At 43.6% G+C, this 521084-nt stretch overlaps 7 protein-coding genes, 4 long non-coding RNA genes, 3 other non-coding genes and 2 pseudogenes across 42 annotated transcripts in view; 8 read left to right on the forward strand and 8 right to left on the reverse strand.

Annotated features, from left to right (window-relative positions):
- Positions 1-7272: 7272 nt before the first annotated feature.
- On the forward strand, positions 7273-21649 carry Akirin1 (akirin 1). Its single transcript, XM_034503288.2, has 5 exons — positions 7273-7629; positions 13669-13809; positions 17802-17936; positions 19309-19380; positions 20151-21649. The coding sequence occupies exons 1-5, from the start codon at positions 7413-7415 to the stop codon at positions 20159-20161; spliced, it is 576 nt and encodes a 191-aa protein (XP_034359179.1). The 5' UTR covers positions 7273-7412; the 3' UTR covers positions 20162-21649.
- An 11112-nt stretch (positions 21650-32761) lies between these two features.
- On the reverse strand, positions 32762-34635 carry LOC143442356 (uncharacterized). Its single transcript, XR_013110466.1, has 2 exons — positions 34363-34635; positions 32762-34040 (listed from the first exon to the last, which is right to left on the reverse strand). It is a non-coding gene; the product is annotated as an uncharacterized LOC143442356 (long non-coding RNA).
- Positions 33947-38206, forward strand: Ndufs5 (NADH:ubiquinone oxidoreductase subunit S5). 3 transcript variants are annotated; one of them, XM_034502863.2, is made up of 3 exons: positions 33947-34065; positions 36052-36269; positions 37996-38206. In XM_034502863.2, the coding sequence occupies exons 2-3, from the start codon at positions 36054-36056 to the stop codon at positions 38098-38100; spliced, it is 321 nt and encodes a 106-aa protein (XP_034358754.1). In that variant the 5' UTR covers positions 33947-34065; positions 36052-36053; the 3' UTR covers positions 38101-38206. The 3 variants fall into 3 exon arrangements, with proteins under 3 accessions (XP_034358754.1, XP_034358753.1, XP_034358755.1); XM_034502862.2 differs by having other exon boundaries at positions 33965-34103; XM_034502864.2 differs by having other exon boundaries at positions 34001-34141.
- A 12419-nt stretch (positions 38207-50625) lies between these two features.
- On the forward strand, positions 50626-60053 carry LOC143442357 (uncharacterized). Its single transcript, XR_013110467.1, has 2 exons — positions 50626-54668; positions 55168-60053. It is a non-coding gene; the product is annotated as an uncharacterized LOC143442357 (long non-coding RNA).
- Positions 60054-67091: 7038 nt separating this feature from the next.
- On the forward strand, positions 67092-403300 carry Macf1 (microtubule actin crosslinking factor 1). Of its 21 annotated transcripts, XM_076934252.1 has the most exons (101): positions 67346-67504; positions 70549-70821; positions 197955-198016; positions 207323-207412; positions 211573-211650; positions 215882-215974; positions 238279-238445; positions 239101-239213; positions 239305-239411; positions 240020-240139; positions 240283-240378; positions 240910-241037; positions 241116-241209; positions 241362-241516; positions 242111-242387; positions 243637-243765; positions 244770-244847; positions 245990-246151; positions 247897-248001; positions 248798-248893; positions 249948-250073; positions 252193-252345; positions 254196-254350; positions 257277-257403; positions 258165-258348; positions 258635-258804; positions 259066-259244; positions 262439-262577; positions 263229-263422; positions 264655-264817; positions 265617-265700; positions 267218-267325; positions 267565-267663; positions 269592-269744; positions 270043-270131; positions 273072-273207; positions 276993-282320; positions 283642-283791; positions 287002-287217; positions 287599-287748; positions 289319-289552; positions 291844-291993; positions 293952-294185; positions 295439-295663; positions 297243-297761; positions 298465-298641; positions 298824-298947; positions 300843-301051; positions 301529-301846; positions 303830-303996; positions 305670-305826; positions 308026-308143; positions 311224-311286; positions 312066-312307; positions 313476-313605; positions 314879-315078; positions 317780-318275; positions 319521-320992; positions 351153-351314; positions 351523-351693; positions 353785-353951; positions 355345-355504; positions 355829-356155; positions 357123-357207; positions 357899-358140; positions 358907-359113; positions 362176-362295; positions 362898-363005; positions 364384-364602; positions 366152-366355; positions 367875-368106; positions 368789-369015; positions 370163-370285; positions 370414-370515; positions 370848-370949; positions 371039-371212; positions 371303-371458; positions 371597-371794; positions 372205-372333; positions 372940-373113; positions 374856-375011; positions 375119-375325; positions 375475-375594; positions 376339-376508; positions 377003-377162; positions 378587-378781; positions 379058-379186; positions 381378-381521; positions 381906-382094; positions 383063-383183; positions 383833-383996; positions 384863-384877; positions 385655-385817; positions 386991-387145; positions 387948-388022; positions 389209-389226; positions 392178-392295; positions 397793-398004; positions 398520-398630; positions 401058-401187; positions 401870-403300. In XM_076934252.1, the coding sequence occupies exons 2-101, from the start codon at positions 70602-70604 to the stop codon at positions 402124-402126; spliced, it is 22506 nt and encodes a 7501-aa protein (XP_076790367.1). In that variant the 5' UTR covers positions 67346-67504; positions 70549-70601; the 3' UTR covers positions 402127-403300. The 21 variants fall into 21 exon arrangements, with proteins under 21 accessions (XP_076790366.1, XP_076790369.1, XP_076790371.1 ...); XM_076934251.1 differs by lacking the exons at positions 67346-67504; positions 384863-384877 and adding an exon at positions 67092-67185; XM_076934253.1 differs by lacking the exons at positions 67346-67504; positions 70549-70821 and adding an exon at positions 89138-89450.
- Positions 74734-74836, reverse strand: LOC117709778 (U6 spliceosomal RNA). Its single transcript, XR_004606995.1, has one exon. It is a non-coding gene; the product is annotated as a U6 spliceosomal RNA (small nuclear RNA).
- On the reverse strand, positions 76525-88945 carry LOC143442358 (uncharacterized). 2 transcript variants are annotated; one of them, XR_013110469.1, is made up of 3 exons: positions 87848-88945; positions 86162-86297; positions 76525-78450 (listed from the first exon to the last, which is right to left on the reverse strand). It is a non-coding gene; the product is annotated as an uncharacterized LOC143442358 (long non-coding RNA). The 2 variants fall into 2 exon arrangements; XR_013110468.1 differs by having other exon boundaries at positions 76525-85260.
- Positions 107633-108255, forward strand: LOC117708345 (large ribosomal subunit protein uL29m pseudogene; annotated as a pseudogene).
- Positions 403301-407907: 4607 nt separating the features above from the next.
- On the forward strand, positions 407908-408940 carry LOC117708657 (small ribosomal subunit protein uS11 pseudogene; annotated as a pseudogene).
- A 732-nt stretch (positions 408941-409672) lies between these two features.
- Bmp8a (bone morphogenetic protein 8a) lies at positions 409673-439362 on the forward strand. Its single transcript, XM_034503116.2, has 7 exons — positions 409673-410239; positions 425473-425662; positions 426130-426278; positions 432674-432868; positions 433309-433388; positions 433786-433896; positions 436886-439362. The coding sequence occupies exons 1-7, from the start codon at positions 409915-409917 to the stop codon at positions 437033-437035; spliced, it is 1200 nt and encodes a 399-aa protein (XP_034359007.1). The 5' UTR covers positions 409673-409914; the 3' UTR covers positions 437036-439362.
- Positions 426374-429006, forward strand: LOC117709040 (succinyl-CoA:3-ketoacid coenzyme A transferase 2A, mitochondrial). Its single transcript, XM_034503115.2, has one exon. It carries the CDS (start codon positions 427294-427296, stop codon positions 428857-428859), a length of 1566 nt encoding a protein of 521 aa, XP_034359006.1. The 5' UTR covers positions 426374-427293; the 3' UTR covers positions 428860-429006.
- Positions 439363-449034: 9672 nt separating the features above from the next.
- Pabpc4 (poly(A) binding protein cytoplasmic 4) lies at positions 449035-465001 on the reverse strand. Of its 4 annotated transcripts, none has more exons than XM_034502208.2 (16): positions 463969-464997; positions 460700-460893; positions 458700-458815; positions 457420-457559; positions 456985-457079; positions 456128-456265; positions 455178-455273; positions 453552-453824; positions 453246-453333; positions 453055-453126; positions 452515-452601; positions 452294-452421; positions 450466-450559; positions 450250-450380; positions 449992-450092; positions 449035-449331 (listed from the first exon to the last, which is right to left on the reverse strand). In XM_034502208.2, the coding sequence occupies exons 1-15, from the start codon at positions 464159-464161 to the stop codon at positions 450003-450005; spliced, it is 1935 nt and encodes a 644-aa protein (XP_034358099.1). In that variant the 5' UTR covers positions 464162-464997; the 3' UTR covers positions 449035-449331; positions 449992-450002. The 4 variants fall into 4 exon arrangements, with proteins under 4 accessions (XP_034358099.1, XP_034358098.1, XP_034358101.1 ...); XM_034502207.2 differs by having other exon boundaries at positions 453007-453126; positions 463969-464995; XM_034502210.2 differs by lacking the exon at positions 452515-452601 and having other exon boundaries at positions 463969-465001.
- On the reverse strand, positions 454853-454984 carry LOC117709690 (small nucleolar RNA SNORA55). The gene has a single exon (XR_004606935.1). It is a non-coding gene; the product is annotated as a small nucleolar RNA SNORA55 (small nucleolar RNA).
- On the reverse strand, positions 456525-456655 carry LOC117709689 (small nucleolar RNA SNORA55). The gene has a single exon (XR_004606934.1). It is a non-coding gene; the product is annotated as a small nucleolar RNA SNORA55 (small nucleolar RNA).
- Positions 465002-497072: 32071 nt separating the features above from the next.
- Positions 497073-512796, reverse strand: Heyl (hes related family bHLH transcription factor with YRPW motif like). 3 transcript variants are annotated; one of them, XM_034501588.2, is made up of 5 exons: positions 512598-512796; positions 506028-506094; positions 504594-504677; positions 502799-502880; positions 497073-499797 (listed from the first exon to the last, which is right to left on the reverse strand). In XM_034501588.2, the coding sequence occupies exons 1-5, from the start codon at positions 512675-512677 to the stop codon at positions 499130-499132; spliced, it is 981 nt and encodes a 326-aa protein (XP_034357479.1). In that variant the 5' UTR covers positions 512678-512796; the 3' UTR covers positions 497073-499129. The 3 variants fall into 3 exon arrangements, with proteins under 3 accessions (XP_034357479.1, XP_076790378.1, XP_076790377.1); XM_076934263.1 differs by lacking the exon at positions 512598-512796 and adding an exon at positions 507322-509716; XM_076934262.1 differs by lacking the exon at positions 512598-512796 and adding an exon at positions 507191-507323.
- Positions 512797-519087: 6291 nt separating this feature from the next.
- The window catches only part of LOC143442359 (uncharacterized), a 6991-nt gene continuing 4994 nt past the window's right edge, over positions 519088-521084 (reverse strand). Inside the window, exons 2-3 of the long non-coding RNA XR_013110470.1 lie at positions 520671-520786; positions 519088-520389 (exon numbers count right to left, since the gene is read on the reverse strand). This is a non-coding gene — a long non-coding RNA (uncharacterized LOC143442359). The remainder of the gene's footprint in view (positions 520390-520670; positions 520787-521084) is intronic.

Genomic DNA, 521084 nt, shown 5'->3' on the forward strand with positions numbered 1-521084 from the left:
CAAATTTGTTAAATAAAGGCTACAGCCAGTGATTGGGCAGTAGAAGAGGAGTGGGAGGAGCCAGAGGCAGGAAAAAGGAGAAGACGAGGAGAGAGAAGAAGGAGGGCAGCACGGAGTTGGGAGTTGGTCGAAGCTAGAGGGCAGTTGGAGAGAGAGAAGACGAAGAAGACCTTGACCTAGGAAACCGCAAGTTGTTAAGAGCTCTCATAGCCGGGGAATAGTGTAGTTTAATGGTAAATCTGCCCAATCTAGGCATGCAACATTCATTTGATACTTATTGACTTGTGTCGTTATTCTATGGACTCCCTATGGGCAAGAGATTTACCACAACAATTCCTGTTACTTTTTTTTGTTTTATATTGTTACTTTCTTTGTATCTATGCATGTGTTCATGTGTGCATGTGTGTGTAAGGTGTGCCTGTGAGTGATGATGCATTGCATACCACAGTCACATGCAGAAGTCAGAGGACAAACTTTAGGAATCTATTCTCTCCCTCCTCTATGGATTCCAGAAATCAAATTCAAACCATCAGGCCTGCACAGTAAGCAATCTCACTCACTGAGCCATCTTACATATTTATAAAATGTTTTAATGCATGGAGATGTCATTTGCTTAGTGTGTAGTTATTAAAAGTTCCTAAGTTATGCCATTTATTTTTACATCATTGGTCAATTTTTTTAGTCTTTTTGTTTTGTTTTGTTTTTTGTTTTTTTGTTTTTGGTTTTTCAAGACAGGGTTTCTCTGTGTAGCCCTGGCTGTCCTGGAACTCATTCTGTAGACCAGACTGGCCTAACTCAGAAATCTGCCTGCCTCTGCCCCCCAAGTGCTGGAATTAAAGGTGTGCGCCACCACTGCCTGGCTAAAAAATAATGTTTTAAATGTTAAATAAAGGTGTAAGCAGGGACTACATGGTAATGAAATGCAGGGAGAGTCAGAGAGGCAACACTGATTTCAAGAGGAATCTAAAGTATTAAGACTAAATTGACCAGGTGATGGTGGCACAGGCCTTTAATCCCAGCACTTGAGAGGCAGAGGTAGGTGGATCTCTGTGTTCAAGACCAGCTTAGTCTACAGAGTGAGTTCCTGAACATCTAGGACTACACAGAGAAAGTCTGTCTTGGAAAAAAAAAAGTGTGTGTGTGTGTGTGTGTGTGTGTGTGTGTGTGTGTGTGTGTGTGTGTTCATGCACACACACCTTGAACTTGCAGCTAGGCTAGTGGCCAGCAAACATCAGCCATATTCCTGTTTCTACCAACCCTGCGCTTTCAAACACTGGGATTACAGGCTCATGGGTGGCCACGTCAGGCTTTATTTGTGGGGACAAGAATCCACATTTAGAGCCTCATGTTTGTACAGTATTTTTTTTTTTTTTTTACCAGCTGAGCCATCTCCTCCACTCTCACAGTCTATTGTTTTGTTGTGTTTGAAGCAAGGTCTCATGTAGCCCAGGCTGGCTTCAGGCTCATTATGTAGCTGAGAATGAACTAGAACTTTTGATCCACCTGGCTCCAACTCCCACGTCCTGGGATTACAAGTTTGTGCTGCCACATCCAGTTTGGTTTGAGACTGGGTCTATCTGTGTATTCTTATCTGTGTATTCTCAAACTTATGGTCCTTCTGACTCAAGTGCTGGGGTTATAGGCGGAAGCTACCACCTCTTGATCATAGTCAAGTGTATTTTATCATATTCACTTAAAAGCACTCATAGATGGGAACTGGAGAGATGGCACGGAGCTAAGGACACCCAGGTTCCTCTTCTAGCCTCCATAAGTACCTACACAAACATGCCAGGTATACAGACACATATGATACATTTTTATAAATAAATCTTATTGTTTTTGTTTTGTATAGCCCTGGCTGTCCTGGAACTCACTCTGTAGACCAGGCTGGCCTCTAACACAGAAATCTGCCTGTCTCTGCCTCCCAAGTGCTGGGATTAAAGGCGTGTGCCACCATTGCCTGGCCATAAATAAATCTTAAAAGAAAGAAAGAGCCTTCAAAAAACTGGGCATGGTGTGACTCCACTACTCAAGAAGCTGAAGCTGTAAAATTGCCTCAAGTCCAAAGCTAGCCACACCTAGTTAGTGAGTTCTAGGCCAGCATTGGGTATACAACAAAACCTAATCTCAAAAGAAAAGGCAAACAGCGTTGGTAACATAAACTTCAGTCTTAGTGAGGGTTTCTATCACTTCGACAAAAATACCAAGACCAACATGCAGGTTGGGGAGGAAAAGGTTTATTCATCTTACACTTCCAGATCATAGCCCATTATTGGTGAAGTCAAGAGCTGAACACAGAGGCCATGGAGGAGTTCTGCTTACTGGCTTACTCAGCGTGCTATTTCATAGAAGCCAGGACCACCAGCCAAGGGATGGCCCCACCTACCCCTAGGCTGGGTCCTCCCCCATTGATCACTGAAAAAATGCCTTACAGCTAGATGTCATGGAGGCATTTCCTCAACTGATTCTAAATTATGTCAAGTTGACACCAAACCAGACAGTACATATAGCTTCTAACCCCAGCTACTCAGGAGACAGAGATAGAAGCATTATATGCTCAAGCCCTACCTAGACTGCAGAGTGGGTTTAGGGCCAGCCTGGACAAGGTTTGTTTTTGTTTAGATTCAGAGTCTCTGTAGTGAAGACTGACACCAAACTAGCTATGTAACCGAGGCTGATCTTGATCTCCTGATCCTCCTACCTGTCTCAGCATTCTAAGTGCTGGGATTACAAATGAGAGTCACCATGCTTGGCACTTCAGGCAACTCAATGAGACCCTATCTCAAGAAAAAGGGGGTTGGTGAGATATTTTAGTGGGCATAGGCACCTGTCACCAAACCTGACAAAAAACAACAACAACAACAACAACAAAAACCCTGAGACTCAGGTGGTAGAAGAGAAATGACTTCCACAAGCTATCCTCTGACTCCACATGTGTATTGTGGCTGTCATGTGCACACACATAAGTATATGCACACTCATGCATGCGTCCATATATAAAACTTTCTCATGAAATAGCTCTGAGAAAATCAAAAACCAAGCAATAACATGTAAACCCTGCCACTCCTCACCTCCATGCCAAGATTCACTGTCACCTCCACCCTGGGACTCACTGGCACCTCCACACTGGGACTCACTGGCACCTCCACACTGGGACTCACTGGCACCTCCACACTGGGACTCACTGGCACCTCCACCCTGGGACTCACTGGCACCTCCACCCTGGGACTCACTGGCACCTCCACCCTGGGACTCACTGGCACCTCCACCCTGGGACTCACTGGCACCTCCACCCTGGGACTCACTGGCACCTCCACCCTGGGACTCACTGGCACCTCCACCCTGGGACTCACTGGCACCTCCACACTGGGACTCACTGGCACCTCCACCCTGGGACTCACTGTCACCTCCACACTGGGACTCACTGGCACCTCCACACTGGGACTCACTGGCACCTCCACACTGGGACTCACTGGCACCTCCACCCTGGGATTCACTGGCACCTCCACCCTGGGATTCACTGGCACCTCCACCCTGGGATTCACTGGCACCTCCACACTGGGACTCACTGGCACCTCCACACTGGGACTCACTGGCACCTCCACCCTGGGACTCACTGGCACCTCCACCCTGGGATTCACTGTCACCTCCACACTGGGACTCACTGGCACCTCCACACTGGGACTCACTGGCACCTCCACACTGGGACTCACTGGCACCTCCACCCTGGGACTCACTGGCACCTCCACCCTGGGACTCACTGGCACCTCCACACTGGGACTCACTGGCACCTCCACACTGGGACTCACTGGCACCTCCACACTGGGACTCACTGGCACCTCCACACTGGGACTCACTGGCACCTCCACACTGGGACTCACTGGCACCTCCACACTGGGACTCACTGGCACCTCCACACTGGGACTCACTGGCACCTCCACACTGGGACTCACTGGCACCTCCACACTGGGACTCACTGGCACCTCCACACTGGATGCACTGAGATTCACTAGGATCTGTTGATTCTATCTCCTGATCTCCCTTCATTATCTACAGCTACTTTCCTCCACAGCTTGCAAAGCATTATCTGGTTTAGTGGAAAGGCAGAGACAAGTAGAGGTATAAGAAGATCTGGTTTCAGCTGGGCGGTGGTGGCAGAGGCAGGCAGATTTCTGAGTTCGAGGCCAGCCTGTTCCAGCGTGAGTTCCAGAACAGCCAGGACTACACAGAGAAACCCTGTCTCGAAAAACAAAACAACAACAACAAAAAAAAAAAGATTTGGTTTTGTTTTCTGAAACAAAGTCTTATTTATAGTCCAGGTTGGCCTCCAGCTTGCCACATAGCAGAGGGTAGCCCTGATCTTCCTCCACCTACCGAGTAATAGAATTACAGGCCACCACATCTGGCTTCAATACCCTCCTTTAAACATTTTTTATCTCCTTCACGTGGTTTTCATCCCCTCCAACCTGATCTCTATAGTATAGCCAGGAATTTTTTCAAATGTAAACCTAACCACAAACTTCTAGATTTTATCCCTCCAAATTCACTCATGCTCTGGACCATGTTTTTGTTTTTTTTGTTTTTGTTTTTGTTTTTTTTTTCAAGACAGGGTTTCTCTGTATAGCCTTGGCTGTCCTGGAACTCACTCAGTAGACCAGGCTGGCCTCGAACTCAGAAATCCGCCTGCCTCTGCCTCCCAGGTACTGGGATTAAAGGCGTGCGCCACCACCGCCCGGCTCCATTGCCAGCTCTTAAAGTCTGCTTCTTCAGTTGTCATCCCTTCCAGCACAGGTTAAGACTTCCAGTTGTATGCTCACCTTACTTCCTGTCCTTTTCCTTCCCAGTACTTGTCACAGATAGATATTTGTTGTTGTGACTGTTTCATTAGTATCTATCATCTCTAGCAGACTAGAGACCCTTGGAGGACAGGAAGCAAGCCTCTTTTTATACCAAAGTATCTGCAGCTACAAAGCTGGATGTTATAATGCCTTACACATGGAGATGCTCAATTACATGTGTTGGGTGCATGTATGCACATGTCGAGTGACTGTATAACTTACAACAAAGTTGACCTGGAGTATGGTGACCTCATAGGGACTGCGTTTCCATCCTGTCAGAGCAGCCCATCCACCTCCCTCAAAGGCATCTCTCTGGGCCACTGTCATTTGCAACATATCATAGGCTGTATCACCTACTTGTTTGTCTTCTGAATCATCTGAAAACCACCTCATTCAACAATGTGGTCTATCAACTTTCAGAGATAGAATAATAATCGACACTTACTCGTTGACTAATATTTATTCCATGTCTATTCCTGCTGCATTCAAACACTGTCATGGGGAAATTCAGATGAATAAAGGCTTCCTTGTTATTCTCAAGGAATGTATGGTTTTGAAGCACAGTTAGACATATATTCAAATTATAGCTTCCTCCTTTAAAACACTAATCTTCCGAGGTACACTCAAAGTTTTAAAGGATCACAGAGTGACTATCAAAGCACATAGCAAAACCCTAGCTAAGAGAGGTGTGTTTAGAGTGACTACCCAAGGGACATGCTTTTCAATTCTTCTAATCTCTCACTTTGGATCTGTTTATACCACAAGAAAACAATTTACTTGGTGCTCTTAGGTCCCCTTAGAAAATAACCATCATTAAGTGGCTTTTCATGTCCTTGGCTTTTATTGAACATAGAAACAGCCATGCAAGCTGTCTTAAAGGCTTTATTACATCACTGTTTCCTAATAAAGTCATGTGAGTCTACCTTTGGAATTAAAGTGATACACGAAATGATGGTCTGCGTCCTCTGGTGCACTGATTCCTTTCAGATAACATCTGTTCATCATGACTATGGTTTCCTTTTTCTTTAGCATCCAAGAAGCTCAGAATTAAAATTTAAATCCAGTTATAGTCATTTACCACCAATATAATTGTGAGATATTTAAAAGCTCTAATGTTTTATTTCTAGATTTTAGTTTAAACCACCTCTATATAGACACTAAATGTACTAAAATAAACTTAACATGGGCAATGTGCCTACCTGAGGCATGAGGCTTGAAACCCAGTATGGCAAAAAACCAGATATTTGGTATGCTGTGCTGTCTTATATTTTACAGAAATAAATGTGAACGTATATGACCTATGTTATGATCTTTAAAGAGTTTGTAGGAATGGAAGAGAACTCAGAGAAAGGCAACTCAAAAGAACAGGCAGAGGAGGAGAAGGAGGAAGAGGACTGGAGATAGTATGTCTTTATTGTCTAATCTCAAGTGTTGAAGTACTTTGACACCCATCTTGGCAATTAGAAATGAGTATCTGAAATTTGTACTGTTCTGGGAAAATCTGTTACAAAGAGAATGTTAAAGCCAGATTACAGGAGTCACAGTCGCTAATATATGAATAATTACAGAAAGGCTTTGAATGGGGAGGGGACGTTCTGATCACTCTATTGGTGTATGTGAAAGCACTGGAGTTACTCCCCAGGAAAATAACAACCACACAGAGTTTCCTGAAGCAGAACCTCCCTGTTTTCTATTCATTTGCATAATAGCAAAAGCATTTTCCAGCCAACAGTACGGCAGAGAATCTCGATGGACCCGAGGAAGAACCAGCCTGAGTTGCCAAGTCAGATGAGGAAGCCAACTGCCAAATCAGCTATCAGGGGAAGTTCCTAACACCCTGGTACCACTTGGATAGACAGTTTAAGCCAGTGAGTTTTCTCATAGTTTTTTTTTTTTTTTCTTCTTCTTCTTCTTTTAATCCTTTTTGGGTAACATATATCCATTTAGTGAGTCGATTAATGGCCGGGTCATCTATTCCCAAAATATTCATTTGTAACGCAACCCTGTTCCAATTTTTTGCCCAGGATTGCACAGGGTTCTTGGATTAAATAAAGCCTATCCTTAGATAACCCGGCTATGTTTGTGAAGATTTCCTGGGACTCAGAGAAAATCCCTTGATAACACTTTAGAATCACCTCTTTTATCGATCTCGCGGCCACGGGAACCCGGGTCTCCCTAGGTCTCTCCCATCCCCCGCCCAGGCCCCTGCCGCGCAGGTGCGAAAGACCTCCTAGGCCACCCGGGCAGAGAGGGTGAAAGGGGGCCCTGGGGGGGCGGGGGCGGGGGTGTTGCTAGGCGACCACGCTCTCCGCCCAGACCGGCCCACTCCTTCCGCAGGGGGCACCAAAGGCCGAGCTCAGGCTTGCGGGCCTCCTGGAGCGGCCCTTTTCCGGCTTACTCCCCTCCGCCGGGCGGTGGCTCAGCCCGTGACATCACGGAAGGCGGGGCCAGCGCGGCTGCCGGGTGCCGGAGGCGCCATTGGAGCCGGCTTGGCTTGGGATCCGTAGCTGAAGAGTTGGATTCAGCGCCGCCCTTGCTGCCTCGTCTGCGTCTGGTCTCTGGCCCTTCCGCGGAATGGCGTGCGGGGCGACATTGAAGCGGCCCATGGAGTTCGAGGCGGCGCTGCTGAGCCCGGGTTCCCCGAAACGGCGACGCTGTGCCCCTCTACCCGGCCCCACTCCGGGCCTTAGGCCCCCGGACGCGGAGCCGCCGCCGCTTCAGATGCAGACGCCGCCGGCGAGCCTCCAGCAGCCTGCCCCGCCCGGCAGCGAGCGTCGCCTTCCAACTCCTGGTAACCTGCGCTGCTGCTGCGGACTTGGCAGGAAGCCAGGCCGGGGCGTGGGGGGCGGGGAGGGTGCGGGGGTCGTGGACGCCAGCCGAGATCACCTCAGCACCCCATATCGGCCTGGGGAGAAAAAGGAACTGGGGTGCTGCTGGGCCCGGTTGCTTCCGGGGACGAGAGACATCCGGGAAGGGCAGCGGCCCCATAGTGTCGGTTTTCGGGTTTCCTGAAGTCTGGGGGGTGGGCACCAAGATGAGGTAGGGATACTCCAAGCCACCGAAGGCTCTTGGTGTCCCTGAAGCCCCTCCTGCCTCCGCTTGTGCGGAACCTCCCAGGAGATCCAGTGGGCCATGGAAAATTGGATTCTGCTCACGAACCAGCCATGAGTGGGGCGGGAGACGGATTGGAGGGGAAGGGGCGTGAGTGTATGTAACGCCGCACGGTGCTGGAGCTTTTAGGGAGACTTGATTTCTAGAATTCTTTAGGGACCCTAAACCATCCCAATAGTCCTGGAATACGATTTCAACCAGACTGTTTCTTAGAGGGACTGACCTTGTTTTATTGCGTGGCTATTGTCTTGTTTCGGGTATGGCTTGAAGTGGGTAGTTGGTTGGCTAGTATTTGAGAATCCTTAAGTATACAGAGATTCTGTACTCAAAATTCAAATATCTAATACAGTGACTTGACTTGAGTAAGGCACTTCATTTTAGCCAAGGCAAAAGGAACGACTCATGTGACAGTAAAGATGCCTATCATATTGCAGGAGGAGGGAGAGTGCTCCAGCATTCATATTCAGCAATTTTAAAGGGATCCCAGAAAGAATCCCTCAAAAGTGGATTTGGGCAAGTTCTTTGTGTTTTTTTCTTCTCCTTGTTCCTCAAGCATTAGGAAAACCTGCAATCTCTTTAAATCATTTTTTCCTTTACATCTTAAAGTCTCTTCTGCCTCTAGTTTTCATTCCCTCCTTCCCCTGCCTAGCCACTCAAGGGTACTGTTGCCACCAGTAGACTCTGGAGCTTTGTCTTCAGACCTGTGTTCACTTCCTAATCATAACGTGTCCTTTAAACTGTGGCTCTGCTCTTTCCACTAGAATCTTTTCCTTGAGTTTGTTAATCTCAGTAATCACTCTCTAGACTGGCCTGGAACCCACAGTGTGGCCCAGGCCTGTCCTGAACTCAGCAATCTTCCTGCACCAGAATTACAGACTTGTAACCCATCATGGCTGATTCCAAGAATCCTTTCTAAACAGTCTTGCATCCATTACCGGGTCTGACCCACAATGCAGTCTTTTCGATTTAAATTCCCTGATGGCTTAATGTTATATATAGTCTTACACACAGAATGACTGAAGACTTGGAAGGGTTTTTTTGTTTGTTTGTTTTTATGAAGGGCTCCAAAAGCAGGGGCAGGCAGGGCTGAGACAGGAAGATGGGGTGAGCCTAAAAATTCCACACCAGCCAGGGCAGTATAGGAAGACCCCATTTCAAAAAGGCAGAGGCATAGATGTCTGTCTGTTTAAACAAAAATTTTATTTCTCTAGTGCTTCACTTTCTATACCGTTTGTATTGTGGTCCAGCTGAGCTCAATTGTTTAATGATCATTTTAAATGTGTTGGAAGACTGAATATGGCAGAGTCCTGTAATGAGGTCGTCTTCTTGTTGGGGATGCTGGCTTTGAAAACCAGAGCCTCAGTTTGCTCTGGGGAAACTAAATGCCCAAAACTCAGTTGCATTTTTTAACTTTTTAATTTGTTAAATACACCCCAAAACCTTGTTTCTTAATGCTCATTGGATTTTGGTTCTGTCAGTCATGAAAGAAACATGAAGTATGAGGTATTAATGCATTACTTAATGCCTTAACTTAAGTAGAACATGTCATCTGGCTTCAAGGCTAAAAAAATAGAGATGTTGCTAGTTGCTCTACAAATAGATTGAGCAGGTTTGGCATCCCATTCTGTAGTCTCAGCACTTGAGAAGCGGAAGCAGGAGTGCTCCCAGCTCAGGGCCAGCCTGGTCTATATAATGAAGTCCAAGCTACCCAGGGCTTATCCAGATGCTATCTCAGAACACCAAATAACAATGATGTCGTCTAAGGGGAAATGAATTAACAATGGGATTCTGTTTTCCTTCTTCTCTTCCCTTTTTTTGTGAGTGGGTGGGGGAAAGACCTGTAACCCAAGCTGGACTTGAAGAAATTCACTAGACAGCTAAGGATGACCTTGAACTCTGAACCTCCTGAGCTCTGGTGTTCAGTAGTGTTGCCTGATTTAGAGTCCATCTGACTTCGAGTAGCATCCCACTTGTTATTGCTATGTAGCCAAGCCTGAGTTTGAACTTCTGTTCTTCCTACCTCTACCTCCTGTGTACGGAGTGGGATTACAGGCTCTGTTACCATGCTTGCTTTAGGGCTGAGCTGGAGGAAGGCATTGAGACAGACTTTCTTTCTTTTTTCTTTTCTTTTTTTTTTTTTTTTTTTTTTTTTTTTTTTTTTTTTTGGTTTTTCAAGACAGGGTTTCTCTGTGTAGCCCTGGCTGTCCTGGAACTCACTCTGTAGACCAGGCTGGCCTCGAACTCAGAAATCCGCCTGCCTCTGCCTCCCAGGTGCTGGGATTAAAGGCGTGCGCCACCACCGCCAGGCTGAGACAGACTTTCTTGAGGTAGTCTAGTTGGTGAAGAACTCACAAAGCTCCACCTGCCTCTGCCTCCTGATATGCGCTCTACCATCCCCCACATAAGGCTGAGTCTTGAAAGGTATTTAGTTTTATCTTATAGTAGCTCAGAAACATTAGTTTTAAGGAGGGATTTAGCCTGATAAATAACCTGGAAACTAAAAGCTAAATAATAATGAGAATCGAGGGTTAGGGGCATTATAAGTGCTAGAAAGAAGCTTGCATTGTTAAAAATCAGCGGTTTCCTTTTTTAGGTGGTCTTCAGAAGAAAATCACAACTGTTTTCCTCCTGTGTTAGAGAGGAATCCTAGAATCTGTGGAAGTGTGTATTTCCATTGTTCCTTAGCTGCTCAGGAGGCGGGTGGAGGTGATCAGGGCCTTCTGCCCTCATACTTGTCCTTTCTTGTTTCCTGGCAGTTGCTTACATCCTTGTATTGAATGAATCTGGCAGGTATGCGCTCGAGGAGTAGGACTTAAAAAAATCCTGTATGCAGTCATCTAGACCCTGCATTTCATGATCTTGTTAAAGGAAAATGTTACTGTGTTCTAGCATGTAGGCAGAGTTGGTTTACCTAGATGTATAACCACTGGACCATACCATCACTGGCACTATTACCAGTTCTGTGATTTTGATTCTCATTACCTGTTCAAATGACTTCCTAAAATTGCTCATAGCAAACAAAGCGACATTATCACCACCTCCCACCCCTGACAACTATGGTTACAAAGCAAAGTATACACTGGGACAGTTTGAGTTGGGGAATATGATTTCCTGGTTTTTAGATAGGCCTATGTAGCTGGTCGAACTTGTCACATAGGCCAGGATGGCCTTGAACTTTGCAGTGATCCTCCCAGCCCCACCCCCGCCTCCCTGTATTAGAATCCTAGGCATTCATCACCATGGATGCAGTCTCTGCTTTTGTTACTAGGGTGCTTTACATTATCTGGAAAAGGAACGCAGTATTATGTCACTGTATATAAAAACTTGAAACCCACATCCTTCTAGACGCTTGTCTCCAGGAATAGAGTTTTATAGTTAGTTGCTAATTGGTGTTTCCTGCTTGTTAGCAGATTCAGTTTGTGATGACTGACTCAGGATAATCATTTGACTCCTAGCAAACACTGCCTGTTGTAATACCACCTGTCTTTGTTTTTTCCTGTCTTGAATATTGAACATAGATTGCATGTGAAGCCAGTGGCTTATCACTGAGCTGTATCTTCAGCCTTAACTTTTCTTTGTTTGGTTTGGTTTTTTGAGTCAGGGTTTCTCTGTGTAACAGCATAGCAGCTCTGGTTGCCCTGGAGCTCACTTTGTAGACAAGGCTGGCTTTGAACTAGAGACCCACCAGCCCCTGCCTCCCAAATGTGAATCACCTCTTGTCTGGCTGCTTAGGCTGGCCTTCAGTTTACTCTCAGGTGCGGTGGGCTTGCCTTGGCCTCCGGAGAAGCTGGGGTTATGGGCTGGCATCACTAGGCTAGGCTCAGAAATGTTTTGGTTTTGAGACCGTGCCTCCAGAATGTCTGCTTGTTTTGAGACGGGGTCTCACTCAGCCCAGGCTGTATTAGAACATACTGAGTAGCCCAGGCTGACCTTGACCTACCAGTGACCTTCCTGTTTCTATCTCCCAATCCCTGAGATTACCAGCTACCAAGCCCAGCTTGTGTTTTTAAGATGGTGTCTCTTGTATCCCAGACTGTTCTCAAATTCTCTGTAATCGAAAATGACTTAGGGTTCCTGATTCTTTTGCCTCCCACCTTACAAGTGCTGGAAGTGCTGGGAAAGTGTGTGTGTGTGTGTGTGTGTGTCTGCGTGTCTGCATGTGCAGGTGCCTGCAGAGGCACTGGGGTCCTCTGGAACTAGAGTTACAGGTGGTTGTGATCTGCCTAGAATGTGTGTCCTGGGAACTGAACTCCGGTCCTCTGGGGAAAATGTTTCTTAACCTCAAAGCCATCTCTGACCCTGTCAGAGTCACTTTTTTACCTCTATGACCGTCTCAGAATTACTTGCTTTGTTTTGTTTTTTAGCTTGGTTTGGTTTGGTTTGGTTTGGTTTTTAAGACAGGGTTTTTCTGTATAACAGCCCTGGCTGCCCTTAACTCTTTTGTAGACTAAGCTGAACTCACAGAGATCTACCTGCCTCTGTCTCTTCTGGAATTAAAGATTCGTGGTACCATACCTGGCTCAGAAATACTTTTTTTGTTTGTTTTTGTTTTTGTTTTCTCTGTATAGCCCTGGCTGTCCTGGAACTCACTCTGTAGAGTAGGCTGGCCTCGAACTCAGAAATCCGCCTGCCTCTGCCTCCCAAGTGCTGGGATTAAAGGCGTGCGCCACCACTCCCAGCTTCAGCAATGCTTTTAATGAGCCTTGATAATCAGTCCCAAACACTAGCCTAGCCCTCAGCTCCCTCCCAGAGCCCAGGATGTACATAAGCTTTTCTCTGTCTACCGTCCTCCCCAAAGACCTGTGAAGTCTCATGGAACAGAATCTTATTGTTAAAAGACCTTTAGTGATAAGCCTAATATGAACCATAATACTGTGCTTTGTAGAAATGTAAAACTTAACTAAGCTAAGGCAGGGGGATTGCTGTGAGTTAAAAGCTAATATAGACCACAGTCTAAACCATTTCTCAAAACAGAAAAAAAAAAAAAAAAAAGATTCAGACATGGTAACAAACACCTTTAATCTGAGTGTTTGGGAAATAAAAAGGGGCTGGAGGAGGAGTCCATGGTCATCTCAGCTATACAGCAAGATCAAGACCAGAACAGGCTACATGAGACTCTGTCTCTTAAAAACAAAATAAATTAAAAATAACAACATAGTTTATTTTACTTTAAATTGTACTGGTGTACCCAGCGAAATGCAGGTCTGCCTTGTGTACTTTCCACAGGAAAAGGCAAAGGAAACTAGATGATAGACGTGACCAGAATAGCTATTTTAGGAATTAAACTTGTTTTGAGATTTTTATATTTTTATTTATTTATATGAGTGTTTGCCTATGTGCATGTGAACCACTTGCACAGCAAACATTTTTATACACTGGGCTGTCTCACCAGCTCCAGAGTCAGAATAAGAACTGTCTTGAGCTATGTGGCTGATTTATACACTGGAACATTTACCTGTTAAATAAGGGTAAGGACAAGATTATGGATGGCCTGTATGATAAAGGGAATATTTAGTCAGAATGTCTCCTTTGGGCTGAGGATGTATCTAATTGGTAGATTGCTTGCTTATCATTTAAGACTCTGGGTTTGAGCCCCAGCATCTTGTAGAATAAAATAATAAGACCTTTCTTGCCTATCTTCTCAAGAAAGTTTATAGGTGGGAAGTTTGAAGAAATGACCATAAAATGAATATTCAAGTTTATTTTCTTTTTTTTCTAGAGCAAATTTTTCAGAACATAAAACAAGAATATAATCGTTACCAGAGGTGGAAACATTTAGAAGTTGTTCTCAGTCAGAGTGAAGCCTGTACTTCAGAAAGCCAACCTCCCTCCTCGGCACTTACTGCACCGAGTTCTCCAAGTAAGCATACTTCTGTTCGCAGAGTTGGTGAGCTGGGTTTGGTGGTCCATGCCTGGAGTCCTAGCACATTTTGTTGAGACAGCTAGTGAAGCCTAGCAAGACCCTGTCGGAAAACAGTTGGTTTCCCTTTAACCACAGTGTGTCCTTTGGCCACTTGTGCTGTGTTGCTCTTCATTCCTGTGACAGTGTTCCCGACAGGAGCAACTTCAGGCAGGAAGGCTTTATTTTGTTTGGCTCATGGTTTCAGGTGGTATTGTCCTTTGTGGCAGCAGAGGCATGGTGAAGTGGCTCCGTTGCTGCTCTGAGCCTGTGGCTTCTTCTTCATATGGTATAGACCAGAAAATAAGGGTCACATGGGACCAGATGCAGATATAAACTACAGATGCCTGTCTCAGTGACCTATTTGCACCTGCCAGGCCTCATCTTTCAAAGACATGGCAGCTTTCAAAATAATGCCACAAGCTAGAAAACAGGCACTTAAAAACATTGGCTGTGGAGATGTTCTAGATTCAAACCAAAACATGGAACTAGGTTATTTCTTAGTTTAACCTACTAATTAAGTTTTAGGGAAAAAATTTGCACTTTGATTTTTTTTTTTTTTTTGCTTTTGGCTTGGACAAGTTGTTGATAAGATAGAGTCTCACATACAGCCCTGGCTAGCCTAGAACTCCCAGGGATCCTCTTACCTTTGTCTCCTGAGTGTTGGAATTAGAGTTGTGTGTCACCATGCCTGGTCCTGTTCTGTTGTCTAGACAAAGTCTCAGTATATGTCCTTGGCTGCTCTGAAGACTGAGCTGTCCTTCAGCGTGTGGCAGTCTTCTTGCATGCTGACTACACTCTGGAGCCATCACTCCCAGCAAGGTTTCAGATCCGTTGCTTATACGCATTGACTTTAGTGACATCAGGTGCATAAGTAGTAGTTACATGTGGCTGTTCCACTGGCATGCAATTGTAGGAAATTTGTTCTAGAAAGTTCTCTTGGACATTCCTGCTTTGTAGCTTTAACATGTGATTTGTAGGGGGACTATGCTCAAAAATCTCAGGATTTGAGGTTGTCTTTGTCACTTAGTGAATGAGACTTGCCTGCTGTGTCCCTATAAATGATCAGGAGACCAGTATTGCCAACCTCTAGAAAAGTTTGTTTCCTCAGTATTTAATTTCTTAACGGTTTTAAAGTTTAAAATTATCTTGCTTAAAAGTTATTGACTGGGACCTGGCTATCTCAGCACTCAGGAAGCAGTGTCAAGCAGATCAGGCAGATCTTGCTGAGTTCAAGACCAGCCTGATTTACATAGTTCCAAACAGCCAGGGCTATGCAGAGAGACACCGGTTTGTTTGTTTGTTTGTTTGTTTGTTTGTTTGTTTTTGGTTTTTTGTTGTTGTTGTTTTCTGGGTTTTGGTTTTTGGTTTTTTATTTTTTGATTTTCAAGGAGGGGGTGGTAGAAAGAGGAGAGAGAGAAGATTGTCTCCTGATAAATTAGTGATTTTGAGAAGCTTGGTGGGGAGGAAGCATAAGGAGTGGGTAAAGGTTTTTTACTTTGAGGATGGTGGGAATGGTTTAGGACTCAGTTGCACAGTGTGATGACCTCACAGAATGCCACTGAAATCCCATGTTTGCTGAATGACTCTAATGCTGAGGTTCAACCAGATGTGCAAACATGTTGTACTGTTAGCTAAACTGCCAGCTCCCCTCCCTCCAAATATTATTTTAATTTTTGTTCATTTTCTTTGTGTGTGGGTTTTTTGCCTGCATATATGTCCGGATACTATGTGAGTACCTAGTTCTAGCAGAGGCTAGAAGAGGGCATCAGATCCCCTGGAGCTGGAATTAGATGGTTGTGAGCAACCATGTGGGTATTGGGAATTGAACCAGGGTCTTCTAGAATTGTAGTCTTCTTAATTGCTGAGTCATCACTTCAAAGTGCCGCTTAAATATTGTTGCTATTTATTTATTTATTTATTTATTTATTTATTTATCAAAAAAGGCTTTCTCCGTGTAGCCCTGGCTGTCCTAGAACTCCTTTGTAGACAAAGCTAACCTCTAAATCACAGAAATCCACCTTCCTTGAGTGCTGGGATTAAAGGTGTGCACCACACCCATCTATGGAAATATTTTAAATGAGACAGGAATCTTAAGACTTTAGAGAGCAAGGGTGAAGTTTGTTGTTTTGTTTTTTAATTTGGGGACAGAATCTTACTAAATTGTCAAATTTGTTTTGGTAAATTCTTAGCTCATACTCCATAGAATCTGGAAATAAATATTTTAAAAGTATGTAAATGTAAACAGATAAGAATTTTTATTAACATTTATTTATGTTGGGAGGCAGATGTGCTTATGCCATGGCATGCATGTGGTGATCAGAGGACAACTTGTAGGAGTTGGTTCTCTCTGTACACAGTCTGGGTTCACTCAGACTCAGGTCTTCGGCCTTTACCTACTGAGCCATCTCACTGGCCCAATAATTTTAAAGTAGTAGAGAATGTGAATAGAGAAATGGTTGCAGATGATGGGTGGCCTAGTGTTTGGTCATGTTTCATTTGTAAAGGAAAAAAATACTTTGTTTAGTTTTTTTAAGTTTTATTTATTTGTTTTTTTTATGTATATGAGTACATCATTTCAGACACACCAGAAGAGGGACTCAGACCTCACTGCAGATGGTTATGAGCCACCATGTGGTTGCTGGGAATTGAACTCAGGACCTCTGGAAGAGCAGTCAGTGCTCTGAACCGCTGAGCCATCTCTCCAGCCCTTTGTTTAGTTTAAGAGAAAAGAAAACACAGGGTTTGTTGTTTCGGGGTGGGGAGTAGCTTAAATACTGACAGGAATGAAGAGGAACGCGTGAAGATAGGCTGGGTTATGGCTTGATCTCTATGTGATTTATACGGCTGCCACGTCATCAGCAGCAGGACGTCCTGTGGGATGTGTTACTCCAGTCGCTAGCTCCAGAGTCAGGCTGGAATCCTGCTGTTGCTTGCTGCGTTGGCCTTGCTTCCAGAGTAGAAGCTTGCTGTATATCCTCTATACCTCCCATGTTTGCCGAATACTCTGAACATGATTGATAAAACCAGTTCACATCTGAAATCATAGCTCCCAAGAAGCTGAAAATTACAGTTTTGATGTTCATGGCTTCTGCTGGTAAAGTGACTAGGAAAACTGAGAAAGTCATTTAGGAAGGAGATTCATTAAGTAGCAGAGAATGCCTCTGACTTTATTTTGGCAGCTGGTTTATAGGAGTCTGCATGGGTTACTAAAGGTACGATGACTGGCTTGAGATGGGCTCAGTTGGTAGAGAGCTTGTTAGCATGAATTATCAGAGAGTGTAGTTTTGATGTTTGTTTTACAGTCAGACACTTCAAATCTGATGTCCATAGGGGTCACAGTACAAATCTGATGTCCATAGGGGTCACAGTACTCCAGGATAGCAGTGCATAAAGTCCAAAACAAAGTCATGAACTTAAAATAGGAGAGGCAGGGTGTGGTGACACACGCCATTAATCCCAGTACTGGGATGGTGGAGGCAGGCAGATCTCTGAGTTTGAGGGCAGCCTGGTCTACAGAGTGAGTTCCATGACAGCCAGAGAAACTGTCTCAAAACAAAACAAAAGAAAACAAAAGCCAGAGGTAAGCTCACACTTGCAATCTTATCACACAGAGAAGTAGAGATAGGCAAGATCCCCTGCGCTCCTTGAGAAGCCAGGCTAGCCCATCTAAAGCTAAGAGTGTTTATATGAAGGTTGTTCATTCTGAAACCTCAGAACTGGAATACGTCTTGTAAAGAAGATTTCTCTTTTGGGGGCTATAGGCAATCTGGGGCTAGGCAAACACTACCCAGCTTTTATTTTATTTAGAGATAGGGTCTTGTTAAGTTTCCCATGTGTGCCTTAAACTCTGTTGTTGTTGCATTGAGAATTGCTGGGGTTATAGGCATGTGCTTATGTTTATGTTTTCTATTTATATATTAGTACCCAGCTTATATTTATGTCTTTGCCAGGTGCTTTCTGGATGAAGAAGGACCAGCCCACCTTTACCCTTCGACAAGTGGGGATAATATGTGAGCGCCTCTTAAAAGACTATGAAGATAAAGTCCGGGAGGAGTATGAGCAGATCCTCAGTACCAAACTCGCAGGTAGGCTGAGACATGGGGTGCTACTGTTATTGGCACAACTCAGAAAAGAAGGCTTCGTGCAGGAGATGTTATGGATTGGGAGCACTGAAACCACTCTTTGGTGCTGTCATGGTGCTATTTTTACATCATATGAAAGAACTCATTTGCATTTCTGAAAGTAGATAAGCAGAGCTCTTTGTGTAAGAATTTTCCATAAGTATAGGCATTGAGTAGGCCACCAGCTGGCGAACAGGTGGTTGGCCTATGGTACTGACTTCCTAACAGGTGTTGGGATTGGTACAGTGCAGTGTCACCAGTCACCAGCATGTTTAAATTTCTGCACAAGAGTCACTTTGTTGGTGTCTAAGTTGGGCACTCTGTTTGGGAGTTACGATAGAGAAAAGCAAGTCCAGGTCAGGCGAGGCTAGAGAGCAGGCGGTTAATAATGACAAGAGGAGCCCTGTGTGATAAAGAACAGTAATCGAGCCTAGAGAGCGCCTCAGCACCTAGGGCTTTCTGCTCTCCCAGAGGACCCATGTTGGATGGCGCCAGACTACCTGTAACTACAGCTCCAGCTGATCCAGCACTCTCTGGACTCAGGGGCACCTGCACTGTACCAACACATGCCCCTATATATAGATACATTTAACTTAAAAAATAATGATAAACCTGGAGCTTACAATGTGGACCAGGTGCCGGGCGGTGGTGGCGCACGCCTTTAATCCCAGCACTTAAGAGGCAGAGGCAGGCGGATTTCTGAGTTCAAGGCCAGCCTGGTCTACAGAGTGAGTTCCAGGACAGCCAGGGCTATACAGAGAAACCCTGTCTCGAAAAACAAAAATAAAACAATGTGGACCAGGCTAGCCTCAAACTCACAGAGATCCTTCCCCCCAAAAAATGGGATTCCAAGCACGAGCCACCATGCTCAGCGCTCGCCTGCACGCTCGCGCGCGCTCTCCCGATCGCTCTCGCTCTCGCTCTCTCTCTCTCTCTCTCTCTCTCTCTCTCTCTCTCTCTCTCTCTCTCTCTCTCGCTCTCTCTCTCGCTCTCTCTCGCTCTCTCTCTCTCTCTCTCCTCCCTCTCTCCCTCCCCCCTCCCTGCCTGCCTGCCTCTCTGCCGGCTTTGTTGGGAATCTGCCATACCCATTTGCTTCCGAAAGTTTTGTTACTGACCTCATTGTAATCCCACCTGCTCATGTTTTCATCTTATAATGAAATCCAAGCTCCTAGATCTCTATGATGCAAAGCATTGGTAGAGGATAGAATTACAGGAGAGGAAAAGGAATGTTTGAGTAGAGAATGCAAACAGGGAATACAGATGCTGCTTCCAAAATTGTGAGGGGTTAGGGATGGGTTTCTGGGATAAGAATATGGTCTTTCTTATATCTTCACAGAACAGTATGAATCGTTTGTGAAATTCACACATGATCAGATCATGCGGCGATATGGGACAAGGCCAACAAGCTGTAAGTGTGCCATGTTTTTCTTTAAAATTTCTAGTTCTAAGAACACAATTTTGCTTGGGAATATTTTGTGTCCTGAGAGCAAAAGGCCCTTGATTGTTGGAGCTCTTACAGAAGGCCCAGACTCTTCATGTGGGTTCCAGCACATGGTGGCTCACAACCACCTATAATTTCAGTTTCAGGAGCTCTGGTGCTTCCTCCTAACCTCCAAGAGCACCTGGCACACATGCTCACACAAACATGTGCAAGCAAAACATTCATGCACATAAAATCAATCTAAAAAAACCTTTTTTTAAAGACCCTGTAAAGTGAAATGGCTGATACTTTGGTGTCCAGCACAATGTCAAACCAACAAACCTTAATTTTACATAATCCTCACAATATCCTATCAAGGTGCAACTTGTACTATTAACCTCATTTTATTGGTAAGGACAATACTTAGAAATGTTAGATAATTTGCTCAAGTTTCTGTAGTTAGCCAAGATTGATGCCTACAGTCATCTGTCTCTAACACCCGTCTCTCTGTTGATATTTTATCCCCAGAAAGGCAGTTCCAGTTAGTTGATGGATATTGATTTATCCAATGAGTGGTCAAGATTTCTAAATTCTAAATATTTGAAGTAGTTGAAACACGTTTCTTAAATTCTTGCAGTTTAGTACTTTTGAAGTGGTAGCCGCCCCTGCCGTTTGATCATTTACTACTAGTGTATGTTTTAAAAAGTGTGACGCTGCATCTTCATTGTTCCTATCTGTCTTTTAATCCTAATTTGCAGATGTATCCTGAAGCCTTCTTGCCTATCTGGGTACCAGGTGTGACCTCAAGAGATGGCTGCTGTACACTTTTTGCAACTGGTTTGATATCACATTTCAGCTCCAACTTTGCATCCTGAGAACACTTAAATGTTTCTGCAGGTCCATTTTATACAACTTGAAAGACCTTAAAACTTTCTGGTTGCCACAAGCATATCTTTCTTTTCTGCTCATCCACTAAACAGCTGTGCCCTACTGTGATAGGTTTTCCAGAGAACGTACCTGGAACAGCAGTTTAGCAAAGAATGCCTTCAGTGGCACTCAACACATGGAGTCTCCCCAAGCACAGCTCTGTGAGAAGTGTGGGTGTGCGCGTGTATGTGTCTGTGTTTTAAGTTATTATTTGTATTGTGCAAAATTTTTTTGATCTTGGGGATTCTGGCTGTGAATTTGATGCACGACAATTATGGTTAAAAACATTTTCTTGGTCTACAGAAGATCAATAATGTTTGGTGACCATATAAGTTCTAACAGTGGGTTGTTTATTGTAGGTATTATCGTTAAATACAGGGACTGTTTCCAGGCACAGATGTGAATCGTAAGTTAGGATGGACAGTAGACATGATTATGATGCTGTAGGGAAGATCTGCAGTCCTGATCTGCAAATAACCTGGTGAGAAATCAGAACAGCCTGGAGACGGGCTGTCAGTACACAGACTCTGCCTCGCTGTGCTGGAAAATACTTTGACTCCAAGCCTTAAAATACCCTGTGGAGTCTGAGCTCACCTCATTCATGCAGTCACGAGCTCCCTGGACGCCGACCTTCTACAGGGAGAAGATCTGCCCTGGAGCGGAGCATCAGGCTCGGAGTGTGCAACAGGAGTGCGCGGCTGGGCCGACTCGCAGCACTGCTACTCGGGAGGAGCCACTCACCTTCGCATCATTTTCAACATAAAGTCTGGATCCTTTGTCCAGGTTCCCCCAAACTCTCCTACGGTGTCCGTGTTCAACCCTCAGAGCTTGGTTTTGGCAATACCCTGCCTGAGTTGCTTATTGGCTGCTCTTTGCCTTGGTCCCGAGGCTGTGAGCAGAAAGCAACCTCTGTTTTGAGGAGGTGGGAGTTAAGTATACATTTATTTTTACTGTGACTTGTTCAGGACCACATTTTACAAAATGCCTTGTTTCCTTTACTGTTGTTTTGGAAAGGAAAGTTTTATGAAAACTGTTTTAGTTTGAATATAGAATAGTTTTATTAATTATGGCTTTATTTTGGAAAAAAATCTTGAGTTTTAATTCAAATGTTTGCCAATACCTTCCAAAGTAAGGTGATATTCAGAGACAGTTGCTGTGATCAGCTGGCCTGCGGAAATTTCTGGGGTATTCACATTTGAAGATTCCTTATTAATGAATGTCTTTGACTTAAATCTAACCAAAAACTGCAACATTATTCTTTGTACATTTTCATTATATAGTGTTAACAAGCTTAGTTGCAAACAAATAAAATACTTAAGCTATTTGTTTACCTTGCCTTCTTGATACTGTGATGATGTGTATTTTAGTTCAGATAACTCTATAAGGCTGCTATAACCATTTCCACAATTCAACAACCTGTTGGAGATTTACAGACTCAGAGCCCACCAGTGCTTTTTTAATAATTAAAGAATGACTTAAAGGATGGTTTGTTTCATCTCTTCTTTTTCTAGTGTAGTTCCTTGTTCACTTAGAGGACAGTTTGTTTCATCTCTTCTTTTCTTGGGTAGTTCCTTGTTCCCCGTCAAGAGGAGCCATAGTAATGGCTGTGGTGTGGTGGGTGAAGGCACGTGGGGCTTCCAGAACCTGAAAGCTGCTGGCCCCAAGGCCTATTAGACACCAGGTGCTGTGCTTCCTTACAAAGCATTCCGTTGAGTGGCTTCTGGCTAGAAGTGGCTTTCATGATTAACAGTCCACCCTCTCAACTGCTAGCAGTGCCTGCAGGCTGTTTTTAGGTTATCCTGTGGGACCACTGAGTATGATACCATTGTGGGTGGCATTAGGAAAGTGAGGCTACACATTTGGGGACCTGGAAGCCTGTGGGTCTTTGAAGTTCAAGGTCATCCTTGGCTACAAAGCATTCAAGGCCAGCCTGAACTGTTTGAGTACATGAGACCTTGTATGTGTATGTATACATGTGTGTATGTGCATATATAATATATATGTATATATAAATATATACTTTTTATTTTTTAGCTTCACTTTGATTTCTAGAGCTAAAACTTACGGGTACTTTCCAGGTAGGGAAATTCCATTGTCCCATGGAAATCCTGACTTAGTAAAACCTACAAAAGCTACAAGGATACATTGGAATGTATGATTTTAGAAAAACCTGTGTGGGGGCTAGTTACGTAGCTGGCTGTGCAGACTAATACCTGTGTTTAATATGTTCTGTCTTTTGGGCAGCACTGGGGATTATACCTAGGGCTTCACAGCTAGGCAGTGGTACTCTCTACTACACGACCGAGCTGTATTTCTCTCTTCCTTTTCTAACGTCACGAGCTGAAGGGGCAGGGGTAAAAATAAATGTCCCTGCCTTTCCTCCATCAGGAGGAAGGGTTAGAGCAGACCTGTGATGCAGTGCAGGCGGGAAAGTGCCTGTCTGGCATGCACGAAGCCCTGGGTTTGGTCTCTGGCACTGTGTAAAAACAAACGTGGTACATGTCTCTTTAGGATGGGGGACGAAAGAAGCTCAAGGCCCTTAGCTACATCATGAAGTTAGAAGCTAGCTTATACTATGTGAGAGCTGGTCTGACAAGTGATGAAGGGCTACAAATGACTTGGTTAAGAGTATGTACTACCCTTGCAGAGGGACCCAGGTTTTATTCCCAGAAACCACTTGGGTAACAAAAAGAAGAGTTTTGAGACATACCTGTCTTTTTTTTACTTGATTCTTTGTGAGTTTTACATCATGTTCTCCAGTCCTCTGCTCATTTCCCTGTCCCCTCATATTCCCCCTTGCTACCTCCCCCTCCCCCAAAAATCACAACAGAAAACAGACAATGTACTTGGAAGCCATAGTATGTCAGTGTGTCACATAGTATAGCCCTCTGCCTGCATATATTCTATTCATTTGTTCATTGCAGTGAGCTGTTGAATCTGGTTCAAGATCTCTAACACCATCAGTATTGGATCATGGAGACTCCTCCCAGTTACCCTGATGTTGCCCTGTGTCATGGAGATTCTGAAGCTTTGGAGCAAAAGGACTGGCCCTTTCACCTGTCCCAGCTGTTCGAAGATGATATAGATTCTGGGGGGGTGGGCCAATTCAGAGCCCTGGATCTGAGCCTGGGTGGTAGCTGAGCTTGTCAGCTCGCTAGCTCTCCCTTAGCAGCACCATCATGGCAAGCTCTTGAGCACTGCTCTGGCCAGGCCACCCAATGCCACCATTAGCAGGAGGCAGGATCAGCTCTCCTCTCATACCCATGGGATGGCTCACCCACACCTCCAGAGCCAGCTCTACTGTGCTACCCAGTCAAGGTTTAGGGTCCACTCTCCCAAGTGCTGCAGCCTGTGACGGGCTGGGCCATCCCTCCCTCTCACACCCAGGGCTGGCTGACCTGTGCCTTCACCATCAGGGCCAGCTCCACTGTACTGCCCAGATGAGATACAGGGTCTTCCAGTGGCAGGGCAGGGATAGTTTTCCCAATCTCAGCTCTCCCAGCTACTTCAGGTAGGAATGGGAGGAGGGGAAGGACATCACCCCCGTGCACCCACGCCACCTCATGGCAGATGAGTGGTGGGGTGAGCTCTCCTACACTCTGTCCTGGGACTGGCTTCTCCTGGTCCCCCTCAGTTGTCAGCCTGTAAGGTGTAGAGCTAGCTCACCTGTTCTGACTCCAGGGTTCAGCTCCTGACTGCCTCATGTGGTGGGGTGGGGCATCAACCCTGCACTCAAGCCACCTCTTGCCAGATGGGTGTGGGTCAGCTCCCCTTCGCTGTACTCAGGGCTACTTCACCCACTCCCCCTTGACCAGGGCCAGCACTAACTGTACTACCCAGGCGAAACACAAGGCCTGCTCTCCCAGTGAGAGGCAGGGCCAGTTCTCCCAAGCTTATGAGCCTATGGGCAGCTTTCCTGACTGCTAGAGGTGGCGAGGGACAATGGGAGGCATCATCTCTATGCCTGTGCCATCCCACAGCAAAGTATTGACCCTCAACGCCCTCAGGGCTGGCTTATCCACACCCTAGCCACCAGGACTAGCTCCACTGTGCTGCCTGGGTGAGGCACAGAGCCTGCTCTCCAGAGGCCACATCCAGTGAGGGGTGGGGCCAGTTGTGCACAGCCCCTGGACATCCAAGTGGTCCCGGTGCCAGCCCCCACCAGGGTCATCCCCATGTTCTCTAGTGGTACCAACCTCTGTGGCTGGCTGTGTGGCCATGAACTCTGACATGGCCCTCAGTGGCAGCTCCGGCTGGGACCTCACCATGTCCCCAGGTGGCAGGACTAGCCCCTCATAAGAGGCTATTCCTTTCCTCCTTCAAATCTCCAGTTCCATCATCTTAATTCTTAAGCTGCTCCACTTCTTTTTCTCTCCCGTCTGACCACCACATACTTGCACACTGCGGTGGCTCCCCTCTTGCTGCAGGCTGGTAGGCCCCTGGGCAACAGCATCCATCCATCCATGCTGCATGGTGTGGCATTAAGCAGGTGTCTAGGTCACACCTGTGCCATGCACTGGTGGCCAGGTCTGAAGTCTGACTCCTGCCCAGCCCTGCCTGAATTTGATTTGATCTTTGAGTCCTAAGCGTAAGACAGCTTTGGCCACCAAGCCAGGCATCAAGCTAGCATGAACAGAGGACTGTCATCTGCTCTGCCCCTAACATAAGAACATCACCAACAAGGTGCCTCTTTGCCCATTGACAGGGGGACACCTGGCTTTTAAATTTTGGGCTCTGGGTACTTGACAGACTGAGGTATCTCCCTGACCTGTGCTCCGTAAGCAAAGGTAAAGGTAAACTGAAAAGCAGGGGAACTAAATATGTACCAGTGTACTAGCTGAGATGTATACAGAGCAATTCTGATTCCCAACTGTTATGATCTGACACCCTCCCCTCCCCCAAATAACTAGCCATTTTGTTCCATACCTGCCAGCTATTTCATATTGTTGCTGTAATGTGCCTGCCAGTCACTGACACAGAGAAGTGACTTGGCTCAAGGACATGTGACCACATACCCTGACACAGAGAAGTGACTTGGCTCAAGGACATGTGACCACATACCCTTTGTTCTGGTCTGTTCTGAATGTTCTGAGGTTCGCTAATCTTGAGAAATTTCACAAAGCTTTGCATAGGACCCATCCAATCAAAGGCCAGCATGAACTGTTCTGTCTAAAATAGCTCGAGTCCTACACTTACTTATGGGCTCACTACGGTTTTTTTTGTGGCTGATACTGAAGAATGCTACTGATAAGCCAAAAAGTTATGATTATAATATTCATGCTCTGTTATCTCAATGTTCTGAAATTCCCCTGTTTACCACCCATCCACTTTACTCAGGACCAGTCAGCTTAAAGGTTAGCTGATAATACTTTGCCTAGTAAGCCAACTGTTCCTCTCCTTGCCCTTTAACTTGTGAACCTGGTTTTCCTATAAAAAGTCTACTCTGAGACAGATTAGTACTGCAGTTAGACTCCTGAAGTCCTTTTTATGGTCCTGGACATCCAGTATTACGGTGTGGTTCAATAAACTATTCTTGCTTAACTGAGATGGTGTACTATGGTTTGAGTGGCAATTCCTGAACCCCAACACCAACAATCTGGGCTCATACTCACCCCATAAAGGACCAGAATCAATAGTTGAAGGCTGAAGCCTCCAGTCTGAATTAGGAAAGGTACATGCAGAACATAAGGTCTTTTGAAATCACCTACTTGTGTCCAATCTTATGACAATGGGACACACAACATTGTCATCTACAGACACAGCATCTACAAAGCCCATGCCTGAGAACCTGAGAACTGCAATGAAGACACAAAGATTTGTTTTGTTTTGTTTTGTTGGGTTTTTTATTTGTTTGTTTGTTTTTTGAGACAGGGTTTCTCTGTGTATCTCTGGCTGTCCTGGAACTCATTCTGTAGACCAGGATGGCCTCGAACTCAGAAATCCACCTGCCTCTGCCTCCCAATTTGCTGAAATTTAAAGGTGTGGTCTACCATGTCCCTCTTTCAAGGATTTTTTGTTTTTGTTTTGAGGTGTCTCATGTACCCTTCTTGGCTGGCCTTGAAGCTTGTTATATCAACCAGGCTGACCTAAAGTCACACAGATCCACCTCACTCTGCCTCTGAGATTAAAGGTGTTCCCCACCACACCCTGTCCCTCATTACTTTTTTTTTCTTTCTTTTTTTATTCTTTTTTTTTGGTTTTTCGAGACAGGGTTTTTCTGTGTAAGCCTGGCTGCCCTGGAACTCACTCTGTAGACCAGACTGGCCTTGAACTCAAAAATCCACCTGCCTCTGCCTCCCAAGTGCTGGGATTAAAGGCATGTGTCACCACTGCCCGGCTCATTACTTTTTTTTTTTTTAAGTTCATGATTTTGTATTAGACTTCATTCACAACTACTCTAGGACACGTGTAATTCCAGTTCCAGGGGATCTGATGCCTCAGGAACCCAGACAACATGCACATACCTACACCTAAGACACACATAATTAAAATAACAGACAACCCAGCCTCTAGGATTACTATTTTTAATGGAAGAAATGGTTAACATACATTGGGCAAGTTTGCTTGCATCTGTGAATCCAACATTTGAGAAGTAAAAAAATTCAGGACCCTAACTACAATTCAAGGCCTGACAAAGTTATCTAAAGCTCTCAAAAACACTGGTAAGGGAGGGATTGGAGAGATGGTTCGGGGGTTAGGGGAACTGCCTTATAGTGGAGAATGGTAGAGGGAAGACCCTGACATTCTCAGGCCTCAAGGTGTGTGCATACCTGAACATGTGTGGGTACACACAGATTTCAAGGGACATAGATCAAGTGATAATGATAGCAGCTGGGTGATTAGATTGTGAGGACTTCTGAGGTATACTGCACCTGCAGTGTGTCGTCATGCCCCTTCATTTTGTCTTCATAACATCCTGTCAGGCACTTGTCTTGGTGACTCTTCCACTACTGCACTGAGCTCTTTTATTACCTGTTATCTCACCTCCTAACTGATGAGTGAAGGACGAGTCTATGTGTCTATTTAGCACTGACCTAGGACTCCCCTCAACCCCCAGGTCAAATGTGTTAAGCCTTCTCCAGACTATCTCACAGTCTAGTGGACGGAAGAGCAACAGTTCCCTGCTTTGTTAGGCATTGTGTGCCTCTGGGAAAGAGCAGAGTGTATGCTAGGGAAGGCTTCCGGCCCAGGCAGCATCCCTGCAGGAGTTTAATTACCTTCTGTTAGGGATACCGACTCAGTAATAAAGCTATTTGGTTTATGAAACTCCAGTGAGTTAATTTATGGTGAGAATGTATGGTGGGTATAGTAAACTGCCTGGTGCTTTGTGTAATCATACCACTCAGGAAGCCCAATGTTTGGGTCAAGAGGCAGCTCCATATATCAACATAAGAGAAAGTCTTGAGTAGAGACAGGATCTTCTGTAGTCCAGGCCGGCTGCCTCCTGATGAGGCTGAAGTGATCCTTGACTTTACTTCCTAGCTCCACCTCCCAAGAGCTGAGATTACAGGTTTGCATCACCACAATACCTGGTTTCTTATGGCTCTGGGGATCCAGCACTCTACCAACCAAGGTACATTCCCAGCCCTAGGGGAATTGAAGTGGAAACTTAAGGGGTTTTTTTTGGAAAGTCGGTTGGATGGTCTTTTGCTGGGGCTGTTTAGCTGAAGCAGACACAGGTGAAAGGATGCTCTTCTAAAGCAAGCACATGAAAGGACATGTGATGAAAGATTCTTTGTTAACAACACACATGTATTGGTCTGCCTTACATTGCGTAATTGAGCTGCATTTGTTGGGACTCCATAGAGAGAAATACAACAGAAAACTGGTGGCATGCTGCAGATTCTTGCTGCTTTCTTGAACTTGGGTTGATTGGCAGAGTGATGTCAGCTGAGACAGACACATGCTAAGGCAAGACCGGTGGAGGGCACATGATGTTTGGAGGGTATACATAGGACTCACGGACAATGACAGAGGCTGAACTTGGCTTACTTATAGAGCAAGCCTTACAACACTTGTGGCTCTCCCGTCTTCATTCTTTGATTCGCTGAGAAAGGCACAACTAGGAACTTCTGACAATCCTCCCTGGTCCTTCCTACTGACCTGTGCTGAGGCTGAAGCCTGGCTGTCTCTGCTAGGTTGTGTCACCCCTGTTGCTAATCCGACTCTACCAAACTGAACTGCTGGTGTATCTGAGAGGTGTTTGTGAGTGAATGGAGCTGCCGCTGCCTGCTAACCTGTGAACTGAACTGCTGATTTCCAAACAACACAGACGGGAGTTGCTCCAAAGAACTTTTCTAAACAGGTCCACTACTTCTGTTGGGTGGTGGGCTACAAGGGAAGTTAAAATGTTTAAGAACCATCATTAAAAATAAGGTTTGAGCCGGGCGGTGGTGGCGCACGCCTTTAATCCCAGCACTTGGGAGGCCGAGGCAGGCGGATTTCTGAGTTCGAGGCCAGCCTGGTCTACCGAGTGAGTTCCAGGACAGCCAAAGGCTATACAGAGAAACCCTGTCTCGAAAAAAAACAAAAACAAAAACAAAAAAAAAAAAAAAAAAAAAAAATAAGGTTTGAAAAAATTTAAAGTTACAGGGAGTTCTTTTGTTTGGTTTGTGTGTGTGTATGTGTGTGTGTTTGCCCCAATCTTGCTATATAGCTCTGACTGTTTTGGAATTCACTATGTAGACAGGATGGCCTTGCATTCACAGAGAACCACCTGTCTCTGCCTCCCAAGGGGAGCTCTAAGGATAGACTATCTTCTGCCCTCCAGTTGTCTCTGGCATCTTGAGCCTGACAGCCTTGTTTCTGACTCACTTTGCTTACGGGATTCCTGGTTGGGTTTATTCAGCTTGGTATTTCCTCCATCTCCAAATGGAATTCTCAGGGTCTGTGTTCTGTCCTACAGCTTGGTAAGTGGCCTGAGAGTTTCCAGCATCAAGGGCTTCCCTTGTGTTGGGCTTCACAGACTACCAGTTTGTTCAGATCTTCCTAACAACAGTGTAAGACATTTAAAGTTTCCACTATGGGAATGGTCCCAGGACAGAGCCCTGTAAGTGGATATTGAGGGTACTTGAGATAACCCTGCAGCACCAGTGAGGTCCAGACACCTGGTCCTCCGGCAGCCACTGAATTTTTTTTAGAGAGGTTGTGCTGAGGCTTTTCATTTCAAGGGTCTTGGAGTCTCCATGTCTGGGAGGTGAAGACAGGTATAAAGTCTTTTGCTTCATTATACAATCCTTAAGAACCATTGAGGAGGGAAGGTGTGGAAGGTAAGGGACACAGTGATGGGGGACCCACAAACATATATATATCTGTCTTGGGACCCAACATAGAGAATTTCCAAAGCCTGGGCACCATAGCAACAACTCAGGTGCAGTTCTTGCTTGGTCTTGAAGTTGTAGTTCTCCAGCATTTGCTTGGGAGGACCCTGTTGTCTGAGATGTCCAATGGTGGATATCTGTTCACATTCAAATCTACAATGGATATAAGGCTGGCGGGGCCAGAGAAAGGGCTTAGTAAAATGTCTGAAGGATTGGAATTTCCATCAGAAGCTGGCGAGACAAACAGTGGATGAATAGATTTGAGGAGGGGAGATAGTGGTAGCATGTCAGGCATAAGAGAGTCAAACTTAAGATCAAGAGGGGAAGGGCACCTGCCACCCAGCCTGACGCCCTGAATTCATCCTGCCTGAGCCCCTAGAGTTCAATCCCCTGGATTTAGGTGGTAGAAGGATGGAACCAACACATACACACAAATGCATGCACACACACATACACGCACATACATACACAATGTAATTTTTACTTCTAGATAACTGAAGATACAAGTTTGGGAAAGAGTATATCTCAAGATTTGGAAATAGAGCATCAAGCCTAAGAATTTGGGCATTTTGAAACACTGACTCCACAGTTCAGCCAGAGTGAATGGCTCCCTCCTTTGAGTTCTGTGTGTGCTTCAGGGCATCATCCATGCTGAGGAGGGTTCTCTTGGCATGCTATGCCCCAGGTTCCACTTCATCTTTTTATAACAGATCATTCATCACACAAACTGACTGTATCTTAGTGTCAGCAACCCAACAAGGACCATGGCATGTGGCAAGGTGACCCAGCTTGGGTGACATTGTGTCCCAAAAAGCCAGGGTTCAGCACTCATTATCAATAAAAGAGTCAAATTAGTAGCAAAAGGAGAAAAAAGATTTATTCAATGAAGTTACACTGAAAAGAAGGACAAAAAGATCCAGTGATTGCTCCAAGTTTCTCCTCTGGGTCCTGACATGAAGATAGGGTTTAAATAGAAGGCAAGAGCTCTGCATAACTAACCAATCTGGCCAAGGTGCAGTTCCCCTGCCCACTACCACCTCAGTTCCAACCTCTCCTACATCTGGTAAGTTGGTAAAGCTAGAAGTTGGTTGTTTGGCAACCAACGATGGCTAACCCACTTGAGGAGGGACTTCTTGCCTACAGGAATCCTGTCATCAAACCTGTCATCAAAGATAAGATTGGGACAAAGTAGAAATTCAGTTGACTAGGCAATATTTGGGGTTACAGTAGATTTCTAGCTTCTCTTGAAATTTTGCATAGACAGGAGTGGTGGCACACACTTTTAATCCCAGCACTGTGAAAGGCAGAGGCAGGTGGATCTCTATGAGTTCAAAGCTAGCATGGTCTACAAAGCTGTTCCAGGGAGCCAGGGAAGTTATACAGAGAAAACTCTGTCAAAAAAGAAAAAAAAAAAAGCAAATAAAACAAAAGAGCAAGATTTGAAGATTTGATACCTTAATTCTCTTATAACAAAAAGATGGCCGGGCGGTGGTGGCCCACGCCTTTAATCCCAGCACTTGGGAGGCAGAGGCTGGTGGATTTCTGAGTTCGAGGCCAGCCTGGTCTACAGAGTGAGTTCCAGGACAGCCAGAACTACACAGAGAAACCCTGTCTCAAAAAAACAAAAACAAAAAACAAAACAAAACAAAACAAAACCCAATAAGATGGAGCTATGGAGGGCTGGTGAGATGGCTCAGTGGTTAAGAGCACTGGCTGCTCTTCCAGAAGTCATGAGTTCAATTCCCAGCAACCACAGGATAGCTCACAACAATCTATAGGGGAATGTGATGCCCTCTTCAGGCAGGTGGATGCATATGCAGCAGAACACTCATACATTAAATAAAGTTTAAAAAAGAAAAAAAGGATGAAGCTATGGAGTTGTTTTAGTTGTTTCTGCCTTTTAGACAGAGGACAGGGCTCCAGTTACATTTCCCACTGCTATTATTAGTCCGGAGGCCAAGGATCATTTGTCATTGATCACATGCCTTCATAGTCATTTTCTTATAATGGTCCTGTTCTCACCAGAAGTGAGAAATACATTGAAAACTTGTGGAAAGAATTTGACTTTACCTGCCTAAGAGACTGGAAAGATGGTACCCACTGAGAAACAAGAAAGCAAGGTGGCTGGAGGTGTAGATCAGTGATAAACCATGAGCTAGCATATGGTGTCCTGGGTTCTAGCCCCAGGTAACTAGCAAGGGGCTAGTTACCTGATGGCCCTTGAGCATATGAGATGCCAAAGCAGGCCTTCACAGTGGCACAGGGAGAGGGGTGGGTTGGAAAGAGTGCCCATCAGTTCCTTGCCATTAGAACTTTGTGAGCATGGTTCACTAGTTCCATAATGAGCCAATATTTGGCTGGATACAGACTGAGTGCTCAGAAAACTCTAACTGAATTGAAACTGATGTCATGTAGAACATCCAGCTGTTGGAAGAGGGTGGGTAGAGCAAGTTGGAGTGATTGAATGAAATTAATAAATCGTGGACTCTCTTACTAGGGTTTCTATTGCTGTGAAATGACTCCGTGACTACAGCAACCATTTGATTGGGGCCGCCTTACAGTTTCAGAGCTTTAGTCCACTATCATCAGGGCAGGAAGCATGGCAGCACACGGGCAGACATGGTGCTGGAGAAGCAGCTGAGAGTTCTACATCTTGATCAACAGGCAGCAAAAGGAGACTAATCCATATTAGGCTTAGCTTGAGCATATGAGACCTCAAATCCCTCCCCCACAGTGACAGACTTCCTTCCACACACACTCTAACAAGGCCATACTTCCTAACAGTGCCACTCCCTATGAGGCAAGCATTCACACATGTGAGTCTATGGGGGCCATTCCTATTCAACCCATCACGTGGACGTAGGGAATTTTCTCCAGAAACTGTTTATTTGCAGGCACAGAATCTGCCTTATAGCTCACAGGCCAGCCTTAAATTCAAAGGGATCCACCCTCCTGTTTCAGCTTTCTGATTGCTTTGATGCAAATGTCAGCTAATACATCAAAGAACGTTTTTTCTTCAAAGAACTTTTTTCATCATAATGAAGACCCCCATACTCGGGAGACCCTTCCTCAAGCCTCTGGAAATCTCGACCACCCAAAAATCACAAGAAACCATACCTGGATGCAATCAGCAGAGGTTTATTAGGGGAGGAGCCGGAGGTCAAAAACGACAAGCTCTTTAGCTTCAAGAGCAGGGTTTTTGGCCCCGTGTGGTGGGTTAAAGGGTCTTTTATAGCATGGGGTGGGGGGAGGAAGGCATTTTCGCGAGATTACACATGACTGGTTGTTTTACAAATTTTGAACATAGCACTGGGAAGACCAAGGGAGGGGTAACCAAGAACAGTGGAACATTTTAGAGAATCTAGCCCAAATGATCTAGAGTCATGTGAGATCACTCTGCACACTCATTCTTCTCAAAAATGTGGTTTTCACCATGCTATTGTGTCCTATCCTGCCATTTAAGATTACTATCTTTACTTTTTCCGGCTATAGGGCTATGGCCCCACCTAGGTGGTAGCATCTTTATCTGTAGTCAGGAATGCCTTCCTGCCTTGGGTGAGGCTTGAGGAATGTAATCCAGCAAGTGTCCTTCACCTGGAATGTGAAGGCCTGAAATCTTATTTTCAGTTCCGAGTTCTGTAAGGCGAAAAATCTACACATATTTCATAAAATGGCCTTTATAATTTTTCACTCTACAATGTCACAGTATAAAGAAGTCTCTGTAGCAACTCTATAGCTGTCTGGTTGTTTGTTTGAAACCAAGATCTCACTATGTAGCCCCAACTAGCCTTGAACTCATAGAGATCCATCTGCTTCTGTCTCTTAAATTCTGAGATTTAAAGGCATGACCCACCACTTAGGCGCTATTATCTTTCTTTTAAGATGTACTTTATGTGCGAATGTTTTGTCTTCATGTATGTGCACCCACGTAACGTGTGTGCTCCTGGTGTTGCGGAGGTTAGAAGAGTATGTTGGGTCCTCTGAATCCAGAGTTAAACCAGGGGCCTCTCCCAGAGCCACAAACGCTCTTAACCTCTGAGCTGTCTCTCCGGCCAGCCATTATGCGGCCCAGGAGTTTTAACCACTACATATTCTTGGGGTGAGGGAAGCAATACTCTTTCTCGTGTGTGACCTTGCTCAAGAAGCACAACAACTAACTGTCATGACTGCTGAAAGGGGAACTCACTACCAGCAGAGTAGTAGTAGTGAGGAGAGGTCAGTTTATCGGCTGTCAGAGGCTGGAGGCGGGTTGCTGGCCACGCTTGGTTTCTACGGTTCCCGCAGGCACACGACCAATGGTCGATTTACGGCGTCGCTCTGTAGATGTCGCGCTGCGGGCCTCCTTTACGGCAGGCGTCTGCGTCCTCCGGAAGCCGGCTGTCGTGAACTTCACCCAGGGACCTGACAAGGACACTGCTGAAGTGCGGTAGGCGCTGCTGTATCCCTCACGGCCAAGAAGCTTTGGTAGAGATTGCTCCTTGACAATTTTCCTCTCGCTGTGGGTGGGTCTGGGCGTGTCTTTCTGCCTTTCCTTCACCCCACAACTAAGTCCCCTCCAGCCCTCCAGAGTAATTCCGCCCTCTGCCGGACTCCTGCCTTGGCCTCCTTCCTACCCTGGCATCCCGCTCCTTTTTTGTTGTTGTTTGTTTTGTTTTGAGACATGGTATCTTTGTGTAGCCCTGGCTGGAATTCACGCTGTAGACTAAGCTGGCCTTGAACTCACCGAGAAGCATCTGCCTCCGTCTCCCAGGTGTTGAGATTAAAGGCGTGCGCTACGTCCTGATTTGGTTCGCACTCTCCTGAGCCCTTTGCCTTCTTCCTGTTGTGCACTCGGCTCAGCAGCCGCTCCAGAGCCTCTGTCCGTACTCTTTGTCGTAGCTTCTGGTGCCATTGCCATATTGGAACACAATGCTTACTGCTCGTGTGTGTGTGTGTGTGTGTGTGTGTGTGTGCGTGTGCGCGTGCGCGTGCGCGTGTGTGTTTTATGTGGATCCGCCTCTGGAACTAGGCAGTTGCGCGTGCGCGTGTGTGTTTTATGTGGATCCGCCTCTGGAACTAGGCAGTTGTAAATTGTGTGGGTACTGGGACTTTTTCTGTTCTCCCAAGGGCTTCCTCCCCTGAATTCTTACTCAGGTTTCCGGTGTGGGTCTCCAGTGCTTATGTTGAGCTGTTTCCCCTAGTTTCCTGTAACAGACATAGTAAATGACTAAGAATGGGAGAGAACTTTATAAATTAAATTCGCCCCTGAATTTCTGCGACAAAAATGATATCGATGTGTGTGCTGTGTTTGCTTTCCAGTGTTAAGCACTTTTGTCGTTTGGAATTATTTTGTTCTATGTCAACTTTATTATGTTTTTTTTCATATATATATATATATATATAAAATGTTTTTTCATATATATATATTTATATTTTTTGCTTAATGTTTGTCATATATTCTACTGAGCACCAGAGTCTATCCATCTCTTTATAGCTGTCCGTGTAAGTTATTTGGAATTCCCTGATTTTTAAAATTTTAATTTGACTTGTTGATTTATTTTTAGCAGCTAACTGGCATCTGCTTGATTTTGCTCTCCTAGCAAAAACCAGTAGGAAAAACATAGAAGTAAATAGTCTGTTACAGTAATGGACACAGTCCTTTTTAAATGTTTTAAGTTATAATTATGTGTGGATGTACGACTATGGGCCCATGATAGTAACTGCTCCATGAAGCCAGAGCCATCATATTTCCCAGAAGCTGGAGCTACAGTTAGTTGGAAACCACCCAAAGCGGTTGCTGAGAACCCACCTTGAGTTCCCTGTTAGAGTGGCATGCACTTTTAGCCTCTGAGCCATCTCTCCAGCCTAGGACAGACTACTTCTCTGAAGAGAGAGCCCGTAAAGAGCATCCAAAGAGATGTGTCATCTAGATTAGGATGGAAAGAATGTATAGAACAATGTAAATAAACTATTTGTGTTTATATTACACAAATATTTTTTTTTGGTGGTGGTTGTTTTGAGGTTTTTTTTTTTTTTTTTTTTTTTTTTGGTTTTTGATTTTTGTTTATTTGAGTCAAAACAATTTTTTACCCTTGACAAAAATATTCTTATATATGGAAAAAAATAATTTTAGTTTTCTATTCCATGAGTTTTGTGAAAGCCTCCAAATTACTCTGGGAGAACCTGTCTAATAAAAGAGTTTGGTAATCCCGGCACTTGGAAGATGGGGCCAGGAGGATGAGGAAATCAAGGCCATTTTTCACTACAGTGTGACTTAAAGGTAGCCTGGGCTAAATGAGATGCTATCTCAAAAAAAACAAAAAGTTTGGTGAGGAGAAGTTTGGGGCCTCGGACTTCACAGATGAACTATCTCATCTCTTCTCAGAAGTGTATCGTTTTATCACACTCTTGTCTCCTTTATGTTCTCTTACAGCCATGCCTTTCCTTGATATTCAGAAAAAGCTGGGCATCAGCCTAGACCGTCACTTTATGTTCCTAAGTGTTGAACAGCCCTACAAGAATGCTGCTCGGTGCCACGCTTTTGAAAAAGAGTGGATAGAGTGTGCACATGGGATCGGTGCTACCCGGGCGAAGAAAGAGTGCAAGATAGAGTATGATGACTTTGAGGAATGCTTTCTGCGGTACAAAACGGTGAGAGAATAATGGGTGCAGAAGCTGAATTACTTCCACCCCCTCCCCTTACTCTGTCTTCTGTCCCTGGTAGGGATTGAATCCAGGGCTTTGCATACATTAGGTAAATTCTGTCACTGTACTAAGTCCCTAGTCCCCAGGACCAACTGCAGTGTGTCCAGTTGGTCTTTGGGCAGTGGCTGCTCACTTGTAGTTGGGAAGACCCTGGCACGTAGGCAGTTAGGACCCTTTGGATCTGAGGAGGACCTGTTCTTCCTCTTCTTAGCCTGTCTTCTGCTATAACCAGAATTGTGTGTGTATTTAGGCCTTGTCTTTTTGGTAGTTTGTAAAGCAAGATTTCACACTGGCTTTGGTTGGTCATTCTTGAAAAGTTTTGCACTAGGCTGGAAAGATGGCTCATGACTCATCAGTTAACAGCATTGGCTGCTCTTCCAGTCTCAGTGCCCACAGGGCAGCTCACAACTATCTGTAAGTCCGTTCCCAGTGGATCTGACACCATCTTCTAGCCTCCACAAGCACCTGGCACACTTGTAGTGCACAGACATATATGCATTCAAAACACCCATATATGTAACATAAAATAATTTTTACAAAATTAAAAAGGAAACTTTGGGGTGGGGCTGTTTCACAGTCATTGAGCCCTCATTGGAGAAGCAGTCAAAGCCTGCATATCTAGCACAGTAAACATGGTGTGACCAACTGGATGTGTTTCAGAAGAATTAATGACCAAAGGGTCAGGGAGGAAAAGGTCTTGGCTGAGTGAATTGTATAGCATGTGGGCCCGAACGTTTTGTCTGTTTCCGTGTTGCAGCTGTACCTGCAAACGTATTTTTGTGTGTGATTGATTGGGTTTTGTTTGTTTGTTTGCTTGCTTGAGACAGTCTCATTATGTAGCTTTGGCTGTCCTAGAGCTCAGCTCACTCTATAGACCAGGCTGGCCTTGAACTCAGAGATTTGCCTGCCTCACGGTCCAGAGTGCTGGGATTTATGGTGTACACCACTGTACCTAGATGAATTTATTTATCTCTTGAGTTCAGGGGGAAAATCCATACTTTTTTTTTTTTTTTTTTTTTGAATTTATAGCCAAGTTACCCGGATCAAGAAGTTTTAGCAGGTGAATGGTCTGGTGGTGTCTTTAGGCCAACAGGGATACAGAGTGAGACCTGTCTCCAAAAAAAGTTGGTTTTGTTTTTGTTGTTTTTGCTTGTTTGTTTGATTTTTCAGTAGAGAAACCAAACTTGGAAGGAATAAGACTCAGACTCAAAATATATTTACAAATACCTTGACTCTCTAGATATTTTGTTATATCTAGTCATATATCTAGTCAGAGAGCTCTCCGACTATATATAACAAAATATCCCATTTATTCTAGCATACATTCTGCAGCGTGGCTGGTTGCCTGTGCTCCAGGTCTGAGGCAGCATTTACCTAGCATGTTCAAAGCCTTGGCTTAAGGCTCCAGCACAGGAATTTTATTTTACTTTTGATTTTTGAGTTCTCTTTGGAACTGGCTATGTAAACCAGGCTGAACTCAGACTCACGGAGATCTTCCTGCCTCTGTCTCTGCCTCCCAAGTGCTGGGACTAAAGGCATGCACCACCACTGCCCAGTGGAATTTTTTAAAAAACAAACAAAACAAAAGATAGCAGTAGACTCTAACTCTCATTTTCTGGGTCCTGTGTCCCTTTGCCTTAATGTTTTTTTTTTTTTTTTTCATCCTCAACAGATAAGGCGGATGCATGAAATCAAGAAACAGCGGGCAAAGCTAATAAAAGAGGGGAAATACACCCTTCCTCCTCAGCATTCGGGCAAGGGGGAGCCCAGGCCCTAAGCACAGCAGCTGGAGGCCACTTTTCATGCTCTGTTTTCCACTGGAGAGAATGTTTAAGGAAAGCTCCTTCATCAAGTATGTAAAAATAAAGAATTACTTAATCTTAGTCTGTTTTCTTTTTGGCCATGTTTTTCAGTGATGAAAGGTTGTCCTAGTTGCCTCTCCTGAAGAATGCCTGCCGAACTGAAGCCAGAAACCCAGTAGGGGGACGCTACTCTAGGCAGCCAGCTTTCGAGTCCATTTGCATAACAAGGCTCGTTTTTATTATAGCTCCTTTGACAACAACCTTAGGAGTTTGCCATTTGGTGAAGGCTGTTCCATAGGGCAATCTGTTCAAGGTTATTTAAATGCACAAAACTGCTACTTGTCTTCTGGGAACCATCTGAGGTGCGGGAGCACCCTCTGAGGAAGGTCGCAGCTAGTCCTGTGTTCTTTCTACAAAGTCCCTTCTTGAGAAGTAGCAACCTGGGATGTTCCCAAGCCTATGTCACAAGTGCAACATATCCTCATGTAAGCTTACTTCAAACCCCAGAGCAGAGAGCAGCCTGTATTGATTAGTTCTCTCCTTCCACTCTGTGGGTCCCAGGGATCAAACTTGGGTCTTCATGCTTGATGTTAGGCATCTTTTACCCACTGGGCCATTTCAATGCCCACAGTTATTTTGTGCATTTAGAAATGCCTGACTCTGCTGGGCAGTGGTGGCACACGCCTTTAATCCCAGCACTTGGGAGGCAGAGGCAGGCGGATTTCTGAGTTCGAGGCCAGCCTGGTCTACAAAGTAAGTTCCAGGACAGCCAGGCTTACTCAGAGAAACCCTGTCTCGAAAGAGAGACAGAGAGAGAGAGAGAGAGAGAGAGAGAGAGAGAGAGAGAGAGAGAGAGAGAGAGAGAGAGAGAGAGAGAAGAGAGAAATGCCTGGCCCTATCGGTTAAAATTAATATTAAGAATAATTAATATAGCCAGGCAGTGATGGTGCACGCCTTTAGTCCCAGCACTTGGGAGGCAGGCAGATTTCTGAGTTTGAGGCCAGCCTGGTCTACAGAGTGAGTTCCAGGACAGCCAGGGCTAAACAGAGAAACCCTGTCTCAAAAAAAACAAGGAAAAAAAAGAATAATTAATATTTTCTGAAGGATTGCTGTATATGAACTACTTCAAACACGTTAGCTTATTTAAGAGAGCAGAGTGTTCTTTTAGAGACTGTCTCCAAAAAAGGTCTCAAATTCCTGTACAGGAATTTTACTTTATTTTTATTTAAAACAGTTTCTCCATTTAGCCCTGGTTGTACTGAACTTTTCTGTGTAGACCATACTAACCTAAAACTCACAGGTCTGCAAACCTGTGCCCTCAGAGTACTGGGATTAAAACCTTGTCCAGCACATACTGGTTCATTTTCCAGCAGCCATGCAATGACTCACTGCCATCTGTAATGCCAAGGGATCCAATGCTCTGTTCTAGAGTCAGCACTGAGCACACATGAAGTACAAACAAACAAAACATACATACAAGCAAAACACTCATACACATGAAATAAGTCATTTAAGAAATGAGAGAGATTCAGACTAGGGGTGTGTTTTGAGGGTTGTGTGGTTTGTTTTTTGTTTTCCTTACATGTAGGGAATCGTGTGCATCAGCTGAGTGTGGGGTGTGTATGTCTCTGTGTGTATGTGTATCATGTGACCTGCCTGGTGCCCCAGGGGTCAGAAGAGGGCATTAGATCCCCTAACACTAGAGTTATGGATGGTTGTGAACCACCATGTAGGTGCTAAGAATTGATCTCAAGTTCTGTACAAAAGCAGCAGCTGCTCCTTACCATGGAGCCATCTCCCCAACCCCCAAACCCAGCATCGGCATGTTAGGCAGGCAACTGAACCCTGCTTTCTTATTTTATCTTGAGGTAACATCGCTAGACCAGGTTGACTTTGAATTCATGGTGACCCTTCTTCCTGATCATACTAAATGCTGGGATTATAAGAGTAAACCACCATTAGCTATCTTTCTGCCTTTTTAAAAAAATTATAGTTGTGAGGCTGGAGGGATGGCTCAGCAGTAAAGATATTTGCTGCTTTTACAGGGGACCTTGCAACCCTTGTGGTTTGTTTCTTTGTACCCACATCAAGCTGTTTAGAACTTCCTGTAACTCCAATTCCACAAGAGTCCTCACCTTCTTACATGGTACACACAGACTCACACAGTCAAAGCTCAGATATTAAAAAAATATATCTGGAAAAGATGGGTCAGCAGTTGAGAGCACTAGTTAGTTGCTCTTCCAGAGGACCCAGGTTTGAATTCCAGCACCAATATGGTGGCTCACAACTGTAGCTCCAGTTCCAGACCTGATGTCCTCTCCTAGCTTCCCAGAGCCCCAGACACACAGTGGTACATAGGCATCCGTATAGGCCACACCCATACATATAAAAGTTGTAGTTGTACATTAATTTGCTAACATGGTCTAGGGATGTGGTTCACTGGCACAGCACTTGCTTAGTATGTGTAAGGCACTGGGTCCAATCCCCAGCCTTCTCCCTTCCCAGTTCTTCCCTTGAATGGCAGTTGGGTGGTATCAAGGACATTCATATTGCTACGCAGCCATTGCCACAGCAACAGCATCAATTTGTAGGACTCTTATTTCTAAAATGGAAACTTTCCTCATTAGCAGACTGTTCCCATTCTCTCCCCTGAGCCCCTGGCAACCACCATTCTGTCTTTCTGTGGTTTTGATTTCTTTTAAGCACCTCCCATAGTAAAAATACCTATATTTGTTTTCTTGCTTGTTTTCATGGTGCTAGGATGATGTTTCCTCTGGATTTAATGCTGAAAAGGTTTAAGGTCTTAGATATTTTAGGCATTTTAAAATAGGGCCTGAGGCTGTTTCAGTTGTAAAAGCCTTGTCTCACAAGCACAAGGATGTGAACTCAGATTCCCAGAACTCACATACAAAGCCATAGTGGATGGTTCTGGCAGTGTATGCTTTTAGTCTCAGCACTTGTGAGGCGAAGGCAGGTGAACAACCTGGCTGCAGAGAGAGACCCTGTCTCAAAAAAAAAAAGGGGGGGGGCTAGTTCTTTAGGAAGACACCTGATGTTCACCCATGACCCCTAAGGTGTGAGTAAGGGCTGGAGATAAGGCTCAGTGGTTAAAAATCTTGCTGTTCTTCCAGAGGACACAAGTTCGGTTCTCAGCACCAACACCACTGAGCAACTGGAAATGAATTGTAACTCCAGCTCTAGGGGATTATGATGCCCTCTCTGACCTCTGTAGGCATTTGTACCTGTGCATATACATAGATACACATACTCGTAAATAAAGTTTTATTTTATTTTATTTTATTTTATTTATTTAGGTTTCTCGAGACAGGGTTTCTCTGTATAGCTCGGGCTGTCCTGGAACTCACTCTGTAGACCAGGCTGGCCTCGAACTCAGAAATCCACCTGCCTCTGCCTCCCAAGTGCTGGGATTAAAGGCGTGTGCCACCACCACCCGGCAGATCAAGTTTTAAATAGTAGACTAGAAATCATGGAGCACATACTTGATTCTGGTACTCGGGAAGCTAAGGCAGAAGGGTGGAGATTTCCAAGTCAGTCTGCGAGAATACAGAGCAAAGTGCTGTTCAGCAGTGGGAGGGCCATGTGCGTGCCTTTATCACAGTACTTCTGAGGCAGAAGTAGGATCTCTATGAATCTATGAGTTCCAGGCCAGCCTGATCTACATAGAGACTTGCAGGCCATCTAGGGCTACATAGTGAGATCCTGTCTCAAAATAAGTAAATTTAAGAACAAAACAAACAACCTGTAAACTGGGGCAAGAGGATCTGGAATTCAACCCAACCTGAGCTATGTATTAAGATTCTTTCAAAAAACAAACAAAACCAAAAGAAACTGCAAAATGGCCACTTGAAAACTACAAAACCACAGTGAAAGCAATTAAAGAAGATCAAAACCAGTGGCAAGTTGTTTGTGGAACCAAAAAAAAAAAAAAAAAAAAAAAAAAAAAAATCCCAAAGGGAAAAAAAAATAGTAGTGCCCACCTAGTACTTGAGAGGCAGAGGCAGGTGGATGTCTATGAGTTCCAGGCCAGCGTGGTCTATGGTCTACAGCGTGAGTTCCGGGACAACCAGGGATGCACAGCGTAACCTTGTCTCAAAAACAAGAGGAAGAAAGAGAAGAAGTAAGGAAAATTGTATTAAAAGGACAGTATTCCAAAGACTGTCTATATTGAGTCTCTATCAGAGTACAGTATACTCTCTCACACAAAATCCAAGTTAATAAAGACCGCAGATGGCATAAGGAAGGATAGACTAAGAGCAAAAGAGAAGAGTCCACCTGCCAATATAGCTATGTTTAGTTGGATTTTGGCAAGTATACCCAAGACCATTTAATGAGGATAGAATGGGCTTTCAGTGGGTTCTGGGAATTCAAACTTGGGTTCTCATGTTTTCCTGGTGAGAATTTTTATCTATTGAGCCATCTTCCCAGCCCCCAGCTCAGACACTCTTTACCCAGGTAGATAGAGGCAAGAGTGCCTTGCCTGCTCCCACATCTCTGACCTCATTGTCATTTAAGACAGAGCACTAGGCACTCAACCAAGTTGTGTTGGGGGTTTATCTGGTGCTGCTATGTATTCAAATACTAAATTCTGTACCCCAAGATCTGCTTGCCCTCATACAAGTGAATTCCCATGTACACTGTACACCAGTCTTTGTTGCATAACCCTTGCTCCCAAATTTAAAGCTATTGGTTACATAAAAGTGGCTACATCCAATTACTGGGGAGATACAGGTAGGTGAGATTTCAATTACTGGGCTGGGGGTTGCAGATAGGGACCACCTGAAGGAGAAGAGGAGGAGGCAGAAGAAAGAGGAGGAGGAGGAAGAGGAGAAAGAGGAGGCAGAAGAAAGAGGAGGAGGAGGAAGAGGAGAAGGAGGAAGCAGAAGAAGGAGGAAGAAGAGAGGGAGGAGGAGGAAGAAGGAATAGATCATGAGCACATGGACAGAAGTGGACTCTAAGGACAGGCAGAAATCGCCCTGGTGACACTCAAACAGCAAATATTTGGGGAGCATAGCTGGGGAAGTAGACAGTCTAACATATAGAAAGATAGATTTAGGGTTAATTTGCCCAGTAATTGTGCTGAAGCTGATTTAAAAATTTATAGGACTCTGCTTCAATTATTGGGAGGCTAGCCTGGCCATAGTAATAACTAATAGAGTTATTAAATAACATCTAAAAATACCATTTACAAAGTTTAATACGCAGCTGTACTTTCTGGAAGAACCAAGATGTCGCATGGAGCAGCGGTCCTTGTCATGGTACTCGGAGTGCAGTGAGGGTGAAATACAGTTACAAATAATCATTTCAGGCAGGCGGCTCACTCAGCCCTACCAGAGAAACAAATCCTGTTTGATGACCCTTAAGAGGGAGAAAGCCTTAAAGTACCGTTTCTTAACCTGTGGGTCATGACTCTTTTATAGAGGTCATATACCAGATATCCTGTATATCAGATATTTTATGTTATGATTCATAGCTTAGAAAACTACAGTTATGAAGTGGCAACAGAAATAATGTTTTTGGTTGGGGGTCACCACAACATGAGGAACTATATTAAAGGGTTGCAACATTAGAAGGCTGAGAACCGCCGGGCAGTAGTGGCACATGCCTTTTATTCCAGCACTTGGGAGGCAGAGGCAGGCAGATTTCTGAGTTTGAGGCCAGTCTGGTCTACAGAGTGAGTTCCAGGACAGCAAGGGCTACACAGAGAAACCCTGTCTCGAAAAACCAAAAAAAAAAAAAAAAAAAAAAGGGTTAGCACACATACCTTGTATCTGGGTCTGGAGTCTTAACTCCTTTAACGGAAATAGGCTAGCTCTTTCCTTAGGAGGGAGAAGGGAACTTCCTTCTTCTTCTTCTTCTTCTTCTTCTTCTTCTTCTTCTTCTTCTTCTTCTTCTTCTTCTTCTTCTTCTTCTTCTTCTTCTTCTTCTTCTTCTTTTTAATTGTAACTGCTCAAAACATTTTGTGATTAGTTTCTACACTGGGAGACAGGGAACATTTTTGCAGTGATGTAGCAGAATTCTTTAAAGATCCTGCCAGGAACTCCCTTCCTGACAGGCACTCTGTTTACTGTGGCCATCGCTTCCTGGGAATGATACAGGTTTTTGATACAGAGGCATCAAGCTCTAGCTGCAGGACCTTGAGAAGATGCATGAGGTCATTTTGTAAACTGGCATAGATGGTATCCCCATCCACAGGGAGGGGTGCCTGGCTTTGGCCAACTGTTTCCAGACAGTAGCAAGGCACTAAGGTGACATCCCCCAATGTTTCATGAGAGATCAGAAGCCTACATTTTTATCAAAAATCTGTGTTGTTTGATACTGAGTTTAATTTTTGTTTTGTTTTGAGACAAAGTCTCACTATGTATCCTAGGCTGGCCTTCAACTCCAAATTCTCCCTCCACTTCTGGGATTCCAGCCCTGTGCCACTATGCCTGGATAAAATTTTTCCAGTATTCAGGACAGTTTCTGCCTCTGGAAAGACAGAGTAGATCAGCTTTTCTGGAGTTCTCTTGCTAAGTACAGCTAAATGCTGGACGCTGTGTAAATGAAACAGGCAGAATGAACAAGAAAACAGACCTGGTAGGGACCTTGGGATCAAAGAAACTTGGTGTTATTTCCTGAGTGTTCTTTTTACCTCACATATGACAGAATGAATACAGGAGACACCAAGCAACCCAAATCTGCCAATAATGGTGACAACTGAAAATCCTGAGGAAAGCCTGCTTCCTTTAGTTAAAAGACCAGGAAAGGTACTAGAAAGACAGATAATTGTTTGGACAGCAATGTCTTGACTCCAGCCTGGTTCTCACAGTTCTCACTCCATCAATGGGCCAAGAAGGAAGCCTAGAGTAGGCTACTCTAACCATGATGTAGCCCCTCCCCTCCAGGTGATCAGAGATCCACTCAGGACATCCACCAACAAAGAGGCTATCCATGCCATTCCACAATAGTAGTGGAGACCACTTGGAGTCAGAAGGAGGTAGTATCCCACACCCAGCCAGGGTGCAGTCAGTAAATGCATAATGCAGAAACTACATATTATCTAGATGGGCTCCCTCCCCCATCCAGCTCTGGCTGCCAGTGGAGACCAAAGGGAGATCCTAAACTTTCACACCCTCCTGGCATTAGAAGACAACATCCTTGCTCTTCCCGAGGAGGAGTAAACACAAATATAAATGAGACCCAGAGTCTGGTTGTACTCAGAACATCCTGGTCTCAAGCCAAAATCACTCTGCATACCAAGAACCTGACAAATCTAACTTGAGGGAAAAGGGAAGGGGGAAAACTCCATAGGTAAAGGTGCTGCCCCCAGGACTGACAACCTGAGTTGTATGGAATGGCCTCCATACACTCATGTTTGAATGTTTGGCCATAAGAAGTGCCACTGTTAGGAGGTATGGCCTTGTTGGAGTAGGTGTGGCCTTGTTGTAGGAAGTATATCACTGTAAAGGTGAGAGTTGAGGTCTTATATGCTCAAGCTATGCCCAGTGTGGCTCACAGTCTCCTTCTGTTGCCTTCAGGTCAAGGTGTAGAACTCTAAGCTCCTTCCCTGGCACCATGTCTGCCTGCATGCCACCATATGAAGCTATTAGCCAGCCCCAGTGAAATGTTTTTTTTTTTTTTTTGGTTTTTTTTTTTTTGTTTGTTTGTTTTGTAAAAAACAAGAGTTGTCATGGTCATGGTATCTCTTCACGGCAATAAAACTAAGATACCTGAGATCTACATGGTAAAATGAAAGGCAAACTCTCCCATGTTGTCCTCCATGTGTGCATATGCACACACATACATCATATCCTAATGTAATAAAAAAATGTTAAAGGAAGCTTGAGGCTGAAGAGATGGGTCTGTGGTTAGCAGTACGAGTTGTGCTAAAGGTTCTTAGTTCAATTCCCAGCACCCACATGATGGCTCACAACCCTCTGTAACTTCAGTCACAGGGGATCCAATGCCCTCTTCTAGTCTCATGTGGCACCAACCTCACATGTAGTGCATAAATGTACATGCAGGTAAAACACCTGTTGACATATATTTTTAAATATTTTAAATAAATAAATAAATAAGAAGGGGCCAGTAAGATGGCTCATCAAGTAAATATGCTTGCTGTAGAAACATGGCAACCCGAGTTCGATCCTTAGAACACATGTTCAGGGTAAAGGAGAGAACCAGCTCTAAAAAATCATCTTCTGACCTCCACAAGCTCACCTTGTCTCACACATGTATGCATGCACACGCGTGCTCGTGCACACACACACACACACACAAGGCATACACACAGGCACACACATGAACATATGCACACACACAATTGATAATTCAGTTTCAAAAAACTCCATGGGTGGGGCTAGAGAGATGGCTCAAGAATTGAGAGCACAAACTGCTCTGAAGAGGACTCCAGTTCAGTTCCTACCACCCATGTCAGGCAGCTTGTGAACAACTGGACTCCGACTCAGGTGCACGCTACGGCTCTGGCCTCCTCAAGGACCCATCTACAGATCCATACCTAGACACATGAGTAATTAAACATGATAAAACATTAGAAAAAAACTAGGCTGGATGTGATGACACATGTTTGTAATCACTTGGAAAGATGAGACACAAGGACAAAGAGTTTAAGGACATCCTTGGCCTCATAGCAAGTTCAAGGCCAGCCTAGGCTACCTGAGACATTAACTAAAAAGGAAAAAAAAATCATCTATAATCTGGGTGGCAGCACACACCTTTAGTCCCAGCATTCAGGAGGGGCAAGTAGATCTCTGAGGCTTGAGGTTAGTGAACTCCACACAATGGGTTCTAGGACAACCAGGGCTACACAGAGAAACCCTGTCTTGAAAACACAAAAACAAAACACAAAAAGCAGACCACATTCTTCCAATGTATAATGACATAGAATATCCATTACCATTCCAAAAGGGAGTGAAGGGAATGGGGTGAGGAAATACTGAACCAAAGCAAGACCAAAAACCAACCGCGCAAACTCCAAACTCTGCATCTCCAATGCCTGATGTCAAAGCACTCTTCTCTGTTGATTACAACACATTTCTTTCTCTTGGGCAGGTTCTACTCCCTGTTAGCAGCTTTCTTCAGAGCAGCTTTCCTCAGCCGGTATCCCACAGCCCTGGCATCTCCAACATCTTGGGGTCTCCAAGGCAATCCCAGCTTCACTTTCTCAGCTTCAGGAAGTAGCCTCTCTAGGCCTCCATGCAGGGACACCACTGACACATACCTGACCTCAGCAACTTTCCTTAGATGAGGAGGGAGAGTCCATAACCCATTTTTGTATCCTTGACTTTAAAGCCAGAACCACATGGCTGAGGCTGCCAAGTTCTGCTGCTTGCTAGGGCTGAAACATCCTATTACATCTTCATCAGCTTTCTGTTTTCCATGGTTTCCTTCACTGCCTAAGCTTGGCTGTCCTAGAACTAGCTTTGTAGACGGAGCTAGCTCAAACTCAGAGGCCAGTCTGCCTCTGCCTCCTGAGTGCTGGGATTAAACATTCATACTACACTAGGCTGTAAGAGTTTCTGTAATTCCTTTTCACTTTTTTTTAAAATTCCTTTTCACAAGTTGTAAGCCTAGCTGGGTGGATTCTTGCCCTGAGGTTACCATTCTCTTTATTCCATTTAGTATCCATTTAGGTTTTTCTGTAAACTTTTCACCTATTTTGTATTTATGTTTATTTTTCTTTGCTCAGCTTGCTCCTTTTCATTTTAGATCTATGTAAGTGTGGTCACTAATAATAACCTAACAACACAGTCAACACTAGACTGTCTAGAAGTTTCCTCTGCCAAAGTTATTATCCATAACTGTTCAATTTAGCCTCAGGCAGATTTTTGTTTTTGTTTGTTTGTTGGTCAAGGGCAGAAAGCAGCTACATTCTTTGGGTCTCTAGGCCACATACTAATATTCTCCTCTGAAACATCTGGAGCTGGGTCCCGGCAGTTCAAATCACTCTCAATATCACTGTCTTTCATCCTCCTGCTAGTATGGACCATTAAGCCCAGCTTAAAGTATTCTACTTCTGGGCTGGAGAGATGGCTAGGCAGTTAGGAGCACTGACTGCTCTTCTAGAGGTCCTGAGTTCAATTCCCAGCAACCACATGGTGGCTCACAACCATCTGTAATGAGATCTGATGTCCTCTTCTGGTGTGTCTGAAAACAATGACAGTGGATTCACATACATAAATTAAATAAGTAAATCAAAAAAAAAAAAAAGAAAAAGAAAAAGAAAAAAAAAGAAAGGAAGAAAGAAAGAAAGAAAGAAAGAAAGAAAGAAAGAAAGAAAAATTTAAAAAGTATTCTACTGTTTTCCTAATCCAAAAATCCCAGAGGCCACATTTCTCCAAACAAAAGCACGGTTGTCCCTATCATACCAATACCACCGTCTCTGTTACCAACTCCATCTTAGTTGGGATAAATGAAAAAAAAAAAAATGTGACAAGGAAAAGAAGTATTTCCCAGTATTCAGGAGGCAAATGAAGACAGATCTCTGTAATTTGAGGCCAGCCTGGTCTATATAGCAAATTCTAGGACAGCCAGGGATACACAGAGAGACCTTGTTTAAAAAAAAAAAAAAAAAAAAAAAAAGCACGAGCGAAAGTGTCTCCACCTAAGGATGATCCACATATATCATATATCATATAGCATAAAATTATAAAGGGGCTGACAATTTCTTATCCCTTCATGACATCCTAACTGTCATAATGTAAGAATCTCTCCAGAGTTCATTGTGACATTTGGGTAAATAAGTATCTTACACTGCCATCAAGTGAGTGACCAGTACACAGTACCAAACACAGTGTAAGCTTAACTGCTTACATATTTACCGTACCATATTTGCTTTTCTTTTTAATTTTTGTTGTATTTCGTTTGTTTGTTTCATTTTGTTTTCAAGACAGGGTTTCTCTGTGTTGCCCTGGCTATCCTGGAACTCACTCTGTAGATCTCTTGAAGAGCAGCCAGTGCTCTTAACTGTCGAACCATCTCTCCAGTCTTCATTTTTTTTATTTGTTTGTTTGTTTATATTTTATTTTGTGTGTATGAGTGTTTCACCTGAATGTATGTCTGTGTACCAGATGCATGCAGTGCCCTAGTAACAACAAGGAGCTGGATCCTTTTGGACTGAAGTTACAGAAGGTTGTAAGTTGCCCTGTGGGTACTGGGAACAGGATCCCAGTCCTTTGTAATACCAACCAATACCTGTAAAAGTATTTTAATTCTTCTGATGTAATTGTCATCTCTGATGCTTACTGCCTTTGTCTGCTAACCTAGGCCTAGTCCTGGAAGCTTCCAGCCTCCTCCTTACAGTCTAATCTAGGCCTAGAATTTTTTCAGCCTCTGAGACTTGCTGCTGAATAAGCTCATCCTTTCTAGTTCTTTCTGATCGATGGCTGGCTTGTTTAAGTCAGTTGTGCTGGCTTAAATTCCTCTCTAAGCCGACAGATTCAATCTGGCTTCTCTCTCTCTCTCTCTCTCTCTCTCTCTCTCTCTCTCTCTCTCTCTCTCTCTCTCTCTCTCTCCTGGCCTCTCCTGAATTGCTCTGCTTGGTCTCAAACTAACTCTGACAATCTGTTCTAATCCTCTGGCTCCATCTCATTCTCTGGCTCATTCTGTCTTCATTTGTGTTTAGCTTGTTCTTTCTTCAATCTGTCTCTGTATAACTGTCCCAGGAAAACTGCTTCCCCCTCCCCTTTCTCTCTCTCCACTGTCTCACAAGTAGCCTCCTTTTCCTCTCTTCTCCCGTGAGACTTGGACGTATCATCCTATTCTGTCAGATATTTTTCTGGTTCATCACTTTTCCGGCTGCTCCATTAGACATCACTTTCAAACATGGGTACTTTCTACTCCAAACTAACTTTACCTTTATTGTTTGTGATGAAAGGTGTGCACTAAGGATGTGTGTGTATTCCATCCAGAGGTGTTATAGGTGTGCACTAAGGGCTGAGCCATACCACAACTAGAAACAGATTTTTTTCAGTAAATAGCACAATTTCAGAGTTCATAGTGTGATCAAATATCCTGCAACAAATACTCTGAACAGCCATTACTCCGGCCCTACAGTTGAAAGGGGAGATGGCCTAGGACCCATTCTTTAATCTTAACACTCTAGAAAGCAGGAGTAGGCAGATCTCTGTCTGACTTGGTTTACATAGAATTTCAGAGAGCACTACACTAGCTACCTAGGGAAATATAGACCCTGCCTCAAATTAAAAAGAGAGAAAGGAGCCAGGCAGTGGTGGCACACGCCTTTAATCCCAGCACTTGGGAGGCAGAGGCAGGTGTATTTCTGAGTTCAGGCCAGCCTGGTCTACAGAGTGAGTTCCAGGACAGCCAGGACGACACAGAGAAACCCTGTCTTGAAAACAAAGAGAGAGAGAGAGAAAGGAAGGAAGGGAGGAAGGAAGGAAGGAAGGAAGGAAGGAAGGAAGGAAGGAAAGAAGGGAGGGAGGGAGGGAGGGAGGGAGGGAGGAAGGAAGGAAGGAAGGTGAGAAAAGAAAAAGGAAGGAAGAGAGTGAGGGAGCTGAGGAAAAGAGGAAGGAAACAAACGTATTTGAGAAGGTCTGTGTCAGATATAGAGAGCCTTTAATGGGCTCCAGGAATAGTTCAGTAGGTAAAGGTTGCACAAAACTGACAACCCAAGTTCAATCCATGGAATCCACACTTTAAAAGCTGGATTGAAGCTGGGCAGTGGTGGTGGCACACATTTGATCCCAGCACTCCAGAGGCAGAGGCAGGCAAACATCTGAGAGTTCGAGGTCAGCCTGTCTACAGAGCAAGTTCCTAGACAACCAGGTATGCACAGAGAAACCCTGTCTCAAAAAATACAAAAAGAGAGAGAGAGAGAGAGAGAGAGAGAGAGAGAGAGACACAGAGACAGAGAGAGACAGAGAGACAGAGACAGAGAGACAGAGACAGAGAGACAGAGACAGACAGAGACAGACAGACAGACAGACAGACAGACAGACAGACAGAGACTGTCTCAATGAAGTGGAAGGCAAGAGCCAACTTCCTAAAGCTGTCCTCTGACTTTGATAGCATGCCACATCGTGTGCCTGCTGCCCCAATCTGTCTCTCACACATACGTAACCGACTAAAACAAAAACTCCTACTGAGCTGGACTGACCAGACAGAGCACATCCCTTCCAACACTAAGATGGCCAGAACCAAAGCCAAAAGTTTTCAGAGTTGAAAGAAAATACTGGATCTGACTGTGCCTTGGAGTCTATTGCTGGCCCCGAGTTCAGTAGGCCTCTGAGGAATCTTTATCTATCACACAGTGTAGACGAGCCAATGAGAGGACTGCTGAGGAATGTTTGGAAATTCTAGATAAACTAGTTGAGCAAGAAAAGTAGTTGCCAGAGCAAACCCTGAATATGGGTGAGAATTCTCTGTTCTGGAAATGAGACTAAAAGGACTTGCTTCCGTAAGGAGGTGAAGGCAATGCCAAGTTCCCAGGGTGTTTAAGGTCACTTCGACTGTCTTGCTTGCGGGTAGGGCTATAGGCTACAAGCTGAGATCCTTTGAGACACAGTAAGAACCCCAGGGACTTTGCTGTGCATACTCTGCCAGTGGACTACAGAGTATGTAGTCCCCCCGCCCCAACGTCAACACTTTGGAGGCAGAGGCAGGTTCAAGGCCAACCTGGTCTATTCCAGCTGAGGCTACATAATAAGACCCTGCCTCAAAACAAACAACCAAAAATAATAACACACACACACACACACACACACACACACACACACGAGAAGAAAAGGCAAAGATGACCCAATTTCTCTCCTAAGATGACCTTCTGAAGCACTTTTGGAGGTATGCTAGTTGGTTTCTGTCCACTTGACTCAAACCTAGAAATGAGGTATCTGGAATGAGAGATTCTTAGTTGAGAAAAAATGCCTCAGTAGGATTTGTTGTTCTGATAGCACTGGTGGCACACGCCTTTAATCCCAGCATTTGGGAGGCAGAGGCAGGCAGATCTCTGGGACTTTGAGGCCAGCCTGGTCTAGAGAGTGAGTAAGTTCCAGGACACCAAGAACATAGTGAGACCCTGATTCCAAAAACAATAACAATAAGAAAGGAAGGAAGGGAAGAAAGAAAGAAACAGTGGGAAGGAAGAAAGCAAGACAGCTGAACAAGGCATGGGGATCTAGCCAGTAAGCAGCACTCCTCCATGGCTTCTGCTTCAGTTCCTGCCTCCAAGATCCTGCCTTGAGTTCCTGCCCAGACTTCCCTCCCAATAGTCCACTATACACATACATGCACAATCTAAACTTCGTGCTTTATATAAAAATTAACTCAGCAGGGAACACAGGTTTGAATGTAAAAGATATAAAGTGCTTAGAAAATAACATAGGATGACTTCAAGAGGACCTGGGTCTCAGAAGAGTTCTCACACATGACACCAAAAGACATGATCTAAGAAAGAGTCAGGGCAGGATGTGATGCACACTCTCACTCAAAAGGCAGAGGATCACAAGTTTGTAGACAGTTGTGGGTTATGGGGGGGGGGTGTCTTTCTTAGAACAGCAACAACAAAAAAAAAAGATGTAAAAAAGAAAAAGAAGATAAATTGGGCTGAGTCAGAAGAAAGACCCCACTTAAAAGAATGGAAAAGGCCGGGCAGTGGTGGTGCATGCCTTTAATCCCAGCACTTGGGAGGCAGAGGCAGGCAGATTTCTGAGTTCGAGGCTAGCCTGGTCTACAGAGTGAGTTCCAGGACAGCCAGGGCTACACAGAGAAACCCTGTCTCGAAAATCCAAAAAAAAAAAAAAAAAAAAGGAAAAATACATACAATAGACTAGTGGACAATATTTAGCAAAGGACTTATAATTCAATTAGAAAATGGGCAAAAGGACTGGAGAGATGGCTCAGCTCTTAAGAGCACTGACTGCTCTTCCAGAGGTCCTGAGTTCAATTCCCAGCAACCACAAGGTGGCTCACAACCATCTGTAATGGGATCCAATGGCCTCTTCTGGTGTGTCTGAAAATAGCTACAGTGTACTCATATACATAAAATAAATAAATCTTTAAAAAAAAAAAGGAAAGAAAATGGGCAAAAACTGTGAAAGAGACATTTCTCTAAATTAAAAAAACACAGAGGGCAAATAAGCAGGTGAAATAACAGAAAATATCATTATTAGCCTTGAAAAACACAAATTAAGAGTTTGAAATTTTCTTGCTCATTTGTGAGAAGCACTCAAATTAAAGAACCGTGGCCAGTAAGGATGTGAAAACACCAAATCTCTCCTATGCAACTGCTGGGGAATAAATGGAGCAGCCTCTCAGAACCTGTAAAATATTCTCTTTAAAATGAAATATACCATGACCATATGACTTGGGAGTTGCACTCCTTGGTGTCTGTCCCAGATAAAGGAAAGATGTCCACACAAACATGCACATAGAGGTTTTATTTATGACAGCTCAGACAGGAAAACAAGTGTCTCACAAATAGGTGAGATAAATGGATAAACAAACTGTGGCAGTCAGTATGTTCATATCAGGTTCAAGACTTAAGCTTGAGCCCTTTTCCCCAAAACACATGTGCACATGTTGACTTCCTAGACTGGGTAATGTGGCCTTATTTGAACAAAAGGTCTTTTCAGAGGTAATTATGTTAAATGTCTTTTTGAAAAAAAAAATAGTGTGTGTGTACAAAAGCCAGGAGAGGGGGTCAGAACCCCTCAAGCCAGAGTTACAGGAGGCTGGGAGCTGCTTGCTTCAGCTATCAGCTATGTAGTGACTTCATCCTGGGCTATATGAAAAGCTGTCAAATAAATAAATAAATAAATAAATAAATAAATAAATAAATAAATAAATGAAAAACCTCAAAGTGTACCTGGAGTGTTATATGCCTATAGTCCCAGTAGGCAGAAGAATTGCTGGAATCTAGGAAGCTCTAAGCTTGTCTGGGCAGCACAGTGTAAGCTGGAAGGTCCCAGGGAACAGTCTGCCCTACAGACTTCAGGGGAAAGAGCAGCCATTGGCTATGTTGACACCTCAGTTTTTAAACTTCTGCCCTCCAGAACTGGATGAGAATAAATATTTATTAATTTAAGCTGTAAAGTCTGGGAAGATTTATTGGAACAGTTCTGAAAAACAAATACACTTTGGGAGACTTATTCAGCCATAAAAAGGAAGAGATAAAATAGCTGTAATGTGGATCTGAAGGGATGAAAAAAAAAACTCAAAAGGCAGGAGGCAACAAGGTACATGTGCAATCTCAGAGCTTTGAGAGGTGGGAGCAGGATCAGTTTGAGGCCAACATGAGATACTTATAGTGAGACCTTGTCTCAAGACAGAGCTACAGAGACACACGACTTTAATCCCTGCACTCGTGATGTAGAAGGCAAATCTTTGTAAATTCAAGACCAACCTGGTCTACATCACTACATAGTGAGTTTCAGGCTGGCCTTGAACTCACAGAGATCTTTCTGTTTTGTCCTCCAGAGTCCTGGTATTAAAGGCATACTTCACTATGCCCGGTCTCCTGTCAAGCTTTAACTGTCTAGAAATCCTTAGGGAAGGACGGCACCTGGTGAGCTCCCCCCCACTTATGTGTGCTATTGTGCTTATTGTTATGGTGGTAAAAGTCCAAATGTGGTAGATACAGTGACATAGAAACACATCTTACACCAGGCAGTGGTGGCGCACGTCTTTAATCCCAGCACTTGGAAGGCAGAGACAGGCAGATTTCTGAGTTCAAGGTCAGCCTGGTCTACAGAGTTGTTAGGAGCTGCAGTGAGCGTGACAACATTCGCCATTACAAGATGGCACGGGCATCCTGTGCTCCCACAAGTAAACAACTAACTGCGCAGGTGCAAAAGGCAAAAGCGCACCAAAGTCACTGCCCATCCCCGGGGCGTAATATGGGGTGATGAGTGAACAGCCAATCAGAAGTGAACACGCCACTCTAGGGTACATATAGCAGTGCCTTTCCTGGGCTTTGGGTCTTTCCGCTTCTGCTGATACAAGAATAAAGCCTCGCTGTAGTAACCACCCGAACACTGCCTCACATGTCTCTTTTGCGGGCGAAGGGGACTCAAAAAGGGGAGTGGAACAATTTGGTGCCAAAACCCGGGTTCTTCAAAGCGCCTCGGAAGACCCCCGAGACTCGGGGCGGGTTAAAAGACTACAGGAACGAGGTACGTCTCTGAGAGATATGCCTGGGGTGGAAGCCTTCGTTGCGAGCGGACTTTCACTCACCACTGCCGCTCCACTAGCTAGCCTCTTGTTTGAGTTGCTTTTGCTTTCAGCTATTAGTGCAAGTCAAGAGGTTTCAGGAGAGGGTCACCCTAGCATATCAGAAACAGAGCGTGTTAGCCGGCATCAGGCCAAGGAGCCTGGAGATCAGGCCATGGAGCCTGGGGATCAGGCTAAAGAGCCTGGAGAAACAGATAAGGCCAAGGAGCCTGGTCAAAGAAAAGAGTACTCAAAAGAAACAAGGCTACTGCAAAGCCTGTTAAGGTTAAGGACCCTCCACCGGCTGGTGGAGAGAGAGTGGAGGACAAAAGGACCCCCACCCCTTTATGGAAGAATCTTTGGGGAACCAAAGCAAGCAATGCCAGTGATAGAACAGATGATCTTTGAAAATGCCACAGCTGAATGCCGTGCAGCCATTGTCCCTCGTAGGAACAAGGGGCTACAAGACTGGCTGAGTGCCTGTTGCAGCCTGGGAGGCCTCCTCACTAAGGCAGGACTTGCAGCAGCAAACTTAGAAATGGCTGCGGCCCTTCTCCAAAGTCTGGGATGCAATAAGCCCCTGCCATGGCCGGGGAGGGGAGCTGTTTGTGTTTACTCCACAGGTGAAGACAATCCAATTTGGGTCCCTACATAGCTGGTGCAGATTGTGAAGAATGAAGCTAGAATACAAGATGACGGCTCTGATTCTCCTGATACTGATGTTCGATTTGGGGATAAGTATACCACTATGGGCCATAGTTAGATCTTGGCCTGTTCCCGTGCCAGTACATTCAAATTCTGCAGTGCTGCCGTTGTTTACAGCTATTGAGTGTTATTTGGTTGCCCCGTCCTCACGGCGCACCCGCCAGCAGCCTGAGTTATATAATGCTACAAGTTTTCCATTAAATTTTACACTTTGTTTTGTGGCAGCAAAACTTTATAGCATAAAGGTAATCTACTTGGTGTTGATTTTAGAGAAAATAGATTGCTCACATCGTTAAAGATTGGTTTTGTTTCTCAAAAATATGGTTATACTCTAATATTACAAAAGAGGCTTAAAAACATAGTTAAACTGCCAATATTCCATTGGCTACAGTTGGTAGTTCAACCGAGAGTTTGAAATTTTTTGATTTGCCTATGTTTATAGAGAAAAGATACAACACGTGTCTTTTAAGGTTTACAGTTTAAATTTAAGGTTTAAAGTTAAAGTTAAAGTCAAAATCGCACAGTTCAGGCCTAGCCAAGCCTCAGAGAACAGGCTGGAGGGAGGTTAAGCGCATTTACATTTGAATTAAGACAATGCAGACTGAGCTCTGCAGCTCAGGTGCCAAAAGTTCCTTTTGTCCTGGGTCTTCACAACCAGGTCCTAGAAATGTGTTTACCGGAATTCGTCTTTTGTCTTCATTGTTTCTTGTGAAAAGAGGGATAAATCTAAGACCCTAAGACTTTACAACAGTCTGTGGGCTAAAAGTTATGATTATGCTGGAGACATTAAAATTATGCCTACTTCCCTCCATGAGTATAACTGTACCTGCTGATAAAATATTGTTCAAATTGTTTTAATTCCTTTATATTCAAAGTTGTTAAAAATGAGATGCTTTGGATTCCTCTAATATATGTAACAATTGTTAGAGAATAAGGTTGGCTTTTATCCAATATATTCATTGGACTAAAAAAGATTGGTTATTAAATTAATCCAAAATAAAGTTCAAATTTAAGATTTATACAGCCTAACTTGCCTACTCCAGCTGCCATTTCAGTAAATGCTTATAGAATTATTATAGATATAAAAGATGTTTTTATACCATCCCTTTACATTTCTGGTAAAGGTGAGAGGTTTACAGTCAGTAAATTTATTCATAATTTTTAAGAGCCCATGAAGCGATATTTGTTAGAAATAATTGCTTCAGAAAATGGTTAATTGTTTTACATTATATATATATATAAATATTGTTGTTGCTTTAATACAAAAAATTAAGAGGTTAAATCTTTTAGTGTATATTATTCATTGTATGATACTTTATTAGTGGATTTCTCTAAAGAAGTTTTTTCCGCAAGCCTTTGCTTCAATATAACGAGCTTTAAAAAAATTTTTTTAGAGTACTTGTTGCTCCAAAAAGATTCAAAGACAGTGTCTTTCAATATTTGAGACCTCAGTTATATCCTAATCAGATTGTGACACAGAAAATTCTAATAGAAATAGATAGTTGGGGCTAGAGAGATGGCTCAGCCGTTAAAGGCTAGACTTATAATTTAAAATATAAAAGCTGAACTCCCAGCAACCACATGGTGGCTCACAACCATTTGTGGTGGGGATCTAACGCCATCTTCTGGCTTGTGAGTGTACATGCAAAAAGAAAATGGTTTACTTTTAATCTTGATTTGCTCTTAGTGATTTTTAAAAGTTGTTTAGAGATATCAATTGGCTAAAACCTCATCTTAAGCTTACCATAGGAGGATTTAAACCTCTTTTTGATATTTTCAAAGGGATGCAAGTCCTAATTCCCCTTGACAAGTAACTATAAAGGAGAGATAGCTTTGCTGAAAATAAAGTAAGCTGTTAGTTATCAACAGATAAATTATATAGACTATAATAAATTGTTGGCTGTTTGTGTTATTACTACTCATATGTCCACAACAGCCCTTTGACAAAAGAAACCATTAATATGGATTTGTCTTTCTTCATTTACAAATAAAGTTTATATGATAAAATCCTAAAAACATTTTAGATAAAAGGTTTATTCTTTATTCCACATAACAATTAAATTGGTTATTGAATTATTAAATTTGGCCTATTACATGACAAACATTTTAGACAAATTTGATAATCATATGTTACAGTTTTTCTCTATACATGCTTTTATATTTCCTAAAATTTACTATGCATGCAGACCATAGAAAAGATGTTTGCTATATTTACTATATTTACAGATGCCTCATCTATTGAGAAGACAGTATATGTAATTAAATCATATGTGTATTTTCTTGAGTTTACCCTGCTCCAACACAATTAAATTATGTGTTGTAGCTACTGTTTAGAATGTTTAAAAAGGTGTATCTGCCTTTGTCTTGTTGAATGGTATATTTCATGAAGTACAAAATGTTTCAGCTACATGATCTAATATCTCTAGTCATTGGAATAACATTAAAATTAATAAGGTGTTTAGGAATGCATCTGCACAACCGGTGTCGGTGTGTGTGGACCCCCCATTTTTCTTTATGTTATCCAACTTTCAAAATAATTCTGATATCTTGGATTGTAAGAATGTTACATGCTTTTTGGCACAATGCTGGAATGGATCACTAGACCTAGCCTTGGTTGTGCACGTGCCTACCTTTGTGCCCATCCCAGTAGAAGCTGATCATGAAACTTTCCCTACTACATCATTATTGAGACATAAAAGAGACTTTGGCATTACTGCAGCCATTATCACTGCTATTACCATCTCTGCAGCTGCAGCTGTGACAGCCGGCACAGGCATGGTTAATAAAGTTACAGCAGCTACTGTTGTTAATCAAATCTCAGAAAAGACCTCTGAGGCTTTGACCATTCTACAGAAAGTAGATGCATACCTGGCATCAGGCATCCTGTTGGTCAATCAGAGAGTTGATTTGCTCCAAGCCCATGTGGAGCAGCTCACGGATGTGGTTCAAATGAGCTGCGTGTCAGCAACCCCACATCTATGTGTTACACCTCTGAGATTTATGAATGATACATTTATTCAAAGCCATAATCTTTCTGCTTATTTACAAGGGAATTGGACTGGGGAGCTGGACCAGATGCAGCAGCAAGTGCAGATCCGGATTTCGAGCCTTAATGGAACACGAGTGGACCCCATCACCCCTGGCGATTTTACTTCTTGGCTTACCTCTGCCTTTTCTTTCTTTCTTAAAGGGTGGGGATAGGTCTGTTTGGTGCAGCCCTATGTTGTGGATTAGTGTTCATGTTATGGTTGGTCTGTAAGCTCAGAGCCCAACAAAAACGTGACAAGGCTGCTATCGCCCAAGCACTCGTAGCCTTGAACAAGCATCTCCCCCTGAAATTTGACTATTTATGCTAAGAAAGTAACTGATGACTGAGACCCTCAGTCAGTGCACCCCAAGGGTTCAGCCCATTGCACTGGGTCGATGAGAGGTCTAAGTCTAGCCAGCCCTTGCCTGAATAACTGTGGTACCTGAATATTTAGAGGTGTTGCGAGTGGGTACTCGACAGGGAATGTTCCACGAGTGTGGAAAGTATGCCTGATTGCACAAAGGTTTGATGCCAAGAAACCTCCTCCCTTAGTGGCGCCCCAGGGCGGAGGCTCCCTTTCCCCATCAAAAGGCATCGAGATGGGTATGGGAAGTAAACCATTACAATATCTCATTTTGCACAGGGGATCAGACCTCTGCTTTCCCTCACTGAGTTGGTGCTGCGCTTGATAGGCAATAGGCTGTTCCATCTTAAATATATAGATAGGGGGAGATGTTAGGAGTCGCAGTGAGCGTGACAACATTCGCCATTACAAGATGGCGCGGGCATCCTGTACTCCCACAAGTAAACAACTAACTGTGCAGGTGCAAAAGGCAAAAGCGCACCAAAGTCACTGCCCATCCCCAGGGCGTAATATGGGGTGATGAGTGAACAGCCAATCAGAAGTGAACATGCCACTCTAGGGTACATATAGCAGTGCCTTTTCCGGGCTTTGGGTCTTTCCGATTCTGCTGATACAAGAATAAAGCCTCGTAGTAACCACCCGAACACTGCCTCACGTGTCTCTTTCACAGGCGAAGGGGACTCGAAAAGGGGCGCGGAACACAGAGTGAGCTCTAGGACAGCCAGGGCTACACAGAGAAACCCTGTCTCGAAAACAAAAAAACAAACAAACAAACAAAACCCCACATCTTACTCTGTACTGCAACAATCGCTTGCTTTTAGTTCTGATTATAGGTATGCCAGATGTAAGCACTGGAGGAAGGGTCCTTGGGATCCCAATGCTCATTGTAACTTGCTATAAATTTAAAATGACCTTGAATTACAAAGGTAAAAATAAGTCACCATTATGGGGCAACCTTTATGCGTGGCTAATGTTTTGGCTGGAGTAGTGATTTTGCTGTGACTACTGTTCTCAAGATTCATCTAACCAGACCCTTCACTTGGGCACACGTTTAGATGGTTTTGTTTTCAATTAAAACAAAACCAAAAAACTGATATTTTCCTGTGTAAGTGTTGTGTCTGTGTACTACTTGTGTGCTTGGAACCTGCAGAGGTCAGAAGAGGGTATTGGATCTCTTTGAACTGGAGTTAAAGATAGTTGTGAGCCTATGGGTGCTGGGAACTGAACCCAGGTCCTCTGGAAGAGCAACAAGTGCTCTCAACTACCGACCATCTCTCCAGCCCCAGGATGGATGGGTGTCTTTGCATATTAGAGGCAGGGCCTCACTATATAACCCAGGCTAGCCTTGAACTTGTGATTCTCCTATGTTGGACTCCTACATGCTAGGATTGTAGATGTACATAACCTTGTCCATTCCAATTTATCTCAATAAAGTTGAATTTTTAAGTTAAAAACAACAACATGGCGCACACCTTTAATCCCAGCACTTGGGAGGCAGAGGCAGGTGGATTTCTGAGTTTGAGGCCAGCCTGGTCTACAGAGTGAGTTCCAGGACAGCCAGGGCTACACAGAGAAACCCTGTCTCGAAAAAACAACAAAACAAAACAAAACAAAACAAAAAAAACCAAAAAAAAAACCAAAAAAACAAAAAACAACAAACAAAAAAAAACCACCACCACCACCACCACCACCACCATGGTTTGTGGAGAAATAACACAGCGTTTTCACCCTGAGTTTTCCTGGCACAAGACTGGACTATGCTATCCTTTGCTACTCACCATTTTAGAAACACCATAGCATATATCACTGAGTGCTTTCATGCAAGGCTTGCAATTGCCTCACCAACATCACATATGGAACGGATGGATAAAAATGTGTGTCACATGAAGGTGTTCCGAGGCCTGCAGCAGAGGGCATGGAGACTGACCTGCAGCCTATTGGAATAATCTAGATAGTATCTTGCTGACATATCTCAGGCCACTATGTGTGGCTGTAGACTGGAGTAAGCACATAAAATCAGCCAATCATAGGCTGCAGCCTCACCATCCAGGAGGGAAATCAGTGCAAGACACCAGTGTTGGAAGTCTGGACCAAAGGCAGTAACGGCTTTGCATGATGTGGATCTTTCTCTAATATCCAGTTTGCTGATGAGACTGTGAGCTTGTCAACAGCTCTTTTTATGCCATTCGAACCCTCCTCCTCCAAAGAGTATACAACTCGAAGCCAGCCAACCATTCTTTGCTCTATTGCTCAAGGGAACACATGGATAATGAAAATATGAAGGAGGGTCTGGAGACATGGCTCATCAGTTAAGAGCACTGGCTACTCTTTTCAAGGCTCCATGGTCTAGTCCCAGTACCCACATGGCAGCTCACAACAGTTATAGACAATTATTATAGACAAAACAAACTCCAATCCCAGGGGATCTGATGCCCTCTTCTGGCTCTGAGGACACTGCATGCACATGGTGCACACATGCAGACAAAACATCCATTTACATAAAAAATAAATAAATAAAATGCTCCCCCCCCCTTTTTTTTTTTTTTTTTTTTTGAGACAGGGTTTCTCTGTATAGCCTTGGTTGTTCTGGAACTCACTCTGTAGACCAGGATGGCCTCGAACTCAGAAATCCACTTGCCTCTGCCTCCCAAGTGCTGGGATTAAAGGCATGCACCACCACTACCCGGGTAAATAAAGTGTTTTTTAAAACTAAATAATAATAAGCTGGGCAGTAGTGGTACACCTTTAATCTCAGGACTTGGGAGGCAGAAGCATGCAAACATCTGTGAGTTTGAGGCCAGCCTGGTCTATAGAGGGAGTTCCAGGACAGCCAGGGCTACACAGAGAAACCCTGCCTCAAAAAGCCAAACTACTACTACTGATAATAATAATAATAATAATAATAATAATAATAATAATAATAATAAATGTAAATTAGGAAGGAGAAGCTTGTTTACACGTTAGTAAATGTTTAACTGGGAACCTTTCCCATTCCAAGTGTTGAGACTGCAGATCCATACCCAATTTAGAAATTCATAGAGGTTGGGCCTGATGAGGCACATGGGTAATTCTAGCATTAGGAGCTTGAGGCAAAACTGTGAGTTTGGGTTTAGCCTGGACAGTGTAACCAGACCCTGTCTCAGATGCCAGAAGGGAAAATGGAAGGGAGGGAGGAAAGGAGGGAGGGAGGCAGGGAAGGAGGGAGGGAGGGAAGGAGGGAGGGAGGGAGGGAGGAATCTTGAATAGGCTGGTGCCTGATTCCTAAATTACTTCATGGAGTGTGGCAGGCTTAAAAGAGAACCCGGGATCTGGGATGTGTTAGTTACTTCCCTCCTTTCTGCAACAAAGTATCTGACAAAAGCAACTTAAGGAACAAAGGGTTTATTTTAGCTCTCAGTTTTAACTATCTTCCATAAGGGCCAGGAGGCGTGGGCCAGAGAGTCAGCTAGTCACATTGTATCTGGTTGTTCTCTCCTTTTTTATTCAGTCTAGGGCTACAGTACATGGAACTGTGCCTCCCTCATTTAGGGTGAATCCTCCTGCTCAGCGAACTCCTCCCCCAACCTCAATATCTGATAGATTCTATTCAACCTTTTCCCCTCAGATATGCCCAGAGGTTTGTCCATCAGGCTAGGCGACTCTAGAGTCTGTCAGGTTCACAGGTTTGCCATTGCTGGGTACCTGGGTGGTTCTGTCTATTTCATACAATCAAGCCTAACTATGGGCTAGTGCCACACATTTGGTCCCTTCTTTTATTGTGCCTGATTCCACAGCTTTCACTGTCATGCCTCTGACCTAGTGATGACCACAGTCTCAGGGGTTATAATTAACTCATTCGTTTGTTCATTCATTTATTCATTCATCTAATTAAGGACTATTTATTTAACACATTCTTGGAAATGGGAGATAAAACAGAGACAAAGTAAGTACAGGTCCTTCCTCCACAGGCTTTTGTTCTTGACCTTGTTGTGGGAGTGCTTTTTGAAATAAGTTTCCTAGGCTGGCCTCAAATGTGCTATGTAGCCCAAGCTAGCCTTGAACTCTTGATTCTCCTGCTCCCAGAGGACTAAGATGACAACATTTACTACCATGCCTGGCTCTCAAGCAACACTCATGTAGCACAGCAACCCAGATGACAAAAGGCCTGGAACAGGCTAGCAAATCCTGCCTCGGCCATGTCTCCATGTCTGCCACTTTAATATCCTGCTTTCTTCCCTTTCAAACCAGAGCCTCTTCAGGTACCCCATCACTGTAATACAGTTATTCCAACATTTCTCTCTATTATGTCTTTCAGATCAGTCATTCAAGAGGGATTAGGGATGTCACACAGGCAGCTGAGTAGGCACATCTAGTGCCAGGAGGAAAAGGTGACATCTAGAGATACAGATGTGACCCAAATCTATGTCATCATTATATAGGGCAAGAATCGGAATAGTGGGGTAGCTGTGGCAGAAGACTTGCCTAGTCTAAGCAAGGCTCTGGGTTTGACTCCTAAGTACCAACAACTACCACACCCATCATCAAGAACAATAACAAAAGCTGTGTCCTGGCACACGTCTTTAATCCCAGCAATCAGAAGTCTGAGACAGGAGGATCTCTGTGAGTTCAAATTCAATGTTATCTACATATGGAGTTCCAGGACAGCTAAGCTACACAAAGAGACCCTGTTTTGAAACAGCAGCAGCAACAACAACAACAATAACAACAAAAAGTCCACAACAGCCGGGCGGTGGTGGTGCACACCTTTAAACCCAGCACTTGGGAGGCAGAGGCAGGTGGATTTCTGAGTTCGAGGCTAGCCTGGTCTACAGAGTGAGTTTCTGAACAGCCAGGGCTACACAGAGAAACCCTGTCTCGAAAAACAAAAACAAAAACAAAACAAAACAAAACACCAAACAAACAAACAAACAAACAAAAAAGTCCACAACAGCAAAAGCAAGAAACAGTAACAAAAGAAATCTGGGCACAGAGGCACAGAGGCACATGCCTTCCATCCTAGCCTTTAGAAGAGAAGACCAGGCTGGCCTCGAACTCAGAGATCTATCTGGCTTTGCCTCCTAAGTGCTGGGATTAAAGGTCTATTTCACCATCATGTGGCTCCAGCTTCTGATCCTTTTACAAGCTATAGGTACAAAACTCAGCGGCTAGCTCCTGGGAGTGTTTGACTACTTCTGTCTGTGAACACCATTCTCCAAGTGGAGATGAAACAGTGTGGCGCAAGTTTCAGGACTAAGTCAGGACTCCCAATAGTCATGTTGGTGAGAAGCTGTTCTGGGCTCCTTCCAAACCCATCGTCTAGGCTATGAGATTCAAAGTCCACTTGAGAGAATCAGTAACGGCCTGCTTGGATCTGGCGGAGGGGCACAATGGAGGGCGCCTCTGGAAGGCAATCATTCCGAAGTGTCTGCCATCTCTATTGTCCTGTGACAGAGTACAAGGACCTGACTAGATTCATTCTGTGTTCCCGTGCACATGGTATTCCTCAACAAAAGATTGCTGAAGTGAATTGAAGCCCAGTAGCCCAAGGTCATCGGCCCACAGCCAGCTACAAAAATCTTGGCACATTTTACCAGTAGCTCAATCCCAGGGTAGTACAACTGGAGCTAGAGACATAGCCCTGGGGATTTACATTTGAATGTCTTGAATCCAGAAGGTTCTGGAAGCTCCACCTTCTGGCAGTTTGCAGCATGAATAATTCAGGATTAGGCTAGTGGTCAGAATTGGGAAGGTCATTGAGGGATGGAAGGAGGAAAACCTTTAGATGTCCTCTAGGCAGATACGCTGGGCCTTAAGGGTTTTAGCAATTGTCTTCCTGAGCCTTACAGTGGGCCTTGTCTATAGAGAACACACCCCACCACTCCCTGCCCCTAGGGATTGTTTCCCCATGCTCTTCCTACCTCTTCAGCCTGCTTCCCAAACCCTGGTGCCCACAGTCATGTCTCACTGGACAAGCACTATGGCACTCATTTCTAAATCGAAAGATGACTTTTAAGCTTGATGTTTCTGTGCCTCACAGAACCTTTATTTTATTATTATTTTATTATCTAAGTATAATCTGATGTTTATTTGGGGTATCATTGACCTTAGTAACAACTAAATTTCACCAAACATTTTAAGTTAAAGAATTTCATACATGCATAGCATCATGATGTAGCTTGATCAAATCCACCCCCATTCTCTCCCTTCCACTTCCTCCCCCCACCCACTTTCCTCTCTCAACTTAATGTACTTTTTTCTTTTTAGATCTATTTATTTTATTTTTATGAGTGTTTTTCCTGTTGGTATGAATGTTCACCACATGCATGCCTGGCACTCAGTGAGGTTAGAAGAGGTTATCAGATTCTCTGGAAGCAGAGTTTGCTATGATCGGAAGCCACCATGTGGATGCTAAGAACTGAATTCAACTACTCTTTACCCCTGAAGTGCTCTGTTTGAAACCTACTGAGTCTACCTGGTGTTGCTTGTATACAAGGGGGTGAAGAGGAGAGGAAGTGGAAGGGAGGGAACGGGGGTGGGGGTGGATTTGACCAAAATACATGATGCTATGCATGTATGAAATTCTTTAAAAAGAAAATGTTTGGTAAAATTTAGTTGTTACTATGGTCAGTAATATCCCAAATAAACATCAGATTATACTTAGATAATAAAATAATCAGGAGAGAACCAACTTACATAAATTGTTCCTGGACCTCCACACTGTGAGTCATGGCACATATATGCACGCACACACAATGTAATAAAAATTAAAACGTATTTGGGATTTATAAACTATATCTATCTATCTATCTATCTATCTATCTATCTATCTATCTATCTATCTAGTGGCTTCTTTTAGAGGGTTGGCTTTTCTTTGAGTCAGGATCTCAAGTATGTAGGCCTTGAACCCAATAATCCTTGACTTTTCTCACTTCACCTCTATGTCCTCCATGGTTTGAGTTTTCTGGCAAGGTCTCTCTGCTGGCTTTGAACTTGTGATCCTTTGCCTCTGCCTCCCTGGAGGACCTTTGAGTAAATCATCTGGTTTTAGTTTTGCATTCGCAAGTGAAAGATCATAATGCTGTCTCTTGGGATGCCGTAATGATCCTTCGACTTGCCTGCTGGACTGTAAATGCTGTGAGGCCGGTGGGCAGGAATCAGATGCATTCTGCTCAGCTATGTATCTTCAGTAACTAGTGTGTCGACGTTCAGAACATATTTGTTGATTGAATGAACCAGAAGAGATCTACCCCTGATATCAACCAGGTAAAGCACGTTGCACAGTAACCGGAAGGCATCCCTGTATGGTGGCTGTTTCTATGCAGAAACATTCTAGGGACATTCATTAATCTGCACCACAGAGGATAGAAGACATGCCTACATCACTAGCTCACACTTAATAAAGGTCTTATCAGTGGAAGAAGCTTCTTCCAAGCAAGGTGCTGCCTTATAAGTGTCTCTAACTATTAAGAGACTGGATTCTTTTCATGAGGCCTGGTTCCCCTCTTCTCTTTACCCCTTGAGGAAATGGAGCCTCCTAGTCTCTCCTGGGCTCAGTTTTCCTAGGGCCTTCTCCAAGAGGTGCCCCAGGAGGGGTGACAGAATGTGGTTTTAGAGTAAGTGTGCAGGAGGGCAGGCTGGGGTTATTCCAGAACCCCGGCTGCGCTGGGCAGGGAGCCCGAGCCTGGGAGAGTCACCCTGGGACTGGCGGAGAAGAGCTCCCAGAGGCGGGTCAGGGTCAGAGAGCAGCCCCGGGCCCGGGGCGGAGAGGTCGGTCGCTCAGAGGGCGGGGAATGAAGGGTGAGAATTGACCCTGGGAGCCCCGGGGCGCTGCGAGGGGAGGGACCGCGAGAGGACACGAGGTCAGTGAGGCTGGGCGCGGGGCCGCGGACCCGTAGGGCACAGCGGGCGGGGTGCAGGGCGGAGAGCGCGGCGGGCGGGGGGCGGCGCCGGCGCCGGGGGTGGGGAGCGGGTTGGGCGGCTGCGCGGGCTCCGCTTCAGCCGCCGCCGCTAGGGCGCGGGGGGCGGGGGGCTCGGCGCCGCGAGCTCGGCCATTGTGGGAGCCGCTCCCCTCCGCCGCACCGCAGCCGCCCGCTGGCCTCCTTCTCGCGCTCACAGGGTAAGGCGTGGGGCGGGCTCCGGGTCCCGGTTCCTCCGTCGGCTGCGCGGCGAGCCTTGGAGCGGGGCGGCCGCGCCCCAGCCCCGGGGCTGCTGGCGGGCGGGTTGACAGGCAACCGGCACCGCGGCCGTGCGGGCCTCGCACCTGCAGCACGGGGAGTGCGGGGAACGCAGGGCGCGCGGAGCCCGGGTTCCCTCGGGCGGCCGCTGCCCCGGCCAAAGGGAGGCGTGTTTCCTGGGGGGAAAAAATGGGGCACAGGAGAGGGACCTGCAGGAACGGGCAGGGCTGGGCAGGGAAAGTCGCCTCCGGCTTCCCAGAGATCCGCCGGTGGCACCGACGCCCTGCCGATCCTCGGTCACGCGTCCCCGCTCTTTGTCAGCCACGCGCGGCGGGCACGCGGACCCACCCGCGCCGCCACCGGCTCCCGGGAGCGCCCCTCCCCCACCGTGGGGGTGGAGGCGAAGTGGGGAGGGCCGCAGCCTGTCAGTACCGGGTCAGATGCTTGTGGCGGACCCAGGTGACCTGGGGACCGTCCCGATGCATTGGGGCTGTAGGCGCCTGTTCCTTCCAACCGGGGCAGGATGGAGTGACCCGAGTGATCATTGAGGAGTAGGGCGGAAGCCCGGAGGTCACACAGGTGTGAGTGTGCGTGAACGGTCGGGGACTGTCTGCGAGCCGGATAGAGCGGTGGAGGGCCGGGCCTCTCACGGAAGAGGCCTTGCTTTTGCGGGGGCCTTTGTAGTAAAAATGGGCGTCTAGGAGGGGAATGGGCGGCTCTAGAATGAAGCAGGTGGTCTGAGAGGAGGGGCAGTTTCCTGCCCAGCGCTGAGGGTAGGACGGTTGCACAGCCTGAGTTTCCTGGAGGTTGGGGCTGTCACTTCAGCACCTGAACGGACAAAAAAGGTGCGAGGTAGGTGCTCGATGGTAATGGTGAGACTGGGGACAAGTGCTGCGATAAAGGGCAAAGCTGAGCCAGTCCTTGGGTCTTTTAGACTCTTTCCAGTGGTAAGACAGGGTCTTAGCGTTCCATGAGAAGATCCACACACGGCAGAGCTGTTCTGTTTGCCCCGGGTTTCACAGAGCCTCCCCGCACCGTTGGATGCTTCCTTTGTCTGAGTTTTGTGCTTCTGGGGGAGATGTCAGTGACCCAGGAGGCAGTCTCTGCCTCTTGCTGCTTATAAACGGAGATTCCCAGAATCCAGGAGGAGCCGTGCCAAAGATCTGGCCATTTAGGCTACTTTCCTGCTCTGCACAGCCCAGTGTGCAGATATTCCCCTGTAATGAAAAGTTGACAGACAGCTCTTGCCTTCCCTGGACTCTAAAGCTCCAACAGAACTGTGTACCTGAACAAGATCTGGGGCCTTGGGGGAAGGCTGACAGCTGAAGGCATGCACCAGCTTGGCTCTGAGAGCCCTTGGGGTGGTGGGCCATGTGTAGCAGATGGTTCTGGGCAGTGAGCTGAGCCTGGCTGAGGGAAGGCTGCCCAGTCTGGCTGGTGAAGCCCAGCTGGCTTGGAATGATTGTGTTTCCGCTTTTCTCCCTCCACTAGCTAAACTGACCAGAAAAACTGCGGGTCCTTACCATCACCCCTGCCCCCATGCTGTGTGATCTATTCCCACACAGCCCTTGGAATGAGCCAATGAATGTTTTATCTAATGCCTGCTGGGTGACATACATGGCACCAGCTAAGTTTACATGCACATTTCACGGTGTCCTTAAAATATCCTCTAAGGAGAAGTATTGTCTCTCCCCCACCGTGCAGATGATGAAACTGAGTCCCCAAGAGGTGAGTGACTTGACCCTGATCTTACCAACTGTAAGTGAGTGCACCAGGTCTATCTTGCTTCAGGTTCAGTGCTGTGTCTAACCTGTGTGCTGGAGGAATTGGGAATTTCCACCTATTCTAGCTTCTCCCCATTCCTACCGATGAGATCCTGTGTTAGCTTTTGAAAATCCTCCCCATCTGTTGTCCCATTTTATTCCTATAGCATTCCTGGGAGGTAAGAGGAAGGGAGAGGTAATCATAGATTCTGTATTGAGTGCTTACTAGGTACCTGGCATCCAATGGCAGGAGCTGATTTAGTTCTTGCAAACAACCCTGTGAGACTGGATGCCAACCATCATCATCTCCATTTTATAGGTGAGAATGTCGAGGTAACAAGATTAAATGGCTTCTCTGTGGACATATAGCTAATGGATAATGGAGTAGAATTTAAGCTCCTATTTTTCTGCCTGGCTGTCAGTAATGGAAGCTAACATTCACACTGTATTTTTGTTTGTTCTTTAGACAGAATTTTGCTATGTAGCCATGGCTAGCCTGGAACTTGCCATGTAGACCAGGCTGGCCTTGAACTCACAGAGATCTGCCTGCCTCTGCTTCCGATCAGGAAGAATGTTTTTGAATATGTATCTTATTTATATGAGTAGTCTGTAGCTGTCTTCAGACAGAGGGCATCAGATTCCATCTGTGAGCCACCATGTGGATGCTGGGAATTGAACTGAGGACCACTGGAAGAACAGTCAGTGCTCTTAACAGCTGAGCCATCTCTCCAGCCCACTGCCTCTGCTTCCTTTTGAGTGCTGGGATTATAGGCATGCTTCTTCCATGCCTAGCTACAACCTTATTTTATTGTTAATTCTGTGTGTATGTGTTGTTTGTGTATGGATATGTGCACATGAGCACTGGAACCTAAAGAGACTAGAGGAGGGCCTCAGCTCCCTGGAGTTAGCTCAGGTAGTTGTGATCTGCCTGGGTGTTGGGAACCAAAGTCAGGCCTCCTACAAGAACAGTATACTCTCTTAACCATATCTTCCCCAACTCCATGTATGTGCATGCATGTGTGCACGTATGCATGTTACCTGATATAACTTTCCCTTAAGCCCCATAGATTAGTCTTGGCATTTTGTAAATGAAAAAACCTGAGGTTGAGGTAGGTAAAGACGTCAAGTCAAGTTAGTAGCAGAGCCAGGAGTCCTCAGGACCCAAGTGTCAGTGTTCCTTGTGTGACCCTTCATTCTGTTCACATTCTTCCTCTCTCTTCCAGATCCCTTCTCTCAGGACATCGAGGTCCTTCCTGCAGCCACTCCTGCTTGGACCATGTCTTCCTCTGATGAAGAAACGCTCAGTGAGCGATCCTGTCGGAGTGAGAGGTCATGTCGGAGTGAGAGATCTTACCGGAGTGAGCGGTCAGGGAGCCTGTCTCCCTGTCCCCCCGGGGACACCTTGCCCTGGAACCTGCCACTGCACGAGCAGAAGAAGCGGAAAAGCCAGGATTCTGTGCTGGACCCTGCAGAACGCGCCGTGGTCAGAGTCGCTGGTAAGAATGATCTCCAGTGTTTGCTACCTGAATGCTGTGGGGTTGAGGGAGAGTTTGGGCCAGTGTCTGCACCAGCATTGTGAGGAGCTGAGAGGCTCTCAGAGCCAAGTCAGCTGGAATCTGACTTGTTATGATGATTGTTATTGTAGCAAATATGATGAAAGAACATTCAAGAGAATCCTAAAAAAAAGAAAGAGATAAAGAAAAAGAAAAGCTACTACCCCATGCTGAGTGAGGCCTATTCTCATATCTGCACCTCTCCCCTGTTTTTCCCACTTAGCTATAGTTTACATACATAATAGTTACCTTGGTGGTCTGTGTTCCAGTGTGGATCTGTTTCTTCATTTACTCTTCAACAGATCTTCAGATTTACACCTCAGATTTTATGGGTTATTTTAAATTTTATTTTTGTATTTTTCCAGATATGCTCTCACTATGTAGCCCTGGCTGTCCTGGAACTTACTTTGTAGGCCAGGCTAGCCTCAAAATCACAGAGATCCACCTGCCTCTGCCTCCTGGGTGCTGGGATAGGAGGTATGTGCCACCACACCTGGCTCAGACTTTATTCTTGTTTTTAAAGGCTGTGTGTATTTCTAGGTTTTTAAAACTCCTATTCCTTCCTCCAATGTTCTGCTGTAGTCGACAATTCTGTAATGATCATGTCTAGGAATAAAAACTTTTTATTTCTGTTGTGTTATTTCCTTATAAGGAAGTCTTTGGAGAAGCTGCTTTTAGTCATATCGCCTTTCAAAGGTTGTTTGTAGGTTCTCCAGTAACTCAGTGTAAGGGCTAGGGGCTGCCTCCCCTTGTCAGGAGGTGCCTGTCTGTCCTTTCCAAGCAGCTGTGCTTAGGAGTGTAGGCTTTGGTCTCAAAAGAGGCAAGGAGACACAGGTGGTGATGAGCCATCGGTATGGGTGCTTGCAACTGAATCTGGGTCCTCTGGAAGAGTAGCTGAGGCTCTTAACCACACGTATTTCTCTAGTCCTCAGCATTGTTTTTTGTCTTAATGGAAGAGCTGCCTTACTGAGGTCATAAACAGCTATCTCCCCGAGTGTGCTTAGTATCACAGCAGATGTTGGTGTCACCGTGCAGGTAGAGAGATAGAGAAGCACCACAGCTTGTGCAGTGAAGTCTCCAGGTCTCAGTCCATTGCCAAGGTCTGTCCCATTGTCTGCTTTGTGTCAGGCAGATAACATACCTTCACTTTATGTTACCAGACCCTCTGATCAACCTAATGGTTCCAGTTCCCTCAGTTTTTCTTTCTTCCATGTGACTGTCAGAGTGTTTTATTGTAAAGACAAACCTGCTCCTGTTACCCTGTTGCTTAGAAACCATCTTTGTTTCCAAATTGCCCGTGAAATGAAGGCTTCAACATAAAGACCCACCCCAGGCCAGGCCCCATCCTATCTCTTCTGTGTCACTGGCTGGCCGGCACCTCCACCCTGCAGCACTGTGCAGTAGCTTGCTTGCCTGTCAAGGTATGCAGCTTATGGGATCCAAACTCTACGCTTTAATTTTCTTCTCTGCAAGATGTTGGCAGGTCCTTCTCCTCCTCCTCCTTAAGTATCAGCCCTTCTAGCCCTGAGGCCTCCAGTGGTACCCAAAGCCTCCTCCTCCACTCTTACATTCATGCTTCTCCTCCTGTTCCCTTGAACAGCAGAGCAGTTAACCCACAGGGAGCCCATTACCCCCTCACGACTGTGAGCAGTTCAGTGCTGTGTCTTATTTTATATTTGAGCTTCAGTGACTTACCCAGGACCTTGGGCATGCTAGAGGTCATGAAATAAGGAATGGCGACCAAATGAGTGCAAGAAGTATTTGGAGGCTAATATGTGGGCGACTGTGAGAAGGAACAGGCTGTGGGCTGTAACGGGAAATTAGAATTGAGAGGGTTATGTAGACTTGTGGGCCAAGAAAGATGCAGGAAGGAGCTCGGGAAGAGCAGATAGCAGAGAGCCTTGGCAGGTAGGCTGCAGTTTGAACTGCTGGTGAGCCAAAGAGAGAGCTGAGAAGGAAGGCCTTCTCAGGTGTTTTGCCCCTGAAACATCATCTAGTAACAAAGTTTGGAGCAGGCGTTTTCCTGAAGTCAGAGGGGATGCCTCATTTTCCCTTCCTTATATTCGAATTCATTCTCCATCACCCACACGTAGTTCTAGATGGCTTTGCGACAGTTTCTCCTAAGTGTTTTCAGAGAAGGCCCTGGTGTTTAAGATTCTGGTCTAGGCAGTAAGTCAAAGGGATTCAAGGGAGCTTAATCCTCAGGCAAAGGCCCTCAGGACCCTGCCCGCTCAGCAGAGCAAAGGGTAGGTGCTGGGCTGGGCTGTTGTGCTTTGTTTCTGGCACCATGCTGGTCTTTGCAGGCTGACACCACCAATGACTATCTTGGGGAGGGGGCTGGACCAATGAGGCTGGAGATGGGGAAACTGCCTTTTTAAAAATAGCCGAATGCAGTCAGATGAGTTTCTTTAGCAGGAGAGAGGAAAGGCAGCAGAGACAGGCGAGACTGCTACTTTAGCGTCTCCATATGGTTTTATAGAATGTTGTGGGGGCTCTGGGGGCTCCACCAGAGTAAAGAAGCAGGCAGCCTTGCCTCTGGGGAGACTCCCACATGTAGATGCAGAGGTGCTGAGAGACCCCGAATGCTCTGAAGCTCCCTAAGGCAGAACTTGCCTTCTGGGAGGAAGTGAAGTCAGGCTCACGCTGGAAGCAGCTGTGTCCTGTGTAATATTCTCCTCCCTCAGGTTTTGGGTTATGAAGCAAAGTGGGAGGTGTCAGAATCAGTGTCATCAAATGTAGAGACTTTCCAGTACCTAGCCCCTTCCAGTGTCTCTTCCCACCCCCGGTCATCATTATTATATTGTTATTATTATTATTTTATTTGTTTAGTCTCTAATGTTGCCCTCCCCCCCCCCCGTCCCACCTCTCCTTCCCCTCTGAGAGTGTGGGTATTCCCCCTACCCTGGGACATAAAGCAAGATTAGGTGCATCCTTTCCCACTGAGGCCAGGCCAGGCAGCCCTCTGCTACATATGTGCCTCTGACAAGCCCGTGTAATGCTCTTTGGTTGGTGGCTCAGTCTCTGGGAGCTCCCAGGGGTCTGGGTTAGTTGACACTGTTGGTCTTCTTGTGGGGTTGCCAGCCCCTTCAGTTTGTTTCTTCAGTCCTTGCCCTCACTCTTCTATAGGGGTGCCCGACCTTCCCAAGCTTGGTTCTGGGTATCTACATTTGTCTCAGTCACTGCTAGGTGGAGCCTCCCAGAGGACAGCCATGCTAGGCTCCTGTCTACAAGCACAACGTAGCATCAGTAATAGTATCAGGGTTTGGTGCTTGCCCATGAGATGGATCCCAAGTTGGGCCCATCACTGGTCATTCCTCAGTCTCTGCTCTACTCCATTTTTGTCTCTCCACTTCTTTTACACAGGAACAATTTTGGGTTGACAATTTTGTAGGTGGGTTGGTGTCCCCATTTCTCCACTGGGGGTCCTGTCTGGCTACTGGAGGTAGTCTCTTCAGGTTCCATATCCCAACTGTTGGGCATTTCAGCTAAGGTCACCCACATTGAGCTCCGGGAGCCTCTGCCATCCTGCCTCTGGAACTTCTTAGAGATTCCCTCCCCACCCCCCACCTCTACCCTGGCAGCTGCATATTTCCATCATTCTCCTGGTCCTCTGGGTCTCTCTCTTGTCTCTGCCCATATCTGATCCTGCCCTCTATCCCCTCCCCATCCCCTCTCCCACCCAAGTCCCTCCTTCCCTCTACTTCCCATAACTTTTTAGTCCCCCCATCTAAGTGGAATTTAAGCATCCTCACGTGGACTGGCCTTCTTGTTTATCTTCTTTGGGTCTATGGGATATGTCATGGGCATTTTGTACTTTTTGGCTAATATCCACTTATCAGTGAGTACATACCATGTGAAAATATGGAACGCTTCATGAATTTGCATGTCATCCTTGCACAAGAGCCATGCTAATCTTCCCTATGTTGTTCAAATTGTAATATATGTGCTTTGGAAGCAAACATCCTTCTGGTGTCTTGAACAGGTCTTTTTTTAAACAAATATTTATTTTAACACACACACACACACACACACACACACACACACACACGTATATAAAATGCTCTGTCTTCACACACACCAGAAGAGGGAATCAGATCCCATTACAGATAGTTGTGAGCCACATATGGATCCCGGGAACTGAACTCGGGACCTCTTAATCTCTAATCCATCTCTCCAGCCCCAAAATGCTGTATTCTTTGAGATCTGTGGAGAACAGGTAAAGAAAATGGTCTGACAGGTACTGTGTGCTTTTACAACCACACAGCTGGAGGGGGCGCCATTCTCATCCGTTGCATTATGGATGTGTATAGTGGCTATGACTAGTTTTTTGTAGATATGGGTCAAGTGTCTTGTTTAGACTAGGGCAGGGCTAGTGCAAAGGTACTCACATTCAACCCATCAATGAGGTATTCATCCATCCATCCTACATCGGGTATGTAGGCCCTTCTTGGCTTTTGTTTTGTTTTGTTCAGGGTCTCATACAACCCAGGCTGGCCTTGAACAATCTATGTAGCAGAGGCTGATTTGAATTCTGATCTTTCTGCCTCTACCTACCAAGAGATGGATTTGAGGTGTGTTTCACCAAGCCTACCTTTTTTTTCTGTTTGTTTTGTTTCATTTTGTTTTGTTTTGTTTTTTGAAGGTTGATGACATTTTTATTAGAATCTACAAGAAAATTCCTAGGGCAAGCAAACTGTAAATCTTAGCAGCTTCCTGGAGGAGGAGGCCGGAGAAGGGAGGGAAAGCACTATGCTGTTTGAATTAAGTGGGCCTAGAAGTCAGCCATGGGAGGCAGGGAGCCACATGCAGGGGAGGTTTAGAGAAAGAGCAAGGAAGCCCAAGGTGTCAGGGAAAGCATCCTTCAACAGCAGGGAGAAAGAAGGAAAGCAAGCTGCCTTTTCTGATTAATAAGCCAAGTGAGCTGACGTAAGAAGGCAAAGCTGCAGTCTGTGGCCCTGCAGGAGACTGCCCATGGTTCTGGTTTTAAGACCCCTTCTCCCTGTGGTGTCCTTCCCCCATGACGGCTCACTCTCAATCTTTCTGCAGCCACTTCCCATGCTGCCCTCCTTTTTTGTTTTTGTCATTGATATTGAAAGGGGCTGCGGTGGTGCACACCTTTAATCCCAGCACTTGGGAGGCAGAGGCCAGCCTGGTCTACAGAGTGAGTTCCAGGACAGCCAGGGCTACACAGAGAAACCCTGTCTCAAAAAAGAAAACAAAACAAAACAAAACAAACAAACAAACAAAAGAATGCACACAGCCTGGCTAACCAGCTGGGCGGCATTGTCACAGATTCGTTCATTTTCCCCATTCCCAACATCTACTCCATTAGAATCTCCTCTAGGGCGCTGCCTCTGATCCCTCCTATCAGTGTATCTCTTCCTAACCCTTGTGCATTTTACACCCAAGCTCTTCGTTCCAAAGTTTCTTGTCCACACCAGACATGGACTTGTCATATTCAGGAGTCCCTTCTTGCTTTTCTGTCTCTGGGTGGACAATCCTGAGAATTCTATCATGCTCTTCATAGAAGGGCACCTGCTTCTCCTTTTCCTTCATGCAACTCTCTTACAGGACAGCAGATTCATCCATCCATCCATCCATCCATCCATCCATCCATCCACCCACCCACCCACCCACCATAAAAAGACTGAGTTCCAGCTATGCACCAGGACCACAGTGACAGTTTTATACCAAGTCAGGACATCTAGCCAAATGACTTTACCCTGTAGTGCTTCGGTTTCATCTGTAAAAGGGTAGCCATTGATACCTGCTTTCAGGGACCATTGAATGAGGTTTTCATACCTGTGACTGCACTTAGAGCTGTCTTTCCTATTACTTGGATACTGACCGAAAGAGGCAGGGAAGGCTGCTGGAGGCCAGTGGTTTCCTAGGCCAGCAAGGAATAGTCCTGAGCTTGCCACTTCTGTTGCTGTCTTTTATTCATTCCAAGGCCTTGTCAGAGAGCAGATAGAAGGGATTTGTTCTGTCCAAGCCACAGATGGAATCTAGGCTGTATGGGGTAGGAAGTGGGACCCTAAGAAATAAGTCCTCTGGAAACCCATATTCCTGGGCAAGCAATCTTTCTCATCCTGCGCATTTTGCAGCTTTGTACCCAAGGAGGCTCAGTCTCTTCTCAGCTTCTCTGGCTCCTTCTGACTGTGTGTTGTGAGTGCCTGGCTCTGTCCTGGAGCTTGGTTTCAATAGCAGAAGAGGCCTGGGAAAGTGGGGCAGAGTGAAGGGTAGTTACACACCACCAGCTCAGCTGCAGTGCTTTGAAAGCAAATCTGGGTCACATTCGCTGGAGGGATAGAAAATGACCACGTGGGCAGAATTCTGTGCAAGTGACAAAAGAGCCAAGCTGTCTTTTCTCTGAGGCTCAGGGTCCCTTTGGGACCCCCAGCTGGTCAGGGAAGTGGTTGCTGCATCTCAATGTACAATCCTGTCTTTACCATTGGTTTTCCATCATGCTTTTTGAGTGAGTTCCAGGTAATCCAGAGCAATGGCAGTCTGGCAATTGACTGTCTGTTCTGAAGGTTAGGCATGCAGAAGAAGGACTGGATGCTTTGGGGACTGTGGAAGGCTGTCATTTCTTAGAGATGAGATGCCACTAGAAGAAATGTAGAACTGAGTGTATTAGACTCTTGGACTGCACAAAGCCTCTACTCATGCAGTACTCCACCTCAGAAAGGCCTGTGACCACACCTGGGTGTGAGGATTAATTATCCACCATCTCCAAGTGTCAACCTGAGGCTGTCTGGAATCTTTTTTCATAGTGTGGCTGTAGCTGAGACCTGCTGTGGTCTGGCTTTATAGACTTCCTGTAGCAGTCAGGGGAGAAGCAAGCCAGATTCCTGGCTCTGCCTGGACTCTTCTGTAGGAACAGAAAGGGGCTTCCAAGCTGGGATCTCTCTTTGTTAAGAGATGTGAAACCCCTGTAATCTGCAGAATGATGAATGGGCTGCGCTCTGCTCAAACCCCAGAAGTTTTCACTTGGTGGAAACTCCCAGGAGGATTCTGCTTAGAGCCTCTGCTGTGAGTGAGTGTCTTGGGGGATGCTGACCTCAGACCTTCCCTTGCTCATTTCCACAGTTATTTTCTCTTCCATTCATTCATGCAAGGGAATGGCTTTACATATCTCAGTTGGGGACCCTGAAAAGTTACTTACCTGACTGGGCCCCATATTTTCATTGTTAAAACTGGGGAGTAAGAAAGCTGCTTCAGAGTCTTACAAAGTGGGCCAACTAAGGTCACAGGAGTAAGCTGCCTGGCCATGTCTGCTCCACAGGTAACCCCTCCTCTACAGCGGCTATTCCCCTGGGTATCTTTGATTCATGCACACAGTTTCTCATTGGTCTATGAATGTACTGACTTACTCCCTTGCTCTTTCGTTGGCCATGTATTTGCTGACTCCATAAACATTCTTTTAGCTACTTTGTTCACGGCTTCATGGTCCAGCTCCTGCCCACGAAAGCAGTGGGGATGCTGCTCGAGCTGTGCTGAACTGAAGTTGAGGAAAATCCTGTGGAAGTTCTTTGGGGAGAGGGCCTCCTCTTGCATCTGTCCATCTGGGACCTGGAGCAAAGAAAGCCTTTGATCTGGGACTTGGAAAAGGACTAGGCGCTTGCTAGAGCACAGAGAAGAAAGGGCACACTTATTATGTGTTTTTTTTTTTTTTTTTTTTCTTCTTTCTTTGCCCTCAGTAGGAAGGGAAGAAAATGAAAGAGAAGGGCTGGGTGAGAGTTAGGAATTAAAGAACACAGAGGGTGGGCCAGGGCTGAATTCTGGACCCAGCTGGGGAGCTCCTGAGAGCTCATGTCACCGCTGGTAGTTCTGCTGCTGAGCTCCTGGATGTAAACCAGGACTTTACACATGACATTTCACCACCACAGAACCCTGGGAAATCACGGCTGTTTGCAATAGTAAAGCTAAGCAACTTGTCTGGAGTCGTCCAGGAAGCCAGGGAAAGCCAGAGTTCAGCACTGTCAGTGTGCATGGTGTCTCCCGAAGCCCCACAGGCATGGTGTTCCCTTGGAGTAACTCAGTATTGTGCTTCAGGTTTAACTGATGCCAACGCCCTCTCTTTCCAGAAAGTTTGAGACAAATGCAAGAGTAGAAAGGATGGTATTCTGAATACCCATCACCCAGAAACAAGAATTTCCAATCATAACTGGACTTGTGGCACACGCTTTTAATTTGTAGTGCTCATGAGTCAGATGCAGATAGAGCTCTGTGAATTCAAGCCAGCCTGGTCTACAGTGAGTTCTAAGGCAGCCAGAGCTACATGGTAAGACACTGCTTCATAAACAAACAGACAAACAAACAAACAAACAAACAATCTTATTCGAATGAGTTCTAGGCCAGCCAGAGCTACATAGTGAGATGCTGTCTCATAACTCAATCAATCAATCAATCAATCAATCAATCAATCAATCATCTTATTTATTCCACTCCTGGCTCCACAATTATGTAAAAGAGGTGGGTTTGGTTTTATAGGCTATTCAAAAGGCTGCGGCAGGAGGATTGATGGTTCAATTTGAGGAACTTTAGTAAGACTCTGTCTTAGAGTAAATATATAGAAGGTAGTTGGGGACATAGCTCAGGGGCAGACTGCTTGCCTAGCCTGTAGAGGGCCTTAGGCTTAGTTCCTAATACCAAAAGGAAACTTTGTGCAGTGGTGTACTTTTTCCTACCTCCCCCTTACATCCCCCCAGAGTTACTCACTTTTGTTAGCTTATATCTGTTGTATAAAATAATGAATTTTTTTTTTTTTTTTTTTTTTTTTTTTTTGGTTTGTTAAGACAGGGTTTTTCTGTGTAGCCTTGGCTGTCCTGAACCAGGCTGGCAGTGAATTCAGTGATTTGCTTCTCTGCTTCCCAAGCACTGAGATGAAAGGTGTGACATCCGGCCCCCTATAATGGATTTAAAAAAGTTTTTTTTTGGCTTGAACTTGTAACAATCCTCCTTCCTTTGTCTCCTGAGTGCTAAATTATAGGCATGTACTACCATGTTTGGCAATGCAAGATCTCTCTCTCTTTCTCTCCATATACTATATATATTATATATATTAAATATATTGAAAATATTATATATTAAAATATTATTTATTTATTTATTTATTTCTGTTTTTTTTTGAGACAGAGTTTCTCTGTGTAGGCCTGACTGTCGTGGAACTCACTCTGTAGAGCAGACTGACTTCAGAGATTTGCCTGCTTCTGACTTCTAATTGTTGAGATTAAAGGCATGTACCACCACTACCTGGCCTATATCATTTTTTATCACAACTATTAGAGGCACAGTCTCTCTATGTTGTCCTGGCTGCCCTGGAACTCTCAATGTAGACCAATCTGACCTTGAACTCCCAAGATATCTGCCTGCCTTTGCTGAGTGTTGGGATTTAATGCATGTGCCACCATACCTGGCTTTATAGATTTTTAAAATTCTTGTATTTTTATAGTACTGGAGATCAAACACAGGGCCTCTTATGTGTTAGAAAATTTTGCCTTTAAGAAATATCTTTAATTTACTTTTATGTGTCTGAGTGCTTTGCCAGCATGTCTGGTGCCTGAGGTGACCAGAAGAGGATATTGAATTCACTGCAGCTGGAGTCACACATGGCTGTGAGCTACCATGTGAATGCTGGGAACAGAACCTGGGATCTTCTCTGTGTAGCCCTGGCTGTCCTGGAACTCACTCTGTAGACTAGGCTGGCCTCAAACTCAGAAACCTGCCTGCCTCTGCCTCCCAAGTGCTGGGATTAAAGGCGTGCGCCATCACCGCCAGGCTACCTGGGTTCTTCTCAAGATCAGCAAGCACTTGTGACTTCAAGCCATCTCTTGGCCCCTCTGTCACTGTTTTGTGAGACAAGGTCTTGCTGTGTAGCTCAGGTTGACCTGGTACATGAGATTCTTCTGCCACAGCCTCCTGAGTTTACAGGATTACAGATTACCACCATCCCTGTGCCTACCTTACTGGCTTGTTTCGAGACAGTCTCATGCGGCACAGGCTGGTCTTGATGGCTATCTAACTAAAGATGACTTTGATTTCTAACTCCTGTCATTGTCTTGATTTCTGAGATTTTATTTATTTATTTATATTTTTATTTTTGGGGGCTTTTGAGACAGGGTCTCATTATGGAGTTCTGGCTGTCCCAGACTCACTATGTAGACAGCCTGGCCTTGAACCCAGAGACCCCTCTTTCTCTGCCTCCCAAGTGCCACACTGAGTTTATGTAGTGCTAGAAACTGAAGGCAGGACTTTATGCACACCAGGGAAGCAATCTATGAACTGAGCTGTATGCCAGTCTCTGCCTCACTTTTCAGCCATCTCACTGCACCGCCGCCCATCTCTAGTTTTGAATGTTTATCTACTCCAGAGTCCACTTCTGAAGAAGAGAGCTAGTGCCCCAGCCCAGAGGTCTCCAGAGGTGCCGAGTCCCGGGGACTCTGTGTCTCCTGCTTGGGGTTCCTGATCCTTCCAGACAAGATTCATGTTCTTCTCCAAGAACGTCCAGAGTGGGGCTGGGTTTGGCAGTGGCACTGTTGTACCTGAAACACTTCAGACCCATGGACCCTGGCTCTAATCTGAACTCTGCCAAGGTAATGGAGGGGAGCAGCCAAAGAATGAATTTTTGAAAATTCAAAAAGTTAGAAGTCAAGCTGGATGTGTTGGCACATGACTTTAATCCCAGAACTCAGGAGGCAGAGGGAGTGGATCTCTGTAAATTCAAGGTCCTCAAGGTCAACCTGATCTATAGAGCAAGTTCTAGGCTAGGCAGAGGTACACAGTGAGACTATCCCTTGCTCTTACCACCAAAACCAAACCAAAACCAAAAACCAAAACCAAAACAAACCAAGAAAAGAAAAGAAAAGAAAAGAAAAGAAAAGAAAAGAAAAGAAAAGAAAAGAAAAGAAACACAGTAAGCCCAGGAGTGATGATTCAATCCTATAATCCAGGCTCCTGGAAGGCACAGGACAGTCAGGACTGTGTAAAGAAACCTCCTCTCAAAAAGTGAAACAAAATAAAATAAGAAGTTGAGACTGAATCTTAGTCTTTCATTTGTGAAAGACTTTTAAGGCCCCAGAGGGAAGGAATCTGCCTTGTCAGAAGAGCCTGTATCTAACTAAGGCTTGGTCAGTCAGATGCTTGGGGCAATATTCCACAATGCTGTTCTCACCTAAAAACAGAGGCCACCACACTGTAGAACCTGTTAAGGCCCTGGGGATTAATGGTAGCTTCTATCCTTCACAGGCTCCAATCTCAGAGCAGGGTGGGAAGGCCAAGTCTCAGGTGGAGGGAAACTTTGAAGGTAAGTTGCTGTGTCTTTCGGTTTCAGAAACCTTCCAATTGTCTAGTAAGAACCCCAGGTGCCCATGAGGATGAGACCCTCTTCTGTGGAAGGGAGATACGGTGTGAATGAGGCTTGAATCCTTGTTTGTTTCAAGATAGTTTTTCACTGTGTAGCCCTGGTTGCCCTGGAACTTGCTCTGTAGACCAGGCTGACCTCAAACTCAGAGATTCACCTGCCTCTGCCTTCCTAGTGCAGGGATTAAAGATGAGCGTCACCACTGCCCAGTGAGGTTTGATTCCATTTCAAGAGGAAAAAGAGTCCAGTTTTATTCACACAGTTGGGAGATGGTGGAGGGCAAGGGCCCTCTATAACTACTACTAATCCGTTCTGAATGCTAGGTTAATGTTCACTGTATATTACATGCTGTTCTGGACTACAATGGTTAAACTGATTTTAGGAAGCAGATGTTCTATAGTAAAGAGACAGACACCTGGAGAGTTCAGTACCTTGCCTGAGGTCCCTCAACAAGTAAGGGGCCAAATTGGGAAGGACTCTAGCTCTGCCTAAGGCAACCTCTGCCTTTACAGTGCTAGTAAGATAATGACCAGAAACATCTGTGTAGCACTTCATGGTTCATGAGTGTCTTCACATCCTTTCTATGCACTGTGTCATGACAGGCCCAGGCAGGTGAGGCATTCCACACTTTAGGACAGCTTCTTGTTAAGGGTCCTTCTGCTCATTCTCTGGAGTGAGGATGGGAGAGTCTTTGGCAGTGGCTCTGAGAAGTCAGAGAAGAAGGCCTAGGGAGAGGCTAAGGTGGTGAGACTTGGCCAGTTGCTATGGTTACCCAGCCATCTGGGTAACCATTCTGAGGGTTGCTATGGTGATGGACTGCTGGGTGGCAGGGAACTTTCTTCCTGGGTGGCTAGCACCATCCAGGCTTTTGAGATGAGGGACGCTGCACTTTTATAGCAGAAGAGGGCAGCATAAGTGCAGGCAAAGTCTAGCTGCCCTAGCGGACTAAGGGACTTAGGGCAAAACTAGGTTTCCAAGGCAGAAAGCAACTTTGTCTGGGACTGGCCGAAGGGAGAGGGGCTAGACCTGGAGGCAGGACTCCTAAGACTGAGACTAGAACCTGGCCATTTGCTTCCTACCAAATGATCAATCTGAGCAGCCCCTGCCGTGCCTGCTACCAACTTCTACAGGGAAATGTAAAAGACACATCATGTAAAAAACCACAGCAGATAGTGCCATAAAGAGGAATAAAGTGTGTGTGCGCGCACACACTCTCTCTCTCTCTCTCTCTCTCTCTCTCTCTCTCTCTCTCTCTCTCACACACACACACACTCACACCTTACTAGCAAATGTATTTATAGAGCATCAATTCACACATAGAAAATAGAGCTGCTTAAGCCAAGCTGAACTGTTGCAATGAGTCTCCTAGAGGTTGGGGAGGGAAGGAAACAGGATCTCGCATCTCCCTCTTTCCAATCCAAATATGAAGTGGCTTCAGTTCTTGACCACTGAGTAAATACTGTTTATTTGTTTGTTTTGTTTTCTGAGATATCATCTAACTATGTAGCTCTGGCTGTCCTGGAACTGTGTAGACCAGGCTGACCTCAAACTCACAGCGAGTGCCTTAGGAGTGCTGATATTAAAGGCATGCACCATGACACCCAGCTCCTGAATTTTGTTTGTTTGTTTTTAGAGACAAGGTTCTCTGTGTAACAGCCTTGGCTGTCCTGGAACTCGATTTGTATACCAGGCTGGTCTCAAACTCACAAAGATCCCCCTGCTTCTGAAGTGTTGTGATTAAAGACCTGCTCTACTACCACTCACTCAGGGATTATTAAGAAGAACTGTCTGGGCCAATTGAAAATAGCTTCATGTGTTGACAGTGAGCTTCCATAGGATTTCAGGAGTTGGAGATGAAAGGAGTGGACTTTTTAGGCAAAGGGTTATAGTTTGGTTCTGGGGAAAATGCTGCCCACAAAGTATGAGACCATGAGAAATAAACATACTATTTGTGTGTGTGATGTGTGTGTCTGCTTGAGCTGGGATTGAGCTAAGGTCTCTGCATGCTAAGGATGTACTCTACCACTGAGCTACAATCACAGCCCAAGTTCTTAAACACTGTAGCCTAGTCAGAAGCCACAGACAGCTCAGTATTTTGAGATCATCTCATTCACTCATTTATTTTGTAGTTGATCAAATTTTTAAACATTCAAGAGTGTCCTAAATATACAATGTTGTTTGCCATATGCTGAGGATGTCAGGTATCCTCACACAAAAGCCCCAGGCCTTACAGAGCTAATGCTATAGGAAGGCTGAAAGACAAGTGGGCCAGGGTTAGAGAGATGGGTCAGTGGCTAAGAGTACCAGGTGCTCTTGCAAAGGACCTGTATTCAGTTTCCAGCATGCACATGGTGGCTCACAGTCATCGGCACTGCCAGTTTCAGGGAATTCAAAGTTCTCTTCAGATTTCTGTAGGCACTGTTCTGTACACATATATACATGTGGGCAAACATTCTTGTATGTAAGATTAAAACAAAAAGCCCACTTAAAAACAAAGAAATAAGTTGGCAGTGCAAGCCTGTAACTGAGGCTGAGGCAAAAGGCTCTCAGGGTCAAGGGCAGCCTTGTAGGAACTTTCAAAGGAAGAAGTGAGAAAGACCTTGCCTCAAAGAAACAAGAATAAGGGTTGAGGATGAGAACCAATGCTCACACCTTATCATCTGACTTCCATGCCTATGCCTTGGCATGCATACATCCCCATGCATGAAAAAGAAATAAAAATGTAATAAGAAAGAAATAAAGAAAAGGGGGCAGTGTGATGGCACAGGCTTATAGTCTCAGCTACTCAGGAGGCTTTAAATGAATTGTCCTTAATATAAAAGTAAACAGAGAGGATAACATAGGAGAATTTCAAGTTCAAAGCTTTCCTGGGCAATTTAGAGAGATATTGTCCAACAATAAAAGGAGACCGGGTGTGGTATCAAATGCCTTTTATACCAGTACCTAGGAGTCAGAGGCAGGCGATCTCTGTCAGTTCCAGGCCAGCCTGAACTACATTGAGAGTTCCAGGACAGCCAGTGCTGCAAAACAAACAAACAAAGCAAAAAAATTTAAAACAAATGTAAAAGGAGGGGATACAGAAATGGCTCAGCAGTTAAGAGCACTTGCTGCTCTTCCAGAGGTCCTGAGTTAAATTCCCAGCAACCGCATGGTGGCTCACAACCATCTGTAATGGGATTCAATGACCTCTTCTGGTGTGTCTGCAGATAGCTACAGTGCACTCATATACATAAAATAAATAAATCTTTTGTTGTTGTTGTTTTTGGTTTTTCGAGGCAGGGTTTCTCTGTGTAGCCCTGGCAGTCCTGGAACTCACTCTGTAGACCAGACTGGCCTCGAACTCAGAAATCCGCCTGCCTCTGCCTCCCAAGTGCTGGGATTAAAGGCTTGCGCCACCACTGCCAGGCCATAAGTTAATCTTAAAAAAACAAAAACAAAAACAACAACAACAAAAACAAAGGACATGAGAGAGGTTTCTAGCTCACAAGAGGGGCTCCTGAAAACTGCCTGTAATTCTATCTCCAGGGAATCTGGCACCCTCTTGTGGCCTCTGCAGGCATCACACTGATGTCTCTCTCTCTCTCTCTCTCTCTCTCTCTCTCTCTCTCTCTCTCTCTCTCTCTCTCTCTCTCTCTCTCTCTCTCTCTCTCTCTCTCTCTCTCTCTCACACACACACACCCTTAGACATATATAAAAGAGAGCTGGAGACAGTGCTTACCACTGAACACAGGGAATGGAGGAAGGCTTTAGAATTTCCAAGAGTAGACGTGAGTCATACTAAAGGAAAGAAACAACGGAAGGCATAGTTTTGGAGAAAACAGGTGGGAAGGCTCTAAGATAAGAGAGGATATTTGAGGATTGAAAAATGTATTGCGGCTTTTGGGGGAGGATTCTGAAGGATTATTTTCTTGCATTGCCTACCTCTGCCACTAGATGTCCTCCTAAGTTCGTCCTGCTGTCTGATTCTTCCAAGGCAACCTCTAGAAATTCAACAGCAGGCCCATGAAAGCCTCAGAGCTTCTGGATTGTATGGTTTGGCAATAAACTTAGATTCTTGCTTGAAAAGAAAAAAAGTAAAACAAAACAAAAATTGCACTTTGGTAGGCTTTCTTCCCTCCCGCCAAGATGCTTTGTCCCCTCTAGCCTAGTAAAATTTCTCTGTATAAAACAGGAACACCAGCCAAACATGTGGACTTCCCCTTTTCCATTCAATAGAAGAATGCTTCACTTCAAACTCTCAGGAGAGTATTTAAATGCAAATTTCATCAAGAAAGCAACTTGGGTTGGAGGCACTCTAGCCTCCTCCTAATTACCAGGTTTCTTTTCTTTTCTTCCTTTTGAGGCTGGGTGTCACCATATATAAATATAGTTTAGGCTGCCCTCAAATTTACAATTCTCTTGCCTCAGCCTTCCGAATGCCTGGTTACCGGTTTTTCTCGTGGCTTTCCTGTGTTTTTTTTCTCTTTGCCCAGGGTGGTGGGAGGACAGAGTCTCATTATGTAGCCTTGTCACAGTGTAGACCAGGTTAGCCTCTAACTCACTGTGATGCTCCCACCTTTGCTTCCTTAGTGCGAGGATCAAAGGCATGCACCACCATGCTTGGCTTCTTACTGTTTCTTAATAGGAATCTCAACCTTTTGCTTTATCTTCCCTAGCGTCCCAGTTTTCCACAGAACCTGTTTAGCACCGTAGACTGTACCCTCTGTTATTTCCCAAGCTCTGGCAAGTATCAGTCATAGTTCTTGAGGAACCTGCTCTCAAACCGGTGCATGTAGCCTAGGAGGGGATGGGGATACTTTTCTATTTGCTGCAGAGAACTGAGGGAGGAGGGAGGTGTTTGTAAAAGGGGTCAGGGGGGAGGCCTCCTCAGCCCTACTGGTATAAAATAGTATAGGAAGTGCAGTGACTCAGCACTTATACCGCCAAGAGCTCCAGAATTAGTAATTCTCTATTATCATCTGCTGTTTTGAAAAAAAAAAAAAAAAAAAAAAAAAAAAAAAAAAGAAAGTGCTTGCTGTCAACTACCACACCAACTCCTTCTTCTCTGGTAAATGCCTTTACGTTAAGAGCTAAAAACTCTTTAAGAAAAAAAAGTCCGCTAAGACTTAGTCTCTTTGTGTTTCTAGGCTGAGCTTATTAGCATCTGACCTCAATCAGTGAACTATGATATGTGTGTGTGTGTGCGCGCGCGCGCACACACACACACACACACACACACACACACACACACAAACTAGAAAGCAATGAGCATTTGCCCCCAAGGATTTTTCCATGCCCTCTTTCAGGCCTTCTCTGTACAGAGCTTGGGAAGCTCAGCAAAAATTGATGGGAAGAGATATGATTAATTATTTGCTCACCTGCTTTGTGATGTGGAAAGCTATGATTGCACCCATTAGTGAAAAGCATCATTTCATGTAATTAATGTGCTGAGCAATGACTGACCAAATACTTGACGTTACTTAAAAGGTACAGAGCTACAATTCTTGCTCTAGGGTAAGAGGCTCCTACTTCAAACTCTTAAGAATGAGAACTGAAATGGAATTTTGGTTGCTCAATGTCACATGAAACCTTTTCTACCTGCTCATGTGCCTTTACTGTGATACTTACTAGTGTAAGTTATTACCACAGCCGCTTCCCTGTTCCCTGAAAAACAAGTCAGCGACGGTTGAACGGGCCAAAAGTGGGCTAAAAGTATCGTTTTGTTTGTTTGAAACAGTCTTACTGTGAGGCCCAGACAGATCCAGAACTTGTAGCAATTCTCCTGCTTCAGCCTCCTGAGAGCTAGGATTACAGGTGTGAGCTATCGTCTTGGAATTCCTCATTCGTTGCTTTTGGTTCCAGTCAACCCATGACTATTGGGATCGAATGATATACGACTGAATAGAGAACCTGATGGCCGGGAACCCCTTTACAAAATGGTCCTAAATAAATCCCTGCTCATATTTACGTTTCCTTTCTTTCTCTAGGGCTGAGAATAATTGGCTACTGGCTTCCCTCGCGTTGCCCTAACCAGTTTTGCTCCAGAATCCTTTCTTTGTTCCCTGACAGTCCTGGTGCAGCCTCAGGTTCCCACATTTCTCCCTTTTGATCCAAGTCGCTCTGTTGAGAGGGCTGTCACAGTTCAGTAATCCTATCGGGTCTCTCCCCACTGGATTTATGCCCTCCCCCCATGTGCAGTCAGAATCCTGTTTTCATCGCTCTCTCAGTTGTCATTTCTCAGGCTCTGCTCCTTGGCCTGGTTTACTTTATGGTGATGGCTCTGTCCCCCTCGCTTCCACTTCAGTTTCGTCTGTTTCTGGACAACCCTTTGTTCCCGGGCTTCTTTGTGGTCGTACTGTTCCCCTCGGCCTCACATATCAGTCCTGGCTGGGTCTTGCCCTTGACTTGGTTCTGGAGCTGCGTGGCCTTGGATGTGAGGCATCTTGGTCTTTCGCTCTCCGCCTGCCTTCAAGGTTTCCTCTAGGACTTTCTCCCGCAGCCGCACAGGCCCAGCCCATGGCTCCCTCCTTTGTCCCGGCTGCCCGTGTAGGGCAGCGCTGAGTGGGGCTGCGGCCCTGCCTGGGTCGGCCCGGGGGTGTCCGGGCCGCTGCCGCCCGCCCGGCCTCCAGTTCTGACGTGCAGGGGGCCTCCTGGCGGCGGGCCTCAGGCGTCCGCCGGCCTCTTCGGTGCCCCGCTCGGGCCCGCGGCCCGCCCGGGCGGTGGTCGGCGGCCCGCCCGGCCCAGCAGGCTGCAGCCGCGGGGCTGAGGACGCGCCCGGCGGCGGAGGCGGCGGGCTGAGGGGCGGGGAACCGGCCCGGCCTGGCGCTCCTGACAGGAGGCGCCGCCGCCGTCGCGCCGGGGCGGGCTGAGGGAGGAGCGGAGCCGAGGGGTGGGGAGGCGGAAACGCGAGCCGGGACCGGCGGAGCGCGAGCGGGCCGAGTGAGAGCGGGCTGAGGGAGCCGAGCGCCACTGCGGGGCCGGGTGAGACGGACACAGAGCCGAGAGCGAGAGAGCGAAGGCGCCGCCACCGCCGAACCGCACAAAGGCCGAGACTGGGGCCGCCGCCACCGCCGCCTCAGCGCGCGGGCCTGGAGCCGGCGCCCCCCGGGGCCCGGGCAGAGCGCGGCGCGGGCAGCCATGGCCGGCTACGTGCCGGGTCAGCAGCCGGCCAACCGCAGCCAGGAGAAGGAGTTCGTGCAGGCGTACGAGGATGTGCTGGAGCGCTACAAAGGTGAGGCTGCGGCCGGGCCGGCGCTGGCCGGAGCCGGAGGCCCGCGGCTCCGCCGGCTGCAGGTGGGGAGGCGGGCGGGGGGCGCGCCCACCCGCGCGGGGCTGGGCCGGGAGCTGCGGCCGCCACTCGGGGCCGGCTTCTGTAGAGTTGAGATAAGCCTGGGGAGCCCGGCTCCCCGGCCGGCGCTCGGCGCTCTCCTATCTCCAGTCACACTGTTTGCTTTATTATCTGGCCGGATCCGAAGGAGGAGAGACGTGGAGCTGGCTCGGGAGACCGCCTGCTATGGGACTCTGGTGGAGGAGGAGTTGGGCTCGAGGGAGACGCTCTCAGTCGGTTTCCCGGGGCGAGCTTCCCGGCGGTGGCTCTCCGGGGGTCGCCCGCCCGCTTTTGTCTCCCTGACTCTCGGAGTTGTCGCGCGGGAGCCTAGGATGCCGAGCACCCAGGGGGTCGTGGGGGTCGGGGGGCGGCGTGGCCGGTGAGTGTGCAGATTTCCGCGGCGAGGCCACCCCACCCCCACGCCACCCCCCTTAATGTCTGGGCCTGCCTGGTTGAGGCAGGGGTCTAGTTATTATTATTTTTTTTTCTTCCTCTCAGAAATAAAGATTGGTCTCGGAGCTCGGATTTCAGCCCCTGGAGGCTGTCTTTCGAAGCAGTTCAGCGAGTTAATGCCTAATCTCCGCCGAGTGCACGCAGAGAAAGTTTTGACAGGCCAGTAGGGCTGCGGTCTGCCTTTCCCTAACCGCCCCGACTGGAAGGCAGGGGTGCGTGGCTCTGGAGCCCCAGCTTTGATTTATCTTCAGTGTGCTCTGGAGTGCGCTTTCTTTGGAGATGTTGATTTTCCCAGAAACTTCACAGGCAGGCAGCCCCCTCCCCCCTCTTTAAAAGCTGGTCTCTTGTGACTAGCCTTGCCTTTCTTTCCATGTGAAGGACAGAAATCTTCAACCCTTATGACTGAGGCCAGCATACTTGTTTACAACACCTACCCAGTGAAGGGAAACTAAAGACAAAGCTGTAAGACCCCCCCCCCCCAACTCTCCACCTCCCGAAACCCCCCCGGACATTAGAGCTGTACTTGGGAGTGCAGCATGGGAGAAATCAGATGAAATGGTAGAGGACCCACTAGGGCTTCTATTTGTTTTTGCTGTATCAGCTCCTGTAAATTGTCCAGTTTTCCTGCCTGCAGGGAGTTTTCTGTCAGCCTCCCCCCCCCCCCCCCCCCCAAGAAATGAGGATTATTGCAGAGCACAAAGAGGTTAGGTTGTGAGGCTGAACTTCATTGAAAAACTGCTGCTCGCTGAATGGTTCCATTAACTTTCCTTTGCAGGCTTTTGCTTTGGACTCCTCAGAGGGAGGATACGCTGGGGCTGTCACTGGCTTTGGCTGCTTTCAACCAGCAGAATTAAAACACAAATAGGAAGAAATCTCAGTACCTCCCAGGGTCAAGTTGCTGACGGCTTCTAGCTGAAAGGAAGTTGGGCTCTCCTGTTATGGCAAAAAGGAAGTAGGGCTTGTTCCTGGATGGGTTACCGACGGGCGTTCAGACTTCTCAGACATCTCACGCAGTTTGGCTTTACTCTGATGGACTTTGTTCCAGTGTATAGGAATTCGAGTCTTCTCAGACACAAGCCTCTTTCTTTCTTGAAGGCACTTTATTTTTATTTATTTTTAATTTAATTAATTTATTTTTGTATATGAGTTTTTTTGCTTGCATGTATGGCTGTGTACCACATGTGTACCTGGTGTTGGAGGAGGTCAGAAGAGGGTATTGGATCCCCTGTTGGAACTGCAGTTCTGGATAGTTGGGAGTTTCCATATGGTTGCTGGGAAATGAACCTAGGACCTTTGCAAGAGCAACAGGTGCTCTTCTTAACTGCTGAGGAATCTCTCCAGGTCCATCCTATCAATCTTTTTTTTTTTTTAAACAAAACCAAAAAAAAAAAAAAAAACCAAAACAAAAAACAAAAAACAAAAAACAAAAAACAAAACCCTCTGAGGTTGGAGAGATGGTTCAGCAGATAAGAGCTTGTGCTTGTCTTGCAGAGGACCAGGATTCAGTGTGGCAGCTTACAATCTCTTGTAACTTCTGTTCCAGGGGATCTGACAAACCTCTTCGGGTGTCCTTGTGTACCAGGCACAAATATGGTACACATGATTCATGGAGGCACACACATACACTTAAACAAATAATCTTGAAAACATTTAGCATGCATACCTGCCTTTAGTTCCAGCACCTGGGAGGCAGAGGCAGATAGCTCTTTGAGTTGGAGACCAGCCAAGTGAGACCATGTCTCAAAATAAAAAAAAGTGACCAGGTGGTGGCGAATGCCTTAAATCTCAGTACTTGGGAGGCAGAGGTAGGGGGGATCCACAAATTGAGTTTTAGAACAGCCAGGGCTACACAGAGAAACCCTGTCTGACACACACACACAGTTTTGGAAAGATATGGGGGAAATTTACATTACTGTTGGCTTCATTGGCAGGCCTCTGAGTTAGTTGCATCCTTACTGTAATAATTTAAAGAATTATTATGTAAAATCAAGTGGAATTTCCATGTCGAGGGGGAGGACTGAAGTTCTCAGCTATATAAGTTACTCCTAGAAGAGACTAAAATGACAAATAATGCATTGCAGTATGAACTGAGCAGAGCTGTGTATAAAGCACCTTTATTAGGAATGGCTGTTAGGATTTTCCAGAACTGCTTGGCAGCTATTACCCTGTGTGTTGGTAGTGAGCATGGTTTTGGCAGGGCTAGAAGATTCAGCTTGGACATAAATGCTCCCCTTCATTTCCCAAGTATCCCAAAGACTGTTTCAGATAGTGGTTGGATAAACAAGAAGCATTAGATAATCAGATGTTAACATTTCAGAGTGGGCAGCAACCAGGAGAACCCCCCTCCATCCCTCAACAAATCACTATTAAATCTCATTGCTGGTGATAGTGTTGGGCTTATGAATGAGGTCTGGTTCCTGCCCTGGTTATTCACATCTAGCAAGGCGAAGATATACACAAACAAACAATTATGGGACTTGAGTGCCGTGGAAGCACGAGGACAAAGACAGTCTGTGTGAGCTCACTGGGAGTTCAGGCTTTGTCCTTATGTTTGTTCAGATCTTATTGTATAACCCTGGTACCACCATACAAGCTTTTAATTTTAAGACAGGTTCTCAGCTTAGACTGGGGATGTAGCTGAAGCTGGCTTTCAACTCCCAATTCTCCTGTCTGTTTTCAAGCGCTAGGATTACAGGCTAGTACTAATGCCAATTCAGAATTAGATTTTGTCTTTTCATAAAAATGTGAAGACTAAAGTCGTCATATGCCAACCTGGGCTAGGAATAAAAGAACATTCACACTTCAGCATGATTTTACATGCCAGCTGTATGGTATTTACAGACTTCAGGGTTGACTTGGAGATCTTGTTAGATGTATTCACCAGGTGCAGGAGGTGACTGCATCCAGTTAGGATTGATGTTCAGCATACCACAGAAAGTAGCTGCAAAGAGAGCTACACCTAAGAGATATATATACACAGTAAACATACATACACATATGTACACACATGTGTACGCACATGCACACATACAAACACATGCTCCTGACAAGACAATTTGATAGTAGTAAAAAACCTTTGATTCCAGATTTGGGCTCCACTTCTGCTGTACCCCTTAGAAACTGACTCCCTTTTATCTTTAGGTTTTCATCTGTTAAAATCAATCTGATTTTTTTGTATTCATGAGAATACAGACAAGCTGCCAGCATTATGCTATCACTGTCTTTAACAGTTTTCGTGGACATAACTTACATTTTCAAAGCCATGTCACGTTCATCTTATCTGAGCTTTATAACAGTATTCTATATGTTCAGTATTACTAAGACTGGGACATTTAGACGCAGGGGCCAAGCGCAGGTTGCAGAGCTCTGGATGAAGGTTTTACATCTGCATGGAGGAAGCTGCACAATCAGAGCATTGACTTGGGTTAGTTGAGATGATTGTGAAAATGTTAGTAAAATGGAGCTGTTGGTGTCATTGCTGGCTTTTAGCTTCTGAACGAAAGACACACTAGTGCCTTACAACTGGATAGTTCTGAACTGTGGAAAATTTCTTTTCCTTTTGCTTGATTGAGACAGAGTTTTGCTATGTAGCTCTCGCTGTCCTAGAACTCATATATAGACCAGGCTGGGCTTAGAGTTACAGAAATCTAACTACCTTTGCCTCCCAAATGTTGGGATTAAAGATATCTCCCAACCCCCCCCCCCCCACCGACCCTCAGTTATGGGGAAGTTTGTGGTATGTAAGTCTCTGAGAATTTTATACAAAACAATGTATTGGAAAATATATGACTTGGCTAACACAGTATAAAAGATTTGGAATTTCTTACTCAAGTAATGCTCCTTGGTGAGAAGTAAACTCAGTTTGGCCTGGTGTGGTGGAACAGGAGTTTAGTTCTAGCATTTGGGAGACAGAAGCAGGTGGATCTCTGAGTTCAAGGCCTGCCTGGTCTACAAAGCTAGTCTAGGACAGCCTGGGCTACATACAAGAAAGAAAACCCTGTCTCAAACCAACCAACCAACCAACCAAACAAACAAACAAAAAGTAGACCCAGTTCTTAAGTTCCCTTTTAGAACAAAGTCCTGAGGTTGGAGTGGATTGCTTCTAGACAGAACAATGGAGTAATTGCTGCTTCTGGACACTGTTAGTTCAGAAAGTGAGTCAAATCTATCTGCTGGGAAATCATAAGCGCCAGCCACACTGTACTATTGAAATAATAAAATGCGTGCGGGTGCTAGCAGTGCTCACAGGAACTGCTGCCTTGGTCTTGAGCTAGCTTGACCAGGGATGCAGCACAGGCCGGGTTGCTCCACTAGCCGTGGTCTGTTAGCTTGTTAGTTAGTTTTCAGTGCCTGTTTCAGGTCTTAGAGGTCTTGGTGGAAAGAACACTTAATTAAGAATGTGCACCAGGGAAAAGAAATGTCCAGGGATTGAACCCAGGACCTCTGTACCAAGCAAGTCTTGTACTCGTGAGCTACATCTCCAGCCTGTTAACATTTTATTTATTTATTTATTTATTTATTTATTTATTTATTTATTTATTTCAGGTATAGTCTCAGCCTGGCCTTTAGTGCTCTGTCTTTCTACCTCAGCCACAGGTAGAGACAGGAGATTCTTGGAGCAAGCTGGCTAGCTAGATTAGCCTTATTGGTGAGCTCTGGGTTCAACTGAGAGACCCTGCCTCAGTGAGTACCCTGGAGAGTGATTAGAGAGGATTCCCAGTGTCAGCCTTAGTTCTCTACATGCCACATGCACACAGGTTTGTCCACATTTACATGTATACACACACACACACACACACACATATGAAAAAAGCTCATTTTACAGAAGCAATATATCTAATATTTAATGAAGAAAATTATAACATGGGAACATGTATCTATAGAGGGTTTTTGCACGTGTGTGTGTGTGTGTGTGTGTACCAACAGATAGAGAGAGCTCAAGGACAAAGTTTTGTGGTCAGTTCCTTTCACTTGATCTGGTTGTATAAAATTTTGTTACAGTGTAAATCTCTCAGTATATAAGCATGCATATTTTTTTCTCTTTTCAAAATTGCTTTGTTTTGTATGACTGTGTCAATCATCAGTGATGTTCCAATTATCAGGGATAATTTGGCAAATAACCTAAGACAAGTTAATGAATTGGTCAGTCATCATCTTTTGGACAGGGCTTTGCCAGCTGTACTACTGGGTTCTGTCTTGCTATAATACTTTTCTGCAGTAATTTTTGCTCAGAAAGATAAATACTGTTGCTTTGTGTTGATGCAAAGAATAAGCTTGTTTGAATTGCCTTTTGGAATTCAGACAGTTTTCAGTCCAAAAGAGAAGGTTGATTGAGACATAGGAAGTAATTTTCTTTGGCTGTACTTTTTAGTCAATCAACAGCAATGAATAAGCCCACTGTACGTGATGCTTTATGAGTGCCTACAAGAGAGACTGTGTTGGAACAAGTGGTATTGGGGGATGGTGGAACGCTTAGAGGCGTGGAAAGAATGAGATTAAGATTAGGAGTAGTCTGGGGCTTGGTGGTGGGTAAGAAGGAAGGGCTTGGAGGCTAGCCTGGGCTGCTTAGTAAGACTTTTTGTGTTTTTAATGTACATTGCTGTTTTGACTGCATGCATATCTGTTGAGGGTGTTGAGTCCCCAGGAACAGAATTTACATGCAGTTGTGAGCTGCTGTGTGGGTGCTGGAAATTGAACCCAGGTCCTCTGGAAGGGTGGGCAGCCAGTGTTCTTAAGTTCTGAGCCATCTCGACAGCCCCTAAAACTCTGTCTAAAGGAGGAGGAGGAGGAGGAAGAGGAGGAAGAAGAGGAGGAGGAGGCGGGAAAGAAAAAAATACAGAAAGAAAGAAAGAAAGAAAGAAAGAAAGAAAGAAAGAAAGAAAAAGAAATTTTGGTGTGGTAGTTCAAGTTTATAAAATCAGCATTAGAGGGCTGAGGCAGGAGTCACTCTAGTTTGAGGACAAGCTGAACTAAATAACTGAGTCCATATCATCCTAGGTCAGATGAAAAGAGTCTGTGTCAACATAACAAAATAAGTCATGGCTCAGTTGTACTTCCTAGCACTCAGGAAGTCCTGGGTTTGCTTCCTAGTCCTTCATATACTGAGTGATGTGTTGAATGTCTGTAATTTCAGCACTCAGAAGTTGTAAGAAGAGGATCAGAAATTTAAGCCATCCTTAACTACTTAGTGCGTTCCAGGCCAGCCTTGGGTACATGATACCCTGTCCTCAAAACAAATCAGATCAGACTAAACCAATATGGAACCAACAAAATAGAAAACCCCAAACAAACAACAAACATACTAACAAATAAACGTAACCATCAAACAACTAGACAGAGAAGTAAAAACAAAAGTCTCTGTGGATACAGTTCTTGATATGTATATATATGCTACAGTTCCATAGCGCAGGGAAATGTATATGGGTTTCCTCTTGTTCAGAGATGGTATCACTGATGAGTAGACTAGCCTGATTGGTGGCTCAGTGAAAGAAAGACCCTGTCTCAATGAGTAAGGTGGAGAGTAGTTGAAGAAGACACCAGCTATCAGGCTTCCTCAAGCACATGTGCGTATGTACACATGTACATATACATTTTGAATACATAAACATGAACACATAATGTTCTTGCGTATGTGCTCATGCACACAGAAGCATGCAGAGAGAGAGGAAAAGAAAAAAGGTAAAACTTTAAATGTGAATTCGAATGCCTGTGTTTCATATGCTGGGCAGGAGTGATGAGGGTGAGACACTGCTCTAGGAGCCAGGCACTCTAGATCCTAAAGTCTAGAGGTTGACATTGCAGTTGAATCATGAAACTAGATTAAGAGGTGATAGAGCCTGGGGAGATTGTGAGATTGTTCCCAACCACCTGTAATTCCAGTTCCATGAGACCTGAAACAAAGGCACCAGGTTTGCATGTGGTGTACATACACACACTTACATATTCACATAAAATAAAAATAAATCTTGAGAGTGGGGGGGGGGGAGGGGAACTAGACCATGCCTTGAACCCCAGTTTTAGAGAGCCAAAGACGGGTGGATTTCTGAGTTCTCTATGAATTCAAGGTCAGCCTGGTCTGCATAGTGAGTTCTAGGCCAGCTAAGGTTACAAAGAGAAACTGTCTCACACAAATCTCTGGGGGGAGGGGGGGGAGGAGGAATACAGCAGGGGTGGGGGGAGAGACTACAAGAGACAGAGACAGAGAGACGGAAAAAACAGACATATCAGAGAACTTTGGGGGCAGGTATACTGACTACATTTAAGGATTTAAAAACAAATTTAATTTTTATTTTTAATTATGTGTATGTGTCTATGCTGTGGGTGTGGGTACATTTGGGTTCTCATGGAGATCAGAACTTTGCATCACTTGGAGCTGGATTTATAGGGATTTGTGAGCAGTCTGACATAGATGCTGGGAACTGAACTCTGGTCCTGTGCAAGAGTAGCAGGCACTGTTAGCCAGTGTGCCATATCTCCATCCCCGACTTTAAATTTAGATACTAATGTTGCTAATGGTTTCCTATAAAGTTTTGCCTTCAAAACTAAGAATTAGGTGCTGGAGAGATAGATGGTTTAGCATTAAGAGCACTATGTTAAGACCCATGTTCTATACTCACGTGATGGCTCACAACCATCTGTAACTCCAGTTCCAGTGGATCTGACACTCTTCTGGACACAAGTGTCACAGACAAACATTCACATGCAGGCAAAATACCCAAACAAACCTTTAAAAAAAAAAAAAGAAAAAAAGGAAGGAAAAAAGAAAGAAATTAAGTAAGAATTAATCCTCACCCTAGTACTTCTTTAGGAAGAACCTCCCATTTTTCTTTAAGCATCATGCTTTCAAAGGATTTGACTTCTGAATTTGTAAAACAGGTCTGTGGATTTGAACCTGCCACTCAAAGTCAGATTTCACCTCTTCTTCATTTAAATTATCAAATGCTTGTGTCCCATGATTCCTAGTTGTTTTGGTTCTTTTCCCTTTTTTATTTTTCCTTCTTCTTCCTCCTCCCCTCCCCCTTCCTTCTTCCTTCCCCCTTCTCTCTCTCTCTCTCTCTCTCTCTCTCTTTCTTTTTGCTTGACTGAAGGTAGAGCCTCCTGGGAACAACAAACCCAGGTGAGGAAATGCCTCCATTAAATTGGCCTATAGGCATGCTTGTGGGCTATTTCTTTATTATTGGTTGATATGGGAGGGCTCAGTCCACTGAAGGGGAGGCCACCTGAGCTGATGGTCCGGTTTTGTATAGGAAAGCAAGCTGAGCAAGCCAATAAGCAGAGTTCTTCCATGGCCTCTGCTTCAGTTTCTGCCTCCAGGTTTCTGCCTTGGCTTCCCTTGATGATGGACTGTATTTGTGTATTGATAGACTATATTTATTTGACTGGAACTTGTCAGCCAAATCTTTCCTCCTCAAAGTTGCTTTTGGTCATGATTTTTTTTTTATCATAGCAATAAAAAACTAGAATTCTAGTCTACCTATTCTCTGAACAACCTTTTTTTTTTTTTTTTTTCAAATGATTTTTTTTTTTTTTTTGGTTTTTCGAGACTGGGTTTCTCTGTGTAGTCCTGGCTGTCCTGAACTCACTCTGTAGACCAGGCTGGCCTCAAACTCAGAAATCCGCCTGCCTCTGCCTCCCAAGTGCTGGGATTACAGGCGTGCGACACCACTGCCCGGCTTTCAAATGATTTTAACAATAAATAACTGGCAAGAATTATATAAGAATCTACTAAATTTCCAGTGAAGCCTTTTATTTTGCTGTTTTTGTTTGCTTTGAGAGTGTGTTTCACACTGTAGCTGTGTGGCTCATACTGGCCTGCCATTCACTGTGCTGTTAGGTTGGCCTGGAACTTATGTATGGCTATTTTCTTGCTTCAGCTGTCCGAGTGCATGAGTTACTGTGGCAGCTCTCAGTTCTAGGCTGATTTGGAGGACTTATGTGTTACATCTGTTGACCTTGTATTCTGAAGCAGGGAGTAGGTGAAGTGCTGAGGAAATACAAGTTCTTTTCCTTGCACCTTTGTGACCTTACAGTTGAATGGGGGTGGGGGGGTGGGGGCATTGGTAAGAGGACAGCACCTGTTACAGGGAGTGTTGTCATGTAAATAAATGCTGATGCATGGTATTGTGGTACCCTGTGTAGCCAAGGTAAGAAAGCAGTAAAGGCATCTGAGGGTCAGTAAGCTAGGTATTGTCTCTTCAGGCAAAAAGGCTGGGGAAAGGACATTTTGGGCAGCATGCATAGCAAGGGGGATGAGAGAGCTTAGTGGGAGAAGAGAATATGGATGGGATTGGAGTGTAGGATGTGGGGGAAGAATGAGATGAGCAGGGTAGGCCTGGTTTTTTAAAGGCTTGTGGGAGCATTGAGGATTTTAGGCAAGGATTCTGATTAGGTCCACGTTTTTGGAACCCTGTCTTCTGGCAGCAGTGTGAAGGTAGATTGGAGTAGGGCAGCAGTAGGGATAAGCCAGGAACACTCAGGGTCAGGTCCATGTGTTTGATGACTAACTGGATGTGGTATATAATGGAGAAAGAGCAGAACCTAAGCTGACTTGCGGGTTTCTGACTTGGATATCTGGGTGGGTGTTGTCACAAACTAAAGTAGGGAGTATAAGGGGAGGGGTTAGTTGTGGTTAAATGGTGGCTGTAAAGGTGCAGAAGGTTCTGAGTTCAAGGCTTGTGAGAGACGGTGGCCTTGATGCAGCCAGAAAGCAAGTGGTGGTCTAGAATGTGGAATATCGAACTGTAGGTGAGGCAGGTACTGAATCAGCTTAATCAAAGCTACTGGCATAGTGAGGGAGATTACCTAAGGTTACAGTGGAAGAGCTGGAGACAGAAACACCCTCTATAAGGAGGATGTTTTCTGGAGCAGAGGTAGATGATTCTTGGGAAGAAATTGTCTTCGAAAAGGGAGAGGCCAGAGAATTAGGAGTAACCGAAGAGAAGTTTCTAGGAGGATGTGGTATGGAGGGCGTGTCTCAGTGTCAGATTATGTAGAGATTAAAGCCAGAAGTGAACTGTAGGTGTGTAATATTCAGGTCACTCTTACTCAGGCATTTTAAAAACTGGGATTTGAAGGAACTAGAGGAAAGTGGCCTTTAAAAGAGGTGGATGTAAGATAGAGATCTATTTGTTTATTTCTTTTTTTTTTTTAAGTTTTTTTTTTTTTTTTCTTTTTTCGAGACAGGGTTTCTCTGTGTAGCCCTGGCTGTCCTGGAACTCACTCTGTAGACCAGGATGGCCTCTACTTTCTTTTTTAAGATGTACTTATTTTATTTTATATGTGAGTACCCTGTCGCTGTCTTCAGACACTCCAGAAGAGGGCATCAGATCCCATTACAGATGGTTGTGAGCTATCTGTAATGTAGTTGCTGGGAATTGAACTCAGGACCCCTGGAAGAGCAGTCAGTGCTCTTAACCACTGAGCCATCTCTCCAGCCCGTTTTACTTTCTAATAAGGGTTTCTGTAGCCCAGGCTGGCCTTGATCTTGTGGTTTTCTTGCTTCAGAATACTGGGATTACAAACATGAGCCACAGTCATCCACCCAACCCTCACCCCATGAAGCAGGGTTTCTCTGTAGCCCTGGCTGTTCTGGAACTCACTCTGTAGATCAGACTGGCCTCTAACTCAAGAGATCCACTTGCTTCTGCTTCCCAACTGCTGAGATCAAAGGATTTTGCCACCATGTCTAGCTTTACTTTAATTTGGTCTATTGTAATGTTGTCTGTCGTCAGTGAGACTTGAGAATGCCCACGTGCTAAAGAGGAGAGACATACAACTGAAAGAAAGGAGACATAGATCTAGTGAACAAAACAAATAAACCTGATGGGTGTGTGTGCACACATATATACACACATTTAGAAAATTACATGGAAGTAAGAATGCAGGTGATTGAATTGGTTGGAAAGAGGGGTAAAACTTTAGGGAAATTCTATTGCTTTCTGAGAAAGCAGTATATAAAAAAAAGAAGCCATCTATACCAAGAAACAGGAAGAGAGAGGGGTATTGGGAGGATATACATATTCTCTCTGTCTCTGTTTCTCTCTCTTTGTCCTTCCCTCCTTCCACCCCTCAGCCCCCCTCCCACCTTTTCTCTAGTTGCAGAAGCATTTGGTAACCTGTCCAAGAGTCCAAGATACTGAGGGAGACAGGTAGACTGATCTAGGATCAGAGAGATTTCTAGCATAGTTTATTTTATTTTATTTTTAAATTATGTGTAGGTATGTGCACAGGAATGCATGTGTCCACCAAATCCAGAAGAGGGAGGGATCAGATTTCTTAGAACGGGAGTTAAGGAGTATATATACTCTTAACTGCTGAACCATCTCTTCTACCCTCTAGTATATGTTTGGTGCATGAATAATTAATAAAGAGATCTTGTCTAAAAAAAAAATACCTGAGCACCAGCTTTCTGGTTGGCTTGTATGTTGTACCTTAAGCAAAATGGTTTGCTCTCTCTGGAAAGAAGCTATATATGTAATTTTTGTATTTTGTATCAACAGAGTGCTGAGAAGAAACCATTTCTTTTCTGTATGAATTAATTTTGTTTATCTTTTTGAGGTGCTGGGGGTTCAACCCACAGGCTGTGTAAGTGCTGAGTGAACCCTTATCACTGAAGCAATGTCACTGAACTGTATTCTCAGCCCTGGACAAAGACATCTTACTCTTGGCACAGAGAGGAACAGCCCTTCTCACCTTCGATCTTTAATCCCTCTCACTTCTAGTACAGAAAGTCCAGGTTTGGAAGGCTCAGGGCCTAGCTTCTATGTACCCTCATTAGCTAACCTCACTACCTATGCTGTTGAGCACTCTAGGAAGATTAGTATACCCCATTCCATTTGTACCAGGCTTTTGAAGACCTGGATTCTTTGCAAGACTGGACAGAAGGCTATTGTGGAAGATACAGCTTCTTTCTTGTTTGTTTTGGCAGACTGGCAGTGAGTGTGATTCAGAGCTCTCTGTTGCACCTTAACAAGGTCAGTAGAATTGCTGCCTTTCAGGTACTGACGATGTCCTTCAGTCGTCTACCCGACCTTTATATCCAAAAGAAGTATCAGGTTCCCTGTCCCCTACTTGTATTTTTTTCACCTTTAATCTGGTATAGAGGGTATTTCCTGGTATTTTATTTTAGGCCTACTTCAGAATTCATTTAGGTTTCAACCCCTTTTGGCACATCTTGTGGCTTTCCGGCTGTTCATTGGCATGTTCTTCATGGCGTTGCTTATTTTCTGCACCTTAATTTATAAATTTGGACTCTGTATCAGATAGAGTTGATGTGAGTCACTCCTGGGTGTGGAAGGTAATGTCTCCACTAATTTAGAGAATCTTTAATCTTGTTTCAGTCCCTAGTTTGCTTTATCCTGTTGATTTTTCTGCCCCAGAGGAGGTGTGTGTGCACCTATGTGTCTTTTGTCTCTGGTTTCATGTGTTGTGGTCTACACTCAGAGATACTACTTAACATAGATTCCCTCTAGATGTCTTGTTATCATAATCAGCAAATAAAACTCCATTAAGAGCTTCTTAGATGTAATTTAGTATATGACACTGTAAGTAAGGTTCATAAACCCTTTATCTGCTTTCCAGGGGTTTATAGTATACAGTTGATACATGTGACAGCAGTAACCATGTAAGTAGATAAATATATGATGGTCACCTCTCATTTATTATAGTAGGTGTCTTAAAAACAGATAATAGGGATTTAGGGTGATGTTCCAGTCAGCAAAGAGTGAGCCCACAGCATCTCAAAAAGACAAATGAGAGGACTAAGTTTACTCTCCACAGTGTATGTAAAAAGCCAGGTTCTGGGTGGTACTTCTGTAATTCAACACTGGGAGGAGAGAAAAGAGGACTCCTAGTGCTTGTTGGCTAGCCAGTCTAGCTGAGTCAGAGAACTCCTGGCTAAGTAAGAGACCTTGTCTCAGAAAGTAAGGTGGGATGTGATTGAAGCAGACACATGATGACAGTCTCTTCATGTACACAAACATATGCTCACATGCATATGCACATTTATATATGAGTAGATACACATAGACACTAAGACAACAAAACCCCAGAATTAATTAATTTAATTAATTAAAGAGACAAGAGCATCTTCTATCCAGCCCATGATCCTCTCTAATGTCTTTTTAGGTTTAGCTGTATTTCTATAGTGCTAGGACAGGATCCCAGTGAGGCTCTTACTCTACAGTGACCTGTGTCTGAAGAGGTAGGATCTAGTTTCCAGCAGGGAGAACACCTGGAGTGCTTGGCTTCTTTGGTATAATTGTGTTTGTAATATGAGGACGATCATCCTAAACCTAGTGCAAACACTTGTGTGCTCACAAACACCCCTAGCTGAGGATCACTGAAGGCTGACTTCTCGTGAGTATGGATGTCAGTGTTGGTTCAGAAGAAGGTGACCTGACTCATGCCACCCCTCCAAGAAAAGAGCAGATTCAGCCTTTTTATTTTTACAAGTAGTAAACAAGATTCAGTGGTAAAGGCACTTGTCACCAAGCCTGATGCCCTGAGTTTGATCCAAGAACCCCCATGGTTGAAGGAGGAAGCTGACTGTTACCGGTTGTACTCTGCCTCTCACATGTGTGCTCTGACTTCTGCCTCCATATAAATAAATACGAGCTAAGACTAAAGGACACAGGGACTAGACCAGGTTAGTTGGGGGTAATTTGAGATCTATCCTTGTATGTGTCAGAAGATGATTTACTATTTTTTATTGGAACTATTATTATTATGTAATGATAAAATTCATGCAATACTGCCTTTATTAGGAAGAATAGGGAAATCCCAGGGGCAGGAATTTCCCTTCATTTCTCCAGCTTTCTTTTGGAAGAATTAAACAGAGGGAGAGCAAGCTCCCATCTCTCTTGGATTATTCTATAGACTTCTAAGAAAGGATAGGAGATAGAAGAAACAGTCTGGGCCCAGGCATGAATTGGTTGTGGTGAAGGGATATGAGGCCAGTTCTGGTATAGCTGAGCTCAGGTTGTGTATTAGAGAAGATAGACATAGGTACAGAACTAAGGGGACTGACAAAGGCAGAAATTACTATGAGTTGTTGCCTTTGCTTACATATGATAAGAGCAAAACTGAAGTGCCAGCATTCTTTTTTGTCTCCCCTCTCCCCGCACCGACACCCCCCACAAAGTTTTTCTGTGTAGCTCTGGCTGTCTTGGAAATTACTCTGTAGACCAGGCTGATCTCAAACTCACAGAAATCTGCCTGCCTCTGCCTCCCGAGCGCTAGAATCAAAGGTATGTTCTACCACTACTTGGCTTCTTTTTCTTAAGTACATCTTGTTTGTTTTCTGACTTTAAAGATGCTATGGTACCAGGGGATGGAGAGCTAGTTCAGTGGTTGAGCCCTGACTATTCTTCCAGAGATTTCCAGCACCCATGTGGCAGCACACAATCATCTGTCTGGTCTCAATCAATCCCAGGGGAATCTGATGACCTTTGTGGGCACTGTATGTAATTGGTACATATACATATATGCAGGCAAAACAGCCATGCATACATAAACATCAAATCAAAACAAACCAGAATGAGATGGTATAGTACCTTCAACAAATGGGCTGATGATGATTAAGAAAGTTCAATAAAAGTTCCAGAGATTGGGAAGTAAGTAATGATTTGATTATGGTCTTAATATGTAACAGTGGTTTTCTGCCATTCATTCCTGCAGCAGGAACTTAGCCTTCCTTACCCCAGTTCTTGTATTTTTGTTACTTAGCTCTGTATATGTTTGTCTGACCTTTCCAGCCTAATTGTCGTGGCTTTGAAGGCCTTTAAATCATATAGCTCATGAATTGAACCACTCTGTAAATTAGGATGGTTCTTATGTTTCTTAGTATTTCTGGCAACTTTTAGCAACGTTCACATTTCTCCTGTGGTTGTTCTTCAGACTCTGTATGCTCTCTATAAGAACTCTAGACATTCTCCTAAACTCTATGTGTCTAAATGTTGCCTTCATTCTACTCCCAGAGCCCCTGCTTCTGTGTCCTCCACCCCAGTGAATGCCTTTGCTCTCCATCGAGCAGTCCATGCTGAAACCTAGGCTTCACCACCTTGGTCTGCAGCTGCCCAGCTTTGTTGGATCCATTTCCTATGCTTCTTTCCGCCTGTCATCTCCTCAGCTCTCCTGTTACACAGGAGTCCAAAGCCTGTTACCTCTTCCTCGGACTGCTACATAGTTGCTATTAACTGGTCTGACTTAACTATTTCTCAGCAAGCTATTTTTCACATTCATAAAAGAGAAGTAAACCTCAGAAGTATGCTGCTCCATGCCCCCCCCACCTCCCTCCCCCCCCAGCATTTGGAAGGTTGAAGCAGAGGGATTATATCCAGTTTGAGGCCAGCCTTACCTATAGAGTGAGATTTCTATTTTCTTTTCTTCTTCTCCTTCTTCTTCAGAATTATTTATTTTATGTATATGAGTACACTGTCTCTGTCTTCAGACACACCAGAAGAGGGCATCAGATTCCATTACAGATGGTTGTGAGATACCCTGTTAGTGCTTAACCACTGAGCCATCTGTCCAGCCCAAGACTTCCATTTTCAACAACAACAAACAATACAAAATTAGCTAGATTGAAAATTTTTTTCTTAAAAAGTCCTACAGTGGACCCAGGGAGATGGTATAGTCTAAATCTTAGTTACTTAAGAGGTTGATTTAGAAAGATCTCAAGTTTAAGGCCTGCCTAAGATACAGAATGAGTCTAGGCTGGGCAACTTTTAGTGAGATCTATCACAAAATTTATAAAGGAGAAGAAACGTAAAAGGCTGGATGTAGTTTAATGGCAGAGAGTGCGTACCTAGATATGTGAGGCTCAGGATTCAGTGCCCAGTACAAAACAGAAGCAAAAGCTTCCTTAGCAAGTTCCCATTGCCTATATGATAATGACTCAGTCCACAACTGCTGTGGTAGTCTAACCTCTGCCTCTTGGCCTTTTCCTTGCCTTTTTCTCTTTATCACTGTGGAGCCATGTTCAGCTTCCTTAGCTTGCAGGGTTGGAGAGTGTTGCTGTGGTTTGCTTTGCTTCTATTTTCTCTCTCTTGAAATTCCTTTGTACCTGTTAAGCTAACTGTCAACAAGATGTTAAACGCAATTCAAACTAGCACTAGGTAGTACGGGTTGTATTCTCAGCCACTGGGGTGAACTGGGCTAGGAGGAATGATGGGTCAAGGCCTGCCTAGCCAGGCAACTTCATGAAACCTGCTTTGAAATAAAGAGTCTAAAAGTTCATTGGTAGGGCACTTGTTTAGCACACATGAGACTCTGGGATCAATGTCCAGTACTGCCAAAGCCAAAGTAAAAGAGCCCAGTAATCAGTCATTGTTAGGAAATGTTTCTCTCTTCTCTTGACTATAGGTTGTGTATGATTTGATTTTTTTTTGTTTGTTTGTTTTCGAGACAGGGTTTCTCTGTGTAGCTCTGGCTGTCCTGGAACTCACTCCGTAGACCAGGCTGGCCTCGAACTCAGATATCCACCTGCCTCTGCCTCCCAAGTGCTGGGATTAAAGGTATGCGCCACCACCGCCCTGCACCACCACCGTCCGGCGATTTGATTACTTATATGCTTGCCTTTCTACACTAGGCTCTCTGTTTCCTAGCTATGCTTAGCATTGTATTTAGGATGTACAGGTACAGCGGACATGTTGATGAATGAGCACTGTACACAGATTTCTTACAAATATTTCAGCACTAAGTAAAATCCTGTCTAAATGAGAATATACTATAGCTTGACAACTGTGCTTACTCTAAATGCTTGGAACCAGAAGTGTTTTGATATACTTTTAGAAATAATTTACTTTTATTTTATGTACATTGGTGTTCTGCCTGTATGTATATCTGTGTGAGGGTGTTGGTTCTCCTGGAACTGCAATTACAGACAGTTGTGAGCTTCCATGAGCTGGGAATTGAACCTGGGTCCTTTAGAAGAGCAGCCAGAGCTCTCTTAACTACCGAGTCATTCCTCTAGCAATCATTGCCCCCCTCTGTGTTTCAGAATTTTTGAGTTTTAGGATTTCTTTTATTTTGATGGTGGAGATTGAAGGCAGGCTCCAGGCATGTAAAGCATGTACTCTGCCTCTGAACTACACTCTTATCTCTAGAGTAGTTTTAGTGAACCCTGTTTGTGTACTTTCTCATCTGAGGTCAAGTGTAGAATTTTCACTTATGATATCATGTGGATTTTTAGAGAGTTTTGGATTTGGAATCATTTTGGACTTCAGTTTTTAATTAGAGCTGTTCTGTTCAACCTGTGTTTAGATAATAGAAGAAATTTTTGTTAGCCTATGGATAATGACATGAGATTGTGAGGGTTGTGTATTATCTTTGTACTGTAAGAGTTTCAATTCAGGGTCTAGTCTTGGTAATTTCAATATTTTGGAGGCAGAGGTGGGAAGATTGCCACAAATTTGAAACCAGCTTGGTCTACTTTTCAGTAAACCTATAGTTTACTATAGGTTAAAACTGTGGAGTTCCAGGTCAGTTAGGATTACAGAAAGCCCTAGCATCAAAACATAATAAATGGATGGATGGATGGATGGATGGATGGATGGATGGATAGATAGATAGACAGACAGTACAAGAATTTCAGTTTGGGAATAACAAACAAAATTAGCGTTAGAAACACAGCTATGGCCAGGCCAGTGGGTATTTGTAGAAGCATCTCTGGTTCCTAAAGGCTGCCAGCTTCCTAATAAATCCCAAGGCCCATGTTCATGTTGGTTTTCTTTTAGTTTGTTGCTTAAGAAAACATCAAATGTCACATCTTTTCTTCAGTGTAAATTACTTCATACAATATTGTCAAGAAAAGGGCTAGAATTTTTTTGATGACAAAGATTTGGTGTGTGTGTGGGGGGGAGGTGTCAAATCTGCAGCTTCGTGGACCTACTAGCAGCTAAGGAACAAAAGTGATGAAAACCCACACAAGCTTTGCTGAGCTTATGCCTTCTTCAGACTGGTCAAGACAAACTGAGACCTGGTGCTGGGAGAAGAGACATTTTTTGAATGACTCATCTGGCACAACTTCAAGCCATGGCCTCTACCTTGGTACCTAAATAAAAGATACAACAGGAAAGGATTCTTTGGGTTGCCTTGTGTGGATTATTTTGTCAGACTAAGAGTTGAGCAACAAGCCCACATTGAAGCAAGAAAGAAAGGTTTATAGAAGGCCAGAAGTCAGGTTTTATCTCAGATGACGTCCAGGAGTATAGTTTTGTTGTTCTTGCAGCACAGTCTGAGTTCTCATGTCTGGTGAGCAGTTTAAAAAGAAATGTTCCAGCCGGTTGTAGTGGCACAGGCTTCTAATTCCAGCACCTGGGAAGCAGTGACAGGCGGGTCTACAGAGCAACTGTCCTAGGACAGCCAGGTTTACACAGAGAAACCCTATATGGTGATGGGGGTGTCAGGTGGGGTGTTCTTGTTAAAAAATAAGCAAAACAAAACCAAAATTAACCATTCTCCCTTAAAAAAAAAAGTAGAGATATTTGCTTACTAGCTCTAATAGTCTCTTAGTTCTTAGAAGAGTACCTGTCTGTAATAACAGGTGTAAATTCTCACTCTTGTTACTGATAAGAGATGTGTAAGGGCATAGTAACTCGTTCAAGCTCAGGTGGCCATTAGTATTAAAACCAGCTCTCTTCCCCATGTAACTTGTTGAGGCAGAGTCTACCTATGTAGCCCAGCCTGGTCTTAAACTCATGGTCCTCTAGGCCTAACCTTTTTAAGAGTCTGGGATCACAGATGTGTGCTGTCACACTCAGTTGGTGTTCTTTTTAAACAATATTTACACACTTTGGGAGCTGGAGAGATTGCTCAGTAGTTAAGAGCACTAGCTACTATTGCAGAGAACCCAGGTTCTCAGCACCTACATACTGCCTTACAACTATGAAAAACTTCAGTTTCTGGGGATCCAGCACCCTCTTCTGGCCTCTATGGGCATCAGGCATGCATGCAATGTATTTACATACTTGCAGACAAAACACTCACACACATTTAAATAAACCTTTAAAAACAAGTTTGTAAAAACCAAAAATAAAAAAAAAACTAAATACAAGGGGACTGCTCTTTCAGAGGTCCTGAGTTCAATTCCCAGCAACTACATGGTGACTCACAACCATCTGTAATGGGATTCGATGCCCTTTTCTGAAGGCAGCTACAGTGTACTCCTATACATAAAATAAAATAAATAATACTTTAGAAAAAAACTTAAAGAAAAAGAATATTTACTTATTTCTCCACACACATACCTCCCCCCGTGCCGTGTGTGTGTGTGTGTGTGTGTGTGTGTACATTCTGTAGCTGGTGTGTGGAGTTCAGAGGACAACTTTCAGGACTGTTTTGCAGTCCATTTTGTTGAGGCAAGGTTTCTTTTTTGTTTTCTGTTTATTGCATACTGCAGGCTGGCAGGTCTGCTAGCTTCAGGATGATTATCTTGTTTTTATCTCTCATCTGGCTTTAGGAGTGCTGTGATTCTAGTTGTGTGACACCACATCTGGCTTTTTACACGGGTTCTGGATATTGGACTCGTGTCAGGCTTGTGCAGCTAATGCTTTTTTACCTGCTGACCCATATTTCTGGTCTAGTGGTTTTGTTTTATTTTTAAATGAAGTTGTGTTTAATCAGTTTCTTTTGTGACTTGGTATTAATGTGTATTATGACTATATATCCCTATGAGCAGGAAAGGATGAAGAAAAAGGTAGGAAGCCATTATGTGTTAAATTCTGACAGAGGACAGATATTCTATCATTTAACCATCACTAACCACATTCTGTGACAACCCAATGACATAGTAGGTTTTTACAGCTGAGGAAACAAGTTTAAGAACCTAAATAACTTCCTTGAGGGAGGGTCTCACAGCTAGTTAGTGGTTGAACTGGGTTTTCTGTCCAATCTGATTAACTCCACTTGGCAGTGGATCCTTTTACTGTAAATTCCAGCATACATTTTGGATTTGTGGTCTGAGTTGCTTTTAGATTTTCATGTCAAACAACTGGAAAGTAGTCTGACCTGAAAACTACTGAAGTAGACCTGCAGAAATTATTTACTTTAAGAGAGTCCTACAGAATAGTAGGTCTGTAGAGAGGAGACTCCAGGACTCTGCTGTACACACCTGCACCCAGTTATAGCATGCATAATTTAAAAACTGTATGCTTTCTTTTAGACCAGTACCCAGAACAGCTATAGAAATCACATTCTTGTGCACAGACCCAGTTCTGAATGTGTGTGGTAGTACTCTTCATCACTGAGAGCACAACAAAAACTGTCAGAGACGTGGAACAGGTAGAGTGGGAAAGGATGAGCCCAGCTGAAACTAGCAGTTTCATTAGTAAGTAGGCAGATTCTAATTACCTGTGTTGCTCAGAGACCTGAGTTGAGTGTTGGGGTGGGGTTAGGTCATTTTCATTATCTTTGTGGAGATTTTCATTAGCTGATCACAGAGATCAGGGTGTGGGGAGAGATTCAGGAAGAGGAGGAGAGGTCATAGAAACAGAATAGTTTGGCTTTGCTGGTGGTCAGGTAGTAGTCTGCCAGGGGCCAGCAGCACTGTGACACCTGGCAACTTGTTAAAGATGCAGAGTCTTCTTCAGTCTCGATGCAGATTGTTGAATTTGTCTTCATTTTTGTCAAGATTCTCTAGAGATTGATTCTGTGCACATTAAAGTTGGAGAGAGACCAAGTTTATGATTATGGTTCAGTGCAAGAGTTTTGAGAATCTGGCAGACCTAGTATTGAAATTTGGTTTTACTAGTTACTAACTTTGTTCCCTTGATTATAAGGATAGAATCCAGGGCTTTGTGCATGCTAGGCAAGTGCCATGCCACTCTGCGGCCTATTGAAGAGAGTAAATGAAATATGGGTAAATTTAGAAATTGATATGCCTTAGATTTAATGGAATTTGTAATGAAAATATCTAGCGCTAATAGAGTAAAATACTTAGTAAATGCTAACGCTAGTAACAGAACTGTATAAACTTACCGGAAGAGCATCTTCCTGTCTCCTCTCCTATAGAGCTGTGCTACTACTGTAGCCACACCCAGTGTTGGTAGTTTTAAAATATTTTTATTTATTTATTTTGAGAAAGGTTTTCTTTGTGCAGCCATGGCTGTCCTGGAACTTGCTCTGTAGACCAGGCTGGCCTGGAACTCAGAGATCTACCTGCCTCTGCCTTCTGAGTGCTGGGATTAAAAGCATGCACCACCACCGCCCAGCTTTAAATATTTATTTTACTTTATGTGTATGGATGTTTTGCCCTCATGTATGTCCAATGCATGAGGTAGTCAGAAGAGGATATTAAATCCCCTGGAACTAGTGTTACAAATGGCTGTGAGCAGCCATGTAGGCTGGTGCTGGGAATTGAATCTGAATCCTGGCCCTCCTGAAGAGCAATCATTGCTCTTAACCTATGAGCCATCTCTTTAGCCTTTCCCTAGTGTTATTTAATGCTGGTTGTTACAGCTGCTGCAGTCGAAACACACAACAGTTATTAATGTGCTCAGCACTTTATCTATTTATTAATTCAGTCCATGGAGCAACCATGTAAACTAAGAATTGTGTCCTTTTTCACAAGTGAAAACAGCAAAGAGGTTAAATGAACATGCTCACATAGCCATGAAGTAAGAGAGCCAAGAAGTAAATTGTTCATCTCTATTCTATTTTCATGTATTTTGATTGTTTTCAAATTTATGTAGTATACTAGAAAGCAGAAAATATTGGTTCCAACTTTTCTTCTTGGTGATTGTTTTGTTATTGAAAAAACTTGTGTAATATGAGAATTATAAGATCTTTTCTCTTTTTCTTTCTTTTGTTATTGTGACAATCTTATTATGTAGTCATGGTCATCCTGGAACTCAGAGATCCACCTGCCTCTGCCATTGAGTGCTGGGATTAAAGGTTTTTGCCACTACACCCAGCCTGCTTTATCTTATAAAGTCTTTTTAACTTTTTAAATCTGATATTTAAAACTTTTAATGTTACACAGGTAACATACAGATATATAGCTAAAAAGAAAAATAATTAGAAATCTTTTTGAGACAGGGTCTCACTATGTAGCCCTGGCTGGCCTGAACTTCACTGTGTTGATCATACTAGTCTCAAACACACAGAGTCACCTACCTTTTCTTCCCTGAGTACTAGGATCAAAGGTGAGCTTATAATGCTGGCTCAAATTTTAATATAGTATTTTTATTAATTCTTCAAAAATTTTATACGGGGCTGGAGAGATGGCTCAGTGATTAAGAGTACTGTCTGCTCTTCCAGAGGTCCTGAGTTCAATCCCCAGCAACCACATGGTGGCTCACAACCATCTGTGATGAGATCTGATGACCTCTTCTGGTGTAGCTGAAGATATCGATGGTGTACTCATATAAATAAATAAAATTAAAAAAAAATTTTTATACAATGTATTTTGATCATACTGACCTCCAAGATCCACCCCATCTCCCTATGTTTCCCAACTTTGATTTCCACCCTTTTTTTTTTTTTTAAATAAATAATCTGCCAAATCCAATTTATGTTGTCCACATGGATGTGGGCCTATCCACTGGTGCATGGTCCACTTCTCTCTCTCTCCAGAAGCCATCAATGGGCCATAGCCCCTAAGTCAGGCTCTTGAGTCCCTCCCCACTTACATGCTAGTATGTTGACTGGCTTGATCTTGTACAGGGCTTGTGCAGAAAACCATAGCTGCTATAAGTTTGTGAGCACAAAAGTCGTATCAGTATACGACATTTCTCTGGTTTTCTGTATTCTCTGGTTCTCTGTGTTCACTGGTTCTTACAGTCTTCCCACTTCTTCTGAGATGGTTCCAGAGCTTTGAGGGTAGGGATTTATGTTAGATGTCCTGTTTGTGGCTGAGTACTCTACTGACAGTCTCAAGAATCATCATCCACTGCACAAAGAAGTTTCTGATGCGGACTGAGTGCTGCATCAATCTGGGGCACAGATAAAAGAATTTAGAAGGCAGGTTGGTAATACTTAGGTCTCTTAGGTGAGTCATTTAACACCTAGTGGTTTCAGTCAGTTTGGAAGAAAATTATATCTAGGGAGTTGGTTCAAAATTACTTGTTCAAGCAGGTTGGTAGAATTAAGAACAAGGTGTTTGAACCTTGGCTCAGCTACTTCCTATGTACATAACCTTGGGCAACTTATTTAGCCTTTCTAAACATTGATTTCCTCATTAGGAGTGGGAAGAATAGTTCATCCCTTGCAGGGATGCTGTAAGATTTAAATTCGATAATGTGTTACTATCACCCAGCCAGCATACATGAGACAAACAGTGGATAGTCAATATACTTGGGTTCTCTTTTCTGCCTTTCCATTCATCTATGGGAGGGATTAGAAGCAGATAGAAGAAACTCAAAAACATTTTGAATCTCTAGAGATCCTACAGTCCTTATGTCATAGATTCTCATTGTTGGGAGGTGAGTTAGCATCTGTCTGCTATTTAAATTATTTACCTTTTGATTTTAGATTACAATTTATTTTTAAAATACATTTTATAATTGGACAAATGTTAATGTTTATTTGATGTTTTGTGTATGTGTGTGTTTTAATTTATTTTTATTTTTCAAGACAGGGTTTCTCTGTGTAGCCTTGGCTGTCCTGCAACTCATTCTGTCGACCAGGCTGGTCTTGAATTCAGAGATCCCCCTGCCTCTGTTTCTGAGTGCTGGCATTAGTTTTGTGTAAAGTAGTTTTGGCTTTTCTAAGCCCACTCTAGCTTCCAATAAAGACATGGACTTTTTTTCATTTATTATATAAGCTAAAAGCACAAAGCTGAGCAGATACTCATCTATTCTAACTCTATTCTAACGCATCTATGGCTGCCTACTACCCAGCCATGTGTTGCGTTACTTACCAACCTAGTCTTGCACTGGTTGTTTCTGCTCTATCCGAGGGGCAGCTACCCTGGTGACCACCAGCTTGTGGTGAATCCTAGTGAATCTTCCTCTCTGCTCCCTACCAGAGTCCCTTTCACTGGGATTGGAAGTCCCGCCTCCTCTTCTGCCCAGCTGTTGGCTGATCAGCTCTTTATTAACCAATCAGAGGTGATGGAAAACAATTGTTACACAACATTGAGACAGGAGATGCTTGACAATGCCAATGTGGGACTGCAACCACTCTGGGCACAGTAATCAGCATCTGAATACACAGCATACAAGTCAGCCCCCAGCAGTTTTGTTTGTGTTTAAAGACCCCTTCCCTTTTAAGTTTTACTTAAAAAAAAAAACAAAAAAACAAATACCCCCCAAATTAAAAAACCTGGACATAGAATTTAAGGCCTCAAAGATGCTAGGTAAGGGTTCTACCAACTGAGCTATATCTCCAACTCCACTGTCTTTTTAGTTCTGTGGTTATTGAGAGAGTTGGCAGGAAGAATCTGCTCGGTGCCTTGTTTCTAGGGAAGCCTCAGGTGTTTTGTAGCCTCTATAGAGGATATATGTTTTATGTCTTCATATCAGCTCTTGGCTACTATTTTAAAATATCCACTATTAACATATAACCTAGCTAGGACAGTCCCCATCTCAAAAACACACAGAAAACCCCCAAATCACATTCATAGTTGTAGGGGGTTGGACTTCAACAGTTTTGCTTGAAGTGAGTAGGGGTGTGGACCCAGCACCACCTATGCTTGCACCTTGTCATGTGTTAGGACGTAATTGGAGCTGACTGGCAGCTTAGGTGGGAGATGCTTCCCCTTTCTGGGATGATTAGATCAATAATTTTAATAGTTCATATTAAGTTTTTACTTTGTACCAGAGATTTACTTAAGATATTTATGGAAAAAAGAGAAATTTATGAATTTCCTATTTACTTCTCATAACAACCCTGTAGATTAATTAAACATTTTTGTTGTTGTTGTTTTCCGAGAGAGGGTTTCTCTGTGTAGCCCTGGATATCCTGGAACCAACTTTGTAGACCAGGCTGGCCTTGAAATCACAGAGATCCACTTGCCTCTGCCTTCCCAGTGCTAAAGGTGCCACCACACCAAGCAATTAAATAAATAAATTAAATGAAAGAAATTGTATGTGTATCATATATGTGCACACATACATATATGCCTGTGCACATGGGTTACAGGGCTTATAGAGGTATCAGATCCCCAGGGGTTGGAATTACCAGTGATGTGGATACTGGGAATTGAACCACAGTTATATAGAAGAAGTATGGGTTCTTAACCATCTCTCCAGTCCACACTCCCCATAGGTTCTATTATCACCATTATACAGAAGAGAAAGTGAGACTCAGCCGGTGAAACAGCTTGTTCAAGGTTATACCTTGCTAATGGTAGGGTGGACAGTTGGATCTTACTAAGCTTTTGCTTCACTCCCTAGGCTACAACTGTCTGGCCTGAGTCTCTTTTTAAAAAACAAAACAAAACAAAACAAAACAAAGCACCCCTTCCTAGTTTTTGAAAGGGTCAGGGGAGTGACATTTATGTGCATATTTGTGAGTGCTTATTGAGTGTAAGTGGGAAAAGGAGTGTGGCCTCAGTTGGCACTTTTTATTACCTACTGGTTTAAATTTTGCCAGCAAGTCTTAGTCAGGTATGAGGGAGATTGTGATCTACTTTAAAAGAGAATGACTTAAAATATTACAGGAAAAAAACACAAGGGTATAGGGTTTTATTATTTAAAAAAAAAAAAAAACTACTGTAATACATTTATGTAGAACAGGTAAAGTAAAAAAAAAAAATGCAAGTTTTATGTTTTACTTTCCTTTTCTCCACCTAGTCCACTGGTCAAGATTGGCCAGGATTACCAATGCCCTTTCTTTTCTTTGTCTTGTTCTCGTGTTCTCTCTCTCTCTCTCTCTCTCTCTCTCTCTCTCTCTCTCTCTCTCTCCTTGCAAGGCTTATGTTGGAACAGAGCCAGTATTTAATAATTTTTTTTTCCCTTTTAAAACATATGGTTGCTTGTAGCTTGGCAGTGGTGGCACACACCTTTAATCCCAGTTCTCGGAGGCAGAGGCTGGTGGATCTCTGTGAGTTCAAGACCAGTCTGGTCTACAGATCAAGTTCCAGAAAAGCCAGGAAAGAAACCCTATCTCAAAAAACAAAACCTATATATGTCTAGGATTTAAACTATGAACTTCAAGCTTGTACAGCCGGCACCTAGCCCACTAGGCTGTCTCTTCAGCCAATATTCCTCTTATTGATTGTTTCTTCTCTTGCTCAAGAGGCTTGCCCACCTGCCTGTCTATCTGTAGATCTGTCTACGTGGTTTTTGGAGATAGTCTCACTCTGTAGCCAGGATTGATCCAGAACTCACTGTGTAGCTGAGGTTAGTCTCATATTCATGGTAATCCTCCTGCTTCAGCCTTGTAAGTGTTAGAATTACAAATATAAGCTACCATAATTTGCCCTGCCTTGGTTTCCTAAGTAGCTGGATTTCACCTCCTGTGTATGTGGCTTATTCTGAGTAGCCTTTTGATATGTAAAATATGTCTTAAAATCTTTTGTTAATTTTTTTTGTGTGTGTGTGTATGTATGCTTATGTCTCACTTTTCTATTTCTGTGAAGAGACATTATGGACAAAGCAACTTATAGTAGAAAGTTACAGCAGGATTATAATTTCAGAGGGTTAGAGTCCATGGACATCATGGTGGGGAGCAGAGTGGTAGGCAGGCATGGCGCTGAAACAGTAGCTGGTAGCTTAGATCCCATCCGCAAGCACAAGGCCCAGAGAATGCTAACAGGGAATGGCATGGGTTTCTGAAACCTCAAAGTTCATCCCCCAGTGACATACCGCCTCCAATCCTTCCCAAAAAGTTCCACCAACTGGGTATTCAGACATATGAGCCTATAGGGGCCTTTCTGATTCAAACCATCATAGCTCATATTTTCAGGAACATGCCACAGTGGAGGCTTGGAGGTCAGAAGACAACTTGGGAGCGTGAATTCTCTTCACATTGTGAGGATTGAACTCATGAAGTCAAGCTCTTCGACAGACACCTTTTTCTGCTGATGCTGAGCTAGTCTAATCCTGCCTATATGAAGCTCAGGTCAAATCCTCCCTTCTCTTCTAATTCTTTACAAACAGTTCTAACCTAGGCTCCCAGTGAGTAACAGTAGTCACTCACTGGGTTTCTGATTGTCTGCCACCCATTTGCCAATTGTGAAATGTGTGTATTGTCATCACACCATTAGTCCCCTTTTTAAGGTTGTTTTTGAACTTGAGAGTGACCTTGAATTTCTGTTTCTCTTGCCTCCATTTCCCTTGAGTGTTGGAATTACTGTAGGAATATTGTATTGCATCTGATTTTGGTGATATTGGGAATTGAACCCACAGCTTTCTTCAGTCTCTGCATACTGTACCGATAGAGCCATATGCTAGCTGTTTGTCCTTTTGTTATTTAATGATTCTACATATTTGTCCAGTTAGATGGTGCTGCTGGGACTCATGGGTTATGATTTGTTCTGTTTCCATTTTGCCTAGCCTAGTGCCCTATATTCAGCAAGTATTCTTCCAAATGTTGATGTGATAAGATTTCGTTAGTACTTCACACCCTTTTAAAGAAAGGTGCCTAGAACTGGAAGCCTAAAGGAGCACTGAGCTGGCTGACATCATCTTGGCTGTCTGACAGGACTGGGTGTGTGTGTGCTCGAGAGGGGTGTTGGCAGAGGAAATACCCGTGCTTCAGGTTGTGCTTCCTCCTCTGCTGTAGGGACTCAGGCTAGAGTCAGGGGAGAGAGACAGTGTAGGAGGAGGCCTGGAAAGGGAATGGATGGGAGGGTACCACATTGTTAGACCTGGGGATTTGGCTTTATTAAAACCATAAATAAAGGGATGGTGTAATGCAGAGAAGAGCTTCTTAGAACCAGTAGGCTAATTTGACAAACTGGCTTCTCTGGTGTAAACCAGTTATTAATTGCCATTTATTATTACTATTTGCAATAAAGCTGTACCACCCAGCCATTTACTTTCTTTCTCATTAGAGTGAGTCCAGAGAAAAAGCTTCAGTTTGAATTAAGAAATATAAGAGAAGCAACATAGTCAATGTGTGCAGGGAATAGTGGTACTCCTTTCACGTTTCCTAACCTGCCCTAGACCTTGGGGTCGGCCAAGACCTTTAGCATCTAGTAGTATGATTTGGTAATGGCAGTTCTTGGTTTTAGTCTGCTATTTCCATTTGCCCCATCTGTCTTCTCAGAACCCTCCTACCATGCACACTAAATGGGCCAATACTTGTATCCCTGAGAACCAAGTGTTCAGTGGACACCTGGGTTTATCTGTAGCTATATAATATTTATTAGACTGAGTCTATTCCACCTTTCCACTTTCTCTTCCTCAGATGGTAGGAAGGTAGAGAAAATAGCCTGTGATGATTGTAACACCTATACTGGGCCTTCTCATAAGATGCTCTTCTCTTTTGTTATTAGAGAGATCTCACTGGTTTTCATTCTTTTACTAGTGCTGACCCAGAGAAGGTAGTGTGTTAGGTTTGGTTCCCCACTGCTCATTAGTGGATACCTAATTATCAGAAGATAACACTTAGTGATGCTTTTTGAAAAGTATAAATATAATCAAGACCCTTATAACATTTCTAATGACTGGGTTTTGTTTTTAAAAACATGTTTTAAAAAATAAGTTATTTTAGGTCAGATGCCTGCCTGCATGATTAAGCTGCAAGTTTAACCTAGTGGGCAGAACAAAATTAAATGACAGTTACTGAGTCTGTCATGGAGAGAAGTTTGGTCCCTGGGAATAATGTGGGTTTTAATGTCTGCTCCTTTCTCTTCAAATAAACCCTCCTACACGTCCAGTCTCTGGCCCTGGGAGAGGCGGACAATAGGGATTGTTCAAGTCAGGCTTTCTGGGTGTGGGCTTGTGGAACTTCCTCTGAAGGCTGACTCAAGAGTTTTCTTCCCTTGTGGAGCTGTTCCTGTTCTTACATGCCATGCTAATTGACAGCCTTGGAATTGTAGGCAGCATCATTTGGATGTGTTAAGTTGGGAATGAGGAAGGTAGAATATTTTCAGAGATCCTTGATTGAAACGTTCCTTTCACTGGGTAAAACCGGTGTCCCTAGAACCCATATTCTTCCTTTTTGATGCTACCCATCCTACTGAATAACAATTATTTACTTTTTGGTCCTCCACTAGAGTCTGTACATGTTGGGAGCTGGGATGGCATGTCATTCATCTTTGTGATCATGATTTAGCACAGGGCCCATTTCTAGTAAGGAGTCATAAATGTATGCCAAAAAACTGTGTGTTGTATCCCACATTTTTAATTACAACACTTGGGTGGTAGACTCAAGTGGATCTCTGAGTTCCAAGCCAGCCAGAGTTATATGGTCACTTGTCATAAAAAAACAAACAAGTGAGCTGGATGGTGGTGGTGCATGCCTTTAATTCCAGCACTGAGAGGCATAGACAGATTGATCTTTGAGTTTGAGATCTGGTTTATAGAGCGAGTTCCTGGTCTGCCTGTAATCCTGAACTTTGGAGGTGGAGGCAGAAAGATTAGGAGTTCAAGGTTATCCTCAGTTATATAATAAGTTTGAGGCCAGTCTGAGATACAGTGAGACCTTGTTTCAAAAAACAAAAATCAATCGAATGACCAAATAAGTTGAATAGTGAAGGAATGCTTTCAGTGTGTGGACAGCAGACAGGAACATGGTTATACCAAATTGAGAGATATTAGGAGAAAGTGGAGGTATAGGCATTGGAGGGAGAAGGCATTTTGTTTGTTTATTAGATGGGATGAGTTTTTGTTGAGTTTTCTGAGAATCTATTGTGCAGGTCTGTTTTTGTGGAAGATCAGTAGTTGAAGAACGCACCCCCTCTGTAGTTTGGATAAGACTTCTAGTGACTGTGGCTTTCTTTGTAGTGTAGCTGATAACCTTGGATAAGGCTTCTTGTGACTGTGATCTTTGTAGCATGGACAAAACATAATTCCTCTCAACAAAGAATAGCCTTTAGGAGAGGGAGGGGCCAGGAATATGTCAGGTTGGGGGAAAGCCAGCACTGAGCCCTTGGTAGCTAGGCACTTGGGAAAGACAGCTATCATTACAATGATTGCTCTTGGCAGGTAAGACATTTTCAGTCAGCTTCTCCAGCTTGTACCACACACCCAGTTACAGCGAGACAATTATTGGGGTCACCTTAGCTGTTGGCAAATGTTCTTTGTGTCTCTGTATGTATTTTGCAAGCATTACCTTTGAGTTATTTTCCTTCTGTTCATCAGCAAAAACTAGGATATGTGTGCAACGTGGCTCTGAATGGCATTAGAGCACAGGGAGCTGTCTCTTGTCCATAACAAGACGCCTTGATTCGAGAGCATCTAGGTTTTTGTCCCTGTGTTCCAGATGGGTGTAGTCCACAGGACAGTAGTTCTCTGAGCTTGGTTTGAATCCTGATGAGCAGATTTCCTGTCTTTATAGGGATGTAATGTGATGTGATTCTTCCCCTTCCTTCGGAAAGAAATGGATTTTTTCCGTTTCCTGTTTGGTATCGTATTTTGTTGTATTCCAGGAGACACTTGGTGACTGTAAATCAGTTGGGCGTTGGGTGGGAAGGAAGAGGCTGCCTTTGTTTTCAGCATAAGTTTTCATTTGAGGAATAAAAAAAAAAATAAGTCTGAGCTTCCTTGTCCTCTTTGAAGAGTTACAGACATAAGAGGATTGTTTGAAATCCCTTTCCTGGGCTGTGCCTGCTTGACCTGTGGTGTTAGATCTCTTCATTCTCTGACTTAGGCTATAACAGCTCAGTTCCTTGCAGCGGCCTTCATTCCACAGGCTCCATGCTTGGCTCATTCCTTGGGCAGTCCTTTCTGTATTCCAACCCACTGGGAAGCAACGGGTAAACCTTGTTGGAAGTGACACCACCTTTGGAATGGACCCTGGCAGGATGTCCCTTGCCTTGACAGAGGGACACAAACTCCTTTGGAATCTGGTTGTCCAGATTTCCTGTCCTCTCTTCACCAGCTGACCTTGCAGCTTCAGTCCCTGAGGGGATGTGAGTCGCTTGTTAACAAGCAGCGCCACCTGTGGGCCTGCAGGACCACTTTTGTTCTCCGTACCAAGAGCCATCTATCCAGTCTGGCCTGTTCCTGCTCCATCTGGATAGAAAGCAGAGGCCTAAAAAAGAGACCTGGGAAGAAGGCACCAGGTGTAATCCCTTTGTTTCAAATGGAACTTTGTTTCCTGTTTAGGGGCTCAGGGTTTCATTTTGCAACATTCTAGCTCATTTAAAAAAAATTGTGCTTAGATTTTGTTTTTAAATTAACTCATTTTTATTTTCTTCTGGACCATAGAGAAGTCCTTGTAAATTCTTACATACAAAAAAGAAAAAGAGATCACCAGAGAGGTTAGGAAAAATTTATTTTTAGATTTTGTGGGTATTAAACAGCTTTTCCTAGTTTGTTGGGATCTTTCCTAGCTAGGTATTGGCTAGTTTTAAAGGTTTGTAGATATCGTTAGAAGGGGAACAATTTTATCTGGGAATTAAGGATGGAATTCATTCCCCTCCCCCTCCATTTTGAGACAGGGTCTTACCTTCACACTAGCAGAGAATTCTTCCTGCCTGTCCGGTGCCTTTCCCCCTCTCCCCAGGGGCTTTCTTGTTTGTAACTGTCTCAGTATCAGATAAATTTCCCCTCTGGGTGGAAAGCATCCATCTTATAGTGAATTGGAATTCTGGTCTGGTACTGGTTCCATGGCCTTGGACAGTCAGCTACATGCCACTTAAACCATCCTAGTATGTGGACTCTGCCAAATTTCAGAGTTGGCAATAATAATCATTTTGTAGAATTTTAGAGTAGCTCCGAGCACTTGTCCAGCAGGCACAAGGTCTCTTTTGATTCTCACTCAGCACTAAGGCTGTGGGAGGCAGGCAGACACACTGTACCAATAATCCCAACGTCTGGGAAGCTGAGGCAAGAGGACTAGGAGTTTGAGGCAGTCTGGACTACAGGTTTTTGTTTTGTTTTTTTTTTTTTTTTTTTTTTTTTTTTTTTTTCTGTTTCTTAAAAAAAAGAGGAAGAGGAGGTTGTAGAGGAAGAGGAAATTCTGATGTGTAACATGGATGAACCTTGACGACACATTGTTTTTAGTGGAATAAAGCAGTTATAAAAGGACAAATACTGTGTGATTCTATTTATGTAAAACAACCAGAATTTTCAGCTTCATAGAAACAGAAAATAGAACTGGCAGACTAATGAGATAGCTCAGCAGTTAGGAGCCCTTGGTCTGCAAGCATCAGGACCAGAGTTTGGGTCCCAGTACCCAGGTAACAAGCTAGACGTGGTCCCACACAGGACAACAATCCTAGCACTGAGGAGGGTGGAGACAGGAAGATTGCTGCCACTTCCTGACTGCTGGAAAGCTGAGGCTTCAGGTCAATGAGAGATCCTGCGTCAAAGAAATAATGAGAGAGCAACAGAGGAGAATGTTCTACTCTGGCTTGACACACACGCATACACTTTTGCACACGCATGTATCACACTCAGACACAAACACAATGGCTGGGACTCATCTGTTGTGTTCGAATCCTGAGTGCCAGGATGAAGGTCAGTAGCTGTGCCTGCAGCAGTCTGAGTCCTGTACAAATACTCTATGCTCAGGATAATTCAGGGTTTTTGACTTCACAGAAGAATTTCAGCACAAGCCAGCATGAAACAGAGTTGGAGTTAAAACTTAAAAATTTTGGGCTGGAGAAATGGCTCAGTGGTTAAGAGAACCCTCTGCTCTTCCAGAGGTTCTGAGTTCAATTCCCAGCAACCACATGGTGGCTCACAACCATCTGTAATGGGATTTGATGCCCTCTTCTGGTGGCTCTGAAGACAGCTAAAGTGTACTCATATAAATAAAATAAATAAATCTTTTTAAAAAATTTAATACAGATCAGACCAAAGGGCTCAAGGAAAGGAGAGTACACGCTTGAGTGTAATTCTCAAGGACAAAGTCATCTATGTCTTTATAATAGTCACATATATGCTCTTTAAACTTTTCTGAACTTACTGTATTCATTTTGTGCATGTAAGTAAGTGCATTGCATGTGTGGAGGTCAGAGGACAACTTGTGAAGACTGGTTCTCTCTTTCCTTTATATGGGTTCCAGGGATCAATTTTGGGTTGTCAGACGTGGTGGCAAGTGCTTTATCCTGCAGTGATTTTGGTGGCTTCTGAAGTTACTGCTAAGGCACTTAAATGGGATCACAAGGTAGCCCCTGAGGTGCACTGGATGCATTACATTGCATGCATTGCAGATGGTAAGATAAAGCCTGAGTTCTCAAGGATTGTACAGGAGTTTAAAAGGTCTTGTTGTAAAAGTTTATAGTTTTATTTGTGGGATTCTCAGAAATTATAGGCTTACATATAGAGGAGTAAAATCACGTCACATAGTAAATTAATAAAGGTCATTTTTTTTTGTTTGTTTGTCTGTTTGAGACAGAGGTCTCAGTTTCTATTCTTTGCCAGTCTACAACTTGTTCTGTAGGCCAGGCTAGCAGTGAACTCACAAGAGATCTGCCTGCCTCTGCCTCCCCAGTGCTGAGATTAAAGGTGGGTATCACCAGGCAAGGTGGTGGCTCACACCTTTAATCTCAGTACTCTGGAGGCAGAGGCAGGTAGATAGATCTCTGTGAATTTGAGGCCAGTCAGGTCTATAGATGAGTTTCAGGATATAGCTAGGGCTACACAGAGAAACCCTGTCTCTGAAACAAAACAAACAAAAAATAAATAATTAAAAAACAAACAACAAAATTAACAACAACAAAAAGGGTGTCATCACAACTGGTGGCATTTACTGTCAGTCTCTGCTTTAGCCAGGTGTGGTGGTCCATGCCTGTAATTCTAACATTTGAAAGGAGAGGCTGAGGCCAAAGGATCATAAATTCAAAGGCAGCCTGGGCTACACAATGGGGAAAAGAAAGGTGTTTTTAATGCCACTGTAGGAGAGGATCTAAAATTGAATCTTGAAGAAATGTATTGTTGCATGTATATGTGTATGCGTGGGTGTGGGCTCATACAGAGGGCTGACGATAACTTTCAGGAGTCGGTTCTCCCTGTTCTGAAGACTGAGCTTGGGTTATCAGGCTGGCTTGGCAGAGGTTTTTCTTTCAGAGCCATGTTGTTTTGCCTCCTCTTTCTTTTCTTTTCTTTTCTTTTCTTTCTTTCTTTCTTTCTTTCTTTCTTTCTTTCTTTCTTTCTTTCTTTCTTTCTTTTTATTTTTTTGAATAAGAGGGCTGGGGAGATGGCCTAGTTTGCCACGTAAGCATAGGACCTGAATCTGATCCTCAGTATCTATATGAAAAGCTGGGTGTGGTAATGCATGCTTTTAATCCCATGCACACAGGCATGAACATGATGCTTGTGGGGAGAGGGAAGGAGGGATTCACTTTAGGGAAGCATAGATTAACTAGGACGACAGTAGGGGGCACTTGTATGACAGTGGAGTGAAGACAAGCGCGCGGGAGTCTCAAGCTTAAAGGTCTCTCCAGTTGTTCTTTGGGAAATGTACTTTCTTGTTTATGTAACTTAATTTATGTAAAATTGCAAGTTATATAAAATATTTGACCTGATTAGATTACTTATTTTTCCTTAAGTATTCTTTCTTCAGAATATGTTGAATTTATATTTTTCCTTTCCGATGTTCTTTGGCAAGTAAACATTACTAGTTAAATGTATATTGTTCTAGGGGTATAGCTCAGTGGTAGAATTTTTGCCTCATGTTTGAGGTTCTGTGTTTAAACCCCAGTTCCGGGACCAGGGGTGGGGTGTGCTGGGGAGTATATTTTTTCATTCAACTGCTTCTACGTATAAAACAAAAATTTGTCTACAGTGTTTATAGGAAGACTTAGTTTCCTGTGTGTGTGCCTGCAAATGAACCCAGGGCCTTGTACATGCTAGGTGAGTGCCGTGCCAATTAGTTACAGCCCAATCTATTTTAATTTTTCTATCAGCAATTTATATTTCTCCAGTATGTATGCCAAGGATTTGTTGAAGCTTTTTTTTCTGTACAAAACAGTGAAAGAAAGCAAACTGCTAGGACTGGTGGCACACACCTTTATTTCCAGTGCTGTGAGGCAGAAGCAGGCAAATCCATGATCAAGGCTAGCATGATCTACATAGTGAGCTCCAGACCAGTCTAGGCTACATAGTAAGAACCTATCTTAGAAAGGAAGAAAAGAAGACAGGCAAGGCAAGGCAGGACACAGCAAACATCTCACACGCTGAATAGTTAGGGTACTTCTTATTGAATTTTGTTGAATAGAAGCCTCATAAGCTTGAAATAGCTGAGAGAGTTGAACTCAGCTAATATAGGAGGATTGTAAGTTTTCAGGCAGCTTAAGTAAAATAACAAATTTATGGCTATCTTGAATAATGATATTGAAAAGTTCTAAAGGTCAAAACAGTTATTAGGAGCTATCTTTTTCATCACAGTGAGAGCATTGATGAGGAATAATGGAATAATTTTCAAGGTGTCCTATACACAAACGACATAATTATAGGTATTTTATGTTCTATGCATGTAACATAACTGGCCAAACTGGGCAACACTGTGAGACCCCTTCCCTCCCTCCCTCCCTCCCTCCCTCCCTCCCTCCCTCCCTCCCTGTTAAGACAGGGTTTCTCTGTGTAGCTGTGACTGTCCTGGAACTCACTCTGTAGACCAGGCTGGCCTGGGACTCAGAGACCCACTCTCTGCCTCACAGCACTGGGATTAAAGGTATGCACCACCACTATCTGTTGAGACCCTCTTTCAAAAACAAGTAAAACAACAAAAATATGCCATGTTTTTTCCAGCCAAATACTTTCTTCTTTTTTTTTGGACAGAATCTCTCTGTGTATCCCCAGCTGTCCTGGGACTCTATTAGACTAGGCTGGCCTCAAACTTGGAGATCCTTCTGCCTCTGCCTTCCCAGTGCTGCAATTAAAGGTGCTTGCCACCATTCCCAGACTTTTTATGATTCTTATCATTTGCTACTGTGTGCAGTTACTACTATTTACTATTTACTACTGTGTGCCATGCCTGACCTACTACTTTTCAGTGCCCTTAAAGAAGGGTATAATGCCTTAATCTTGTGTTATTTGTATAACACAATAATATGTCAGTAAGCATTTGTGAAAGGTTTGGATGTCAGATAGTGAATGCCTGTGCCTAGTACAGTGTCTGGCACACATACATGTAGTATTTAGACTTTCTGTGCCATTTATGTTTCAAGCATGGCTGATCAAATGCTTTATATTACTTATTTTTCCTTTAGTGGCTAGCATCTAGGCAAACTGTCTGTTACTAAACATCATCCCCAGTTCTGACTTTTGATTTTTTTCATTATTAGTGATTATTGAACCTAGGGTCATACAATGCTGGGCAAGTACTCTGTCACTGAGCCATATTCCTATATCCCCCCCCCCCCCCAATTAAACTATCTGTCTGTCTGTCTGTCTGTCTGTCTGTCTGTCTGTCTATCTGACAGAATCTCATCATGTGCTCCTGGCTGGCCTGGAACTTGCTGTGTGACCAGGGCAGGCCTTGACTTTGTAATCTTCCTGTGTCAGCCTCCTAAGTAGTTGATTACAGGCCAGGCCACTAGGCAGCTGATGATAGTGATGTTTTTAGTTTCCATTTTTAGCTCCATTTCACACTTGATGAAATGGATCGAAAAGACATAGTGACATGCCCAAAGATACACAGCTGATCGGCAGCAGAGCTACATAGCATTTACATGGATTCTTAACCAGTGTGCTGTGGTCAGTTGTCCAGGAGGCTTTTGCATTATTAAGTTCTTCCTAGACTCTTCTTTGGTATTAGGTGTGGCTCAAATACAGACAAGCCAAAGCCGCATAGTTTGTGACTACGCTCTTGTGGCTCTTCACCTTGAACCAGCATCAGAACTACCTGGAGGGCTTGTTAAAACAGATTACTGAGTCCCACCCTGGTTCTGGCTCAGTGTGCACCAAATCATGGGTGGGGCTTGAGAATTTGTGTTTGTTTTGAGTTCCCAGGAGCTGCTGGTGCTGCTAATTGGGTACCACTGCTGTAGAGGGGCACTGAGGTTAAGATGGGGACCACTGCTGTAGAGGGGCACTGAGGTTAAGATGGGGACCACTGCTGTAGAGGGGCACTGAGGTTAAGATGGGGACCACTGCTGTAGAGCACTGAGGTTAAGATGGGGACCACTGCTGTAGAGGGGCACTGAGGTTAAGATGGGGACCACTGCTGTAGAGGGGCACTGAGGTTAAGATGGGGACCACTGCTGTAGAGCACTGAGGTTAAGATGGGGACCACTGCTGTAGAGCACTGAGGTTAAGATGGGGACCACTGCTGTAGAGGGGCACTGAGGTTAAGATGGGGACCACTGCTGTAGAGGGGCACTGAGGTTAAGATGGGGACCACTGCTGTAGAGGGGCACTGAGGTTAAGATGGGGACCACTGCTGTAGAGGGGCACTGAGGTTAAGATGGGGACCACTGCTGTAGAGCACTGAGGTAAGTTAGGATGGGGAGTCAGGCTATTCAGGTTGGAGCCTCAGCCTTGCCACTTACTAAGTGCACTTGGGCAAGTACTTGAGCATTCATGTCCTTTGGTGTTCATCTGTAGAATGCTTTGCTGATAGTATCTACATTGTAGGATTATTAAGATTGAATAAAATAGTATGTGTAAAGTGCTTGAAGCATGGGCCTTTCCTACAATGACGTGAGATATGTTCTTTGTTTTATAAACTTTAGGGTCTAGTTCTTATGCTAATAAGGAGTAAAAATGTGAATCCAGGTGTCAGATGCTACAGTTCTGACAGGTCAAGTGTGCATGTATAGGAGCACCAGAAAGGCAGTGAGAGGACCAGGAGGAGGAGAGGTGAGTGGGGCCAGAGGTGCCCTGTGTTGGAGCTGTGTGAAAGGTGGAGTGTCAGTGATTTGGATTTCACTGTCAGGAAGCAATCCCAAGGAGGGAGGGGAAGAGCAAGGTGCCTGCACAGTTTGTCAGAGATAACCTTTCCTTCCTTTCAGCAGATTTAGATCTGGTATCTGGTTTTCTTTTGGAGAACAATGGCTAAGGAAAGGGTTTGCCGATAACTTCTAGAGCTGGCTCAGCAGCCTTTATCCTCACAGCTGCTGCACATACTTTTGATTCTTGCTGAGAAAGGCGGTTGTTAGGTTTGGAAGTTTTCAGATTCCAGAGCCAGCTGGACAGCTGACCTTCTGGTAGCTGTTTCCCAGACTGCCAGCTCCCTGTCGCCTCATCTCCTCGGGTCCCCCTTTTGCGACTTTGAAACGATGATCTATATTTAGTGAGCTAGACAGTTAGAAGGTTAGGGGAGACCATGGATGGGTATTTGAGCCTAGGACTAGATGTATCCTGTACCCAGCCTTTAACCCTTTCATCCTCAAATGACCACTTAAAGTGCTAGGAATGTACCTCTAGCTCATGGGTGAGAGGCAGTGTTTATTTTTGGGTGTCCTGAATAAAATATTTGGGGGGAAGGAATGGGGAGATGTTCATGTCACTCCATTTATGGCTAAGCAATGCTTGGTATTCTACAGAAGGAGCCATAGGAACAGGAGGGGAAAGAGCTCTGCATTCTGATTGTTCACCTTTCACTCCGAGATGATTAGGGATAACTTGTGAGGCTCCAGAGCAGAACAAGCATTTCTTAGACTCACATGAACACCAGCTGCTTTTTCTGGGCATCTTCTACTCTCCCAGGCTGCTGAGTCACCACCTAGGAATGGCTAGGAATGGCAGTAGCCAGGTTGCCACCTGGAGCACCTGGAGGGTTCTTGGCATACTGTGCTGTTGGTATTGGTCTCCTAGACACAGATTGGGCCTATTCAGGCTCTTCGAATCATGGACTGAGACTTAGCTCTTCCTCCAGCTTGTTCCAGGAGGCACTGACCTACTTTTCAGGGACAATTAGGTGTTTGTGAGCATTGGAAGGCGGTGGCCAAAGTGAAGGTTGAACTAGAGTTACATTAAGCAAACACTGGGAGTTTCTTTTTCCTCTGCACACATCAGGGCCTGTCTATTTCAGATGGAATGGCAGACCAGGGGGATGGGGGCCAAATTCCAGGTGCTTATCTAGATGGCCACCCAACTCTTGAATTCTTGTCTTGTCAGTACACTTTAATATTAGACATTTCCTTTTGAAATCACACACTCATTGTCTTTTTAGAACAAGGTTTGGAAGGTAGTGAATTGGCTATTAAGAGGCAGGAGTACCTTTAGGTGACAATGTCTGGTTTATTTGTAGCATCTCTGAGATGATTCAAGTCTCTTTTTGTACAGGACTGGAGTAATAAGCTATCTAGAAACATGGATCTTCAGGAATAAGTAAATAATTTCTGTAGGCTTTCCTTTCCTTATAAGTTAAGAACTAATGAATGTATAAGCAAGCTTTAGAAAACTCAGCAAGAATTAGTATTAAAAAAAATTAGATTCAACTATCAAAAGCAACTTATTTTTGCTTGTGCTGGGGATGAAACCCAGGGCTTTCCTCTTGCCCAGGCTAGGCAAACAATAAGGTATACATACCCTCAACTTTCAGCTCACAGTGAAAGAAAGTAAGCTCGCTTTCTCAGTTTGATCCTGGTCCTCACTTAGCTTGTTACCTGGCTCTAACCCCTGCTTCTGTGTTGAGTGTAATTGCTTTGCTTGGGTTGTTCTTACTGTTGTACCTTAGCAATGGGCATAGATCCAAGGCCTATGGACAGCGACTCTCGTCCTGCCTTAGTTGGGTGTAAAGCCCAGAGAGAGTTGGATGGCACTAAGGCATTTCATAGACTTTTATTTTCAGCAGCAACATAGGCACAAGAACCCACGATTTCTCATAGCTAAAGAAAACTTATTTTAAAAGTTATTGCTGGTTACCCAATACTGGGTAACCAGAGACAGTCAGATCTCTGTGAGTCTGAGGCCAGCCTGGTCTAGTGAGTTCTAGGCCAATCACAACCATACAATGAGCCGCTGTCTCAAAACAAAGCCAAACAAGTTATTGCTATATGGCTGGAGGACTGCTGTGCACTCAGTGATGGGATGCTTGCTTGCATGTTAGAGGCCTTGGGTTTGATGCCAACCAAGCACAGCAAAAGGGAAAGAAGGAATGAAACACTGGGACTACATCATGCAGTGCAGGTCACATCCCAGAGTTAAGCTTAGAGTAGACTCCGTCTCCATCAAGTTAGTGTCAGTCTCTTCTAGGGAGCAGCTCCCACCAGAGCAAAGGTTGGAAGTAAGCCTGGTATGTCTCTGAGTCTTCTTTTTGGGGAATAGGTTTTAGGTGACCTGATCCCAGAGCTTTGGTACACCTTCCTTTCTTCTACTTCTCTTCCTTTTTGCCCAAGAAACCTGGCCTCTGTGTTGTCCAGTCTGCCATCTTGCTTATGGTGTCTACCTCCCTGGTCTAGCCTTGCCAGCCCTGGAACAGGCCACTGCTGGTCTTTCTTCTGCCCTCTCCTTCCTATTCTCCAGGGTTGGGCCCTGAGTCATTTTCTCTGCTGAGCTTCTGAGTGATTGACTTCTTCACAGATTCCTGAATGCCACCCTGCCCTGAGATCTTTTAATTCCAGCAGGCTAATTGCAGTTCCTTTTCCCTGCAGCAACTATTCCAGACTTGTTTCACAGTCCTTAGCTCAACTCCACCCAACCATGTCTACTCCCTTCCAGCCATTCAGCTTTTACTTCTTACACCTTATCTGTCATTTCATCTGTAATCCTTGCCAGCCTCCTCCTCCTTCCCTGATTTCAGAAGCTTGTTGATATATATATATATATATATATATATATATATATATATTCTTAATTTGTCTTTCCTAGTGAACCTATAAATCCCTTTCCATCCTAAGTTTTCTATAAGTTTATCCCCGTCTCTCCTTTCTCCCTCCCTGTCTCCTTCCTCTCTCCATATTTCTTTAGTCTTCTTGATAAACATTGCCTGTCTGTCAGTACAACTGGAATCGCTCTCACTTGGATGACCTGCTTGAAGAACTCAGTAGCCCCTTTTTCATTCTGGTGATGTTTGATCTTGTCATTGCTTTTGATAGTTTTTTTTTTTCTTCTTCTTCTTCTTTCTTTTGGTTTTTCGAGACAGGGTTTCTCTGTGTATCTCTGGCTGTCCTGGAACTCACTCTGTAGACCAGGCTGCCCTCGAACTCAGAAATCCACCTGCCTCTGCCTTCCAAGTGCTGGGATTAAAGGCGTGCGCCACCACTGCCTGGTGCTTTTGATAGTTTTTAGACTTTATTTTTTTTTTCTTCATTTTGCTTTTCTTTATCAATTTACCTGTTCTGGTTATTTTATTTATTAATTTCATTTGTGTATGTAATGATGGTTTTTAAATCAGATTCTTTGAAATGAGTCCCTTCCCCCAGATTCATACTTGATTTTAGCCAGAAAGTCGAGAAGTGATGCATACTTATGTGTAATATGTGTGCAGAAGTCTCATTGCCACCCTCCTCCTTCCCCTTGCCTAAACCCACTTCTCTTCTGAACATTCGTCTTAACAACTATCTTTGACTGGGTTGGACCCACTGTTCTATTTCAGGTCCTTATCGGCTCTGAAATCTTTCCATATTCATGTCACAAATCTGAAAAGGATTCTCAGTTTTATCCTTTGTTGATGATACTTGAATTTACTTTTCTATTTTACCTACATCATAAACACAGTTTCTACAGTGATCTTTTATCCCAGATAAGAAGTAAATATATGTGTTCGTATTGTCTACCCTGGCGGGGATGTAGCTTCTTACAGAGTTCTTGTGGCACTCTGCATGTTCCTTTGCTTTTGGACTTGTACTCTTATCAGCAGTTACCTCTTTAATTGTTTGGCTCTCCAAGATGGAGAGAGTTCAGTGAGAGCAGGCTGGACCATCTTCATCTGTTTCTTTGGTGGCATAACATTTGGTTGCATTGTTGGATTATCTGTTATGTCCCAGCTAGCTCCAGATAAAGGATGCTTGGAAAAAATCTGGAAAAGCTGTGCTACTACTGGATGTTTAGTTAAGCTGTAGCACAATTATCTCCATTTTTTTTTTCACAAAATAACCATGTTTATTTTAGAAAAAGTATAAACTGAGGAACGAAAGTGTAGACTGCCAGCAGCCTATGATTTGCAGAGTAGGATTCTGAGCTTGGGACCTTGTGTACATTAGGTAAGCACTTTATCACTTAACCAGAACCAGCCCTACCAGGAACAAATCCACCCTCCTTTCCCTCTTCCCTAATTTCTTCCGTATTTTCCCCACCCTGCTTTGCTTTTATGTATTTGTCTTTTAAACACACCTAGTGTGCATGTGTAGGACAGTCTCCTGAAGCCTGGGCAGCCTCTCAGAGTGCACCCCCTTACCAAGCAGCCACCAATGACAAGTAACTCCTCAGCTAGGGCGGGTCTTCTTGAGCTCTTCCCTTATCTGTGTTGGGATTTGATAAATTTTCTTTCAGACATTTACTTATGTAAATATCTACTGTAATTACCTATTTTTCAAAAGGCAAATGCTGTTTGTAGCATGCTTATTTATTGGATGCTGAAATCTTTCAGTATCAAAAATTATAAACTGGTGCCCAGTGTGATAGTGCACACCTTTAATCCCAGCACCCAAGAGGCAGCCTGGTCTATGTGGTGAGTTCCAGGATAGCCAGAGCTATGTAGAGAAACCATGTCTCAAAAGACAAACAGATAAAAAAAAGTTTTGTTATCAATTTAAATGGGCTTTTAATATTCCCTTATTTGGATATATTGTTCCTTTTTTAATTAAAAAAACCCTACTATTTTATCTATATGGATATTTTCCCTGCATGTATGTCTTTATAGCATGTGCTCATGCTTGGTGTCCTTGGGGGCTAGATGAAAGTGTAGCAGTGGTGTTACAGATGGTTGTGAACCGCCATGTGGGTGCTGGGAATTGAACCCAGATTCGTGCTCTTAAACACTGAGCCACCTCTCGAGCCCCAAGATGTGTTACTCTTGTGCTAGTCTTCTATTACTGTATTTTAAAAAAGAAGTCTGGTGTTATTTTTATAAGTAATGAGATGGATTAGCTTATATTATAAAAATATATTCATACTAGGCTGGTGCTTCATGCCTTTATTAATCCCAGCCATTAGAGGGAGACTGATATCTGTAAGTTCAAGGCCAGCCAGGATATATGATGAGAAATAAAACAAAACTGAGCTTGGTGGCGCAAGCCTTTGATCCCGGCACTCTGGAGGCAGAGGCAGGTGAATTTCTGAGTTTGAGGATAGCCAAGGCTACACAGAGAAACCCAGTCTCTAAAAACCAAACCAAACCCAAACCAAACCCAAACCAACACCCTCCACTCCCCAAGAACCAGAAGCTCAGCAGTTAAGAGCACTGGGGTTTGTTCAGGTGGCCACAATTATCTGTAACCAGTTCCAGATGATCTGATACCCTCTTTTGGCTTCTACAAGCACATGGTGCACATACACATTTGAAGGTAAACCATTTATACACATAAAATAAATAGGCCTTAAAAGCCATAACAAGAAGATAACAAACCCTCTGTATTATTAGTTCTCTTTTTTGGAGATGGGGGTCTTGCTATACAATCCAAATTGGCCTCAAACTTTTGACTTTCCTACTTCAGCCTTTGGATTGATAGGATTATAGATAGGCTCCATTATACTGGTTCACGCATAAATTTTATACATCTTTAAGAACAGCTTTTAGATTTGGAACTGTGGGATCAAAGGAACAGTCTGATCCTTTGCTAAATGTGAAACTTTTTGTTACAATATTTGAGTTTTACAGCCAGAGATGATACCATAAAAGATGCAAATGCTCCCAGTATTTGTTAAACAGATGCAGACATTCTCATTGAAATTCTATAAGGTACTTTCTTTCCCTTGATTTGTGATGTTTTCCCTCAGATTTTTCAGAACTTGTGCTCTGTTGTGCTGAAGTCACCGCCATATACTGTGTCCTGGGATTTCTTTTTAAAAGTAACCTCATTGTTCCAAGGGAAAATATCAGTATACTATATTTAGTGTCTGGGATCTAACTTCTTAAAGATGTTTATTTTGCCTCTTTCCTCTTCTTAAAGGTAACAAAAGAGTGCTACTGAGATTGGCAGCTAGTGTTTTTTGTAGTCTTGTTTGCTTTTTCTGGCAGACCCACCCAGGTGAATTGAGCCAGTAAACACCTTTCTTCTAGTATTTTTAGAAAAACCAATTGTGGTTTTCCTAAGCTGTGGCCTACTGTAAGCTGATTGAGTGCTAGTGTTCACTATACCTCGATAGTCAGAAACTATTTCTAGAGGAAGTGACTTCTCCTACTCCTGAATGGTTGGGATTCTGTCAGGATACTGTTATTGAAATAGCTTTTCTTCCCTCCCATCCCTGATTTTAGTGGTAAGTGAATCTTGTTTCTGGTCTTTTTCTTAGGTTCTTATAGTGCTTGACAGTGAAGCTTTCTTTCGATTCGTTTGTGATTTTATAAACTGATATAGCAATCTCAATTTCAGGTGTGGTTTGCATCTGCAGTTGGGTAGGAGCACCATAGGATAGGTATTTTTGCCTTCCTTCCCAGTTGCTTAGAGTTTCTTACCTTGTTGGTTTTTGTAGTATTATATAACCAGTGTGGGAAGGGAAAGACTCAGGATCCAACCATTTGTTTCTTCATGGCAAAAAGAAAGGGAATGTAATGGTTTGAATAAGAATAGCTCCTATAGGCTCATATATTGAAGCTTGGTCATAAGTCAGTAGAACTGTTTAAAAGGATTAGAAGGATTAGGAGGTGTGGCCTTGAGGAGTGAGTATGCCCTTGGAGGGAGTGTGTTACTGGAGGTAGGCTTTGAGGTTTCAAAAGCCCAGGACAGGCCCAGTCTCTCTCTCTCTCTCTCTCTCTCTCTCTCTCTCTCTCTCTCTCTCTCTCTCTCCCCCTCTCCCATACAGCTGAGAGGACATAAACCTCTCAGCTACTTCTCCAGTGCCGTCCATTTCATTGTGCCTGTGCTCCCTCCATGATAATATTGGACTAATTCTCTGAAACTGTAAGCAAGCCCCCAATTAAATGCTTTCTTTCATCAGAGTTGCCTTGGTCATGATGTTTCTTCAGAGCTAAAGAACAATGGCTAAGACAAAGACTAAGGAGTATTAACCGATTTGAAGGTCTTGTGGCCTTCCAGGATCTTTTTCCACATCACTCTCAGGCCCTGTAGTGTATGTCTAAGGCACACCAATACCTCCTTAGGCCTGGGCTGGGCACATAGTAGGCTAAGTTCCTATTACTCTCTTGGCAAGACCTGCACTTCGTTCTCTTTGAAACCTCCCTTGGCTTACTCAGTCAGTCTTCTCTGTCTAGGCTGAGGCCTGACTTTTTGTTTTCTCTTCCTCATCCCTAGAGAGGCAACTTTGGCCTTTGGGCAATCATTTTCTCAGAGGACAAACTAATTTTCTCTCCAGCAAGCCAGAGGACAAGGTGTAATTCAACCCTTCTCACTCTCAAACCTGCTGCTTGGAGAGACAATGAAGAAAGTGACCTTTGCTGCTCTCTGATTAAGACCCTAAACCCAGCACCTGTTTTCATTACTGGGCCCTGAAGTCACTGGAGACATTTTTGCTCTTCCTGGGCCAACAGCTGCTTTGGGATAGAGGTGGCAACTGGCTGTCATAGTATCGCTTCTGCTGCAAAGCAAATCCATGGAATTGCACAAGGGGATGTATTGTCTGTGTCCCTCAACTTCTTGTTTTCACAGTTTGTGTGGAGAGTGAGCAGTCATCTGTACCCTCATTTTTCACAAGGGACACTGCCTTTGCTTTGTCCTCCTCTCTGTGTCCTCAGCCCCTAGTCAGTGCCTGGCATTTAAATGGTGAGCATTTATAGAGTGCATGTGGAATGAAAGCTGGGACAGACTCCCTAATACAGCATCCTTATTTAGTGCTACTGACCTGATAGTCTGTACCCTGTGGGATGAGGATCTCTGTTTTTAGGAGAATTGCTTCACCGAGAGGTATAGAGATGACTGTTTGCAGAGGAGCCTTAGGAAGCTGTGTGAAGGCCAGGAGGACGCGCTCTCTCTTCTTAAGTTTCCTTTTCAGTCCCACTTCTGCTGGCACGCTCACTCTCCTTTCTCAGGAGCAGTATCCTCAGTTTGACTCAGGGCTTGTGTGTCTCCTGGCTTCTGTCTCCAGCCCACTTGAAGGTAGAGCAAGACATTCCCTTTTAATAGTCACCCCATTACTGAGAGTCAGAAGTCAGAGACCATGAGGACCATGCCTCGGACTTTGTATTCTGCACTTCCTGATCTGACTGCATCTAGTCAAGCTCCACTCAGCTGTTAGGTGTTTGTGCCTTTGTAAGGTCTGTGGGAGACAGCAGGGCCTTTTTCCCCTTTGTCAGCAGCTGGCTAGTGAGTGCCTTTGGATTGCCAGATCTGAAGCCATCCACATTTGTCTGTCTGTGTCTGAAACTTGGGGCAGAATCTCCCTTGCCACCTGAGCTAGCATCTCACTGTACACCTTTGTGAGACTTAGTGGAGGACAGAACAGCCATAGAGTGTGCAGAGGTATTTGGACTGTGTTACTTGAAATACTCGGTTTCTGGGGAGAAAGGTTCCTGTCTCCAAGATTGCAACTGGAGTCCAGAGCATTTTTCACCCTGACCCCCAAAGAGCCTCCAAATGGAACCACTTCTTATTCACTTATTCCAAACATCCTTGTTTTTGTTTAAATTTTATCTGATAAAATTTTGTTAAATAATTTTATGATGCAACACATAGAGGAAATGACAAAGTACCATGTGTTGTCTTTTAAATGCACTCAGTTGAGAGGCTATTTTAAATCAGCTGTGTCTGCAGTCAGATTGCTGTCTGCTCTCCTGGAGGTGGGAGGAGTCTCTGAGTAGACTTAGGCTGGTTGATCCATTTTATACCTCATTCCCTTTAGTATTTATATTCATATCTCATTCTGCCAGTAGCTTGACCAGATCACCTCAGGACATATTTACCTGAGGTTTATTGACCCCACTCCACTCATAAACAAAAATTGAAATAGAAGTGAATATGTGTCCTCCCACCCCCAGGAAAGACTATTGTTAGTTTTTGTTAGATTTTTCAGTGGAGTTTTCAATTAAAAAAAAATAAGAATTAGTCTTTTATAAGCCTTTTGGACTCTTGTCCAGGTAGTTAGTTGGTGCCAAAAATTGAATCTTGAGGTAACTCTATGAATTTAAATTTTGACTCTGCATCTAAAGTTTTTTTCCACTCAATGCTGTTGCCTAGTCTTTGTGTGGAAAAGCAAGTAGAGCAGCCCTCGGAAGGCCAGTGTGGTCTGTACTCAGTCACAGCTGCCTCTGCTGCCATAGGTGAAGAATCCAGTTGTCATGAGGTGAAGCAGGTAGCTTGCCTGTTAGACTGTAGTGTGTGTGTGTGTGTGTGTGTGTGTATGTATTTTCTTTCAGTGGTCGAGATGGTTTAGTGCATAATAAAATCTATACTTGTGGGGTTTTTTTTTGTTTGTTTGTTTGTTTGTTTTTTGTTTTTCGAGACAGGGTTTCTCTTTGTAGCCCTGGCTGTCCTGGAACTCACTCTGTAGACCAGGCTGGCCTTGAACTCAGAAATCCGCCTGCCTCTGCCTCCCAAGTGCTGGGATTAAAGGCGTGCGCCACCACAGCCCGGCGTCTTTTTTTTTTCTTTTTTTCTTCTTTTTGTAACACTGTATCTTACTATTTGACTTCTGGCCTTAAAGCATTAAATTCCTATTTATTTTCTTCATTAAGTTGCTTTGTGAGAAAAAGAAAAAGTATTCATGTTTCCCTATGTGAATCCTAATGCTTAGGTTTCTAAAAAGTGGTTGGCTACCTTGTTAAGACATGAAAAAAAGATTAAAGTATATTTGCTTGTTTGTGTGTTGAGAGAGGAGGAGAGCCCGAGCCCATATGTGTCCATTGCAGAGGTAGAGGACAACTCTTGGGGTTAAACTCGAGTCCACAGGCGTGGTAGCAAACACCTTCTTTACCCACTGAGCCATCTTATCCCCTAAGTCCCTTTTTTAAGACAGGGTCTCTCTGTGTAGACCAGGCTGGCCTTGAAGTTACAGAGATCTACCTGCCTCTGCCTGCTGAGTATTAGGATTAAAGGCATGGGCCAACCAGGACCCTCCCATCCCGCCCCCCCCCCTTTGTTTTTTGAGACTAGGTCTTACTCCAAGAAGGCCTCTAACTCTCTGTAGAGCCCAACCATCTTCTTTCCACTGCTTCCTGAATTCAGGAATTACAGGTAGGAGTTTTCAAATCTGGATTCCATTAGTACTATTAGCCAACAAGTAGCATTTGAAAGCATGAAAGCTTGGGTTGGCTGGGCAGTGGTGGTGCGCGCCTTTAATCCCAGCACTTGGGAGGCAGAGGCAGGTGGATTTCTGAGTTCAAGGCCAGCCTGGTCTACAGAGTGAGTTCCAGGACAGCCAGAAAAAAACAAAACAAAACAAAACAAAAAGCAAGCAAGCAAGCTTGGGTTGGTTATTTATTTATTTATTTTTAATGTATCTTCCCCCTGTTTACATTATTTTAGCAGCTATTACAATTATTCTGTTTGGCTCTTCCTCTTTTCTTTCTTTCCTTTTTAAAATCTACTTTTATTACCTTTAATTGTATATATGTGCACATGCTCTTAGAGGTCAGAGGCATCAGATCCTGTGGTTATAGGTGTTTGGGAGCTGCTTAATGTGGTCCTGGGACTGGGGCTCAGGTCTTCGGAAGGAACGGCAAGAGCTCCAAGTCATCTCAGCCCATGTTTCCAAAGTGCCACCTATAAAGTTCCTCTGCTTGTACTCCAGTTTGTGTAAGTGGGAGCTTTGCAGATGATTATGTTCAGCAAACGGTGGGTTCTACTTTAGATGAGCGAAAGGCAGTTAGTGAGCTGGGTTATCTGGAAAACTTTATGCCTTAGGGTGGGTGGGTGGAGCAGATTTGTCTCTGATGTGGGTTGTCACTGAGGCCTTACCCATTAGTTTTTCCTGAGTTTCTAGGATACCAAGGTTTTCATGTTAGCTGAGCAGGAGTAAATCCAGTGTCAGGTCCGGGAAGCATAAGCTCTTTTTATGCTGTCTCATTGGCCCATGTGTACCTTTGGAGCAGGTTAGTTAACCTGTTTGCTTTGAATGTGTAAATGAAAACTTAGGGCTGTTTAACAAAAGTGTTTTCAGAGATGAGTCTAATGCTACAGACCAGCCACTCTGAGTTCCTGGCGATAGAGTAGAAATGTGAGGGCTTACCAGGTACTTGTAATAGTGTGTGTATGTAATGCTAAGAGCCTGTGACAGTTAGGGTGGTCCTCTTTTTAGGCCAGTGAAGTAGAAAGAATTTTATATAACTATTGACACATTATATCAACTTTAAAACAGATCCATTGAGTAAATTAGTGCCACAGTTTGGAGTGGGCTCTGCATCCTTGATTGTGCTTCTAGAAGCATTTAGTAAATAGGCTTGCCATTTTCTGCTGCCTGTCTCCTGCCTTGGATGGTTGATAAGCAGTCTCCTATGTTGTATTGATGTGTGTTTCCAATCTGTAAACATGGCTTCTATGAGGAGAGGCTAGCTGTTAGTGTTTTATGAAACCTGTTCTTTTATAGTGAATGTGGCCCTTTAAAAGTTTTGTTCTCAAATGTTAAATGGACCCCTGAACTGGTGTCATGGAGAGTGTCTAGAATTCAAGCAGACTCTAGCAGGGCCAGGGCTGGGGTCTAGAGGGAAGGAGGCAGATGAGGTGGCAAATGATAGACTAGTGTTGTTATGGTCTCCTGACTGTTTTGCACAAAGGAGGGGCTAGCTTCTCCTGGGAGGTATTTCCGCTCACTGCAACAAATGAGGGTTCACAAAGGACTGTAATCTAATGAGGCTTCTCTGGTGATGTCACTTGTACTCGTGGTCAAAGTCCAGTTCTTGGGAGCTAGAAGTCCGGGAATAGAGTTCAGTTGGTTTGTTCATTCTCCAGTTCTCAGCTGTCACTGCACTATGGTGCCTCCTTCCAGCCACTGAACCAACACCTCCTGGGCTGGGACATGAACACCTACAAGTACCAGAAGTTCCTGGAGGGACTCAACAACCTTAGAGGTATTACAAGACTTCAGGCTGCCCTCAGTGTGTGAACACTAGTGGAGTGAGTGTGCTTGTGGGTAGGATGGGGATGAGGTGTCTTTATTTTCTGCCTAACCTCTTACAGACTTAGGAAGCCCTCATAGCCAGAGCTGTGTTTAGGTAATTATGTAGAAGGAATGATTTATAAGTGCACTCCCAAGTTCAGTTAGGAGAGAATGCCATGAGGCATTTTAGAAGCAGCCTGTTTGTTCTCTTGCTTGAGTGGGTATCTAATAACTGTCTTCTTGAGATCAGCAGGACTCAGGTCACTCCCTGTTTTCTCTGAGATGCTGGCCAGTGTTCTGGAGGGCACTTGCTACCTGGTGCTGCAGCCTCACTTAGGTGTAGCTAGGTTTCTTGGGACAGGTTTCTAGCTCAGGTAGAGGAAACAGGGAGTGGGAAGAGTGGCCAAGGGAGGAATATGGGCTGATGGTCTGCAGTGTTTTTGAAAAGTATAAATCAATGATTTGGAAGTGGGCAGCTTTTTATTAAAATAATATTTTAAAGAAATGCTTTCTTTGCATAATTGATAAACTCTTCCCTGACCATAGGTAAAAAGATCATGGAGCCAGCATGATAGTGCATGTATTCAATCCTAGCACTGAGACAGACAGAGGCAGGTGGATCTCTGTGAGTGAGGCTAACCTAGAGTTCTAGGCCATCTAGGACTACATAGTAAATCCCCTGTCCTATTTCCTCCCCACCTCCCACCCTAGAGCCCCTCAGATGTGACAATGAAGGATTCTTTTGGCTACTAAGAAGGAAACTGAAATGCGTTACTTTCCCTTTTCCAGTTACCAGAGATTTTATTTCCTTGCTCAAGGCATCCTTTCCTCAGTCAGGATTCTGGACTCAGAAGTATGTGTGTGCAGGAAGGAGGAGGGGGATTAGAGGGAGGAAAATCAGAGGGTCCTTTTCAGGAACTGGAGGAGCTATAGGCAGGGTGTGGGCAGAAGAACTAAATTCTTTTCCTGCCAGGATTGGTAGACATTTTACCTTCTTTTATGGGCTGTCTAGAAAACATGTGAGAGGTGCTGCATGCTCTAAAGGGATAGGTAGATTGAGATCTCTCATCTGAAGTGCTCTGAAATCTGAGGCTTTAATTATATCAACACTCAACACGTTTATTTTAGAGTGGGCTGGATCATTGGATTAGAAATGCTTGGCTCATAAAGTATGTGTAAATATTTTTAAATAATCAAATCTGGAGTACTGTCCCAAGCATTTCAATGCAAAAGATAATTAACCTCTGAAACTATAACATAGTATAGTGGTATTATCTTCTCTTAGTCTCTCCTTGTATCTCATGTAACCATTTCTTTCCTCCTTCAAAATTTCAATAGCTTGAGCCAATTCCTTTTAGGTTTAGATCAGACAGGTCTTAGCAAGAATGAGTAACATTAATTATTCTCACTTCCCTGTTCAAGGAAGTCTTTTTGGTTCATTTTTGAGATAGTATCTTATTGCATACTCCAGACCGGCATCAAACTTTCTCCCTCAGCTTTTCCAAGTATAGTACATGCCAGCTACCATGGCTGCTTCAAAGGAAGTTTTTTTTTTTTTTTTTTTTTTTTTTTTTCCCCAAGACAAAGGAAGATTTTAAGAGTGTAGAAAGAGTGGATTCTTAACCCAATTTCACTGAGAACAGGGGACAGAAATCTGAGTGCTTTTCAGCAGGTCTCCCAGTTTTTGGATTTTATCAGTGTCTTCTTAAAGAAAGGTATGAGAATATACCCTTGTCCATACAAAACCCCACTTCTTGCCCTACCATCAGTCTTAGAGGACTTTGTCTTAGGCATGAAACCTGCCTGACAGAGTAGGACCCTCACCCCCACCCTGTACCCTTTCCTACAAAACTCAGGTAGAATTATCAAACTTCACATGGACATTCACTGATGGAAGAGACTTGGAGTAGAAATTCCAGGCCTTTCTTGGGCCCTGGGCTTTTTAGCATAGCTGTTCAGCTCTTGATCATTGGTGTAATTCCAATTCCAAGACATCCTGAAGATGCACCTTTGGTGGCATGGTTGGAAACTATAGGGAATTTACTTGTCCATAAAATTAGAGAAGATAACTTAACTTTTTTTGAGACAGTTTTACTGTTTAATTCTGGCTGGCCTCAAACTCACTGCCTGCCTCTGTTAACTTAATGTTAACCACATTAGGGCGCCTCTGATTCAGGGTTGGCAATAACCTCAAGAGTATTTATTAGTGTGCTGGCTAGTGTTTGTCAACATGACACAAGCTGGAGTCATTTTGGAAAAAGAAACTTCAATTGAGAAAATGTCCCCAGATTATCTTGTGGGCAAACTTGTGTTTCATTTTCATGACTGATGATTGATGTGGGAGGGCCTAGCTCATTTTGGGTAGTGCCACCCCTGGGCTGATATTCCTGGGTGTTGGAAGACAAGGAAGCCCTGAAAAACAAGCCAGTAAGCTTCCGCTTTCCATAGCTTCTGCTTCAGTTCCTGCCTCCTGGTGTCTGCCCTAAGATCTGGCTCTAACTTTCTTGGATGATGGACTACAGACTGTAAGATAAAATCCTTTCCTTCCCAAGTTCCTTATGGTCATAATGTTTATCACAACAGTTGAAACCCTAACTTATAAGAGAGGGGCTCTCAGCAGAAGCTTGGCAATCATATGTTTTCTCAGCCCACTGATACAAGCCCCCACCCTTTTTTTTTTTTTAAAGCCCATTTGTATGAAGAATGAGTAACACTGCCAGGAATGAATGAGCAAGGGATGAATTGTACCTGTTATAGGGAGTGTCCTGTATGAGACTGAAGCTGGAGAAAGGAAAAGACCACAGCAGCAACAACCTCTTGTACTCTCGCTGTTCCAGATACTGAGCTCTCTACTCCAAAATGGACTCAGAAGCACTGATTGCTGTGGGCATTAAACACATACACCCACCCACCCACCCACACACACACACACACATGAGAGAGAGAGAGAGAGAGAGAGAGAGAGAGAGAGAGAGAGAGAGAGAGAGAGATTCATTTATGTATACTTATTGTCTGAAGGGAGGTTAGGACACTTCTGCACTTCTGTATCTTTTTCCTCTCTTCTCTCAGGGCTGGCTGGCTGGATAGATGGCTGCCTCTCACCCTCCCTCCCTCCCTCCCTCCTTCGCTCCCTCTCTTCTTCCATATAGACAAGTAGATTGGCTTTAAATTCTCTATATAGTTGAGAATGACCTTACATTTCTGATTTTCCTGCCTCTACCTCCTGAGTGCTGAGATTATCACATGTTATCACATGTATTAGGCAGAGCTGGGAGCCAAACTCAGGGCTTCCTGTATGGAAGGTAAGTATTCCACCAACTGAACTAGCCTTTAAGGATTTCTGTAAACAGTCTATGGCTAGTTTGTGGGCTCTTCTTTCTTCCACCCTTCTCCACCCTTATTCCACCCTTTCAACCCACTAATAGGAAGGAAAAAAGAGATCCCTGAATCTAATTTCTTTTTGTTTCTTTTTTCAACCACAACTACTATCAACTACCAAATAGCAACCAACCCTCCCAACCAACCAACAACGATCAACCTCGCCTTTGGGACCCTAGCCTTCTTCATATACTCTCTGAAAAGTTCCTAGAGTTCCAAATGTCACATCATGGCAGAAACTATCTTCAGATGGCAAAACCACACCTCTGCCTGAGCACAAGACAAATCATAGTCAGCTGCTGGGGACAGTCTAAAGCGGCCTCATATCCCACACCTGGGAATTAAATGAAAACCTATTCTTATTTCTGTGTTTCTTAAAGAAATCATAATTCTCGCTACAGATTTCCTTGGATTACAGAATATTGTGCCTGCTTGGGTCCAGGATGAACTAGACCAGATCAAATCATAGGTTACAAGCTCTAACCTGCCACCTATCCAAATGTTTGGCTCTAGGTTTTGTTGATCTCACCATGAGAGCATTAGGATGGTTGAGGTAAGATGGCTGCAGCACTAGAGGTATGCACTCAGTAAACGTCAGGTTGCTGACCGAGCTTTCATCTGAGTGCTTTACGTAAATTAATTTATTCTGGGCAGGTTGGCGGTGCATACCTTTAATCCCAGCACTCAGGAGACAGAGGCAGGCAGATCTCTGTGAGTTCAAGGCCAGCCTAGTCTATGGAGCAAGTTCTAGGACAGTCAAGGCTACACAGAGTATCTATCCTATCTGTGACTTAGCTGACCTCAGGATAGTGATCATTGAATCTACTAAGATGGTAACAGTTGATCTGGGAGTATGCCAGCCAAAAAGATGGCTGTTATTATTGTGTTGCACCACATGAAGTAGGCAAGAACGGCCACTGCTGAACAAGTACATGCATAAAATGTGGGCACCTTTCTCACCAAGAGAATAGTAGTAGGGGGGCTTTGAAGGGGAGATAATAAAACTTTTCTTTCAATATTACCTCTCTTGAACTCTGTTTCAACTCTTATTCACTGGTATTTGCTAAACAGCCCCCCTCACACACACAGCCCATGTATGTGGTGTAACAGTCTTTATAGCATAGTGTAAAATATGTAGTATAATATAAAGCAGTTTCGGTGCCAGGTAGAGTAAGATGCAAAAACACTGCCGTTGTCAAACTGCTGTGGGTTGAGCTGCCCTACTGTGTCCCTTGAGCATGGAACACAGTTGCCTCCCTTTATGTCATCTGTATCTTTGTGTATTCCTGAAGGGCTGACCAAAAGAATAAATTGGCCCCTCTTCTTTCAGTTGCTGCCTTTTGCTTTTCTGGACAGATTTTATCCCATCTAAACTATAGAAAGAACAGTATGGGAGTAGAGACACTGGAGGAGGTTTGTTGTTTTTTAAGTTCCAGTCCCCTATTTCCTATGCCTTTGGTGGGTGCGTGGGTGGGTGCTTTCCCAAGCATTGGAGTGAAGGTATACTGTTTAAAGGATTTTAACTTATAGTTTTCAAGTTTGCCACAGTCTATGTACTGAGGTGGTTTCTGGGAAGAAAAACTCTACTCTCATAGGCATAAGCTGAATTATTGGCCCAAGTCCTGTTCATTAGCTCAGCCCAGGCCTGTGACTTGTCTGTAATTGGTGATTAAGTAAAGAATCAGAGAGGTGGTTGAGATGGAGTGATGAGAAAATGCTCTCTCTAGACCTTGCTAAAGCACATTGGGACTATGGACGAGGGATGAGGCTTGTTTGCAGCGTGTTCCAGCACAGTGCTTGCTTGCTGCACTTCTGTTCTTGTTTGATTTGAGACAAGGTCTCGCCGTATACACCACCATACCTGGCACCCTCCTCTCTACCCTCGACACAGCCACATTACAACCTTCATAGAACTCCTTAGTCATTTAGTGTAGTCTTAAATAATTTTGGTCAAAAAAAGGTATTCTTGCGTGACCTGGCTGTGCACACATTTAATTCCAACATCTGGGAGGCAAAGGCAGGTGAATCTCTATGAGTTTGAGGCCATCTTGGCCTAAATAGAGGGTACCAGGTATACATAGTGAGACCTTGTCTTAAGCAAAACAAAACGAAAATGGTATTACTCAAGACAGAATAAAATACAATTTCAGAGTAGGAGAATACACTGCTATTAAATGCATTGGGAAATGTGGTCCTGCTCATCTGTAGGTACCTATATATACAAGGGGTCTTGTATATATAGCAGCAGCAATACTGTTGACTAAGTGGAATGAGTGGGCTGGAGATGTAGTGTAGTATAGAAGGTTTTTCTGGTATGAGCCCCTGCATTCAAACATAGCACTGGGGTTTAAAAAAACAGTGACTACTGAGAAGTCACAGACTTTCCTCAGTGTTATTCCTTTGGTATAAGTTGTCAAATGACCTTTCTTATTAATTTACAACTTTTATTTTGCATATCTATTTAGTTTGCCAATCAAGATCATTTGAGCAATAAAGATAATCCTTAGCACTACTACATGCACTGAAGTCTCCCTCTTCTTTAACAGTTACTAAGGGAGCACTGGATAAAAGTATTTGCTGGCTCCAGCAGAACCTGGGTTCCTTTCCAGCACCCACATGCTCACTTTCAACTGTCTTTTAACTACAGTTCTTGGGGGAACTGGTGCCCCCTTCTGGCCTCCTCAGACATTTGCACACAATATACATACAAACAGGTAAAACATAGACCTAAAATAAAACTTAAAGATAAAAACTTTTAAAAATTTAAAAATAAAAAGTAATATTAATATTAAATTTTTAAAAGTAAAGAAAGCATGGTTAATAAAAAAAAAACTCAGAACAAACTTAGATCATGATGATAGATACATTACACTGAGGGGAAAAAATCACCAAGATTCTACTCCTCTGGTTACTATCTTCATATTTTGTCATGTTTCCATCTAGTCTTTTTCTCTATCCACATGCATACATACATAGGATGTTATACTTTGTATATTCCTTGTTATAATATAACATTTCTATGCCTTTATTTTCTGCAGCGTACCCCTATCTCCCTCAGACAGTGCTTCACTGTGATGCTCCAGCTGTCCTGGAACTCAGTATTGTAGCAAGCTGGCCTTGAATTCACAGAGATCTGTTTACCTCTGCCTTCCCAAGTGTTAGAATTAAAGGCATATGCACCATACATACCTGGCCTTACAGTATCATTTTTATTACTAAGTGACAAGGTGATTTTTATTTAATATTTCTCAATTGTGGGAACAAACATAATATATGTCAAAACATATATATCTTTTATCCTATAGCAGGACAGTGAACATCCTTGTAAATGATTTTTTAATATTTCTTTTTTTCATTCTTTTGGACAGATTTGTAGAATGGAATTATTGGGCTTTAACACATCTATTCAAAGCTCTGGATGCTGGCTTTTAGTTTTATTTTTACCTCTACAAACCATTGAGAGGTTAAGAACAGGATACCTACCTGTAACACTGAGTACCCTTGTGGTGGGATTCCAGTCTCTTGCCCAGTGGGGAAGAGTCCTGTCTTCAGGCTTAGGGGCCAGCTAGCTCAGATGTTTTATTATCCAGTTAATTTCAGAGTGGGACAAGGGCCAAGTCTCTCAAGTAGTCAGCATCTCCCACATGTCATCATCATATCACTGTGCTGGTTTACCCTGATGTCTGCTCTCAGCAGCTCCCAGCATTTATCAAGCTTCAGTGATCTTTCCAATTCTATTACTCCTTTGTCTTGTGCTGGGGAATGATCCACTGATGTTGCATAGGGAGCTGCAGTGCCAAGAATGACTTAGGCAGTGCTGTATGGAGATCCCCACTAGGACCTAGAGTGCTACCTACCAGTTGAGATTTTCTTTGTATGTCCACAGAACATACATCTAGCAAAGCTGGGAAGATTGGCCAGCTTGGCTGATATAATAGGTGGAAAAATGACTGTGTCAACACCATGGTTTTTGATAGGTGACTTCTGCAAGCAAAGGAGTGGGTTTTGTGTTTACATCAACATAGTATAGGTCAAGTAAAATTAACTTATGACCAGATTTTAATGTAAAATTAGACACTAGATAAACATATAGACATTTTTGGTGTTTTTGCCTTAGAGATGACCTCCTGTAGCAGATAATAGGTTGGGGGTGTGTGCTGATGACAAATTAGGTTTTTAGTTGTTGGGAATTAGCATGAGATTGGCCTGAAAGAAGATATAGACATATGTGTTGGACTCTCATATGTGTTGATCTGGGAACAAGAACCTCCACAGCAGCCAGGGTAGTGGAAGATGGCTTGAGTCACTGACAGGATTGCATCCTTCCCAGTGAGAACTGTCTGTCCCTCCCATTCCCAGAGCCCTTAAGCAAACCTGTCACAATGGCTTGATTCTTTCCACTGCAGGGACTCTGGAGTCTGCGTGCTTCTGGGGTGAGGCTTGTCAACACCTTTTACTGTACTAGACACCTACAAGACCCTGTACTTGTTTCAATGGCTGGCAGTTTTATAGTGCTAAGGTTTACTCTGTCCTTAATTACATATTTTTTTTTTAGGTTTACTGCATGATCATGGTTGGTGTTGGTTTGAATTATGTGGGTTACAGTCTTGTTTTTTGTTTTTTGTTTTTTTTTTTGGTTTTTTTTTTTTTTTTTTTTGTTACAACTGGAGATGGTTGTAACATTGTGTGTTATCAAAGAGTTAGAGTCCCCTCCCCTCCCCCTCCCCCTCCCCCTCCCCCTCCCCCTCCCCCTCCCCCCTCCCTTCCCTTTTCTTTCTTCTTTTTTCTTTTTAGTTTTTCAAGACAGTTTCTCTGAATAGTCCTGGCTGGCCTGGAATTCACTCTGCAGCCTAGACTAGCCTTGAAGTTACAGAGATCCACCTGCCTCTGCTTGTGCCACCACACTGGGTCTTGAAAGTTATGATTCTTGTTCTCAGTGTTTTGACACAGTACTATATAGGTCGTTCTATGTAGAAACTCCAACCTAGTAATCCTAATTGTTTATTATTAAGTCATCAATCCCAACAGAAGGGATGAACCTTCTGAACGAATACCAGATGTTAAATAGCAGCTTTTGTCCATTGTAGAATGACAGGACCCTTTTAGATTTTTCTAGTCTCATGTTCCCCAATCTTGTTACCTCCCTACCCCAAGACATGGTTTCTCTGTGTAGCCCTGGCTGTCTTGGAATTCACTCTGTAGAACAGAGCTGGTCTTCAACTCATAGAGATCTGCCTATCTCTGCTTCCCCAGTGCTCGAGTTAGTGCCTCATGTATCTTGATATCTTTTGATTTGGATCATCTTATAATTTGGTACTAACTAGCTACCTTACCTCTGACATTGTTCCATGTCTCCTGTTTTGTTTTTCTGGAAGTCATCATGTCTTTTTTAAATTGAGAACTTTGGTTTGCTAGACACTGTATGTGAAATGAAGATTGATGGCAGTCTCTATCCTTTCGGGATTGTTAGTCTCATGTCGAGTATAGTAGGGATATTTCTACATCCAAAGCAGATGCACTCAGAAATAAGAACAAAATGCAGTGAAAACAAAGGTATCTTGATCACTGTCAGCTGCATGGCAGTGAGTGCAAATACATTGCAGAAGAATTGGTATTTGAGGCAAATCCTGAGTTGTGTATAAGTTTGCTCCTGAGGAAAGAAGACAATAGATCATGCCCAGGAATAGAGTCCCAAAGCTGTTGTCTGTGAAGAAGAATGAGGAGTATTATAAATGTAGGAATCCTCCAGAATGAATTGTTGAGGACTGAGACTTGGAGGCTGAGCTGTCAGTGGTAAAAGGTGAGGTTGAGGATAGGTTTTCCTCTGTGTTCAAAGGCCTAAGGTGCAATGTAGGCAATAGAGGAAACTAGATCAGATGTTTTTTTTTTTTTTTTGGTTTTTCGAGACAGGGTTTCTCTGTGTAGCCCTGGCTGTCCTGGAACTCACTCTGTAGACCAGGCTGGCCTCGAACTCAGAAATCCGCCTGCCTCTGCCTCCCAAGTGCTGGGATTAAAGGTGTGCGCCACCACCGCCCGGCTTAGATCAGATGTTTTTAAGGCATAAACAATATGAGCCTTTCTTGCTTGTTTTATTTTGTCGTGTTGAGGAGTATAACACTTAACTGTCATTTATAGGGACATAGAGCTACAGCTAAACCAATAAATTTGCACCTAATTTTAGTTTGTTTAGAGTGAAAAGAGGTGAGAGAAGCAGCAGAGCAGGCATATGAAGTCCTTCTAAAAGTCTGCTTTTTAGGGGCAGGAGATGTAGCTTAGTTTTAGAGCACTTGCTCAGCATACACAAAGCCCTGGATCTGATTCCCAGCACCATGTAAACTGAGTGTGATGGCACACCCCTCTAATCCCAACACCTTGAAAGGGGGGGGGGGCAGAAAAATCAGAAGTTCAAAGTCATCCTCCTGTATATAGCAAATCTGATGCCCAGTTTCAGACCCTGGCTCAAAACCAACCAACCAACAAACAACACAACAACAACAACAACAAAAACAACCAAATAAAAACCCACTAGCAAAAGATTTTATGTTGAACTGCAGCTGGAAGTAGAGAGCCACTTAACTGGCAGTTCAATTTGAATATGACTCTTGGGTTGTGCAATGCTTCCTGAGGGTCAGGTGAGTGGATACCAGCAGCACAACAGGCCTGTCAGCTATAAATGGGATTGGGGTGGGGATGTCCCTTTACCTCTAGGTATACATCTTTTCTAGAAATTCTGACCTAAAGAGGATTTGTTGTTGTTGTTTTGTTTGTTATTTTTAAATATGGGCTCTCACTATGTAGTTCTGGCCACCCTAGCGTTGATTATGTAAAGACCTTGAACTCAGAGAGATCTGCCTATCTTACTCTGCAGGTCTGGCCTGGAACTCACAGAGATCTGCCTGTCTCTATTTCCATTGCTAGTACTAAAACTACATACCGTTGCACTGCTGAACCTCATTGTGTGTTGAGTGTTGACATTGAGCAGTATTAATTATATCCCTGCTCTTAAGCTATTCTCTTCCTTTAACAGTATTGAGGGCATTGCTTAGTTTCCCTTTACCTAATGTGTTGAGTATTTTTCTTTCTTTAGTTAAAAAGGTATATTTATTATTGTGCTCACTTGTATATCTGTGTCCCGTGTGTGTGCCTGGTGCCTATAGAGGTCAGAAGGCATCAGATCCCCTGGGACTGGGGCTGGGAATGCTGGGAATCAAACCTTGGTTCTCTGAAAGAATAATAAGTGCTCTTCACCACTCAGCAGTCTCTCCAGCTCTATCTTCCTTGTTTCTTTGTGACTGAACCTAGGACTCAGCACATCTAAGCAGTACCATACAATTGAGCTGCATCCCTCTAATGGAGCTTTCTTGTGATTTTAACTGTGACAGTGTCCTAAGGGTTAAGACATTTTGATATTGGCAGGTCTGTGATTATGTCTCGGTTTCTAGGTTTAGTGGCTGAGTGACCTGGGCTAGTTGTTTAAATTTCTTTCTCATGTGTATACCATGAGGACTGAGTGAATGGCGCAGCCTCTGCCGTGGGGCTGCCATATAAACTCTAATCTGTATTAACCATGATATTGGTGCTGTTCCTGATCATCCTTTCTTTCTCTAACTAGGATTTTTTTTTTGCCTTAGCTCTCCTCCCTGCCTTATTTTGGATTTGTTTTAGATAGGGTCAACTGTATGTAACCCACGGTGGGCTAGAACTCAAGGAAGTCTTCCTTCTTCAACCTCCTGAGTGCTTGGATTATAGATATGATACATCTACTCATCTCTCCCTCCCTCCCTTTCCACCCTTCACCCCTGCTCAGTGCTAGGGATTCTACTCAGGATGCTGTACATAGCATCTTACTGTTGAAGTAACTCACTGCCCCTTGAACTGAGTATTTTCAAAACTGAGTTTGGATTTGGCTTTCTCTAGACCCCATTTTTGAAGTTTGTATCCACATTCTTCTAGCCTGTGAGAGCAGAAACCCTGGAGACAGTGTTGACTCTTCCACCAACAGCCGTTCTTTTCAGTCTGTCACTGAGTTCTTTTGTAGCTTCAGAATGTTTGTTAAGTTTGCCCTTTCCTCTTTGGTCCCTTTGCCATGATTCTAGTCATCTCAAGTCTGAATTACAGCAACTGCCTGAATTTTGTTTCTTGTATTCTGTCTCTCCCTTCCAACTAACTATAGGAACCACTTTCTTAGTATTCCCTTTTGAGGAAAGTCCGGTTTTGTTCTTAAAGACTTCTTGTGTTCTGGTCTCTTCCCACTTGTCTCACAAAATTTCCTGCAATACACCTGCATCCCATATAAATCCACCGTTATGTACGTGTCCCTTATCCATCTCCCCTCTTATCTTTTTCTGGGTAGTTCTTTGTTTATTTGTTTGTTTAAAAATAATTATTTTAGATTCATTTTACGACTATTTTTGTGCACTTGAGTGTTTTGTACCACATTCACATTTGGTGCTTGAGCAGGTGACGAGCCTTCATGTGGTGCTGGAGATCCAACCCTGGTCCTTTGCAAGAGTGAGTACTCTTAACCACTGAGCCAGCTTTCCAGCTCAGGTTCTCTTCTTCCTCCTCCTGTCTCCTCCTCTTCCTTCTTTAATTACACTTATTTATTTATTACATGTGTGCACACAGGCCTGGGTGCACAGGTGGAGGGAAGAGTCAGTTTACTTTTTTCACAGGGCAGGCTCCAGTTATGTTCCTACTCCCCGTACCTTTCTCACATGTGGCTCAGTTTAAGTGCTCATACATGAGATGTTCTAGGACAGAGTGGCCAAAGTCAATAATTTTGTTTCATTCAACAGGTATGTAGAAGCACCTACCATGAGGCTTCTGCTGGGTAATGGGATCCTTCTAGCAATAATCAGCACAGTAACAAGGGTACCGCATAACTAGACACTAGTCAAGGATTCAATTTGAGGAAGCTAGGTAGGACTTTTATGTTAGGGTAAGTGACAAGAAGAGGAAGATTTTAGAAGGCAAGGCACAAATAAAACGATTATTATAGGAAAGGGAGAGTTAGTAGACCCACCTAGTAGTATTTTGTCAGATAACCTTGATAATTTGTTATATTTATTATAAGTATTAGAGATGTACTAGCAACTACAATAAAAAATATTTTCCCTTGTAGAACTTTGTTTTTTTATTAATCTTTTAACGTTATTTTAAAGGTTTATTTTTAATCATTTTTAAATTTCATTTCACTTTATGTGTATGTTTGTGTATGTGTCTGTGAGTGAATGCCATGTGTGTTCAGGTGACCACAGAGGCCAGAAAAGGTTGTTAGATTGGAGTTACAGGCAGTTGTGAGCTTCCTGATATACGATCTGGGAACTAATACAGTTCATCTGGAGGAGCAAAAAGTTCCCTTTGGTCACCCAAGCTGCCTCTCCATCCCAAAAGCCATCTATGAAAAGGGAAAGCATTAATGTTGGATGAATTGTGTCCCAGGGCAGCAGTGAAGGAGTTCATTCGAGGCTTGGCCTCAAGGTTCTGCTAAAACAGGTGCTCTCCTTGCCCTTGGGAGTACATCTGAGGGAGGATAGAGGACAGAGCTGAGGAGGGCGCAGGCAGGGCTCACTCACTCCTCTGTCTGCACATACCTGTTGTTCTGGTGCTTGATAAACTATGTAACTTGCTTCCCCTTGGTAATTTGTTTGCAGGCTTGTGATTGTAGCTGGAGTACTGACTGATTTGGGCATTTCTGTTCTTGATACTAATTTACTCTCCAGCATTATTCAACAATCCCGTTTGATTTATTCATTAAATATTTTATTTTGTGTGTGTGCCTGAATGTATATGTGTACATGTAGGGGCCTGCAGAGGTCAGAAGAAGTGTCAAGTCCCTTGGAACTGGAGTTACAGATATTTGTGAGCTATCTGAGGTCTGGGAATTGAACCTAGGTCGACAGAAGGGGCAGCCAATGTTTTTTACTGCTGAGCCATCTGTCCAGCCTCTGACAAAGTATCATTTTAATTTAACAGATATTAGGACTTGACTGTGTTCCTTCCTGATCCATAGTTACTTTTATATAATTGTAATTCATGTGTGTGTGTTTTCTGGTCTTATTAAAAATGTTTAGATTTATTTATTTTTATTTGCATGCATGTATATGTACCATGTATGTGCTTTGTGCCCTCTGAGGCCAGAAGAGGGTGTCAGATAGTCTAGAACTGATGTTCCAGATGGTTGCCATGTGAGTGCTGGAATTGGAACCTGAGTCCTTTGCAAAAGAACCAAGTGCTCTTAACCACAGAGCCATCTATATAGCCCTCCTGATTTTTGTTTGGGTTTTTTGTTTTGTTTTTGATTTTTTTTTTCAAGACAGGGTTTCTCTATATAGCTGTCCTGGAATTTGATCATCTATAGACCAAGCTGACCTCAGACTCATAGATCTGCCTGCCTGTGTCTTCTCAGTGCATAAGCAACCACCTCCCCAGTTTCCATTTTTTTTTTTTTAATCATAAATACACATAAAATTTACATTGTAACTATTTCAACTATATAATTCATTGACCTTAACGATATTATGCAGCCACCATGCTTATCCAGTTCAAAGACTGTTTTTCAACTCTAAATGGAAATCCTTTAGGTAATTACCACCTCCAGCCAATCCTCTAGCAAGCACTAATCTGTTTTCTGATTTCCTATTCTGGGTACTTTATATAATAGACTTGTGGCTTTTTGCAACTAGTTTACTGTCTTAGAGTTTCTATTGTGATGAGACACCATGACCAATAGTAGCTTGAGGAGGGTAGGGTTTATTTCTCTTACAATTCCAGGTAGTAGTCCATCACTGAGGGAAGTCAGGGCAGAAACTCAAGCAGGGCAGGAACCTGGAGTTAGGAGTTGATGAAGAGGCCATGCAGGGGTGCCGGCTTGCTCCCAATGGCTTGTTCAGCCTGCTTGCTTATAGACCCCAGGACTACCAGCCTAGTAGTGGTACTGCCCACAATGGGCTGGGTCCTCCCACATCAATCATTATTTTAAAGAAATGTTCTATAATTAAGAAAGTGTCCTAGTGGCTTACCTATAGCTGGATCTGATAGAGACATTTTCTCAGTTGAAGTTTCCTCCTCTGAGATGACTAATTTGTATCATGTTAACATAACTAATTAACCACACTTAGCATATACAAACCCCTTCTTGTAAGAAGGGGTTTTAACTTCTTACAAGGAGTTATTTTAATGTTAAGTTGTAACCATTATGAATTTGATTTATCTTGGTAATAACTGGACATCTTTCTGACTACACATTGCCTTCTTTCATGGCATGGTGCCACTTACAGAAAAATCATGGTCTCTAACTTAAGATGGCACGGAGAAAAGTGTTGTAATGAGCCTTATATGGAAGGTTCGTCATTCCTTTCATTACAAGAGCTTGATCATCAGGAAATGACAGGAGTGTTCGTTTGTTTTCTTCTTGTGGTCTAGCATTCTCCAACACCCCCTCTGTGGTCTTAAGAATACAAAATAATTGATGAAATCAGTTGAAGATGAAATGTTTTATTTATTTTTTCACTCCTTCTGTAAATATTTGAGAGCCTACTATATGCCAGATCCATGACACTTGGGGCTGAGTTGTGCTTGACTTAACTGTGCCTTTCACACCACTGACTTTTGATACTGCTAAGGACCTATTTCCAGACAAGGACAAGGACCTATTTCCAGAGTTATCAGACAGGATCCGGAGGCTTGAGCCAAAGGGGCCATATTACCTCATGGCTTAACACCTCAAGGTTTGGTAGCATTGGAGATATTAATCACATTTTAGTTTAGGCTGTGCTCTCCTGGGTTTTCAAGGCCAGGCTGAGACTTCTCATATATGGCTGTTCTGTTCGCCACAGAAAGTCTTCGTTGCTACTCTTCCCCTTGCTCTTATAACCACCCCAAAGTTTTGTTCATCATTTCCTGGGCAAAGCAGCAAAGGGGATGCTGTTTGGCTAGGTATATATAGGCTTTTGGAACTTTTTAATAGTAATGCTACAGTGTTCACTAGGGTGGGGTTCGAGTGTCACAGATTGTAAATTTAGCATCATTGTTTTGTGACCTTCTGGTCTTGAAGTTGTTTCTTTTCTCCCTTCTCTTATTGTCCTATTTAATAAAATAACTACCCTCTGCCTCTCTAGTGGGGATTGAATTTAGAGCCTATTTATCACTGAACTGAGTTGTATTCCCCAGCCCTATCTAATCTAATCTTATCTATCTATCTATCTATCTATCTATCTATCTATCTATCCATCCATCCATCCAAGGGTCTCACTATATAGCCCTACGTGGCCTGGAACTCATGTTATATACCACCCTGGGCTTGAACTTTCAGAGATTCTCCTGCCTCTGCCTCTTGAGTGCTGGGATTATACCATTATGCCTGGCCCCACCCTCTTTTTACCTTTTTTTTTTTTTTTTTTTTTTTTTTTTAAGAATTTTGAGATGGGCTCTCAGGCAGACCTTGAAATTGAGGTCCTCTTAAACCTTCATCTGAATAGTCCCTGGCCTGTAGATCAGGCCTGGCCTAAAAATTTCAATGTATTTTGTACTTATGGGAAAATATACACCACCAAAGGCCATTAAGAAGCATTGGAACAACTGACATTGTTTTAACTGTTTACTTAGGAATTTCATGCTACAGCGGGGAATAGTTGATTTGGGATGAAAAGCTAGAGGGAACACCAGGAGCTAGTCTTGATAGTTGCCCTTCCCCACCTGCCACTTGCTGATTTTTTTTTCCCTTCTTCTGGTGTCAGCATTTGATTGTTATCACTGTGTTCTTGAAAGCTGTTGCAAGTGCTGTTACAATGTAACAGTTGCAGAAGGTATGGAAGAAAAAGAATAGACAGCCAGGAGTAGGGTCTAGAAATTCAGTTTCTGGAACGTGGAGTTAACTAAAGGCCTAGGGTCACTGACAGAAGGCTGTGTTTGTTTTCTAGTGGGCTGGCTTTACTGAGAAGGTCACAAAGGCGCATAACACAGACCATTCCCACAAACCTAACATTTTCATATTTCTTTCTGTGCCAAAGAATCTTTGGTTGGTGTTAAGAATAACTAGTCTGTCTGTGGAACTACCAAGGCCTTTTGTCTGCCAAAAGAAAAGGGCTTTTGATTAGGGCCCTCTTTCAGTTACTTTTTTTCTTTTTTCTTCTCCTTAAACTGCAGTGGGAAGATTTCTGAGCATCTGTAGGTGCTGTGTTTGAAGGGAGCGGGGCAAAGACAGGAGAGCACCACAGAGTCTTCACTGGGCTCTGCTGCTCATTCATGCAGATGAGGAGCAGCAGGCTCTTGATGTTGGATTCTTCTAGCCCTTCTGTGTGCTCATGAAGTCTATCCCAGACAGTAGTTCTCTTGGGTTCTGCAATACTGATATGTGTACCAAATTACATAGCACCAAAACTTAGTGACTTTGGGCAAATATTTAATCTTTAGATCAGAGTTTCCTGGATATAGTGTGATAATTCTAATAATACCATTTTAATAGGATTATATTGAATAAATTCATATGTGGAGAACTGAGAAATTGTATAACATATGTTAAGTACTCATAGCAGCAAAAATCACTGCTACTATCTATGGCAAATACTGATTATACAATCAATCAATTAATTAATCAGTAAGTTAATTAAGCACTACTGGGGATCCAGCCCAGGTCCTCATGCATGCTAGGCAAACATGCTATCAGATAGGTGCTCCTCTCTGCCAATGTTATTTTATTTTCTTGATTGCTAATTCTAAAGTTAACAAAATCAGGTTTTTATCTTTAGAATGAAAAGGAGGCAAATGATCTCATTAGGTACATATCAATATATCAGACCCCAAAAGGGAATATCTGCCTGCCTGCCTATCTGTCTCGTGTGTGTGTGTGTGTGTGTGTGTGTGTGTGTAATGTTGTTTTGTTTTGAGCTTGGAGAGTTTATTCTTTGGCAAAAATAGTTTCTGAGAACTGTAGAATGTGAGTGGTTGTTACTACAGTTCATTTATTTTTTCTCTCTAGACTGAAGACAGCGATGGAAAGTGTGTTATAGCGTAGATACATTTAAAGTGTTTATGCCAGTATGATGCTCTTTTATTTGAAAGCTGTTGTTCATGGTAAATCAATTTCTACAACTATAATCTACTTGTCACCTTGTTTCCTCCCCATCCCCTCTTTTTTTGTTTGTTATTTGTTTTTTGGGACAGGGTTTCTGTATGTAGTCCTGGCTGTCTTGAAGCTTTCTATGTAGACAAGGCTGGCCTTGAATTCAGAGATCTGCCTGCCTCTGTCTCTGGAATCCAGGGGAGCCACCATGCTTTCTTGTTTTGGGGGGCTTTTGTTTGTTTCTTGTTTTGTTTTTTTTTTTTGTCTGAAGGTTAATGATGGTTCTTTTGCCCCAGAAAAGCCTGAGCCAAATTAATGAGGGGGGCTTCTGTTAGTATTCTATCTAAACTCCACCTCCACAGTTACCTGGCAACAGCCAGGTATGTTCCTCCCCACAGTTACCTGGCAACAGCTAGGTAGGCCTGGCCCACTATAAAAGGAGCTGCTTGCCCCCTCCTCTCTCTTACTCTCGTATTCTCTTAATCTCTTGCTCTCTTGCCTCTAGCTTTTCTGTACTCTTCCCCCTCCCCCTTCTCTTCCTTTCTCTCCATGTGGTCATGGCCCGCCTCTTCTTCTTCCTCTCTCTTCTTCTGTCTTCTTCCATCTTCTTCCCCCCACCTTTGCCCTATCTCCTGAATAAACTTTCCCCCTTCCCCTGGAACCGTTTGGTCTGGAGTGGTCTGTTCTGAGCTACGCCCAGACGTCTAACAGCTCTTCCCCCCCCCCCCCCCCCCCCCCCCCGCCTTTTACCTTCTGATGAAGTTTCTCAGAAGGTAAAGTAGGAGGCATCCTTGGGTCCTGGGATATTGAGCCCAGTGATTGCCACCAGATTTAGGGATTGTCATTAGTGGAGATGAAAGTAAATGCTAGGTCATTGGATTTCCCCTGGCCACATAAGTAAGAGAGTGTTGGATTGACTTGCACCATGTCTCCAGGCTGTTTGATGAGCTGTCCTTTCTTTTCCCAAATGGCTGGGAGTGGCTTGAAAGTGATACAAATTTAGGGGTTTTACTTCTTTCTAATCCTTTTTTTTTTTTTTTTAAGAATTTATTTATTTTATGTAAGTACACTGTAGCTGTCTTCAGACACCCATATGAGGGCATCAGATCTCATTATGGATGGTTGATGAGCCACCATGTTGTTGCTGGGATTTGAACTCATGACCTCTGGAAGGAGCAGTCAGTGCTCTTAACCACTGAGCCATCTCACCAGCCCTTTCTAATCCTTTCTGTATTGTCCTTAGCATCTGTTTGTTTGTTTGTTGTGTGCATATATGCACATCTGGAGGTCAGAGAACTTGTAGGAGTCAGTTTGTTCTTTCCACCATACAGATCTAGGAACTCTAACTCAGGTGGTTAAGCTTGTGGCAAGTGCCTTTACTTGAGCTATCTTTCTGGCTGTCTTTAAGCTCTCAGAAGGATTTCTTGGTTAGCTTTTGGCCTTCTTCTCCACTTTCTTGGGGGTTAAAAAAAAAATTATTATTGCTGGGGAAAATTCAGTTATAAAAGGGGGGTGGTTGAGTGCTTGCTGGCAGGCCAGGAGCCCTAGGTTGTATTCTCAGCACTGGATGTAGTGCTACATACCTTGTAAAGGCACAGGGATCAGAAGTTCAAGGTCATCCTCAGCTACATTAGGAGGTTGAGGCCAGCCTTAGCTTCTTTAGATCTAATCTCAAACAAAACAAAACAAAACAAAACAAAACAAAACAAAACAAAATGATATGTGTAAAGTAAAAATCCTAGTCAATCAAGTTATCCCTGAGAAGTATGACTGAGAAAGCAAAGTATATGAGCGTGGACTTGAGGGGCCAGGGAGACCTCAGTGGCTGATAGCACTTACTGCTTACAGCTGTGTGCAGCTCTGATTCCAGGGAATCCAATGCTCTCTTCTGACCCTGCAGGCACCAAGGCACCACCATACACATACATACTCATAAGGTAAAAATACACCAAGACAAAACACACATACTCAAGGTAAAAATAAATCTTAAAAAACAAACAAACCTGGTTTTGCCTATATGTCAGGGCAGAACTGAAACATCATGTAAAGTAAGGGACATTTTATATTTAAACATTGATCTTATGCTGTAAAGATCACATGGGAGCTGACATCTGAAGATGGTTCCCAGTGACCCTGGCAGCACAGCTTCACCTTGTGTGGATCCTCACTGAGTGGAATTGCGTGGACTACATCTCAGCACCACTTAAATTAAATGCTTTCTTGCCAGACTTGCAAAATGTGTGCTATGATTCTACTTTATCTTTCCTGCTGTTTTTATTTCTTTAATTTTTTTGATTACACTCATTTATTGTGGGCACACATGAGCTGCAGCTCAGGTGGAAATCAAAAGACAGCTTGGGGGTCTGTTCTTTCATTCTATGGGCTTAGGCTTCTCAGGCCGAGTGGCAGGTACATTTGTTGACTGAGCCATCTCACAGATCGCAGTTTCTTGACGTTCTTCTTTGTTTTTCAAGACAGAGTTTCTCTGTGTGGTCCTGGCTTTCCTGGAACTCGTTTTTGTACATCAGGCTGACCTCAAACTCAGAGATTCACTTGCCTCTGCCTCCTTGGTGCTGGGATTAAAGGTGTAGGGCACCACCTCTGCCCTGTGTTCAGCAATCTTTGAAGAAGTCTTGGGACCTGTATAGTCTTTTCCAGTTTACACTTTTAGTCATAGCAGCCATTCTACCTTCCAGGCTCTCTGCTCAGCTGCAGAAAAGGGCTTACAAAGGGTTGCCTCTATGTAAGGCTTTGATGACAAGCAAGTAGCATGCTCTGGAGGAAAGGCTGTATGCTGCCAGTTTTCTAGGTGGCTTTAGAGTCTTCTGTCAGCAGTCAGCTCATGTGTCTCTGGGAGCTTTCCAGATGGATGATGATTTGCAGAGAACTGCCTTAGTCACTAGCTGCTGCTGTTTAAAGAGAGCATCATCAGAGAGCGTTCCAGGAGCCATCCACCTGTCGCTCCTAACAGTTCACATTCTATTGTGGAAGAAGAAATAGTGGTGGAGGCAGAGGTATCTGTGTTCATAGGGGAATTCAGGACTCTAATACGCATCGCTCCCTCTTGCTGGCATTGGATCCTGGGCTTACACATGCTGTGGAGATTCTACCACTGAGTCACACACACTGTTTCTTGGCGTTGGTGATACAGTCAGCTCCAACAGATAACTTTGGGGAAGTGTCTCAGTTGCTCTGCTGTAGTAAATGGGAGAGCCACTGCCCTTTAAAGTGCCTGTCAGCAGCTCTCAGTGACCCTCAAGCTTCAAGAAGCCTTTGAATGAACATAATGCTGGAGTCCTGTAGTCAGCTGGCTCCAAAGAAAAGCTGTCCTGCCATGGCAATAAAGCTCCCACTGAATAAGTAAATGGCAATTTCCAAGAAGCTGTGTGCTAGTTATTTCAGTCAGGTTGAGAAATGGGGAATGGTGGGGAATGTGGAGGCGGGGGTTTCCACAGAATGGAGGCTGTCAGGGAAACAGTTATTTCCTACAGGCTTTTATTTACAAATTCCTGTGGAGAAAGGTTCTGGAAGAGTATAGAGCTGACCAGTGAACTGTTTGACAGTTTGATTGTTAGCTTTCCTCTAAGAGACATTCTAACACAGTGAACACAATCTTAACACTTTAGAGGATTCCTGTGTTAAATTCATCCTAAAATCTGAAGACTAAGAAACAGATATGTGTTATATTGTGCTTCTGGCAAAGTCAGTTGGGCTTCTCCTTGTCTTTTTGTCTGGCATACTCCTTGAATGGGTATTCAGCATTTTCTTCTTTTTCCTTTTCTGTACTTCACCCCACGAGAGCAAATAGTTGCTGCATTTGGCAACATTCTTTGCCCAAAAAATTCTTAATACATGAGGGTCACTGAGGTTTATTTTTAAATTCTGCTCCTGATTGAGGGAAAGCAGCTGGCCTCGCTGAATTCCCCTGTGGAGGCTTCCAGCTGCCCAGATTTCCCTCATCTTTACCAGGCACATTCCATCAGTCTTAAGGCCTGACCCTCAAGAGTGAAATGTTCTTTTGGAATCTCTTCTTGCAGCAAGGCCATGGCATGAATTAGGAGTCTGGTTGAGAAGCTGGAGGAACAGGTGGCCTGCGACTTTAGCATAAAACTTCTAACTGGAAAGGTGCTTTTGTAATCCACACTTCTCAGAAGTTAACTCACTGTTCCTGTCCTCTTACCCTCCTCTGCCTTTGAGATAGGGTCTTATGTGCAGTCCTGTCTGGCCTGGAACCCACTGTGGACCTTGAGCTCACAGAGGTCTTCCTGCTTCTTGCCTTCGCAGTGCTGGCATTAAAAGTGCGCGCCACTGTCCTCAGCACTAGCTATCCCTTGGCTCTCTATTTCCTTTCTAGGGTGTCCTAGGCATCTGTTGGAGATAGGAATATAAGGACTTAAACCACAGTGAACTTATAGAGAACGATTAAACAGTGCTTAAGGAATAATTTAACTTCTTTATGGGGGACAATTGGAAACCACCAGGGGACAAGGTGTAATGTTTTGACTGACATCTTTGCTGACCAGGACTGACTTCTCTCCTTCTGTTTCATCTTTAGCCGCCAGGCCAACAACCACTTACGTCTTTCCTGCTGTCCACCAGTCGTCTTTCCTCATGTTCCTCCTGCTCTCCTGCCACCTCCATGCTGCTTAGATTGTTCTAAGAAAACCAGTTATACTCACAGCAGTTTGGGTGCGACTCAGTTGTCCTGTGTGTGTGGTTTCTTGAAGGCCCTAGGGTGAAGGGATAGATGGGGTTTGTACATTGGAAAGCTATGGAGTTGGGAGGAGAAGCATCAAAGTGGGAGCTGAAGAAAGCTGGGTTTGCATTTCGTTGTACTCCGAAGAATTGTTTGATTCTGGGCAGGTTACTCAACCTCCGGAAGCCTTGGTTTTCTGCTTATATAAGGTGGGAGTAAAGACACCTGCCTTTACGACTGGAAGTAGAAATGATTTAAGTTATATATTAAAGGGCATCGCCTGGCACACATATTGGGCACTTGAGCTTGTTAGCTTTGCTGTGATTGGCAATTCAGAATCTATGGTTTAGATTGATTATGGTTAGTTAGGTGTTTTTGTTTTTGTTTTTCTTTTCCTGTCTCCTCACAGTGTTAGTTGTTCAGTTTATATGCCGTAGTTCAAAGCTGTGCTTTTTTGGTCTTTGTTAGAGTTAAGTAGCTGTAGTACACCCAAGGGTCTGGGGGCTTTTAGTTTCGTTATTTCCAGCACCTCCCTGAAGCTGCTCCAGATACACCAAGTGAAGAAAGCCTTGCGCTGTACAAACGCAGTACGAAGTGTTGCTGTGATTCACTCTCCATATTGTCACACACAAGCCTATCTTGACACTTGTCATTGTGCTCTACAAAGATCTCTTTCTCTTTGGAAGGATTTGTAGACATTTATCTACAGAAATACATACTTCCCGGGAGGGGCCGTGGGTCATCGAAAACTAAGTAATGCATAAAACAGCCATAAAGAAACGTGCCACTTTGTGAACTAAAACATAACATTTAAAAGTTATAATTCCTGAGGAAGTTTTGGTAGAGAAGCAGGGCACACTTAGTCTGTTCTTTATTGAGATGAAATGAGCCAAGTCCCACGGGGCCTGGCACATCTCGGGCTGTTTGCATTCCTCTCAGCTCCAGCAGTGCTTGGCTGAGTCTGTGTGTCTGAAGTCTTAGACCTGTGGTGCTGGGCTATTTGGGAAATGTGTTTAAAAACATTGCTGTTAACTTCAGGTGTCAACTTGACACAAACCTAGGGTATCTTGAGAAGAGGGAAATCTCAACTGAAGAATTGCCTCACTTAAGATTGGACTGTGCCCCGTTTGTGACACATTTTTAAAATTGATGCAGGAGGACACAGCCCCCTGTGGTCAGTATCATCTCTAAAGGCATAGGACTGGGTTATATAAGAAAACAAAATGATCAAGCCAGAGGGAGAGAAATGATCTTTTCAACAAACTGTACTGGCCAGCCTGGGTTACATAGTAAGTTCCAGAGTAGTCTGTATTCTAGCTGAGATCTGATCTCAGGTAGGTAGGTAGGTAGGTAGGTAGGTAGGTAGGTAGATAGATTGGGAAGAAGTTGAAAATGCTTGTGGTATATGGTAGTATTTAGAAAATGAGAAAACATGGGCTGGAGAGATGGTTCAGCGGTTAAGGGTACTGACTGCTCTTCTAAAAGTCCTGAGTTCAATTCCCAGCAACCACATGGTGGCTCACAACTATGTGTAATGGAATCTGATGCCCTCTTCTGGTGTGTCTGAAGATAGTTATAGTTACTCATATAAATAAATAAATAAATAAATAAATAAATAATAATAATAATAATAGAAAACGAGAAAACATAACTTAAATGAAAATGTCCTAATGTAACAGTACCCTGTACAATGAATATAGACAAATGGGTTTATGCTGGTTGGTTTTGAGGTAATGCCTCCATGAGATTCAGCTGTAAGGCATTTTCTCAATTAGTAATCAAGCGTGGAAGACCCAGCCCATTGTGGGTGGTGCCATCCCTGGGCTGGTGATTGTGGTTTCTATATGAAAACAGGCTGAGCAGACCATGGGGAACAAGCCAGTAAGCAGCATACTCCATGGTCTCTGCATCAGCTCCTGCTTTCAGGTTCCTGCCCTGTGAGTTCCTGTCCTGACTTCTTTCAGTTATAAACAGCAATGTAAAAGTATAAGCTGAATAAACCCCTTTCCTCCCCAACTTGGTTTTTGGTCATGGTGTTTCATAATAGCAATAGAAGCCCTAAGACAATTTTCTGTTTGTTTTTTTTCCCCAAGGCAGGTTTTCTCTGTGTATCCCTAGCTGTCCCAAAGCTCATTCTGTAAACCAGGATGGCCTCAAACTTAGAGATCCACCAGCCTCTGCCTCCTGAGTTTCTCCTGAGCTGGGAAGTGTGTGTGTGCCATCACCACCCAACTGAAATTGTTTTAAAAGTGAAAAACACTTCACATAATGGGAAAGTATTTGAAAATTATGTATTTAATAATGTGCCTATAATGAACACATATGAAGAAAACTTGGAATTCAGTAGAAGAAGACAATTCAATAAAAAACAGGACTGAGGTGAAGGACTGAGTAGCTATTCTCCAAAGCAAATATACAAATGGTAAGCATAAAGTAAGCCTATGAAAAATATACACATTACTGGGCCTTAAAGAAATGCAGATTAAGCCATGATGAGACACACCAACTTCATATTCAGAGTTGCTGTAGCAAGACTGTGAGCCTGGGTGTGTTTGGGTTTTTTTGTTTTTTAAAAAGAGATTTATTTATTTGTTTGTATGTATGTATGTATGTGTGTACATGAGTAAGAGGTGGTTGTAGGGGGCCAGCAAATAGATTTGAAAATGAGGTATCAGATCCCTCTGGACCTGCAGTTACCAGTAGCTATGAGCCCCTGATGCGGGTGCTGTGAACCAGACTCAGTCCTCTGGCAGAGCAGCAATGCTCTATCTCTCCAGCACCAGGTTTATTTACTTTTGTTTTCTGTGTATATGCTTTGCCTGCATGTATGTATGTGCACCATGGGCATGCCTAGTACCCAAGGAAGCCAGAGAGGGAATTGGGTCCCCATGACCTGAAGTTACAGATAGCGTGGGCAGCCATGTGAGCACTGGGAATTCAAACTCAGACCATTAAACTGCTGTGCCAGAACGTGGAGTCTTAAATCTATAATCCTAGCACCCAGAAGTCAGAGGCAGGAAACTCATTGGAAATTTCAGGTCAGGCAAGGTTACAGAGATCCCTTCTACAAAAACAAAAACATGCACACAGCGAAGAGCTAGAGAAACTAGAACCCTTATTTTGCTGTTAGGAATATGAAATATTGCATCTGCTTTAGCAACATAGCAGTTCTCCTAAAAATATGTCCAGGAGAATTAAAAACATACTCTCACAGAAAGGCTGTATAAAGATGTTAATGGCTCAACATGTGTAACAGTGTACACAACTGATTATCCGCCAGCTGGTGAGTAGCCATACACTAGAATATATCTTGTCCATTGGACAGAATCGATCAGTGAGAGCATGGGTCTACCTTGAGAAGTACGTGGTGGATTTACCCGAGATAGCCGACTTCATAATGTTGGAGTTTATTTATGCAGATCCTCAGCGACAGTAAGTAGATCCTCAGCTGATAGAAGCCAGAGGGGAGAAACTCGAAAGTGACTGCTGATAAGATGCATGGTTTCTTTTTAGGGATAATGAAATCTCCTAAAACCAGATGGTTGCACTATTTTGTAAATACACTAAAATCCACTGAATTGTAGACTATAAAAATGGTCACTGGTACAGTATGTTAATTCTCAACGAAGTTACTGTTAAAAATATTCGAGCTGGCATTGAGTGGCTCAGCTGGTTCAAGTGCCTGCTGCCAAGTCTGATGACCAGAGTTTGATCTCTGGGACCCACATACTGGAAGGAGAAAACTGACCTCCAAACATCTGACCACCACATCCCTCCCCCCACCACACAGGGAATAAATACATGTAAATTAAGTAAATTAAAAAGACACCCTGAGGGTGATTTGTATGTCTGAATAGCATTCTGTCAGTTTTCACCTTGCCCGTTAAGCTACCATTGTGAATCCTGTAGCAGGAGTACGGCTGTTTTGAGCACTGGGCAACTGCTCTTACCTCAAACAGGTTTGCAACCATTTACTAAGAGTAGCTGATGGCTTTTTGTGGGGCTGACGTTTTCCTGTCTCCAAGGAACAGTGCCCCATTGTACGTCTTACTTCATTCTTTCAACAGTATGTCCCACTGGAGTAACCAGCTTGTGTACTGGTTCCCAGCCACATTCCTGGCCCCAGCAAGAACTGCTTCATCTTCGAGCCTTCTCTGAAGCATTTTTTCCTGGGTAGTGTGTAAATAAGGTCTGGAAGGGCCGCTGGGTGGCGCCTTCTCCCAGAACACCACCCTAAAAGAATGGTGGGCCACAGGCTCCAGCCTGTATTGGCAGGAAAAAGTGACTCATTTTTTCATCAAAGGAATTTCAAAGAAAATATAATGACAGGATGAATGTCAGAGGAACAGGTGGAGACAGGAACTGTGATTGTTGGATAGAATGGTTGCCTGGGCAGTGAGAATGATTGACTGGCTTAGATCACAGGAAACATCATCACCTGTCTTTTAGTTACCTTCTCAGAAACTCTTGTGTGGGCAGTGGTGTTCATGTGCCCTCAGAGCATGTGGTCGAGTCTGTGCTTGTCTTGGGTGTATCTGTGATTGGCTCACAACATCCTGTGTTAGTCATGTACTTTAACTGCTGTAATATCATGTGGTTTCTTTCAGTCTGTATCATTCTCTGGGTCTGTGTCTTGGAATTGAGTCTCACATACTTTTTTGGCTGCTGACCTAGAGGTGTGGCACTTTCTTTGACATAAACACAGGGCTTGATATGACATCAGAAACCAGGGGTGCTACCTTATTGCCCAAAGTACTGTGGTTCCCTCCACTGGTTTGAAGAGTTTGATCTTTAGGCTCCCTAACTTAAGTCTCCCCATCCTCACCGCTTTTTTGAGTAGAGCGCCCTCCAGTGGTTAACACTGGTAAAGCTATTAAGGATATATGAGTTTTGATACTTTTCATATTGCCAAAGCAGTAAAGTTGGTTAAGTACTCAGACTCTTTCTTTTATTAGGATTATACTAGTATGTTCCTAGTCACCACTATGTCTATATGATTGTACAGTTAGCGGTTAAATCAGTTTACAGGACAGGAAAACTATTTATTAGCTTGTTTAAGTTTCAGGCCTCCTAAGGTCCTGGGGAGAAGGCTCAGCAGCATCCCTGCTGTTCTTCTTCACCAGAAGGTGCATGGACAGAGAGTTAGGCTGCATGGGCCGCCCCAAACTAGAAGACAGTACTTCTCCTGAGGGTATGTCATAAGCAAGAGAAAATGTTGAAAAATGCAGTCTGAAAGCAGGAGGAGAAAACGTTGCTTGTTACTGATAATGTCTTCACCTGATGCCTCTTGGCTGGTCAGTCATGAGCTTTACTTTTAGACAGGACTAGTAGGTGCGCCATGTGTTGAAAATTGACTGCTGGAGTTGAAGGAAGTGAGTCAGAAGGCTCTGTCTGCATCAGGTAACTGATAGAGAAGGGTGCTGACTTCCTGGCTCTAGCAATAGTCTCCTCCTTGCCAGCAGCACTCTCCCTCCTCTCTCCATGAAAGAAACAGATCATTAACAGAGCTTTAACCTAAAGTGCCAAAGGTCTCAGGGAGAAGTGCTCCCTAGGGTAAGTTTAGTTTGAGAGCTCCCCGAAGGTAATCTTTGTGATGAAGTTTTACACATCATCCTTTGACTAGCTCAGATGCATCTGAGCAGAAGTAGTTTGGAACCTCACATGTTCTTGTACCTGGCATCCTCCCCACTACAGGTCTTCAGTGCAGAGGTGGAACACTGGCTGGTAATGGAGAACATTCTGAAACCACAGTTAGCTAGAGCATTAAAGATCTCTCTTTCCCCCTCCCTGACTCAGAAAGAGTCTATGGGCTATAGGATAAATGCCAAACTTTTCAGTTAAGATCTTTAATAATCCAGCCTAATCTTGCTTTTAACTTTTTTTAAAAAGTGAGGTCTCACTGTATCCAAAGCTGTCCTGGAACTTCATTATAGCCCAGCCTCACAATCCTCTTTTGTATCTTTCCAGTACTAGGAATGAGACCTAGGACACCAAGAGTGCCCTCCTCCATGGTTTTATTTTTTAGTTTATAGAGGTTATTTTTATTTTATGTCATGAGTGTTTGGTCTGAAAGTATGCATGCATGTATGAGTATGTGTTTATCATGTACATGCCCGACCTGGTGGAGGTCAGAAAGGGCCCCTCAAGATCTAGTTCGGATCCCTCAGAACTAGAGTTAGAGCTGGTTGTGAGCCACCATGTAGGTGTAACTGAACCGGGGTCCTGAAGAAGACTGCCCAGAGTGCTGACCCATCCTCTCTCCTGCACTCAGGATAGTTCTTTTAAACAACCCAAGTGGGTCAACTCCTAAGTGCCATGCCTTGCCCCAACGTCCTCATTCTGCAGTTGGGGAGCTTCTTCTGAGGCTGCTTATCTGGGGATGTTCCCTATGAAACTCAGGCTGCCAAGCTTATACAGCAGTTGCCTTTGCCTGCCGAGCCATCTTGCTGGCTTGTGAGTTATAGTCTGTCTCTTCTCTCCCCAGCTCCTCCTGGTTTTGTTTGTTTGTGTGTTTTAAATTTAATTTGTCTCATTTTATTTCCACTGTTGCTTGTTTTTCACGTAAGTTCCTTCTGGTTGTTCAGTTTTGTTGCTGTCAATAATCGTAGAATCTCTTTTAAAAAGATCAGTGTCAGGGTAAGACAGGACAATCACCTGGGCTGCACTCCACGCGCCCCACCCCCCACTGGTTAGGTTAATGTTTTATGTTCTTGTATCAGGTCTTAAGAAGCTGACTGGTAATTAACCAGGGGCTGGAGAGATAACTAGTTTGGCGAAGAGCTTCCCTTGGAAGCACAAAGACCTGAATTTGAGTTCTAGCATGCATGTAAAAAAGATTGCTTGTAATCCCAGCACTGGTGAGGCAGAGACAGGCAGTCCCTGGGGACTACTGCTCAACCTAGTCTGCTTGGTGAGCAGTTTCCAAAAAACATAGTACAATCAAGATTGTTCTCTATCTTCTACTCATACATAGTTCATACACACACGACAAAATAATACATGTACAATTTTTTTTCTTTCAAAATCTGAAATTAAGAGGATTTTTTAAAAAAAGCAATGCCAGGTATCAAACCCAAGAAATTTAGATTTGTGACTTGTTTGGGGCTGGAGAGATGTCTCTGTGCATAAGAGCAGTACTATTCTAGCCCAGGACAACCAACCAGCACTCATTTGCTGTACCTCCTACTCCAAGGGATCCAGCATCTCTCCTCTGAGAGCTCCTGCACTCACATGCACACACCTACACACAGACAGGTAATTAAAAGAAAAAAACTTAAGAAGTATTTGTTCATCTACTCTCCAGCTTACCACTTTTGTTGATATTTTTCATTTCTGTAGGCTTGTGGGATTTCTTTATTTCTACAGTCACTTCTGAAGTTTTCAGGAGTGTAGATAACCAAAATTAGGAAGAAGTTGATTCTCTCTTTTCCCCTAGCACCCATTCAGAGGCTTTATTCTAAAATACGTGTACATTCTTCTCTTTCCACTCTTTCTCAATTAGCTTCTCTCTCTCTCTCTCTCTCTCTCTCTCTCTCTCTCTCTCTCTGTCGAATGTTGGCTCTTGCTTCAGATACTTAAAAATCTTCAATAATCTTCCAGGCCTAGCCTCACATACAAAGATTTTTCTGACTTTTCCAACAGGCAAATGCTATTGATTGAATTTCCTTCTTTAAGAAATTGAACAAATTATTTATTCATTTTATTATGTGTATGTGTGTGTACCTGAGAATACCTATGTGTGCATGCATTATGTGTATTCGGGACAACAGAGGTCAGAAGAGGGCATCATACCCTGAAATTGAAGTTACAGGCAATTGTCAGCCACTGTATGGGAGTTAGGAGCCAAACTCTGGTCTTTTGCAAGAGCATTAAGTGCTCTTAACCCAGGAGCCACCCTTTCAGCCCTTCACTGAGTTTCCAAAAATCCCTTCCAGAGTTCTTGTAGTCTTGCTATCCTCAGGATAGAGTTCATACTGCTTTGTGTTAGAATAACTTTATATACATGTTATTTCCCTCTGGATTTCCACTATAGGACTGTCTTTATAAGTGTATTTTTTTTTTAACCAGTAATAGTTAACATAGTACCTAAAAAGTAAATATTTCATGAAACTGAAGAGCTTTTGAGCTAGAAAGAATTTAGATAATATCTAAAGTGTTAACTCACCCTATGATCCAGTAAACAGAAGCAGTGTGGCTGAACGTCGTGAATAAGCTAGGTGTAGAACCAGAGCTATAAACTCATTCTTGAGTTCTCTATTTGCTAAATATATTCATCCAATCTGATATATGTTTAATTAGATGTTTTGATTATTCCAAGATTAGCCAGAGGGCACTTTTTGTTTAATTCTTAGTGAAATAGTTTGGCTTTAGTACATAGGTACACTATAAATAAGAATCCCCACCCCCTACCCCACAACTGGGAGCTTGATTATTTTGGGTTTGTGTTAAAAAAAAAAAAAAGTCTAGATTATTAGCCTTTTTATTGCAAGACACAGCAGCACCTAAGACTCAGGGATTGTATGGGAGAGAAAAAGTTCGAGTACATGTCATGAAATGGCTAGATTTCAAGAAAACAAAAACTCTGTGATATATAACATATTTGAGGTGATTAATTTTATATGTAATAATAAAGTGTTACTTTATTGAATCCTAGTTAAAAGCTTTTGCCTATTCATTCATTAGAGACTACACTTATAGACGGCTGTGAGCCACCATGTGGTTGCTGGGAATTGAACTCAAGATCTCTGAAAGAGCAGTCAGTGCTCTTAACCACTGAGCCATCTCTCCAGCCCCAGGAAGTATTTTTGAAGTAAACTGTCTGACAAAGATTAGCTACAGATTTTCTCACCTGCCTGACAGCTCTTTGAGATTGTTGGAGTAAGTAAGCTTTATGATTTAATGTTTTAGGGAGTCAGAACTCCAAATATATCAGTTGGAAGAATAAATCGGAGATGTTGAGTGTCAAGGTGCCAGTTGTTCACTGATCAATAAACGGAGATGCTTTTCTTTTTCTTAACTCTCCTGTAGGCATTTGAGGGTGGCAGGTACACAAAAGGTTTTCCTCCCTCTGAGGTGAGGGGATCAGGGCCTTGCCCCTCACTCTGTGATGGCAGACAGTGAGGGTGGTAACAGGACTAGTTTGTTGTTTCTCCTGGATGAAGCAGTTGAATGACCTATAACCAGTCTCTCTAGGTCAGGTTGCTTTGCCTCATGCCCATCGATTTTGGTTTTATGCAAATTAGAAGCTGTGGCCTCCAGTTTTCAGAGAAGGGAGAGAAGGGCTTGTTTTACTCCTTAACATTTTTACATTCGCCTGTTTCTGCATTGCCACCAGCTGCCGTTACAATGAATTCACAGCAGTTCTAAGAACTACAGTGTTTGAAAGAACTATTTAGAGACCTGTCTCTGTTCTCAGGATGGGCTATGTGTTTTCTTTAAAATTTAAGTTGTTACCCAGATTTCCTTTTTTGACTTGCTCAGTCATCACAGCTGGGAGGATGAGCTGGGGAAGCATAGCTCACCAGGCATGCAGAGTATACCCTAACTGCAGCAAGTCTTCTGAGCTCCCCAGGAGTTGAAGGGGGGTCTCAGGGGTCAAAGACAGTGTCAGTGCACTCTGGTTGTTCTTGTTTCTGGGAGGACTCATCACAAAGACCAAGCACTGGCTTCCAGTGAGGGCAGCCCATAGATCAGACAGCTCACGGCAATACTGTTTCCCGTGAAAGGACAGATCTGACTGGACCAGCATTGTTTCCTCCTATGTCATGGGTGTATATTTTGAGATAAGCTTTGAATTTGCATTTTTGAGGTTCTATATTCATTTTACTAGAATAAATGCAGCACAGGGTATCTTTGTCCTAGCTATACAATTTAGTCCTCTGTGTCTGTGTTTGTCCAGTAGGGGTCACTGGGAGTTTAGGCTCCAGCTGAAGCTCACTAAGCCTCTAGCAGACCAAATCTCCCCGTCTTTGTAGGTCTCTTTATGTATTGAGCACAATCTCAGTATATATCTCACTATTCTCAGGAACAACGTACATGTCACACACTCACAGTAGAACATTCGCAGAGGATGGGAACTTGTATTAAGAGCTCTGCAGATTTAGTGAGTGGTTGAAGAATATTTATTCCAGATGTTCGATGTTTTGTTTTAAGATGAAATTTCTGCTTTGTGGCTCAAGCTGGCCTCAAACTCCAGGACTCAAGTGAGCCTCCTGTGTTTTTGCCTTCTGGGTGCTAGGTTACAGGCATGTCCTAACCATGCCTAGCCAGATTCTTGATAAAGAACGAAACCAAAGCTGTGGTAAAATTGCTTTTGTTTAATTTCAATTTTTTTGTTGTTATTTTGTTTGTTTGTTTGAGACAGGGTCTCATGTGTAGCTCTGGCTTCCCTGGTTCACTAAGTAGCTGAAGCTGGCCTTGAACTCTTACTCTCCTAATTTTACCTACTAAGTGCTTACATTAAAGGCATGCCACTGTGCCTTGCTTTGAGAAGCAGCTGTTTTAAGAAACGAAGGAGCCCATAGTGGTACATGCCTTTAATCCCAGCACATCCACCTTAAATTCCAGGCAGATGCAGGTAGATCTCGGTGAGTTTGAGGCCAGCTGGTCTACAGAGTTTCAGGACAGCCAGGGCTACACGGAGAAACTATGTCTTGAAAAACAAAAACAAAACAACAACAAAATCCAAAACCCAACAACAACAAAAGGGAAACGGATCTGATAGGTATCCAGGTACTTTACAACTGAAGCCATTTTTATAAGTTGGTCTTTGCTACTTTGTAGTTTCTTCTTGGCATTTTGTTTGGGAAAGCACTTTTAAAAATGCATTTAGTCTGGGTAGGAGTAAGATGCAGGCTCCCCCTCAATGGGCATTCAAGGAAATGAGAAATGTTTCTAGGGGGAAAAAAGGCAATTTATGGCAAGATTTGAGGTCAGTCCCCATAGATGAATCTTCTTTTCCTTGTATCTTTTCTCGTTTATGATGTTGACTACCAGAGTTCCCCAGAAAAAGATAGCTAGATTGTATTATTTTGCTGAGGGAAATGGTCAAAATTCCCCAGGGACATTACTTAAAATGGCCTTGTGGCTACTGACTAGGTTTTTCTTTTTTCTCTATGAAGAAATGCTGTGGAAACGTACTTTGATTTATTGAGATGTAGCTTGGGGCTGTTAAATACGTAGTTTATCTTACCATTTCTCCTAGCATTAGTCGCTGAATGCTTGATGGCTGTTAGTCCTTAAGAGCTCTTGTGTTTTCATGATAGTAGTTAATATTAATAAGCTAATATTTAATGCATGTCAATTATGCAGTGTATGCAAAATTAGTGTTTCATCATCGATTTCTAACACTTGCGATGTAAGTTTATTATTCCCATTGTACAGTAGAGAAAACTTGATGTTGGGAGAGCAATGGCAGTCTTGTGGAAGGAGGTTGCCCTCTAACTCAGTGTGTAGCTAAGCTCTTGGAATGCTGTCTCCCCTTCACAGCGCCTGATTACATGCCACCTCACCTGGTATGAAGCCAGAATTTGAATATAGATTTGGTTAACAGATATTAAATTTAAAGCCTTGGTCAGAGAGAGACAGAAACAGATTGTTTTTCCAGAGCATCTCCCACTTCCTTTTCTATTTTATTCCTTTATCTTTGCTTTAAAAAAAAAAATTATAGCCTTTTTTTTTTTTTTTTTAAAGGTTTGTTTTTGTTTTTTGAGACAGGGTTTCTTTGTGAGGCCCTGGCTGTCCTGGAACTCATTCTGTAAATCAGGCTGGCATCAAACTCGGAGATTCACTTGCCTTCTGCCTCCTAAGCGCTGAGATTAAAGGCATTTGCCACCACTGACTCACTTCTTTGCCTTTCTTAAGAGCCTCAGTTCCTGAGCTGGGCAAGGTGACAAGAGTTTGGATGCCAGATATAATCCATATCTGTAAAGAATTCCAGAAGTAGAATTTTTAAATTAATAAACCAGCTCTTTCCTTCCTTCCTTTCTTTTCCTTCCTTCTTCCCTCCTTCCCTCCCTCCCTCCCTTCCTTTCTTCCTTCAAGACAAGGTCTGTTTATATAGCTCTGGCTATCCTGGAACTCACTATGCAGATCAGGCTGGCCTTGAACTCACAGAAATCTGCCTGGGATAAATGTATCTGGGTTCTTTATAGTTCCAATAAAAAGAAAAAATTGCATATATATTCATTTTTCTTTAAAAACTCCCAGGTAGATTTGGTGGTTCATCAATAAAGATAGCTTGACTCTTTTCTTTGTGTCTATTATCTGCAGGGACTAGACTACCTAGGACATTCTGAGTTATCTCTGTGCCAAGGTGAATGGTTTTCTAGGCACTCATTCTCTACTCTATGGTTTGGAAATACCACAATTTGTTGAACTCAGTTTTGCTTTTGTGGCTACTTATTTCTTTCCTCCTTCCCTCCCTCCCTTTCTTCCTCCCTCCTCTCTTTTTTCTTTTTTTTTTTTTTTTTTTTTTTTTTTTTTTTTTTTTCCTTTTTTTTGATTCAGGGTTTCTCTGTATAGCCTTGGCTGTCCTGGAACTCACTCAGTAGACCAGGCTGGCCTGGAACTCAGAAATCCGCCTGCCTCTGCCTCCCAAGTGCTGGGATTAAAGGCGTGCGCCACCACTGCCCGGCCTCCCTCCTCTCATGGTACTGAGTCAAACTCAGGGATTTGAGCATGCTAGGTAAGTTTTGCCACTGAGCTATCTATGCCCAGTTCTTACATAATACTTTTTAGACCCTTATCTTCAATATCTATTTGCTACTCTACAAATATTCAGTCAGTGAGATTTTATGAAAAACATGCAGGCATTCTTCTAGCTTCAATACAGTCAAGGGCTCAATGGTTAGGAGTACTTGCTGTTCCTGCAGAGAACCCAGCACCTACCTGATAACTCACAGCTGTCTGTTGCTGTAGTTCCAGGGGATCTATCTGATACCCTATTCTGGCTTCCTTGGGCATTGAACATGTGAGGTACACAAGCACACGCGTACACATTCAGGAAAACATTCATACACAGTTAAAAACTTTAAAAATAATCTAGTGAGGGATTAATACATTAAAGCTGTATTATAAAGTACTAAACATCATGAAAGACAGATAAATATAGTAAAATAAGAAAGGAAGGATCAGGGAAAATTGTGTAGAAGTATTGGCCTTTAGATGGCTAATAGAAATTTGAGTGGTTAAGAGCACTGGCTGCTCTTCCAGAGGTCCTGAGTTCAATTCTCAGCAACCACATAGTGTCTTACTACTATGTATAATAAGAAGCCTTCTTTTTGCCTACAGGCATTCATGCAGAGAGAGTCCTCATATACATTAAATAAATAAATCTTTTAAAAAGTCAAAAAGAAATCAGAGTTTCATGTGCAGTAGTTAAGAACACTGACTGCTCCTGCAAAGGATTGAGTCTGTACACATGTGATGACTGACACCCCTCTTGTAATTTCATTCCAGGGAATCCAGTGCCCCTTTCTGGCCTCCACAGGCATTGCAGACAAAAACAAAACACTCATAACACATAAAATCAAAATAAATAAATCCTTTAAAAATTACAAATAAGGATGCATGGAACACTTAAAATATACTAGTCATTTTTTATGTACCAAAGAGATTAATCTTGTGGTGAATGAGGGCAGGATTGGTGAGTGAGAGTCAGGGATTAGATAGGTTAGGTTAGGTTATCAAGGTGATGAGATCAGCTACCAGTTTGCCAAGGTGTTATACAGTCTGAGGTATGACAGCAATAGCCACTAATTATTGGGTATGTATTAAGCATTTAAGTGAATTAAATCATTTACTCCCTCATATAACTTTAGTAAGACATGCTCTGTTATCATTTACAAATAAGGACATGGAGGTTTCCTTAAATTGAATACATTGCTCATAGGCACTGAGTGTTTTCTAGATGATATTCTAGATGCGAACACATGCCCATTTGACTATGATAATGCTAATGCCTCAGGGTTGCTGATAAGAAACAAGAACATTTTACTTATTATATTCAGTGAATACTTGAGTATGTGGAATACTCATAGACAGTCTAGGACTTTGCATGTTTATTATTGTCTCAGTATCACAGAGGCAGTCTCAAATGTCTCATAATTCACTTACATGAAGATCACATCCTCTGCCTTTTGGCAGATGCCAAGTACTCATGGGAGAATGCAGGTCAAGAGTGTTTCAGGGCCAAGCTTTGATGTCTGGATCCTGACAGTTCCAGCAACTTAACATTTCCCTTCTACTAAATTTATAATTGCAGGAATGTTTGAGTATAGATGTGTGGGTGTGAATTTGATGTTTTAGTTTAGGTCTTAAAGCTTTAGTCTTTGTCTGCTGATGTTGGATGCTTTGAGACCATGTAAAACACAGAGCATAGTTTCTTACTAGCTTGCTTTGACCCTGTTTGCATACATGAAAGAGATTCTGGGGTATTGAGTAGTGTTGAGATTTCTTGTGGGTAACGGTTGTGGGAAACCATCTTAAATTCCTGTGAGTGAAGTAATTGCAAAGAGGTAGGTCTGCAGTATTAATGGAGTTCTGGTCTTTCTTCTACAAGGTAGCTTTGGTGGTTTAGGGTTGTGTCCATTTGCTGTTAGCAAAGAATATTCTGGGTGTAAATGTCTGTGACTTTAAGTAGCCTGTTCTGTGTATAATAAGTAATCTCTAAAAAGAAAACTAGCTTCTCCCTTCTGCCAGCCTCTAACCACTTCCTGTGACAGAACACAGATCTCTGTTTCACCAAGTGAAACATCGATTTTTATTTTCACTAAGACAACTCCCTTCTCATTCTTTTTGTCTTCTCTCTCTCTCTCTCTCTCTCTCTCTCACACACACACACACACACACACACACACACACACACACATACAGTCACACTCAGATACACTCACACACACACTTGAAAAGGCTGCAGATAAGGCTTTCTACCTGGGGTATGTAGGGAAGTGATGTCTCTAAGGATAATCATATCCTTTCAGGATATTTATACAGATTAAATGAATAACATGAGGATATTTTTGTTGTTATTGTTTTGAGATAGAGTCTCATTGTATAGCCTTGGCTGGCCTGACACTCACTGTGTTGACCAGGTTAGTCTTCATCTCACAGAGATCTGCCTGCCTGTGCTGGGATTAAAGGTGTGTGCCACCATACCTGATCCTGAAGCTGCTTTATAGTAGTTGTGTAAAGATTGTTGTTTTTCTTCCAAGCAATTCCATCTTTGGACACTATAGCCCAGGAGCTTCTCTGCTTGTTTCTCCACTGTGAGGAGTGTCACAGTTATCTTTGTACCCAGGGCATCTTTCATAAGACTGTGGGGTTTTTTTGTTGTTGTTGTTTTGTTTTTTAATTGAGTGAGTGAAGCACTATTTCATAAGGGAATCTCCATTTTTTAATTGAATGAGTGAACTGTTCTGTTTTATATAAAGTTTCACTGAACTGTGCCATTGATTTCTTTTCTTTTCTTTTCTTTTCTTTTTTTTTGTTTTGTTTTGTTTTGTTTTTTTGAGACAGGGTTTCTCTGTGTAGTCTTGGCTGTCCTGGAACTCACTTTGTAGACCAGGCTGGCCTCGAACTCAGAAATCCACCTGCTTCTGCCTCCTGTGCGCCACCACTGCCCGGCATGCCATTGATTTCTATTCTCCAGTGTTTATCCCATTAACAAACACTTTTACATTTCATTACTTCCCTCCCCTCCCCTCCCTTCCCCTCCCATCAATGTTTGCTGGTTTTCTTCTTCCACATCTCATGCTGGAGGATTTCCAAGGCTTAGACCTTGAACTTGATCTTTTCCTTCTCTGTGTTTACTTTTCAAATGACATCATACAGTCTCTTGGCTTTCAAAACCAAGCATGAGCATTTCTGAACTCTAGATTAGTATGTCCATCTGTCTATTCAATTTTCCACTTTAATGTCTAGTAGCCATTTCAAACCTAATATTCAAAGGAGCATATTTAACACACTTGCTTCCCATACAGTGAACAACCAACCACAGCTACCTCTCAATGCCATACATAGCTCATAGCTTCTGCTTCACCGACAGTTGCCACCTCAGGAAGTGACAGCTCTGCCTGAAGCTTCTCAGGCCAAGACCTTGCTCTGTTTTTTTATTTTTTGTTTTTGTTTTTTTTTTTTTTCCTTTTTCTTTTGTTTTCTTTCCTTCTTTATATCAACAAATCCAGGCAACTTTTTAAAAGGTTTATAGGGCTGGAGAGATGGCTCAGTAGTTAGGAGTACTGACTGCACTTCCATAGGACCAGGGTTCGATTCCCAGCACCCACATGGCAGCTCACAACCATCTGTAACTCCAAGATCTCACACCTTCACACAGACATACATGCAGGCAAAACACCAATGCACATTAAATTTTTAAAAGTTTTTTTTATTATTTATTCATATGTGTGCGTGTGTGACACATGCACACAGTAACCATAGAAGCTATCTGATTCCCTTGGAGCTAGAGTTCTAGTTGTTTTTGAACCACTTGATAGGGATATTGGGAACCAAACTTGCAAGAACAGTACACCCTCAGAACCACTGAGCCATCTCTCCAGCCCTCCCACAGCCTGCATCCCGACCCCTATTCTTTCTTACAGGCACGAAGCACTGGCCACACCAGGTGAAGAAATACAGAAGAACACACAATTATGGATGATGTTGAATTAAAAGCCCCTGTTGTATTTGTCCCTCCATCAAAGCACATCAGGCAGTAGATTAAAGTCTTTCCTTTTCACTTAGGAAATAATAGGGCAACAGATGTGTAAAGCAGCCCTCCCCTCCCCCTTTAAGTATATGGGATCTTATGCTGTAGCCCAGGCTAACTGCAAACTCCTGATTCTCCAGCCTTAGTGTTATGTATCCTGAGAGTGCAGGTGTGGACCATCACACTTGACTGATTTGCATTTTTAAATATTCATGAGAACTCCATGTAGTAGCTAAAGTCGTGGTGACTGTTACCCTTCCTGAGTGAAGGATGGTGAGTGCTACAGAGGACAGTAGGTGTATTCTCAGCTGTGGGGAGCAAGTGTTACTGTGTATGTCCACACTGCACTTTGTAAAATACCATTTTGAGAGAGGTAGTGGTTAGCTCATTTAATTTAGATTGTGTAACCACACCCCCCCCCCCCCCCCCCAAGGTTTCTCTGTATAGCCCTGGCTGTCCTGGAACTCACTCTATAGACCAGGCTGGCCTGAAATCTGAACCCAGAAATCCGCCTGCCTCTGCCTTCCAAGTGCTGAGATTAAAGGCGTGCGCCACCACCGCCCGTCAGATTGTGTAACTTCTTACTAGCCTTTAACTGTATTTTATTAGGGTTGTCAAATGACAACATGTGCCACATAACTCACGCTCTCTGATGTGCATTTTACTGTATTTGGACAGATGAGAGCAGAACCTCTATTATGTAGAACACTGGCAGCACCCCACAGCTTTCTTGAGCCAGCTCTTGTACTGTGCCCCATCTCTTTTGCCTTTATTTCTATTCTTTTCTATTGTATGTAGCCTTTTGTGTTTGATTTCTCTCACATGTAGACATACAACACTTGACTCTATCCCTAGCTTTCTTTTTATTGCAGAGCAGTGGTTCTGTGTATGGACACACTACACTTTGATTAAAAGTTCACCAATTAATAAAAATTTGAGTTTGTATAATGTTGGTAATTTTACATTCATATACAGGTCTCTGTGTGGACCTTTGTTTTCATTTTGTGAGATTGTTCTCAGCAAGTTTGCTTGTATTTGTATGGTTAACTTCACAAAAATTTGTTTAACTCTTTTCTGAAGTGGTTGTTGTAGTTTATACCTCCCCAGTCCTTGCCAGAACTTGTAATCATTGAGTTTTTTATTTGAGCCAATCTGGCTGGTGAGTAGTGGAGTAGTGGTAAAGATTCAGTGGCTGCTACAGTACCCACATCAGGTCTGTAAAGAGGACCTGGTTTTGTAGACAGTTTGGTTTTCTGCTATCTTTTAGTTCCTGATGCCCATCTGATGCCCCCCCCCCCCCCGCCCAAGCTAATGGAAGGTTTTACTTTGTTTTGTTTTGTTTTTCCCCCTCCTTAACCCCTGAAAAGTGCTGGCTGTGCTTGTAGAGCAGCTTGTTCTCCTGATACCCAGTGCTCAGGTCTGTGAACCGGGGTCTGTGTGCAGCCTCCTTTCCATACTCTCCGCTAGGGTTGTGGCTGTGGAAGGGTTGCTCTCTGGCTGTGCCAAGGCTCCTGTATACTTTGCCTTCTCCCTGCTTGAGTTTCTCCAGTGTTTCTGTGACTCTTCTGGCTACATCCTGAAGTTGGCATTCCAACCGGGCGGAAAATGGAAAGTTCAGAGTGTGACGTCCCCTGGTCCTCTGACACCCTCTTCTCTTGTAGAAAGGTCTGAAGTTTGTTTAAGCGGACCAGAGGATGCCAAAGATAGAGGTTTGAGTCAGCTCAGACACTGACTTAGGCCTCCTTTTCACTCTTCTTCCTCCTTCCCTTCCCCTCCCCCACCAACCAGTTGTTTTCTGGGCTTTGTCTGAGACACACTGTAGTTTTAGTCCTAGTAGTTTGCTGAAAAAAGCGCAGAGGCGAGATGGAAGAAGCTGCCAGGAAGTTTCTGACCACATTAAGCCTGGGCATCTGCCTCTGTCGCTGAGCTGATAGTAAGGGGCAGCATAAGCTCAGGAGAAAGGCATCCAGAGGCAGCACTGGGCTCCGCCTGTGGCTCACTCAAAGAAGGAGAAAAGACAGGCCTGGAAATGCCTCTTTTAGATTCATCTTATTTACCGCCAACCATCTTTATTTTGACTCACATTCTTGGAATCGCTGGTATTCTGTACTGGAAGAGATGTGCCAGAGACAGAGCAGGTAACTAAGTGGTGTCTCCCTTCTTTAATCTTCTGTGGGGCTCCTAGGGTGGGGTAAAGCAGGGAGATCTTCCCACTTGCATGTTTCCCTTAAAGGGCCAGTGCACCCTTCAGTTGTTGGGCTGTCAGGGGATGGAGTGGGGGGGTGGGGGATGATACAAGGAGAGGGGAGGGAGGGAGGAGAGAGAGAGACAGAAAGAAAGACAGAGAGAGAGAGAGACAGAGGGAGCGCCAGACTTCTTCCTGTTCTGTGACACTGGCTGAGGGGCTGGGTAGATGAGGTGATGACTGGTTTTGCAGTTGAAGGGAAGTACTCATTGTTCTAAGTGTGTCCTGGCTCAGAGGAATAAGGCCTTCTTTACTTTGCTTTCTCAATCCCCAAGTAGAGTTTTGGACCATGTCACCATTTTCAGAAGTATGGGATTGGTGTAGGTAAAAGAGGGGGGTAATTACAAGGAAAGCATTGTGTGGCCTCCTTTCTGAGGTACATTCTCTGTTCTCTGATGCAGTTGATACTGTTCCTTCCTGGGGCATTTCTTTCACAGTCTAGCTATATACCTAAGCCACTAGTGTTAGGAAGCTGATGGTTGTTTTATCCCTAGGAAATCAGACTCTGATTGTTATGGCACTGGAACTTTGGAGATATCGCTGTTAGATATGCTATACTCTTTCTGACTGCACTATCAGGATCAGCCGCAAGCACAGCTGGCTCTGAGTTGCTGTGTGTGAGGACTGTAAGGTGTGCTTGTTCTGGAGTATACCCTTGGATACTTTTAATATTATCCCTGTTAACCCGCTCGCTACCTTCATCTAGACTACTTAGGTACTTGTTGCTGGTCTCTTTAAGCTATGATGGGCTTGATGACCTATTACTTCTATTTCTATGAAAATGCATGAATGCTTGACATTTTCCAACTAAGTCCCAGAAAAGCTTTTGGCTAAGTATTCAGGTTCATTGTGTGGCTCAATCAGCATAAACAGAGGCAGACATTTACAATTATGTGTGTTTGTATGGTGCTATGTTTAAGGGGCACCCCAAAGTGACATGCTTGTATTTGCGCTTAAAAAGAAATGGGTGTCTGGGCCCAGTGACATGCATCTGCAGTACTAGAGCTAAGAAAGCAAAAGCTGGAGATTTTGAGGTCAAAGCCAGCCTATATAGTGAGTCTTTGTCTCAAAATAACCACAGAGGCAGGATTTACCCTAGTATAAGCCTCTGGTTCAGTCTCTTAACACAGAAAAAAAGAAAAGAAAAGTGTAGGCAATGTTTGGGCCTATGATTTATCATTTATAAAAAGAAAATAACATTTAGATGGAGTCCGCAGTTTTCCTTTCTAGTGCATTATGGGAATGAGATTGGTTAATGGCTTTAAATTTTATCTTTAGTGTAGGATGTTCTATGGAATTTAAGAGCCATTGACTCCTTTTTAAGTACTTTTGTTTTTATGTTTTAAAATATTAACTTTACAAACAACAATGAAATACATTGAAATTAAAAGAATATAAATTCCTTTTAAGCCTTTATTAAGTGAAATGGCTTTGATTGAGTTTGTATTGAGAATGTACTGTGTTTGATTTATCCTTAGAATTAGATGGTAATGGCTTTTAGTTGGAAACAGTGGATATCAAATTATCCACGTACATACTTAGAGCGTTTTTGAACCAATTTTATTATCATTTCAATTTCAATGTGTATTTTGTCTGTTGAGATGTTTTTTGAAAATAATGTGTATATTCTAATTACTGCTTGCCAAATGGAGATGGACCAGAATAAAATTTCTTCACTATTTCTGTATATGTGTATTTCTCATAAAAATATACATAATGAAAATATAAAAATTCTCATTTTCTGTCTCTGTCTCTGGTTGAAAATTTAGAACCCTCCTGTTTCAGTCTCCTAAGTGCTGGATTGTAGGCATGTGCCACACGTTTGATGGAATATTGTCTTTTTTATCTGGTCTATTTTTGTTATTTAATTATAACATTTGGAATGTAGGTCTTGTTCCTAATAAATTTCAGACAAGGCTCAGTTGCATGAGTCAGATGCCCATGATTGCATGGGTGACACATACTGTATGATGGTGTAAAACTGGTAATAGTGTATATGGAAGGGTTTGGTCTTGTATCTCTTTTGTATTCATATTTACACAGTATAAATAATGGTCATAATTTTAGCTACTAAAGCTTTTCAGTTTTGAAATGTATTCAATTCTTTCAAGATTATATTTTGGTTTATTTCAGATAAATGATGATAATGTTTATTGCTATTTTACTTATTTGTGTGTGTATATTGCCTGCCTGCATGTGTGTACAACTCCTTGGTACCCTTGAAGGTCAGGATAGAGCATGGGATCTTCTGGAACTGGAGTATAGATGCTATGTGTGTTGGGAATGAAGCCCAGGCCCTTTGCAATAGCAGCAAGTGCCCTTAACCACCGACCCATCTCTTGGGCCTCATGTTTGCTTATGTTTATTTATATGCATCTGTCTTAAAAACTGAAGCTTTTCAATAAAACAGAACAGAAATGTGTCAGTGACTGAGTCTGATATGACTGTAATTAACCCCCAACAATCAAAATTATCTAATTGGTGTCATCATTTTGCTTTTAAATAAGTAAGGTAAATTTGAACACATAAATTGATTTATGTTGCTTTTTTTAAATGTCTTGTATAGTGAAGTCAATATGCTTTTTTCCCTCCTGTTAGTTTTTTTTTAGGATAGAGTCTCATTGTCTAGCCAAGTGTGCTCTGAAATTATGATCCTCCCAAATTCTGGGATTACAGTCATGTACCACCAGGGTACAAAAGTGTTATGAGCCATGCTTGTATGATGGTGCAGGTAGATCTCTGTGAATTCAGGACCAGCCTGGTTTTCATAGAGAGTTCCTGGATAGCCAGGGCTACATAGAGAGACCCTGTTTCTTAAAACCAAAAACCACAAACAAATGTATTATGTCAGAAGTGAATACTGCTGAACTAGCTTGTCTGTAAAGTTCCTTTTAGCACTGCAATTCTGGGATCCCATGTTCTGATAAATCCTATTTGTATAGATATTTTACGTCACAGACTCTGTCTTAGTTAGGGTTTTACTGCTGTGAATAGATACCAAAGCAACTCTTAGAAGAACAACATTTAATTGGGGCTGGCTTACAGGTTCAGAGATTCAGTCAAGTATCATCAAGGTGGGAGCATGGCAGCATCCAGGCAGGCATGGTGCAGTTGGAGCTGAGAGTTTTATATCTTCATCTGAAGGCTGCTAGTGGAAGACTGGCTTCTAGGCAGCTAGGATGAAGGTCTTGTGAGAGCTTGTTTGGAGGTTCTAGCAGGGGAGCGCAGCTACTCGTATACCCTTGACCAAAGACCGGTCCTCCTCTATTCGGGGAAGGTCGTCCTCTTCAACCGACCGAGCGCGCAGCTTCGGGAGGGACACACATGGAGCGGTGAGGGAGGAAGGGGACACCTGCCTAGCCAGCCAGATCAGCCAAATCAACCCTGGCGATCAGTGGATCAATGGGGTGACAGATGTCGCAGCCAGATCGCCCTCACATCCTAGGATGAAGGTCTTAAAGCCCACACCCACAGTGACACACCTAGTCCAATAAGGCCACATCTCCAAATAGTGCCAATCCCTGGGCCAAGCATATTCAAACTATGACAGACCCAGTTGATAAGAGTATTACATTTTGCTTAATGTATATGGAAGAGTCCATATATATTAATAGATGCAATGTTCTAGTTAGTTTTATATTTGTCTTGAGGCATTTGTAGTGGTTTGAATGAGAATGGTCCCCAGTTAGTAGAGGTGTTTAGGAAGGATTAGGAGGTGTGGCCTTGTTGGGGAAAGTATGTCACTGTGGGTAGGCCTTGAAGTTTCAGAAGTTCACACTAGAGTCTTGCTACCTCTCTTCTGCCTGCAATTTACAGGTCAGTTCCCCGCTACCGCTCCAGCTATGCCTGCCTGCCTGCCATCATGTTCCACATGATGGCAATGGACTGGCCTGATGAAACTGTAAGCAAGCCCCCATTAAATGCTTTTTTTTAAAAGCTGCCTTGGTTGTGGTGTTTCCTCACAGCAGTGGACTATTAAGTGAACTAAGACAACATTCATACTTTGCTTGAAGATATATAATTGTAGAACATAGAAGCTATGGACTGTTGTTGGCAACAGTTGACAGTTGTCCCTCTAACGTAAACCTCTCAGTTCAAGTTCTTCCTTGCAAAGATCATCTGCCTCCCTCTTTCACGTACCAGGCTAGCTTATATTTGATAACCACTACCTTCCCTCGGCCACACCCCCTTCCACTATAATGTTACTTCCTAATTCTTTGCTATTCTAGTACTCTCTTTAGACAATTAAATTTATTACTCTTTTTACCTTGAAAATGTGATACCTTTCTCTCTTTTCTCTCTCCTTCCTCTCTCCCTCCCCCACTCTGTGTGTGTGTGTGTGTGTGTGTGTGTGTGTGTTGGAGTACAGCTGAAAAGTGTTGATCTGGTTATAGGACATAAGTGGACAGCCATGTTCTCAAGTCACCATGTCTTTAACAGACATAGACAAGATATAAGAAGGCACTGACAGTCTGTAAACACTCAAATTAGTATTTAGAATTTTAAGTATTTTCAGATATTCACATTTTAAGTATTTTAATACATACTGTCAACACTCATTCACATATTGAGAATATTCTTAGTCTCAAATTTTATTGATGTCTTGAGTCTTCTGTTATTTCTCTAGTTCTGTTGAATGCTCCCTTCCCCAGCTCCTACCCCTGCCAATTCCATTCCATTCTGTGTCTTAATGATAGTCCTTAAGACCTTTCTAAAATACAGAGTTGGGCTGAAGATGGCTCAGCAACTGAAGGTGCTTGCCATGCAAACCTCATGACTCCGGGGGTCCTCAGAGCTCATGTAAAGGTGGAAGGCAGAGGCAGGTGGTTCTCTATGAGCTCAAGGCCAGCCTGGTCTACATAGTGAGTTCCAGGCCATTAGGACTACATAGTAAGAAACTGTATCTAAAAATAAGCAAGCATAATGGAAGACTATAAGGTATTATACAAAAAGTTAGTGATTATGAGCCATTGTCTTAATATTGGGTCATTTTAGTGTTTTAGAAGATAATTATGTTGGCTCAGTTTTCTGTACTGTTGTAAGAAAGCCAGCAGCTGTAAATCACATGACCTCTACCCGCATATAGAGGTATTGCTCTGAATGCGCCTTTGTGAAATCTACTAGTAGCAGTTAAACATGGAAAGATGAAAATGGTCAGATTTCCACACCAGCTCTGATCTTCTGATGACTAAGCTGACTGACCTAACAAAGCCCCCCTCTGCTGTCTATAGCATCTTCCAGCCGGGCGGTGGTGGCACACGCCTTTAATCCCAGCACTTGGGAGGCAGAGGCAGGCGGATTTCTGAGTTCGAGGCCAGCCTGGTCTACAGAGTGAGTTCCAGGACAGCCAAGGGCTACACAGAGAAACCCTGCCTCAAAAACAAAAACAAAAAAAAAAACAAAAAAAAAAACAAAAAAAAAAACCAAACAAACAAACAAAACAAAACAAAACAAAAAAACAAAACAAAGCATCTTCCCCTTGGAAGCTCAAGATGGGTTAGAAAGGAAGGCTATCTCAGTCTTAAATGCCTTAGGTCCTTCAGGATGCCAGGAGAATGAGGAGATGGCAAGTTTTGTTTCTCAGACGTAACCAGTAATTAATGTTTATGTTATTTTTTTTGGAGACTGCAAAATTATTTGTGATGTGCTCTAAATCTTCTGTCATCCATAGTTTTTTTTTTGTTGTTGTTGTTGTCAGGGTTTGAGACACTTTGTTGCCCAGGCTGGTCTTGAGCTTGAAGCAATTGCTCTGCTCTGCTGCAGCTTCCTTGGTGTTGGGATTATAAGTATGTGCTACCACATTTATCTGGTTTTAGGAGTTGTTAGTTCTTAATTTTCTGAGAAATATTCTACTTCCTTAGTTCTGGTTTGGTTCCTCTCAGAGACAGCAAGTATAATAAAAGGCACAGCTTTGCAGGTGAGCAAATAACTTGTTTGCTTTTTAACCTCATATGTCATAGTATATGTCATCTCTAAGATGGAAAGGATACTTTTAGAGAATTGTTGATGTGATTAGATGAAGTTACAGCTCTTAGCCTATTTATGATCTGTGATTAGTTTCAGTAGATGCCAGCTTAGTGTAGCTTAAATAACTGAATACTTTCTAGCTGCTGGAGACTGGGGTTTGAAGACAAAGGATAGTCCTTTGAGTTCAGAGAATTTGTATTTGGTAAAGGAAAAGATTACTAAAAATTACTCAAAAATATTCCTTTTTTCTTCTCTTTCCTATATCTTACAGATTCCCTTTCCCAAGACAAGATAACTTCTTGGAGGATTCATCCTCTCCTAGGCTAGGAAGTATAGATGGGGCACACACTGAGTACCCTTGTCACAGGCTGTGAAGGTGGCCTACAGCTTAGGGGGAATAGAGCTAGCTGAGGCACTTCCTTAGTAAGCAATAACAGGATTATTAGCAGTTTGCAAGTGGGAGTGAAGGCACTTGTCAGATGACTGAGGAGGTAAGGGACTGTGTAAGCTGCTTGTAGGGAGCTCCTGTTACTTTTTCATCTGTGGTCTTTTGGGAGACTCTTTAGAACCTTGCTGTTCTGGGTGCCAACCCCTCCCCCACACCTGTCTTCAGGAACAGGATTGAAAGCAGCATTAGTCTAAAGAAGTTGTTCTATTTAGGGAGCTGGAGCTGAGGGCAGTGATTAGGTCCTTATCAGAAGCTGGCCTCAGCGAGGTGAGGGCAGAATTGGAGTCTTTTCCTGACAGCCACTGCAGGGATAGGGTCAGAATCATGAAGAAGCAAAGATGGGCTGGGCTATCTGAATGAAAAAGCCATTCATTGTGTTTTTTCAACATTCCGGTGTCTGGTACAATTAGTCAGGACTTGGAAAACAAGTTGGACAAACAAGCAAGCGGCCTTCCGCTGATGGTTAGAGGGATTTCTGGCCCGGCTGAGTTAGGTGCACTGACTGAAGAAAAAGTGAGAGGATATAGGAAAGGGGCCGGAGCTTTGTGAGGTCACTTCTGGCTGGATGAGGGAAGGAATGGAGCAGCAAGCAAATTGTCTGATGCTGATGGAGTCTGCTAAGCTGATTGCCACTGGCTTGGGCTGGGCTGGTTTATAAAGAAGGTGGAATCAGAAGTTTTGGGCAACTGTAAGTTGGGGGAATGAATCTCCCTTTGGAACCTAGGAATCCCTTGACAGTGAACAGTGTCGGGGCTTGCCCATATGGCTTGAGACTGTCTCAGTTGTCTCAGTTGTTTTAGATGTGCTTCTGCCTGAGAAGAGGCAAGCCCAAGGAACAAGTCGTTGGGCAATGAATTCACTGTTCCTGACAATAGTAAGCCATTTAGCTCACTAGCTCATCTGCAACTGTCTAAGATGCCCCAGATCACAAGCTTCTGCTCTGCAAATTCAAAGGCCAGCTTCTTTCTCCTTAGGCTTATTTAATACCTTGATTGGAGTTCTGCATACAAAGCTCCCACTCCTTCATGCTACATTGATCTGGAAATAGTGAATTGGTGCCACTTTCAATTAGCATGTTCTCTACCTGGACCCAGCCTTTGGAAATGATCTGGGGAGGAGCTTCCTCTCTGACCTCAAGGGAAGAAGGAGGTCAGTAGGAAGTTGTGGGTGGAGTCACTTCTCTGTTCTTTTCTGTCCTGTGTGTACCGTCACACAGCCCTTTGGCTATCTGTCTCTGTTCACCTTTAAGCCCACTTTGAGCAGCTGCAGAGGGTGCAGAGGCCACTAGCTGGAAGTCCTTTAGGACCCGATTTTCTAAGGTGGTGCCAGTGGAGCCATGTGGCCCAGTTTCCAAGATGAGCATGAGTTCAACGCCCACCTGGTGTGCCGCATGTGCTGCATGGGTTAGTATGTGAAGGGTTTTCTTGTCTTACAGCCTTGTGCTCTTTGACTCACTGGAATTCACCTCCTTTGAAGCCTTGCAGGCATTACACAACCTTTGGGCTTTTGAAATGTGGCGTAAAATGGACCTGGGTTCCCCACTTCCTGGGTACATCTTTGGCATGTAGGGCAATTAAGAGCCCAAGCTTTGGGTGTGGGGCTGTTTTATAGAGTGTGAATTCATGCTCATGCATCTGTCTGTGTCAGGAAGCCACTTTTAGTTATGCTGCACAGAACTGAAAGACGGGGTATTTTTAGCAGAAGTTGGTTGGTTAGGGAGTTCACCTCTGGGGGAGGGAGGAGTCATGGCCTAAGTTTCCTCTTTGGGGCCTATTGCTAGTTGTTTTACATTTTCCTTTCTAGCTAAGCTAGAGAAACACACAGTAGGATGATTTGGGAAAAGAATCTGTTGGAGGTCAAGGGCGGGGCCTGTTTGCTGTTGCTTAGGTCCCTAGGCTAGGGAGGGGAGTTCCTTAGATAATGTTGAGACCTTGACCCGGTGGTCTAGGTTTTTTGGTTATGTTTCTTGTGGAGTAGAGACTGGTGTTGGCCTGAGAGCAATCCCTGAGTTCTCAGTGAAATGAAAAAGCTGAAATTAATGTATCTCATAGAGCTAAACTAAGTCTTCTTTCCAAACCAAAACTGTCTTTTACTCTGAAATTTTCTCCTACTTTTTATACCACCAACCAGGTGAGATCTAATTAATTTGGGGAGTTTACTGGTCAATAAGATAGTGTGTCTTTTGATTTTATTCTTTTGGTTTTCTTAAAACAGAACAAAAGTGTGATCCAGATTGGGCCAATTTTCCTAAGGTGGTTTGATCCAGAGGAATTCTGGGAAGAAATCTAGATAGGAACAGGGTCAAGATTCTAATCTCTCCTGCCTTCAGGGTCGGTGTTCCCAGACAGTGAGGTGTTTTTGAGGTGAATACTGTACCATGTATGGCACAGGAGGGCAGCATCAGGCAGTTATTGCCTAGGTGTTTAGCTTTTTTTGTCTTTCAGAGAATTCCTTCCTGGGACCCGAAAAGAATGGAAGTGCTTAGAGATAAGCTCGGAGCCTAAAGGTCCCTTTTAGTAACTAATCAGGGAATGTAAGGAAGTCCAGAACCTCCACCGATTTAAGGCAAAACCTTCTACGCCTTCACCCCTTCATTCCCCGAACAGTGCTTCTCAGCCTTCCTAATGCTGCAGCGCTTTTATAATAGAGTTCATGTTGTGGTGACCCACCCCCAACCGTAAAATATTTTTTGTTGATACTTTATAACTGTAATTTTGCTACTGTTATGAATCATAAATATCTGTGTTTTCTGATGGGCTTAGATGACCCCTGCAAAAGGGTCATTAACCCCCAAAGGGGTCGTGGCTCACAAGATGAGAACCACTGTTCTAGAGGCCTAATAGTTAGGAAAGGGAGCCACAATCACAACAGGAACTTGCTGCTCTACCGCTTAATGGTTACACAGACTAAGACAGTTGCCTAATTTTCCTGTGCCCTGATTTCCTCATTGTTAAGATTGTTCATGGAGTAGTTAGGAGTGTATGATATTAAAGTGTCTTCCTTACACATTCATAAATACTAGCTGGTAGTTGTGGTAATATGTGAAATGCATATAAGTCTGTGCTTCTCACTGTTCCTCTCATACAAGTTGAACTTGTGGCTGCATGCCTGGGCACTGCAGGGAGAATTTGGAAGCTCTTTGTTCCTTTGGGTAGATTATCTGGTAGCTAGAGAAGATAGCTTTCCCCTAAGCTGGGCCTAACTCTACTCACAGACCTGTGACTCTCTCCTGAGAAGGGAAGCCAGATTTACAGCACTTGGGATTTCTTAGAGGTGCAGCTATGGCTCTTAGTCAGTTTGCTTCAATTTAAGCTTTCCAGATATTTTTTTTTTTTCAAGACAGGGTTTCTCTGTGTAGCCCCTGCCTGTCCTGGAACTCACTCTACTCACAGTAGACCAGGCTGGCTTCAAACTCAGAAATCCACCTGCCTCTGCCTCCCAAGTGCTGGGATTAAAGGCGTGCGCCACCACTGCCCAGCTGTAGATAATTTTGGTATGGCTGGTTCACAGACCAGTATTAGTAACCATTGGCCTAGTCTAAACTCCACATTTTATAGATTATCCTCAAACTTAAGTGGGGGTATCTTTAAAAAGGAGACTGAGAATACAAATTACAAACTTGCTCCTATGTAATCTTGTCTACTTTTCTACCTCAATTGTCTGTCCATCCATCCTATCCATCCACCCAAGTATGTATACATGTGTTTGTTTGTTTATGCATATGGATGTTTTGCCTGAATGTATATATGTATTCCATGTATGTGCCTTCTTCCTGCAAAGGCCAAAGTAAGGCATCAGATTTCCTGAAGCTGGAGTTACAGATGGTTGTAAGCCATCATGTGGGTGCTAGGAATTGAACCTGCAAGAGCAACAGATATTCTAAACCACTGAGCCATCTCTCCAGCATCATCCTTCCTCAGTTTAAGGTATTTTTTGAGGATTCTTAAAACAGTGTGTCAGTATTTATAAAATATTTAGCCTTCATGAATGTAATACTTCAGTGAATATTCTTTTTAAAAAAAGCCATTTTCTTCTGTTTTCTGTTTTACTCCCTCCAACTTTGGCTTTTCTTTTTCTTTTCGCCATTACACCTACCTTAGTTCCTTGACCTTTCTTGTTCCTTTTTTCTCTTCTACCATCTCCTATTTTTTGGGTGATACGGATTAAAGCCTGGGTCTCATGCATGCTAATCACAAATTCTATATATACTATATTCTATACACAAATTCTCTGAACTGTATATGTTTATCCTGGTGTGTGTGTGTGTGTGTGTGTGTGTTGTCGGTGCTGCTGGTATATGTGCATGTGGGTGTGCTCACCTCACACATAAAGGCATCCATAGGCTAGAGGATGGTAGATGTTTTCTTTTATTGCTTTCCACCTTCTTTTTGAAACAGGATCTCTTCCTGAGCCCGGCGCTCTGCATTTTGGCTAGGGTGGCTAACTAAGGAGCTCTGGGATCCACCTGTCTCTGCATCCCAATGCTGGGATTGTAGGTGTGCATCCATGCCTAGCTTTCATGTGGGTGCTGAGGATTTAAACTCAGGTCTTCATGGTTGCACAGGTTAGTGTTTTCACCCACATAGCCATTTCTGCAGCCATCTGGTGTTTTTCTTTAATTAACTTTGATCCTGTACTTTCTGATTTTCAGTAGTCCAGACAACTCTTACTAATACACATAAAGATATTTCTTTCTTAAGAAATAAGGACATTTTAATTTTGCATTGAAGATTCTAGAGTTGTCGTTTCCCTAAAATCCTAAGTAACTCTCATTGAAGCCTTCTCAGCATCACTGATCCTTGAGTAGATGTTCTTTGTGAATCTCCGACGTGACAGTTCACATTAGTCCTTTCCCCTTGATTACACGGGACATTAGTGTGCTGGCTTGTACTAATTCCATGGAGGCAATATGTGTAGTGGCTACAAATCTATGATTTAGAATATAACAAACATGAATTTGTATTCTACTACTTACTATGTGACTTTGGAAAAAACAATAAGCCTGCTGAGCATTACCGGAATATAAGTGAGAACAAATAGGGGCTGGAAACTTTATGGAGAGTGAGAAGCAATGGATAGCAGGCAGAGATGGTGTACACGTGGATCTTTTAGATCCTAAGCTAACAGTTTGACTTCTGTCCTGAATGGGAATATCAGGCTATGGCATTATGTAGAGTTGGGTTCAAATGTGACTCATGTGATCTTGGGCATGTTGCTTGTCTTTGTTGGGCTTTATTGCTCTATAAATCAGCATAGTAGCTACTTTATAGAGCTGTTGAACATCAGAAAGAGTATGTGGGGTGCTAAGCATATGCAAGTAGATATTCAGTATGTGCTAACTACTAATTTTTGTTTTGTTTTTTAGTCTTACTTTGTCACCCCCCAAACAGCCTTGACCATGCTATAGTCCTACTGCCAGTCTGAGTGCTAGGATTATAGTGTGACCCATGATACCCAACTTCTGCTGAGTGAGGATTACAGGTGTAAACCATCACACTCAACTTGTGAGTCTCCTAAATCAAAACTGAGACCACTAAATCAGAACCCACTGGAAGACCCAGTCTGAGTGCTAGGATTATAGGTGTGACCCATCACACCTAACTTCTGAGTCTACTAAATCAGAACTGAGACCACTAAATCAGAACCCACTGGAAGATTTTAAGGCAGACAGACAGCAACAAGATGAGTTTTGGTAGAAATACGCAAGCAGCTTGACAAGGATGGCTTAGAGCAGGGAAACCTGTTAAGAATAAGGAGAAGGAGAAGGAGGGGCTGGAGTGATGGCTCAGCAGTTAAGAGCACTTCTAGAGGTCCTGAGTTCAGTTTCCAGCAACCACATGGTGGCTCACATCTGTTAATGGGATTTGATGCCCTCTTCTGGTGTATCTGAAGACAGCCACAGTATACTCATATACATAAAATAAATACATAATTCTTTATTTTAAAAAAAAAAAAAGAAGAAGGAGAAGGAAAGCATTTAGGGGCCTGGAGAAATGGCTCAGTGGTTAAGGACCTAAGTTCTGTTTTACAGCACCCATGTTAAGTGGCTCACAACTGCCTATAACTCTAGGTTCAAGAGTTACACCTCTTTTCTTTTAGCCTCTGTGGGTACTTGCACTTATACAAGCACATATCCACAAAATTAGAATATTAAATAGATCTTTAAAAAAAGAGTAGCAGTCTTTCACTGTGCCTCTCTTTTTTCCTCTTGCCTGCCTGTCTCCTTTCCTCCTCTTCTTCCCTTTCTCTCTCCTTCCTTTCCTCTCTACCTCCTTCCCTTTCTTCCTTTCTTCCTTAAACACACACACACACACACACACACACACACACACACACACACACTGAGGGTTGAACTTAGAGCCTCACACGTGACAAACAAGGCACTCAGCTGTATCCCTAGCTTGAGAATTTAATTCTAGTCAGCTAGAATTTCAGATGAGCATGACATGAATGAAATGTTAAGAAGCAAGTTAAATATATGAGAGTAGTGCTTGGGTTAAAGGCCTGAAGTGAAGATAGAGATGTGGAAATTATCACTGTAGAGGTTATAGATAAAACCAATGGAAATAGTTGTAAATGACAAGTATTTGTAACAGTTTTGAAAAGTAGCGTATACCCCCCCTTCACATAACACCAACATTTTTGCATGTAATTTTGAGTAGTTTATGAACACACTCTCTAAATCAATGGTCTTTGGTACATAGATACTTTAAGAAAGTATAATGTAGAATAAAAAGGACTAAACATGAGGAAACATTTTTTTGTTTTGTTTTTTGGTTTTTTTGAGACAGGGTTTCTCTGTGTAGCCCTGGCTGTCCTGGAACTCACTAGGTAGACCAGACTGGCCTTGAACTCAGAAATTTGCCTGCCTCTGCCTCCCAAGTGCTGGGATTAAAGGCATGCACCACCACTGCCCAGCGAGGAAACATTTAAAGAGTGAGCAGAAAAGAAGGAACAGCCAGAGAAGGAGGAGGAAAACCGGGGTAGAGTGGATTTTCAGATTGAAGGTGTAAATTGTTCAGATTGAAGGGGAAAGAAACCAGGTGTGTGTGTACACCAATGATGCTGAAGCAGGATTGTCAGTTCAAGACCAGCCTGAGCTATATAGTAATTTGATGGAAGGTAAAGGAATGCTTGATCATGTCTTTTACCACAAAAAATTTAAGAAATAAGCTGAATATGTTGGTGCATTCTTGCATTCCCAGCACTTAGGAGATGGGGGCAGGGGAATTAGGAGTTTAAGGCCAGCCAGGGCTCTATGAGACCCCCTCCTTTTAAAAAAGAAATCCCGCTGGGCATTTGGGACATAGAGGCAGGTGGATTTCTGAGTTTGAGGCCAGCCTGGTCTACATAGTGAGTTCTAGGGCAGCCAGGGCTACACAGAGAAACCCTGTCTCGAAACCCCCCTGCCCCCCAAAAAATCCCACTCCTTAAAAATATTGATTAGGTTAAAAGGAATTCTGTTTACGTTTTTTCTTTTCTCTCTATGAATTGGCTAACCTGTGATAGTAACACAGTAAATATTTTGTTGTGTTTATGTGTATACGCTCTGTTTTCAGATAGTCTTACTGTATAGTCCAGGCAGGCCTTGAACTCAAAAATTGTCGTCCTGCCTCACTTTCTTAGTGCTAGGGTTTCGGTGTGTGACACTACACCCTGCTCTAAATGTATAATTTTTATAAAAGAAATTCTCAAAAGCAAACAACAGAAAACATGTATCTTATTTTGCAATTAGAATCAAACTGTTTTTGGGGCAGTTGATATAGTACAGCACAATGAGTCTAGTGTGAGGGAAAGTGCAGTTCAGAAGTTTGCCAGCTCTAACGTTTCCATTGTGGTTATGTGTCCCAGCATACATGTAGTACTTATTGAAGTTTGAGGAAGTTTGTGTATAAAATTAGCTTCTTACATAGAACTCAGTTCAGAATGAATGGTTATAAGTCACCATGTAGCACCCAGTGCTCTTAACTACTGAGACATCTCTCCAGCCCCAGTTATTAGCATTTTTACTACCAGAGTCTGAAGGACCTTGGAATTAGGTCTTTAATGAAGCTTTTATGCAGACAGTAAGAGAATAAACAAATACGTTGTATTTTAAGGAATAACTGTTACTTGGAGTGGTGGGAAGAGAAAATAGCATATTACAAAGGGAATAAATAGCATGAGTGTCATGATGAGAGGAGACTGGCTTGAAGCTGATTCTAATTCAGTCTTCAGATGGTAGGACCAAAAAGGATGATGATGTTGGACAAAAGCAGCATCCCCCCCCCCCCCAAAAAAAAAAAAACTAGAAATGGTGGCATACAATGAGCAAGTCTAATAAGAATCCTGGCTCCAAATATCTACATGACTTTATTAAGTTAAAACCAGATTAGATCTAAAATAAATAAATTTCCAATGCTTCTAAGTAAGAGTCAATAGGTAGAATTTACACAGAAGCAGACCCAAGTGCTTTATTTACAGGCTGTAGGTTGTTATGTTGCTTTGTGACATGACGGGTACCCTTATCAGCTCCAGAGTGTCATGTGTGATCTGGACAGACCTTTCAACCCCAATAGAAGGTTACAAGGGAGTTAGAATGAGTAACCTGGGAGGTATGTTAATTCTAAGGTGTATAATAGGGAGAGACTTAATTCCATGCAAAGCAGGTATCTTAAACATCATGACTAAGAAGCAAGTTGGGGAAGAAAGGGTTTATTCAGCTTACACTTCCACATTGCTGTTCATCACCAAAGGAAGTCAGGACTGGAACTCAAGCAGGTCAGGAAGCAGGAGCTGATGCAGAGGCCATGGAAGGATGTTTCTTACTGGCTTGCTTCCCCTGCCTTGCTCAGCTTGCTTTTTTTTTTTTTTTTTTTTTTTTTTTTTTTTTTTTTTTTTTTTTTTTGGTTTTTTGAGACAGGGTTTCTCTGTGTAGTCCTGGCTTCAGCTTGCTTTCTTATAGAACTACCAGCCCAGAGATGGCACCACCATGGGCCCTCTCCCCCTGATCACTAATTGAGAAAATGCCTCACAGCTGGATCATACAAAGGCAACTCCTCAACTGAAGCTCCTTTCTCTGTGATAACTCCAGCTTGAGTCAAGTTGACACAAGACCAACCAGTACAGCAGGAAAAGATTTCATCTAAAAACTATGTGAATACAAAGTTTTGGGGAAAGAGAGAGTACTTCCTGAGTGGAAGCAATACAAATCCCCAAATAAGAAGGCAGAGGTGTGAAGACAGCAGATGAGGGTAGGACTGGAGTTATCTCAGTCATCTGGGCCAGTGGCTGGAGATGGGTTCCTGATGAAGTTCAGTGGAGCCAAGTAGGCTCACATACATGGCCAACATTCAAGCTGACATCTGTCTATCTGTCTATCTGTCTGTCTGTCTGTCTGTCTGTCTGTCTGTCTGATGTGAATCTAGTCTCTAGAAAATACTTGTGAGATTTGCTATGTGTCCATGGGGGCGGCAGGGAATGGTCAGTAACAGTGAGGGTGATTTGCTTTATGGTTTTATTTTTCCTTTTAAAAATTATTATTAGGAGATGGCAAAATGATTCAATGGAAAAGGTGTCTGTCTCTATCTTTGTCTTTTGTTTCCCTCTACCCCCCCAATAAAATGCAATATAAATTTAAAGTAATTATTAACATATTTATTGTACAAAAGATGGGTTTCATTATGTTTTTCCCCATGTATATGATGTATTTTTGCCCAGAGAGGATAACTGAAATAGAGTACTGTATGGATGCTGTAGGCCTCAGATAAATAGGAAAGAATCAGGCCTGTCACTCAGTTCCTGACTTGGCTCTGGGGAATTGCTCAAGTGAATCTTCCATAGGATTGGTTGTCTGTGAGGCAGTCATTGTCAAGTACTAACAGAACTAATGTTTCTGTCAAAGAGGTTTTGCCAGGGGGTGCTGTGTGAGAAAGAGGAAGAGTTTGGTATTTAGGAGAAGGGAGAGATGCTCAGGGGAGCTCTAGGTGGCTTTTGGGGATGGCTGGCTGCTGAGGAGATGAGAATGGAGTACTGGGCACGAGAGGAGGAGCACTGTTACATGGGCAAAGGGATGCAGAAGGAGAGAGAGAGGATTGTAGTGTTTGTACTATGCCCGAGCCTTCCCACACCTCTCTTGATGTAGGCGGTCAGTCACTGTGCTCTCTGATCCACTCAAATTATTGTGCTGAGGAGACTTTGCAATGACAAGGTTTGGATTCATGTGATTCTTTCCAATCTGTAAAGTGTTCATAATCAAAAAAGAACAAAAGATGTTTCAATGAGCTAGATCTTTGTAACAAGAAGTCATTGTCCCATGGCTCTGTACCTAAAGTCAACCTTTTATCTTGGTTCTCAAGTGGGATGTGGACATGGCCCAGGTTTGGGAACTTGCTGCCTCAAGGCACTAAGTCAGAACCTCTTCTGTTTTTCTTTTACAGATGAGCGGGATCGGGTGCAAAAGAAAACATTCACCAAGTGGGTCAACAAGCACTTGATGAAGGTAGGATTCTTTCCCGAGCTTTTCATGTGTGTGTGTTCTTGTAAATGCGGAAGCCAAAGCTTGATGTCCATTGAGTTTTCCATTTTATTCATTGAGGCAGAGCTCACTGATAAAGTTAGTCTTGCTAACCAGCCTGCTTTGAGGATCCCCTGTGTCTGCCTTCTGAGGCTGTAATTGCAGGAAGGCACCATACCTACCCAGCATTTATGTGGGTATCTGAAATCCAGGCTTCATGCTTTCCTTAACCCCATCCCGCCTCCAGTCTTCATGTTTATGTGACAAACACTATCTGCTGAGCTATCTCCCCGTCTCCTCATCAGCAGTGTTGCATGTACTACCTCACCACAGTGGGGTTACTGACACCAGGTGAAGGCTCCTAAGATTCTGAGAACACTACTTCTAACTTTGAATAAAAGTTATTTTATAGGGCTAGAGAGTTGGTCCAGAGGTCCATATTCAGATGGTAAAGCACATATGAGAGTCACATGGCTCTAAAGGCACAAACAAAAAGTTTGATTTTTCTTTTTCTCAGTTGGGTTATTTGTTCAGGAAACCTGACCAAAGGTGGTTACATAATCAGACATAGCTCCTTAGGACCGCTGGTTCAGTGGCAACTACAGTGAGGGTGGTTTTCAAAGCACAAGACCGATAAAAAGCCTTTCCCACACTTTACCTCAAGCCCCAGATGTATCTTTTCCAGGTGTCCTTGATGGACTCATCTGGATGTTGCCCAGGCATTTTCTATATTTGACACATCTTAAATTGCTAAATACCTTGTTTGTTGTCCAGGTCAGGAACCTAGATTAATATAGTAATAGTAATCTGTCTGTCCCTTGTTACCTAACCCAATAATTCAGCTCAGAAAGGTGGCTTGCTTCTGTGTTCTCTACACTTGTCACTTCTGTCCCTGCCCAGGGCTTTTTCATTTCTTGCTTTGACCACTGTAATAGTTTTCTAACAAATGCTCTATGATAGCACTGATTGTGCTATTAGTATTAGTTCATTGATGATTTCCGATAATTCAGCTGTTTTATAATAAGTCTTTCTCATGGATTAGCTCACAGTCCTTCAGTGACTGTGTGGAGTGTTCTATTAATAACCGTATTTTATCAGTGAGGAAAATGAGGTTTAGAAGGTGTGCAGCTTGTTCAAAGTCACACTACTAAAAATAAGCAAACTGAAAATTTAAACCTCAGCCAATTAAAGTTTGCAACACATATTCTTAACCTGTAAAACTGGCTCTGGCTTCTGCCTTTTGTGTGTGTTTGTGTTGGAGGGTGCATCAGTGAGTTTAATTAGGGTTTTCTCAACATATCAGTGGCTGCTGCTAAGAAAGGGTCTTTTTCTCAAAAACCATTAACTGCCTGTCAGCCTGAGGAGAGCTGGGACCACTGCATACTTTCCTACCCCCCACCAGGCCTCCACCCCTTAGTGACAAATTCCTCTCCTATCTAAAGCTCTTGCTGGACTGTGAGGCATGCTATTTTATTTCTCTTATCTTTGCTCTCCTTCAGGCTGTTTTTCGTATCAACTTACTATCTTTAAATAAATATTTTCCTGACTCTCCCTTGTAGAATCAGTTATCCCTTCCTTTGTGCACTTCCTTGTCTCTTATATACTTCTGTTACACTATTCTGATGCCTTGTCTGGAGTCTTTCTGCTAGATTGATATTTGTTTTTTTGTTGTTGTTGTTTTTAGATTGTATCTTTATTTCCATTGCTGTTAGAATGTACTCTGATAAAACAACTTTAGAGGAGAAAGGGTTTATCTGGCTACAATTCCAGTTCACAGCCCATCATTATGGGAAGCTACAGCAGGGACTTGAAGCAGTAAGTCACATTGCATCCATAGTCAAAAGCAGAGGAATAAATGCACACATGCTTGCTCTTAACCAGTCCAGGGCCCAGCCCACAGTCTACCCACATTTAGGGTGGGTCTCCACATCTCAATTAACCCAATTAAGAAAAGTCTCCACAGGCATGCCTAGAGGCCAACCTGTTCTAGGCAGCCCTTCATTGAGACTCTTTCCAGGTGAATCTAGGTTGTGTCAAACTGAGAATTAAATCTAACCATAATGTGTCTTGTGTACTGTCAGGACAGAAAAAGACAGGTGAGAGAGGGTGGAGGAAAGATAGCAATCAAAAGGTTATTTACTGCTGTAAATTCCAAGAGTGGCTACCCGTTATCTCTAACTGATGATACAAATGGTATGCCTCTCTGTGATTCAGAGTCCTTCTCAACCTGACCAGCTTCATTTCCAGTCTCTTCTATGGGTTGTATGCTGTAGTCACACCAAGAACTTACTGCCCCCTAAAGTCTTTGTACTTGTATGCTGCTCTCTTTGTTCCTCTTCCTAGAAAGCACACCCCAGTCTCCTAGGCCCAGCCACTGCCTGGTAACCATTTTTGGCTGAGGATATAATCCTTCTGATCTTCTGACCTGCATTCCTTAGACTAAGTTACTTGCAATGTTATCTCTATTGTGTGTCACTTGGAGTAGATGCCTGTGTGTTTGCATACTGTCTCACTTTAGATACCATGATAGTACAATATTACTTTTCTGCAAGCACTGGGACATGAGAGATATCCAATAAATATTTGTTACCTTGAGTAAATAATAATAGTAGTGCTTTATAGCTTATGGAGTGCATTTTATCTGATTTTCTTTTTACAATAACCTCCCAAAAAACCCACCTGCCTAAATAGTGAAGCTATCTTTTGTGGATTTTAGAATATAATCCTCTCAGTTTTCACTACAAAAGAGGGTGCAAATTAGGGAGGTGAGATGACTTCCCTGAGATCATGCAGTTAGTGAGAGGCTGAGGTAAAGGACATTCTTAAGTTGAGTGACCAAAACTACTAGGCCTTTCTACTTAACATGCCCTCCATACCTCATACCTGTCTTAACAGTTGGATGAACCAAATGTCCTGACTCAAGCTGGACTACTAAACTTTTTGTTTGGATTCAAATGCTCTGGCTCACTGATGCTCCTTTGTGCTGATAGGCCTCTGCCTCAGTGCTGTGTGATGGCAGGAGGCCTGGGAAAGGGACCCAGAGGAACACATCACAGCATCATTAGACATTGGAGGCCAGCCAGAGCTTTGCTTAAACCCTTGCCTGTTTTTTTGTTTTGTTTTGTTTATCATTTTCCAGGCTGTCAGATTTAAAGTTCCAACAGCATTTTTTCATCTTGTAATATTGAGGGAGGGAGGGAAGAAGGGGGGAGGGGAGAGGAGAGAGAGAAAGAGAGAGAGAGAGAGAGAGAGAGAGAGAGAGAGAGAGAGAGAGAGAGAAAGAGAAGAGAAGAGAAGAGAAGAGAAGAGAAGAGAAGAGAAGAGAAGAGAAGAGAAGAGAAGAGAAGAGAAGAGAAGAGAAGAGATCCACTGGTAACCAAAATCATTGTATTAAGATTTGAACTTTGTGGGTTGAAAGTTAGGGAGCAAAATTTTGTGAAACTCAGGCAACTTTTGGTTGGCTATGCAAGTACGCTCAGATTAATTCTTTGGCCAATAGGTCAGTGTAAGAACAAAACCAAATAAGCTTCTCTTTTTAGATTTAGTTGATCTAGAATCTCTTGTGTTCTAGAGTAAGAAAACTAACTTTTTTATTGATTGTAAGCAGAACTGATCCAATCTTAGAAGATATTTGTTAGGAATATAAGCATCTGAAATATATAAACAACCTAATTGAAAATGCAAGCCCACAAATCTAAAAGTTGTTCTTTGTGCAAAAATCACCATAAAAGGAAAGCCAGGCCGTGGTTAAATTTTATCTATATTGATAATACAGAGATTGTGTCAAAATTGTGGTAGCTTATAAAATAGATCTTCCCAAAGAGACTCCCAAGGAAAAAAAAATGGGATGCTGGGAATGGTGTGCCGTGTCTACAAATCTAGCACTTGGGTAGGGAGGATTGCTGTGAGTTCAAAACTAGCCTGGTCTATAAAGAAGTCAGTGTCAAAACAAAAAGGATGTGATTATCTTTCCTCAGATAAGTTTTTTCTCTACCAGTAAAATGAGCCAATTCAAGCCAAAATTTATATATATCAATTTGTATACACATACTCAAACATACACACACTCAGGTTTATTGGGAAGCTGCTCTCAGGTGGGTGGCCACAAGGAAGGAAGCAAGGGAAATCAGCAGGGGAGGGAGAAGAGGAAGAGAGAAGGAAAGGGGAGAGAAGAAGAAGAGGAGGGGAGGAGGAGGAAGAGGAGGAGGAGGAGGAAGTGGAAATGGAGGTAATGATGGTAGTTGTGGTGGTAGTGGTGGTGGTGGTGGAAAAAGATGATGGCAGAGAAGGGAGGGGACCAAATGTCAGGATTATACAGGGTAGTGCACCTGGGGGAAGGGCAGGCAGCTCAGCCCTGGGCTGGAAAGTTCAGTGTTGAGGGTGGGGTATGTCAGGTAGACTGAGGGATGCTGGGAAAACTTGGATAGCAGGTCTGCTTCGGTATGTGAAATATGTGCCTTGACCCTTTGGCTCACATCTCACCCAACAGGTAGAATGATTCTTTTCATTTTTATTCAAGTGTGCAGTCTAGAGGCCACAGACCTTGGTGTTTTAGTAAGAATTGTAGTAATACCAGTGTACATTTCCAAATGCTCACTGCCATTCCCAGCCCTTCCCTTTCCTTCTTCTTTTCTTCCCTCTCCCTCCGATCCCCTCTTTTTTCCTTTGTGTTGTATGGATTTTGAGACAGAGTCTCACTCAAGCCCAGGTGGCCTCAAACTTACCTGCTTGCTATTTCAGTCTTTCAAGTGCTGAGACTCTGAGGTGTGTGACACCACATCCGACCTCCCTGTGGACCCATTTGAATATAGGGTAGCTAAGGAGTCTCAGCACTGCTTGAAATGCAGCTCCTGCTCAGGCTACCTGAGAAGAGGATTCGCTACGCTCCAAATGTCCTATGGAATTTTACACTCTTCCCTTCTTCCCATCTGACTTGGCCTTAACTATAGATTCCCCACTTCTATGCTTAAAGCTTGTCTGTTAAAAGTGGTAAAGCAACCTTTTGTGGATTTACATCACCGTCATCGAACCTCCATCAGTCAAAGTTGACTAGTATTATTATCATTTAGAGTCCTCAGTATTGGAGCAATTATTTTTTTTTTTTTTTTAAGATTAAAAAAAAAAAAAAATTCTCTTCTCCAGCCACCTGAGTAGCTGAGACTACAAGATACATTCCTCTGAGTCCAGAGACAGATCGGTCACTCTCCTTCTCACTTTCTTGGCTTTGGTGGGCATTCCTGGGCTACTTTATGCCTTCTATTGAGCACAAGTCTTTTTGAGTAAAAGTTAACTGTCATCTACTTTTTAGTATGTTAGACTTTGTCTTAAAGAGAAATGTACCTATTACTCACTATGGACTTCCCTCTTGCACTTTAGAAACCCACTAATTCAGAAATCCATCTAGGTTACCAGGTTGGCTCACTCATACTTCTCTTATATTTTTATGTAAGTGTAGGTTCCCTTGACCTTGTGTTTTTATTGTACTGGGAATTAAACCCCAGGACTTGCACACGATACACAGGCACTAAACACCACATCCTTTACCCATCTTTTCAGAAACAGACATGAGAATATTAAACACATTTTCCTGTTTTAAAACTTCTGTGATGGTAGTTGTTCTATAAGTTTTGAATGGAGGACGCTAAGCTCTTGTGCTTCCTTTTAATACATTATCTTAGGGGATCAAGTTTTTCACTATCAAAGAATGCCACATGAAAACTCTTGTTTGTTGTTGCTGTAGAGACCATAGAAACCTTTAAATAGAAAGAACACAGCTAAAAATAAGGGCTCTGTGGTCTGGACCCAGCTCTGACACTTTCCAACAGTGGTGCATGTCTGTAGCCCAGGTGCTTGGGAAGCAGGGGTAGAAAGATCATGTGGGTCAAGTATTCAAAGTGGCCTGGACAATGTAATAGGACCCATTTCAAAGACAAAACAAGCCCCAACGAAGAATCATATATATCAAGTTTAAGGTGTGAGAATTTTTTTTTTTTTTAATGGAAAGGCAATACCAGAAGAAGACATTGGATCCCTGGGAGCTGGAGCCTAGGTAGTTGCAAGCCATCTTACATTAAACTCAGGTCTTCTGGAAGAGCAGAGAGTATTCTTAAACTCTTAAAAAATACCAGAGAGTGAACCGAGGGGTTTGTTCATGTCAGACTAGCTCTTCACCACTGAGCTATGTCACCAGGCCCAGACATATTTTTTTTAACTTTCCATTTATTAATTTATGGTATGGTTTTAATTATATCCTTTCCTTGAAAATGTCTTCCCTCTGCCCACTTGTAGCTTGCATGTACTCACAAACAAGCAACTTATACTAATTTATACAGGCATAAAACAGTTTTTTAAAGGGTCAGCAAGATGAGTTAGTTAGTAAATGCACTTGCTGTGGTTGCCTGATGACCTGAGTTTAATTCTGGGATCTCACTGTGGACAGAGAAAACTGTCTCCTGAAGTTGTCCTGATCTCCATAGACATGAGCCATACTCAGACAGGGGCATGCACGCACGCACACGCACATGCACAACCAGAACACACATAAAATGGTGAGGATGATAATAACGAATCTCTTTATAAGAACAGCTGTGGGCGTCGCCCTCTCCGAGCCTTGCAGCACTTTGTGCTACAGCCCCTTCCTGGACTCCTTTCTTGTTTCATCTTTTCTCTGCTTCTCTTATTGCTTCTGCCTTTTCTTTGCTTTGCTCAGTTTCTCCCTGCCTGGCTTTTATTTTATTGATTGCTTTTCCATATGCTGCCTGCCAACTGGCTTCTCCCTGAGGCTCCACCTCAACACTGTTCTTTCCTACCCCTATCTTGGAAAGCCCAGTAGTTCCCATGTCTTTAATGCATGTGACTTCTCAGCTGACCCAGGTTGAGTGCTGATAGTTCCGCCTGCTTTAACAACATTTGGAGGTCTTTTCTCTGCATTTTAAACTTGCTATATTTAAATTTTAATTCCTCTAGAGCTTTTCCCTTCTAACTTTCATGATCTGTTCATTTGTTGGTAGTGAACTACAATTTTTCTACAACAAAATCTTGAAACATTGAGTCATTTGAGAGAAGAATGTTGAGCTGCTGGTTTGGTATGGCTCTGTAGACTCATGAGAGCCAAATGCTAAATTTTCAGTAATTTTGTAAGTTGATTGTGAAATATAATCATTATTAAAATTATGTTAAAAATTTATAATTAAAATTATATATAAAATAAAGGCCATACATACATGAAGTTTTTCACATATGGCACCTTGAAGTTGGTTTTGGTGGAAGTGTTTTTACCATGAAAATCAGCAGTGCTACTAAGTCTGAACCACATGTCTGGCTTGTTCATTGTCTAGAATGAAGACAGCGATGGAGAAAGTATTGTGTTGTACATAAATTTTAAAGTGTTTAGGTCTAGATCTAGTACAATATTCTATTACTTGAAAGTTATTCATAGTAAATCAGTTTCGAAAACTGTGATCTACTGTCACTTAAGCCCCCACCCCACCCCATTTTTTTTTTTTCTTGAAAGGTCTCACATAGCTCAGACTGGCCTCAGGCTCACTAAATAGTTGAGAATGACTTCAAGCTTTTACTTGTTTTTTTGTTGTTTGTTTGTTGATAACAGGGTTTTTGTACATAGCCCTGGTTGGCCTGGCTGGCCTCCAACTCAGAGATTTGCCTGACTCCGCCTCTTGAATGCTGGGATTAAAGGTGTGCACTACCTCTTGTGTGTTCTTCCCAAGTGCTAGGATTATAGGTATATGTCATTAGCCTTGGTTATGTGCTGCTAGGGATTGAACCCAGGGCTTTCTGCATGCTAGGCAAGCACTATATCAACTGAGCTAGATCACCAGTCCAGCCCCGCACCCCCACTCCCCACTCCTACTTCTCTCTGTCACACACACATATATACATATATGTAGCAGCTTCCATCCACCTTATTTTTAAGACAGGAGTTGTCACTAGGGTCTGAGATTTTCCAGTTATCTAAGTTGGTTGGTCAACAAGAATGTTTAATCTCTTGTACTGTGATTATAAGTGCTTGTCATTGTATCCAGCATTTTTTATGAGTGCCGGGGATCAAACTCACTTTTTCATACTTATAAGGTAAATGCATTGTAGACTGAGCTGTCTCTCTAACTTTAAGCTTACTTTTTATTTTGAGACAGGGTCTCACTCTAGCCCAGGATAGTGCAGCCTCCGCCTCGCAATGCTAGGGTTACAAGTATCTACCACCATGCTGAGCGTAAACTCCTTACTTCTGAAAATAGACTTTGTTTTGCTACCTAGAAAACTATTTATGTAGAAATTGTTTCTAACTATTTTTACAGTCTTCTTCTGGTGTCACTTAGTGAAATTGTTGCTAAACAGAAGACCCATGGTAGCTAAGCCCCAACAAGACTTGCCCTTCTCCACTCTTCTGTGAAGTGGGAATAGTAACTTAGCCAAACAGACCAGGCTGAAGTCAAGACTTCTTTGTGAGCTTTAGCAGTACTAAATCCTCATGTCCAAAATAGAAACGAGCAATTTTCATAGATATGAGTGATATGAGATAAAATATAAAGCATTTAGTACCTACCATGTTTGACGTCAACCACATTTGCCCAAGTGAGATTTGTATTTATTATAGTGTAATTATAGAATTTAATTTATTTCAATTAGTCCAGTTTAAAAATTAAAGATAACTCTCATTCATTAGAAATACATGGAAGAGAAGGGTCAAATTGAAGTGCTCTGAAATGTTGGCTGCCTTACCCTTGGATCTTTCTTAGTGCCCTGGAAGGATTTTCTGACACTGACTGGACTTTTCTGGCCATCCTAGCCCTCCACCAACCACATTTTACTCCATAGTCATCCTTGAAATAGTTTCAGGACAGATGAGTTCCCATTTCCTTTTTCAGACTTTCTAGAATATTGTCCAGTGTTGTTTAGTATATGATCAATCTGGCTTTAGCTTAGAAAGCGGCGCGCTAAAAACACTGTTATTCCATATGGATTTTACTCAAACTTGGAAATTCCTGAGTTTTATTATTGGTTTTTTTTTTTCTTTTTTTTTTTTTTTTTGGTTTTTCAAGACAGGGTTTCTCTGTGTAGCCCTGGCTGTCCTGGCACTCACTCTGTAGACCAGGCTGGCCTCGAACTTAGAAATCCACCTGCCTCTGCCCACAAGTGCTGGGATTAAAGGCGTGCGCCACCACCGCCCGGCTTATTATTGTTTCTTGATTCACATTTTTTAATTCATAGATTTATCTAGAACTATACATTCTCTGGAGGATGATCAAATGGCTTGTCATACTCTTCTTACAGGTTCGCAAGCACATCAATGATCTCTATGAAGACCTTCGGGATGGACACAACCTGATCTCCCTGTTAGAGGTCCTCTCGGGCATCAAACTGGTGAGCTTCTTTCTTCTAATGAGAGCCCTGAAAGCAATGCTGCCTGTAGCAGCAGCCTTTAGTGCTCGCTCCATTGGGTGGGAGGGAGAAGTAGAAGAGTTATTGATACACTTTATTTCTAACTCAGTCATATAGTTTACAGGTGACATCATCTCAATTTATGCATTATGTATTGTCATGTGAGGCCTCTGTACCCTGAGCCCTAAGGATTTAGCCTGAGACCTCACACCTGTTAGAAGGCACTGTCTAATTAAATTATGTCTCCAGCCTTAGGTCTCATGCCTTGATAAAATCAGAAATAGTTTTATTTTGTACTGTCTGACACCTTCTTAGTCATTCCTCATCTCTCTCTAGATACTAATCTTTCAGGAACATTATATTCATGTTTAAATGTTTTTTGAATAAATTTCATTTTTCTTCCTATAAGTTTTTCCTAGTTTGTATAGACTCCCCTTTTCTCTATTATGTTTTTGTCTTTTTCTTCTAATTTTCTGTGTTTAGCTAAGCAGTTGAAGTTCAAGAACCCAGGTATTTGGGGTTTCTCCTACTTTTCTCCATTATTTGTTGAGTCTAACAGATGTAGAAAAGTGGGCCTGAGCATGTCTTCATAAAGCAGTACTTATAGGCTCCTTAGATAATTAAATATGCTGCCTTGTCCGCATGCTCGTGGGAAACCCTTTCCTATAGAGAATCCTGGCTGAGCCTCCTGCCCTGTCAAAGAATAATAGCTCTTACACTTGCTTTGATAAAGGGATTAAAATAACATTCCTTTGGCCATTGTTTCAAATATCTTAGTGCAGTGGAAGCAAGTGTGCTTTGTGCTTCAGTGTCTTTCTCTCAGATGCTATAGGCAATGCAGTTTTCATCGAAAATGTCCACACTTGAGCATTGGAAACATCTGTGGGGGGAAAGAGATCTGAAGACGCACACAGTGCAAGCACTCTAAATCTCAGCCCACTCAATGCTTCTGGTGGATTCTTAGTCACGGTTTGTTGTGTTAAGAGAATAGTATTTGGCTCACTAGATTTTATTGTTTATGTGATGTTCAACTCCTAGGATTGGGGCTTGGCTTCCTGAGCTCTATGTTTTGGGTTTATTTTAAAAACAAAAAAACCCTTGGTAGTACAATTATTCATATGTATTGTTAGTGGTCAGAACTGCCCTAAGCTTTTGTTAGCATAGCGAGCATGTGTGATTCCTGTTTCTCAGATGGCCTTCATTTATTTTATTATTTTTTAAGATTATTTTTAAGATTTATTTATATATTTTATGAATGCTTTATGTGTGTGTGCACCAGCATGTCAGAAGAGAGCATCAGATCCTTAAAATGGTTGTAAGCCATCATATGGGTGCTGGGAATTGAACTCAGGACCTCTGGAAGATCAGCCAGTGCTCTAAACCATTGACTGTCCTTCATTTATTAATCTAGTTAGATAGCAGAATTCCATTCTTCTCTGCTGGACATTATTCTTCAGCACTCAGTCAGTATATCTCATACAGTTGGTAGGTGCATCAACAGTAGCTTTTATATTGTAAAGTCATTCTTTCTGATGATACTGAGTACCAAACAGGGCAAAAGCACTCCCATTTAACTTCTCTTCTTAACCTTTGAAGACATGTGGGTGTTTATGGAGATACTCATATCATCTTCTCACCAGAAAACATCTGATGTCTTTCAGAGTTGTTCTTGTCATCACTTCTAATCATAGCAGAATCACAACTATAGGGTGGGTGGACATGAAGAATTGAAGATGTGCTCAAAATAAGAGCATTCAGTGTCCTCTGCTCTGCTGTTGATCTGATTTTTTTCCTTTAAATCCTTGGGGGATTTTTTTCACTTTTAGATAAAAATTATTTATTCATTTCTCTTTTGTGTGCGTGTGTGTGTGTGTGTTTTCTGTTCCTCTATTGTATTTTCTTTGTTTGGTGACCAAAGGAGCCAGCAGGGCTGAAGACCCTTCGTCTCGTGAGCATGCCCTCCTGGCGCCATACAAACAGCGAGGATCAGGAGGAGGAAGATGATGATGATGTAGTAGGTCTTTTGGGGGTGCCAGCACCCCAGCTGGCACTTCAGGGCCATCAGAGAGGCCACACTTCCCAGGGTCTCCAAGTAGCTTGGTCACCATTTGCTTTCTCTTTCCACCAGGGAATATGGGTCCCAAAGAAAGTGGTTAAAATTAATTGTGTCTATTACTACTGTTAGATGATCCTGAAGCAGCAATTCTGCTTATCTGAGAATGGTTGGCACAAAAATAATCATAGTACATGGAAGTATCAAGTCCTTGTGACCTGGAGACCTATGGCTTTCTGCTGGCCTTGTTGTGTTGTCTGAATCTGACTGCTGAACTGTGGAAGGTTTAGCTGACAGCATGAAAATTAATTGCTCACAATTCCACAATATAGACTAATGATATTCTCTCCACTTCTAGCCTCTGGGTTCTCACCAAGCACGTGTCAATTGTTTTCAAAATTGAGTGTTGTTTGCAAACTCACCGCATGAGATACTCTGGCATTGGTCAGTAATCTCACTAGTTACTGTAAGGAACAGAGAATTAATTTGCATGTTTTTGGGCTATTAACTATTGGTGGAGGATACATTAGAACTAGAGATTAATGTTTGTAAGAGAAGACTTTTCTGCTGATAGATCCTAAATTAGAACTCATAGGCTTTCTCCAGAAAAGGGACAACACCCCAACCTTGCCCTCTTAAAGTTTTCTCTGCATTTCCCTTCCCATTGTCTTACAATTGCATTTAGAGTGCCATTCTCTAAGCTGTATTCTCCATTGATCTGAAGTAACTGAGAAAAGATTCTTGCTGAAAAAAATGTCCCTAAAGCTCACAGAAGAATTTATCTCGTTACACAGAGAGGCCTTGGTATCTCTGCAAAGTATCCCATTTGGAGAAATGTTGTTTAGAAATGCTGGAGTGAACCCAGAGGGGCACTCTCATCCCTCTCCATGTGTTGGGCTACTTTTTGGCTCTTATAGGATTTCCTTATTGCAGATCCTACCTTACATTTGTTCGACCTTTAATTAGCAGTGCCAATTTAACATTTACAAATGAATTGGGTGTAATCTGATGAGGGTGATATTTCAGTCTCAGCTTTAGAAAAATCAAGCAGTACTGCAGGAAATGTGAGATCAGATGCCTGTTCGTACAGCACTTGCTGTACAGTTGTATTTTACTCAACTCCCCATAGGCACGGCTGAGCCTTGGGCCGGCTGACAGTTACCAGATGGAGGTGGTTTGCTTTGCTTTGCTTTGCTTTGTAGTATGACCCAAGGATTAAATAGCAGAAACAGTTTTATTTGTGATTCTTAAATAGCTGTCACCATTATGATTTTATTGCTCTGAGAATTTCATTTGTGGTTCAGCAGCTTTCCTATGGTGACAGTCACTCCTTGAGAGATGGTTACTTCCTAGATTTTGTCATCCTTTTTGGAATTTTTTCACTTTTCTTGAGCACCTGCAACTCCATTCTGTATTTACATTTTCCTTCCTAGAGTTACTCTGGCCAGGTTTATGCTGAGGTTGGTTCTACACATTACTAATTATGCAGTTAGACTTTCTGCCTTTCCCCTGCAGTGTAGATAATTATGATTTTAAGAATCATAGAGCTAAAGCTAGGCAGTGGTGGCTCACGCCTTTAATCCCAGCACTTGGGAGGCAGAGGCAGGCGGATTTCTGAGTTCGAGGCCAGCCTGGTCTACGGAGTGAGTTCCAGGACAGCCTGGCTTACACAGAGAAACCTTGTCTTGAAAAAAACAAAAATAAAACAAACAACAACAACAAAAAAGAATCATAGAACTATACTCTGTGTTCCTGTTAACCTAACACCCCAAATCAACCTGAGCTACCCACAGAAGAGCCTGTGCAGAGGTGACTGATGCAACATTAGACTCAGAGAAGCTTGTGGGTTTGTGTGATGAAGAGTGGTATGCAGGCATTGTCAGCTCTGAGAGCCTGCTGGGCACATGCAGGCTCTGCTCTTCTGTGCACATGCAGGCTTGCTCTTCAAGGCGCTTCATTTAATGCTCCCATGCTTGGCTTCAGCCATGAGCAGTTCTGTGTACTCCTTCAGTCCTTGATGTCAAAGAGGAAAGGCTGTGTAGAGGTAGATTACCATAGCTAAAATTAACATCCTCTTTATTCCTTGCAGCCCAGAGAGAAGGGCAGGATGCGTTTTCACAGGCTGCAGAACGTGCAGATTGCGCTGGACTTCCTAAAGCAGCGGCAGGTAAGAACGTCTGATGGATTCTGGTTCTGACTCTTCGTCCTTACAAAGAACTTGTACTTTTTTTTTTGTTTTTTGTTTTTTGAGAGGATCAGTGTTCATGAATAACAATTAAACTAAAAGATAGATCCTGAGGGTTGTGGCAGGGCACAAAATGTGTAAGAAACCTGTGAAGAATATGGGAAAAAAATCACACCATATAACAAAATGTTGCACATTCATAAAATGGGACAAGGGAAGTCTGATATATTTCTCAGACATGTCACATCCGAGAGAAATGTCTAACTCATGCTATGATTACTTCCATGGTTCTGAGGATTGAACCCAAGGCCATATGCTCACTAGGCAAGGACTCTCACTTAGCCAACCCCTTTGTAGTGACTTAAGGGAATGATTATTTATGAATTTATTTATTCATTCTCTTTCTTCTCCTCCTCTTCTTAAAAGAAGATCTCACTATGTAGCTTTAGCTGGCCTGAAACTTATGTCGACCGGGCTAGTTTCAAGTGTTTGCATATGCCCCCGAGTGCTGAGACTAAAGATGTATGCCAATACACTAGCTCTATTAATAAGCCACACCAATTGCATGATTGGTTCATATCCCTTGGTCTATTTGAGGCAAGGTCTAGCCTTATAGTTCAGTCTGGTCTCAAACTCTAGGTGTTTCTGTCTCAGATTTCTAAGTACTGGGGTTATAGAAGTGCACTACCAAGTCTGGGCCAAGAGAATGTTTTTCAGAGAGTAGAAAAGTATTTGGAGTATAGTAGATCTAGACACCAAAGGGGAAAAAAAACCATTGTTTTCTTTCTATATAAGATAAACAGCAAGAGGTTTTCAGGCAAAGGAGAAGCCAATAAAAGGAAAAAGACTGAAAATTATCAGGAGTATTGAGTTCCCGAGCTGTGTGCAACGGTTGGGAGGCTGAGACAGGATAGTCAGTCATGAGGTTGAGCCTAGGCTAGACTACCTAACAAGACAAAACAAAAGAAGCAAGGACTGAAAACAAATGAACAAACAAAAACCACCCAAGTAAACCACAAAGAGCTAGAAGAGTCCTAAAAGATTCATTTTAGAAAACTCCATAGAGCCCCAAGAATCCATTGTCCCTAGTGATCTGAACAGAAGAGAAGTAGAATTAGGGCAGGCTATCTGAAGTGACCTGGTGCAGATTGTAAAGGTTAGAACAGAGCTAGGACTTGAACTCCAGTCTCCTGTCATGTGGATTAGTGCCCTTCTTCAGTTAGTGATGGTCTCTATACCTTCTGCTTTCTCAGGACTCCTAATCAGTGGGACCAACAACCAGGGACCAAGGGATATGAACCAATCATGCAATTGGTGTGGCTTATTAATCTAGAGAGAGGGTCTTACTGTGTAGCTCTAGCTGGCCTGCAACTCTCTAGGTAGACAGGGCCAACCTTGAGCTCGTGGATCTGCCTGCCTCTGCCTTTTGGATGCTGAGACTTTAAGCATGTACCACTAAGGTTGGCCAGTGAAAGGAAAAAGACCTGCCTCTTGATCTGAGTTACAGGGAAAAGGAGAGAAAGAGGGGTGAAGATGTTGCTGACTTGTGATAGGGAAGAAGGTAGATGAGGGGCTCGGAGGGCCCAGCTCCCCAGTGTAAACTGTGTGGAAATAATTTGATATAGCTTGGATTGCTCAGCAACACTAAGAGTCAACATGAGATTATATGGTATGTGTATATTTTAGTCTAATTAACTTGGGAAAATGTCCTTAGTGCTTCCACAATGATATATGAATGTAACATTTATTACTGTATTGCTAATCCCCCATTAGTCCCATTAACCTGTACTCAGGCTCCTTAAGGACAGGGAACATGTTCCTGACATTTTTAGCATCAGTACTCATCATATCAAGTGGTCTAATTGATGAAGATATATTTGTTTAAAGAATTTAATAATGAATGGCAAGAGAAATGGAGGCTCTTGGGATACTTGTGAGAATGTCTGTATGCCGAGTTAGGAAAACCTGAGAGGAGTCTAGTCAGACAAGAATTGATTAGCTAGAAGTGCAAATGGAGACAGAGATTGATTACTATAATAGAAGCTAAGTGTGGGCAAGTGATAACCATAATAGACTTAGAAGGACAGGGACCATTAGAACAGAGAGGCCTAAGCTATAGTTGTACAGGTTACCAAAGGATCTTCAGAATTGAGAAGTCAAGCAAGCTACAAATAGGGTGACACTTGAGTCATGGATACAAAGGCTAAGATTTTAAGAAGGATGGCAGACAATATGGTAGGAACAGATAGTTAAGGGTCAAGTGCTAAGGCCATTGAGAGAATTATTAGAAGGTAATCTGCCCAAGGCAGCTGCCATCTCAGGAAAAGGGGTGGGACTGTGGAATATGAACTCAACTGGTTCTGCCCTCATGGCAGCTCCAGGTCAGTGAGTAAGTGACTGGTGACTAGGGAATCGGAACTCCCAGACTGGAGGAAAGGCAGGCTCTCCCATTTCCACACCACCCCCAGAGATTAGAACCTAGATACAGAGAAGGGAAGAACTTTCCCAGCTGAGTTTTAGTGTAACCTTTGAGTGGAGGTAGCAGAGGTCCTTTAAGATAGTTCAATGGAAGAGACAGAGCATAGACCTCCCCTTCCAGCTTGTTGCAAGTAACAGAAACTCTGCCAGAGAATGACAGAAAAGACCAATGGACTGAATTAAATGGCTTGCTCAGCACACTCTGTCTTAAAAGCCTACAGTTTAATTAAGAATCCTCAGTTTGGAGAGATGGCTCAGTGGTTAAGAGCACTGACTGCTCTTCTAGAGGTGTAAGTTCAGTTCCCTGCAACCATATGGTGGCTCACAACCATCTGTAATGGAGTCTGATGCCCTCTTATGGTGTGTGTCTGAAGACAGCTACAGTGTACTCATAAAAGTAAATAAATCTTTTAAAAGAAAAAAAAGAATCATCAGTTTTAGATCTGAAAGATGGCTCAGTGGTTAAGAGTATGTGTTGCTCTTTCAGAGGATGTATGTTATGTTTCTAGCACCCACATGCTACCTTATAACTCCAGTTTCTAGAGGATATGATACCCCTCTTCTGGCCTCCATGGATAACGGACATACATGATATAGGCAAAACACTCATGAATGAATGAATGAATGAATGTTTGAACAAACAAACAAATAACACACACTTTTAATCCCAGCACTTCAGCATTTGGAAGGCAGAGGCAGGATCTTGCTCCAAGGCCAGCCTAGTCTACATTTTGACCAGGACAACTAGGGCTACACAGAGAAACCCTGTTTCAAAGAACCAGCAAAACAAAACCTCTCAGTTTCCTGCAAAATAGGACAGCTGATCATTGAAGAGGAGGGGGGGATTTATGGGTCTGTGCAGATTGTGTTTTTGGAATGGGATTTTACACTGTGGTCTTGGAATGGGCCTTAGGAGTAAAGCTGAGATGAGTGTTGTATCAAGAGAGATCTTTGACCGAGACAGAGAAATGGAGAGAGCAGCAGGGAGCGGTGATGGAGAAGGGGCATCTCTCTTAACCCTCCAAAGAACAGAGCAAGTCAGGGTTCTGACTAATGAAGCAACTTGCAATGCCGTAAGCTCACAAGGTTGCTTTGCTGATGAAAGTGCAAAATAGTTCATCTACACTGAAAATAATGTGACAGTTTATATGATACGCACTCGTGCACACACACACACACACACACACACACACACACACACACACAGAATTTACCCTAGAGAAATGAAAACATATGTCCATACAACAATCTGAACAAAAATGTTGGAGCTTTACTCAGAAATGCCCCAAACTGGATATAATCCATAAACTCTTCAGTGGATGAGTGGGTGAGCTCAGGGCAGGATATCTGTACAATAATATTCCTTGGCAATGAAAAGGAACAAGCCATTCATATAGCAGCTTGGATGGGAGTTTCAAGAACTTTATGCTCAGTAGATGGGGAAAAGCAATCTAGGACCAAAAGTTACATGCCATTTATATGATATTCTAGAAAAAGTGAAATGAGCTGGTTGTCAGGACCTTGGGGTGAGACGGGTTCAACTGTTTGAAAGTAGGCATCATGGGGCCTGTTTCAGAATAATGAGAGTTGTTTTATGTGGTACTGTAAAAGTATTAGAATTCATAGACTCTTAAGCCAAAAATTAGTTGAACTGTATTTAGTAGTGAAAATAAGTAAAAATCAGTCCAGAAGAGAAACTTCTTGGGCTCTGAGACCACCTTGCTTTCCTTTTCAGGTGAAACTAGTGAATATCCGCAATGATGACATCACAGATGGCAATCCCAAGCTAACCCTGGGCCTGATCTGGACCATTATCTTGCACTTCCAGGTACAGTCTGGGGTTCTTGTTGCTCAGTTTGTGCATGGCCTATCAGCCTGTGCTGCCTTCTCCAGGCAGAACTTGAGTTACTTCTCTGTGTTTGTCAGTTATCAACAATGGGTTGGAGTTGGAAAGAAAAAGTAAGATGTGTCTGGAGATAAAGTATTGTATCCTAAATCCCCATTGCATTATGAAAATGCAAGGAGATTTTCTCTTTTGAGGTTTCATCTTGTTCCTGGAAGTCTGGAATTAGAAGTCTGTTTTCTCTAGTGAAGTCAAACTTGTGCTTATTATCAGAGGTAGGGAGATACTGGGCCTGATCCGTTAGGGTGCATGAAGAGTCTAACCCAATCTGATAAGACTCTTCTCATCTGGTCTTTAAGTACTTTAATTCATGGCCCCTTAGTTGCTGTTTGTATGTGTGCTGGGAGCACAGCTTGTAGCAGCTTTCAGAGCCTGTGGTGTCCTGAAGTGTTTACATGGTCTTGAGCCTTCCTGGTACTGTTTGTCTGTTTAAATTGGCACAAATTCTTTTAAAGTCTGGACTGCTATTAGAAAAGAACAACTCTCTTTTGGTAAAAAGAATGTTCTTTTTAAGTTAGTTTTAGTCCAGCCTAACAAGCTGTTCTCAGGCTATCCAGTTGCTGCATGGAGGGTGACTGAGGGGAGCCTCCTCAGCAGGTGTGAAGAAGCACAGGAGGGAGGCTTGTGAGACATCCTAGTTGGAGAGATTGCACCACCTCCTGGTTGAAAACAGAGCACCAGGTATCTTAGAATCCTTAGACCCTGAGAACATTTTCAGCGATCACAGGCTTGTTTCTTGGAACTTTGGTTTAGAGCCAGTGCTGGCATTCTGCAGCATGAGTAAGGTTTGGAATGTGTGGAATTAGCTTGTATTTTTGTACGAATAGCTGGGAACCTGAGCTAAGTGACTATACCCTTCAGAGTATGAGCAAAAATTTTGTTGAGCCTTTTTACAGGACTGTAGTTATCTCCTGAGACCCTTATAAACAGAGGTAGTTTTGAGGGTATGAGAAGGTTGTTGCTGTTTCATTTTGATGTGATCACCTAATAGTATACTCACAGGTATAAGGTAATACTTGCTATGTCTCTGTTTAGCTTGACAGCAACTAAATCTCCTTTAAAGGCGGGAAACTTAGAAGCCAAAGAGTAAAAATCCGTGCCTCTCAGTTAAAGACGTGGCAATAGAGGAGATGGGCATAATGGAGTGGTTGCTTTCCTGAGCAGCCCCACTAGGAAGCTTTCTTTTCCCCTGTTTCCAAATGTTCTGTGCTGAGGGCGTGGTTGTCTGGCAAGTTGCTTGGGGTGCAGGCAGGAGATGCCATACCTAAGACTGCAAACATACCTTCTTTAATTTTAAAGTTGTATTTATTTTATGTATATGGGTGTTTTGTCTGCATATATATCTGTACATGCCCACCCAGAAGAGAGTGTTGGATTCCCTGGGACCAGAGTTACAGATGGTTGTGAGCCATGGTGCGGGTGCTGGGAATTAAACCTGGCTCTACAAGTGCAGTCAGCTCTCTCAACAGCTGAGCAATCTTTTCAGCTTTACAAACAATTTTTTTGTTATGAAAAATGCATGTTTATGGAAGTAAAAAAATATAGTAAAGAATTACTATATATCCAACATCTAGTTTAAGAATTAACTCATAATAATCATAATTTCATTTATAGCATAATTCACTCCTCAGCTCAGACCTTGTATAATTTTGTCTGTAAATATTTTGGTGTATATTTCTGAAAGATTGGGTCCTTTTAAGAAAGCCACAATAAGTTCATGTTGTAAATTTTAATATTTCATAAAACCATCACATGTCTGATCAATGTTATGATGTGCCCAGTGCTTGTTAAAAATAAGTTTTATTTGGCTTAGAATCCAAAATAGGTATACATATATGTTGTATCAAATCTGTCTTTTCCCCTGTACAATTGTTGAAGAATTCAGGACATTTATCTTATAAAGTTTATTAAGATGCTGATAGTATCCCTTGGGGCTCTTCTAACAATGTCTTGTGTTCCTGTATTGCCTGTAAACTGCTAGCTTCACTTGGGGATTTAAACTTGAGGGCCAGTGACATCAGCTTTAGAACATTCTTACACTTCCCTCTTTCTCTCCCTTTGTCCCCTCTCCTCTCTCTGTCCCTTCTCCTTTCTCTCTTTCCCCTCTTTGCCTCTCTACTGAGACAGAGTCTCTCTTTGTAGCTTTGCCTGCTTGTCCTGGAGCTCTCTATGCAGACCAGGCTGGTCTTGATCTCACAGAGATCTCCCTGCTTCTTCCTCCTGAGTGCTAAAATTAAAGGAGTGCACCACTATGCCCAGCAATAGTGATTTAATTAGTCCCCTCTCCACACACATACATGTTATATGTTGTATGTAATATACATACATAAAAACAGTTACCACAAGTATGTGCCTAAACACTAGGATTCTTTGATTTAACAGGGTGTTTAGTGGCAGCTGTGTTGCAGCATGGATTAGCTTCACTGTTACTTAGTATTTTTAGGGCAAACTGTAGATGCCATCCGTTTTCTTCATAAGTAGATGGGCGTTTGGGTTCCCCGCACTTTGGGTGTGGGACTATAATAAATAACGATGTGATTTAATTTTTTTACTTTTAAGTGCATGTATGTGCATCCACACTCAGGCTGCAGTGTGCATATGGAGGTCTGACCGCTTTCCGGAGACAATTCTCTCCTGTCCTGTGGTCTCCAGGTCCTGGCCTGGCAGTACTCACCTTTAACCACTGAGTAGCCTCACACTGTGGAGATAATGCTTTCATCTCTTTTTAAAAACAAAACAAAACAAAACAAAAAAACTTTATTGACGTTTTTATACAATGTATTTTGATTGTATTATTTTTCCTCCCCCAACTTCTTCCAGATTCCCCTCACTTCCCTGTCCATGAAACTTCATGTTCTTCTCTCTCAGTGGAAAGAACATACAAGCAAAACAAATGAAAAAGACACAATAAAACCTCAATACACATAACAAACCTGGATTCCATTTGTGCTGGCCAGCTGCTCCTGAGCAGCAGGGAAGTGTGGTTGTTGTACACGCCCCCAAAACAGATCTTCCCCCTCTCTCGAAGGCAGAGTTGCAGATCGCTTCTTGGTTAAGGGTGGAACTTTGTGTTTGCTTCCTCTTCTCCGTGCTAGGGTTCTGTCTGGCTTGAGCTTTGAAGATCTATTTATCTTGTCTATATACTCAATAGATGTCCTCATCAAGGTTACAACATGTACATACATATTGTTTTTTTTTTTAAAGATTTATTTTTATTATTTACATGAGTACAAGGTAGCTGTCTTCAGACACACCAGAAGAGGGCATCAGATCCAATTACAGATGGTTGTGAGCCAACATGTGGTTGTTGGGAATTGAACTCAGGGCCTTTGGAAGAGTAATCATTGCTCTTAACTGCTGAGCCATCTCTCCAGCTCCCTTCTTCTTCTTCTTCTTTTTTTTTTTTTCTTTTTTTCTTTTTTTCCCTCATGAGACGCGGGCAGAGTCACACAGGGAAAGTGGGATTTGAACTGGGAGAGAGAGAGCAAAGGGTACAGGTTCGCCTTCTGCAGGCTGGCGCCTAAGCCGCTGTGCCACCACTGGCTTGCTTACATATTGTAATATATTGTAACTGTACATAATTACGTAGTTGTATCCATATAAATACACAAAGTAGAGCTGTTAGATATTAGCAGATCAGCAAAATAGTCATTCTAGCCAGTCTTTTCAATTGGTGTTGATGAACTAGAACACTGATGTTTGTGTACATGTAGATGATAGATGGTGGTTTTAATCTCAAGAAATATTTTGTTGAATATATTTTGATTTATATATATTTAATCTGGTTGGCTCCAGATGAAAACTTTACTAGTACTGATGAGATTGGTAGTACCAATATCTTAATAGAGAGACTATGGTTTCTAATATTTTAAGATATATGTTAAATGGTTGGAGTTTTAACATGTTTTTAGTTATAAAAATTCCAACGACTCCGAGGCATATCCAGTCCTTATGTGTATAGTCACATTACAATGACACAGAAGTTAATATTTTTCTCTTATTCTTCTGAGGCATTTTCTTCTTTTTCTTTAAGGAAGCAGAGCATTTCAGGCACGTTTGTGCATTAACAGCAGATTTGGGATCATAAGAGTATGTGCTAGCATCCGTATGTTTTATATCTCCACTGTGCCCATCCCAGCCTTGTTCATGTAAGGCCCGAGCTCTGCTGCTCAGCTAAATGTCCAGCCCTAAGGTTTGTGGGGTTTGTCAGTGATGCCGAAGAGTGGCTTGGCTTCTTCATCTTGGCATGCATAGAGTGTGATGTGAGTGGTACATCTCACAGCTGTGCCACACTTTGACTTGTGTGAATAAGTGCCATTGTTGCAGTGAACATCTGCGTGTATGCCACCATTGAAGAAAGGGGTTTGGGGTTAGAATTTCTCCTGGCCTGGAATTCTAGGCTGGATAAGTCAGAGGACAAGTTTATGGAGTTGCTTCTCTCCTATCCCCTTTATGTGGGAAGGGTTACAGTGATTGCACTTGGGCTGATAGCTAACCCAGAACATCTCTGAAACTATCTCACCAGCCCTCCTTCCCTTTTCTTGCCCAAAGCTTGTTTACAAATTGCTCTGGAAACTCCAGTATGACTTATGATACTTGTCAGGTATTATTATTTTTGGCATGTATGTTTGTTTGTTTGCACTTGATCCCTGCACTAAGAGTAAGCTTAGCAAAGCCAAGGCCTTGTTGCCTTCACTGTCTTTGCTTGTCGTAAAATGAGCAGTCAACAAATATTCATTAAGTGGACGGATATTCCATGAATTTGGTCATCTAAAAGCTGTGACAGTGGATTGAAGATAAATGGGCGATGATGGCTTACTTTATTATTATTATTTAGCATTGTCCGAGTGAAGAAACTGAACCAGAGCAATCAACTGGACTCTTTGGGCCACATGTCTTTATAGCAATAACAGAATGTCTTTTCTCTAGGTTTGGCTTAAGCCCATTTTGAGGTGTTGAGGACTTTTAGTTTGTGTGCCCACACCTCCATCCCAGAGCAGGTCTCTTGTGGCCCAGGCTATCCTTGAACTTGTGATCCTCCTGCCTCCACCTCACTACCATGCCAGTTGGTTCCTTTTTCTTCTCCTCTTCTTCTTCTTCTTCTTCCTCCTTGTGCTTCATGGTACTTAGTACTTGGGGTGTGATTAAGTACCATTCATGTTCACAGAGTGAACAAGTGACTGAAATTTAACCTTTGTTTTCTCTTGAGGAAAACTGTGGGTAATAAACGGTTAACTACCAAAAAAAAAAAAAAAATCAGGAAAAGACTTGAATAAGTAGATCCCAAAAGTTTGCTTTTTGAGAAGGCATAGCCATATGTTCATAGGCTATACTATGTGACGGTCCGTGCACAGACAGGTTAGTCCTGTGGTCAGTTAACTCAGCAAAGTAGTGGAAGCATCCCCATCTAAGAAGAAAATCTTGGAGTTTACTTTCCTCAGAATACAGCCAAGAAAAAGAAGGTGTACTGGGATCCCTGTGGGAGCTAGGGATGGATCCTAATGTTTAGCTCCAGGCATAAATTGGAATAAAAGAGATTTACTATAGGTTAGGCACTGAGTCAAGTGCTTTACAGACATTATATCATTAGCCTTGTCTTTCAACCCCATTATGTGGGTGGTAGTGTCCATATCTTATAGGTAAGAAATCTGAATCACTTAGTAAATTAGTTAAGCCACTTAGCAATTTGAACCTAGTTCCACCCTATTGAAATTTCTGTTCATGTCTTGACCAATTTTTCTCTGTAGTAGGAAATGATGCAAGTGACATATAGACATTTTGAAAAGAATAGACTCATAGAAATAAACATGCTTAGTTCTATAAGGTTCTTAGCGAGACCCCTCAGCAGTAATAGTTATACTATTAGTAGTTGGCTCTCTTGTCCCAGGTTGCTGTGTTTTGTGGATTTTTAAAAATTTTTATTTTATTTTATGTATGCAAGTACACTGCCACTCTCTTCAGACACAGAAGATGGCATTGGATCCAATTACAAATGGTTGTGAGCCACCATGTGGCTGGGAATTGAACTCAGGACCTCTGGAAGAACAGTCAGTGCTCTTAACCGCTGAGTCATCTCTCCAGTCCTGGGGAATTTTTCTTTTTAATCTTATATTTCATTAATGAAAGTCAAACTTGTACCTTCCTGCATGAAGCTTAAGAGTTTCCTTATTTCTGTTTTCTTCATTGGATTTGTGAAAGTTTGGTGCTTGCATGAACAACTTGGTGGTAATGTCATGAGTTTTTCTGGTGAGCTGAATCTGAGTTCCCATGCTCTGATTTGCTGTGTTTTGTGATGTCCATAAGATGGCACTGCAGTTTTGCTGTTGCTTTAGCAACAGACTTAGGGGAGAAGCACCTGATGTAGTTGTAGATAGATGGGGCTACACAGGAGCTGGGGCTTTAGGGTTTCTAGTAGCTTTCCCTCCGGGAAGTCTCATTTACGTCTTAGGAAAGGTGATTGGGCTGTGCTGGTATACAGTTTTTGAGCTTACATAGAGCTGGCATGACAGAGTTCCTTGAGCCCAGGGGTTCAAAGCTAGCCAGGACAACTTAGCAAAATCCCATTATATTCATGCCCATACACATATATACAGTATATATGTGGCTTAGTGGTAGTACAGATGCCTCTAGCATGTACAAGGCCCTCTATTTGATTCCTGGCACTGCAGGAACATGAAAGATAAACTGCAACAACAGAGAAGAGAAGAAACATGTGTACCTCTTTTCTTCCATTCCATTCAGAGAGCCTTTAGATTGTAGTGTGTTCTCATTTGTTAGGCAGTATGCTAGAAAGGGTGAGGGAATCCTGCTGCTAGTACAGGGTGTGGTCTATGAGTCTCACTTAAAATATAATTCAGACTTCTTGCTGTCAGTTTGAGTGAAAATCACCTGGGTTTTAGCTCAGCCGCTGCCCTCCCCCACTCAGCAGCAAGTGTTATTTCTTTGTTGCTTCGCTGCAAAGTCTAGTTGCTAGTTTAGAACTGTGGGAATGTCTTCTTCTTTTATGGCAGCAGAGAGCAGATTTTCCTCCCTCTAGTAATTAATGGAGCTGAAATGAAAAGTCTCTCTTATTCTACAGGTATTTTTGAGACAGGCTAGCTTCGGACTTGTTTCGAAATTCTTCCTTCTTAGCCTCCCAGTAGCTGAGATTACACACATCAACCATTTGCCTGATTAAAATGAAGCCTAAATGGAGTGGGCTCCCCCACCCCAGTTATTTAAACTTGGGCAAGTTAATCAGCTTTCTTAAATCTGAGTTTGACTGCTGTTGAGAATGTAACATATATATTCATTCCTGTTTTGTGTGTGTGTATGTATACATATATATATTATATATATATATCTTCACATAGTACTTGGTACATAGCAAAAATATGATAGGTAACTGTGGCAAAGGCAGTATTGATGATTACTATTGAATATTTATGTCAAATGTTGTTGCCTGACTTTTATATTGTATTGACAAGTGATCTTCTGTCCATGAGCTTAACATACTATACTCAAAACCAATTTTCAGGTTTTTTGTCAGTGTGTTACTGGCCATCAGAATTAGCAGATGTTTTCTTTGGAGGTGGCCATATATGCCACAGGAGGCTATTTTGTTCATGCCCCTATTCCTTTTCTTAATGGAAGGAGTGGGCTCTAGTCTCTCTTAGGTTAAAATTTGATTATGTATATCTTGTTTCCTATTTTCCTTTGAGCATCTTGGAGCAATGATTAAAACATATTTCATTTCGTAGGTCGGGAGCCATCATTGCGGCTTCTCTGGTCCTGTCTACCTGGCCCTCCCCTTCCCCTGCTAGTTAGCACCAGCTGAGCTGTTCCCCCACCCCCTCTTTGATATTGTTCTCCTCCTCTCTCCACTGTACCTCTCTTCCTTTCCCCTCCCCTTTCCATTTACTCTTACGGTCTCCCTTCCTCCTCCCTCTCCCTGGTTTCTAGCTCCTTTTTGCGTTCTGTTTGTGTTACCGAGGGCAGTGCTCCAATTACCTCATATTTGGAGAGAGGAAGCAGCAGCCAATCCGGTTTCTGTCTGCTTTTAGGTCAAGTGATTTCTGAACTGCAGTGAGATGCTTTGAAATTTGTCTTGTTGCAGCTCTGAGCCTGTAAGATGGCTGTCTGAATCGAGCGGCTGGAAGAGACAGAGAGAGGCGGGGAGGGAGAAAGGATTGGAGGGATTGCAGGCGTAGTGCATGCTTTTTGTTTTTTGGGGGTTTTTTTGTTTTGTTTTGTTTTTTTGAATGTGCATCGAGTCCGATGAAGCCGACATTGGAATTTCTCTGGAATCTGAGGACTGATTTAACTGCTTTATTTTCTGAGATTGAGAGAGGAAAGAAATGGGAAATTCACTGGGCTGTGTAAAGGAGCCGAAAGAGTCTATAGCTGTTCCTGAGAAGGCTCCCATATCTCCTAAGAAGAGGGTTCGGTTCAAAAGGAAGTGGAGAGGGAAGAAAACCCTTACTCCAGAAGCATCTCACAGGAAGGAAGCTTTGGAAGGCACTGGAGCCATTGAAGAGACTGAAACCCTAACCAAGTTAACTGCGAGTCTCCCAAAGGAGCACGGAGTGGGAGGGGCAGAGCACCCCCCATCAGACATTTTGCTGCCTGGAGACTCTGCTCCCAACTCAGGGGTGGGCGATCAAGGGATGATTGTGCAGGTAAAGGAGAGATTCCAAGCAGAGATCCAGACTGCTCACCTTTTGTTGGAGAATGAGTCATCAGTTGTTGGAGGGGCCTGGGATTCCCTGGGAGAGGGTATGACAGTCATTGCTCACCTGCTTGATAACCCAGCAGAAAGGAACTGTGAGAAGTCTGTGAGCCAACTGGTGGAATTTCCGAGGACAGCATCCTGCAGCAGCAGGGCAGTGCTGCTGCCTTTGCAGGGAGAGACTGCAGTGGAGCAGGGAGGCACTCTGCTCCGATTTCGGAGCAGCACTTTGCCTGGGACAGATTACCCCTCTGACGCGGGAGATCAAGACCAACCTTCAGAGGGCTGGAGTGTGGGGGGTAGAACCAAGAGTGCTCCAAGTGCCCCTCCCACAGGTTCTTGGATTGCTAAATGTTCTGTTGCTTCATCAATACCAAAACAGTCAGGAGACCCTATTCACCTAGAGCCTACCCATGTGGGTCTCGTGTCCTGCAAGGGTCACATAATGCCTGCTTCTCAGAGTGATTTATCTGTCAGTGGTATCACTGTGAGCATTTTGCCATCCTCCTCTGGCTATGGCAGTGATGGGTTGCGCCTACATGGGATCCAGCCTGAAGATACAGAACCTGAAAAGACCTCCACACCCTTCTCAGAAGAGGATGGTACCCTCTCTTTGGAGGCAAGCCATACTGATCGTGGGGTCTGGAGGAGGTGGGTGGTGTATTTGGGGTAATCAAACTGTCTTTTTGATTTCTGGATCTCAGGCATATTGAAGTGGAGTGCAGTAAGCAGTAAGGATCTTGGAGTATTTCAAACTTACCCCTATACGGGGAGTGTGAGTTACTGATGGCTAAGGGTTGGCAAGCATAATCTATTTCAAGTCTGTCCCTTGAGACTTAAAACCACATCTTGTTGGCTCTGGGGGAAATCTCAGGTTTTGAGTATCCATGTAGCATAATTGCTGAAGCTATCTGGTAGGATTATCTTTCAAGGTGCAGTGCTGGGTCTTCCTCATACTCAGTCAGGGCTGTTCGTTTGTCTCCTTCAAGAAGTTGTGATGCAGCACAAAGGGTAAATTTCTAACATTAACACGGGGGCGTGAGGGATCTTGAAGGCTTGGGGATCATGGCAGTTGTCTACAGGGTGCTTGCTCTTTTCTCTGGAGAATGGTGTTCTTAGCAGAGCTGATGCAATCGTTCCCTGTGAGGATGCATCTAATGACAGCACTCACTGAGTGTTTGTATTTTGAAGGAGAGGGCTCTTCCTCTTGGCTTCTAATGCTAAGATTAAAGGAGATCAGGGGATGTGGAGGAGGGGGCGATGGGAGAGGAGGAGGGGAGAGAGAGGGGGAGAATGAGTAGATGAGATGGGGCAGTTTGAAAGTTCAAAACTACAAAGTTTATCTAGTGATCGAACTTGTTTAGGGTTTAACATGTTTTGTCAGGCAAAAGTAACTGCTATGAATATTTCTAGGATTCAAAACTGAGAATCCAGAAATCTGGACATCAAACTAAAGTCACAGGAAGATACTGGGTAACACACTATGTAGCTGTAGGTCGTTCACAGTTGAACTTTTATTGGCGTATTGGCCTCTTCTGCATATGAAATACAAACTTTAGAGATGCAAAACATTTGGATTTTTTTGTTTGTTTGTTTGTTTGTTTGTTTGTTTGGTTGGTTGGCTGGCTAAGCTGTGGACAAATGATAACTAATTACAAAGCTGCCCTGATATATAAAGGTAACCTATAAAGGTAATCTACCTGTTTGACACCAGCACAATGAGGCTAAGGATAAACTCAAAATTTAAGGTGACCTTTGTTTGCATTTCTACTTTGGTGATAAATTCACTCTCTGATAGGCCCATCTCAGTACCATTTGTTACTACAATTTAGAGACACCGTTGAAAATCTCTCTTGGGCTGGATGTGTAGCTCAGCTGTGAGAATGCCTGCCTAGCATACACAAAGCTCTAGGTTAGTCCTTACCACCACTAAACTGGGCTTGGTGGGACATGCCTGTAATCACATCATTCATGCAATGCATATGGAAGGTTCAGAAGTTCAAGGTTCTTCTTTTCTACATAGTGAGTTATGGGTTAAAGGCTAGTCTTAAGATATGTGAGAGCTTGTCTTATGGAGGAAAAAAAAAAAAACAAAAGGACTGGCAAGATGGTTTAGTAGGTAAAAGTACTTGCTGCTTACTGATTTGAATCTGACCCCAGAACTGATGTAAAGGTAGAAGACTGACTCTACAAAGTTGTATTCTGACTTCCCCACAGGCTCTGTGACATGTGTGCCCACACACAGTAATAAGCTAACTTAAAAAACATAAATAAAGTCAGAGGCTTTGCTGGCCTGGAATAAAATAAGAGTGTGCATTGTGGAAGGAAGGAAGGCAGGGGAGCTGCAGGTGCCAGTATTTGGGACTTATTGGGTAAGAGAATGTCAGAGGCAATATTGATTAATTGATTGATTGATTGATTGATTGATTGAATGGCTTAGATGTTGAATAGTTGAAGTCTAGTGCTGAGGTAGTTTATAGTTTAAACAAATACCATTAAAGTTAATATTGTGGAGTCATAACATTATATAAGATTCATATAAGATGGTTATAATCAAAGTGAGAACTTCCTCCCTACCTCCACCCCACCCCCATTTTTGGTTTTTCGAGACAGGGTTTCTCTGTATATCCCTGGCTATCCTGGATCTTGCTTTGTAGACCAGGCTGGCTTCTAGCTCACAGAGGTCTACCTGACTTTGCCTCCCCAGTGCTGGAATTATAGGTGTGAGGCACCATGCACATACTAAGTGTAAGATTTTCAGAAAGGATGAAGTGAAAATGTTTTGGAACTCGTGGTGCATACAGTCCTAGATACCGAGCCATGCGTAGAAATGACACATTTCCATTGACTGTCTTCTGGGAGGTAAGGTTCTTTGCAATTTTCTGAGAAATCTTAAAAGATTGATGGGAGAATCTTTTGAGCAGTGAGTGATCTGTAGCTTGGTATTATTAATAGTAGGGTTTTTTTGCTGTTTGGTCTGTGAGTCAAGGTGGTATGTGATGTTTTCTGAGCAGCCATCCATTACTTTTACCTCTTGGCCAAGTTCAGTCAGACTACTCTGGAAGAGCCAAATATAGCAAACTAAATGATTGAGTCTCTGTGTAGACATCTGACATGCTTCTGAGGCTTTGTGTTCATACTGGGGCTATGGACCAACATATATTTCCTAAGAAATAATTTCTTAGATTATATGTGAAATTTCTTCAGAATGGAAATTCTTAAAGCCACAGGGCATGAAACCTTCATAGTCTCTGTGTGATATGTGTCTTCAGGGCGCTTTTCCCTTACTTGCCAACTAGTCACAGCAGCAGCCTGGAAGGGAGGGAGCAACATGTTCTGACCCGTAGGCATTTGTAGATGTGAGTGGGACTCCTAGCAAGCATCTGCTTAGAGTGCGAGCTCCCTCTGTAGAGAGTGGGAGTGTGAGGAGCAGCTGTGGCCGGCTTGTTGTTTGCTTTTACTGTGTTTTGTTTCTAATGTGTTAGAGTAGTAATACATCTCAGAGAATAATGTGAGTTAGCGTGGCATCTGTCCTAGCAAAACTTGTTCTGTCTCCTGCTGACTGGCTCAGGGTGTGCTCCTGTGGCTTTGGCGACACAACCGTACCTAAGAGAATTTGCTGCTTCTCATACATGGTAGCTGATGCCTATTCCTACCAGATGCATATTTTAGATAATAGATGGTAACTGTGGCCTGATTTCTTGGCCAGTGGTACAGTTGAAATTTCCTTTGTCAAGAAATAGTTAATGTAGAAGCAGGATGATAAAGGGCAGCTGACAGGCATGGTTTTCAGAGTGCTAAGTAGACGGCTTTACAGCTCAGTGGAACAGGCTCATGGTGGTGTGCTTTGATGCCAGACAAAGGCCTTTTTGGCCCCTTCCTTTCTCAAGACTCTGCTCTTTTCTGCCATCAATACCTAGAATATTTGATTTCATTTAAACAAGGAAGTTGTTGAAACCCCTTTCATCTTCCCATCTTGGCTCCTACCACCAATCTCCTGCCCATACAGTTAGTAAGGAAGCGAACTTCATTCAGTGTCCTTCCTCAAACCTTCGAGCCCCTTAAGCTCCAAGTTTCAGGAGAGTAGTTATATAAGGCTGGGGCCAGAATGAGGGCAGCTGGTATACTGGTTTTTGAGCCTAATTAGCTTTTTCAGTTTATAGTTATTTTTTTCCTCATTTCTCAGCTTTGATGATAGGGAATTGCTTAACTTACATTTGTTTTGTATTGTAAGAAAAAAGCAAAACTAAACATGATATTACTGGAAGAATGTAGAAGAGAGTTTTGATTAGGACTTTGATTTTTAGAAAAGACTTTGTTTCTTTTTAAATATGTACTTAATTAGAAGCTGGGCATGGTGGCTCAGACCTATCCAGCACTTGGGGGATAAAGACAGGAGCAGCAGGACTTTGTGGTTCTCAACTACATTGCGAATTCCATCCCTGCCAGGGCTATGTGAGACCCCATCTCAGAAAAACAGATCGAACAAAAACTGTATGTAATTAAAAACATTACTGTAAGAGTTAATTATTTTAGGTCAACTATGCAACTTAGTACAACTGTGTTAAGGTTACTGAAATGAGACAGTTACTGAAATGTTTATGAAGAAGATAATATTTGTGGGTGTTTTTTTTTAATATATAGTAATAGGGGAGGAGTGAAATAAAGTTGGAGTGTAGATAAAGCGAGGTAGCTTTGAGTTGATAGTAGTGGGTGCTGGGTACATAACGGCTTTTACTGTTAGCTCTTGGTATGTTTTTGAATTTTTACATTTCAAATGGTAGATTAAGAAAAATGAGTTATAAAAATAGTGATAAGATTATTATATAATACATATACATATAATCTAGATATGTATAGCTGACGGGTTATGAGTAGAACACATCGGCTGGATTTGAATCCTGTTCTGTCGCTTACAGTATACCAGTATACCTTGTACATTTGTATATTGTGGATAATAATAGCATGTACTTGATAGGGCTACTGTAATTGTTAAATAAGTTGAAAGGGAATACAATACATGGTAACAATATTGTTTAAACAACTTTACAAATGCCATGAAAGGACAATTCTTTTAGAAATAGAGAAACTCTCAGGAACAAGCATTCACATGCATGTGTATACACACACACACAAGACCTACAGATGCCACATACACATGAGAAGACTCTCACTGCTGGTGAGAACAAGATGCCATTTTATACTATTTATGGCAGAAAAGCCTGGAAAATGCCCATTGCAGGAGGATTTGGTCTCAGGGGCAAATATAAATTGGTACTGTGCTCTAGAATAAAAATGCCCACACCCTATGACCTTGGCCTTTCATTCTGCTTACCTTCCTTATGGGATTCGGAATTAGAACTTCTGACTTCTCATGCTGGTATAAATGCCTTTCTCTTTATTCCCTAGATACACAGCAGCTAGTAGATCACCCTGGCTGGATATCTCTAATGAGCTATGCACTGACCCTTATCTATCTCTTGAATGAAAGTTTTCAAGGTGTGATGCCTGCTGTTGAGTGGTTTGAGGTCAGCTGGAAATGTAAGGACACCGTAATCCGCTCTGTATTCGCTCAGAGCATTGAGTCATTTCATTCCTTGAGGCTTATAGAGTTGCAGGTCTAGCTCTTCAGCCTAGCATTCCAATGCCTCCATAGTCTAATTTCTCTCCAACCTTTGCTCCTTTTCTATTCTATCTCAACTTTCCCAGCAATCCCTTATTTACCCCCACCCCCAGAATGTGTGTCACTACATAGCCTAGGTTGGCCTCAGATGACAATTCTATCTCAGTGTCCAGTTTGGAATTATTTTTCCTTTCTGTTTTTCAATTTTGTAACATCCTTTAAGGATGAATCTAAACCATGCTCTTTGAGAAATCTTGATTGTTTCAGAGCACAGTATATTTCTGTCCTCCTGAGACTCTCTTTGGAGTGTTACTATGATTATTACTTATACATTGAGTTACATACAACATTCATGTAACTGTTAGGTATGACAAAAGATAAGATGATTCTTTGTTTGTTTGTTTGTTTTGAGACAGGGTTTCTCTGTGTATCCCTGGCTGTCCTGGAACTCACTCTGTAGACCAGGCTGGCCTCCAACTCAGAAATCCGCCTGCCTCTGCCTCCCAAGTGCTGAGATTAAAGTCGTGCGCCACCACTGCCCGCTATAAGATGAATTTTTAAGCTCCAGATACCAATTTAGTAAACAGAAATGATTGTGTTTGGATTTTTATACAGTTTTGTTATTAGCCTCCCAATGAAGTTATAGCCAGATCATGGCCAAAACACAAAAACAAACAAAATAACTGAATAAATGTATGTCATCATGTACTTGTTCAGTTTCTACTAATTTGGTTAGGGATCAGGTGACATCCATTTAAAGAAAAGAAAAATAAAAAAAGGGAAGAAGGTTAGTTATTTTCATTTGGAATATTACTTGAAGTGTTGAATGTAATTATATATAAACCTTAATATTAAAAATGGTTTTTAAGGTGGATCTCTGTAAGTTCAAGGCCAGCCTAGTCTACAACAGAGAGAGTTCCAGGACAGCCAAGGCTATACCAAGAAACCCTGTCTCAAAAAACAAACCAAACCAAACAAAAACAAAGTTTTTCTTTTTTTTTTTTTTTTTTTTTTTTTTTTAAGGGACAGAGAGAAATGCCTCAGTGAATAAAGGCACTTGCTGCCCAGCTGAGTTCCATCTCTAGAACCTACATGGTGAAAGCAGAGACCCAGCTCTTCCAAGCTACCCCTCGTCTTCCACATATGTTGTAGAGCAAGCATAGGTGCCGCCCCCCACCCCCCAACACTCGATAGTTAGATAAGTAGGTAGGTAGGTAGGTAGGTAGGTAGGTAGGTAGGTAGATAAGTAGATAGGCGGATGGATGGATGGATGGATGGATGGATGATAGATATTGAACTGTTTTTAAGAGGTTGGATGGATGACTTGGTGAGTAAAGGGTTTCCTATGTGAGCATGAGGACCATAGTTCAGATCCCCAGCAGCCATGTAAAAAGCCAGACATAGTGTCTATTTAGCTTAACTGGAGAGTTCTACATTCAGCAAGAGACCCTGTTTAAAAAAAAAAAAAAAAAAAAAAAAAAAAGTGAGCAATGATAGAGGAAGAAGATACCCAGCATTGACCTTTCTCTGCCTGTATGTACACACATGTGTGACTGCATGCCCACACAAGCCCTTGTGAATTTTTGGGTTTTTTGTTTGTTTGTTTGTTTGTTTTTGTTTTTTGAGACAGGGTTTGTCTGTGTAGCCCTGGCTGTCCTGGAACTCACTCTGTAGACCAGGCTGGCCTCTGCCTCCCAAGTGCTAGGATTAAAGGTGTGCGCCACCACCGCCCTTTGTGAATTTTAAGGGGCGATAAATAACTCAGTAAAGTGCTGTCTGCTAGACAGGACCAGAGTTTGATCCCCAGAACACACATATAAAAAGCCAGGCATGATAACTTGGGAAATGGTGACCAGCCAATTCTCTTATATTCCATGGTTCCTGAGAGAATTTAACTCAGATTGTTGGGCTTGGTGACAAGTGCTCTTTGTCCACTGAGTCATTTTTCCAGCCCTATGTTAATGCTTTTTACATTATGTATGTTAGTTATAAAGTACCCATAGCCTGGTGGTCACTAATCCACTGTTATGCAACTAGATTCCTATGTTTTGGAATCAAATTTCAGGAGACCCAGACTCAGAAAGTGTGGCTGTACTACAAAATTCTTAAAAAGAGATGTAGGTGGTATTTCTAAAAAATTACTCATGAGAGACCCACAGCCTAACAGTTTTGTGGAAGAGTTAGGGGAAGGATTGAGGGAACCAGAGGAGTCAAGGACACCACAAAAAGAGCCATCTAACCTGAGCCCACGGGGGCTCAAAGAGCCTGAACTAAAAACCAAAGAGCATGCATGCACTGGACCTAGACCCGCTACACATAAGTAGCAGATGTACAGCTTGGTCTTCCTGTGGGTCTCCCAACAATTGGACTAAGGGATTTCTCTGACTGGGAATCTGTGGCCTGCCTTTTGAGCCCTTTCCACTAGCAGGAATGCCTTGTCTGGGATCAGTGGGAGAGGATGCACTTAGTCCTGCTGAGACTGTTGGTAACCAGTGGGGTGCGGATGCCTCTTCTCTGAGGAGAGGGGGGAGGGGGAAAAGGGGAATGGGAGAGGGAGGGCTAGGGTGTACAGTGAATAAATAAATAAGAATAAAATTGTTCATGAAGTAGCTTTACTAATTTAAAAAAGGATTTGATATCAAAGATGACATTTAGATAGCATTTTTAATATAATCAAAAAAGTTCTAAATCAATTACATACATAGTTTAACTTCAACATTGCTTTCTTTGTGGAGGGGATATAGATGTATATGGAAGTGCATGAATGTGTGCAGGTGTGCAGAGATTTGCAACATGGAACACATTTTTAGTTTCTTACTGAACCTGCAGCTTCCCAATTGCCTAGTCTAGCTGGCCAGTGCGCTCCAAGGCTCTAGCTATCTGCACTTTCACAGCACACTACCACACCTGGCTTTTCTTCAGATACTGGGATGCTTGAATGTTCTTATATGTTACACCAACTGAGCCATTCTCCCCAGCCCACTGCTTTTTTGTTTCTCTACCCCTGTTATATTTCCACTCATATGACATCATTTGTGAAGTGATTGGGATAGCATTAATATATTGAGATATAGTGTATCTTCACTAAATTCTTGAGGACAAATGCCTCATTTTGAGTTTTCTCTTTTTTTCACTCACTTGTCTTCTGCTTATGAAACCATTCCAAGTATCTCTGAGTGGTCTGTTAGCATTGCTGGTCAGGCAATTACTTGCTTACCTCTGTCTCAACACTACTTTCTCTGTAAACTGTTTCCCTAACTGAATTGCTTAAACCCAAGGCCTGAAACTATGCTTTTATTTTGAGCTTTTAAAACATAGTGTTTTCTTGGGAACTGATAATGGGATGAATAGATAAACATGTAACTTCTTTTCTTTCCTATACTACCTGGTGTAGGGTTAAGATACTTAGATAATGCTTATGGCATTATTAGGAAACATTGTGCTTGTTAGAATGCTTCAGAGAAGGAATTAACTGAGCCCTGGGTAGTATATAATGGGAGGAGAGTTGTGGAGTCTCTGGCATGGCATTGAGGCTATCCTCTTACTACTTAGATAGGGGAGGAAACTCCCTGAAATGGAAGCTTGATCTCTACATTTGAGTGCTCAGGTAAATTCTCTGCAGACCCCAGCAGACTGCGAACATGCCACATGAGAGTATCACAAGAAGAGATGGACTAAAGCCAGGGTTAGTTACTGAGATGCTTGTGTTGGTAACCATATTTTTCACAATCAGTTTATAGTCTAGAAATGGTTGTAATCCAAGCATAGTATTGTTTTCTTTCCCAAGGAAGCCAAACATTTCCTTGTCTCATTAAGGCTGTGTTGAAAATCTGAAGTAAAGTTGTTCACTGAAGTAGTTTTAATGCAAGGCCTGGAGAAATTGCCTAAGTAGTTAAGAGCCTTCTGGGGGCCCAAGTTCAGTTTCAGGGGTTCCAGCGTCCTCTTCAGGCCCTGTATCCATGTGGTATGCAATACATGTGAGCAAAACTTAAGTACTGATAACAATTTTTTAAAAGTAATTTCAGTTGGCAGGTAGGAGATGTCATTAGTGGAACAGATGTGGTTATATTGGTTAAATAATTAAAATTTATTTTTTGGTAAAGAACTCAAATGCTCACTAATTCTTTGCCTGTTACATTTCACCAATTCTATTTCCTGATCCTTAATGTGTACATGAAGCAACTGCAGGGAAAATGATGAGTGCACATCAGTGTCTGGTGGTTTAAAGCAGGCATGAAGAAATGTTAAGGGACGGGAACTGAGTTGAGTGTAGAGAGTGACTGTTTATCCTGAGCCTGTAGGATGGTGGCTTTTGGGCACAGGGTACCATTATTGAGTCCTTGCTTTGCAGCTTCATAGTTCTCTTCATCAAAGCAGTATACTTGGAATTGATTGAATTTTATTACATAGTTTCACATGGTTTATATTTGTAAGAGATTGATAGATCCAAACTAATTTACAAAATGATTTTTAACTGTCAAATTGTTGAGTAGCTGCAGAAACCATTTAGCTTTATGCTATGTATGGGAAACAAATAATAATCTGAAAGTTGTCAGGTGAACTTGAGTCAGAGCAGAGAGGTGGTGAATGCTGAAAAGATTTGTAACCTCATCTTATCATTAGGCATTTTCAAAGTGCAATAACTGGACTGTCCTTTGTATAAATATGTCTGCAGGGCAGAACTCTGCACCTTCCAGCCTGCTGCCCTTTCTTTTCACCTAGACACACATGTGACTTCCTGGCCCCCTTTTTGAGGCTCCATGGAAGCTCTCAGGACTCTTCTGTTCTTGCAGTCTGCCTTCAGACAGTGGCAACACTGAAAGTCTGCAGGGTTTGTTTGTGTTTGTCTGGTTTTTACCCTCCATAAAGTATTAAAGTTTCTGGCCCTGATTTTCTTGATTTTAAAATATAGAAGCACATTGACTCACAATGGGGTCATATTCCAATTTAATTTATTTAATTTGAAATTGTACCAACACTGTTAATTTAAAAATGTATTTAAGCCAGGCATACTTTAAGCCCAGCACTTGGGAGGCAGAGGCAAGTGGATCTCTGAGTTTAAGATCAGCCTGGCCTCCAGTGAGTCCAGGGCTACACAGAGAAACCCTGTCTGGAGAAACAAAAACAAACAAACAAATAAGAAGGTAAAGATAAAGGAAATGGTAATCTGAGAAATCGAATATTTAATGCATGTAACCTACCAAGCCTCATAGCTTAACCTGGACCACTGTAAACTCAAACACTTATTTGAGTCCACAGTTGAGCAAAGTTATCTAACATAATACAAAAAGCCTCTCATAATAATAAAATATTATAAATAAAATAAATAAAGTATTATTATATGTAACTGGTATAATTTATTGAATGCTATTCTACTGAGCATATGGAACAGTAGTTGACTGTAGCCCCTTCATTCATCAATGGGGAGCTGGCTGCTTTGAGGCAGTGCACTTGATAAAGGTGCCCATTTTTTCTTTGCCCCAAATGCTCGGGCCTAAAATTATTCTTGGCATACTGGGCTATCTGTCTGTCTGTCTGTCTGTGAGACAGGGTTACATTATATATTGCTGGCTAGCCTGCAACTCTCTGTGTAGTTCAGGCCAGCCTTGAATTTGTGGCATGCCTCCTGTCTCTGTGTCTCAAGTGCATTGATTCTAGGTGTGCGTCACAGAAATGCATGCTGTTCTGTTGTTACAAAGCACATGTTTTCTAGATGATACCTATACCACCTTATTTCATCTGTTTCAGTACTCCAAGAGGAAGTTACTCTTTTTTGTTACATGTGGGGAAAAACAGTATTACAGACATAAATCATTTGTCTGAGGTCACAGTCTTCTTAAATGTCTTCTTTCATGACTAGTCTGAGAACAAATTCTTGTACTTTTTCTTGTTAATCCAGATTGTTTTATACTTTTCAGTATGAAGTAAAGTGTGCTCGTTATCATTGGGGGCACTGCTGGTACCATTAGCCTGCTGTTTGACTTTATATGCCACTCTGAATTTGCTGTTTGCTAGATTCTTGGTAGACTTTACCCTCAGATACTCTCCTTTGTTTATTTCTACTATTTCATTGTAAGTTGGATAATTATTAATTAAAAATGTCCTCACTATTTGGTCAGTGCATGAGGCAAGTGTGTGCAATATTCAGAAGCCCAGAGCTAGAAGTTACTTCTTCACAGCATCTAAGCTGCTGCCTGATGATGCATCCAGTGGCCAGGAGCTTTCCCTCATTTTCAGATAGTTTTGGTGTTAACTTGTGGGTCCAACCCCTGAAGAAACCTACAGCTTTAAGAGATAAGATTAAATATTTAGTTATACAAAATAGCATCCAGTTAAATGATGATTCTGGCTGCCAGGGCTGTAGGAATTAAACAAGAACTGGAAGAAGACCATCATTCAGTGAAGAGAGAAAGGAAACCTTTTTATTATAGCCCTGAGCTTGGGATACATTAGTATGTAATCATCTCATTTATCACAACACCCCTGAAAAGAAGATGGTTATCATTCCCATTTGACAGATATGATAACTAACCTTACAGTTGAGAGTATAGGATTCAAACTTGGGTCTGTGTGGAATTAGAGGGATGCATGTTTATGCTGCATTACCATTTCTCTAAAATAGATCTTATGTTACACTTTAAGAGATGTGTTTAAATCCCTTTTTTTTTTCTTATAATAAAAAATGAAGAGAGCTGAAGATATGGTTTAGCACACTCACTGTTCTTCTACAGGACCCAAGTTCAGTTGCCAGCACCCACAGCAGGCAGCTCATGACCATGAGCGGTAGTGGCACATGCCTTTTATTCCAGCACTAGGGAGACAAAAAGGCAGGTCTGAATTTGAAGCCAGGGTAGTCTACAAAGCAAGTTCCAGGACAGCCAAGGTTACACAGAGAAACCCTTTCCCAACACTTTTATTCCCTCCCCAAATTAAAAATATACATGCTAAAAAGAATGAAGATAGAAAAATCACATATAATGTTACCATTTGGAGATAAGTGTGATTACAAGTTTGCTATGTTTGTCCCCAGGATTATGTTTCTATAGAGTACATGACATCTGTATCACATATGTGTATGTGCACCATGCTTGCATGACTATATTCTTAAAGGATATAGTTTTAACCTTTTTATAAAATCAGAGTAGCTATGTATATTATTTTGTTTGTTTTACTTTCATAAAACTTAATGACTTTTCTAAAGTGTACCTTTTTAAATTCAACAAAGACTTTTGTTCTGTTTATTGCTATAATTTATAATCAGTAATTTCTCATGAGAGTTTAAGCTCTTTCTAACTAATGTTTTACTGTCTCATGCTTATTTTTTCTCAGTAAATTATTTTTTATTTTATTTGTTTGTTTGTTTTTTGAGACAGGGTTTCTGTGTGTAGACCTGGCTGTCCTGGAACTCACTCTGTAGACCAGGCTGGCCTCGAACTCAGAAATTTGCCTGCCTCTACCTCCCAAGTGCTGGAACTAAAGGCGTGCGCCACCACTGCCCGGCAACCCAGTAAGAATTTTATGTAAAATATTTTGTACATACCCTTGATCGTTTCCTAACAACTTTTCTGTCTCCTTTAAGACTAGATTAAAAACTGACGTCAGCATATTTGTGCTGTTTATATCCTGCATAGTATGTTCTCACATGGTAATGTCTAATAATGAATATTCTCTCATGTCTAATTCTCATTAGTAGAGACTAACCAACACATTCTGGTTTCATAGGTTTAATTTGTGTTTCTCTGACTACCAGAGAGGCTGAGTGTTTGCTGGAGTTGTCATCAACAGGGCTGCCAGCCAACCTTGGATCTCTCTCTTCCTTTATACATCCAAACATAAGAAAGAGAAGGACAAAAGGCTTCATCTTATCTGAATGTTATTTCATGTTCTGTCTGTTTGCAGATCTCTGACATCTACATTAGTGGGGAATCAGGGGATATGTCAGCCAAAGAGAAACTACTCTTATGGACTCAGAAAGTAACAGCTGGTTACACAGGAATCAAATGCACCAACTTTTCTTCCTGCTGGAGCGATGGGAAAATGTTCAATGCATTGATTCACCGATACAGGTTCGTACAAGTACCAAGTCACCTGCTGCTAGTGCTCCTAGAAGCACATCTTCTCATCTGTTTGGAATTAACTGCCACACCATCTTCCCCTTCCACCAAGAATTAGACTCTGAGTCACTGAATTGTTTGAAAAGCAGTCTGTAATAAGCCCACTGTTTTAGGCACTGGCCAAAGAAGTGAGCCAGTCAGAGTTCTTACTTTCAGGGAACAACCTTCCACTCACTGAAAAGAATAGGCAGCAAGCAGACAGCTGCACGTAGTCATATAGTGGCAGGTACAGTAAAAGGACACAATTACAGGGTTGTGGTAATTTGGACAAAGGTGGCCATTGATTAGATGAGGATGTCAGAAGTGACCCATGCAGTGTTTGTGGTCAGAGCATCCGGAGCAGGTAGAAGAGCAAGGGCATAGGACCTAAAGAGGGACTGGCTCAAAGTAAAGAGCAGCAGGTGACTTTTAATTCCTGTAAGCTTGGAATTAGGTGCATTAGGTTCCTGGTGTACAATTAGAAATGGGATCAGGGTTAGTAACTTCCTACCTGTTGAGTTCTCTCTAACTCAGTGTCTTCAGTTCTGGGAGTTGTTAAGAGCTTCTTGTGTGAACTCATGTGCAATGTAGACAGTGCTTTTTCATGTCCCTCAATGGACTTTTACAGACCGGATCTAGTAGATATGGAGAGAGTACAAATCCAGAGTAACCGAGAGAATCTGGAACAGGCTTTTGAAGTAGCTGAGAGACTTGGGGTCACCCGACTACTGGATGCAGAAGGTGAGAGTATTTTAAGTATATTTGGCATGTTTTGAAAATTCCTTCTGGCAGGATCCCTTGTTCTGATCAAGAAATCTTATTGTACTCTCAGATGTGGATGTGCCATCTCCAGATGAAAAGTCTGTAATCACTTACGTGTCTTCAATTTATGATGCCTTTCCCAAAGTTCCTGAGGGAGGAGAAGGAATCAGTGCCACGGTAAAAGAACATTTTCCTAAAATACCAATTCTTTGAGGTAGAAAGCCTCCATTAGATAGTGTTTTTTAGTTTCTTATGCATAGAGCACTTTCACAAAGACCATCTGAATCTACACAATCTCTGTCATAATGGACACTGTCTCTGAGAATGGGTCTAGGTATTCCTAATTTTGTGCCATCTAACATAGAGCATTTGGTGTTAAATGCCAGCAAAAAAAAAAAAAAAAAAAAAGTTCCTTTTATCAGGGTTAGGTTATAATTCAAGATGAAGCATTTTCTTCTCAGCTTCTGATAGAAGATTGATTAGGCACCATGGCTGTGTGCTCTAGGATAGCCTGCTGCCTCAGCCTTGCCATGTTGTAATTGCAGTGTGAAGAATTACCATGCCTGGAAAAATACCCTAGTTCATAATCCTAGTAGCTTGGTGTATAGTCTTTCTACCTGTCAGGATATTGAATGCCAGCCAGAGATTCTTGGGGAGCTTTGAGACTGAGTCTTTGAGCATTAAAGAGAGACTTTTACGTGGTGTGGGGTGATCTTGGCTACTTTATCCTGTGCTGCTGCTGAACAGTGCAAATCAGGTCTGTGATGTTTGCCTTCTGACTGTAGGAAGTGGACTCCAGATGGCAAGAATACCAAAGCCGAGTGGACTCACTCATTCCCTGGATCAGGCAGCATACAATCTTGATGTCAGATAAATCTTTTCCCCAGAACCCTGTTGAACTAAAGGTAAAAGCATGGACTTCAGTTGCTTTTTATAAATCCTCTTTGGGATTGAGCCTCAGAGCTTGATGCAGCTGTGAGGTGGTGTGAAAAATTGGTTCCTGTTGCTTTAGCCTATTAATTCATTCATCAAATATTAATCTTTGTAGGCACTTTATAACCAATATATACACTTCAAAGAAACAGAAATACTGGCCAAGGAGAGAGAAAAAGGAAGAATCAAAGAGTTATATAAGTTATTAGAGGTAAGGAAGTGTATCTCTGGCTACAATAAGGTTTGCAGTTTGTACTGTTGTGCCCTAGTGGCTTTCACATGTTCTCTTTTACCCTGTGTTAGTAATAATACCTTTAGTGGGTCTTCAACATTTGTAGTAAAGGAACAGTATCAACAAACTGTAATTATTAAAGGAGTTATTGAGAAACAGCATCTTTATTCAGAAATTTTTTTCCTTGCTTTTTAGAGGGAAAGTAAGTCTTTCCCTCAGTTGACAAGAAAGGAAATATTCATTCATCTTTTGATTTCTATTGGATTTGAAGCTATAAGAGTTGGGTGTGTTTAACCTTGTCAGAATCAGGTTCATCTCTCCACATGTTAGGCCTTAGATACAAAAGGCTTGTAAGTTGTTAAGGGGGGGGGGGGGTCAGGGAGGAGATGCTGATTGACTAAGACACTCCACAAACAAACAAACAAAACCAAGAAGCAAAGTACAAATAGATGAAAACAGACCAAAGGGCAGGGCTGTGTGTGGTTTGGGATTGAAAAGTATCTCTTTCAGGTGTGGATTGAATTTGGCAGAATTAAACTGCCTCAAGGCTACCACCCTAATCATGTAGAAGAAGAGTGGGGAAAACTCATTGTTGAAATGCTAGAGCGAGAGAAATCCCTACGGCCGGCTGTGGAGAGGTGGGTCCAGAAGGTGGTCTGACATTCCTCAGGGCTACTTTGAGTCTTGTACTTCATTAGGGTTTTTATGTTTTTCAGGCTAGAATTGCTGCTGCAGATTGCAAACAAAATACAGAATGGTGCTTTGAACTGTGAAGAAAAACTGACACTAGCTAAGAATACACTGCAGGCTGTAAGTGTTTTTATGTCACATGCTTTCTGCTTTTCACCCAGCTGTTCTGGCAGTGAAAGATCCAACTGTGTTACTTGCTTTTTCTTGGTTTTCCCCATCTTAGTGGGTGAGAGCAATGGAGGTTTCTCACTCATATTCTTTTTCTGTCACAGGATGCTGCACACCTGGAATCAGGACAGCCAGTGCAGTGTGAGTCAGATGTCATCATGTACATTCAAGAGTGTGAGGGTCTTATCAGGCAGCTGCAGGTGGATCTCCAGATTCTACGGGATGAAAAGTACTACCAGTTAGAAGAGCTGGCCTTTAGGTGAGGATGAAAGGGCCCATAGGCTTGCTTCCTGTGAGGTAATTCGCCAAGACTTAGACAAGAACCAGACACTGAATCTTTACCTTGATTCTCACACTTCTATGGCTCTGGTATGCACGCACATAGTATTAGCAGGAAATGTCCTGTGGTGAGCTTCAGCTTTTAAACACCTCTCCCTCCCACTAAGTGCCTGGAGTATATTTCTCAACCACTGTGCCATCTTACTGTATTCCTTTCTGTTTCAGAATGACCTGCAAAGGTACGCTAGCAAATGTGACTTTGAAACACTGGTGATCTACTGAACTCATTTAGGATGCAGAGTGTCTAAAGTCACGTGCAATCCAGTATTTATTCTGTTGTGACCTTCAGGAGTCACATAAACACTATGTTACTTCCTTCTAATTAACACTTTAATTTGACATTTGCCTTGAAAAATACCAAACTAGATGTTAAAATACCACTTTGCATTTCTGTAATAGTTTTTCAAAACACTTTTCCTGATATGGGTCTCATTTTTATTTTTATCATGTGCTTGTTAAATAGATAATGAAGATTTTATTTTAAGCATGTGTTAAGTCTCCTCTTGTACTTCAGGGTCATGCGTCTGCAGGATGAGCTGGTTACCTTGCGCTTAGAGTGTACAAATCTATACCGGAAAGGCCACTTCACACCACTTGAATTGGTTCCGCCCTCTACTTTAACCACTACTCATCTAAAAGCAGAACCCATGAACAAGACGACTCATTCTTCTTCTACCTCCTGGTTTCGAAAACCTATGACCCGGACTGAACTTGTATCTATCTCATCCTCTGAAGATGAAGGCAATCTCCGATTTGTATATGAACTACTCTCTTGGGTAGAAGAGATGCAGGTGGGTATAATCCAGAAAGCTGTCTTAAGAGAACCAGGTTGCTTTGTGTTCCTGGTAGAGAAAACCTTAATTGCTGATCCTGTCTGCATCTAAGATTTCTTCTTCTTAAATGTCACTTTGCCTCTCCACTATTTAGTCCAGCAGGCCAGTGTAGCCCAGACTGTCCTTGAACTCATGATCTTCCTGCATCAGCCTCCTGAATGCTGAGACTACATATGCCACCATGCCTGATTCCTTCCTTTCTCCTTATATTCTAAATGAACAGAGTCAGTCAATATAGATTATCACAATCCCACACTGTATAGCATCTGTTACTTTCTGCTAACTGTACCCTAAGTGGTAGCTTGTGGGACACTTGCATATCTAAATATTTCAGTTATCTGTTCTGATGTTTCCTTTTTGGAAGAAGAGTTTATTCTTCGGTTTTGGTCATATTTCTTAAGATTAAGCAAGACTAATATATTTACTCCACATGTCCAATGGTACTACTTAATTATATTCTAGTTCAAAACCTCAAATTTGACATTGTTCTCTACCAGGCTTTGTAAGCCCAGGACTCAGGAGATGATAAGTTCCAGGCCAGCCTGGACTATATAATTGGACCCCTATCTCAAGAAAAGAAAAGAAAAAAGAAAAAGCAGGGTGGTGGGGTAGGGGACAAAGATGATGTGGGGAAGAAATCTTCTATTGGCTAGATGCTGATTCTGTGAATAAACTAAATATTTTTAGATGTCCTTTCCCCCTTTTTAACTCTATGAAATTTAGAGACTCATAATGATTTGTTGTTGTTTTGTTTAAGACAGAGACTCACTATGTATCCCTGGCTGGCCTGAAACTCACAGTTTTGCCTGCTTCTGTCTACTGAGTGTTGGGGTTGAAGGCATGGGCCACCATGTCCTGTGACCCTATAAAGAGGAATGTTTGAGCATCCAGCTTGTTAAGACCGTTTCTGACTGAAAAACTCAGGACTGTTCTCTCATATGCCAACATTGCTGAAGTTAAACAAGAGAGCTTTCTCTCTTGCTCTTGAGGCTTATAAGAAGCCATGGAATGATAGAGATTGTTCAGATGCCCAATTCTTACCCCTAGCTATTTTGTTTATTTAAGTCAAGGTCTTCTGTAGTCCATGCTGAGATTAAAAACATGTGCTGCCACACCTGGCTGTTACCCTAGTCATCTCCTTCAGATGTTGACTTTGACAACTTTTCTTTCTTCTGTAAGTTATAACACATCCGTGCTTCCTTTTCAGATGAAACTGGAGCGAGCAGAGTGGGGTAACGATTTGCCTAGTGTGGAGTTGCAGTTGGAAACACAACAACATATCCATACCAGTGTGGAAGAACTGGGCTCAAGCGTCAAAGAGGCTAGGTTGTACGAGGTACGTGCAGAATCTACATTACGAGAGCTCTGGGGAGGAGCAGGTATTGGGAAGTGTATCAACACTGCTGCTTCTGAGAAGGAAGAAGCTTTGAAAACCAAAGTGTATAATGAATACCACTTTACAACAAATTCCCACTTTATACAAAGTGTCTCTATTAACCTTTAACTTTGTAAGAAAAGTATTTTAAATAATAGATATCTATATACTAAAAAACAAAACATGCTCTTATTGGCTGGAGAGATGGCTCTGTGGTTAAGACTACATATTGCTCTTATAGATGATCTGAATTCAGTTCCCAGCACCCACATCACATGGCTCACAACTGCCTGTAACTCCAGCTCTAGGACCTATACAGGCACCTGCACTCAAATGCATATACTATAACACACACGCACGCACGCACGCACACGCACAATTTTTAAAACTAAAAGAAAAACTTAAAAAAAGTGATACTGAAAGCTGGAGTAAGAATTTAGTAAATAGAAGTATCTAATCTCAGGTCTTTTGTCCCCAAAGTTCATACTCAGTTTCTTTTGCTGTGAGCCTGCAGTAGAGAGCTGGTCACTCCATCCATCCTCTAGCACGCCATTTTGTCTTCATCATTGAGGGCTTCAATTGGTTTGGTTTCTGGGGCTCAGTGCCTTCTAGGCAAGTGCTGTATCACTGAGCAGCACCCATGCTCTTTCTGTTTTTTTCTGTATTCCTCTCCCTGTCCTGTTCAAAGCAGCAAGTGAGTAGTCTGGCAGTCATCAGGTACAGGATTTTCTGAATTGCTAGAAACGCAGGAACCAGGAACGTGAGTGTGGGTTTAATTACCCTGCTGAATTGTTGGCCACTCAGTGCTGCCTCAGGCTATGAAGTCTGATCTAGAGCCTTGTTGTCCAGGCCTGTGTTTTCCAGAGCAGGGAGCCCCCACCAGTGGCTATCCTGTTTACATGGCTGAAACCATAGTTCACTCACTGTTTCTCTAATGACTTTTGCTTTCATTCCTTTCGTGTCAGGGAAAGATGTCCCAGAATTTCCATACCAGCTATGTCGAGACTCTTGGAAAGTTGGAGACACAGTATTGTAAATTGAAGGTGAGATTTGACTGGTTGACTTAGCTTGTGCTCATGGAGAATTGGCTCCCTCTGAACAACACTTTCCTAATTTAGAAAGCACATGGTTTGGGTCTGTCTTAGTTTTCTTCTTATTAGATTATAACTACTGTATAATTATTCATATGGGTTATAACACTTTTTTTGAGGCATTATCTCCCCACATAGCTCATGCTACCCTTTAAACTCCTCTTACCTCTTAGCCCTGTAAATGCCAATATTTTATATATATATATATATATATATGTGTGTGTGTGTGTGTGTGTGTGTATACATATATATTTGATTTTTTTATTATCATAATATATTTTTTTATTATGTGGTGAAATATTATAGATGTATTTTACCACAACAAGCTTCTAGATTTCTTTCTTTCTTTCTTTCTTTCTTTCTTTCTTTCTTTCTTTCTTTGTTTTGTTTTGTTTTGTTTTGTTTTGTTTTGTTTTTTTGAGACAGAGTTTCTCTGTGTAGTCCTGGCTGTCCTGGAACTCACTCTGTAGACCAGGCTGGCCTTGAACTCAGAAATCCGCCTGCCTCTGCCTCCCAAGTGCTGGGATTAAAGGCGTGCGCCACCACCGCCTGGCATGCTTCTGCATGCTTCTAGATTTCTTAAAGGGTCAGAAAACACTGCTCTGGAAAATTATGAACAAGTAAAACCAATCTTAGCTATTTTCTTCACCAATGGCCATACGTATTTTAAGATACCATGACTAAAAACTTTAGCCTGATGGAGACCTTTCCTCTCCTGTTTATTGCTTTTCATTCCCTTCTAGAGGTTGTTTGTGGTAGGATGAGCCAAGATCCTATGCAGGAACCCTCACAACAGCCTGTGAGTCATATCTTCAGCATAAGATTGACAGTGACCATGGAAGTTTTGTATCAAACTGTGTAAAACTTGAGTCCATGGAGAAGAACTCAGATATTAAAAGAAACCTTAGTAGGCGTGTGTGGCTTAGTGGTAGAGTATTTCTTAGCATGTCTAAGGCCTTAGTTTTAAATACCACTTTAACACAAAAGCATTAGGCTTAGTACATTTCCTGTGCTGTTTCTTCCTGATGTCACTGTGTTGTTTTCTCCAGGTTCAAAGACAAGCAGTCTAATCTTTTAACCCATGCTTTATCCAGGAGACTTCTAGCTTCCGAATGAGGCACCTTCAGAGCCTGCACAAATTTGTCTCCAGAGCCACAGCTGAACTGATCTGGCTGAATGGGAAGGAGGAAGAAGAGCTGGCATGTGATTGGAGTGACAGTAATCCCAATATCTCAGCCAAGAAAACCTACTTCTCTGTGAGTCTCACACAGCAAGACTGTCATGTTTAATAATAGTTGCGGGAGACAGAGAAGTAGTCTTCGAAGACTCTGCTTCTAGAGCAGCTGCTCTCAACCTGTGTGCAGAGACCCCTTTGGCAAACCTCTATCTCAATATTTACATTACGATTCATAACAGTAGCAAAACGACAGTCATGGAGTAGCAACACAGATAATTCTATGGTTGGGGTCACCACAGCATAAGGAACTGTGTTAAAGGATTGCAGTGTCAGGAAGGGTGAGAACCACTGCTGTAGACTTACGTGATGATAGATAGAAACAGGGGCTCTGCTCATTGCATCTGTTCTGTGAGAAATGTGTATGGAGGAGTGAGAGTCCTTGAGTGGATTTATTTAGAAAGGTATGTTGTGAGTAGATAGAGCTGCAGTCTGCAAGTTGAGTCATTTCAGAAATTAATACAGCTTTGTTGTTAAGATTACAGGGTATGATGAATCTGAATTCAAGTTTTTATTTGTCCACTAGCTAGGTCTATGTCCTTGGGCAAGGTTCTTAGTCTCTCCCAGCCCTTGTAAAAATGGGATAAGAACTATTTGAAAGGGTTGTATAAAAAGTTGAGTAAGACTTAATAAGCTAACCTAAGCAAAGTATCTTATTATACAAGAGTTAATATTTAAGTAAGTTGTACCTTTAGATTTCTATATTTTGAATTCTTATTAACATTTTGGTCTTTATCTCATGTAAAATGGTTGGGAATATCCATCATTAATAGGGCAATGCCTTCTACTCTCTGCTCTCTCCTTCCCTCCACCCCCTCTTCTCTGTCTCTGTGTCTCTCTTCCCTGCTCCTTTCTAAGTGTTAAAAAAAAAAAAAACCCACTTATTTTAGGTGTATGGATATTTTGCTTGCATATATGTCTGTGTACCACATATGTGAGTTACAGACAGTTGTGAACTACCCTGTGGGTGCTGGGAATTAAACCTGGGTTCTCTGGAAGAGCAGCCAGTGCACTTAACCACCAAATTATCTCTCCTGCTCTGCCTTCTATTCTTTATAATGAAAAAGTAGACAAGTGGGAATATTTTTTGCTACTTTCAGTATTTCTATACACAGGGTCTTAAAGCATTTTATAATCCTTTATGAAAACAGACCTCTCTTCTACTAGCACCTACTTTGGTTGGTTTAGTTCCATTTATCTACAGTTACTAAAATGTGTAAGTGTTGCCTGATTAGAGAAGCACATAGGAGCCCTCTGAAGAGAAGAGGAGAGACTAGATGTTCTGATGCTGTAAATAGTGAGTGTGGAAACTGTGAGGCCATGAGACATACATAGAATGTGCTCTGAAGCATAAAGGAGAAGACATTAAATTTGATAGTAAGAGTTCATGGAAAAGCCAGCATTTAGGTTGTGGTTTGTATTAATGGTGAAGCAAAGCCTGCCCATCAGTGGTCTGTCTGCCAGTGAGAGTACCTGTGTGGTGCTGGCCAGCTAGCCCTTCTAACTGTGTTTGCTCTTTGCTGTGCCTCCTGACTTCTCCAGTCTACCCAGGGCTAGCTCAGGTCCTATTGTGCTTTGTAAGTTCCTTTCCCTTCATTCCATCAGTTTTGCCCTTTTCTGAGATCCCTGGGCACTTGCAGTTTATATATCATATTTTGGCACCAATCCTATTATAGGCTCCTTACAGTTGGGCAGGGAACACTGTTTTCTTTATTGCCTCTTCTTCCATAATAGCATTTGTTCTATAAAATTAAATTCAATTTGCAGGAGCTGACAATGGAACTGGAAGGGAAACAAGATGTATTTCGTTCTCTACAAGATACAGCAGAGCTGTTGTCACTTGAGAACCACCCAGCTAAGCAGACAGTGGAGGTGTGTGATTGTAAACTTTGATCAGGAGCTTTGTCCTTCCAAGGCCTGGAGGGAATGCCACTTCATTTGCTTCAGATTGGCTTCCTTTTTTTTATTTTATTTTATTGACTTTTGACTTATTAGGAAAAGGGCTTGTCTTTTTTTTTAAAAGACAACTCTTTCTCATTTAAAAATAACTGATTCATTTTCCCTTTTTAAAAAGATTTTTATTTATTTTTATTTTATGCATATGAGTGTTTTGCTTCCATGTATGTCTGTGTACCACATGCATGCCTGGTATCTGTGGACTCCTGAAAATGGTGTTGGATGCTCTGAGAACTGGGAGCCACCATGTGGGTGCTGGAAACCAAACCCAGCTCCTCTGCAAGAGCACTAATGCATGTAACCACTGAGCTACCTCTTGTCCCACATCCTACTTCTTGTTGGTCTAGTGCTATTACCCAGAGAAGAGAAACAGTATAAGAACTAAGAAGGATTTACTTATTGATTGATTTATGCTATGTTTCTGGCTTGGTCATTTAATTATACCTGAGTATAAAAATGTTTCTGGCTTGGTCATTTAATTATACCTGAGTATAAAAGAGGCTTTTTCTGGGTAACCCCTTTTAACAGATCTGTGTTGGATGAAAGGCAAGCCTTTTTCTCTTGAGATGGATTGCTCGGTTGTCAGTCAGCTGTCTTGTGCCTCTCTAATTTCTCCTCTGCCAGTAGCAGAATTGTACTTAGAAAGAGCCTCACACATATATTTTGAGCCTGGTAAACTGATGCCCTCTGCACATGTGCTTGGCTGTTACAGGCATACAGTGCTGCTGTCCAGTCACAGTTGCAGTGGATGAAGCAGCTGTGCTTATGTGTTGAACAACATGTAAAAGAGAATGCAGCTTACTTCCAGGTATGGTCCTGGTGTTGGTGTTGGTGGTGGTGGTGTTGGTGGTGGTGGTGGTGGTGGTGGTGGTGGTGGTGGTGGTGGTGGTGGTGATGGTGGTGGTGGAGGACATACTTATTCCAAACATTAGGTTAACAATATATCCATATGGTAAAACTGGACGCTACACACTGTAATTCTAGCACTCAGGAGATAAGAGTTAGGAAGATCAGAAGTTTAAGGTGAGCTTTGAGGTATATGAGATTCTGTTTCAACAAACAAGGTAACATTCATATCACTCATCTTTTACAGTACAAATGGACCCTAAAATCTTAGTTGTTTCAACTATTTGTACTGGGCTCACATGAGTGGTTTTTCTCTTCTCTGTTCTCTTCATCTTGCTGTCATACACCTGGATGCCGGTTGCTCTAGTTAGCAAGGGGGCTGTTTAAGCCCAAATGGCATTAGACACACATCTAAGAGTTGGCTAGGAGACAGCATGTGAAGAAAACCCTGGGTCTAGGATGTGCTACAAGCGACAAGAGAGAACAGTCCTCGTGTACTTTTACTGTTTCTGCCATTTGTGTGACATTGGTGAAAGCAAACCGCATGGTTGTGCCCAGTTTCAAGGGGAGGAGGCATGTACTACCCCTTAAAGAGATCTGTAAAATACTAAGATTCTCCCTGCCCCCAACTTATCACATCATTTTGCTTCAGGTGAGGATGAAGGAGGAAATAAGTTACTTTCTCTTTAAGTTTATCTCCTTGGTCAAATAATTACATTAGTGAGGTAAACATTAGTTTACTTAGCTTCTAGGTTATTTCATGAAGTACTCAGGCCAAGTGCTGCCATTAGACAGAAATCAAGAAAGGTGAGACAGGCTAGTGTTCATATAGGATCTAGTGAGTTTTACTTGAAAGCGTCACTTATGTTTTACTGAGGTGGCTTTTTTAAGCCCCCTGGTTTGTCCAGGAGAGTGTAATTAGCTTCACAGAGCTTGGCAGATAAGATTCCTTCTGTGTGAGCTTCCTGCTGTGCTGAGGGCTGAGCACTAGGCACACTTTCCTTGTGTTTCCATAGTTCTTCAGTGATGCCCGAGACCTGGAGTCATTTCTGAGAAACCTCCAAGACTCCATCAAACGAAAATATACCTGCGACCACAACACCAGTCTGTCCCGCCTTGAAGATCTGCTTCAGGACTCCATGGTGGGTGTTGCCTTGTGGGGACTTTTGCTTCTGAGAAACAGAGTAAATTGTGTCAGCTGCTGCTGACGTTCATAGCCTTGAAAGCTCAGGGCAGTGGCCGTTCTTACAGTGAAGTATGGCTCGCGTCCAGTTGTCTAGTGAGTTTTGTCATCTCTTCATTTTCCTTCTCTGAAGAAGTTGCTAATGGGATTTCTTTGGATTTACCTCTGAGGTAAACTGCTCCCTGAGCCACTTGCTGCCCTGTGCTTTCTTTGTGTCATCCCTGCTTTATTGCAGTCAGTGGAGCTGAGGCTCAAGTTGAAGAGGATTGAGTGACATCAGATTTGTTTTTTCTCTTTTGAGATACAGAAAGAGAAATCTGAGCCGGATTTTTCTTCCTTGACTGTTTTCTTTTGGTAATGAGGAGATATTAGTTCTTTATTACTAAGGCCAAGATTAACATCTTACTTATAGGTAGTACACTGTTTGCCCCGTTTTTAATGTAATAGTATGTATTACACAGAATCGGCAAGACAGGGCCCAGCTGCATGTCAGGTGTATGCAGCAGGGGTGTTACTTGTGCATCTCAGGAGATGAGATAAGAACCAGAATAACCCAAAGCATTTTTATTTTGCTTCACTTTAGGTTTATTTACTTACTAGTTTGTTTATTTTGTGGGTGAAACTAGGACATTTTCGTGGAATTGAGTTCATACTTAAGAGTCTTGTGCATGACACGCAAGCCTGTACCACTGTTAGCATTAGCCTAAGTTTCTTTTCATTTTTTTCTCTTGTTTTTCTTTTTTCCTTCTTTTTTAATAACTATTTCAGATATAGTGAACCCATGAGTAGGTTTACATTCAGTGCTTCACTTAGGCAAATGGAGTGTTAACTTGGAACGAAGGATAAAATCTGACTTTACAGTTTCTGTCTTTAAAATGTCTCTCTGGGAGGTACTGCAAGTGTGAAGGGGGAATGTCATCCTTGGCTCTGCTCTCCTCCCTCCCACAGAGTACCTTCCGGTCATAGGGTAACTCCCCTGCAATTGCCATATCTTCTCTTCTCCAGGAGGGTGGTCGCCGCTCTGTTACCTCTTCTCCAGGTCAGGGGCATCGGGTTGGCGGCATCATCGGGCATGGAGTCACACCTGGGTCTGCTCCTCAGCTTGTTCACCAGGTTTCAGAGCACCTGTCCTGGCCTCTGGTTCTTTTCAGAGCTTTTACCACGATGAGCACTTGGTCTCTAGAGCTAGAGATATTTGGCTTGTGGGTTAGACATCTTTATTGCAAGGAAACTGAAATGGGTAGACCAGCTCTCAAATACAGAAGTGTGGCTTGCTCCCTGAATTATTCCATTCCTCTTTCTTAACTAATAAGTTAAAGTTGTATTTCTTCCAATCATGCTCCCCGGGACAGGCACAGGTAGTTTGTTTAAGAATTTCTTTTCCTTTACCTGCATATTCTTAATCCTTTAATGGTATTTCTTAACATTATTAACTCTTTACTCTTATTGCACCCCTGTCCATCCTAAGAAAGTTCTCTTCCTGGGGACTTTCATGCCTCACCATGGGTTGGAACATTCTGGCCAGTAGATAACAAGTTATCATTTACTCTCCAATAGAATTGGTAGTATACTGCTACCAATTTTGTTGACAAGTTTATTCGCTTTTAAGGTAATTGTGTTTACAGAGATTTTAGAATTTTGACTTTGCATGTTACTTCATTCAACCCAATTAAAGATACATAAACACAGCACGACGAGGTTAATCCTAAATCATTTGTCATGACACTTTCACCAACAGCATTTGTTCTGAGCTATACTTGAGGCAGTCCTTAGTTCCATAGCTGTATTTGACAGCTAGACATCTGTTTTGTTTATTTCTTGCATGTGGCTTTATTCGTCATTGTTTAAAGTACAAGGAGAAGGCTGAAAAGTTAGAGTACAAAAGCCTTGGAAGCAAGACAGATGGTCTCTGCTTTTTTCTTTATCCTTGTTTATATCATTACATAAGATAGCTCTGCTAAGTATCCCTACATAACTGAGAAATAATTCTCTTAGGGAGTGAAGCACTGCATTTTCATTATTGGCTTAGTGACTCAGAATACCACCATTAATGTCTTTTTGGTTTTCTTATTTTATAGGATGAAAAGGAGCAGCTTATACAGTCCAAGAGTTCTGTTGCCAGTCTTGTTGGGAGATCAAAAACCATTGTTCAGCTAAAGCCACGAAATCCAGACCATGTGCTGAAGAGCACATTATCTGTGAAGGCCATCTGTGACTACAGGCAGATTGAGGTGAGAGTGGAGAGGGTTCCTGGGCTCAGAGGGAAGGAGCTGAGAAGGGAAGCCTTCAGTTAGTGTTACACTGATAGGGAGAAACCAAGCCTGTAAACCCTGTACTTAGGAAGGCAAGAGGATAAAAGCCAGCCTGTTTGGGACCATGCGTTTGGGAAGGAGAGTGAGAGACACGTACACAAAGACCGAGCCAGGGGAAAAAGAAGGAAGAGGAGGAGGGGAAGTCCTATTTACGAGTGTTTGAAAATGGGAATTTAAGCATAAAAATATCTCTTTTATCAATAAAAACACAAAACAAAATAAAACCCAAACCCTTACCCCCTTACCTTAGTGATTGGCATTTCATTCATTCATTCATTGCCTAAGTGTTGATGGAGTAGCACTTTGTTACACTTTGCAGATACACACAGCATGCACTGAGTAAAACTTCACTGTACAAGAGAAGGAGTGAAGTGGGCATGGTGATATATACTTATAATCCCAGCACTAGGGAGGCTGAGGCAGAGGATCACTCCAAGTTCAGGCCTGCCTAGACTACATAGTGTAAAACTCAAAGAAAGAATTAGGTTTTTGTTTCTAAACAGATCGCATTTATTATTTGTCTGTTAAGATAAAGAACTGGTGATTCAAAATGATCAAGCGTTTTCAGGAGCCTGGAGGAAGATCATAGGGTAACCCTACTCTATGGTGCTGGCACAGGATCTGCTCTTGACGTCTTAGGGTCTCCTTGGAACTCACATGTTAGTCACTCCACATGCAATGGGCTTGATCAATACCCCTTTCCTTGACTTATTTGATGGGACATGAATTTATAAATTTCAGGGGCCCTCACTACGTGGTAGTGAACCAGTCCTTCCTCCTACTCCCTCCATCTCTTTTCTTTTTCTTTCTTAAAGAATAAAACAGATTTATTGAGCATACTTGCAAAGGACAGTGAACAAAATAGTCTTGATACAACTTTTATGTTTTGCATATGTAAGCATGTATGGTGTGTATGCATGAATATGTATGTGTTTATATGACAGGATATGTGTGCACAGAGGACAGAGGCTCTTCTTTCATTACTAAGATTGGGAGTCTGGGTAATTGGAGCTTGCTGATTGAGCTAGTCTAGCTAGCCAGCTTGCCCTGGGATCTCTTCCTCTGCTTCCCAATCAGATAACAGGTGGTCTGCCTGAGGAAAACGTTTAGTTATTTTATGCTTAGGTGTATACTTGTATAAATGTAAGGGACACGTGAATTCCCTGGTGCACATGTGCTCCTATGTGAGTGTAAGTCAGAAGGGAACCTTCAGGAGTTGATTTTACTTTCCACCAAGTAGGTTTCAGGAATCAAGTTCAGATTATCAGGCCTGCCTGGCAACTAAGGACCTTTACCCATTGAGTATCTTTGGGTTTTACTTCTGTGAATAGACACCATGAACAAGGCAATTCTTATAAGACAACATTTAATTGGGGCAGGCTTACAGGTTCAGAGGTTCAGTCAGTATCATCAAGGCAGGAGCATGGCAGAGTCCAGATATGCATGGTACAGGAAGAGCTGAGAGTTCCTCATCTGAAGGCTGCTAGGAAAAGACTGGCTTCCAAGCAGCTAGGATGAGGGTCTTAAAGCCCATGCCCACAGTGACTCACCTACTCCAACAAGACCACACCTCCTAATAGTGCCACTCCCTGGGCTAAGCATATACAAGCCATTACAGTGAAAGGAGACTTTTTTTTTTTTTTTTTTTTTTTTTTTTTTTTTTTTTTTTTTTTTTTTTTTTTAGCTATGTTGTAGCCTTAGGATCAGACACCAGGTAATAGTGGTTGTTGGTTTCTCTGTAGCAATAATTTGTGACTTTATCTTTTCAGATCACTATTTGCAAAAATGATGAATGTGTGCTGGAAGATAATTCTCAGAGGACCAAATGGAAGGTGATCAGCCCTACAGGGAACGAGGCAATGGTGCCATCAGTCTGCTTCCTCATTCCCCCACCGAATAAGGAGGCTATTGAAATGGCCAGCAGGTAACTGTGGAACTGTGCTGTTTGGTACAGACCTCCCATTAGGTGTATCAAGTGTCCCACTGCCAGCCAGGTAGATCTTTAATAAATCTGTTCTTCAGGTGAAATAATCCAGTGTAAAAGTATTTTTCATTCTTCTGTAGTAATTGTTGTCTCCCAATTATTGTCTTCATCTGCTAACCTAGGCCTAGTCCTGGAAACTTCTAGCCTCCGTACAATCTAATCTAGGCCTTGAATGTTTTCAACCTCTGAGACTTCATGCTGAACAACCTCACACCCTTTCTTGTTCTTTCTGAACTCAGGCTGGCTGACTTAACTCACCTGTTCTGGCTCAAACTTCTCTCCAAGCTGACTGATTCAATCTGGCTTCTCTCAGTTTTTCCTGAATTGCTCTGCTTGGTCTCATACTAACTTTGGCAGTTTGTTCTAATTTCCTGGCTTCTTCTCATTCTCTGGCTTGTTCTGTCTTCACTTGTGACTAGCTGTCTCTGTAAAAAAAATTCCAGTAAAACTATCTCTTTCTCTTTTTTCTCTTCACTGCCTTTGTAAGTAGTTCAGAGTTAGTAGCTTGGGTTAGTTAAGTAGCTCAGGGTTACTGCTCTTTTAAGTAGCTTGGGCATAGCCTATTCTGTCACATCTTTCTCTGATTTGTCACTTTGTCTGCCACTCAATTAGACATCACTTTCAAACAAAGGTGCTTCCTTCTACAATCTAAGTGCCTTCATTGTTTGGGATTAAAGGTATGTACTAATGGTGTGTCTGGATTCCAGCCAGAGGGATTAAGGTGTGTGACACAACTATCACTGATTTTTATTTTCAGTAAATAAAACAATCTTAAGGTTCACACTGTGATCAAAAATCCTGCAACAATTCAATAATAATTCTAGACCCATTCTTGGCACCTAGTAGGTTCTCAGTACATGGTTGTTGAATTACAAGAATGAAGGAATAGGTGAGCAGACCAGTGGATTAGTAATTGTTTCCTTAGAGTAACAGTTTCCACTTGGGTTTGCTATTTTTCTATCTGCATATTAAAGACATATTTCCAAGTTTTCCTCTCTCTCTCTCTCTCTCTCTCTCTCTCTCTCTCTCTCTCTCTCCCTCTCTCTCTCTGTTTCTCCAATTGCCACAGATGACTTCTCTTGGAACCCTTTCTTGGCTCATTTTGCTCTCCTCTCCCCATGTGATCTGTTCTGTAGGCCTGATTCTAGCTTGATTCCAACATTCATTTCACCTTCACCTTAGGGTTCTCTTTATGTCTCCCTGGAGTTGTAACCACTGATTCCTAGGTTCCAAGTCTTCTCTGTTGATTTATTGCCTGGTCGGTAGAACATGTTCTCTGTAAACTTAGTGACAAAGATAGCATCTTTGTTTCTTTTTTTAAAAGTATATAGCAGTAAAAAGTCACCATTTCTAGTAAGCAATTGTAATAAGTTTACAGAACTTACATATAGCAAATAATAAATAATATATTTTTCCATCTTCATGATGCCTCTGAGTAGAATCTTTTTTTCTACCAGCATAATAATGTAGAATAGTTAAGAACTTCTGCCTTCTAGAAGCAAGCATTGCTTCTCTGGTATAGCTCCTTTAGACTTTTCTTTCTGATCTCTGTCTTTGGATGAGTCTCTTTCTATTCAGTGGACAAGAACAAAATCTGAGAACTCTTTCAGATCTCATAAAATTTTTTCCTGAGTTATTGCTTTTTTTTTTTTTTTAAAGAAGGCATGTATTATACAACGCAAGATGCTTCATAGAGTGTACTTGGTCACCTTCATTACCTTCTTATCTTTCCACGCCCAGGAATCCAGGTTCAACTTACTGTCTTACATCCTCCCTCCCACCTCACCCCCCCAACCTCAGTTTCCACTTGTGATCGAGTACACATGGAATACTGGTTTCTCTGGGACTGGATTATTTCATCTAATATGATATTCAGTTATATCTGTATTGTCCCTCTGGGTTTTGGTTGAATGGTTGGTTGATTTGTTTTGTTCTCAGGAATCCCCATTTATCACATATTGGGGCTCCAAGACTCATTCTCTAACACCTTGTTTTCTACTTTTTTGTGTTGTGTTTTTATTCTTCTTTTGAGATTACCACTTAAATGAACTTCCTATGGAATTCTCAGATAGAGGAAAATAAACTGATGGATTTTTTTTTTTAAGTAACTGAGATCCTGATGCCTAATTTCCTGTTTTATATTTTATATCTCACATTTCTCTTCATCTTGGAGCATTTGAGATAACCTAATGGTTTGAGTATATGTTTGTTTATCTGCAGGCCCTCTAGGATTCAGACTGAAATAGGCATAGAATACTTGCCTTGTTTCCCAAGTGAACTTAAGTTGCCATTGTTTTTACTATTTCAGCATGTTTTGACGATGTAGAGTACAATAAATCACTTTTAAGAAGTATTGGTATAGCTGGTTAGATGGCTCAGCAGATAAGACACTGACTGCCCTAAGTTCAAATCCCAGCAACCACATGGTGGCTCATGACCATCTGTAATGAGATCCAATGCCCTCTTATGGGGTGTCTGAAGACAGATACAGTATACTTGCATGTAGCAAGCAAATAAATAAATAAATAGATAGATAAATAAATAAATAAATAAATAAGGCCGGAGCAAGGGGGGGGCTGTTGGTACAGTTTTCCAACAGTTCTAAAGGGAATATTTTTATCTATATCCTTTGTATTCATACTTTCCCTTGTCATATTTTCTGTCTGGCTTCTTGTAATCATCTTACACTCAGGTAACTTTTATTCTACTGGAAGTATGTTCTGACATAATTCCATAGACAATCCAAATCAAATATCATAGTAAATTCCAAAATTATCTGTTCGATCAGAACTAATTCTCTTTTCCTTCTTAGCACACAACTCTACTCTGCAGTCACATCTCTGACATGTAGTTCTTTTATTTCTAGGGTGGAACAATCTTACCAGAAGGTGATGGCCCTTTGGCACCAGCTACATGTTAACACCAAAAGCCTTATCTCCTGGAACTACTTGCGGAAGGACCTTGATGCTGTACAAACCTGGAACTTAGAAAAGGTAATTGGTAACCGATACCTGGTTGGTATCTCTGAAGTAGTACTTTCATTTCTGAAACTTTTCCCACAGACCAATGAGGTACAGTTGAGTCCAGGATGCTATTTTAGGATTAGATACCTGAGAGCCTTAGCAACTTAACCTTTCAACTTAGCAGTTTGAGAGGTAAAGAAATGACAGATGAAAGTAAGAGAGTACAGTTTTCTCACTGTATGGAGAAGGTGCCACCCTTGTGTAAGAGTATACAGAGTAAAGAGTGGGTGACCACTAGTCTACTTTTTTTAGCTTGCATCCAGGTGGCAACCAGTGGCATACCTGTGTGATCCTAGTACCTGGAGTTGAGACTGGAGGATTATAAGTTCAAGGCCAACATAGATTATACAGTAAGGCTGTGAATGTGGGAAGGACAAGGAACATTGTGATGTGGAGTTTGAAGGATAGTATAGGGTGGGATTGCTACTAATATTGTTTAGATTGGAATGTTGATTATATAGATGAATTTCATTATTGAAAATCAACATGTTTAGAACAGTGATCATTCATTCATTCAAGACAAGGTCTCACTGTGTAACTGTGGCTGGCCTGGCACTCGCTCTGTCTGCTTTTGTTTGTCTAGTGGTGGGAGTAAACATGTGTGCCATTATGCCCAGCTGATTTGCACATTTTTGAATATATATTTATAGAATCAACAGAATCAATAAAAAAGGAAGGAGAGTGAAAGTGTTATTTTTCTGTTCTAAAGAAATTTATTCTGTTGTCTTTAGCTTCGTTCCTTAGCACCAGGAGAGTGCCACCAAGTTATGAAGAACCTCCAGGCCCACTATGAAGACTTTCTACAGGACAGTCATGACTCTGCCCTCTTCTCTGTGGCCGATCGATTGCGAATAGAGGAGGAGGTGGAAGCTTGTAAAGCCCACTTCCAGCACCTGATGAAATCAATGGAGACTGGTGTGTGCGAGAGGCAGAGGGAGGGAGAGTGGGAAGGAAAGCCCTGAAGGGCACTGACAGACTCCAGACACAAGACAGTCTTGGATACTTTGTGTTACTGATAATCAGCCTGTCACATTTCTTCAGAACCTTAATGCTAATGTGTAATGCAGGGACTTGAAGGTCAAGCAGGATATTTCCTGCTTTCATCAATGAGATTTCTGATCTGCTGGAGCCAGTGCTGCCCTTTGTCTTAGCTCTGTTGTCTTCAGGTGGAGCTTAGTGATCTGTGCTTGTGTGTTCACAGAGGACAAAGAAGAGACTTTGGCTAAGGTATACATCTCAGAGCTGAAGAATATCCGACTACGCCTGGAGGAGTGTGAGCAGAGACTGCTCAAACAAATTCAGTCTCCAGCCAGCTCTAAGACTGACAGAGATGCCAGGCAGGACATCGCATTGAGGATTGCAGAGCAGGAGGTGAGCTGCAGGAGGAAGAGTAACTACTTTTAGATTGAAGTAAACATGTGTTGCTTCTAAGAAGTGAGGCAATAGGCTTCAGCCAGCCCTGCTCAGGAATTCACCCATCCCTGCAGCCTGTAGAAGTGCCATTTACTGTGGAAGAATGGGATTGAAGCTAAACATATAATTGAACTGATTCATTTCCAATTGAAAATAGGACTACTTTCTAACATTGTTCATTTGTGTCTCCATCTTTGTTGTGCATTTTGTTCCTGATAGCACACACAGGAGGATTTACAGCATTTGAAATCTGACCTGGATGCTATTTCTATGAAATGCAACGTCTTTCTCCAGCAGTCTCCATCAGGCTCAAGTGCCACAACTCTTCGCTCAGAGCTGAACCTCATGGTAGAGAAGATGGACCACGTCTATGGTCTGTCTACTGTCTATCTGAATAAGTGAGTACCATGTCTATGATCTCTCTACTATCAGTCTGAATAAGCTGAAGTCTTAGATCCAAAGGGCAGTCATTTTCTATTGAGATCATTCAATGAATAATATAGAAAGACTGTGGATCTTTAAGAGTAGTTGTCTAGGCTGGAAATTTTGCCTTTAGTTCCTAAGTAACATGGAATAAAATTATTTGGACTACAATAACAAATGTCAGTGTTATGGGTGATGAATAAACTTGACTTGTTAGGTCTGTTTCTTACCTCGTTTTTATTTGATTGGACACCTCTGGAAACAACACTATAGACTTCTGGCCTCCCTCCTTCTTGCCACCACAGGCGGCCTATCCCAGTGCCACTTAAAATCTCACTCTGAATTAGCTTAAACCAACAGAATGCATGATCAGGCTTCCTCATTTTTACAAAAACTTGTTATCATTTAATGTGGTAAAATTGATTTGGGCAATTATAGTTTGTGAGCTTAAGTAATTCACATCTTAAAACTCAAATGCTTGTCCCTCAGGGAACCCAGAAATATATTTTTAACTTTTATTTATATTCCCTTGCAGTGCTTAGCCTCACAGCCTAAGCAAGAATTCATATCGCCAGACAGAGGGGGTTCTGGGTGGCCCCTCTCTGCTTGGTCTAGGGAGGGAAGTCTCCTCTTTTAGGTTGGGTGGAGATGGGACTTGGAAGTACCTTGGATAAAGTAACATCCTCATCTAGAGTCTCGTGGTCCTCCATAGCTAACTTATGATAATGTATCTGAATAGATTTTGCTATCAGATTATCTGTTGTTTCACAAAGTTAGTCAGCCTATTTAAGGCCCAGGGACCAAAGGAAATAAGCAAAACTAATCTAATTAATGGTCCCAAGATGGAAGGAAGTAGGGTTAACAATCATGGAGAGGTTGAAGACCAATTCTTGTACAAGCTCTCATTTTTCTCTTTCTCTCTCTGTCTTTTCTCAAGACCTTTTCTGACCTTTTTCATGCTCTCTTTAATCATCCCTGTTTTGTCTATGTAAATGCAGCATTCTTCTTTAAGGGCTGTACACAGTCTAGAGCTGTACACAGTCTTTTCTATTGTAAAAGAGAAAATCGAGTCCAATAAAGTCCTTTGCAATTTTGGGGGATCGCATCAGACAGTGAAACGAGGGATTTCTTCAGATTAGTGATGTCAGTCTATAGCTGTTTGACGTCCTTGTCAAAGGCCCATTGGAGGTCTGAGTAGTATAAGTCCGGTGGCCAGCATCAGGATTAGAACTCCTAACAGCAGACATCACGGGTGATTAATTTTTACCTGGAAAGGAAAAAAGAAGGGAATTCTCAGGGAAATTTCTCTTCCCTGGATGTCAATTGTTATTCATCTTATTTATAATTGGGCCTGGTTTTGTGGGGGTATCTATTTAATCATTTAATTCATTTGGCGACCATTTAGCTGTGCCTTCTGTGGTATCAAACAGGCATATCAATCCTCGGCCCCATATAGGAACTGGGTCCTGGCCATTCCATTTAAGGGTAAAAGGGTCCTTCCACATAATTGTGGCATAGTTTTTATTGGTCTCAGCGATGCCAGAGGCAATCAGCAGCAGATTTGGTGTGAGCTTTCAGTTTTAGAAAGAGTAAACAAGGCATGCTCCTTCCGCCCTCAGAGAGTCATGAAGACACTATTTAAGTAAATATAATTCTTTATTAATAGTTTTCTTTTAATTTTTAAGCCTGACTGCATAGGGGTTGATGTCAAAAGTATCCCCTATCCAGGAAAAAGACATCAGGATGAGTATGGCCCTCATGCCTCACTGGACAACAACAGGAGGACTGGAGCCATTACAAGGTCCCCTTTAATTACTGGAGGTCAGGCCTCTATCCCTGCCTTGGCAAGATTAGAATCGCCACAGCCCTTCTATACTTGAAGGGAGGAGATGTCAGGGGTAGCCCTGCTTATACACTGAAGGCCTAAAATCAGCCATAAGCCTAAAATCAGCAATAGGCCTGACATACATGCCTGCTAACACAAAGTCTTGGGTCTCTATGGACAAACACTGAAACAGATGTCTATAAACTGTTGTAAACAGGCAGCTTTTGTGGAAATCTACCAGCCTGAGTAGTCATAGACCTTGTAAATAGGCAACTTTGGAGGATAGTACCAAATTAGATAAGGACAAGTGAATTGTAGGCAGAGTCATAGTGACCTGACCCCTGAACCTTCACCCAGCTGATATCCTGTTCTGAAAGATATCTGTACTCCCCCTGAACACCTATGCTCCTGCACATCCTGCATTTTCGCGTTTATAGCCCCTGTGTTAAAAAGTAAAAATTATGATTTGATAATAATAATAATAAAAAAGAAATAACACACAGTGTCCCCCTGGCTCTGTTGACTTAGCTTCTGATAATCCATTTTCTTGTTCTCAGAAATACTTTGAATTATAAAACGTTATTGTGGTTTTTGTTAGTATGATGGGTAAAATAATTTTTATTGATTTCATTTTAAACTTCAAAGTTTATAGTGAGTTAAAGTGTCCTTCAACATAATTATAGGTCATATTTATTTTCATATTGTAAAATGCTAGTTAATCTGTTGAATATTTTAAAAAACTGGATTCCTTTTTGAGAATTTAATATATGAGCACTGTATTTACATAATTTTTTCCTTTCGCTTCTTCCCACTCTTCCCAACCCCCATACTTTTCAAATATATCTTATTATTTAATTATTGTTCATATATGTATGTATATATGTATACATGTATAAGTATATATGTATATACAAATACTGATAAATAAAGTGTTTTGAGTTAAAAAAAACTCAAGTGCTGGGTTGGAGAGATGGCTCAGCCGTTAAGAGCACTGACTGCTTTTCCAGAGGTCCTGAGTTCAATTCCCAGCAACCACATGGTGGCTCCCAACCATCTGTAACAAGATCTAATGCCCGCTTCTAGTGTGTTTGAAGAAAGTGACAGTGTAGTCATATAAATAAAATAAATAAATACATCTTTTAAAAAAATAAATAAAGCTCAAGTACTAAGCTGGTCATGCTGTGTGGTCCAGCACTTGGTAGGAAGAGACAAGTGGACCACTGAGTTCAAAGCTAACCTGGTCCACTGAGTGAGCTGCAGGATAGCCAGGTCTACATAGAGAAATCCTGTCTCAGAGGGAAAAAAGTAAAGTGCTAATGAAGGAGTTGATTTTTATCCCCACAGGCTAAAGACAATTGATGTTATAGTACGTAGCATACAGGATGCTGAACTGTTGGTCAAAGGTTATGAAATCAAGCTGAGTCAAGAAGAAGCAGTGCCAGCAGACCTCTCAGCTCTGGAGTCCCATCGTACCACGTTACAGGTTGGTTCTCTAGTTTCTTAAGAAGTTGAGTCACCATTGCTTTGGGTTAACAGAGGATTCAGGCTGGGATGACTTGACACTGATTCATGTTTGCACTTGAATTAGGCATGCTGTTGTTTTAATGTATTTTAATAATATGTAGTAAAAAGGGGGAAGAGAAAAGGCCAAACGGGAAGAGTAAGAAAGCCTTTTCTCCTGTCCAATCATGGCTTAATTAAACATATCCAACATTTCTATCAAAGAAATGTTGTAAAGCACTTTACTGTGACTTCACTGGACTCTCACGAGCTGCTGTGAGAAGTGAATAGGGGAGGGATTTTTATCTCTTGACAGAGGAGAAAACCAAGACCTAGTCACCTATATAACTTTGCTTTGTCTCATAGCTTAATATAGTAAAGTCATGTTTCAAACACAAAAAACTATCTGCACATTTTCCTTTATGGTGTCCCTGTTCTCCCATTTGACATTCTTGCCCCTCCCTTCCCAGTGTGCATCAGGAAAGCTGAGCCTATCCTCAGCAAAGGTCTTTCCTGGGCCTGGTTTCTGGGTCACAGGTAACAGTGGCGATTTCACTGCGGACCCTGTCCTTTTGCTTGCCTTAGACTTCTTTTAGCAAGGAAAATGTTTAACCTGTTTCTTGTGTTTTTTTAGCACTGGCTTAGTGATGCGAAGGATAAGAAGTCGGTGCTCTCAGTTCTGGATGAGGAAATCACTAAGGCCAAGGGAGTTGCAGAACAGCTCCAGCACCCAGCATCAGAGCCAAACTTGGATTTGGAACGTTATCAGGAGAAAGGTTCTCAGCTACAGGAGCGGTGGCACCGTGTCATCGTCCAGCTGGAGACCCGGTAAGGGATTCAGGATTAAACAAGATGAGCTATCAAGTATTTTATCATTCATGTTTTTAAAAAGTAGGAATTTATACAGAGGTGTGGGATTCTAAAACAGCATGGATCCTGAACATGACAAGATCCCAGAAAAAAATTGGAATCATCAATTTTAAAGCAGACCTAAAGCCCAACACATATGTTCCACCATTAGGCTACAATCCTAGCCCAAAGCTTGTTTTTGAAAGCTTTTTTTGGAAGGAAACACAGCTTTGGAAGGGACACACATGAAGATGAAGCAGTAAGGGAAGAAAGAGATATCTATTTAGCCAACTAGATCAGTTAAATCAACCCTGACAATTATTAGGGTGATAGGTACCTCAGCCAGATCATCCTACATCCCCAGGCTTGCTTTCAGATAGCGGGAATACTCTTAGCAGTGCCATTCCTTATCTAGTTAAGCCATTTATGACAATGCCCACCCAGTGCTTGGGATTAAATTAGGTTCTTGTATGTCTTAGACACTTAGCCACATCTCGAGTGCTATGTGTTCTTTTTAATATGGACTTGAATGGTTATATGATAACCTTTTCCTGAGAAGAGAACCTAGATTTTTGTTCTTGTTTTATTAGGCTCAAATCTAATTTGATCCATTTTCAGAATGAGGCTTTATAGATTTTATGACTTCTGTTACAGTTATTGATTTTAGTGGGTTCAGTTCACTTCTGTCATTTGATGCCTTGCTTATGATGTAAGGTATGACTAGTAGAGATTGAAAATTGATCTTTCTTAGGCTAAGAAGGGAAGGAAAATATGCAGGGACAGGAGTTTAATCAACTCATATAAGTCTGTATTGTCTCTATTTACATTACTACCCTAAAGCTAATGAGATTGACAGATATCTAAAGATAGTAACCTCTATCTTTCTTCACTTCCTGCTATGAGAAATTACAGTGCTTTATAAATCTTAGTCCTGGTACCCTGACAGATACTCTGTAAAATAAAGATAAAAATGAAAAATTTGACAGGAATTATCTTGAGATGCTTGGCTCCATAGGGCTTTTCAGAGCTCTTAGGACTAGTTTTACAAACTTTTAGGGTCCTGGGTAGTTTCATAGACATCACTCAGCCTTGCACCACTTATCCCCAAGTGAAATCACGCTCCTCCATGGTTGAGCCCACTTGGAGGCCTGAGCAACAGTGCTCTATGTTAACATTAGGATGTTTGACAGTGCTTTCGTTTGTTCCTCCAGGCAATCTGAGGTAGAAAGTATCCAGGAAGTTCTGAGAGATTACCGAGCCTGCCATGGAACTCTCATCAAGTGGATTGAGGAAACCACTGCCCAGCAGGAAATGATGAAGCCCGGCCAGGCAGAAGATAGCAGAGTGCTGTCAGAGCAGCTTAGTCAGCAGACGGTGAGTGTGGCTGCAGGACAAGGGGAAACATAGAAGCTAGCGCATCTTAAAGATGACAGTGCTGCAGCAGCTAAACTCCTCCAGATGCTGAGACAGTAAAGCACCCTCTGTTTGTGCTTCTCAAAAAGATACTGATTTTATATTTTGACCAGAGAGAGACCCATTAGGTCCTCCAATCCTGAGTTTCTAGGGCTATTTTTTGAAACTATTAAACATCACCATTTTGTTTCTTGATATTATATTTTATTAACTAGGCCTGGACTGTAGGGGTTTGGAAAACTAAGAGTAGAAGAAAATTATTTAAAGCATTTTTGGTTGGTGTTTTCTTTTACTTTGTTTAATACCATGTCATTAAGTATATGAAGTCTGAGTTTAATTGTCTTGATTACAGTCCTGGCTTATGTATTATTTACTAGCTAGAAAACATTGAAGAAATTAACCACCTTTCAGTATTCTATTTCCTTATCCTTAAAACAGACACAGTTCATTATTCCTTTAAACTGCCTGATGAAGTTATTGCTAAAACTACATGAAGCTCTACATGTAAAATATTAAAGGAATGTAGTTCTCAAAGTGTAGCTCCAAGACCAGCAGTATCAGTATCACCTTAGCCATGTTAGAAATCCAGGTTCCTGGGTCCAACTGAAAACCTGTAGGACTAGCCCTTCAGTCTGTGGTTTGACTAGTCTTTCTGACTATGATAATTCTAGGGTTTGAGATTCACTGCCTTAGAATATAGTAAGTTCTCACTGCTGAGTGATGATAATCAATGATAATGTTGTGATACTTTGGTTTCTAGGAACTGTTTGCTGAAATTGAGAGAAATCAGACAAAACTGGACCAATGTCAAAAATTTTCCCAGCAGTACTCCACTCTTGTGAAGGTAATTGTACCTTATCCCAGAAGGAATACATGATCTCCAGCTTAGGAAAGTTACATTATCACTGTAAGTCCTGCTCTGGACAGATTATGCAGAGCTCTTCTAGAGGCTCCCACCCCTTAGAGGTAGTCTCTGAGCCAGACATGCCATTATTACTTGAGGTACTGCTTGAAATGCCCTCAACCTATTGAATCTGGTTCCACATTCTCATAAGGTTCCCCCGATGATTTCTGCACATGTTGATGTTTGAGAAACTGAGCCTAGATCCTTGAAAGATTTTGGTCAGAGAAACAAGATGATCATATTTGTTTTTTAGAAAAGGTATCGCCAGGTGGTGGTGGCGCACGCCTTTAATCCCAGCACTTGGGAGGCAGAGACAGGCGGATTTCTGAGTTGGAGGCCAGCCTGGTCTACAGAGGGAGTTCCAGGACAGCCAGGGATACACAGAGAAACCCTGTCTTGAAAAACCAAAAAAAAAAAAAAAAAGAAAAAAAGAAAAAGAAAAAAAGAAAAGAAAAGGTATCAGGAGCCAGGCAGTGATAATGCAGGCCTTTTATCCTAGCTCTCAGGAGGCAGAGGCAGGCAGATCTCTGAGTTCAAGGCCAGCCTGGTTTATAGAGTGAATTCCAGTATGACCAAGGGTACACAGAGAAACATGTCTTTAGGGGGAAAAAATGGTATCAGGAGCATGAGAGAGTAGAAGTAGTAAGATAAATAAGTAAATAAGGTACTATTTAAATGAAGAAAGTTTGGAAGGTGGGGAGCAAAACACTGCAGGTTGCAGGGGAAGCACAGGATACGTAGTAAAATGAGAAAAGGATTTGAAAAGTTTCTAAACTGTACTGAATTAGGAAAATCCGCTTTCCCTATTTGGATTTCAGTTTTTCCAAGAGTGAGATCAAAGAATTGGACTTCAAATCACAGATTAGAAACTCATGATTCAGCAAGGTATGGCCCATAAGCTGAGTCTAGGCCACATGGTCTTTTTTATTTGGCCAATGAAAAAGTTTAAAAGAATCATATCTTATGATACATTTTTTATAAAAGAATAAGAACTGGGCAATGGGTATTGTTCATATGACAGACACCTTGGCTAGTGTGAGGCTCTGGCTTCAATTTCTAGTATCACATAAAACTGAATGTGGCAATACATACCTAATGCCAGCATTTGGAAGGGTTAGGCAGTATGATCAGAAGTTCAAGGTCTTCTTTTTTTTTTTTTTTTTTATTTTAATCTACACTAAGAGTTTGAGACCACCCTAGGCTACATAAGACCCAGGCCAATAAATAAATAGATAAGAAATTAATTTTCAGTGTAAGTAAAATTATATTATAAATAATCACATTCATTTATAGAGACAGAATTAGTATTTCTGACAGGCAGAATAACTCAATATTTGCCAACCTGTAGTCTGAACAAACACTAAATGTAGTCCAGCAAGAAAATACTGTGTTTGTGTTGTGTGATATGTTAGCTATGCCGTCTTAAGTAAAGGTTGTCAAATTTCTCCTGTTCTTAGGACTATGAGTTGCAGCTAATGACGTACAAGGCCTTTGTGGAATCACAGCAAAAATCTCCAGGCAAACGCCGTCGCATGATTTCCTCTTCAGATGCCATCACACAGGAGGTGAGTGAATGGGAGGAAACCCCCATGTCTTGAGTAGGGAGTAGGGGAGGGGCTGTGCAAGGTGGGTTGGGAGGAGAGGAGTCTGTAGTTGGGATGTGAAGTGAATGAATGAATGAATGAATGAATGAATAGAGGAAAAAAAGAAAAGCTCTCATTTGTCTCATTTTTCTGTTGTCTTCCTTATTCAGCTGTTGAATTTTACTTTTCTGGATAATAACTAAATTGTTTTTGCACTATAGTTCATGGACTTGAGGACTCGTTACACAGCTTTGGTGACATTAACAACTCAGCATGTAAAATATATCAGTGATGCTCTCCGGCGGTTGGAAGAGGAAGAGGTGAGAATAGTTTGGCTCCCCATCCTTGTTGAAAGAATGATTTAAAATGCTGTGTCTCACCAGGCATGGTGGTGCACACCTTTAATCCCAGCACTTAGGAGGCAGAAGCATGTGTAGCCCAGCCTGATCTACGGGGAAGTTCCAAGACAGTCAGGACCACACAGAGAAACCCTGTCTTGATAAACTAACAACAACAAAAGGCTATGCCTCAAGCAGAGGGTGTAGCTCATTAGTATTCCTTGTAGCTAACATGTATTATTCAAGTTGATCCTATCACTATATACTAAAATTCCCATGCCTCATCTTTTAAAAGATAAGTAAAATTCATGCTTTTTTTTTTTTTTTTTTTATAGCGATTCTGTTCTAGAAATTTGGTTCTTGGTTAATACTAAACTCGTGCTCCTAGAGGAAATAGTTACTTTCTACAAGCCCCAGGTCACATATACAGCCTGGTTTCTGTGTATTTTTGTTTTAAGGCACTTTATTTAATGTATATTATTGTTTCTTGGAAGCACTATAACTTTTTTTTCTGCAAAATGTTTATCAAATATATAAGATTTACTCCCATCATATTTATGCCCATCAGTGTGACAGGTGCAGGAAGCTGTGTGATCACATTTTTATCTACACATAGGAAACATAGGGAATGCAAAGTGAGGAGGGGTTAAAACTCCCAAGTCCACCCCCAGTGACACACTCCTCCAGCAAGGCTCTACTTGCTAAAGATGGTATAAACTACCCAAACCACACCCACCAACAGGGACTGATTCTCATTCAAAACACTGTACAATGTAACAACAGAACCTCAGATAGTATACTATAGGCACCGGGCAACTAGTTTCTTGTCATTCACTGCATCATTTTTGAGTGACCTTTGGATTTTCAAATAAATTTTAGTGGGTGAAAATTTCCAAATATAGAATATATAAATATGCCCGTCACTCCCACCTTTAAGTATTTTCATTAGAGAAAGAGGTATGTCTCAGTTACTTTTCTGTTGTTATGGTATAATAACATGGCCCAGTCAGCTTATAGAGAGTTTATTTGGAGCCTACAGTTTCAGATGGTTAATGTCTGTGATCACCAATGGAGAAAGCATGGCAGCAGACAGGCAGACATGACACTGGAACAGTGTCTGAGAGTCCATCTGAATTTACAAACAGAAAGAATCAGAGTACACACTGTTGAAATTACAAGAGTCTTTTGACACCTCAAATCTTTCCCCACTGAGTCTCCTCCCCCAACAAAGCCACACCTTCTAGTCCTTCCCAGCAATTTGGGACCAAGTAATCAAAACATGAGTCTATGGATGCTGTTCTCAATCAAACCACCACATGGTATAAGTGGAAATCTTCAGTAAAACATAATTTGTTGGAGGAAAATATTAGAAATCTCCATAGTGTGAACAGAAAATGCTATGGCACTATTAAAAATAATGTAATGGATTTAAACAAATTGGCATAGAAAGTTACTTATAGTATATTAGCTTATTATACTAGATATAATGATTTTAGTAAGAACTATGTATTGACAAAGGTACAACACTGCATAGAAACAATTTTAGAAGTGTGTTTATGTGTGAACTTCTGGGGAAATAGACTCTAGTGTATGTAATATACATTCCCATTCCTGCTTTGGTCCTATATAATACGTATGTAATCTTTTTGTAATTACAAAAATTCTTGTAAGCTAAGTTTTCAGATACTCATAGACATGCCATGGAAATTAGATAGCAATATATATCTTTTGTCCATTATGTCAGTGCTTACATGTAATCTCTCTGCTCACTCATGTTTCTGAAAATTATTAAATTAACAAGATTCTGAACATAAAGGACAATGTATTTCCTATCTGGCTTTGGAAACATAATACCAGGCCAGCCTAGTGAGACTTTGATCACAGCACTGACTTTCTATTTTTTGTTACAGAAAGTGGTAGAAGAGGAAAAGCAAGAACATGTGGAGAAGGTTAAAGACCTTTTGGGTTGGGTGTCTACTCTGGCAAGAAATACACAAGGAACAACTACCTCATCTCGCACTAGTGCATCTGCAGACATTGAGAAGGCCATTTTGGAGCAGCAGGTGAGTAGAAAGCTCATCTCTCTCTCTCTCTGCACAGGTAGAATCATGCATGGAACAGTTCCCCTGGCTGCTCCAAAGACAGTTCTCACTTTGGAAAAGGCTAACTTCCAAGACTTATAACAACTTCAGCTGCCTATGTGTTCACTTACCTTTTTAGACATCTGAAGCTCATTTATAATGCCTGACCTAGATTGTATTTTCTCCTTGGTTTTTGAAATTTTATTTGAAATCATGTTTGACACTTAAATCTTAAGTTTGAGAAAAAAAAAAAAAGTTACTTTTTTATTTCAACTACTAGGTTCTGGCCGAAGAGCTGACAACCAAGAAAGAACAAGTTTCTGAGGCCATTAAAACTTCACAGATCTTCTTAGCCAAGCATGGTCATAAGTGAGTCTGACCTTTTCTTTCTGTTTGTTTCTTTTTTAAAAAGATTTATTTATATGAATATGCTATAACTGTCTTCAGACATACCAGAACAAGGTATTGGATCCCTATTACAGATGGTTGTGAGCTACTGTGTGGTTGCTGGGACTTGAACTCAGGATCTCTGGAAGAACAGTCAGTGCTCTTAACCACTGAGCCATCTTTCCAGCCTGAGTCTGACCTTTGCAACTGGCTGAATCTTAAGAGTCATGATGAGACTGGAGAATTCCTGCAACAAGAGCCTTGTATTTTGTACTGAGGAGTTTTTGTTTTGTTTGCTTTGTTTTGTTTTGTTTTTTAACCTTCTCAGCTATGGGGAGGAGTCTTAAATATGATTGACATGGGGGGATTATAGAGGATGAGAGGCAAGTGTAAAATAATGAATGCAATAAATTCAGTAGAGTACAGAGGTGACAAAGATTCAAGATGTATTAAGGGGCTAGCAAGATGATTTAGTACATAAGTCAAAACAACCTGAATTCAATCCCCAGGATCCACAGGGAGAAGTAGAGAACAACTCCCCAGGTTTTCTTCTGACCTCCATATGTATTTGCATCCGCCTGTGCAAATACACATACAATAAATACATGTATACATTTTTAAAGCGATATTAAGGATGGTGAATCTATGGGTTTGGTCACATGGAAAATCATTAGAAAAACTGTTAGACTAGTGGTCTGTGCCTTAATCCCAGCAGTGGCAGGGAGATCTCTGAATTCAAGGCCAGCTTGGACTACATAGTGAACTGTAGGCCAGCCAAGGCTATAGAGAGAGAAACACTGTCTCCAAACAAAACAAACAAAAACTGGTAGGCTTCTAGCACAGGCTATTGACTGTATGATGGTGTCACTCACACAGATAAGAAACACAGACTAAGGACTGAGTTGCAGAATAATGTAGTTTAGACATTGTTGAATATTAGAGCCTATAGAACCTCAGAGTAGAAATACCTGGTATGTAGTAAGATTCATGTATTACTTTATTCATGCCTTAGATAGCTACACTCACCAAAGATGGGCAGCTATGTAGGAAGTTTGGAAATAATGACAGAAATCTCAAGAGACAAAGCTTTAATTCACTGATGTAGTAGAAATCATAAGGGCCAATTAACCTAAGTGGACTTTCAGGTCTTCCCCGTGAAGGAACTCAAGAGAAGGAATGTGAAATGTTGGCGAGTAATACCTCAGCACCCAACAAAGTTCAAAAGAGGAGGGAGGGCTCAAAGTCAAGAAACATTGATGAATATCTAATATATTTGGCCGTTGGAACTTTTTGGTGGTATTGATGAACAGTTGTTGGGTGAAGTCAGAGTCAATATGATGAACAGTAAGTAAATGAGAGGCCAAGAGGCCAAGGAACTGAAATTCAACTCCTTTCTAAAGTATGATTGTAGGAAAAGAAGGCATTAATACAAGTAATGAGAAACAGAATGCAATCTCACAAAGCTTTTACTTAGAAGATGGAAGACCTGTGTTTATGAACTGCCTTAAGTACAGCAAAGAACTAATAGTAGGAAGGAGGGGAGTGGGAGAAGTTGGAAGTAATTGGTAGGTAGAAAGTACAGTCTTAATCAGTAGTCAAGACAGCTTTTGCCCTGCAGTATAAGGATATAAGCTCAGGAAAGGGGTATGTCAAGGTAATTTTGTTAAGAGTGAGGTCCAAGAATAAGAGAAGTAATAGCTAGTGGTCTATCTGTATCTAACTTTTAAGTAGGGGGTTTATTGAAGATTAGAGTAGTGTCCATGCAAAATGATAAGGGATTAATTGAGGACTCCCACTTGGATTTTCTAAGGAACATACCTAGGACCAGTTAAAATTACAAACGTAGGATTTCTATATGTCTATGGGATATCCCCTACCTCGCAGGATGCATTTGGCATCATATGGGATCTTAGAGATCTGGTTTTTGTCTAATTAATGAGAGGACAGGCAAGAATAATATTAAGGACCTGATTAAGAATCCATTGCAGGGTTTACATGCCAGAGGTAAACTAAAGATAACTGACAGAGAAAATGATAGACTCAGAGCAATTTGAAGAGTCAAGGAAGGCTTGGGGGAATATCAATTAGTTGGTAGGTAATTCTAACATAAATAAGTATAGTTGATTCTCAGAATTAATATGGAGGAGGCAACCAACTTTTAGGTTTCACCAGATTCAAGATGTGAACCTCTAGGAAGACAGGAAATGAATGGCTGTGGTGACAAACACATGGTAACATTAGGTCACAGTATCTTGTTTTCTACCTAAAGCAAATGTGGTTGAATAGTAAAACTTGGAGTTAAGCATTGTATGGTAGTAATTCCATCGTAGGAAGCTAACCCAGAAGGGTCACCAGCTTTAGCTCACCCAACCTGGGCTACACAAGAGGCCTGACCTCTTAAAAACAAAACCCAAACCAAACAAAAATGGCTAAGATTGGGAGAGGAGACAAGGGAAAATGGGTGTGATGAGGAATGTGCTCAACAGATACATCCACATACAAAGGCTTTAAAAATAAGAAAAGTTAAAGATGACTATATAGTCAATAGGTAAGTGAGATTTATAAATTTTTTTGAATGAGGATAACTGAAAGGAGTAAAGACATAAAATAAGACTATATCATACATTTTGGGGTCTAATAATTTAAATCACAATGATTTTATATTATTTCAGCATCCAGATTTGCTGTATATGAGTAAGACTAAGAAAGCAGGGAGGTCATTTTGATTACAGTTGCAGAACTATAAACATAGAGTTATATAGCATTAACATCACTAAGAATCATAGGATATATGTGAGATGCCAAAGTTAAGTATAGGAGACTTGTTATATTCAGATAATCCATTCATGGCAACAATATAGCAGTTTTGAATATAGTTTGAAGAATTTTCCCCTGAGAGAAATATAATGCTTCATCCTTCAGGCTTTCAGAAAGAGAGAAGGACCAGATCTCTGAGCAGTTGAGCGCCCTGAACAAGACTTACCATGACCTTTGTGATGGTTCCGCAAGTCAGCTCCAGCAGCTCCAAAGCCAGTTGGCTCAGCAGACAGAACAAAAGGTAGTTTTAGTTTTGGGTTCCATATATTATGGAAGTCTTTTAAATGGTATGAAAGTGGCTTTGCTGATTGAGAGTCATGTTCACTAGCTTGCCATGACCAATGTGACTTAATATTTAACCTCACCTTAGCAGTCATTTGTCATGTGTTTCTTTACTGGGGTTCCATGATGTGTTGGTCAGTCAAAAATATCAGAGGGCACTTAGAGCAAACCCTCTGTATCGGTCCACTCCCACCTCCACCCACATTTTACCATTGCATATTGGAAAACAGTTAATGAGAATTTAAATCCTGTATTTTATCTGATCACAGGTCAATAAGATTATACTCCTTAAAGACCTTGTCACCCAAGAGTTGATAGCCAAGAGTTGTGGATATTGGCAAGAACATGCTTATAACCCTCTTCCTTCTGTAGAGTGACCAGGGAGAGTGAGCTTCACTGACTGAGACGCTGGTTCCCCTCACCATCCATGCTCATCCTATCACATAGCACGTTACCAGTTCTCACCTCACCTTCATTTTTGTACCACATGGAAGTCATTATAGTTGCTGTTGATCGTCTGAAGTTCTTTCTGGATACTTGTGTGTGTGTACATTTAACCAAATTATATACATGTGTCTCTGGGATATACAGTGTGTTTGCCATGCTTATTTCCTATGTTGTGAAGCAATGGCCAGTTTATGTGGGGAAAGCTAATGTGGTAAATCACATTTGGTCTACATGATTCAAAAAATGATTGTTCAAATAAAATATACTTGATTCTGAAACAAGAATATAAATTTATAAATTCATAAAGGCTACAGGATTTTCTGTGTAAAGCAGCCCACTCTGATGGCTGTTGCTTCACCATATAAGGGAGTATGTGAAAAGTTTTAACAATTGCTTGCTGAGAACATCCAGTTCTCATTTTGAAAAGTTAAAGAGGGGTGGGAGGGGGAAGAAAGAAGGAAGGGACAAGCTGCTGAGCACCGCCACATTGAGCATGATGTGCCCTGTACTGTGTGTGTCATGTAAAGTACTGTTCTGATTAACTGACATCCTTGCTTACAAGTCTCACTAACCCTTTGGAGTTTAAGCACAAATGCACAAAGGGAAAAGAGGACGACCTGTTTGGGGTTCTTTTTTGCAAAAAAACAAACAGTCGCATGCTGGACGCTAACCCCAAGCTTACACTGTGTATGCGATACGGCTGAGCTGCTCCATAAGGCTCTGTTTCCTATCTGCCCGAGGCGTGCTCTGCACTGTGGGTAAGTAGATGCCTTTTGTTTTCTTTCCTTTTCTCCCTGTCTCTTACTGCTCATCTAGGTCAGAATGTCCATGTTTGCTAGACTGGATTTCTCTGGATTACTTCCCAGCGCAGTGCTGCCTGCCTAGCCTCCAGCTATGAGGGTGTTGGAAAGAATTATGAAGGCTTTTCTCTTTGGCTCAATTCCAGGGTTTTCTTTTTGTTTGTTTTGTTTTTTTCAATGTCAGCATTTTGGAGATATAACTCTTACAGAAGAAATTGAACAATTTCAATAGTCTTCCCTTTTGTTATAACATCTCTTTCTCAACAGGCTTTATATAGTTTTTTTGTTTTGTTTTGTTTTTTGTTTTTTCTTTTCCCCCTTTTTGGTTTTTTGAGGTAGGTCCTGGAACTTGCTCTATAAACCAGGTTGGCCTTGAATTTAGAGATCCTCCTGGCTCTGCATCCCAAGTGCTTGCTTGGATTAAAGGTGTGTGCAAACACCTGGCTTATGGATTTTCAAAAAGGATTTACATATATCCCAATGAGCATTTTTTTTCAATCTCTATAAAATAGACACATAGTAGATCTGTATGGTATGTGTGTTTCATTTATATAAATTGAACCCTGCAATACAAAAATTAAAGATTAAGGAGAATAGTAAATAATATACTTTGTAGCATGGGGAATTATGCCATTAATTGAGCATATACAATGAACTGGAGAAATGAGACGTCTCTCTTTGCTATCCAGTCTTCATTCTGATGTGCAGCCCTCATGCTTCAAATCCTTGTTCAGTCTTCAAAGTGGAAGCTATGGCCTAATAGTGTTAAAGGCTTTCTTACATGTTATCTATTTATTCATTTACTGTTCATTGTATTGCAGATACTCTTTCTGTACGCATAGAGAAAAACTATGCTTTTAATATAGTTTACCTCTCACTGAGAATAGAGACGAGGTGCACTTGTTAGTAGACAGGGAAGTGGTTGACAATTAAGTCTAGATTATGTAGGAATACGTTATGAGTTTTTAAAAATCCAAAAATAATACTGCTCTAAGAGAGACAATGAATGAAGGGCATGGTGGTGTATGCCCTTAATCCTATCACTCTGGAGGCAGAGGCAGGAGTCTGCTGCAGGGCCAGCCTGCTGTACATAATTTATACTGGGGAAAGTCAGAGTTTCATAGTGAGTCCCTGACTCAGAAAACAAACAAAAGGAAAAAGAGCTGTAAACGGAGGCCAGTGCAAGCGATCATTCAGTCAAGTGGCTAAACTCTAAATGGTTTGGAATCTGAAATAAAAGGCTGTAAATTGAGAAGTCTTCAGCAGGCGATTCTAGAATTTACAAAGGTAATTTTATCAATGTATATGGTTTACCTTATTCCCTGAATTTAGGGACTAACTACTGTTTAAGGTGTGACTTTACTGTTTCATACTTCCAAGAACTATCCAGAGAGACAATATAATAGCAAAAGATTTGAGACCAGGTTGGTTTCTGGAACTCACTTGTTTTGTTACCTTGGGCAAGTTACCTAGTGTGTGTTTCATGTTCTTACATGAAAAGTAAGATTACTCTTTTAAAGAACCACTATGAAGACTATATGTCATTCTTCATACATCTGAGTGGTAGTTGTCATCATAGTTGTTGTATTACCTATTTTAGCCCAGACTGGAAGCAGTGGTTCTAGTGGTTCACAATCTGTTTCTTCCTTGACTTGCCCCTTCCAGGTCTTCCTAGCACTGTCTCCTAGAGAGTTAACTCTCAAGCACACACTGCTTGACTGATAGACCTTTGGGCTCCTAGGACACCTGCACTCATGTGTACCCATACACACAATTTTAAAAAGTAAAAAATAAAATATTTAAAAATTGCCACCCAAGGCAAGCAGTGTGATTCAGTAAAGTAAAGATGCCTGTCATCAGGTCCACATGCTGGAAGGACGGAACCAATTCCCACTAGTTGTTCTCTGACTTACACATGAGTGCTGTGGCTCTTGAATGCCTACATGCATGCATACACATGCACACACCCTATACACCAAGTACATAGTAAATCATAAATAAGATGAGTTTTTAAAAGCTAGTCTCTTTTCTTTCCACTGAGTGCTACTTTGTAAATAAAGCTTGTTACTCCCATATGCTTAATGCTGTCTATCATCCTTTGAGCAATCTGTGAACTTCTGGCTCTATTAAACATTTGGCAGTTTAGAAGAATGACTTCCACTGGGCGGTGGTGGTGCACGCCTTTAATCCCAGCACTTGGGAGGCAGAGACAGGCGGATTTCTGAGTTCGAGGCCAGCCTGGTCTACAGAGTGAGTTCCAGGACAGCCGGGGCTACACAAAAAAACCCTGTCTCAAAAAACAAAAAAACAAAACAAAGAAGAATGACTTCCTAGCATGAATGGCCTGGCTTCCATTTTGGTATTTTGTACAGGTTGGGACTTACTCGGAGTAGGTTTTTCTTGTGATCAGAATTTCATCTACTGTGGTTCTCTTTCAACATATGTGCTTTTTACCATTGGTTCTGATTCAAATTTTCATTTTAATTCTTTCTTTTAGGGTTGCCAAGCAGTTGCTGGTGTGATTGACCTAGGCACAGTGGAGATATTTCCCATCTTCAGAGCCATGCAAAATGGCCTCATTGACCAAGACACAGGCCTTGTCCTCCTGGAATCCCAGGTTATCATGTCTGGCCTCATTGCTCCTCAGAACAGTGAAAAGCTCTCCTTGGAAGAGGGTCTCACCAGAAATCTCATTAACCTTCCAATATATCAGCAGCTCCTGGGACTAAGGGATTCTCTGTCTTTAATAAGCAGGCTTACAGGCACCCAAGGCTCCCTTTCTGTGGTGGAAGCAATTGAAAAGAAAATAATAAGTGAGAGACTTGGATTGAAAGTCTTAGAAGTTCACCTGGCAACTGGAGGTTTCAGTCTCTCCCCTAGTGAGAACTGTATTAATCTGGAGGGAGCTTTTCATCAAGGCTTCATTGCATCATGGCTTCATTCAGAATTGCAGTCTCACCTGAGATCATCCAAGAATTTAATAGACCCCAATACAGCTGAAAAAGTTGGCTTGCTGGAACTGATGCAGAGATGTATCATCCATCAAGAGTCAGGGTTGAAATTGTTGCCTGTCAAGCAGTTGGCAAGGGGAATGGTGAGCTTGAAATCAGGTCGGAAAGTTAGCATTTTCCGTGCTGTCCAGGAAGGGCTGATAGATAAGCAGGTCACTGTCCGGCTGTTGGAAGCTCAGCTATTTGCTGGTGGCATAGTAGATCCAAGAACAGGACACAGACTTACTGTGGAAGAGGCTATGAGACATAATTTGATTGACCAAGATATGGCCTGCGCTATTCTCATAAGGCAGCTTCGGACAGGAGGCATCATTGACACTGTCACAGGGGATAGGATGACTATTGATGAAGCAGTGACCAATAATCTAGTAGCTGCTAAGATTGCTCTTGTAATTCTAGAATCCCTCTGGTCATTTATGGGGTTCCTATTGCCTGAATCTGGAGAGATCCTCCCAATTACAGATGCGCTAGAACAAGGTATTGTGTCTACTGAATTAGCACATAAAATCCTCCATAACCGACAGCAAATTGAGGCTCTTTTTCTACCAACACTCACAGAGATTTGGTCCTGGGAAAAAGCAGCAGAGAGTGGTATCCTAGATAAAGATCTTGTCAATAACTTAAGGTCAGTTCGTATCCCTGACATGATGCCCCACATACAACTAGCAGACTCTGCAGAACAAAGCAAGGTAGGCGTTGCTGCTGGTAAACCACCTGTGTCACACCAAAGAGAGGAAAAATGTAGCTCTGGAGAGAAGCTGCTGTTTCAGCTGATGACTCACGGCGTCATTAATGCACACACTGGACACAGGCTGCTTTTGCTGGATCAAGAGATGGTGGAGATGCTAACATCCAGAGATGACTGTCAAATCATTCTTCCAGAAGTATTTGAAATTCAGCATCAAAGACTGGACACTTCTGAGGAATTACAAGAATTGGATACTGGGATCATTTCCCAAATTTCCAGTGCTAAGCATCCTAGGAAGCCCTGTGAATCCCAGTGTCCTCCTCAGAACAAAGACCATCCCAGTCAGGAAAACTGTACTGAAGCAAAAGGTGAAAGGTCTATGGTAGGAATAAAGCGCTCTTCTGCAGAGAGCCCTGAAAGAGAGCTGTTTGTGGGAGAACAAGAAGCCATTACTGAAAATGTTGGCAGTTTGAAGGTCATCAATAAAATCAAGTTAGAGCTACAAAGACCATTATTAGGAAGTAAAAAGGAAGAGCAAACAGAAATGTTTAGCGAGGAAAGTATCAGTGGAGACCCCCTCCTTGTAGAATGTCCTGGGGAATCTGAAGGGATGGCCTTGGTGTTTGACAAAGACCTTTCTACTGAGAAGTCAAAACACCAAGCTCCCACAAAGTCTTTGTTTGCATGTCGTAAAGAACAAATGAAGCCTGTCAAAGCTGGCCATATTCCAGGTGAAACTGGAATACCACTCATAAAGTCTCATAATAAAATGTCACAATTTCAGGTAGATACTTCTATAAGTTTGAAATCAGAATTTAAGTCAGAACATGATATGAATGTTAATTCTTTAAAGAAAGAATTAAATGAAGTACTTTTGGTTAAGGATCACCACAAACAAAGCCAAGAAGGACAGAGTGTTGCAGATGGTCAGATGGTGATATTAGAAAAGGCTGATACAGAAGATAGTGGTAGTGAGCCTTCCTTGTTGTGTAGCTCTCCTTTTGAAGACACTACCTTGAGTACACTATCTGCACAGCTACAGGATGGTGGTATCTTTTATGAAGAAACAGGTCAGAAACTCTTACTAAATGAAGCAATAGCCCAAGGCCTTGTGTCCAGCCACACAGCTGTGAAACTTATGGGGAAATTGAACATGTTTCGGGGCTTCTTTGACTCCCAGACCTGTGAGTCTTTGACAACTGAAGAAGTTATTGATGAAGGTCTAATGGATGAGAAATTATTGTATAATGTCCTTATGTCAGACAAAGCTATAAGTGGTATCTTAGACCCCAGGACCCACTCACTGTGCTCTGTAAAGGAGGCTGTGGCAGCTGGACTGATTGACAAGGAGACAGCCACAAGGATTTTAGAGGGACAGGTGATAACTGGTGGAATTGTTGACCTGAAACGAGGCAAAAAGCTTTCAGTAACTTTGGCCTCAAATCTTGGTTTGGTAGACATTGCTGACCAGACAGAACTTATCAATCTGGAAAAAGCTACCAAAGGCAGAGGTGCTGAAAAGGCAGTTAAAGAGAGATTAATCAGGCTACAAATGGAAACAACAGGACTTATGGACCCTGAAAGTAAAGCACCATTAACAGTTTTGCAGTCCATTGATAGAGGTCTTCTAGAGAGAGAAGAAGCTGTTTATCTGTTGACTAATCAAGTGCTTGATGGTGGTATCATTCATCATATATCTGGCTTGAGACTTTCTGTTGATGATGCCTTTAAACATGGCTTGATTGGTGAAGATGTAGCCAGGCAGCTCAGAAAAGTTGAGAACTTTAACCACCATCAATTTTTTCATCCTCAAACAAAGGAAGCTCTTTCCTTCTCGGAAGCCATAAAATTAGATCTTGTTTCTCCAGACTTGAAAAGAGAAATCCAAGAGATTCAGGACTTTAGTGGGAACTTAGAGGATTTCATTTATGGCCAGAAATTGACCTTGGCAAAAGCTAACAAAGGAGAATCCTTAGCTAATAAAACAGAATTGCCTTCAGGAATGATGCATGGAGTTATAGATCCTGAAAACTGCACAATTATTCCCTACTCAGAATTGGTAAAGAAATGTAGGATTGACATTGAATCTGGATGGAGATATCTTGAAGTAATTCCATTCTCTGATATTAAAGATGAGACAAGCAACAAAGTGCTAACACTGTCTGAAGCAATCCAGCATGGAAAAGTAGACTTTGCATCTACATTGAAGGTTTTGGAAGCTCAGGCGAACACTGGTGGAATCATAGATATGACCACAGGAAAAAGAGTGACATTGGCATCAGCTCTGGAAAAGAAACAGTTAGATGAAAACATGGCCAGGATTATTGCATCTCATCAGGTGTTAACTGGAGGAATTATTGATATACATAATGATCAAAGAGTGACTTTAAATGATGCTGTTGAGAAAAGATTGATTAGCCCTGAACTGGCAACTATGATCCAAGTAGATACCTTAGGAAAGCAAGGTGGGACTGGAGTATGTGAATTGAAGGGTGAATTTCTAAGAAAGGAGTTACTATTTGAGTTTAGTAAGACTACCGGGGAGAGTTATGATAAAGAGAAACATGAGGGAGTGTTACAAGTTGGCAGTCAGTGTACTCAAGGAAAGCCTGATGGAAAGGTTTCTAATGGGGAAAAGGCAGAAAATGGCAAGAAGATTTCATTTGAAATGGAAGGCCAACGTCAAGAGGAGGAGAAAGCTTCTACAGACAATAAAGTATCTGCCAGCATCATAAGTCCTTTTGGTCTTAAGGGTAAATCTTCATATCAAGTTTTGGTGACACATTCCTGCCCAGAATCTTCTGATTTGAAACTCAGAGAGGAAGCTAGCAGTCCTGTGAGAAAATGTGCAGATGTAGAGCGGGAGAAAGCGGGAACACAAGTAAAAGTGATCTCTCACGTAAAGCAGTCAGCCTCAGGCCTGGATGCTGAAGAAGCAAGAGGGTGTCAGGGGAGAATGATTTCAAAAGGACAAGAATCTCATTATGAAACAGCAGGCAAACTGTGGAGTGAGCAGTCAGTGAATGTGAAGGTTGGACGGAGAGTGAGGAGAGAGATGGGTGGAGAGCGAAGTATCCAAATGAGCAGAGTAGCAGCAGTTCTTTCTGAGGAAGACTTGGCCCAGAAAGTTACAACTGATGATGAACATGACCCCTCTGTGAAGAGCCAGGCTATGAGAATGACTGGGGATGACAAGGAAAAAGAAGCTGGTAGAGAAAAGGAAGGCTTTCCTTCCCAGATGACATCCAAAGATGTTTCCCTAAAAAATAGAGATGCTTTAACATTCTTCAGTGAAGGGGAAATGAGAACTGTAAACCTCTGTTCGATTTTAAAACCAGGAGAAAAATTATCTCAAGAAACTGCTAGTACTGTCCAGAAAGAGCCATTCTCTTCTGAAATCTCAAGACCTGAAAGACTAAACTCCCAGGAATCAGATGGAGAATCCCAAATTTCAGATGTACCCCACGTTTCCAAAGGAGACATGGCTGCCCAAATTACCTCAAGACAGGAGACTACTGATGAGCAAGACCTGTGTATTACATCTAAGACTGTAGAGACCAAAGATAAGATTTTCCCACCCAAGAATTATAAAGAAAATTTACATCAAGGAATACCTATGGACTCAACAAGAGCTAATAAATTGAAAGAAACCCCATTTTCTACTCTAGATACGGAAGGTATCAGTTATCTAGATTCCTCCGATATAAAGGGTCTTCATGAGGATAGCAAAGCGGATTATAGGTTTTGTGGACATCAGAAATCTAAAATAACAATAACCCAGGAAACAAAATATCTACAAGTAGTAAATCCTCTAGTTAGAGACACAGAAGAAGGGTCCTCTGAAGATAGAGTAGGTCAAAGAGGGCCCAGGATCTTGGCATCTCTTCCTCCAGAGAAACTGCCCAAAAGGACAGTGCAGAGTGAGAATATAAAGCATCATGATGCTGTCATTCCCACTGTTTCCGAACTCAGAGAGGAAATGCCACCGTCCCTGCCATGTTCTATAGTGAAGATACCCAAGGAAAAGCACAAAGAGTGCCTTGGGGATGAACGAGCCCCCTTCATGGCTATACCTATTGGGAAGGGGAGTGAAGGTGTAAATTCAGCGCCTTGCAGAGCAACTCAGGCAAGTATCCCAATGTGTTGGGTTCTGTTTTATTAGAGTTTGGGAGTATTTTTGTTTGGTTAGTTTTGATTTGGTTTTGAAACAGGGTTTAACTATGTGACTCTAGCGGGTCTGGTGCTCATTATGTATCCTGAGGGAGGTCTCCAACTTGTGGCAATCCTCTTGCCTCCCTTTCTAGGATTAAAGACACACCGTCATTTTTAGCTTTTAGTTAGTTTTTTACATACACATGTGCACACACACAAATTGATAACAAGAAATAAATTCTTCTTTAAAAGAAAAAAAAATAAGGTCTGTTTTCAGTTTACCAGAGAATACTAGTTCCCAAACTATAAGTAGTGTTAGCACTTATGAGGCAGAGGCAGATGGATCCCTGAATTTGAGGCCAGCCTGATCTATAGGTGAATTCTAGGTCACCCAGGGATACAGAGAGAAACCCTGTTTTAAAACAAGCAAACAAACAAAAAGATATAAATAGCTTTAATGCTATGATAATTCTTTTTTTTTTTAATGCTTCCTAGGCAAGTGCTGTATTACTACTTAGCTATTTATCCTCTCAGCCCTAGCTTACCATTATAATTCTTTTTTTTTAAAGATATATTTTATTTATTTCATGTATGTAAGTGAGTTCACTGTAGCTGTCTTCAGGCATACCAGAAAAGTGCACCAGATCCTGTTACAGGTGGTTGTGAGCCATCATGTGGTTGCTGGGAATTGAACTCAGGACCTCTGGAGGAGCAGTCAGCGCTCTTAACCGCTGAGCCATCTCACCAGCCCCCATCATTATAATTCTTAATTGGATACAAAAGTCACACATATGTACATAGTTATTTATTTTGTGTGTTAGCTAAATCTTTTAAGTTATTAATTCACTTATCATCCATAATATAGTTGTTGGAAAATTGGGCTTTGCCCGTGAATGTCTCTCTAAAAATTGTAAGAGTTTTCCTTCACTGTTTTTATTTTTGTGACTCTAGCAGTGAACTCAGGGCTTCCTGTATAACTTATGTACTGCCAATATCTATCTCCAGCCTGAGAGTTCTAAAATTAAAAACACTGAAGCTAATTTGAAATATTAGAGTGATGTTACTTGAAATCAGAATGGCTTTTAGAAGTGTTTTTAAATGATGCTTATTTATTTATAATTATGAGCTTCTGCTTTCTGAGAAAGTCAATAAAATGATTTTTGTCTATTGCTTAGAAATGGTTCTGGCAGAATAACATTTCATTCTGTCTTATGTATAGTAAAAATTGCTTCTATTTTAAAAGCTGACTTTAAGGAAAACAACAGGACTTCATGAGTTTTACTTTGGTTTGACAGAATGTGTTTACCCGGAGACTTTGTTTAGAACATGATGAGAAATTGGTCTCCTATCTGTCTCTGTTACGGGACATTGAAATGAGAACCAAACAGATTCAACCTTTGGAGCTTAATGTGGCAGAGCTTCAAGATCTACTGGGTCAGGCCAAGGTACGTACCCAAACATTCCTCCATTCCCACTGGCTTCCAGATGGTAGCTTCTAGCTAGCTATCCTGAAGACTTCAAGGTTTGCAAGAACCTGCCTTTCACTCTTTCCCATTGAAAGAAAATCTTAGACTCCTTGTTAGGTATTTGTACGATATGCTGGGTTAGAACAAGTAAGATTTTTAAGAATCATATTTGAATATACTTTGGATAGACATGTACTACCTATATGATCTTTGATTTAATGAAGTTAAGTTCAAAAGCAGTGCGATTGGTTAAGAAATTTGAAGTAAGTTGTGCATGGTGATACATCCTTTTAATCCCAGCACTGGAAGGCCTCCATACACACACACACACACACACACACACACACACACACACACACACACACACCTAAGAATACTACTTCTCAAGCTTCAGTAGGTGAAGTCACATTGCATAAGTCCCTGAGGCCCTTTATAGTTACACCAGAGAGCAGATGCATATGCAAACAGGGTTGTAAGTTGCTTAAAGTGTAAGAAGCAAGTAAGCCTACAGGTTGCCAACTTGTTTCAGTAGCATAGCAGTTACATATGTCTTTTCCCCCTTCTAGAAGACTAAAGATTGTCTTCTGAAGAAAGCATCTACGTAGACCCTATAGGAAGACACAGTTGAAGGCAAGGGTTCTTTTGTGAAGTCATAGGATTAGATGAAGGTGATTAACCCATGAGCTTCATTTGACCCACACACCCATGGAAATCGAAGACCTAATGGTGACAATGGGAATGATTTCCCAAGTGTAGGGCTCAACCCTATCCCATCAGTGACGCCTATATTTATCAGACCCATCTCTGCATATAGGGTTTGTAGGCAACTTTTTAGGCAATTCAGAAATCACCACCATTTGTGTCCGTGAAATATCTTAATAGCTAAAGGCACTTGCTGTCCAGCCTATAGATCTGAGTTCAACAATCTCCAGGACCTGCATAATAGATGAAAAGGAATTCCTGCATGTTTTTCTCTGACTTCCACACTGTGTTTGCACTGTAGCACATGCAAACTCAATAAAATAAATGAATGAATGGATGCAATTTTAACACCATTTAAAAGACTATAACATTAATAATAACATTGGAAAAGTATAGCTGAAACTCTTTAGGACAGAGATCTAAGGACATTCTTTCCATCAGTATGAGGTAAATAAATTTTGCTATTATGTATGTGTGTGTATCTCAGTATGTGAGTATGTGCACATGAGTACAGGTACCTATGGAGGCCATAACTAGAGTTTACAGGTAAGTTGCCCAGCATTGGTGCAAGGAACAGTAGGTGCTCTTGACTACTAAGCCATTTCTTCAGTCCCAGAATGCTTGTGTTTCCCTGCTGGGAAAACCAGCAGTGTTTTACTCAAATTATATGGGAATATATTTGCCTGTAATCCTTCTACTACAAGAAAGAGGCAGAAGGATCACCACAAGGTTGAGGCCAGCCTGGTCTACCTAGTTAGTTCCAGGCCAGCCAGGCCTACACAGTGACACTGTGTCTTACCAAAACAAAAGCCAGGCACACTGGCTGTTATCCTAGCACTGGGGAGGCGGAAATAAGAGGATTCCTGTAGCAGCTCACTAGGGAGTTACTCTATCCTAAATGGTGGGTTCCAGACCAATGAAAGATCTTGATTCAAAGGAAGTAGATGGAACTCCTGAAGATGACACTCCAGGTTGTCTATAGAGTGTACATGCTGTGTGTGTGTGTGTGTTAAACCAAAAAACTGATTCACAGTTTCAGAAGTAAAACCCTCTATTAGCTGGTGAGTTGGTTGGTTTTGATGGTTGGTTGGTTTTTTCCTTTTTTTTTTTTTTTTTGTATATGTGTAGATGCACATGTGTGGTTGTATACACCTTACTACACTTACAAGTGGGCCACAGAGATTTATTTTATTGTCCTGCTCCATCACCCTTCATCTTACACCCTTCGGAAAGGTGAACTGAATCCGGAACTAGGATGCGGAGCAACAAACCCTCTTCTTGTTCTTTATCTCTCTCTGCCACACTAGGGTTGCATGTGTTCATGGTCATGCCCAGCTTTTTATGTGGGACTATAGGATTTGAACTCAGTTCTTTGTGCTTCCTCAAGCAAGTGCTCTTACCTACTGAGGCATATCCACAGTCCTATTTCATTTGTTCAAAGAACACCAAGAAATACTGGCCTTATAGAAACTGAAGGAAAATACCTCTAGGAAGATCAGAGGGCAGAGATACTGAGTCCAGTGAAGACTAATTCATATAAAAAACAGTTTCCATGGAGTGTGAGATTTAAATGAGATGGCAGATGATTACTGAATGTCATTCGTTCCTGAAGTGTTTTTGTTGCAGGCAAGTAAAGAGGTAGGCCATAGCATGACAAAGAAATGTTTTCAGTGGATTTTGGAGAAACTAAGGGAGGAGAAATTGGTAAAGATAGTAGCTAGCTCTTAAGAACATTAGAATGGATCAAAAGGCAGCCTTGAAAGGGAAACCAAGTCACTCATTGAGATTGAAGATGAAGACAATCGAGCCTGCAGAAGTTTGCCCCGTTTCTCAATATCCAGTATGCAGTATAAATAGATGTGTTAGATGGCTATCAGGGAAGTGAGGCTATGCCTCCCCAACACACTGTTACACTCTTCCACCACCCACTGTTGGCTTCTCTATTGAAAAGTAAGAATATTATAGAACAGCTGAGTGGGAAGACTGCTTTCAGGTATTTTTATATTCTTTGGTTCTTTCTCTTTAGAATTTAGATGGAAAGAGTCGTCTTTTTGGTTGTTTTCTCTTGAAGCCCATTAATTCTACATGTCATCTGCCTGGGAAAAGGAAAACTGATGGTTTTAGAGAGGAGTCAAGGTGTAGTGGACAGAGTATTACACTGAGTCAGAAACCTGAATCCAAGTCCTAACTACTCTCCTATTTCTCTTGGGTGGCCTCAGACAAAACAATCCATGTTGTTCAGTACTGAGGAATGTTAGTTGATTAGTGATTAAACTAAGGAGCCTACATAAAACACCATCTTTTAAGTCCTATGTAGATGTGAGGTGATCTAGCACATGTACACAGCTGATTCCCAGATGGTAAAATTGCTACTCTGTACTGGGCATTGAGTTTAGGCCTCAAAAAAGGTAGGCACATGCTCTTCTACTGATCCCCGGGCACGGTACTGCTTCTGACTTTGGGGGTAACTTTACTCTGTCCCCTCAGGTATTAGACAAGGAATTAAAAGATCTGTCCACCGTGGTGAGTCAGGAATTGGAGCGTGTGGATCGGATTGTTACCAGTCAGCCACAAGAAGTTCCTGCTCAGCTGTTGAAGGCATTAGAGAAAGATGCCAAGACTCTTCAGAAGTCTCTAGGCTCCGTTAGTGACTCCTGGAGTTCCAGATTCTTCCACCTCCAGAATGCTGTGGAGGTAAAAAAGGTAGTGTCTTGGTTTGGGCATGTTTTTTTTTTTTTTTTTTTTTTTTTTTTTTTTTTTTTTTTTTTTGTGAGCATTTTCTTTTTTTTTTTAAGATTTATTTTTAATTATGCATATTGAAGGCTATATGCACGTGAGTGGAGGTGTCAGCAGAGGATAGAAGGAAGGTACTGGATCCCCTGGTACTTGAGTTACAGTGTGTTTGTGAGCTGCTTGGTGTAGGTGCTAGGAACTGAATTCAGGCACTTTGTAGGAGCAGCAAATGCTCTTAACCACCCAGGCATCTCTCCAGCCCTAGTACCTTGCTCATTTTTATTCCTAAGTGCTCTCACAAAGCCGGGTAGATCTGGAGAGGGATAGTCTGACTTGCTATTTATTTCCTAGACCACAGTATTAAATCAGCACAAGGAACTGGAAAGCAAGCTTCAAGATCTGAGAGCCTGGGTTGGCAGAGCCAGTCTTACTCTGAACAGCAAGGGATATGGCACTGAAGCTGGTGCTGACAGCCTGAGTCACACTCTCCAACAATATGAGGTGAGCTCCCCACCCATTCCCACCACGTCCCTTGACTTATAATACTTTTATTCTCCTTATTGCCAAATATGTCTTTATACTTAACCTTTCTTAGAAAGTACAAGTCTTCTTTTCAGAAATTGGATGAGTTATGTTTAATATTTAAGATTATTATACTCCTAGAGGTCCAGAGCCTTTGACTGTTTCTCCTTGAAATTATTCTCTGAGAGCCCAATTTTATATCTATTTTATACTGAGAGGCTAGGGTCTGTTCTTGTTTCTCTTTTGCCTGGTATTCAATCTTGCACAATTTGGGGGGAGCTTTTCATTGGTGACCTAAAGTGTAAGTAGGCAAGGTTTTCTGTAGGCTAGAAGTAAATAAATCACCAAGTGGTGGTAGCCCATGCCCTTAATTCCAGCACTCGGGAGGCAGGGCAGGTAGATCTTTATGAGTCTGAGGCCATCCTAGTCTACAAAGTAAGTTCCAGAATAGCCAGAGAAATCTTGTCTTGAAAAACAACAACAATAACAAAAGGGAAAAAGAATCATTTTACAAAGATTTTTGTTTGAAGTTTTATACATATTTATGGGGACCTGAGTGTATGTATGTGTGCCACATACATGCATGTCCCCACTGAGACCAGAATAAGGAGTCAGATCCCCAGGAACTAGAGTTACAGATTATCTTGAGCTGCTCAGTATCCTCTGGAAGAATAATAAGTGCTCTGAACCACTGATCCATCTCTCCAGCCACCTAAAAATAAAAAGTTGCTTTTTAGTGAATCAAATAAGTTTTCTGTTGTCTCAGTATTCCCCTACAGATTACTTACTGGACAATAAAACAGATGCTTAAGCCTATCTGCATGTTGTTTAACCTGCACATATATCTGTCACCATGTGCTTGTTGTGCTCACTAAGGCCAGAAGAGGCCTCTTAAAACTAGAGTTTCTACCATGTGGGTGCTGGCATTGACCCTGGGTCTTCTGGAAAAGCATCCTGTGCTTTTAACTGCTAAACCATCTCAGAAATTAATGTTGCATTTTTCCAAAACTTTTTTTAAAAAATTATGCCAGGGTTGGTGGTATGGGCCTCTAATGTCAGCTACTTGGGAGGTTGAGCTGAAAGAATCACAAATTCAAGGCCTTTCTAGGCTATAAAATGAGTTCAAGGCCAATCTGAACAGCATAGTAAAAGTGTCTTAAACAATATGAAAGGCGCTAGGGAGGCAGCTCCGTGGAAAAGTGGCTGCCCAGTGTACACAAGGACTTAGTCCCCCCCCCCCCCGCTCCACCAAAATACATAAGTATGAAAAAAATTAAGCCTTAAAATTTGAGTTAGGATAAAAAATTGAAAGTTTACTGCATTGTAAAGCTAGGTCCAGTAATGGAAGCTACTTGGAATTAATGCTTTGTTTTGGGAATTTGCAAAGAACAAGAGAGAGAGAGAGAGAGAGAGAGAGAGACTTGGTAGTGCTCCTTTTTGTAACCAATGATAAAATATAGAATATTAACCTTTAACTCTCAAAACCAGTAGCTTTTCTATGACTAGAGAAATAAAAAGTGTTTGTTTTTTCTCACCCCATTTGCCTTAGGATATGAAACAATCTATGGCTGAAAGGAAGTCTCAGCTGGATGCACTTGCTTTGGATATTCAGCTCTTTATATCTGAGCACCCACAGGATCTGTCTCTTCAGCAGAATAAGCAGATGCTGCAGTTTCTGAGTGAATTACAGAGGTCCTTCCAGGGCCTTGTGGAACACAGTGCAGCTCAGAAGGATGTGGTGCAAGGCCATCCTCAGCAAGTCCAGCAAGAAGTTCAGGTCAAGGTCAGACTGACCCAGTAACTGAACTTAGTTTGTCTTTTGGGGGTATCTTCTAGGGGTTTCCTGGCCTGCCTCCAACTATCATGATTCCAGGAACCTGGCTTTACCAACTTCAAAATTTCATGTCATACAGGCCAATGTGGTTTGGTCTGAGAGAACTGTTTGAGCTCTTTTTCTTGTTTTATGTGTATGAGAGAATATATGTTTGTGTGTGATTGCATGTACAAGTGTTTTTATTTTAGTGAGACTCTATTCTTACTATGTCCCATTGTCTCAACTTTTCATGTAAAATTATAGCTGGTCCTTTCTTCCTATTGCTTTCCCAGCGTTCATTTGAGCCTGTGAGGAGCACCTAGATCCTCTGAACACTGATAAGTGTGGCTCTGAGAAATCAGTTTTATTAAAGGGCTTTTAAAGTAACTAATAATAATATTTCCTGACAGTCTACAAACAGCTAACAAAAAATCCAATCAGAATAATACTGTTCTAGTTATTTTTTGCTGTTTTGTTTTTCAGACAGTGTCTCACTGTGCAGTGCAGGCTGACTCTGTGTAGACCAGGTTGGCCTTGAGCTTACAGCCTCTGCCCACCTGCTGTAATTAAAGGCATAAGCTACTATGTCCTACCCTTGTTTTGGGGACACTTAAGTTATTATTTTCTTGCACTTTTTTACCTGTTGAAGTGCTCAGTTTTTCACAGTGAACACAATATACAAAAGCAGGGTTGATGTTTCTTTTCTCTTATATATTTCTTATATATTTGACTATCATACCAATTCTTACCATAAGTCTCCTGTTGCAAATTTAAATTCAACACAATTCAGTGTCTAGTAACATCATAGACATAGGCCATCTTGAGTGATGGTTTTGTTATCTGTGCCATTGGATACATTGGTGTATAGCAAGTGACAGCATTGTCATGATCCCCAGGAAATTTGTCTCAAGAGCTTCTGTATTATACAAAGTATAGTTGAGCTTTTAAGTGAAACTTAAAGAAAACTAGGTTAGTCCATGCCTTCCGTCCCCTGCTACTATCTAATTATTTCAACTATGCTGAAATTGAAATGAATCCTGATGAAATATTTCAGGTCTCTCTCCATACCTGAACTTTGTGCAATGAACCCTTTATGTAGTGTAGTGTATCATGTGGATAATTAATAAAGCAGATTGGTCTGAGCCACCTTAAGCTTATTTGCAGCAGGTAATAGAATTGCATGTGAACATTCTGAACATGGGATTAATTCCACAGTGTGCATTAACATTGTCAGGAATGCTCTGCCTCTCTCTGTATGCTCTGAGTGTGTGTGTGCTTTAACATGTTTGCTTTGCTTTTTTCAGATTCAGTTTGCACTCATCCTAACCCATGAAGATCCTGTTGTACAGCTGAAGAGCTCTTAGGAGCTCTCTTCCAGTGCCCTTCTGTTTTTTCATAAAAAGGGACAGTGAGGGCCAGCAGTTTGTAAGTGCAGGTGACTATGAGATCAGAATGCCATCAGAAGGCAATCTGGTTGAAACTGTTTTTAGAAGGATGATCAGGAGAACACATCATGCTCAATTGTTGCTCAGTAAGGTGCTTTAGTGTTATGGAACTGACATGACAGATGGGAAAAGGATCAGGCATGGAAACATATCCTCCAGCCCCCTCTGGCCCTGACTTTTCTAGTGGTATTAGTGTAGACGCCCAAAAGATTGAGACAGTTGCTATTCTTGGGCAGTTTTTTCCTTAAAATAGCCAATTCCCTCTTTCTCAAGCCTGCCATGTAATTGTTCTGTTTAATGGTTCTTCTGTAGTTATGAGGCATTTGATTTATAATGTCAGTTATAAATTATTAAGAACATCATTTGGCTAATCAACTATTCAGATTCTTGGGGTTTTTTATTCTAATTCTTCTACTTTTCCACATTTCTGACTTAATGTGTATAGCAAATCCTCTTGTTTTAAAGAAAGAACTTTTCAGAGAGACAAATTTATCATCATCACCACTGTCATGTGGTTTCAATGTTGTCCATTTTAAAGATGGTAACAGCTGCCTTCACAGGAGCTTCCAAACTCAAACCTGAACTAGGAACACCTCGCTACCACTATCTGACTGTTACTCCTACTGCACACCCACATAGCAGACTGCCCAGATGAGGGAGCTTCTGGAATATGATTTCTGTGCCTTTTTCTATTCCAATTTTCCACCAATGTTTTCATCTTTGATATATAATTGTCATGTTTTGCATTTCAGGAAATTAACTTGTATTTGTAAAATGAGAGTTAATTATTTCTTGACTCCTCTACATTTTAATTAGACTCTGCAGAAACAACAAGACACTTGCCATAAGAAGCTGGAGGATCTTTGCAACTGGGTGGGACAGGCAGAAAGAGCACTGGTGAGGCACCGGTGTGGAGCCTCTCAGCAAGAGCTTTCTGCTCTGCAGCAGAACCAAAGTGACTTGAAGGTCAGTATGAATTAATCCATCTTGTCATTCCTCCAGTGTTTGCTAAGGCTCCATTACAGTGCTTAGTGGCGATATTAGTGGTAAACAGACATTACTGCCCTCATGAAGTTTACAGCTTGGTGGAAGAGATAGACAAGTAGACAGATTATAACTATTACATGCAGGAAGGTAAAGTTATGTGAAAACATCTGCCAGAAAGTTGACTTCAAAGAGTGTCAGGTAAACAGAAAAGTGGTGTATAAAACAGAGTTAGTACACCATGGTGTAGCAGGTAGAAAATGTACCAGGCAGAAACTCTGAGCATAGCATAGTCAAGAATTGAACGGAGGCCCCTTTTCCTGGCTACAAAGAACAAGAGGAAGATTAGTGAAAGTGGAGATCAGAGACATGGATGTTGTTCTTATCCTGGATTTGTAGGCCACGTTAGGGAGCAAAGATGATAACCCGGAGAATAGTCTCTCTGTCCACTAAACCCTAAAGAAAGGAGTAGGTACTTTCAAACCTCCCAGTCAGTCCCCGAAAGCAGACGTGAGTGAACACTATATACTCATATAGATAATACAGTTTAATTTATAAATTAGGCACAATGAAAGATAGATATATAACTCAAATTAGAACAATTATTACAATATACTGTAATAAAATCATCACTACTCTTGCCCTTTGGTGCCATTGTTATATGAGGATTCTTGGCATATAAGTGCCATAATATCACGACAGACGACCCTATATGTGACTAGTATGCAAGTAACATGTACAGCTTGGATGCACTAGACAAAGGAGTTCTTCACATCTCAGACTGAGGAGAGCAAGATGAAGTGATTTTTAAAAAAATTTTTACTGTGTATGGGTGTATTATATATGTTGTCTATATGTGTGTACATATATGACCACATGTTTGCAGTGCCCTTAGAGGTGTCAGGTCCTCTGGAACTACAGTTATGTATGTACAGCATGGTTGTGAACTGCCATGTGCATACTAGGAACTGAGTCCAGGTCCTCACCAAGAAAAAATTCTCCTAACTGCCTAGTCTCCCTCCACCCCACCCTACCCCTCTCCTTTTAGACAGGATCCTTGCCTGGCTGAGAATTTGCTATGTAGACCTAACTAGCCTTGAACTCGTGAAGACTGAGCACCTCTGCCACCTGAGTGCTAGGTTACCATCATGCCTACTATGAATGAGTTTCAATCACTTAATTCAGAATGGTGCACTTAAGAAATGTGAAAAACTTATGAAATTTTTGTTTAATAATTTTAGATCATAATTGATCTTAAGAACTCAAACCTTGCCAAGTACAAGTATGGAGACTGGCTGGTCTACTATCCAAGACTGGCAGTATGGAGACTGGCTGGCCTACTATCCAAGACTGGCAGTATGGAGACTGGCTGGCCTACTATCCAAGACTGGCAGGCTTCACTCTGCTAGAATTTCTTCTACTTTCCAGTCTCAGCATTTTTTAATTTTAAATTTATTTTTTATATATCATTATTGGAAATGCATCTCTCTCCATATTGCCCCTTTATCCCCTTGTGTGTTTCCCATATCATGCTTTTGGAGGTCAGTGGCAGCTGTACAGAGTCAGTTTTCTCCTTCCAGCTTGAATCCCAGGACTCAGAGGCAGAGGCAGGTATATCTCAGTGAGTTCCAGGCCAGCCTGGTCTACAGACCTAGTTTCAGCGTAGCCAAAGCTACACAGAGAAACCCTGTTTTGAAAATAACAAAAAGCAAAAACAAAGAAAAGAAAGAAAAAAAATTCTCTTTGAAGACAAGTTATTGCCAAATTAAAAATTATGCTATTTAACACTGAATGCTTGGTTTTGTTTTGTTTTTTTGGTTTTGATATAAGTCATAAGTAAATTATCATCAAAATGTCAGTGGTTATATACATATATGTCATCCTTAGAGAAGACTGAAAGGACTAAAGATAAAGGCAGTCATCTTTGTCTCTTTGTTAAGGATTTGCAGGGTGACATTCAGAATCATTCCACCTCGTTTGCCACTGCTGTCAAAGATATTGAAGGCTTCCTGGAAGAGAACCAGACCAAGCTGAGCCCCCAGGAGCTGACAGCTCTTCGAGAAAAACTTCATCAGGCAAAGGAGCAATATGAGGTTCTCCAGGAACGGACACGGGTGGCTCAGAAGGAGCTGGAGGAAGCAGTGACGTCAGCCTTACAGCAGGAGACGGAGAAGGTAACTGGCCTGCTACCGGTTTTCCAAAGCCACGTCGGGTCATTCTTTAGAGTCACAGAAGAGGTCTTCAGGAGCAAGTCTGGGAGTCAGTATTTTTATTTCTAAAAATATCCAGGAGTTCAGGTCAGGAGTGGTTGGTAAAAAGTGTATTTTACCAAAGACAAAATTAAAACTTGCTAGCTCTACCTATAGTTTCTACTTTGGCTTTGATAAGGTATTAGAAGGAAAAAGCAGATAATATGGTTTTTTTGTCTGAATATTGATTGGTGACCTATGAGTATTAGAAAAATATCTATGGGGCTGGAAAGATGGCTCAGCAATTAAGAGCACTAGCTGTTTTCTTCCAATAGTCCTGAGTTCAGTTCTCAGCAATCACATGGTAGCTCACAACAATCTGTAATAGAATCCGAGTCCCACTTTTGGTGTGCATAAAAATGTACTCATATAAATAAATCTTAAAAAAATATATCCTATGGAGTCATTTGGGGGTCACAGGCTTTGTTTCCAGGCAGCTGTATAGTTAGAGTGTGGAGAGTGGGACTAAGAGAAACTTAAACAAAACTGAAGTGTGAAGTTTTAAGTGATTTTTTTTTCAGCACTGCTGGTTGAATCGACTCCTTCCTTCAGCCTAGGACCCCTGTACTAATGAGAGAGTAGGCATCATGGGAAAGGGAAGTAAGCCACCTGAAGATGAATATTAAAATAAGTGAATAGACAACTTAACACAACTTGTTTAAGTAAATGAAAAACTAGTGGGAGACAAATTTAAGAGATGAATTCTTTTGGCTGAGATAAAGATGACAGAAGTCAGTTGTTTCTTCAGGGAAGAGCTGCCAGATAAGGACTGTGCCTATGGTGTATCTTACTTGTCTAGTGTATCACCTCTACATAGTTAGGAAACCTGGCAGGGTTGGCAGGGCCTTTCTAAATCCTGACATTCTCTCATTTTGTTTGTTTTGGTTGGCAGGGCCTTTCTAAATCCTGACATTCTCTCATTGTGTTTGTTTTGTTGAGGTGTTTTTGGTTATTTTTCTTTAAGCAGTAACCTATTGAAGAAATCTGGAATTTATTTTAAGTAACTATTTTCACAGATTCTAGTGGGTCGTAATTCTTTTTTGTATGAAAAGATTTTACACCCAGACTAGAGCATTGGTTTTTCTTTAGCACAGAGCTCCTCTCTCACTTTGACTTTGAACCAGTGCTCTCATGGTGGAGTGCCTAAGAGTTCTCACTGGCATTCCTCTGGATTTCAGAGTAAAGCGGCAACGGAGCTGGCAGAGAACAGGAGGAAGATCGATGCTCTCTTGGACTGGGTGACTTCTGTGGGGTCATCTGATAGACAGCCACAGACTAACCTTCCAAGAATGGAGCAGTTCTCTGGAGCTTGCCTAGAAAAACAAGCCTTGGATGCCACTGATGGTTTTGTGGATGTGAACCAAGTACCAGAGAAACTGGACAGGCAGTATGAGTTAATGAAGGTAAGGCTGTTAGCTTGTCTTTGCCATGGTTGTAGGAAGCAACCTATCTCACTCTAGAAATCGGATCATAGCTTTAGTGTGTCTTTGGTATATCAGCAGCTTGGACACCATTGACTGTTCTTAAAATGCATTCTCCTCTGGCTTCATGAGCACTATTTCACCCTAATCATCCTTCTTTTCCTTTGGCCAGCCTTTGAGATATTGTTATGCTTCCAGTAGGTCCCAGCCCTCTTCTCATCTGTCATAATATGCTTTCCTGGGCCTGGGAAGATAGTTCAGTTGATAAACTATTTCCAACACAAGTGTGAGAACCCATGTTTGATCATCAGAACCCGTGATAAAATGTTAGGCATGGTGGTGCAGGCTAGTAATCCTAGTATGTGGGAGATAAGGAAGGGGACTCCTTGAGGGATGAGGGTTCCAGCCAGCTTAGCCTAGCTCCAGGTAGAAAGGAAAGAGTAACTCAAAAAAAAAAAAAAAAAAAAAATCAGATAGACAACTTATGAGAAACAGTGCCCAAAATTGATCTCTGGCTGCACCTGAGTCACATATACAAACACACACCCTTAAAAACAATATTGCTTTTCTTGGGTACCCTTGTCCATATGTAGTACTTCAATTACCAATATTGACAAATTCCATGTAACTATCTATTTATCTTCAGTTGATATATATCTGCCTCTTTGAGGCAACCTGTAACCACATATATTTCAACCTGAAAACAATTCTTCTGTAATCTACAATCTGACCTGCCTGTCTGTCCAACCTGTTCTTTGTACATTCTTACATAATTGTTCAAACTAGTAATAATTCCAGATTTCTCTCTGCCCATCACTCTTCCATATTAAGTCATTATATTTCTAAGAAGTTGTGTCCCTGCTAACTTTCTTTTACCTTCATATTAAGTCCATATTTTTCTTATGGTTCCCTGTCCTCACTACCTCCCTCTGAAGATTGGTTCCTACTTACTTGACCTCATCACTCATTTTCCTTCACTTCACTCTCCTGAAGTGTTGATTACTCTTAAAACTTTGCTGTCCTCTTAAATGTCAAAAATAAAGGAAGACGTGGCTCTTGGTTAATTTTTATTTGTTTATTCTTCAGATCCCAATTTAGAGTTTACTTCCTCTGAAAAGCACCTTTTCACTGCTCTTCCATTGAGGATATTCCTTCCACCCTGTACTGTCACTCATTCTATTTGTATGTTCTTATGGACCTCAATGTAGACTTTAGTCTACATCTGACTCTTAACTCATTACATAACTTCAGTGGGGACCTGTAACATCTTTTTGGTATTCACATATCTCATCTTAAGTATGGTATTGTCTACCTACTTGGTAGGGGTTTTAGAATTTGTTTTGTTTTTGTTTTTTGAGATAGGGTCTCACTAGGTAGCTTTTGCTCACCTTGAACTCACAGAGATTAAAAGCATGTGCCACCACACCCGGTCCTACAAGAGAGTGGCATTTTGAAAGAGGTAGAGACCATTCTACCTCCAGTATCCCTACCTCTAGCTGTAGATATTGCCAAATTGTTCCCATTTTCCTGCTGATGGTCTGTGGGGTTGTTTATTCACCAGGCACGTCACCAAGAATTGCTATCTCAGCAGCAGAATTTCATTGTGGCCACACAATCAGCTCAGTCCTTTCTGGACCAACACAGTCACAATCTTACACCTGAGGAGCAACAGATGCTTCAAGAGAAGCTAGTTGAGCTTAAGGAGCAATATGCAGCTTCCCTGGCCCAGTCAGAGGCAGAGCTGAAGCAGACACAGACTCTAAGAGATGAACTTCAGAAGTTCCTGCAAGACCACAGAGAATTTGAAAACTGGCTGGAACGATCTGAGAATGAATTGGATAGTATGCATAAGGGAGGCAGCAGCCCTGAAGCTCTGAATTCCTTGCGAAAGAGGCAAGGAAGCTTCTCAGAGGATGTCATTTCTCACAAAGGAGACTTGAGATTTGTGACTATCTCAGGACAGAAAGTCTTAGAAACAGAAAACAATTTTGAGGAAGGCCAGGAGCCATCAGCCACCAGAATCTTAGTGAATGAAAAACTGAAGAATGCAACAGAAAGATACACCACTCTCCACACTAAGGTAAGGAAAGACACCCCACCCCACCCCACCCCCCCACCCCCCCCGCCAGCAACCTTCAGGGAAAACAATTATGTATGAGTCATAAGACACAGTGTATGTGAACCAAAGGAAAATGGGTTTCATCAACTATAAAAAAATTCAGACTCTGTAGGTCCATGGTCTAACACCTAGTCCTGTTAATGTTGGGAATATGTATCATATCATTGGTGAAGATAAAGGTGCTCATCTTCCTGTATCCTGTATCCAATATCTTAGGCTTATACGACATAGCACAGCAAAATTTAAGCCAACTACAGTCTTTTTTCTTAGACAATTTGTTCTAGGATGAATCCTTATTTTCTTAAAAATCAAAAAAAAAAAAATGTATTTCTCCTAAAGTTTAGAATTTACTACACACTACTCTTTATCTTTCTGTCAATATCTCTAATCTCCCAAAAGGAACTTTTTTTTTTTCACTTTTAAGTCCTTACTTTTGCCTTTAGTATGATGTATATTTCTTTGGTGTTGTGTCATCCAACTCATTAAGTCTTCCTGGGGTTTTAAAAGGTGAAATGAAGTATACAGTACAAGCAATGGTGATCCTGCTTGTAGACAGTTAATTCATTTTGTAAAGTTGTAGTCAGTTCTCTGTAGCCAGGAAAGACTTTCTTTGGACTCTATTCTGGAAGCTGCTACCTTTGACTTCTTTATTTCTTTGGCATAGTGTATTCGATTGGGCTCTCATCTGAACATGCTGCTAGGCCAATATCAGCAATTCCAGAGCAGTGCTGACAGCCTGCAGGCCTGGATGTTGACTTGTGAGGCCAGTGTGGAGAAGCTCCTCTCAGACACTGTTGCCTCTGACCCTGGAATCCTGCAACAGCAGCTTGCAACAACAAAGGTAGGCAGATTCAGACCATGTTTGTGTGTCAAGGTCTTATATTTCATGGCGTAAAGGGAACTAATAAAAGTAAATACTACTAAAAATATGTTAGTTGAGACATCTTAGGCAAGATGAGATTCATAAATTCTTTGGTTTTGTTTGTTTTGTTTTGTTTTTTTGCTATTGTTTTGGGCAAGCAGCAGTTACAGGAAGAATTGGCTGAACACCAAGTACCTGTAGAAAAGCTTCAAAAAGCAGCTCATGACCTAATGGACATTGAAGGAGAGCCAGCCCTGGACCGTAGGCCTATTCAAGAAACTACAGGTATGAAGCAGCACAGTACTCCTCCCCCTTAGGTCTACTGTAATCTTTGTTTTGTGGTAGGTAGCAAACTGTGTAAATAGGTATCCAGAGCACTAAGCTAAGGGCAGGGGACATACAAGTGTAGGGTGCAGTTCTGAATCTTTGATTTAATCTGGAATCTGCAAGTACTGATGCTGAAGGTCTTGTTCACCAATTGGTTCTTGATCCATCAATAAAGATGTTAGCCAATGGCTGGGGTAGTAGGGGACAAATTAGGTATTCCCTAATTAGTCGTTGCTAGCCAAGGCATTTTGAGAATAACTGATGTGTGTGTGTGTGTGTGTGTGTGTGTGTGTGTGTGTGTGTGTGTGTATGTATGTTTCTTCAGTCCACAATGGATCTGGGATAACTCCTAAGTGGGTGCAACCATGTAACCCACCAGGAACACAAGGTGGGTAGCAAAAGCTACACGCAACATACATGTGTAAGGTGTCATGAAATAGCTCACTTTCCAGTGAACTCTATTACTACACTTTCAATGGCTTTCACTCTATGGCTTCAACCCTTTTAGTATCATCTGCTGTCAGTGAACCCTGTTTGTTTCATTTTCTAAGGAAACTCACCATTCCCAAGTTTTACTGCCTTTGATACTTCTCCTGTTTCTAATTATGTGAGGTAAATATATTACTAATATGATGTAGTCATCCCATAATATGTGTGCATCTTAAAATATAATTTGTATACCAAAAATATCTTATCAGATTTACTTACAACAGGTGGGTGAGGGAAGAAAGGAGACAGGACTGAGAGCTTATAGCCTAACCAGTAATCCTGTGTCTTAGTTACTTTACTATGATAAAACACCATGACCAAGGCAACTTATAAAGGAGAATATTTAACTTTGGCTTACTATTCTAGAGGGATAGAGTTCATGATGGCAGAGCAAAGGCATGTTGGCAGGAACAGCTGAGAGCTCACATCTTGAACCATAAGCTATATACACAGAGAGAGTACACTGGGCATGGGAGGAGGTTTTGGAACTGTAACTAAAACCACCCTCAGTAGCACACTTCCTCCAACAAGGCCACACGTCTTCATCCTGCCAGCTGGGGACCAAGTATTTAAATGGTCATGACTTATGAGGGGGCATCTCATCAAATGACTACACACTGTCATTTAAAAGAAACAAAGAAAGAAAGAATTATCTTGACTTTCTCTAGGACATGCTTTTAGTACTAATATAGTACTCAGGGCTTTTTACAGTTAGTTATGTTATGTTTTTCTCTGCTTATGCTGATTTGCAACCTTAATTTTGTTAAGACCAGAGACTTTATCTTAATTTTCTTTAGTCTTTAGCATATTGCATAATTTCTGGTTCTTATTAAATGCCAAATTACTAATTAATTGAATTTGGCTGCTTTGCTAATATTCTTCAAAAATATTCCATTTGTTTTAATGTTAATTACTTTCTGAGTATTTGTTTGAGTTTTGTTTTGTTTTTATTTGAGGCAGGGTCTCACTATGTAGCGCTGTCTGTCTTGGAACTCACTACATAGACCTGGGGACCGCCTTTTTACAGAGACCTCTTGCTTTTTAATCTCTAGTGCTGGGGTTAAAGGTGTAGACTATTGGGCTACTATCTATCATCTAGCTACCTATCTATCTATTTATCTATCTATTTATCTCTATATTTCTTTATTTCTTTATTTGGGGGGGGGTTTCCAGAAACTTGCTATGTATGTGAGCTAGCCTTGAGCTCACTATGTAGATCAGGCTGACCTCAAAGTCCATCTGCCTCAGCCTCCTGAATACCAGGATTATAGGCATATCCTACCACACTCACCTTTTAATCTTTCTAAAAATACCTTATAAAAATAGGATCTACTATTTTTTTTCTCATGGCCTCTGTTTTCCAGATTCCATATTCAACCGCTTCCAGAGCCTCTCTTGTAGCTTGGCTGAGCGGTCTGCTTTGCTGCAGAAGGCAATTGCTCAGTCTCAGAGTGTTCAGGAAAGTATGGAGAGCCTGCTGCAGTCCATGAGGGAAGTTGAACAAAACCTGGAAGGCGAGCAGGTGGCAACACTCTCATCAGGAGTCATCCAAGAAGCCTTGGCCAACAACATGGTAAGAAAGCCTTTCTCCTGAGAGTTATATACTAGGAGATGTTTTTTGCCATTTCTGTAATAATATAACTTTGAGAAAGTAACAGGAAATAATTCCTGTCCAAGAATCTTGTAATAAGACTTGAAGATGATGACTAAATCCGTGTAGACATTTCTGCTACTGGGGCTGAAAATGTAACTCAGTGATAAAATGCATGCTTATTAACATAGGGAAGATACTGAGTTCAATCTTCAACACCATAAAAAAGACAGAAAAATTTTCTTCCTAATTTCCAAACCACTGTTGAACCCAAGGAAAAGTGGTAGGAGCAAAATAATTTGATGAAGTGGATGGAGAAATAAAGGATGTACCATTCTTGAGGCTCAATTACAGTCCTCCAGTCTCCTTGAGCATGGCGCTATTACAAAGTTAGCAATTGATGGCTCAGATATACTAGCATAAGTAAGCCCCAACTGACAGACTTGCTCTTGATGACAGAAACTGAAGCAAGACATTGCTAGACAAAAGAGCAGCTTGGAAGCCACCCGTGAGATGGTCACTCAATTCATGGAAACAGCTGACAGCAGCTCAGCCTCAGTGCTGCAGGGCAAACTGGCAGAGCTGAACCAGCGCTTCCAACAGCTCCAGCTCCAGCAGCAAGAGAAGGAGAGCAACCTAAAGAAGCTCCTGCCCCAGGCTGAGATGTTTGAGCAGCTCTCCAACAAGCTGCAGCAGTTCATGGAAAACAAAAGTCGACTGCTGGCCTCTGGGAACCAGCCAGATCAAGATATTGCACATTTCTCCCAGCAGATCCAGGTGAGGAGACTTACCTGTCATCTTAGAATAAAAGCAAGGGCAAGATGAAAAGTAGTATTTACCAAGCACACACAGTGTTGGGAATGCTGGAAACTCTACCTGCATTATCTTGTAAACAAAACAGTGTGGATTTCTTCTTCACTTTTCATATACAAGGCTAATCTGAGATGAGTAAGTCCATTCCACTCAGTGTAGCCACATGCAGGCTGATAGAGACTTCATCCTGACATGTGCTCTGATGGTTTCTTCTGTAAGACGGGGAGTGTATGGCATAGCCATTTGCATTTCATTAGTCAAAGCCAGGTTTAAATACCCATACCCAACTTTGAAAGATACTGCGAAATAGTCTTATATCTAGAGGAGAAAGAACTAGTAGGTAGTTGACAAAAGCATTGTCAACTTTACTAATAAGAACCGAGGAGGACAATTACTGAGTCATGGTGTTATGTACATACTTAACTTGAGTAAGTAGTGGCCAGTTTGAATTCCAGAATGTCTAGATAGCCCACATTCCTGTCTGTAGTACCTCACATACATTCTTACATTATTGCCATAAGTTTATTCAACTTACTTGTTTTATTTTTTACATCTCTTCATGGGAAAGTGGTTATAAGTGGAGGGGTGCTCAGAGGAGCCCTCTTTTTTCTACCATGTGGCCTCAGGGGCTCAAACAGATTATCAGGTTTTTAAACTTTTTCTGTTGCTTTGATAAAATACCATGACACAGAAGGAAGAGTTTGTTTTGTCCTATGTGTGAGGTTACAGGGAGATGGGCACGTGTTGTGCAGGGATGAATGGCAGCAAGCAATAGTCATGATGACTAGATCAAGTAGCAGAAGCTTCCATCCTCAATCACAAGCATGATGCAGAGAGACAGAACTGGAAGCTGGGTGAGGCCATAAGCTCTCAAAGATGACGCTCAATGATGTGTCTCCTCGAAAAAAGCCATACCTCCTAAACCTACCAAACAATGTCACCAACTGGCAACCAAGTGTTCAAATGCCTGAACTATGAGGGACATTTTCCATTGAAATCACCTCAGCAGGCTTGAGAGAAAGTCTCTATGCTGGCTCAGCCATTTCACCAGACCTACTCAAGTTTCTTTTTTCTGTTTTCTAAGTAGGATCTTACTGTTTTGTTTTGGTTCCAAAATGCTTTTGTTTGTTTTGGTTCCTAAATGCTTTTGTTTGTTTTGAGTAATTTTAGACTTTGTAGTAAAGTAGGAATGGCCCAACAAATAACAACATAGTCTTTCCTAGATTCACCAGTTGCTAATTATTTTATCTCTTTATAAAAATAGCAGAGACAGCTTAATTATGAGCAAGATTCATTATTCTTTGTGATATGTGAAAGTTTCACCAAATTCAGTCAGTAGGATCCCCTTTAAGCTGTGTTCTTATGTCCTTTTGACATATCTCTATCAATATAGGAGTGCCTTCTTCCCATACTGAAGTCAGTTTCTTGTTTGCTTGTCTTTGTTTTTTTCTCCAAGAATTCCGGTTTTGGTAGGGAATGACAGTTAGAAGCCAAATTCTGGACACTAGATAAAGTAAATAAACTGCCAGGATGTCACTGTTCTGTCACAGATGTAAGGATTATGAATCTGTGCTGCTGTTTCTGCCATAACACACATTAAATAGAATTGAGGTTTTATTGTTTATTTTTGTATGTAAAGCTGAACACAAGTTTGCTTCTGCAACCTCAGTGCTCCTGTGGGGCTATAGGAGGCAGAGACAAGAGGATCCTTGCAGGTTCATGGGCCAGCTAGCCTGGCATGTACAGGAAGGAACAACAAAAAGAGTCTCTATCTCAAACAGTGTGGAAAGCGAGGACCTACAATAGAGGTTGTCCCATAACCTCCACACACATACACCACCGCCATCACTACCACACCATATACACACATGTGCACAGAAAGATTAAAAAAGTAAGATAATGGGTCGGATCATTTAGTATATTGCTTTTAATATGTTTAATAAACAGGAACTCACTTTGGAAATGGAAGACCAAAAGGAGAACCTAGACACTCTTGAGCACCTTGTTACTGCTCTGGGCTCTTGTGGCTTTGCACTGGACCTGTCTCAGCATCAAGACAAGATACAGAACCTTAAGACGGATTTTACAGAGCTGCAGAAGACAGTTCAAGAGAGGTGAGTGCTCACCTGCACTGGTCACTGATGAAGAGCTACTACCATCTGTCTGTCATTGACTCCCATCTCTCTGTCATTGATGACGAGCTATTCCCATCTCTATGTCATTGATAACGAAGTAGAGTGAGACACTCTTTACTTCCTTACTATAAAAAGCTGTGTCTAGAACTCTGCTACTGACCCAGAAGACTGCCTCTTTAGGCAAGTCACCTAATGTGGTTGATGTTTATTGCTTTCCATTACTGATTGATGTGTCTCAGTATCAGGTCTGAGTAACCAAAAGCCCAGGTTACCTGAAGCAAACAGAACAAATCTGGGATTATAAGTAAGATTATAGCTGAATTTAAAATAAAGACAAAATCTAGAGACTTCCCAGGTATGATCATGAGTTATATTTGTGGGCCAGAGAGATGACTCAGCAGTGAAGAGCACTTTGGGAAGAGCTGTGTTTGGTTGCCTGCACCCACACTGTGATTGCAGGAGATCCAGTGCTCTCTTTGGCCTCCTAGGTCACCTAGTGCACAGATATACAAGCAGGCACATACATGTACACATGAATATCTTTTGGATAACATTAAGAAATGTCTGGATTCTTTTAGCACATACAAGAATGTATGACAAATGCTTGCAGATTTTAATTTACTATTGCAAACTCATTATTTTCCATTAGAAGCCTCACATGGGTTTAAGACCATGAATAAGACTTCTTATCTTGGTTTAGAAACAATTGCAATATTGATTTAGCAGGCGGTCACCTTGATGACTAAAAGAAAACTGCTACTCAAACCAATACTTGCCATGTGTGGTGGCACACACTTGTAATCCCAGCATTCAGAGTGGGAACGGAAGTATTAAACGTTCTAAGCCAGACTTGGTTGCATATGTAACAAGTGAGTTTAAAGCCAGCGGCCTAGAGGGCTTTTTTCCTCCTTACTGTTGAAGCTACAGGAAGAACCAGGATCTCTGAATTGATCCCTGGAAGATACAATCATTCCTTGATTTATTTTCTTTATGAGCATGTGTAGCTCATAGCCAATCATCTAACTTTTTTAAGCCTTCAATTCAGCACTCAAGTCAGATTTTTTGTAAGTTCTGTGTGTGTGCACCTGCCTGAGTTTATATGCAACACATACATACATATATATGTACATACATACATACGTATGTACACACACACACGCCCCCAAAGGCCAGAGGAAGGCTTCTGAAATGAGAATCAGTTGATTGTGAGCCACCATATAAATACTGGGAACCAAATCCAGTTCCTTTACTAAAGCAGTAAGTGCTGTTAACTATTGGCCCACCTCTCAGACCCTTGAGTTGAGTCTGGAAAGAGTCAAATACCTTCAATATAACAGTTTGCTGTGTTGAAGAGCCAAAGCCAGCATTCTTTCTGTTGTATCATAGTATCTAAATAGCAGGCTTCCTTTAGTTTTCTCACTTTCACTTTAGCCTAGAGTAAGATTAAAGACTTCTTTCCCTAAAAATATCCAAAGAAGGTCAACGATTCTTGAGTTTGATGCTTTTCTACCTTGTGTATACAGCCAAACTTACTATGGAAAGGAAGGGCCCTGTTAGAAATTAGTGCCTAGAGTCCCAGAATGAACCTACTTTTTAGTTCAAGTCCATTTTACAAACCTACTCTGATGAGTTAAAGAAATCTTTGTTCACAGAGAGAAAGATGCATCAACTTGCCAGGAGCAGTTGGATGAATTCCGGAAACTGATTAGAACCTTCCAGAAATGGCTGAAAGAAACTGAAGGGAATCTTCCACCTGCAGAGGCTTTTGTGAGTGCTAAGGAATTAGAAAAGCAGATTGAGCACTTGAAGGTAGGTAAACAATAGGGTCCCCAGCAATCTGGCTAGACAGTGGTTTGAAAGTTTATACACACTGAACTCCAGATATGATAGGGGGGTGGCATAGAAAATCCAGTTTATCTGTCCACATGGGAATTCCTTCCCTGATGTGAGTCCATATGCCCTACCTAGAACTGAGCACAGTGACGTCTCCTTCAAAACCAGAGTCAGGCGTGGTGGTACATACCTATAAATCTCAAAACGTGGAAAGGAGAAGGAGAAAGTTATGCCTCAGCTGAGCATTAAGTTTGAGCCAGCCTTGGCTACTTGAAACATAGTTTCCAAAAAACCAGCACAGACTATTCTTAGATACCTGTCATGATGTCATAGGAAATTTAAAATACATCATAAAAAGGATTGGTTAAGTCCATTTCTTGAGAAGCTTGCATTTTCGTCTTCTGGCTAAGAATTATTACTACTCACGCTTGGGAATTAAACAGCTGCACAAGAGCTGACATTGAGTCTGAGGCTGTGGGGGAGGAACTAAAGCTCTGGCTTGTCATGAGAAACGCAGGCTTGAAAACCAGCTTCATGGCAAGCCCCAGGCTTCTGCTCACACAGCACCTCACTCCAAATAATTCATGTCTCTCTCAAAAAACCAAGCTGAAGCTGGAGCAGATGAAAGAGAAGAATTTGGTTACTTTTGCTGAGAATAATTGAGGGAAGAAGAGATTCTTCAACTTTATTAGTTCATAGGGCCCTTAGTGTTTTAAGTCTGAAACCTTAAACAATGAAGAGTGATTAATGACTGATTTGACAAGCAGTGACTGCCTACCTGTCAATTTGAAGTGTGGTGCATGTGAGCTTGCTAGACATTAATGCTTCTTTGTCTTGCTGTGCTGCTGCTCTATAGGGCAGAGGTAAAATCAAGCTAAAGCAGACCTCAGTGGTCTCACAGAGCAAGTTGCTAAAGGCTGAGACACATCCCTGCTCTAGAATGATTAGTGCCCCATTTCTCTGGCAGGCTGTCATATCCTGGGGACTTAACATTGCCTGCTCCTTTTCTTTTAGCCTGCTGCTGTTCTTTCCTAATGCCTTTCTGTGTGTGGTTGCTTGAGCTCTGTCTATAACCCAACATAAGGTTCCCCTAATAACTATACAGTGTAGTCACTGTCTATAACCCAACATAAGGTTCCCTTAATAACTGTACAGTGTAGTCACTGTATAACCCAACATAAGGTTCCCTTAATAACTGTACAGTGTAGTCACTGTATAACCCAACATAAGGTTCCCTTAACTGTACAGTGTAGTCTCCATATCTATACATTTCAGATAACTGATTTCTCTTTTGTTTTCTGGTTATTTTCTGTCTTCTTTTTCACACTTGCAAACCACTGCTTTAACTCAATGTTTTCCTCTCTCCTTGTCTCCTCTTGTGCTCTTAGAGTTCTAAGAGCTGACTAAACAAGTATCTTGTAATGGCTGACTTATGAGCACAGTCTGTCTTCCTTTCTTCCTCCCTTTCTTCCTCCCTCCCTCTCTTTCTTTCTTTCTTTCTTTCTTTCTTTCTTTCTTTCTTTCTTTCTTTCTTTCTTTCTTTCTTTGATGAGACAAAGTCTTACCATGTAGCTCTGGTTGGTCCAAGAATCAATCTGTCTACAGAACTCACAGAATGCCTCCAAAGTACTAGAATTAAAGGCTTCTGCCACTGTATCTAGGATGGGGATAGTTTCTTGTCAAAATGGTAAGAGGGTTGCTGGAGAGATGGTTCAGGAGTTCGGAGCTCTTCTTGTTCTTCAGGTGACCCAGGTTTGGTTTGTAGCACGTATGTGGTGTTTTACAACTGTCTATAACTCCAGTCCCGGGGAATCCAATCCCTTCTTCTGACCTCTGCAGGCATCTGGCATGCACATGGAACATATGTATACATACACACAGAACACTCATACACATAAAATAAAATGGCAGGAACTATGTCTATAACAGTTGTCTCAGGCTGGAGAGACGGCTCAGCGGTTAAGAGCACTGACTGCTCTTCCAGAGGTCCTGAGTTCAATTCCCTGAACCCACATGGTGGCTCACAAATGTCTGTAATAGGATCTGATGCCCTCTTCTGGTCTGAAGAGAGCAATGGTGAATAAATAAAATTTAAAACAAAAACAAAAAAACAGTTGTCTCTGCTGATGTGGGAAGGCCCAGATGTTTCATTTGCCAATCTGGTTCTTTTAACAGGGTCTTCTAGATGATTGGGCAAGTAAAGGAGTCCTAGTGGAAGAAATCAACTCCAAAGGCACTTCCTTAGAAAGTCTCATCATGGACATCACAGCACCTGATTCCCAAGCTAAGACAGGTGAGTATAGGATCTTCAAAATGTAATGAATGAGCCGGGCAGTGGTGGTGCACGCCTTTAATCCCAGCACTTGGGAGGCAGAGGCAGCCAGATTTCTGAGTTTGAGACCAGCTTGGTCTACAGAGTGAGTTCCAGGACAGCCAGGGCTACACAGAGAAACCCTGTCTCGGGAAAAAAAAAAAAAAAAATGTAATGAATGCATGCACCACTCTTTGCTTGTGGCCTTTGGAGATGCTTTTTTGTTTAATTAAAATAAAAATGAAAGCTGAGTATGGGAAGAAAGAAGATCCACAAAGCTGTATTTGCTTTCATTCTGATCTGTTTCTTACCATGCTGAACAATGCTGCTCCATTTCGAAAAATTCTTCTTGTAAGTAAGTGAATTAGAGGGCCCACTTAGGGATAACAGTGAATGAATGTACAGTTAAATTTTTTATCTTGGGGAGTTTTTCTGTTTTGAGCATGTAAACGATACAGGTATGATACCATTTTTTAGCCGTGGGTGGGTGTAAGTGTCTAGAGAGAATCTAGGTACTGGTACATCAAAGGCTGGCAAACTCCTTCAAAGGGAACATAAATGTTGTGCCCAGTTGCATGAATAATCTTTGGCCATAACCAAATCTTTTAAGCAAAATCAGCATGAGTTCATAGTCCTTTATGTATTGTTAGTTGGAATCTAATATTTATTTTATTTATTATTTATGTTTATTACCAGACTGACTATACTACTAAAGACATTTAAATACCTAAGGAAAAGATTATTCTCTCTCTCTCTCTCTCTCTCTCTCTCTCTCTCTCTCTCTCTCTCTGTGTGTGTGTGTGTGTGTGTGTGTGTTTAGCACAAGAAAAACTTCTTTTCTTCAGTACTTTAAAGTTGGTTTTATTTATTTATTTGTTGGTAGGTGGGTTTTCTGTTTGTGTATATGTATGTACTTTTTTGTTTCATTGATTGATTGATTGATTGATTGATTGACTGATTGATTTTCAAGACAGAGTTTCTCTGCTGTTCTGGAACTCACTTTATAGACCAGTCTGGCCTCAAGTTCACAGAGATGCACCTACCTCTGCTTCCCACATGCTGGGATCAGAGGTGTGCATCCTAACACACAGCACAGCACCCCTGTGACCTTTGTATACACACATACGCCAGAACAAAACAAAAGAAGAAATTCATTGAATGATTTTTTTTTTTTTTTTTTTTTTTTTTGAGACAAGATCTTACTATGTAGCTCTGGCTGTTCTGGAGCTCACTATGCAGACCAAACATACTGGCCATGAACCCACAGAGAACCTCCTGCCCTGCCCTTGCCTCCAGAGTGCATGTGCTACCACACCCAGCTAATTGAATAGTTTTAGTTTAAGAAACCTAAATCAGCCTGACAGTGGTGTCACACATCTTTAATCCCAGCAGAGACAGATAAATCTCTGAATTCAAAGCCATCCTGGTATACAGAGCAAGTTCTAGGACAGCTAGGGCTATATAGAGAAACCCTAATATCAATAAACTGGCCATAGTGGCCCATGTCTATAATACAAACTTTTGGGGGGATTTGGAGGATTAGAAGAAGGCCATCTTTTGCTACATATTGAATTTACCTAGTATGAGTCTTGTCAGAAGGGGTGGGGAGGGAGAGATTGATTCAAGTCAAGAATTTAAAAAGCTGGACGGAGAAATGGTTCATTGGTTAAAAGCATTTAGGGCTCTTTCAGAGGACCAAGGCTAGATTCCCAGCAATACATAATGGTTTATAACTGTATGTGTATTTATAGTTCCAGGGGATATGACATCTTCTGGCCTATAAAGGCATTATACACATATGATACACATGTGAATGCAGGCAAAACACCCATATACATAAAATTAAATTAAAAAAAAAAAAAGAATTTCAGGGGCTGGAGAGGTAAGCTCAGTGGTTAAGAGCACTGACTACTCTTCCAGAGGTCCTGAGTTCAAATCCTAGCAACCACATGATGGCTCACAACCATCTGTGATGGGATCTGATGCCCTCTTCTGATGTGTCTGAAGAGAGCGACAGTGTACTTACATATATAAATAAATAAATAATCAACAAAAACGGAAGCGATAGTGTACTCACATAAATAAAAGTAAATAAATAATGATTTCAAATAGTTAAACTCTAACATTCAGGGCAACAACATGGCTTAGCAGGTGAAGGCACTTGCTGCTAACTGTGATGATCTGAGTTCAGTACCTGGGATACATAATGAGAGAAGCAACTCCAAGTTGTCTTCTAAGTAAGTTATATACACACACATACATACACACACAAAACGCCCAAATAAATGTGATGCTGGAGAGTTATGATTCTGTCCTTTCATCTCAGCATTGTGTCATGAATATTTCTCTGACTTTTATATAATCTTAGTAACTTCATACCCTGATTTATATTTAACTTAGAAACTCCTCCAAAATAAAAGGAAGTCACTTGGAAAGAATGGAGGTGAAACTTTGACTATTAGAAAGAGGATTAGGCACCCAATGGCAGACTTGTAGAATGCTTATGAGCTGTGTCTTCAGTGCTTATATCTGTTTTCTGGTAGAGGATGTAGAGCAAAAAGAGGTCATGAAGGAAAAAAAGCTGCCTCCTATAGAAGCAACATAAGAAGGGCTTTTAGTAACCAACCTTTATACTAACTGTGCTTCATATTCTCTGCCTTTACAATGACAGACTCTGATATTAAAGGTAATGTTTTAACTTGATTACAAATCCTCATTCTAAAATATGGCAGATACCATTCTAAAGACTTAATTGTTTTAATAATTCTTGCTTCATGCAAATCAGAAAAGGTTTCACTGAACCCAACTGAAAATTTAAGGTGAATTGTTATTTCTATAGAAAGAGTTGCTGATCATTACTGTGGAGGAACTGAAACATAAATGACACTTTGCTGTCTGACAACTGAAGTGACCTGTCTCTTCCCATGAGTATGTTGTCTTGTGCTGTGTTAACTTTCCAATACCCAAGCTTAAGATGAGAGCCAGAGAAGAAAAATGCTGTGCCTATATGTATTCCTAACACGTTGGTCTTGCCCTGTTTGTCTCCCTGTCCTTCTGCTCAGGTTCCGTACTACCCCCTGTAGGAAGCTCTGTAGGCAGTGTAAACGGATACCACACCTGCAAAGGTGAGAACTGCATTTCAACAGTGCCGTCTTGTTGGCTGTGTTGAACCAATGTTCATGTTTGCTATGTATGTGTTTTAATATGTGTGAAATAACAGCTGCCAGAGGGACATGAGGGTATAAATCTAGAGAGGAGCAACTACAATATCTCCCTGTTAGCTGGCTATAGGCTAAACAGGTTGCTCTCCTAGAACTGAAGGTTCCAAGCAAGCATACTGGGTCACCAAATTAGGTCAATAAGGAAAGACCTACAAGAAAGTACATGTGGATCTGTAAGTTAGAAAGAAACTATTCTAAAGCCAGATGTGGTGTTTTGGGTCTATAAGCCCAGCATGTGGAAGGTAGAGGCAAAAAGATTAGAAGTCCAGGCTTTGCTGGCCTTTGCTATATCAGACTATCTCAAAACAAACAAAAAGCTAGTCTAGCAGTAATCTTTCTCTGTCTCCTGGCCAAAATAGTCTCCAAACTATCTGTCAGTAATTTGAAGAGGGACCAGAAGAATGTTCAAAGTTGATTAATCCCAACAGGATGCTAAAGTTGACATCTAACTTCACCTCCTCACTTCTGTTAATGCCATATTTACTCAGCATTTCATGGTATTCATCTGTGTATAAAATTCCAAAGCCAGAAAACAGATTAGTGTTATGTTTTTTTCACTTTGTTTATTTAAACAGGAACTTTGGAGGAAGGTAATCACTAGTTGACTAGAAGAGTTAGGAGGGATGCTTGATCCTGATAGATGAGAGGGATTACCAATCTCACTGTTTCTTCCATGCCACTAGACCTTACAGAGATTCAGTGTGACATGTCTGATGTAAACTCAAAGTACGAGAAACTGGGAGGATCGCTTCGGGAACGCCAGGAAAGCCTTCAGAGTGTCCTCAGCAGAATGGAGGAAGTTCAGAAGGAAGCGAGCTCTGTACTACAATGGTTAGAATCAAAAGAAGAAGTTCTGAAAGCCATGGATGCCTCTTTGTCTCCAACCAAGACAGAAACAGTAAAAGCCCAAGCAGAATCTAACAAGGTACCACATGTGTTTCCATGGTGAGCTGTACCCGAGCAAGATGGGAGGAGGTTCCTACAGGTTCTCATGCCCTAGGCTAGGGCCTACGCCTGAATGGAATCTATTCTTGATTGAAATTGGTGGTATGTTTGTCCTCCAAAATTTTAACATACCTCATTCCAGTCTCCTTGAGAATTTTTGTTACCTATAAAATAAGAAATTGTTATAATTCAGATTCAGGGGAAGGGGCATGTTTTCACAAAGAGGCTAGCTCCCTCCTTTCCCCCCACATTATTAGCCCATTGAGAATTGAGTCTTATTTTCCATGTGATACAACAAGATAGCTAAACTTTTCTTGTCCAGGCATTTTTGCAACTCTTAGGGGAACCTAAAAATTGTGGATATGCCGGGTGGTGGTGGTGCAGGCTTTTAATCCCAGCACTTGGGAGGCAGAGGCAGAGGCAGGCGGATTTCTGAGTTCAAGGCCAGCCTGGTCTACAGAGTTCCAGGACAGCCAGGGCTACACAGAGAAACCCTGTCTCAAAAAAAAAAAAAAAAAGTGGATATGTATTTATTCTTAAAATGGAAATGTCTTGGGCAGGAGAGAAGCCTTAATGGTTAAGAGCACTTGATTCTCTTACAAAAGACCCAGGTTTAGTTCACAGCACCCACACCATATATAACTCTGGCTCCATGGGATCAAACTCAGAAGGCTTCCTCCAGCACAAGGCATTCATGTGGTGCACACAAAAACAGCAGACAAATACTCATATGCATAATAATTTTAATGTTTAAAGTTCAATGTAGACTAGAGAAATTGTCAGAAAATACAAGAACATAGAAATTTTCTTCAAAAATTTTAATGTCCCAATTGATCATGGCATGTCAGCTCTTTTAACTACCAAAATACTGCCACCATCTTATCTTGGCACTTCTGATTAGTAAGAAGTGGTGGTCCCTACTCAGTTTAGTTTCATTGGTCTGTTGTACTTAAAAGAGCTCAGATCCCACCATTTTCATTTTAAAGTAAATTCTGAAGCAAAGAACTTAAATGCATTGAGTTTATGGAACAAGCCACAGAACAGTTGAGACCTCCAGCTCAGTCAGTCTTCCAAACTTCTACCACACACAAAGCTGTGCCTCCTGCCCAGAATCTCATGGCATATATGTTATACTTTTTTCTCCCTAGGCTTTCCTGGCTGAATTGGAACAGAATTCCCCTAAAATCCAGAAAGTAAAGGAAGCCCTGGCCGGATTACTGGAGACATATCCCAACTCACAAGAAGCAGAAAACTGGAAGAAAATGCAAGAGGACCTCAGTAAGTCATCACAGGGATATTTTATTCCTAAAATATCCAGTCTCAGGAGATGGCTCAGCAGTTAAGAACACTGGCTGCTCTTTAAAAGGACCTGAGTTCCAATTCCAAGCACCCACATGGCAGCTCACAACTGTCAGTAACTCCAGTTTTAGCATATAAAACACTCCCACACAGACACATATGCAGGCAAAACACCAATGCACATAAAATTAAAATAAATAATTTTAAAAAATCTTGTCTCCAAAGCAAATTGAAAATGTTAGTACACCCTAAAAAGCTAGAATTATTTTCAATTAACTTTTTTAAGGAAGCAAAAGGCCTATCTGTCTAGGACTAGGTAATGACTTGAACAGGGGAAATTTTAGAAATTCAAGTCAAGAGAAATCTGGCTTTCTAGGACAAGTCAAGCTGATAGTCTACTCTGGTCAGAAGCTAAAGGGATTATTGGGGATAAAAATGAAAGTGGGAAGTAGTGACCTAAACCTTGAATCCCAGCACTCAGGAGGGAAAGGTGTGTGGATCTCTGTGAGTACAAGGTGAAAGAAAGGAAGGAGGGAAGAAGGAAGGAAGGAAGGAAAGAGGGAAGTATCTTTAATCCAGCACTTAGTGATGGAAGCAGGTAGTTCTCTGTAAAGCTGAGCCAGCCTGGTCTACATAGTGAGCTCCGTCCAGTCAGGGGTACATGGTGAGACCCTGTCTCAAAAACAAAACAACAACACCTGGACTTAGAAAGCTGGCTCAGTGGTTACAGGCGCACACTGTTCTTGTAGCAGACTGGGGTCACGACACCCACATTGGTCAGCTCCCAACCTTCTGTAGCTCAGGCTCCATCACATCTGGCCTCTGAAGAGCACTGCACTCTTGTGCCAATATCCACACACACACACATGCATAAAGTTAAAAGGAAAATGAGAGATAATCTGATAAAGAGATTTACTAATTTATATGTTCATGGTATTTAATATAAATGAATATTTGTAACAAATTTCTTGGAAAATGTTTATAATAACACTATAATATATGTAATCCATCTTATGCAGAGCATGTTGGGGACAGGGAGGCTGCCATACAGTTTCAGCGGGTGTGGCTTCTTGCCACTACCAGTCTAATGAACACACAGAACTATTTGTATTGCTTTAGTTTTTAAATGTTTTTAAGGTTGTTTTTAATTTTTTAAAATGTTAAATAATGGCTCTTGTCTCATTTCCTGTAGTATGTTAGGAGTACATCTTAGGGACCAAGCCCACTGCATTCTCTCATTTCCTCTCAACAGATTCTCGATGGGAAAAGGCCACAGAGGTTACTGTGGCTCGCCAAAAGCAGCTAGAGGAATCTGCAAGCCATCTGGCCTGCTTCCAGGCTGCAGAGTCCCAGCTCCGCCCTTGGCTGATGGAGAAGGAGCTGATGATGGGAGTTCTTGGTCCCCTGTCTATTGACCCCAACATGTTGAATGCCCAGAAGCAGCAGGTCCAGGTAAGTGAAGTTGATTTAATGCCTAGAGCAAAGAAAGATGGGTTTCAATGCTACTTCCAGTAAGTAAATTTTATCATGACCCCCCAGACAAAGTTTACTTTTCTCAGTTTGGTAAGATTGTATTTGTGAGATTTTATCAAGATGCCCATCAAGTAACAAATAGAACTCTTAACTCAATATCTTTAACAGGCAGTAAGGTCAATGAATTTTAAAATGGGGGAATGTTTCCTGAGTAAATTAAATTCATACCTTATTTTTAATTCCCAGTAGTACGTGAGCACATTACTTAATATATTTTGTATCTATCTGCGGCTGATTGAGTAGAAAAGTCATGTCCAGTGCAAGCTTGCCTAGAGCCCTGGCTCTGCTCCGCCCCCTTCTCTGTACCTGTCCCGTTGCTCCCTTCTGCCTTGTTCTTCAAGATCAGGTCTAAGAACAGTTTTTAAAGAAACCTTTTCTTTCAGCCTTACATGTGTCTTAGTCTACCTACAAATACTGTTCTAATCCAATGTTTGCCTGTGGTTTTTTTGTTTAATTTTATTATTTTATGTGTATGGATGTTTTGCCTGCATTCATGTCTGTTCACCATATGTGTGCATATGTGTGCCTAGTATCTGTGGAGTGCTGAAGAGGATATCTGATTCCCTGAAACTGTAGTTACAGGTTGTGAGCCACCATATGGCTGCTGGGAATTGAACTCAGGATCTCTGGAAGAGCAGTCAGTGCTCTTAACCTCTGAACCATCTCTCCAGCCCCTTGGTTGTTTTGTTTGTTTGTTTGTTGTTTTTAACTCTTAAAAACTCTGAGAATCTTAACCACTTCAGGCCCCAAAATTATTGAGAATCTTACAAGGCTGTCTTGTATTGATCTATTGGTATTTACCGATACTCTATCAAGTCAGGAATTTAATATGTATTCATTATTTAATTTCTAAATAATGCTAAAACCACCACTTTAATGTTAGTCCCACATTCTATCTGTTGTAATCATTGGGTAAACTCTGTAAATCCACACCAGATGTCCATGAGGGAATAAGAACTTGTTTTGTTGAGACAGGGTCTCACTCTGTAGCATACGTTGACCTTGAATTTACTATGTTGCCTAAGCAGGCCTCAGGCTTGCAGGGAATCCTTCTCCTTTAGCTTCCTGGATAATAGACTGACTATAAGAATGTACTACAATGCCATGCCCGGATATGAAAACAAGAACTTTAAAAAACAAAAAACATCCTACTATTATGAAAATAGTTTTGACTCCCTGGACTCTGAAAGGGCCTAGGCACTCTAACATATCCGTGAACCATCCTTTGAGAACTATAGCTTCTCCATTCTCTGTGAAAATTTAATCTATAGACTATGACATCAAAACAGCCTCCCAGTTGCTGACACAATTACATGCAGTTTTCATACCTGTGTATATTCAAAAGCTCAGTGTTTCTTGGCTACCTGTTGAACAATCTAAGCTCTTGTTCAGTGTGGTGTGTCAGGCCTTTACAGTCTGGTCCTCTCCTGTTTTGCCAGTTTCATTTATTAGACACCTTTGCTAATCCCAGGCCCTCCCTGAGGCACCCTTCACTAGTCCTGCTCCCTGCTGTTTGAGGTATTCCTAGTCATTCTTTTTTAAGTGAAACAGGGACATGTGTGCCACCTACACACACGTGCAGGTCAAAGGACACCTTCAGAAGTTGGTTCTCATTTCCAAAATTTCTTGGATTCCAAGGATGGAGCTCAAGTCATAGTCCTAGTGGCAAGCAGCTCTACCTGCTGAGCTCTCTCACGGGCCGTTGATTCACTCTTCCTTGTGACAGCTTGGGTAGCTCTTCTGAGTCTGCTCTTTGGCCTGTTGTTTCTAGCCCACACTTAATCATTCCTCCCAGGCTTTCATGGCAGCAGGTTTCACACTCATGCAGTGATTGATAATCTTCACCCTCATTATATTTTATTATGGTTCGCTTTTTCACACCTGTTATTTCTTGAGGTTGTGTCATATTTTGTGAAAATGTTGGTTATTGTCCATGAATTGCCTTGTTTGATTTTACAGCAGCTGAGACATGAACTTTACTGTCTTCCTCATCTTTCTGAGGGTGCTAGGTTTGAAGCTGTCCTGGAAGCTTTTTAAGGATGAACAGCTAGAGTAATAGAGCCAGGATTGGGGCCCAGGGCTGCAGCACTTGTAATTCTAATGTCTTTGGTGAGAGCAGCAGAGGTCAGTAATATTCATTAAAGGCATGGTGCTTGCTTTAATGATGGTCTTTCTCTAGCTGTATTGTATTACCGTGTTCAGATGGTATATGATCATAGAATTCCAGTAAAGAAAGATGATCAGAGGCCTGGAGAGCCTAAGTGACAAGCTTAGTACTCTGATGAACACAGGGAGCAGTGTGTAAACTGTTTCAGAGGACCGATGTGAAGTGCCTGCTGAAGTTTAGCCCATTTTCTCAGTCTACGATGACCATAGTAACCAATACTAAAATGAAAGTAGAAAAACTACAGGAGAAAAATAGAATCAGTGATTCTTTCAAAATAAAGTTGTATTAAGCAATTCTTAAAGATAGTGCTACATTATCTTAGTAATCTGGTCCCTAGAGTTTTCTGGCTTATTTTCAAAATGGGCTGGCACAGTCCAAACTCAGTTTTTGTTTTGACACTGCTTTTAGATGTCTTTTCTCTGTCTAAACATCTCTGTGTTATTTCTGTTCCAGTTTATGCTGAAGGAATTTGAAGCACGAAGGCAGCAGCATGAGCAGCTGAACGAGGCAGCTCAGGGTATCCTAACGGGTCCTGGAGATGTGTCTCCATCTGCCAACCAAGTACACAAAGATCTGCAAAGCATCAGTCAGAAGTGGGTTGAGCTCACTGACAAGCTTAACTCCCGTTCCAGCCAAATTGACCAAGCTATTGTTAAAAGTACCCAATATCAAGACCTGCTCCAGGACTTGTCAGAAAAGGTGAAGGCGGTCGGACAGCGACTGAGTGGCCAGTCAGCCATCAGCACCCAACCTGATGCTGTAAAGCAGCAGCTCGAGGAGACCAGTGAGATTCGGTCTGACTTGGGACAATTAGACAACGAGATTAAGGAGGCTCAGACACTGTGCCAAGAACTCTCACTGCTCATTGGTGAGCAGTACCTCAAGGATGAGCTGAAGAAGCGTTTGGAGACAGTCGCCCTGCCGCTCCAAGGCTTAGAAGACCTTGCAGGTGAGCTGAAGTGAGGATAACAACAAAAGGAATGGCTAGGCAGGCCAAGCATCTAGAATGACCATTCCAGAGCTTCTTGGGGCTAGCATAAGGTTCACTTATCCTTCCTTCCAGTGACACTGGGAATTAAGTGGTTATTACACAGTAAACGTTGGAGTGTATGGGGCTTCACAGCTAGCCTGCAGACATGCACCTCTGGACATATCGATGGGGTGCAGTTACAGGCACTGTGAACCATAGCCCTTGCTTTTTCTATGTTGCCAATGCGCATGCATATCCCCAACCCCATGATTGCAAAATTAGAGTGTATTTTGGAAATTTTAAGATTGTTAAAAATTTTTATCATTTGCTTACATGTAGTATCTTCAGAGGCCAAGGAGAGGGTATCTAATCCCTTGGGAAGAGAGTTACAAAGACTTGGGAGGTGCCATGTTGGTGCTAGAAAGCAAACATGGGTTGGTTCTCTCTCTCTAAGAGTAGTAGTACTCAGTGCTCCTAACTGCTCAGCCATCTCTCTGGTTTTGTTTTGTTTTGGGTTTTGTTGTTGTTTTGATTTTTTGAGATAGGGTTTTTTTGTGTGTGTGTAACAGCCCTGGTTTTCCTAGAACTTAATTTGTAGATCAGGCTGGCCTTGAACTCACAGAGATCAGCCTGCCTCTACCTCTGGAGTTCTGGGATTAAAGGCATGTGCCATCATACCTACCCCCCTCCCCCCGCACCCCCACCTTTTTTTTTAACAAAAAAAATTTGTAATAAATTTGTTCCTCTTCTGGAAATGATATGGCTTTCAGGGTTTTTTGTTTATTTGTTTGGTAGGTTTGATTATTTTTTTATTTTTATTTCCTATGCATTGGTGTTTTACCTGCATGTATGTCTGTGTGAGGAGAGGGTGGAACTGGAACTCCCCTGAAGCTGGAGTTACAGATAGTCTTGAGTTGTCATATGGTCACTGGGTAACCTGAGTCCTCTGGAAGAGCAGCCACTGCTTTTAACCACTGAGCCATCTCTCTAGCCCCACTTTCAGTTTTTATTGACTTAAATGTGTCAGGTCATGTTACATGGTTGATCAAAGGATTGAGTCAGATACAATGTATATAGTATGAACCTGGTTTTGTTCTTATTTTTATGGCAGATTCTCAAGTATTACTTGTTTCTTATTCTTAAGATTAGACCAGACACTATTAGCAAACATTTTAAATCCCATGTTCAGGCTTGATTGATTTTAATTTCATTTTCTTATGTCAGCTGATCGCATGAATAGACTCCAGGCAGCTCTTGCCAGCACCCAGCAATTCCAGCAAATGTTTGATGAGCTGAGGACCTGGTTAGATGAAAAACAAAGCCAGCAAGCAAAAAACTGCCCGATTTCTGCAAAATTGGAACGGCTCCAATCTCAGCTACAAGAAAATGAAGAGTTTCAGAAGAACCTTAATCAACACAGTGGTTCCTATGAAGTGATTGTGGCTGAGGGAGAGTCTCTGCTGCTTTCTGTGCCTCCTGGAGAAGAGAAAAAGACTTTACAAAACCAACTGGTTGAACTCAAAAGCCACTGGGAAGATCTTAGTAAAAAAACTGCAGACAGACAGTCTAGGCTCAAGGACTGTCTGCAGAAAGCTCAGAAGTATCAGTGGCATGTGGAAGACCTTGTTCCCTGGATAGAAGATTGCAAGTCCAAGATGTCTGAGTTGCAGGTTACCCTGGATCCAGTGCAACTGGAGTCCAGCCTCTTAAGGTCAAAGGCTATGCTTAGTGAGGCAGAGAAGCGCCGCTCCCTGCTGGAAATACTGAATAGTGCTGCTGACATTCTGATCAATTCTTCAGAAATAGATGAAGATGAGATCCGAGATGAGAAGGCTGGACTCAACCAGAACATGGATGCCATTACCGAGGAGCTACAGGCTAAAACGGGCTCTCTAGAAGAAATGACTCAGAGGCTCAAGGAGTTCCAGGAAAGCTTTAAGAATATTGAAAAGAAAGTTGAAGGAGCCAAACACCAGCTTGAAATCTTTGATGCCCTGGGCTCTCAAGCCTGTAGTAACAAGAATCTGGAGAAGCTAAAGGCTCAGCAAGAAGTACTGCAGGCCTTGGAACCTCAGGTTGACTACCTGAGGAACTTCACTCAGGGACTTGTAGAAGACGCTCCAGATGGATCTGATGCTTCCCCACTTGTGCATCAAGCAGAAGTTGCACAGCAGGAGTTTTTTGAAGTGAAGCAAAGAGTGAATAGTAGCTGCTTGACCATGGAAAACAAGCTAGAGGGGATTGGGCAGTTCCACTGTCGAGTCCGAGAAATGTTTTCTCAATTGGCTGACTTGGATGATGAGCTAGATGGCATGGGAGCCATTGGTAGAGACACAGATAGCCTCCAGTCACAAATTGAGGATGTACGATTATTCCTTAACAAAATCCAAGCCCTCAGGTTTGACATAGAGGACTCTGAAGCAGAGTGTCGAAAAATGTTGGAGGAAGAGGGTACTTTAGACTTACTGGGTCTCAAGAGGGAGCTAGAAGCCCTTAACAAGCAGTGTGGTAAACTGACAGAGCGAGGGAAAGCTCGCCAGGAGCAGCTAGAGCTGACACTGGACCGGGTAGAGGACTTCTATAGGAAACTGAAAGCACTCAATGATGCCGCCACAGCTGCAGAGGAGGGAGAAGCACTTCAGTGGATTGTGGGGACTGAAGTGGATGTCATCAACCAGCAGCTAGCAGATTTTAAAGTAAGTTTTGCCCTCCTTTTTTTAATTTCCTTTCTCTCGATAATGCTTAAATTTTAGATATCAATTGAGAGTTCGTCTTTTTCACTTGGGTCTGGTTTCTAACTCTTCCTTCCATTACCACCAAAACACAGTGCATAGAGTCTAAGAGTCTCTTAGAGTTCTGGGAATTGAACTCAGGACCTCTGGAAGAGTAGTCCGTACTAAGCCATCTCTCCAATGAGTCTTTTTAGATTTCTAAGACGATGGTTTTGAACATTTTTTTATTGTGATTTCCTTCTGTCTTTATAGCCAATTAAGGATATGATAGAAAGCCTTGTCTCTTAGTCTAAGAATCTCTTCATGATTTCTTAAACTTTCAAATGAACGGATTTGGTAACTGCAGTGAAAGTGTTCATGGTCCTTTTTCTGAGACTGAGCTGTAAGCCTTCTCCTAAAATGTTAATTCTGTGCACATTTCAGAGAAACTTTATTGATATATAATGAAACAATGTAAGATTTTCATAAATTATTAAGTGAAACATTGACTCAAAGAAATTTCTGATTTGCAAGGAGCAGGCTTTTGACTCCTAAGACCCCCCTCAAGTACAAATTCCTTGCCTATAGGAATTTGGGAAGTCTTAATTGCAAAATGTTTAGTCCTTTACCATAGTTACATTTTCTGGTTTTTGTGAATCTAAATCAAAACAATAGGAAGTGATCAAATGGCTAGACTTCAAAGTATTGGTTTGCTGGTCAAGTGCTTATGTATTGGGTCTTGTCTCCCACTGTGAGCCTGTGCTCAAGAGTTGCTGTAGTTGCAAATGCCCCAAATGCCTCCTCACTCTGCTGGTATACCCTTCGTGGCACATGGAGTAGGTTTGCTATAATATATGTTGTACTACATTCTATCACCAATGCTAATTATTTCCACAGATAATACTCCTTATGAGACTATAAAGTGAGGGCATGGTAGCTCACACCTATAGTCTCAGGTCTTAGCACTGCAAGTTCTCATACAGCCTATATAGTAAGACCTTATTGCAAAAAGGAGTAAGGGGTTACTGGCACTAAAGCAGAGGTACACTAATCCTGGGAGGTTATAACATTATAGACCAGATTCCAGTGTGATATGGCAAAAGCCACATTTGGAGATAGTGTAATTTGTAGCTACAAAAGATCATCATATTTGAGTGTCTTGGTAGTTAGAGAAAATTCATGACATATATACCTCTGTTTCATTGGCAATGTTACCTGTCCTGTGTTAGCTTATATGTTTATGTTTCCTTTTTTTTTTTCCCCAAAGGTCTTGCAGGCAGAAACTTGTATAAGTATGCATCCATTTTTTCCAGTTTACCAAGATCTGAGTTACTTAAAATTATCCATCTAACTAGATAAATGATTTTTGTTTAGAAAACTCAGGTTTATTCCTATAGGCTCCAAAACAGTTTTATCTCAACAGGTCCTAGTTTGTGAAGGAATTATTTTAAATTTTTTTACATAGATATATATTGGGCTTCCCACTTGCTAGGCAAGTATTCTGCTGGGCTGTAACCCCAACCTGCCTCATTTTTTCAACAATGTATTATGTGTACATTTTTCCTAAAGGGTGCAAGTTAACATTAGAAAGAAGATACTGTTCTCTTACAGTGGTATTTTTGAGGATTCAAGAGACAGGACTATTTTATAGTAAATGTTCCTGAATCACTGTAGTTTGAGTACCTGTTAAGGTGCTTATTTGTGGAGCCATGCTATAAAAAGCATCAATGAATCCAGACAAGGTTCTCTGCTTGGTAGAGTTACTGAGGTTCTACTGTGTTAACAAATAGCCAGTCCCAATCAAAGAGAGGAAAACCCAGACTTGGTTGAGGTCTCCAATCAGAAGGTTCTCTGCAAAGGTACTATTGATATCCGTAGAGGATCTAGTCCAAGAACATCTATTCTGGAACAGGATTGGGTTTTTGTTGTTGTTGTTGTTGTTGTTGTTGTTGTTGTTGTTGTTGTTTTGGTTTTTGGTTTTTTTGTTTGTTTGGTTTTTGGTTTTTCGAGACAGGGTTTCTCTGTGTAGTCCTGGCTGTCCTAGAACTCACTCTGTAGACCAGGCTGGAACAGGGTTGTTGAGCAACCTTGCCAGGCAGGCAAGGAGAATTACTTATACTGATCACAAACAACCGATGATGAGTCGTTCAACCACAAGTTGATATTTCTCAACTCGGATCCTTAGTGTTGAATTTGGCCACATCAGTTGATAGCCTCAGCCTGTAGGTCTTCAACCTTACTAAGACCATAAACACTTTAACAAGTCTTATTTCATCCAAATCACAAGAGATCACTGACATCAAGAAACAAATGGCCGATGTACTCTGTATACTCACCGAGCTAGCTGATAAGGTTGACCCTGTCCATGCTAGATCTGCAATAGGAAGCCATTATGTGCAGAAGCCATTATGTGCAGCGGTCCCTTAGCTGCACCTCAGTCTACAGTGTTATATCCCTTTGATAAGACTCAACCTTCAGTAGAGGACTAATCATAGAATAGGCAAAAAAGTGCTTTTTTGTAGTTTCTATAGTGTTATACCAGTTAGATTGGCTATTTATATAGATACATAGTAAGGAGATAATTTTTGAGTTTTTCCCCACTACCATTATGTTAGGAATTACATTTTTATCTCTGTATAGATGGGTTCAATTAACTACATGTTGAAAATTATTTTAGAAAAAACCCAGAGTAGAAAATCACAATATAACAATTAAAAATAATAAAAATTTCAAAACAACATAGCTTAACAAGTATCTATATTGCATTAGGTATTATGAGTGACCTAGATATGATTTAAAGTAGATGAGAAGATGCAATTACTATGTGACTTTTTAAAGTGGACTTGAGAATGTGTGAATCTGGGTAAGCATGAGGTTCTGAAACCATTCCCCAAAGGTCACCAGTGCACTTCTGCTGTCCCCTTAATAGCAGTGCTGGGTCTACCTGTAGCAGTCCAATCTTCAGTGAGTTAGAAAATGAGGTAAACAAGCCTGTGAAAATTGTGTTAGTCAGGCTCGGTGGCACATGACTGTAATCATAGCACATAGGAGCTATGGTTGGGAGATCATGAGTTCAAGGCCAGTCTGGCCTATATAAGTCAGACCTTTTTTCAAAAGCAAGCAAAAAGCATTAAACACGCGTTTAATGTCAAAAGGAGCCCATAGAGGGGATAAGCTATGTTTGGATTTGATAAGTCTTTTTTCTCTTGGTTTAGAACACTGATTCTCAACCTTCTTAATGCTGCAACCTCTTAATAAAGTTCTTCATATGTGGTGACGCCCCCCCCTGCCAACCATAAAATTATTTTTGTTGCTACTTTGTAACTGTAATTTTGTCACTGTTACGAATTATGAGGTAAATATCTGATATGTAGATGGTCCTAGGCAACCCCTGTAAAAGGGTCATTTGGACACCCCAAGGAGTTCACAGAGTGAGAACTGCTGGTTTAGAGAGATGTTCTGGATTTTGATGAAGCTGGAAGAATCACTGGGTGAGCTTTATGTCTAGAGTGTTAGTTCCCTCAGAATGCTCGGAGTTCGGTAGCTACTTAGCTGTCACCAGCTAGCTTCGTTGTGTTCTAAGAATAAGCTCCTACCACCCAATAGTATGGTTATAAAGGCTGAAATCAGTCAGCTGGGTTCTGGCAGGTGTTTATCTACAGGCTGTGGATGTTGACAAGGCAAGCCCAGAAGTGAAGGGGAAGTCAATATGTACTTACTATAAAATGGTCATACCTCCTACGCTTTCTCAAGGTTGATGGTTAAGTCAGAATCCTGTTCACTAAATTTCCTAATAGGGAGGCTTTTTTTTTTTTTTTTTTTTTTTTTTTTTTTTTTTTTTTTTTTTTTTTTTCCTTTTTTTGGCCTCCTCCCAGCAGAGGACTTGGGTCAGGAGGGAGGGACAGTCTCTTGGCTGCAGTCTTGGGAAATGAAAACAATGAGAGGCAAACTTTCAGTCAGTTGCCCAGCCCTCTAGGAGTTGCATAAAGGTCTTCTGGCAGCGAACGCGTAAGGCGCTGGCCTGCAGAGGGTGCGGGCCCTCTGTGCTCTCTCTACCCGCGCGTTCGAATCCCGTTTGTCTCCTCCCGTGTCTCATGGGTCGGGGGGGTGGGGGGGGTGGGGGGGGGGTGGGGGGGGGTGGGGGGGTGTGGAGATCTTCTGGACCCATTCTAAGAACCGAGTCATGTTCATGATGGGAGTAAGTGTTGAGTGTCTGGATTGATGTGCTGTAGGTCAACAATCAACTAACCTTCCCTTGCTCCAGCATCAGACCAGAGTGATAAAGCATGACTCAGCTTTCAGATGCAAAGCATTTTTATTAAGAAAAATCAAATGAACATAAATATTAAGGGGCATTTTAGCTTAAAGTTTTCTGTTTTTAATAGGATCACACTTTAGCACAGAATCTAAGAAAAGATAAGAATTTGTGAAGCAGCCACAGACCATGCTTTGACCTGACTAACTCTGAGGAAGGGGCAGATTGTCCACTCTATGGAGCTCCTCCAGGCTGACTTAGGACTGCAGTACTGATAAACCATAGAGTTACAGTTAGTCTGTGGGGAAACTAAAAGTTACTCTTCCTAGGGAAGGTTTTCCTTTCACCACCTCCACAGAATTTGTAGAATCTGATTGGCTAGTGAGTATCAGTTATACACCTAGAGAAGAGGCCGTTCCATTCTAAGCAGGTAAAGTCCTTAGCCATTTTGCATTGGGACGGACGTTCACCAGGGCTCCTTCTCTGTGTTACTTTCTGTGGGAAATAGGAAGGAAGAGGCTTTTCCAGAAATCATGACTGTGGAGCATGTTTTCAGAAAATATGAGGAGAAGATATTAGCTAATCTTTTCAGGAAATTCTGTTTCTGAGGAAAAGGAATTGTGTATGTCTAATAAAAAAGGAGGGACCTTTGTTTGTAGCAGTGAAACTTGAGCCAAAGAATTCCCCTAGTGTGACCTTCCTGAGAAGAGTAAGCTGGGGGGGGGGGGGGGTGTCTGTAGATTTTGTCAAACATTGAGATCATTTCTTAATTCCACCTCTCTTTTGCACTCCTGTTCCCCCAACAACAGTCATGCTTGACTCCTGGCCCTATCTCAAGTGCTGGGATTACAGGCTTCCATGCCTCCCTTTATGGAGTGCTAGAGAATGGGACCAGGGCTTTGGGTAGGCTTTGGGACCAAGCCTTTGGGACCAAGGCTTTTGGCAAGTAGTTCACCTAATAAACTACATCACCAGCCCCCAGACTCTTTCTTTCTTCTTCTTTTAGAGTCTGGCTAATGGGATGGAGGTACAGCAGCAGACTTCCTAGCACTGTTCTCCTAACTCAGTGGTTCTTAACCTTCCTAATGCTGCGACCCTTTAATACAACTCCTCATGCTGTGGTGACCCCCAACCCTAAAATTATTTTCTTTCTACTTCATAACTATAATGTTGTCACTGTTGTGAATCATAATGTAGATATCTGCTATGTGGCCCTTGTGAAAGGGTCCTTTGACCCCCACAAAGGAGTTGCAACCCACAGGTTGAGAACTACTGTCCTGACACAAGCTGAGCAGAGTTTAGGGTCAGTGATACTTGCAGCTTCTCTGACAGAGTTGGGTAGCCTTCTAGCAAAGCAGAGCAAGAGCTCTTTACAGTCTTTTGGTTCCTGCCCCCTCGGGTAACCAAGGTCTTAAGTGCACAGATGAAAACCCTTGGGTGATGGATCCAGTGTGGTGCTGAAAGACTGCCAATTTGCACAGATACTTCTTCATTCCTTTCACCATAGTACAAAGGCATTATCAGCCCATCCAAGGTTTGGCAGTTATTACACCTGCCTGTGAATGAGTCACTAGTGATAAGGCAAATGAGGTCAGAATTCTCTACCTGCCTTAGGAGAGAAGGCAGGAAAAACCTGTCTGTTGATGGAGTTGTAGATACCCCTTTTAAAGCAACCAGCAGGAGGTATACTCCACCCTCATGCATCCTCCCTGGCCTAGTGATAACTGAACCTTGACCTATTTTGATTTTTGGGTTTGTTTTTGTTTTTATTTTTATTTTTCTCAACAGGCTACTCCAGTGGCAGCTGGGGTCCAAAGGAAAATACCTTAAATTGGCTTTCTCACCTTCAGCTTGTTAACATTTTAAGCTCAGTTGTTTCTTATTGTGGGGAGCTGTCTTGTTAATTGGAGGGTGTTGAGCAGCATCACGGACCTGTGTGTACTAGCAGGAGTAACTTCCCAGTTGTAAGAACCAGTATCTCCTGATATTCCCAGAGGTCTCCTGGAGGCAGCGGTGGCCTCTTGTAAAACTTCTGCTCTGGGAGAACATTGCCACGTTTGGGATAGGTACAAGCTGTTTGAGTTAAGTGTTGTATTACAGGCAGTGTCCTGCTAATCTGAGTATGACTGTGTGTGTGTGTGTGTGTATTAGCAGCACTGCTTTTAAATGAGCCTGTCTTTAGACCATCTCTGGAGCCTTTGTTTCTCTGGTGATAATCTATATCTTGTTGAAGAATGTCCTGGACACTTTCCCTGGCATAGGAGACTTGTATACAAACAGTGGTTGATGCAGGTGTTTAGCTGATGATGCATTTCCAAAGAGAAGAGAAACTTCCTGTGTAGAAATACTTCAGGGAGCTTCCTTGTCCTGTGCCTTTAAGGGGAGATTACAGAATGTCAGTTGTTCTCTGGAGCCAACCCAAAATTTGGCTGCTGGTATTTGTAACCCTTATGTGTCTACCCTCCACTGCCTCACCCCCTAGAATTCCAATGCACTGTGATAATCCTCTCCACCCCCACTACCAACTGAATGGGGAGGAGGCAAAGAAACTTTTTGCATTATGTCAAACTTTTTCTAGTTCTCTTTTTAAAGTATTGCCCCCAGACAAAGAACTACAGACAACTAAGGAATACTGAGAGAAAGAGAAATAGTCTTCCCTAATTGGTGACCCAATATTAAATGGTCAGCCCTGAAAACACATACACAAGTAACATTTTAAAGACTGAGGCAGGTTGTATTTATATATTTAACAATGAATGTGTATGTGTGTTTCTGTATGTATGCCTATGTATCTGCGTGTGTGTGTGTGTGTGTGTGTGTGTGTGTGTGTGTGTGTAGCCACACACATATACAAGTAAAAACTACTAAAGATAAAGAGGCCATGAATTTGAAAGAGCAAAGCTAACATGGGAGGGGTTGGAGATAGGAAATGATCTAATTATATTATAATCTTAAGAATTAAAAGCTAATAAAAATCACTTAAAAAGTATTGCCGATTAGTATTTTAAGTGTAAGCATCCTTGACAGAATCTGAGGCTTCTACCCATTACATTTTCCTAAGAAGCCTAGTGCCTCAGGAAATGTTGAATAGAATGTCATCAAGAAATGCCTGCTGGCCAGGCAGTGGTGGCTCATGCCTTTAATCCTAGCACTTGGGAGGCAGAGGCAGGCAGATTTCTGAGTTTGAGGCCAGCCTGGTGTACAAAGTGAGTTCCAGGACAGCCAGGGCTATACAGAGAAACCCTGTCTTGAAAAACCAAAAAATAAATAAATAAATGCTTATAGATCTCACTTTTGATAGCAAAAAGATTTTTAAGCAACAAATATATCATCAACCAAAGAAAAGGACTGAGCACTTTGATTTGAGCTTATTCTTTACATACAATATCAATACCTAGCATTCTCAACTACAAGTCATCATACACTTTTGTATAAAAAGAAAGAAAAATCTATTTCCCAAAAAAAAAAAAAAAACCCAGAATACAACCTATGCAAAAATTGTGTTTATTGTTAAATGAGTTTTATTATTGAACATGGATGATGGAGCTCATCACATCCATGCAGCATTAGACAGTTCATTGCTATGTGTTAGAGTGAGTACAAGTGGTCTCAGACTTAGTTTGGACCCTTAAAAATTACACTGGAGCCCGGTGCAGTGGTGTGTGCCTATATCCTGGCTGCTGAGGAGGCTGAAGCAGGTGGGCTCCTTTTTTTTTTTTTTTTTTAAGATTTATTTATTTTATGTATATGAGTACACTGTCATTGTCTTTAGACATCAGAAGAGGGCATCAGATCCCATTGCAGATGGTTGTGAGCCTCCATGTAATTGCTGGGAATTGAACTCAGGACCTCTGGAAGAGCAGTCAGTGCTCTTAACCAATAAGCCATCTTTACAGCCCGCAGGTGGGCTCCTTGAAGGCAGGAGTTCAAGGCCAGCCTGGACAACATGGGAAGACCTGGGCAATTTGAAGCTAGGTGACTATGCATTTGTAGTAAGTCATGAACTTGTGGGGACATAGAGCAGCTCTGACCTGGCAGGTAGTACAGTTGACCTCTTTGCCAAGAAAAAAGTTAGCCCTGCAGGCAATCCAGTCAGGGCACTGCCCAAAGGCAGAACTGCCAAAAAGGACTGTCTCCTGCCAAACGGATATTTTCCAAGTCTCAGTTGTCCTAAGTTGGAAAACCTAGCCATGAGAAGAATATGCTTCCTCTTACCTTCCTTAAGACTTCAACACAATCTGTCCTTCTCAAGGATGGTACAAGATTCATGGGAAACACACCAGAGGCCCTCACAAGATTTTCCTGCCACCATTGTTGTACCTGAACATAAGAATAATGTTACTTAGCTGGGCATAGTGTCACAAACCTTTAATCCTAGCACTTGGGAGTCAGAGGCAGGTAGATCTCTGGGAGTTGGAGGACAGCCTGGTCTACAGAATGAGTTTTTAGGCCAGCCAGGGCTACATAGAGAAACCCTCTGGCAGGTTGAGTTTAGGAGAAAAAACAAACCAAAACAAATTTTCTCAATGGAGTTGGAGAGAGACTCAGTAGTTAGGAGCTTTCTGTCTTTCAGAGAACATAAGTTCAATTCCCAGCACCCCCAGTGCTCAACACCACTGGTAACCAACTGCTGACCCAGGAGAGCCTCTGGCTTCTGAGAGGCTGTATATAAGTCCCTGTGTGAGTTTGTACATCTGAGTACAAACTCACACAGGGACTTATAGAAAAAATTTTAAAATACTTAAAAATAACCTACCCAAGCAACATACAAATAAACTTTTATATGGAACTAAAAGGTGAGTTTGATGTAAAATTCATACTATGCCCTGGTTCTTACACAGAGCATTTTTGCTTTTTGGAGACAGTTAGCAGTGTCCAAAGACATTGTTCTGTTCCGTTCCATTCTGTTCTGTTCTGTTCTGTTCTGTTCTTTTTTTCCTTGTCTTTTCTTTTTATAGATAGGATCTGACTGAGTAGCCCTGCCTAGCCTCAAACTCGCAGATATTTGTATACCTATCTCTTGTGTTCTGAATGTTGTCATTGATAGGGGCACTGCTAATAGTAACTAGTGGTTGCTACTGACTATGCTAAAATACACAGAAAAATCCCTTACAATGAAAGTTACACAACCCTCTTTTAGAAAGATAGCAATTGGGTTTTCTTTACCTTCCTTCAGATTCCACATTATGTTTGAATTAGCTGATGAAACCATTTGGGGACACTGCATAGAGAAGTTCATGTGGCTCCTCTCAGCATTTTTGAAAAAATAGTTATGAAATAGGGTTGTTTCCTTGAGGATTTCGAAGGTCAGAAACTTTGGGACTTATCTGACTCAGTGGCTAAAGAATTTTCTTGTGCTTCACCAGTCCCTGCCCCACCCTGCCACAAAGTTACTGCTGTGGACATCAATCAGCTGTGTATCTCAAGCTACTTCCTGTAGGGTGTGTTGTGGAATGGCATCAGCCCCTGCACCAGATGGGAGTGCTGGCCTCTGTGTCATTTTATCAAACTGGATCGTTGGAACAAAGGATTCTCTGTTAGGAGAATCTGTTAGGAGAACAGGAGCTGGTGCAGTTGGACAGTCTGAGTATGCACAAGGTTCCCACAGAGAAGGGAGACATAAATTGTTCTGTAGCCTTCTAAAACAAGGGTTTCCAAGGTCAGTTTCCTGAGCATCTGTCTTCAGCCTGGTTTTGGCAGTGCTTCTTATTCTTCCAAATTAATGCATGAGCCAGCTGACCTGATGAATTAAGTGGTGGCATCCTTCAAAACTGATCTATTTATTTGTCCCAGTCTTGAGTCTTTTTCTTCAGTCTTTGACTAAGTACTTGAGACCTCCACTGTTTTTCTAGCCCTGCACTCCAATTATTTACCTGAGTCATACCTAATACATCTGAACTATTATATTTCTACTCTTCATTTGAAGGCATAGCTCAAGTCCCATCTTATTATAAAGTATTCCTGGCCTCTCCAACTTACTCCTCTTGATCATTTAAATCACTTAACTCACTGTAACTCATTTGGTCTTATTAACTAATACCAAATTTAGATACCTTGTGATTATATTATTTTTCCAACAAAGCTTTTTAGGCCTTTCACTTGAATAGAAGTGAATATTTAACTGATTAGGTGGATGTTCTTTATTCTCATAAGCCACGTGAGTCTCTAGGATTTAAAATGGTGTCTGGGGATGGTGGCATGCACCTGTAATTCTTGTATTCAGGATGCTGAGGAAAGAGAACTGTGAATTTGTGGCCAGTGTGGGCTGTATATGAGACCATATCTCAAAACACACACAACCAATATGCTGTCTACTCTGCAAGACTCGAGTCTTTTAAGTCTTACACTTGTTTCCTTTCTTTTCTGTTGGTTAGCTTGTGATCTCATTTCAGTACTAACAAAACAGCAAAAAGAAGGGGGAAAAATTGCTATTCCATATACACTTTAAGAAAGCCAGGTTCTCAAAGTCTTGTGTAGTTACTGATCACTTTATAGTTGTTATTATTTGTATAATTAATTGCCAATTAATGAGAGTCTTCAGAGTTAATTTAGTCCTATGTAGTGGGGGGGGGGGTGTCGTATCCACATTGAAGTCAGAGATATGCAACTTTAAATCCTGTTATCATTTACAAGGTGAGTGACCTTGAAGAAAATTACTTTGGCAATAAAATGTGAACAACAAAACATTCTTTTGAAGATCTGATGAGAATTAATGAAATTTTATAGAAAAAATAGGCTAATATTAATATCGTTTTTTAAAAGCAGTTTTTCTACACATGGTAGTACAGGTCTTTAATCTCAGTACTTGAGAGGCAGAGGCAGGTGACTGTCTGTAACTTCAAGGCCAAGCTTGGTCTACATAGAGAGTTTTAAGACACCCAGAACTATAGAGAGTGATCCTGTTTCCAAAAAAAAAAAAAAAAAAAAAAAAAAGGAAGGAAGGAAGAACCTAAAGGGAGAAAAAGGTTTACCCAGAAATACATATTGGAATATTGTGAAATCTTTTAGAGAGGGTCTTATTAGGTAATACTGGCTGTCCTGGAACTCACTTAGTAAACTAGGCTGCCTTCAAACCAAGATCTGCCTGTCTCTGCCTCATTGGTACTAGGAAGAAATATGGATACTACCACACCTGCAGCTGCTGCCAGCTCCTCCTCATTTTAGATTCTGTTTCTTTTATGTGGCTATGTGTGGATTCACATGTGCCACAGTATTCTTGTGAGGGACAACTTGCAGTAATTAGTTCTCTCTTTCATGTTGGTCTTGGGATTTATTTGAGCCAGCTTCCATCCTCCATTTTTTTTCTTTTTTTTGAAAGAGGTTCTGTATACCCTCTTTATCTTGTGGGGACTGGAATTGCAGGTATGAGCCACCATGTCAAGCAGACTATTGTAAATCTTTTTACTAAGAAGTTGTTCAGTAACTGGGAGTTTTTGTTTACTTACTTGCCTAGCATGCATAAAACCTTATGTTCAACGCCCAACACTGCCTAAACTGGGCCTGGTGACACATACTTGTAATCGTAACACTTGGGAGGTGGAGAGGCATCATAGGAAGCTGAGGTCAAGGTGAGCCTGAGCTACATTGAATTTAAAAACAAACAGCTTTGCTTCTTTGTGTCTAGAAATGGTCATTTTCTAGATTTGGCATAAAGCCAAGCATTAGATGTCATTAGCTCTTCTTTTTTATTTTTAAGATTTATCTGTTTATTATACAGTATTCTGCCTACATATATGCCTACACACCAGAAGAGGGCACCAGATCTCATTATAGATGGTCATAAGTCACCATGTAGTTTCTGAGAACTGAACTCAGGACCTCTGAAAGAGCAGTCAATGCTCTCAACCTTTGAGCCATCTCCAGCCCAGCCCTTTATCTCGAGAGGGAGAGGGATGAGAAAGAAAGAAAGATTGAAAAGAAAAATTAGTTTATGGTGCTAATAAAACTAACTGATGAACAGGCAGACTTCATGAACAGTTTTTGTAGGGACTGTGTATAGGGCTTATTTGTAGCCATAGAGTAGCAATACCTAGGCAAATTAAAGATTTAGGCCATGGTACCTTAATACAACTTAATACAACACATACTTGTACACATACTTTATTTTTGTACAAGCTCATAGCCAGCAAGTTTCCTAAGACCATTTTGACTTTAGCTTTTGTGCTCTATAAGTTGATATTATTTTCAAATCATTAATCAGAATTAGCCAGAACACATCACCAGCTCAGTGACTTCCCTAGCCACTCAGTTGCTCATCAGATCAGCTTTAAGGATCTCAGAGTCCTTGGCCTAATTAACTTTAGCTTTCATCATACACCACATTATCTTCCTCAGTTGCCATATAGTGAATGACAACTACTGAGTCAGCATCTTTAAGAGAGACAAGTCTTAATTTTAATTAGCCTTTAATTAAAACATCAAAGTGTAAAAGGAAAAACCACCAGCTTTGTTTTAGAGACAACTATTTTTTTAAAAAAATATATAATTCAACTCTCTTCTTTCTCATCCTAGACTGAGATGTTTTTATAAGAAATCTTCATTTATTAGAAACAGAAGCTTCTAATATGGTCTAATGTGTGCATATATGATCCAAAGGAAGAAGGTATGACTTTAAGGAAGGTTGATCCTACTTGAATTCATGTGTCATTCAAGCAAACCATCTAAGATCTGACATTTTACAGTTAATTCCCAAAAGATGAGCTCTTCCTTCCTTCCTCCCTTCCTTCCTTCCTTCCTTCCTCCCTTCCTTCCTTCCTTCTTCCTTAGCTTCCTCCTTCCCTCCCTCCCTCCCTCCTTCTTTCCAAAGAGAGAAGATGCAGGAGAGGAGGGGCAGCCTAGTACTTGTAGAGGTCAGACAACCTGTAAGGGTCAATTCTTTCCTTCTACCATTTGGGTTCCAGAAATTGTTCTCAAGTCATTGCCCTTGGTGACAAGCACCTTTATCCACTGAGCCATGTGGCAGGCCCCTAGGTCTAGTTCTTGAACCTCAAACCTGAGTTGTGTATTTGTTCATTTGAGATCAGTGATGAGGATTACTTGAGTAAGGACTAGGGATGGAACTCAATGGTATCACACTTACAGGTGTGCACATGGCTCTATGTGTGATTCCCCACAGACACCAGGTAACAAAATCAAAGAAATTATTTACAAAAATCTCAGAATTGTTCTACCTGATTTTCTCATATTTGAGAGGGGACACCTGCAGTAAGGTTGTTTAGTGATTTGGCCCATAAAAGCAACTTTGTGATAGTCATGCCACCTTGAAACCAAAAACCAATTTTCAGTCCCTAAGCCATTGTATGATGTTCTCAGCAAAGCTTCCCCTAAACTTGCAGGCTAGGTCAGAACCCCCTGACTCATGTGTTTATAGCTTGGTTTGCTTTTTTTTTGTTCAGAGTCCTTATATAGCTGAAGTGAATGTCTCTCTCAGCTACTAGGATATAAGTGCCTGACCATGTCTCATTAAGATATCTCAGTTTCTAGCTAGTCTGGGGCAAAGTAGGTCCCAATAAATATTTATTTAACAAATAAAAAGAATTAAAAATACAACTTTGAGCAAGAGGTATAGCTCAGTTATAAGACATGAGCCTAGTTATATGTAAGGTCCTGCTTCAACAGCATTGTTTAAAAAAGAAAAGAAAATCAATACAACCTCAGGGGACTAAAGAGATGTCTCAGTACTTAAGATCATTTCTTATTTATGCAAAGGACCCAGGTTCAGTTCCAGAATCCATGTAGTAACTCGTGTTCATGATCAATTCTAGGTGATCTGGTACCTTCTGACTTCCACAGGCACCAGGCATGCACACATACAGACAAAACAGTTATACACATACAATGCTTTGTTTTGTGTCTGAGACGGGGTTTCTCTGTAATACTGGCTGTCCTGGAACTCAGAGATCCCCCTGCCTCTGCTTCCTGAGTGCTGGGATTACAGGCATGCGCTACCACACCCAGCTAATAATTTTTTATTTTATTTTATTTTTTTTTATTTTTTTTTTTTGAGATAGAGTTTTTCTGTATAGCCCTGGCTATCCCAGTACTCACTCTGTAGACCTGGCTAGCCTCCAACTCAGCCATCTACCTGCCTCTGTCTCTGCCTCTCTCTGCCTCTCTCTGCCTCTCTCTGCCTCTCTCTGCCTCTCTCTGCCTCTCTCTGCCTCTCCTGCCTCTCCTGCCTCTCTGCCTCTGCCAAGTGCTGCTGTTAAAGGTGTGAACCACCACTGCCTGTCCCATAAATAATTTTTTAAGAATATGACTTTAGTAGTACAGGTGTAGGGCAGGGAGCTCAAGGAAACAAAAGAAGACTGCCTGAAAAAGAGACATCATGATAATCCTGTGCTGTGGAGCCCAAAGAAGAGAATCTTGAAGGATAGCAGATCCTTCCACACACCCGTTATCCTTAACCTCTCCTGTCTAACATAGCAACCGTCACTGCTGAGACTGTTCCCCTAGAAGTATTCATTGACTTCCTACTAGACTAATCTGGTGACATTATCTAATTCATTATCTGTAACCCCAGAGATGATGGTGTGAGTGAAGAGCAGTTAGAGACAAGTAGGTCCCTAGAGCTCACTGGCCTGCCAGACTACTATAGTGCATGAACTCCAGGCTTAGTGAGAAATTATTAAAAAATAATTTTTAATAATAGTTTAATTGAAATAATTTTTATTATATTATTATTTTTTTTAACATTAAAAATTATTTTAAATTCTTAAGATATAATAAAATAGAAGAAGGCATTGATCTCTGGCTTCTGGGTGCCTGTGTGCGTGCATATCTCCATGCACATACCTCCACAAACAGGAGACACCAGGATGAGGCTAGCCTTAAGCTCTTGGTTCTCTTGCCTCACCCTTCCAGGTTCTAAGATTGCAGGTGTCTGCTCCCATGCCTAGCACCTGCTGACTTTCTTGGCATTGTTCTCTCCCCATCCATTTCCTTCTGGATTTGCCTTCCCACCTCCTATAAGTGGCTTTTGAAGTTCTGTCATCTGTCCTTTTCTCCCTCTACATTCAACCATGCTGAGATAGCCAGCTGTCTCCACACTGTTCCATGGTGCAAGGCTTTTATATCTCTACCCCAAAGTGGAATCTCTTGTTTGAGGGGCCATTCTAAACAGCCCCACATGAGTTGTCTTTGAATACTCTAAATGGAATGAATCAAATATCTTCTTCCCCCTACTGTTTTGTAAGTTCTACCATGCCCTTGGTAACCCCAGAGTAATAGTATAGTATTATCTTTATTTTCTCTCTAGCCTCTACTTTCTACCCAATTAGTGAGTCCAAATCTGACTCTCCAGTTTTTTTCACCATCCTTTACCTCATTTGTCCTCATTTGTACTAACTTTGTTTCTTTTCTTTTTTTAACACAAGTATATTTACCACTTCTAGGTTCAAAAGTTAAGGATTTAGATTTTCAAGTGACACGGAAGGAGGTAGATGTCAGCAAAGCAAGCACTGACTGGCCTCCACACAGTGTCTAATAACTAACTAACTTGCCTTCCTTCTTTCAACAAGGTCTTATTCTATAGCCCAGCCTAGTCTCAGGTTATCTTAATCCTCCTGTCTCAACTTCTTGAATGTTAGTATTGCAGCCATGAGCCACTCTACCTGACTTACAGTTAACAAATCCTGTAGCAACACTTTTGTAAATAAACCGTGCATGTCCTTGGCTTGTGGTTCTTACCATTCTATTATTTCTTTCCTTCCACAAAACTTTTGTTTAAGCATGTTGAATTAAAATTTGCTTCTTTGGGAACTTTGTTTTTGCTGGACATGGTAAAGCATACTGTAATCTCAGCACTTAAAGATGAGGCAGGAAGATTGTCAATAGATAGGAGCAGCCTAGGGCTAACATAGCAAACACTTTCTCAAGAGCAGAATGTCCTGTCTCTAGCTCCTTACTTGAAATAACTTGTTTTTACCATTCTGTGTCTCTAGATCCCATGAGCTGGGAATGTAACTCAGTTGGTTAAATGCTTGTATAGCATGCACAAGGTTCTGGGTTTTATCCCTAGCACCACATACACCAGGTAAAGTGATATATACATTTAAGTCCATACTCTCAAGAAGTGAAGGCAAGAGGAACAGAAATTGAAGGTTATCCTTAGCTATGTAGCTAGTCAAGCCTGGACATGAGACCCTGCCTAAAAATAAATAATAAATATCCTAATGAGTAAATGCCCCTCCATGAAGCCGTCTCTGATTTCTCTTACCTTCCTTTCTCCTGCCTCCTGCCAGGTCTTTTCTAACCTGTAAAACATCCCTGCTTTTGTTGTCATCTCTGTCTTGGTAACTAATCATTAATCTAAATAAGGAATCAAACACTGTCTTTTGGAAAGTCTACAAGCAGCAAGGGGTTTTCAATGGTTATGAGAGTTCCTCTCTAACATGTGGAAAGTTTTCCTTTGAGTTCAAGAATACACAAGAACTCAAATACCTTCAAAACCCTTTGTTTCCCATTAAGATAAATTTCACACTGTTCTCTGCTGGTCTGTGTGCCACTCTGTAGCTACCTTTATAGTAACAAAACCACAAAGCATTATGGTCACTGATGCCCAACAGGCTCAGACTTCATACTGTGGAGTTTCCACTTGTCTCTGAATAAGGATTGTGAAGTCTAGATATGCTAAGATGAAAGGCATTTTGTAGATTTAAAATTCACAAGATCCAACTAGTCCCCTGTATCCACTTCTTTTTAGTGAATCCTCTGAGATAGAGAGAGCAAGCACCTGTCAGGTGGATGAAAAGGCATTTTACTCACTGAGTTGTGGTAAAGGGGGGTGAGGTAGCATGTCTCTAAATTGTCCTAGGCTGGCAGTTCAATTCTTGGGCAGACAAAAGCAGTACTATATCCAAAACTCGAAAGGGACTGGTATGAACATGAACGACTCCACCCAGCTCACTCTAGCTAGGAAGACAGTAGGAAGGAACTATACAGGTTAGCAATGCTTTCTTCTAGGTTCACTGAAGGAAAATCTGACACCAAATTCTGTTCTTAGGAATGTCAAAATGTATAGGGAATTCTTTGAGCTCTATAATCAACTAACTGAAAGCTAATTTGAAATGTGGTTTCAGAGTGGAGAAAGCATCAGAAGAGGTACTCTGAAGCTCCCTGTGTTTCTCCCTTAAAAAGTCTAGTGGGCCATGTGAGATGTACAGATGCTTTTTTTGTTATAGTTATAAGGGCAGCAAGACAAAACCAAATCAGGTATTTACTTCAGTCACTGAGATGGCTACTGGCAGAATTCCAAAACTAAAACTAAAGAGAAACTCATGAACAGATAAAAAAGAAGACATAAAGAAAAGAGACCTTGTGCTTTCTCTCCTTGCTTCTATTCAACACACGCCAATTAAAAAAGAAAAAGAATAAAACTAGAAGTTTCTTGCTTGCTGTTTTTGTTTTTGAAGGGGTAGTTAGGTTGTATGAGTCTATGGTGTGTGTCTGTCTGTCTGGAATGGGGAGGTCCTCACTGTAGACCAGGATGGCCTCAAACTCAAAGATTTCTGCTTCTTGCATGAGAGAACTGAGGCCATCATGCCCTGTGGAATCTTTTCTAGAGGCTCTGGTTAGACTTTGAGGAAGTTTCTATGTAGTATCTTAGCACTTTAATTAAACAGAGTGTGACCAAAAGTGATAAGTAGGTTGAGTCTGTACCTCAGTTGCTAGACTGTTTTATTTATCTGACATTGATGAGAAGAGTAAACCAGGGTGGATAAGTGTGGGGAGGGGTTAATTAGGAAAAGACTGACCTGTTTGGCGCCTGACTTGGTGAGGAAACAGGAAAAGAATTTTTGTCTGTGAAGGTTGTGATTCCACATCGAGACCATTCTTTATAATAGAATAACCACCCACCCTTAACTCCAGAGCCAGAATTCCTCAGATTCTTCTAACCAGAGGGGCCCTGCCATGTAAAGAGTCTGTTATGATATCTAAACACATGGTGATTGTATTTGGCCAGGAAAACTTGCAAGTGAAATTAATCCTGTCCTCTGTGGGGTTTTCCAGTTGCACTGAATAATTACAACAAACTTAAAACCTGGATTCCATGAATTGTGAAGTATCCGGTCTGTAAACTCTTAGGGTCACAGTGTGTCAGGGGTTGAAGGGACTTTAAAACATATCCTGAATAAACTTCAAGATTTGTGAATCTGTTTCCTGAGATTGCTATGCCACGTGGCTGCCTAAATTTCTACTCACATTCCTTTGGGATCAGGAAAAGTCACCCTTTTAGGGGACACCTTATTCTTTGAATAGCTGTGAGAAAACTGATGGTTTGAAATCTGCCCTTGGATCTTGGTGTGCCAGTTTAAGGAGACATTCAGCACAAATTTCCTTCCTCCCACGTTCCAGCTCCTCAGATACTTAATGTTGATCATATCACTCTGGAACTTGCTCTCAATCAAGTCTTATTCTTGATTCTTTTCACTGTGTTCATAGAAGAGTCTTGCGCTATTGCACCAGGAGGTCACAGGATTCTAGACAGCTTTTTGGAGTTTTAACTTTAAAGAACAGGGTATCTAGAATAAAACAATACAAAGTACAATGTTTCAGTATTCTCTTCTGTTTACAGATGGAAAATTTTTGTACTTGAGTGGGTAGAATTTATCAGCTTCTTTAGGAGTGAGAAATGAAGTGTAAAACATTTTGCCAAGCAAAGTTGTCTTTTACTTGACTAATCTGATCATGGGCTTCAGCCTGTACCTCATTTTTGCCAAGGAGTTTCTGGCTCCTCAAGTAAGTCTAAGGCTTAGCTCTAAGCTTCACTGCCAAATCTCTACACACCAGTGACTGGTTTTATTTACTGTTTGTGTGGAGAGTAGAAATAACTTCTTCATAAGTTTTACCATCTATATTAATCATTTGGGCCAACTTGACTTTGTACATTTTAACTGACCTTTTTCAGCTTCATAAAATCCGAGGGACCATCGTAAAGGAAGTCAAGTATTATACCTCAAAGATATGCAAGCTACCTCTGGCAGGCAGTCTTCTGGGCTGCTCTTTGTACTTTTCTTAACAATTACAGGACCTCTAGATAGCTTTTCTAAAATCCAGAACTTAGTGTTGCAGGATTGTGTAACACGTTTCTCCAATATTTTCTTTTTTGAAACTTGAAATACGGACTCATGCTTTTCATCTAGCCCCTTAGAGGCTCAAGTTTTCTTGGGCGTGCGCAGCAGTTATAACCAATCCAGGTGTTAGGCATGGGCTGTTCCTGCTAGTGTCCCCACTGCCCTGCAACCCGCACCCCATCTTCCGGTCATCAAGACCGCTGAAGTCTGAGCAGAGAAGTCCAGGTGGCGTAATGGGCCAAGATCTGACGTACTTGAGAAGGGAAACTGTGCCTAGAGTTTATCCAATAACTTGGTTCCTGAGTCGAACTTAATTCCTCGGCATACCAAGAAAAGACTGTGTTTAAGTCTAGCCTGTGCTTTGGTCAGCGCCAGAGGTGACATTGGAAAAACACAGGGACAGTCGTTGGAGCCTAGGATAGTGCAGACCGCCCACCCTAGCCGGTACGCCTTTACCGGCAGATGGGGCCTCGAGTGGCCCTAGTCACAACCGGCTGGTAGTGGGGGAGGCGGGGGGCGCCCCTTCTGGGTTCGCCCTTGGGCTGGGCTCGCATCCCGCGGGTTGGAAAGAAGCAGGGGCGGAGGGGCCGGGCCAGCGCTATGAGGGCGGGGCTTTCCTTTGTCAGGGGATTTGCCCGGCGTGACCGGCACTGCTCCTCTCACCCTCCCGCGAGTGTGGAGGGAGTGAGCTAGAGGGGGTGCGGGATGAGCTGGAGTCCCTCGCCCCAACCCCGAGAAGCCCCTCCCTCGCCGCCTTGGCCTCCAATCCTTGCCTCCGCCCCCTCCCCTCCCGGCGGGGCTCCCTATAGGCCCCGCCCCCGTCCTCCTCCCTAGCAGTCCGCGCAGCGCGCTCCCGGGCTTCCAAGGGGGCTGCCCGGGCGGGGCAGCGGCTGTGGCGGGGCTGGAAGGGGGAGGAGATCCGCCCGCCACCAGAGCACTTCCAGCCAGCGGCGTGTGAGCGGGCCGCGCGGCGTGAGAGAGGCGGGCTTGCCCCCCTCGTGCGGCCGGAGCGGAGCCTTTTGTTCCCGGCCAGAAGTTTGCATGCCGGGACCGTGACAGCTGCGGGCGGGAGGACGGCTGCAGGGCCGGCGGCGAGGTGGAGAAAAGAGGAGACTGCTTGTCATGCAGCCCACGACGCGGCGGCTGGGGGCCGGGGACCTGCAGTGGCCGGGGAGGCGGCGCCCACAGGACACGGGACTTTCTGCTGCTGGAGGGACAAACTAACTTCCAGAGCGCTAGACCCAAGGCCAGCCCGCCGGGAGCCACCTGCAAGGTTGTGGTGAGGCGACCCTGGCCCTCCGGGGCGCGAGGCATGGCGCGGGTTTGCGGGCGGTACTAAGTGAGTCCTTCAGACTGCCTCTTGGCCTCTGCCGCAGCCTGCCCGCCTTCTGAAAGGCCCAGCGTGGGCCTCCACTCGCCTTGCTTTGCGGCCACGATACAGTGTTGGCTTGGAAGCCACAACAATGCCATGATGTTTTGGAGACAGGAAGCCCCAAGCTGGCCCCGAATGAAGGACTTCCTGTGTTTAAAGTTGCAGGAATATCCGCTGACCAGCCCTGTTCAAATGCAAACACCCCAACTAGAGAGGACGAATGGCTAATTCAGACCAGCTGGACTCTTCAGGGCTGAACACGGGATAAAATGAAAGGAATTCTTAGGAGCTTGGACCATACTTGAAAGCTAGAGAGGGTGTGCCATTGTTATTAAAGGACATAGTTGGTATAAATTTTCTGCTTGCAACTCAGCTTCGGTGAAAATCGAGTGAAATTAGGTATTGAATAGACTTGTTAATATCAGATGATTTTTTTACTGACTGAATTTGAAAGGGCAGTACTCTTTAGAAAAGTAAAACCAGAAGCCATACAAGTAATTGTTTTATGCTCGTTGATTAAATAATTTCATTTGTCTGTCTGCAGTCATGATGCTACTAGCCTGTGAGGGAAAACGTGTTTGTCTTATTAGAGTTTCTCCCAAAATGGTTTCAAATTGGAACTTCCAGATCTTTCTGGAAGGCAGATGCAATTGGTGGTTTGGAGTATAAACATGTAAGAGGACTTACAATTAATGTAGAATGTATTTTAAAAGAACCTGTGGGAAAAAAACTTTTGAACGATTGATGGTTCATCTTTATTGAAAAAGTATGGGTAAGCCACTTAGCAGGCCAGACTGTTTAAGGCGGAACCCCACCTGCCTGGGTAAAGGGGAAGATGAGGATGGCTATATAGAAGATTGCTATGTTCCACAGCGGTCTATATACGATACAATGAGGATAAATGAACAGATTGACCAGGGGTCAAAACTTAATCAGACGTCAAAAAGCACCATGGAAAAGATGGAAGGAAGTACCATATCCAGCAATGGTACATTAGGAGCATCATCTAATGTTTTTGAATCTAGAGTGCCAGAAGGCAAGAAGCTGGATGAGAGGATAATATTTGATGCATTAAAGCTAAGCAGTGATGTACAGAAGTCAGCACCTGTGCCACCCAGACGGCGGCCAAATGCAGAGCGCAAAGATAATGTTAATAGGAGATCGTGGAAGTCCTTCATGCCACCCAACTTCCCAGAGTTTGCAGAAAGGATGGAGGCTTCTCTCAGTGAAGTCTCAGAAGCCGGTGCTTCAAATCCTTCCTTGCAAGAGAAAAAAGAATCCAGTTCTGCATTGACAGAAAGTTCTGCTCACTATGACCACAGGGAACCTCAGTCTGAGTCCGTTACTTTGGAACACATGTCCAAATCTATAGATATTCCAGAAGTGCAAAATGTAAAAAATTTGAGAGACTGCCAGGACTTCAAATTCCAACAGCACAGTGAGAGCTCTCCTCATGAATTCCAGCCTCTAGACTCAGGAGCTGCAGCGGCAAGTGGTAACACAGATGAAGTGCAGGAGCACAGATTCTCAAGTGCAACCTGGCCCAGGGCCATGAAAAGTTCCTCCAAGGGAGGCTTCAGTGAGAAGCAGCACCCCCTTGGGGACACTGCCTGTACTGTGGAACTACCACCTCTCTCTCCTTGCCTGAGTGAAGAGCTGTTGGATCCAGAATTACATATGCTTATGATACCTAGCCTGAGAGAAAAAACAGAGTCTGAATTAAAATTTGAGGAGGATGAACGATGGATCATGATGGAGGCAGAGGAGGAGTGGGAGGAAGAGAAATTGTCAGAGAAAAGAAAGAGTCTTGTGGTTACAAATGAGGAGACTAGCATGGCAGATCCTCTTGAAGAAAGTGACCAAGCAAACTCAGTAGCAGCAATAGAGGGTGGATCTGAATGTGCGGCTGTCTTTGGAACTTCTGACCACCTAGCTCTTGATCAGCTGTGCTGCTCTGTTGACCTGCAGTCAACTAGGGATCAGTCAGCTTATGTTCCCAATGGTACTCCTCCTGACTGCACCTGTGTGCCTGCAGGTGACTATGTTATCAGTGAGATGAAAAACAGACCTACTCAGGGCCTAGAGGATCTGACTTCAGGGCTCCCGTGCCCTGTTGAAGCAGAGCAGCTCTCTGACACAGATTCTGTGCAAATGTTTCTTGAACTTGAGAAGGAATGTTTATGTGAAGAAGGAGTAACTTCTTCAGCTGAGCTGCTGAGTCAGGCCTCTTCTGAAGGGCTGGCCCCAACCCAGGATGCAGAAGATTCACTTTTAATTAGTCATTTTCCAGGAGCTGCCTTAGAACAAGAACAGCATGTGGGTTTTCTAAGTGTGAGGATAAAGGACCCTGATACTGGATTAGATGGTGAATATTGCAATGCCCTGGATTCGTCTCAGGTGCCTAAAGCTGTTGAACTTAGTGCTCACCCTGATAGCAGGAGGGATACCTCCACTATTAGCAAGGAGTGCGAAAAAGTGCCTTTTAGCCCCAAGATTGGTGGAGAATGTGAGTCTCTGGCTGATCTGGAGCCACTTGGAGAGCTGGACACAGGAGGATTGCTGAACTCTAATCTCAGAGCCTCTTGTGAAGAAAACCTGCCAGTCTTTATTGCCTCTGAGCTAGCCAAAGAAAATGGCAATTTGTCCCAGGTAGATTGCAGTCAAACTGAGGGGAATGTAGAGGAGGATATGGAAAGGATCCCTCTCAGCTTTGCTTTTAACTATGAACAAGATGTTCCCTCAGGACCTGAAGTAGAGGTGTTATCATCTGATTCAAATTTATTAACCAATGAGATTCAGTTAGAAAGTGGAAAAGGAGCTCTAATTAGTCAAGAAGATAACAAGCTGGCATCATTGGGAAATGTAGACCCTTGTGAATTGTCCATGGAGAAAGTTTGTGATAAGGATGGTGAAACAAGAGAGCCGGATTGTCGAGGGAAGCTTTTAGGTAGTGGAGCTCCAGCACAGTTTCTTACAGACTTCCAGAAGCGGTCTTCTGAGTCAGAGGTTCTGAGTCTGCACCTGAGACCCAATAAAACTGGAGCAGAAACCATGAGTGATAGAGAACCTCAACTGAGTATGACTTTATCACAGGAAAGGGAGCTAGAAATGAGAGATTTAGATTCAACCCTGAACATCTTTTCAGAGGAACAAATCACCAAAGCCAATAACACTATACCAGGTTTAGAAGAATGGATATTCAGCCAACAGAGGCCTGACCCAGCTGCTGTAGTACCCATGGTAGAAGATGCCCAGGATGCTGTAGCACCCATGCCAGGAGAGGACATCCCAGCTGTAGCATTGTCTGCCTTGGAGGGGCCTGCTGCCAAAGCCTCTGCCTCAGAGGGAACTGCTGTAGCTACTCCAATAGTAACCATCCCAGAGGAGGATATCCCAGTAGCTTCAGTGGTTATCTTAATGGAGGATGTTACAGCTGCTGCAATATCAGCCCCAGAACAGGCTGCAGCCTCATCTGGTGCAGTGCCTCCAGTGGAGAATGTTACAGTGCCCAGCATAGACCAGGATGTTACCTCAGAGGAGCATGACACTCAAGCTGCTCAAGTGTTCCTCCCAGAGGAACCTGCCATACCAACTCCTGCAGGGCCCACCTCGGAGGAGCCAGATACTCCAACAGTTTTGATATCTACTGCAGAGGAGCCTAACACGCCTCCTCCTGCAGGGCCTACATCAGAGGAGTCTACTGACCGAGCCCTTGAAGAACCTACCCCAGAGAAGCCTGATACTCAAGTGGTTAGTATGTCCATCCCAGAATGGTCTGCCACTTCAGCTACTGCAGTGCCTGCTAAGGAAATTTTCTCTCCTGATGGACCCTTCCTGGAAGGAACTACCCATACTGATTCAGTGACCATTTCAGAAGAAACTCCTGTTCTTGAGAATGTTTCCTCTCCTGGAATGTGGATCAAAGAAGGCCTTGATTCTCCAGCATTTGGAATAAAAGAGGTGCCTGGCACAATGCAACATGGAAAAGTGCCTCTGGCTGCAACTGGTGGATTAAATTCACATGAGGTAATTGTTGCTCATTTCATTGGCAAGAAAGGCCTAGAGCGTAAAGTGAGAATTGCAAGTTCTCTCACTTGGTGTTAACGAGTGGTGGCATAGGTCATTCTATCTTTTGTTAATACTGTGCCCCTGGGCTTCTTATTTCTAGATTTTCTGTTGCGTTTAGAGGGGAATGTGTCTTAATTTTCTCTGATGTAAAATCTTGTTCATTTTTAACTTACACATATTAGAAGCCAAAGTAACACATTTGTAAATAGATGTTGGCTTACATTTTAAAAAGCTTATTATTAGGAAAGTATTATTCCTCTTCTGAAAAAAGAAAGAAAGAAACAAACAAACAAAAATATAGTAAGCCTGTTTCCTAAAATCTAGAGAGTTCATGTTTTTAGTGATGTGCAGTTAGGTCAAGTTACCCTGAGCTTTGAGTGAGACCTGAGTACTTCAAACCACTCTAGGAAGATTAGGTGTCCTGAGTCTTCTCTCTCAGATTCCTCACTGGGTAAGGCAGAACCCTGAAAGGATTGTAAAAGATAAAGTGACAGTGCATTTATGGTATCACAGACACAAGATTTCAGCCACTGACATTTCTCCCTTCATCCTGTAAATAGATCTGCAGATACCACAGAAGTAGCTTAGGCAAAAGCAATGTGAACATATAAATGTGTGGGGGTGGGGGTGGGGAATGTTGGCTGGGTTTTTTGTTTTTTCAAGACTGGGTTTCACTGTGTAGCTCTGGCTGTCCTGGCACTTACCTCTGTAGACCAGGCTGGCCTCAAACTTATAGAGATCTTTCTGCTTCTACCTCCTGAGTGCCAGGATTAAAGGCGTTTGCAGCCACTGCCATCAACACCTGGCCTAAAAGTATGTGTTTCTTAAAGCCATAGGCATACTCAGGGAAAACTCAGTTGCATTTATAGTCATCTTGCAAAATTGCTTTTATGTTCTTAAGTCACTTTCCTTTTCTAGACTTTGTTTCTGATTCTATAAAATGAGAGCATGTACAAGGATATCCTCTCGGATCTTTAGCTGGGAGGTATTTGTTTTGTTTTGTTTTGTTTTGTTTTGTTTTGCTACAGAGTCTTACTGTACAGTCCAGGCTACCTCTCAAGCTCTAAATTCTCTTGACTCTACCACCTAAGTGCTGAGATTACAGGCCTGACTACACCCAGCTCTCTAAAATCCTTAGACAACAGAATGTGGAAGTGAATAATTGAAGCAGTGTTCCACTTCCTAGAGTCCATCTGCTTTAAGTAGTTGAGTGAGGAGGTTGTTTGGGTTTTCCCAACCCCCAAGTCACAGAACAGTTCTTCCTCACAGTAGCCACTAGTAATGGAATAGTGAAGATCAATTTTCTGTAGTATCAGTGGGAACTACATAAGATGGGTCCTCTCATCTACCTCATTGCAGAATCTTCCAGAGCAACCTTAACCTGTTAGAATACCAATTAGCAACAAATTATTTTGATTGTGTCCCTTAAGCTGCCAGCTTTGCTGCAAATCCTCCTGCTTAGCTGAGTGATGGTGGTTCCCTCTTGAGCTCAACAGTTATCTTGTTATGTAGCTTCCTGCCAGGTTAGAATTTGTTACCTGTCAGATTAGTGGATCTTGATTTTGGATTTTATGGACTATGGAATTGATAACTGAGATTACAGTCACCCCTCAAGTTAGAACAGTGGGCCAGTGACAGAACAATTCCTTGTGCGGCCATTCTTGAAATATGAAATACTTCTAGTATTCAGCCAACAGCAGCAGTCAGTAAAAAATGATTAAATGTAAAAAAGAACTAATCTGATCTGCATATAGAGGAATTTAGAGAAATCCTCAATACTGGTCTCTCTCTGGGACGTGTAATCCTCCAAGGATCCCTCCAGGTATAGGAGATCCTTATTTTATGAAGTACTGTCTGATGAAATGCCAGGGGAAGGAAATGTGCCATCCAACCTTCGAAAAGTTGTCATTCTTTGAAGTGGGGGTTATTTTAGGTAGTGTGTCACTGCATAGTCCTGATTGGCCTAGAACTCTATGTAGACCAGGCTAGTCACAGAGATCTCCTTGCCTCTGGCTTTGGGATTAAAGTTCTGGGATTAAAGGTATACACCACCACACCCTGCTATTTTGGAAATATTTATTGAGCCCAGGAGTAGTAATGAATATCTACAATTTGAGCACTTGGGTCACTAGGGTGAGCTGGAGGATACTTGGTCAGCCTGAGCTATATAAAATGGGGTAGCCTAAGCTATAAGTGAGGATGGGGAGGGGAGAGGGAGAGACACACTACTGAAATAATTATTAGTTGGGTTTTTAAAAGAAGTTTTTCAGAGGTGGAAATGTTGCCTGGTGTGCACAAAGTCCAGGGTCCATTTGTAGCACTGCAGGAAAAGGAAAAGTGTTTTTTCCAAGGTTATATAAATTCCAGTTTTTATGTATTTAAAGAGTATTTTTGGCATATGTGGATCTTGAGACAGGGTCCTATTCTGGCTGGCCTGGAATTCACTATGTAAGTCCAGGCTGGCCTCAGACTTATAGCAGTCCTGCATCAGCTCCTGAGTGGTGACACTGTAGGTGTGAATTACCATACCTGGCTTTTAAGGAGGGTTTAGAGGCAAAGGAACTTATTGTTTCTATGCAGAGATACTTTGGACTCAACAAGTGATCATAATCTGGCATTTAATTTAGAGTAAAATGCTTCAGAGATTATGTGCTGTGTATGTACAAATGTGCGTGTGTATACATGGCTAAATATATAATCTTTCTGTTCTTAAAATATAAACTTCATAATAGGTACTAACAAGAGCTTGGTTAGAAGAAGCTAAATGTCACTTTATTTGTTGTTTCTGTATTGTGATCTCAGGCTACTGAGAGCCGTCCCCAGTTACTTAAACCCCTGCCTATAAGTTCCCTCGATCTTACTTACAGTCAAAAGTTCCGAGGAAGAGGGGGCAGCCTTTTATACAAAGTAGAGTTTCCATAAAATTAAAATTAGCCAAGGAACTCTTTTTAAGCAAAAATCGGGGAGCATCACAACAATTCAGTGTTTGAGTGTCCAGCTGATAGGCAGGTCTGTCATGAGTTGGTTTGCTTTCCCCTAAGCAATTGCTATACAAGAAGTCATTCATTCAAGAAATAAATAATTAGTGAGTATCAACTTTGTGCCAGCTCCTAGCCTCTTGCAGTGAATAGAACTGGCATGGTGCCTGCCCTTGTGGGCCTTATAGTAGCATGTGGGAGGCAGACGTGAAGCACAAAAATGACTCTTGTAAATATATCATTATAAACTGACAAAGTAGGTTTGGAGACAAATTGACTAGAGGCAAGAAATACTTCGGAAGTAAAATTAAGACTCATTGATGGCTTTTGTGGTGAAGGTGTGTCAGCCAGGATAACATGGATTCTCGTTTATATAGTTAAGTACAAACTGGACAGTAAATTATTGATTTCAAGAACAGATGTTAGTATTTGATTTAGGAAGAAATAAATTTGAAGGAATGAGAAAGTGAGAGGTACTGTTTATTTGAAACCATTAGGTTCAAGGTAAGTGGTTGATATATAGATAGTAAGAAAGCAGTTGGATGTGTAGATTTGAAGCTTAGAAGAGAAAATTAAGTCATAAACATTTATCAATTAATAATTAAAGTGATAGATTAGGTTGCCCAGAAAGGATATTAAAAGAGAAGAAAGAGAACAGACCATCAGAAAAGATCAGCCAGGATTCAAATGGAAAACACACTACCACCAAAAAGTAAATACAGCCATTAAGAGTATCCACAAACACGCAAATAAAAACAAACCTTTAAAAGATAGCTTGGGTTATTTGATTGGATTGAGTTCCCCTTTGTCCCTCCATTCCCAATCCCCACCATTATCAATCCTTTACCTGTCCCTATCCTCACTCCTGTCGGTTTTTCTTCAAACTGATGTCTGTAGTATTTCAGAATAGAGCTCTGTATTTTTTCCCTGTATTTCACTGAAGCTGAATTCTTTATATGTTGCTCAATGAAATACAATATGATCAAGTTGTAATATAAAGTGGAGTGTCCTGATGATTTCCTTCACGACCTTTTTGAGTTTTTGCTGGGCCTTTCCCTCTCTATTATCCATTCATAGGCATTCCTTTGAATTTAGATTCCTAACCATAGTGTGATCTGTGATCTGATAAAGAACAAAATTAGTCTTCCTTCAACATTCAATTCTCTTTTAGGTTTATTTTGTCCCCTTTTGTTTTCTGTCATCCTCTGACTTTAATAGACACACTCATCTTACTGAAACTGAAAAAACTTTATATAGAAGAAGGGGTGGGGAATATAGCCAAGCTGGTAAAAAATGTGGCTAATTTTATGTTCTAGTAATTGAGAGAAACCAATTCTTTAGGATAAATGTTTGTATCATTCTTTCCCTTTGAATTTGGCAAATGTGTGTGAAGACTAAAGTTTTAGTATTTCTTTGTTCTGTTTTTGAGCTAAGGTCTCATGTACTCCAGAGAGGCCAGAGATTGTATGTGTCATTGATGATATGAACCTCCACCTGAGCGCTGAGATTATATATAGGCTTGGTGACTTACACCAGTTTTCCAAAGTACCATTTATTCGTTCTAACTTTTGAATTTAGAAATGTCTATGTTGTGCTGTAGTAGATAAAAATAGACATTGCTTACAACACTTATTCTGTTTTTAATTTTTAAATTATTTTTGTTTGTTTCATTATGGACATGATCCATGGTCTCATATTTTTAGAGTATTTTATATACCTGTGGCTTACTTGGTACATATGTCAGAGTTGTAGGCGCATTTTTTTCTTGTAGACAGGGGAGTACTATTTCAAGATGATTGGTTGTATGTGGTCTGTGGCCCTGAAAAAGAATGAAATTAAATGGCCACAGGGGTATTAAGCTATGACTTTTAATTTTTTTTTCACACTGTTGATTTGTTTTGACTGATTGAGTTACCCATCCTAGCCAGGAAAGTGTGCTGCCTGTTGTCAGTGGTCAAATGGCTATTCTCAATGGTATTTTCCCAAGAACATAAGTACTTGTAATTTGATAGCATCCTTCCCTTTCAGGATTCAAGTACATTGCATTTATTTTATAACATGTTAATGCTAATACTTCACTGATCCCTGTAGCTTTTAGCATTAAAAATTAAGCAATTGATCTGAAAGAAGAAACCGAGTCACTAGATTACAGACCTAAATAGTGCTATAACTGCCCCTTGGCATATGTCACATACGAGGGCACATAAGAAGCTATGTAACTAAAATATAATGTGTCTGTCTCCTTGGTCCCCCACGGTTCTGCTGCTTACATGTCCCCTTTGTTCTTGTCCTCGACTTCATTAAGTCATAAACCTCTCAAGAGTGACCACATACTATATGTGGTATAGACAATTTAATGTCCTTCATAGTAAATGTGCTTGTTTTTGCAATTCTCCAGATGTTTCAGAAAGAACAAGTGGATCCTCTTCAGGTGAAATTGCAGCAGGTGAATGGACTTGGCCAGGGATTAATTCAGAGTGCAGGAAAAAACTGTGACGTGCAGGGTTTAGAACATGACATGGATGAAATCAATACTAGATGGAATACACTGAATAAAAAGGTGAGCTGGTGAGCAAGTGACACTTGTGCTGGGGTGGGACTGGAAGGGGCAAAAAAGAGACATTTAGACCTAGTGAAATTGCCCTTGAGACTAAATACAAACTAAATTAATTGTTGCCATCTATAATTACTAAGTGGGTTAGTGGTACTTTAAATACAATACTGTTTTCTCCTTCCTTGAATTTGAGCTCTCCATGTCTGTGACACAGGTTGCACAAAGAATTGCACAACTGCAGGAGGCTTTGTTACATTGTGGGAAGTTTCAAGATGCCTTAGAGCCATTGCTCAGCTGGTTGACAGACACTGAGGAGCTCATAGCCAATCAGAAGCCTCCATCAGCCGAGTATAAAGTAGTGAAAGCACAGATCCAAGAACAGAAGGTGAGTGGGAACGCGGAGACAGCGAACTGAAGCTGACAGTGACAGACAACAAGCACATTGTTTATAGCTTACGGAGCAAGTCTGGAGTTTCAGTAGAACTTAACCTACATGTGTTCTCCTGAGAAGAAAAGTGGAAATTGATTTTCACTGGTTTACTCTGGCATTTCTTAGACTGAGAAAGTTACACACTTGTTCATGTGTCATATTGTAAGATCAGTAATATTTAGAATAATGTTGAATGTCCTATATGAATTGTCTATATTTTTGTCTATTTGATTAATGTTAGCATGTTAATTATACATAATAATGGGTTTCATTATGACACTTTCATCCATGTACGTAATATACTTTGATCACATTCACACTCCATTACCCTCTCTTGTCTCTCTTCCTTCTACTCATCCTCACATCTTCTTCTTACCTAGTACTACTTCTACTTTGTGAGAGAAACCTAGTGAGTGTCACTAAAATTGTTCACATGGGTATGAATACCCTGCCGGGGCTGTACTACTGAAAAAAATGTCTTTCTCTCTCCCATCTACTGTTAACTGTATCAGATCCTCTGTGTCACAGATGCTGTGCATGTAGTCACAGCTGCTGAGAATGCTTAGTGAAACAGCATATCTGGTCTGCAGGTCAGCATTAGGCACACATATGCTGCCTCACGGGAAGAGGAGGACAGATAAATGTTGTTATGGCTTGGAATTCAACAGTCTTTTACTTTTTTGAGTCAGGGTCTCAAGTAGCTCAGGCTGGTCTGGAACATTATGTTGCTGAGGATGGCACTGAATTTCTGATCCTCCTGCCTCCACCTCTCAAGTGCTGGGATCACAAGTGTAAACCTCACTTTGTTTATGTAGTGCTGGGGATGAGGCCCAGGCTTTATGCATGCTGAGTAAGCATTGTACCAGCTGAGCTCTGTCTCCCCAGTCCTCTACCTACTGTGTCACTTTAATTTCTGTTTCAATTTCAGTGTAGTTTTGTTTTTAATTTTTCTTATTTTGTGCCGAGCATGGTGACACATGTCTTCAATACCAACCCTTGGGAGGCTGAGGTAGCCGAGTTTTTGTAATAGAGTTTCAGGCTAACCTACATAAGATCTTGTTTCAAAAATAACCAGGTACAATGAATGTACACCAGTGGATAAAAACTTTTTTAAAAGCCGTGATTATCTTTTCTTTTCCTTTCTTTCTTTCTTTCTTTCTTTCTTTCTTTCTTTCTTTCTTTCTTTCTTTCTTTTTTGGTTTTTCAAGACAGGGTTTCTCTGTATAGCCCTGGCTGTCCTGGAACTCACTCTGTAGACCAGGCTGGCCTTGAACTCAGAAATCCTCCTGCCTCTGCCTCCCAAGTGCTGGGATTAAAGGCATGCGCCACCACTGCCCGGCAAGCCATGCTTATCTTAAAAGAAGTTTTGTCTTTTTTTTCTTTTTTTAAGTTTTAGGGAGATATAACAAATGAAATTGTATATCATTTACAGCATACAAGATGATATTTTGATATATGTATATAGTACAGTGTGAAATGACTGCCTTCAGCTGATCAAAATATCTGACATTTCAGCTCCTACTGATTTTTCTGTGGCTTTTATCTTTTGCTTGTTGTTTTCTGAGATTTATGGCTGACCTGGAATTCACTATGTAGCCCATGCTGGCCTTGAACTCAGAGATCTTTCTGCCTCTGCCTCCTAAGTATTGAAACTACTAATGTTGTACACCACCATTCCTGGCAAATAAATACTTGTCTCTTAATTCAAAGGAAGTTACCTGTCAATAATAGAGTGACAGCCATGGTACTACTTAAAAACTGAAGTGAGTGGGCATGGAAGGAACTGTACTATATCACATTCTTTGGGGGTCAAGAATGCATTGTTCAGTTAAGTTTCAGATTCATCATGATGATTGTTTGTTTGTGTTTTCTTCAAGATAGGGTCTCAACTATGTAGACCAGGTTGGCCTCAAGATTCATAGAGATCCACCTGCCTCTGCTTCCCCAGTGCTGGGATTAAAGGCCTGCACCACTAACCCTCTCTGGGTTTATTCTTAAATGACCTTTGTTGTTACTTTCCTTTCTCTTTATGTACACATGCCACAGTTGCTCCAACGACTCCTAGATGATCGAAAGGCCACAGTGGACATGCTTCAAGCAGAAGGAGGCAGAATAGCCCAGTCAGCTGAGCTGGCTGATAGAGAGAAAATCATTGGGCAGCTGGAGAGTCTTGAATGTAGATGGACTGAGCTCCTCAACAAGGCAGCAGCCAGGTAAGGGATTTGAGACGTTAGGAGGATTGTTCTGTTCCGTGTTTGATTACAGTAACCAAAGTGCTTCACAAGCTCTTCGATAATTCATGCATTGCTTTGGAGAGTGTTCACTGGCTTTTCCTGATGGGGGATAAGTGTTTAGAGATAATTCACATATCACTCTCGGGAACTGAGCTTTAATTGCTCACAGATTTTAAGATCAGAGATGCTTGATGTGAGTAGTAGCGGTGCTGCCTCAGAGTCGCTGTTCCAGTAATGGATGCAGGCCCCTTGCCTTCTAGCCAACTGACAGTCTGAAGTTTTGAAAGTTTTGTTTCTCCTTTCACATACATAAACAGTGTTTTAATGGTCGGAATCAAAACTTGACATGTCTCTTTTCTGTTAGTTTACACTGATACTGATATTTTTTTGCATCCTAAGCTAGTCTGTGATACTGTTAAATATATAGGCATTCAAGAGATAGGTATTTTCTAATAAAATAGGCTTGCTAAATATAACTTGGATAAAGGAGATGGTAGGTAAAGTTTTACTAAAATACATCACATAATCCACCCCCCACCCCCCCCACCTCCCATACCAAGGATTGAATTTAGGACTTCATCTGTGCTGGTCAAAAGTTCTGCTACTGAGCTGCATGCCCCAGCAGTGCCCAGCCTTTTAAAATGGCTTCCATTCAGTTTGTTCTTGAAACCTAGCATTATGACTTTCCAATACTAATTTGGTGACCATACATCTAAGATAGCTTCCTCTCTCCTTTTTAATTTATGGTATACTTAAAACCCAAGTTTAATGTGGACATTATATAGAATTTAAGATGCCAAATGACCTATAAAGTATGAGTGTGTTTGTCTTACTTAAATTTGGCATGAAATTGTCAGAAGCCTAATTGAATTTTTGAAACTGGGGAGGGACTTTTAGCTCACCAGAGTAAACTACTTTGGTTTTCATATATTCTCTTAACTCACATACAGGGATAGCAAGGATAGAATAAGATATGCAAACAGTTGATTTGGGGCTCCTTTAATTCCTATTTATTGTGGCCCTATGTTAGGGGTGCACATGATACGCCCCATTATGATATCTGTCAGTGTGGTCTGAGCTCCTTCCGTCTCAGACTGCCACTGCTCATGAGGTGATTAGAGAAGTCTTTGTCTAAGCCATCAGGGTTAGCTTTTATTTCATCGTGGGATAATTATCCTGTCCACCTTAGAGAAGGTCCATGGAAAATGATGCTGTGAAAACTTACACAATTGCAAAGTAGTACTACCTAATAACGTATGTTCTGTTTACTATGAGTGCTTAAGCCTGGTAAAGACTGCTCTTTTACTGAATTTAATACATGACTCGTGATGTGACTTTCTGCCTGAGCAACTTGTTCTATGTATTTGTGTAGGCAAAAACAGCTGGAAGATATCTTGGTTCTGGCTAAACAATTCCATGAGACAGCTGAGCCTATTTCTGACTTCTTATCTGTCACAGAGAAAAAGCTTGCTAACTCGGAACCTGTTGGCACTCAGACTGCCAAAATACACCAGCAGATTATTCGTCACAAGGTAGGAAGGTGCTGTCATAGATGAAACAGAACCAGAGGTAGAGAATGAAAAGCTGCAGCATTCTCTAGAAGATGTTTTATGGAGTTTTTAGTTTAAGATGATGCCATATTATTAGTTGGGAAGGTTACATTGGGTTGGAGTAGACATTGACTAATAGATGAACATCAAAGGGGAGAGAAACAGCTTGTGTGTTACTTTTCATATTTTTTTGCTGTGCAGCAGGTGAATTTTTATTTTAATTTGTTCTGTTATTTGTTACTCATTGTTTCATGTTTGCTTTTCATTTACTTTTTTGTTACTCATTTTTTCCATCTGGATTTCCAGGCTCTAGAGGAAGAAATAGAAAACCATGCAACAGATGTGCACCAGGCAGTTAAAATTGGGCAGTCCCTCTCCTCCCTGACATGTCCGGCAGAACAGGGCATCATGTCAGAAAAGCTAGACTCATTGCAGGCCCGATACAGTGAAATTCAAGACCGGTGCTGTCGGAAAGCAGCCCTGCTTGAGCAGGCACTGTTCAATGCTAGACTGTTCGGGGAGGATGAGGTGGAGGTGCTCAATTGGCTGGCTGAGGTTGAGGACAAGCTCAGTACAGTGTTCGTAAAGGATTACAGACAGGATGTCCTGCAGAAACAGCATGCCGACCACCTGGTATTTGTGTTTTCATTCTTAAAGTTATGTTACTGAATTATTTTGTCATTCTGATATGTGTTTCCTTTCATTTCCTTTTCTTTTAATTTCTTTTTTCCCCTTCATTCCAAACACTTCAACTTTATTGTGTGCATAGTATATTTATATATATAAGTGCATAGTTGAGTTGTTGCCAGGTACTGACTCTTTTTGGATAGGTCCATGAATAAATACTTGTATTTAACAAGCTGAACTAATGATTCTAGATTATACAGATTAGAGGCAGGGTCCATTTCAGTTGCACATTGGGTAATTACATCAGTGGATCAGTAGGTTTTCATCTGAGCAGATGAGAGCATTCTGTAACAAAACCATAGATATCTGAACAGTGTCCATAATCTCATCATGTACTTGTAACTTAATATTTCTGAAATCCAAGAGCTTCTGTATCATCTTATACAAAATGCCTGTTTTGATTTTTTTTTAATTATGTGTCTTTGTGTATATGTGCATGTTAGTGCAGAGACCAAACATGTCAGATCTGTGTGGACGTAGATGCCAGCTGCCTTATGGTGGTGGTGGGAATCAAACTCAGGTTCTCTGGAAGAACACTTTCTGTTCTTAACTGCTGAGCCATCTCTCCAGCCATGTTTCAGTTTGCTTTATGAAGTCTCTTTATTTTAAACATAATGGGCATTTTTATATTTCATTTCTAAACTTCTTGTGTTCAAGTTTGATACTGGTTGATTGGTAAAGCTGATTTTACCCTAAATCTTTTCCCTCTAGCACAAAAGAAAGCTTGCCTCTAAAGCATTTCTTAGTTGTCTTTAATAGAGTAACTAAAGAGATAAATATAAAGGAATCAAATATTTGACTTTAAACTGCACAGCTAACAAGTCTCCTTAGGTACTGTGTCCCTTTAAAGCTCTCAGAGCTTTTCCGTTTGTTGTGCCATGGATTTGAAATTAATGCTATTCTTTCCTTTTAGGCTTTAAATGAAGAGATTATTAATAGAAAGAAGAATGTAGATCAAGCTATTAAAAATGGTCAGGCTCTTCTAAAACAAACTACAGGTACTTTGAAAAGTATACCTCTTAGCACCTCTTTGAGATTGTTTTATTTTATGTTTTGAGTGCTTTGTCTATATGCATATATGTGTACCACATGTGTACCTGCTGCCCTTAGAGGCCAGAAGAGGACATTGGGTCCCCTGGAAGTGGACTTACAGGTTGTTATGAACCACCATTTGCTTTTTGGAACCAAATCCAGGTCCTCTAAGCTATCTTGCCAGCCCTACCTCTGTGTATCTTAAAGGTCATAAGTACCCAGCACTGACCACTCCTCTTGGTCAATGGGAACCTTGATATTCACTGATTATATTGCTGTATATGCTCCAGTGAAGCCAGTAACATGTTCATTTTCTGCTAAATCTTTTGAAAACTACAAGACTTAGTTGTCTTATATCTGGTTATAGATGACAATTCCTCCTACCTCCTAATATATTGAATACCAGCATTATCTGTAAAGTTTTGGAAACATCTAGAAACACCTGCAGTTGGATTTTGAGCTTAATCTCAGAAATGATTTATATGGTTAAGGGTTCATTTCCAGTTTCCCCTCAGTTTGGTATATTAGGTGAAGTCGGGACATAGCAAGAGTCTATGAAATTTAAACTCTGATTTATCAAAGACAGGATTAAAGGGCTTCTTTAATCTCCATCCCGAGAGCTCCTTCATGTGAACAGTGGTGTGCTGTTCTTCACAGGTGAGGAGGTGTTACTTATCCAGGAGAAGCTGGATGGAATAAAGACCCGTTATGCAGACATCACGGTCACTAGCTCCAAGGCTCTCAGAACGTTAGAACAAGCCCGGCAGCTGGCCACCAAGTTCCATTCTACATATGAGGAACTAACTGGGTGGCTGAGGGAGGTGGAGGAGGAGCTGGCAGCCAGTGGAGGACAGTCTCCCACAGGGGAACAAATACCCCAGTTTCAGCAAAGACAGAAGGTAAGCCATCATTTTATACTGTAACAGGGAAAGAAGTTCCATCTTTGTCTGCATCATGTTTCCTTACCTTTACCTTAGAACTAAACCAAATGTACTCCTGCTTTCTCTCTTGTGTACTCATGACAATAACATTTTACATAAAGACAAATACAAGACTATAGTCTGAAAGAAGTTGATTTCCAGGTGCCTAGGAAGTTTGCTTGCTGAGTCACATATAATTCATGAACACTATTCATTCTCTAAAGGGGGCACTGTTTGGAGACCAGAAGACAAGTGAAAAGGAGGCAAGGGAGATGGATGGGAGCACTGGAAGGGAAAGAGCAAGAACAAAGCAAGGAAAGGAATTAAATGGGGGAGGTGCTTCATAGTTACTTCTGATCTGCTGCAGGACCAAATGCAGTTCTCTTGCCCAGAAATTCTATGTGGGTATTTGTTACATTAAATGCCCCTAGTTAGTTCTATGTGGGTATTTGTTATGTTAAATGCCCCTAGTTAGAGCATTAAGGATTAGGAAGAAAGAAATGCTGTTTGTTTTATACAGACAATGTGGCTCAAATCTTACAGTTGTAACTAAGCAGCAGCTAAACCAAAAGTCAGGTTTCAAAACGATTGAAAATGTGAGGCAGATAAAAAAGAGATGAAGGAAGGAGGTCAGTGCCGTGCTGGGATGTGTGCTGGAGATAGGCTTCCCCCAACCCCCCAACACACACTGCTGCTGATGGGCTTAATTTAGCAAGACGTGGCCTGAAAACCTTTGCCTCCTTAGGAACTGAAGAAGGAGGTCATGGAGCACAGGCTGGTGTTGGACACAGTGAATGAGGTGAGCCATGCTCTCCTGGAGCTGGTGCCTTGGAGAGCCAGAGAAGGACTGGATAAACTTGTGTCTGATGCCAACGAGCAGTACAAACTGGTCAGTGACACTGTTGGACAAAGGGTAGATGAAATTGATGCTGCTATTCAGAGATCACAGCAGGTAATGTTTATAATGCTATGTGCTAGTGTTTTAGGTTGTGGGATGTTTGTGTGATGTCCAGTGCTATAACCTACATAAGTACAGGCTTAAAAAGAATAATGAGATCAAAATAAATAGAACAAAGATACTTTAATAATGGGAAACACGGCCAGGCTAATCCCAGCACTTGGGAGGCAGAGGCAGGCGGATTTCTGACTTTGAGGCCAGCCCGGTCTACAGAGTTAGTTCCAGGACAGCCAGGGTTACACAGAGAAACCCTGTCTTGAAAAACCAAAAAAAAGAAAAAAAGGGAAACACTTGGAAGAGGTTTGATCCAGATTAGAACCAAAATACTTAACCACTTGGTAGAGATAAAAACTTGCAAGAAGAGTCCTATGTTAAAACTATTTCTTTTATTTATTTGTTTTGGGGTTTTTGTTCATTTGTTTTACTTTTATATGTGTGGGTGTTTTGTCTGCATATGTTTGTGCACCATGTTTATACCTGATACTAAAGAAACTAGAAGAGGGCCAACACATGGGTTCTGTAAACCAAACCCAGGTCCTTTGAAGAGCTGTTAACCTCTCTGTACTATCTCTCTAGCCCCGTCTTCCCACCTCCCTTATGTAGAATCTCACTATGTAGCTCCATCTTAGCCTTAAAGTCACAGAAATCCACCTGCCTTTGCCTGCTGAAAGTTGGGGTTTAGGTGTGCAGCACCACTATTTTATCATTAATGGAAAAGGGAAAGATACCAAAATCTATAATTACTTTCAAATATGCAAACCAAAATAGCACAGCCACCCAAAAGGGAATCTTTTAGTAAACACAGGTGCCATGTTTCCCCTTTCCTTCTGCCTTGGGGTTAGGGAGCGGAGGGGCACATCTTCATCTTCCCAGGGCGGCATCACTCTCACACAGCTGGTCGTGCACATATTACTATGCCATAATAACTCACATTCTCATTCTCTCTCTCTCTCTCTCTCTCTCTCTCTCTCTCTCTCTCTCTCTCTCATCCACTTATTCTCTCTCTCTCTCTCTCTCTCATTCACTCATTCTCTCTCTTTCTTTCTCTCTCTCACCCTCTCATGACTAGATGATTCCTTGGGTTTATGGTGATAAACAAATGTTTTCTGAACTATGCAGACTTTTTTTTGATTCCAGCTACATCCCCAATTTATCTTTAGGTTTTTCCCTAATCAATGCCAGTTATCTTCAATTACAATGTATTATGCTTGGGAAACTGAGTTCTCACACACTTCTTACACACGTACTTGAGACAGTGTGATGTGGCCTACTTAGTCCCCCAACTCACATTCCCTGAGCTCAACTCACATTCCCTGAACTCCTAATTCTTCTGCTTCCACATCCCAAGTGCTAAAATATAGGCCTTCTCCACCATGTCCAGTTCATTACTTTTCTCTTTAAATATAGGTTTAGCATTCTCTAATCCAAAAATGTGAATTATTCCAAAATCTAGAAGATGCTAAACCAGTAATATCTATATAAATATTCTAAAATTAAGAATACTTCTGTTCCTAAGCATTTCTGATGAAGGGAAATGTCTTAGTTAGGGTTTTATTGCTGTGAAGAAATGCTGTGATCAAAGCAAATCTTATAAAGGAAAACATTTTCCTTCTTTCTTTCTTTCTTTCTTTCTTTCTTTCTTTCTTTCTTTCTTTCTTTCTTTCTTTCTTTCTTTCATGTGTGTGCTCTGTCTGCTTATGCACCTGCATGCCAGAAGAGGGCATCAGATCCTACTATAGATGGTTGTGAGCCACCATGTGGTTGCTGGAAATTGAACTTAAGACCTCTGAAAGAGCAGCAGACAGTGTTCTTAACCACTGAGACATCTCTCCAGCCCCAAAGGAAAACATTTCATTGATGCTGGCTTACAGTTTCAGAGGTCATGGTAAGATACATACAGTCATGGTGCTAGAGAAGGTGCTAAGAGTTCTATGCCTTGATCAACAGGCAGCAGAGGACGGTGTCTCATGGCCAGACTTAAGTATATATGCTACTTCAAAGCCAGCCTCCATAGTGACACATTTCCTCCAACAAGGCCACACCTCCTTATAGTGCCACTCACCAGCTTTCAAACATGAGTCTGAGGGCGAGGGGGAGTAAACCTCTTCAAACCACCACAGGAACTTAAACAGAGGTTAGCAAAATTGAAGAAAAGGTTATAAAGATCAGAGAACTCTAATGATCAACAGTTATACAGAGAATGTTCTTAGATTTCGTGATTGAGTTTGGGGTTCTTCTAGGTCCCATCCTTCATCTGAGCAAGTTCTTTCAAGTGAACACTACTCAGCTCCATTGCCATTATAAATGTATATTTAAACACCTATATCCAGGCATGATGGTCCACACCTGTAATCCCTTAGGAGGCTAATGCAGGACAATTATCACAAGTTACCTGGGTTACATCAAAATGCCTTGTGTCCCAAAAAATAAGTACAAAATATTAAATGTAAGTAAAGCTACTACTGTTTAGTGTTAGACTTGGAGAGAGTCGACAGTACCACTCCTTTAAAGTTCTCTAATTAGAAGCACACTTTGAATGATTCTAACTGCTATTTCTACTAAGTTGTATAACTTACTTTGAAGAAGTTGAATTCTAACTTTTTTATACCTTTGTTGTTGTAATTTTATTTTCTTTTTTGACATTTTTGTTAATTTTGTGAGACAAAGTATGCCTGTGTAATGCAAGCCAGCCTCACACTTTCAATCCTCCTGCCTCAGCCTCCCAAGTGATAGAATCATAGGCATGCACTACCACACCCGGCCTAAAGTATCACAAGTTGTCATCCCTGTCCATCCTATGGTTCTGGGGATTGTGCCCACAACCTCATGTGTGTTCAGGAAGTGCTCTACCACTTGCCACAAAGCCCACTTCCCCCCCTCCCCAACACCCATAGCTTGGTTTGTGATTCTTAATGAAATTGTTCTCATTTTGAATTTACTTTTTAAGGTATAACTATATTTCTGAAAACCCAGGCCTTTCTGTGTTGGATAATGTACAGATGCAGGAAAGAGATGTTGGCTGTGTATAACTTGTTTATTTTTCCCGACTCTATTAGTACGAGCAAGCTGCTGATGCAGAACTAGCTTGGGTTGCCGAAACAAAGCGAAAGCTGATGGCACTTGGTCCGATTCGTCTAGAACAAGACCAGACTACTGCTCAGCTACAGGTACAAAAGGTAAGTATAGAATACACATGCTCTTGTGTCCTGACTGGGAGAGGGTGTGACCATCTCAGATGAAATAGAATGGTTTAATAAGTGATGGTAGAAATTAATCTATAAATACTTGATTTGAGTGAGAAAATATATTTTGTTTTGTGGTAAAGGATAAATAAACCTTTTAATCCGAGAAAGAATAGTTAGTGATTTTCTAGATAATTTAGGAAGAAAAGTGTTTTCCTGAACAACTAAAATGAGCAAGTTTTTTGTTTTTTTTTTTTTTTTTGGTTTTTTCGAGACAGGGTTTCTCTGTGTAGCCCTGGCTGTCCTGGAACTCACTCTGTAGACCAGGCTGACCTCAAACTCAGAAATCCGCCTGCCTCTGCCTCCCAAGTGCTGGGATTAAAGGCGTGCGCCACCACCGCCTGGCTAAAATGAGCAAGTTCTAAAAAACAGTTTTAAAGGTAAACACTGATGATAGGTAGCAGTTAAACTTGAAGAATCCTTCGTATGTAATTTCAAAGCTGGGAATTTCATTGTCCTGTCAGACATTTCACCAGTGCCAGCAAAGAGCAGGGTCCTGTCACTTCCTGATTTAATCATGCTTTACTTTTGCAAAGGCTTTCTCCATTGACATCATTCGACACAAAGACTCAATGGATGAGCTCTTCAGTCACCGTGGTGAAATCTTTAGCACATGTGGAGAGGAGCAGAAAGCTGTACTGCAGGTGAGTTACGCTTGTTATTCATGCTGTTATTTTTTTAAAATAAATTTATTTATTTACTTTACATCCCAATCGAAGCTTCCCCTCTATCTTCTCAATCCCTCCCTCTCCCCTCCCTTCCCTCCTCTTCCTCTCCCTTTCACAGTAAAGGGGAGGCCTCCCATGAATATCAACCCACTTTGGCATGTCAAGTTACAGTAGGACTAGGTGCTTCTCCTATTGAGCATAGACAAGGCAGTCCAGTTAGGGGAAGGAGATCCAGAGTTAGGCAACAGAGTCAGAGGTAGCCCCTGCTTCAATTGTTAAGGGTCCTGTGTGAAGACCTACATCTGTAATGTCTGCTACATGTGTAGGGGGCCTAGCTCATGCTGCTATTCTTTTTTTTTTTTTTTTGGTTTTTCGAGACAGGGTTTCTCTGTGTAGTCCTGGCTGTCCTGGAACTCACTCTGTAGACCAGGCTAGCCTCGAACTCAGAAATACGCTTGCCTCTGTCTCCCGAGTGCTGGGATTAAAGGCGTGCGCCACCACTGCCCGGCTCATGCTGCTATTCTTAATCATGGTAAATTGAAAGTGAAACTACAAAATGTTTTAAAAGTGTTTTTTTGTTTGTTTGTTTGTTTGTTTTTGGGGTGTTTTTTTTTTTTTTTTTTTACTTACTGGACTTTCTGATTACTGATGGTTAGGTCAGGGCATGGTGGTACTTGCCTATAATCCCAGCACTTGAGACTAAGGCAAGAGAATCTCAAGTTCCAGACTAGTCTGTATTATATTTGACCTGGTCTCAAGTACCACACAAAGTGCATGGTAAGCACTGTTTTCTCAGCAGGGGCGTGGGGGGGATTGAGCTGTTCCTTTTAAGCATCTGAAGAGCAAGTGTAGGGTTTGGAAACTTTTTCTTTTAAGGCAGCACTTTGCAGTGTAGGTTTACTGTGTTATTGGGTTAATGTTGTCTCACTGTTGTGCCACTTTTGTTTTGTTGTTATTATGTTTGTTTGTTTTTTGGAACTGAGTGGAGGAACCCACAGAAATGTCCTGGCTCTGCCTCACCACCACACCTGACCCTAGAAGATTTTTATTACATCTTTCTTGTGCTGTTTTATTACCTTTTAAACTAAATTCATACTTTACATATTCTAGAAGTAATGCATATGTATGTAGTTACATTTGAATTAAATATGAAGAGGAAACTAAAAAAAAATCACTTATTCATTAGTCCATTTTTGTTAATTTAGTGTGTTTCTTAACACTTGCTCTGTGTGTGTGTGTGTGTGTACAATTTTGAGGCCTTTATACATACCTGCATTTTTTGTCATTAAGGAAAAAGAAGTTTCTAATAGTAATCCTTTTTTTTTTTCTTTTTCTTTTCCTATCTGTCTCATAGGAGAAAACCGACTGCCTAATACAGCAATATGAAGCCGTTAGCCTGCTTAACTCAGAGCGCTATGCTCGCCTAGAGCGAGCACAGGTCTTAGTAAACCAGTTTTGGGAAACATACGAAGAGCTGAGCCCCTGGGCTGAGGAAACACTAGCGTTAATAGCACAGCTGCCTCCTCCAGCTGTAGACCATGAGCAGCTCAGACAGCAGCAGGAAGAGATGAGGGTAAGGAGCATGCCAGTTCTCTCTAGTGAAAAATGGGTGTGTAAGTTACTAGTAAACAGCATTTATAAGGCTCGTAGAGTGAGCTTCACTTACAAAGTTAATTCCTAACCAGAATTTCTTATCATGATGAAAATTCGTGTTAAATTTTCTTCATTGGTTAATATTAATTAAAGAATAAGTATATAGATGTGTCAAGAAGCTATCAAGCCAGGCATGGTAGCACATGCATGCAGTCCCAACATTCTGGACGTTGGGATCATGATATAGAGGACAGCCTGGGGTATAGAAAAGTTCTAGTCCAGGCTGGGTGATAGCAAAAGGTTAAATACCTTTTGTATATAGGGATAAAGAAAGAGCTAACTGGGACTGGGGCATATAACTCAGTGATAGAATATTTGTCATGTGCCTGAGGCCCAGAGTTTGATCCCCAGTCTACAAGAAAAGGAAAAAAAAAAAAAAAAAAAAAAAAAGAACCAGCTAAAAATCAAGGAAATTTGAAATATTTCTGAGACTTGTTGGGTATTATTAGGTGTGACTGAATGGTCCTTCTGCTTGATTTAGTAAGAGCTGTGAACGAACTTATCAGAGAGTATTTGCCTCCTACAACTTAAGATAAAGAGAAATTTGTAGATGTATCAGCTAAAACTGTTACCATGGATAATGCTTTACTTTTAAGTGTTCATTTCGGGTTTATGATTTCTCCTTATTCCTTTATTTATTATTTATTCCTTATTTATTTATTCCTTATTCCTTTTTTATCCCTATTCCTTATTCCTTATTTATTTATTCCTTATTCCTTTATTTATTTATTTATTTATTTATTATTTTTTATGAAGGGAACTGAGTTATACAAGTTCACCTCTGATTTCCTTTTTTTTTTTTTTTTTTTTTTTTTGGTTTGGTTTATTCATTTATTTTATTTATGTGAGTACGCTGTAGTTGTCTTCAGACACACCAGAAGGGGGTATCAGATCCCATTACAGATGTTGTGAGCCACCATGTGGTTGCTGGGAATTGAACTCAGGACATCTGGACGAGCAGCAGTACTCTCAACCACTGAGCTATCTCTCCAGCCCTCCCATATTTCCTTAAGTGAAAGGTGGACATAGCAGCAAAGTCAGAGTGGTTGAGTTACCAAGTGATTGCTATTCCCAAGCTACCCTGCTGGCTGACTCAGACTAAAGTGTAGACATACTAAGCTATGTAAATTATGTGATACAGAGACGATATTAAAGACTGACATGACTTCCTTAGTCATTAGTGATTGGACCTCTGATCTGGTTTGAGAAATTAAGTAAATTATGTACCTGGAACCCAAAACTCCCCACAAACAAGGAAAAGCCAGGACTTGCCGATTCTAACAACTCAGTTTGTTCTTCTCAAAGTTATTACCTCTGATCAAAGCATCTAAATAACTGGTGTAAACATATTCGCTATTTTTTATTTGTATGACCTAGGAAACCTCACTCTTGGCCTCATTCCTTATGTTTTTGTTGATTATTGCTTGTTCTCTTCACTCACTATATTTAATTCGTATTTCTTCCCATAGCAACTAAGGGAATCCATTGCTGAACACAAACCTCATATTGATAAGATACTAAAAATAGGTCCACAACTAAAGGAGCTAAACCCCGAGGAAGGTAAAATGGTCGAAGAAAAATACCAGAAAGCAGAAAACATGTATGCCCAAATAAAAGAGGAGGTGCGCCAACGGGCCCTGGCTCTGGATGAGGCTGTGTCCCAGTCTGCTCAGGTATGTGTGACTGTGTTAGAGCACTCAACTGCGCACTAGTTAGGTTCTCTGTTGATGATGCATCATCTGTAGAGCAGGAAACTGTCTGCTTGCATTTGTTCCCAGCATCGGTGCACTGATGCTGGATGAGATATGTAATTGTTTATTGATGGTTTCTCTGAAAACTTCATGCTACAATGACTCTTTAGCGGGGACAATTTGAGGATAAATTAATTTTGTAGATCCCAAACTAGTAATTACCTCAACAAAAGTTAGGTTCCAGCTGGACCTTTTAATGGTAAGATTTAGAATGGCAGCACATTAACGTGAGCAGCCAACTTTAAGTTCAGAAAAAAATATGCATCCAAAGGGAGTACACCAAAGAGAAGGGAAATGGGCCAGCGGTAGACTACAGCACGTGACTGCACCCTTCTCAACTAATACATTACTGTTAGTGGCACGTTTGTCGTGTCTGGGTGTTTACTCCTGTGTTGAGTCAGTATTCTTGGTCAATATTTGTACTTACTCGAGTTTCCCACTCCCGTCCCATCTCACCCCATTGTGGAATGTGTTCCTTTGTGTTGTTGCCGCCTGCTCCTGTCTTCCTCACACCGCCTCATCCCATTGTTGTGTTGACTGCGCCCACCATTGCAGATCACAGAGGTAAGGCCCACTCACTCCTGTGGAAATCCATTTCTCAGAGAACTGAGAGCTGAGGACATTGCTAGAAGAAAGCTTCCCTTACCTTTTGTGGAAGTTTATTGTGGCCATCTTGTTTGGGGTGGAATATAGATGTTAAAGAGAGATAGAAAATGATGTTGTTAAGGAAATTTGTTTTTCTTGTAGGGCACTTAACTTGATGAATCTTGCTCAATAGTAAATCCAGAGTTGGTTTAGATGGTTTTTTTTTTTTTTAAGACAAAACCTCATCTGTACTGTTCTTACTTTCTAATTCTATATCAAATTATAAATAAAATTTTATAGGTTTATTCATTTTATTTAAAGTACCAGGAAAGTGCAAAGGTTCAGTTGGCCTTCCTCCTTACCTTTCAGTATGGCCCTTTTCCTTTGTCCCGCACTGGGTTATTAGACTGCATACTACAGTACTTCAGACCCCAGGCCATTCAGCATGTTAAGTTCCCTTCCATGTACATAGCAGTCAAGGGCATCTAACTTTGTCTAGTCTGTTGCATGCAACTGTCATTTGAGATGCTGAGTGCTGGCTCTTACCAGTTTCACAGTCTTGTCCCTTTCTCATCATATTAGTTGGAGTTGGAGAAGTATTGTGACAATACTAACCATTTTTGTTTGACTTTTTGGTATATTACTTAGTATTTTTTGACTCACAAAATAAATGCTGCCTTTTTCCCCTTCTGATGGGCCAGCTCTAATATACTGTATCTAAAACACTGAACAGCCATTGTCCTAACTGAACACAGGCTATCCTAAACAATAGGTTTATACTTTCACCTTATCCCCTCACATGCCCTCCAGTATGATAAAGTATTGCTATGATGGCTAACAAGTCAACCTTGTTTAGTTTCATGATAAAATTGAACCCATGTTGGAGACTCTGGAGAATCTGTCCTCTCGCCTGCGAATGCCGCCCCTGATCCCTGCTGAAGTGGACAAGATCAGAGAGTGCATCAGTGACAATAAAAGTGCCACCATGGAGCTGGAGAAACTGCAGCCATCCTTTGAAGCCCTGAAGCGTCGGGGAGAGGAACTCATTGGGAGATCACAGGGAGCAGACAAGGATTTGGCTGCAAAAGGTACTTGGTGAGAGGCAGGCAGATTTCTGAGTTCGAGGACAGCCAGGGCTACACAGAGAAACCTTGTCTCAAAAAACAAAAACAAAAAAAAGGTACTTGGTGTATCTAGTTATTTTTTAGAACGAGAATAGAATGCACCAGAGGCTGTGGCTATCTCCAGTCTCCTACCCAGAGTCACTTCTCCAGTAATGAGTATTCCAGAAAGTCTGTGGAATTCATTTACAATTCAGAACACATTTCCCTATTGAAATAAGGTTACAATTGGAAGCTCAATTCCCAGGCCAGGAAACAAATGTTCCTTTAACCCCTAATGTGAGTATCACAGTATCAATAGTGGGCAGAACATAACCACCTTTTGTAACGCTTTCCATGGGAAATTTATAGAAGTTCTGTGAGAACACTGGAAGGATTTCCATCTCAGCCCTTTGTGAGTTAAAGGCTTTTATCTTACTAGATATTTTGTGTGATGTTTTCAGATTGCTTCTGTGGTTCCTTTATGAGGAAGATCAACATAAGTAGAAAAAAACTAGTGTAGTGGTCCCTGCTGAAGTACACAAGTAGAGATGGTAGGAGTAAAGCTACACTGAACTGTAAATAATGTCAGAATTAGATTGAATTTCAGGGAGAAATTAGGTTTCTAATTTAGAGGGCTTCTGTTCACATCTCTTCTTGGCTCCTTCAGAAATCCAGGATAAGCTGGATCAAATGGTATTCTTCTGGGAGGACATCAAAGCGCGGTCTGAAGAGCGAGAAATTAAATTCCTTGATGTCCTTGAATTAGCGGAGAAGTTCTGGTATGACATGGCAGCTCTTCTGACCACCATCAAAGACACCCAGGATATTGTCCATGACTTGGAAAGCCCTGGTATTGACCCATCCATCATCAAGCAACAGGTTGAAGCTGCTGAGGTAACAAAAACATGAAACATCATCTTATATGTATGTCCTTTAACAAAATGCTGTATCCACATTATTATGGTATGCATGTGATTGTGTGTGTGGCAGCATAGTGGTGATGATGATGATGTTTTGTTTTCATGGTTTTCTTGCAATGCTGAGGACTGAACCTGAGGTTTCAAACATGCTAAGCAGGTGCAGTGCCACCGAGCTAGGCCCAAACTCCTGAGTCACACTGCCTTAGCTGCCAAGCCAAGCTCAATGTTTTGAAAACTTTGTTTTGTTTTTAATGTGAGACTTTTTTTTCTACTTTCAGATGGGAGATACACAGTAGAAAATTTAGAATTCTGAATTCATTATCCAGGGATATAGCAAATTACTTAAGCACATCTTTTTCTAGTCTTTCTGGGCAGTCTAATGTTCACCAGACAGACTTCACATGATTTCCATTTGGCATAAGCAGTACCTGGTCTCACCATCTTCTTTTAGATGTTTTTCATATGGAAACTCCCCCTTTATCCCTCTCTGTTGGTGTATGAACCATGTCTCGGGCTCTGACAAAGAACTCTGTGTATAAGATGATGTGGCCCAGCTGTGACACTGTCTGTCAGCACCGATGTTTGTGACTTGTACTGTGTTGTTTCATATATTTCTTCCTGGAGCCAGGAAGGGCTGGTAGATTATCAAAACTCATTATAAACTCCAAATTTATGCTCTTCTTGCCACTTTTGCCATCACTACATTCTCATATTTTATAACTTATGTATATAATACTTTTTTTTCGGAGACAGGGTTTCTCTCTGTAGCCCTAGTTGTCCTGGAGCTTACTCTGTAGACCAGGCTGATCTTGAACTCAACAGATATCTGCTTGTCTCTGCCTCCCAAGTGCTGAGACTAAAGGTGTGCACTGCCATGCCCAGCGCCAATGCATTTTAATTTGTATGTCCATTGACTACGTGTCAGTATGAGGCTGCACTCTCAGGATGAGCAATATCTTAAGAGTAAAAACCATTTTGTGATTTTTTTTTTTTTTTTTTTTTGAGGTTTTGCTTAGTGTTTGCACTTGATGGGGACTGGGGGTTTTGTGTTGCGTTTGCAAAGCTTGAGAAACTATGTTCTACTTTCTGTTTTGACTCATTGTCTGCTCCTTTCTATATAGACTATTAAGGAGGAGACAGATGGTCTGCATGAAGAGTTGGAGTTCATTAGAATCCTTGGAGCAGATTTGATTTTTGCCTGTGGAGAAACTGAGAAGCCTGAAGTGAAGAAGAGCATTGATGAGGTGTGGAACGTGGCTGGGGTTCAGATGAGGTCTGGGGCATGGGTGGGATTCAGATGAGGTGTAGCACAGCAGACCAGAGAAGTAGTATGTATTACTAGAAGAATTTGATTCAATGTTTTTTCCCATAGATGAATAATGCTTGGGAGAACTTAAATAAAACTTGGAAGGAAAGGCTAGAAAAACTTGAGGATGCCATGCAAGCTGCTGTACAGTATCAGGACACTCTCCAGGTAAGAGGCTGGGAGAGGTCACAGAAGAGACCTATGCCCTCAGTACCACAGTGTTGGGAAGCCTAAGACAGTTCTACTTTCACATTTCTGGCCTGTGTTTCCCACTTCTGTTGAGAAAAGTGTTGATATAAAATACATCTAAGTTTCAACTACTCCTGCCATTTTTATTGTCATTGCCTGCCTGTCATATTTGTGCCCATTCAGCTGCTCAATGAAGCTGGCCTAACTGTGTGAGTCACTGCCCGCCTGTGAGCCTAAACCCACACAATCATGAAGCCCAGCATTGATAAGGAGATGTTCCTTCTAATGTCGTGTTTTTGTTTTTATTTCAGGCCATGTTTGACTGGCTAGATAACACTGTGATCAAGCTCTGCACCATGCCCCCAGTGGGCACTGACCTCAACACTGTCAAGGATCAGTTAAATGAGATGAAGGTCTGTACCCAGGAAAGGCTTTGAAAGAGAGTTGCTTCTTTTTAATAATGAAGACTGGTTCATGTTAACATTAAGTAAATCTTTTATAGGAGTTCAAAGTAGAAGTTTACCAACAGCAAATTGAGATGGAAAAACTCAATCACCAGGGTGAATTGATGTTAAAGAAAGCTACTGATGAAACTGACAGGGATATTATACGAGAACCACTGACAGAACTCAAGCATCTCTGGGAGAATCTGGGTGAGAAGATTGCCCATAGACAGGTAAGGCTAGTAGTAGGTAACATGGGCTGGTGAACCACCCTCTGCCCACTCTTATTTTCTAACTAATGTTCTTTGTCTTGTCCTGAGCAGCATAAGCTAGAAGGTGCTCTCTTGGCCCTTGGCCAGTTCCAGCATGCCTTAGAGGAACTAATGAGTTGGCTAACTCACACTGAAGAGCTGCTGGATGCTCAGAGACCAATAAGTGGAGATCCTAAAGTCATTGAAGTAGAGCTTGCAAAGCACCATGTAAGTGTTTTCAATTCTACGTAACTTTGCCAGTTTGAGACCAGTTACTGCCACCAGAAGTTTAATATCATACGGACCTTAAGGAGCTAGGTTTAATGATATTAAAAGAGATAAATTATGTCATTCAACATTTTTTAGGTTCTCAAAAATGATGTTTTGGCTCATCAAGCCACCGTGGAAACAGTCAACAAAGCTGGCAATGAACTCCTGGAGTCTAGTGCTGGAGATGATGCCAGCAGCCTAAGAAGCCGCCTGGAAACCATGAACCAGTGCTGGGAATCTGTGCTGCAAAAGACAGAGGAGAGAGAGCAACAGTTGCAGTCAACTCTGCAGCAGGTATGCATGGCATCAGTCTAGATGGACTAGCACTAGGAGGAGTTCACGTGAGGAAAAGGAAACCATCTGGGGTTGAACCCCTTTTGAAAAGAGCAGCTTTTAATGGGTGGGTCTTTCAGGGTTGCTTGCAGTTCAGGGTGTTTACTATTCACAGTTAGTCACTGTGACCAACTTGTTTTGCGATTTAGGTTTTCCTATAGCAAGTTCAGCAATTCACTCATCAGATTGCAGTAGACATCTATACTTTTGTTATAGTGAGGTCTGAGGATTTTGCTAGACTCTAGCCATAAGTAAGCAGATTGTGCCTAAGACCAGCTTCAGAATCCTCCCAGTACATTCAGATCATTCCAAAAGTTTGCTATTACAGCTGATTGCTTACTGATACTGCTGATATGTCTTTTTTTCAAAAGGCCCAGGGTTTTCACAGTGAAATTGAAGATTTCCTCTTAGAACTCAATAGAATGGAGAGCCAACTTTCTGCATCTAAACCTACAGGAGGACTTCCTGAGACTGCTAGAGAACAGCTTGATACACATATGGTAACCACAGTTTCTTCAAATGGCACATAAGCATCTTACATTCAGTAGCCTCGCTGAGAGACTGATATCCTGGGAGTCTGCGATGTTAGTGCAGCTCTTCTACAGTCTTCAGTCCTGACACGGGCAGCAATAGTAAAGGAAAGAGTCAGCTAGAAAGGCATTGGTGAGCTGGTAAACTGAGTCTGTCTATCCATTTCGTGGGCCAGAATGTTGACTAGAAGTGAGAGCATCACCAATATGTTTGTATTCAATAAAACTTTAAAGAAATCTGGAAGATGCTGACAGTATTTTAAGCAAGCCTACAAAGAACAGAAGCCAACATCATTTCTAGGCATTTCCTTAAGAAAAAGCAAAAATAAGTTATTACAGACTATTTTTGAGGTCTTTGATCCTTAAAACAATAATTTTATTTTCTTGGTGAGTTGGTTGTTTTTATATTAAGGAAGAATTCTGGGTTTAACGTACTAACAGCTCGTACTTGGAACCGCACCTAGAGGGGATTTATGTCAAGACAAGGCCTTCCTGGACTTCTCCAGACTGTACTGTGTGTATGGGGTCTTTCGGGAAATAGATATTATTTATATCTTTTGCTGCCTTCTTTTGTAGGAACTACATTCCCAGCTGAGAGCCAAGGAGGAGATTTACAATCAGTTGCTTGACAAGGGCAGGCTTATGCTCCTCAGCCGTGGTGATTCTGGGTCTGGCTCAAAAACAGAACAGAGTGTAGCACTCTTGGAGCAGAAGTGGCATGTGGTCAGCAGTAAGATGGAAGAAAGAAAGGTACCACTGCAGAGCACTGTTTGAGCAGTGTGGTCGGTGACCATATGACATCACTGTCTTCATTTCTGAAGATGGGTGTGTTGTGATATGTCAGAGAACTTACCTCTTAATGAACTTTATATAAATCTATCTGACAGTAATCTTTAGTTTGTGTTCCTACTTACAAAGTTTTGCTGGAGTTTATAACATTGAATTTAAAAGATTGGGACAGGGCAATGTAAGAAATGTGACCAGCAATTATCTTTTAAGGAATTTTACTGAAGATCAGAAGAAAAGTAAATTATGACCACTTCCCACTAATTCTCAGAAATTGGATTTTCTTCTTTATAAGAGCAAAAAGAGGGGATATGAAATCAAGGCTTTTTCCGAAAGAGTTGAAGTTGATTTGTTCAATCTTTTTTTTTTTTTTTTTTTTTTTTTTTAATGGCTACAGAATCTCATTCTCTTCTTTGATTGTCAGGTCAAGTATAAAATCTGCAAATAAACTCATTGGCCACATCCACTCAATTAATAGTGAGGAAGTGTGTCCTGCACACAGTATTAGATGTTAGTAGAAAGACTGAACAAGCAGACCCAATCAGTTAGAATGGTCGGGCAGAACACAAAACAAGTTCACATGTTCTAAGGGACATTTTTAGAGAAGCACTAGTTTGTAAAGTTGTCCTGGTGTGGGCTTCTGTGCTCTTGTATTGTGGAGACTAGCAAAAGGACCTGAATATAAGCCTGTGTTCTGATTTTTGTTCTCTGTCTTGTAGAAGGCAGAGCGAAACTGAGAAGCTGAGGCAGACTCTAACTCAATTAAGTTTCTTAACAAGGATTTTGAGACATAAGAATCTCATATTTAGCTGGGCAGTGTTGGCGCTCGCCTTTAATCCCAGCACTTGGGAGGCAGAGGCAGGCAGATTTCTGAGTTCAAGGCCAGCCTGAGTTCCAGGACAGCCAGGACTACATAGAGAAACCCTGTCTCGAAAAACAAAAACAAACAAACAAAAAATCTCAAATTTAAGGGCAGTGTGGACTGTAAAGCAAGAAAAAATAGACTGCAGTTTAAATTTCTAAACAGGTCTGAAAGCCGTGACTTTAGTATCCGCCTGACTGATATATTGTTATATCACCTATTTTTCATGCTAGAGATTGAACCTAGCTTGTGCTAGGCAAGTATTCTAACACTATACATTGTATGTCTTTAGAATGTTCATTATAAAATAGCCTGAAAGGATAAAGAAGAAAAAAAAAATACCTGTAATCTAATCAACTACAATTAATAGCAGTTTCAGTTTTTAGTGTACAAAAACCAGAACAGTGTTTTTAATATACTCATTTTATTCATTCTTTTAATGTATTCATTTTTAATATATTCTGGATGTAATCATCTTTTTTAAAAAAATCATCATTTTACTTTACCTGCCTAGCGGATGGCCACAGCTGTAGAGCTTGTGGGCCGTGGACTAAGAGTGTGCTGATGGAGAGTAGCAAGCACTTGCCGTGAATGTGCTGTTATTTTCTGCCATTCTGAATTGTGCCTTTTTCTTTTTCTTATTTATTCAGTTCTTGTCCAGGTTTTTTACTTTCAAACCCTAAACATTTAGAACTCCCGAATCTTTTGTATTTGAGGCATATTCAGTGGTTCATTAAGTGAGTCTTCTTGCCTCATTTAATCTGGTATGCATTTCATGCCTTTGTTGACAAAGATGTAATTTCTGAACTTGGTGCTTTTTCTGTGTGTTTTACTTAAAATTCAGTCAAAGCTCGAAGAGGCCCTCAGCCTGGCAACAGAATTCCAGAATTCCTTGCAAGAATTTATCAACTGGCTTACTCTGGCAGAGCAGAGTTTAAACATCGCCTCTCCTCCCAGCCTGATTTTGAACACTGTTCTTTCCCAGATAGAAGAGCACAAGGTAATTGTGCCTTATGATGATGTTACCTTCCCTTTAAAAAAAGACTCATTCAAAGGAGTGTTTCTCTGCCTTGTTTATGTCTAAAAAGAGTTCTGTGTTTCCCACAGGTTTTTGCTAATGAAGTAAATGCTCATCGAGACCAGATCATTGAACTGGATCAAACAGGGAACCAGTTGAAGTTTCTTAGTCAGAAACAGGATGTTGTCTTGATCAAGAATTTGTTAGTTAGTGTCCAGTCTCGGTGGGAGAAGGTTGTCCAGCGGTCTATTGAAAGGGGGCGATCACTGGATGATGCCAGGAAGCGGGCTAAGCAAGTAAGTTATAAAAGAAGGCAGGACTTAGTGAACAGCTTTGAGTCCTGAGTCTCTGAGATGACCCTCACTCACTCTCTCATTTGTTCAGAGATGAGTTGTATAGCTCCCACATTCTCTTCTGTTACAATGTGTATCGTACTTGATTTTAGTTCCATGAAGCTTGGAAAAAACTGATTGACTGGCTAGAAGATGCAGAGAGTCATCTGGACTCAGAACTGGAGATTTCCAATGACCCAGACAAAATCAAACTTCAGCTTTCTAAACATAAGGTAAAGTAGTTCGTTGCTATGAGGTCCTAAGCCTGGTATTCACCAAAGTTTGTTGCTTGCTGAAAATGGAAACCAGAGCCTGTTTTAAATATATATATATATATATCAAGAAGGGACTAGGAATATAAATCATGTGGTAACAGTACTTGCCTGGCATGAAAAAGGCTCCTCGTTTGACCCCTCATGAACTGGCTATGGTGGCACCTGTGTGTAATTCCAAGAAGAGAAAGATCAGAAATTCAAGACCAGCCTAGAATATATGAGACTTTGTCTTAAAAAAAAAAAAAAAAAAATCAATATGAAAGCCAGGCATGGTGGCAAATATATGTAATCCTAGCACTTTACAAAAGCTAGATAAGCATCCCACCTCTGCTGTAACCAACCCCAGGGTTCCATGGGTGCTTAGATAACATGACATTCATACTTTCATGTAATGTCTAAGCAAACTGCTTACATAACTATCCAAAAGTATGGGGTTTAAGAAATTGCCATGTGCAGTTGTATGTGGTATAAGCAAAAGTTATTAATTTCTTTTAAGGGAAAGCTATTGTTAATTTTAGTTTTTTGTTTGTTTGTTTATTTTTATGCTATATTTACTTTATAAACCTGAAAAAGAAGTTGATTTTAAGTCAAAATATATCCCACTTCTTGGAGGGTTGGGAATTAAACCTAGTACCTCATGCTATTATCTGATTTTTAATATGTGTGTATGTGTTATTTGTTTTTCTTTATTTCTGGAAATAGGAATTTCAGAAAACTCTTGGTGGCAAACAGCCTGTGTATGATACCACAATCAGAACTGGCAGAGCACTAAAAGAAAAAACTTTGCTTGCTGATGATACTCAGAAACTTGACAACTTGCTAGGAGAAGTCAGAGACAAATGGGATACTGTCTGTGGCAAGTCTGTAGAGCGGTGAGCATGAGTGTCCCCTGTTGTCTTGATCAAGAATTTGCTAGTTAGTGTCCAGTCTTGGTGGGAGAAGATTGTCACTAAATTAAAATAGGAATAAGAAAGCTGGAAAGATGGCTTAGTGACTAAGAACATGTGATGCTCTTGCAGAAAACCCAGGTTTGGTTCCCAGCATCCATACGATGGCTCCTGTTCGTAATCAGTTCTAGGTGACTGATGCCCATAACTCCAGGTCTAAGGGATCCAACATCCTCTTTTGACCTTTGTAGGCACCAGGCATAGATACGTGCACAGACATACCTGCAGGCAAACCACTTATAAAATAAATCTAGTCTAGACATACTTTGATTTAAAATGTCTGGGCATTTCTCTCACTTGTTATTGATCTATTTCTAACTGCTCTCATGTAGACGTTTTCTGTATAGAGTTTAAGTAGTATTCCCCTTCAACAGTTAGAATTGTGAACATTAATTCGTTCTTTATCTATTTATCCTCAGACAGCACAAGTTGGAAGAAGCCTTACTGTTTTCAGGCCAGTTCATGGATGCTTTGCAAGCTTTAGTTGACTGGTTGTACAAGGTAGAGCCACAGTTGGCTGAGGACCAGCCTGTACATGGGGACCTTGACCTCGTCATGAACCTCATGGATGCCCATAAGGTGAGGAGCAAGAATTGGCTTCTTGGGAAGCAAAGCCAGAGCCTTGTCTCAATCTGCACCCTCTGCTGTGTTGACCACCCAGAGAAGAGGGAATGCTTGGTGAGGATATCTGGAGGAGCAGCTCTCTGTCTTCTGTGTTTAGACAGACTTTAACCAGGTGTGCTGGCACATATCTTTAATCAAGTTCAAGGGTAGTCTGGTCTACAAGGCAAGCTCCAGGACAACCAGGAATACATAGAGAAACCCTGTCTCATAAACAAAAACAAAACAAAACAAAAAAATTTGTTGCTGGGAATTTTGCAACAGTCACAAAGAATTTGCCAAAATTGGTTTGATTCAGACTTGGTAGCATGTGAAGAGGTTCTCCCTGTTTGTCTCTTGGTTCAATATCAGTTGAAATTTAAATTCAGGGGGAAACTGTAAAGAAATCCATTTCCACTAATACATTTGGAAATGGGAGAATTTTTTTCTAACCACTTTATATAGTAACAAGCCTATCACCATATGTACCACCAGTTTATCTGCCCTGTACCTGTTTATTGAGCTGTATAATGTTCTTCTATTTTAACACAAAACATTCTATTTTTCCTTGAAACACATTCTATGGGCCAGTGAGATAGCTCAACAGGTATCATGGGGCTTGCTGCCAAGTCTGACAACCCAAGTTCAATCCCTGAAACCCACATGGTGGAAGGAGAGAAATGACTCCCCTAAGTTATCCTCTGATTTCCATACCTATTTACATATATAAACAAAAACAGAAGAACTAAGTGTAATTTATCACGTTCTCTGTACTTCAGCTATGTTTTTTCTTATCTCCCTCAATTCTAGAAATACTGGTATAATTATTCCCTTTTTTTTAGATTAGGAAAAGTTAAGTAAGCACCTTTTCCAAAGTCAAGCAGGTCAGAATGCCTGAACTGACATTCATAGCTGTAGCTTCTGATTTTTTTTAAAGCCAAGTTGAAGTGTCTTGACACACAACAAACACACACACACAGGTTAAATATAAATTTAAGCACAGGCATTGAGGGAAAAAGGGATTGGTGGTGAAGGCTTCTTGAGAGTCACCTACTTGTTTTCTCTGCATAAATAAGACACCTGACAAGGAGACTGCTTGTTCTGTGGTTTTATCCTTACACAAAACATTTATCCGACACAGGGGTAGAGAGATTGCTCACCAGTTAGGAACACATTTGTTCTTTTAGAGGTCCTGGCTTCAGTTCCCAGCACCCACATGGTGGCTTACAACCATCCACAGTTCCAATTCCAAGGGATCTGACACCTCTTCTGATCTCCATTGCCACTAGACATGCACATGGTATACATACTGCAAGCAAAACACTCCTACACAAAATAAATAATTTTTAAAAATTGAAAAAAAATAATTTACCAAAAAACTAATTTCCAACTTCTTTAACCAGGTTTTCCAGAAAGAACTCGGAAAGCGAACTGGCACGGTTCAGGTCCTGAAGCGGTCGGGCAGAGAACTAATTGAAAGCAGCAGAGATGACACCACGTGGGTAAAGGGACAGCTCCAAGAGCTTAGCACTCGCTGGGACACAGTATGCAAGCTCTCCGTTTCCAAGCAAAGCCGACTTGAGCAGGCCTTAAAACAGGTAAGATAAATTTTCAGGGTTAACCCATGGCTTGGGGCCTGAGTTTCTTTACCAGGATCATGAAGTCCCACAGTCTTGAAATGAAAATAACGTTATATTCTAAATATCCTATAGAACTTTGATCAGCCATTGAGCTTGTTTTCAAAGGTCTACAAATTAAGGTGACCTTTGGCCTCTGGTAGAATGTGGTCCTGGATGTTTCCCCAGCACAGTCTGTAGTGTCTGGTGCCCCAGCTGCGGAGAGAGGCCAGATCTTCTTGTGCTTGGTTATTTCAGGCAGAAGAGTTTCGGGACACAGTCCATATGCTGTTGGAGTGGCTTTCTGAAGCAGAACAAACACTTCGCTTTCGAGGGGCCCTTCCTGATGACACGGAGGCCCTACAGTCTCTCATTGACATCCATAAGGTAATCTAGTCTCAAGGATTGTTAATGTGCGCTACTCAGCCATGCTGAGAATTGCCTCACTGCTATCAAAAAAGCAGCGTTTGCTGGTAAATGTCAAATCTCCTATGAAAAGAAAAAAAGGCCAGGCGGGCTGTTTGTGAACTAACTTGGCAGGCATTGTGATGCCTATCTGCAGCATTCTTTTTTTTTTTTTTTTTGGTTTTTCGAGACAGGGTTTCTCTGTGTAGCCCTGGCTGTCTTGGAACTCACTCTGTAGACCAGGCTCTGTAGACTCAGAAATCGGCCTGCCTCTGCCTCCCAAGTGCTGGATTAAAGGCATGCGCCACCACCGCTCGGCATGGTTTTGGTTTATTATTATTATTATTATTATTATTATTATTATTATTATTATCAAATAATAATTTTCACTTTTTAACACAGTGGTTATAAACAGAAAAGTGCAGGATGTGGGGAAGGGGATGACACAGGAGTGTAGGTGTTCAGGGGGAGTACAGATATCTTTCAGAACAGGGTATCAGCTGGGTAAAAGTTCAGGGGACATGTCACTATGATTCTGCCTATGATTCACTTGTCCTTAACTAAGTTGGTACTATCCGCCAAGGCTGCCTATTTACAAGGTCTATGACTACTCAGGCTGGTAAATTTCCACAAAAGCTGCCTGTTTACAATAGCTTATAGCCATCTGTTTCAGTGTTTTTCCACAGAGACCCAAGACTTTGTGTCAGCAGGCATGTATGTCAGGCCTATTGCTGATTTTAGGCTTATGGCTGATTTTAGGCTTCAGTGTGTAAGCAGGGCTACCCCTGATGTCTCCTCCCTTCTCCAAGTATAGAAGGCCGGCATGGGTTTTTTGAGATGGGGTTTCTCTCTGTTGTCCTGGCTGTCTTGAAACTCACTCTGCAGACCAGGATAGCCTCGAACTCACAGAGATCTGTTCTCTCCTGCCTCCTGAGTGCTGGGACTAAAGGCATGTGCCACCACCACCCAGTAGCACCATTAATTTTTATACAGCTCATTCATTGGCTTTAGTTTTTTTAATTTTTTTTACTTTATGTATATAGTTTTGTCTATGTATATCTGTGTACCTCATGCGTGTGTGGCGTGCAAGGAAACCAGAGAGAGTGTCAGATCCCCTAGAACTGGAGTTAGAGTTTTGAGCCACCGTAGGTATGCTAGGACTGGAACCCAAGTCTTCTGTAACCAACCAGTGCTCCAGCCACTGAATCATCTCTCTGGCCCCTCTTGTTGGCTTTAAACAAGTACAGCGTTTAAAGAACTTAATGAACATAGTTTCTAAAAGAAAATGTAGAACATTTCCCTTTCTGATTTTTGTTTGTTGGCTGGCTAGATTTTGAGACAGGGTCTTAGCATGTGCCCATGTTACCCTTGAACTCCCAAACACCCTACCACAAGTTCTCGGATTGCAAGTGTATATTATCATACCCAAATCCATTTTACGTCTCACCCACGCATGCCTTTATTTGACTAGCCTTTATTTGTTACTAGCTTTTGGTCCTTGTCTGATCTCCTAAAACCACTTAGCTTACTGCAGACTATAAAACATGGTATCTGGAGCTTTAGCCAGCTCTAATGAAAGTAAGGAAATGTTTCATGTTACCTATCCAATTACTTTAATCTTAATCTTATCATTGCATTTGGTTGTGATAGGAATTTCAAAATACAGTGTTTTGTGATTGTCATCACATTTTTCCAAAACAAATATACTTTAAAATACAGGAGTAAAAGGACTGGTGTGATGGCTCAGTAGTTTCAGACATTCAGTTGCCAGCACCCACGTGGTGGTTCACAGCTGTCTGTAACTTCATTCCAGGAGATCCAGTACTCTCTCTGGCCTCTTCAGTATAGAGCACATACATACAGGCAAAATATTCATACACATAAAATAGATGTGTTACTAAGGTAGAAATAAATACAAATAAGAGAGGGAGAAACTGAAAATAAAAACAGGAGTAGAGGGAATGGAGGCATACCAGTGTCCCTAGCTTCCTGTGTCATTGTTCTTAGCTTCCTGTGTCTTATATAACTAGACCATGCCAGCAACACCTAGATACAGGCTTTTTCATGGTCTGTGCTGACACATAAGAAGATGATGAAACAGTTCTCCTTTTAATATAAACTAATGGTTCTGATAGATAGATTTCTCAAGTTTTTGGTTTTGGCCCTTGTTTAGGAATTCATGAAGAAAGTAGAAGAAAAACGGGTTGATGTGAACACAGCAGTGGCGATGGGAGAAGTCATCCTGTCTGTCTGCCATCCCGACTGCATCACCACCATCAAGCACTGGATCACCATCATCAGGGCTCGGTTTGAGGAGGTGAGTCACCACACGCCCAGTACTCCGAGTCTATCAGATAAAGGGTCTTTCATTCACTGTAAGTGATCGATTGTATTTCAGTGAAGGCTGAAGTGATGGCTAATGTAATGTTAGTGTACTGGGGTGCTAATTACTTGCTTCTGTAGACATCTTGTGTTCTAATTCCTTCATTCCTGAGAAGTTTATGTTTAATGTGCTAGCTTTGCTTTTGATAGAAATGGCTCCTTGTTCTTGAGCTTTGTCAGCTGAAGTCAGAGAGGAATCTTGTGGCTGCTTAAGTTGGTCTCTCCTCTGAGTGAAGTTATGTGATAGAACAGAGGCTTTGAAACAAACAAGCAAAAAATGTGCTTTTCTGAAAGGTGGCATGGTGTCTTTCTCCCCAAGGTCCTGACATGGGCAAAGCAGCACCAGCAGCGTCTGGAAACAGCTCTGTCAGAACTGGCGGCTAATGCTGAGCTCCTGGAAGAACTTCTGGCGTGGATCCAGTGGGCTGAGACCACCCTAATCCAGCGGGATCAGGAGCCTATCCCTCAGAACATAGACAGAGTTAAAGCTCTTATCACTGAGCATCAGGTACCTGTTTCTCTGTGTCCTGTGTGTCCTGGACCACATGCTCTTCGCCTGGGAATCCCCTTTATCCTTACTACAGAATTACTGTACTATTACTGCAGACTTAGCAGCTTCCAGCAGCTCTGTGTATCAGTTCTCGTGAGTTAGGAATCAAGGTGTAGGGCAGCATCTTGGAGTTCCTGTATTTGTAGGATTGTAGACTATTTTCTTTCACTAAGGCCATGGACCACTCACTGTATTTTTGAAGCCATTAGCTGAAACAAAGTCTCAGAAGGTAAAGTGTAACCCAGGGAATAGCCATTCAGTTTTACTGGCAGTTCACCAGAAGCCTGACCTTTGCTGGAGCCGAAAGCCTATTGGCCTGACAGCATTTTATCACAGCAACAGCAAAAGTAAATGAGAGAATTCCCTAGCCCACCTCCTGCCACTGCTCTCACACTCGAGGAAGAATGGTTCCTCTTACACATGGCGCTATCATGTCTCTTTCATGTATCAAAATTCTTCACTTGCCTCTGTTGCTCTCACAGTAAGATCCTGATCTCTTAGCTGGACACAGGCCTCCTGCCTGCCCTTCCAGCCCCACTTTGTGCTCTGCCCCTTTGATTGTACCCTCTATTCAGTGAATGAAGAGTCCTGGTCCATAGTACTGTCAGGCTTCTGTGTTGTGTCCTGACTCCACCCTCTACCAGAGCTGTCCTTCCCAATTCTTGAGTTCTTTATCTGTCAACTCTCTTTTTTCTTTTTGTATGTGGGGTGCTTCAATCTAGGGGCCTTGCATGTATTTAGTACTTTACTACCAGGTTACACTCCCAACCCAATTTAATCTTTTTTTTTAAAAGGGGTGAGAAATTACACAGAGCAGTCTCTCACTTGGCCAGTTTCCCATGGGCTTGGCCTTTGTTAGTAAGAACTTTCTATTTTAGACCAAGAAAATTCTAAATTTTCTTTCCTAATTTTTTTATATTTAACAGTCATTTATGGAGGAGATGACACGCAAACAACCTGATGTGGACCGGGTCACCAAGACTTATAAAAGGAAGAATATAGAACCCACCCATGCTCCTTTCATCGAGAAATCCCGCAGTGGTAGCAGTATGTTTCCAGCCCCACTATTCTAGGTTGCTTCCTTCCTGCTAATTGCAGATGGAAATTCACAAAGTGCCATCATAAGAATTGTGTTTGGATTTCCCAAATCATACTGACTCTGAACCACAATCTCTCATTTTGAAACCTTACTTTTCTATCAATGCCTGGCATATTTTATTATGTATTAGGGGAATTAATATGGAGCTACAAGGTAGTGAGGCCTGTTTTGTTATTCAGCAGTGACCTTTCCGTTGTGTCTGCATTGCGCTAGTCTACTTGTAAGATAATTCCTTGGGGAATCCACTGCTGGTTTGTGTTGCTATGCCTTCATGTCACTAAGGCAGAGGTGACTGGATGTGTGGAAAAGCTGAGTACACACATGCTTGGCTGGCTGGGAAGAGAGGCAGTAGTTTTGGAATTAGTACACCTCTGTACTAGAATGTTGCCAGTCCTGTGTTTCTTCTCAGTTACCAAATGGATATAGTGTAAGAATCTAGTTCATATATATAGCTTTCTTGATTTTGAGATAGTATCTCATATATCATAGACCAGCTCAAATTCAGTATATAGCCAAAGATAACCTTGAACATGCAGCCGTTTCTTTATGCAGTGACAAAGCCAGCATTTCTAATCTTTTGATTATTTTTCCATTTAGGAAAGTCCTTGAGTCAACCCACACCTCCCCCCATGCCAATTCTCTCACAGTCTGAAGCAAAAAACCCACGAATCAACCAGCTCTCTGCCCGCTGGCAGCAAGTGTGGCTGCTAGCCCTGGAGCGCCAGCGGAGGCTGAATGATGCCCTGGACAGATTGGAGGAGGTAATGCCCTGCCACGTGACCTTCATGGGTCCCAAAAAACAGTCTTTAAAGCCCTCTTAGGATGACCTGTATGCCTTTATCATACTTTATCAGAAGTAAAACCAGTCCTTCACTCATTCATACGCCTTCAAGCCCCTGAACAAGAAACAATAGATATCTTAAGAAAACAAACAAAGGAGGCTTACCATCTAGTTGTATAAAACCATAAATCAGACATTCCATACAAGGGGAGGCCAGTGATTTGCTTTTCCTCAACAGCTTATTCTGATTGAATTTTAGAAGCAAAGCTTTGGGAGGTTGCTATTTATACAAGAGGGAAGCCAGGTGGAGGTGGCACATACTTTTAGTCCCAGTACTCAGGAGGCAGAGACAAGAGGATCTCTGAGTTGAGGCCAGCTTGGTCTATAGTGGACAGCCAGGGCTATTTCAAAAGAAAGAGAGGGAAGGAGGGAGGAAGGGAGAGAAGATTGTTAGTGATTCTGTCATATGAAGATATGACATAGATAAAATAGGTATATCACAATTATTAAAGAAAAATCAATTTTTTTTTTTTTTGAAAGAGAGATGGTTTTGTGTGTAGCAGAACTCTGGCTGTCCTGGAACTCCCTCTGTAGAGTAGTCTGGCCTTGAATTCATAGAGATCCCCATGTGCTTCTGCCTCCTAAGAGCTGGGATTAAAGGTGTGTGCAGTCACACCCAGCAAGATTCAATGTTTTATATTCTTGTTTCTTTATTAGTCTTCAATAGATCATGAAAAGGAAGACAGTTGTGAAGTATCATTATTTAAGATATACGGTACTGCACTCCCTCCTTTCTGACACAAGCATCTAATACCTTTTATATTCTTTTATTTGTGCATATCAAAGCAGCTATGCCCAGAAGTGAGTGTTCTGTGTTTTTGTTGTTACTTCCATAGGTCAGTTGCATTTTAAGCACATTGGTTCTTGCTGCCTTCTCCCCCTCTTCCCCGTTCCTTCCAACTTTGAAGTTTGAAGGACCAAATGGGAAAGAAAATATTGAGCCGTTAAGTCATTCTGAGTGTGAATTACTAACATGGTTCAAAAGTAGCTAAAAACCCCTTTGTACAGGCCTGCTTTCTACCAGTAAGCTATTTAATACAGATGTTGGGTGAGCATTTGCTCCCTCTGGTGAAATTCCAAAGAAACATGCTTGGATGTAGGGTTTATTCTTAATGCTTTCCATCTCGATCTTTAAGATCTCAGAAGGGGATGGGAAACATGAGCCTGATATGAGTCCTGTGTGTATTCATAGTGCCTTTCCATACAGCATAAGAGAGGGTGCCAAGACCTTCCCTCTGAGATAGAATCCATCCCTTACATCTAAGTAGATGTTCCTTGGAAAAGTCCAAAGAGAAAGCAAGACTGGCTTTCCCTGTTCTTATTCTGTGTGCGCCTTATCTTCCAGAGTTGTTTTCAGTTACTGTCTCTCCTGCTCCTCCGTTACATCGAAGCTTAAACAACCGTGGCTTTAAGTGAAGGTGGCAAATTATGTTTTCACAGTGAGACAACATGTAGATAGCATTGTTGGTGCCCCCCACCCCCTGGAAGGCCTGCATGGCTTTACTGAATGACTGAAAAGTTAGACATGCTCTGGGTCCAAAACAGCAGTATTTACCAGCACCTCTGACTTCCTTCTAGTTGAAGGAATTTGCCAACTTTGACTTTGATGTCTGGAGGAAAAAGTATATGCGTTGGATGAATCACAAAAAATCTCGAGTCATGGATTTCTTCCGGCGTATTGACAAGGACCAGGATGGGAAGATAACACGTCAGGAGTTTATTGATGGCATTTTAGCATCTAGTAAGTACATTTTTATTCTACACAAAGGTCACACTCAAGATTCCTCATACTTGGTAGAAGTTATAACATTCTGGCAAAATAGACTTTCTGAGGTAAGACCTGGAGAAGCTCCCTGCTGAATGTAATCTGCTGTTTTCATGAATGGAAGAATCTCATTTTGCTAGGAATAAAAAGAGTTCAAACATGACTGTAAAGTCAGCAGGACAGGATGCTATTCCAGAACAACAGTATTTTAGAGCAATGACATCATTCTAAACATGCAACGATGCTGGCATAAATAAATCTTAAGATGAGTGATAATTTTTCAGACACACCAGAAGAGTGCATCAGATCCCACTACAGATGGTTGTGAGCTGTCATATGGTTGCTGGGAATTGAACTCAGGACCTCTGGAAGAACAGATGGCTCTTACCCACTGAGCCATCTCTCCAGCCCGATGAGTGATAATTTTATAGATGGTTGTAATATTGATTATATTTTTTACTGTCTCTGAAGTCTGATTTTTATTTTTAAAATGGCAATAGGGGGAGTGGGGCAGCTCTAGAGATATAGCTCTGAAGCCCTGGATTCGATCCTCAGCACCCCATATACTGGTAATGCTTGTATAAATCTGTAATCCCAGCACTTGGGAAGTAGTAGTAGGAACTCAGAACTTGAGGGTCATCCTTGGCCAACCTAGCTGTATGAGACCCTGACTCAAAAAAAGAAAAAGGTGAGGGGTCTATTGGTAAAATATTAAAAACATAACTAATGCTTGGGTGGTACATTTTTAAAAATGATTTGTATCTTTTTTTTTAATTAGATTTATTCACTATATTTTATGTATGAGGGTTTTTTGTTTGGTTTGTTTGGTTTGTGCCTATATATGCTTGACTACCCTTGGAAGTCAGAAGAGGACCCTTGGTCCTCAGGATCTGGAGTTGTAGATTATTGTGAATCACCATTGGTGAAAACTGAACCTGGGTCGTCTACAACTGTAGCTGGTACTCTTACCTACTGAGCCAATAATTTGTATATTTAAAATGTATTTTCTCCTGAATTTTCCAGAGTAGATATGTGCTGGTTTTTAGGAAAAGAAAATCAAGATATAATTCTTTTTCTTCAGGTATTTTATGTAATCTCTAACCAGCCACACGTATTTCAATGTTTCAAATTGTGTTTTCTTTTCCTCAGAGTTCCCAACCACCAAGTTAGAGATGACAGCTGTGGCTGACATTTTTGACAGAGATGGGGATGGCTACATTGATTACTATGAATTTGTGGCTGCCTTACATCCCAACAAGGATGCCTATCGACCAACAACTGATGCAGATAAGATTGAAGATGAGGTATGGGGAATTTAGAATTTAAAGCAGAGTATTTTGACCATAGCTTTATACCATCCTGAATGGTCTGTGTGAATCATCTTGGGAAGCAGTCACTTAGAGTTAATGTTTCAGGTTATCCTTTGGATGCTGTTTCAACAAGCTGGGGGAGAGAGGGGGGCTTTTACTACTGAGTTCTAGTGTAGTCCAAAACATGGGTCCAACTCTAATACTCAGATTTGTGGTACTGTGCAGTCCATGGAGGGACTTCAGATACAGCATAAAGGTGCACTCTGACAGGGCTGTTGTGGTGACTCCGCGGGTAAAAGTGCTGCCATGCAAGCCTGACAACCTGAGTTCAATCCAGGAACCACATAAATATGGAAAGAGATTGATTTCTTGGGATTTTCAGGCTTCTAGGTAGAAATTTTGCTCAGGTCATAATTTACTGGTCATTTGTTTTAATAGATCCATATTAGCACTTCCTCTAAAGAATTTTGAAGCAATGATGAAGGTTTTTTTTTTTTTTTTTTTTTTTTTCATCTGCTATCTTTTTTCTCAGTATCTTTTATCTCAAGTAGGGTTATGGATATTTCAAAAAAAAATAATAATGCATCTATTAAAAGCCTAAAATGAACCAGGCACATTTCTTTAATTCCAGCATCTGGGGGGAAGAGTTGTAGGCATATCTCTGGGTTGGGGACCAGGCTAGTTTACATTGCAAGTACAAGACAGCCAGGGCCTGAGAATGAGATCTTGTTTCCAAAAGAAAAAGGCAAAATGTAGTTCTTCTCTGTTATTATACTCTTGCTTTATCAACCAACAGGTCACAAGACAAGTGGCTCAGTGCAAGTGTGCAAAAAGATTCCAAGTGGAACAGATTGGAGAGAATAAATACCGGGTAAGGAGGAGAAAAGCCAGCCATTTGTGGAGGTCATTCCTACTGGGTCATCTAACACACAGTAGACCAGCTCTTGCTGCCTTTTTAGTTCTGTTGCCTCCCTCCAGAGGCCCAGAACCCATGCACCTTCATCCCTAGGTGTCAAGTTTCATGCCCTGTGTAGTTCCATCTGAAAAGTTACCATTATCCAAGTAGACTGTATCTTATAGTTGACATGGTAGAAAATATTTTATAGCCCTCATCTCACTGCTGAGCAAAGTCCTTAGGGTCATGAAGGTAAGGTGCCTTTAGAAACAGTTTTATTAAAGGACTCATGAAGCAGAGTCTGGTGTTCTTCCTGTATTCCCAGAATTTGGGAGGCAAAGGCAGAAGGATCATTGCAAATTCAAGACCAACTCTACATACTGAGTTGTAGCTAACCAAGGCCATATCACAAAAATGCCTCAGATTTTTTTAAAAAGCTGAGATCAGGGTGCTGGGGATGGTTCAGTATATACAGGTGCTTGCCACCAAGCCTGCCAACCTGAATTCAAGTCCTAGAGCCCGTATGGTAAAAGAGGAAACATGTACCCCAAAATATCCTCTGGTGTGTTTGTACACATATACATTTTCTTTTGTTGTTGTTTTGGTATTGAGGTTTTTTTTTTGTTGTTGTTGTTCTGTTTTAATTTTTAAAAAAAAGTGATGGTTTATCCACAAGAACTGGTCATTGTGAGCCTAAATGGCTCCCATGCCTATAGAACACTGTATCAAAGCCCAGCATATTAGTGTTCCTGTGCCGTGCTGGGCTACAACTGGACCTGTGGGCACTGGAGAGCCAGGCTCAATGATCTTCCCTGGAAAGACTTGTTAGGTATGACCAGAAGTAACAGGAAACTATTCTTAAATTTTAGCTTCTCTTGGGACTAGAGTCAGGGATGTAGTAGAGACATAAACCAGGACTCCTAAACTATATTCATCAGCTTGTCAAGGGACCCCGAAATTTTAAGAAAAAACTCTGTGGTTGGCAAAGAATATTTAGATGGCCATTTTCAGGCTTTGTGAGATCATCATCCTGTAGCAGATGCTCAGGAAGAATGTGTCTGTGTACGTAGACTGGTAATATGATGAAATTGCTGTTTTTTAGTTTTAATTTGACAAAAATGTTCTCTTTTTTCCCTGCATCCTTTACTCTTACTGTCTATAGTTCTTCCTCGGCAATCAGGTACAGTGTGCCTTGCAATGTCCTTCTTGGTGGATGTGGTCTTTGTAGCTGATGTTGCCTGTTCTTTGCTTTGGGGAAAGGACACAATTGGAAGCATGCCTGGGTCACTTTAGGTTGTCTTGCCAAGTGGAAAAACTACTAGCAGACTTTTATTACAAAGCTATCTTATCAGATGTAGCTTTGTATTTTAAAAAAGCAAAAAAAAAAAAAAAAGTGAAATTTGCCATTCCAAATCTGGCTAGCAAAAGGCAATGATATTACTCTGTACTGAGTTGTAACTGTTATGACTTGGAAAATTGAGGCTCTGACATCAGCCCATATCACCTGTAAAGACACAGCCTTACACTTCTATATTCAGGGTCAGAATACCATTGGCATGGTTCTGTTTCATTACCAGTCTTTTAATAGTTATTAGAAATTTTATAATGTATGCTTGAGTCAGAAACCCTGAATAATGTTAATTTTATCTAAGAACTAACTTAATAAATATAGATATTTACAAAGATGCCTGAGACATATGGAAAGCATGATTGACTTCTGCCTAACATTTTTAGATTATAGCCAACCAGTCCAAATGAAATATGCTCAAATTAGAGGCAAGTCTTGACTCCACTTGGCAACTCCAACCTTTGAGATCTCTTGAGGGTTCTTGGGTGCTGTCTCTCACATGTGGAAGGAAGTTGCATGAGTAAAACCAATCTGTTTATCAGGAAGTTAGAAACACTAAGAGTTAATTTGAAGTCTTCAATCAATGTTAAATTTTAGATACTCCAGTAATTACTAACTACAGTAATATTCTGGGCCAGTGGGGAGAACAAAGGCTAGAAAAATGGAAAGCTAAGAACAGTCAAGTTGGCTTTAAGTAAACCATCACAGGCTATGCATGATACTTTTCTTATACCTATACCCCTAGCTACTTGGGAGGCAACTTTGAAGCCACCTTTGGAAACTTAACAGGTCCCTGTCTCAATTTTTGAAAATAAAAAGGTTAATAGTATATCTTAGTGATAATGTGCTTGCATTACACATCCGTAGAGTCTGTTCCCAATACTATAACTAGTCAGTGATGATTGTAGTCAAGTGGCCAGCATGCCTCCCTCCTGTTGGCTGCACCTATCGGGGTCCCTTTGATGGGGCACTAACACCCTCCTCCACTGCTCCATTGACCTGGGGAGGATTTGATGGATCATTCTAATAGTCTGAGTAGAATTATGAAGTCCATTTATATATGTAGTAGTAGGCCTCGGGGGTCACGTGTCACACTCACACAGCTAATGTCATAAGAACCTCCCATTCCTGTGAGAGAAGGAAACAGTGGCTGTGAACTCTGCCTCTGAGTTCTCTGTGGCTCGCCCACAGCCCTGGTCTGCAGGCCTAGATCTAAGCTATGGAGCCTTCCTTCTCACTGCCTGAAGTCCTGCCTTTGGATTTCTGCAGCTCAACAAAAACAAATTTAAAAAGTCCTTCAGACCGTTTGGGGAGATATTAAGGAAAAACAACCATGAGATCAGTGGATAACAAACTGTAGGATATAGTGTTCTAAGAAGAAAGTAACCTAGAGCACTCTTTCCTTTTTGACTCTGGAAGACACACAGGCACATAGCCTTTCTGTTCCTCACCTATCCAGAGAAAACCCAAATAGTGACTCAGGTCACTAATGGCACATGAGTCATCCCCAGAATCTGTTTCCTCTCTCCAAGGCAGGGAATAGCTTCCTGCCCAGAAAGTGTCTTTCCATACAGCCGAGAGGAGGGCTGACACTGCTCCATTATGTGTCACTCTAGCCACTTCGTGTAAACATTTAAATGCTGCATGAGACAAATGGTGTAAGACTAATTTTTGAAGTAAATGGGAAGGGAAGAGAAAGCACCTTCCAGATTTCTTCCTATGCACATAGTACTTTTGAGTCAGGTCAGTTGACGAACATGGAGACACCCACCCATTTACTATTACTGAGGAGGACAATTGGTGTCCTCCTCCAACATCCTTTCTTGCAATTTCAGTTTTTCTCTCTGTTTCGAAGTTATGATTCTCCCATAACTTGGAAAATACTAATTAAGTGGTTAAGTCCTTCTCTTTTTCTCCCCACTCCAAACATTCTCCTTAATAACCTTAGGAATTCCACTTCTTTAATGTTTGGGTTGGTGTTTGTTTTAGAATCTTGGTATGCTTCTCTTTTGTTGCCTCATTTTGGGGAAAGGACAATTTATACCAAGGGAAGCTCCAGCTTTTAAGGTAGAAGTGGGAAGGAAGTAGGCCATTAGGAAAGGAGACAATAAAGAACTCATCATATTTGTTCTAAGGTCCAGAATAATTATTGAACTGTTTCTAATCATGATAAGAGATTAAAATTTCTGTTTCTTCAACTAAATTTTAATTCTATCTAATCATTTGTTCAGCTTGACTTTTCTCTTGGCATCACAGTCAGAACATTTAGGGTATACTTCCAAGGACCAGACGAAGAGAGTCACCGTTTTTCCTAAGCTTGTAAACTTGGAGTGAGGATGCTTCGCAAGAGCCTCTTTAATGCTGACATAGTATTCCCTGGGGCCCACTGGCCTCTCCAGCACACTGTATTCAGAAGTTGACCCCTTTTCTTTAAGGAGATAAACATAATAACAAAGCATGCTCTCTTGGGCAGAATCCTCAGAAGAATCCAAGTGACCAAATCCAAGCCCATCATTCCTCCTTTACCCTTGGTACACGAGTCAGAGTGTGGCCATCGGGAGCTAACTTTACCCTAGCAGAAAGATCATACAACATTGCTTCATAGCTTAGTCTTTCTGCTTTTCTGTTTGCTAACCTTTTTATGACAATGTAAAAATACAAAATTGAGTTTAGGATCCTTCCCACTATCACGTCATTACTGAATACAGTCTGCTTTCTAGGGCTTGGGGGTTTTAAGTGTACACTAAAGTGCTCTTTTTAACTGAGTTTCCCCTTGATTCCAGTTTGGAGATTCTCAGCAGTTGCGGCTGGTCCGTATTCTGCGTAGCACTGTGATGGTCCGAGTTGGTGGAGGATGGATGGCCCTGGATGAGTTTCTAGTGAAAAATGATCCCTGCCGAGGTAAGGAAGCCCTGCCGTAGGATGTAATAACAGCCCATGTCGATTTTCCAGGAAGCATTGGAGGAGGGTTTTCTGATTTTTGTCTTGTTAAGGTGTCTGATATCATCCCACCCACAACAGATTAGGACCCAGGGTTTCAGGTACAAAAATCTGAAAAAGTTGATGCTGTCAGGAAAGAACAAAGGAATGAGAATTAAGAATTTGTTGGTGTCTCTAGGCTCTCACATTTGGGAAGTAGAAGGAGGAGATAAGGAGTTCAGAGTCATCCTCGAGTTCATAGCAAGTTCAAGGCTAGAGTGAAAGAAACCTAGTCTCCAAAACAAAAAGAATTTACTGGTGTGACACTACATTTAGGGTGCGACGTTAGCACTAACCTAGACTGAAGCCTTGTGTATACTTTCAGGTTCCTCTTTCGTAGAGCCTCAGAGCATGCTAAGCCCTTCCCATGCATAGGACTAGTGACTGTTCTAAGTAGGGGACTTATGGCAGCCACCCCCCTCCCAGGCAGCAGAAGACCATCAGCGTAGCTTGAGCAGATAGTAGTTCCAGCTGCAGCAGGGGACAAATGGCCGAATCCCAGCTGCCAAATCCTGCCCAGCCACGTCCAGTCCTCTGTCCTGTGAGGGGAGCTGCATGTGGTCCACCGGAGGCCCAGCTGCTTTGTCTTCCCTGACTAGCTTCTGTGGTTCCTGCTCTGTCTCTGTCTTTGTGTTTACATCTTTTTTATTCCAGTTCATCATCCTGGGAGTAAAATAAAGCGCTCTGACTCCAGCTCTTCAGTTTCCAGTCAGTCTCCCATAGGTTGGCCTTTATGCTTTGTCCTCTTCCTCTACACCCTGGTCCTTTGAGAATGGCTTTGCTTAAACTGTAACATCTCTTGGCTCTGTGATACCTGCTGCCTTGGTGAATGCTCAAAATAGCCAAACCATTGCTTTTCCAACAATTCCATGTTGACAAGGTATAAAATGTTTCTATTGAGATGGTATCCACAGAATTTGAATACTACTTAATAATTACTCCTACATAAGCACTTTAAAAATAACACATTTGCATCTCATATCCATCTTATGAGATATAGATTCTGTTATCTCCATTTTATAGAGTAGGAACTTGAGGTATGGAAATTTAAATATCTTGACGGGTTAGCCAGGCAATGATTAAAGTCAGAACCAGCTAGGCTTTTAAGCACCACCCTATATGTATTTTTTTGTTGTTGTTTTGTTTTGTTTTATTCTGAAGGATTTAGAGAGACCCAAAGGATATGCAGTTCTCACATGAGTGCTGGGTATCTATAAATTTAATTCTTTCTGCACTTACTACAGCAAACCAATATAATAGCTAAGCAATAATAATTCCCATCAGAAGTTTTTAAATTTGGGTTTGACAATACCTTTTCTGATAAATTCTAAAAGGATTTAGTCAGTTTTAATATTTAATCATATCATGAACCTGAATTGTTAATTTAAAAGTCTTTTCACTGTTTTAAATAAGGAGCAATACACATATCTTTTTAACTTTATTTTTGTAAGAACAACAAAAACAATGTTTTATAAATCTGTTATGGTCCCATTTTTCTTGTGGTGTATCAAATCAGACTAAGCAACAGCGATGCTGCATGTTGTAACCCTTGGTTGCCTGCTTGTCTGCTGCCTGCTCTGTTCACAAGTATATTATGCTGCTGGCTGGCCAGAATACTGCCTGCTTATCTTACTCCGTAACAATTGGAACTGTACCTCCAAGGAGATTTGGGAGGGCAACCTCGTAGCTATTTTCTGTAGGCTTTCTGTAGGTAACCCTCTTGTTCATCCTTCAGAGCAAGGTAAGACTCCCCAACTCTCTAGGAATGCCTTCTTGGAGCTCAGCAATCAGCTTCTGTCCATTGGCTGAAATAGAACTCACCAGCAGCTTTCAGTAATTGCTGTCAGTGGACTTTCTTGCCACATGAAAACAGTGCCACAGTAGACACCCAAGGGCAGTGAGCTGGAGGGACACAAGCTTCAAGAAGACAGGTTACTTGCTAGGCCTGGTAGCATATGCCTATAATTCCAGCTATGTAAGGCAAAATCTGGAGGATCCAGAATTATAACCTGGGCTACATAGTAAGACTCTTCATCAAAAAATAGATGAGATAGACAAAATGACATTCCACTAGGTAGGTTTGCTGTTCATATAGTTTTCTGATACTGCATAGGGTTTTGTTTGTTTCTTATTTCTTTAATTCATTTGTTGCAAAGGAGACCATACATAATGCTTTAAATGGAGATAAAAAACAGTGTTTGTAGGCCTAGTGAGATGAGATGGATCAGTGTGTAAAGGCACTTGCTGCCAAGCCTTGATGACTTGAACCCACACAGTGGAAGAAGAGAACTAATTCCCACCTGCACAAAATAAGTAAATTAATTAAATTTAATTCATGTTCCTGCTTTTAAAAAATGGGTATACCTGTGCCTAAAATACTTTATACATTTTAAAGGTTTGCCATTTGTATAGTTTCCTGGAAAAAATTATGTATGTATGTATGTATGTATGTATGTATGTATGTATGTATGTATATAAAAGGAAGTAACATGAATTGGTATTAATACTTCTGAGATAGTAAAAATCTAGGAATATTCATTTATGGATTTTTTTTTTTTTTTGGTTTTTTGAGACAGGGTTTCTCTGTGTAGCCCGGGCTGTCCTGGAACTCACTCTGTAGACCAAGCTGGCCTCGAACTCAGAAATCTGCCTGCCTCTGCCTCCCAAGTGCTGGGATTAAAGGTGTGCGCCACCACAGCCCGGCCATTTATGGAAATTTAAAAGAAGGTTTGGGGACTAGAGAAATGACTGGGTCAGCAGCAAAGAGTATATAATGCCTCTTGCAGAGGACCAGAGTTCAATTCCCAGAACCCACATCAGGAGACTTATAGCCTTCTCTGGCTTCTTACATATACGTATTCTCTCCCTTCCCCACCCCTCACATACATACACACACACACACACACACTTACATTCTTTACATGTATATACAATATAAAATAAAAATAAGAGCCAGGGCTGTAACTCAGAGAAACCCTGTCTTGAAAAACAAACACAGAGCTGGAGAGCTGGCTGAGCCAGCACTCAAGAGCTGCTCTTATAGAGGGCAGCTGACTTGGTTCCCAGAACCCCACCTGGTGACTCAAAGCCATCCATAACTGAATTTCTTGGGGATTCCACACCCTCTTCTGACCTCCAGGCATTAGATACACTGATATGTACACATACATGCAGACAAGACACTCATACGTAAATCTAAAAGCAATTAGCTTACGACTCTGTGGTAGGGCGGTGTATTTGTGTACATATGTGTACCCATAGAACCAGAGTTAATTAGTGTTACTTAAGAAGCATAGACAACTTACAAGCTGTTATACCACTGAAGTAATTGTTCCTCTCTCCTGCATCAAAGATACTTGTAGAAATGTATCCTAAGGAAAAATCAGGATATATACAAAAATATTTTCAAAGTTGTCATAGTATTAGATACAGTACTTTTAAAATATAGACAAATTAGAAGTTCAACATTTAACCAGTAAACTGACACATATATGATGAAATTATACTTTACAATTAACTGAAGTTTAACATAGGACATCTGGAAAATGAAGGAATGTTACTGATATCTTTGTATAAAAAGTATGTATGCAGTTGCTCAAAGAAATAAAGATATGCCCGTATGTTAATTCATACATCATAAGTGAGAGTGAGCAGAGGAAGAATGCCGGTATGCTAAAGCTTTTAAAAACCAGAGGCTGCTGTCAGGGTTTTCTGCCCTAGTCATTCCTCTCACTAGACTTGGAGCTTGCTATTTGGGCTAAGACTGACTAACCAGTGAGCTCCAAGTCATGGCTTCTGGGACTCCAAGCATGGCTCTTCATGCCCATGAAACCAGCTCTCCCAAGCCAACTTTCCTGTGATTTTTTTTTTTATCCTTTCTGAGATTTTAAAAAAGGTCCTTTTAAATGAAGTAGACCTTTACCCAGCAAATGCCATGGAGGATGGAGACAAGCTGATGTAGGTAATGCCATAAAGAGACAGCCAGGAATGCCTTAAAGAGAAGAGTTAGGGTGGGAGACAGGCCACCTCTTCTGTAGTTTGACCAGTCTATATGGGTGCTTCCATTCCCTTGTCTAATGGGACAGAGATGCTAATGAAAATCAAGTCTAGTATTTCATGTGGTGATACTATATCAGTTCTAAATTCTAGTGTGGGAGGAACATAATCTTATCACTCCATTATTACAGGTAGGTGTGTGTGTGTGTGTGTGTGTGTGTGTGTGTGTGTGTGTGTGTGTATGTATGTGTGTGTGTGTGTGTGTGTGTGAGTTAGAATTCTGCTCTTTTTGCCCAAGCTAGTCTCAGACTCGGGCTGAAAGACCCTCTCTACCTGAGCCTGTGAAGTGGCTGGCTCATGCTACCACCTGCCTATAGCCCTCTGTAAAACATTTTAAATGTGCCGTCCACAACTAGTTGCAACTTCCAGGGTTTCCTCTTGTGTCCCCTGCTGTTTCTCAGGAAGGTTGTTTAGTTAGAAGGAAACCATCAAATTCATACTCAGTCAGGACCCCACCACCCTCTGCCAGTTGTGTTTAATATATTCTTAAAATGATGGAGTCTGGAGTGGATGTACAGGTTCACAGTTACTGCAGAGCAGTGTCAGTGAAAAACCCAAGGCTCTGTTCCACAGGAGTATTTCTTTTAAGTTAGCAGTGTCTTTTTCATTAATATTTGTTCTGGCTGTGCTTGATGTCTCTGACTGAAAATCCATATTACATCCTGGTCTTACAGCTCTAGAAAGCCAGGAGCCAGCACTTACTTGGCCTTCAGTCCTGCTCCAGAGTCTTCCACTGCGAACTTGTCTCCTACTTGAAGTTGTTCCTTCAGCTTCCTACTGCTTTCAGCTTTTTACTTAACAAATTCTCACTCACAGTTTTGTGCATGGTCTTGACCTTTCTCTCTCCCTACATGTTTACTTCTTAGACTGTCCTCATCCTTACTGTCCTGGCTTCCTGAACCTCTTGCTTTAGTTGTTATTGACAGAATTCAAATGGAAGCATCTTGATTTCATTATGTGCTGTTTTCCACTATAGTATTATCATCTATCCTACAACATTTCAGCAGAAAGTACACATGTCTATGAGAGAGGAAATAGTTTAAGGTCAGAGGCTTGTGTCCTGTTGCATCTGTGTCTCCTTGAGCAGCTACAGTTTGCTTACCCCAGGGGAGAGCAGCAAAACCAGAACATGACTGCAGAGTGGATAGTCCTCCGTTCACAGGCTTGCTTGTTATAGCAAGCTAGGATCTTAGCCAGTGTGTTGGCTTTGGGTCAGAACATGACAGCTGGTTTTGAAGACTCCATAGGTGGTATAAAACCTATGCACAGCTTACTCTTCTCATGGGGTCAAGCAGCTGTTTGACCATCCAAGATTCATTTTTAATAACTGACAACATGCATGCATTTGTTCATTCTCTTTTAGCACGAGGCAGAACTAACATAGAACTTAGAGAGAAATTCATCCTACCAGAAGGGGCATCTCAGGGGATGACTCCATTCCGGTCACGGGGTCGAAGATCCAAACCATCTTCCCGGGCAGCTTCTCCCACCCGCTCCAGCTCAAGTGCTAGTCAGAGTAACCACAGCTGTACATCCATGCCTTCTTCTCCAGCCACTCCAGCCAGCGGGACCAAGGTATGTGCGGACCTCCTTTATGTTGTCCTTTGCTATTCCCATCTTCGTAGATACTCATTGATGGGCAGACTCTGAAAAGTCTAGCAGAAAAAAGAACATAAAAGCATACAGAGCAACTCTGTGCCCAGATCCCCCACACCCAGAGTGTACAGATCACCACCATTGAAGTGATTAGTAAAATGCCTGTTCAGGCCGTTACATCCAAAACAATTATGTCTTCTTACTCGCGGTTGGAGGAGTTTGAGCTTGTCCAGAGTTAGGGTTACTGGTTTAGAAAGGCCCGGCACTGTCCATGCAGCTGGACCTGACAGATGAGCTTGCTGCAGCTGCACAGTGGGCTCCAGGTAAAAGATACCCTTCTACCTGCTGTATCTTGCCTCATCAGACTTATGTATATTTTATTTGTTTTTTGTTTCTTTAAAATTTAGTGTCTTTTTTTTCTGTTCCCAATTTATGCCCCATTCTGTTCCATCTTCAATTGTTCCTACCCTTCCCTTTGGATTTCTGTTTCACAGACTCCACTTCAGTTCTCTCGCTGTTATGACAAACCCTGGTTGGTAAACAGTAAAGCTGGCACCCATGTCAAGGACAGCCATTGTCCTGACCTCCAGCTACTCAGCCCTGAGGTAGAGTATGACTTTGCTGAGTGAGACATGGTCACGAAGAGGTTCTCACTCATGCCAAGAACCTGACATGAGCCCAGTGTCTCTTCCATCTCTGGGTTGCTTGCTGACACAGCTGATTGATCAAGTGGTCAAGTGTTTTCAGGAGTTTCTAACTCTGATTTACCAAAATTGGAGATGAGTAAGAGATGCCTAAAACAAGATTGTTTAACAACTTTATAAGTTTTTAGCATGACATTTGTTCAGGATGATTGGTAACAGTCATTCCTGGCCATTCATTTGTTGATATTACTTGTAATTAGGTCTCTTGCAGTCTCCAAATGTAAGCTACACGGACGAGTTATAAACACCTGAAATTAATCTACAGCGCATGTTCACCAGTGTTCTATGTGTTTAGAACAAGAGGATGATTTGCCAGACCCCTCCCCAAGGTGGTGGGTGCTGCCACATTGGCTCAAGGCATGGGTGCTATCTATTTCAGCCAAGCAGTTTCCCTACTAGTCACCACTGCTCTGGAGCTCCAGTTCCACCTTCTTGGTTCCTTGGCCTAGACACCTGGATTTCTATAGCTTTGATTTGAGTGCACATACCAACAGTTAAGCATGTCCAAATGCAGCCATTATAATACCTTAACACTTTTGGAAGACCAGTGTTAGAGAAACAAAACCTGGCTGGTATTGTGGCACACACCTATAATGAAGCACTTGGGGGGGGGGGGCGGGGGCGGCAGGTGTGACATAACATCAAGGCCACGGGACTGTGTATTGAGAGCCTGTCTCAAAAGAGGAAAAGAAAACCACTGAAAACCCAGGCAGAGAGGCGAAGGCAAGGCTGCAACTGGAGAAACAAGGGCACAGATGCCAGTGGCTGTGAATGAACTGACAGCTTTGGACTCCTCCCACTGCCAGCACCACTGTGGAGAGCCCAAGACTCAGCTTGCCCTGGCTTTCCCCTCTGTGACACAGATTGCATATGACTCTGAGAGATGGCTTTTTTGCTTTGCTTTACAATGTAATCTTTTATTTCAAGTTATTTACTCATTGATGCCCTGTGGCCAGGCCAGGCTCCTAAATTAGAGCCCCAGCCCAGAGGCGCCAGAGCTGTGGACTCAGGCAACAGTGCTCAGGGTTAGGGTAGCTCTGGGAACTGGTGCTCCTCCTCCTGGGTGCCTGGAGAGTTCCTGCTTGAGTGTTAATCACTTCTGTCGCTTTTGCTTTTCCTTCATGAAGAAGTTCAGCCTGCACAATGAGATAGGTAGCTTTCCTCTCCTATCTATGTAAGCATCTTAAAGGTTCTGGAAAACAATTTACCCAACTTACTCCACAGAGAAACTGGAATTATATTCCATGTTTTAAGTAATAGTTTAAATCAGACTTTAAAATATTCTTTCTCTATATAAAATCTATGGTATTAAAAACATCACATAAGGAAATGTAGCTCTCCCCAATAACAACAGTCATGAAATGCAACTTCTTCAGGTTAGGACATGCGTCTATGCATTGCTATTCAGCAAGGCCATATGGTGTCCTCTCTGCCACATGGTTTAAGGTGCTAAGAGGTGAGGGTATACCAATAACACAAAAGTTACTCCCTTTATGAAATTGATGCTTTAATTTGGGACAGATGCAATAAGCAGATATAGATGTCAGGCAATGAATAATACTATCCCTAAAAACGGAAATGCAGTAGAAAGCCTCAAGTCATACTGAGAGGTGAGGCTTTCCTGACAAGAGTACCCTCGCAACATGGTCCCCGAAGTACACGGTCTAAACTGTGCGTGTGTTTGGGGAGGAAAGTTACTGTACAGTGACAGTGTGGGCTCAGTTAAGAACAAGTGGGCAAGACTTCCCTGAGCCATAGGACAAACAGCAAGGAGACCCTGACAGTTTACTGAACAGGAAGGGTGTATGATAGAAATGGAGAAACAAGATTCATTCCTTATTTCCTGAGGGGAGAGTACAGGCTGGCTCATAAATAGATCGTGACTACAATTGTTGTGTGTGCTTGATGATAGTGGGTGAGTGTCTGACTCTGCTTTAGTTGCTGCCCCAGCACACAGGGTGTTTGGATTTCTCTTCTGATAACCCCTCACCTTATTCATGTTTAACCAGAGTAGCTCACTACCAGAAGATCTCACATTCCTAGGGGAAGTGTGTCAGCAGGATAAAAGCCATTGCGAGGTTACCATCCCTAGGGGGAAGACATTAGAAGACAATCTGAAGCTTTAATTGGACCTTAACTACTTCTTTTTGAAAATATTTTTTAAAAAATCTACAATCTAGAACATTTTGTAAATAAATCTTTGTTTTCCTGGACTTTTTAATTTGCTTTTTCAAATCGTTATCTATAAAAAGCCTTTTAAATAGACAATTCAGTTACATACCTATCAAAGATTGTATCAACTAAATAAGATCTTTTGTTATTTTTAAGGTAATTTCATCAACAGGCAGCAAGCTGAAACGACCAACACCAACTTTTCATTCTAGCCGAACATCCCTTGCTGGTGACACCAGCAATAGTTCTTCCCCAGCTTCCACAGGTGCCAAAACTAACCGGGCAGGTAAGTGCCCATTCCTGGGCTGAGGGTGGGAGGGATAACCCAGCTGCTATGAGCCAGGAGGCAAAAGCCTCTCAGGCAGGAGCCATTGCTGGAAGAGACTTATGGTTGTTAGGCAACCATTGCTTTTTTTCTTGTCACTACAACAACTGTCCTCCTGCACTAAACACTAGAGCCCTTTTTCTGGATCAGAAATGATCGTAGTCGACTAAAAGGAAGAAGGGGTCCAGCCTGAACTAAAAGCAAGCTGCTTGTTAGTAACTTGCCTGGTTTGCCATGTCTTTCATGGCTGCTGGTGAACTGGGAAAGTGGAGTGGCTGACTGCTATTCCTCCTGGGAACCAGAACTTGTCCCTCCCCACCTGCACCTCCTTTTAGCAACTGCTCACAAACACTACAACCTCATCAGTTCATCCACCCATGCTTAGGTAATGGGGCAGCTTTGAAAGGTGGTCCAGCTGCTAACAGCAGCTGCTTCCTGCGGCTCCTCAGGATCGTGTAGGTAGCCTCACAGACCAGAAAAGGTTCATCTGCTGTCATGATGTGTGGATCCAGAATGGCTGTGATTTCCCCAAGACCATGCAGCAAATCAAGAGCTGTTAGCCGCAGCCACCTTGCCCTGGTCACTTGTGTTTCCATTTCAGTGTTTTTTCCATTAAGTCTCCTGCTTGATTCTTAAATTCCAGACCCTAAGAAGTCTGCCAGCCGTCCTGGGAGTCGGGCCGGGAGTCGGGCAGGGAGTCGAGCCAGTAGCCGTCGAGGAAGCGATGCCTCTGACTTTGACCTTCTAGAGACGCAGTCGGCTTGTTCAGACACTTCTGAGAGCAGTGCTGCCGGGGGCCAGGGCAGCTCCAGAAGAGGGCTCACCAAACCTTCCAAAATCCCAACCATGTCTAAGAAGACCACCACTGCCTCCCCCAGGACTCCAGGTCCCAAGCGATGACACTGTACAAGCACCCACACCACTATCCACGTTGAATCCTGCTCCGTACATTGGTGTATATTTATTCTGAACGGGAGAACTTATATTGTTAAAATTGTAAAAGAATAATTGTGTTATGAAGCTGCCTTATTTTTTTTCCTTTTTGTAAGTTACTATTTTCATGTGAATATTTATGTAGATAAAAGTTGCCTCCTGGTAACCCTGTAACAGATAGGGCCCAGAGATGAAATATTTGAGGAAAACAAAAGGTCAAGATGCAGATGTGTATTAAAAAGAAAAGCCTCTACATAGGGTTTCATGTGGTGCAGGCTTATAAACCTGCTTTATCTTTTAGGATTATTCCTAAATACATCTTCTTTATAAACTTGACTTGCTATATCAGCAAGATAAATTATATTAAAAAAATTCAGAATTCCGCAATGTTTAAGGAACTCTTCTTTCTAAATCACAGACACCTCAATTAGCAAAAATTAAGGAGAGGACACTTAAGATTGCATTTCCACTGTTTTCCTGTTATGTAATTTTAGCTGAAGAGACAGAACCTCATCTAGATAGCTTTTGCACATGATACAGCAAAGAGTTCATTGCAATACTGTCTTAAAATAATGTCTCAGTACTGGGCGTTAAAGGGCACATAGCTGCTAGGATTCAGGGGTAAAAGGAAACTTCAAAACATTGGGGTTTTAAACTGATTTGTAACTAACTGTCCAACCCAGCCCTTAATGACTCCTGTACACACCAGGCCCCAGGCCCCTGGTGAGGGGGACTCCTTGGTGGCACTGTGAATTACAGATTTGTTTATCTGCTTTTTATTTCCTATTTATTTAAATGGTCGATCAACCTCCCATGAACTGAGGAATGAATTCCATGAGCCCATTTTGAAATGCGGACCTAAGACAAACACTCGCTCATCTTTTAGCGGAGTTCACCAGCACACCTGTTCACCAGTCCCGTTTGCTTCCGTCTTTTTGTGTGTAATAAAGTCAGCTGACCAAGTGACCACAGAGGGGCTGTCTGGGGCTCCTGTTTTTTAGCTGCTGTTCCTTGTCAGCTCTGACCATGTTGCTGTGTGAGTATCTCAATTGGTTTTAATTGAGGCAGAAACTGAAGCTCTACCAATGAACTGTTTAGAAACAAGACACACTTTTGTATTAAAATTGCTTGCAGTAACAAATGTTTTGTAATTCCTGGCTTTATTCTGAACCACAACTTTATATTTAAATGTTACCGCTGAGGTATGAAAATGTTGTAGTACTTAATACATCATTCAACAAGAGTTTTCTTGATGGAAAAAAAATCATAGAACTCATTACTTTTTTTTTTTTAATCTTACCCTTGTTAATTTTAATGAGGCACCAGAGAAGCGGGCTGTTCTCACACAGATACATAGGGAAGGGGTCCTGTCTACCTACACGATTCAACAGTGTGTGAGGAATTTACCTTGGGATGGACAGACTTCCCATATGCTGAAAGTTCTGTCGGATGGTAGAAGTTCACAGCCAGACAGACTAGTTACCCTGTTAACCTTGAAACCACTGTGTATAGCGTGCAAACAAATGGACAGGCAAAGCCAAAGCATGGGGAGAAACTTATTCTGAGAAACTAGCTCACCAGATGGCGCTGTAAGGGGCTGATTCAGGGCAGGTTACATGGGAGATGGAGGCGTGTAGACTGAGCTGCCTCTTCTCATGGGTGATGCCAGTCGCCTGCTGGTTACCTAGACAGAACGCCTTGCAGTTTGTACATTTCAGGAGCCATCGTTGCCTTTGCTGTTCTCAAACTTCCTAGTTTGCCGTGCACCCTCTTGTCATAGGCCACAGTAGACAAGGGCAGAGGGGGTGGCTGCCCTGAGGCCCTCTTGCTAGTTTCCAGACTTGTGCAGGAAAAAGCTACCTAATTATTGGGGAAGACAAATAGGTGAAGTTACGCCCACTAGACATTTGGTCTCAATTCTGGAAGGCAGTCTAGTCTCCCTTTTTTTTGTTATAGGTGGAAAGGCAGATATATGCATGAGATCGCGGTATGAAGCCATGGTGGACTCTTCTGGAGTTGAGTCTTGAACTTTGTTAGTCTGATGTTTCCACTTCTCCAGTCCTTAGCTGGCCCTGATATGACTAGAACAACCAGATACTGACTGAAAGAGAACTCAAGAAAGGAGACCTGACTCAGCCCAATGTTCTCACTCTTCAGACCACATGCCCCTCAAATTCGAGAATTTGGCAAGACGTGAATGCATGTTTGCCAAAGCTGCATAAGGCCAAATGTTCAGAATGAGAGGAGTGCATAGCCGGGTGAGCTCCTTATGTGCTCTTTTCATAGAACCGGGTGACCTTCAGGCTTGGCACTGGAGAGTTGGCTCAGCAGTTAAGACTCTTGCTGCACTTGCAGAAGATCTCTTCAGTTCCCAGCACCCGTGGTGGAATACAACCACCTGTAACTCCAGCTCCAGGGAATCTGGCCTCCATAGATACTGTGCACACATGTACATACCCACGTGCTATACATACTTATAATTAAAAATAAATATCTGGGGCTGGAGACGTGTTAAGAGCACTTACACTGGATTATGTTGGTGCACATCTTCTATCCCAGCACTAGGGAGGCAGAGGCACACACATCTCTGAGTTCTGGTCTTCAGAGTGAGTTCCAGGATAGCCAGGGCTATGCAGAGAAAAAAGCATTTGCTACTTTTCCAAAGAACTTGGGTTTAGTTCCCAGCACCATTGTCAGACAGTCTCCTTAGGCATCTGCACTCGCGTGTACATACCTACATGTGACACACACCTACTTGTTTTGGTTTTGAGACAAGGTCTTAGCATGTAGCCTTGGCTGTCCTGGAACTCACTGTAGACTAGGCTGGTCTCTGAACTCATTGAGATCTGCCTGCCTCTGCTGGGATTAAAGGCCTGTGCCACCACAGCCATCTTAGTATGTACATAATTTAAATACATTTATTTTTCATTAAAAATCTTATTCTTAAGTTCTATGGGAACTTAGTGTAGAATAGTTTTTTGTTGTTGTTGTTGTTTTTTGGTTTTTTTTTGTTTTTGTTTTTTTTTTTTTTTTTTTTTGGATCTTTCACCTGCTTCCAGGTACTCAGCTGCAGGAGCATGGCAGGACTGGCTGATAGGTAGGAGGGCACTACCGGCTTTTTCTTTCTTCCCAGGAAATTTAGGTTCTGAGTGTTCCACAAAGCTCATTTGGCAGGCAGGGGTGAGGGATGCCTGGAGATATGGCTGGAGGGGGACGGGGTTAAAAGCATGTACTGTTCTTGCAGGCAGGCCTTGAGCTAAGATCCCAGCACCCACATAGGGTGAAAAGTCCAATGCCTCTGGCCTCTAAGGACATACACACTCCTGCACACACAATTAAATCTTAAAGACAAAAGCTTGCCTGGTGGTGGCTCCACATAAAGCTTCCATTCAACAGGAATCTGTGTAGACCTAGAAAACAGGCTAGGTAAAGGCTTAAGACACTACAACGGCTGACAAGGGGGATCAGCAGTAAAGGTGCTGACCACGCAAGCCTGGAGGCCTGCCTGCAATCCCCAGAACCCACAAAAACGTTGGGAACGGATTCCACAAAATCATCTTCTAACCTCTACACGAGTCTCTTCCCTCATAATAATAGTCCTGAGATGTGATTCAAAAAATCCATGTTTGATGGCCAGTTAGATGGTTCAGCAAGTGAAGACACTTACCCCCAAGGCTAATAATGACCTGAGCTCAACCCAGAGCCCGCATGGTAAGAAATCCACACATGCAACATGCATGTGCACTCACATCTGAGATAAGTGATACATCAACAGCTAACATTTATGGAATGCTTTCCAGCATTCTATACATCATAGAGAACTTGCATTCTAGGTACATCTCAATATAAATCCCAATTCTATGATTTTGAGTCCCCTATGGATAAGAAAGTTCAGTAACCTAGCAAAGTCATAGTCAGCAGGTGAGCCAGAAAGCTCAGGTGTTGACACTATCTTCTTCAAGAAGCTTTAGCCACCTTAGTCTTTCTGCTGTTCCAGGGTTCTACTCACAGGAACCTACCTCCTCTTTCTGGCACCTTCCAGAAACTTCACCAGCTCCTCTGGGGATGCAGCTTTCCTTCTGCTTTTAGAAATGATCAAGTTCACAGGTGGTCAACACCATTAGAGTGGGGACTGCTCAAAAGGTGGAGTCTTGGTTCAGGCTCAGTACAGAGCAGCCCACCATCACAATTGCCAAATTGGATTCTGGATGGAGGCTCTTGGATGACTGGCTAAGCCTGGTTTCAGTTTACAGGAATAGGAAGCACTGTGGAGAGAGAAAGTGGCTAGCTCCTAAGTTGACATGAATGTTTCAGCCCTAAGAACTGGCCTCATGCTGATAGCCTAGTAGCCCAGGATAGCCTAGAATGCCACCTGAGAACTACAGGTAGAGTGGGAGGTTCTTGATGGTATGATGTAGAGACTGGTGCAGAGGGTATCCAGGGTCCAGAGGGGAGGGGGGGAGAGGAAGCTGTGGGCAGGAGACTCAAGAGTTCCTGAACAAAACTGATATGGGCAACATCTAACCTCCACCTCAGTCATCAAGCCCTCTGAATTCAGCCCCACATCTTTCACCCCATCACTATTAGAGAATTATTGTCAGCCCCTTTCCCTATTTCCTGATTTTGTCTCCCCTCCCTCCTACCCACACTTCCCTCAGCATTCTAGCTCTAGCCTCTACTGGAGCAGTTGCAAAGGCTACTTGGCAGCATCGTCCTTAAAAGCCCAACATTTCCCCATTTTCTTCCTTCTTTCTGTTCTATCCTCCTCCTCCCCCTCCTCCTTCCCCCTCCTCCCTCTCCTCCTTGTTCTGTTTGTTTTGTTTTTGTTTTGAGACAAGGTATGACTATAGCTATGAAGCTAGTCCTGGCTGTCTTGAACTATGTAAACTATTCTGGTTTGAATTTACATCCATCTTCCTGCCCCTCCAGTTGTTCTGTGTTGAAGTTCACTCTGGATCTTCCTCCCAGCCCCATGCTCCCAGAAATAAAACTCAGACTCAAAATATATTTACAGATACCTTGGCCATATAGCCAGTCTCTTCTCTGACTAAACCATAACTTCAAATAACTCAGTTATTCCAATCTACATTCTGCCATGTGTCTGGTTACCTGTGCTCAGGTAACATCTCAGGTGACATCCATCTCCTCACATCTTCTTGAGAGACTCTCCTGTGCCTGGCACTATCCTAGAATCCTTTCTGCCTAAGGATGTCCCACCTCCTATTTCCTGCCTAAACTAGAAGCCACCAATTTTATTGATGAATGATCCTCAAGAGATTCATTCTCTCTCCAGTTCTGTGTCTTTTACCTTTTGTTTGTTTGTTTTTCGAGACAGGGTTTCTCTGTGTAGCCCTGGCTGTCCTGGAACTCACTCTGTAGACCAGGCTGGCCTCAAACTCAGAAATTCACCTGCCTCTGCCTCCCACGTGCTGGGATTAAAGGCGTGTGCCACCACTGCCAGGCTCAGCTCGGTGTCTTAACGGGGGCTTTGAAGCAGTATAGAAATTGACCTGTTGGATAAAAGACAGACTAAACATGATTACTTGAAGGGCTGAGTTGATACTTGAAGCTTTGAAACAAGGCTGGAGAAATATGGGTTCAGTTTCCCAGAGCATCAGGTGGCTCACAATGGGCTGTAATTCCAGTTCCAGGGGGCCCATTGCCCTCTTCTGGCCTTAGAGGACACTTGCACACAGGAGGTGCACACATTTAAGAAAAAAAAAAAAACTTCAAAAGGATCATATCAGCATGATTTTGGTAGGCGTTATACATTTATTTGGATTTTTATTTTGAATGCACACTAGAGAATCCTTAATTGGTTGGCCAGACCCTCATGTAGCACCACCTGCAGGGCCTTTATGGTCTCTCTCCTGGAAGCCTCTCCAACACCCACCCTCAACCTCCAGCTCTCCAGTTGCACTGTGTAAAGTGCTTAACCTTCAGCTTTCCCATTGTTTAAAAAAGAAAAAGAAAGAAGGAAAGAAAGAAAGAAAGAAAGAAAGAAAGAAAAGAAGAGGAAAAGAAAAAAAAAAAGCTTTTGTACACAGTAGCACATGCCATAATCCATAAGAGGCAGGGATAGGCAGGCGTATCTGTGACTTCTATAGATCTCATAGATATACCTGCCTGTTTTATAGGTCAAGTTCCAGGTCAGAATGCTACATAGTGAGAACCTGCCTCAGAGCGGGGCAGACCTGGTTTAGGGGTCTGGAGATGACATTCAGAAACAGAGCCTCCCAAGGGGAAGGAAAGGAGGAACTAGCCATCTGCCTTGGACCTCAAGTGGCTGAAGGAAAGAATGTATTTGGTGTCTACTGTATCTTTACATTCTTCAGTGATACCTTTGTCCGTGTTAGCGATGTGGACCAGAGGTGCAAGGAGCTGGGAGGGATTGCCCTGCATAGCAAACTCCAGACCGCAGGAGGAAACAGAACCAAGAGTCCTGGATCTGGAGCCCAGTCAACCCTCAGCACTTTGACTTGTTCAGGGATGTAAAGATTGGGCAGGTTGTCCCATTCCTTGTGACAGCACTAGAAGAAAGGGGATCATCGTGGTCTGTGAACAGGACTTCTCAAAATTATTTTGTTAATAAATTGCTTTGTGTAAGCTAAGCAAGAAATAGAAAAAAGAAAAGGAAGAAAAAAGGAAAGGAAAAGAGGCAGCTGTATGCCCATAATGGCTTTAAACGTTAATAGTCTGGAAGCCCTGTTACCTGTCGTTATGACTGGCCCAGCCTTGACAGCCATTCCCGCTGCTTCATTCTTTCCTCCCTGGCTTCCGACTTTCCTGTTCAATTCCTTCCACCCTCATTCGCTGCCCCACTTGACCCACACCAACACCTTTATTGACAGTGTCAGTGCTGTGGCAGCCGCCTTGGTAGGCAGGACTGCATAAAGGAGCAGAACCAGTCAGGGAGTTTTTGCAAGGTCCCTTTCTTGCAAGCCCCTGAGAACTGTCACAAATGAGATAAGCAAAGGTGGCCCTCCTTCGGGAGGCTCAGAGCCCATCCCGGGTTGGATTCTACAACGGGATCCGCCAGGCGGAGAAGGAGTCTGACTCCAAGGAGTAGCGGGGGCTGGGCCCTGGTTACTGCTGGCAACGGAATGTGCCCCACCCTCGCTGCACTGCTGCCACCCGCCCGGCCCCGACGGCCGGAACTAGGGGCTCATGCAGAGACTCCCAGAGCTGAAGGGCGACTCTGCGGGTCCCACTGCTGATCGGGTCAGGATTCCATCCGCGTCCAGGGCGCGAGTGGCTGCTTCAGAGACCCCAATGCCTCCTCGTGAAGCCAGGTATGCGCCCCGGAAGCTGGATGGGGACCTAGGACACCCTTAAAGGCCTCTCTCCAGCCCGCCCGTACCCACCTACGGGTACACCAGGCGGATTCCACCACTTAGCGCATCAACGGTTGCGCGCAGACTATTCCGGGAGTCTCTCGGCACTCGGACCCGCCCCCGAGTCACCATTGGCTGGTCCGGGCAGGGGCGGGGCCGAGGACGAGTGCTGTCGGCTCTGAGCTGCTACCCAGGTCCTCCTCCAGACACTCGCGGATCAGCTCCGTGAGAGCCCACGTTGCTCTGAGGGACCTACGGAGGCAGCGATCGCCTGCCGAGCGCTTAGTGCGCAGTCACTGCAGAGCTGCCCGCGACAGGTGCGAGCTCAGGGGATCCACTGCGCCGTCTGGTCCTCCCCGTCGGGGCATCGCGCCTGAGCCAGGCCAGCTTACGGTGGATGCGCGCCCGCTGAAAGTCGGAGATGGCTGTGCGTCCCGGGCCACTCTGGCTATTGAGCCTTGCTCTGTGCGCTCTGGGAGGCGGCCACGGCCCACGGCCCCCACACACCTGTCCCCAGCGTCGCCTGGGAGCGCGGGAGCGCCGCGACATGCAGCGCGAAATCCTGGCGGTGCTCGGGCTGCCCGGGCGGCCCCGACCCCGTGCACCACCCGCCGCTGCCCGGCAGCCGGCGTCCGCGCCCCTCTTCATGCTGGACTTGTATCACGCCATGACGGACGACGACGACGCCGGGCCACCGCAGGCTCACTTGGGCCGTGCCGACCTGGTCATGAGCTTCGTCAACATGGGTGAGTGCAGAAAAGGCGTCAGGGATCCGGATGGGGCGGTGGGGGGAGGAAGGGGTGGCTGTGCGCGTGGCCGCCTGTCTGGGAATGATGCCTTCAAGTAATACAAGGCCCCTGGGACAGGAGGGAGCCATGGTTCAGTAAAACCACGGGAACTACAGGGGCAGGATTGGAAGGTCTGAGTGTCAGCTGATGCTCAGGGTCTTCGCCCACCAAGGCACCCAGAAATTGGGACCTGGCGATGTCTAGGTCCCCTAGGTGGCACCGGAAGACAGTCCTGGGGAGACTGATGAGTAAACAGAGGCCGTGATGCTGTCACTGTGATAAACGCAGCCCTGAAGAGAGGGACAAAGTTCAGTGTGGAAACCTGTGGTCATATCAAAGTGACCAGAGCTGACCCTCATGCCCGGACAGCAGGCTCTTTCTGTGCAATAGGAAGTGGGTGGGTGGGGTGCAGTATCAGGAGGTGGAGTGGACAGACTCAGACATGACTGTAGCCTCGTGGGCCTGGGCCCCAGCGGCTGGACTTTGGCCTGGCATGGAAAGTGTTCAGGCCAGTGACTGACCCAAGGGGCAGCTGTGAGTCCATTCTCTCAAAGAGTGGCTCCTCCTTTCTCCAGGGATCTCTAGACATCAGGACCACTTTCTCCTCCTAGTCTTTTATTTATTTATTTTTTAACTTACATGTATGAGTGTTTTACCTGCATGTATGTCTGTGCACCACATTCATGCCCTGTGTTGGCAGAAGCTAATGAGAGCATCAGATGCCCCAAAACTGGAGTCACAGATGGTTGTGAGCAGCCTGGGGGGGGGGGGGGGTTGCTGGAAAATCAAATCCAGGTTCTAAGAAGATCCTAAGGATGGAGAGGCAGGTACAGCCTCACATGTGGTCTGTCCTAAGTCCCCACCCTGCCCTCTAAGCAGAAGACAGTATGTAGATCCCTCCTGTCCCAAACACCCACCTTCCTCCTGTGCTGGGCTCCACCGTACTTTGGATGGGGAACAGAAGTTTGGGTGCCCGCCTCTCTACCTGCCTTCAGGTAGGGAAACAGGTGTCTCCTGAGCTATCTCTCCAGCTACATCCCCCACCTTCAAATTTAAATTTAAATTTTAAAAAATCTTTTATGTGTTCAAGATTTTTCTGCCTGTATGTCTGTGTGCACGCAGTGCCTCATGGGGGCAGAAGAGGGTATCAGATTCTCTAGGACTGGAGTCCAAGGTTATAGGAAGTTACAAGCAGGGAGTGCTCCAGTCCCAAATTCTAAAAGTCTGAAAGATACTTCCCCGGAGGTTTTCCTCATTGTGGGTTAGATCCCCACCTGCTTTGCTGATGCTATTGGCCTGGGCAGGTTTGAACACTCAGCTTGAGCTGAGACCAGGGAAAGGACCCTGCCATGGCCACCAGCCCTGCAGGGCATATCTAATCCTTCTAGCAGCAGGTAGCCATCCAGTCTCCACTCCCATTACCCAGGGGAGAGCAGGGAGGCACAGAGAGGCAGTGACTACCCTGAAATAGCCCAGAAGATACCTGGACTGCATAGCTCTACCTCCGATGTTCAAGTTGGTGATATTCTCTCCAAGATGGGGAGAGCTTTCCATAGGATGTGGGCAGAGGAGCATAGGGGATTGAACAGCAGGGTGTGTGGGATCCTCAGCCACTTCTTTCCCTACCTGAAGGAAGGTAGAGAGGGCACCCAAGCCTCTGTTCCGCATCCATAGCTGGTGGTGGCCAAGGTAGGGTGGAGCCCAGCACAGGGGGAAGGCTGGTGTTTCTGACTGGAAGCACAGGGCAGAAGGCATCTACATACTATTTTCCTGCTTAGAAGGCAGGGTGGAGACTTAGGACAGACCACATGTGGGGCTATAACTGTCGCTTCATCCTTAGGACAAGCTGACCCAGGGCTTAGGACTAAGAACGGAGGATAGACTTGCCCAAGAATGTCCCCAGAGGAGCTGCTGATCAGAAAGAGTCACCACCCAGCCCATGTTCTGCACCCCACCTTCTCCTCTGGTCACAACATGAACAGCTCTGGTGGGAACTGTTGCTGGGAAACTTTGGGGAAGTCCCTTGTTGTCTCTGAGCCTAAATATGTTCTTTTAAATGGGACTCCTAGGCCTGGCATGGTGACACACACCTTTAATTACAGCACCGAGGAGGCAGAGGCTGGGGGTGGGGGGTGGGGCTCTATGAGTTCCAGGCCAGCCAGAGCAACACAGGGAGACCCTGTCTAAAAATAAATGAATAAATGGGACTCCTAGTGACCTGTCCTCAAGGTTATATGACTGACTGACAGATGAACAGGAGCAGAAAAGCAACCTCACTCCCTTGAGAGTGTAAACTAAGACACGGGCACTGCCCACCCCAGTGTGACCCAGAGCCAGGCCACTGCTGACCCCAAGCCCTTCCAGCTACATCCCAGCCTTCACATGTAGCAGTAAAACCTCTATGTGGCTCCATGTGTTAAGTTATGACTATAATCCTAACACTCAGGCTGAGACAGGAGGATTGTCACAGCTTCAAGGCCAGCCTGGCTACATCATATGTATAAAGGCAGCCAGGGCATCAGAGTAACAGCAAATCCTGTTGAAAGAAAGAGGCTGGGAGAAGAAGATAAATTAGCCCTGTGTGTCTGTGTCTTGTGTACATTGAAACCTAAAGATGGATATTTTTTTTTCTTCAAGACAACATTTCTCTGTAGCCCTTCTGTCCTGGAATTCACTATGTAGACCAGGCTGGCCTTGAACTCAGAGATTCACCTGCCTCTGCCTCCTGAGTAGTGGGATTAAAGGTGTGAGCAAGTGTGCCCATCTTAGAATGATTGTTTACCTGGTGTTACCAGGCCCTGAGTGTCAGACACAAACCCAGATACTGTTCTGTTAGCAAGCCAGGCCGATCCTGAAGGTCAGAGTTCTGGAACCAGCATCCCAGTGGTGTCCAGGCTGTGACCTTGTAGAACAGATGTGACAGCAGATTCCTATACCCTGATGTCCCTGTGCTCAGAGAATGGAGAGCCTGGAGCTAAGCTGGTACTCACAGTCCCAGACCCTGCCTGTAGTCCCTGCTTGTCCCTGCCCACGTGTCCTCCTTTCTGTGGTCTGTTTCTTCCAGGCATCTGAGTGATAGTATCAGGAAAACTAGATGCCCCTCCCCCCAGCCCTGATCGTTGGGTTTGTTTCAGAGGAACATCCTTGCTCACTGCCCCGTCCCTGGCTGGGTGGCCTCAGGCTCTCCTCTCCTTCCCAAGGGCGGAAGGAGGCAGAAAGGACCAGCTCTGCTCATGTCAGTGGACAGGCAGGTGGTTCTGTTCTGGATGGGGAAACTGAGGCACAAATAGCACTAACAGGCAGAGTCTAGGCAGGAGCACACAGAGCCATCAGCACACGCATTGACCCCTTTCCCAGACCAGGAGCTTTTATCCCCGAGGCCTCCGATAGCCAAGGGCAGGGGCAGCCATGAATGGTGGCCGGGTATGAAAGAGTGAGACTGTGTGAGCATTAGAGACTGGCTGTGGTCTCCCTCTGTCCCTGCCAGCTCTGCAGCCAGAGACCCTTTCTTATCACCGAGGGTCATCTCCTTTGGCTTTTACCCAGGGAATTCCTTCAAGAAACATTCATTCATTCATTCATCCATTCATCCATTCCTCCCACAAGTAGTCATGCAGTACCTACTATGTGCCAGGAAGCCTGGCTCGTGGTTCCAGTTGCAGGGGCACTCACACTGCCTGTGTCCTTTGGGAGATGAACTTCTAGTGGGAGAGACAGAGAATGCATACATGTGCCATGAAGATGGTTGTCAGGTATAAGACACACACACACACACACACACACACACACACACACACACACACTGCACAGTTTGGAGACAATAGGACCTGAGGAGGGCTGGGTCAAGGGACTTCTGACCTGGGACTCACACAGAAAGAATTCTCATCCTGATGCTATGCCTACTCTATGATCTGGACTTTCCTAAGCACCCCACTCTCTCTGAGCCTCAGTTTCCCCTTCTGTGAGATGGAAGTTCTCATCTTAAGGGGCTGCCAGAGCTGAGTGAGATGACAGCTGTGCTGGCCACATGCCCAGACCTCCACATCTGTTCCTGCATTTGCATTTACAAGTACTGCCACAGGAGAGTGAGGCTCAGAGAGGGTTGTGATAGTCCCAAGACCACATAGCAATTCCTCTGCATCTGATGCTTATGTCCTCCATGCAGCTGCCATCCACATAAGTTTCACATGCTTATTTCATAGAATTCAGACCATCCACAATGAGATAATGAACCCCCCCTGGGAATCATGCTTCCCAGCCAGTCCCCCTGGGCAACTGCTTCAGGATTCCTATCATCAGAGGCTCCTCCAGCCTGTTTCTAAGCTTCATAGAAATGGGATCCTGCAGCACGTGGCCACCCTGATGTGCTGCCTGTTAAACTCCCACCCTATGCAGTTCTCTGAGAGTCCCACATTCTAGTCTCTGTGGTTCTTAACTTCTGAGTTGTATGAATGGCCCACAAATGATCCTTGCCCATTTACTCTTATTACTGGAGATTTGGTCCTGTTCAAAGCCTGGGAGTGCTTTGAATGAAGCTGCTCTTTGTCTGCAGTCCCAGGGATCCAGGAGGCTGAGGGAGCATCTTGAGTTCAAAGCCAGGCTGGGGAACTTGGTGAGGCCTTGTCCAAAAAAAGAAAGAAAGAAAGAAAGAAAGAAAGAATAAACAAAGAAAGAAGAGAAAAAAGAAAGAAAGAATAAAGAAAGAAAAGAAAAAAGAGAAAGAAAGAAAGAAAGAGAGAGAGAGAGAAAAGGCTTAGTGTACAGAAAGCTTGCTATTCTCTAAGAAGAGTATTCAGTTCTCAGTACCAATGTCAAATGGCTCACAATACACTAGGTGAATCTGATACCTCTGGCATCTCTGAGCGCCAACACTCAAGTGTGCGTACCCACATACAGACAGACATGCATATGTACAATTCAAGGTATTAAATATAAATCTCTTTTAAAAAGAGATGGGGGATGTAGCTCAGGGGTGGAGCCCTTGCCTAGTGTATGCTGGGCCGAGTTCAATCCCCAGTACCAAAAAAGCATATCCTCATTCTCATCAACTGCTGGTGTGTGTGTGTGTGTGTGTGTGTGTGTGTGTGTGTGTGTGTGCGCGCGCGCACGCATGTACACACAGCATGCCCTGGACATCGGACTTGGGGTCTTTCCCTTCCTAAGCATGTGCCCCTACCACTGAGCTTTACCCATGCCCACATCCATTCTTAGAGACTAGATAAACCCACCCCTCTTTTAAAACAGATGGGCAAGATTTCCAGACACCTGACTTTGCCCAGCTCTTCCATCCTTGACAGGCAAGTGCCTTCATGATGAAGTCTCAGCCTGCATGGAACATCTTTTAAGGTGCTTGGTTTCTCTGTCTGATTCAGGGTCACAGATAGCCCCTTCTCCTTGTCCTCGGGAAGCAACCCATAAATGTCCCAAATGCTTCATTCCCCTTACCCTCTTGTGCCACAGCGGCTGTGTGCAGGGGCTCAGGCAGACTGGCAGAGGGGAAGGAGTCAGGGAGCATGGAAAGCTGCATCGGGTACGGTGAACACGCGCTGTCCCCATCCCTGTGGTGCCTGCAGTGAGCATATCTCTGAGTACCCCCTGACAGCCCCAGTTCCATCAGACCCAGCAGGAGGAAGGTGGCTTCCTTGTGGACAGAACATGTTAAGAGTCACCTCCACCCCAGTATGCCACTCTTGAACTCCAGGTCCACTCATTTCCATGGCTGAGACTGAAAGTTGGTATCACACTACCCTGAGCTCATATGGGACCTCAGCAGATAACCCCTTGTTCCCTGCCTCTGAACCCCAACCCTGAAGACTTTCCCAGTTCTAACTCAAACTTTACCTACACCCTAGTGACTGATGGGGGTCTCTGCAAGAGTGAGTCATAGGGCAGGCAGGTAAGTGGGATGTGTCACCATGGACCATGTTCTTGAGTTTCTTCTGGAGGAATCATTCCTTGCTCACATCTCCAGGGAATTATTTTTTACCTCGGCAGGCTTGATGTGGTTGCCTGTACGGGTGTTCCCTTTTAATCTGGGGTCTGGAGCCAGCTGAGGACTGGACTGGTAATTATGTGTGCAGAGCCATTTATGGAAACAGCCTGTGAAGGAAATCAATGCGAGGGGGGGAGACTCAGCTGAAAATACCTCAGGAGTGAGGCTGGGCCACACCACAGCATTTGAGGCTCCTGGTGGGAGAAATTCCTTCAGGTGCAGAATGCACAGGTCACCAACCCCAGAGGCCCACCCTCCTCTGAGGTCCTGCAGGAGTCCAGAAGCACAAGACAGTTAAGCCCAGTCCCTCTTCCTCAGGGAAGGAAGCAAATCTCACAGCAAGCGCAGACATCACAGTATCTAGTGGGGACTCACTGTGATGTGGTCGCACAGACCAGCCCTGGGAGCTGTGAGTGATGGACACTGAGCCAGTGTCCCGGGAAGAGCAGAAGCTCACCCTCTGTCCACAGAACACAGCAGCTTAATGAACAGGCTGCTGCAGGCCATCCATCCACTGGACATGTTCAGTACTGCCCGAAAGAGCTACCATCTAGAGGGGCACCTCAGTCAGGGACTAAACCTACTGACTCAAGGGAAGGGGACAGACCCAGCGCCTGGTGTGTAAGGAGGACCCTCTTCAGCTGGACTGAGCAAAAGAAAATGTGTCAGACAGGAGAACACACGCCTGGGAGGAGGCAGTCTTGTGGGGAGGGTCTCAGGCAAAAGGCACAGGAGGTTATGGTATCCTGACAGACGACCTAGGGAGGGCCTGAGACACGGGCCCTGAGGCACTGTGATGGTTTGAAGGAAGACCTCACTCTCCTGCCAGCCACTCACAAGAGGAGGAGGGCAGCTTTTGAAGTATTTCTTCTGGTCAGAAGCAGGACAGATTTAGGTTGTCTGGGTAAATCTAACTTTGTCTAGAAGAAAAAAAAAATAAAAGGCCAACATTTTGTGAGTGTCTTGCTGACCAACACAGGGTTTGGCATGTGGAGGTCTAGTCTGGCTGGCTGGGCACAGCACCCCAGATGTAGACACTGGTGTGGCCAGAGAGGCCACCTCCTGCCCACAGCAGGCCTTTTCCAAAATCATGGCATCTGGAGCTGGTTTTATCAGGGGCCGGAGGAGGAGGCCAAGGGTTCTAGGATTGTTTTCTCAAAGCCTCAGGCAGTTCGGATGGTAAACTTGGGCTTCCGTTTACAGCTTTGCTGAGGGCAGAATGTCTGTCCCTGCCCCCCTATCTCAGCTTTGTGGAGCTGCCTGTGCAGAGTCCTTGCTGTGTGTGTGTGTGTGTGTGTGTGTGTGTGTGTGTGTGTGTGTGTGTGTGTCAGAGGAGAAAGAGAGAGAGGTGTAGACCTGAAGTTGACATCAGTAGACCCTTACGTATGTATTAACAGGGTCTCTCCCTGGACCCCGAGCTTGCCAATTCCAGCCTGTCTCGATAGCTGCTCTGCTCTGAGCATTCTTTCTCTGCCTCATGAATGCTGGGATTGCAAGAAGCCATAGAGCCTGCCTGGCTGCTGTGGGGGTTGTGGGGATCTATACCCCAGTCTTCATGTTTGTGGTATAACTGATTTCACATGGGGCCTCTCCAAGATTCCACTGCTGGAAACTCTAGACATATATCACTCCCCAAATGGCAGCAGGTGTGCCTCTGAGTGCCACAGACTGACCCAGGATCAGCAACAATTGAACTGAATAGAATTCTTTCTAAGGCACAGGGTGTCTGGGATCACTGTGCTGAGTTATTTGAGGTAAGGAACAGAGTGTCCTGTGAACATCCTGGCTTTTCCAGCTGCTCTGTGGTCTTCTTATGTACCACTGGAATCCAGCCATGCCAGCTACTTTAGGGTCCACACGCACAACACGGGCCCTGGGTTTTTCAGGATTTCTCTGTTAGGACAGCTCTTCCTTCACTTCCCTGTGGGCTGGAGAGGTGGCTCAGCAGTTAAGAGCTTGTGCTTGTCTTTAGAAGACCTGAGTTCTATTCCTAGTACTTAGGTTGTATGGATCACAACTGCCCAGCTCCAGAGGATCGTAGGCCCTCTTGTAGCATCCATGGGTAACTGCACTCATGCACATACCCTCAACACAGACTCATACACATAACTAAAAAAAATTTTTTTTTAATTTTTCAAATTAAAATTTTATTTTTTAAATTAAAAATATTTTTATTTTATTTTTAATGTATGAGTGATCTGCTGCATATACACCCACATGCCAGAAGAGGGCATCAGATCCCCTTATAGATGGTTGTGAGCCACCATGTGGTTGCTGGGAATTGAACTCAAGACCAAGACCTCTGGAAGAGCAGCCAGTGCTCTTAACCACTTAACCATCTTTGCATCTTTGCATCTTTGCATCTCTTTTTTTCTTTCTTTCTTTCTTTCTTTCTTTCTTTCTTTTTTTTTTTTTTTTGTTTGTTTGTTTGTTTCGAGACAGGGTTTCTCTGTGTAGTCCTGTCTGTCCTGGAACTCACTCTGTAGACCAGGCTGGCCTCCAACTCAGAAATCCACCTGCCTCTGCCTCCCAAGTGCTGAGATTAAAGGCGTGTGCCACCACTGCCCGGCATCTTTGCATCTCTTAAAAATATTTTTATGTGTACATGAGTACAGGTGAACACTTGCCACAATGAACATCAGAGAACAACATTTGGTAGACGGTTCTCTCCTTCCACTGTGGGTTCTGGGATCAAATTGTGATCATTAGGTTTGTGTAGCCAGGGAAGAGGTCCATGTGAGCATCTGACAGGAGGCCAGGGATACTGCTCAGAAGCCTAGAGCTACAGAGAGTGATGTTTACAACAAAGAATGCCCAGCCCTAATGTCAGCAGTGCCAAGCATAGATACTATAAAAGGTGAGCACTGTCTGAGGCTGCGTATGTGCTCTGTGTGTTGACATATGTGGTGTTTTGTTCTGTGTGTAGTGTGTATCTGTGTGTGTGGTATGTGTGTGGGGATGTGTAGTGTGGTGTATGTATGTGGTGTGTTTATTTGATGTAGTGTGGTGTGTATCTCTGTGTGTATTTATGTGTGTGTGAGGGTGTGTGTGGTTATTTGATGTAGTGTGGTGTGTGTCTGTGTGTGGTATGTTTATGTGATGTAGTGTGGTGTGTGTCTGTATGTGTGTATTTGTGTGTGTGATGTAGTGTGGTGTGTGTGGTATGTGTGGTGTGTATGTGTGTATGGTATGTGTGTGTTTGTGTAGTGTGGTATAGTGTGTATGTGTGCTTGTGTGGTGTAGTATAGTGTGTGTGGGGGTGTGTGCTGTATGTGATGTAGTATAATGTGTGAGGGGGAATAGTGTGGTAAGTGTGTGGTGTGTTTGTGTGGTGTTACATGTATGTGTAGTGATGGGTGTGTGTGTATGTGGTGTAGTATAGTATGTGTGTGTGGTGTGTGTGTGGTGTAGTATAGAATGTGGGGAGGGGTGTACTGTGTGTGGGGTGTGTGTGTGTGTGTGTGTGTGTGTGTGTGTGTTTAGAGATCAGGAGACAACCTTAAGTATTGTTCCTTGGGAGCTCTCCACCTTGTTTTTTGAGACAGAGCCTTTCCCTAGCTGGGAACTCTCTGAGGAAGCTGGGTGAGCCTGGGAGATCCACCTGTCTCCACCCTCCCCCGCCACACACACACACCCACACCCACATACACACCCCACCCCCACCCCTGCAGTGCTGAGGTGAGAAAACTTTCTCACTATGCCTGGCTTGTTTTTGTTTTTTTAAATGTGGGTTCTGAGCCGGGCAGTGGTGGCACACGCCTTTAATCCCAGCACTTGGAAGGCAGAGGCAGGCGGATTTCTGAGTTTGAGGCCAGCCTGGTCTACAGAGTGAGTTCCAGGACAGCCAGGGCTACACAGAGAAACCCTGTCTCGAAAAACCAAAAAAAAAAAAAAAAAAAGTGGGTTCTGGAATGCAAACTCACCTGCTTCTCCCTGCTGTGAAACTCTTTCAGTGTACTCTTAGAAAAAAACATTTGCTTTTATTTTTCATGCATAAGTGTTTTTTCCTGCATGTATATCTGCCCACCATGTACACACCCGTGCCCACAGAGGCCAGGACACTAGATTCTCTAGGACTGGAGTTAGAGACAGCTGTTACCCGCCATCTGGGTGCTGGGAACTGAACATGGGTCCTCGCAAAAGCAGCAAGTGCTCTGGAGACTCAGCTGTCTCTCCAGCCCCTGGATTTTGTTCTCGAGCTCCTTCCCTAATAGAGCTGGAGAGATGGCTCAGTGGTTAAGAGCACTGACTGCTCTTCCAGAGGTCCTGAGTTCAATTCCCAGCAACCACATGGCGGCTCACAACCATCTGTAATGGAATCTGATGCACTTTTCTGGTGTGTCTGAAGACAGTGACAGTGCACTCATATACATAAAATAAATAAAATTAAAAAAAATAATGTATAGTCAAATTGTTCTGGTTTAAAATCACACACACACAACCTCATTGTAGCCAAGCCACCTTCTCAGTATACAATTAGTTTAAATATTATGTTTTGGGTTTTGCTGAGTCTGCTCTTTACTCTTGTATTTGAATTGGTTTTCTTTGTATAGTCTAATTCCTCTCCCATCCCCTGGATTCTGACTCCATTCCCTTTCAGCACTCACAGTGTCTTGGGTTTTGTTTTTTTGTTTTTCACTTGTGTTAGGCTCCCTGTTTAAAATATACCGGGACGTTAACTCCGTGGTTAAGACCATTTGCTCTGCCCATGAGGATCTAAGTTTGAATCCTTCCTGCCCATGTTAAAAGCTGACCACAGCTGTGTGTGCTGTAACCCCAGCTTTGGGAAGTGGGGGCAGGCAGATCCTTACAGCTTGCTGAGCCCGCCTGCCTGGTTGACTGGGAAGCTTCCTGTTCAGTGAGAGACCTTGTCTCTTGCACATAAGGCAGAGAGCAGTATCATAAGACAGCCATGCTGCTCTGACTTCCACATGTGTGTACACAGGCAGACACACACACCTTCACATGTGTACATCACACGTGTACATGCACATGCACACACAACTATATATGTGCCTTAACATGTGTGCATGATGTGTGTGCATATTATTTATAGTAGATAAATGATGTAGTATCTACACTGCCTTGCTCTTCCTCATGTCATGGTGGACTACAGACTAATGGTATCTTAAGGGACTCTTGCAGCTGTGTGGCATCCCCCTGAGAGGATTACTCAGCTCACAGCTTGTCTCCTGTTGCTGTTTGGGTTGTTTCTGGTCTGTTATGCTGCAACAGTCCTGGACACGGCTCTTGATGTATTTCCGTGACTGTCTTTGGGACATTTTCTTGGAAATTGAATTTGGAAGTCAAAGATTTTTTAATTCTTCTCTATTATTACTAGACAGCCACTAAAAGGATTCCACGTCCTAACCAGCAAGGCTGAAGAGAGTTCTGGCATTGTTCGAAGGAAGTGGTTTTCAACCACGGTCTGTTTTGCCTCTTTGGGGGCCTTGGACAATATCTGGAGTCAATTTTGGTCTTTGCTACTAGAGAGGAGAAGGCAATGCTAAAATACAGGACATTGTTGCAGCGCCCTAGACTCTATGTGACAATGGCTGTGACAGACTAGCCCAGAAAAGAATCACACACACACACACACACACACACACACACACACACGTAGACTCTATGGGACAATGCCTGTGACAGACTAGCCCGGAAAAGAATCACACACACACACACACACACACACACACACACACACACACACAGAGTGAGTGAGTGAATGAATGAATGAATGAATGAAATTTGAAAATGTGTTGAATAAGTGAGATGGGTAATTTTTGTGGATGTCACAAGGAAAATGAATGCAGAAATTAAAGGATTTAAAAAACAAATGACTATTTATTTTATATATGTACTTGAGTGCATATATATGTATCATGTGTGTGTAAGCTCTCTGGTCAGAAGAGGGTATCACATCCATTGGAACTGGAGTTACAGGCAGTTGTGAGCTGACAAGTAGATGCTGGGAACCAAACCTGGGTCCTCTGCAAGAGCAATAAATGCTTTTAACCTCTGCCATTTTGCCAGCAAAATGTATTTTATGAAGCTGTCAGAATTATGAGAAGAAAACATCAAGCACCTTCTCCCACATACCCTAAAATAAGATTCTGGGACACACACCCCCATTACCCATTATTAACTGCAAAGGGAGAGATATTCTACTTGGAGACCTTGCTCCAAACATCAACCGTCCTCTTGGAGTCACTCAGAGAATTCCTGGCAGGCCATATCTCAGATGGTCAGGATGCAGGACAGTGGCCAGGAAATCAGCAGTGTGCCCCCCAGTCTATCTGAACCTGCCAGGGACCACACTCTGCCAGCATCGCAGCCAGCAACAGGATTTTCCTGGGAAAACCCAAGAAACCACATCTCCAGGACATACCCTGTCTATACCCAGGGGCTGGGAAGCACAGCAAGCGTTTTATACATTTTAGCTCTTGTCTAATTCCACCTCACTTTTATACCATTGCTTTCCCCAGCACATGGTGTCAGGCTGCTGTGATGGGAGGAGCCGTGTTGGGAGCTAGGACTCCCAGGTCCTGTGCCCACGTGCCCACGCGCATATAAAAGTCCAAATGCTATATGGTGCTCTGTCACAGCCAGCGCACTATTGAGGGGCTGCCTCTTGGAGTCTTGGCATCTTTGGGAGATTCCAGACCCTGATTTATGGGAAGGTGAGGGCTGGGCATGCATGGAAAAGGAAATGCTTTTTACAGTGTTCTTTTGACATCATCCTGAATGCTCAGTACATAGCCGTGGACATCGATCCCAGTGAACAGCCGAAGATCAGGTGGATGAAACAGCCGTGAAACCTTCCGTACGCCTTTGAGCTGATTTAGTTTCATGATATGATTTCCTGTTCCATAGTTTTGTTTGGAAAAATAAAGCTGAGCTGGGAGTTGTGGTTCATGCCTTTAATCTCAGAACTCAGTGGTAGAGAGAGGTGTATCTTTAAGGTCAAGGCCAGCCTGGGCTACATAGCAAGACCCTGTCTCGAAAGAAAGAAAGAAAGAAAGAAAGAAAGAAAGAAAGAAAGAAAGAAAGAAAGAAAGAAAGAAAGAGGAAGGAAGGAAAGAATTAGTTAATTAATTGAGTGTGTCTGCCTGCTGTTCTATGGCTTTGTCTCTGAAGGTTGTCACATTAATATATGAGGAACTTTGAGAAATTAGAGCCCAGTTGGCTGACACTTTGTCCCACAGCTCCTGCACTTCTGTAGCCCTGAATGGAGGTGATACCCTTGTGCTTGATTCTTGTGGAGATGCTGTGCTCACACAGGGGTTGACCCCAGGAGCTGCCAAGATCAGGAGTCTCAGCTCCTGGCCAATGAGCGAGTGCCATTTCTCAGAGCTACTCTTACTAGAGCAGAGACAGCTAGCTGTGCAAGAAATCTCACAGGGCCAGCCTGGTCTACAGAGTGAGTTCCAGGACAGCCAGGGTTATACAGAGAAACCCTGTCTCGAAAAGAAAAAAGAAGAAAGAGAGAGAGAGAGAGAGAGAGAGAGAGAGAGAGAGAGAGAGAGGAAATCTCACAGGGAAGACCAGGTCCCAGAAACTGTTTGGCAGTGCCCCCCAGTTTTCCAAACCTCAGTGGGTACAGAGCAGATTCACTGTTCTGTAAAGAAACAGGGTGATCCTGAAAGAGGTGGGGAGAGAGATATGCCTGAGGGACCATATCTGCCCATACCCTGATACAGGCAGCAGCCTGGCCCAACTTTATCCTGGACATCAGGGCCTGTTACACACTTGTGTAGCAGAGGTCCTGAACCCACTGAAATTATCGCCAACATTGTGAGTGTGTAAGTACATAGGTAGAAAGGACACATGAGGATAGCTAATTCATGGCAGGAAAAACCACTAAATCAAGGGTCAGTACCCACCTCTGCCCCCCTCCCCCCATGCTGTCCGCCTACAAGGGAAGGACAAAGCACTTGCCAAGAGTTACATCTCTCGACTTTTGGGTGGGCGTGTGCTCTGTGCCTGGCATCTTGCTGCTATGGGACACCCTGTCCATTCTTCCCTCTCTTTCCACCTGCTTCTGCCTAGATGTGGCTGCCCCTTAGCTCTGCCCAGCACATCTGTATTCCATCCATCACTGGGCCAGGACTCTAGGGAGAGGACAGGAAATGCTCCTGACATCTGCTCAGCCTGGTGCTTTTTAAAACCTGGCTTGCGGTCATTGAGCCCATGGCCACAGAGAGAATTTTTTTTTTTTTAAGACTAAAATATATAATTAAAATCTCTGTTGGTTTTTGGGGAAGGTGCTAGGCGGCTCCCCACCCTTTCTTTCCGGAAACACAGATTTTTGGCATTTGAAAGTGACAGGAGGCTAAAGCGAGGCGACCCAAAATATATCGCCCTGGCTCATCCCAGCAGCTGGGCACAGAATTTATTCTAAAACCTTGGGCTTTGCTGTAGGGAGGCAAGGTCAGCTTCTGGCTCAAACTTCTTGTCAGCTGTCACCTTAGACTGCAGTCATACTTACCTCGAGCAGGTTCTACAGGGGGTCCCTTAGACTGCATGGCTCCCACTGGCACAGCCTCGCTTTCCAGCCCTGGATCTCAGCCAAAGCCACTGCTACACCTCACAGTCTGGGTCTACAGACAGCTCCCCTTTGCCTAGAGTATGCCTGGCCACTGCCAAGACACCTTCTTGTCCATCAGCTCAGATGTCACCTTTCCCTCTTGCTTTCTACCTGCCTCCTTCCCTTTGTCCTCTGGTTGCCCGCACTGTGTCCCTCCCTTCCCTAAGGCCCTTCTGATATTGACCTTGGGATGTGGCCTGCACTCTGCACAGCCTCTCCCAGAACACTGAAGAAACTCAACACAGCCCTACCAGCCCGGCGCAGCGGTCAGACACGGGCTCTGGGAGTCCTCTGTCCACTGAAATCCAGCCAATTGCGTCCCTGTCCACAGGGCTTTGTTTCTCTACCTTGGACCAATGTCCATCTTGCTGCTGGCCTTGGAGCTCTGAGAGGAGGCACTGCGACTGTCTGTGGGTCCAGGGGCGTGCTGAGTGAGCATCTCCTCAGTTCCCCACTACCCCACCTTCTGGGACCCGGTGGGCAGGCATCCAGGGCAGCCCACAAGCCTGTGTGTAGAGCAGGTACTGCCCCACCCAGGCTGCTTGAGGTCCTACTCTGAACACAAGCCATCCTGGCTCCTGGTGATGACCCCACTCCCACTTTGTCTTCCAGTGGAGCATGACCGTTCCCTGGGCTACCAGGAGCCACACTGGAAGGAATTCCACTTTGACCTAACCCAGATCCCTGCTGGGGAGGCTGTCACAGCTGCTGAGTTCCGGATATACAAAGAGCCCAGCACCCATCCACTCAACACAACCCTGCACATCAGCATGTTCGAGGTGGTCCAGGAGCACTCCAACAGGTACTGTCCCTCTGCCCAGGTGCCCACCCCACCTCAGAGCCTCATGGTCTAGTGTCTGGCAAGGGTCCTGTCCAGAGGGTGCATTTCCAAGAAAGGAAAGGGAAGCCTCCTGGGAGAGGGGTCTCAGACATGAGAAAGGGGCTTGGTCTGGCACTCCTGCCCTGTCACTCTGGCTGTGGGGCCCTCACTAGGCCACAGCCCTGAGCCACTGAGCCAGTGTTCCCATCAGCACATGGACTCTAAAATGTCGAGAGTTGATTATCAGGGAAATGTGGTAGCAAAGGAGGCTCAGAGCCAAGCAGGGAAGAGAGTGGTCCCCAGCAGACACAAGGTACAGACGGCTGTGACAGCCTCCCTCAGCCCTCAGAGCCAAGCAGGGAAGAGAGTGGTCCCCAGGCAGACACAAGGTACAGACAGCTGTGACAACCTCCCTCAGCCCTTGGTTAATTGTTCTTTCATGTCCACAGGGAGTCTGACTTGTTCTTTTTGGATCTTCAGACGCTCCGGTCTGGGGACGAGGGCTGGCTGGTGCTGGACATCACAGCAGCCAGTGACCGATGGCTGCTGAACCATAACAAGGACCTGGGACTCCGCCTCTATGTGGAAACCGAGGATGGTGAGGCACCAGGACTTGGCAGGGAGCTGCCCTGGGGGTCTTGGGAGGTGGTTCCAGCAGAGGCCACCAGACTAGGACACAGAGCCCTCTCTCACCGTGGGGGTGTTGGGAGGAAGATGTTTGGCCTTTCTTAAGGACTTGGGCAGCCTGGTGAGGTCCTGGACATGGGGAGAGGTCCCCGCCAGGAATGCTTCTGGTCCTTCACACACAGCAACTGACCTCCTGAGAGCCAGGATCCTCTCCAGGGAAACAGACCTCTCTGGGCAGCAGGCCTCCTCTCTGACAGGTTCTACACTAGGAAGGAGGAGTGGGGGATCTGCACCCCAGGTTTTCTGAGCTCAGAGCCTGAGCTATGGCAGCTTTGCAGAGTTGTAACTCAGCACCACAGCCTGTCTCCTCAGACACAGGGGTTTATACTTCACTCACAGGGCATCTGGAACATTTCCTTTATGTAGGAAATGACAAACAGGAAGGACGGAAAGGACAAACAGGGCAGGAACCTGGTCTCTCTGGAGTCCAGCAAAAGACTGGAGGATAACTTGGAAGGAGAGGACAGACAGGTGGCAGGCAGGGGTCACTCTGAGTTAGAAAAAAGTGGCAAGGTGCTTGGAGAGTTTGGAGGAGTTTAACAGCAGGGGGTGACAGATGGGACTGTGGCTTTAAAAGACCCGCTAACTTCAGCCCCCTCCCTCAAGGAGGGGGATCCTGACCTGGCTCTGCCCCACCTCCACCTCTGCCCTCCCCCCCCCCGCGGGTGGGCGAGCTCTCTTGGGTACAGTGGAGCCCCGCCCTCACTGCCAGTTGTCAGCAGCATTAAACAGGGGTTTGGAGAGACAAGCCAGGCAGCAGGGATGGCCAAGGATGTCCTCAGCTGAGTAAGACCCATGGCCATCTCTGGCAATGTCCTCCTCCCTGCTCTGTGACGCAGCGCAGAGGTAATGTGAGCTGCTCTCACGAGGTGCACCTGGCCTTTCCCTCTCTGTCCCGGAGCTGGGAGCCCCGCGGCCCGTGGACGATGGCTGCGGCTCTGAGGCTTCTGGCCTGGGCCCTCCCACGCGGGGTCTCTGCCCATCGCCCACGGCCCGCGCTGCCCCACCGCCTTATCGGCCGCTATTTTACCGGCCGCAGCGGGAGTGTCCAATTCTACACCGACCCGGTGAAGGCGGTGGAGGGCATCAAGGATGGGTCAACAGTCATGCTCGGGGGCTTCGGGCTCTGCGGCATCCCCGAGAACCTGATCGGTGCGCTGAAGACCAAAGGCGTGAAGGACCTGAAGATCGTCAGCAGCAACGTGGGCGTGGACGACTTCGGCCTGGGCATCTTGCTGGCCTCCAAGCAGGTCAAGCGCATAGTGTGCTCCTACCTGGGGGAGAACGCGCTCTGCGAGCAGCTATACCTGGCGGGCGAGCTGGAACTGGAGATGACGCCGCAGGGAACACTGGCCGAGCGCATCCGTGCGGGTGGTGCGGGCCTGCCCGCCTTCTACACGCCCACGGGCTACGGCACGCTGGTGCAGGAAGGGGGCGCCCCGATCCGGTACTCGCCCGAAGGCCACCTGATTTCCCTAAGTGTGCCGCGGGAAGTACGCGAGTTCAAGGGCCGCCACTACCTGCTGGAGCACGCTATCCGCGCTGACTTCGCCCTGATCAAGGGCTGGAAGGCCGACCGCTCGGGCAACGTGATCTTCAGGGGCAGCGCGCGCAACTTCAACGTGCCCATGTGCAAGGCCGCGGACATCTCGGTGGTGGAGGTGGAGGAGATCGTGGACGTGGGTTCTTTCGCCCCGGAGGACATCCACATCCCCAACATCTACGTAAAGCGCGTGATCAAGGGGCCAAAGTTCGAGAAGCGCATCGAGCGCCTGACCACACGGGACGGCAAGCCAGCACCCGGGAGCAAAGACCGTGACCCTATTAGGAATCGCATCATCAAGCGCGCGGCTCTCGAGTTCCAGGACGGCATGTATGCCAATCTGGGCATCGGGATCCCTCTCTTGGCCAGCAACTACATCAGCCCCAAGATGACGGTCTACCTGCACAGTGAAAACGGGATCCTGGGCTTGGGCCCGTTCCCTTTGAAAAATGAGGTAGATGCTGACGTCATCAACGCAGGCAAGCAGACAGTGACGGTGATTCCCGGGGGCTGTTTCTTCGCCAGCGACGACTCTTTTGCCATGATCCGCGGCGGACACCTCCAACTGACCATGCTCGGTGCCATGCAAGTTTCCAGATATGGCGACCTGGCCAACTGGATGGTGCCAGGCAAGAAAGTGAAGGGCATGGGCGGGGCCATGGACTTGGTGTCTGGTGACAAGACCAAAGTGGTGGTCACCATGGAACACTGCACCAAGACAAAGGAGCCCAAAATCTTGGAGAAATGCACCATGCCGCTGACAGGCAAGCACTGCGTGGACCTCATCATTACCGAGAAGGCAGTGTTTGAAGTGGACCGGAGCAAGGGGCTGACCCTGGTGGAGCTGTGGGAGGGCTTGTCTTTAGATGATATCAAGGCTACCACAGCCTGTTCATTTAATGTGTCCCCCAACCTCAAGCCCATGCAGCAGATTAAAACTGAAGCTTGAGGAGCCTCCAGGGCTGATTTGCAAGTGAGGGCCAAGTGGACATTTTTAGCAGCGCCTGACCCTGGGCCACACTGGCTCTGCTGTCCTCCGGCTGCTAGATGGTATCTATCAAGAGCCATGTGATTTTAATTAAAAACCCTAACCTGAGCCTGTGTGTCCTGTCCCTAACTAAAGCTTCTGATCAAACCATTGAGACACTGGTCCCTCTATCCCGCTTTCTGTGACACTCACATACAAGGCTCCAGAGGGTTCCCTGGGAGGTCTCAACACCAGTGCTGCCCCTCATAACTGAGTCATGAAACATGGAGAAAACCGTGAGGCAGGAAGACATTCTACCCAGAGTGCACCTGGTGCCACTTTACTGCTGCCTGGAAACGCAGAACTTCGGATCCCTGAGAGGAGGAGGAACACTCCATTTTGTCCCTCTGGATTGTCTTCTTGGGCCCTTGCTTCTGTTCTTAATTTTGTTTCCCTGAATCCTGCCTGCACCCAACCTTGAGCTGCTTGTGTGTCCCTAGAAGGAAGGCAGGTGTGTTTCCTGTGAGATCAAACTTCTGGAAGATGCTTGGTGCTGGTACTCCACCTGGAAGACTCACTATGCACTAACAGTCCCAGTGTGTGTAGGAGGAAGCTGGGCCTTAGCACAGGTGGAGTCTAAAATCTACTCAGTGGCATGGATGGACTCCTACCTAGTAAAGTGCAGTCTGCACTGTTGCCTATACCACACTGGCACTCTGTTCTGGAAGTCCCGCTGGCCTGACTTCCTGACCCCAGTGTGGCAGTGCTGGGATCTGTCATTCTGAATCTGTGAGTTTGAAACTAAAGCGAGAAAAGTAAGTGTGTGTGTGTGTGTGTGTGTGTGTGTGTGTGTACACACATGCGCTCACACCCTGAGAAAGCATTCCCAACCCCCTCATGCATTTCCAGAGCTGGGAAGCCTGGTGCCCACTACTAGTTAGGGTCCCATCTAATGATGGGGGACAAGGAACAAAGCTGATAGGGTGGGTGCACTCCGGCCTCTCAGAAACAGAACTCTGGAAGGAGCAGCCTCAGTCTTTATCAGCTTCTGTCCCACCCTCACTCAGGCCTCTGCCTTGTGCTGGGCAGGGTAGGAGTCGCTCTGTCTGCAGCTGCTTGCTCCAGGCATTGGATAGTTGATGTTCAATGGGTCTTAATTTGTGACCCTGTAAAATGGGAACCTTGGCTTAGACGCACCATGGGCTCTCAGTCCAGCTCACCTTACTTTGAGAGCCTCCAAACATCCCCGGGCCCTGCACAGCAACTCCCCACTCTGGCTTTGAGGAGTTCAGCCAGGAGCTGCTCTGAAGCTTCTCTGTGTGCCCAGAAGAATCTGGAAGGTCAGTTACACAAAAGAAAAACAAATGTGGCTGAGCCAGGAGCACTGATGGCCTCTGTGGCCCATAGCTCTTGGCCACATTCCTGGGTCGCCTCACAGCTACCACATTTGTTGGTGGCAGGTGAAGTCATAGGTCAAAGGGTGAATTGAGTCTTTCAAGTGGCCGGTGAACTGCTGGTGTGGAGCCCAGCTGTGTGAAGGCTCACCTTTGAGTGGACTGTCCTCAACAGGCAGACGGTGGCCCTGACCTCCATGTCTATGGAAGAGTCGGGTAAAGCGCAAGTCCTGCAAACAGACGAGTGTGTGTGCACATGTGAGTGCGGTTTGTGTCATTGTGGTTTTGTGTTGGGGATTGGACCTAAGGCTTCGTGCTTACCAGGCAGGTGCTCTGCTACTGAGCTGTGGGCTCAGCCCTTTGTGTTCTTGTACACTTCATCCAGTACTGGTGGGAACACACTTCATCCAGTACTGGTGGGAACACACTTCATCCAGTGCTGGTGGGAACACACTTCATCCAGTGCTGGTGGGAACACACTTCATCCAGTACTGGTGGTAGAACCCAGGGCCTGGAACAAGAACTCTTTCTCTGAGCCACCTCAGTGTCTGAGAGTTTATATGTGCACATACATGCGTGTATGTGTGCATTGGTGCTTGTAACAAGTCAGCTGAACATTAATATGTGTTATTAATATGTAATGTGTTATTAATATGTAATGTGAGCATAGCTGGGCTTTGGTGTGCAGAATTTCACACAGGCAAAGGGGAAATGGTTCTGTGTCCCATTATGACACCAGAAGGGAACTTGACTGCAGATGGGAGGTGAAATCCCCCCAAAGCGAGCTGCTGCATGAGCGTGGGCATTCAGGAGACCGATTTTGTGGTTATTATACTGTTTGACTGGATAGGTTTTAAATAGTGTTTTATATTTATTATTTGAAAATTTCATACATGTATACAATGCTTTTTGATCATATCCATCCACTACCACCTACTTCTCCTTCCTCTAATGCTTTCCTGTTTGCTTCCCTTTTTTTTTTTTTTTTTTTTTTTTTTTTTTTTTTTTTTTTGGTTTTTTGAGACAGGTTTCTCTGTGTAGCCCTGGCTGTCCTGAACTCACTCTGTAGACCAGGCTGGCCTCGAACTCAGAAATCCGCCTGCCTCTGCCTCCCAAGTGCTGGGATTAAAGGCGGCTGCTTCCCTTTCTTCTTATTGGTTATTACCCAAGTCCAGTCTCTGCGCCCCATCTACATGTAGATGTGGGGCCATCCTTTGGCATGGAGACAACCTACTAGCAACTAGATCTGTGTGGTGTTTTGTTTTGTTTTTTAAAGCAGGACTTCCTGTAGGCTATGCTGGCCTCCAGCTCAGTGTGTAATAGAAGATGACTGAACACTCCTGCTTCCCATCTTCCTGCCTTTACCTTCTGAGTGTGGGCGGGGTCACCACGTCAGCGTAATAGAGTGCTTCTGGATTTTAGAAGGACAGGGGACACAGGCAGAGTCCACCAGCAAAGCCAGAGCTGGTGGTGTAGATTGTTCTCCTGTGTTTACTGTGGAGGCATCTGCTGTCCTTAGTGGATCTGGGATGAAATCCCCCTGTATAGGTTCCATTCTTCCTGTGGACAGGGTCTTCCCCTGGTCTGTCTCCCTGAAGCCCTCGCCTTTTTCTGAAGCCCTTGGCTGGCCTAGTGAGCACAGACTTGGCACTGGGATGAGCAGGATATGAACTGACTCGACTTTGTGACTGCTCTGACTTCTGTCTGTGTCCTGCCTGGGGCCTTGGTTGTAGGAATCAGAGAGGCAGTGAATGCCCCACCGTTGGATGAACAAACTTGCCATGCTGGGATAGTAAGCCCAAGGTTTGTCCTTGCAGAGGCTGCCCTAACCCGGTGTGCCATGAACCACACCCTCTAATCCCCAGAAAGTACAGCCCAATGGGACCAGGGTGTTTGTTAGATCACTGGCCAAGGGAGCCCCTGACTTGAGCATCACACCAGCAGTGGGCTCTGCTAATCTCGGAATGACTGTGACCTGCGTTCCACAAAGAGTAAAATATGGACTGTTAATCCCAGCACTTAGGAGGCAGAGTCAGATCTCTGTGAGTTCAAGGCCAGCCTGATCTACAAAGTATGTTCCAGGACAGCCAGGGATACACGGAGAAACCCTGTTTTGAAACTGCTCCCGTCCCCTACCCTCTACCCGACCCCCAAAAAGAAATATAGGGTTATAGTGAGGACCGACTGAGGAAATTAGGGGTGAAATCCTGACTCCTGTCAAATGTTTCTCAAGTCTATTAAGTTATCACCAGCAGGGATGCCTGTGGCTACAGAGGTCCCTGTCCCTACCACCTTAGACCTGCTGGCCAGAATGCTTAGATTGGGTTTTGGATAAGGACACATGTTCATAGGTGCCATGCCACCACCAACAAGTCAGCTCTCCTTCTGCCTCTGTCTCCCAGGGCACAGCATGGATCCTGGCCTGGCTGGCCTGCTTGGACAACAAGCACCACGCTCCAGACAGCCTTTCATGGTCACCTTCTTCAGGGCCAGCTCAAGTCCTGTGCGGACCCCTCGGGCAGTGAGGCCACTGAAGAGGAGGCAGCCAAAGAAAACAAACGAGCTCCCACACCCCAACAGACTCCCAGGGATCTTTGGTGAGGGTGGGGCTGAGCCTCATCAGAGGCCTCTTTACAACGTGGTAGGCTTCCAATAGATCTGATTCAAGACCCTTGATCTCTGGGCTGTCCCTGTCTGAGAGGGAGGGCTGCAGTTGAGAGTCTGCAGAGGAAAGCAGAAGTGTGCGTGCCCTAGGGTCCTGTTGGGGCGTTCACTGGAGTGTCTGGAGGCCTCCCAGGCAGCAAGGTGAGAGATCTTGCTGAACACAGCCATAGCCTGTGCTGATGGAGCCAGAAAAGGGCTGTTGAGCTGGGTCACGGCATGAGCAGGGATCCAGAAGTGGACCTTGTGATTCCAGTGGTTTAAGTTTCCTATTGTCCTTCGTTATAAATGTGTCTGTCACATCACCACGGGGAGTACCCATGGCCACTCTGTAGGGCAGGACACCTGAATAAACTGTGCCTTCTTGTCCCTGCAGATGACAGCCACGGTTCCCGCGGCAGAGAGGTTTGCCGCAGGCATGAGCTCTACGTCAGCTTCCGTGACCTCGGCTGGCTGGTAATTTCTGCCTTTCCTCTGCCTGATACCTGCAGACCCTGGTGTCTCCAGGGTGGGGGTGGAGCTACTGTGCCTTTAATGTGTATAAAAGCCATGAAAATGAGTCCGCCCACTCAGCCCAGTAAGCCGGCAGCACTCCAACAGGGAAACCGAGGCTGGGTGGGCGGGGCCTCTGGGCTCTTCCTGCTCCAGCTGCTGCAGAAGACGTAGGGGCAGCTGTGGAGGAGACAGCAGAGGGGGTGAGGAGTGAAGGGCAGAGCTGGGGTCCAGCCTCACTTGCTGAGGTGAGGGTCACTGAGGGGATGAGGGTACACAGCTTCAGGTCATCCAATGATAGGTGCTATGCTGATGGTCTATGGAAGAAAACATTGATGATACCCCCATTTCCCACCCACAGGACTGGGTCATCGCCCCCCAGGGCTACTCTGCCTACTACTGTGAGGGGGAGTGTGCTTTTCCACTGGACTCCTGTATGAATGCCACCAACCATGCCATCTTGCAGTCTCTGGTCAGTATCACAGTGGCCTGCTGTAACAGGTGGGACCGGGACAAGGAGTGGTAAGAACAGTAACAAAGAGGAACTTTTCAGACTCAGCTAGCGTTTGATTCCTGAACCTCAGGAAGAATTGTTGCTACGTGGGCATCGATGGGCAGACAGCAGGGCACACATGCACAGCGCATGCACAACAGGGAGCCTGCAGACCTGTATAGGACCCAGATTGACATACCACAGCCCCTGTGACCACACTGAGGCACACATACAACACACGGGCATCCCACAGGGGCCTGTGTGACCTCAGTGCACAAGTGAAAAATGGATACAGTGGATCTGACGTTCCTGGTGTGCACATATGCCCATCTGCCCTGCCTGGCATGTATGCCCATCCGCCCTGCCTGGCATGTATGCCCATCCACCCTGCCTGGCATGTATGCCCATCCGCCCTGCCTGGCATGTATGCCCATCCGCCCTGCCTGGCATGTATGCCCATCCGCCCTGCCTGGCATGTATGCCCATCTGCCCTGCCTGGCATGTATGTTCATCCGCCCTGCCTGGCAGATAGGCCTCCCTTGTCTCTGTTCTTCTGGGCCTTGGTCATTCCTAATGTCTTCCCCTCTTATATCCCAGGCTAGATTAAGACTCAGTATGTAACTAAGGATGACTTTGAACTTCTGCTCCCCCCACCTCTGGTTCAGAGTACTGGGATTATTTGTGTGTAATATTATGCCCAGTTTATGTGATGCTGTGGGTCAAATCTGAGGCTTTCTGCACACTAAACAGGCTCACAGCCAACTGAGATCTACCCAGAACTCCACCCCTGCTGCTGTTTCTGACCTCACCTCTTTCCTGACTGGTCTCTTGGTGTAAAACTGTTAAGCCTTAGATTCCGGGCCATTTTCAGTTAGGAAGCAGGGTCTAACAGAAGCCACACTGACTGCAGCCTGTATTGAAAGGCTTGTGCTTGCTGACTCTGGTCAGGAACTTTTTTCCTGATGTCCTAGGGTTCTGGTGTCCCATAGCTTTGGGTTTATCTAGCAAGAGGCTGTGCCAAGTGATGCCCCAGAGTGAGCGTCATGAACTAAAAGGAGCTGCCTTGAGCTGATGCTAAGGCATCACTGTGTCCGCTGGCATTTGCTGGGCAACTGGAGCCACGATCCTGGGAGGAGCAGCTCAGGGCGTCAGTGAGATATGCAGTCACTAGTTCCCAAGTAAGGGAGATCTCTGGTATAAGTGTACCTGTGTCTCCTGGTCTTGTCTCCTCCCCACTTTGCTCTGGCCTCTGTTCCCCCATTGACAATGGCTTGGCTAAAGTAAGTGACCTGGCCCAGCAGCAGACAGGACAACCTCTGTCCCCTGGGGAGGCTGTGGTAAGCACATAAGCAAAGCAACAGTGAGCAAGAGAAGCATGTGTTCTAGTGGAAAGCTGCTCACTGGTGATGGGGGGCCTGGTTTACACTTCAGCATCAGGAGCATCCGGATCAGCAATGGAAAGAAACCAGCCGGGGCAGCGGTGGCACACACCTTTAATCTCTGCTCCCAGGAGGTACAGGTCTACAGAGTGAGTTCCAGGATATCCAGGGCTACACAGAGAAACCCTGCCTTGAAATCCACCCCTGCTCCCAGTCAGGTCTACATAGCAAGTTCCAGGACAGCCAGGGCTACATAGTGAGACCTTGTCTCAAAACAACAACAACAGGACACAGATGGCCCCATGCAAACTATGAACTTTGTGGCTGCTGAGTGAGTGAAAGGTTGTTCTCCACAGCATCACTTGATGAAGCCAAGGGTTGTGGCAAGTGTAAGAAGGAGGTGTCCTATGGTATCAACACCCCTCTCTCCAATGTCCCATCGCAGAGATGGCCCCTTCTAGATCCCAGCCATTTCAGCCATGCTCCTCCCCCAACACAGGCACACTTAACAGCTAGCATCTCCTAGCTATGTCACGTGAGGTTGTCCATGGAGAGGTGTAGAGCAGCTGCCCCCCAGGTCCCAGTCTGGCTATATGTCGCCCCGGAGGGCTATCCTCCCTCCATGACCTCAGTGAAGCTGCTTCCCCATACTAACCCAGTCATAGCTGGGCTGCAGTACAAAGCCTGTGGGAAGAGGATGCCCCATCAGACTGCTTCCTGTAGACCTCACTCCCAGGACTAGGGAAGCCTAGTGGAGGCTCTGGACATCTGTACACACACACACACACACACACACACACACACACACACGGAGGAGGTAGGTTCTTGTTCCCTCCAGCCTCCCCTCTGGTGAGGACCCTGAGAAGAGTCCGGTTTGAACTTTACCTGGTCCTGTCAGGTCTCAGAATGAGCTTGTCTCCAGGTTGAAAACAGTTACTCACTGAGCCTTTCAGGGGGACAAAAGCTGCTTTAGAGATGGGTTTATGGACTAGCACCTGCTTCAAACGCAGTAGCACTGAGATGGCCAGTGTGAGCCCGTGAACTCTCTATTGGTTCCCTACAAAGACAGCCTTGTCTCAGAAGTTATGAGGCTGAGCTTCTGTGTCCATTATAACTCACTTTGTGAGCCTCTCTCTCTCTCTCTCTCTCTCTCTCTCTCTCTCTCACACACACACACACACACACACACACACACACACACACACACACACTGCTCTATACCTGTTAAGAATATAGTTGAACACAGAATATAGTCGAGGACCCCAGAAGAGGTCCTCATGGGCACCCAGGGCTAAGGGTTGCCCGTGTCTGGGCAGAACTGGACATAACTGTGGGCCAGGAGCTGAGAATGTGCAAGGCCATGTGTGTTAGGGTTTCCAAGCTGGGTGCCTGGCCTGTACTCTGAGGTTAGTGGGAAGGACAAATTCCAACGAGGGACCTACTCTAGTCAAGGGTGGGCAGTGGCACTGGTGGTGAGGGGCTCAGACCTTCTGGAAAGGTAGCAAGTGAGGCCTGAGTCTTTGCTGGGTAGTTCTTTGAAGAGGACACCAGGTTTACACCCTTGCCCGCATCCCCTCCCTCCCTGCCAGGTGCACCTGATGAAGCCAGATGTTGTCCCCAAGGCGTGCTGTGCACCCACCAAACTGAGTGCCACCTCTGTGCTCTACTATGACAGCAGCAACAACGTCATCCTGAGGAAGCACCGCAACATGGTGGTCAAGGCCTGTGGCTGCCACTGAGGCCCTGCCCAACACCCTGCTTCTACTGCCTTACCGTTGGCTCAGGCCCCTCTCCAGAGGCAGGAAACCCTCCTATGTTATCATAGCTCAGACAGGGGCAACGGGAGGCCCTTACTTCCCCTGGCCACTTCCTGCTAAAATTTTGGTCCTTTCCCAGCTCCTCTGTCCTCTTCATGGGATTTGTGGCCTACCGCCCTCCCCTCTCCATCCTCCTACCCAAGCTGAGACTGAGTGTGCACAGCATCCCAGAGCTGTGCTGACTGAGAGATCTGGGGTCAGCACTGAAGGCCCACATGAGCAAGACTGGTCCTTGGCCATCCTCAGCCCACCGTGGCAAACTCTGGATGGTCTAAGAAGACTCTGGAATTTGAAACTGGCTGATCTGGGCTCTGCACCATTCATTAAGGTGGTCGGGGCATCTTTAAATATAACGGACACATACTCTTAGATTGGTGCATTGCTTGAGATCAGAGCTAGCTTGTTAGAAACTAATCAGAGCCAGCACTAGAGAGGCAGAGACAGGAGGATCTCGGTGAGTTCAAGGCCACATAGGGACACCCCGTGGGGTGGAGAGAGAAAAGAGAAAAAAAAAAAAGAACCATCTGGCTAGTTTACAGTAAAGGTGGGAGAGACATTTCACGATGTGTGTCCTAGGCCTGACCTTTCTGCCTGTAAGCAAAGGACCCTGGGAGTTTCCAGTTCACTCTACCACTGCCGCTGTGCTGACCAGCTTGAGGCTGGGCATCGAGACAAAATGAACCCTTAGCAGAAGCAAAAACACAACTGAAGAGGCTGGTCCAGGCTGGCACATGATAGGTGCTACCTCTTCTACTAGCTGATGGCCTGCACCTGTGATCTCCCTCCAAATGTCCCATGATGCACCTGGACAGGCCCTCCACATACATCCTCAGCACAGACCTGCAGATGGCCACTCAACTACGCAGAGGAAAGGACCTGGCTTTCCTCTTTCTCTAAGAAGAGCAATCTATCCCACCAGGGCACAGTGACAGCCCTCCAGCCAGGCGTGGGGCAAAGGGGAGGGATGTCGACGTTTGCTTATGTCTGGGAACTAAGAACAGGTTGGTCACCAAGCTGGCGTCACCCTGGGGGCCCAGCAGCTCTATCCTGTTTCTGGGACCTGTGAGTCAAAGAAAAGGCCCCTGTCCCAGGGGACTGACAGGTGGTAATTAGGCTGAGTTGGGTGGGGAGGCTTGGAACCCACTGTTCTCCTTGGGGCAGCTGCTGGGAGCTGGAGTGTTTATTTGATTTCTGACTTACTAAGCCTGTAATTTACCTGCGGGAACAGAGTCCAGCTGCCCAAACTGTGTCATTAAGAGCAGGTCCTGGACTCATCCCCATCTAGAGACACACCCAGCGGAGGTGGACCCACCCAGGTGCTCAGGGATGCACTTCCGTGGGGTTCATATGCTCTACCCCTGGTTGGGCCCCAGGGATGGCAGGGCTAGCATCCAGAATGAGGCTGGGGCCTTGCTGCAGGACAGCAATCTTGGCCCCACCACCCCCAGCCTGGGAAGGTTTCCTGTGTGAAGCTAGAGAAGGGGACCCTTCTATGTACACACACACACACACACACACACACACACACACAAAAATGGGTCCAGAATATCTGGAAGATGGTGAATTTCCCAAAAGCTTCAAGTTTCTAGGGGCCGGAGAGATGGTTCAACAGTTAAGAGCGCTGGCTGCTCTTCCGGAGGACCAGGATTTGATTCCAGCACCCACATGGCAGCTCACAACTGTCTGTAACTGATCCATTTCCAGAGGATCCAGTGCTCTCCTCTGGCTTCCAGTGGTTCCTACATGTATGTGCACAGACATACATGCAAGCAAAATACTCATATAAATAAAAATAAAAGTAAGCCTTAAAAAAAAAAAAAAAAAAAAACTTTGGGCCTCAGAGGCTGGCTGGGATTGCACAAGGCATTAGCCTGAATGTCAGGACCCTGACTTGCTTAGTATCTGGACAAATTACTGTTCTTATCCAACCTAAATACCCTAACTGTAGCATGAAGTTGTCTTTCTGTTATTGTAACAAAATACCGGAGACAATCCATTTGACACAGGAAAAGGTTTATTGTGACTGACAGTTTCGACGGTCTGTGGTTAGCTGGCCCTGCTGCTTTTGGCTGGTGGTGAGACAACACATTGTGGTAGACAGGAAGCAGAAGAAAAGGAAAAGAGCTGTCTGATCCCAGACTGCATCCCATGGCCAGAAACTTCCTCCTTCATGGCAGCTGTCTCCAGCACCACTCCTGGGACTAAGCCTCAAATACACAGGCTGTTGGGGACATTCTTTTCATCAGGAACAGTGGTTTTTGTCTTTATTGTTGTTGTTGCTGTTGTTGTTGTTCCAAGGCTCTTCCCACCAGGAAGACTGCTTGCCTCCCTGACCATCTCTCAAAGGCATAGCCATGGGACTCACAAGCTTATCCAACAGCTCTCCCAGCTGAAGCAGTGGATAGAGCTTTCAATGTTTGTGCCCAGCATGGAGCTGTGTGTGTGTGTGTGTGTGTGTGTGTGTGTGTGTGTGTGTGTGTGTGATGAGTATTTGGGAGATTCAGCCTCTCTACTTCCAGGGTGCTGGGCAGGAACACAGGGAGACTGTGGGACTTCCTCTCACAGCAAAGCAAATGCCTGTCAGTCACAGCCTCCTTCAACTCAGACAGACAGACAGACAGACAGACAGACAGCTGGTCACAGATGACACCAACTGAAAAGGTCTTAGAGAAGAGAGATGTGCAGCACCTGGGTGTCAGCGTTGTCTCAAAGACCATTTGGGTTTCTGGTGATCTCTGACCACTTAGGTTACACGTTAGAAGCAAAGGTGACCATCACTGAAGGCCCCCGAGGGCAATAAGAAAGCACCACAGGACACAAAGGCACTGTGGGACCATTTTGTGTGGGAGGACCGACCCTCATGACATCACAACTGCAGCATAGCATATCTGGATGTCAGCTGGGTACAGTGCTGTTCCTGTGCCCAGATACAGGAAAGTGGGGGACCCACCAGAGAAACTCCTTACAGTTTACATGAAGAGAGGCAGAGAGCACAGGTTTGGAGCAGAGTAGAGCAGAGCTGCTGGCTCAGAGGTGTTCACACAATACCCAGCACCGTCTGCCTTTGAAGCTGTGGGAAGTAAATAGTATCTCATTTTAAATGGACTTGGCAGTAAGGCCCTGGCCCACCTTCCTAGAAATGCCGGCCTTCTCCCAAAATGTACCCTGTGCTGCTGTATTGACAACAAAGTTATGTTTACCCCAAAATATCTCAGAGTGATGGGCAGTCCTACACTCTGCCTGCTTATGAGAAGGACCAGACTGTAGCCCTGGGGTCTCTGTCATGAAGAGATGGCAGTTGTGGCCCTAACGTGTAGCCCTCCTGCATCTTGCTAGTGGACATGTGCACACTGTCCTCATGGAAGTGAAGGGACTTACAGTTCCTTTTTTTATTAGGAGATAAAGCTTGAGCAGATATTTGGCATTTAAAACAATTCTTCGTTTACAAAACATTACATATAATGTAAAAAAAAATTAGTTCATTTAAAACATAAAACTTAAAGAATAGACTACAAATCCCATAATTCCACTGCCTGGATAACCAGGGTTAATAATTCTCCCAGTCTCTTCACAGCACCTATATACACATATCCACACAGGATTTGTGGGTAGCTTACAAAGTTAGGGTGAAACTGTACACTGCTGGTGAATTAATTGGTTTATTCGATATATAATGGACTTGGAAATTTTACAATATTAAATATTCTCAAATTTTGAAAACAAATTCTAGCAGCAGTCTTGCCTTGATTTCTGCTTCTTCCCCACAAGGCGGGCTGCTCAGTGGACAGCAGGTGCCCTGGCCCCCACTGGGCGTGGTCTCAAGGTTGGCTACAAGCCCAGGAACTCTGAGGCCAGCCCTGTCCCCAAGCATTTGACACAAGTAGAGTTACAGCAGGATTCTGCAGATGACACCTGGTGATAACACAAGGCAGGTGCCTCACTTCTTAGGCTCAGGAAGCTTCAGAATATAAGGATCACAAAGAGGCCAGTGGCAAAACCTTGGAGAAGCCACCGAATGACCCCTGTCTCTTAGTCCTGCTTCCCCAGGATAATCAGGGAAGCCCCAGACAAAGTCCATACCTCCTCACCCTAGTTTCATTGTTTGACAAGGCTGTACAACCGTTTTTCCTGGGGTCCTGGGTCTAGCCTGCTTTACCTGGCCACATCACCTTAGAGTCAGCCATGGCAGAGGCCTTCATACTTGTCCTCTCTCTTGAACCTCATACGAGCCCACAGTAACTGGCATCACCTGGACTCACAGCTGCCCATCCTGACCACGGTAACTGACCAGCCACAGGAGAAACATTGTTTTGAGGAGCCAGGTTGAGCCAGGTGGTGGTGGCACACACCTCAAGAGGCACTCTAGAGGCAGAGGCAAGAAGGGCTCCGAGTTCAAGGCCAGCTACACAGCAAGTTCCAAGACAGCCCAAGGTGACACAGTGAAACCCTGTCTCAACAAACAAAAGCCCAGTCTCTGCCAAGCCAGGGGCAGCAGGTTTCTCTCCTCGCCTCCAGGTTTATCCTGAGCGTGACCCCAAATGAAAACACATCCCGAGAGCAATAGCCCCACCCTCAGGTTCTAGATTTCCAAACAGGCACAGCAGCAGATGAGGGCGGGGTTTCCTGGTGGCGGATGAGGTTGAGCCTCTACACACATGAAATTCCGAGAGGGGCATGGCTGGCCAAAATCAGGTGTAGGGAGTGAGGCCAGCCTACTGTAGGCTACTATTTCCAGGCAGGACTTGGGAGGGGTAGCATAGGAACCAAATCTGGTTTGCGTGTTTCACCAGTTCCAAATAGGACCTGGCAAAAGAAGGGCCCTGGCTACCCTGTGGAGAAAAATTCTGGTGTGGGTCAGTGGGTGAGTGAGATGTGAGACTGACTATAGACATTCATGAGACACAGCACCAGTGTGTGAGGGCAGAAACTGGCCTGTCAGCCTGGTAGCCTGCCAGGTAGCAGGAGAACAAAGGTGCTCCTGCCCACTTTTGATTTCAACCTTTCTGCACTGAGCTCTTAGATGTCTCCTTAAGGTCTCAGCAGCAGGAGGAACAGGACTGTCCCAGCAGCCACCTCTGGGACTTAGCTAGAGGTCATTACAAAAACCAAGGTTTATTTATCAAAAACAAACAACACAAACTTCCCAGAAGCCTTAGGTGGCCCAAGACAGCTTGTGGCAGCCCATGTCTGGGAGAGCCAGTGGCTAGGCACAGCTGCTCATGGTAAGGAGGGGACACCTGGAGTGGCTCCCAGGCCCCAGCCACACCTGAGAAGTGCCCAGAGCGAGCCAAGCCAGGCAGCACTTCAGAAGAACTGTTCTTGAGCAAGCTGAAGGATTCAGGCCGTATGGGCTTGCTTCACACCGCTACTCCTGAAGCTAGCGCCTCCTTCCTGAGTTCACATGGTCAAAAGCAGAGGTGAACAGGAGCACAGCCCCCTCAGCTGTCCTCCCTCCAGGCAGCAATGACCTTCTGCTTTGACTTATCCCTGCTGCTCTGGGCCTTCACAGGCAGAGCAGAGAAATCGGGTGACAGAGAAGGAACACAGGAAGAGCTGACTCAGGAATCCCACACACGCACCTGGAACTCCACCACAGAGTGCTTTCTCCAGACCCTGCACAAGGATTATAGCCAGGGCAGGGGCAGGTGACATCCTCAATCTGCTACAAGACAGCTGGGCCTTCCGACTGTTCCAAACACCTGAGCTCACCATACAGCCGGGCTGATTTGCTCAAGTCGGGAAGAACTGGAAACCATGTGTGTTTGGGCCAGGTTGGCCTTGGAGGGGTCTGAGAGAAACAAGCATGGGCTCCCTTCACTCTGCTGTCAGCCCTTAAAGTGTGTCTGCACAGACTGTCAACAGCCGCTGCAGGCTGGCTCAGCCTCTCAGATGCCTTAGCCTTATGGATGAGCTACCTGGTCCTTCCTCACTGTTGAACCAGATTAATGAGAGTTGTTTTGATCTTTTAACATCAGCTTCTCTTCTCATTCAGCAAAATACTAGCTATGTGGTAATGAGAACTCCTGTTGAGGTTCTAACCCTGGGGAAACTCATAACCTAGTGGGAAAAGTCACCCAAATGATGACTGTAGACAACCCCGGGGGAGGGGGGGTTCTCACGGCAAGCATGAGGATCGGAGTTTGAATCCCCAGCACCCATGCCTGCAACCTCAGCACTGGGGGTCGGGGAGACGGGCAGCTCCGAGAGCCTGATGCCCAGCCAGCCTGGTTGAAATGTTGAGCTTTCATTTCAGTGAGAGACGCTGCTCAAGCCACCAGACATCCTTCTCTGGCCTCAGAAAGCTGGAGGATCAGACTATGAGACCATTCTCAGCTACATAGTGAGTTTGAAACCAGCCTGGGCTACATGAGATTTTCTTAACTGAAAGAGAGTGAATTTAAGACATGGAGGTCAGCCGGGCGGTGGTGGCACACGCCTTTAATCCCAGCACTTGGGAGGCAGAGGCAGGCGGATTTCTGAGTTCGAGGTCAGCCTGGTCTACAGAGTGAGTTCCAGGACAGTCAGGACTACACAGAGAAACCCTGTCTGGAAAAAAAAAACAAAACTCCAGAGTTGTGCTCTGACTTCCATATAGGCATCACACACACACACACACACACACACACACACACACACACACACACGACAATTAATAATAATAATAATAATATATATATATATATATATATATATATATATATATATATTTGGTTTTTTGAGACATGGTTTTTCTGTGTAGCTCTGACTATTCTTGAACTCTTTCTGTAGACCAAGCTAGCCTCAGACTCAAAGATCCTCCTGCCTTCGCCTTCTGAGTGCTAGGATTAAAGGCATGCACCACCACCACCCAGCTGAAAAAAATATTTTTAAAAAATTTAAAAAATGAGGGGGGGGGGTAATGATCTGTCCAGGCATGATAGCACTTGCCTATAATCCCAAGACTTGGAAGAAGAGGCAGGATGGCAAATTCATAGCCAGCCTGGGCTATACAGTGAGTTCCAAGCTAGCCAGAGCTACAGAGTAAGCGCCTGTGTAAGCAACAACAAAAAAATTGCTTCTGACCAAACTACCAAGAGGTAGAGGCCATCCTGGAGACAGAAAGAGTACCTTGGAGGATTGTGTGGTAAGGGTCAGAGGTGAGGAGCCAGCTGGGTCCAGATGGATGCCAAGAATGAGCCCCAAGCCTCTGAGCAGCAAGCTGGCTAGGTGGTAGTGTCTACTAAAACTGGAAGTGGGAGGGAAGGAAGGAAGGAGGGAGGGAAAAAAGGAAGAAAGGAGGACTGGGGTGGCTTTGATCTGAGAAGTCTAAAGGGTCTGTGTAGGAGCCACTGAAGACCACAAGCATCTGGACAAGAGCAGGAAGGTATGTCGTCATCAGATGGAAGACTCAACTGAGAGACAAGTTCAACACAGCCGAGGAAGTTTTATGGGGCAGGACAGAGGCTCTCAGCGGAGTAGTGCTGCCCTCTAGAGGCCGCTTGGAAAACTGCCTTCATGGTATGTCATAATCTTTGGCCAAACTAACAAGCTTGACCCTGTCTTAAAAACCAACTAACCAAAAACAAAACCAGGAATGGAGGCAGATCATTGTAGCACCAGAAATTAAGAGATAAAAAGTGGGATAACCAGGAGTTCAAGGCTATTCTGTGCTCCAGAGTGAGTTTCTGACCAGCCTGGGCTATATGAGATCATGTCTCCAAAAAACAATAGCTAGGGTGATACATACCTTTAATCTCAGCACTCTGCAGACAGAGGCAGGCAGATCTCTGTGAGTTCAAGGCCAGCCTAGTCTACATCTAGGAATACACAGTGAAATCTTAATCTTAAAAAAATGATAACAAATTTTAATTACAAGCTGGTGGTGGCTCACAACTTTAATCTTAGTACTTGAGAGGCAGAGGCAGGCAGATCTCTGAGTTTGAGGCCAGCCTGATCTACAGAGTAATTTCTAGGACAGCCAGGCTACAAAGAGAAACCCTATCTCAAAACAACCAAACCAAAAAAAAGTTTTATTACATTAAAAACAAGTTTTAATATTTTTAAAAAGATTTTATTTTATGTATATGAGTACCCCGTTGCTGTCTTCACACAGACCAGAACAGGACATCAGATCCTATTACAGATGGCTGTGAGCCACCATGTGGTTGCTGGGAATTGAACTCAGGACCTCTGGAAGAGCAGCCAGCACTCTTAACCTCTGACCCATCTCTCCATCCCCTAAAAACAAGTCTTTACACAGCATAAATAAATTATAAACAAAGTAAAAGAATAAAAACCATGGCCTGATAAACCAGGAGAAATGTCTGTGTGCCTCAGATATCACACAAGACTTAATACCCAAAGACATGCAGGATCTAGGATTAAACAGTTGGCTCACTGGTGGTGCGTCTGTGTATACAGCATGCCTGCTGGCTTCAGTGCCCAGCTCCAACATGGGGGCAACTGCTGGGAAGGGGCTGGAGAGATGGCTCAGCAGGTAAGAACACAAAACACAGTTCCTGAGGATTGAGTTTGATTCCCAGCACCCATATCAGATGACTCAAAGCCACCTGTAATCCCAGCACCACTGGGATCAGATACCACTGGCCTGTGGAGGCATCTGCTCTCGCTTGCTTCCATAAACACACACACACGCACGCGCGCGCACACACACACACACACACACACACACACACACACACTATAAAATAAAATAAAGTTTTAATTAGAAAGATGGTGATGGCATACTGGCTTAGGTAGGGCTTTATTACTGTGAAGAGACACCATGACCAAGGCAACTCATATAAAGGAAAACATTTAATTGAGGCTGGCTTACAGTTTCAGAGGTTTAGTCCATTGTCATCACGGCTAAAAGCATGGCAGTGTGCAGGCAGACATGGTGCTGGGGGAGACAAGAGTTCTACATCTTGATCCAAAGTCAGCAAGGAGGAAATTGGACTCTACACCAGACAGAGCTTAAGCACAGGAGACTTCAAAGCCCTCCCCACAATGACACACTTCCTCCAGCAAGGCCACACCTCCTCCAAGGCCACACCTCCCCCACAGTGACACACTTCCTCCAACAAGGCCACACCTCCTCCAACAAGGCTATAGCTCCTAATAATGCCATTCCCCATGGGCATTCAAACACATCAGTATTTGGGGATCAAACCTGTTCAAACCATCACATATACCTAAAATACTTGAGAGGCTGAGGCAGGAAGATTCCTGCTAGTTTAAGACCAATTAATCTACACAGTGAGTACCAAAAGCAAAATAAAGCAACTGCATGTAACTCCAGCTCAGATGCCCTCTTCTGGCCTCCTCGGGCACCCACACTCACTGACATGTATACACACAGAACAGATAATAAAAAAAAAAAAATCTTGTTTTGAGACAGGTTCTATGTATCTCTGGCTGTCTTGGAACTCACTATGTAGACCAAGCTGGTCTCAAAATCAGAGATCCACCTCTCTCTCTCTCTCTCTCTCTCTCTCTCTCTCTCTCTCTCTCTCACACACACACACACACACACACACACACACACACACACACTTGTATGCAATTCTGCCCTAATTGCATGTGGCTTCAGGGTCTTAGGAAGTCCTAGAGTATACAATACAAATTGGGGAAGGTTAATGGGGATGTGTGTGGGGGGGGGTACTCTATCTCTATGGCTGTGGGGAAACCATTCATTCTTGCTATGTTCTCCATTACAGCTGTCTGAGGATACCTCCTGTCAGTCATCCATCACCCATGCTCTGGTAAGGAAGCCTCATACACATTGGGTGACTGCTAGAATCCTATTCGGTATAGGAAGCTTCTCAAGGGAAGAGTTCTGGCTAACACATCAGACCTCTAAATGTGCATTATAACAGACACTGCCTACAAGGCCATGCACAGGGTCCTGACTGAATCAATGATGGTCAGTGACCACATGGACTAGGAAAGGGGAAGGAAGCCAAGACCTAATGTTGACTGAATTCCAGAAGCTGCTACATCAAAGAAAAGTTTGAATACCTAAAAAGAACAAAACAAAACCTAAGAATTTGCTAGGATCAGTTATTGAGGTTTGCTTGAATCACTAGGGGTGGCCTTTGAAGGTGACACCTGCCCCTGATCTGCCCCATGAACATGCCTTCCCTGCAGTGAGAAACAGAGACCCCTTCCTCCTCAGGGTTGCTCCAGTCCCTGACTTTGTTCCAGCAATGACAAGCCATGCCTACCACTGAGCTGGAGGGAGTTAAAGGCAGAAGCAATTTCATGTAGAATTCCTGGCATGGTTTTCAACCTTTAGAACTTTAAAGTGTGTGACAGGTGTTTTGCCTGCATGTATGTTCGCATACCACATGTTATTGGTGTCCACAGAGGTCAGAGGGTATTGCCTTCTTATATCTCTGCATACCACATGTGTTATTGGTGCATTAATGGGATCTGATGTTCTCTTCTGGTGTGTCTGAAGACAGGGACAGTGTACTCATATAAATAAATCTTAAAAAAACACACACACACACACGCCTTTAATCCCAGCACTTGGGAGGCAGAGGCAGGTGGATTTCTGAGTCTACAGAGCCAGCCTGGTCTACAGAGTGAGTTCCAGGAGAGCCAGGACTACACAGAGAAACCCTGTCTGGAAAAACAACAACAAAACAAACAAACAAACAAAAAAAACCCCACACACAAATAAGTCATTAAGATGGTCATACGCCTTTAATCCCAGCACTCAGGAGGCAGTGCCTTCCAGGTCAGGCTGTTCTATGGCTCACAAGAATATATTAAAATTGGGTTTCTTTGCCCACACCTTTGATCCTAGAACTCAGGAAGAGGCAGTGAGTTAGAAGCCCACCAGGGTGACTCAGTGAAAGTAACAAAATTTAAAAATTAAACTTAAAAAATTAAGAATTTAGGAGTATAATGGGGCATAATGACCTGTTTCCTCTCAACTAGTGCTGAGTGAAAAAAAAAAATCTTATCCTTTATGTTCAGGTATGTATATACATATGTGCATACAGAAGCCTACAGGAAGTTCAATGTCAGCACAGCAGAACAAGAAGAAAATGCTGATCAGAGACAAGAGAAAACACTGGGCCAGAATACTCAAGTGTTCTTTGGGGAAGCTCAGTAGAGCAGCTGCTACACAGCCTGGAGATGTCAGTCCTAAATTTACAGGAGTCAGTGACATGCACCCCCAAACTGCAGAGCTGGGGGCTAGAGGCAGGCAGAGTGCAGCCTCAACTGTCCACTGCTGGGTTTGAAGACAAAGGGGTCACATGCCCGTGGCATGAGCCTTAGAAGCTGGAAAAGAAACAGATCCTCCCCTCACCCCCCACCCCCCAGGCTCCAAGAGGTCTTACAACACTGCACCTTTTTGTTCAGTGAAACCTGCTTTCCTTTCCAGAAGTGTACAACCAAACCTGATAAGCTTTTACAAAGCACCCACCTACCACATCCCTGCCTTTCTCAGTTAACCACTTGTAGTCTAACTTTTCCATCACCTGTGTGTAAAGTATCTCAGAGTGAGGTCAAAGGTGAGGTGATTTTCTCTATCAACCCCCATCTTTTAAGATGTAACTGCAGCTCTGTGTATGTGTACAAGGTGCCCAAGGAGGGCAGGTCTCAGATCCCCTGGAGTTAAGATGGTTCTAAGCCTCAATTTCTGTGTCCAGAAATACTGAGACTATGCTAGAAACTCTACTTTTTCATGCTTGGGCTGAGTTGGCTTCAAACTCACTGGGTTATCACTGTCCTGTAACTCCTGATCATTCTGACACCAGCCGGGATCACAGGTGTTGGCCATGAGCCCAGGGCTTGGTACATGCCAAGCCACATTTAAATTACAGCATACTTACTAACCCAGTTCTCAAAAAAGACATTCAGAGCCTGACAGTAGTTCTAACAAAAGAAACCGGTTGGCAACACACAAAGACACACAACAGCCAGACTTGTAGATTTTATTTCCTTTATTGAGAAACTTAAGTCGTGGGTACATCAAAACCAATTTCTGGATGGGGAAAAAAAAACCAGAACCCACAATAGAAAAAAAAGTTATCATCTGGGCCACAACAGAACCCAGAGAATATATTCTTTTAATTGAAAAATTCTAGGTGCTTCATAATTGACCTTTTGATACAAAATGACCTATTGAATTTGTAACTTGGTTCTTGGTGTGGAGGTCCACAAACTTAGGAAGTCTTCAGACCTTAGCTGGAGGCCATGAGGGGTTATTTGGCTTTTGACTCCTAAAAGAGAAGCACCAACAGAAATAAGCCTGTTAAAGACCCAGAGCCATCTGCCCCAGCCGCTCCCATCCGCCAGACTTCAACTCTGTCACCTCTCCTTTTCCCTATCAAGGGTGGTCTCTCCTAAACCGTGCGTGCAGAAGCCATAGCTCTCAGATGTCACTGCAGTCTGCGCCTGTTCTGTTCTAACAGGACTGTAATCCCCACATCTCTCTCTGCACACTGCACTCCCAGCTAGGCAGTAGACACACAACCTGAGACACCAAGCTAGAAGGGTATGTACAAAACATGCATATAGACAGCAGGCAGGTTTTATGATGTGACTGTGACAACTGCCTTTCTCCGCCACTATTTCAGGCCAGGAAGATTATTCACTTTTATGTGCTGACCAAGCCAGGTGATCAGATGCTAAGGAAACATCTAAGATTAGATGTTTCTAAGGAAACTCCCTTTGTTGTATGGGTGGTCAGGTTCTTCTAGGTTGCTCAGACTAACAACTGGGCACTAGTGATCGCTTGCCTTATCCACATGGACAGATACTGTGTTATGGATACAAAACCCCCCAGCATCCTGGAGGCTGAACCCAGGAGCGAATCATCCTGGGGCAGATGGCAAGACCCTATCTGAAAAAAACCAAAGGTGCAGAAAACATTAACATACTTTTTTCTTGTCTAAGAGGTAGCAGCAGCAACAGTGCCCACCTTCTGGGCAGCTTCTTTCTTGGCATGATGAGCCTGCAAGACTGCCACAGCTTCATCCACCTGTGAAAGACCCCCGGATGTTCAGGGACTGTGAGGAGACACGCCACTGTCTTTCCCTAGCACCCAGACTTAGTAAATGAGTAGAGGAGCACCGGGCTCCAGCAGCAGCCTTTCTGAACGCCCCACCTTATTCCCGAACACTAAACCATGATGTCACCTTGGAACGGAGGGACTCGGGGGACTCCAGCATGTGCAGCAGCTCAGAGTTGTCGATTTCCAGTAGCATTCCTGTAATCTTTCCAGCCAGGTTTGAATGCATTGTCTGGATAAGTGGGAACAGACGCTCTCCTGTGGGCAGAACAGTGGCTGTCACAAGTGTCCAATCCCAGCAGCACCAACTGGCATCCTTCCTTCTGTAAGGAGGCGGACTTACCCAGCATCTGCTTCTGTTCCTGGGGGGGTGCTGCAGCCAGCATGGAGGCAGTCAGGGGTTCCTGACCCTGGACATGGACTGCAGGCTGGGGGGCCTGTGAACCAGGATAGGCAGTGAGGTTAGCACTAAGGAAGGAGTGGAGGCAGCAGTCCTGTCTCTGGGGAACAAAGACAGAATGGTATGCAGCATAAAACTAGCTGTGCATGACAAGTTATCAGAAGGGGAAGAAGCTGAGGTCCTGATCAAGCAAACCTGCCTCACAAAGCAAGGCCTGCATTAAAACCCAGGCCACAGGAAACAATTGTGATTTTTCACAGTCTTGAATGGCCTTGAATTCTTAATCCTTTTGCCTCCAAGTGCCAAGCAAGGGCTAGGATTACAAGCCCGTTCCAGTTTCATTTCACAGTAAATTGTCTGTGCATGCAGCCCTCTGTTTCCCTTACGTTTGTTATTTCCAGTACAAATGGAGCCAAGAGCCAAAGAGAGAAATCAAAACATTCCTAAACATACTCCATCATCCCCCTTACCTGAGGTTTTGGTTTTCTGCACACTCTAACCCAGGCTGGCCTTGAACTCAGTCGGTACCTAAGTGCTGCCCTTCAACTTCCTCTTGTCTCTACCATCCCAGCACCAAGATTCTAGGATATGCCAATATCCTGGCTAAATTTAACTTTTCCCTACAGGACCGGGGCTTGGTCCAGGTGTTTTTAGTGTATTAGCATTACTTGAGAGAGGATTATTAATATCCAACAGTGGTGTTGCTAGATCCCTAAAAGGCCTCATAGGTGAATTAGTAAAGTTCCAAGAAACCTCCACTGGAGAGAACATAGAAGACACCAAGGAATAATTCACAAAGTAGCTTATTATACTCCTGAAGTTATCTGGGCAAGACCCAGTCAGAGCAAACTGCAACCAAGCTGTGAGACAACAGGTTGTGCTTTGGCTCACAGCCTAGGCAGCTAAAGCTCTGAACATTCTGAAGCCTACCCTTTTGGGTGACTGTATATTTGTGTAGGGGAGGCCAACCTTGGGGCTTGTTCCTCAGGCACCTCACTAACCTTTCTTAGCAGAGAGAGTGTCTTCCCTGGTGTGGAACCTTCCTAGTGGGCTAGTCTGGTCAGCCAGCACACCTCAGGGATCCCCCAATACTGACATTCCAAAGACATTTCACACTGCCCAGCCCTTTCTGTGCTGTGTGCATGCATGTCAGTCAGGTGTCTTCCTCCAACACTCTTATTTTCTAAGACTTGGTCTCTTATACCTAGAGCTCACTACTCTGGCTCTACTAACCAGCCTGTAACTCCAAGGATCTGTCAGTCTCTGGCCCCACAATGCAGCTCTTACATGTGTGCTGACAACCTAAACTCAGGTCTACATGCTTACACAGTAAGCACAGTATCCACTGCCCTCTTCCCCAGCTCTTTTCATGTGGGTTCTGGGGATCCACATCTGAGAATGACTGAGCCTTTAGGGACTGCCAGCTGAGCCAGTCCCTAGCTCTGAAGATACCTGGGATGGTAGAGACTTGTCTTAAACAAGTCAGAGGTTACCAACTGCCTGCAAAACAAGCAAGGACCAATTAGGTCACTGGATGTGAAGGTAACCAGAGGCTCAGAGCCAAGTAAGCAGGTGTCACAAAGATTTCTGAACGCTACTAATCAGAAGGCTTTCAAGCCTGTTACTCTCAGAGACAGTGATGATTTGGGAATCACCACACAGAAGAGCAGGCATTTAACACCTGTTAAGAGGAATCAAAACGAGGCATCTTCAAAAACTGAGCAGAAACAGGATGAATGCCTTCATAGTTCACAGCTCTGGCGAGCCTCACCTGCAGCGGCTGAATGGCAGGGTGAGGGCTGCGGACGCTGGAGGCATACTTGTACGGAGCCACAGCCCTGGGGGCAGCAGCAGCAACTGTAGCACGAGGTGCAAGGTTTGGCACAGCTGTAGGGACGCCTTGTGGAGAGAACAAGTGTCATTAAAGCGTATCAGCCTGGGCAGAGGCCCGTCAAATCCCAGCTTTCCCCTTCTGTGTGCATCCAATACCACCTCCAGACTGGCAGCTGTCAGTCAGCCCTTGCTGGGCGGCACCAGCCCCACCAAAGTCCATAGCCAAGCGGTCCGGGCACTCAGACCCTACAACAGACCAGCAAACGCACATCAGTGTTGGCAGCAGATGCCCAACTGGCCACGTCCCATGGAAGAATTCCAACACATGATCACACATGTCCCTCTCAGGGCCAAAGGATGCCACAAAAGTCTTTGCACATTTAGAATGACACATTCCAAAGTTTCCTTGTCTCCCACCCTCAACAGCATGTTGTCTGTATATTGATACTTCTGATGGACCTTTCACGTACATGACACTGATGCAAACAATGTTCAAAGTAACCAACATACCAGGACCCACATTGTCACTGCTCCTGAATGGAAGAACCTAGTACCTAAGCACACAGCTAAAGCCCCAGCCTGAGGGAGCCAAGGCAGAGCTAGTCATGGATTCACCCTCCCCGGCATACTCCTATAGGCCAGATTGCTCACCGACTCTCTGAGCGGAAGTAGGAAGGCCACGAGAGGCCGGAGCATTACCAGTTGGAGCCAGATGTCGAAGAGCTGGCCGAGGCCCAGACTGCCGTAGAGCACTTGGCATTCCTTGGAAGCCTAGAAGAGACAAGAGCGCTCATCACGGGAAAGCCAAGGTGGACCAGGTGCTGGGCTGCAGAGAAGCATGTGGAACCAGGCATACCCTGGTGAGCAAAGCCCTGTTTCCTGCCACCTACCTTGAGGTCTCCCGCCTTGCTGCCAGCGTGGATTAGGCCTCATCTGTGCTAACTGGTTAGGCGTGTAATATGGCGGTCTTCCCTGAGCCTGTAGGGGAGGAGCACCCAAACTGTAAGACCTTGAACCCACACCAGAATCTCACCACTAGGTTCATTATTTGGGTCAAAGGTACTCTAAAGGACGGGTCAGTTATACTCCACCTCACTGACCATGTAGTGTGAATGATCACAGGTTAACTTCTTATTTGAACACTAGTACCCCCAAAACCCCTCCCCTCAGCTGCTACAATCTCCTAGCAGACTGACCTGTGGAACTGCAGGCACAAAGTAGCCACCGGCTGCAGGCTGGAACTGATTTAAGATGGCATTGGCAGGGAGTGCCCTCATCCCAGCCACACGCTGCATGTACTGGTTTGTCAGGTGAGCCTTCCGCTCTTCCTTCCTCTGGGCCAGGGCGACGTACAGCGGCTTGGAGCCCACAATGCGTCCGTTCATCTCAGTGACAGCTTTGGTCGCCTCTTCAGGAGAGGAGAAGCAGACAAAGCCAAAACCTTTGCTTCTTCCATCTTCTAACATCACCTACAAAAAGAGACCAGCCCTGAGATTCACTCAGGAGACAGAGGCAGGAGGCTCCACTTAAGACCAGCTATGAAACCCCATGTTAAAAAAAAAACTCTTGAGGTTTTCAGTTTTTTTTTCCAGGTCAATGACTAAGATGTCATTGAGAGGCAGTTACCTGGAGGACAGGAAACCCAGCCCCGAGCCTCGGTTCCCACAGTCTAAGACAACTCTGAATAACCACAGCTGTCAATCCTTGTGGTCTTCTGCAGAGCCAGCCTCTCCAGTCTTCCCCTTTACTGAAGGGTTACTGCTCTCCTGTGTCTTGTGTGTGTTGGCACCTTTAGCCCACTAAGGTCAGTGTGTTACCAGGTCAATTTCTACCCATGGAACAGTGCCCTGTCATTGGCTTGAAAATGGGCCTGGGAATTTAAGGCATAGGGTTTTGCAGGGGGATACACCAACAGGGCCAGTCAAGTGGGTGACACCAAGAGGAACCAGGAAAAGTTTGCCAGGGCTATCAACATGGTTATCACCTCCACAGCCATTCTGGAGCCATTCACTTCACCTGCCAGGGTTCTTTTTGCCAGCCTTCCATAAGGGGTATCATTTAAAACATCCCACAGCAGGGCACAGCAGCACACACCTTGCCAGCATCCAGGAGGCAGAGGCAAGTGAATCTGAGTTTTGGGCCAGCCTGGTTTATATAGTGAGTTCTAAAATAGTCAGGACTACAAAGTGAGACCCTGTATGAAAAATACAACCAACAAAACCCCACACCAAAACAAATGGTAAAACCCTACACAGAAGGCCACCAAATCCCCACCACCCAACCTTCTTTCTATCTAAAGACCCGTGGCAGCTGCTGCATGTGCCTCTCTCTATCAAGCAGTGAATTGTGTTAGGCCTTGACCCACTACTACTAGACACCAGTCTGTCACACTCCCTAAGTGCCAAGGACTGGTTGCAAACCATGCCCACATAACTACAGCTGCCAGCCAAACCTTCCTGTCAAAGGCCCACTAAATTTTTAAAACCTCATTCTCAAGGAGTGTGGCAGAGTTGTAGAGACAGGCCCCAGGGCAGATGGAAACGACCCGTCTGGATTTCCTCTGCTCTACTGTAGCAACGTCTGTCCCCAGACAGGCACCAAGCAGCAGGCCTGGGAAAGATCTGAGTGCTGTGGGGATTACAGGGGTTAACTGGGTGAGACTGCAAACTCCAGTGCAAACAGACAACACATCACAAGCCCACTTCTCCAGAGCATGACTCTCAGGGGCATCTGAAGGAGGAATGCTAGAACACTGTACTCTGGACCACAACTAACCCCAGTAACCCAACAACAAAAACCTGTTTCCAAACCCATGCTATTACCTTTGCACTGGTGATTGATCCAAAAGGAGAAAACTCTTTCCTTAACTTCTCATCGTCAATGGTGTCGTCCAGGTTCTTTATGTAGAGATTCACTCCCTGGGGAAGGGTTTTGTTAGTTACATCTCTATATACAAGCACTTCTCTGGGCCCTTAGGAACCTGTCAAGTTAAAACTCTTGCCTGTAGTCAGGCAGTGGCTGGTGCACACCTTTAATCCCAGCACTGGGAGGCAGAGACAAGTGGATCTCTGTGAGTTCCAGGCCAGCTAGGGCTATGCAGAGAAACCCTGTCTCAAAAAACCAAAACCAACCAACCACAAACAACTCTTGCTTGTAACCCTTGTACAAGGCCAAGGTAGGGGACTATTGAGAGTTTGAGGCCAGCCCAGGCCTCAGAGCAAGACCCTAACTTAAAAAGACAAAACCAAAACCTGCAGCCCCCACTCCAACAGCTGTTGGAAGGAAGGAAGGAAGGAAGGAAGGAAGGAAGGAAGGAAGGAAGGAAGGGTGCTGAGAGTTCTAGGTCAGCCTAAGGTACACAGTGACTTCCTTCAGGCCACCCTGAGTTAATAGTAAAACTCTACCTCAGAACAAAACCTCTCTGGATTCTGACACAGGCGCGAGGCAACTCCTGCACTAAAGCAGTTAGCTAAGGATGCAGCCACCTTTTCCGTAAGGGCTCTGGCCAACCACTCACCCTACAGGGTTCTTGTAGCTGCTACTGCAAAAGGGGCATCAATTTAGGGAAAATGAATCCACACAGCAAAGAGCAGAAAGTGGACACTTTCAGACACAGAGGCCTGCTCTGCAATGATTTGGGAGGTGACAACCTTTAAACCTTACCTTTGCAGGGGAACAAATGCAGTTGCCCGGCCCCAACAGAAGTCTACAACACTAGGGGCACTTTGAAACCATTCCCCATCAACACCTTCTAGAAGGCAGCCAACCTCACCTGGTACCGACTAATCCTCTCCTGCTTCAGCTGCTCAAATTTCCGTTTTAGTTCAGCTTGCCGTTCTACTTTTTTCTGTGCACGGCCTACGAATATGGCTTTCCCACTCATTTCTTTTCCATTCATTTCTTCCACAGCCTAGAGAAAATATACATCTTTAATGAAAACACAGGTAATGCAGAGACACGGTCTAGAGCAAAGTCCAGTACAACAGGAAAAGCCTTCCCTGCTGGACTGATAATCTGCATTACTCGATCTCTGAAGCCTGCTACACTGTAACCCCACACTCATGTGTAAAGTGGAGTTAGCATCTAAATCAGTTACTGGTCCAGATACATCCTTTGTTCTGAATTCCTATCCTTAGCTTTAGCATCTTCAAAATATCTTCATTCTCAAGGAGTGTGGCAGAGTTGTAGAGACAGGTCCCAAGGCAGATGGCAACGACCCGTCTGGATTTCCTCTGCTCTACTGTGGCACCGTCTGTCCCCAGACCGGCACCAAACAGCAGGCCTGGGAAAGATTTAGTGCAGAGGGCTCTCGGGGTGGTGGGGTGGGGTAGTGTGGTTCCTAAACCCAGTATTTGTATATGTTTAGGCCAGGGCCATGAGTCTTCAGGTAACTGTAGGTTAAGGGTCCGGTACACTGCCCCACCCAGCCAAAAGGATTTAGTTTCCCTACCCAAGAGTGGGAACAACTATTTGTCCCAATCTTCCAACAGTATCCACGGTGACAGTCAACTACATAGCTGTGGACCGGCATTAGCGCCGATGCTGGGCAGAGCTGCACACCCACCACTAACCACTGCTCTGTGATGCACCAGGTACCGCACACAGGCTCGTCACTCGCAGAGCACTCACCTTATTGGCATCCTCGTGTTTCTCGTAACTTACAAAGCCAAAGCCTTTGGACTTCCCACTGGAGTCTCTCATCACCTTGACACTTAGGGTCTTACCTATCACCAAAGGACAGAATAGTTATGGACACCCTATGTACCACAGGGCAAGAGGACTTCCTGTTACTAACTCAGCTGGAGCAAATCTCTGGCTGAGCCCAGATGGGTCTGAGACAGAAAGAGGCACCACATCTGGTCTAAAAAGCAACCAAGCTTCTGGGGTAACCTTACAAAAAGGAGAAGCTCAGTAAGACGAAGCCAAGAGAAAAAGGCCCACACTCTAGATTCCTCCTCTGACCCTGACACAAGTGCCCTTGTGTCCTAAGTGAAAACAGACCATGTCTTGGGCTGATGGTGATGAGGACAAGAATGGTCACGTGGGTTCCTGGCCTCAACTTACCAAACTGGCTGAAGAGCTCTTTCAGATTCTCATCATCCACCTCTTCTCCAAAGTTTTTGATATAAACATTGGTGAATTCTTTGGCCTTGGCTCCAAGCTCGGCTTCCCGCTCTTTGCGGGACTTAAATCTGCCCACGAACCTAGAGAAACCATGAACAATGGTGATTACTCAGAAGGAACAAAACACAAATTTCCAGGGGCCCAAAGGAATGCAGATTAAGGCTGACAAGAGAAGTTAAAACACTCGAGGACCCCATCCACCATGAGATCAAGCTCAGATGCCCCAAGTCCCCAGCAGAAAAAGAAAGAGGCAGGGGCTGTCCTGCAAGGATCAGCCCCAGGGCTCCGGGTTCAGACCAGGGCCACTCCTACCACATCACACTGCCTTCGTGAAGAAACCTGAAGACCATGTTTTTAAAACGTTCATTTCTGTGCATCTATGTAAATGCATAGAAAACGTCTGGAAGGATACAAGCCAAACTGTTAACAGTGGTTAGTCCAGCAGCGGAACAGCTGCAATCAGGTGACCTTTGCGTCCCATCTCTATCATTTAGTAACCCTAACAGGAAAGTATTTCCACACACCCAGCACACAGACAAACACAGCCTTGCCTATTCCATACCCCAAAGGACAGAGAAATGGCTGTTGCTTCTAATAGCCAAAATGCAGTAATAGTACAGAATATAGAATGCCTTTCCCTACATGGCTCTGCTAAGTTTTGTTCCCAACCCCACAGCAATGACAAGACGTCATGCAGTGTCTCCGAAAGGGATGGACTTTTCACCATATGCCAATTAAACGGACAGTGAAATGTTGCAGGTCAGAGGAAAGAACTAGAGAAAATTCAATTTGGTGCCAAAAACTAGCAAGAGCCCCACGGGCAACAATGCGTCAATGAAAGCTGAGGTTATGTAGCTAATGTCCAGCTCCTGGTCAGCCCAGGGCCTCTCCACTCTGCCGCTGGCCAAGACCCCTGCTCAGAGTGGGCTCAGAGCTGTCTTCTAGCCAGCCCCACTTGCTGATGCTCACAAAACCCACAGATGAATGCCTTAAGGGAGAGGCAGCAGGCAGGCCATGGCTCAGGCATGGAGCCAACTGTGGCAAGTCAAAAGGGCTGCCATGGCTCGGGCAGGGAGACTCACCAGCCCTGGAGTGGAGAGGTAGGAGCAGGCCACACTTGGGCCGAGAGAACCAGTAGCCGCCTTGTGTGTGCCAGTTAATACGGAGGTGGGGCCACGGCTGGCCCATGCGGTGGCTGTCCTCCAGACTGGGACACTCACACTTTGCGGTCATTGAGGAGCATCCCATTCATCTTCTCGATGGCCTTGTCGGCGGCCTCTTGGGTCTCGAAGTGGACAAAAGCATAGCCCTTAGAGCCGTTCTCATCACAGACCACCTGTTGGAGGAAAGGCAGAGCACCTGAGTGCCACTGGCCAGATGCACCAGTTGGGACCCCTGCAGCACCAAACACTACCACTTTCAAATGATTGCCACCATTAGTCTGTCTCTATCCTACTTTGTGTTTCTGTGCCAGCAAGGTGAGCCTCAGGTGTATTTTTTTGGATACAGGGCCTCTCCAGACTGACAGGCAAGCCCCAGGAATCCTGTTTCTGCCTCCCCAACTCTGGTAACATCCATGCACGGTTGCATGCCCAGTTTAACATGGGTCCTAGGGAACAAACTCAGATCCTTTCCTGTGCAGCAAACTTTACCAAATGAGTTTCCCGCCCAGCCCAGGGTTTGTTTTGTTTTCTTCCAAATGTTCTTTTATTAAAAAGGAAAAAAAAAAAAAAAAAAGACCTGGCTGAATGTGGTGACAAGCTTGTAATGCCAGCACTTGGGACAGGCAACAGCTTGATGTTCACGTGACATGAGGCCAGCCTAGAGAATAAGATCCTGCTGGGGGGCGGGGGGCGGCTAGGGATGGGTCAATGAGTGTTTGCCCCCAAGCCTACAGTCAAGTTCATTCCCTGCCATCCATAGGCAGGGCATGACATTTGTTCATAAATACTTAGTAAAAGAGAGGAGGCAGGGACTGGAGACTGTAACTCAGTATTAGAGCACCTACAAAGCACTTAACAAGGTCCCTAGTTCAATCATCAGCATGGAAAATAGGAAAAAACCCAAACCCAGGAAAGAGCACCCAAGGTGCTCAGAATTAAGTCTCAGCCACCACGTGAAGGTTACGGAGTACAGTTAACTATAGACTCTTATAAGTTGAGTAAAGTTTCTGGAGTAAGGTTCCACCTCCCCAATCCCAAATGAAAACTGTTCAAGCTTCCAAAAGTGGGTAACATGAAAGCACACAGAACACCTTACAAATATCTGGAGTTCATCTTGCTCTTGCTGACTGCTTGCCTGAAAAAATAAGCCCTGGGCTCAACCCCTGTACCACACAAGCTGTGGATGGTAGATTACAGACCTGTGTAATCTTAGCATTTGGGAGCTAGAAAAGCACAGCATCAGTTCAGTCATCCTTGGCCATATGCTACACAGAGTTCTAAGTCGCCTGGAGTAGTGTCACATTTAACCCCCAGCACTCAGGAGGCAGAGGCAGGACACCTGTGTGAGTTGTAGGCAAGTTTGATGTACAGAGGTGGTTCTAGGTCAACCAAGGCTACACCATGAAACTATCTCGAAAACCCCCCAAAGCAAAAACCCCATTGGGTTCCACAGGGCTGTAGCTAAGATTTTCTACAGGCTCTGCTGTGAAGAGTCCATTCCCAGAGTGGGGTCCACCTTAGTGGGTGAGCCAGTAACAGCTACTCAGGACAATCACAAGATCAACGCCAGACTAGGCACCGTGGTGAGACATCTCAAAGGTAGAGAGGGCTGGGGGTAAAGCTCGTTGGACCTCAGAGGCTTTACACAGCAATGGGGGAGGAAACTGTGAACTACCCTAATGAAATGCACTGGAACTAGGGACAGGATTATGGGGACTAGGCTAAGAGAAGGTAATGGAGGAATGGTATTATCAAGATACATATGCATGAAACGCCATAAGGAAACCACTACACCTACATGTCACTAAGGTGCTAATGAAAGAAAAAGAATCCATTTCCAGAATTTAAAAAGTTATCACACCCAATTGTCTTGAATTCTAAAGCACCCACCTTTGACGCTATCTTGTTTGGAGTCTTTCTATACCCCAGGCTGGTCTTGAACTCCCCAGATAACTCCTATCTAGGTAGCCTTGAGAACACACCACACCCAGCTGTAGCACTTATCTTGTTTTCAAGATGCAGCCACTCTTATTCCCTAACATTTGGGGGATGCTCACCTTACAGGACAGGATGTTTCCAAAGGCAGAGAAAGTGTCATACAGTGCCTTGTTGTCTATAGATTTGTCCAGGTTCTTGATGAAGACATTTCCCACACCAGACTTTCTCAAAGAGGGATCCCTCTGAGACCACATGATACGGATTGGCTTTCCCTTAATCACGTCAAAGTTCATGGTATCCAAGGCTCTCTCAGCTGTCAAGGAGAGACACACATTAATTAAGAATGCTAATCAAGACAATGACTGTTGCCACACCAGAAAGATTACTCAACTACTAATTCCTGATTTAGAAAAACTATCAATATGGCTTCAGGGCACCAAGATTCTCACCATGGAGTAAGCTCATGTTCAAGGGACTGCTGCCCACCAACCTTGACCTAAAAGGGTGACTAAGCCATATACCTAGTAAGTACATAGAAACTAACTAGAGATCCCAACCCAGTTTTTAAAATTCTGTTATTTTCCAGACAAGGTCTCTCTCTAGCCCTGGCTGTTCTAGAACCTATATTTAGACTAGGCTGGCCTTGAACTCAGAGCTGGGTATGCCTGAGTTCTCGGATTAAAGGCGTGTGGCCACCACGCCTTGCCTATTTTTATACTGGAAAGACCAAACAAAACTTGAAGTGGAAGGGTAAACCGCCACACCTTTATCCGAGGGCTCAGACCTTGTGGCCTTGAGGTACTAGGACTTTCAAAGGTTTAACTAGAAGTCTATATGGAATCCTAAGAACTCAGATGCCCCTGCCTCCTATAGGCTTGGTTGCTTTGACTGCCCAACCAAGCCCACCTGGCACCAGAGACATCGACAAGGACCAAAAGGTAAAGTCCTGGTGTTACAATGACATACTTTACGCGTGGTGGCAGCAAAAGTGCCCAGATATGGTGTCCACTTTTCCTTATGTGACCACCAGTGACCTCACTGAAGCAATAACATGAACTAAGTAAGCATCCCCCATGAGATTAAAACAGGGTCAAAGGGTACACTACACAAGCCTAAAACCACAGCACAGGAAGATTACAAGTTTGAGGTCAGCCTGGGTGAGGCAACTGTCAAAAACCAGTCAAATTAGACAGCTGGGCATGAGACTCTTAATCCCAGCGGTGATGCGGTGTAAACTTCCCAAGTTAAAACATTTCATCCTGAAGAAAGCTCCTTATTAAATAAGCAGGAAGGCATAAAACTCAAATTAGCTTCAGGAAGTCCCTGAAACTGACCAGATTCACTAGGGCCATCCCTGCAATAAAAGCTGATAGCTCCCCCAGAGGGAAGGAAGCTGGGTCGCCAAGACTCTCCGGAGAAAAGCTGTAAAACCTGTCAAGACCAGACCAGCTTCCTGGAAAATGCAAAGGAGCCAAGCAAAGTGGTCCTGACGAGGTCCATCGGCTGAGGTACCTGGAGAGAACCTCTCCAACTTGTTAAGTGGCCTGCAGGCGGTGTACTGCACTCCAGGTTTCCCAGCTTTGTGAGCTGCCACCCATGCTGGAGGGGGTTTGGTAATGCAGCTGTCTGTAAGCAACCCCTCACCCATATTCCTTCAAGTAACCCCAGTAAAACTCATTGGTTCATAAAGCTGGACTTTTGGTGATATCCGTGTTGCACGGCGCATCTCCCCGGGGAAAAGTTCCATCACATGAAAAGCATAGACAGCTCCAAGAGTTCGAGGCCAGCCTGATCTACTTTTTACATAGTAAGCTCCAGGGCAGCCAAGACTAAGAAGAGACCTTGTCTCAAAAACAAAACAAAACCCAAAGTAGGCAAGCCTCTTTCTCACCCTCCCATGCTTGCTTCTGAGGGACAAGGACTAGCATATGCCCAGTACCTAGGTTAATTAATTGCCTAAAGTGCGAGACCCTGAGTTTAATCCCTATCATTGTCAAGAAAGAGAAAAAGCTCCCTAAAACTGCTCAACAAATTCAACCATCCAATCAGTCAAGAGTATTACACCCAACCTTTCCCATAGCACATGTGGGAGACTGTGCCTAGGCAGAGGGGATGACAAGACAGACCAGGCAGTCAGGTAGGAGCTTGAAAACTGGTCCACCATGTTAACAGGAAAGGAGCCCATTCCAACATAATTCCTGATCTATTTCAGACAGCATCAGAGTCAGCTTAGCTTGACAAATCAGGCTACGCTTATTTATAGCAGGGAGAAGTCTTACAGAGGTATGCGTTGGCAGACACACTGACCAATGGCTTCTGCTAGCTCTCTAAGAGACACAACTTTTGTTCAGAAGTTGTGAGAGAGCATGCAACAGCTAAGGGACTCCAATACAACCCCCTTATATCCTGGTGGCCAATAGAAGTAGGTTCCAAGTGCCATGATTAATAGTAGAAAACACCTAACATCAACTAGAGCAACTCTGGTATCAGCTGCAACCTGGGCAATAAGTAAGCTTCTGTCCCATGGACAGTTAATGAAGTGGGGACCGATGTAGGGGCCTAGAGATCCTTTGCCACGGAATGGACTGTGCCCTGCCCCCACTCCAGTTTCTACAGTTGGTCCCTTTTTAATCTGGAGTCATATGCAGCCCCCATTGGGTTTCTGGGCTTACTGTGGCTTGCCTGCAGCCTCCACTGCACCAACTCCCTGTCAGCCAAACTTGTAGTTCTTTTTCCTTCAAAAGGGGTTTTGACAAGCACAGGTGAGACAAAATTTTAACTGCCTTGTACATTTCAAGTGACACCTCCCTAAACTTCATAGAGCTTCATGCAGCATATCAATCCCCCTAGTAAACGAGAGGATGGGGGTCTAGCCTGGTAGAACCTGCTAGAGATACTAGCAACTCCCCTCAAGGATACTGCATCAAATTGCTCTCCTTCCCAAGGCCCTAAAGCCATCCCAACTGTCGGCCCAGCTTAGAGCCAGCAGGTTTGCAACCTACACTTCTGGAGAGTGTTTTAATCCACTGAGGAGGGCCAGTTCATGCCAGGGTCTACAACAGACCCACTTCTAACTGAGTGGGGCTAGACACGCTAGAATAGCCAAGTCACTTTATTCAGATTCTGATTTACAATCTTCTTGGATTCCAACCCCCAACCTACCCCACCCCCACCCAGTAGCCCAAGGTCATCAGGTAAGCAAGAGAAGAAGACTGAAGCGGGGGCCAAGACCACATGCCTGGTTCTCATCCTATGCATCTTGCTTCCATCCAGGGCTTCTCTGGCAACATGCTGTTATGGTCCCCAGCCCTGGCAGTTGGGCCTCCGCCTACAGGACTCCCAAGGTCCCTAGGACTCTCCTGAATGTGTGTACACCGCTTCTACTCACCGTCAGCTGGCTGCTGGAAGTTGACGTAGGCATAACCCAGAGAGCGGCGGGTGATCATATCGCGGCAGACCCGGATGGACAGCACAGGCCCCGCAGGGCTGAACTTTTCATACAGCATGGCTTCGGTGACGTCCGAGTGCAGATCGCCCACGTATAAGGAGGCCATGGGGTAGCTGCTGGCTGCAGCGTTCATCTCCCCACCCCCAACTACCCCGAGCCCCGCCAGGACTTCTTACAAGGCCTACTGCAGGACAAAAGGGGCTCCGAGGAGCTGTGGCACGCGCCGCAGCGCACAGGTGGCACCAGCGATGCCGGGAGAGGCTGGAGCAGGGAGGCTCCGAGGCGGGACGACTTGCAGAGGACCGCAAAAGCCCCAAGACAAAAGGCTCTCAAAAACAATATGGCCCTCTCTTGGAGTTTGTACCCTCCAGCTGTCCTGGCTTGGAGCTTAAAAAATAAAAATTGAAGTGGGGAATCCCCTTGCAAAGGGGGCAAAAATTTTCAAGAGGCAGCCAGATGCTGCGCTCACAGCGGCCTTGGGGACACGCGTTTCGCGATAAATATAGGCCCCGGGCTCCCGGCGGTTTACAATTACAGCGGCCCGGGAAGGGGGAAACCAAATCTTTGCGGGTGCCGGCGAAGGGCAGCGCGGACACGTGGTGCGGCCAGCCGGGGCGCGGGGCTGCCACGCGGCGCAGAGGCGTGCAGGGGCGGGCCGGGCCTGGGGGACGGCTCACCACAGGACGGACAGACAGACGGCGACGGACAGGCAGGCCGGAAGCTGTGGAAGTCACTTCCCCGCGGGCTCCCAGCACAAGTCGCTGTCTCGTTCGCTTTTTCTTCTTTTTCTCTTTTCCCTTTCTTTCTTTCCTCTTCTTTTCTTCTTTTCTTTTTTTTTTTTAAGGTTTTTGAGGCTTTTTTGTATTTTTTTAAGCTTTTTCTTTTTTGCTTCAGGCTTGCTGAGCCCAAACGCAACACTGACGGCTGCGACCCGGGGCGGAGAGAGGCGGCTGGGGCAGCCACCGCTCCATTTATACCCTCCCGCCCCGGGCGCTGCTGGTCGAAGGGCGCCTTGCGACCTGGGCGCAGTCGTGCCCGCCCACTCTGCCCGGGGGCCCAAGGCGGGGCAGCCACGCGAGATTGACCTGGAGCGGCCGCAAGGTGTCACAGCGACCTCTTGTGTTCGGAGGACCGGCCGCTCACACCTGTATGATTCTCTTTCCGCAATGTATGGATTGAGCCATGTCCTCCCCAACAACCACACATAGGTATAATGTTTAAAACACCCACGTAATACCTACATCTACACAAAGGGGTGCTAAAGGATAGCGAGTAGGTGGCCCAATACATGGTTGAACTGAATACGCAAAACATACGGAAGTTTTAAGAGCATATAACCTTGAGGTTGGCTTGTGGAGGTCATTAGAAATGGTGGTGGTCTCTTAGGTGATAAGATTTTTCTGGAAAGATGAGCAAATCTTGCCAGGCAGTGGTGGCTCACGCCTTTAATCCCAGCGCTTGGGAGGCAGAGGCAGGCAGATTTCTGAGTTCAAGGCCAGCCTGGTCTACAGAGTGAGTTCCAGGACAGCCAGGGTTACACAGAGAAACCCTGTCGAAAAACAAACAAACAAAACAAACAAAAAGAAAAGATGAGCAAATCTTGGCAAAGCTTTGATAAGTCAAAATGTGACCATCCCCCCTAATTTTGTTCTGGTGGCACTACAACAACTTAGTTTGTGCTTTGGGTGCAAAAGGAGGAGGAAGAGGAGAAAAGTATATGTGGGCTCATTGTTCCTTGCAGGGCATCTTCATGGTAAAAAACAGCAAGAGAATCCATCTGGGCATGTGTGTCCTCATGTTAAACAATGTTTTTGTTACTATGTAAATGCTAGTTAAAAGTTTAGGCAGTGGTGGCTCACGCCTTTAATCCCAGCACCTGGGAGGCAGAGGCAGGCGGATTTCTGAGTTCGAGGCCAGCCTGGTCTACAGAGTGAGTTCCAGGCCAGCCAGGGCTATACAGAGAAACCCTGTCTCGAAAAACATAAATAAATAAATAAATAAATAAATAAATAAATAAATAAATAAATAAATAAAAAAGAGTTTAGGCTTCGATAATGATGGATAACCATTGACTTTTCATCCAAATGAAGGCTTCACTGATCATTTGACAGTCATGTTATCTGATGGGACTAAATGTGGGATTGTAGCAGTATTTTCTTACTTCCTAAGTGCCAGGAACCATTTTTTTTTTATACTTATATCCACTCAAACAGAAATAAGCAAAAGGTAGACAGATACTCACCTACTGGTTAAAGTAAACAATTGAGGAAATACATGTATTTATCTGTCAATTCATTCCAATAAATAGCTAATCAGAGCTTTCCATACTCAGATGCCATGGTTACCATGGTATATAAGAAAGACCCTCCCTACCTCACAAAGTAGTTTCTGGTGACTATATTAAAGAAGCCTTGCTAAGTGTAGTGACTCACACCTTTAGTCTCAGCACTTGGAAGACAGAGCCCCTGCCCCTCCCTCTGTGAATTTGTGGCCAACCAGATCTATATAGCAAATTCCAAGCAAGCCAGGGCTACATAGTGAGACCCTGTCTTAACAAAACAAAACAAAACTGGGAGGTGGTACACCTCCTTTCATCCCAGCACTTGGAAGACAAAAGCAGGTGGATCTCCTGAGTTTGAGGCCAGCCTGGTCTATAGATCTAGTTCTAGGATAGCCAGAGATACACAGAAAAAACATCTCCAAAAACTAAAAGAAAACAAACGAGGCATTTCTGTAATATTTCACTCCCTCCTCAGAGACATCTTCCCAGACCATCCAGTCTCTAAAGTAGCTTGCCAACATCACACCCACGTTATTCTATCTTCATTTCAAAAGTTTATTATACCTAAAAATACACTGTCCAAACAAGTGCTGAGCATCTGGGAGCAGCCATGATCCCAAAACCCAGAACTTGAAGCTCTGCAGGTGTGGTGACACAAGACTCTACCATTAACACCTAAGAGTATGAGTCAGGACTGAGACTTTGGGAGTAATGTGAGCTGCAGTAGGAGCCTGTCTCAGAAACCTATATATGCATGAAAATATTACTCAGGCTATATACAGTGGTGTGTGTGTGTGTGTGTGTGTGTGCGCGCGCGCGCGTAAAACTGGAAACCTCAAAAAAACAAAACAAAACAAAAAACTGGAAACCTCATTCTGGTGATGTAGCTCTGTCTCACATGGATGACGCTATTAAATTAGAATTTTACACAAATGGGCATAGTGGCCAGCATAGGCTATATAAACATTTGAACTTTTTTTTTTAAATATATAGAAAATGTATGTGAACTTCTCATTAAGATCTAGGCTTTATTCCTAAGATATATTTCCTGCAAATATTCCAAAATCTAAAGAAGAGGAGTGAGGATTCAAGAAATTCTAGTCTCAAGCACTTTGTTTTAGTGTCTGTCTTTCCCTACACACAAACCTCATGAGAACAAGAACTTTAAATGGCATCTAACATGGCACAGACTGAATGCTCAATACAGTCTGTTAAATAAACACAAGAATTCAAGGCATAGATAAGCAAAACCCATGTGCTTCTATGGTCCTGGCTGTCTAGTTAGGAGTTTCCTGCCCCTACAGCTGTCGCCAAGCTATCTTACATCTCTGAGTTTTAATCTATGAGTAGCTTATTGAAGTCTAACACAAGGGGCTGGAGAGATAGCTCAGTGGTCAAGAACACTTGCTGCTCTTACAGAAAAACTGGGTTTGATTCCCAGCATCCATGGGGCAGATTATAATCCCTTATAACTCCAGTTCCAGGGAATCTGATTCTCCCTGCAGGTATCCGAAGGCACCTAGCACTCACATAAATACACATAAAATAAAACATCTAAAAAAATCATTTAAAACCTATTATCCCTTAACAGGAAAATATAAGTACACGTAAAGTTTTTGCATAGGTATACAGATGTTGGGTGTGACGGTGCACACCTGTACTCCCAGAGTTTGAGAAGCAGAAGCAGGATCACTAGAAATTCAAGGTCAGCCTAGTGTGCTTCAAGAAGGTTTTAAACCAGCTGGGTGTGGTGGGGCACACCTTTAATCCCAGCACTCCGAAGGCAGGGGCAGGCTTATCTCTGGGAGTTCCAGGACAGCCTGGTCTACATAGCAGATGCTAAGGCAGGTAGGACTACATAGAGCTCCATTACCCCTTGCAAAAAGTTTCAAATCATCCAGGTCTATATATAATTGTATAGTGAGACCTCGTCTCAGGGAAAAATAAGTAAGTAGATAAACAAATCCATAAATACATAAGTGGCTGAAGAAATAGCTCATCAGTTAAAAGCACATGCTGTCCTTGCAGAAGACCTAGGTTCAGTTCCTGGCTTACAAATGGCTGATAACCTTCTCTAACTCCAGCTCCAAGAGATCTGACACTTTCTTTGGCTTCCTAAGCACTAGGCACGATGTAGACAAACACTCGTACACACGAAATAAAAGATAAATAAGTAAATAAAAGTTAGCACTGTGAAGCTAGGCAAAGGGGAGAGTCCTGGAGTACAGGAGCATCACACATGAGTAACGGGCCTCCTGCTGAGCCTACAGGACAGACCACAGCTGTTCTGTGAAGGCCAGGATGACACAAGGTGCTCTGTCCCCAAAATCAAAACACAAAGCTGAAGGATTATTCGAGGTAACTGTCATGGCTCAAATTATGTTAAGTGAAAATAAAACACAAAAAGCGCTGACTCTGGAATGCACAAGGGGTAGAGGAGAAGCCAGTGAGGTGGGAGTCAGGGAAGTGTCTCTTCCTCCTTTTTTTTTTTTTCCTGTTTTGTAGCTATTTCCACAGCTACAGCTGCTGGTGATGGTAATGGTGGTCTCTGTGTGTGTGTCTCTGTGTGTGTGTCTCTGTGTGTGTGTCTCTGTGTGTGTGTCTCTGTGTGTGTGTCTCTGTGTGTGTGTCTCTCTGTGTGTGTCTCTCTGAGTGTGTCTCTCTGAGTGTGTCTCTCTGAGTGTGTCTCTCTGTGTGTGTGTCTCTGTGTGTGTGTGTCTCTGTGTGTGTGTGTGTCTCTCTGTGTGTGTGTCTCTCTGTGTGTGTGTCTCTCTGTGTGTGTGTCTCTGTGTGTGTGTCTCTCTGTGTGTGTCTCTCTGTGTGTGTCTCTCTGAGTGTGTCTCTCTGAGTGTGTCTCTCTGAGTGTGTCTCTCTGTGTGTGTGTCTCTGTGTGTGTGTGTCTCTCTGTGTGTGTGTCTCTCTGTGTGTGTGTCTCTCTGTGTGTGTGTCTCTGTGTGTGTGTGTCTCTCTGTGTGTGTCTCTCTGAGTGTGTCTCTCTGAGTGTGTCTCTCTGAGTGTGTCTCTCTGAGTGTGTCTCTCTGAGTGTGTCTCTGTGTGTGTCTCTGTGTCTCTGTGTGTGTCTGTGTGTCTCTGTGTCTGTCTGTGTGTCTGTCTCTGTCTGTGTGTCTGTCTCTGTCTGTGTGTCTGTCTCTGTCTGTCTGTCTCTGTCTGTCTGTGTCTCTGTCTGTCTGTGTCTCTGTCTGTCTGTCTCCCTCCCCGCCCCCTATGTGTATATTTGGTGTATGTGTGTGTTCCTATGGTGTTCACATATGCACATGGAGGACAGAGGTTAACATTAGGCATCTTCCTTGATCTCTTTGTGCCTTAAAAAAAAATTAAACATTTATTTATTTATGTGGGTGCCACCGACTCCAGGTCAGAGAACATCTTGCAGAAGTCAATTCTTTCCTTCTACCGTGTGGGGCCCAGGGACTGAACTCAGGCTTGGTGGCAGGTGCCTTCCCCTGATGAGCCATTTTGCCATCCTATGACTTCATTTTCTGAGACAGGGCTCTCCTTGAATGTGAAGCTCATAGACGTAGCTAGATTGGTTGGCTTATGAGTCTCAGGAGTCTTAAGGACTTGAACACAGATCCTCAAATTTGCATTTTATAGCCATTTTGCCAACTGAGCCGTTTCCCTCAGCCCCCTGAAATTTCTTGATTAAAAGATACATTTAAGCCAGGTATGGCAGCTATATTCCCAGGACTTGGGGAGCTGAGGCAGATAGACTGTCATGAGTTCAAGGCCAACTTAAAGTAAAAAGTGAGACTATTTTTTTTTCTTTTTGTAAAGATAATATTTAGAGAATATAATTTGTGATGAATTTGCATGTAGAAAAGAGAGGGAAGAGTCAAGGATGGCTCCCAAGTTTATGGGAAATCTGAACAGTTCGGATTCACCTAAACATATGATATCAGCTGGGCATCTGGCATATACCTTTAATCCAAGTCCTTGGGAAGCAGAGGAAAGAAGATCTCTGCAGCCGGGCAGTAGTGGCACACGCCTTTAATCCCAACACTTGGGAGGCAGAGACAGGCGGATTTCTGAGTTCGAGGCCAGCCTGGTCTACAGAGTGAATTCCAGGACAGCCAGGACTACACAGAGAAACCCTGTCTAAAAAAAAAAAAAAAAAAAAAACACTCTTCATTTGAGGCCAGCCTTATCTACATATTGAATTCCAAGACTGGGAGCACTACAGAAGACCCTGATTTAAAAAACAAAAACAAGCAGGGTGTTGTCCCAGCACTTGGAAGGCAGAAGCAGGTAGACCTCTATTCTTTCTGAGTTCAAGGCCATCCAGGTTTACAGATTGAGTTCCAGGCCAGACAAAGAGCTAGGGGAGAAAGGGTAGAAAGCCTGTCTTGAGAAAGCAAACAAACTAACAAACAAATGAGAAGCTTCAAGATATCAGTTAGCCTGGAGGGGAGGGTGAGTGCCTCTAGGAGACTATGTATGGCAGTATGGCATCTTAGAAGCTGCTGGGACAGTCAGGATGCAAGATTTAAATAGTGTCTTACAATGACAAAGGGTCTCACATAGCCCAGGCTGGCCTTGAATTAACCATGCAGCCAAGAGTGGCCCTGATTCTTGGATCTTCCTTTTATGCTGGAATTCCACAGGTACGCACCATCACACCCATCTTTGTTTAAGCTAGAAACACTATGGAAGCACTTCCCAGGGGCAGGAGGCTCTAGATTCACTTCAGCACCATTAAAAAAATAAAATAAAGGAATAAACAATAAAGGAAGCATCAGCAGGGGAAATGGCTCAGCGGAGAAAGTGCTTGCCGTGCAAACCTAATGGCCAGAGTTAAATCCTCAGAACCCACAGAGAGCCAGAAGGAAAGAACTGACTCTACAAAGCTGTCCTCTGACCTCCACACACGTGTGTACTGTGCCCTTCCCCCCAAGCCTTGAACAGGCCTCAGAGACCTTGTTTACCACAACAGACCAAGTGATAGGATCTAGGTGGAGTTACCCACCTTGGCTGCCCAGAACAGAGAAGCAGAACTGCCCCTGGGCTTGCCTTGAGACATCTCCTGCCGGGACCTGGAACGGATTATGGATTATCCCACCCATCTGAAACCAGGAGGGGTTGTGGGTTGGGTCTTCCCTTTAAATTGAGAGCTGAACATTAAAGCTTTGAGCCTTGATCAGAGAACTTTGTCTTGGCTTCATTTTTTCTCTCCCTCTTTCATTCCCAGCCCCCTTTCAGGTGAACCCAGTTGACTTGTGGCTGCCGGCGGCTACAGTGTAACCCCCATATATGTCAATAATACAATAACACTAAACAAGCAATTCATAAATAATAAAATAATCAAAACAAAGGAGAGCAGTATTTTAGGAGATAGAAATGAAGTGAGGGCTTGGAGCAGGGGCTCAGCAGGTAAGAGCACTGACTGCTCTTTCAAGAGACTGGGGTTCAATTCCCAGAATTCACATGGCAGCTCATGACCATCTGTAACTCCAGTTCCAAGAGATCCCATACCCTCTTCTGACCTCTCTAGTTACCATACATACATGTAGGCAAAAAACGCTTGTGCATATGAAAGGAGTAAATCTAAAAAAGGAAATGAAATTAGGGCAATGAATGAATTCTCCAAACAGATGTCTAGAGGAAACCTTGAAGCCATGTATAAACTGTGTAAGTCACTCCCTAGCCCTTGGCCTTGATTTCCTCAACAGTAAAGCGGAAATAAGATGGGAGACCATAGATAAACCTCCACACAGTCCCAGACACACAGTGAGCACTCCCGGGACAATGGTTACTGTTGGGTTGTTACAATGTAACATTTTCAAGGATGCTGTAAGCAGAGAAATACGCCCAGAATTTAGGCGAGTCTGGGAGAAAACAGTGTCCTGAATGTATGTGTGTGTACTGTAGGTGTGCCTGTAAGTAGGGCTCATGTGTGTGTGTGTGTGTTCCTATGTTAAAACAGAAAACTGCAAAGCAGAATAGAGACGTCACAGAGATCCTGCCACACCACTCTAGAGTATGACATTTCCAGAAATCATTTTTCTAGTACTATTATTTGAAAATAATGACACAAATCCGTTACACAATGTAGTGCTGGGCGCTATTCTCAGCCTGGAGAGTCACAGGCCAAGATCACGAAAGACAGCAAGAGTGAGCTGAGACTTAATAACTATCTCTTTGCTCTCACTCACGCTGCCTACAGTGATGCTAATAATAACCATCACTGACATGCATTGAGCTTGCATGCATCACTTCCCTGAGCCCTCTCAACACCCACAGTGTGCGCGCGTGGAGTAACATCACAGCTGGGGAGCGGGGAGAGTAACTGGGTGTTGGCCTGACCACTGGCAACAGGTGGGAACCTGGCAGCATTGAAGTATGCTGCTCCTAACTCTTGTAAGATAACTTGCCACAGGGAGTGAACTTGATTGACAGCTGTCATTCCTTTTTGAGGATTGTGTCCTTGCTGAGGCTACGATTTCCCCCAGCCTGCTCTAGCCCATGCTGGGCATAGGAGAGATCTGAATGGAGCTATTTCTTTACAGAATGGGTATCTAATAGTTGTGCCTTCCTTGTGGAGGCCATATCTACCTAGCAGCAATCTCAAGATCCAGTTAGGTTTGGATGTACCGAATTGAATTCTTTCTTCCTGTTTTCTTGCTTAGTTCTCAGGTCTATATCATGGCCATGATCTGAAGACTCTGTCAACTTCCCTCTCCCTTCCCTCTTTATCCTTCCCAGCCATTTTTTCAAATAAATCTTGAGCGTATCTAATCCTACCTGTCTGCTTCTGGGAGGGCCCAAACCAGCATACCTGCCATATGCTATATGCTATGGTTTTAGTCATTCTGCCTCGAGTAGACAGCCTTGACAATGCATTTGCACCCCCAGATTCATTTCATGTCAAGAGAACATCTGTTGGGAAACCTAGTCCTAGACCTTGGGAACAGAACCTCTTGTCATCATCTAATGTCCATAAGCAGGGACATATTTCTTGGGAGGGAAGAGGTGTGACCCTAGGGCAGTGGTTCTCAATCTGTGGATTGAAACCCCTTTGGGGGACACAGACAACCCTTTCACAGGGGCCGCCTAAGATAGTCAGAAAAGGCAGATATTCACATTACACAGAAAACACATTACAATTCCTAACAGGAGCAAAATTACAGTTATGAAGTAGCAATGAAAATAATTTAATGGTTGGGGGGTCACCACAACATGAGGAACTGTATTAAGGGGTTGCAGCATTAGGAAGGTTGAGAACCACTGCTCTAGAGAAAGGACTGCAGATGGGAAGCTTAGCTTCCTGACCCACAATCTGACTGTAATTGGGAAAAGAGGTCCAGAAAAAAGAATGCTTCAGTAGGCTCTGATGGCTAAGCCAAGTCAGCCCTCAAGACTCAAAAAGGTTACTTTTGCCAGCCTGGATTACATAGTAAGACATAGTCAAAACAGGAGGGAAAGGAACATGTACGTGTGTGTGTGTGTGTGTGTCCCTCCCTGTAGTGCGCACACATGTGCATATGATGCTAGAATGGCTTTGAGGCTACATCCAGTCCAATAATGCCTCTCTACTAAGGGAAGGTCCAAGAATCCAGTGTTCAGTCTATAGAGCTGGATGCCTCAGCTGGTCTTTAGTATATGCCAGAACTCTGATGGAGTATGTGTTGAAGTTTGACCTGTTGCTATGTACTTCAATGCTAAACTCTGTACCCAAAGGTCTAGTTTTGAGTGAATTATTTTGTGGCGTAAACCTTGTTCCTTAATTTAAAACTATTAGTTAAATAAAAATGGCTACAGCCAATTACTGAAGGAATTAGAGGAAGACAGGTCTTGAGTTACCTGGTCAGGGGTTACAGAGCAGGGTGAGAGAAGAAAGGACATGGAGGGAGGAGGAGACCACCATGAGGGGAGATGGACCCTGAGCACAATGGCCCGGAGAAACAGCAAATATTTTAGGTACGCCGCTGGGGAGGTAGCCAGGCCAGCAGTTAGAAAAGTAGATTAGGGGTGACCCCTCAGTAATTGTCAAAGCCAAGTAAAATAACCCCCATCTGAGTGTCATTCATTCACAAGCTAGACAGGGATAAGACTAAGTTGGTATAGGGTAGGCTCTTAGGCCAGTGAAGAGACGGACTTGGTAGCGAGAGTGAGAGCTGGCAGGCCCAGAGCAAGCTTCCTTCTTCCATGTTCTTTACATGGGCTGCTAACAGAAGGTGTGCCCCAAATTAAAGGTGGTTTTCCCACCTCAAACTGTCTGGATTAAAAGTAGGTCTTCTCACTTCAAATGGTTTAATAAAGAATCCTGGCCATGTAGTGGTAGTACACGCCTTTAATCCCAGCACTTGGGAGGCAGAGGGAAGCAGATTTCTGAGTTTGAGGCCAGCCTGGTCTACAGAGTGAGAACAGCCAGGGCTACACAGAGAAACACTATCTCAAAAGACAAAAAAAGAAGAAGAAGGAGAAGGAGGAAGAGGAGGAGGAGGAGGAGAAAAAGAAAGAAAGAAAGAAAGAAAGAAAGAAAGAAAGAAAGAAAGAAAGAAAGAAAGAAAAGAATCCCCCCAGCTAGGCATAGTGGTATACACCTTTAATCCTAGTACTTGGGAGGCGGGTAGATCTCTGTGAGTTCTGGGCTCTGGGCTGGCTTAGTCTGTATAGTAGATTCCAGGATTGCCACAGCTATAGAGTGACATCTTGTCCAAAAAAGAAAAGAGAGAGGGGTGGGGAGAGGGAGAGAGGGGGAGAGGAGAGGAGAGGAGAGGAGAGGAGAGGAGAGGGGAGGGGAGGGGAGGGGAGGGGAGGGGAGAGAGAGAGAGACAGACAGACAGACAGAGAGACAGACAAAGAGAGAGAAAGAGAAAGAGAGAGAGAGAGAGAGAATCCCTTTTTGAAATACTCAGCTGCTTGGTGGGTTTTAGTAAATTCCAGATGTAGTCAAGTAGACCAGGCTAGCCTTGAACTCACAGAGGTATGCCTGCCTCTACTTCCAGGGGCAGAGATTAAAGGTGAGTGCCACCATACCTAGAGCCTCTTCTTTATCTCCTGACAAAACCAAAATTCTATAGCCAGGTATGATGGCTCATGACTTTAATCTCAGCACTCAGAGGCCAGTAGGACAGCCAGATACACAGAGAGACTTTGTCTCAAAATAACAACAAAAACCAACAGTTTGTGTCAAAGAGAAAGATCACTGTAGCTTTCTTAAGATAAGCATTATAGGGTGCCTCAGTAGCTAAGAGCACTGGCTGCTTTTCCACAAAGAATTCAAGTTCAATTTCCAGCACCCATATGGTGGCTCACAACTGTCTGTCACTCTAGTTCCAGGTGTTCTGGTGCCCTCTTCTGGCATCTACGGGCACAAGGCATGCATGTGGTAAACATACACTCAGAAACAAACATACACATAAAACAATAAGTACATTAAAAAAAAACCCAATTTTTTTATTTATTTAAAAAAGATAAACTTTATAGAGAAGAGATCTCATGGACTATTAAGAAATGCCATTTGTGCCAGGTGGTGGTTGTGCACACTTCTAATACCTGCACTCAGAAGGCAGAGGCAGGTGGATCTTTGAGTTAGAGGCCAGTCTGATCTACAGAGTGAGTTTCAGGACAGTCAGGGCTACACAGAGACCCCACCCTCCAAGAAGCTATCTGTAAAGGCCACCCCTCTCTGGATCTAGACTCACAGTTTGATACATTTTATTTTCTCTGAGCACTTCTTTCTCTTAACCTCATTCTAAAGCTACATGAAAATATCTCTATTGTACTAGTTACAACTAGAATTCCTTTCTGTGTCAAAGCCATGAATCCAAGTTTGACCTGAGTGGAGGTCCCTAAAAATTTAGAACTTCTTGAGCTGCTTAAAGCTGACCATGTAGAGTTGACTGTCCCTCACTGCTGACATCTGTGGGGGCCCACACTGGTGAGCATTATGACCCACTTCCCTACTGACCTATCTGCATGTCACCTTGAATTTCTTTGCCTATTTTTTCTGGCCAGAGAACTGTTTAGTGTTTGGTAAATGCCACAAGTAACAAAGGTAAAAATCCCCTAGATTTATCTGTACCCTCTCTTGGGTCAGATGGAATGGCACATAGACTTTCGGGGGTACAACATTATAAGGACTAGTACCCCAGATGTTCTAAGCCACTCTCATGCTCCTTCCCTGACACAGCAAGATACCTGGCTCCAGAATAAACCATCTTTTATCTCCACTGAGGTAAGCCTGGTGTTTTCACCCTGATGGAAGTCATTCTTAGCCACATAGTTTTCATGCCAGTCTTAAGCAGGCAAGCAAAGTTGGAAACTTCCTTAAATTTAACTGCTTAAGCCCCTCCCCTTTGAATTCCCTTAGTGTTTATATAACTTTTGTAAGAACAAACAGACTCTATCCTGCAACTCACAAGGCTACCAGGAGATCACATTGCCACTCTGGTCTCCTTCCACTGTGGGTGCTGTTTATGCACTGGGAATATCATATCCAGAACTTTCCATCTCAGGATGGTCTCCACAACCCCAAACCCAGCAGGAGCAGGGAAATAGGTGTGGACCACTGAGGCAGGAGATTTGCTCACACTGTGAACCCTGAGATTGTGTTTTTGACTGTGTTTCTAATTGTGGTGTGGTTTAGCCCTTAGTACACACCTTTAATCCCAAACAATGAAAGCAAAGTTAGTTTGTAGAAGGAAGCATCCACGTTTGAAAGCGATTGTTGACTCGAACAGCAGAAACAGTGACAAATAGAGATTTGACAGATTGGGATACGCCCAACTCTCACAAGAATCGAGGGGAAAGGAAGGTAAGCTACGAGGGGGCTGTGCAGAGAAGGGGAGGCAGTTTTACCTGGACAGTTGTACAGAGACAGACAGGTTGCAGTTAGACACAGAAGACAGAACAAGCCGGAGAATGAGAAGGAACCAGAAGATCAGAATAGATTGCTAAGGTTAGTTTGAGTCCAAGCAGTGTAATTTAGGAGAAGACGAAAGAAAAGTCAGGTTGGATCAGTCATCATGGAGAGGAGATTTGAGCAAGAACAGCTGAGCTGACCAGCCAGAGTTCAGAAAGAACTAGAAAGGGTGAGCTTATTCAGCAGCAAGTCTCAGAGACTGAAAACATTCTAGGCCTAGATTAGACTGTACCGAGGCTAGAAGCTTCCAGGACTAGGCCTAGGTTAGCAGACTGAGTAAGCCTTGGAGACAAGAATTACTACAGGAAAATAAAGTTAATTTTACAGACAGACCACAATGGTCCACTTGATTCTCATTCTTCCAATGCTCCCTGGTCCTGGACAAATTGCAACAGTTGAGTTTATCTACCTCCATGGGTTTTGTTTTGGGACCTAGAACCAGACAATATTTTGTCCCATAAGATAGTGGTATGGGCTGAACACAATAGGTTGGTTTTGTAGACAGAAAAGGGCTGAGAGAAAGAAGGTTAAGCACACAGGTTATTTCAAAATAATTGCCCTTTCTTGTAAGGTAGAGAGGAGAGAGTTGGGACAGCTGATTGGTCAACTCAGCTCACCTGTTATTTTGTGTAAGGATTAATTACAGTAGCCTAGCTACTGAAACTGGCATGTTTAGGGTATTTGGCTCTCGATTTTTTTTTTAAGATTTATTTTTTATTTATATGAGTACACTGCAGCTGTCTTCAGACACACCAGAAGAGGGCATCGGATCCCATTACAGATGGTTGGTTGTGAGCCGCCATGTGGTTGCTGGGAATTGAACTCAGGACCTTTGGCAGAGCAGTCAGTGCTCTTATTCGCTGAGCCATCTCTCCAGCCTGGCTGTTGACTCTTTAAAGCCAGCTTCTTAGGCAAACATAAAAAGTTTAGTTTCAACTAGGGGATATGGACCTTTAGCATGAGTGGCCCATTTTTACATTTTGTCTAGACGGTTGGAGCCCATTGTAGGGGCTTATATCAAAATAATGACCTTGCCCGTGCTTTTGTGTATGTGTGTGCCTGAGTGTGCACATGTGAGTGTGTATATGTGGGGGTCAGAGGTCAACCTTAGGGTATTGTCCACCTTATTTTATTGACCTGAGATTCATGATTAGGCTAGGCTAGGTAGGAATCCACCTGTTTTTACCTCCCCAGGGCAGGGATCACAAGGGCCACCATGCCCAGGCTTTTTCCATCTGTTCTGGGGATCAAACTCTGTTACAGGCTTTTTGAACCCCTTTCTAGTTAGGGTGTGGCTCAGCCCTTTGCACATACCTTTAATTCTTTTGCTGGAATACAGATACATCCTTAGAACTCACATACAATGAACCCCAAACAATGAAGGTAAAGTTAGTTTGTAGAAGGAAGCACCCATGTGTGAAAGTGATGTCTAATTGCGTGGCAGACAAAGTGACAAATCAGAAAAACAGTTGACAGAATAGGATACGCCCAACTTTTAGGGGAGAGAGGGAAAGGGAAGCTACTTAAGGGACAGACAGTACAGGAAGAAGAGAGTGCAGTACAGGAATACAGCAGTGTGCATGGAGAGCAGCCTAGAGGAAGGAGGCAGTTTTACCGGGACAGTTACAGAGAGTCATGTTGCAGAGAAAGAACAAGCTAGACACAGGTAAAGTCAGAAGGAGCCAGAGAATGAGAAGGAGCCAGAAGATTAAGAGAAGATTGCTAGAGTTAGTTTGAGGCCAATTCAGAGGCCATGAGAAAAGCCAGATTGGGTAAGTCAGCTGGGAGAGGAGTTTGCGTCAGAACAGTTGAGCTGAACCAGCCAGCTAGATTTCAGAAATAACTAGGAAGGGTGAGCTGATTCAGCAGCAAGTCTCAGAGGCTGAAAACATTCTAGGCTTAGATTGTATGGAGACTAGAAGCATCCAGGACTAGGCCTAAGTTATCAGATGGAGGCAGTAAGCCCTGTAGACAGTAATTACATCAGGGCCACCATTTTACCAAGAGACATCATCCCGACTGTAGTGCCTTTTTATAACATGCCCTAGGGTCACCATTCCCTGAAGGCATTGCATGACAATCCTATTGAAGGGAGAGCCACCTCCACTTTGCTTTTCTCCTTCACAGTTGAGTTGTTCCTATGGTCAGTTCCAGTATATCCATCACCCTAGACTACAGACCACACCAAGTCATCGTCACTGTCTCTGTGGGTGTAGCTTTGAGGTAGGGTGTGCACTTGGCGTGGACCAGACAATGCTCTGTGTATCACTATAGCCCACTGTTAACACAATAGCATGGGTGTTTGCTGCAGCCATCGTGGCTGGATGAAACAACAGCCACATAGGTTTGGGAATCACCAAGGGGGAGAAGGTAGACATGGCCCCGTCAGAGGTCAGTGACCGAGATCAGGGAGTACCCAGAGCCATGGCTACAGTAGCAGTGGCACCAGCTGGGTTCAGTGGAATGTGAATCCATCAGATGTAGCGACTAGGTATCTATTCCCACGGGAGACTGCCCATATAAGGAAAGAGAAGGAGGGCTACAGAGAGAGAGAGAGAGAGGAAATCAGGAAGCAGGAGAAAAGGATGGGATCTGGTGCTTGGATGGAGGGGTTGAGCTAACCAGTGGAATGTGATGTTGTCCATCATCTCTCCCTGAAGGAGAGAAAAGAACAGAGTGGGGGCTGAGGCAGCTCCTGGCTGGTGACCTAGGATTCCTGGAAAACAATGTGGTTAAGGGACGCTCAGTTCATATCCTGCTTGCTTTTATGAAGCATTAGGCAGGGTTTCTCTGGCATCCCTCCTTTCCGGGGAGCTAGTCCTTTTTCCACCTAAGTAACATTATTGCCTTCTGAGCCCAGATGAGGCTAGTGTTGGGAAGACAATGGAGGCTGAAACAGCTGGAAATCCTGGAGCTCTAACCTCCCGGGGAGGATGGGTATCAAGCTATACAGTTTAGGGTCACAAGCTGCTCCTTCCTGCCCAGCCGGTCTCCTGCAGCAGTGGTTCTCAACCTTCCTAACGCTGCCACCCTTCAGTGCAGTTCCTCAGGTTGTGGTGACCCCCAACCATAACATTATTCCATGGCTACTTCATAACTGTAATTTTGCTACTGTTACGAATGGTAAGGTAAACAAACCTGTTTTTGGATGGTCTTAGGCAACTCCTGTGAAAAGGTCATTTGACCCCACCCCCAAAGGAATCAGGACCCACAGGTTGAAAACCTCAATGTTCTTTAAATTGTGCTCTCTGGGTCAGCATATAATTACTAGGGAATGGTCGGAAATGGTTCAGCAGACCTCAACCTTAAACCCACTGAATTAGAAGCTGGGGGTGGGGCAGATGGAGCTCCACAATTAGTGCGCAACAGACACTTCAGGTGATCCTATTTGCAGGCTCCTGTTTCCCACAGGCCCTGTGTTCTCTCTGCTTTCTGACCTTGATCCCTCTTCACCTGGCCTGGATGACCAAACCATGCTGATGGCTCCATTCTTACACTTACGCCCACCTGAACAAGAGCAACCCACTCATGATGAATCACAGGTCATCTCAAAATCAGGAAGCCACCGGCTGACCCAGGGCCTCTCCGTGCCTTTTTCCTGGGTCCCTGGTCAGGTGCAGCCAACACTGTGGGCGTTTCCTCTGGATCCTCATAATGACACTCAGACTCCTTGCCTGAAGCTCTGATGGGGAGCCAGGCACAAAGGTGCACATGTGTGATCCCAGCACTTGGGAAGCAAGAGGCAGGAGGATCCGGGGCCAGCGTGAGCAACCTGAAACCCCGTCCTCACCAAGCTATACTGGTCCTTCTGTCTGGAGGGGAGGTGAGCTTCGCAGAGGTCTTCCTTCATTAGGGCTTGTCCTCCCTGTCCTGTGGTTCTCAGTTCCTGCATCTCCACCTCAGGCCACATTCCCAAGGGCCTCCATGACTCCTGACCTCTGCTCGTTACCAAACATACAGAAATTGATCATGCACTCCTTCATCTGGAGTGCAAGCTCTGTTAGGGGGCCTGGTAGGTCTCGTTCCTTCTCACATCTTCAGTTCCCGGCAAAGGGCAGACTTTCTGCATCCTTCCCCACTCACCCAATTGCCCAAGCTAGAAGAACCTGGCTCCTTCCTCACTCTGTGCAGCTGATCTACTAGTTGATAGCTCCTGACCCTACCTGGCTGTACCCCCAGACCCCCACCTCCTGTCATAGTTAGCACTGGTGCCAGTCTACGTATCTGAGGTGTAAATCCAGTCCAGCCTTTCTCTAGCTTAACCCCTTCATGGCTTCTGTGTCCTTAATAAACTTACACTGTTGTTGTTTTCTGCTTTTTGATAATAGGGTCTTTTGTAGCCCAAGCTAGCCTGAGCATGAACGCCTGGTTCTCTTCTTCTTCTTCTTGTTGGAATTACAGGCACGTCTAAACATATCTGGTTAATTTTTTTTTTCTCTTTTGAAAAAGAATCTAGCTTGGTGGTGGTGGTGGCACACACTTTTATTCTCAGCACTTGGGGGAGACAGAGACTGGCAATCTCTCTGAGTTTCAGGCCAGCCTGGTCTACACAGGGAATTCTAGGACAGCAAGACTACCCAGAGAAACCCTGCCTTGAAAAACCAAAAAACAAACCAAAGTCAAACAAACCAAACAAACAAACCAAAAAAAAAAAAAAAAAAAAGCAATCTGTGGGTGCTGTAATGTATATGCACCCCTCAGCACACACAAAGTAATTTTTTTTTAAAAGAAAAGAAAAAGCCGCACATAGCCCAGGCTTACCTGTAGCTTGTTATGTAGCAGAGGGTGACCAGGAACTTCAAATCTTCCTCCCTCTATCTTGCAAGTGCCGAGTCTTCAGGTGTGCACTGTTTCAGAACAAATTTTAAAGGTCCCCCCCCCCCCCAGCCTCTGCCTTCCCCTTTCTCCTCTCCCACAGCCCCTCCCACCACTTTCCAGTTCAGCTCTGCCATTTTGAAATCTTCAGCTTGCCTTTTTCTAGAAAGCTTTCTTGTTTTCCTGTGTGGACCTCAGAGCTGACCCCTTCCCCACTTTCAGGAGGACACACGAGGGTCAGGGGTTTTTATTTAATTTATTTAGTTAATTTCCTTTTGAGACAGGGTCTCACAATGTAGACCAGGCTGGTCTTGAACTTACAGGGATCTGCTTGCCTCTGCCTCCAGAGAGCTGGGACAAAAGGCCTGCCCCCCACCCCACCCCCTTGCCCGGCCTAATTTATGTCTGAGATTAACATCTTGCTATGCAGCTATGTAAACTGCCTTCAAACTAGAATTCTTCCTGCCTCTGCCTCTCTGAGGCTGAGATTACAGTGTGTACCATCAAGCCCAGCCCAGGTATCAGACTTTGTTTTGTTTTTTAAACATTTTAAGCTACACTTCATCTTTTGTGTGTACGAGTGTGCAGGCCAAGACACACAAGTGGAGATCAGAGGACAGCTTGCAGGCGCTGATTAGCTCCTTCCATCCTGTGGGACCTGGGGATAGACCCCAGAGTCAAGCTTGGTATCGGGCATCTTACCCACCAAGCCATTGCTTTCCCCGTCAGTCCCGCTTACCTTAGCAAACTCAACTCCAGCATCCTGGAGCATGCCGTTCACTCAACTTTCCCATCATAGCTTTGATGCGGTAAGGGAAAGTGTGGGCTTGTGGGAATTTTAAAGGGCTAGAGCGTTAGAGCGGGAAGGGGTGCTGCGTGCTTGTAGTTCCAGAATTTAGAAGGTTGAGGTTGAGGCAGGAAGGTCCTGAGTTGGAGGCTACTCTGGGCCACCAAGATATTTTCTCAAACAAATTTGATGACACATACCTCTAACTCCAGTACTCAGGGGAATCATGGGTTTAAGGCTAGCCTGAGCTACGTAGAGAAACCCTGTCACACACAAACACAAAAGCAACAGCAAAAACAACAGGGGTGGAGGCCCCCAGAGGAGTGGCAGTTGAGAAATAATGAGAAGGAAAAGCCATTCCCCGGAGGGACAGGACCCAGAAACCCTGGGGGAGGCCATATGAGAAGATATCAGCTTCCCGAAAGGAACTTTGGGGGTGGGGCAGGCCAGAGGGTGCCTGAAGCAGTCAGTGTGGACTTTGTGACCCTGTTAGCAGCTGTGAGTCACAACGTCCAAGGCCCCAGGATGCTGTGTGCTGTAACTGGAAGAGCAGGCTGGCCTGAAGCTCACAGAGATCCACTTGCCTCTGCTTCTTGAGTGCCGAGGTTAACGGTGTGAACCACCACACTGGGCCAAGGCAGGATTCTTGACTCGGAGGCAGCAAAAAATTCCAGTCATGAGCTGAAATGAAGCACAGTTGGAGTTTATCAAGGAAAGATTTTACTAACATGGATTTAAGCAGAGAATTAATGAAAAAATTAGCCAAAAGGGAGGATAGTCAAGGAACAGGATAGGATATACCCATGTGTGGATGTGGGCTTCTCAAGAGAGAATCACACTTAGATGTACAGGTGTTTTGCATACATGCATGTCTGGGAACCATATGCGTGCAGTGCCGTAGAGGTCAGAAGAAAGCATCAGATCCTCTAGGGCTGGAGTTATAGATACATGGAGTTATACTATGCTACCATGTGGGTGCTGTGAACAGAACTAGGGTACTCTGGGAGTACAACCTGTGCTCCTAACTACTGAGCCATCTCTCCAGCCTATTAAATGTCTTAACAACAGTCATATAAATGATTTTGGTGCCTCTCAATTTATATCTCAAAGAGTTGCTAAGAATTTTTGCCTCTTGAGTTGGGAGTATGGCCCAGATGGTGGAGTTCTGGCAATGCAAAAGGTCCTAGGTTCAATTCCCAGCATTGCATAAATTGGGCACACCGGAAATCCTACTGTTTGGGACATAAGAGCAGGAGGATCCAGGTTCAAGGTTATCCTCAGCTCCACAGCAAAGCTAAGGTCACCCTGGAACGCATGAGACTGTCTCAGAAACAACAACAGAATGTTTTCCCCCAGTTTTCCTTCTTTTGAGCAATGACACCCTAGAGCGGTTCCTGAGTTAGGGTGGACAGGATTAGTGTCTGATCAGATAAAACCTCTGGTCACAAAGGTTGCACAAGAGGGTAAAGGAGATTTTTACTGTAAATGGAGTTTATTACCTTGCTTGTAAAATTCCTAAAAAATTGCAGGTTTACGTCTGGGGAAGTGGAAAGACCATACTAGGTCCAACATGCTTTGAATTTAGGCACGGCCAATTGTTATTTCAACACTCTTACTTGAAATATAAGAGGCAGGTGTCTCCATGTGAGTGACCTTCACAGCAAATGCTGTTAATTGGATTAGAATTCTTGGCTGGTGAGAGACTTCAATAAGACTCCATTGAAGAATTCCTCTCCTTCCTTCACCCCCCCCCCCCTTAGTGTTCTTAGTCATTTTCCCACCTCAGCCACACTGGTGGACAGGCCATCAGTGTTTAGGTGACAAGAATTACATAGCCTACTTAGTTCCTGACACAGGTAGTCAGTCACTGGAAGAGATCTCAGAGCCCACTTGGCTGGCATCCTGAAGTTCCCACTGTGGTCAGCCTGAGCTAGGCAGGAAGCTGTGTTCTCATGTGCAGGGGACACATTGTTCTGAATCTGGTCAGCCTTGGATCTGATACTGAGACAGGAGGATTGAAGAAGCTACATTTATCTGTAAGGGCTTGCATCAGCCCAGAGAAATGAAAGAAAAGGTAGCTTCTTGAAGAGCCAGAACTTTGCAAGCACTGTTGGAAAGCCACCAGCCAGCTCCCCGCTCAGCCTGAGTCAGAGCCCCTCAGCTGTCTATCCCCGCCACCACCATGTGACTGCAACAGCCTCCCCTGCCTTCCTGTGGCACTCCTGCTGAACTCTGCACGTGGCAGCCAGAGTCATTTATCAAAAATGTAAAGGAGACACAGCCATCCGCTTTCCCCAGCTGAACCATGGTTAAAGGGTTCCCACGCCTCTTAAAATAGGAGCTGGCAATGGTGCCTTCAAACAGGTGGAGGGAAGGAACAATTTCAGGTGTGGCCAGGCAGAACGTTTTAAAACTTCAGTGTGGTTCGGTGAAATACAAGTGGCACGTGGGCCATTCATTGCTACTGCTATTATATTTCAATTTTTAAATTTAATTCAAGATGCAAAACTTTAATTCGTTATTGTGTGTATGATTCAGGTTGAATGTGGAGGTTCGAGAAAGCTCTGTGGAGTCAGTTTCTGTGGGTTCCAGGGCTTGAGCTCAGGTTGTCAGGTTGGCACGACAAGCATTTTACCCATAGATCCCTCTTCCAAAGTTCCATGTCCCTCTTTTGAATTCACAAATATCCTTGCTTAGAAGAGGACCCAGAGAGAAAAATTAAAGAAAAGTATGAAAATTGAGGCTGAAGAGATGGCTCAGTGGTTAAGAGCACTTTCTGCTCTTGCAGAGGTCCTGGGTTCAGTTCCCAGCACCCATGGTGGCTCACGACAACCAGTAACTCTGGTTCCAGGGAATCCAACAACCTCTTCTGGCCTCTGGAGACTTCAGCATGTATATAATGTACATAGACTCAGAGATACACACACATAAACACCCAAGTATAATAAACAAACAGGATGGAGGGAGGGAGGGAAGGAAGAAAGAAGAAGGAAGGAAGGAGGGAGGGAAGAAGGAAGGAAGGAAGACAAGTGTTGGGGTACATGCCTTCAATCCCAGCATCTAAGAGGCAAAGGCAGGAGGAGGAGCTAAGTTTAAGGCCAGCCTGGTCTACATAGCCAGTTACAGGCCAGCCTGGTCTACATAGCCAGTTACAGGCCACCCATAGCTGTACACTGAAACCCTGTCAAAAACATGAGGAAAAGAAAAAAATTACTGAAATAATAGTGCAAGTGTACCCTATGTAGGAAACACTTAAACAAGGCTCACCTGGACTCTCTGCGTCTCCCTCTCTGGCTCTAAACTGCATTGGCCTTGCAAATTACTGAAAATTGTGCAGACCCTCTGCTAGAATGTTCTCCTTCCCCCACCCCCCAGACACTTCCCCCATAACTCTGTGGCCTAAGATGTCTGTTTCAGAGTCACAGTTGAGGAGTTTCTGGTCAGCAGCCCTTGGTGTTACTGTCTCACAAGCTCTTTCTGCCTTCTCTTATTGCATCTGTTTGTTGCATCTGTGAGGACATGGGTACCCACCCTGAAACGCAAGATTCCTCAAGCTTGGTCGTGTCCTGTTCATCACTTTCTGTTCAGCATCTGCCACAGGGACAGGCACATACTAAGCAATCAGTTGAACAAATGAATTCCTGAAGAAATGAGTAAACCAGTGATCTGCCTACATCAGTGGCTAGCACAGGGTGTGTGTGTGTGTGTGTATTTATGTATGTATGTATATGTGTATGTCCACATGGGGAGATGGAAGATGTGGGTCTAACAAACTTTCCCGACTTGGACCTGGTTTTGGCTCTGCCCCAGGGCTCCTGAAGATCAGATCTGGGTCCTCTTCCTGGGGACCCAGGGTCTGATTCTCCTGGGGACCCAGGAGCCATTCAGCTACTATTGAGGCTTCAGGTTCCAAGATCTTTTCTCCCTGGCCGTGAAATGTCTTCTTCCTCTTGACCGTCCACGTGCTTCCACATCACCTTAACCTGGACACTACAACCCCAATGCCAGACTTTTGCTACAGCAAAGCTTAGGTCTAGAAATTGTTATTTTTATTATGATTTAAAGTCAGAAACCCATATATATATTTATATATGTATGTATATGTATATGTATATATACATATATATATAATTGTCGAGAATATAATAATCAAATGTTAGCATGTTTGCTAATATGCGTATCTATATTTTTGTGTTTTGTTGTTTGCTTGCTTTACTTTTGTTTTTATGCGTGTGTATATTTTTGTGTTTTGTTGTTTGCTGTTTTCTTTTGTTTTTAGGTCTCATGCTTTCCAAAGTGGCCTCAAGTTTTTTAATGGAGCCAAGGATGACCTTGAACTCCTAATGTTCCTCCTCCTGAAGGCTGAGATTTAAGATACACATCACCACACCTGGCTTTTTTTGTTTGTTTCTTTTTTGTTAAAAAAAATTATGTTTTTTTTTTTTTTTTTTTTTTTTTTTATGGTTTTTTGTGTGTAAATGCTGGTTGGAGGAGAGCTTATAGGAGTCACCTGGGTCAGAGGGGATTGAACTCAGGTCATTAGGTTTGACAGTGAGCATCCTTATTTGCTGAACCATCTTACTGGTCCTGTTTGTTAGTTTTGAAACAGAATCTTACTATGGAGCTCTGGCTGCCCTAGAACTTGCTATATGGACTACCAGACAGGTCTGGATCTTGCATCTGCCTCCTCTGCCTTCCAAGTTATTGTTTTGATTTGAAACCAGGGTCTTGTCAATCATCCTGCCTCAGCTTTCCAAGTGTTGGGATTATAGGAACGAGCCACAACACCTGGCTCAGATATATTTATTTAGACCAGGGACTCCTTCTGTGTAGCTCTGGCTGATCTGAAATAGCTCTGTAGATCAGACTGGCTTTGAACTCATAGAGATCTACCTGTCTCTGTCTCCAAGTGTTAGGATTAAAGGAATGCTCTTACCAAGACCGGACTCAAATACATTTACATTTTTCTTTTTTATGTTTATTTATTTTCATGTGTATGAATGTTTTGTCTGCATGTATGAATGAATACCATATGTGTTCCTGGTGCCAGAAAAGGGCATCAGATTTCCTGGCGCTGGAGTTCCAGGTGACTGGAGCTATTATGTAGGTGCTAGGAAACTAGCCTGGTCCTCTGCAAGAGCAACAAGTGTTCTTAGTAGCTGAGCTATCTTTCCCCAGCTCCTTCAGATACATTTTTATACAAAATAAATAAAACTGAAGTCTCTTTTGTTCCTCTGGACAGCCCAGCCCACTCCCTTTCATTCCCAGGAGCAGTTGTTATAAGCAATCAGATATGTATTCATCTCTTCTATTGTCCAAAACAGATGTGTGCTGAGGTGATATTATTAATACAAACCAAAAAATTAAAAGCAGCATTAATGTCTACCAACTGATTAACAGATAGACAAAAAGTACATCTGCTGCAGACCTATAATCCTAACATTTGAGACACTGAGGCAGGAGGATCATAAGTTTGAGGCCAGTTTAGACTATACACTATAGCACTATCTCAAAATAATAATTCAACTGTGGTATGTTTATACAATGGAATATTATTAAACAAATAAACAATTATTAGGAGCTAGAGACATGTCTCTGGATAAAGTGCTTGCTGTACAAGTGTGAGGACCAACAGTCGGATTCCTAGCACCCCTTCAAGGTCAGGTGAACACCTGAAACTTGGCAATGAGGAACAGACACAGCCTGAGAGTTGGGGTAGGATGGCATTTGCTGGCCCAAAATGGCAAGTTCTAGGTTCAGTGAGAGACCCTGCCTCAAAATAATGAGGTGGGGGGCTAGCAAGAAGGCTCAGTGAGTAAAGACTCCTTCTGATCTTAGTGTCTTGAGTTCCATCCCAGGTCCCCACATGGTGAGAGAGAACTGGCTCTCATTAGTTGTCCTCTGACTGCTACACTAGTGCTGTGGCACACATGCTTATACTCACACACACACACCAGTGCTGTGGCACACATGCTTATACTCACACACACACACCAGTGCTGTGGCACACATGCTTACACACAGACACACACCAGTGCTGTGGCACACATGCTTACACACACATACACACTAGTGCTGTGGCACACACACTTACACACACACACTGGTGCTGTGGCACACACGCTTACACATACACACTGGTGCTGTGGCACACATGCTTACACATACACACACACCGGTGCTGTGGCACACATGCTTACACACACACACACACCGGTGCTGTGGCACACATGCTTATACACATACACTATGCTGTGGCACACATGCTTACACACACATACATGGACACCCAAATTAATTAATTAATTAATGATTTTTTTCAATTTTTAAAGGATTTGGGTTTTTTTTTTTAACTTTTTAATTGATTCTTTGAGGTTCAGCATCATGTAGTTCTGTCCAGTTCATCCCCCTGCTCCCTCATATCTGCCCTTCACCCTTGCAACCTCCGTTCCAAAATAAAACACACACGAAACCCCAAACAACAAAAATCCAAAGCATAGAAAACATCTCTTTGTGGAAGCTGTAGTAATGTTACCATGTGTCCGCTGTATATCTCTATATCCACGCATCTATTTAGACTGGTGTAGCTTTGAACAGGGGCCTTCCTCTGTCCCCTGAGTACTGGGATCAAGACTGTGTGACAGACATCACACACAGCAGCTAGTTTTTTTAGTGGAGCATGCTGGTTGTCTGTGTTTTATTTAGATGACTGCAAACCCTGGAGAAGCTGTGCCTGCCGCTGATACATGACAAAGTGCTACAATTGGTTTGTTTTTTAAATTCACATACAGTTTTAAAATTTGGATTTTTGAAAACTGTAGCATCATTCTTCACTTTGGAAAAAAAAAAAAACTCCCAGTTTACCACAGGGAGTTGACTTTGTACAGACACCCACATTGGACTAAAAATGTTAAACTTAATTTTCTTCTGTTTATATAGAGAAAACAGTGTATTTAATATGTAAGGTAGCATCTACACAGGCTTGAACACAGAAACTAATAAAGTAGTCTCTAAGTAAAAAAAAAAAATCAGAGATATGTTTAGGGCTATTTCTGAAATTGTTGAAAATTCTATCCTAACCCCAAACCAAAGTTCATCGGAAGTAGCTTGTTTCTGGCTTCTTTGTGACTTCTTCCTTCTTCCACCCTTTCAACTCCCTAACCCTAGATAAGACAGAAAAAAGGACAGAGGGGAAGGGGAAGATGTTATTGTTAGACTACTTCCTGCAAAGTAGGGCTGTAGAGTTCCTTGGGGCAAGTTTGAGCTTCGAAGTCAGATTATCTAATAATATCTTCTTCTATACCCATGACTACTTAAACTATGACCAGCAACAACCAACAACAACCACCCAACAACCACCAACGCCTCGTGAGGCTCTAGCACTTACATACCCTCTAAAAAGTCTGAGAATTCCAAACATTACACAATCACAGAAACTGTCTGCAGCTGGCAAAATCACTCCCCTGCTGGAGCACGAGGCAGATCACAGCTGCTGTGAACAGTCTGAAGCAGCTCCATACCTCACCCTGGTGATGAAAACAAAAACATATTCTTGGGCTGGAGAGATGGCTCAGCAGTTAAGGGCACCGGCTGTTCTTCCACAGGTCCTGAGTTCAATTCCCAGCAACCACATGGTAGCTCACAACCATCTGTAATGCCCGCTTCTGGCATGTAGGTGTACATGCAGATAGAACACTCATACATAAAATAAATTCATCTTAAAAAAACATATTCTTAAAATATTTCTGTGCTTCTAAAAGAACCTAAAATGCCAAAATTGTCGCTATAATTGAACATTTTTTTGTTTGTTTTCAAAGGTAGGGCTTTCCTGTGTAGCCTTGGCTGTCTTGGAATTCATTCTGTAAAGAAGCCTGGCCTCAAAAATCACAGACATCCACCTGCCTCTGCCTCCTGAGTGCTGAGATTTAAAGGCATGCACGGCCATCACCACCACCCGACAGAACTTTTTGATTGCTTGTTTTATTTTGGTTTTTCAAGACAGGGTTTCTTTGTGTAGCCCTGTCTGTCTGAAGCTAGCTCTGTAGACCAGGCTGGCCTGGAACTCACAGAGATCCACCTATCTCTGGCTCCTGAGTGCTGGGATTAAAGTGTGAGCCACACTACCTAGTCATTTAAAAAAAAAAGATTCTACCCAGCAGCTCAAACAGCCATTGGTTTAAAAAATATTATTTAAAAATTTTATTTATCTTTACATTTATTTATTAGTTTTTTGAGGGGTGATATGTGCATGTCACTGCAGACATGTGGAAGTCAGAGGCCAACTTGGAGTTGGTTCTATCTCCCACTGTGTAAGCCTTGCTCTCAGGCTTGGCAGCAGGCCCTCGTACCTGCTGAGCCATCTCATCTCATCTCTTTATATATGTTTTATAAGTGTTTGTGTTCGTGTGAATATATGCCATATTATGTGGGTGCCTAGGAGCCAGGGGTGGGCCCATCTCTCTAATTTCTAGGCCAGGTTGACTATATACAGCTAGTTCCAGGACTGCCATGGCTAGAGAGATTCTATCTCAAAAAGCCAAACAAACAACAAACAAACCCTCTCAGATACACACAGAATAGTTCCAGAACAAACATTTGGGCACTTCACCATACTGCAAAGCTGATATGAACTCAGTTAAAGCTGTATTTGGAGTTTTTATTTCTTTATGAGCTAACTGTATGTAGTCTGTTACGTGGGATGTTGGCAAATAGCAGGGAGCGTCAGCTACTAGTCATGCATCCAGATGTGAGGATGAAGAACGGAGCAGCAGTGAGCCCAGTGCTTTACTAGCATGTGAAGCCCAGGCACACATTTATCAGGATAAACCAAGAATGCCTATAAATTGGATAACAATTTTGTTATTTTGATGGACCACTAGGGGGCAGTAATGGATAAAGAACAGGCACATGGGGCTGAACTACTCCAGTCAGTTTAAAGGATTTGCTGCTAAGCCAGTTTGATCCTTAACCCATTTTTTAATAACTTATTAGTAATGACAAATTATTTATTATTATTGCATGTTATCACAGTGTTCTAATACAGTTAGTAGTCACACACAAAGAGTTCCCTGGCTTTGGTGACTCATTGCATTCCCAGGGGTTGGGAGCCTGAGGCATGAGGAAAGCCAACCTGGGCTACACAATAACTTTCAGGACAACCTGGGCTGCAGAGTGAGATCCCATCCTAAAAAGCAGACCAACATATGGGGCTGTGGTGGTGCACCCCTTTAATTCCAGGACTCCAGAGGCTGAGGCAGATGGATCTCTGTGAGGCCAGCCTGGGCTACAGAGCTAGTGCCAGGACAGCCAGAGCCATACAAAGAAACTCTCTGTCTTGAGAAACCAAAGCCAAACCAAACCAAAGGAACACTGAACAACCCCCCTAAAACCCCACAACAACACAAGATAAAAAAGAAAAAGAAAAGAAAATTTCCTCTCACCTGAAGCATTCTAGGAAGAAAAACCGACAAATAAAAATCAGAAATTTTTAGGTTTTTATTGTATTGTTGTTGGCATTATTATTTGAGACAGTGTCTCACCATCCAGCTCCTTCTGGCCTGGGACTTCCTACGTAGATCAGGCTAGCTTTGATATTGCGGTAATATTCTTAGTATATTCTTACTAGCGTTCTTGAATATTCTTATATATTCTTAACAATATTTTTAGTATATTCTTAGTAATCTTCTTAGTATATTCTTAGTATGCCAAAACTAGAGCATAGAAGGCATCTGGGGAGGCATCAATCTCTGACCATAGAGAGAAGCTGCCAGGGCTCTGCCTAGGACTTTTTTTTGTTTTGTTTTTTGTTTTTCATTTTTCATTTTTCGAGACAGGGTTTCTCTGTATAGCCTTGGCTGTCCCGGAACTCACTCTGTAGACCAGGCTGGCCTCGAACTCAGAAATCCACCTGCCTCTGCCTCCCAAGTGCCTAGGACTTTTTTGTTTGTTTGTTTTTAAAGATTTATTTATTTATTTATTTATTATTTATTTATTTATTTTTGGTTTTTTGAGACAGGGTTTCTCTGTATAGCCTTGGCTGTCCTGGAACTCACTCGGTAGACCAGGCTGGCCTCGAACTCAGAAATCCGCCTGCCTCTGCCTCCCAAGTGCTGGGATTAAAGGCGTGCGACACAGATTTATTTATTTTATGTATATAAGTACACTGTAGCTGTCTTTAGACACACCAGAAGAGGGCATCCATTACAGATGGTTGTGAGCCACCATGTTTGCTAGGAATTGAACTCAGGTCCTCTGGAAGAGCAGTCATCTCTCCAGCCCTGCCTAGGGCTTTTGTGTTCCTCCTTTAGCACTTCAAGTGCTGGACTGTGTCCAAAGCCATCGTACAGTACCCCACGTGGAATCTCAATAGGACCCCTGTCTAAGGGACTGGGGCAGCATGGATGACGCCCACGCATCTCCCTGCTGGTCATGGCATGGGGCCAGGCCTTCTGACCAGTTATTCACATACTACAGGAACAAAACTGGAAATCGCCAAACCTGGTTACCCATGAACTCAGTTCTGAGTGAGAGCCAGACAGGGCTAGGAAGACTCCATAGACAAATCGGTTATATCCCCTGTGCCAACAATGGTTAATCAAGTTTGCTTCTGGGTTTTAGCTGTCTTTAGAAGGGACAAGAACGGGCTGGTGAGATGGCTCAGTGGGTAAAGTACTTGCAGTATGAACCTCACAATGTGAGTTCAACTCCCGGAACTCATGTAAACAGCTGGATGCGAGGTTCCCACTATGATGCCAGAGCTCCTATGGGGGTGGGGGGAAGAAACAGAAGAACCAGCTGGAAGCTGCTCCATGCAGAGCCTGCCTGAAAAGCAAGGTGGAAGGAACAACCTCCCCATGAACGTACACATGTGCGTGCACACTCACACACACACACACACACACACACACACACACACACACCCTGTGGTGGCTTGAATTCCTGACCTCCCCATGAATGTGATGGCACACACACAGACACACACACACACACACACACACACACACACACACCCTGTAGTGGTTTGAATTCCTGACCTCCCCATGAATGTGATGGCACACACACACACACACACACACACACACACACACACCCTGTGGTGGTTTGAATAAGAACGCCTCCTATAGGCTCACAGATTTGAATGCTTAGTCATGAGGGAGTTGCACTATTTGTCAGGTATTAGGGGTGTGTTTTTGACAGAGGAAGTATGTCACAAGGGGTGGGCTTTGGGGTTTCAAAAGCTCAAGTCAGGCTTAGTGTCACTCTCTCTCCCTGCTGCCTGCCTATTGGAATGTACATCTCCCAGCTCCTCTCCAGCACCACATTACATGTGAGCTGCCATGCTTCCCGCCATAGTGAGAATGGACTAAACTCCTGAAACTGTCAGCCAGCCTCAATTAAATTAAATGTTCTTTTTTATAAAAGTTGCTATGGTCATGGTGTCTCTTCACAGCAATAGAACACTAAGACACTCCCAAATAAAGTAAAAAACAAATCTTTGGAAACTAAAGGGGCAGCATGTGAAATTGATTAGAGATGTCTGCCAGGAGAGCAAGGTCAGGGAGTGTCTGCTCCTGTACCGAATATTGGGTTTTCCTCATTTACCTGTACATACTTGTGACCTTTGCTTCAGAGGGTCCCCTGAGGTACTGTGCATGGTGGGTTTTAGTCAACCAACTTCCAGTTACAGCAGCACAGATAAATCGTACCTTAATCTTCAGATTTGGGCTGGGGACTGGGTGATGGGTTGGGGGGCTGTAGGGAGGGGCAGGGGACAGAAATCTCCCTGTGGAAATGAATTCTGCTCTGCATCTCACAAAACTATCAGTCTGGGGCTGGGGATGTGGCTCAGTTTGTATCGTGCTCACTTGGCACACATAAAGTCCTGGGTTTGATCCCCTCGACTGGCATAAACCAGGTCTAAGGGGACACACCTGTAATTCCAGCCATTGAGAGAGAGTTAGAGGCAAGAGGATCAGAAGTTCAGGGTCATCCTCAGCTATATAGAGAGTTCAAAGCAAATCTAGACTGTTTGATACCTTGTAAATAAAAGAAAACCAACCAACAGACCAACAACAAAGAAAACAATCAATCAAGCAAGCAAAGAAAACACTAAAAGTAAGCAAGTGTGGGTCAGCTTCCATCAAACCTGAACTTCAGTCTACTTATTGACTAGAAATGTCCTAAGTGGGAAAGATCCCAACTCTCCTTTCTGTATCTCCTAAGGAAAGGCTGAGCCCTGCCCAGATAGCTAAATCACTGTCCCCAGGGCCCGAGCACTGCCATCACAAAAGCATCTAGTTTTTTCACGGAATAGGTGAGGCTGAATTACCTCTTCCTCCTTCCCCTCCCACTGCTCCTCCTTCCCCCCCCCCCCCCAACTGCTCCTCCTTCCCCTCCCACTGCTCCTCCTTCCCCTCCCATTGCTCCTCCTTCCTATCCCTCCCCCCTCCCCCCATTTTTTTCCATCATCATTTAGCTGCTGCTCTAACTTGCTTGTTGTTACTGGATGGCTGTTTCCCCTGCATGAACGTCTGTACCATACGCAAGTAGTGCTGAGGCAAGAGAAAGCCTCTGAGCTCTGCAACTGGAGTTACAAGTGAATGTTAGGCTCCATGCTGGGAACCAAGCCTGGGTCCCCTGCACAAACCACAAATGCTATAACCATGGAGCCATCTCTTCAGTGAGGACCCCTGCCCTGTTTTGTTTGTTTGTTTGTTGTTGTTTGAGATAGTCCCAAGTTGCTGAGGCCTTGAACTCCTGATTTTCTTGCTTCACTTTGTGAGTGCTGAGATTACAGACATGTGCCTCCGTGCTCAGCAGCATCAAGTTCTTTTACTTAAAAAAATATATATGACATTTTTCTTTGGTTGGGTGTATGCACGTGCACATATGTGGAGAGCCATGGTTACATCATAGCCATTTTACAGATGAAAACATTAAGTTCAAGAAGGGCAAAGAACTTGAAGAAAATGATTTCTCATTAACAAGTGTGTAATAAAGAAGATTAGTCTCAGAGCTCAGGCTAGCCCATCTTCCACATATGTTCAGAGCCTGCTTCTGTAGCTCCTGGGTGAGCCTCTAGATATCTGTAAGAAAGTCCCCTGGACCACCTCTGGGAGGGCTTCCTTCCAGGTCCCCTCCCACATCCTGTCTAGCCAGAGATACCTACCCAATTCTGCAACCTTCTCCCTTCTCCAGGGATTGTCTCATGCCCAGCTTATCTAGGTAGAGGATATATTGCCCTCTGAGTGACCATTGACCTCTGTTTGTTACCGTTGGCTCTGCCAGGCCTGGCTGGCACAGAGCAGCTCTCCATGAATGCTGGATTTGTTGGGAGCTAGATGTATTAAGGAGGCAGGCCAAGAGCAAAGAACAAACCCGCTGCCAGGCTCAGCTTTCACTCCCAGGCTGACACACTTGCGTCTCCTCTGGCCTGGGTCTTCTGACCGTTCTGCCAGAACCCCCAGTCCTTTGGCCTTGGCTCTCCTGTCTCCTCTCAAAGTCAGCCATCGGGAATGGCAGTGGAACTAACCCACCCACCCCCCAGCAGAGTCTGCCAACCACAGCAGGAAACCAGAAGCCTTCTCACCTCCTTGATCAATTTATGCAACAGAAGTCGAAGGCAGTACACTTGGTGCTGCATGCATATGGGAGCACAGGCCAGCTCTGGCCCCTGGCCTCACTTAGCTTACGTCCGGTGGGGAATATACCTAATCAAGTGGACACACAAGTAGCTATACATCAGCTAACTCTCCAGGAAGGGAAACAATGGAACTTTTCAGATGAATGATCTATTCAAGTGCATTAGTCCCAGAAGGCCTCCAGGAGGAGGTGACATGGAAGACAAGGCTTGAGGAGCTGAAGTAGGCCACTTAAAGGGAGTGGGGGAGCACTGTGGGACCCTCATATGAGAAGCTCTAAGGTGGAAGTCCTGGGGACATGAGAACAGGCCTGTGTAGCATAAGCACCGAGCAAGTTTGGGGCCAGCAAGAAATAAGACTAGAAGTTAGCTTTGAATTGTAAAAGTGCTCTGATTGTTATCACTAGAATAACAGGGTGTGGGGGTGTCTAGGTTTGAGGCTGGGTTGATGTGATGTGCCCTGCACATGCCACGTTCTCTCCGGTGGCTGTTCAGAACTGATGGTACAGCCAGAGAGAAGCAAGGAAGCCGGGGGAGTTGGGGTGAGGGGGGTGGGACAATCTAGCGGGGAGGGAACATTGCCAGGCCAGGGCTATGGATTCAGAGACTCCAGAAATACTTAGGACATAGAGTCTGGTGGAAGTGTCCAGAACTAAACATCTTTATTGCTTGTCTGCAACACCCTGCAGTGGGATGAGACTGTTGGGGCCACCAGAGATTTCCGCCTGGGACTAAAAACAGGGGACTTGAGATCTCAGCTAGGTGGGGGTGGGGGCAGGGTGGCCCACTCAGTCTCCTGGAAGAACGAACCCAAGACCAATCAGGATGAATGCTCAAAAGGTTCAGCTACTTCTGCCATGTTTCCATGGTGTCAAGAGACTACTGTTCTGCAGTTCGAGTACCTGCAGCATGGAAATGTTTCCCATGGTGAAGCTGTGAGCCGACACTGAATCTCTGGCTAGGAGGCTGCCAAACTACAGGCTTGCAGAGAGACCTGAATATCCAGGGACATCTATCACCTCCTCTCCCCACTTGCAGGAGCCTGCAAGATCATCCTTCTGTCCCTGTATCTGTCTCCCTCGGTAGGCTGGTGATACACACCACAGCGATGTCCTCAGATATAGGAGCAATATTAAAAGAGCCTGCTTTCATTAGGGAGTAAAGGGAGCCTTTATCTCTTCTTGACCCATTCACAAGTACTTTTTGGGCCACTCAGGTGACCTCTGCCCTCTGTCCCACTTTTCTGAAATGGTTCTTTTGCTCCATGGCTTTTGCAAACTCTAATCTTGTGCCCACAGTCTCCTTACAACAGCTCTGGGGACCATGGTTCCATCAGAGTCTGGGGATGGGGTTTGTGGGGGGAGGAGGCTTTCCAGGGTGACCTTGAAAGTATTTCATGGTCAGCATAGTCCCAGCATTAGTGAGTAACCAGTTCTCAGTTCCCACCGTCTTGGCTTTGCCAGGGATTAACCAGAGTGCTTCCAGAGGGCATGCTGGGTGGTCCTAGGGGGCACTGTGGGGAGCAGGTGTTCACCAAAGAGGGTAGAAATGTTTCTACACTTTGTCTGCTGACAAGACAACCCTAAATGTTGGTTCAGTCTCTGTTGTTCCACTGGTCATTTATTCCCATTAGAAGCCTGAGGCGGAGCTGAGGAGTGAGTGGGCCTCTGAGCAGAGCCAGCTGTGTGAAATCTGGGTGAGCAGGCTCTCAGGCCCTCAACCCACTCCATGACCTTGAAGAGCCGCCTCTGATGGTTCTCCCCCTCCTCCAAGTTATTTTTATCCAGCCTGACAACCCTTGGCTGTGGCAGCAGTCTGGGCTCTGGGAGCCAGATACAAACCAGGCAGCTCACATGTCTGGTGCTGAATCCCAAGAGAATGCTTCTCGGGGGCTACTTGTCCTCCACACTGGGAACCCCATGGGAAGGGCCATAGTCCTGGAGGATGGTGCCTGAGAGGCAAGGAGCTGGGCTCTCCTGTTGCTTTCCCAGCCCTGACTCCTGTCTGAAGCACGGTGGAAACCTGGTAGTAAGGGTGTCCTGCCATAGAGTTTTGAAGCTGTGGAGAATCCTCCTGGCCTGGTTTGTCAGGCCAGTGAGTGGTCATCTGAACATCTGAAGTTGGGATGACCATAGCTGCAGGCCTTAGATGGACTGGAGAATAAATCTGTTCTGTGTTTCACTGTGATGGGGTGAGCCACAAAGACGTCTCACTAGCCCCTGCTTCGGTTTCTGTCTTCAGGAAGTGAAGCAGACAGTACATTGCTTCCCGTTGGCTTGGGATGGCTGAATCCCACCAGTCATCCCCACTAAGGGGGGGTGGTGTGTCTCACCTCTTCATGAGAGCAACCTGGTTCTGGCCATGAAATCCTTGACGTTAAAGCTTCAACCCAGACCCAAGGTCCACGTTTGTACTGGGTCCACAGTACCTAGGGGCTCACAAGGCACCATGTAACTCATCTGTGCCAGGGGGAAATGAGACTAAAAGCTCTGAGCTCTCAAAAGGCTGCAGTGGATATCAGGCGGTGAGGAGGATGAGAGGGGTGAGGCTCTGATGGGTGAGGAGAGGTGCCTTTGCATAGAAGCCATTCAAAAAAACAAAACAGAAAAGATGGCACCATTTTTAGAGCTTTAGGGAGAGAGGAAAAAAAAAAGAACCTTTCTCATTCCTAGGGGATGGTTATGGGGAATCAGCTCAGAAAGCCCCAATTTCAGTGATTTCTGAGACCCAGGAGTGGTAGAACACTGCTCCCGCAGGCCTTCCAGTTGGCCCTGAAGGAGATGGACTGGAGATGGAACCAGACACACTGTCATCAGATTTCCCAGCTCCAGGGGCTGTTGGGGAGGAACATGGCAGGATGGGCACTATGCTCCTGGCAGCCCTGACACCAAGGGCTGTGGGTGGAGGGGCAGCTGGCCTCTCTGGAGGATGGGCTCTCTGGGTGGAAGTTGCTCCTCGGCTGGGCAACAAATTCCGCCGGGCTGAGGGGATGGTACCAGCAGCTCTGTGCACTGGTGTGGACCGCAGGGCTGAGAGAGGGTAAGGGGGAGAAGAGACACTGGGGAGGACAGGGCCAGGCGCTCTTCCCAGGATGGCGAGCTGACTGCTCAGGGAAGGCAAGCCTGGACAGCTATGGAGGAAGGACCAGGGCCACACAGGAAAGGCCAGGGCACCGGTGGTTGTGGGTGAGGGCTCCATCTCTGCCGCATAGCTGTTGAGGTGGGAAAGTAGGCGAATCCGGACAGGATCTGCATGGCTGCTGGGTCCTTCCAGGACCCCCAGGTATCTTATGACCTCAGTGAGGCATTCCCGAAAACCAATGCTCCGGAAGTCAACAGCCAGGGCTCGGGCATCAAAGAACCCTGTAAAGGAAAGGACCATAAGGACATGCCAGGAGAGGAAGCACAGGCCGGGTGTGTGTGTGTGTGTGTGTATGTGTGTGTGAAACCCTATGTGACCTGCCCCTCCTATATAGCCTACAAGGACCAAGTGACCTTGGACTTGTCCCTTGTGAGTCCCAGTCTCTCATTAAAAATCGCTAGAAGGGCTGGGCAGCCTTTAATCCAGCACTTGGGAGGCAGAGGCAGGCGGATTTCTGAGTTCGAGGCCAGCCTGGTCTACAGAGTAAAGTACTAGGACAGCCTGGGCTACACAGAGAAAAAATAAATAAATAAATAATTTCTAGAAGGGCTGGAGAGATGACTCAATGATTAAGAGAGCTGACTACTCTTCCAGAGGTCCTGAGTTCAATTCCCAGCAACCACATGATGGCTCACAACCATCTGTAATGGCATCTGATGCCCTCTTCTGGTGTGTCTGAGGACAGCTATAGTGTACTCACATACATAAAACAGATAAATAAATCTTTTATTTTTTAAGGCACGAGAAACCACACTGAATTACAAAATTTATTGTCTTTACACTTCATGATTAATGTGAAGAAAACCTTGTGGCCAACATAACTTCACTAAGCGAACTCCTGGGAAGAGACTGAACACAGAAGATAATAGAATAACCCTGTCTGAAAGGGGGCAGGTCTAAGAAGAGGAGAAAACGGCAGCAGCCATCAGAGTAGAAGGCCATTTGGAGAAGGCTCAATTTTGTAGTGGTGGGGTCTTTAAAAGCCACCAGAGCTGGGTTGGAGTCACAGACCTGCCACTTAAACTGGCCACCCGACCATGGATCGGCATCCCTAAGCCTCAGTTTCCTTAGCCCGAAAAATGGGAGAGGAATCGAACCTGCTTCAGTGAGGAGAGAGGGTGAAATGAAGTGGTACTTGGACACGCTCCATATATGGAAAGGTAGCCTGGCAGCTGCTGCACCAGCGTTCATCCCCCAGCTCAGGAGACAGTCTGGAATGTACTGCCCCGCCCCCATAGCAGCCATCAGACAAGGGCTCTCTCTTGGCCTGACATCTTTAATGCCTATCCCCAGAGGCATCTGCGGCTCCACTGGCTCTTCATACCTGCCCTTTTCTCAAGCACCTTTTGGGCAGAGAAAGAACAGCCAGTACTGGCTCCTGACTGTGGCAGCAAATATCTTGTCCCTGGCTCATGGCTGGGACCCCTCTAAGGGACAGGACAGCTCAGGAGTTGGCTCTGCTGTGTGATGGTACATGTGTCCTATCTGTGTTGGCCGTACTCTTTCATTTTAATCATTTATTTCTTTATATTCTTTGAGACCCAGCTTAATGTAATCCAGGCTGACCTCCACACTCCATACACTGGGATAGCCTGTGCCATCAAACTTGGCTTATGCAGCACTAGGGATGGAACCCATCCATTTGTGGCTTAGTAGTCAAGCACTTTGCCAACTGGGTTCAGCCTCAGCCCCTGATAATTAATTAATTAGTTAAGTTTTAAGATAATGATTCATGTAGTCCACACTGGCCTAGAACGCAGAGCCTCCTACAACCTTGAACTCCTGATCCTCCTGCCTCCACTTCCAGAGGACTGTGATTACCTGGGGGTATCACCATGCCGGGATGTGTTGTTCCTTTTTAAACAAATGTCTGCTGAGTTACTACACACTTCACTGCAGTATCTAATTGAATCCTCATAAACGCTCTTCTACCATACCTACTTTATAGCTGAAGAAACTCAGGGGCAGAGAGGATAAACCAGTCGTCTTTAAGTCATAGAATTAAGAAGCAGCAGAACCAGAGGTCAAATTAAAAGCCTGACCAGGGTGGGTGATGAAGACAGCCCACCCCCACACCCCCTCCTTCCTGGTTCTTGTGAGAAAGAGGTGCGATAAGGCAGCATTTTAAACTGCTGCCCACATGCTAATCACTACCTTCCTTTTAATAGGAGAACCATGACTACAACTCGGAGCATCTCCCCACTGGGTGCCACTGTTAGGAATGTGTTCCTTTGGCAGACTGTTCAAAAGGAGCTCCCCGCATTAGAGTTAATTGGGTGGGTCTGCTAAACTTGAAATTTTCTACAATCCAATCCAGACTAACACTTTCGGGGGTGGGGAACACTTTCCTGCAGTCCTGCCTGCCCTTAGGGGCCACTGCTGAGCAGCACCCATTCGTGCCACTTAAATGCCATTGCTCTCTTCCAGAGTCCAAAGCCGCTCCTCTTGGGATTTCCATCTTTGTAGCTAAGGCCTATGGAGTAGGAAGGCTTCCCGGTGAAATCACCAAACACACTCCGAAACTTTGAGACAATGTATACACTCACCGGGAAGGCTTTGAAAACTCATCGCTGCTTCATGATTTTAATGGAAGGTAGGAACTAAACGATGGAAAGATTTGTATCTTCCTACAATCCCACACCAGCTGTGAGCATGTCTCTTAGCACTGCCAAGGGTACAACAGCAGTTCCCAAGCTTAGGCCAGTGGGTAGAGACACTAATAAGATGTTATGGCTAAACATCTCAGGCAGGTTCCTATGTGGGTTCAGATTGGCAGAAGCCTGGGATTCTAGCGAGAATTTGTTTATCCAAGCTACCCATCAACCAGGTCTTGCTGGTGAGACTTTTGGAAGCCTGATACACAGAACAATCCTCTAAGACTGGGAGGAATTGAGGAAAGAGTTAGGACAGAAGGAGATGCAGGAATTAGTGAGGGAGACAACCGGAGAGGAAAGACAGTTGAGTGCAGTGGCTCCTGCCTGTAATCTCTGAATTCTAGAGGCTGAAGCCGGAAGATCTGTGAATTCCAGGTCATCTTGGGCTATAGAGTGAGACCCTTTTCTCAAAACAAACAACAGTTTCCTTCAGTTCCACAGACTGAGGGCCAGAAGGCCAGTTACAACCTACTTTGTGCACCAGTTTGAGCTCCCCCTTTGATCCCCAGGGCCCCAGGTCGAAGTACCTGTAATGTGAGTAACTCCCGAGGGAGTAGAGCGCTGTTACCTGTGCCACCAGAGGCGTGGAGCATCTTCAGGTGATCCACGGTCATCTGCAAGACCTCAGCTTTCTCCAGCTTGGAGGAGCCCTGCGGGTAGAGAAGGCAGAGGGTGTGGCCCCCAGTTGATAGCTGTTGCTCACTTCCCTCCTGCCCCCCACCCCCCAGCATTCACCTCCTCCGTTTCCGCCCACTCCCTGACCACCTGAGTTGCTACTTTGTCTAAGCTCTCTAGATCTGAAAGATGGCTGCCAGTTCACGTCAGCCTGCCTGTCTGCCGCACTGCTGAGCTGCCTTGGAAAACTCTCCCTCCAACTTGACTGCCTCCACTGAGACCTCTTTCACCTGGCCTCTTGGGTGGGGGCGGTCTGCCTCCTAAAACGTTCCTAGTGAATGTCAGCCCTACTCATTCTGTTTGCTCTTCCCACAAACACTCATCTACCTCCGCGGCTTTACCCACCATCATCAGACCCCACTTGCCCTGTATATCTTGATCTGCTATCCTGGGAACCCAACTCCAACTTCCGTATCCCCAAGTCCTACCTAGCACATTATCTGAGCCTCGAGTCCTTGCCCCTCCTCTGTTCTCTCTTGGGAAATGCTTTTTAAACCTCTAGGGAACCTTGGCACCCATAGGAAGGGTTCAATTCTCCATACCAGTCCCTTAAATACAGACACCGAGTCTAGTCCATGGCTGGTTCTGAGAAGGTTTTAATGAGCATCTGTGGGATGGCCAACCCGCACTTACTAAGGGAAGGCAGAGACCTGAGCCTTGAGCCTAGCATAAGGATCTTTGAAGCAGTTCAGTTCAAACCGTTTGTCTCTCCACTGTAGTCCCTGGCCCCTACCACCCTCAATGATAGGTGCTCACTCTCTGAGTGGTCTGTTTTACTTTCAAAGAGCTCTGGAAACGTCAGGGGACATGTGATACAGCCACATGCCCTGTTTCTGCTCAGATATTTACCATCTGTGAATGTAGTGTAATCGGTGTAATGTAGTAGTAGATAGAATCACGTGACACTTCTGCCCTTCACTTTTTTTTTTTTTTTTTTTTTGGCCTGTGCAATGTGCAGAATAATCCCTGTCTCTCAGGATTTCTCTTAGGATTTAATCCAAAGGACTATAAGTCAGGTACAAAGCCCGAGACACCTTGCTAAATACAATCGTCCACTGCCCTTGTCCCCTGGCCAGTGATCACGAGACATACGTGTGTATGTGTGTGCATGTGGAGACAATGTAGAGTCATCCTATGTCAGTCTCTATCGCTTCTGATCTTATTTTGTTAGATTTTTATTGTTTGAATCTGTGTGAATGCATGTCCATGGGTGCCTGCAAAGGCTAGAAGACATCATCAGATCTCCTAGAGTTGGGGGTCATATGGAGAAACGAGCTACTGCCTGGGAATTGAGCTTTAGTCCTCTGGAGAGGACACACTTTTAACTGCTGCGTCATCTTTCCAGCGCTACATTTTAAAAATTGTGTGTGAGTGTGTGTGTATGCATGTGCACACTCATGTACGTCAGAGGACAGCTTGCTGGTGTCATTTTTTTCCTTCCATAATGTGGACCTGACTGAACTCAAGTTCACTGTTCCAGCTCCTAGAGTCTGCCTGTCTCTGCCTGCCAATGCTGGCCCTGCAGCTGTGCACAGCTGTGTGGCTGCTGTGGACTTGAACTCAGATCTTCAACAAGTGCTCATACCCTCTGCCATCTTCCCACAGGCAGTAGGAGATGCTGTAAGAACCACACACCCTGCCTTCTGCCCACTTGGTAGTTCCTCTGACACACCAGCAACACCACATACCTGTTTCTCAAAGGCTGTGGGGACTAATCGTCGAAGTTCAGAAAGGCTGCTGTTGATGCGGTCTCGGCGCCGTTTCTCTATGATCTGAAAAGTAATGCAGAGATGGTCCCTGTAGGCATTCCCTCACACTTTCCAGTGTGCCCTGACAGACGCTGAGTCATATTTTCCCTCGGTTTTCCTAGGCAGTAGATCTATTCTTTATTTATGGTGGACAAGAATTAAAGTTCAGAATGACAATAGTTTGTTTAATATCACACAGTATAAACTTAGAGCTGGGCCTAGCACTCAGGCATCTTGTGCTGGTCTTAGGGACAATATACACTGGCCATCAGAACACAGATAGGTGGCCTCAGCAGTGGTGTAGACCTGGGGGACTCTGCTAGGCCAGTCACTGGATCGTGAGAACACCAGAAATCTGAGTTTCGCTCTCTCCAGCCACAGAGGCCTCTTCACTCACACGCCTCTTCACTCACACGATCTGTCTCCCCCTGCAATTCTGAGAACAGAATTTCCGAAGCTGGGCAGAAATTATAATCCTTCACTTTTTTTTTTTTTTTTTTTTTTGGTTTTTTGAGACAGGGTTTCTCTGTGTATCCCTGGCTGTCCTGGAACTCACTCTGTAGACCAGGCTGGCCTCAAACCCAGAGATCCACCTGCCTCTGCCTCCCAAGTTCTGGGATTAAAGGTGTGTGCCACCACTGCCCAGCAATCCTTCACTTTGTAGAGACAGAATATGAAGTAGGGAAAGACTGTTGGACCAAGTCTTGTGGTGAGCGAATGAGTGACTGGCTGGCTCTGGCTGGATCCCAGGCCTCTGGATGCTCAGGAAAAGGTGGGGCAGAGTAAGATGGAAAGCAGCTAGCAGTGACCTGCTCTCTGCACACCTCCTGGCTCAGGAAAAAAAAGTTATGGGTTCAGAGGAAAACGGGCAGAGGGCAGACTACAACAAAAGTATTAATGGGTGCCGCTCAGAGTTTATGGTGTTGCAGTGTTTTAAGAATAGCCCTTTTTTATGGTGTTGCGCTGTCTTAAGAATAGCCCTTTGGCCGTTGGGGATATAGCTCAGTTAGCACTATATTTGTCTCTTGTATGAATGAGGCCTGAATTAACTAAATCCTCAGTACTGTAAAAATCAGGTGTGATGATGCAGGCCTGTAATCTCAGCACTCGGGAGGTGGAGACAGCAGGATTAGTAGTTCAAGGGCATCCTCAATTACAAAGTGAATTTGAAAATCAGTTAGTCTTCTGAGGTAGGTGCCACCTGTCACTCAGGAAGAAGCAAGCGATTGGAGGGGAGGTGGCATGCCCAGCCTCCAGGAATCCAATTGGCAGAGCTTGGGTTTGAACCTGTGTAGTCCGCAGAGCTGGGATGATGGACACGGTTTCCTGGGATAGAGTGCAAACCCCACTCGAGCTCCTCAAAGGCTCACTCACCCCTCTGCGCTTCTTCCGAGCTTGCATCTGTGAAGGGCTGGGGGTGGTCAGCGGCCTGGCCATCTGGCTGCAGAGGAAGAGAAAGGCTTGTTTTTCAGAGCTGAGGGATCATCTCCCTGGCCTAGGCTGACCTGGGAGGCCCAGCTGGCAGCAGGCCTGCAGGGAGTGGGGGAAATGGGGTGCGTAAGGGCGGGGCTCCCAGGTGGCCACAGTCTCCTAGGTCAGGAAGGGGCGCAGAACATGCATGAGAGAGCTTGTCTGCTCTCCCTTTCTCCCCGGAGACCCATTTCTTCAGGGCCAAGATCTCTGTGCTCTCCCAGCTTCCTGCCTGTTAGCCCCTGGTGGCCGCGGTGGCTCTCCTAGCCCCTGCCCCTGTGGGCAGCAAGCCGTGGGGGAACCGCGAACCGAGATGCTCCCTCTCGGGTCTTGCAACCCGATCCCGGGGGCGGGCTGACTGAGGGCGCGGGCCAGCGGCGGCCGGGCCCGGGCCGGGCGGGTTAAATTTCAGAGCTAGCCGCTGAGAAGGAGCGTGGAAAGCGCAGATGCCGCTGCTTCCCACGGGCGGGAGCCGCCGCCCGCCCGCCCTCCGCTCGGCCCGCAGCTGCCGCCTCCTCCCACGCGGCGCGGCCGGGGGCGAGGCGGAGGCGGCATCTGGGTCACAGTTTCCTCGCACGCTTGAGGACATTGCTTTGGCCTCCCAGAAGGCACGGGTCCGGGTATCCTCGCTCTCCCTCCCATGACCGTGCCTTCCTCTGCAGCTCAGGCTGGATGATGGATGTTTGCTCCAACCCCAATAGTTGTATTACAAAGACTCAAGCCGAGGGGTTTCCTGCCCAAATTTTGACCAGAATAACCACCCCAACTGCTTCCCCTCAGGATGGCTTTTTGCTCTAGTTGCCCTATCAGAAGATGGCAGAGGGTCACTGGAGAGCCTTGAGGACTCAACCCTGTCGATGCTCAGCTCCACAACTTTGGGCTCTCCTGCCATTTTGGAATGCCAATAAACATCTCAAACATGACCTTGCTCAACACCTACTCCTTTGCCTACCCAAGTCTCCATCTCAGCAAAGTCCCCTTCTCCCCCTCCCCCCCCAATCCTCACCCCACCCCCAGCTCCTAGTCCTTTGGCACTTTTTTAAATTCAACCTTTGTTTTCACCCTACCTGGTTAAAACCTGCCTATTCCACATCTACACACTTTCATCTCTTGCTTCTTGATCTCCATTCTCCCCTGTGTCTCTCACCAGAAGGCTTAAAAGAACTTTCCCTTGGGTTCCCTGTACCCTTTGTACTACCAGCGAAGTGATCATTTAAATGCAAACTTGATCTCGGCCATCTTAAATCTCCTCCGTGGCTTCTCAGTGCTTTTAAGATCCATCCTTTGGTTGGTCCAACTGGTTCCTGTCACCTCTTAGTTCTGGTTATCTCTTGCTCTGCAGGCTCCAGTCTGTGAAAGCACCAACGGTCCTACATCTGCATATGTGTTCTGTGTTCTAAAAGTCTCTGGTCCAGCCCATCTCCTTACCACAAGTTTAACTTCAACTGTCCTTCAGATTACCATCAAATGTCACCTCCTTTAGGAGGCTCCTCCCTCTCTCTCTCTCTCTCTCTCTCTCTCTCTCTCTCTCTCTCTCTCTCTCTCTCTCATCTGCTAGATGTCCCTGATGTTTAGTTCCCAGGCTCCTGCATCCACCAAATTTATGTTGGTTTATTGTTTCCTCTTGCATGGTTATTTGATGAACGTCCATCTGTCCGACAGGCCCGTGAGTGTGGAGCGTGCCTGCTTCAGTCACTAGTATAGCTCACGTCTTCAACACGGCAGATCTCGTGGTGCGATTTCTTCCTCTCTTATCTTTAATGTCACAGGAATGCAGATACCACAGAAATCTGCCTTCTTGGGCTTTTGTGGGATGGGGGTCATATGCGGCTCACCAGGAGGGTCTCAGCCTATGTGACTATCTTCGTGGCATCTGAGGTTGCATCATTTTCATAAATGCCTCACAGAAAGGTGGCCTTAGGAGAGAGCAGATACCACATGCTGCAGGTTTGTTTTCAGGCACATCTGGAAAAAGGTATCTCTTGCCCTCACATCTGGATAAACAGAGCTGCTCAGAGGCTGTGAAAGCTCCAGGGAGGCAGGGCCCCGTGAGCCAGGGCCTGAGATCTGTAGGGCAGCTTGTTTACAAAGCTTCTCTGGTTCACTGGGGACAAGCTCTAAGAGCCAAGGTACATAAGAAACACAGCCTTTGTTTCCTTGGCAGGATAAAGCGACTCTCCTGGTATTGGGTTAGCCTTGTGCACGTCACTGCCTCTCAGTCTGATCCCTCCTCAGGGACCATCTGTCAGAGGTTGACACAGCAACACTCAGCTTCAGGGCCAAGTGCTCTTTCCCCCAAGTCCCACCTTTCCCCCCATCTCTTGGTCAATTCAACTCTGCCACATGATCTGCCCATTCCTCTAAATTTCTCAGGCGAATCTAACCTTACAGTTTGCTTGGCACCACTGCCAAGTATCTCTCCTCTGGGTTTTATAAAAGTCCATTTTCCAGATGAGGATGCTGAGCCTCAGGGGGCCAAAGTGGCTTGTCCAGCCCACACAGCTGCTCAAGAGCAAAGCATCATGGGAACTTATCTTCTGGCTCCCAATTCAGCATTGTTTTTCTTCTTAAGTCTGACTTCCTGTCTGTCTGACTAGTCTTCCAATCCCCTTATCCTTGAGGCTCCCAGCCAGAGCTCACCACAGCCTGGGATCTGGCCCCGATATTGAGAGGAGGGCTGGAAGACTCTCCTCTGAGAGTCTAGGCAGATCTTCATGGCCCCAGAAAGCAGATAGTGACTCCAGGATCTCTGAGGACCTCCTACATCTCCTTAGTGGAATTCCAAGGTAGTCTCTTCAGGTAGTGTGGCTTTCTAAGTGGTCTACCTGCCAGTCCTGAACACCCCCAATCCCACCTCTACCTGAGAACTCCCCTGTGTGGGGCCCTTGGAGGTAACTCTGCTCACTTAGGATCAAGCCAAGGCAGCATTCCGATGCTCTAATGGATGGACAATCACACAGAACTAAGACCATTTGTAAGATGAGAACACTCAAAGAGGAAAAAGGACCTCTGGCCAGCCACACAGCAAAGAGAGGAAAATTCAGAATCAGAGTCACATTTATTGCCTTACTAAAAAAAAAAACAAAAAAACCACACTCCTTTATGGGTATGGGTATTCTGCCTGCACATATGTGTCTGCGACAGAATAATGCATTCGATTACCTAAGAGCTGCCAAGCGGGTGCTGAGAGTCAGCCCGTGCTCATAACCACTGAGCCATCTCTCCAGCCCCACACCTACTGGCTTTTAATTCAGCACTCTCGGTGATGTGTCTCAAATATGCATCATCCCACCGTGTCTCTCTTGGAGGCTGCACTTTCTGTTCTAGACAGCAGTATGTCTCCATTTGTCTCATCTATTGCACAACAGATCTTAGGGGAAACAAGCATTTTAGCGGGAGGGGTGCAGCAGATGCAGAGTTGAGAATCATGCCCAGTAACACAGACTTTCCATCTCTAGTTTTTCCACTGAACCTTGAACCTTGATGCCTCATGAATGTGACACCCTCCCCATCGTGTGGCAGCACTTATTAGAAGCTCCCTCGTGTCAAAGCAAGAAGCTGTGTGCTGTAGATACAGCTTCACACAGACCTCGCCCCCAGAGGCAGGTATCTGCACACTCTTTTTTTTTTTTTTTTTTTTTTTTTTTTTTTTTTTTAAAGAAAACTTCAGTTCAGGAAAGGGTAAAAGGTCACTTACACAAGGAAATGGTAGGGAGGGACTCAGGTCTCCTTGATTTTAAAGACTACCAGGTGCCTTCAATCTTAAAGGAACAGCACATAGACCCTGACTCCCAGACTGACATATGGGAGCTGCTCATGAAATATTGGAAGATGGGTAAGGAAGAAGCTGTATTCTGTGTGAGTCCAGACTGTTTCGGGGGGCCAAGTTCACACAAGACCTCTGTGAGTGATTCCCACGGGCGGGACAGGATGCTATCGCCACCAGGCAGATGTCCTTGGTGACATCAGAACACACCATGTCCCTTTGGTCTTGTAGCTCTGAGCGTGAGGGATTGTATACTGCTTCTGACCCCCAGAGTCTGGCTGCCCTAACCCTGTGGCCCCTGCCACAGTTTATCTGGCTTTCTTTGTACATGAAACTCTTCTTCTCTGAGAATTCCCTGAGGGCAGAGGCTGGGCAGGGTACATCTGGGCTTGGATGCCCGGTCCATCGTCTGGGCCACAGCAGGCATCGTTCAGCGGTCTCTGAATTGAAGCATTTATGTCTGCTGGGGGGAGGGCCCTTTGCAAAGTGCTACAAAGAGGCATCTATAAGTCAGCCCGCCAGATGTCCAGCTGCTTTCCCTCCTTGGAGAGGTCTGGTCTTCTGGACCAGACCCTAACAATGGGCTTTGGCTAAAAATGACAAAAAAAAAAAGGGGGGGAGGGATCCTGCAGTGACCCTTTACACCTTATGCCTAATGCTACCACTATTACCACAGGAAACCGTTATCATCACCCATGGCTGAGAGTGGCCTCTCCCACCTGGGGGCCCTCAAAGCCCACTCTGACTCTTCCATCCTGTTCAGAATCATTGTATCCTTGGATGTGTACTCATGAAGGCTAGAAGCCGGTCTGATCCACCTCAGCTCTCTGCCATTGACTTTGTACTCTGGTTCTCGAAGACCCAGTGGCACTGTGAGAGCTTCTGTTCACCATTACCATGTGGTGCTGGGCCCCTCCTGATCAGCAGAAATAGGCTTTGAGAATTATTTTTCTAAATTGCAGTTTTTTAAAAAGTAATTTTAAGCCGGGCGGTGGTGGCACACCGCCTTTAATCCCAGCACTTGGGAGGCAGAGGCAGGCGGATTTCTGAGTTCGAGGCCAGCCTGGTCTACAGAGTGAGTTCCAGGACAGCCAGGACTACACAGAGAAACCCTGTCTCGAAAAAAAAAAAAAGTAATTTTAAGAGCAATTACACGAGGAACTGTATTATACATCCCCAGACCCAACATGTAAGATTTGAAGATGAGAGAGAGAGAGACACACACACACACACACACACACACACACAGAGAGAGAGAGAGAGAGAGAGAGAGAGAGAGAGAGAGATCTATTGCCATTAGCCCCTCCCCTTTTTAGACAGGGTCTCACTGAGTCAAAAGGTAGCCCTAGATACTTATAAAGATCTGCCTGCCTCTGTCCCCTAAGTGCTAGGATTAAAGGCATATGTCCCCATGCCTATCTGTGGCCTCTTAAAAAAAAATTAGCAGTGTAGTGGTGGTAAAGGGCTTTAAACTCAGCACTTGGGAGGCAGAGGCAGGCAGATCTCTGAGTTCGAGGCCAGCCTGGTCTACAGAGTGAGTTCCAGGACAGCCAAGCTACACAGAGAAATCATCGAGAAAAACCAAAACCAAAAAGAGTCATTCTACATATGTGTACATGTGCCAGGGCACATACTTAGTGGTCAGAGACCAATAAGGTTTAGTAGAGCAAGAGAGACAGCTGCTTCAGAAGCTGGTTCCTTTTCTTTGCATTCACATCCTATTCTCTATGTGGAAACAGGTCCAGGCAGGGAACCCAAAGGCTCAAAACTGCATGGCCACAGGGTACTTGGCTGGCATGCACCAGGCTCTGGATCCAATTTTAGCGTTGAGTAAAGGAAAAGGGGGGAGAAGGAAGAAGAGGAGGAGGAAGAGGAGGAAGAATGGAAAGAAGAAAAAGCAGGAAAGAGAAAGCTGTAAGGTGAGCTGGGGGCAGCTGTAGGCTGGGTGACAAGGGTCTGAAGACTCTTTCAGAGTGAGACCCTGACACTAAGCATTTCCCATGAGCTACTGCTAAGGCCTTGACATTCTTCTGTTTGATTTTTACACCCACTATGAAGCTGGCTTTATTATTTATACCCATTTTATAGATCAGAAAACTGAAGCTTATGGAGTCACAGAGCTGAGAGGCAGCAAAGATTGTACAAGTTCAGTTTGTTCCACAGGTCAGAAAGTCAGACTATTTAACAAAAGCAGAGCAACATTGGCGATCGGGTGGTTTGCTGGGAAGGATACTAAAGATCGGAGTCGAGGCTTTGGCAAGTTGGCTATTATTTTCTTCAGTACCTGAACCCAAATCCCAGTATGCTCAAAGGGAAAAGGACACCCCCTCCCCAGTCCTTTTGTGTACTATGTGAAAACTGTGAAATTGAGGAAGCGCTGATGTAGTCATAGTAGACAACTTACAGGCAATGGAATGCGGCACCTACGTCTATGAAGGTTTCCTAAAGTCTGCAGGAAAACTTCTTAGGAGCCTCCCTGGGGGTAGCCAAATGACAGAATATCCTCTAGCCCAACTGTCCTCCCATCCCAGCTTCCTGAACCATAGTAGTTGGTTCAGGGTACCCAGGAATCTGCCGCACTGGTGCTATGGACACACTGGAGTCGCTGCACACGCCCCCGCACCATGGCTGACACCTGAGGGCTGCGCACAAACCTCAGTGTGCTGGATTCTCTCACTCACGACGGCCCTCGCCCCACCCTGTCTTACCTAAGATCAGTCTCCTGACCCACGTCGATGGGTCCATCAGATTCGCCGTCGGAGCCACTGGGAGCCCTGGGCCGCTTCATGGCAAAAGCTGGCTGCGGGGTCCCAGCCCTGCGATCCCTGGAGTTGGTTGTTGGGCCCCGCCTCAGCCCCGCCCCGGCCCGGGAGCCGACACCGCCCTTTCCCAGGGCTTTTTCCTGCACCGCAGCCCCGGGCGCCCCGGCGCCCCCTCGCCCCCGCGGTGACGCGCCACCGAACCGTGGGAAGGCCCCGGGCGGTCACCGCCCCCATCGGTCGCTGGGAGGTCCGGCTCCGCTCCACCGGCGCTGCCTGGGCTGACGCGCTGGGTGGCCTTGGGCAGGTGCCCTGGGAGGCCCCAGGGGAAGCCCAGAGAATCTGGATCTGTCCCTAGTTCTGTGCGACAGACTTCGCTCTGCAGTGCCTCAGTTTTTTGTTTTTGTTTTTTTTTTTTTATTTATTTAAATAAGAGATAGACCTGCACCTTTCTGCCCCAGGGTGTCCAGGGCGGGCAGATAGGTTTGTAAAGTTACTGGGGGGTGCCTGTGACCTTTGGAAGTAATTCCTCAGTCAACTCCTTCCATAGGAGACCAAAGTGTGTGTGTGTGTGTGTGTGTGTGTGTGTGTGTGTGTGTGTGTGTGTGTGTGTTGGGGGCACATGCGCTGTGGGATGCTCAGAACTTCGAAGTCCTTTGGTGAACCCCAAAAGCGGTGACTGGTCCTTGCCAGCTGAGAAGTCTGGAGACTCAGACAAAGGCCGTTTAGAGAGGAGGGGACATAGGGTCTCATAGAGCCCAAAGTGGCACTGAACTTGATGTAGCAGGGTGATCTTGAACAGGGTGATTCCTGACCCTTCTGCCTCTGCATCCCAAGTGCTGGCTTTCCAGTGGCCAAGATCTTTGAGCTTCCGACTTGTAGGGGGGAGCACAGGAAGGGAGAAGGTAGGTAGGGTGTGGTGGTTGGTGGGGTGTCCCTCGGAGTCACTCCACTTCATTTAATGACAGCTGTCCTGGCCCGGGTCAGGGAAAGGGAGAGGAAAGGAGCTTTCGGCTACTCTTTCTGGGGGAGCCTGTCTGACAACAGACAAAACTGTTTAGTCAGTGAGAGTTCCTGTCCTCGTCCATAGAGATTCAGCTGCCATCCTTCCAGGTCACAGTACTCAGGGAAGCTGAAGGCAGATCCTCCAAGGTGAACTTCTTGCAAGGCAGCGGGAAGATGGTAGAGGTGGGTGTGGTGGGCCGGGCACCAGAGGAGACCTTTCCCTTTGTTCTGCTCACTGGGATAGGCCCAGAAGAAAGCCAGCTTTTGGTGTAAGAAACTGGAGTTAGTCACCTGAAGTGGTCTATACTTTCACCATAGCAACGTCTGCTTGTAGACGCTTTCCGATGGGGAAGAACAGGCCTCTCGCCATTCAGACCCACACACAACCACTTGGCCAAGCACAGAAACTCATGCACATAGATGAACAGATATGACTGGCATGAATGGCCAGTATCAGGAAACTCTGCTGGCCACGGCAGCCGCATACACCAATTCTGTTCCAAATGCCCTCGGCACTCACATTCTTCTTTGGGCACATGCCAAAGCAGTGGGAACCTCAACCAGTGTAGAGGTTGCCCAATGCATGCACTAGGCAGTTCCTAGAAAGGCAGATACTTGCTCCATGTGATTGGCTGAGATAGCAAGGTTTGGAGGATTTGCAGGGGAAGGTAAGGGCTCTGTGGAGGGCATGTTCTCAAGAGACACGTCCCAGGTCCTCAAAATACACTGCATAGCTAAATAGGCACCATGGGGTTTGGAAAAGAGATCTAAGTTTGGAAGTCATTGGGTAATAGATGACCTTTAAAGCTATGGGAGAGGACAAATGGATGGAGAGGCGGAGCCTGTTATTTACTGTTTGGTGAATAGTCACAGCGGCTGGAAAGGTCCTAAGGCAGTGGTTCTCAACTTTCCCTGTGTTGTGACCCCTTAACACAATTCCTCATGTTGTGGTGACCCTCAACCATAAAATTATTTTCATTGCTACTTCATAACTACAATTTTGCTACTGTTATGAATCATAATGTAAATCTCTGTTTTTCATATGGTCTTAGGCAATCCCTGTGAAAAGGTCGGACGACTCCAAAAAGGGTCACGACCCACAGGTTGAGAACTGCTATTCTAAGTGTTCTGTACGTTTTTATTCATTTAACCCCTAACTGGCCAAACTTGAGGAGATGGGTAGGGTAACTCAGGCAGAGGAAGAAGAGCTGGTGTCACAAGGCAGTTTGATGTCAGAGGCAGAGAGCTTGACTTTATTATCTGATAGACCTCTCAGACATAAGCCTATGGAATCCAGCTCTGAGCCTAGTGCTATGCCGTCAATAGAGTGGCTTTCAGACACACACGCCTAAAGAACTTGAAACCAGATAGGCTTGAATTTCTGATTGCAACACAACAGAATTTTTTAAAATTGCATCTATTTATGTAGTGTGTGCATGTGCGTGCGTGTATATATGCATACACACATGTGTGCTGTGCCTGCAGAGGTCAGAGAACAGACTGTAGGAATTCATTTTCTCCTCCCACCATGTAGGTCCTAGGGTTTCAACTCAGGTTGTCAGGTTTGGTGGCAGGCACCGTTACTTGCTCTCCGTGTCATCTCTTTAAAATACATATATCTTAATTCAAGTTCAATTTAATTCAAATTCATATATATAATATATAAATTTAAAATGCATATATTTTAATTCAGCTATTTTCTTTCACTCTCTTCTTTCCCACCTTATCATCCTATTCTGTTTTCCTATTTTAAATGTTAGTATGTAGTTCAGGCTGATATTGAACTCAGGAGCTCCTAGCCCCCACCTCCTGAGAGCCAAGATTACAGGAGTGAGCCATTATATTTTGCTTTTTTTCTGCCCCCACTGTAGATCCTAGAATATTTTTGGTTGTATATACAGCATCCGTGATGTTCTTATTGGCTAGTGCTAACCCAGCACAGGCCTCTCAACCTTTATACTATTAATGTTTGGGGTTGGGTAACTGCAACATGGGGCTATTCTCTGGCCTATAGAATGTTACACACTAGCTACTTCCCACTAGATGCAAGCAGTATTTTCCAGAAAAATCTGCAGATAACACCAAAAAGGGAGCGATTGGTCCCAGCTAAGATGTATTGCTCAAAGCAACTCCTTACAGGCAAGTAAAAGCTGCAGATCATGGGCCACTTGCCCCCAACATAAAATTGAAAACTTGCTGAAACATCAGATTTTGTGTGTGTGTGTGTGTTAAAAAGAAACATAAACAACTCTATTGCGTAGTTCTTGAGTATGAACCTTGTAGAACAGTTGTGTGGAGATATAATAGGCTGGACACACCTGAAAGGCTCAGGAGAAGACTAACCAGACCAGGTTGCTGGTAAATAGCCTAAGAATGGAAGGACACTCAGAAGGCTGGGAGAACCAAGAGTGCCCAGCGGGAGCCCAAAGAGTGCTGCCCATACTTGGCTGTGATCCTTTAAAATGTCACCAGAGCATGTCACCTCCCACTCAGCATCACCACAGACTTCCCATCACATCTTACACCAAATGCTAGCTGCTCCCCTTCCATCGACACAGAGCAAGCGTCTAATTTATCAAATCTCAGCATCTTTAAGATCGAAGGGAAGCAATACTAGTACTTATCCCCAAATGGTCCAGGGTACACAAGAAATGGCCACCTAGTGAGTACTTGTCTCTAGGTTTCTCTCTAGCTTCATCCCCAGCAGTTTCTGCCTCTCTTCTGCAGAGACCCCAGCCTTTCACCTTCCTCCTTGCTAGTGCTCCATGCTTGTCCCAAGTCTGAGCCTTGGATATGCTACTTTTTCTTCCCAGGATCTTCTTTTGTGTCAGATCATATCAGATCTCATTCCAACCAGTTCTTTGGTGTCACATCCCCAGAGAGGACTCAACTGACTGCCCTAAAGTGGCCACCAGCCCCCATCAGTCTGTGCCTTCTACTTCTCCATATCCTTTCTCAAAGGATCCAACAACAGTTTACATTATATTACACATGTCTATTTACTGTCCGTGCCCCATAAGAAGTTAAACTGCTTGACAACAGAGGCATGTGTCTCATATATACTACTGAGTGTCCGGTGTCTGGAACCATGTATGGCAGGTAACAGGTATGTAATAAATACGTGCTGTCAGAGGAACACTAGTTTGAAAGGCACGAGTGGAACTGTGCACTAAGCTAGGGGAACAGAAGGGTGGAGTCTAGGTAGGGACAGTTTGCTTTTGCTTTGCTTTAAGATGGGTAGATATTAACAAAGGCTTCCAAGCTGAGTATGGTGGATCTCTATGAGTTCAAAGCCAGCCTAGTCTACACAGCAAGTTCCAGGCCAACCAGGGCCAGAGCAGTGAGAAGGAAGTGTGGAGAAGAGCAGTCCTTTCCCTGTCTCTGTCCTCTTAGATTGACACTGTCTGACACTCCAAGGGCCCCCCAGATTTACCCCTCTGCTTGCATCTGAGCCTGTCACCATCAGCCAATAGATAGCTCTTGCAGAGTGCCAGTCACTATGCTCTGGCCCTGAGCAAATAGGAGATATTCAGGGACAGGCTTCAGCTCTGGTGGTACTCTCTCAGATCACCAAACAGATGTGGCCCAGGCTCTAAATGGTTAGCTTCCATGTGTGCCATCCGTGGAACCAACTTTCCAAAGCCCCCTGCTGGGCTGACCTGGGGCCTCTCATGCTGTGGGGGAGACGGAACTCAGGGTGTGTGTGTGTGGGGGGAGGGGGGTGAGAGATGCTCTGCCAGCAGCTGGTTAGTTAACAATTGTGCAATAATTGACGTCTGTCCTGGGGACAGCTTTGGAATCCCCATAAAAGCAGGAACTGTGTCAGGCTTGTCACTGTTAACTCCCACCGTCTGGCAGAGTCTGGCACATCGTAGGTGTTTGGTACAGGCTGGCTGAATGTCTAGTGATAAGAGAGATGAGAAGGTTCCTGAAGGTCTCTACCTTTCCTGTGGAGGAGGCAGTGCTGAGATCCCTGGGAAGACAGCATAATCACAACCAGGACTTCCCTTTGTCGGGAGCATCTTTGGGCCATGTGGCTTCTTTGTAGTGACTTGCCACTCTGCTCCCTTTGTGTCTGAAGGATTGGGCTCTCCAGAGGGGCAGGAATACTTGCCGGTGCACATAGTGAAACTTCAGTTTTCACACCTATAAAATGGGCTAATGATGATGCTGTTATGCTGTTGCTGCTAGAGGCTTGTGGGGCACACAGTGCCTGGTGTTCAGAGGGTACCTCTTATGGCCAGCCTTTGTCTCTATCTGCCCTCTCCCTAGGTGATTTGTTCACACCCATGGCTTCACCTCCTACAAGCCAGTCATTCTCAGAGTTGTGTCTCTTGTGAGGCCTGAGATTTCGGCCTGTGTATCTCACTGTGTAGTCTTTCTCTTCTTACGCTAAGCACTAGTTAGGGCATTCTGGGGCTACCCTGACCTCCCCAGACTCTCTGTGCCAAGGCCCAGATGTCAGTTTCCTAGTGGCTGCTTTTCTGCTCCGTGTTCCAGCCTGAGAACACTATGAGCTCCCTTGTCTCACTCGCTGACCCCTGCGCATCTCAGACCCTTCCTGCCCTCCCGCTCCCTCCTGGGACCCATCAGAGCTCGCTCTCCACCTCCACAGCTGCCACCACAGCTGGTCACTGACGGAATGTGCAGCTGCTGGGAGCCACATGTGTGGAACAGGCAGTGCACAGCTTCCCCTGGGGCTAGTGGGGATGAGAGTGAGACCATCTGTCTTTGTCTGTTTGTCTGTCTGTAACATATACACATGAACAAAGACACACACACACACACACACACACACACACACACACACACACACACTGTCTCTTTTCTGGGTAAGGCAGGTGACAATACAGGCTTGATTCTTTTTTCTCAGCCCTGGACTATAGAGGTCATGATGATCATATTGTCCCCTGGGAGGGTTCCTGAGAGTGACCTGAACCCCCGACGCTGGATGCCCAGCCACGTCCTCACTCCCATGTTGAAGGAGCATAAGTCCTGAAACAGCTGCTTGGAGCTGGAACGGCCTTCAGAACCTTCCCCAGCTTTCCCAGGCCCTAAGGGACAGCCTTCTGTGGAGGAAGCCAGAGGCTCCAGACACATTCCAGAGCCCCCTTGGCAGCACCCAGGGGCTCTGGAGTAGTCTTGGCCTGGGGTAGTGCCAGTAAGCATCTGTCTTGGTTCCCACACTCTGGCCCCGCTGGAATCTCACAGATTTCTCTTCCATGTGTTCATGATGTCAGCAGGACCAGGACACTGTGGGAGACAGGGAAAGGCTTCACTTCCTGTAGTCAGATGGTTGTGGGAGTGGGGGCAGGGATAGAGGGAGAAGCTGGTCCTTACCATGCTCACACATCATGACAGATGGTTCATTCCCTGGCTCTCAGACCTAACTGGGTCCCTGAAACCTGCCCATCTCTCCTCAGACCTGGGGCTTATCTGCAGCATAAGAGAAAAGTACTTTCCTGTGTACAGACTATCTGGTATGGTCCTTTTTTTTTTTTTTTTTTTTTTTCTTCAGCTAGGATTTTGCTATGCAGCTCAGGCTGGCTTTAAACTTGTCATCCTTACTCCTTAGCATCCCTGAGAGCTGGGATTATAGGTGTGCACCACCCCAATAATTAAGTCCTACCACCATAATTAAATTCTTTTTTCTTTTGGGGGGTGGTGGTAGAGGGTTCAGGGTCTCATGTAACCCAGGCTTTAACTAACTGTGTAGCTGAAATGACCTTGAATTTATGATCCCCCTGCCTCCACATCTCAAGTAATAAGATTACAGGTGTGTGCCAGCATACCTTGTTTTATGCTGGTGACCAAACCCAGGACTTTACGCACGCCAGTTAAGTACTAGATAAATTAAGTTCCACTCCCAGACCATGAAGGAATCCTTCCTTCTGTTTTATGGTGTGTGTGTGTCTGTGAGTGTGTGCCTTCGTGCACGTGTGTGTGTCTGTACAAGAGCATACATGTGTGGAAGTGAAAGAAAAAAGTGCAGTTGATTCTTTTCACCATATGAGTTCTGAGGATCAGGCTTGGCAGTGGGTGCCTTTACCTGCTAAGCTGTCTTGCTGACCCCAAATTAAATCATTCCTTAAGGCCCCAAAGCAGCCATTTCTGCCTTTGCCCACCAAGGTTTAGCCCCACTGGGCACATGGAGTAAAAACAGCCCAGGACATGAAAGTCAGCACCAAGGACTGGGTTAGGACCCAGCCAAAGGCTCTTTCCTCTGCCACTGAACTTCCTCTCTGATGTTTTTATATGGAACTCAATGGTGGTGAGAGACCAGGCCTTGGGAAGTAGTTGATGCAGCTGAAGTTGGAGCCTACCAGGTCCTTATGTTGTCAGGGAAACCATACTTCGACTTTACCTCTTAGTGATGATGGAGACTTTTAAAAATATAAGCCCCAGACATGTGCTCTCCCGAGTGTAGCCAGACATGGGCCAACGAAAGGTCCAGGAAGGCTGTGCCATGTTAACGCTTCTAGGAAACAGACACTGAATCCAGTTAGAGAGACAAGAGATTTCCCGGAGAACCAGCTTGGAAGGATAAATGGGAGGGAGGGAGAATGGCTGGTGGGTGCCCTGGAGCAGTTTCCATGAGATTGAAACCTTCCATCTTGGAGGGAAGCTTGTTCGGACACAGGATGTTCCAAGGGGAGACGAAACAGTCCGTTCTATGGGGGAAGCACTCCTTAGACAAGCTAAGCTGCCTAGAACGGGCCAAGACCAGCCAAGCCACCTGGAAGAAACACACCATCTGAGCTGTCTGGAAGAGGCAGAGTCCAGCCCAGCTGCCTGGAAGACACTCAGACCAGACCAGCTGCCTGAAAAAGTCATGCCCCTCCCCCATGCTGAGCTGCTTGCTGGCTGTGCAGTGTGCCCCAGGTTCCCAGCTTCCATGAGCTGTCATCCGTGGTGGGGTGGGCTCTGGTGATGCAGCTGTCTGAGACATTTCTGCTCCTGTAAGTAATCCCTCACCCATACTCCTGTAAATCACTCCAATGAAACTCACTGGCTTACCAAGTTGGACTCCGGTGGTATCCTTACTTTTTAGCCTGTCATTGCTTCCCAATTTGGGGTGATAGATGTTTGTTCCGGTCTCCTGGGAATTGTGTGACACAACATGAGGCTCTGACCTATGAAGGAAAGGGGAAAGGAAGGCGGTTTGCATAGTAAGAGCCACTGGCAATCTTTCGGTTTTGAGGGAGCCTTAGTCCAGGGTAGACAACAGAGTCTTCCTTAATGCAGAAAGAGCCATGTGTTGTCCTGGTGCTATAGCTCAGTAGGTAAATGTTCTTGTGGTTTATGTATGAGGCTCCAGGTTCAATCTCCAGCACCCAGATAAGAAGCTGGGCACGGTCATACACACTTGTAATCCCGGCCCTGAAGCTTTTTGACACTGAGCTGAGGTTCTGTCTTCAGTGAGATGGGGTG

The sequence above is a fragment of the Arvicanthis niloticus genome, chromosome 5, assembly GCF_011762505.2.
Source record: "Arvicanthis niloticus isolate mArvNil1 chromosome 5, mArvNil1.pat.X, whole genome shotgun sequence".
In the NCBI taxonomy this organism is placed as follows: Eukaryota; Metazoa; Chordata; class Mammalia; order Rodentia; family Muridae; genus Arvicanthis; species Arvicanthis niloticus.

Coding starts and splice junctions, on each gene's coding strand:
- Akirin1 (XM_034503288.2), top strand. CDS start 7,413: ATGGCGTGCGGGGCGACATTGAAGCGGCCCATGGAGTTCGAGGCGGCG. Junction 7,630..13,668: donor GCGTCGCCTTCCAACTCCTG/GTAACCTGCGCT, acceptor TTTTTTTTCTAG/AGCAAATTTTTCAGAACATA. Junction 13,810..17,801: donor TACTGCACCGAGTTCTCCAA/GTAAGCATACTT, acceptor TGTCTTTGCCAG/GTGCTTTCTGGATGAAGAAG.
- Ndufs5 (XM_034502863.2), top strand. CDS start 36,054: ATGCCTTTCCTTGATATTCAGAAAAAGCTGGGCATCAGCCTAGACCGT. Junction 36,270..37,995: donor GCTTTCTGCGGTACAAAACG/GTGAGAGAATAA, acceptor CATCCTCAACAG/ATAAGGCGGATGCATGAAAT.
- Macf1 (XM_076934240.1), top strand. CDS start 224,386: ATGGGAAATTCACTGGGCTGTGTAAAGGAGCCGAAAGAGTCTATAGCT. Junction 315,079..317,779: donor CCCAGAAGCAGCAGGTCCAG/GTAAGTGAAGTT, acceptor TTTCTGTTCCAG/TTTATGCTGAAGGAATTTGA. Junction 353,952..355,344: donor CTCAACAAGGCAGCAGCCAG/GTAAGGGATTTG, acceptor GTATTTGTGTAG/GCAAAAACAGCTGGAAGATA.
- Bmp8a (XM_034503116.2), top strand. CDS start 409,915: ATGGCTGTGCGTCCCGGGCCACTCTGGCTATTGAGCCTTGCTCTGTGC. Junction 425,663..426,129: donor GTCCAGGAGCACTCCAACAG/GTACTGTCCCTC, acceptor TCATGTCCACAG/GGAGTCTGACTTGTTCTTTT. Junction 426,279..432,673: donor CTATGTGGAAACCGAGGATG/GTGAGGCACCAG, acceptor TCTGTCTCCCAG/GGCACAGCATGGATCCTGGC.
- LOC117709040 (XM_034503115.2), top strand. CDS start 427,294: ATGGCTGCGGCTCTGAGGCTTCTGGCCTGGGCCCTCCCACGCGGGGTC.
- Pabpc4 (XM_034502207.2), bottom strand. CDS start 464,161: ATGAACGCTGCAGCCAGCAGCTACCCCATGGCCTCCTTATACGTGGGC. Junction 455,274..456,127: donor AGAGGATTAGTCGGTACCAG/GTGAGGTTGGCT, acceptor ACCCTTCCCCAG/GGAGTGAATCTCTACATAAA. Junction 450,093..450,249: donor CCGAGTCCCTCCGTTCCAAG/GTGACATCATGG, acceptor GGTCTTTCACAG/GTGGATGAAGCTGTGGCAGT.
- Heyl (XM_034501588.2), bottom strand. CDS start 512,677: ATGAAGCGGCCCAGGGCTCCCAGTGGCTCCGACGGCGAATCTGATGGA. Junction 504,678..506,027: donor CTCGGAAGAAGCGCAGAGGG/GTGAGTGAGCCT, acceptor ATTACTTTTCAG/ATCATAGAGAAACGGCGCCG. Junction 502,881..504,593: donor CCACAGCCTTTGAGAAACAG/GTATGTGGTGTT, acceptor CTCTACCCGCAG/GGCTCCTCCAAGCTGGAGAA.